The sequence below is a fragment of the Balaenoptera borealis genome, assembly GCF_965194805.1.
Source record: "Balaenoptera borealis genome assembly, chromosome: 15".
Taxonomy (NCBI): domain Eukaryota; kingdom Metazoa; phylum Chordata; class Mammalia; order Artiodactyla; family Balaenopteridae; genus Balaenoptera; species Balaenoptera borealis.
The window spans coordinates 11,194,816-11,771,531 of NC_138871.1; the positions used below are offsets into that span (position 1 = coordinate 11,194,816).

General features: G+C 41.8%; 8 protein-coding genes, 1 long non-coding RNA gene and 1 pseudogene across 36 annotated transcripts; 5 read left to right on the forward strand and 5 right to left on the reverse strand.

Annotated features, from left to right (window-relative positions):
• Positions 1–20,518: 20,518 nt before the first annotated feature.
• On the forward strand, positions 20,519–35,646 carry LOC309612322 (speedy protein E4-like). The gene is made up of 5 exons (XM_082357906.1): positions 20,519–32,977; positions 34,486–34,544; positions 34,884–34,969; positions 35,312–35,486; positions 35,580–35,646. Exons 1-5 carry the CDS (start codon positions 32,878–32,880, stop codon positions 35,637–35,639), a joined length of 480 nt encoding a protein of 159 aa, XP_082214032.1. The 5' UTR covers positions 20,519–32,877; the 3' UTR covers positions 35,640–35,646.
• Positions 35,647–40,049: 4,403 nt separating this feature from the next.
• Positions 40,050–141,179, reverse strand: ANAPC1 (anaphase promoting complex subunit 1). 8 transcript variants are annotated; one of them, XM_082357796.1, is made up of 49 exons: positions 140,812–141,177; positions 138,535–138,771; positions 137,375–137,536; positions 135,449–135,500; positions 134,752–134,852; positions 134,088–134,170; positions 132,937–133,010; positions 131,060–131,205; positions 130,625–130,845; positions 129,700–129,909; positions 127,168–127,263; positions 119,353–119,443; positions 119,182–119,247; positions 116,678–116,812; positions 115,196–115,336; positions 114,568–114,628; positions 112,422–112,609; positions 102,140–102,214; positions 99,850–100,118; positions 98,450–98,541; positions 97,494–97,642; positions 94,678–94,756; positions 94,244–94,280; positions 94,092–94,162; positions 91,993–92,171; positions 89,180–89,406; positions 87,633–87,751; positions 83,952–84,223; positions 81,605–81,839; positions 79,363–79,454; positions 77,883–78,017; positions 77,630–77,712; positions 76,682–76,760; positions 75,916–75,990; positions 68,790–68,866; positions 68,151–68,241; positions 68,007–68,060; positions 66,941–67,134; positions 65,498–65,584; positions 62,288–62,405; positions 61,250–61,327; positions 60,820–60,887; positions 59,670–59,808; positions 57,812–57,898; positions 56,485–56,580; positions 54,673–54,871; positions 49,547–49,681; positions 43,894–44,021; positions 40,050–43,193 (listed from the first exon to the last, which is right to left on the reverse strand). In XM_082357796.1, exons 2-48 carry the CDS (start codon positions 138,745–138,747, stop codon positions 43,906–43,908), a joined length of 5,847 nt encoding a protein of 1,948 aa, XP_082213922.1. In that variant the 5' UTR covers positions 138,748–138,771; positions 140,812–141,177; the 3' UTR covers positions 40,050–43,193; positions 43,894–43,905. The 8 variants fall into 8 exon arrangements, 7 of the variants coding, with proteins under 7 accessions (XP_082213922.1, XP_082213920.1, XP_082213921.1 ...); XM_082357794.1 differs by lacking the exon at positions 40,050–43,193 and adding an exon at positions 43,200–43,359; XM_082357795.1 differs by lacking the exon at positions 40,050–43,193 and adding an exon at positions 43,200–43,482.
• Positions 63,176–64,763, reverse strand: LOC309611719 (proline-rich protein 14 pseudogene; annotated as a pseudogene). Its single transcript has one exon. The product of its transcript is annotated as a proline-rich protein 14 pseudogene (transcript).
• Positions 141,180–167,490: 26,311 nt separating the features above from the next.
• MERTK (MER proto-oncogene, tyrosine kinase) lies at positions 167,491–283,010 on the forward strand. Of its 2 annotated transcripts, XM_082357826.1 has the most exons (19): positions 167,492–167,732; positions 191,244–191,664; positions 201,328–201,428; positions 204,515–204,688; positions 220,643–220,729; positions 224,123–224,238; positions 229,908–230,091; positions 237,490–237,641; positions 251,535–251,688; positions 255,274–255,427; positions 258,453–258,538; positions 260,281–260,376; positions 261,098–261,178; positions 265,794–265,886; positions 267,419–267,537; positions 271,927–272,036; positions 274,191–274,350; positions 275,026–275,162; positions 281,968–283,010. In XM_082357826.1, exons 1-19 carry the CDS (start codon positions 167,672–167,674, stop codon positions 282,479–282,481), a joined length of 3,000 nt encoding a protein of 999 aa, XP_082213952.1. In that variant the 5' UTR covers positions 167,492–167,671; the 3' UTR covers positions 282,482–283,010. The 2 variants fall into 2 exon arrangements, with proteins under 2 accessions (XP_082213953.1, XP_082213952.1); XM_082357827.1 differs by lacking the exons at positions 255,274–255,427; positions 258,453–258,538 and having other exon boundaries at positions 167,491–167,732.
• Positions 254,225–453,117, reverse strand: ZC3H8 (zinc finger CCCH-type containing 8). 7 transcript variants are annotated; one of them, XM_082357882.1, is made up of 9 exons: positions 452,902–453,094; positions 449,974–450,070; positions 440,223–440,460; positions 439,189–439,328; positions 436,591–436,713; positions 436,077–436,190; positions 434,968–435,075; positions 434,035–434,083; positions 254,225–254,234 (listed from the first exon to the last, which is right to left on the reverse strand). In XM_082357882.1, the coding sequence occupies exons 1-8, from the start codon at positions 452,979–452,981 to the stop codon at positions 434,054–434,056; spliced, it is 930 nt and encodes a 309-aa protein (XP_082214008.1). In that variant the 5' UTR covers positions 452,982–453,094; the 3' UTR covers positions 254,225–254,234; positions 434,035–434,053. The 7 variants fall into 7 exon arrangements, with proteins under 7 accessions (XP_082214008.1, XP_082214009.1, XP_082214007.1 ...); XM_082357883.1 differs by lacking the exon at positions 254,225–254,234 and adding an exon at positions 424,168–424,770 and having other exon boundaries at positions 440,229–440,460; positions 452,902–453,095; XM_082357881.1 differs by lacking the exon at positions 254,225–254,234 and adding an exon at positions 424,168–424,660.
• On the forward strand, positions 296,001–344,195 carry TMEM87B (transmembrane protein 87B). Of its 3 annotated transcripts, XM_082357865.1 has the most exons (20): positions 296,199–296,329; positions 297,010–297,188; positions 299,231–299,291; positions 302,856–302,947; positions 304,746–304,880; positions 305,854–305,907; positions 307,336–307,426; positions 309,245–309,306; positions 309,546–309,729; positions 312,634–312,733; positions 316,687–316,780; positions 318,320–318,390; positions 323,452–323,561; positions 323,647–323,705; positions 324,968–325,071; positions 326,377–326,450; positions 331,913–331,986; positions 334,104–334,156; positions 339,794–339,824; positions 340,958–344,195. In XM_082357865.1, the coding sequence occupies exons 3-20, from the start codon at positions 299,261–299,263 to the stop codon at positions 341,015–341,017; spliced, it is 1,479 nt and encodes a 492-aa protein (XP_082213991.1). In that variant the 5' UTR covers positions 296,199–296,329; positions 297,010–297,188; positions 299,231–299,260; the 3' UTR covers positions 341,018–344,195. The 3 variants fall into 3 exon arrangements, with proteins under 3 accessions (XP_082213992.1, XP_082213990.1, XP_082213991.1); XM_082357866.1 differs by lacking the exons at positions 297,010–297,188; positions 318,320–318,390 and adding an exon at positions 321,848–321,919 and having other exon boundaries at positions 296,001–296,329; positions 323,453–323,561; XM_082357864.1 differs by lacking the exon at positions 297,010–297,188 and having other exon boundaries at positions 296,003–296,329.
• Positions 358,331–406,720, forward strand: FBLN7 (fibulin 7). Of its 2 annotated transcripts, none has more exons than XM_082357875.1 (8): positions 358,331–358,711; positions 380,869–381,028; positions 385,627–385,797; positions 398,915–399,040; positions 401,383–401,520; positions 402,530–402,667; positions 403,380–403,518; positions 404,942–406,720. In XM_082357875.1, the coding sequence occupies exons 1-8, from the start codon at positions 358,637–358,639 to the stop codon at positions 405,312–405,314; spliced, it is 1,320 nt and encodes a 439-aa protein (XP_082214001.1). In that variant the 5' UTR covers positions 358,331–358,636; the 3' UTR covers positions 405,315–406,720. The 2 variants fall into 2 exon arrangements, with proteins under 2 accessions (XP_082214001.1, XP_082214000.1); XM_082357874.1 differs by lacking the exon at positions 358,331–358,711 and adding an exon at positions 360,254–360,678.
• Positions 453,118–461,278: 8,161 nt separating the features above from the next.
• ZC3H6 (zinc finger CCCH-type containing 6) lies at positions 461,279–533,830 on the forward strand. Of its 9 annotated transcripts, XR_014235084.1 has the most exons (15): positions 461,279–461,660; positions 480,137–480,317; positions 487,847–487,969; positions 493,683–493,959; positions 496,422–496,555; positions 501,539–501,655; positions 502,273–502,384; positions 504,610–504,719; positions 505,730–505,983; positions 507,648–508,159; positions 508,481–508,714; positions 511,599–514,166; positions 514,577–514,654; positions 522,703–522,810; positions 529,713–533,830. XR_014235084.1 is itself a non-coding variant. In XM_082357809.1 (12 exons), the coding sequence occupies exons 1-12, from the start codon at positions 461,629–461,631 to the stop codon at positions 513,068–513,070; spliced, it is 3,558 nt and encodes a 1,185-aa protein (XP_082213935.1). In that variant the 5' UTR covers positions 461,279–461,628; the 3' UTR covers positions 513,071–515,438. The 9 variants fall into 9 exon arrangements, 7 of the variants coding, with proteins under 7 accessions (XP_082213935.1, XP_082213937.1, XP_082213936.1 ...); XR_014235083.1 differs by having other exon boundaries at positions 511,599–514,654; XM_082357809.1 differs by lacking the exons at positions 522,703–522,810; positions 529,713–533,830 and having other exon boundaries at positions 511,599–515,438.
• On the reverse strand, positions 515,046–529,863 carry LOC309612327. The gene is made up of 3 exons (XR_014235093.1): positions 529,803–529,863; positions 515,453–522,427; positions 515,046–515,134 (listed from the first exon to the last, which is right to left on the reverse strand). It is a non-coding gene; the product is annotated as an uncharacterized lncRNA (long non-coding RNA).
• Positions 533,831–536,466: 2,636 nt separating the features above from the next.
• On the reverse strand, positions 536,467–558,723 carry LOC309612286 (uncharacterized protein). Of its 2 annotated transcripts, XM_082357807.1 has the most exons (5): positions 554,641–558,723; positions 550,520–550,705; positions 547,133–547,305; positions 543,890–544,007; positions 536,467–541,085 (listed from the first exon to the last, which is right to left on the reverse strand). In XM_082357807.1, the coding sequence occupies exons 1-5, from the start codon at positions 557,959–557,961 to the stop codon at positions 540,897–540,899; spliced, it is 3,987 nt and encodes a 1,328-aa protein (XP_082213933.1). In that variant the 5' UTR covers positions 557,962–558,723; the 3' UTR covers positions 536,467–540,896. The 2 variants fall into 2 exon arrangements, with proteins under 2 accessions (XP_082213933.1, XP_082213934.1); XM_082357808.1 differs by lacking the exons at positions 536,467–541,085; positions 543,890–544,007; positions 547,133–547,305; positions 550,520–550,705 and adding an exon at positions 550,848–553,488.
• Between the last annotated feature and the right edge of the window lie 17,993 nt (positions 558,724–576,716).

A 576,716-nucleotide genomic window follows, 5' to 3' on the forward strand; every position in this document is an offset into this window, starting at 1 on the left:
GGCAGAAGCAGGCGAGAGCCTGCACAAGGCACCCTGAGGATGCCAGGGAAGGCCTGATGGCAGAGGCAGAGGGTGCTGAGGACACACCCAGGCCCAGGTCCCTGAACAGCCCAGGCCTGGCCGCATTGCAGAATCTCAGCCTCCAGTCACCCACTTAGCGTCTTAGGAATTAATTACCCGATTGCTCCAGGCAGAATCCAGGAGCCTGGAGGAGGCTGCAGGCAATTTGCGGAGGCCTGCAGAGCGAGGGAAGCAGCATTTGATGCCAAATATCAGCAGAACCCTCAGAGGATGGATTTTGATATTTTAACATTTACTACAGCTCTGACTGCATCTGAAGTTACCAGTCCTCTGATAGAAGAACTTGGTTGTGATAAGTTTATCAATAGCAAGTGATGAAACTGCTTCAAGAGCACCTCTGCATTCAGGACAGTCTTATCAATCTGGTGGCTTGATTTAAAAATAAAAAATCAAAGTATGTGAGAATAAGGCAAAGCACTGATGAAAACAAAGGAAGCTTATCATGAAAAAGCATCGGAAAAAATTGGGGAAAAAAAATCAAAGTATGTGAGAATAAGACAAAAGCACTGATGAAAACAAAGGAAGCTTATATCATGAAAAAGCATCGGAAAAAATTGGGGAAAAAAATCAAAAGCATCGTTAAGACTCCTCTAACATTCTTTGAGTTTGTATTGATCTAGATTCTTTTCCTCGCGTTGTGGACAATGTCTTCCAAATTGCTCCGCTAAAGTGTAAAGGAAAGTTTTGTAAACTTGAAGCTTGATGAAGAAAAATTGCCGATGATAAAGCCCATGATGATGAAGGAAATTAGAAAATAGTGATGACAAGAATAGGGAATTCCAGTTATTAGGACTGGAAGGCTATAGAGAAAGCTTGAGGTTTTCAGAAGATGTGCTTTCATCGTGTCAGAGTCAACGGAAGTTTTTAGTGTAGGATTGGTTTTGTGTTGTCTGAGATATTTCATATGGCAAGGAAAGTACATATTATATATAGTATATGATGCCATGTTTTCAAGAATATCTGAAATTTCTGGGGAAAAAAAAGAGTAAAAAATTAGATTTTCTCTAAGTCCCTTCAGGGCTGAGTTAAAGGCAAATGCTTCCAGTTAGAGCTCAAACGTTCCCCCGGAGGTCTTCGCCTCGAGGATGCCACGGAGACACCAGGATGGGCAGTCGGGGCGCGCTGCTGCGGTTAGAGCGCTTCCAGAGGGCAAGTCCTCACCCCTCGCATCTCACCCGCCCCGAATACTATTCGAGGCTTTTACTGAGTCCACCTCAGAAGCATTCTCCTAGAAGACTGTGATCTGGTCATCCACAAAATCCAAGAGCCCGTTGAAGTGAAAGAGGAAGGGCTGGCTTTGTAAGACCACTTGAGTCAGCTGACACACCTCAAAAGACGAACAAGTAATTCACCCACCAATTTCAAAACCCACTCCAAGGCATCAGGGCCTGTGTGTCCCTCCCACGCCCTCTTTCATTCCTGGCAGTGGTTGTGCACCTCTACCCCAAGCTGTTCCCCCTGAGTCACCCTCCGCCACGAGCTCCTTCTCAGTCTGGGTAGGTAACAAATTTGGACCAAGGGGGCGGAGCTTCCAGAGAGCCCCGGGGCCCCCAGGGTGTCCCGCCCCACGGTCTTCCTGGCTGAGGCCTTGGGGAGCTCTGTGCTCCTCCCTGTGGGAGCCAAGGTTGAGAACATTCTTGTCTCCATCAAGGCTCCATCCAGGTCTTCCTCCGAGGCCTGCTGTACTGTCTTAGCGCAAGTAGTGTATCACATTGCCCAGCAACATGGGAATCGTGACCTCTGGAGACTAGAACTCCCTCCCCAGGAGCCAGACACGAAAGAATGGTTTCCAACTACCATAGGAAGCAACTGAGGGCCCCAGGCACAGCTAGCATCCCAGCCCACGCCAGCCTGACATCCAAGCCAGGCCCTCCCACCACAGAACCTACATCGTCAGCCAGTTCTCAGCCTATAATGAATTATTTCATTCCTTCTGAAATCCAAGCGAGAAACACGATCAAAACCCAGGGAGCTGCCTTTTTCACTGAATCCACAGTTTCCAAAACACGGCCTCAGGGGACTCACTTTTAAAATTTAACTTAGACGATTACTAGCGGGATGGATAGGTGGTGAAGGGCAGGGAGGGGGAGAAGTGTGCTACAGCGAGGTCAAAGCAACATTCCCTCTTCGCAGGGCTATTTGGTGGAAATATGTCTGGCTGGCCAGCCATGTCACCAAGCACGGTGCCACCAATTGGCTGGGAGGGGTAAGAGTTCATCTCCAACGGTTTACTTTGCTGGTAGCTATTCAAGCACGCTCAGTGTCCAGATGGATGCACAGGACCATCCTTTACTTCACATCAGGCCATACGTTCCAACCCTTACAGCACCCACAAGGACGGGGGCGTTGGAAGCAGTCATCGCCCACCCCAAGTCAGGCTCCTGTGGTCACCCTCTCGTGGTCGCTGGGGGGAAGCTCTTCTTTTGTTCCCCATGGCCCCTTCCCCCACTTTGGTGTGGTCGGGTGGGGAGATGGAGGCCCTCACTGTGGTCTAGCTTCGGGGTAGAGTAACCACAAGACAATCAGACTGCAAAATTAAACTCACCAGAGCAGGGTTCCTCTGTGCTTTTCTGCTAAAAGAGCCTCTTTGTAGTATCGCATCGTATTTCAAAAATGTCCTCTTGTGTGTGTTGGGGTGTGGGAGGGTAGATACATACATATAGGTCCCAGGAAGGAAGGGGGAAGGGGAGAGAAGTCATTCCCATTGCATTTATCACATTCTGTGTAAGTTTTCAAAATCCATTTGTGGTTAATAGGAGATGCTGCATTCTACCTGCTCAAGTGAACCTAGGTAGTTATTTCAAAAATGGTAGCCCTGGGACTTCCCTGCCGGTCCAGTGGTTAAGACTCCACCCTTCCAAAGCAGGGGGCGCAGGTTCGATCCCTGGTTGGGGAACTAAGATCCCAGGTGGCGTGTGGCATGGCCAAAAAAAATTTTTTTTAATTAAAAAAACATTTTTTAAAATGGTAACCCCGTCTCCATCCCCACCAAGGTAATATTTTCCACCAAGCTGAGTCAATAATGCAAAACAATCCCATTTTTCCATGAGGTAAACAACACAGCAGGTTAGAAACACACCATCCTGGATTTTGCTCCTAACAAAAGCACCTTGTAAAAAGGAGCATTTTAAATGAGACCCAGAACACAAATACCTTTAAAAGTTGCAACACTGAGAAAGAGAAGGTGTCTGCACAAAACAGCATGTTCCGTGATTCGCCTGAACCTTAGGACGGACGGCTCTCTGGACAGAGTCTGTCATGAGCTCACAGAGTAACCCCGCCCCCGCCCCGCACCCGGTCCAGCCCTGTCGGCTCTGGGCTGCAGCCCTTCCCCACCAGGAAAGTGGATCCACTCCTCAAACAAACCCCCCTGGGAGAACCAACTTCTACCAGAGCCCCCACCATCTGGACAGCCTCAGAAACTTAAGCTCAAGGACCGAGAGTATAGCCAGGTCCCCTCAGTTTTATTTTCCTTACAGGTGATTTTTTTTAATGTTTGGTAAATGGTTTTAGACAAAGAAGAACCACTTTCAGAGGTTCATAGAACAGAACGCTGTTTCAACTTTGGGCCCAAGGAAATGCAAAAGGAGACAAAATTCTAGAACGCTATAGCCCCCTATCCTCCTGCTCCCACCACCTAAAGATAAAAGGATGGTCTCGGTGATGAGGATCCCACAGCTGAAGCCCCCATGGATTTCTCCCATCTGGAGTAATGATACTTACAAAGCAGGTTTTTCTGGTAGGACATTGAAAGGCCACAGAGTCATCCTTTATCCTTATTTCCAACTTTTGGGTAACATTTTTCAGTCTTTTCCACATAAGTTTTCTTTCTCTCATTTGTCTCCACATCTCTAGGAGGTAGATAAAGGAGGTAAGCTTTCCATTTTGGCCCTTAGTGGGAAACGAAAGCCCACAGTGATGAGAAGTTATTTGCAACCTTGGTGTGAATTGCAGACAAAGCTAGAGCTGTGGCAGAACTGGGGCGCCTCCAGGGGGCACCCACCCCAGAGAAGAGGGACGTGTAGAATACTGGGAAGACCTGACCTCTGCATTGCTGCACACGGCAGCTCTGCTAAGACCTTCCATCTCCTAACTGATGGAAGATGGAAGGACTCACACCTCCTCACTCCCAGCCCAGCGCCCCTGCCCCACAAGCAAACCGCAAGATCTGGTTTGGGACCCCAGAAGGTGGTGGAGGAGGTGTCCTGGCAGAGCGCACCCCCATCTCAATTACGGCCTTGGTGGGGCCCGGCCAGGACTCACAGCTGGGTCACGTTCTTCATGTTTTTTGTTTTTGTTTGGTTTTTTATTGACATATAGTTGATTTACAATGTTGTGTTAGTTGCAGGTGTACAGCAAAGTGATTCAGTTATATATATATTCTTTTTCAGATCTTTTTCCATTATAGGTTATTACAAGATATTGCATATAGTTCCCTGTGCTATACAGTATGTCCTTGTTGATTATCTATTTTATATATAATAGTGTGTATATGTCAATCCCAATGTCCCAATTTATCCCTCCTCCCCTCCTTTCGCCTTTGGTAACCATATGTTTGTTTTCTATGTTTGTGAGTCTGTTTCTGTTTTATAAATATCTTCATTTATATCATTTTTTAAAAATTAGATTCCACATATGAGTGATAGCGTATATGTCTTTCTCTTTCTGACTTACTTCACTTAGTATGATCATCTCTAGGTCCATCCACATTGCTACAGATGGCATTATTTCATTCTTTTCTATGGCTAAGTAATATTCCATTGTATATCTGTACCACATCTTCTTTATCCATTCCTCTGTCAGTGGACACTTAGGTTGCTTCCATGTCTTGGCTGTTGTAAGCAGTGCTGCCATGAATATTGGAGTCCATGTATCTTTTCAAATTAGAGTTTTGTCTGGATATACGCCCAGGAGTGGGATTGCTGGGTCGTATGGTAGTTCTATTTTTAGTTTTTTAAGCAGCCTCCATACTGTTCTCCATAGTGGTTGCTCCAGTTTACATTCCCACCAACGGTGTAGGAGGGTACATTCTTCATGTTTTTAAAGACAATTTATTAAAAGAAAACAGGAAGTGAGTGAGCAGAGGAAAATGGCTGGTCTTGAATTGACAGTAATGTTCTCTCCCCACCTTTTGAACAGTCCTCCATGAGAAATATATGCTAAAACATAGAAATAGGGGGGGAAAGTGGTTTATGTCTTTTACACACATTCTGCAACATTGACATTTTGTAGCTTTGGGTTTATATAACTAGCACTTTTTATCTCCTCTATCAAAGCATCATTTTCAAAATATTAGAAATGTGGCTCTCATACCCTCATATATATACTAAGCACATCTATTCAACTCATTAATGAGGGAATCAACAGGATGGGAAAGCTGCTTCTCAGAGCATTTGAAGAGCAGAGATGTATAGTCAGTTGGAAAGAAAATGCTGAGATAAGTTAAGTGTCTTAGTCTGTTCAGCTGCTATAACAAAATACCATAGACTAAGTAGGTTATAAACAACAAAAATTTATTTCTTCCAGTTCTGGAGGCTGGGAAGTCCAAAATGATGACACCAGTGGATTCAGTGTCTGGTGAGGACCCCATCCTGATTCATAGACAGCTGTCTTCTCACTTTGTCTCACATGGCAGAAGGGGTGAGGGAGCTCTCTGGGGTCTCTTTTATAAGAGCACAAATCTCCATCTTCATGACCTAATCACCTCCTAAAGGCCTCACATCCTAATACCCTCATCTTGGGGGTTAGGATTTCAACATGAATTCACGGGGGACACAAATTCAGTTCATTCAGTTCATTGCACTAAATTACATAGAAAACTGGTTAATATTCTATGGTACAATAAAACTGTAACATCGGAGTTTTATTGTAAGTTTTAGTTTTTTTCCTCAAAAAACTAAAAATAGAGCTACCAAATGACCCTTCAATCCTACTCCTGGGCATACATCCAAACAAAACTGTAATTCGAAAAGATACATGCACCCGAATGTTCATAGCAGCACTATTTACAATAGCCAAGACATGGAAGCAACCTAAGTATCCATCGACAGATGAATGGATAAAGAAGATGTGGTACATATATACAATGGAATATTACTCAGCCATAAAGAAGAATGAAATAATGCCATTTGCAGCAATATGGATGGACCTAGAGATGATCATACTTAGTGAAGTAAGTCAGAAAGAGAAAGGCAAATACCATATGATATCACTTATATGTGGAATCTAAAATAGGACACAAATGAACTTATCTACGAAACAGAAACAGACTCACAGATACAGAGAACAGACTTGCAGTTGCCAAGGAGGTAAGCGGGTCGGGGAGGGATGGATTGGGAGTTTGGGGTTAGCAGATGCAAACTATTATATACAGAATAGATAAACAACAGGGTCCGACTGTATAGCACAGGGAACTATATTCAGTATCCTGTGATAAACCATAATGGAAAAGAAAAATGAATAAATAAATACCCTTTCTCCATTTATTCCTTCCTTTACACCCCTGAGGCCCCCCCTCTAGTCTATGCCTTTACCATACCATGTGGAGATTACCACAATAGTACACAATGTCTTCCCAGTCCAGACCCCCCAATATCTCTAACAAATTAATTCATCCAGCAAACACTTACTGAGCAGCTTCCAAATGCCAGAACTGTTCAAAGTTCTGGTGATAATTAGAAAATAAGACAGACAAAGTTCTTTGCTCTCACATATTTCCTTAAGAGCAGGGAGACAAACAATTCACAAGAATAATGTCAAGTGGTGATAAGTAAAACAGAAACAGGCAGGGTTAGTTAAGGAATAAAAGAATGATAGAGGGTTATTTTATTGCAAATGCTCACAAAATTTCTTAGATAACAGCTGGTTTCTTATCCTCATTACCACAAAAGCAGATGAAATCCTTCTGTAAACTCAGGAGAACTAGAAATTTATTTTAAATACTTGGGCAAGTCCCTGGAATAGAAATGTTTCGTTAAAAGTTCTCCTGTGTTTTGGTATTTTAATAAAGACCCCATGATATGAAGCTTATTTCTCGGTTATTAAAAAAAAAAAAAAGAATGATGGAGACAGAGCTATTATTTTATAGAGAGTTGCTCCCACTCTGTGGTAAGGGACCTGAAGGGGCTGAAAGAGCTAGCCATGCAGATATTCAGAAGGCAAGTGTTCCAGGTAGAGAAAACAGCTGGTGCAAAGGCCCTGGGGTAGGTGTGTGCTCGCTGATTAAGGGATGTCGAGCTGTCTGGTAAAGGAGGAGAAAGTGAGCAGGGTGATCTGGGTCAGAGGTGAAGCTACAGAGGTACCACAGACCAGACCGTGGAGAGCTTTGCAAGCACCTGGAATATTACGCTGAGGGGAAAGGGCAACCATTTGATGGTTTTGAGCAGAGGAGTGAAATGACCTGACTCGTTTTTAGAGGAGGCTGAGGACAGCCTGCAGTGGGGAGAAGCAGGGAGTCCAGCTGGGCATCACTTGCAGTGGTCCAGATGGGGCATGAGGGTGGCTTTGAGTGCCAGGTGGGGAGAAGTGGATGGATTCTGGATATATTTCACAGGGGGAGCCAACAGGATCACTGATGGATCAGGTGTCAGGTGTGAAAGAAAAAAGTGTCAGAGATGACTCAGAGTTTTCACCCTGAGTAGCTGGGAGAATGGAGTGCTGGGAGGGAGGCCTGGAGGAAGAACAGGCTGGGGAGGGAGCAGGGAGGGAGCTCATTAAGGGGTGTGTCAAGTTCGCGATGACTGAGGGGTCCAGGTGGAGATGTGAAGCAGGCTATATGTGTCTTGAGTTCAGGGGAGACTCCAGACTAGAGGCTTACACAGGACAGCGGAGAGCGTGTAGCTGGTATTTGAGGTACTTGCATGCAGGCAGGCACACGCGCACACAAACACACACCGCATGTTGTAGTACAGTTAACCCTTGAACAACAAGGATTTGAACTGCACGGGTTCACTCATACACAGATCTTTTTCAATAAATACATGCTACAGTCCTACACAACCGGCTGAATCCAAGGAGACCGAGGCCCAGACTGTAAAGTTACACGAGGCACCCCAATCCCCTTGTCGTTCAAGACTCAACTGTGTATGTGTCTGATACTCAGATCGTTGACGGAACACAGATGTTTGCTGGCGGACAGATGGAAGCCGACAGCATTTCGAAGGAATCCAAAGGCAGGCTCAGCTGCTCACTTAGAGGGGGAGCAGAGAAAGCGGGGAAAGCCCTTTGAATGAGCCTGGGCGCCTCTAGCATGTTTGTCTAAAACAAGGCTTTGATATTCACCTTCCGGAACCATCCAAGACACCCCGTTGTCCAAACGCTTGGCTCACAGAGTCTGGTCATCCTCCAGCCCCCGCAAGCCCACATCCCTCCTCCCCCGGGGGAGCCTCCATCAGGGCCGGTCCCAGCCCTCCCGCACACCCTGAACACCCACACCACGCCCAGCCACACCAGTGCCTGGTTCACGCCGTTCGCCTCTCTAGGAGACGCAGCCCCTCTGCTCTGCTTGACTCATTCCTACTAAAACATCCAATACTGTCCAAGCCCCATCCGTCCCATAAGAGCTGCTGTAACCCCTGCCCCACAGAGCCCCCCATGATATCCCCTCCCCTGGCCAGGCCTAGACCTGTGACCTTGACCACTGACCAGGCACCAGTCGTATATCATCCTGTGACAGGGGCTCTCCCTCTCTCCTAGCGAGGGTGAGGCCTGCATCTCTGTGTCCTGCTCCCCTGGTGCTCAGCGCCACGTGGCGTTCAGTAGACATTCGTTCATAACGCCAATGAGAGCCGTGCGGGCAAAGGGCAGGACCACCCGTCATGGCGCCCTCGGTGACCCATGCCCCTTGGTGGCCCCCTGCCGCGCCCACGGTCTGCCAGCAAGGTGAGCTTCCCCTCCTGATAACCTGTGCTCAGCCCAGCGTCCTCCTGCTTGTCAGGAGAGAAAAAAGCTGGGGCTTTCTCTTCCCACACTATGACTTTCCACTTCACTTGGCTGCATCGACGTTGGGTGAGAACAAGATGAGGTTCCCCTGGGGCCCCCTCCGTCACCCCCTCGACCACCCTTCCAACCGGGAGAAGCGTCCCCCGGCCGCCCGCCTCGGATGAAAGAGCCTTCCTCCAACTGTAAATTATTTCTAAACTGTGTATCTTGTTTAATGCGTTTCAAAATTGAAAGAAAATACTTCTCCCACAATTACAGTCATTTTGTAACTAAACCCCGCAGTTTCCCAGCTCCTTCCAAACCTACTGATTTTAAAACAGAAAAATACTGTCGTTTCCCAACATGGTCTTTATAGAGTAAGCCTGGGTGTGTACAGGCGACCACTTTCCTCTCCGGGATTATCCTAGGACTACTGGATTAAAGACAAATTAGGGGGCTTCCCTGGTGGCGCAGTGGTTGGGAGTCCGCCTGCCAATGCAGGGGACGCGGGTTCGGGCCCTGGTCTGGGAGGATCCCACATGCCGCGGAGCGACTGGGCCCGTGAGCCACAATTGCTGAGCCTGCGCGTCTGGAGCCTGTGCTCCGCAGCGGGAGGGGCCGCGACGGTGAGGGGCCCGCGCACCGCGATGAGGAGTGGCCCCCGCTTGCCGCAACTGGAGAAAGCCCTCGCACAGAAACGAGGACCCAACACAACCAAAAATAAATAAATAAATTTATAAAAAAAAAGACAAATTAGGTAATATTGTATGCTGTTCTCTTTCAGAAAGATTCTGAAAGCCGGGTTTTAAGGGAAGCAGGGGCACATCAAAGCACACACCAGGGCAGGCAGGGACCTTGAGACCAGCGGAGGTGACAAGAGAAGCTGACCCCAGGAAAGACTTGGCACCTGGAGGCTGGAGGACTGTGTGCCAGTGACGGCCTGCCACCGGCCATGGGACCGATGGGTGTGCCTACCAGGACCTTCCAACATTGGGACAGCACCCACATACCTTTTCAAAAATGAGCTATAATCCAGAGGTTCATGGCGTGACATTTCCTGGTGCTTAGTCACTGTTCTCAATGGAAAAATAGAGGTACTCCCACTGCCCCCAAACAAGGCTTTAGGTGGAGTGAACCCCACCTGAACTTGACCCTGGGCCTTAAACTCCACGTGTGTCCCCAGAAGATGCTTGGATTCCCACTATTGAGCCATAAATAAACTAGGGGTTCTACGGCAACCACAGTCTCAAAAATGGTGAAAAAGTGAGGCAGCATCCTGAGAATTTAGGACAATGTGAAAAAGCCTTTTTTTCAGAGGCCAAATTTTACCTAGTGACGAATAAGTGACACTGTCTAAATGCCGCAAATCACGTGATTCGAGACACAACGGGACCACGGACATGGTATGTGCCTGCCACGAAATACACAAGTTATTGTTTAGTGGGTAGGATCTCAGTTTGGGAAAAAGAAAAAGTTCTGGAGTTGGATAGTGGTGATGGCTGCACAACAATGTGAATGTACTTAATGTCACTGAACTGTACACTTAAAAATGGTTAAAATGGCAAATTTGAGTTACGTATATTTTACTACAATAATGAAAATAATAAAACATTTCTAAGATCAAAAAAAAAAAAAAAAAAGCTGGCACAGAGCTGGCAATGAAGAGGAGGAAATATCCACTCAAACCCCTGGATCAGGTTGGGTCAAATCTCCCTTCGACTTTTCAGTTACTTGAGCCAATAAGTTTATTTATTTATTTATTTATTTATTTTTTGGCCGCCCCGCGCCTCATGCGGGATCTTAGTTCCCCGACCAGGGATGGAACCCGCGCCCCGTGCAGTGCAGGCGCAGATTCTTAACCACTGGACCGCCAGGGAAGTCCCATAAATTTTTGTTTAAGTCTTAAAAGAAAAATTGGCCAAACTTCAAGAGAAGCAACCATTTTGCACTTTGGAAGGTCCAGGGGCGCTGTGAGCAAGGGGCTTCCAACGTACAGCAGTGACTCAGGTGCAGAGCAAACCAGGAGGCCCTCAACACACCCAAAGGGCTCTGAAAACCATGTAGGGAGCTCTAGCCCAAAGCCGAGCCAAGTGGTTCAGCCCCAGAGCTCTTTTTTTTCACTGGGAGTCAGTTTTCACCAGGTGGGAGACACAGAGCCATTGACCCCAAGCAAGCACTCAGCAGAAACCTTGCTTAGCCTCAGACACTTGTCATCTTGGATTTAAACTTGACCCGGCCTGCCCCTGCCGCAGGTGAGATAAAGGTCAGGGAACAAAAGAGTTCCTCGAGGCTCAGAATCTCCATGGTTAATCACTTCCCACCCGATTTGACAGCCACAGATATTTTTCCCTCTCGCCCTCAGGCACGATCTCAACACAGGGTGAACTTGAAACTCGCATTTGAGGTACACACGCAAAGCTGACACATGAGGGCTGGAAGGACACTCAGAAGGCCTGACTCTCGCACGGACTGTGGCGGGATGTGTTTGGCTTCCTCGGGGGGACAACACAGACCTTTGCACAGCGCTCAGAGTTCAACACTGGGGTCATCCCATCCAGAGATATGTAATCATCTTTTGCCTAAAAGCCACATACCTTAATTACATGTGGGAGCCAATCAACTTCTCGAAAATCATTGTACAGGTAGAGACCCGTGGATGTCAGGAAGACCCAGTTATATGTCCCAGACCAAAAGTACCCATTTGGGAAACAAACTGCTACAGTCACCTTGACAAACAGTTAGGCAGTATCTTACAAAGTTGAATATACATCTACCCCACGACCCAGTAGACCGAAGATAAATGAAAACAGAAGTCCACACGAAGACCTGTGCATGAATGGTCACAACAGCTTTATTCCTCATCACCCAAAACCAGAAACACCTTGAATGTCCATTGAGTAAAGTCAAACGGTGGTGCATCCATACAATGCAAAGCCACTCAGCAAAAAAGAGGAACAACCACTGATACCCGAGATGACAAGCCTCAGATAGAGTCCGCTGAGTGAAAGAAGCCAGATGCCGAGACTACACACTGTTCGATCCCATTTATCTGAAATTCTAGAAAAGGCAAAACCATAGTGATAAAAAACAGGTCACTGGTTGCCGGGGCCAAGGTGGGGATGACTTCAAAGAGGTTAAAGGGGACCTCTTGGGGCGAAGGAGGGTTCTGTATCTCGACTGTGGTGGTAGTTATACAACTACGTATAATTACCAACATTCATTAAGGGTGCTCTTAAAATGGGTTGATTTTCTTTTACACAAATTACATCTCAATACTTTTTAAAGGTCCCCACCTCCGTTCTCCAAAAAATCAGTCTATAGACTCTGTCCCTGTCGTTCTTTAACAAACTTGCTGTCTGCACCTCTGTTCCGGCAGAAAGCTGTGGTTACATGGAACAAGAGGCTGGGAGGGAATCCCTGGTGTCCCGTCCTTGCTAGAAAAAGGTGGTCTATGTCAGGGCACACTTTCAGAAAGCCAGAATGGGATCCACAGGCTGGCCACTGATGTGTCCCAGGAAAAGCAGACAGACATAAAGCGTTCCACCCCAGAGGGGATGCATTCCGTCCCCCCACAGAAGAGGGGCCCCCAGAGAGGAGGGGTGCACCCCAGGTGATCACAGGTGAAGATGGAGCAGGTCATCCAGGTGCCCAGAGGGGAACATTACCCCAAGGATTAACCCTGTGAGTTCCTGGACCACTAAAGAAAGGCCAGCATGATCTTTAGAAACTGGCCGTAAAACACACGAAGGATCCCGAGGCGTAAGCGCCACGAGCATCTGTAGCTCGAAGGAATAAGACGAGTCTGTGAAAGTCAGAGGGACAGGAACACAGCAGATGTAAGTACTGAGATGCGTCATCCCATAGAGCCTGGCCAGATTCTAGAGAACCAAACTTCTCTCTTTCTTCCTCACTAGAAAACAAACCATGAAGCTGCTTCTTTCAGGGGCACACAATGAAGGTCATCTATGTTATTTTTTCAAATTGACACATGCCCTGAGCCTGGGAAGATTCTTGAGCAGGCATGTGAAGTGCCCACAGTCGGAGTCTGCAGGTCAGCAAACTGACCACGCTCCCTTCCCCCACCTCACTGCCCTGGAAGGTGTTGGGCAAACACAGGACGACCAACGCTACCACATTACATGCCAACCGTTGCTACCAATTTCTGTGAAATAACGACAGCATCACAGATTTTCTTGAAGCCAAAACCCCAAATAACACCAACAATACCACAAGAGTCCCCAGATTAAAGGTTGCAAAGGCCAGGCATGAAAGGACTGTAAGGCACCCCAGCCGTGGCCCTCAGTCTCTGCTGAACTCTGCCCACACTCCTGATTTCACAAGCCACAAGAAGGTGCTGGGCCATTTGCAACCAAACCCCAGGGAATTTGCAGAAATAGAGGAGGATAGCTAATGCCCCGACTCAGCAAAGAATCTACAACCTTCGCATTTCCCAGGGCTCCTGGTCAAACGAGCTTCCCCTACTCTACCTTCTGTCCTTCTTCCTCCCAAGGGCTATGCTCCTCACCCTTGGGAGGAAGGAGGGTTCTCTATGCTCTGTGGCCCCTCCAGGAGAAGAAATGGCCAATCATATCCTGTCTTTGGTTAGTTAACAAAAGATATAAACTACAGGGGAAAATGCGCAGGGTCGTTAGCTCATGAGTGGCCGAGGATCTGCATTCACTGCTCTCTGCCTGCATTCTATACCCATAGACACAACTAGGTTGTATTTTAAATTGCCTGCCCCAAAGCTGAGCTCCTCTCCTGGGAAGGGAGCTTCTCAAACACCAGCAAGTGCATCTCAGAACTGTAAAATGAATAAAGAGATACCTGAATTAAGTAGAGGCAGGAGACCAGAAGGGGGAGCTCTCACGCCCTGTGACCATGGCACAGCCCAACGGGAAGAAGAAAAACGCCTCTTCTTTCCTGGTGAGGACTCAACCAATGAAAAGCCATGGACTCTTTGTTTACTATAACCCTCCCAACTTCCTCTTCCCCTCTATAAAATCATCCTCATTCTCTTGCTGTAGGGAGACTTACATGTGGCTCACCATGGTTGCAGACCCCAAATTGCAGTTCTCTGGTGATTCCTGATAAACCCATCTTTGCTGGAGAAACATCCGGCCATCTATTTATTTCAGATCAACAGAACTACCGCCAAAGACAGAGGCCAACCAACCAGGGTTAGGGATGCGTGTGCTGCAGGAAGCCGTGACCAAAATGAGCGCATCCTCGAGACCCCCCAGGTCTGCTCCAGCCACCCGCCCCCCCAGCCTTCCTGTGCCTTTAGCCTCAGCCTCCATCTCCCCATCTGTAAAATGGGGCACCATGCTGTGACACGGGTGTGTCGTAAAGAAAGAATGAGATGAAATCAGAGAAAGGGAGATGCCTGCTCCCTTTGGATAAATGTGCATACACCATGTCCCTGGCAACGTTATTAGATATTTCAAACTATAAACTGTTAACCAATACGATTACTGGCACCACCTTCCAGAAGTTATTAGCTTCCATTTAATAACAAGCCATTACCCACAAACAACCCATTAATTATCAGCCAACAAACGTCTTAAAGTTTCCAATGCTCGATGAATGATGTGATTTTTTTTTTTTTAAATAATAAAACTGGAATTCTCCTGCACTTGAATGAGTTTCACCTGCCTCTGGACGGCTTGGCTGTTGGCTGACTGCAGGAACACAGCAGAAATCTGGGAACAGCCTTCTCTTGAAACGCTGAGACCTTCCGAAGTCCAAACCCCAGTGTAATCAGAAAGTGGCAGTTCCTGTGCAGGGACTTATCCCTGACCGGGGTCGGGGGGGATGGCAGAGAGTCCCAGGGCTGGGGCTCCTCTCTGGCTGCCTCCCGCTCCCCACTGCGGGGAGCACGTCCGTCTGTCTGCCAGGGAGCTGTCACTGTGGGCTGTCCACCGGGTGCAGCTGGAGGGGCCAAGCTCTCGCTCTCACACCCTGACCTTTCTCCTCTCTCCCCGACCTTGTGCTAAGCAGACGTCCAGAGGAAAAACAGTGAGAACACTGACAAGCACCTCCGCTTCTGTTCCAGAAGCTTCTACATGCATCATTAGCTCGTTCAAACCTCGCAGCAGCTCCAAAGTAGCTATCATCACCCTCGTTTTTGCCAAGTTCACAGAGCAAATACGTGCTCAGGTGCAGGCCTGCCCGAGGGCATCACCCAGCCAGCCCACCACACCAAGCACCCTGACCCTTCACGGAAAAGCTTATTACACCCGCCCCGCGGGTCTCCCCCTCCGTGATTCTCAGCTCTGTGAGGGCAGACTGCCTTTTACTGACTTGTGTCTGCCACAGTGTAGCTCCTAGGGGATGTGCAAGAAAAGTTTTTGAAATGAATGAATCTAGAGATCAGAGGCCAACCCACAATATATGGAGTTGACCCCCAGAGAATGTTTGGCGGGTGACTGAAGGGTGCTGTGGGCAGACACTTCTGGCGACTCCTGCTCCCTTTGGATAAATGGGCGTGCGCCATGTCCCTGGCAATGTTATTGGATATTGCAAACGCCTTGAGAGTATGGTGGCCAGGCAGAGGACTTCAAGCTTCCCAACCCCCCCGGTCCTATTCCAGGGAGAGGCTTGGTGAGGAAGGGACTCCTGGGACCTGCCACCCGTGTGGGGGGCAGGAGGGCGACACAGTGCAGTTAGCAAACCAGCCTGCCTTGCTCCTGTCCTCAGAGGACCTGTAGCTGCGTCCTCTTCAGCACTAGCCTGGTGACACCGCAAGAAATTCCAGTGACCTAAGATTGGGCCAAACGAAGCTGCTCTCGAGTGGGTCCCTGGGGTGTATATGTACACGAAGGGCTCCGTGGTTGGATACTCTGAGGAGACGGCACAGGGGGAGAGAACTTCTTTATCGCAAGACCACCGTCATAAGAAGCTATCAGCTTGCCTAGCCCACTCAAGAGAAAGTCCTAGAAAAAACAAAAACAAACTTAGCGTCTAGCGTCCACACACCACCTCACACCCATTAGGATGGCTACTCTCAAAAAAAAAAAAAAAGAAAGAAATAATACATGTTGACAAGGATGTAGAGAAATTGGAACTCTTGTGCACTGTTGGTAGGAATGTAAAATGGTGCAGCCACTATGGAAAACAATATAGCAGTTCCTCAAAAAATTAAAAATAGAGCCACATGATCCAGCCATCCCACTTCTGAGTATTTACCCACGAGAATTGAAAGCAGGTCTCAAACAGATATTTGTATACCCCCATTCATAGCAGCATTATTCACAATAGCCAAAAAGTGGAAGCAATCCAAGTATCCATCAACAGAGGATGGGAGAAACAAAATGTGGTCTATATATAAAATGGAATAGCATTCACCCTTATAAAGGAAGGAAATTCTGACACCTGCTACAACATAGATGAAGCTTGAGGACATTATGCTAAGAGAAACAAGCCAGACGTAAAAGAACAAATACTGTGTGATTCCATTTATATGAGGTACTTAATCAAATTCATAGACAGAAAGTAGAATGGTAGTTGCCGGGGTTTGCAGGGAGGGAAAAATGAGGAGTTAAGTGTTTAATGGATACAGTTTCCATTTCACAAGAGGAAAACCTATGGAACTGGATGGTGGTGATGATTACACAATATGAATGTATTAAATACCACTGAACGATACACTTAAAATGCTTAAGATGGTAAATTTTATGTTGTGTATTTCACCACAATTTTTTAAAGTGTCCACACATGTTAAAATTAAAAGCACCCAATCCTTACTGCCCCATGGTTGACCAGATTACACTTCTTGTTTTGCTGTGATGTGTCTCCTCTTCGGCTTCACATCCATCTGGCGCCAATTTTATTAACGGCAGAATGAGATTCAAATCAACTTTCCTCCAGAGAAAGTATGAAGCCGAGAAGCAGGCGACTTGCCAGGATCAAAGAACAGGAAAATAAGCCGGCATCAGTTCAGAAGGTGCTGTCCTGTGGCCTAGCCCTTCTGAAACCTGCCATTTGGGGGAAGGGGGAGGGGGCGGGGCAGAAGGAGGACCAGGTTACAATCCAAACAATGTATTGTCACCGTCCATCCGGGTTCAAAATGTTTCTTTCGATGAGTCACAAAGGTTAGCTGGGAAGCTCTTAAATTAAAAACCCACAGGGTTTTCCTTTTATAGACTGTCCTCAGGAGACCTCTCACTGAGTGTTCCCTCGGTCCTCATCCCCAACTGGCAGCTGCTCTAAGCATGTGTGTTTACAGAAATACCAGTAGTTATTGCATGTTCCCTTCCATGTGATTAAGCATTGCCATAAAGCCCAGGCTGGATTAGAAATAGATTTTTCCCTTCTGAGAAAGGCTGAATGGGGCAAAGCCGGTGGCCATGGTGGGTGTCTTGTGCCACCTACTGGCCACTGGTGGGATTACAGAGCAATCGCCTTAGGGGTGGACCGGGCTTTGCCACCTGCCAGTGAGCAGGCCAGAACCGCTGCCCCGCCCACGCTGCAGGGCAGGGGGTAACTGGGAAATGCCACCAACCAACCGTCCCACACTGGAACTGATCTCCAGTCCTGTACTCCCTAGTGAAGGGCTCCAGTCACCTGAGCTATTGTCTAAGGAAGCAGCCCATTGGGTCTCTTGCTGCCAGGAGAAGGGCACTTCCGCACAAGGGGAACTTACAGGGCAGCACTATTCACCACGTGCATGTTTAGACTTGTAGATGAGGGGCGTGCACTCCACTGTGGTTTGCAACGTTATAGCACTTCCCAGGTAGCTTTGGACAAATGTATCTCTTTTGATCCTCATAACAACCTTATGAGGTAGGTTCCATTGTTCTTATTTTAGAGGTGAGGAAACCAAAACACAGAGAGGTCCGGTCACTGGGTTAAATACCTTTCTGTCACACAGAGGGAAATGGTTATTGGGGTACTTGCTTGGAAGCAGAACTACAACTCAGTGGTTCTTTTATCGTCTATTTTCCAAATCCAACACACCAACATAAAGTATTCTCTTAACAGTTTGGAAGATCCTACTTGAAAGTTCCACGAGCAAATGAGCATCCTCACCTCTGTAGCCACTGCCTCATTTCTTGGTTCATTTCAACAAATATGGATTGACCATATTCTTCTGAGTTCCAGGCAGGGCAGTAGGAATGAACTAACTACTCCATCACTTACCTTATGATAGGGGCACTCTTAACGCCAACAAAAGTTTGGCTATTTCCCAAATAAAAACTAACCTTAAATAATGAAACTTTGTCACCACGGAGGATATTCATGCTCTGAAGCCCATTCACAAAGATTTTGAGGCAAGCCATGCTCTCCTAGGTGACTACCTGGGGGAGTGACCCAGGGGCAGGAGCCCAGGGCAGAATGGGCTTCCTGGAGTGATGGAGGGTGGGCGATTTGAGCCCAGGTCCTGAGTTAGGACTGTGCTGGCACCATCATCCTGTTGGGCTGATATCCTGAAATCCAACGAGACCCTGGGACTTCTGGCCTCTGGAAAGATGAGTGATCAAGCCACTGCAGTCACCAGCCTCCACCTGCAGCCACAAGGACCCCGGGCAAGGCTGTACAGACCCTGCCCCGGGGCAGAGGCAGCCCTAGAGGAGGGAGCCTCAGGGAGAAGGAGGGAGACAGGAGAAGGGCAGGTGGGGTTTGCTATCACTTTCTCCCCCGTCCTCCAGGCCCACCAAGAGGCCACTTTCCTGTCTTCTCAAGAGCCACGTGTGAAAACATTTGATCAGCCCCATGGCCAGGTCAGGGAGGATGAGGAAAGCTCTCCACCCCCCCACCCCCAGTCCTCCCTCTCCGGTGCCCTCGCAGACCCACTGTGTTCTGGGCTGTCTCCCCTACCTTCACCTTGCACATTCCCTTCGTTCCCCCCACCCTCACTGAATCTCAGTGCCCTTGTAGTCAACCCCAGAGGTCTGCACCCGCCTCATTTGATCAGAACATGTCCTGTGCTTACCACCTTTTTACTCCCCATTCCATGGACTCACGGTGGGAACTCACGCTAAATGCCATCTTGAGAATGGTGATTTGTTTGTATGGTGGTTTCTGTGTGCCTGCCTAGTTTTTCTCCTCCTCCTCCCCCATGCCCCCCCATTCTCCTCCTTCTTTTATAAGAACCCAGCATGTAGGAACTACATTTATTTCATGCATATAAACCCAGGCACTTGACTAAATTATTGTGATGAATAACAGAACAGAAACAAATAAGACAGTGGAAACTGACATCAACTCTTTAAACAAGTATTTTCTTAATTTAAATAAATAAAGGACCAAATAAACTAGAACCTCAGTCTTCCTGTCCCATCAGTGCTTAGCAGTAGCCAGAGAGAAAACAACTTTGTACTTGAGGGAGTGATGTCCTTTTTGAACATAGTACTCCCAGCCATGACCATGACTTTCAGTGGCCCTTTCTTTGGCCCTGCTCACCGACCCTGTAACTCATAGGCCCCCTGAACTTCTGCACCCACTACACAGGAACGCTGGACTGCATGACCCAGTCAGCGCAATCCAGGATTGGCGCATAACATCATTTAACCTAAAAGCTCACTGAAGAGGGAACATTAGCATGGACCCAATCTCTATCAACAGGATAAAAATTACTTAACTTCTCTGAAAGAGAAATGGTCTCTAGATTAATCAACATCCATAAATACATTTGAGCTTCCTAATAAGTTGTCCTATAAATCTAATTAAAACAATATAAATATACACTCATGTAACCCTTTACACTTTCAAAATACTCTCCATATGTTATCATGGTATTTATACATGCAGTGATAATAAATACAATCCCTGTACATTAACAATTTAATATGGTGATATTTTCACAGTAATTTTAAAGTACAAATCCCCTAAGTATATACGTCCTCTGAAGCAGTTGAGTACACTACCCTGGAGAATTTTTGCCCAGCAACCCGGATGCTCTGTGTTGCTGTTCAGGCCTTCTCCCAGTAGGGGGCACTCTAAGCCAACCTAAGCACATCCACTAGGCACCATCAGCGCCCGATTCCTGGCTAAGGCCTAAGGGGTTTCATGCATCAGCCAGGCCTCCCAACAGCCCCGGAAGGTAGGGACTGGGCTGTGCTGGCCACGATCCCATATTCAGTGCCAGAGTGTTGGTATAATTACATCCTGGAACAAAAGACCATATTTGGAGCCACACTCTCTCCCCAAGGCGTTCTCTAACCCTCAAAGCCCTTCTACCTAAAACGAAGGAGCACTTGAGTTTTGTTTCCCTCTCTGACCTATGAGGGGAAAAGGAAAGGAGGCCTTAGTAAGACCATGCCTGTCCCCTGTGCTGGGAGGCCATCCAGCCAGGCCTAAGTGGTCACAGAAAGACAAGGAGAAAGGCCTTGGTAGTCTAGGGGGTCCTCAGACAGCCTGCTTGCTGTGGGCATTTCTCAGCCTCCTTTGGGGAAGAACAATCAGCCATTCCCAGAAGAGGGCTCAACGGGCCACAGACGTTCTCCCCCAGCCCAGAATCACCTCTCCCCTCCCCCACCTGCCATGCTACCTCCAACTCCAAGTGGCCCCCCCCATGCACCACGACCCTCAGTGTCAATAAGCCACACCCCCGTGGGAGTGCCCTCCCACACTGACTCTGGGCGTGGCCATGTTTTTCCTTTTCCGTCCTTTTACTTAACATGTGTGTTAAAAGCGTGTGGTTGGGTCTTGTTTTTTTATGCAATCTGGCAATTTCTGCCTTGAATTTCTGTCCTACCACTTTTCACCTACTGTAGGAAACTCTCATAGCTCAGCCTCAGCCTCCTGCACGGCTGCCATTAAGGGACTCACCTTTTCCTTGTGGTTGGATGGTGGGGAAGGCCATTGTTTGGGAGAGTCTGGGCTCATCTTTAGGTCCACCTCCTGCAGGGCTCGCAACCCAAGCACCACAGGAGTGTGTATGCTCTCTGCATTCTCTCTGCTGACCAGCTCTGTCTCCAGTGCCACTTTCCCAGCAAAATTCCAGGGGAAGGGAGAGAGCTGTTGGGCAGGGAGATGGATATTTGCATGTGGAACTCTTTCAGACCCTAACAGCTTCCCCACACCCAGGACGTTTCTTCTCAGTCTGTGCTCACCTGCCCCCAGAGAACTCCAGGGCTCTCGACTCACCTGTAGGGGGTGTGTCCCTCTGCAATTCAGCCCATCGCAGCTTCCTTACATCTACCAGTCTTTGAAAACCCCATGAAACGTATGCTTTTTATTCTACATAGTTAATTCTTTTATCAACATGGGAGGAAATTGTTTATATCTTTCTACATCGTAATCAGAAGCAGACAACCCTATCTTGCTTAAGCCACTGACATTTGTGTTTCCGTTATACAACCAAGCTTAATTCCTGGGCTCATAGTATAGAAAAGACAATCACAACTAGCACTGAAGGTGTCCAGACAGCAGGGACGGTCAAGTACACGGGCACCAGTCTCACTGGAATTGTCTCTCATGTCTGCAAGCAGCTGCTGGCCACTACAAGATTCAAAAATTGAATTTGAAAACATTTGTACTGAGTCCAAGATCTCTAGTTTGTTGGCAATTTCCCATACCTCCTCTTATTACTTATCCACTTACTTCATATATTTAAGTTTTCTTCCGGCCCTTATTGACATTTGAGTTTGATACTCACTGAACACCGAGAAATTCCGTGCATGTCCCCCAGCAATCACGTCTACTCTGCTTTCCATGCAGATATTTTACATCTCATGGCAAAGTTCCCATAAGCTCATTCATTTCTTTGCCTCTCATTTTCTACAAATATAATCATTTTCTATTAAAGTCAGATGGGAGAGTGCTTGGAATAGCATAGTGTCTCACAAATCTGGGATCCATCTTGGATCTCTTCCTAACAGTCACGAACACTGTCTAGCTCAGGGGCACTTCTCTCGCCCTTGGCATCACAAGAGAGACCTAGAGGCCACATCTGCCTGCAACGCCGGCCTCCATGGAAGACTCACATGTCTTCTGCTCTCCACCAGCAGGAGAGGGGGCACTGAGGTCTCTGGAGAGTGTGTGGCCTTGAGCACCTTTGTGCAGAGCCGGTCTCAGGGGATGTAGCCTCGGGACTGCACAGAGGAAATAATCCGAGCTATTCAGGAGGGTGTTGAGGACAGAGAGGGAAGAACAACTGTGCCTGCAGAAGCCAATCTCCCAGTCCCAACTCCACCCCACCCCATCAAAACCTGAAAGAGCTCATCGCAAAACACAACCAGCCCTTACACTAGTGAGGAAAGTGGGTCTCTCTGCACGCAAGAGACCATTAAGCAGAAACCAAATTAGGCTGGCCATCTCCTCTTTGCTTGCGCCAGGGAAGAGAAGGGAAGTCTGCAGAGGAAGAAAGTACAAAACAGCACAATTCCTTGCTTTCTTTTTTTTAAAGCTTTAAAAACCTTGAAACTATTGTAGATTCACAGAGTTGTAAGAAATAATACAGAGAGCCCGTATGTCCTTAAGCCAGGTTCCCATGGTACCAACTTGCATAACTACAGCACAATATCTCCAGCAGGAGAGGAGTTCTGAGGTCTCTGGTGCATCTGGCCTCAACCACAAAATTGCCATTAATACAATCCATCCACCTTATTTATACTTCACTGCTTTTACATTCACTCAGTTGTCTGTGCGTGTGTGTGGTTCTATGCAATTTTATCACACGTGTGAATTTGTGTGACCACCAGCAGAGTCAACATACACAACAGTCCCAGCACAAGGATTCCTCATGTTATCTCTTTAATAGCCACTTCACTTCCTACCCTCACTTCCTACTCTCACTTCCTACCCTCATCCCTAATCTCTGCCAACTACTAATATTTTCTCCATCTCTATAATTTCAATAATGCTATATAAATGGGATCATACAGTACATAACCTTTGAGATTGACTTTTTTCTCTCATAATTCTGTGAGTTATTACAGAATAACTTTCTTTTATTACTGAGCAGTGTTCTATGCTTCACTTTTCTTTAAAGGCATCTTATAGTCTCTTCTGATTTCATGGATTGATAGAAGAATGTGATTCATGTCACCTCTTCGTTTTCAAAATTGTTAGGTATAAAAAGGATCGAATGAAAAGGAAAAGAAGTGTACGTGAAGCACTCTCAGTTTGCATTTGTCTTCCTAATTTGCATTTATGAATGCAGCTTTCAGGGAAACCACTTCCTGTGTTGAACAGAGTTTGTTAATAATAACAATAAAGGCTAGAAACTCAAAATGTAACCGCAACAAAAATGTTACTGTCCTGGACCTCTGGTTACAAACAAGACGGAGTAGATGAACTTCTCCCTATTCTTCCTGCTAAGAACAGTGATAACACCTGGATATTATATATGAAACATGAGAAGACTCAAAGGTGGAGAGAAAAAAGCAGATTGGATAAGGACCCCAGGACCTGAGGAACAACACGGCAGTAAGTTTTTCAGGTTTTTTCTTGGCTTCTTATATCTCAGACGGGGCTGAAGAAGCCAGCAACCTAGAGGCTTCAATGGGTGCAGACAAAAGAACCCCCAAGAGAAGCCTGCTCTTTTTAGCCAAAGGATCAGGAAAACGGCAACCTAGCAAGACAGAAAACTTTTGGGCAATAACCACCATACTCCAGACAAACACCATGAAAAAAAGGGGACCCGCACTTGTTACTGAAGGCTGAGTGAAGAACCTGAACTTCCACCCTCTTCTGGTTGTAACAAGATGCTCTGCCCTTCCCTCCACAGCCAGGATGGTGTCAGTCAGGGCTGAGTGAGAGCCCAGAATTCTCATCCATGCCTGGCAACAATGAGGCATGCCCCCACCACGTGCAGTGCCAGTGGAAGCCACACAGAGATCCTGGACTCTCAGATGAGCAACCACTAAATAACTGACACAAAGAAATACACTCAAAAACACTACAAAGCCAAAATGAAATTATAAAATATATTCAAGCAACTCACAGGAAGGCAGGAAAAAGGAAACAGAGAGACAAAAGAGAGAACAAAAAGGAAACAAAAAAGAAAATGGCAGACTTAGCCCTAACATATGAATCCTGACGTTAAATGTAAATAGTCTAAATACACCTCTGAGGGACTTCCCTGGCGGTCCAGTGGTTAAGGCTCTGTGCTTCCACTGCAGGGGGCATGGGTTCGATCCCTGGTCAGGGAACTAAGATCCTGCATGCTGCACGGTGTGGCCAATAAATGAATGAATGAATAAATAAATAAATACACCTATTAAAAGGCAGAGATTGGCAGAGTGCACTGGAAAACATGACCCAACCATATACCGTCTACATGAAATTCACTTCAAATATAACAATAGAGGTAGGTTGGCCATAAAAGAATGGAAAAAGATACGCTATGTAAACATCAGTCAAAAGAAAACAGAATGGCTACATTCATATCAAATAAAGTAAACTTCAGAGCAAAGAAAATTTCTCAAAAGATGTAATAGGAAATGTTATCTAAATGTTCCCAAAATACACAGAACAATTCCAAGCTCTTTCTCAAAGCCAAATCCGTGACAACTCTACTTGGGAACTCTGAGTATTTCCTCTAGCTGCCCAGCTGAGAAGACAGTAACTAAGCTACTCTTCTCCCCGAAATGGAAGAAGGTGAGCACCCAGTGTACAAAAGGGGCTCTTTGAGAAAAAGGCTCAGAGCAGATTTGTCTCATCAAGGACTCCAGCTACATCCCAGCTAAGTGAAGAAGCGAGACAAGAGATGCACAGGCCAAAAAGGATTGCTCCACTTGGCTCCCACCCACACTCTGGGGATCATACATTAACAGATGTTAGCCCCAGATGCACCAAGAGAGTGCTGCGGGGAGAGAGGAGGGGTGATTCAAGATTCTTGAGAATAAACAGAGGTTTCCACCAAACCTGTCACAATCCAGGTCAACGTTGCAAGCTCTTCCGTAAGCTCTGGTCATCTGAGGGCAGTACTCAGGGAGTGCCCGGCACAGGGAGGAGACTGCCGGCTGTGGGGGTTGGGATCATTCTGTGGAGTTCTCCTCCTTGACTTCAGTACCATCCGGTGGATCCAACGTATCTCCATTCACAATTTAAAACAGTCTCCAAATCTTGTCAAAGCAACCGGTTTATACCATCCACCCACTGCAAGAGATGAATTTACAGTATTGTACTGGGTCCCTGGGTGCATTCCAGAGTGAGATGTGGTTACTCAGCTTTAAGGCTGAGGAACAGAAATTACCCTCCTAGTCTAAACTGCAGCTTCTATACTTGTTCTACATCTTTATTCAAATTCATTAAGTCATTAGTCCCTACTGGGAGAATGGTACATGTACATGCATTGCTGTGTGGTTCACAAAGGTATGTTCAAGGTTATTATATTACAGTACCCTCAGAATCACAGGCATAACTAACTCGTCCAGAGTGATTCAGATTAGTCATAATGCCTTGAATCTAGGACACCTGTCTCTCAGTGCGGGGGCAGCACCAGATCCACACTGGGGAAAACAGCAAGTCCCATGGGATATGTTTCCATTCATCCTCTGCTGTACCTCTGTGAGTTCATGGTTTTTCCTCTGTTGCTGACGGTGTAACCCTAACAAAGGCCTCCTCTAATTTCAGTAATCAAATATGACCTGGTCAGCCGAGAGCATGCGGGGATGCCCTCATAAGCCCTGATAGTGTGTCTCAGGAAAGTTGACTTCTCGACGTGCAGCTACAGCAGCGACCTCTATCGAACGTGAATGTTGGCGTCCATTCCACAAAAAAACTGTAAAGTCTCTACTGTGTTCTTCAAAAGGCCATGCAAGAATCATCCTCCTGACCCCCTCCTGGACTCACAGCGCAAACCTGCAGTGGAAAGAACAGCCAACATCCTACCACCACCACCACCAACGCCCACAGAGAAAGCCAGTTGGGTTCACAGCTCACCCCCTATCAAGGACGAGGCAGTGGAGGAAACCCACAGACATCTTCCCAGCATCAGCAGCCAGAGACAGAGCCCAGCTGCACTTTGCTGCTAGCAGTCTCATAAAGACGGGGATACAGAGGCTGGTACCACAAGCATCACCACCATTACCACCACACGGGAAAAGAAACGAGCTTTGCAGAGCTTCTCAGCACAGGAAGGGTGGAAACAGAGGTGAACACTTAAGTGAAAGACCAAGATAGCCTCCTCCCTCTCCGCCTTCGAGTTCAGAGAGCTGACACCACCAGGAAGGGAGGCAAGGAGGACACACCTCTCCTCCCCTTGACTCCAGAATGATCCCAGGAAGCTCCACGGCCATCAGCACCCTACTTAACACCCAAGTCATAGGCAAGTTGAGAGAGGGAATGTTTTAAAGGAAAAGCATAGGGGCTTCCCTGGTGGCGCAGTGGTTAAGAAACCGCCTGCCAATGCAGGGGACACGGGTTCGAGCCCTGGCCCGGGAGGATCCCACATACCGTGGAACAACTGAGCCCATGCGCCACAACTACTGAGCCTGCACTCTGGAGCCCGCGAGCCACAACTACTGAAGCCTGCTCTCCACAACTACTGAAGCCTGCGCGCCTAGAGCCCGTGCTCCGCAACAAGAGAAGAGACCGCAATGAGAAGCCCGTGCACCGCAACAAAGAGTAGCCCCCGCTCGCCGCAACTAGAGGAAAGCCCGCTCACAGCAACGAAGACCCAGCGCAGCCAAAAATAAATAAATCAATAATAAAGGAAAAGTATGACCCCTTCGATTTAGTCCTGCATAGACATGGCCTGAGGAAGCGAAAGAAGAGAGAGAATACTCTCTGTCAAGCCCCCCATCCCCCCACCCACCCTGGAATCCCCTGCTAGTGGTTCTTGGAGCTAAATCCTGAAGAGCAGAGCCCCTGGCCAGGCTCAGAAGCTGATGCGTCCTGTGTGCTCTCCACATGGCATTCAAAATTTTTTAATTTGTCGCCATTGTTTAAAATTTGGAAGATTTCACATTAAAAAAAATATAATTTCTGGCTTCTTTTGAAACATCATAAGACCCAGACTCCCGCGAGTTAAGAATCCCCTGCCTAAGCCAACATGTGGAACTGGGGTGGGTGACAGCCACTCCCCATGACTGATGCCCTCTCGAACCCTCTAGGCCTCCAGCTCTGTGGCCTCTCTGGCTTCACCGTGGTGGTGCTGACTGGTCCCAGAAGACATCTGTGGTGGAGTCCACGCTAGTGACAATGCCAAACTTGCCTCCCCCCACCCCATCTATGCTGGAGATTTCTAGGACATAAAAATTTCCAGAATATAGACTCCATAAAGAAGCTCCTGCTCCCTTTCCCTTCACCACACTCCCCGCTCCCCGCAAACAAAACAAAACAAAACAAAAAAATTGCCCTCCAAGAGTCACATCTCACTAGGAGAAAACTTATCTGGTGTGAAATCTGAAGAATGGAGGAAGCAGGAATCTAGCCACCAAGCTGAAGGGCAGCCCTGGCTTCAAGGATAACCCCTCAATGGGCTGGAATTAGGGGTGGAGACCACAGACCCAACCAGAGTCAGGAATAGTGTCTCGGAGGGAGAAGATGCCCTCAGCTCCAGACCCCACAGGGCACTTCTCATGGGGCACAAGTCAGAGGGAACCATGGCAGAACCTGCGGTCACTCCACCCCAAAACTTGGCACCCAGGTTCCCAGTGGGAAGAATGCTTTTCAAGGGATCTGGCCTCTGCCATGTAGTGCTTGTGTGTGGTCTTGGGTTAGACCCTGGTGCTTTCAGGGCCACTGTTTTCTCATTTATCAATAAAGAGTTTAAAATGAGTAAATTTCAAATGGCTTTTAGCAATGAAATATTTTTTTCAAACTGATTTCTCTACCAATCCCCAGTTAAAAAAAAAAAAAAACAGACACGCATTAGAGTAGTGGTTGCCTAGAGCTGGAGGTGAGAATGGGGAGTGACTGCAAATGAGCAGGAGGGATCTTTTGGGGGGATGGACATGTTCCAAAATTAGACTGTGGTGATCATTGTTGAACTCCGTGTAAATACACTAAAATTCATTGAATTGTATGTTTAAAATGAGTGACTATTATGTAACATACATCAATAAAGCAGTTTAAAACAACCCAATCAAAAAATGGGCTGAAGACCTAAATAGTCCTTTCTCCAAAGAAGACATACAGATGGCCAATAGGCACATGAAAAGCTGTTCACCATTGTTAATTATTAGAGAAATGCAAATCAAAACTACAATGAAGTACCACCTCACACCAGTCAGAATGGGCATCATTAAAAAGTCTACAAATAGGAATTCCCTGGTGGTCCAGTGGTTAGGACTCAGTGCTTCCACTACAGGAGGCACAGGTTTGATCCCTGATCAAGGAACTAAGATCCCACATGCCATGCGGCACAGCCCAAAAAAAAAAAAAAAGTCTACAAATAACAAATGCTGGAGAGGATGTGGAGAAAAGAGAACCCTCCTACACTGATGGTGGGAATGTAAACTGATGCAGCCACTATGGAAAACAGTATGGAGTTTCCTCAAAAAACTGAAAATAGAGTTACCATATGATCCAGCAATCCCACTATCCCACTCCTGGGTGTATATCCGAATAAAACTAATTCAAAAAGATACATGCACCCCTATGTTCACAGCAGCACTATTCACAATAGCCAAGACATGGAAGCAACCTAAATGTCCATCAACAGATGAATGGATGTGGTTCATATATACAATGGAATATTACTCAGCCACAAAAAAGAATGAAATAATGCCATTTGCAGCAACATGGATGGACCTAGAGATTATCATACTAAGCAAAGTATGTCAGAAAGAGACAAATACCATATGATATCACTTATATGTGGAATCTAAAATATGACACAAATGAACCTATCTACAAAACAGAAACAGACTCACAGACATAGAGAACAGACTTGTGGTTGCCAAGGGGGAATGGGGGTGGGGAACGGATGGATTGGGAGGTTGAGATTAGCAGATGCAAACTATTATATATAGAATGGATAAACAACAAGGTCCTACTGTATAGCACAGGGAACTATATTCAATATCCTATGATATACCATAATGGAAAAGAATATGAAAAAGAATATGTATGATATATATATATATATATATATATATATATATATATATATATATATATATATGTATGTATAACTGAATCACTTTGCTGTACAGCAGAGGTTAACACAACATTGTAAATCAACTATATTTCAATAAAATTTTTTAAAAACTGATAGAAGCAAAGAACAGATGGATGGTTACCAGAAGCAGGGACTGGGGGGCAGGTGAAATGGTTGAAGGTGGTCGAAAGGTATAAACTTCCAATTATAAAAGAAATAAGTCCTGAGGATGTGATGTACAGCATGGTGACTATATAATTAACACTGCTGTATGGTGTACTTGAGAGGTGCTAAGAAAGTAAGTCCTAAAAGTTCTTATTACAGGGAAAAAAATTTTTTTGTAACTATATGAGGTGATAAATGTTAACTAAACTTAGACTGTGGTGACCATTTTGCAATATATACATATGTCAAGTAGTTATACTGTACACCATAAACTTATACAGTGTTGTACCTCAATTTCATTTCAATAAAACCAGAAGAAAAAAATGGTTAAAAAAAAGAGGATGTTAAAAGATAAGCTATAGACTGGGAGAAAATATTTGCAAACCACATATCTTACAAAGGACTTGTATCTGGGATATACGTAAAAAGCTCTCAAAACTCAACAGTAAAGAAGTAGTTCAATTAGAAAAAAAACATGAACAGAGATTTCACCAAAGAGGATATACAGACAGCAAATAAACACATGAAATCAATATCATCATGGAATATCATTAGAGAAGTGCCAATTAAAACCACAACGAGATATGGTTAAAATAAAAAGTGATAACCCAAATGCTGACAATGATGTGGAGAAAGTGGATCACTGATACATTCCTGGTGGGGATGTAAAATGATAGGGCCACTCTAGAAGAGTATGGCAGATTCTTACAAAACTAAATATGCACTTGACCATAGAACCATGGATTCCTACTAAGCAATAAAAAGGAATAAACTATTGATTTATGCAACAAATTAAATAGTTCTCAAGGGAATTATGCAAATTAAAAATAAAAGCCAGATCAGAAGATAATACACTGTTTCCGTTTATGTATTTTTGAAATAACAAAATTATATAGATGAAGAAGAGAATAGTGGTTGCCAGGGGTTGTGGGTGGAGATACAATAAAAAAGTAGCATGAAGGATCCTTATAATAGAACTGTTCTATACCTTTGTGGTGGTGTACATGAGTGTACACATGTGATAAAATTGCACAGAACTAAATACACACATAAGTGATTGCATATAAAACTGGGGAAATCTGAATAAGGTCAATGGGTTTTATCAATGCCAATTTCCTATTGTGATACTGTGGTATAGATATGCAAGTTTGTATCACTGAAGGAAATTTGGTGAAAGGTATATAGGATGTGTCATTACTTACAACTGCGTTTATGAATCTACAATTATCTCAAAATGAAAAAGTTAATTTTTAAAATCTCAATATGATCATAGTTAAACACCAATCAGAAGGGAGTAAAAATAAACTACACTGGGAAGGAGACGCAAGAGGGAGGAGATATGGGGATATATATATATGTATAGCTGATTCATTTTGTTATAAAGCAGAAACTAACACACCATTGTAAAGCAATTATACTCCAATAAAGATGTTTAATAAATAAATAAAAATCAAATAAAGTACATTAATAACTTTACTATGAATATTAATCAACTTGTAATTTTGTATTTTCTCCATTTTTTGATATATGGATGAATCACTTTCTTTTGGAATCATTAATTGGTTAGATGAAACACAAGATGAGGTTCAGAGGTAATACTGGGGTAAGAGGAAGTGATCCCAGTGTTCAGGCTGGGACACTAACTCCTTCCTCCTTGAGGCCCACAGTCTTTTCCTTGAGAGCCTTTTATAAACCAAAGAGCAGGTCCTGGTGGAATGGTGTGATGTCATCAGTGACTCATGGCAAGGGCTCCGGAATCTCGGAAGCCATTTGATCCCGAACACTTGGCTACAGTCAGTGCTCTTCTCACGCTGTTGTGAGGCTGCATTCTGGGAAAAGGTGAGGGCCTAGATCTTGAGGGAGCTTCCAGGTGCTTACCTGGGGTGGGCGTCACTCTCTTCTGTACTAAGGTGAGTCTTGGATCCTGAACTATGTTCCTCCAAGCTGTCGCAGGGGATGGGGAAGGGATCACCTGTGAACCTCCAGATGAGTGACTGGGATGCAGTAGGAATACAAATAGGTCTCGAGTTTGGGGAGAAAAGAGAACAGGAGGGGATGTGGGCAAAAGGAGAACGAAATGAATATGGGGGAAGGAGGAGAGATAGTAAAGCGACTCTACAGAGAACTCGACCTCGAGAGCCCCGGGAGCATGTGGACACTTTGTCACTCAGGAGGAACACTGCCTTCGGAGGTGGCAGGCGGCACTGGCCTTCTTGAGGGGGAACTGCCTCAATCAGCTTCCAGGGCCATTTCGGACAGGCCTGGGCTACTCTAGTCAGATTTTTGCCAGGTTGGATTGCTGTAACTTTATAGTGGTTCACAGGGATACTTAGGCAGAGCCGATGACATAAGCGTGTAAGGTAGGCCAGCTCAACCCTAATGGAAATGTGACTGAGGCTCAACTGTGGCTGCCACTAGCCTTCTTCCCCTGAGCACCGCTCAGACACGAGTTCTAATCCCAAGTCCAAAGAGCTCTAGCCACGGTCAAGGAACAAATCCTAGGCAAATTAGGTCAGCATTTCCTCATCTATAAACAGGCAAGTTACACACCTTACCTCACACCTCCTTGTAAGGATTGAATGAGGTAATCCCAATGCACTAATCAATATCTGAAGTTTACTAAGCAATTATTGTTAGCTAATGTTATTGTCATTTTAATTATTATTAGGTCTCACAAGAAGCAGGTTCAGTGGAAAGAAATGGCCTGGTCAGAATCAAGTTGGTTTCTTTCCATTTTTTTGTATCCAGAAAAGACAGGATATCCCTCTGAGCTCCACATCGGCTGCCTCAGAGACTGCTGCAAGCCCACAGGACCTGGCAAAAGAGAGTCAGAGGCAAAGGCAGCGCATGGAAGGGAAGCCAGGTGTGTGTGGTCATTCACACTTATCCCTGCTCTCTGAATGAATGAAGGTGATAGATCATCATGGCTCCAGCATCACTTCTTCTTCCCTGGACTCTCATGAGTGTGGGTCTGCAGGGCAGGGGAAAGGGTGTCCAGGGTGAGACAGGAGGTCACTCTCTTGTTCACCTTTGTAGTTATTAAAGACATCGATGACCAGAGAGTTTCACATTTGTCTCCACAGAGGTGCCCCCCAGACAGAAAGATCCATGGAAGGGGCAGAGGAGAGCAGTTTTTCCCTGGCAAAGAAAGGTAAATATTAATTCAGTTCCTACCCTCCTTTATAGACAAAGTGCAAAGGGGGTGATGGCCATTCTTATCCTTCAGATGTCACATGCAACATACTCAAGGTGAGTGAGAAGCGAAGAGCGCAGTGTTTCCCAGGGGGGTCCCTCCCCTCATCACACGGGGTCCTTCCTCTCTCCTGGCAGCTGCTCAGGATGGGAGCCCTCTGGCCTCCAGTTCTGCCTCTCCAGAGGCTGTCTCTGAGCAGAGAACCCGGAGGATGAGAGGCCAGAAGAGGAAGAGACTGATGGATGTCAAGGGAGGTGTGGTGTCCTCAGCTTCCTTGGCCCTGAACAGAACATCAGTTACTGCTGAGTAACCACTTGTTGTCTTGTCTTCAGGAGGCAGGGTTCAACCTTCAGGGTGAGCTGCAAGGGAAGACTCAGGACCTCCCAGGTGGGTCAGGTCTGTGCTCACACAGAGTCTTGTTCCTGCAGCTGCCCAGGAGAGCAGCGCCCTGGCCTCCGATCCCACCTCCTCGGAAGCTGTCTCCGAGCTGAAGTCCTGGAAGAAGTGTGGGCAGAGGAGGAACATGTGGACCGTCAATCATGTTGAGGGAACGAAACTCAGGATGAACAAGAGAAGATCCAGTTATCGTCCAGAAGACCAGGAGGCCTTCTACCGGCTGCTGGGTCTGTGCTCTGAGCCGGTGGAGTGTCAGGTCCCTTCCACACCGAGGATCCCAGAGGCTCCAGGATCATGGCCAAACCTCCCCCTGGGGCTCAGAGCTGTGAGGTATCCAGGTGGCACAGAAGCAGATCACTCTGTTTCCACAGTTCTACTGCGGTGCTGATGGGTTTTCATCTGAGACAAGTTCTTGGAGGGCGAAGGGAAAAAAGCACTCACGGTTGAGTCTTCAATTATCAAGACATTTTAGGACAAATCAAGGGAGGAATCCCCTGCCCACATTTATTCCCTCCAGTTAAGATTTTAGAGATTAGTGATGAAAGGACAAACTAGATCTCGCTGCCTTTATGCTCAAAGTGGGAGGAGACCAAAAAAAATTACAGAAATAAGTTGCTCTCAGCCAGTGACAAATGCAGAGAAGGAAAAGGCAATGACACCTAGAGATGGGCTGTGAGCAAGAGTAGGAGAGCTTTGTGACACAGATATTCAGGGAAGGTCTGCAGAGAAGGTGATGTCAGGACCAGAGGCAGGACCGAGTGTGGCAGGTTGGGGGATGGACACGGAGCTGACACTGCCCAATGCAGCACACACTAGCCACATGCAGTTCTTCAAATTTAATTCTACGTGAGTTAAAATAAACTTCTGAAATTCAGTTCCTGGTTCTCACCAGCCACATTTCATAAGCTCAGTAGCCACACGCGGCTAATGGCTACCGTACTGGACAGCAAGCTACAGAATATTTTCATCATCACAGAAAGCAATGCCCTTCTGGGAGCCAGGCGGCCTGGACAAGGGTCAGGGAGGGCGAAATGATCCATGACCCCTCCATCCTCCTGTCTGGGTAAATGTCATTGTCTGGGGCAAGGTGTGAAGGACAAGGAGGACCTGGCATTCTCAGGCCATCACTGGAAAATGGCACCTCCAGGGACAACTCTAATCCCAGATGAGCCTGCTGGGGCCAGGGGAGGCCAGGTCATTATCAGCAGGAAGTGAAGGGGTCCAGGAGAAGGAGGGTAGAATGCCCAGTGCCCCCCCACCCCCGCCCAGGGGGGTATGAACTCTCCACTGCCCACATAGGATGCTCAGTTATCAGGTGGGGCAGGAAAGCGTTGCACAGTCACAGTATGATGAAGTGACAGGGATGTAGTACCCAGAGGCCCAAGGCCACAGCCAAGCTTTGGCTCGAGGAAAGTTATGCTAAACTTTGAGAACCAGTTCATATCTCTTTATGAAACACACATACCCACCCATGTGTTGAAGATTAAATAACAATAGCAAAATCCCTGCCCCACAGTTGAGACTCACTCTCCCTGGGTCAATGGAAGGAACAGCTTTGTCACTGTTAAGGCTCTGAGCCTTCCTGGGGGAAGAGAGCTGACTCTACTTCCTGAAACAGAGGAACTGGGAGAAGTTTCCAGTTCTCCTCCTCCCTGTGAAATGTCCCACAGCCCCAGGCTCGCTGCTCCCAGAAGGGCTGCTCCAAGGCCCTCATCGCGTCTCCCTTCCTTTACAGAGGACCCTGTTATCCAGAGCTTCTTGGAAGCTGATATTTTCCTGAAAGTGTCTGACAAGGTACTCACAGCACTATAATTATGAGGGACCAAGGGGTCCCTGGGGGTAGGGACGGAGGACAAGGTGTCTGCCTGAGCAGAAGCCCTGGAGAGACCCGCCCTTGGTGCCAGAAAGGAAGAAAGGACACACTGCCGGTGCCCCGGCCCTTGGGCATCTCCTCCCTGGCCTCCCGTCAGCTCATCTCCGCATGTCAAAGGGCCATGAGACCCTTAGCAAGCCCCACCCTGGGTGGCTTTCCCACCTTGCCTCTGGATGGGGGCGGGACGCATGGCCCACTCAGGACACTGGCCCTGCCATCGACCCCTGGCCACCCCTCCCCCACCCTCTGTCTCCACGCAGTACCTGCTCTCCATGGTGGTGGAGTACTTCGGGCGTGTCGGGCTGCCTGGTCACCTCTACAACAGGATCCACTTCTTCCTGGCCCTGTGAGCAATGCCCGAGGGCCCCGAGTGGTGGTTCAAGGCCCTCAAGGGGTCACATGGTCAGAGGAGGGGAAGGCAATGAGGAAGGTCCTGGGACAATGAACGTAGCCAGGAAACACCATTTGCTGCCCAGAGACTGAGGGAAAGTCCCAGGGAAATGGCGACAGCCAGAACCTTGACCTGGGCCGGGCACAGCGTGGGCCCAGCAGCCTTGGTGCTGAGGACGGTCCTGCCCTCTGTGGGCCCGGGTGCTCCTCCAGGATGACCTCAGCAGCCTCTCTCCACTGCCTCGCCTGAGAGTCCTCGTGGGGGCCGGGACCAGCGAGCCCTCTTTTCTGGTGGCAGCTACATCGCCTCCGACATGGAGGAGGACAACCCCACGTCCAAGCGGAGCATCTTCCAGTTCCTGCTGGGCAGGGAGCACTGGCCAGACCGCTACAAGGAGTTCCTCAAGGTGAAGGTGGAATTCTTCCATGCGATGGGGCACCGAGCCTGGGTCACCCCGGATTTGTGTGAGGAGGTCTGTCGGGGATGAGGGCCGGGGAGCGCACCCCAGAGGTGGAGGGGCTGGGCCCCTCCTGCAGGCGCTCGCCCTGCTGTGCTTCCCTTTCAGATCCAGGCCCAGAACCCACATCACTGGGTCTGGAGTCGAGCGCGCCAGTGCGCCCCCTAGGTTCCCAAGGAATGGAGCAGGGGCTGCAGGTGGTCCAGGTGAGTACTGGGCCTCCTGGTGGGGACAACCCCACCCCGTGCCCTGTAGCCACCTCCAGGGCTGGTGGTCACGAGGAAGCGCCACTGCATCCCTTAATGCACGGTTAGCCTAGTAAGGGCTCTGAGAACTCCCACGGTACAGAAAGTAATTACTGTGTTTATACAGAAATTCTCCAAATGGATTCAATTATGGAATCGTTTACTATGCTATACAAGGTCCCAATTTGTATACCAATTTCTTTTTTTTCTTCTTTTTTAGGAAAACTCTTGGAAATGCTGATCTAAGTAATGAATGAAAACCTCTGCAGGGTTTTGATCTGAGTTGCATTTTTAAATATAAATACATGAAAAACACTGAGGTCATCCTTTCTGGAAAAGGAGCCATTACCATGGTGGCTCTTGGGAGAAAAGAGAACGATTCACTCCAACACGTCATCACAGGTTTTGTGCGCTTTGCTCGCACTTGCTGCAAGCTACCCTGAGCGGGGCCCCTGCAGGACGTGTCAGGGTCTAGCCTCACGTGGACGCAAGGAGCTCCTAGGGCTCTCTGGTCTCTGAACAAATAAGCTCGCTGGAAAATAAAGGAAACAAGTACACATGCAGAGCTGTGAGGAAGCCCGTGACAAACGACACATGCACAGACGGATCACCTGACTAGCATCACACGCTTTAGCATTTGTTTTCCTTGGCTTAAATTTCATTTTTATGTGTGGATTTACTTGCAGTGGAGGGAGATCTTCTCTGAAATGCGTAAGGAACCCTTCGCTTGGGCAGACGGCTGTACTAGGACAATCCTGTGAGCTGAGCCCCCCACCCTTTGCCTCACTGCAGGGGCCCATTCTGACCCCAGGAGAAAGAAAAGGAGAGAGAAAAGCAGGGCAAGTGTGTTCTGAGATAAACCGAATTTGGTATGAAGTTTCATTCATCCCCCAGGTTTTTATTTGAGGACCAAGAATATGTCAGGACTACATATTCCTACTGTATATAGCAGGAGTCTCAAAATTCGAAAGAAAATAGTGTTTTTACTACAATAAAAAAAAAGAAAGAAAGAAAGAAAGAAAAACATCCGGGGCCTCTCCTGGATCTGGTCACTCCTAAGAGCGCTGAGGGTGACAGCTGATTTTCCCGGGGCCCCTGTCCTACACGCACCTTGTGCTGTGGTGCTGACAGCTTCCTCGCTGGGGGGTCTGCCTTCCACTCTGATCTCACTTTCTCTCTTTTCTTGTAGCTCCTGCCCCCCTCTCCCTCCCCCACCATGGGGCCTCCAGGCAGCCGTAGAGGGACAGCACTGGGCCTCCAGCTCTCCTCAGGCCCGCGGACCATGGCAGCCCAAACCTGGGGTGTCGAAACCAGCCAGTGGCACGATGGGCCCCAGCCTTCCAGTGGGTGTCAGCTGACAAAGGCCCTGACCCCTGAGTACTCTGAAAGGGTCTAGCAGTAACATGGAGGGGGGCACCCAAGGGAGACAAGAGACCAGAGCAGGAGCCTCCACAGAGACTGAGGATGGGCAGAGGGAGAAGGGACAGAAAGTCAGGAAGAGGCCTGGACCACCAAGGAGGAGGAAACTGAGAAGAGCCCAAAGAAACGACTAGAAGGTAGTGAGGAAAAGAGGCGGAGACAGGAAGGAGAGAAACACATGAGGAGAGAGGAGGACAAACAGCATCTAATCTGCTGGAGAGCAGCCTTATCCAGTGAAGAGATGGGACATTTCAGCTGAAGGACTGAGGGAAGGCATGGAGAACATCAGTGGGCCGACCTAAGGCTGACACAGAGTGGGAACAGAAGGGGGGAATCGTATGCTATCGTTCACTCTGACATTACAGAAATAACCCAACCTTCAAACTCAGAGAAGGGAGAGAGCAGGGGAGGGGCTCATGAATGCTGCCTCGGGGAGAGGTGGGGAGGTGCCAGGGTGCCATCAAAGCTGGAAACAAGACAGTGGAAGCTGAGGTAAGGAAAAGAGGGATTCAAGGAATCCTATGAAGGTATTAGTGTTAAATGCAGTCACAAAAACACGAGCCATTCTAAATGCCAAAGTCATGAATACAACAAATTTTGAGAGCAGAGAAAACAGACCAAATAAAGATACACAGTAAATATAAGAAGTGAGGTATAAATATAGAAATATAAAAACTAGACACACCTTAGATCACATTATTAATAAATCTGAACTCACTACTAAAAGAAAAAGATCTTCAGATTGAATCACAAAGCAAAACCCAGCTGTGCGGTTTGTAAGAGCTCATCCTTAAATCATCAGAGCTGCGAGGGGTACACCAACAGACATGCCCAACTGAGAGTAGGAACTGTGATTTTTACACCAAGGGAAGGAAAATTAAGGCTCAAAACCCTTCAGAGACCGAGAAGGTCACTTGGGGTCGGGGTGGTGGGTCCTGGTGGCACCTGTCCAGCATTAACGGCCATCCCAGGGCCTGGGCTGGTCCACTGCAGCTTGATTTGCTCAGTGATGTTCAGGTTTACAGCTCTCTATATGTATAGCCCCTTCAGGTAGGAAGTTTTATTACTGGGCAGCTGCTATACAGTATTACCGGGTAATCACTGCAATTGCCAGACAGAAACTATCTAGCTCTTCGTCTCTTTTTTTTCCCATGGAAATGTCTAATTTTGCCAAGAAATTTCTGGTAAGGTTCCCAGGAACCTCACAGTCAAGTCTTATAAAATGCCAACTCCTTTCAGGAAGCAATACAGTTGTTCAATGCTCTCCATCCCATGCAGGTTTAGCATTTTCTTCGAGTCCTCGAAACTTCCAGCAGCAGAGGACCACAGTACTTTTCGGTCTGTGACACCCAGTCTGTGCTGCCCCAGAAGGCCAAGGTGGAAGGAAGCAGCTGGGCTAAGGGTTGGTTCTCTCCTCAGGGTGGCCGCTGAGGGGCAAACCCAGAACCAGCAGGACTGGGCAATGGGCCACACTATGTCCCCATCCACACACCTGTGACTCCGTCCCAGGAAGCCTGACACAAATGGGGCCAACCCCAATGCGTTCCAGTTACTCAGCTAAAAGGTCGCCCATTCTTCCTTTAGTCAGAGAGTCCCCTCAGCATGTTAGGGGAAACCCAAGGCCACTCGGGGGGGTCACTGCTACTGCAGCGCTGAGGCTGGTGCCATTCGGGGGAGCTGGTGCAAGGATTACAGGATTGCAGAGAAATCTGGGGCTTTCAGAGAACAGCTGAGTGTCTGATAATGGAAAAGGCAAGTGAACAGCACTGGGAGCTCAGGGGAGATAACCAAGGGGCTGGAAAGTCCATAAGCAAAGCCCAGGGGAGAACAAGTGGCGGGGACTCGGGACGGGCTGTGTTCACATCTGGGTCATTACATCCCACACAGCATCACAGGGTCTGCTCAGGAACCCAAGCAGAAAGGGTGTTGATAAAGGGAAGCAGATGGAGGGGTTTTTGGAGCAGAGGATGAAGAAGCCCCAACAAACCTCCAGAAACTCCAGGGCGGGGCCCCCGGGCAGAGCTGGTATTAACGCCCTGCTGCCAGGTATGCACCATCTGCCCTCGTGTCCGCCTATAACGGCTTCGCCTCCTCTCCCACCTCCCGGCCCTGCTTGGGCATCTCTCGCTGGTACCTCCCAACAGCACACTCTTACCTGGTCCCATATGGGAAACACAGGTGGAGGCTAAGGAGAGAGGAGGAGGTGGTGAAGACGCCGAGTTGACAGCCAGGCCCCTCACAGGGCACAGGGGATGACCTACAGGTGAACCAGTGCAACACAGTGGGGGTGGAGGGAGGTGACCAGACGGCACCTGCGCCCTCCTCTGGGGACCTGCAGAGATTTCATCGCCTGAGGGCTGGAGCTCCTCTCATCTACATCTTACGGGGCAGGAGACTGCAGCCAGGGATGCTAATTACAGTGGATTTGCTAAGGATTCTTCCTTCAACTCCAGAGTTATACACATTTACCCAAAATATCTTCTTAATCTCTGAAATGGTACAGTAAGCAGAATTAAAATATTCTTGATAAGTGAAAGATATGCACACAAATAAACACGAGTGAAAGAGAAACAAGTGGCACCAACTAGCTTCCAACCACTGTCCCTGTGACGAGTCCCCCAGTAATGTGACTCCTCAGATCAGGATCTGGCACGTCTGGGTTCTGAAAGCACACGGTCCACAGTGTCCCAAGGCCCTGCACCTGCACATAAGACTCAGGATGACGCCACTGACTACGGAGGCAAGGCGAGACACTTCACACCTGAGTACTGGAGTAAAAGCAGTGGAAATTAAGAAAGAACATGTGCTTATTTACAGATTTTCATTGCTTTTATTGAGCTTAGTATAAAATTAATTCTTTTCCTAAATTTCCTACTTCATGTTTTAATGTACCATGGAAGAAATATTTTCAGCTAAAAGAGAAAATTTTTAATTAAGATAGTTGTTGTAATGACCAAGAAAGCAACACACAGGCTAATTCAATTCATCTAATTCCAAGAAATTACACAAAGGCCTTTGTTTTTCCAAAGATGCACAGAGAAAGGAAGAGTCAGTGTGTCTGCTTTTTAAAGGTGTTCATAAACTCTGCCTGGTGCAACGTCCTTGTAACTTACATTTAATCGGCCTCTTCCTGAGGGTCTACTGGACCAGGAAGAAAGGCAGTAATGGACCAGGTTCTCGGGTAGAAACAGCGTGTCTGGGCGCCCAGCCTTGTCTGGGCTGCGATGGGGAGCGGTGCGGACTTGGGCCAGCCACCCCTCCCTGAGCCTCCGGGTCTCAGCTGTAGAACGAGGGGCAGGACCAGATGCCACCTGAGGGAGCTCCTGGTGCAGCTGCCTGATCGATGGGCTCTCCTTGTCTGGGGCCTGAAAGTCCTGCCCTCTGAGCAGCCCCCACTTTCCATCCCAGCCTCACTTTCACTCAAGAACATAAGATGGAGCAAAGCAAGAGGATGGAGAACAGGCAAGTCTTCCTTATCCACAGGCAAAAATCAAGGATGTGGTTTTAGGGGCTCTTCTTTTATCAAAAAAGACTTTGCGGAAGCTTGTGACTGTAATGAGAAGCAACCAATGTATTTTGGAGTAGGGGGAACCTGGCCTTGGAAGCAGGAAAACACAGTCACCTGGGAAGCTTTGGAACCAGCGTGGGTATCTGCCGGGCACAGTAAGTGCTGACAGAGGCCTCCACGTGGAGGAGGTGTTTTTCCGACCTCACCTCTGCTTCCTTCCACTGCTGCTTAAAAACTGCAGACACAGGGGTACGGAGGTGACCAAAGCCTGTCCCCTCCCCCATTGCTTAACTGGAGAGATCTTCATACAGTGAGGCATTTTCCCCAAAATTTGGTCAGTATGAGGATGGGGAACCCAGAAGAGAGGTCCCCAACCCTGTATGAAGGAGGCAACAAAGTCTTCCTGCTTTGGTCTCAGATTGGTCCACGGCCTTCAGTTTCACCCAGTTCCCAACATCCTCTCCCGGCCTGGCCTCCTCCCGTCGCTCAGACTGGGCTTTGGCACGTGCTTCCCTTGGAATCGTCACAAGTCCATTCCTCTGACAATTCCTGCCTCGGCTCCCACAGGCTCTGGCTTCCAGTCCAATGCCGGCTCCCACGCTCGGGCCTGTCTACAGCCCAGCAGGCTCGCCGGCCTCCCACCAAGCGCGTTTGCACACTGACCACCAGGCTGAGAGATGCGAGCCCCCCTCCTTCCTGCCTCCTCTAGGATGTCAGGAGATCCCCTAAGCTGGGACATGCCCCTCTCCGTATGCTGTGAAGTCAGCTGGTTTCTAGACAAAGGGTGAGAAAGTGGCCTTATTCAAGTAAGATTACGCAGCACCAAGGAGAAGTTCTGTGAGGCTTACACCAATGGTGTCCTGCTGCTAAGGCCTGGCGTCTATGCCTCAGAGCTTCCCACAAGTTCATGCCTTCACTCCTTTGGAAGACACTCGAGCGAGGAGCACAGATGCCAGCATCCGTCGGGGAAACAGTAATAACCTGAGTGTGTGTTCCTTTAATCATGTCCTTTAATCATGTCCATCTATGGAGGCAATGACATGCATTTCCATTTCCATCTGTGTGAGCAGAGAAGATGGATGGACAAGTGAGGAATCACACTGTGACAGACATTACCAGTACTCACCAGTGTCTAGTTCTCCCCTTTGTGAAAGAACACTTACAAGGTGGAGCAACTTATTTCGTGCCAACAGGCTGTAGCCAGAAGTGACATGGGCCACTTCTGGGCCAAAACACTCAGAGCTGGATGCGTTTCTCCAGCTCTTCTCTGCCATGGCTGTGAAGAGGCGAAAACGTTCTGGATGGTGAGAGCCATACTCTCAAGATTTTTTGAGAGCCCACAAAGAGGTGGCGTTGACTTCTCTGACGATCCTAACGTGTTTGCTCGGGAGCAGACTGTCCAGACATCATCTGCGCTCCTCGGGAGGCCCAAAATATAAAGGCAGTGCTGTTTCCAGCCCATCTGCAATCTTCCATCCTGCTCTCTCCCTTAGAAAGCCTGATTTTTGCTTTTGTTGACAACATTCCAATGACTGTTCTCCTTCGTACACGAGAGTTCATACGTGTGCAAATAACTCAAGTCATTCTTCAATCAGAGAAAAGCTTAGAAGTTATAAACAATTGAGAGTGAAGACAGCGACAGCTGCCCAATACTGAGTTCTTTATACCCTGATTCAAATGGAATTTCCATCATCTACCATTTTGATTTTTTTCTTTTACTTTTAATTAGAAGAAAAAACTCTTGTAAGTGTGAAGGAAGCACATTTCACCCTCCCAGTCAGCCACCTTGCCTATGCTTCACACGCAGGGGCAAGTCCCGGGGCGGGCACACAGGTGGAACAGTGAAGGTCTGAAGAGAACCACTGATGCCTGCCTTCCGGACGCAAGCCCCCTCTGCAGGAGCAAACACCACGTGGGTTTTTGTCAAACTCTCAATGGAAACATTTGTATTTGCTTTCATTTTTACTTTTAAAGCTAAACCCCACAATTCAGGGTGTGGCAACGTGAAATCACTGGATGGACCTTGCAGCTTCGACCAGTTTACGGTCCCACCGGCCATTTAGGAGGCAGACGGCACATCAGTATCTGGACAGCAGGGAGCCTTCTTCTTCCTGGACTGGAAACCTGAAGCTGCAGACACCTTTATACGAATCCCTTTCCTCAGCATCTGGTCCAGAAACTTGATACAGACGTATGGTTCTCTAAATCCCGGGTGGAAATGAACTTTTTTTTTTTTAAATAAATTTATTTATTTTATTTCATTTATTTTATTTTTGGCTGTGTTGGGTCTTTGTTGCTGTGAGCGGGCTTTTCTCTAGTTGCGGCGAGTGGGGGCTACTCTTCGTTGCGGTGCGCAGGCTTCTCATTGCCGTGGCTTCTCTTGTTGTGGTGCACGGGCTGTAGGTGCGCATGCTTCAGTAGTTGTGGCACACGGGCTCAGTAGTTGTAGTTCGCGGGCTCTAGAGCGCAGGCTGAGTAGTTGTGGCGCACGGGCTTAGTCACTCTGCAGCATGTGGGATCTTCCCGGACCAGGGCTCGAACTCGTGTCCCCTGCATTGGCAGGCAGATTCTTAACCACTGCGCCACCAGGGAAGCCCCTGAACTTTTATTTTAAAATATAATTTCTGAAGACCTCTCTGTAGTGGAAATTTCTTATTTTCTCTATTTAGAGCAGGCTTCATGTTGGGCAATTCTTCATTAGGGTATAAACCTCCTCCTGTTTAAGATGATCGATCATACTATGAGGATGCCTGGCACTGTCACAGGACGTACGAACTTACTTTAGACGAGACTATGGTGATGCCAAAAGCCCTCAGGAAATGCTAAAAGCCCTTCGTTGCTGCACAAAGTAAAACCATATGACAGAGCTTCTTTAAAAACTCTGCATTTCTGAGCATAAAGTCACTTCACCTGAATCACCACAGCTGAAAGATTTCAAAAACTAATATCCATTTCAGCCCCCACTGCTCTACTCTCTGAAACCCCAAACTAAAGTAATCATCAAGAGTTTTGAAAACAAACCAAAAAATTTTATTTACAAAAGTAAAATTTCACTCATTTTTATATTCTTATAATGTTAATGCCAACAGCAACAGAGTCTCTGGGATATTTAAAACCCTTGATTTTAAAATACATTGAGGTTTGTGCAGCTCATATCCCCCCAGTTATATTATAAAACTTATAAAGGTTTCTTTAGCTTTGCTGTTTGGTCACGTTTTTGTGCAGAAGTCACGTTTCAGGGTACGCTTACCACCAGACATGATCACATAAGCATTGGCTGTGGATTCCCAAGAAGCAAAGGAGCCAATCTCAGCAAAGCTCGCACTGGCATCTTCAGCTGTTTGAATTTGAAGAGGAGTTCTGCGAAGCTTGTGTTCCCTAAAGAAATGGAATTGGAGGGAAGGGGTCACATATCTAAATAAATTCAGCCATACATCCTCTTTCAAGGAAGCTTCAGACACATAGTCACATTTCAAGCTGGCGTTCTTCCGTATGAAAACAATTACTGAAAGATAATATTTAAACTATGAATTTCCGTAATGCACTATAGGGTATGATTTGATATAAAATTTTAATTTATCCATTCTGTACTTAGAAACTGACCTGTAACCATATGTGAAACTAGTAATACTGTTTAAATACATATATTACTTAAATATAATTAATAAATGCACCCATCTATCCTCAATTACCATAATCCATGCACTTAATAATTTACCTAAAAAAAAAAAGACATAGGCTCAAAATGAGTAACAGAGAAGTTAATCTAACGCCTCTTCCTCTAACAAGCAATGGTTCCCAACCTTGGTCCAACAGAGGCTGATGTAATTTATGTAGAGTACAGCCTGGGCATCTGGAGCTTTGAAAGCTGCCCAGGGGATTCTGATGTGCAGCCAAGGTCAAGAACCACTGCTCTAAAGGGACGCAGGAAGTGTATTACCTGCAAATTCTATTAAGCATCATCTTCCTCTTTCCCTCCATCCCCACCACATGCCACTGTCCACAGTTCCCTTTCCTCAGCCCCAACATATACACATACATGATCCCGATGAGTCTCTAAGCCACAAGCATCCTAGTAGACATGCTGACAGCAGAGTGTACAGGTGGGTCATATGATCCCATGAAGATGGACAGAGAAGAGTCTCATGATATGAATCGAGTGGCTTTCTGATAAAAGCATAACTAACACAAGAAAGAGTTGTCATGCTGCACAGAATATGAAGAAAGCAACTACTTCTCTTTAGTATTTCCTTTTATTGACTCTGCCAGTAATCTGTGAATTAAATGTGTTTAATAAACCTCAACAGGAATTAAGACAAATTTCCTATTTAATTGTTATACACAGTGTTCCCAAAACCTTGCTAAGACTCAAAGACAGAGAGCAAATACATATGAGCTACGGAAAACATCTCCAGTGTTCTGATACACTGTGGACTCTAACAGACCATTTAGACTTTTTGTTTTTGGCCACAACACGCGGCATGAGGGATCTTAGTTCCCTGACCAAGTGTTGAACCCTCACCCCCTGCAGTGGAAGCACAGAGTCCTAACCACTGGACCACCAGGGAAGTCCCCAGACCATTTAGACTTAATGCGACTATCACTATGGTTAGGTTTAAATGTATCATCTTGCTATTTGTTTTCTATTTTCTCTGTCTGTTCTCTGTTCCCCCTTTTCCTCTTTTCCTCTCTCTTGGACTGAGTACTTTTTATGATTCCACTATAGCTCCTTTATTGCTTATTAGCTCTAACTCTGTTTTCTTATCTTAGTGGTTGCATTATGATTTATAGTATCATCTCTATCACAGATTACCTTCAAGTAAGATTATACCTCTTCACAGGTAGTATAAGAGCCTTATGGCTGTAATTCCATTTCTCCCTGCCCAGCCTCTGAGCTATTATTGTCATACATTTTGCTTTTCAGATTTTACAAACCCCATAGTACATTGCTATTATTTTTATAAGTCAATTATCTTTAAAAAGTATTTTTAAAAGAAACAAACCTTATGTATATATCCATGTAGTTACCATTTCCAATGCTCTTCATTCCTTTGTGTAGATCCATATTTCAATCTGACATTATTTTCCTTCTGCCTCAAGGACTTACTGTAACACTTCCAGTAGTGTGGGTCTGCTGTTGATGAATTCTTTCAGCTTTTGTGTGTCTGAAAAAGGCTTTATTTCATGGTCTTTTTTCTTTTTTTGAAAGATATTTTTGCTGGGTATAAAATTCTAACTAGACAGTGTTTTTCCTCTGAGTCCTTTACAGATGTTACTCCACTAATTTATCACTTGCATTGTTTCCTATGAAAAATATGCTATCACTCTTATTTTTGTTTCTCTGTAACATATCTTTTTCCTCTGGCTGCTTTTAAGACTTTTTATCATTAGTTTTGGGCAATTTGGTTATTATGTGCCTTGGTGCAACTTTCTTCATGTTTCTCAGGCTTGGGATTCATTGAACTTCTTGCATCTGTGGACTTCAGTTTTCATTAAACTTGTAAATTTTCCAGCCATTATTTCTTCAAGTATTTTTTTCTGTCCCTCTCCCCCATTTTTCTCTTCTTCAGGGACTCCAATCTCATGTAAATTGGGTCCTTTAAGTCCCAGAGCTTACTCCATTTTTAATGTTCTGTTCCTTTTTTTTTTTTAATTCTTTTTTTCTTTTTGCATTTCATTTTGGATAGTTTCTAATGCTATGTCTTCAAACTCACTATTTTTTTTTTAATTCTGCAATGTCTAACCTGTTATTAATCCCATTCAGTGTGTTTTTCTCAGAATTATAGTTTTCATCTCTAGAAGTTCAGTTAGATTCTTTTTATACTTCCATATCTCTTAATGTTTTGAAATACAGAATAAGGTTATAAGGAATGGAGTTATAATAACTGTCTTAATGTCCTTGTCTGCTAACTAACATCCATGTCAATTCCAGGTCAGTTGTAATTGATTTCTCACCTCCTTCATTATAGGCTGTTATTTTCCTGTTTCTTTGTATGCCAGACATCATGAATTCTACCTTGGGTGCTGGATATTTTCGTATTTCTGTATTCTTGAGCTTTCAGAATATAGTTATATTACTTGAAAAGCAGTTTGATCCTTTTGTGTCATGCTTTTAAGATTTTTAAGGTGGGCTAAAATATTTTAAGTCTAGGGCTAAATATTTGTTTAGTCTTTTTAGTCTAGGGCTAAATATTTCCCATTGTTGAGGCAAGACCACACTGAGTACAGCCCCTTAAATTGTGAAGTTGTGGGAACAGACACTGTTCCTGAAGCTGTGCAAACTGGTTCTCTCTAATCCAGTAAGACAGTTCTTCCCTCAGCCTTGGGAAACTTCTTCATATGCATGTGCTGATTAGTAAGGACTCTTCTGATATTTGAGGGGGACCCTCTGCAGACATCTGGCATTCTCTCTGTGTAGCTCTCTCCTCTCTGGCACTCTATCATGTAAGCTCTAGCTCCTTTGGCTCCCTGTATTCTCAGCTCCATCACCTCAACTGAAGGAGTCTTCCAGCCTCTTCCTGGGTTCCCTCTCCCTCCTTCACAGTCTGGAAACTCTCAAGGCTGTTAGCTGGGGCGATCGCAGGGCTTATCTCATTTGTTTCTCATCTCTCTGGGATCACTCTTCTTCATTGCCTGATATATGTCTCAAAAGCCATTGTTTAGTATGCAGTGTCCAGTTTTCTTTGTTGTTTTTTCAGCTTGTTTATTTTGTGTTGTTTTGTTTTCTTGTTTCAGGCAGGATAGTAAATCAGATCTCTGTTACTCCATCCTGGATGAAAAAGGAAGCCTATGCTTTAAAATTTTTTCCTCTTTTATTTTTAGCAGCTTGACTATTATGCAACTAGGTGTGGTTTTCTTTGTATTTATCTTGCTCAGGGGTCACTGTAGGTTGATGTCCATCATCCATTTTTCAAAGTTCTTAGCCTCTGTCTCTTTAAATACGGCTTCTATCTCATTTTCTCTCTCCTCATATTCTGGGATCTCAACTACATGCATGTTTGACTTCTTCACTGCGTTCCACATGTCTCTTACTCTCTTTTCTGAATTTTCCATTCATTTTTCTCTCTGTGCTTCAATCTGTTTATTTTCTACACACTTGTCTTCCAGTTCATTTATCTGCTGTGTCTAAAATGTTAATTAATCTACACACTGAATTCTTTTTTCTTTTTTTTTTCTCTCTCTTTTTTTTTTTTTTTGCTGCACCCGCACAGCTTACAGGATCTTAGTTTCCCGACCAGGGATCAAACCTGGGCCCCGGGCAGTGAAAGCATGGAATCCTAAGAACTGAACTGCCAGTGAATTCCCTATATACTGAATTCTTAATTTTAGTTATATTTTTCAGTTTTAGAATTTCCATTTAACTCTGATTCCAGATTTCTGGTGAAATTCTTTATCTTTTCCTCTATTTTCTTGGAAATATTAGTCAGTTATTAGTCATAGTAACTCCAGATACTGGAGTTATGGAAGTCTGATAACTCCAATATCTGGATCACATACAAGTCTGTTTCTTCTACCTTTTATTCCTATTATGGCTTTTAATTTTGATTCAACACTGATACTATGAATTAAAAACTGTAGAAGTTTAAGACATATTTTCTTCCTCCTATACAGGTTAATTTTTCTTCTATCAGGGAGGTAGCATGCAAGCAGATCTCCTCAATTCTGCTCTAGGCTAATTTTAGGTCTGGTCTGTTTCAGTTTTACCCTTCCTGCTAGGGCTTGGCCCTGCTACTGCTTCATGTGAATGGCTGGGATGCTTACTAGAGCCACTCTGCCTTGGCAGGCCTTGAGTACCGCCCTTTGTCTCCTTGGCACTATGCTGTTGTTGAAATCGTTGCCCACGTTTTTAGCCTCCTGGTTTCTGCTAGATTTCGTGAAGTTTTATCCTGCACATGTGCAGGTTAAGATTTGGCAAATGCCTCAAGGGAAGAGTGCATCCAGGTTTTTGAGTTATTATTCCTCTTGTCCCCTCCTATCTTGGATTTTGCTCCTCAAGTTCTAGTCCTGGGCAATCATTAATCCAACCTCTGGCTCCTCTGCCCAGTAGCACTGCTGCTTTTTGCTGGGACTCTCCTTCTTGTAATGAATTGACAAATGCCTCTGGGAGAAAGCCAGAGTAAATATGGAGCTCCTCAAATGAGTCTTTTCTCTCAGGAATTCTTGTCTCTCAATCAAGTCTGGCCACTATGGTTGCCACCAATTCCTTTAAACTTTATGTAGTTTGTCCACTTTTATATTTGCTTTTGTAGGAGAGTCAGTCTAATGCGAGCAATTCCACTGTGGCCATAACTGCAACAGAAGTCTCTAAACAGTGCATTTTTATCTGAGGTTTTCAAAGCAGCTATAAATCAGTAATATCATTAAATTTTAAGTTTAAATGATTAAATGGACAAATTTTGTATCTGATTCCATATTCTGAAAAACACAGTCAGATGCTAAGATTTTAAACTATTATGAAAACATTCAAATGTCAATACATACAAAATTAGGCACCTGTTCATTTCAAAGCTTTATAATATTAGAAATTAATATTATACGTTTAAAAAAAATCCAAACTGAAAACCCAAAAAATACAGAAAAATAACTTTAATAAAAATCAATTAACAGAGTAAAAGAATACGAACATTTAGTTTATTAGTATATACTGGTATCTGAGGCCCTGTGAAGAATCCATCCTCTTCTGAACGTAAATAAAGGATTATGCATGTGTAAAATTCAGATAGTTTGGGTTTGTGTTTTTTTTTTTCTTCCAGAAAAAATTCTCAGCAATAACACCCAAACATGAATGAAGCCAAAAACCTAACCGGAGAAAATAACTCAGTTTAGAAACACCTCCTAACGAGAAACTAAACCCATCAGCGGGTAATACAGGTACTGAAAAGAGGATGTAGATGTGCAAGTACCTTCTAGTCCTATAGACGGCAGGTGCCGCGGGGCTGGCACTGCGTGGTAGACGAGGAAACAGGCCAGCAGGCTCGGCTGCGACTCCTCGCAGGGCTGCCCGTTGAGGTAGGCGTGCACACACCCGTCACCCCCAGCTGTGAGAGAAGCAGACGTGGAACAGAACCAATCGATTACAGAACTGAGAGGCACAAGGACCGCCTTCTTTTTATTATTTTCTCATCAAGAGCTCATTGAGCACTTACCATATACCACCCAGGTCCTGTGCTGGGCATTAAGGCTACTGTGGTAAACCAGACAGAGTGCCCGTCACTGCAGAGTTTAGAGTGCTGCGGGGGACGGAGATACTACATACCTAACGATGTAAACAAATGCTAATCATAAATTATGATGAGTGCCATGAGGGTGCAGTGGTCACCATGGTCGTCTCCCCAAACACCCATTCTACCACCCTTCCCTCCACTGTCACATTTGAGGGGACTGACTGCAGCTCCAGGACTGGATCCTGATTTGTCTTGGCCGGAGGTTCTCAAACTTTAACAGGCATCAGAATCACCTAGAGGACTGATTAAAACACAGATGGGTGGGTCCCCACAATTTCTTGGATGGGGCCAGAAAAACTGCATTTCTAACAGGTTCCCAAGTGATCCCACTGTTGCTGCTCCAGAGACCACACCGTGAGAACCACTGGTCTGGGACAGTCAGGGCAACCCCACTCCCCCGACACAGTGACTGGTTCAAGGACAGGCAGACCTAAGCCATTCGGAGAGACACTCTGCCCCAGGGATTGATCGAGGAATGTGCACGAGTTCCAGTGCAAGCCAGAGACACAGGAGATGCTTGAGAACATGTTTGCTAGAGGCTTCTGGGAAACAAATTCCTCATTCTTATGGCAAAGCTCCTGGAAGCAACTCTATTCTTCCTCTGAGTTGGAGGCAAGGAACTGTTACAGTCAGTTCATTGCCATCAGAAAGAAGTACTCTGAGGATAAAGCCATGGCACAGAGTGTCACTGACGGAGCCTCAGAGAAATGGAGCTGGAGCCACTGGAGCGACAGCCTGCTGTAACTGTGGACTTCCAATTATATAAGTTTATAGGTGTCCTATTGTTGGAGCCAGGCTGAGTCAGGCCTTCTGTTACTTGCAGACAAAGGCATTTTGATACAGAGAAAAAGGTTGAGAGAGAGAAAGAGAGAAATAAAGATGGCAGGAAAGCTGCCTGAGGCAGTGTGGTCTTGGAAGGCCTGTGTGGAAGGGGCATTTAAATGGAGGCTGCAAGAATGAGTATGAGGTGGGCAGGCAAAGAATGAGAGGAAAAAGGTTCTCGGGAGGGGAAGCAGCACATTCAACAGTCCCGTGGTGAGAAAGAACTCCATGCTTTCGGGGAACTGGAAGGGACCAGGGTGCCTGAGTGGAGTTTGTGAGGAGCAAGTGGTATAGAAAGAGGCTGTAGAGGGAGACAGAGGCCCTGCTGGTCATGCGGGGCCTGCTGGCCACATGGTACAGATTTTTTTCACAACTGAATCAGCAGCCTTTGCAAGGTTTTAAGCAGAAGTGTTGGATCTGTTTACTCTTTGAAAGACCGTTGTCAGTTGACTAGAGACAGTGAGAGGGAGATGAGAATGAAAAGCAGGAAGACTTGCAGGAGGCTACAACAGTCGTCCAGGCAAGAAATAATCACGGTTTGTTCTAGGATAGAAGCAGCAAAATGTGGACAGAGTTAGGAGATATTTAAGAGTTAGGACTGAAAGGATGTGGTAATGGATTGGCTACCGCAGAAGAGAGGAGAGGGAGGGAGAGGAAGGGGCAAGGATGACTCCCAGAAAGGTAACGAAGGAATGACAGTGAAATAGTGGTGAAACTAAGAAAGAATGGTCGGAGGGCTTTTTAAAAAAAAAAGAATTGGGAAAGTAGGAAAGTGTGCCATCACAAAGGTCAAGGGAGGTCTGTTTCCATAAGAACGAGACGGAGCGACAGGAAGACTACCAGGAGTCCACTGAACCTGACACGAGGATGTTAGTCTGGTGGGAGTGGGAACATCTGGGGGTGGCAGCAGGAGGGGTGATGAAGGAGGCCAGAAGAGACCCTGCTGCGGCAGCTTCTCAAGAGAGGAAGGAGAGAACGCAGTCGCTCACAGGTCCTCGTCAATGACTTTCTCATGCCTACTGGCTTTTTGTTTCACCGATTTTCTCTACACTTTTTCTGCTTCCAATTTCATTGATTTCAGCTCTTATATCCTTGCTTTGGGTTTATTTTGCTTTTCTTTTTCTAATTTCTCGAAGAACTTAGATTAGTGATTTGAGACTTTCCTACTGTAAGCGTTTAGCACTATAAATTTCCCACTTTAGCAGGAAGACTTACACTACAAAATTTCAAAATTTACTCTAAACCTACAGTACTTAGGAAAGTGTAGTACTGGCATAAAGACAGACATACAGATCAATCGTACAGAATTGAGTCCAGAAACAGACTCACACTTATACAGTCCACTGATTTTCAACAAAGGCTCCAGAGCAATTCAATGAGAAGGAAAAGTCTTTTGCACAAATGGTCCTGGAACAACTAGATATCCATATTTAAAGTTAAGAAAAAAGAAAACTCCTACCTCATACCAGGCATAAAGTAGGAGAATATATCTGCAGAACATATCTGACAGAGCTTGCAGCCAGAATATGTTAAAAACTCCTACAACTCAATACTCAAGACAGCCAATTTTAAAAATGGGTAAAGGTTTGAAACGACACTTTGCAAAGGGTATATATGAATAACGAACACATGCAAAAATAATTAACATGATGAGTTATCACGGAAATGCAAATTAAAACTACAGTGAGACACCACTACATACTCAGTAGACTGTCTAAAACTACAGACTAACAATGCCCAAATCTGCACTGCATCCCACTGCTGGCAGGAATGTAAAATGGCACAATCTGGAAAATAACTGAGCATGTCAATGGGTGAATGTACAGGTGATATAAGAATGGCAGAATGTTGATACTGTTGAAGCTGGGTAATGGGATTTATTATACTATTATGTTTACTTTGCATTACGCTTTAAATTTTCCATAATACAATATAAAAGTAAATAAAACTTTTTAAGTTCTTCAACTTTAAACCCATTTTCTTTGCTCAAGATTAAAATCCAGTTGAGGAGATAAATCACAAAACATGTACACAATATGATCAATCTGCTCCATTTTCAGACTTCATGGCTATAGTTTGGGTTACTAGTGAGCCACCTTAAAAGTCCACATATGCATCTGTGATTTCACTGAGACACAAATACGAATGACATTTTCCAGTGCTGCCACACGGCCTGTGCATCGTCATTTAATTTATTGTTCTCCGCCCCAAAGCTAGTAGTATCTGTGAGGGGAGACCACATACTTAAGAGTTTTTTTAAAGTGATAGTTCTTTTTAAATAAAAAAATAAATACACAATTTTGGCAATCAGAGTGGCAAGTCAAAGCTGGTGAAGGTTACTTACAATGCTGTAACCCACCAAATGCCCTAAAGAGCAGTGAGGGGAAAACAATTCAGGGCACTGTTTTAGAGAACGCTCTAGTCACTGCCAAAGCTTCATCACATTATATGAAACATGCAAATCAGAGAATCTGCAAAGGTTTAAGGACTTATTTCTTATCAACAGCAAGGGTCTGCCATGGGTGATCAAACACTAAATTGAATAAAAAAAGAACATCAACACCTATAAAATAACATGTATTTTTTTCCCAAATATGAGAACAAAATGATTATCATATTTTTAGAAATTGTGAAACTGCAAGAGCTTTCAAATCCCAAGAAGAAATAACAGAGCACATGCAGGTGTTAAACATAAACTCTGGGAGTTTGAAATTGCTGTTTTCCATATATATCACTCACAATCTGGTTTACAGTTAAATTTTTTCAGAATTTTTTTTTAAAGAAACAAATAGCGTATTCATTTAGGGGGAGAGAAGGGGGCAGATGGGAAATAGGGAGGCAAGGGTCCCCCTCATGTTTGCCAAAAACCACTGCCCCACCCGCCTCCACCCCTCACCTCCCTCCTCTGGGGAGGGGTCCCGGCAGGCTGCCCCCTTCTAGTGGGTCTCCCTCTTCCTCCTCCCCTGCACCTCCAGTGCCTGGGCAGAGCCCACCCCGGCTCTAAAGCCGGGTGAAGACAGGCTCAAACTAACGTTCTTCCCCCTTCCTCCACCTCCCCCTCACTCCCATCTCTTGTCTAACTAAAATACAGAAAAAGCAAGAGCAGCTGGGACCTGGGAGAATCAGTCACCCAGGGGCTGGGGCAGGGCAGGCAGCGGAGCCTCAGCCAGGTGTAGTGGAACACGCAGATAGCTTCAAACATAATTATATTCGAATTCCAGGGTTCTACCGGTTACTGACAACTTTACAGAATTAGGAACTGTTCCTACTGATATCACTAGAGTTAGTATTTACTCAAAGAAAGTTGCTGTCAGATACATACGGGAAGCATTAGAACCGAAAAGAATAAAAAGATCAAGGGGTTAACTATTAAAAATCAATTTCAGGCATATAACACACATCAAACAGCTTTCCATATATCAAAAGGCCCCATCACCTGCCTCCCATGATTACTTCTACACTGTGAGGAGTAACTTCACAATCTCCCTGCAATCACAAGGCAATGCTTCCACTGACAGAAAGCCAGTTACGTATGCCCCAGGTCCTCACTGACTGACTCACAGAACTGGTAAAAGAAGCATTCACTCTAAGCCCACATCAAGTTTTCAGTGTACACAGGGTAGAGGCAGAAAAAAGGGCCTCAGGTAGGTGACAGGCCACACCCCTAAGAAACAGAAGAGAGAGGCACTGGAAAGAAACATGATCTGATGTTAGAAAAAATAAAACAAGTTCCTAAGTGTCAAGTGGTATTTAAAATGCTATATATATATTCTCCCCGTGGCTTACAAAGCAGAGTTAAATATATTTGTTAAAGAAGTTAAAGCAGATAATCAGTGTAATTCACCTAACTGGAAACATTACATCTATAGCCATTCGGGATTGTACTCAGACTCATCTTGCTTTCCAATGAAAAAAAGGTTAAAACAGAAACACCTGAGTCCCAGTGTAGCTTAAAAACACAAAGGGCGCAATGCTGTTATTACCTTGCAGCCACTGGTCCAGAGTATTATCAATAGTGCATTTGACAACAGGGAGGAATTCCGAGTTCATAAAGAGCCCTCGCTTGGGGTGGTTCTGCAGCCGCTCCTGATGGCTTCTGGAGCTGAAAAACTCTAACACCAACTTTATCTGCCAAAGTTCAGATGTCTCGGACATCTCTCTCCTTCCCAGTCTTCTTACAGCCTTGCAGAGGAAAGAGAAACAGCAATCCACTTAAGGAAAGAGTAAAGATGCTAACTGTCACTTCCTCAGAGTTGTATACTAGAGTATTTTTTAAATGTGCCTCATAAGATCAATAAAGGGCAGAGGGGAACCCATTCTGTGTTTTGCTGCAGTCTGCCCCACTGAGGAGCCCCCTACTGGGTTTACATACATGGCCCACTCTCTTCAAAATGAACATGAACAGCTTTCAGGTGAAAAAACAGCAAAGGCAAATGAGTTCATTCTTGGCTCAATGGCTCTGAAAAATGAAGACCAATAGGTCTACAGCCAGTCACCTCTGGGAAACCCAGGTTGGGTACAATGACATGGCCAGGATCAGGCCAGGGATTCCAGGGGTCAGAAGGCAAAAGAAGTATTATTGATAATGCTCTTCTTGGGACCCATGTGCAAAGTCACCACGGCTGCAACCAGAAGGGATGTTCTTCTCTAGATACACACCCACAACTGCGAGGGGTGAAGGTTCAGAGCATAAAAAGAGAACACACTCTCAGCCAGCAACTAAAAAATACAACTCATTACCTGGCTATTGTATAGAGAGACACTGTAAGAAGCAGTACCAGTGTGGACATCATATATTCATACTTATCAACCAAAAAGGTGGATACCTGACAATAATGGCATTCTAGGCCTACTCGGTTACACTGGAACTGGCCTTTTAATTAAGATTGTTACTTAACACAGGTTTTTGGGAATTATCTCCTGGGTCTTCCCACTCAGTTTTTCAGTAGAGATTATTTTTCCATTAGAGATTACTTCCTTTGACTTTAGACACTCAGTCCCAAATTCTCATCTGTGAACTCATTATATCATAGTCACTCGAAGGGCTGTTTAAAACTACAGATCCTGGACTTCATCTCAGAAATTCTGATTCAGTAGCTATGGAATGGGACTTGAGGATCTGAATTGTTAAGATTTCCCAGATAAATTTTAGCCAAGTTAGAAAACTACTGGCTTAGTTTAACTGCAAATTTGAGTCTGAAAGATATGACACTATTAAAAAAGCCATATTTATTACTAATAACCTAAAGTGAATAAATTAGTCCGATCCTTTAGGAAAGCTGTTGAGCATTATCTTCTGCATTACCCCTTTTAGGCTCTTTTAAAACAACAATAACACGAAAGAAATTTAAAAATGAACTCCAGCTCCCTAAATCCCCACATGCTGATGCTGTAACCTCTGCAAGCTTAATTACGCAGGTGTAACTGCACACTACTGCTATCAACAGGGCACCGTTTGTTCACTTACTGCTCACTTGCATAATCTTTTCCACGAAGAGGCTTTATCAGGAGGAAGGCAAGAGACATGAGGATGCTAGGGGAGAAAGGCAGGGAGCGTGCTCTTCCTCTACTCGTCAGAGGAAGAGGCGAGTGGGAACCCCTGGAGTAACCCCACTTGTCATCATAAACTCTAAGCTATACAGAGCTTTCAACTTTGATAGGGATTCCTTTTTTAAAATTCTAAAAGCAAATGAGAAACTAAAGAGATGGACATAGAATCTTACCTCACTGTTCGTATGTTATGTGAAGTACAGGATTAATCTCATCAGAATTGGAATAGGTTTTTTGAACCATACCTGATCCATTGCTATGTATGCAGGTAACATCTCCGGGGTCTCCTGGGTCACACATTCATAGAGTACTGAAGAAAAGAGATCCAGAATTTCCTGTTTCTGTGGAAAGTTAGAACCTTTTTGTAGCACATCAATGTATATTCCAAAATCAATTCAAAAAACAACTGTATAGCAACTACTATGGCCCGTTCTTAAGTTCTGCAGTGAATGATATAAAAGGGCAAAACAGCTAGGTCTTTATAAAATCAAAGTGCATGCAATATTAAACACCAATAAAATATAACCAAAATTAAGTCCCATGGGACAGTTAAGGCTATAAGTGCTGCGGATGAGAGGAGCGAACCAAGCTGGGTAAAATGAGCAGACAGGACATCACGGAGCTATGTCTTGGGTTGGGCTGGCAAAAACAGGATCCAGAAAGGGCACCCAGCATCCACCAAGATGCAGTAGAAACACTGAGCAGAACAGGTTAGGCGAAGCCTGCAGAGCAAGCCCAGCCGGGGTTAAGGGCAGGCACGGGCTTTCACCAGAGACCTGCGGTCTTGAGTGTAGGCCCCAGCCCTCACTGGCTGTGTGATCTTGGGCATGTGACATCTCTCAGTGGCAGTATCCCCATCTGTAAACCCACAACAATAAAGTACCTACCCTCTGGGTCAGAATTAAAGGAAAAAATTACAAAGAGTACTGAGCAGAGTGCCCAATATACAGTGAAAATTCAGTAAGTAAGTGGCAGGAAGGTTATATCACTTAACTTTCAAAGCAACAATGTAAGGTAGGTTCTATTATAATCCCACTTTTAGAAATAAGGAAACTACATCTCAAAGAGGTTGAAAAATTTTCCCAAGGCTATACACACTTGCAGGCAATAGGCCATCAATCCTGGATCATCTAATTCCTACATCCTGTCCTTGCCATCTGAAATGATGGATTAAATCAAAGATCTACTAGCAAGTACCCTTTGAATCCTTAAGAGAACGGTTTTATGACCAACAAAAAGAAAGGTTACAAAACAAACAGAAAACAAAATTAATAAAATTATGTAAAAACAAGGGTAGTAAACATTGAAAACATGAATTAGTACAAGAATGGATATAAAGTATCACCTATCAAAACTAACGTCTTAGGAATTTTAAGTTGTTTTCTTCTATCAAGGTAGGAAGTTACTGAATTTAATAGTTTTAGACTATGAAAAATCTATACTTGCCAAACAAAAATCATCCAATGTGCCTAAGGCATGTTACCAATATCAAAGCTAGATATGGATATTTTAGGTTTTTTTGGTGGTCCACAGATGGAAACAACAAAGTCTAGCAAACCACATAATATATACCTGACCCATGTTCACAGTTGGTTTGCAGAAATATTCAGCAAATGACAGAAGTGCTGGATCAGAAGTGAATGCTGAAATCGTTTCAGGCTAAAAAATAAACAAACAAACAAGCATAAGTGAGATAATAAAGATTTTTTTCATTACTACTCAAACTGTAATGCATGCACCTGTAACCTACCTTATTTTTTTCACACAATGCTCCCACAAAACCCAAGGTAAAACTTGCTAGAGCTTCGTCAACCTGTTCTGCTGAGAAGTTTTAAGAAACTTTTTACACAAGCTACCATGAGCTACTGATTTATCAAAACAGGTGCTTCTTACACAACTCACCCAAAAAAGGCTTTCCCCCTCCTTCCTTAACGAACTGAAAGGCAAACTAGAAACTAGAATTGTTACTGAAAAGGTAAGGAAAAAAGATTATCACTCTAATAAGCCACTCACAAAAAGACAAATGCTGTCATAAGGTCATTAGAGTCATCAAAGTCATATCGAGAGAAAGCAGAATGGTGGTTGCCAGGGGCTGGGCAGAGGGGGAATGGGGAGTTAGTGTTAACAGGGACAGAGGTGCAGTTTTGCCAGATGAAAAGAGTCATGGAGATGGATGGTGGTGGGGGCAGCACAACATTATGAATGTACTTAGTACCAATGAACTATACACTTAAAAGGGTTAAGCCAGTGTATTTTATGTCATGTGTGTTTTACCACAATAAAAAAATTGGAAGGAAGGGTGAGGAGGACTATCACTCAAGTTTCAAGACTGAAAATGGAATATGAAGGTATATCACCATTTTCCACCAAGAGTCACAGTTTACTTCTGAACTCCCAGCAGGCAGGAAATGGAGATGTCTTTTAATTTTTACAAATTTACCCCATTCAAACTCAAGTCTAAACTTATCTATTTTCTTTATAAATTGGATTAGGATCTTTGAGATGGGCCCTATTTTATAAATCAAAGCAACAGTGCTAATTCAAGTTAAACTCTGCCCAAAAATCCTTCAAAAGTATTTCATAGGGACTTCCCTGGCAGTCCAGTGACTAAGACTTCGCCTTCCAATGCAGGGGGTGTGGGTTCAATCCCTGGTCAGGGAACTAAGATCCCACACGCCTCCTGGCCAAGAAACCAAAACATAAAACAGAAACAATATTGTAACAAATTCAATAAAGACTTTAAAAAAAAAAAGGGTCCACACCAAAATAATCTTTAAAAAAAAATGTATTTCATAGAGAACCTATTGAATACTGACAAACAAAATTCACTGATATCAACTATATCTATTTATTCTCTGGAAACTATTATAAAGGCTCAGTCATAAGAATTAATAAGTGCTACCTTGCAAAAATCTTTTATTTGGGCCATGTCTTAAGTAAATCTTAATGGATTTGAGGATTAATTATTAAGCTAAATTTTCTTTAGTGTTAAGATATATTCTGACTGTCCCTGCCACTAAATGTAAATCATCCTTAGAGTCCTGGCAGATGGCCCATATTTTATAATGGTTGTCACAGAAAACAGCCAACAGGCCCAAGGTCATTCATCCTTTATAATCTGCAATGATTAGAGAGAGCAGATCTACCTAAACGGTACCATAAATGTTATAATAGAAGTACATGCTTTGGGTGGACTAGTGAGATTTGAACCTATTCTCTTTCATCATTCCATTTTGGGGTTTTTTTTAAATTGAGATATAATTGACATATAACAGTTTATTAGTTTCAGGTGTACAACATAATGATTCAATATATGTATATATTGAGAAATGATCACCACAATAAATCTAAGTAACATCCGTCATCACACACAGTTATAAATATATTTTTCTTGAGATGAGAATATCCTTCAGTTTTTACCAATTACTACCTTGAAAGCCCGAGCTTCAGAGTTCCTGTTAGCAACAGTCTGGGCCAACAAACTTTGCCACCCCATTGGATCTTCCTTGTACGAGAGCTGACCCGCTCTGAGCTTAACATATAAAACCCCGTCCTTGGAAAGAATTGACCTGAAAGAAAACAAGAATTAATTTAATATGAGGTATTACTGGCAGTTGTTGGCTGGAAATGTAGTGTTTCCCAATAACAGTATTGGGAAACAAGTGAAGTCTTAAACAAGACTTCACAGGAGGTGAAGTCTTCACCACTTTCCACTAAGGTATATGATTTACTATGTCTAAACTCAATCAGTCCCTACAAGAAAGTCATAATCAGGTTCTGCTTTTCTCTGCTATCTAGATTCACGGGACCTGGTAAATAAGAAGTCATTCTGACTATCGGCTCAAGTGTGGACTTCAAAGGAGGTATTTTATCTAACATGTCTTCATATTCCCTTAAATATCTATTGATTGGTTTATAGCAAAAAGAAAAGGATGCTGCAAATCTAAGACAGAACAATACAGAAAACAGCTACTATATAGATAGTCTGGGAGAAACAGAAATGAGGACTATACTTTAAAACATGTTACAAGCTTGTTAAACTTTCTGGGAATTTAAAGACTTAATTTACACACTAACTGAAGTGTAAAATTATTAACACTCTCTGTTCTTCAAAGTAATTAGTTGCATATGACTATTTCCACCCAAAAGCAATCTACCATAACCTCAATTTTATGAGAGCAATATAACAAGAGAATGGTAAAGAGATGCAACAGAAGATGTGGTCTGACAAACACTAACTGTTACAAAGTTCCCTTTGTAGACATATATAAATCAGCCTCATTTTCTTAAACTAAATCTTCCATTATTGCTCCAAAAGACAATTCCATTACTGTCCCAATTTAAGTCACTTCAAGTTTCTCAATGAATTAATGTAAATAGGATTTGACTTCTAAATTTAAAATTTTACTTTCTAATACAAACTATTTCAAAGATACAGAACACTTTATTCAACACTACATATTGTCCTGGATGACATTAAAGGGTGACAAGGAGCATTCTACATAATAATCTATAATTTATACCTTCCCATATATTTCTATTCCCTTCACAGACACATCTGAGAAAGTCTATATACTTACTTCAAGTGTTGGGTTCCCTTGCTTAAATCTATGAGCAGTTCCCAGTATCGTGGGCCTTTAACTTTAATCTGCCAAGATAAATGTAAACAGTCAATCCAATGCTGGGAAAGTGCTAGTTTGATAAAATGAAACTCATGCTTCTCAGAGGAAATAAAAATAAAATGGGCTAGAAAGAGACACTGAGAGGTTAACAAGCCCCATTTCCAGACGAACATGTAAGTGAATCATGTTCTCAGGCCATCTCGGCCATCAGTAAAGAGGCCCCAGTAAAGACCTTCTCTATTCCTCAGGAGTACTCCTCCTGCGCTGCTTTCCTATTTCTTATACAACACTGAGAAAGCACAAGCTTTTATTTAGCTATCTTTAAATGCTCTGCTGTTCCGGTTGAATTTACCCCTTGGATAAATCTCCCTATTCACATCCTACTTACCTGCTTTAAAAGGTGGAGTTCTGGAAGAAGGGTAGGAGCCATCAGTTCTTCTTTGGTTTGCTCATACCACTGAGTGCCCTTTACAAATGTAAAAGAAGAGTCACAGTTCACTTTATAGTCAGGGAAAAGCACAAAAAGAGACATCACTCTACACTTCCCCTTCCCTGCAGTTTGTAGACAGATTGTCAAACGGCGCAAAATCCTCTGATACTCAAGTCTGGAAGGGCTACTGTCTACAATCCTTTGCAGAGCTAGCACCACCTTCCAGCACTCCGAGCCCTGCACTTCACCTGCCAGCAGTACTGAAGCTCTGCACCTGAGAGCCCTCTGGATTTCTGCATGTTGTCTCCTCTGCTGGGAGCGTGCCCGGCTTGGCTGGCAAATCTCAGCCCAGACACCGTGTCTACTATGACGGCCTTCCAACCCCCAGAGACGCTGGATGGGAGCACGTCTCCGCTCCCCCTGCATCGCACACAAACCTCCAATTATCACACGCTATTCTTACTGCATCCGTGCCTGACTCCCAGTGACAGAAGTTCCTTAAGGAAAATGACTATGTCTTCTCAACTTTGTACCCCAGAGCCTAGCACAGTTTTGATATACAGAAGGTACCTAACAATTTTCTGAAGGAAGGATACATGACTTGTAATCTACCTGTACATCTAAATCAAAGATCTCTCATCACATACACAACCTTGGGCTTTAAAGCACTCTGCTAACAAATCTAAGAATCATTCTAATAGAATTCGTTCTTTAGAACACCACTATCAGCTGTGTAAAGTTAACACGGACGTTTTCAAACTACAAGCTCTAAAGATAGAAGAGCAGCTGATGGTCTCTAAAATATTACACCCATAGACTACAAATGAGCCTGAACGGACTGGCAGAACGTACAAGAACTTTGGAAGCTTCAATTCTTACGAGAGTTCAACTCACCATTGTCATCTTTTAAAGGACAACACTTTCAAAATATTTTGATTTGCAAAGATGGATGAGTGGCAATAAAATTACACATCAACAACAGGGGGAGAGAGTTACCTTATAGGTCACTTCTAAGAGGGCATAGCAGGGCGTGTTTGTGTCCACATCCACGGGCACGAGAAGTCTCGGTTCTGCAGCCAGCACATACAGGTGCCGGAGAGCCTGGAGGTGATACCTGCTCAGAGAAAACACAGAAAGGTGGTAAAAAAACAGGTGATGGCACATGAGCTCTACAATCTGCTGTGGTCTATGAGTTAAACCAAGTCAGAGCCAAGTGATACCTTCTCAGGACAGCAATCCTAAAGGAAGATGATGAGGTTCAATTAAAAAGTAATGGAGAAAAGATGTTTAAAAAAAAAGTAATGGAGAAATTCTCTTTAAAAAATTAGAGACACGTGACCCTTGACCCAAGAATTCTTTGAGTCTTCACAGTTAAGAGGTTTTATAGGGAAGTAAAAATTATCTAAACATGAAAATATTTAGTAATAAGTTGATCACTTATAATGTTAGTTTTCAAATCCTTTTCTGCTCAACACAGGCATCTCCTTTTACCTTCTATGGGACCTACTTCCTGCTTTCTTTTCTTTTCTTAAGACTTGGTAGGGAAAAGGGGGAAAGAAAGGATGACAGTTTTCCTCAGACAGCAAAGCTCTTCTACATATACATCCCTATACACAAATACATACACACACCCAGAACACAGTACACCAAAAATTAATGGGTGACATTAATGGGTAACATTTTTCTTGCTGTGTGTGTGCTTTTCTGAGTTTTCAAAAAAAGTTTTTTTTAACTTTAAAATTTATATTTTAGAATTTAAACACATATAAAGTTATTACATTTTAAGATCCCATAAAAGAAGGATAAAACGAGACTTCAAATTTACTTTTCTTTAATTTTAGTTATATCAATACCCCCCCCCCTTCCCACCCAAATCTACCCACTCCTATAAATCTACTCATGCACCACCTATCACTAAAGTAGGACTTCAGATCAGGCTACTTTTATAAAACAGCTACCCGTCTGTCATTACGGTCTCGACATTACGCTGCAGTTTTAAACGACGGCTTAGTTACTGCTGCAATGAGTGCTCCCTCTCTTGATCCTCCTCTGGGCAGACCACTGGGGGTGCCTTCAGTTCAGCTCATGGAGCACCTTGGATGTCACTGGGATATAAGGAGCTATTTTCTTCCCTTCCTCCACAAACAGAGATTGGCTAGGCCTGAAACTCATAGGGAAACGGAAGTGTTGGTGGTTCTTTCTGCAAGCCTTTCCCATGGTCTTGGTCTTGGGGTCTGAAAGCACCTGGTCTTCTGAGGCCCTTGGCTCCTTCCTCTTGAGCTCAACTTGGGTTCTGCAGGTTCAAAGAAGGAAAAAGTGGACGCAATAGACGAGCAAGATGTGATGAGGGGAGGAGATCTCCCCCTCCTCCAAGAGGGAAGACCTCTTTCCAGAGACAGGGCCAAGGGGGTGGTGGGGCTCAGGCCATCTCTCCGCCACCCACAGTGCGCCGCCGAGGCCGTGGCTGGCTTGGGTGCGGTGGGCCAGGGGGCCCTGACCAGGGCAGGAGTGGCATCGGCCCAGAGAGGGCTTAGGGAGAGGTGCTGGGGGAATTCTGGTCTTGAGCCCGCCACTGGCAGATAGCGGGCCGGGGACCGATAGATGCAGTGCCCTCAGCAGCCCCGGACTGCTCGGCCTCTGACATGACAATCTTCAACTCCAACTTCATGGGGGGTGATGGGGGAGGGGGTCTTTGCTGGGCGTGAGGAAGATGTCAGCAAAGCCCTCCTGCTTGGAGTGAACGGAATGGAAGGCGGGGCCCAGCCCCAGGGACTGAGGCAGGGGCGTAAAAGGCCGGATGGCGGTGGGGTCAATGAGGGCTCCAGAAGAGGATCTGGGGCTGGTGGTGGGCTCTCCGGAGGGTTTGCAGACAGGGCAGATGGCTGGAATGGGGGTTCCAGGTCCCTGGGCAGAGGCTTTGGCTGGTGAACCCAGCTCTTCTTGCTGGGACGATGAAGCTGGGAGTCTCACTGGCAAAGCCCACAGCTGGGGGTCTGGAGCTGGCAATGTCCTCTAGCATCACCACCCGAGTGGGCTGGGGGGCCTGGTCTATCTTTTGTGAAGGGCCCTCCTCTGGGCCAGGTGTTGTCCTTGATTGCCGCCTCAGGGTGGAAGAGGGCCGACGGACACGGCTCAAGGGCTCTTGGCATAAGTGCAGTGGGAAGGAAGGCCTGGCCTGTGGGGACCACGTGGCCTGTCTGGGTGGCAAGGCAGGTGGCTGGCTGTGGACAGAATCCTGACGGTTGCTGCGGGGCCGTGGGCTGGAGATCTCCTCCTGGGGCACCAGGGGGACCACGTGGGCAGCCACGACATCTTCCAGGACCATGGCCAGGACCTGCCGAGAGGCTTTTTCCAAGGGCGAAGAGGCCCCGAGGGGCTGCAGATTCGGCCGTTTTGGGCTCCCGGCTCCCCATAATGCTCGAGCCAGGGGCTGGCGGATTAACAAAATGGGGTCTATCCATATAATGGGATATTATTTGGCCATAAAGGAAAGAATTTTTTTTTCTTTTTTCTTTTGCCATGCTGCGCAGCTTGCAGGATCTTAGTTCCCCAACCAGGGATTGAACCCAAGCCCCAGCAGTGAAAGCATTAAGTTCTAACCACTAGACTGCCAAGGAATTCCCTTTTTTTTTAAACATATCGAAAACTTTAACATATGCAGAGCTTTTGTATTATCAGACTGCTTCTACATGTCTGAGGTTCTACTGCTCACTTCCACTTCTAAATTGTCTAATTCTTTGTTGCATTTTGCTTTTCTGTCCCTTCTTTGTCAACTGTACAAAACTTCACAGCATTCATGTAAAAGAGAGAAAAAACAGAATTCATATAGACATTGCCACTAAATCAGACAAATTCCTCTCTTGGAACTAAACAATTCTGCCAAAACATATTCATCTTCTCTTAGCTGCTCTCTTTTGCATGATGAGTTTTTCCCTAAAGATAACCCTGTCTGGCCTACTTCTGGGTTTAGAGCAGTTCTATTGACTGGAGAATGGGAGAAGACTGGTCAGTCATCAGATGCCCAAAGTTCTCTTCTGGCTTAATATTTTGTGAGAAAAACTTTTTAAAAGACTTACCCAGGGAGATAACTAAGTTGAAGAACAGAATAAAGCTAATTTGGAAACAAGTCCATGGAGCCAAAACACAATCAACTTACCCCCTTAGAGAACTTAAGAAAGATCACGTGAGGAAAATCACTAGACTCACCGGTTGTCAGTGCTGTGAGCTGGGAAGTGCGGGTAAAGGGCACAGAGGAGAGCGGCAATGGAAGAGTTTGATGTGCTCAAAGAGTACCTGCAAAACAAATTCGGGAGGGACAGACGCTGTTAATCATACTGTGCAAACTTTTACGGCATTCTCGAGAATCAGGAAATTCGGGTAGTGTGGCAAGGCACACTGATGAAGCTAACCCTTGATCAATACAAATGCGTCAACGCTGTGAACACTTGACTTTACGGTCAGTCCTTAAGCCACTTCCACACCATCTACTATTTAAAGCAGGAGTGACTTTTCACAAATATTAAATTTTAAAACTTGAATTAGTAAGCAAAGTTTTAACCTAAAAGAGAATACTAGTGAGGACCATGAGTGCAATTCTAGAGATTATAGATACTGAAAAAGTCAAGTGTAAAGTATGCTACCTTCTCCAGTTTTATATATACCTATTTACAGAAATACGAACCTTTCTTCTAAACATACAAGGTTTCTTTACTGGGTATCTCAAACATTGTTTTCCTTTCTGTAAAGCATAAGCATTTCCTTAGAATGCTAGACTAAATAAAACAGGCAAAAGCTACCATTAAAAATTTACAGTGAATGGATAAACAACTATTCCTTGAAACACATAGTTTTCACTGAAACATGAATAAACCGATGCTGCACGCAACATGGATGAGTCTCAAACATAATGCTGAGCAAAAGAAAGAGCAAAAGGATTCACAGCGTATGCTTTCATCTGAATTTCCAAAACAGGCAAAACCAGTCAACAGTGTTAGGAAGCTACGTAGCGGTCATCTTTGGGCAGAAGTAAAGTAACAGTGAATTGGGAGGGACAGAGCAGGGTGGGAGATGGGTTGTCTTGGTTACATCTTGATCTACATAAAATCAAACAGATTTTCATACCGTAGGTAGCTCACTGAGTCATGCTCCTACGATTTGCACACTTCTCTGTGTATGTATTTTTATTCAAAACAGATCATTAAAAGCCAAGGAAGTCTTATAAAGGGATGAGGTGGTCAGGAATGATAGATGCTGGAAAGAGAGCAAGAAAGTTGAAAACTAAGGCAATCTCATAGGATTTGGTGACTGAAAGTGTTCATGACCATTATGAGAAAGCAATTTAGTAGAAGAGTAAAATCATTAATGAGTGGGAACAAGAGGTGATGCAATGAAGTACTGAGTACAGACTCTTCTGAGAAATGCAGTGATGCCAAGTGTGTTAGAGAGAGGATGGTAACTCTACTAAGTGGGGCATCAATTGGTGGTTATACTATGAAAAAGCCCTTTTTAAATGTAATAATGCCCTGAGATAAGCTAGTACCTAGTCAGAATTGAAAATTTTCATGCATCTTCAAAATCAAAATAAGTCACTCTTTGAGATCTTGCTCATGAGATCTTTTCACTGAGGAAAAAATATATATATTCATTTACCTTCCTCCTCCCAAAAACAGAAGTCCAAGGGCCATGTGATGGGCTAAATGGAAACCATAGTTCATTTCACCACCTGTTTTCATGTGCAAGAAGCGACAAAGCTGCAAAACCTTCAGGTTCCCCGAGCCAGCCATCACCATGGCGAGAGACAGCAGCACCACACTCAGGCAAGTCTCCAGGTTGTAAGGACCTGTCTGGAGACGCAGAAGATGACATACTATAACCGCTGTGCTACCTTTTCTTTATTATCAAAACTAAAGCGGCCAGCATTAGACTACAAATGTTCACAACTTTCAAAACTCTGACAAAACAAATATTTTCCCTGATTATGAAATTTAAGTTCCATGTCGAAAATTCAGAAAATAAAGTATCAAAAGGAAATAACAATCACTTGGAATACTAACAGCTGTAAACATTTTGGCTTTTTCTCCAAATCTTTCCCTGTATCTATTTTGCTTTTAATGAAACTGAGATATTACTATACACAGTATTTGTAAGCTTTTTAATGTATTTTATTATGAGCAATCGTCACTCATAAAAAAATCTTACAGAACATGATTTTGATAGCTCCTCTAGATAACAGTGTAGATACACCACAGTCCATTTTTTGACTACTTTTAGATTTTTTGATGTTTCCAATTTTCTAATATAAATAATGTTGATTAAATGTGTTGTTGTTTTTTTAACCAGGAAATAAAATCTTGCAGTCTTACTATCATCAGAGCAGCAATCCTCAAAAGCAACTGCATTTTTACTAAGTACTAATTTTTTCAACAAGCAGTTACCATGATTCAGTACTGAGCATGGCACAAGGTATGACAATCTATGAAGGTTATGGCTTTTCTTATTTATTTTCTTGTCACAAGAATTAGATACCTTCAAGCATAGTCACATTCTCACCTAATATCCAAGAACTAAAATACAAAGATAAGCCAAAGCTTCAAATCTCCCATTCTAAATTCAAAAACTGTGCATATATTTGGCAACACATAAGTAATCGAATTAACAGTGAATTTTCTTCAAGTTTAATTTTATTCCCAAGAAGAATCATCATAAAAAGACTTACTACAGAAGCATTAGGTGCAGACAAATAAGTCATAAAATCTTTTGCAAATTTATGCTGGAAAAACAAAAGAAAAAATTTAAGGTTAAAAGAAGCATACTAAGACTCTGTAAAAAACAGAACAAAGTAAACGAAGATATTTCTTACCAAACAGTTAAATGCTGATAAGTTTTCTGAGCCAGCAAATCGAAAACCCAGAGACAAACAAGCTCCTGCAATTATGTAGACATGTGCCTGCCTGAAAACAGATCACAAGAAATTTAAATACTGTCCTTGTCTTGCTTTAAAATTCATTATTATATAGAATGCAATAGAATGCAATATAGAAAGCAATTCCTGTTCTCTAAATTATCAATAGTTTATATTCTTCTGGGAATGCTCAACCGTGCCTCTACTCAATCAACTGGACAGATTTCCGTCCGGTTTTCTTCAGTGGAAGCACCATGCGGCTCTTGCTGATAAAGTCGGTCTCTTGTCTGCACTGTTTCATATGCAGCAAAAGAGATAATTTTTAACAATCACTGCCAATTTTTTTTAATGGAAAGGATAAAAGAGGAATATGTACAAGTTAAAACTCAGACACCGTTTTTTGAGGGTAAGAACTCTATACTTCAGAGAGCCAAACGAAAAACAAACTTGTGAACATCTGGTAAATAATGGTTAGAAACATGGGGGATTCAGAATTACTCAAATCAAGGACAGTATTGCTCCTACACAGTATATTCCAATTCATTTATCTGACAGATGCTAGAGTAGCTGATTTGTATTACATGTTTTAGGACTTACGACAAAGTTTCCAAATTCAAATCCTCTGAACACGGCAATTCGATTTCACTGAGAGAGATACTATTTTCTCTTATAATCTGTCAAGGGAGAAAGCAAGAACACTTGGACATTAACATTCAAGTTACAAGTTAATAATTTGAAGAGTAACATATTGCTTATGGCCATATTTATACAAAATAAGCTTTACCAAACCATCTCATTCAAAGGCCTGTATTTTAATCACATTGAATGCAATCCAATTTCAAATCTAAGATGGGCCAAATAACTGAACAGTACTGAACGAATACAAACTGGAGGACTTAAGTATATTCTGAATCAACAACAGAGTAATAATGTTTCATGCAAGTGAACTGAAATGCCAAGATGATGGCCACAGAGCAGAGCTGGGGCAGAAGTGAGGGGAAGCAGCAGGGAAAGTGGAAAAAAGCAGTTGCAGAGAATCCTAACCAGAGACATATATTTCTTACTCGTGAATGTTTCTAGTATTAAGCCTACCTACCTACCAAAGGTGAGGTTAGTCACCAGATTAATTACACAAGCTAAACTAAACTGTCAAAATGTTAATCTGTAACTATTGTTTAGAAACACATCCCTTTCCTTTTAGTATAAGTAGTGAACAAGAATTTATTTTTTTTAAAAATAGACAATATCTAACTTTAACAACCAAGAACTGATTTGATTCTCTTCACTTAAATACAAATAAAAAAGATAAAGCTATATATTCTCTAAATTTATGAATGCAAGTACATAGATGTAAAACTCTGAAGATTTATTCCTATAGTTCTTCTTAGAAGACTGTTCAGGGGAGTAATATTTCAGGATGTTTTCCATAATAAATCAATAAGTATTCAGAAGTCGCTTATGATACAATCTTCCTATGTACTGAATATCACCAGATCAAAAAACTTGAAATACCTTTTCTCCTTGATAATCTCAATGAGGTAAGCAACTATGTTGGCTGTGTAATATAGGCTGATAACTACTTCCATCTTTCTTCCTTCCTCTTGTCTTTATTTTTAATTTTGGATGTATTTACTCAGAAATTGAGCGACATTCTGAAAAACTGATATAACTCCAAAGTGAGTAATTAATATATTCATGGATAACCTGATTATACCATTCATATAAATTAGCAATATCGTACAGGAATGGAATATTTCTATTTTGACAGCAGACATTTATAAGCTCCTTTTTGTATTCAAAAGAGCATGTAGCCTGGAGCTTGAAGGCCTAGGTTCTAATCCCAGCAGGGCCACACACTAGCCCTGGGACCATATCTGTAAAAATGAGCAAAAATAAACTTCCTACCTTCTAGGCGTCTGTGAGAATTAGAGGACTTAACCGACACAAAGCTCTTAAAATTAATGCTTGGCACATATGTTTTGCAAGTGGTAGCTCCATTATTATCATTATTATAGATCTGTACCATTGCTATCACAAGACCACATTTGATCATAACCACTTTAAAACATTGCTAAAAACTTGGGTTATAAATAACTGTGGGGGGACTTCCCTGGTGGCGCAGTGGTTAAGAATCCGCCTCCTAATGCAGTGGACACGGGTTCAAGCCCTGGTCCGGGAAGATCCCACATGCCGCGGAGCAACTAAGCCCGTGAGCCACAACTACTGAGCCTGCGCTCTAGAGCCCACAAGCCACAACTACTGAGCCTGCGTGCCACAACTACTGAAGCCTGTGAGCCTAGACCCGTGCTCCGCCACAAGAGAAGCCACCGCAATGAGAAGTCTGCGCACCGCAATGAGAGGGGTGGGATAGGGAGGGTAGGAGGGAGACGCAAGAGGGAGGAGATATGGGGATATATGTACATGTATAGCTGATTCACTTTGTTATACAGCAGAAACTAACACACCATTGTAAAGCAGTTATACTCCAATAAAGATGTTTAAAAAAAAAAGAGTAGCCCCCCGCTTGCCGCAACTACAGAAAGCCCATGCACAGCAATGAAGACCCAACGCAGCCAAAAAAAATTTTTTTAATAAATATATATATAAAAGAAGAAAGCATGCAGTCCAATTATGTCATAAAATAATCCCGTTTTAAATAAGTACACAACTGTGGGGGTGGGGAGCACACTTCAACCCAGTCCTTGTAACCTTTTCCATGGTCTCCTAAAGTTTAAAAAATAGCAAGAAATATAAGAAGTAATGAAAGGGAAACATGTAATCACTTAAAGGCAGGTTGAGGCACACAGGAAATGAACAAGAAAATACCACCAAACTGCCCTGTCTTGTACAGAGTCTAATACAGAAATCTCAAGCTCTGAAGTCCTAACAGCTAGTTTCAGTTTTGCCCCACCTCTTACTAGTTGGATGGTTTTGGACCAGTCTGTCCTCTTTCAACGTAACAGTGATATACTGAACTCTAGCTACTGTGTGCGAGTCGCTAGGAATGAAAGATGGAAAAGACACGGTAGCTGGCCTTGAGAAGTTCATGGTCTAACACATACACAAACAGATAATCAAAAGTAGTACATCAGGGGCTTCCCTGGTGGCGCAGTGGCTAAGAATCCGCCTGCCAACGCAGGGGACACGGGTTCGAGCCCTGGTCCAGGAAGATCCCACATGCCACAGAGCAACTAAGCCCGTGCGCCACAACTACTGAGCCTGTGTTCTAGAGCCCATGAGCCACAACTACGGAAGCCCGCATGCCTAGAGCCCATGCTCTGCAACAAGAGAAGCCACCGCAATGAGAAGCCCGCGCACCGCAATGAAGAGTAGCCCCCGCTCGCCACAACTAGAGAAAGCCTGTGCGCAGCAACAAAGACCCACCGCAGCCAAAATAAATAAATAAATAAAATAAATAATTTAAAAAAAAAAAAAATAGTACATCATTCCCACCCATACAATGGGGGCGATACTTGAACAATTTATAGCACAACACTGCAAAAAAGAAAAACATTAGGCTGTAGAGGAAAGCTTTTTATGAAGGAAAAAGTCCTATGAAGATGCTAGTTATTGTATTTGACACATGCCTTAAATTCAAACAAATAAGCAGTTTACAAAGTGACCTTTTTAATCCCACCTTTGATGCTAAATTGCTCCCTACAAGGGACCCTGCTACAGAATCAATGAGATGAGTGGGCGAAAACTAGGAGAAAGTGGAGAGTGACAGGCAATATCAACCAACAGAACTGTGAATTTATTATATGTCCTATTGTGTATCCCTGATGTAATAAAGACCAAATTTAAAATTATTAAGTCTGAAGTAAAATAAATATCAGAGAGATAACTTTGTATTAAAAGTCCAAGAGACTTCCCTGGTGGTCCAGTGGTTAAGACTCCATGCTCCAAATGCAGGGGTCCCCGGTTCAATCCCTGGTCAGGGAACTAGATCCCACATGCCACAGCTAAGAGCCTGCATGCCGCAAGTAAGAGACCACATGCCACAACTAAAGATTCCACATGCTGCAACAAAGATCCCACGTTCCACAACTAAGACCCAGCACAGCCAAATAAATAAATATTTTTTTTAAAAGAAGTCCAAAGACTACGTTTCCACAAAAGTTTAAAAAAAGAACTGACAAGAATTTTCACCTTCCATTTGAGAATACAGTTACTTGTGTACATGTTTAACTTCACTTTGTAAACCAAATTTAATAAATTTAGTAAAATAAAGTTTTCTCGAAGGCAGTCTACATGTCAGATGCATCTTAAATGCACCATAGAATTTAGTATGGTGACTTGCATTTGCAAAGGTTCAACAAACATATGCTGAATGAAGAAAAAGTATGTTTTCATCCTACAATGTACATTTACTTTCCAAAAGAAACTGATATCTCTGACATCTAAATGTGCTGGGAGTTAAATGTCTGCCTGACCCATGAACCATGTGTGATCAGGGCAGACTCAGCCTCCAGAGGATAAAAGAACTGAACTAAAATTAGAACCGGCAGACAAGAGACAGGGTTTGACATTTGATTACAAGTAAATTAACTGCCTGCTTTAAAACAAAATGTATTTGTGTGTGTGTGTATATGTGTGTGTGTGTGTGTGTGTGTGTGTACACAAATACACACACAGAGATATGTATGTCTGTACATATGTATCAACACTCTTTAGAGGAATACAACAGAAACTAGAGTCTTCAAAAAACAACATGCACAATGTCCCAGATACAAATCAAAATTACTTAACATAAGAACAAGAAATGCAACATATTCTCAGGAGAAAAGACCATGGAAAACAATCCTGAAATGACCACACTGTTGGCATTAGAAGAGAAGGATTTTAAAGCAGCTCTTCTAACTAGAAGGACAGTATGCCCATAATTAGTGAAAACACAGAAAATCTCATCAAAAAAAGTAGAAATTATTAAAAAAAAAAGAAAAAACAACTAAAAAGTACAGTAAATGTAATTTTAAAATTCACTTCATGTACTTAAAAGGAAAATAAAATGCCTGAAGTAAGAGTGAATGAACAGAAAGATAAATCAATAGAAACTATGCAATCTGTAGAAAAGACAGAAAAAGAATAAAAGACCAGTCATCTTATATATACACTACCAAATGTAAAATAGATAGCTAGTGGGAAGCAGCCACATAGCACAGGGAGATCAGCTCGGTGCTTTGTGACCACCTAGAGGGGTGGGATAGGGAGCGTGGGAGGGAGGGAGACGCAAGAGGGAAGAGATATGGGGATATATGTATATGTATAACTGATTCACTTTGTTATAAAGCAGAAACTAACACACCACTGTAAAGCAGTTATACTCCAATAAAGATGTTAAAAAAAAAAAAAAAAGACCAGTCATCTAATTTTTGACACAGGAGGCACGGGAATACAATAAGGAGAAGGTGTTTTCAACAAACAGTGTTGGCACAACTAAATATCTGTATTTTTTTAAATGAAAACCTTAACCCTTATCCTCGTAAACAAAATTACTTTGAGATGAATTACGTAATTATACATAAAAGGTAAAACATCAGGGCTTTTAGAAAAAAATAAATCTTCAGGCTAGGCAAATATTTTTTCCAGAGGACACAAAAAACAACCATAAAATTAAAAGTTGATAAATTAGACATTATCACATTTTAAAAATTTTCTACTCATCAAAAATAGTACTAAGAAAATGAATGGGCAAGTCAGATTAGAAGGGACATTTGCAAAACATTTATCTGACAAAGGATAGGTTTCCAGAATATATAAAAAATTCTAACATCTCAGTAATAAAAAGATAAACAATACAAAAATTGTTTTAATGGGCAAAAGATATAAATAGACATTTCATTAAAAAAAGATATATGAAGAAGCAATAAGCAAATGAGAATGTTCTCAACATGCAAACTGAAACTACAATAAGGTATCATTACATACTGACCAGCAGAGCTAAAATTAAAAAGACTAACAGCACCAAATACTGGCAGGATGTGCAGCAGCTGCAGGACAGGCAACGGCCAGCATTCTCGTACACTGTTGGTCCAAGAGTTAAATGGTGCAACGTCTTCGGAAAAACGTTTACCAGTCCTTAAAAAACTAAACATACCGCTACTCTATGCCTCAGTAATTCCAATCCTAAGTATTTACTCAAGAGAAACTAAAACATAAATCCACATGTGTATTTGCATACGAATATTTACGGTACCAAAACCTGGAACGAGTCCAGGCATCCAACAAAAAAGAGAATGAAAAAAGAAACTGTGGTATATTCATACAATGGGATACTACTTAACAATAAAAAGGTTGAACTACTGATATGCTCAATGGTGTCTCAAAATCATGCTGAGTGAAAGAAGTCTTATACAAAAGGGTATACATTGTGATTCCATTAATATAAAGTTCTATATCGGGCAAACTAATATATTTTGGAGAAAAAAATCAGAAAATTGGTTGTCTTGGGGGTGGGGAGTGAGTGCACAGACTGAGTGGGAAGGGAACTTCTGACCATTTGGATAAAGGTTTGTTTCCATGAACTTATGCATTAGTTGAATCGTATCAAATAGTATAATTAAAATTTGTGCAGTTCATTATATACAAATTTTACCTTAAAAGGAAAACTAAAGAGGTAAATACTGAATTCTAGTTAATAATACACATGCTGAAGTACTTAGGGAAAAGTGTATGACTATCTGTAACTAACTTTGAAATTCATCAAAAAATAATGGGCTGGATAGAGGAAGAGATAAATGGATAGATATGTGATTAAACAAGTTTATACAGTAAAATATTAATTGTAAAATATAATTGGTTGTATGGGTGTTTGTATAAAGTTCTTTCAGCCTTTATTTTGAAATTTTCTTATTAAAACATTGGAGGGAGCACTCTAGCATTCTGAAGGATAAACAGATTTATTTTCTAAATAAAAAGGTACTGAGGGGGCTTCCCTGGTGGCGCAGTGGTTGAGAGTCTGCCTGCCAATGCAGGGGACACGGGTTCGAGCCCTGGTCTGGGAGGATCCCACATGCTGTGGAGCAACTGGGCCCGTGAGCCACAATTACTGAGCCTGTGCATCTGGAGCCTGTGCTCCGCAACAAGAGAGGCCACGATAGTGAGAGGCCCACGCACCGCGATGAAGAGTGGCCCCCACTTGCCGCAACTAGAGAAAGCCCTCGCACAGAAATGAAGACCCAACACAGCCAAATAAATAAATAAATAAATAAACAAACAAACAAACAAAAAAGGTACTGAGGACATGGACAATTAATTAAAGGGCAATATTTAGTTACAATACTTACAATATCTGATTTGGAGTTTTTACAAAAGAGTCTGCTTATTTTTAACTATTTGGCTTATTGCGTAAATATGCCATAAAGTAATTAAAACAACTTCTTACATACAAGATAAAAAACTGTCACAAAGTACAACAGTATTTTAGATAAATGTATCCTTATTTAGGATAAAAATGTCAAAAATACTTTTTTAGAGTTCTTTGATACATTTAATTTTTAAAAATCACCATTTCTAGTGCTCTGTAACCGAAAAAGGAAGGCTGTGGTCTGTGCTCAGCATACAATCTTAAATGAAAGTTCTTATGTTCTCAAGAAATATAGTAATCATAACCATCACTATTGCCTTCAAAAGAAAAAGTATTTTATAGGGTTTTAGAAAATCCCACAGGAAATCATAATTTTATGTGATTAAAGATATAATAATATTTATTATACATACGTACTTGAGGAACGTTGCTATCAACCCACTTGGAATTTGGTAAAATATCATCCCACAAAATCAGGCATCGAGCAAGCGTCTTAAAAAATGCAATACAGAAAAATTAATTACAGCAGGCAAAGTTCATAGATTTTGTAACAATGATAATACTGTTAATAGAACATTTAAGAATTAGTTCCCAACTGATGAAAATTTTGAAAAACAAAGTATATAGTATCAACCTAAGCCACTCATTAAAATAAACTGAAGATTTACATTTATCTCAAAAAATCTCAAATTGACTTGATCATTTGGAGAGAAGTTTTTAAAACTTGCTCCATGGAAGAAAAATCATAACAAAAAGAATCATACATAGATCTGTCTACATAATTTAAAGCCTTTCATATGCTAAAAGCATAAACATTGTAGAAAAGGGAAAATCTGAATTGAATTTATGTCAAACAGTTACTGTAACTAATTATACCCTTAATAGTATTATTGCATTCTTAATAATAATGAAAGAATGTAAAATAAAGTAGTAATGAAGCCCCAGTGTCTTGTTACTTATTAGGAAGTTTTGAATAATAATGTGAAACGTTAAAATGTCACTCCAAGTATTATATAGCAAGGTGGTTGCCTTTCCTGGCAATTCCTACAGTTATATTTGGGAAATTTCAAAAGAACACTACCAATTATATATATACATGATGGATTAACAGTAAAGCTCCCTTGTGGAGACATTTTATAGACACCTCATGTTAACAAAAATTAAAAATTGCCAAGTACCATACCCTAAGTAAGAGAAATTCTGGCTTCACGAAGTCCAGCAAATACATGGTGTCGGGAGCTCGGAGCCAATCTGCAATGGATCTGTTGGTGGTGGATACCAGTAAGCGTTATTGCTCAAGTAGAGAATAAGATCATCAAGATCACAAGACAGATTTCAAGAATTTTCTTTCCACTCCAACCACTGTCCTATTTTTTCCCATAGTACTTCACCTCCTCCAACGTAATATTTAGTATGTATGTATGTCTTACTATAAGTTTCCTAAGGGCAGATATTTTTAGCTTTCTTTTGTTAAATGAAACATCTCCAGTGCCAAGAAATCAATGTCATATACTTTCATCCAAAAAGTAGATGAATAAACCTGTTTTTAACCACTTTGTTAATTTTCACTTTGTCTAAAAAAGGAATTTACAACATTGAAACATTTCTTTAATCTTAAAATGTTTTTTTAATTAAAAGACTTAAAACCCAACTTACTCTTCTATACAAAATGTAAAAGAATAAACACCAAACATCTACTTTCAAGTGTCAGCACTAGGGCTTGGGGAGGCAGAAGGAATAGCTATTAAGAAAGCTCTCGAACTAAGCAGAAACCATTTTCATGAATGGTAACCAGGAATATAATAATGCTAAGTACTTCTGATTTACCCAGGCCTCATAACAACAAGCAAAATTAATGAAAAGGAATTTAGACATTGTTTGATTGTCAGTGACATCAACTATAAAATAAAAGTGAATAGAAACTGGCAACTGTATTATCAAATATCATTAAAATAACCAAATGTATTATTTCTAGATAAAACTCTATATAACTTGTAGTATCTAAGAGCACTAAAATCAGGCTGATCTAGCACAGGAGAGGTAAACACAGTAAGATAATTTAGTTTTACTACTGAGGTCAGAAAGGAAGTCACATGGTCATGGCAAGGGATGGGGTGGGGAGATGCGGTACCTGTTGTTGGTTTTTAAGTAGATCATGGCCAAAGCGAGAGTGGCACCTGGACAAGTTACATCCACATTTATGGTATCTCCTTCCTATCAAAAGAAAAGTTTGTGTAAACGAGCTTTGAATTATTATAAAATTCTTCTGAATACTAGCCTATGCTTAAAATTAACATATTTACAAATGTTGGTATGAAAACTACTATTTTCAAATTAACTTCTTAGCTTCCAGAAGTTTGATCTGTTGCTTGATTTGGACTTACTTTGATTTGATAACTTGGAGATTTATGTTTCTCCCTGTGCATCCCTGCTTGAAAGCGCCTATGGCCTCCAACCATGTACTGATAAAGCTGCTCGGGCACATTGAGATCAGACATGCCTATCAAATTACTGCCGTGCTGTAAACAAAGTAACAGACAAGTGAAAGGAAATTTTACAGAATAAGATCCATAACACATACCCATAACAAAACAATAAACTAACTTCAAAGCCAGTCTTCTGGGTTTTTTATCAATTAAAATCTCATGAGTTAATACTCAGTCTATTAATAATTCACATTAAAAATTATAATACATACATGGGCAAGTTAATACTTTCATTTCATAAAATACATAAAGGCTTCAAAATACAGTTAACTGCATTAACTGCATTTAACAGTTAAAGAAAATATTAGGTAGGTAAATGAAACCTGAACTATGAACACCTGAATCCTTTCATCATTGTACCTATGAACTATTCCAGCAATAATAACCATAATAATAACTTACTGAACGCTTAACGCTCTTCCAGGCATGATTCTGCATGTTTAACATGGATTAACTTACTTAATATGACAATTCGATCAAATAGCTACTATTTTACAGGTGAGGAAAGGGCGGCACAAAGAGATTACGCCCAAGGTTACATAGCTAGTAAGGAGCAGCAGTGGATATAAAACAAGGCAGTCTGGTTCCACAGTCTATCGAGCTGCTTAACTACTAGAAAATACTGTAGTTAAATGATGTCAGGACTCACTGGTCAGGACCAGAATTCACGTCCCAATTCCCAGTATGATGCTTTTCCATTGTTTTATCTGCCTCTTTAGTTCATGTGTCAAATGTGAAGAGTCAAAAGCCTAAACGACAGTCGACTTTCTTTATATAATTCAGTTTCAGTATAATACTGTATTGGTGGTTCTTCAAAGGACCCACATTCCAGCTGACATAGTCATTTAATGTTTCTGGTAACCCTACACTACGTCTACTGGATGGGGTTAAAGACGGGGAGTCAGAATGATACTGCATTCTGTCACGAAGCAGCTGCTATTGTGGCAACGTTCTGGGATACCTAGTGAACACCAGGGCACCAAAAGAGAGTTCTGGTTTATCTCTAGTCCTACAGACTCTTAAGGCTCCCCATCATACACCCATTTTCACTTTTTTCTGTTTTCTTACTGAGTGAACTGTCATTTCTTCATCTTATGTCTTGAACACTTTTCGAGAAACTTCATTCCCTTAGTTCATTCATAAACACTTATATCTAAGCCAGGGGGGAAGAAACCTTAAAGCCCCATTCTTCACTACAATTTCCCTCCGTTCCCAAATCTGGCATTTTGAAAAATATCCAGAAAGAAGAAAGAGCTGAGAATCACAGTAAGTTAAGTCACAGTAAGGCAGAGTGGTATTCAGAGTAAAGTGTCAAGGCTACTTGTCTCAAGAAGCAGAATTTGTAACTGAAGCATCTGCAGGCACAGACTCTGCTTACCCCCAAGCAAACCATGCCCAGAGCCAAGCCAGCAGCCAAAGAGTAAGACTCTCTGTCCGTGCAGTATTCCATTTCAGGACCAGGGGGTCGTCCTATAAAACAGAAAGTAACACAGTTCAAACTGGCCTCTTAAAATCCTAACTCGTAAAAGTTTTAGAGTTAACTTTCTAGTAAGTTGCATAAGAACTATGGATTCAATATAACCCCACTCAGAAAGATCTGATGTTATCACAAATGGTGTCCACAACTATCAGTTTACCACAAAATAAACCCCAAACATGGTTCTTCTAATTTGCCAATTTGAAAGCAATCACTTTAAAATACTGTCAAACCTTGAGTTTTATAATAAAAAAAAAAAAAATTACTAAAAAGGGGGGAAAATTTTTTAAAGGGGAGGGATGCTCAAAAAAGCTTCAATTTGTAATTCTTTCCTTTTGTTCTTATTTTGTTAGCTTCAAATCTATTCATTAGATGTGGTGAAAACATGTTCAAATACTGATAAGGAACAGGAAGGACACTTCCTTTAAGTTTTTAAGAATGTTAAATATTATGCATCCAGACATTTATTTTGAATCTATATAATACTGAGCCTTACTATGATAGAATTTCTCTGCATTGATGCTCTAAGTTTGACTGGATGCAAAATTCATACTTTAAAAAGTACCCCCTAATTCTAACTCCACCCCTTTTAGGGCAGCAAAATGTATTATATATAAAAGACCCCTTCCACCAAAAAAAAGTTCACATTCCTGGAATTTCATCCCCAGGAAAAAAATTTTTTTAAAAAGAAAGAAAAATTATAAACAAGTAATCAGTGTAATGTTTATTGTTTAATTAGCAAAGAATTAAAAACCACCTAAAAGTCCTGAAAATAAGACAATGACTAGGCAATTTATAGAAAACCAACTCAATGAGCTATTCCACAATATAAAATTAATTTTAAAAGCCATTTATGACAATGATATATGAAAAGGGCAGTACAAAAACAGTATGTACATTCTGACTGTAATTATACAAAAGAGCATATGCATATGAATCCAGATGAAATCTTCTGTATACAATATGAAAGAGGTGTACTATGGCTGTGAGATATGTATAATGTTGGCACCATTAGATATCATTATGATATAGCCAAAGAATGTTAATTACACCTTGCAGATGAACAGGCTTTAAAAGCCAATCCTGAGTATCTTCTGAATAAGTGTTTCTCAGACCAATCACTTATGCTATTACATATTTTGCTGACAGGAAAATTTTAGTTCTGTGAATAATTTATTTCATCACTGTAGTTGACTACATTGTTGACTCCAATTCTTCACTGCCCTACAGTGCCAGTTATATACACATCCACACTCCTGACAGAGTTTCCTCTGTACCTGAATGTGCGACTGGCTTTGAACTAGGATCCTGGCTGGCACAATGTAAGCAAAGGCCTGAAATGCACTTCCATTATTTGGTTCTCCCTCTTGCCCTTCTGTCATCACCATAAAAGAAGCCTGGGTCCCAGAATAAGGCATTTGGAGCAGAGTCTGAGCAGCAGACCCACAGATCTACAGCCTGAAGCAGAGATGCCTGGGCAAATTTTGTGGCTATCCTGAAATATATGTAGAAAGATCCTGAATAGGATAGAACAAGACATGCAAGTATGTATCTAAATTACTGAACGCACCAATAATGTTAATAGCATTTCCATTTCTCTGAAAAAGATGACAACACGTAAGACACGTTTCCAAAAGATGTAGACTTAGGAGAAAACATAAAAAATGCCTTTTATCATGAACATACCCACCAGCATATAGAGGAAAGCCGGAGTCAATCACTTCCATTCTGTTAGAAGTGTTGTTGTCCAACAGAATAAACATTGTGCTCTTAGGGATCAAAACAATCAACTCTGAATTTTAAGTGTACACCATTGCTAGACATTGCCTGGCAAAGACAGAGCAGGATAAGCAACATGCTCACATGTGCTTAAGACCTTAGGCTACCTTGTTAAATGGGACCACTGGAGCTCAATAATGGGCTGGCCAAGAAGTATGCAGACCAATAACCTGCATAGTAACAGCAGCCTTGGAAAACATTACTTTGTAGTTGTTTTCTTTATTAGTATAGCTCATTCTATGCTCACAAAAGCTACTATTTTTTCCTTAACTTTTATAATCTTACTATTACTTTCATTTTTACTTTGGTTCCTGTGGAATGGTAAAAATACACTTACGAAACCACAGCACTATTAATGCCATACCTATTTCAGCCAACAAGACTTCTGCGGTATGCCTATGAGCTGTCCCTTGATAAACAAGGCCGATGCCAACCACTGCAGCCACTTGGACGTTGTGAGGAACATCAAGCTCTGTGGACGTTGGCGGCAGGAGAGCGGGAATGTGGATGCTAAGAAGCCGTGTAATCGACATATCCATGGTGCCTAGCTTAGCAGCAGAAACACCAAGGAGCAGTCCAATGCTTGTCATCTCATGACCCTAAGACAAAAAACAGAATGAGACTTAAGTCACTACCAAAACAAATATGTAGTTTTAAATAAAATACTGCCTGCCAGTACTGTGACAGGCACGGTGAGAAGCTCCGAGAATACACAAGCAAACTAAACAGGCAGGGTCCTTGTACTGATGAAGTTAGTGCCCTTGGGGAAGGGAAAGTGTTAAACTAAAAATATATATATTATTGAAAACTCATCAAATGAAAAAGTATAAAGATTATGAAAGAGTATTTTAACAGAGCCTACCTTAGGTTAGAAGGGACTGGAGAATTATTTAGAATCTTTAAAAAGTAAAATTTACAATAGAATGAGTACAAATTAGCCAGGCAAAGTGGCAAGAAGGGAGGGCACTCAAATTTAGAAAGTGAGAGAGAATGATGACAGGTGATGGAAAAACATGTAAATGACGCTGAGATGATTTTTAAAAAACCCTCACATTGATACTCAATTGACTACAAGGGTGCCAAGACAATTCAATGGGAAAAGAAGTTTTTTCAAAAAATGATGCTGTGATAACTATACAGCCACTTGCAAAAGAATGAAATTGGACCCCTTCCTGACATCATACATAAAAATTAACTTCAAGTAAGATGTAACTAAAAGCAAAAAAAGAACTCTTAGAAGAAAACATAGGTGTAAATCTATGTAATAGATATAAATCCAAGTGATCTTGGGCTAGGCAGTAACTTCTTAGATATGACATCAAATGCACAGTAACCAAAGAAAAAGTAGATGAACTGGACTTCATCAAAATTTAAAACTTTTGTGCTTCAAAGACACCATCAGAAAGTCAAAAGACAACACAATGGCAGAAAATTTCTGCAAATCATGTATCTGTTAATGGACTGGTATTCAGATTACATAAGGAACTCTTACAACTCAACAACAAAGACAGCCAATTAGAAAATAATCAAAGGATTTGAATAGACATTTCTCCAAAGATGACATACAAATGACCAATGAGCACATGTAAAGATGTTCAATATCATTAGCCATCAGGGAAATAAATGCAAATCAAAATCACACTGAGATATTACTTCACACCTACTAGGATGACTATAATTAAAAAGACAGATAATAACAAGTGTTGGCAAGAGTGCAGAGAAATTGGAACCCTTATGTATTGCTGGTGGGATTACAAAATGGTGCAGCCACTCTGGAAAACAATTTGGTAGTTCTTCAAACTTTAAAACAAAGAGATACCATATGACACAGCAATTCCACTCCTAGGAATATACCCAAGAGAAATGAAAACATTCATCCACACAAAAATGTGTATATAAATGTTCATAGTAGCATTATTCATAATAGTCAAAAAGTAGTAATAACTCAAGTATCCATCAACTGATGAATGGAAAAATAAAATACGGTATATCCATACAATGAATATCTATTCAGCAATGAAAAGGAATGAAGTGCTAATACATGGTACAACATAGACAAACCTTGAAAACATTACAGTAAGCAAAAGAAGCCAGTCATAAAAGACCATATATTGTTTGGTTCCATTTATATGAAATGTCCATAGTAGGCAAATCCATAGAGACAGCAAGTAGATTAGCAGTTTGCCAGGGGCTGGAGGGAAAGGGGAACAGAGAGCGACTGCTACGAGGTAGGGGGTTCCTTCATGGGGTGATGAAGATGTTCTAAAATTAACAGTGGTAATGGATGCACAACTCCGTGAATATAATCAAAACCACTGAATTGTGTACTTCGTATGGGTGAACTTCTTTGGCATAGAAGTGGAAAAGTTTATGCCAAGAGAAAGAGTTTGGTCTGCCAAGGAGCTAATACAATCAGTCTCTATGGCTGGAGCATAGGGAGTAAGGAAAAGAGAAGCACAAAGTAAGGCTGGGCAAGTGAGTAGGATCACACAGGCTCCTAGAATGTACATTAAGAGCAATGGAAGATCACTGAACAGTTTGACCAGGGAAGGGATATATTCCGATTTACACTTTAGAAAGATTTCTCTGCCTGCTATGAGAAGAATGCACTTAGAGGTACAAGATTGAAGAAGAGCAAACAGAACAACTAGGAGCTGCTGTAATAGCCCAGGGGAGGCACAATGCCAGCAGCTGGCAGCACGAGTTCCCACCTTGGTCAGGTAGTCATGGATGTTGAGAGTAGCCAGCTTGGTAAGGTGCCCGTTCAGACCCAGGGCCATGAGGAAGCCAGCATACTCATTGGCTAACTCGGCGTGCTTGGGCTTATTGTAGACAATCCAGGCTGAGTCGATCTGGGAGGCAGGGGCTATCTTCAGGCCGGCAGCCACGCCGTTATGGAAGCTGGCCCAGCTGGTCATGTTGGGAGGCACATCGATGTTGCCACTGTTCAGGTCTACCGTTGTGTTCCGAGGGGGTGCCCGCCCTATTCAGGCAAACAAAATTTAAAACTGAGAGAACAAAAATTCAGAAACCAAAATTGTTACATTTAGATTCTCTGAGAACAGAGATCACTTTTCTACATTCAATACCCTTAACCCCATAATACCTGGAATGATGTTAGGTTACTACGCATACTTAAAGTTTTATACATGTGAGTCAAACTTGATGCAAGGTGGAAAAACCTTAACTGTATAAAATAATTCACTGTCCTTTCTGCTAAAATATATGGGACTATAATAAGATAACTGATACCAATTTAACTGTGTACAGATCTGATTAGGATACCCACTGCTTTGAAATCTTTCTTTCAAACAGCAGGAAGCTCACTGAAAAATAAAACGAAAATTAACATCACAAACTACATGAATAATAATTCCAACATGTGATTGACAACAATGATGTTAATTTCAAATGTGCCATCCCATCTTTTTCTCTGGACGTTACGGAAAAATGATATTTTTAAAAAAGACAAGGAGCTTTATAAATTTGCTCCATCTCTTATCTATACATCTCTCTATATGATATAGAAATCTAACTACAAGCTATTGGTAAAAATGCCAAACTGCATTCAAAGATACCTATATAAAAAACATTTTATACACTTGAGTTACCCAGTGAACCATAAAAGAGTATTCACTAAATTTAAATTTGTGGTCAACTTATTTAAGAACAGTATAAATCAAATGTTCATGATGCTATGTTCTCTTTGAATGCCTTTTCTTGAGTGTTTTGACTACACGGTGTACCTGCAAATACTGAATTATCTCTATATTTTTAATATTCTGTATTAGCTCAAGTCATGGATGAATATTTAAAATAAATATTCTAAATACAGTAAATCCCTTACATACGAACCTTCAAATTGCTAACTTTCAAAGATGCAAATGTGCGTTTGCGTGTCCAATCACATAAGTTAGTTCACGCGTCTGGTGTACGCTGTCACATGTGTGCATCCTCTACAAGTGGTTGTGCTTCTGTGTACTTTACTGTACGGTACTGTGTAGAGTACAGTAGTACAGTATCTTTATTTCAAGCCCAGGATGTCCAGAAGCAAGCATAAAAGCAGCGGTGATGTAGCTGGTACAGTGTAGCCAATTGTGTTAGTTGGGTACCTAGGCTAACTCTGTTGGACTTACGAACAAATTGGACTTATGAACGTGTTCTCGGAGCTGAACTCGTTCATATGTAGGGGACTTACTGTATTGCATAAAGTTATACAGTTTGCTAGAGGTTTGAAAATATGGTTTTAAAGGAGTTCTGAAAGTTATGTAAATTTTAATTAGATGCACAGTGTCTTGTTTGTAGTCTATATACACATACACACACATACACAGACACAAGCATAAAATAAAATATATTTGTATTTACCACTTGCTTTTTGTACCTAAGAGCTAACTCAAATGCTGGTCTGTGATAGCACCACACTGGTGACAAGTTCATGAGTTATACTTTTACTTTCTCAAAAAGGGCAGAGAGATTAATAATGAAAAAGCAAGTAAAATTTCTAAAACAACAATTCAACATATGCATAAGACATAATATTTATACACAAGAGAAAATAAAAGGCAAAGGGTAAAGCAAATTTTCTTCAATAAGAATAATTACATACAAAAGCACAACAGGCCAAACCAGTGTCAGTTAAGGAACTATTTCAAGTGAACATTTTTTTCCTAAATGAATTTATTATTAAAATAAGATCATCTTTTTTTTGGAGGGGGGGGTGCTGGTCTGGGAGGGCGTCCTACCAGAATGACTAAAAGAATAAAACTTTGCATCAATGTCATAAATACATTTTAAATCATGCAAATTTAAACGCATTCAGAAAAAAAAGAGACAATGATTCATGCATTTACTTTTTTAACATCCACCCAAGCGTTACCGCCCAGATTTAATACATTTTAACATTTGCCAATTTTGCATGAGATTTTCTTTTTAACCCAAACCTTTTATATGAAAACACTCAGTTAAAAGACTAATAAAATGAACACCTATACACAGCACCCTCCATCAAGATTCACTAATTGTTCTGATTCTGCCATCGCTGTTTTATCTCTAAGAGAGAGAACAATTAAAATACTGAAGGTAACTCTGTTTGCTTGTCTGTCAGTGAGATTATGGCTCCAGAAAAGGTGTGATATAGGATACGGGAATGTGTTCTTCACTAGCCGATCTCATTTTCTGCATGCTGCTAAAAACACAAGCTCTTTACAAATCTCAGTGGGACCCTGGGTTTTTTAATTATGTAACAAAATATGGTGGAATGGTATTTGCATATACTATATCCTATACACTACTGTATGTATCATACATGCGTTTTGTACGGGTCACATATACTATATACTTTAAGGGATTTTCAATAACAATTTCAACTGTATACAACTGTCACATTTAGTATACATTCAAATCAGATCAGGTGGACGTGCACTATAAAACCCATTATAATCAGTAACGCTGGGAAATAAGTACCCTTATATCTGGCAGAAGTAAAAACTCATGTAACCAACCAGAAAGGAAATTTGACAAAATGTTACATCAGTCTTAAAATCTTGCTTCCCTAGGAGTTCTATCTAAGCAATTATCCTAAATAAATAAGATAAATATAACCCAACAATACCTTTGTAATGGCAAAAAACAATAATTTCCAAAAATACCAGGTGGTTTATATAAACTATATTCCATTAAGCGAAATATTCTGGAGCAAATAAAAATGAAGTTGTTGATTAAAAATGTGTATAAAGTACATATACGTAATTGTACACATAAATATGCTAGATATAAAAGGATGCTCACTCACTATACAGTAAATTTTTTAAAACAATTTCTAAAACAGGTTTAAATTTTCTGATAAACAAATATAAAATTATAAAATGGAGAAATAAAATTGGGAAACAAATAAACCAAAGTGTTATTTAACACTAGTGAACTCTTAACAAGTTGGGACTACTATGAGTGACCATTTTTTCTTTTTGCTTAGTATATTTTCTTGTTTTTGTACAAGCATCATCTATTCATACTAAGACATAACAAGATATTTTAAGACTAAATATTTTTACATATTGACTTTAAGATTATTTAAAGTTCAATAATCTCACCATTCAATAGTATCTTTCTAAACCTCCCCAAGTGCCTTTTTATATCTTGAAATGGTCTCATTAAAAACAAAATTTAGTAATGGGCTATATTCTACTTCCCTCAATGTTTAATTTGATTTGCTATTTGAGCTTTGATAACCATTACAGTAGCTATTAACAATAATCACTACAGTAGCTATTAACAATATTTAAAATCACAGGGGATAGAGCATTTCTTTGGTTTTAACTACAATGATTCTAAAGAACTCCACTAAACATATACCCATTTTCCTTTCTCATTGAGCCCAGAATTTAACATACCAGTCAAATTCAACTTAGGGATAGGCAATGGCTCCGTTGGAACAGGATGGTATGAAAACAAGGTAAACATTCCCCGTCCTACTGGAAGAGCCATAGTTCGCTGACACAACTGGAGCAATCTATAATTAAAATTAAAACCAACATGTGAAAAAATTTTAAACAAAAAAAACTGGAATGTAATCTGTAGGCAAGTATTTCAAAAGCAGCAGTGCGGTGCAAGATGAAGCCACATCAAAGTAAATCCATACAAAGTCTTGAGTGAGTCATCTAAACACGGTTGTTCTCATTGTAATACTCTTACTCCCATCAGAAACTCTAAAGGGGAGACACATTTCTTTCTTCTGTTTCATATTTGCTTTGAATTAAAACCAGCTGTTCTATAAACCAAGCCAACTCTCCTTAAGTATTCAAAAAGTAAAACCTATAATTCTACTCTAAACGATGCTAACCCTCTCGGAGGAAAATATTGTATTTGTTGGGTTTCCTCATTGTGCTGTTATCAGTTTAGCTGGAATCCTCCTCTCATCCTTTTTGTGAATACAGCCCAAGTGCCACCTCCATGGCCTGCACACAAGGTAAAAAAAGGAAGTCCCTATTTTGGAGGTCAGTGGATTTCATGGTGTCTCCAGGGAACACAGAAGGAGTTTCATTTACTTGATGGTGAGGACTTATAGGACTAATAGTACTATATGTCAACTATGTTCAAGGTTAAAATGGCTTCTACAGGCTATACTTTGAAACTAATACACTACTTTTTAATTTGTTTCTACGTTAAAATAAATGGCATCAAACAGAAACTGTGGAAGTAGGGGCATTCATAACCAGGAAACACTTAACACAAGTTATATCTGAAGACACAGAAATATCCCTCCTCCTTCTGAGGCTAACTAGAGGCTGAAATTCTCTCTGCAGACAAAGTTATTCACAAGCACCCTCTCTCCCTAACTGTAAATATATATAGCTGCTTTTCTAGTTCATTGGTGAGGAAAATTTTGCTGTCCTAAGATTCTTTGGGAACACTGCCCCACATTAATTTAAAATCAGGCAAATTTAGAATCAGGCCAGCAGACTACATTCCATAACATGTTTAGCAGAAACATTATACATAATCCACAAAATTATAATAGTGAAAACAAAAACAGTATATCCCCCCCTTCCATTTAAGATGCCACTGATTTTAAGATGCAGCACTATTTCAGGAGGTACTAAAAAAGAAAAAACACTGCCATTTAAACCATAACACCTACAAACACCTACAGACTGAAAGACATAATCTGATTTCAGAAACAGTAAAAGGTACAAAAAAAAAAAATCAGCATCATAGAATCAATGAACTCTGATAATAATCGCTAGCTGCATTGAGCTTTACTATGTACCGGGCAGTGTTCTAAGCACCGTGTAGAAATGACCCACTTGATTCCCAGAGAAACTCTGTGAGGTGTGAATGCTACAGTCATGCCTATTCTTACAGTTGAACAAAATGAGGCAGTACTTAATTTTTTATTTAAATTTTTACTTAAATTACAGCAGTTAATGTTTTCCTTTACCTGTTCTCCTTTTCCTCAATGAACTCGTGGTCACTGAGTTCTGGGTACTGCACCACATTGACGCGGACAGGATGCGCACTCTGAAGAAGCCTTCGCACATCCTGCACCCGTAAGTCTTCACTCCATATTAGCGACATCACCTCCTGATTCATGTCATTCATGCCATCATCTTCCTCCTCAGTTTCTGTTCCTGAAGGAACATCTGATGAGAGCACCTGAGTAACAGACTAGGTTGTAAAACTAATTTAAAAACCAGCCAACACACACTTACTGAACATGAGGATACACAGGATGAGGTACCAAGTCTACATCAGTGCAGAGAAAAAATATATTCCAAAGCAGGGCTGGATTGGGTTCCCAATACATACTGGGACTCTAACCTAAAAATCTTTGTTTTTTTTAATTGATTAATTTTTATTTATTTATTTATTTATTTATTTTTGGCTGTGTTGGGTCTTCGTTTCTGTGCGAGGGCTTTCTCTAGTTGCGGCAAGCGGGGGCCACTCTTCAGCGCGGTGCGCGGGCCTCTCACTATCACGGCCTCTCTTGTCGCGGAGCACAGGCTCCAGACGCACAGGCTCAGTAGTTGTGGCTCACGGGCCTAGTTGCTCCGCAGCATGTGGGATCTTCCCAGACCAGGGCTTGAACCCATGTCCCCTGCATTGGCAGGCAGATTCTCAACCACTGCGCCACCAGGGAAGCCCCAAAATCTTTTTTTTTTTTAAGTATAATTATATTGCCCACTTGGAAACATTCTTTACTGAGCCAAGGGGAAAGCTTTCAACTTACGACAACAGTCGGAAGGCTGATTCCATTGAAAGATATATTCTAAATAAATTGTAAAAATCTAACTATATCCTAAATATTCCGAAAAGGACACAAATTACTGCAAACAGAATATTAACCCCACGCACTAAAGAACCAACACCAATTTAAATACTGTCTTTAGTTAATAGAAGCAGAAGAAAACAACCTGGAAGGATATAAACCAAGGGCTGGAGGAGGTCAGACAACACTTTCTCACTTCCGTACTTTAAATAGAATAAATCATGGTTGGTTTTCACTTTTTTTTTTCCTAAGTATGTTCCAACTATATTTCTTAAAAGAAAGGGATTAAATGAAGCAAAACAAGTGAGGAGAGTTAATTCCTTGCTTATCATTCTGTCCTCATAAGCTCAGCATGTACTTTACTGTGAGCCTTCCCAGTCCAAATAATTCAGTCAGACTTTAAGATAGATGTTAATAGCAGAAATCTCATTTTCTCTCAGAGTTTCAACTCCTTTCACAAAAGATTAACTCCTAGGTGAAATGCTGAAGTTTTGCAACATTTAATGTGGAAGCGACATTAGCCTGAAAAAAGAATAAAGGTAGATATGACTAGATAATCAGTCTGACTTTAGTTGATAAAAATTTATTATAATTCCTATGAAATACCTAATTTTAAAAGAAACTACATTCTAATAGGTGAGTTAGCAGTAAGATATAGACCCAAATAGCTGATAAATTTGAGACGAGTTATAAAATGTAACCTCAAATAACTGAACAAATTGAATTTAGCCAGAATTACTTAAAATGACTTATAAATATAGATGAATAATTATCAATACCATTTGGCTTTAGTGCTAATGATGTTCTCATTCACAGTAAGAAAAGAGGTCTAAATGCTAAAGACTTATCTTGGTCAAGGTAAAGATAACCATATTATTAGCAAAAAAAATTTGGTTTTCTGTTTAAAACAAGACAAATGCTAATTCAACTAAGAGTTGTTATTTCAGTGCAGATTAAAAGACAGATGTGCTGGTACAACCCTGCTGGAGATGGGATCCCCCATGGAAACTGCTTCTGTCACAGATTCATTATAAAACTCTGATGTTGGGAATAAATTTTGGTAACAGTCCCTGAAGAAGCGTTAATAGCCTAAGATCTAATGTGGATTATGAACAGTTACAGTGTATTGATTATTATGTGTTGGTTCAAAGGTTAATAAGAGATGAGCCAAATCTGCACTGTTTTCTCAGAGACATAAAGGACCAAAGTCACCAGGGGTGGAATAACCATCCCTGAATCCTCCTTGATCCTTAGAGTAAATGCAGTGCTACCATTTTTTTTTTTTAAGTTAACTGGAGTTCTAGAAGAAGTTTTAAAAGTTCCATTTTTAAGTTTTAAAAGAGGCTGATTTTTTAAAAAAAGGAGGATAACGATATATTTCACTTTCTATTTGTAGGGTCTTAGAACCCATTCTTAAAAAAACAGATTTGAACATTGATGGAGGGCACTGTTTGAGGAGGGATAACATTAAGACAGCTTCTAAACAACTTTAGTGCCCCCCTGCAAAAAAATCTTTTTCCCGGGGCTTCAGTTTTATGTGATTAAAGATATATTTACACCTATGTAAAAGGTTAAATTTAAGAAATGTAACACATCAAAAAGGTATGAAGGAGAAAATAGTTATAATTTATTCAAATTCAGGACATTATGTGCTCTCCCTATTTCCACATAATAATTACAAAGTAGTTAATTACTAACATGGGACAAGTAGGGAATCAGTCATGGTAGTGGCTCTACTGACTCGGCACTTGTCCCGACTCAAGGCACAGAAAGGTTCAGGCAAAACAGAGCACTCACAAAATCTGTTCCCATGTTCGATTTACAATTAATAAGATTTGTCCAATTTTAAACCGTATCTAGCATCTAATATAAAAGATAATCTGATATATACACTTGCAAAAAGACTTCAAGGAAAATGGAGAACATTTCTACTCTGATTTTATTGAGGCTAAATCTGAATATGGACTTTCCATACTGATACTCACAGATTTCCCTTTGGGCAAGTTTCCTTCACAGGCCTGCTTGGAAAGATCCTGACGCCCAATCAAGAGGCAAACAGCTTCTGGCCAGTCTGAAGCGGGCTGCTCCCGACAGTGATAAATCGCATCTCTGATGGGAAGAGCAACTCCAAAGGGAAGAGTTTCCAAGTCTCTTAAAGCGAAACCTTGTGGTGAAAGCGAGGGAGAAAATTTTTCACTTAGACTTACCACTGTCCCAATTATTCTCTGAGTGAAGTTAGTAAACTCTATCCTAACAAATAAGCAAGAAACTGATTTTATTCATCTTACTACCAGACCAGTGTCTTGACCTCAGGGATTAGTATAAAAGTTTTGTTTTAAACAAAAAATTCCTAAAAACTTTAGGAAAAAGACAAACAATCCAATAGGAAAAACACAAAGGACAAAAAGACATTTCCCTGAGAGGAAACACAAATGGTCGATAAACATATGAAAAGATGCTCTACCCAATGAGTGATCAGGGAAATGCAAATGAAAACCACTAGAAAATAAAATTTCACACTCATTTGACAGACACATATTAAAGTCAATCGATACCAAGCGTTGGTAACCATGTAGAGCAACAGTAATTCTCTTCCACAGCCAGTGGTGGTGTATACGGGTCCAACCACTTTGGAAAACATTCAGCCTGTAGAGTTAGGTCCACCCCCATCAACAGACATACAGAAAGTTGTGCACATGGCACCAGGACATAAGCATTAAAATATTCATTAGTAATGTTTCATTATGGCAAAAAAGGGAAGGGAGGAAAGAGCCCAATTGCTACCATCAATAGAATGGATAAATAAGTTGTGATATAGTCAAGCAGTAGATCATACAGCAGTGAAAATGAATGATCTTCTGCTACATGAGTCAACATGGATGAATCTTTAAATAATAATATTGAGTGAAGAAAATAAGATAGTAAAAAAACATGTTTATATTTATATCTATTTACATAAAGTTAAAAAACATACAACACTAAGCGATATATGAAGTGATAAAACTCAAAAAAAATTGATAGAAGGTAATACAAAATTTAGGCAGGGTACTGTACAGGTACTTTACCTCTAGCGATGGGTGTATGAAAAAAGGATGTCATGCAGGAGCAGAGCCACAGGGCTTTCTACCACACTGGCCACGTTTTATTTCTAATGGTGGGTCACCAGGACATCAATGTTCATTTTATTATTATTCTCTAAATACATTTTATACACTCTCGTATGTATACCGTATTTCATTTAAAAAAAACTTCAAATCCTCAGGTTAATTAATTTCTTCTGTAATAATTTTCTAAATTTTATAATATTATACATTATTTATTAATATAGAAAGTTGATTAATTATTGAGGTAAAAAATGTTACCTTATTTGAGAATAACACTTTTATTAAATACTATGTAATATACAAATGAATAGAACTCATATTTTTCAGCATAAGTATCTCATCTGTAATACTATATGACAATTATTGGAAATGTCAAGGAAGCATGCAAAAAAGAACAGTGGAAAACTAAGTCATTTAGAACATTCTTTAAATAAGAATTCAGAAACATCCTGTAATATTCATTAAAGCATTACTTTCTAACATACTACTCTATAACATTCTCATTTTTTACATTTTCATATCAGTAATTTTTTAAAAAATTTTAGTTCATTTTTATAGGAAATTTTAGTATTTTACTCAGCTTAAAACCTAAAGGCACAGGCTTAGGAAGAGAGAATAAACTCTTTTCCTTCCTTTCCCTTGTCCCAGGTGAATCTGCCTCTTGGTGCATAAAATCCCTGGCCTGTATCATTCAAAAGCATACCCTGAAATATTTACACATTACTTTTAGATTTTGCCAGAAATACTCATTTCTGATAGCCCAGATATTACTATAGGGAAGCTGTGAGACTGTCAGGGAAAGGAAGGGTGGCTTGACGGGCCATGATCTCGATCCTGTGGGATCCTTCTGTAGAGCGAGAGGCCCTCCCTTCTCACGCCTTCCAGCTCTAGTGAGCTCTGAGGACGCTGGGCCTACTTAGGAAGGAGAGTCCAGGGAAAGGATTTCAAAGACACGTGAAAAGTAACAAAGACCACCTTACCTACATTAGTCATCCAGACGACTAATCTCTCAGCTAGATTAGAAACTGATGTAGAATGCCTGAAACTAAACCTATAAAAGAACAAACATGAAGTTATTAAACATGAAGTTATTAAACAGACTGTGTAAAAGCACAATCTGAATAAAAGTCACCTGTTCTCCTCTTGTTCTGCTTGTGACTTCTGTGGGGCTAAAACAAAACGAAACTTTATTTTGATAGTTATCCTGGTAAAGAAAACACATAACATGTAGAAAACATTTGCAAATAAAAATTCATTAATAAACAACTGCTAAAAAATAATAAGCAGTACTCTGGCAGGCTGGAAAGTATAATCATTTCCCTGGGGCTAAAACAGTCCTTTTTAGGCACACTGAAAATGTAAAATTTGTTAGATTTTAAGCAAACTTGGTCTCTAAAAGCCAGATGTGGACTCCAGACTAAAACGGTGCAATTATGTCACCTCTAAAATGAAGCAAGACATGGCCTCTAAAGTACACTTAGAAGATTTTTAATTTTTTTTATTTCAACTCTGATATCAACATCTATAAAAATTTGTTTGGGGAAGCTTAACATTAGACTGACTTACCTATACTTATTCTGGATAAATACTGTGAGGATTCATCAGAAACAGAACTTTCATCACCAAGTATGTAGAGTGCAATACTCTGCATAAGGAGAAAGTTAACATTATTTTTTAAACTATCGGGGCATAATTACATATAGGAAAATTCACCCACTTTAAATGTACAGCTCTGTGTTTTGACAAATGTTATACAATCGTATAACCACTACCACAGTCACGATACAGAATGCCTGCATCACACCAAAAAGTTCCCTGGTGCCCCTTGGAGTCAATCCACTCCCTCCCCTACACCGAGCAGTGGAAACAACGCATCTTTTTTCTCTCCCTAAATTCTGCCTACTCTACAATGTCATGCAAATGGAGTCATAGAACATGTAGTCTTCTGTGCCCTACTTCTTTAACTCAGCACTCCTTTGAGATTCATCCACGTTACTGCATGTATCAGTAGTTTGTTTCTTTTTACTGCTGACGAGTATTCCATCATACAGATTCACCAACCTTTGTTTATCTACTTATACACTGATTGACATTTGGGTCATTTTTGGTGAGGTACACCCTAACTCTCTAACCCTCTAGGCCTAACTCTTCTTTGCTTCAGCCTTCAAAGTTCTCGTTTGAATACTTGCTACTACCACTAAGATCTACCCTGCAGCTTTTTTTTTTTTTTTTCTGAAACAAAGTGGCAGCATGATCTTATTAAAATTTCAGCACAATGCTGGAGGATCTTCAAGTCCTACATTCTAAACCAATACAAGCACTGCAAATGATATATTCCTAAAGCTAGCTGACATCATATCTAACAAAGATATAATATGAATATCTACAAATTGACTACTGTTATTTAAGTTGGAGGCTGAACAACTCTGGCTTATCCATATTTCTCTAACTCCTTTTTGGGTAGATATAACACTGAGTCTAACCCATTTCAGCAGAGTTGGACAGGACCAATATATTTGGTGATTTCACCTGAATGTTTCCACACAAGCAGCAAGGAATGAAAAAGTTCTGGAATTAAGCTGCTCTTAATACATTGTGAATGTATTTAATGCCACTGAATTATACACTTAAAAGTAGTTAAAATAATAAATATTATGTATATTTTATCAGCATTTTTTTAAAAAAAAAGCAGAATTACCATTCTGCGTATCAATTTCAGAGCCACAGGGGGTTCTGAAGCCTTTCTCAACATGAAGCAAAACAGAATGCAGAGTAAAGGAAAAGATGGGTGGGGAGCAAGGACATTCATATACTCCAGTGACATTTGGGAGAGGAGACAAAAGATCTGGTTCTCCTCTAAGGCTGGGAAGACTCCATCTCCAGAAAGGTCCACAAAAGACCTGTAGGCAGGCTACTCCAGTAGGGGGACCAAGAGAAAGGACTGTGAAGGAACTCACCTTTGCCAACACCCTCTGGTTCTATTTGAAGGTCTGATCTTGGATTAACTATGTATTAACAAAATGAATTAATTTTTAAAAATAAAAATTATTTTATTTTTAAAAATTCAAGTAGGATTTTTTGTAGCTATGGACAAGCTGATTATAAAGTTTAAATGAAAAGGCAAAGGAATTTAAATAGCTAAAACAATTTTGAAAAAGAAAAGTAATGGAAGGAAAAGTCATACTAACCAATTTTAAGACTTACTATAAAGCTACAGTAATCAAGAGTGTGTAGACCACAACACAGATCAATGGACCAGAATAAAAAGTCTAGAAACAGACCCACAAGAATGTGGTCAACTGATTTGTAACAAAAGTGCAAAAGAGAAAGAACAGTGCTTTCAACAAATGCTGTTAAAAGAACTGACCATCCAAATGGAATAAAAATCTCAACATAAACCTCACATCTTATAAAAATTAACAAAATGGATCATAGATCTAAATGTAAAACATAAAACTGTAAAACTTCTAGAAGAAAACTGGAGAAAATCCTTGTGACCTAAACAATGAATTTATAGACATGACACCAAAAGCACGATCCATAAAAGAAAAAACTGGATAAACTGGCTTCATCAAAATTAAACATTTTTGCTTCACAAAGGAAACATTAAGAGAACAACGGAACATGACAAACTACAGGAGAGAATACTTGAAATCCATATATCTGACAAAACCTCATATCTAGGAATACTCAAAATATCACTAGCCATTAAGAAAATGCAAATTAAAACCACAATGAGATATCACTACACATCTATCAGAATGACAAAAATTACAAATCATGACAATACCAAACACTGAGCAGGATACAGGGAAATTAGAACTCTCACACATTGATGGTGGAAATGTAAAATGGTACATATACTCTGAAAAACAGTTTACAGTTTCCTAAATATAAATATATTAATCTTAAATATATACCTACTATATGGCCATCAATCACACCTCTGGGTACCTACCCTAGAGAAATGAAAACTTTTGTTCATACAAAAAACCTGGACATGAATGTTTACAGCAATTGTATTCATAATTGCTAACAACTAGAGTCAACCCAAATATCTTCAATGGATGAATGGATAAACCAATGTGATATATCCACACAATGTATAGCTGGCACTCAGCAATTAAGTGCAACGAACTGCTGATACAGCAACACTTGGATGAATCTCAAAAGCATGAGGGAATTTTCTGAGGGGGGTGATGGAACTGTTCTGAATCCTAATTATGGTGGTGATTACATGAACTCTACATTTGTTGAAATCCTCAGAGCTATACACAAAATGAAAAAAAAAAGTTAATTTAACTGTATGATAATTTAAAAAATTATACTCAAAGAGAAAAAGAAAAAAAACAAACAAGTTCAGCAACACTTTGAATACATACCAAGACTACAAGTCTGCTTCTTTCACAGATGACGGGGAGGTAAGGATAGGGTGGCATTCCTTCACCCTTCAGACAAGAACTCACCCACTGATAAATACTTGGTGGCTCAGAAGTAAAAAATGATGGATGATGCATAAATCCTGTTTGTCCTTTAAAATCAGATAAATTTTATAAAGATACATTAATACAATACTATTTTATTCTAAAGGAAAAATAATCAACAATACCTATCATTTGAAAACAATCAGAATAACCTTTTTCCATAGTCTCCAAAATGCTTCATGTTTTCTGCCACAGTAAGTAACTGACCATATTATAATATGTGGAATTTAATTGACTAATATTTTATCCAATCTTGGAAGGAAATGTAGAAAATCCTTGTGTTCAAGGCATATAAAGAATCTAACCAAAAATTTCTGCCCTAACCCTAAAGATGAGAAAACAGACAAGACACCCAGGATTGTGCTCTGTTTTAACAACTGGGCCCCAATCCTGAGTCGCTTTAACTCAGGGTCTAAGACAGTACGGTGGTTATGGAAATGTTCTGTATCTGTACTGTCCAATATGGCAACCACTAGCCCCATGTGGCTACTGAGCACTTGAAACGTGGCCGGTGCAACTGAGGAACTGCATTTGTAATATAATTAACTTAAATAGCACATGGCAGGTGGCTACCAACTGGGCAGCGCAGGGCAGCAAAGCACCCTTGGCACCGGAAGCTCGAAGCTTTTGCAGGGCAGAAACTTAGGGACGAGTAACATTTTCCCCCTACACTGAAGAAATTATGGCTTACTACAAGTCAGAGATCAAACACTACAAACTAAAATCTGCCTAGTGGAAAGACACTGCCCCTGATTTAGAGGCTAATGGTAAGAAATATATCCTCTGCTATTCACCAAGAAAAATACAAGCAAATGTCACTACATTGTTCAGAAAACCTTGAACAGCACACTTACCTTGATCAATTGTACACACTTGTCCAGTAGTTCTGACAAGTGTTGGGTAATCTCTATAGTAATGATCTACATAAGCCTCCAATTTTAAGTCCCTAAAACAATAAGAACATATAAAAAAGAAATAACAAGGAAGGTATTATAGCATTTTCCTCCCAAGAGTTAGAAGGACTCATCAGTTGAACTTTTCAATTAAAAAAATTTACTTATGAGAAAGAAGACAACCAGATCTAGAGCCTCTGTATTCTATTTCTGGACTTTAAAGTGCCCAGAATGACAAATGGAACCCAAACTCCTTTTGCTAGATCAATTTTGTGGATAAAACTACTGTGAAAACACTGTGGTCCATTTTCTCCTGTTTTAATTTATTAGCTGTGTGATCGTCAGCAAGTCAACTCTATGAATCTCAGTATTTTTTCTTCTAGAAAATGGAGAAACACCAGTTAACTCACTCTCAAGTTTTTAAGATTAAATAAGATAATATGTGTGAGAAATACTTTACAAAATGTAAAACATTTTACAAATGTTACCTGTTTCAGAGAGCCATGATTAGGGTTTGAAAATCATTTCATTACAAAAGTATTTTCATCATAGTAATGATTTGTCATTAAGAGAAACTGACCATCAATTAAAACTGCCATGTCTCAGAAAAGAATTTCAGTATCTCAAGGAAGATAACAGAAATTAGAAAACATACTACAACCTTAACGCAGAGGTTGGCATTTTGATTCAAAGTTAACTTTCTTTATCACCAAGGGTCACAAAGGCTCAAATAACACCTAAGTATGACCTTCCCAGTTCAGTGCCAAACACAAGGTGCTAGAAAGGCTTTTAAAAATATTATCAGAACAATCTTATTATGGATCCACTACGAGAGCCTGAAAGACGGGGAAGACCACAGACTGAGACAACAAAAGAACAGCAAAGACAGCCCACAACTAGCAGACGACACCTGTTCTTAGAAACAAACTTGAGCAAGTTTCCTCATCGCTGAAACAGGGATTGTAATACCTACTTTGACAATTCCTACATGTAAATTACGATTTTGTTCGCTGTAAACACTATCTGAACATAGGCATTACTACGAAAACAGCAGGTGTCATTACAGACCTTTCACCACAGTCATCGTGTCAAAATGAAAGCTGAGCAGGTCATCCTCACCGTGTAACACACTCTGGTGTCTTCCCCCTCATCTTAGGACAAAGACCAGCAACCCCAGCATGACCCACAGGCCCTTACATAGTGGATACCTCCAAACAATTCTGTGGTTTATAGAAAATGCTGTGGTTTGTTGAGACGGTAGATTTCAGAAATTTATTCACAAGCTTCCTATATGATATTCATGGCTAAGATCAAGTCAGCTAACGACCTCTTGAAGTTTCTAATCTACAAACAACATTTACCTTGCCAACTGAACGAGAAGTTCAACAAGTGAACGAATTCCTTCTCCCATTAGAGTGTTCAACTTAAGCTCCTCATAGACCAGGTGAAGAACAAAAAAAATTGCAGGTATGTGAGTGAAAAGAAGTGTAGAAGAGTCCAAACTGAGATTCTGTGACAAATCCTCATCCTTCATCTGTGAAACTTCCAAAGGACTCAAACATAAAGATCTATTCAAAAGATGAGACTCAACATTCTGGTGGTAGTCTGAATTTAGTAAATATTCCCAGTCCTGAGAAGAATAAAAAGGATATTAACTTTTTAAATAATCCCTCCTTGTAATGTCATTATTAAAAAAGAAAATCAAATTCACTTAAAACAATTCAAGTTCCATTTTCACATTAAGTTGTTAATAATATGAAAAATCACAATGCTGAAAAATTAGAACCAACACTTAAAATAGTGAAGCAGTTTCCAGGTGCCAGCAGTAAATATTAAGACAAGCCACCTTTAAAAACCACTTGAAAAAATGTAGTCACACCCTTTTAGGGAAGAGACTTTGGAAGAAAAATCCTACTACCTAGGTAGAGATTGAGAGAGAAAAATTTAAGATTATCTTAGGCAATGTCTTATGAGCCAAAAGTAAAGAAGGAAAGGTGGGAAGTGTAGACAGGCAGGTATAAGGACCACTACATTGATTTGGGTTTTAGTAAGAGGAGACGTCTACTTGTAACCAGCTGGTATATGTATCTTTCAATGTTTATAAGATGACGACGCTAGTAATGTGCCTAATAGTCAACTGAATTTTATATTCAAACTGTGCTACACTTTACAAGTATTAAGTGTGTTTTAGTTTCTACTTGTGATTTATTGTATTGTGTTGAGACAATGTGGTCTATGGTTTTGTCACAACTTGGAATTTACTGGTGCTTTTGTCAGGCTTAATACAGTGTGTTATTCTAACTTAAAAACTCTTGGAACAGATATAGAACCAACCATAAAAGTAAAAAATTTATAAGTTAGACAACCAAAATAAAAAATTCTGCTCACCAAAAGACACTGTTAAGCCACATACTGGGAGAAAATATTCCAAAAATACACATATGACAAAGAATGTCATATCTAAAATATATAAAGAACTTCTACAGCTTAATAAATATTTTTTTAAATCCAATTTAAAAATACGTAAAACACCTGAACAGAAACTTCACACAAACATATGTAAGTAGCTAATAAGCATATGAAACAGTGTCTAACATCATTAGTCATTAGGGAAAGGCAAATTAAAACCTCTTAGAGAAACTGCTTTCCACACATCCAAATGGTTAAAAGGAAAAAGACTAACAGCAAATACTGGCCAACTCATATATTACTCGTCAGTGTTAACATGGTATAACCAGTCTGAGAACCAGCAATGACCCAACAAGTTCACTGCTAGGTATTTAGCCAAGAGAAATGAAAATATGTGTCCACAAAGACTTATTACTGAACGCTGGCAGCAGCTTTACACGTAACAGTCAAATAACGGAAATGGGCTAGATATCCATCAGCGGAAGAATGAATAAACAAACTATGGTATATTCATACTACCCACCAATAAAAAGGCACAAACTACTGATATCTGCAACAACATGGATGAATCTCAAAAGCATTATGCTGAATGAAAGAAACCTTACGCCAAAGATTACATACTATATTCCTTCATTTATATGAAGTTCTAGAGCTGGCAAAGCTAACATATGACAGAATTCAAATCAGTGGACGCTTTGAGAAGAAAAAAATGATTTAAAATGGCACAAGAGAGCTTTATGGAATGATGGAAATGTTTTGTTCTTCAGAGGAGTGTGGGTTACACGAGTGTGCAGTTGTCAAAATTGATCAAACTGCATATTTAAGATCTGAGCATTTCATTTATGTAAATTAAACCTCAGTTTTAAAAGAATGTTTTGAAACAACAAGAATACACCCATGGAATCTGATACGTTTGAAAACCTAAATTAAAGAAACACTGCCTAAAAAGGCAAATGCTGTCACTTTAGGTGATCAATTGGCAGTAAAACATCTATAAACCCAAATTTAAATCACACAGCATTATGTATGTTTAGTAATTTTTAGATGATCATTAAAGACAAAAGTGAATAAATAGCCACAGAAAATGTAACAGGTCTTGCCCTTCAAAATAGCTGTCATTCAGTATTAAAATAAGTAAAAGGTGTTAGAAATACACGCAAATCAACAGGAACACTACAAATGTGGGGGACCAGTATAATACTCACAGATTAATTTTTATTAGCAAGAAAAAACAATGCTTACATCATCAGATCCCGTCTCAGAAGGTCTTGCTTTTTTGGGTGCAATGACTGGGGAAAGTGATCCTTCAAAGTCAAACTGGAAGATAACCCCAAAAGAGAAGACAAAATCATGTAAATTTATCACTGACAACTGATCAACTTAAATGATTCTGAAATCAGTTCTACCAATTATGGAAACTGAGGAATATCACCAAAACTCATTTTCTCATCTGGAAAAACATGGTATGAAAACCTTTCTTCTAGGGTCATTGTGAAGATTAAATGAAATCATCTATGTAAAGCACCTAGTCCAGTGCCTGGGCTCACAGGTACTGCAACGGTAGCTTCCTTTCCTCCCCTACTTCTCTGATGACACAGATCTTCACTCCACTGGTAGAAAGAACAAGGACCATTAGCTATACCCAAAACACGCCAAGTCTCAAAGAATCAACCCAGTGTTAGCCAAATGTCAGAACTTAGCAGACATTTATTTAGAGTCTGTCTACAGTGACAGTCTAACAATTCTATGGCAGAGAGGGGTAGCTACTCTCCAAAATCTGTGTTCTCCTCTTTCTCCTGGACCCACAGCCAGGCTACGTACCCCTGCCCACTCACAGTCAGGTGTGGCCCTCTGACAGTGTGATTATGAATGAAAGTAGATGTCACCACTGCCAGGCCCAGTTCATGAAAACCTCCCATTCATGCTCCCCTAGGCTCTTTCCCTTGTATCTAGCGTCAACTCTAAGGCTACCTTTGAAGCCTCACATTGAAGAAGACAGATGCTCCATCAGCCTGGGTCCCTAATAACCTGCTAAATACTGTTATATGAACAAGATACACATTTTTATTGTGTGTGAGCCATTATATCTTTTGAGAGCTTTCTGTTATAATAGTTAGCCTATCCTAATGCAGTTACATAAAAGCAATTTTCTAAAAGTTCAGTCTTATTCAATTCCCTCTGGCATAACCTTTGCCACCTGCTACTTTACACAGACACTGAACTACCAACTAATCAACCATAACCCTATAAATAGCAATAGCTATTTTCCTACGCTATAAAAACTTACATATTTATCAATTAATCTCATTCATCTGAAAGTTGATTTCTATATAAAAACTAAACATAGATAGCAATAATTTTTAAAACTGAATGTTTAAATATAAAACCGCATAAAGTACTTTTTTAAACTGAATAAAGTAATTTTTAAAACTGATCAAGAGAACAGGTTTTCTTGTGAAGCATTTAAATAAAACACAGCCCAACTTACACACCATATTATCAAAAAACAAAAATAACAAGAGCAAAATCAAAGCAACAGATGAAATGATAGCTATCTTACCTAAAACTTCAACCAAATATAGCGTACGTGTGTGCACACGCACACACACACACATACTCTAAGTCCCACAGTCAGAAAGAATGTCCCAGCTATGGTTATCAGATTCATTAAGACCTGGAGTTATGGGAAAGGACAGTGGAGATTGTCTGATACAGATACCTCTTTGTGACATATATGGCTCTGTCTTATTTTCATTATTTTAATATGTCACAGGTTAGCCAATCCTGTTATATAATTCTGTGGATCCCTGACCTTGATCTATCATAACCTGGATATAAAATATTCATTTATCTGCCTTCCCCTAGGACAGTCAATTCCATGAGAGGAACTATCTGTCTTCCCTAATGCGTATCTGAAAAGCCTGGCTTCATGCCTGGCCTACATCAGGGACTCAATATCTATCTAATGAAAATATGAGTATCCCAAAGGACAGAACAGTTAACCCTAGATGCAACCACTCACAGAATGTAAGAACCAGAAAGAAACATCTGGCCCAGTCCTCTCATTTAACTAATTAGTAAATTAAGGAAGGCCCAAAGAAATGCCAAAATCACAGAGCTAGTCATTGGCAGAAATTCGGTACTCTACCCTCCACCCTATCACTTAAATGAAAATAAAAAAGAGATATATCTGGACAAAGCAAAATAAAAACCATTTGCCACTGAGGACCATTTCATCCTGAGCTTTGACAGTGAGGACAAAAGACAGCAGGGTTTAACTATGCAGTCCTACAAATAAACGTCAGAGCTGATTTCCTCGTTCCTTCCTTTAGGGCTATCATGCAATAAGTAAATCAAAGAATCATGTTCCTCTTTACAAAAGAAAAAAACTGTGGGTGCTCAGTCCTAACCACAACGTGGAAACACGAGGGGGCACTGGCTCTCTGCTAGAGAATGGGGCCCAGTGATCTGTATTCCTCAACAAGTTCCACAGGACAGTAACATACAAAAACTACAAGAAGCTGAAGTGGACTTATTCATATTGTAGAAATCCTTGGTTTCTATAATGCACAATTTTTTCATATTTAATAAAAAATGGAAAAATCTGGAATGTAGTAGCATTCATGCAATTGTTTGGAATAAGAAAATTGTCCCTATTTTCCCAGGAAAATTTTTCCCAAGGAAATTGCAGAGGGCGATTCTTTCATATGATGCAACAGACACAAAATGTTAAAAATAATACTTCATTCAGGTGGAAAAGGGCATTCATTCAACAAATGTTCACTAAGCACCCATCTATGCCAGGCACTACTGTAGGTCCTAGAGATAGAGTAGTGAACAAAACCAAACAAAAATCCCTGCCCACACAGAATTTACCTTCCTGTGGGAGGAGAAGAGACACACAAACAAAATAAATAAAATATACAGCATATTACATTTAATTAGTGCTAAGAGAAAAAAAAGGTAAAGGGGATAATAAGGGGGGCATGGAGCGTAGGTACAATTCTACACAGAATGGACAGGGCAGGTTGCACTGAGGTGACATCTGGAAAAGGCCTCAGCTTGTCTTGTCTGAGGGAAGTCATTTTCTCCAGGGGTAACAGCAAGTGCAAAGACCCTGAGGCAGGAACATGCTTGGTGTGTTCAGGGGAAACAATGGAAACCAGTGTGGTGGGGACAATGTGAGCAAGGCAGGGATGAGTAAGCAGTAAAACCAGACGTAAGAGAAGCTGGGTCACGTGGTGTCTTGCAGGCCTTTGGCTTTTACTGAGTAGGATGGGAAGGCACTGGAGGGTTCTGAGCAGAGGAGTGGCTTGATCTGATTTTATTGGACAGGATTACTTTTGCTGCTAGGTGGAGAGGAGAATGAAACAGGTAAGCCATGAAATGCAAGTCAAAAAATAAAAACTATAAATGACCAATGAGAATTTTAAAGTCATTCCCATTTACTTACACAGAAATGACATAATAGTTCTGAGCTGGCAAAGGTTCACCCCACTCAAATAATCAATGTGGTGAAATGGGCACCTTTAAATGATGCTGGTGAAAATGTTGACTGCACAACCCTTTTTGAACATTACTTGACCTAGTAATCCCTCTTTTAGGGTTCAATTCTTGGGAAATGACTAGAGATGTACAGATTTACATATAAAAGAATGTTTGCAAATTACTCATAAGAAAAAAACTGGTTCAACAATGTTCAGTTATTAGCTATTAATCACGATAAAACCACATGGTAGCCTATAAAATGAAGGAGGTTTTTTGAAGAATTTTTAATGATATGGGAAATTTTCATTGATATCATATTTATCTATAAAGCAACAGCAAAATGTTTAGAGTGGTTGTCTCTGAGTAGTATTATTTTCCTCTTAATTCCTCCATTTTCCAAATTCTCCTCAGTAAGCATGTATACTTTCATAATAAAGAAAAACAAATGATTTTTTTTAATGGATTTGCTGGTAGGAAACTAAAATGTATAGACAAGTACAGCCGAGTTACCTGGAGAAAGGTAAGTGTGTTCTACAGTGATTTCTTCAGAGTGACCCAGGCAAGGTTGCCCTGGGAGTGATCTCCAGAGGCAAAAGGAAATCACCAATACTGAAGACGCTACCCTGATTTTATAAATAACCTATTAAGGGCCTGGAAGAAAGTTTCTAGGGAGGGAGATGAGGAATGCAGCTTTGTATCATTAGCAGACTAGATACTTAGGCTAAAGCACTTTAAACCTCCTTCAAACCAAACCTTCCTCCTCACAGACCAAGCAATTGTGTGTGAAAAGACAGTCTGAGCTTCAGAAAAGAACATTGTCATGAGTCAGAAGATACAATGCAGGCCCAGTTTTGAGCAAATCTCTAGTCTGTGATTTCTTCGTAATTCAGTTTCTTCATCAATAAAATCAAGACTATTACTACTAATCCGAGCATAACTTATAGCCATTTTACAAAGATGAAATGAGAAATAATAGCCAAAGTGCTTTACCATATTATGAAAATGCAATAATTCTAATTACTAGTAAAATGTTATTAAATAGTAATGATATTTGACTTAAAATGTATAGATACAATAAGCCTTAGCATTATTCCATTTTGTTGAATGAGGTATGCCCATTAGTAAACTGATATGTTATATACTCTGAATTCTGCACAACCAATTATGCAAACATCATTGGTGGATTTGTTTTTTGGTTTGGTTGCTCTCTTCTTTCTTCCTTTCTTTATTTTTTATTACATTTAAAAAAATTTTTTAATAATTATTTTTTATTTTAATTATTTTATTTTATCTTCATCTTTCTTTCTTTCTTTCTTCTTTTTCTCCCTTTTATTCTGAGCCATGTGGATGACAGGCTCTTGGTGCTCCAGCCAGGCATCAGGGCTGTGCCTCTGAAGTGGGAGAGCCAAGTTCAGGACGTTGGCCCACAAAAGACCTCCCAGCTCCACGTAATATCAAACGGCGAAAATCTCCCAGAGATCTCCATCTCAATGCCAAGACCCAGCTTCACTCAACGACCAGCAAGCTACAATGCTGTACACCCTATGCCAAACAGCTAGCAAGACAGGAACACAAACCCACCCATTAGCAGAGAGGCTGCCTAAAATCATAATAAGGTCACAGACACCCCGAAACACACCACCAGACATGGACCTGCCCATCAGAAAGACAAGATCCAGCCTCATCCACCAGAACACAGGCACTACTCCCCTCCACCAGGAAGCCTACACAACCCACTGAACCAACCGTAGCCACTGGGGGCAGACACCAAAAACAACGGGAACTACGAACCTGCAGCCTCTGGAAAGGAGACCCCAAACACAGTAAGTTAACCAAAATGAGAAGACAGAGAAACACACAGCAGATGAAGGAGCAAGGTAAAAACCCACCAGACGTAACAAATGAAGAGGAAATAGGCAGTCTACCTGAAAAAGAATTCAGAATAATGATAGTAAAGATGATCCAAAATCTTGGAAATAGAATGGAGAAAATACAAGAAATGTTTAACAAGGACCTAGAAGAACTAAAGAGCAAACAAACAGTGATGAACAACACAATAAATGAAATTAAAAATTCTCTAGAGGGTATCAACAGCAGAATAACTGAGGCAGAAGAACGGATAAGTGACCTGGAAGATAAAATAGTGGAAATAACTACAGCAGAGCAGGATAAAGAAAAAAAAATGAAAAGAATTGAGGACAGGCTCAGAGACCTCTGGGAGAACATTAAACGCACCAACATTAGAATTACAGGGGTCCCAGAATAAGAAGAGAAAAAGAAAGGGACTGAGAAAATATTTGAAGAGATTATAGTTGAAAACTTCCCTAATATGGGAAAGGAAGTAGTTAATCAAGTCCAGGAAGCACAGAGAGTACCATACAGGATAAATCCAAGGAGAAACGTGCCAAGACACACATTAATCAAACTATCAAAAATTAAATACAAACAAAAAATAATAAAAGCAGCAAGGGAAAAACAACAAATAACATACAAGGGAATCCCCATAAGGTTAACAGTTGATCTTTCAGCAGAAACTCTGCAAGCAAGAAGGGAGTGGCAGGACATATTTAAAGTGATGAAGGGGAAAAACCTACAACCAAGATTACTTTACCCAGAAAGGATGTCATTCAGATTTGACGGAGAAATTAAAACCTTTACAGACAAGCAGAAGCTAAGAGAATTCAGCACCACCAAACCAGCTCTGCAACAAATGCTAAAGGAACTTCTCTAGGCAGGAAACACAAGAGAAGGAAAAGACCTGCAATAACAAACCCAAAACAATTAAGAAAATGGTAATAGGAACATACATATCAATAATTACCTTAAATGTAAATGGATTAAATGCTCCATACAGAAGACACAGACTGGCTGAATGGATACAAAAACAAGACCCATATATATGCTGTCTACAACAGACCCACTTCAGACCTAGGGACACATACAGACTGAAAGTTAGGGGACGGAAAAAGATATTCCATTTAAATGGAAATCAAAAGAAAGCTGGAGTAGCAATTCTCATATCAGACAAAATAGACTTTAAAACAAAGACTATACAAGAGACAAAGAAGGACACTACATAATGATCAAGGGATCAATCCAAGAAGAAGATATAACAACTGTAAATATTTATGCACCCAACATAGGAGCACCTCAATACATAAGGCCAATGCTAACAGCCATAAAAGGGGAAATGACAGTAACACAATCATAGCAGGGGACTTTAACACCCCACTTTCACCAAGGCACAGATCATCCAAAATGAAAATAAATAAGGAAACACAAGCTTTAAATGATACATTAAACAAGATGGACTTAATTGATATTTATAGGACATTCCATCCAAAAACAACAGAATACACTTTCTTCTCAAGTGCTCATGGAACATTCTCCAGGATAGATCATATCTTGGGTCACAAATCAAGCTCTGGTATCTTTAAGAAAATTAAAATCGTATCAAGTATCTTTTCCGACCACAATGCTATGAGACTAGATATCAATTACAGGGAAAAAATCTGTAAAAAATACAAACACATGGAGGTTAAACAATGCACTACTTATTGACCAAGAGGTAACTGAAGAAATCAAAAGAGGAAATCAAAAAATACCTAGAAACAAATGACAATGAACACACGATGACCCAAAACCTATGGGATGCAGCAAAAGCAGTTCTAAGAGGGAGGTTTACAGCAATACAATCCTACCTTAAGAAACAAGAAACATCTCAAATAAACAACCTAACCTTACACCTAAAGCAATTAGAGAAACAAGAACAAAAAAACCCCCAAAGTTAGCAGAAGGAAAGAAATCATAAAGATCAGATCAGAAATAAATAAAAAAGGAATGAAGGAAACAATAGCAAAGATCAATAAAACTAAAAGCTGGTTCTTTGAGAAGATAAAATTGATAAACCATTAGCCAGACTCATCTAGAAAAAAAGAGAGAAGACTCAAATCAATAGAATTAGAAATGAAAAAGGAGAAGTAACTACTGACACTGCAGGAATACAAAGGATCATGAGCGATTACTACAAGCAACTATATGCCAATAAAATGGACAACCTGGAAGAAATGGACAAATTCTTAGAAATGCACAACCTTTCAAGACTGAACCAGGAAGAAATAGAAAATATGAACAGACCAATCACAAGTAATGAAATTGAAACTGTGATTAAAAATCTTCCAACAAACAAAAGCCCAGGACCAGATGGCTTCACAGGCGAATTCTATCGAACAGTTAGAGAAGAGCTAACACCTATCCTTCTCAAACTCTTCCAAAATATAACAGAGGGAGGAACACTCCCAAACTCATTCTACAAGGCCACCATCACACTGATACCAAAACCAGACAAAGATGTTACAAAGAAAGAAAACTACAGGCCAGTATCACTGATGAATATAGATGCAAAAATCCTCAACAAGATACTAGCAAACAGAATCCAGCAGCACGTTAAGAGGATCATACACCATGATCAAGTGGGTTTTATCCCAGGAATGCAAGGATTCTTCAATATACGCAAATCAATCAATGTGATACACCACATTAACAAATTGAAGGAGAAAAACCATATGATCATCTCAATAGATGCAGAGAAAGCTTTAGACAAAATTCAACACCCACTTATAACAAAATCCCTCCAGAAAGGAGGCATAGAGGGAACTTACCTCAACATAATAAAGGCCATATTTGACAAACCCACAGCCAACATCATCCTCAATGGTGAAAAACTGAAACCATTTCCACTAAGATCAGGAACAAGACAAGGCTGCCCACTCTCACCACTATTATTCAACATAGTTTTGGAAGTTTTAGACATGGCAAGCAGAGAAGGAAAAAAAAAGGAATCCAAACTGGAAAGAAGAAGTAAAGCTGTCACTGTTTGCAGATGACATGATACTATACATAGAGAATCCTAAAGATGCTACCAGAAAACTACTAGAGTTAATCAATGAATTTGGTAAAGTAGCAGGATACAAAATTAATGCACAGAAATCTCTTGCATTCCTATACACTAATGATGAAAAATCTGAAAGTGAAATTAAGAAAACACTCCCATTTACCACTGCAACAAAAAGAATAAAATATCACGGAATAAACCTACCAAAGGAGACAAAAGACCTGTATGCAGAAAATTATAAGACACTGATGAAAGAAATTAAAGATGATACAAATAGATGGAGAGATATACCATGTTCTTGGATTGGAAGAATCAATAGTGTGAAAATGACTCTACTACCCAAAGCAATCTACAGATTCAATGCAATCCCTATCAAACTACCACTGGCATTTTTCACAGAACTAGAACAAAAAAATCTCACAATTTGTATGGAAACACAAAAGACCACGAATAGCCAAAGCAATCTTGAGAAAGAAAAACAGAGCTGGAGTAATCAGGCTCCCTGACTTCAGACGATATTACAAAGCTACAGTAATCAAGACAGTATGGTACTGGCACAAAAACAGAAATATAGATCAATGGAACAGGATAGAAAGCCCAGAGATAAACCCACGCACATGTGGTCACCTTATCTTTGATAAAGGAGGCAAGAATATACAGTGGAGAAAAGACAGCCTCTTCAATATGTGGCGCTAGGAAAACTGGACAGTTGCATGTAAAAGAATGAAATTAGAACACTCCCTAACACCATACACAAAAATAAACTCAAAATGGATTCAAGACCTAAATGTAAGACCGGACACTATAAAACTCTTAGAGGAAAACATAGGCAGAACACTCCATGACATAAATCACAGCAAGATCCTTTTTGACCCACCTCCTAGAGAAATGGAAATAAAAACAAACAAATGGGACCTAATGAAACTTAAAAGCTTTTGCACAGCAAAGGAAACCATAAACAAGACAAAAAGACAACCTTCAGAATGGGAGAAAATATTTGCAAATGAAGCAACTGACAAAGGATTAATCTCCAAAATTTACAAGCAGCTCATGCAGCTCAATATCAAAAAAACGAACAACCCAATCCAAAAATGGGCAGAAGACCTAAATAGACATTTCTCCAAAGAAGATATACAGATTGCCAACAAACACATGAAAGAATGCTCAACATCACTAATTACTAGAGAAATGCAAATCAAAACTACAATGAGATATCATCTCACACCGGTCAGAATGGCCATCACCAAAAAGTCTACAAACAATAAATGCTGGAGACGGTGTGGAGAAAAGGGAATCCTCTTGCACTGTTGGTGGGAATGTAAATTGATACAGCCACTATGGAGAACAGTATGGAGGTTCCTTAAAAAACTAAAAATAGAACTACCATATGACCCAGCAATCCCACTACTGGGCATATACCCTGAGAAAACCATAATTCAGAAAGAGTCATGTACCACAATGTTCATTGCAGCTCTATTTACAATAGCTAGGACATAGAAGCAACCTAAGTGTCCATCAACAGATGAATGGATAAAGAAGATATGGCACACACACACAATGGAATATTACTCAGCCATAAAAAGAAACAAAATTGAGTTATTTGTAGTGAGGTGGATGGACCTAGAGTCTGTCATACAGAGTGAAGTAAGTCAGAAAAACAAATACCATATGCTAACACATATATATGGAATCTAAAAAAAAACAATGGTCATGAAGAACCTAGGGGCAAGACGGGAATAAACACGCAGACCGACTAGAGAATGGACTTGAGGATATGGGGAGGGGGAAGGGTAAGCTGGGACAAAATGAGAGAGTGGCATGGACATATATACACTACCAAATGTAAAACAGATAGCTAGTGAGAAGCAGCTGCATAACACAGGGAGATCAGCTCAGTGCTTTGTGACCACCTAGAGGGGTGGGATAGGGAAGGTGGGAGGGAGGGAGACGCAAGAGGGAAGAGCTATGGGGATATATGTATAACTGATTCACTTTGTTATAAAGCAGAAACTAACACACCATTGTAAAGCAATTATACTCCAATAAAGATGTTAAAAAAAAATTATGCAAACATTACATTTTATATAACACCATTTTAGATAACAGAATATCTCAGGAGGAAAAACAATTATCTGTACTTACATTCCTTGTCCATGCTAAGCGGTCTGTGTTATAACCCATCATGTTCATGAGACAAGTCACAAATAAGTTCCACTCTGAGTGATAACTGGGTCCTCCCGGAGCACTGTGGACACTGTACCACTTGACAAGCATCTGAACAGCTACTTCTTTTGGCAGGATAAATTTAATTGCTTGCAAACAAGTTTGTACTATTGAAAGCAAAGATTAATTTTAGTATGCTTCCTATGCATGCATTTCTTTTCCCCTTTTACTAAGAACATTTTTTAATTACTACTATATAAAGGCCAAGTACTATGAAAAAAGAACTGCCATTAAAGAGCCAATGGGATGCAAATCTGACCTAGCCAATCAACTGACACTGAATTTAACAGGGCTTGCGAGAGGTCTCAGGGCAGCTTTCTGATCATTAATTTTGGATCAGAAATAGAGTAACCAAAGAGCTGAGATTACCTAAGACAGAACTGATTGACATCCATGGCCCTGACAGTTATTAACTGTTCCCCATTTCACTCTCAAAAATGTCCTAGTTTGGACAATAAGTTAAAGGCCATTCTAACAAAAACACACAATTTCCACATTAATAAATTCATATAAAATATTGCTTCAATACTTCAGTAAATATGTAATAATCAATATATACCTCCTCAAATAGCAATGCTTACCTAGCATTAAAATATGTTCTGAATGATTGAACATTCTGGTTAACCAAAGCTTTATAACTTTTCATTATTTCTGACAGCATTGTTTCTAAAATGTTTTACATGCTCTCTGATCAATCAATACCATGTAAACTATAACTTTCTTAATGACTCAATATCATTAGTATGACTATCACTTACAGTGCTACACAGTCATACAGCGACCCCCTCAGGGTGGCAAGGGCTACTGCTATAAAGAGGCCTGGGTCTGCTTTTAGTAGGAAATGGCCCCAAACTGCAATGCTTTCGTATCCTCCCATAATCTCTTTAGAGGATTCTTTTCTTCCCTTCCCACTGGCACTGTCACCGGGGCCCATCCTCAGCAGCATATGCTTTTTCTCATCAATTTGCTATGTGTGTGCATACACAGCAAAGGTTGGAATCAAATGAAACCAATGTCAGAAAACCTAATAGTCAAGTTTGTCATGATTGAATCCAAAATAAGTGTAAACCAGATACTGCCTGAGGGGCTGAGGAAAGCTTTATAAGTAAAGTACAAAAACTTATGTGCATGAACTATGTGACTTCTATTTGCTCGTGAGAGAGTAAGATTTTTTTTTTTTTTAATTAACCTGTTATTTGTTTTTATGTACTTTGGTTAGGCTTATACTTCTTGAGATCACTGGCTAAATACCTTTCAGAAAAGCAAGGCATCTCCATACGAACTCAGAATATCATTTACTACACCAATGAAAGATACTTCCTAAAACGCAAAAGTCATTCTAGCCCACTTACCAAATTCCAGAATTCACACAATCTGCCAACGCTCTGCTCTGGCAGTTAGACTTTGAAACTAATAGATGTCCTGAATTTTCTTATATCATACAAGCTTTCTTTTCTTAATTTACATTTGTTGGCAAATCTTTTCAATTCCACAGTTTTCTTTACTATTCTATGTTCAAAATATTCTTCACCTAGTACTTTCCAAATTGCATTTCAGTAATAATTCAAGCAGACTCCAATTTTATCAAAATACTCCTGAGTGTATTTTTACTATAATGTTAAGTTTTATTCAGTTAAAGGCAATTATGTTAATTTTCAATTTATCTAACAATTGAGAGATATATTTTTGGATTAAAAACCATCAATATGCCGAAAACTATTTTAGTTGCTTGGGCTTCCTTGTTTTTGAGATTTTCTTGCAAGAGGCATGTCCATACGCTGTAATCTCACTGCATGGCTTCTTTTTCATAAGAAATCTCACAGAAGCAGAACTAGCACACACTTCACGGGTTCCCCCAGCCTTAGAGCACACATGGAGCAGACAGCACAAAATGCCCCCCAGCTCTTTTTTATAGCTTCTCAGCACAGTAAAAAACTCCATCTCATGGCTTCAAAAACAGCAAAAAATTTTAAAACCCCAATTATTCATGTAAATCAGCAATTACTCCAAATCTTTTAAATCAAACTAAGAACACACAAAAGTGAGGTTTGATTCTTAATCGTACCTAATTCAGAGGTGGCAATTTCAGGAATAGTGATCCTAACCATGGAGCCATTACTCAGTTCCTAGGGAAAAGAATGGAAACAAATAAGAGCGAGTAAATAGAATCTGTGCATTCTAAGTCTCTGAATGTCTTAAAAATAGCTGATGCTTTACAAGACTGTCAAACAAAAATGCAATAAAATAAATGAAAAACAAGCAATATTTTTCAAACAGAACTGAATACTTCGAAGTTTTAGAAACAATCAATGTACTTATTTGTAAAACATTTACAAAAATTCTTGTCTTTAATAAAGTGTCTAATTTTCATATAGACACTTGAGTCACCATCACCAAGAAAAAGAGGCTCACTTTTAATAGAAAGGCAAAAACCATGCCCGTATAAAATTCAACTGATTGAACAAGCTTTGTTTTCAATACATTTTTTCATAATACATGAACTTCAGAAAAGTTGGGCGGAGCTTCTTTAAAGTAAAATAGGGCAAAAAAATGACACATAACAAGAGATTTTAAAAATCACAAGAAACATTTGTTTCCATTTTTCACAAAATTCTGCGTTCTGCAAACTTTAAATAACAGTCACAATTCTTGGAAAGTTGCCTAACCTTTTAAAAATAAATATGCATACTTACTAGCGTTACCCTGTTATGGACAGGGTCTCTTATAGAATGAATGTAAGTTCCAAGCTGTTGGAAAGTACAATCCTCATTATAGAGAGAATCATGAAGCTTTGAAGAATCCCTTAGTTCTGGAACTGGGGACAACAGAACAGCCTGGAAAAAGTCATAAATACAACCCATGTGAAGCATGTTTTGAGAAATTAAGGTTAAAGAAACTATGTATCATTTTTGCATATGGCCTAGCAATTGTACATAATGATTTAAAACCATTCTGCTCTAAACATGACTAAGTACCTTGTAGCAGACCAAGGTCCTCACCAAAAGCAACTAGAAAAAGTCGATAAAAATAGCACATCTGATGGACAGCACTACAAAGCTGTGGAGACTACCTGGACTTGAGGGACCAAGATCAGGAGAGGAAGAAAGGAATCGGAAGGAGGTGGCCCCAGAGTCTTACAGCACTTGGGATCTAATTGGTCTATCTGCAATCCCAAGATAAACCTATCTAAAACACAAACCCTAACATTCTTAACTCCATGCTCAAAAACCTATAATACCCTGGAGACTGCATTTGGAATAAAAACCTTTTCATCCTTTCTTTTTCAAGAGCATGTTAGGAAGACAGTGTAAATCCTAGCTCTACCACTTATTAGCTGTATGTTGTTAGACCAGTAACCTCCTTGTACCTCTCTATGTGCCCATTTGTAAAACAAGGATTAATATTTTCCTAATAAAGTTGTTTTAAGGGATTAAATGAGTTAATACATATAAAACACTCAGAACAGTGCCTAGTACATAGATAACACTAGAAAACAGGTTATTATTATCCCACCCCCTGCCCTGCCTCACCCAAGAGACTACGTGTACTTTTATAAGCATTCATTCATTCCACAGACTTGCTGAGTCTTCACTTGTATGCTGGGAGATGGAGATACAACTATGAGTTAAAATGTTCTGCACTGTCCTGCCTCCACATGCACACCCATGCAATTCCACTTACCCCAAAGCCCCCTTCCATCTACAGACATCCTACTTACCCTCCAGGTCCAAACCAAGGTAGACACGTCTCTGGAAGAGGAGCCTTTGATTCCACCACATCATCCCATCAGAATGTATCTTCCTATCAGTGAATCTCCTATGGTACTCTCTGTTCCTCTTAAGTCTTAATAGTCTACCTATCTTAAATTATAATCTCTTAAAACAGACAGTACATCTGTTCCACCCAAGTAAATTGTGAGATCCCTAGATGAAAAAGAATGCATCACTTTCCTCACTGCAGCACCTTCAAAAAGTACCTTACACATCAGAAGGGAAGTCAATGTATGTTTACTGAATCATTTGTGTTTGAAAATATACACATTCTACAAGCATTAGCCAAACTTCCAATTCTGTCACCGTTAAAACAGAAAAAAGTTAACCATGGAAAGAACTAATATTTGACCAAACTTCTTTAAAACACTATTAATTTTTGACAACACCTACTCCCTGTCTTACCTCATCCAGGGATCCAAGCAGCTTACTCAGAGGGTTAGGAGTACTAACGCTGTCAAGCGGGGTGCTGGGCCGAGGCATCGTGTTCGACATTGTCAGGGAGGGAGCTGGCAGCCCAGGAATAAAAACCTTTCCCACCTTTAAGCAATAAAAAAATGTGGAAAAAAATTAGCTTTAATGTTTTTGTTGTTGTTGTTTTGGCCACGCCACACGGCTTATAGGATCTTAGTTCCCCGACCAGGGATTGAACCCTGCAGTGGAAGCTCAGAGTCCTAACTACTGGACCACCAGGGAATTCCCTACTGTATCATGTTCTTAAATGAAACGTTAAGGCATGTAAGCATATATTTCTTTAGATATTTCAAAGTCTATGATCACCAAACACAACTAAAAAACAAAGAGAATTAAAATTTTAATAATGTATCAAACTCTACCTACCAACTACGAATATCTTGGCATAAATTCTTAGTCTGATTCCTTCTTTTCATAACTAAGGACTTTTCTGGGGGCAGGAAACAGGCGGAATGTTAATATAGTCAGACACTATACAAAATTCACGTATACTATGCATTTTTCTACCTCATTGGTGGTAAAGGCAGCAGAGACACTAAGCTTTCAGAGGCTATAAGCATCGATCTTGTTAAGTATTTTCCTGGCAGAGAGAAAGACATCAATTACTTCTTGGGAGCCAAAAAATTTAGGCTGAAGCGATACTCAAGAAATTAAATCCAACCTAATTCAAACCGTACTCTCTAGCTCACAATCTGTCTTCTGTCATAAACTTTCCAATACCTCTTCCTCAAAAAAAATTTACATCAACTCTACATTGAACTTAAAAGAATGAGCCAACAATCCATGCTAACCACTCCTTCCTTTTAGCTACCCACAGGGTTCTCAGGAAAAACACAACAGAAATTCACACCCACACAGGCTGAAAACTCTTGATAAGACTAAAAGGAGATACTCAGAACTAAAGTGGAATTTTGACAATATACATATTTATGTCAATATACTACCCGAAAGCTAATAAAATTACAGAAGTTGCCCAAATAAAATCCTTAGGATTAAAAAACAAAAATGACAGAACTAGTATATATAAAGTTTTTGTGAAACTGACCAACAATGAGTGACCCATGTGTGAAACTGACCAACAATGACACAGTAAAAGATCTGAGAACAATGATCTGTAACACCATTCGGTTCTCAAACTGCCCTCTAGGTAATGTGGAAGTTGAGGCAGACCACAATCTCATTACGGGAGCAGACAGGAAAAAAGACCCAATCAGGAAAGGAATAGCTAGAAAACTTTTAGACAATGACCAACCTACTCCAGACAAACACGATAGGAAAATACTGCACCCCACCCCTCGGCCCTGTGAACAAAGGCCAAGTGGAAGCCTGGACTTCCATTATCACCTGGCTGTAATGAGGCACCAATCTGGGAAAAACAAAAACAAAAAGCTAACAGTACCTTGGGTTAGCAAGATTGTAAAGAAACTTCGAGAGCTCTCCTTGATGCAACCTACACTTTGGAAAACAATGTGTCACCATGTGGCTAAGTCGAATATGCATATATTCTAAAGGCTAGGAGATATATATTTTTTAAAAACTTTTTAAGCATTGTTTATTAGAGGAAACAGCAAAACAACCCTAGTGGCTGGTAAAGTTCTCGTATAATCATACAATGGAAAACTAGGTAACAGTGCGTGCGTCAACAACAGCTACACGTCAACACAAATAAATCTAAAAATAATATAATGTTGAGCAAAATAAGTCAGAGAAGAGTATGTGGTATGTTTTCTTTATATGAAAATTCAAAAACAAGGAAAACTAAACAATTTACTCGTCAGTGATACATAGATAACTGCAAAAACTAGTAATAAAAACAAGGGACTGATTTATTCCAAGTAAGGATCTCTGGGGGATGAGGATACAATGAGGAAAGAAAATCCAAGAGACTGTAAATATATGGCAACATCCTATTTCTTAACCTGGGTAGTGGTTATATGAATGTTCACTTCATTATCCTTCAAACTATGTGTATTTAAATTTCATAATTTAAATTTGTAAAATTTACATTATTCCGTACGTAAAGTTCACAACTGTTTAAAAAGACACAGACAACATATATATTATACATTTAATACAGTGAAACTTTACTAAAATTTTGAGACTTAAGAAAGCTACCCATAAATCAATTTCAAAACTATATTCTTTATAAAACTTCAATTAACTTTTTTCTTTTTTTTTAAATTATCTATATTCATTAAAGTTTCCCCAACTGCCCTGTTTTCATAGTGCCAATCCATCTAATGACAGTGAGTCCTAGACCTCCAAATAAGGCCCAACCTAAATTGAAGACTTCATTGTCAACTCTTACAAGAATCTTCTGCCAAATTCTATAGACAGGAGGTAACACATTTTAAATATCAAACTAAAGTAACATTAAAAAATAATAATTAAGGAAGTAGTCCTACTAAAAGCATGAAATGCTATTTATTACTTACCCGAACCACTCCTGTGTACAGCACCAGGTTTCCACTGCCTTCCAGGACCAGCATAGTGTCTATCTTCTAAAAAAAAAAAAAAAAAAAAAAGGCAAAAATCTTATTTTCCAATCTGTGCAAATTTTAAAGCACAATGATTTTCAACTTCTCAAGAAATGTGCCTGCATTTACCTCCACTGGAGCTGCATCCTTTGCGTGTATGTTGGTGACGGAGCCAAAGATGAGCTGGGTTTTATCATTACTCTCTTGAAACTTTACACATCTAAATATTCAAATTAAAAAAGAAATACACTATTGATATATGCAACAACCTCTACTGATCTCAAGGGTATTATACTAACTGTAAAAAGCCAATTTCAAAAGGTTACTTACTGTATGATTCCACTTATAAAACATTTTCAAATGACAAAATTATAGAGATGGAGAACAGATTAGTGGTTGCCAGGGATTGGGGACTGTGGTAGATGGGTGTGGTGTATGTGACTCTAAAGTGGGTAGCATGAGGAAGATCTGTGAGGTGATAAAGAAGTTCTCAACCTTGATTGGGGTGTTTGCACAAATCTACACGTGATAAAATTTCATGGAATCATATACACACACAAATGAGTACACGTAAAACTGATGAAGTTTGAATGAGGCCCATTAATCGTACTGATGTCAATTTCCTTCTTTTAACAATGCACTATAGATATGTAAGATGTTACCTCTGGGGGAAAAAGTGCAGGCTACACAGGACCTCTAATACTTTACAACATCCTGTGATCTATAATAATTTCAAAATTAAAGGTCAATAAATTGGTAAATATATAAATACACATTTTACCTAAGAAGATACATGAATGGCTAATAAGCACATGAGAAGATGCTCAACATCATAAGTCATTAGGGAAATGCAAATTAAAACCACTTCAGGGGCTTCTCTGGTGGCACAGAGGTTAAGAATCCGCCTGCCAATGCAGGGGACACAGGTTCGATCCCTGGTCCAGGAAGATCCCACATGCCATGGAGCAACTAAGCCTGTGCGCCACAACAGCTGAGTCTGCGCTCTAGAGCCCGCGTGCCACAACTACTGAAGCCTGCTCTCCACAACTACTGAAGCCTGCGCGCCTAGAGCCCGTGCTCTGCAACAAGAGAAGCCACCACAGTGAGAAGCCCGCGCACCGCAAGAAGAGTAGCCCCCCTGCTCACCGCAACTAGAGAAAGCCCACGCGCAGCAACGAACACCCAACGCACCCAAAAAGTAAATAAATAAATAAAATTTTAAAAAACCACTTCACACGCACCAGAATGGCTACAATCAAAGAAAATGACAATATCAAATCTTGTCGAAAGGAACCAAGATGGCGGAGTAGAAGGCGTGCTCTCACTCCCTCTTGTGAGAATACCAGAATCACAACTAGCTGCTGGACAATCATCAACAGGAAGACACTGGAACTCACCAAAAAAGATACCCCACATCCAAAGACAAAGGAGAAGCCACAATGAGACGGTAGGAGGGGCGCAATCAGTAAAATCAAGTCCCATAACTGCTGGGTGGGTGACTCACAGACTGGCGAACACTTATACCACAGAAGTCCACCCACTGGAGTGAAGGTTCTGAGCCCCACATCAAGTTTCCCAACCTGGGCGTCCGGCAACGGGAGGAGGAATTCCTAGAGAATCAAACTTTGAAGCCTAGTGGGATTCGATTGCAGGACTTCGACAGGACTGGGGGAAACAGAGATTCCACTCTTGGAGGGCACACACAAAGTAGTGTGTGCATCGGGACCCAGGGGAAGGAGCAGTGACCCCAGGGGAGACTGAACCAGACCTACCTGCTAGTGTTGGAGGGTCTCCTGCAGAGGCGGGGGATAGCTGGGGCTCACCATGGGGACAAGGACACTGGCAGCAGAAGTTCTGGGAAGTACTCCTTGGCGTAAGCCCTCCCAGAGTCTGCCATTAGCCCCACCAAAGAGCCCAGGTAGGCTCCAGTGTTGGTTTGCCTCAGGCCAAACAACCAACAGGGAGGGAACCCAGCCCCACCCATCAGCAGTCAAGTGGATTAAAGCTTTACTGAGCTCTGCCCACCAGAGCAACAGTCAGCTCTAACCACCACCAATCACTCCCATCAGGAAACTTACACAAGCCTCTTAGACAGCCTCATCCACCAGAGGGCAGACAGCAGAAGCAAGAACTACAATCCTGCAGCCTGTGGAACAAACCCCACATTCAAAGAAAGACAGACAAGATGAAAAGGCAGAGGGCTATGTACCAGATGAAGGAACAAGATAAAATCCCAGAAAAACAACTAAATGAAGTGGAGATAGGCAACCTTCCAGAAAAAGAATTCAGAATAATGATAGTGAAGATGATCCAGGACCTCGGAAAAAGAATGGAGGCAAAGATCGAGAAGATGTAAGAAATGTTTAACAAAGACCTAGAAGAATTAAAGGACAAACAAACAGAGATGAACAATACAATAACTGAAATGAAAACTACACTAGAAGGAATCAATAGCAGAATAACTGAGGCAGAAGAATGGATAAGTGACCTGGAAGACAGAATGGTGGAATTCACTGCTGCGGAACAAAATAAAAAACAATGAAAAGAAATGATGAAAGCCAAAGAGACCTCTGGGACAACACTAAACACAACAACATTCGCATTATAGGGGTCCCAGAAGGAGAAGACAGAGAGAAAGGACCAGAGAAAATATTTGAAGAGATTATAGTCGAAAACTTCCCAAACATGGGAAAGGAAATAGCCACCCAAGTCCAGGAGGCGCAGCGAGTCCCATACAGGATAAACCCAAGAAGAAACACACCAACACACATAGTAATCAAATTGGCAAAAATTAAAGACAAAGAAAAATTATTGAAAGCATCAAGGGAAAAACGACAAATAACACACAAGGGAATTCCCATAAGGTTAACAGCTGATTTCTCAGCAGAAACTCTACAAGCCAGAAGGGAGTGGCATGATATACTAAAAGTGGTGAAAGGGAAGAACCTACAACCAAGATTACTCTACCCAGCAAGGATCTCATTCAGATTCGATGGAGAAATCAAAAGCTTTACAGACAAGCAAAAGCTAAGAGAATTCAGCACCACCAAACCAGCTCTACAACAAATGCTAAAGGAACTTCTCTAGGCAGGAAACACAAGAGAAGAATAGGACCTACAAAAACAAACCCAAAACAATTAAGAAAATGGTCATAGGAACATACATATCGATAATTACCTTAAACGTGAATGGATTAAATGCTCCAACCAAAAGACACAGGCTGGCTGAATGGATACAAAAACAAGACCCATATACATGCTGTCTACAAGAGACCCACTTCAGACCTAGGGACACATACAGACTGAAAGTGAGGGGATGGAAAAAGATATTCCATGCAAATGGAAATCAAAAGAAAGCTGGAGTAGCAATACTCATATCAGATAAAACAGACTTTAAAATAAAGAATGTTACAAGAGACAAGGAAGGACACTACATAATGATCAAGGGATCAATCCAAGAAGAAGATACAACAATTATAAATATATATGCACCCAACAAAGGAGCACCTCAATACATAAGGCAACTGCTAACAGCTATAAAAGAGGAAATCGACAGTAACACAATAATAGTAGGGGACTTTAACACCTCACTTACAGCAATGGACAGATCATCCAAAATGAAAATAAATAAGGAAACAGAAGCTTTAAATGACACAATAGACCAGATAGATTTAATTGATATTTATAGGACATTCCATCCAAAAACAGCAGATTACACTTTCTTCTCAAGTGCGCACGGAACATTCTCCAGGATAGATCACATCTTGGGTCACAAATCAAGCCTCAGTAAATTTAAGAAAACTGAAATCATATCAAGCATCTTTTCTGACCACCACGCTATGAGATTAGAAATGAATTACAGGGAAAAAAAACGTAAAAAACACAAACACATGGAGGCTAAACAATACGTTACTAAATAACCAAGAGATCACTGAAGAAATCAAAGAGGAAATCAAAAAATAACTAGAGACAAATGACAATGAAAACACGACGATCCAAAACCTATGATATGCAGCAAAAGCAGTTCTAAGAGGGAAGTTTATTAGCTATACAAGCCTACCTCAAGAAACAAGAAAAATCTCAAATAAACAATCTAAACTTACACCTAAAGGAACTAGAGAAAGAAGAACAAACAAAACCCAAAGTTAGCAGAAGGAAAGAAATCATAAAGATCAGAGCAGAAATAAATGAAATAGAAACAAAGAAAACAATAGCAAAGATCAATAAAACTAAAAGCTGGATCTTTGAGAAGATAAACAAAATTGAAAATCCATAAGCCAGACTTATCAAGAAAAAGAGGGAGAGGACTCAAATCAATACAATTAGAAATGAAAAAGGAGAAGTTACAACAGACACCGCAGAAACACAAAGCATCCTAAGAGACTACTACAAGCAACTCTGTGCCAATAAAATGGACAACCTGGAAGAAATGGACAAATTCTTAGAAAGGTATAACCTTCCAAGACTAAACCAGGAAGAAATAGAACATATGAACAGACCAATCACAAGTAATGAAATTGAAACTGTGATTAAAAATCTTCCAACAAACAAAAGTCCAGGACCAGATGGCTTCACAGGTGATTCTATCAAACACTTAGAGAAGAGCTAACACACATTCTTCTCAAAATTTTCCAAAGAATTGCAGAGCAAGGAACACTCCCAAACTCATTCTATGAGGCCACCATCACCCTGATACCAAAACCAGACAAAGATACCACAAAAAAAGAAAATTACAGACCAATATCACTGATGAATATAGATGCAAAAATCCTCAACAAAATACTAGCAAACAGAGTCCAACAACACATTAAAAGGATCATACACCATGATCAAGTGGGATTTATCCCAGTGATGCAAGGATTCTTCAATATACACAAATCAATCAATGTGATACACCATATTAACAAATTGAAGAATAAAAACCATATGATCATCTCAATAGATGCAGAAAAAGCTTTTGACAAAATTCAACACCGATTTATGATAAAAACTCTCCAGAAAGTGGGCACAGAGGGAACCTACCTCAACATAATAAAGGCCATATACGACAAACCCACAGCAAACATCATTCTCAATGGTGAAAAACTGAAAGCATTTCCTCTAAGATCAGGAACGAGACAAGGATGTCCACTCTCACCACTATTATTCAACATAGTTTTGGAAGTCCTAGCCATGGCAATCAGAGAAGAAAAAGAAATGAAAGGAATACAAATTGGAAAAGAAGAAGTAAAACTGGCACTGTTTGCAGATGACATGACACTATACATAGAGAATCCTAAAAATGCCACCAGAAAACTACTAGAGCTAATCAATGAATTTGGTAAAGTTGCAGGATACAAAATTAATGCACAGAAATCTCTTGCATTCCTATACACTAATGATGAAAAATCTGAAAGAGAAAGTAAGGAAACACTCCCATTTACCACTGCAACAAAAACAATAAAATACCTAGGAATAAACCTACCTAGGGAGACAAAAGACCTGTACGCAGAAAACTATAAGACACTGATCAAAGAAATTAAAGATGATACCAACAGATGGAGAGGTATACCATGTTCTTGGATGGGAAGAAACAATAGTGTGAAAATGACTATACTACCTAAAGCAATCTACAGATTCAATGCAATCCCTATCAAATTACCAGTGGCATTTTTTATGGAACTAGAAAAAAAAAATCTTAAAATTTGTATGGAGACACAAAAGACCCCGAATAGCCAAAGCAGTCTTGAGGGAGAAAAACAGAGCGGGAGGACTCAGACTCCCTGACTTCAGACTATACTACAAAGCTACAGTAATCAAGACAATATGGTACTGGCACAAAAACAGAAATATAGATCATGGAACAGGATAGAAAGCCCAGAGATAAACTCACACACCTATGGTCAACTAATCTATGACAAAGGAGGCAAGGATATACAATGGAGAAAAGACAGTCTCTTCAATAAGTGGTGCTGGGAAAACTGGACAGCTACATGTAAAAGAATGAAATTAGAACACTCCCTAACACCATACACAAAAATAAACTCAAAATGGATTCGAGACCTAAATGTAAGACCGGACACTATAAAACTCTTAGAGGAAAACATAGGAAGAACACTCTGACATAAACCACAGCAAGATCTTTTTTGATCCACCTCCTAGAGTAATGGAAATAAAAACAAAAATAAACAAATGGGACCTAATGAAACTTCAAAGCTTTTGCACAGCAAAGGAAACCATAAACAAGACGAAAAGACAACCCTCAGAATGGGAGAAAATATCTGCAAACGAATCAACGGACAAAGGATTAATCTCCAAAATATATAAACAGCTCATGCAGCTCAATATCAAAAAAACAAACACCCCAATCCAAAAATGGGCAGAAGACCTAAATAGACATTTCTCCAAAGAAGAGATAAAAATGGCCAAGAAGCACATGAAAAGCTGCTCAACATCACTAATTACTAGAGAAATGCAAATCAAAACTACAATGAGGTAACACCTCACACCACTTAGAATGGGCATCATCAGAAAATCTACAAACAAATGCTGGAGAGGGTGTGGAGAAAAGGGAACCCTCTTGCACTGTTGGTGGGATTGTAAATTGATACAGCCACTATGGAGAACAGTATGGGGGTTCCTTAAAAAACTAAAAACAGAATTACCATATGATCCAGCAATCCCACTACTGGGCATATACCCAGAGAAAACTATAATTCAAAAAGACACATGCACCCCAATGTTCATTGCAGCACTATTTACAATAGCCAGGTCATGGAAGCAACCTAAATGCCCATCGACAGACGAATGAATAAAGAAGTCATGGTACATATATACAATGGAATATTACTCAGCCATAAAAAGTAACGAAATTGGGTCATTTGTTGAGACAGGGATGGATCTAGAGACTGTCATACAGAGTGAAGTAAGTAAGAAAGAGAAAAACAAATATCGTATATTAACGCATGTATGTGGAACCTAGAAAAATGGTACAGATGAACCAGTTTGCAGGGCAGAAGTTGAGACACAGATGTAGAGAACAAACGTATGGACACCAAGGGGGGAAAGCCGCAGGGGGGTGGGGGTGGTGTTGTGATGAACTGGGTGAATGGGATTGACATGTGTACACTGATGTGTATAAAATTGATGACTAATAATAACCTGCTGTATAAAAAAATAAATTAAATAAAATTCAAAAATTAAAAAAAAAAAATCTTGTCAAGGATGAAGAAATTGGAACAGTCAGACATTACTGGTGGGAATGTAAAATGGTACAGCTTATTTGGAAGACAAATTTAGCAATTTCTTTAAAAGTTTATAATGAATTTATCATTTGATCCACTCCTAGTTATCTACCTATCTATCTACATGAAATCATGTATGTCCACACAAAGGCTTTGGCTCCAATGTACATAGTGCCATAATTCACAACGGTCAAAAAAGTGGAAACAAACCAAATGCCCATCAACTAATGACTAGATAAACAAAATGTGGTATATTTATACAATACTACACAGCAAGAGGAATAAAATATTTATACATGTTACAACATGGTAGGCCCTAAGAATCATGCTAAGTGAAAGAAGGTGGACACAAAAAAACTATATATTGTATGATTCTATTTACATAACATATCCAGAAAAGGCAAATCTGCAGAGGCAGAAAGCCTATATACTGGTTGCCTGAGGTTGGGAATGGGAACAGAGACTGAATGCAAGTCAAGCACAAGAGCTCTTTTTAAAGTGATAGAAATTTTTAAAGCTGGATTGTGGTGATGCTGCATAACTGTAAATTTACTAAAAATCATTAAACGATACACTTAAAACATGTTAATTTTATGGTATGTAAATTATTTCAATAAAGCTACTTAAGCCAAAAAAAAAAAAGAGAGAGAGAGAAAAAGGAAAAGAAAAAATAGTCCTAAGTTTATTTATACCAAATCAGTGAGATACATAAACGCACTTACCGTAACTGGAGCTGGGACTCTACTAAAAAGCACAAGAACTTTTGCCCACATAGGTCAGATGTAATAAAGACTTTTGAGGCCTGTGAATTTTTCTCCCTGTAATAGATTTATTAATAAACTGTTGGCACTCACTTAAAAATCTACCACAGTAATTACTAAAAGTCTTTGAAAATATTCTACAGGAAATACTACTTGGGCCAAGCAATAACCTTGAAGACACAAAAGCACTTCTAAGAATTGAACTTCATGATCTCTAAGATTCCTTTCAGCTCTTTGACTCTGAGTCCACTACACAGCTTTTTTGGGGAAAAATTACAATAAAAGTAATCACTACCCACAGACTTTTTAATTCCACATTATGCACGCTGCCTACTGCTAAAGTAATGCAAACTTGAAGAGATCTTAGACCTCTTACAGGGTCTAAGGGGTCAGACATTTTATAACATGACCTCTCCAATCTATCCCCACTCTCTCTCAGATTAGACTCCACTTCAGCCCTTTTTTTTTAACCCATACTCAAAAATTCTCTATTCTCAAAAATTTCTTTGTAACTCTATACAATAAGGATCTGCAATATATCCAACTTAGCAATACGGTATTTAAAGACAAATGATTTTTAAATACAGGGAATTTTTATTCTATATATAAAATTTTTATTTTATAAGGAATTTTTATTTTATACATATAAAAATAGAACATACTTCAACACTGTACTCACATCTTTCCTTTCCTCCAACTGCCTATCCCTGACCTGCCAGCCTAAGAACATGCGCTTGTCTTTCTACTCGGATGTGGATAGCTTAAGGCCGTAGAGCCAGCTGTATTTTCAGTGCTTTCCCTGCTCTGGGTATATAGTCTTTACATAGCCTACTCTCTCATATTAAAATGAGTCTTTAAATACAAAGATGGACTAAATATTAGATTATATAAAGGACTTACTGTTAATTTGGCTGGATGTAAAAATGGTAGCATGGTTAGGTAAGGAAATGCCCTTACTTTTTAGAGAAACACACTTAGGTATTTAAGGGCAAAAAATGAAGACTAATTGTCTCTAACATAGTTCAGGAAAAACAAAATTCTCCCTTGACCCTGAGACACCCTCAGCTAGTTTTGTATCCTCATTCCCATTCAAAGGCAAACTCCTTGGACAGTCTGTATATCTATGTTCACCTCCTCGGTCCCCATTTACTTTTTCCACCCCATTCCACTCCACCCTAGACCCCCACCCCCAGGTGCTCTGGCCAAGGTCACCAGTGACCTTGCCATCCAGGTATTGCCTCTCTGAGCTCACCTAAGAGTGCCACACTTCACCAGCACGTGGCAACATTGGCACCTTCTTCTCAAAAGACACTTTTCTTGTGTTCCATGACATGTCCTGCTGCTTCCCCCACCTGACCTCTCTTGCTCTGTCTCTCTGCAGCAGCTTTATCTCTTTTCACCCCCGCCAAATCTTAAGTTTCCAAGACTTTAGTCACTAGCCCTCTTCTGATTCTACACAGCCTGGTTTTAATTATTCGGAGGTCACAGACTCTGAGAATCTAATGAATGTTACCCTCTCCTAAAGAAAAGGCCTATACACCACACATACCCATGATTACTATCTGTGATTCCAGAGGGTTACCAGAACCCCTGCAACTGCAAGCTCATCCACAGGCCCTCCAGGAACCCAACCTCTACACACTCCGTAAACTCCAATCCACCTGTCTTGCCTCAATCACCACTGATAAGTGACTGCTCTTCCCCTGAGTTTATGACCCACATATAAAGCACCTTCTTACAGCTCTCATCAAACAGAACAGCCCAAAGGGTCATCTCTCTCCACCTCCTCTTTTGCAGCCCTTTCCCCTCCTCCTGCACAAACAAATTGAGAGTATTTTTAATTCCCTGAACAAACCACACATTCACCTTCTGAACTTTTCTTCTGATCCCCTCTAACTACTGTGTACTGCCCCGCTTACCCACCCAGGAAATACCTAGTCATCTTTCCAAAGCCCTACCAGCAGATGAGCAGTGCCACCATCCTCCAGCTGTCTCTTTCTGAGGACAGGGACAGTAACTTATTTGCTGATAAACCACAGCCACTAGCACACACACTGGCATTGACCGAGTGAATGATTAAAGAGAACATAAAAGGAGGAAGGTCACATGGAACAGAGGTCTGAGTTGTGTTTCCCAGAAAAACACCTGATACTCAACTAACATAAAGACAAAACTTAAGAAAAATGCTATAAATTCCCAAGTTTCCTAATCTACAGAAATTAGTTGTCTCTCCCTAAAACATCAAACACCTCAAATCTGAGAGATTACTAAGTTAAGGAAGAAAGAGCAAATGACAAAAGAATATTTTTATGATCACCTTAATATCACTAACATCCTCTACTGAAACTGAGGTAGCCTTTAATACATATCTCTATGTATTTTAGAAATATTAATAACTGCTTATACTCAAAGGAAGCTTTACACAAAATACCAAGTATTTTCTAAAACTTTTAGTATCATTTTTCTTTGAATATAAAAATATATACTCCAAACCTTATATTAGTAATCGTTTCTGTCCATAAATGGTCCATACAAAGTTCAGGAACAATTGGCTCTGTTTCTGGTGCAAGAAAGGAGCCGTTAGAATTACTATTTGGAGAATGAGAAATACTGTGTCTCTTCGGAGATTGATTATGGCTTGAAAGGTTGAACCTTTGCACCCCTGAAAAAGAGTGCACTCCTAAGGCTGGAGAATGAGCACGACTGCAAAATAAAGAGAAGAGAGTGCACCACAATTAATAACGCAGGCTGATATAACACACTTTCTAATAAAGCTTTCCAAATTCTATGTACGGAGAGTATTCATAACATAAACCCAGTCAGAAATACAATTTTTTTAAAAAGGAGTAGCTACTTAAACGGTTTGTCAACATGCTTTATTATATTCTAAAGATTTAGAATTCCTATTAGAATTCTTTTTTTTAACTGAAAATCAGTTCATTTTCTGCCTCAGAAAATCAATTTATATCAATATCATTCAAAAAAGTTTAAACTATGTTCCTATACGTTCAAACATATACACACCAACAATACTATGTCCCTATTGCACCAGACAGATAGATATTAACAAAAACAAAAGAAAAGCTAATGCAAACTAAGACAAAAGAAAACAGCACCAAAAAATTTCTGTAATTAATATTCACCAAACTGCTGCCACTTAGTGGTAAAAATGCGGCACTCTTACAACAAGCACCGGCAGCTTCTAAGTATGACTCAGTGAAAAAGTGACCCAGGAGGCCCGGAAGTCTTAGTAAAAATAGCACAACTGGAATAGTGCTGTTTTCTCTAAAAGATACTCAGGAGCTGTCAACAGAAATTTTAAATCCCTCAAATCACAAGAGAAAGTTTTAAAAGAAGGTATCTTTTTCTTGGAATGTCTTGTTTAAAACAAGGAAATGCTTCCACACTTAATTCCCACCTGAGAGCTGCCATGTTGGAAATGGAAGGTGAGCGGGAGTGTAGGCTGGGCGAGGAGGTTGAGCGACTCTGGCTGTGGATGGAGGAGTAGTTCTGGAAGGGGGAAGCCACGGGGGAGTCTCCCTTGGAGAGGCTTCTGAGGTGTGCTGTGAGCGAGCTGCTGGTGGCCACGTTCTGTGGGGTGCCCCCCTGTTCAGAGAACTTTAAAACAACATTCTCTTCCTTAAGTCAAAATGAAAAGGGGGAGGGGGCAGAAAATAATTAGATTAAAAGGGCAATTTCCTTGTGAGAATGCAGGGTAGTGGCCAGTTATTAAAGATATATCTTTTTACCTAAGGCACTCAACCTATTTCACAAGTGATTCTTCTAAAAATCTGCAAAGTTTTTAGTATTAACTATCCTTTTCTATTAAGAAGTGATCTGCCTTTACCCTTACCTCTGTTTTGACTCTCCGGAGAGCCCACACAGAATGCAAACCTTGAACGGTGTCATAGGTCATTACAACGGAGGGATCAGTGTTGAGAAAAACAATTTTCATTGCATGATCTACAACATATTGTACCCGTGATGAACCAAAAAGACCTTAAAGACAGAACAGAAATTATCAGGTATAGAACAATGGACTTTTACAAGACTGTTGTTTATGAAGTGACTTCTTGCAATTCCTAAAGATAAAGAGAAATCAAGGCAATTAAGGCACAAAAATCTATTAATATATTACGTAATTACCCCTCAATTTTTAATAAATTTACTTTGGGCATCAATTCCTTTAAAATATATTAAAGATGAGAACGTTACGAGTTTTGATTTCACACACATGCAACTAAATGTTGAAGATTTGTGCTGACTAAACCATTAAATTCATCAGCCCCAGGTAAAAGGTCCATGACTCCTTTAATAACTGATTTATTCTTAAATTGCACTCAACCATTCAGCCAAGTTTGACTTCCTTACTAGTTCTTTTCTTCTCTAAGAAATCTGTTCTCTACTATAACTACTCAAACAGTGCTGAACAGTACACTACTGTTTCTGCTTTACTGGGTACACATGCAAAATAAGTTTTTTCCTAGTGAGTCCAGCTTTTACATCTACAGTACCATAAACTGGTTTCTATATCCTTATTTGACTGTTTCCTAAATGCTTCCCTCTCAGTTAAAATATTGAAAATTTTTAAAAGAATTATTTTATAAAAGGAGTACTTTATAAAGAAAGAAATAAAAATCATTCATAATTTCACTCAAAATAACCTCTACTAATATATTTGGGAGCACTCCTCTGAGTTTTTTTTTTTCCTATACAGACATATTTTTTATGTTTTTACAAAATTAGGATGATATTGCAGTTAGTTTTGTACCTTACTTAACATTATGAATAAGCAATTCCTGAGGTCATTAAATATTATTCAAAAACATGATCAATAATGGCTGCATACCATTCAATCACACACTGACATGTTTTTTTAGGTTGTTTGTAGTTGTTAGCAGTATAATATAGAATTATCAATAAACTTTTTCTGTAAAAGGCCGAAGAGTAAATAGTTTAGGCTTTGCAGACATACTGACTCTGTAGCATAATTATTTTTGTTTTCTACAACCTTTTAAAAAGGTAAAAGCCACTCTTGGCTCTTAAGCCTTAGAAAAATAAACTGGATTTAGCCCCCAGGCTGTAGTTTGCCAAGCCCTGATATAGAAGATAAAAACCTCAGTGGTATTTCAGAATATATACTTGGGATAAAGTCCTTAAAGTAAAATTGGTCAAAGAATATAAATATATTTTTTTAGCCTTCAAGTCCTCATTATTCATAATAGCCTATGTTTGGTCACATTTAAAATTTTAAAACAAGCATCTAGAAATACCTCTAGGAACTATTAAAAGTCTGAGTCCCAGCAAATTATGTTATTATGAGCAGGGAAAATGAAATATTAAAAATTTCCAAAGTAAAGGTCTAAGGCTCTACATTTCTTTTTTCCAAAAAAAGGAAACGATTTTAGTTTATCTGAGTGTTGTTCATTTACTTACTAATTACTAAGGAACAAAGTCCAGAGTCATCTACAGGTAAGTTAGAAAATATATCAGTATTTCTGGTTGATGTATAGGCTCTATTTTTACTAAAAGAATAGCTGTTAAAACAGTTAATACCAGGGTATTCAATGAATTAATTAATATGAATTATTTTCATTAGAGTTATTTTTAAATGCTTAAATTATATTCTTTTTATAAAACAAATCTAATTTTCATAAGCTCCTTTATTTCCTCCCCAGCCCCAAACTCAAAAGAGAGCCTACATAAAAGAATTTATAAAAATACACTTACTTCCAGATTTACAAACAAGAGGTGTAATTTCATCTAGTGGATGCAGCATGCTGAACATAGTGGGTAAAGGTTCTCTAGTAAAGAACAAATAAACAATCACCAACACAAGATGACTCCATTTGTGCACAAATTCTGTACTTTCCTTGCAAAGAAATGTCTTCTGCAGATTACACTTGCAACTAGAAACCTACCATCTCAAAAAGCAACCCTCTAAAAACTTCTGACCTACTGTTTTTCACAGTATCTTCTATTTTATTCCTAGAAATCTCTCCTCTTATGCAGGGTAAATTTGCACACACACACACCAAACTCAGTGTAGCCCAGGGAGTATCTGTGAGCAGCAGTCAACACCTTACAGAACAAACAGAGTAATGGGCATAAGGTAGTCATTTTTTTTTTAAAACCTCTCTTAGTGGCAGTGTGTCTCCAACAGCTAGGAAAGAAATTTAGTCTTCTAGACCTATTTACAAAGGAGAGTATTTAAAAAAAAAAAAAAAAAGAAGAAACACTTCAAGTAAATAAAATGGCTGCATTTTCTTAAGGAGTGACTGAAAAAAGAGGAAAAAATAGACCTTCTATTTAAACACAGAAAGAGATTAAAATCTATAAGCAATTTTCTTAAAACTCAGTGTCTACTACTTGCACCACACTGTGACAGGTACTTTATGTTCCTGCCCTTCAACGAGCTCACAGCTGATTAGGGAGACAAAGTAAACACACTATAATTTATTATGCACCTAAGACATATGAAGCCCTATGTCAGAGATTATATACATTAGCTTGTTAAATCACTGCATAAATCCTAAGAAATAAATGACAGTATTCTTCCTGTAACAGATAAGGAAACTAAAGCCAAAGCTAATGATTTGCCCAAAGTAACATCATGGAAAAAATGGCAGAGCTAAGAATTGAGTTTTGTTACCTTTAAGCCACGTGTTTGCTCAATTTTACTACTTGGGGAAAAAAGCTGTAGATAATTAAGCGCCAAGTGAGAAGTAGAACTCATAAGGGTACAATGCTGAGATGAGAGAAAAAGGCATCTATCTGTGCTGACAGCATGGAAATTATCATCATCCCAAACTTTTGGGTAAACAATTTTACCTTAGAACCAACCAAAAAAAGCCCAAGGAATCATATTCTGACCTGCATACCTGGGTGGGCCTGGAGGAAGCTCATGTGAAGAGCTGCTTCGTTCGAACAACAAGCCATACTTCGTGGGCCAAACATTTGCAACCTATTGGGTAAAAGGGTGAGGAAAAAAACAGAAGTAAAAGAAACTATTCTTTATAACATGTTTTTACGAAACATTACAGAACATTAGATTTTCTTCCAATTTAACAAGGGTTTTGCAAAGTAACAATCATTAACTATAATTTTTTTTAAGTAATTCCAACAAGTAAATCTAAGACAAAATCAAATCTAAGGAAGAGAAGTTCGACCTGAAATTCCTGCCAGTAGCTAATATCAGTACCAAAATGACAATGTAATTAAAGTGTAACAACAGCATTAGGGCATGAAAAAGATAATGAGAAATAGGAGAAAGATTAATATTGCTCAAGTGCTTGAATAAAACCAAAATGATTTCTTATATGTCACTTAAACTGAAAAGAAACCTCTCAGAAAAGACTTCATAATTCACTTCACTAAATAATTTATTTTTAAGACAAAGGATGGAAATGGTAAGCCACTACAATTTTATTTCAGTAAAAATAACATTTTTGATTACAAGACATGAGAGTAGCAATACTTCTGAAACCAATTAATTCAAGAATATTCTCCAATAAAACACAAAAACATTGAAACACTCAAGTTTACCTGAAAAGGTAAAGAAGCTATGTAATCCTTTCCTTCTATGCTATGCATGTTAACACATGAGCTTTGCAATATACATATGCATTTTTCTACTTCATCACTACCTGAAAAGAGAGAGTACAACAAGATATATGCATTGTTTTCAAAAAAAAAATCCCAATAATCATAAATTGCAATTCCCGGGACTTCCCTGGTGGCACAGTGGTTAAGAATCCGCCTGCCAATGCAGGGGACACGGGTTCAAGCCCTGGTCCGGGAAGATCGCACAAGCCGCAGAGCAACTAAGCCTGTGCAGCACAACTACTGAGCCTACGCTCTAGAGCCCGAGAGCCATAACTACTGAGCCCGTGCACCACAACTACTGAAGCCCAAGCGCCTAGAGCCCATGCTCCGCAACAAGAGAAGCCACCGCAATGAGAAGCCCACGCACCGCAACGAAGAATAGCCCCTGCTCACCACAACTAGAGAAAGCCCACATGCAACAACGGAGACCCAACACAGCCAAAAATAAATAAATAAATAAATTTTAAAAAAATAAATAAATTGCAATTCCCAACAGCACAAATTCTTTAATGCAAAATATAAAAATGCTTGCGCTAATCCACCATTATTAGTGGCTTACTTATTTTGAATGAAAAAAAAATGAGATAAACATTTGGAATCATCATAAGATCAAATAAAATTTCAAAAAGAAACTTACTGTAGTCCTTTTCAGACTTATCCTGTGATATAATGAAGTCACACCACAATGCCTAAAATCAAAACAAAATGCTTACCTAAGAAAATTACATCTAAATAATAACCTATTAACTAAGGGTATCTAAATAATAGTGTCACCTATGTAACGGTCCCTCCTCATCAGCTCAACACATATACCATGGGAACGAAGAAAAATAAGATAAAATTAGACTGATTAATGATAACTATCTTAAGGAAAGATAAACTATGCTTGCAAATAAAAGAAAAGGGAAAACAAAATCAAGAAACCTACTAGATAGAAGCTTTGCAGCAAAAGTGAATTCAAATAGTGGTTCAACCTGTATTAAACCCTATATCCTATACAAAGCTAAAGATTATCAGAAGAGTTGAAAATTGCCAAGCTATTTTATAATCTCCAGATTTACCTAATCTTATCATTCTTTGACTCGCCAGAAAGAATATTTAGAAAAACATTTCCTTTTCTTAAGGGCCCATCTTAAAAATATATATACAAACTAGGAAAAACCGTTAAACTTCAACTGGTATGCTTGACAATCACTTATTGAAATTTTAATGGCATTTTTATGTGTCTTTTTAATTGTGCTAAAATATACATAACATAAAATTTACCATTTTAACCATTTTTCAGTGGTATTAAATACATTCACAATGCTACATGAGGGGGAAATTATCATCAAGAAGAGCACTGGCTTCAACTCTCCTGGATGGAAATGCTTTCACACATGCTCTCAAATTTGGGAATAATTCAGTTTACCCTTCCTAATAAATTGTTAGAAGAATACAACACTCATCAGGAAATAGTTCATGGAAAAAAAAAAAAAATAAGCAGTGTCGAGGTACGATTTCAGTGTCTACAAATGGGGAACTTCACATGAGTAAAAAGCTTCTAAAACCTCCTGTCAGTAACCTAACAATTAATGCAACCAACATAAATGTTTTCATTTCTCGCCCAACTTGATATTCTAAAAACTTTCAGTAAGAAAAGATGAAACAGTACAGTGAACATCTGTCTCACCTGAATTTTGCCATACTTGTTTAAGGGTATTTGAGTACATGTGGAATTGCAGGGGGCGGGGGCTATTTGAAAATTGCACACATCATGACACTTTACCCCTAAACACTTCATCGTGCATTTCCTAAAACTAAAGATGTACTCCTATATAACCACAAAACCGTCATCCCACCTGAGGAAAAATAATGTAATTTTCTTCTAGCACCTGATGTCCAGTCCATTTTAGCAAGTAATTCACAGGGTAATACCTTAGTGCCATGGTAATATCCTTTCACCCACGAGTGTTAATATCCATTAACAATCCTTTTCTGAATCCATTACTACATTGGAGGTTACAAAGTGGTGATTTTTTAACTCTACCCTTCTTTCTATATTTATTAGCTGGCATTCGTCCATAAATAAGGGTGTTCCTTCATTAACTCGAGATGAACTGCACGTCTTCCTAGAAAGGCAGGGCAAATGCTTAATTCCTTCCCTTTAATTACCGATTTTCATAATAGAGTTAGGTGTAATTGCCAACTGCAATGATAACAAGTTAGTTTTTTTCTTTCTCTTTCTGATTATCACTAGGAACCAGATTTTTATTTATTGAATACTCTGCAATCAGTTATAATCATCATGTGTTACAGTATTCTTTGTACCCTCAATGTCTTAGAAATTTTTATTGAGAATAACAAATTGAATTACCCAAGAACAGTGTTTAAAGGCTATCATTAAATTGACAAAGGATGGTGTAAAAAAAAGTGATGATACAGAAAACAAATGAAATTTTTAAAATGGACACCCAGCTGCTGGGACCATTACACAGTTTTTATTATTTCTGTTAAATTTTAGGACAAAAACTTTTTTAAGTGTTAAGTAGTCAATCAAACGCTAAAATTCAAATCAACTCACCTGTTGAACAGGACTGTCAACTGTAAACGCTTTATAAACAGCCAATGCCTGGCTTTTACTTCCTTTGCTCCAGATAACCATATTTCCAGCCACATAGAGTTCCTCATCGTAATCTACTTCTTCTCCAATTTCACTTACGCCTTTCCTTAACTGCCAGCTCTCCTTAAAAATTAACACATGCAGGACATATTCAAGCACTTTTTTCCAAAGTATGGAGCAGGATTTATTAATTAAATCAATAATCATTCAGACACAAGTCTCCTACTCTCTCTTTGCCTGGGGAGAAAGACTCAATCTAAGCCCAATTCTTAGCAGCTTAGTGCCACTGATTAACAAAGTGGGGTGTGTGCATATGTGTATTATATACCTTACAGGATGTTTTATATTATACTACTATATTATTTGCCCAAAATATAAACAAACAAAAATTATACCATATCTATAGATCCAAAAATGAAACCAACATGCTAGGGAAACTAAAATGGTATATTAGGTGCATGGGGAAATGATGGAGAGGGGGCAGGAAGGTGCACTTGGGAATCACTGCTGGAGTTTATTCACAGGGTAGATTTCCCTGCTTCACTACTAAATATACATTCACCTTCCTTCCCTTGTCCCACTCATCAAAATAAATGGGAGAGAGAAAGGTTCAGATTTCTAACTACATAGACTTCCTCTCCCTGAGATTTTGGTATCCCAAATGGAATGAAAGTGGAATAAAGTGGGAAAGACTGATTTTCTGACACACGCTAACATCTCATTCTCCTATTTAAGAACTAGTACTCTATCTACTTATGTGGCATTTTTCTTGTCCTCAAGAAATATGTAAGTCTTTTTGCAGCAGGGACCATTTCTAACTCTACCATCTAATAATCAAACAACATGAAATCTGGTCCCCACATACTAAGGGAAGAGAAAGAGGTTTAGAATGGACCATAATCATAGTACTTATTATAAAACCATGAGTTATATGTCTAAATAAACGGTTATGACACCATAATACAATGAAGTCATTATTTTAGTCTCGACTGAAATTACCAAATCTTAACCACTACCCTAGAAGTAGCATTATACTCATTTCTCAGTTGCAGGTAGCCTTAAATTACAGGTAGATCACAACATTCTATGTTTCAAAAATACAATGGGAAACTTAACGGAACCTTCTGTTTCTCGTGGATCGTAACCTCCTGAAGGGATCCCACCAGGCCAGCAGCACCATCAGAAGACCATAACTCCGACGCTGGCTGCAGCTGGCGAAGCTGAAGGTTCAAAGCATTAGGGTGGTGCTTGCAGTGGTCTCGACCAAAAGGAACAAATTCCTGCAAATCCCCGGCTGCAATCATTGTTGCCCTTTCTTCATAGAAGTTCGACATGGGTTCCAAATATCAACATTATTTCTGTATGAATTCAAACACACTCTGGTCAGCTTCTAGAGTTAAAACCAGAATAAAATATCATAAAAGTTTACAGAAGAGTCATTAATCCTTGGATGAGTGTCAATCCTATTACACTGTAGGTGTACAAGTAATTATAACATCAAAGGTCATGCCAGATCTGACTCTCAGGTGATTAGTTATCACCACATTTTAGTTGGAAACTGACCAACAGACGGTTACCACTGAAGGAAACCACTGGGTTGAGACAAGCACTTACATCCCACAACACCTATCCTATGTTTCCTACTACTATATGCTAGTTTTTCCACACTTCACATATGAAGTATTTAGACAAGTTGTACTTTATAGTCCCATGACTGCCCGGCTTCCCAACATTTAAGGTCATTTCTGTTCAGCTGTTGGAAACTCATTTGAAAAGCACACCTCAAGGACCACTGGCATATTGGAATGAAACAAAAAAAAAAACCCACCAAAAAAAACACATATCACTTCTAATTCATCACAAGTTGAACTACTCGTTTCAGCTGACCAATCCACAAAAGACCTAATAAACTGTCAAATGTCACCAGTAGTTTTGACACCCCAGTCCACCTAAACATATGACTACAATCAATTCCAATCTGGGGTCCAAACACAGGAAACCAAGGCATGAAGGACGCTGGCCATGGGACAGCCACACTTGCAGCAAATTTATGAGTGCTAGCTCTTAATTAACACAACCTATTACAGTACAGCTTATCACTATAAAGATGTGGCTCAGCTGTGGGCGGAACCATGCCCCTTCACTTCCAAAACATTTCTACATACAGTAGTTGACAGCTAGTAAAATTCACTGTATAATGTGGCATATAAGGTGGATGCCAGTTCTCTCTCCAAGAAAACACCTACATTAAAAATGGATTTGGTGGCATCACATTTAAGCTACGATCCTCAAACACAGATCAAAACCAACATTTGACCACAGCACCATAGACAACTTTAAAGGGTTTGGAACGGCACTCACAATTAAAAGTTTAACTAAATTTGACTTATATTTCTCATCTGAGGTCTTTTTGGCATCAGTAGGGTTTTTTTTCCTGCAATATCTCAAAGCCCCTGTAGTTCCTATGCAGCTCCTCTAGGGTCAAAGTTATTTTGCTATGAATTAAATGCTATTCCTGACATAACCATATGCCACAATCAAAACATTTTTATTTTCCTCCCGCTAAAATTCAGAATTAAGAAGACGTGAACTTGAGATATAACTAAAACAGTACCTTATAAAACTTACAAGAAAAAAATAAAATTCAGCTGGTCTTCCTATATTCTAGTCAACAGGATAACCAACATTAAAAAACTTGCGAGTTCATTCGACTTCAGTTGTGCCATTTTGAAATGCTATTCTATTAAAACTTTGAGAGAAAATTACAAAAGTATTAATTATAGTTATTTTCAGAGTACAATATCTCTTTGTACTAATTAAGGCGACACATTTAATGCTTTTGCAATACCCCAAATTTTTATGTGTTTTTACTTATTAGGGGACAACATAAAGAGCTACAAATGAAAGTACTGTATTAAATTGATATGCTATAAAACAAGATATCAGCATTGCTTACTAGGAACAAAAACTACCCCGCCAGAGGTAACCACACAGTTGCTTCAAGAGTAAATCCAAATGCACACAGAAGACACCCTGAGTTGAGACGCCGCAAAAAGGCAGAGCTTCCCCGGCCTCTTTAGGGTCAGGTGAAACAAACAAGTCTAAGAGCCTGGGTCTCAGAACATCGTATCAGAGCGGCAAGGGGCTGATCTAGAAGCTGAGGCCCACACGGGACACCGCGCTTAGTGCAGGAAGGAAGCCGGCGCAGAGTGGAGCAGGAAGGTGCAGCCCGTAAAGCCCAGCCCGCCAGCTGGGGTCCCCTTGGCTCTGCGGCCCGCTCAGGGCCCGCCCCGGGCTCCCAGCCCTCCGGGTCACCGCGCGCGGGTAGGCCTCGGGGCGGGTGAGAGGGCTAGCGGACAGGCGATGAACCACCAGGCGCTGCGGGCCGGGGCCCATACCTGTGTGACTCGGGACGCGTCAGGCGCGGCGAGCCCCGGCTGCTCCCCGGAGGCGCGGGGGCCGAGGGGGCCCGAGGGTGGCGGCGGGGACGGTCACGGTGACTCCTCGGCCGCTGCAGCTTCTCATTCCCTCTCCCTCCCCTGTTCCGGAGGAAGACTGGGCAGCAGCTGCGGAACGACTGCTAACAAGCAAGCGTGCGGGAGAACCACTCAGGCGAGATGTTCAAATGGACGCGTCCATGTTGACTTTCCCGTCCTGCCTCGCGCCGAGGCGGGGCTTCGCCGGGAGCGAGCGGCGTTCCCGCGGTCCTAGCGCCTCCGCAGTTGCACGAAGGAAGCGCGAGGAAGAATTTGCTGGGTATTTATTTATACCTTCAGCCTATACTGGGATAGGATCTTCCTGGCGTCCAGATCATGTCAGTACGAGCCTGAACTGCCTCCTAACTATGAATTAGAAGGTTTTCTGGCCAACTTCGCTCTCGCCTCCTGACCCCCAAATGGGAGGTACGTGCCTCCAGGCTTGGGGGACGGTGGGGACTCTACTGATTTTCTCTCTTTACCAGTGCACTTTAACCTTTTGGGGGTCCGGACCTTTTGAAAAGTTGATGAAAGGTACAGAGGTCCTCATAAAAACGTTGCGTGTAATAATCTGAGCTTCACAGAGACTTCCCCTAGGAATTCATAGATCCAGGTTAAGCACCCCAGCTTTACCCCTCCCTCCCTGTCTGTGGATTCAACTGTACAATATCACACTTGTGCAAAATGTATAACTCTCTTGAGCTCTAATCTTCCATTGCGTGGTGTCGCTATGTTAAAAGGATTGATAGGAGTCCTATTCCCTGAGAAATAAAGTTCAAATTCTTTATCCAGAAATATAAAGTTGCCTGAAACTTTATGTCTTCACTAAAATTATCTCCTTAGGGTCTCCAAACACACCTTGCACTTCGTGGTATCTTGGTATCTTGGCTCATTCTCATCACTTTATTTGAAATGTCAACCTTCAGGGTTTAGCTCAAACGGCCTCTTTTCAGAAGGCTTTACTCCAACAGGAAGGAGCCTGCTAAGGACTGAATATTTGTGTCCCCTCCCCAAATTCCTATGTTGAAACCTAATGGTCTATGTGATGATACTAGGAGGTGGGAGCCTTAGGAGGTGCTTAGGTCATGAGGGTGGAGCCCCCGTGAAAGGGATTAGTGCCCTTATGAAAGAGACCTCACAGAGCTCCCTGGCCCCTTCCACCAAATGAGGACACAGCAAAAAGACAGCTGTCAATGAACCAGGAAGCACAACCTCAGCAAACACTGAATCTGCCAGCACCATGATCTTGGACTTTCCAGCCTCTAGAACTGTAAAGAATAAATGTTTGTTGTTCATAAGTTTATGGTATAGCAGCCCAAATGGATCAAGATAGAACTTAGTCTATCTTAGACTTTGAGACCAAAATATCCCCAGACATCCCTGCCCTGAGGGTACACGTGAGGTCAAATTAACAATCACATCCCTCATGCTCTGCCTTTATCTTTTACTTATTTCCTCCTACAGGGTCCCCCCTCAGCCACTCCCCCTTTAAGTCCTGTTTCTCCATGACCTGGTCTTTCTGGGAGAAACAGCATCAGGACATATCCCAGTTGCCTCTCAGAGTCTCTGAGGGCCACCCTCCACCTCTTGCCCCACCTCAGCCACCACCATGGCCTGACCATACGTGGGCCCTCCTAGAGAAAGGGACACCATAGGCTGGTTCCACCAGCCCTGTCAGCCCCACGACCAGCCACTTGCCACAGAGAACGAGGCCCTCTGGCCTGGCTTTGCTGTGCCATCAGGCCATTGTCACAGTCACTGGGGCACTGGCTTGGAGGGAATGCCTCCCCAGGGGGTGTGCAAGCTGATAGAAACCCAAAAGTGTAGGGAGCAAATTTAGATCAAGGCAAATTTTGTTCAAGAGGAGCAAGGCAGGAAGGAACCAGAGACATAAATTCGCTTTTCTTTTCCCTCTGGTGGACTGTTCTACAGCATGGTTTCTTTGCACAGCCTGCCAGACATCCTCTGTGGCTGAGTGGGCACGCCTGCCAAGCAGTCAGCTGAGTTTTTGGCAGTGGCCAATGCAGTGCTTCTCATCCTCCCCTTGCCTTCATTCTCTCTATCGTGGGCTAAAGCCTCAGCACTCATCAAATTTGCCTCCAGCTCTGTGTTTTCAAGAACACAGTCCACAAAGTGTGTCCAGTCTGTGAATAGAGTTACTGAAAGGGTTCGCACAGCTCTTCCTCCTGGATGTTCCCTTGTCTGCCCATAAATTCTCTCAAGATGCCTCTCCGTGGCCTCCGCCTATGATGTTTTCCCAGGACTGGGGTTCCCTGAAACACAGAACTTTCCATTTTAAAACCAGACATCCCAAGCAAGCTGGGACCACTGGTCACCCTAATTTGCAGTCATAAGAGGCAGGTTTCACATGCATTGGAGCAAAACCTTACCTTCTGGGATCTTGGGTAATGAATCCCGCAGCGTATAAAACACAATGTCTTCTCTATTCAAACTTCTGGCTAGCCTGGCTGGCCCAAATATGTCTCACCAGTATTTGTAAAAACAGTTTCAACATCGGGGCAATTTACAGCACTGCATTGAACAAACAGGAAGTCTAAACATCTAGGAAATTAGAGGTTTTATTCGTTTAATCAAAGCTTGTCCCATCTTAAAGGGGAATTTACTTTTCCAGTTTTAAATTTTCCCTTCTCAAAGAGACGGTTTACAATATTTTGAGTCCACAATGTAAATGCTACCTTTTCAAATCTCAGTAACCTACTTTGCCCTAGAAAAACACAACAATTTTAGAGAACTGTAATTAGAGGTTAAATTGAGAGTAGGTGCCATGTGGAAACTCAACTGGATTCAACTCTCTGTTTTACAGAGGCAACTCTGAGGTTAATTTGCTTAGTACCTTTTGTATTAAGTTCTTGCTTCCCAATTCTGACTTTATCCAGCAATATTTTAGTACTTTAAGCCTCTGGATCTCTTGGCTATAAATGCTAAATTAGTCGGCAGCAAGACTTGAAATAGCGACTGTAATGGACTTTTTCATAGCACAGTGAATATGTTATTATATGATACTGAATGGGGGCATTAGCTACAAATGGCACCAAGCAGTCATTCCCTGGATGGTAATGTAACCAGCAACAACTAAGGAAATACTTTCTAAAATCCCTCCATGATAAAGGTAGCCTTTTTTATTTTTATTATTTTATAAATTTATTTATTTATTTATTTTTGGCTACGATGGGTCTTCAATGCTGCGTGCGGGCTTTCTCTAGTTGTGGCGAGCGGGGGCTACTCTTTGTTGAGGTGCGGGGGCTTCTCATTGCAGTGGCTTCTCTTGTTGCAGAGCACAGGCTCTAGGCACGTGGGCTTCAGTAGTTGTGGCACACAGGCTCAGTAGTTGTGGTGCACAGGCTTAGTTGCTCCGCGGTATGTGGGATCTTCCTGGACCAGGGCTCGAACCCGTGTCCCCTGCATTGGCAGGCGGATTCTTAACCACTGCACCACCAGGGAAGTCCCAATAAAGGTATTCTTAGCCATTGTGAGACTTTACCAGGTAAGTGTGGGTAGTTGAAGTTGGTAGAGAAAGAGGGACACCATACACTGAGAGAGAAGAATTACAAGGCTTGGATTCTCACTTGACTAGTTAATAGGTTCAGAGGTAACTTTGTACAGTATTTATATTCCCACCGCTGAAAAAAAAGGGGGGGGCTTTCCAATTTCCACAAGTGACTATGTGCTGTACATCATTTCTATAGCTTTTTAAGAACTCTGAGCGGTTTGAGATTTTTACCTTCTCTGCCTGCCACAGCACCATAAATGCTCGTAGAAGCCAGAAAACTGCCGGGTCAAAGATGAAGAATAATTTGTTACTTACAGCAGAGCATCAGCATTTTTGTGCCAGTTCCCTGAGTCCAAATTCCCACAGAGTGATGTGAAGGCTGGATGACATCTACATGCACCCTGGGTTGCATCACAGGAAAGAACAGTGAGCTTAGGAAACCCAAATCTTTAATAATGGGTAGTAAGAATGTCTGCCCTTGGCTCCAAGGGAGACACGATCTCCATCTTCTAAGGCTGTGAGCAAACCTGCCCTTTGCTCCAGAAGTAGACGCTATCTCTATCTTCCAAGGCTGTTTCCTACACAAAGGAACGAGGGCAGACAGTGCCCCCCAAGCAACAAGCGGAAAAGTGGAAGACCCATGGAGAACTGTCTCCCAACGTGGCAAAGTATAACTTTCATTTTAATGAAACTTTATTATTAACTAGCACCCCTATCTAATATCAAAGTTTCTTCTGTACAAGCAAACTAAAAGACACAGGACCTGGGACTTCCCTGGTGGTCCAGGGGGTAAGAGTCCATGCTCCCAATGCAGAGGGCCCAGGTTCAATCCCTGGTCCAATGCAGAGGGCCCGGGTTCGATCCCTGGTCCAGGAACTAGATCCTGCATGCATGCCGCAATGAAAAAAAAAAAAAGATCCTGCGTGCCCCAACTAAGACCTGGTGCAGCCTAAATAAATAAGTAAATAAATATTAAAAAAAAAAAGACACAGGACCTAATTTCATAAAGGTTGTGTATTAGTCATCTCTTGCTGTGTAACGATATTACCACAAACCTAGTGGCAATGCACATTTATCTCCCAAATCCTATAGTCAAGAATCAGGCACAGCTTAAGTGGCTCCTATGATTAGGGTCTCACCAGACTGTAGCCAACATTTGGCACTGAGTCTTGAAATCAGTTGGGAGGCGTAAATAGGAAAAATCATTTTAGGCAAAGAAATCGGCCCAGGAAAAGGCTTGGAGATGACAAAGTTTATGACTGGTTTGCAAATACCCCAAGAAGTTTAGGAGTAGAGAAAATAAATCCAGGAGTATGTGCAGAAAGAGAACTAGCAAGCCAGGATGCTTATTCAAGAATTATCTATGGACCACCTCAAAAGGACAAAGAAGCCAACTCCAAGGGGTGCCACTAGCCTAAAGGAATAATTTGAGTATCATAAAGAATAATGATCTTGGGGACTTCCCTGGCGGTCCAGTGGTTACAACTCTGCACTTCCACTGCAGGGGGCACGGGTTTGATCCCTGGTGGGGGAACTAAGATCCTGCATGTTGCATGGTGTGGCAAAAAAAAAAAAAAAAAAAGAATAATGATCTTAATGGATTAAAACACATTAGATATGTAAAAATGTGCATTCATAATGATGCTAAACAAACAAACAAGACCTTCTTGATTAACAGTGGAGGTTACTAGTGCACCAACTTGTTTCTCTGAAATTTGATAATTAAAGTGAAAGTATCCAGCACTTATCCAGTCCTTCCTCTGTGATCTCCGCATTTCAAGAATAATCAATGAGGGGGGAGGGACAAATTGGGAGATTGGGAATGACATATACACACTACTATACATAAAATAGATAACTGGGAATTCCCTAGCAGTCCAGTGGTTAGGACTCGGCGCTTTCACTGCTGAGGGCCCAGGTTCAATCCCAGGTCGGGGAACTAAGATCCCACAAGCCACATGGCATGGCCAAAAAAAATTATAAATAAATTAATTAATTAAATTAAATTAAATAGATTACTAATCAGGACCTACTGTATAGCACAGGGAAATCTACCCAATATTCTATGATAACATATATGGGAAAAGAATCTAAAAAAGAGTGAGTCTATGTATATATATGATTGATTCACTTTGCTGTGCAGCAGAAACTAACACAACATTGTAAATCAGCTATACTCCAATAATAATTTTTTTAAAAAAGAATAATCAGTGAGCTGGTGAGAGAAAGTTTTTTTTATAGAAGAATCCCAGGTAGTAAAGAGAATTATTGAAAGTATTAGAAATTCACTGTTCTCAGATAAAGGACTTAAGAGACATGCCAAAATGCAATGTGAGGACTTTTTTTTTGGATCTCTTGACCTGAACAAGCCAACTATTAAGTGACATCTTGGACTCAACCAGGGAAATTTGAATATGTACTGAGCATCAGATGATGTGAAAGAATTATTAATTTTGTTAAATGTGATAATGGTGATTAAGTTCAAAAAAATCCCTATCAGTTTGAGATGCAGATTAATTTAAGGGTACCATAATGTGTCTGGGATTTGTTTTAAAGAACTGAAGCCAAAAAAGATGGGGGGGAAGGAATACATGAAACTAGACTGGCAAAACGTTCATAATGGTTGATACTTTGTGATAAATATGAGAGTTCATTAGTGGAAGTGGAATCACTTTTGCCTATGTTTAAAATCTCTCACAGTAAATACTTTTAAAAAGAAAATAATAAATAAACAAACGCTACCTTTTCAGAGAGGACTTTTCCAACCACCATCTCGAAACTGGTACCCCAAGTCCCCCTCTACGATCCAGTTTACTCCCTTTAGAAAACTTTTCACAAACTGTAACTCTACTTTTTTAAAAGTATGTGTTTCTTAACTCTCTCTCTAGAATACAAGCTCCATCCTACTCATGATGGTGGCAAGCACCTACCACTCAGCCACGTGCATAGAGGATGAGCAATATATACATTAATGAGTGAATGAATGAATAACGAAGCCAGATATTGGTGAAGGTGGGAGTAACGAGCACTCTCAGGCACAGAGAGTGAGCGTGTAAATGATGGGGAATATCTCTGGGAGACAGAAAGGAGAGTAAAGATAAGTAGACCAGACTGCTAGACTGCTTTCATCATAGGAGGAAAAATGGAAACAACCAACAAGAGGGGACTTCTAGGTAAAAAAGACAGATTAAACAGAGTGCTCCTTCCCCAAGGGTTAATTAAAAATCAATAAAGGATTTTCTTCTAAGTTATAAACTCAGGAGGATGTGGTGCATGGGAAAGGAGACAATAGCTTAAATGTTTTGGAAGCTGTAAAGCAACAGAGTGATAAATTACATAAGTCATTTAAGAAAACTGAATAGTAGGAGTTCCCCAGCGGTCCAGTGGTTAGGACTCCACGCTTCCACTGCAGAAGGCCCAGGTTCAATCCCTGGTCGGGGAACTAAGATCCCGAAAGCCGTGTGGCAAGGCCAAAAAAATAAACAAAAACTGGATAGTAAGCAAAAATAGGGGAAGAGTAAGAACCAGGCCAAATTATACCATAAAACCACAAAAGTCTTAGGAATTGATGGTATCAGGTATCCCTAGTGTGAATAAAGAAATGGCAGAGTGTTAAGATGAGGAGGTTGGGTTGAGAGTCCATTTAAAAACGAGTCCAGGGCTTCCCTGGTGGTGCAGTAGTTAAGAATCCGCCTGCCGGGAGGACCTTCAAGATGGCAGAAGAGTAAGAGGTGGAGATCACCTTCCTCCCCACAAATACATCAAAAACACATCTACATGTGGAACAGCTCCACAGAACACCTACTGAACACTGGCAGAAGACCTCAGACTTCCCAGAAGGGTCTTCGTGCTCCGGCCGGGTGTCAGACCTGAGACTCTGAGACAGGAGAGCCGAGTTCAGAACACTGGACCATGAGAGACCTCCCAGCCCTACGTAATATCAATCGGTGAGAGCTCTCCCAGAGATCTCCGTCTCAACGCTAAGACCCAGCTCCACTCAATGACCAGCAAGCTCCAGTGCTGGACACCCCATGCCAAACAACTAGCAAGACAGGAACACAACCCCACCCATTAACAGAGAGGCTGCCTAAAATCGTAAGTTCACAGACACCCCAAAACACACCACTGGATGCGGTTCACAGACACCCCAAAACACACCACCAGAAAGACAAGATCCAGCCCCTCCCACCAGAACACAGGCACCAGTCCCCTCCACCAGGAAGCCTACACAACCCACTGAACCAACCTTACCCACTGGGGACAGTCACCAAAAACAACAGGAACTACAAACCTGCAGCCTGCGAAAAGGAGATCCCAAACACAGTAAGTTAAGAAAAAGGAGAAGACAGAGAAGTACACAGCAGATGAAGGAGCAAAGTAAAAACCCACCAGACTAAACAAATGAAGAGGAAATAGGCAGTCTACCTGAAAAAGAATTCAGAGTAATGATAGTAAAGATGATCCAAAATCTTGGAAAAAGAATGGGGAAAATACAAGAAACATTTAACAAGGACCTAGAAAAACTAAAGAGCAAATAAACAATGATGAACAACACAATAAATGAAATTAAAAATTCTCTAGAAGGAATCAATAGCAGAATAACTGAGGCAGAAGAACGGATAAGTGACCTGAAAAGATAAAATAGGGGAAATAACTACCACAGAACAGAATAAAGAAAAAAGAATGAAAAGAAATGAGGACAGTCTCAGAGACCTCTGGGACAACATTAAACACACCAACCTTCGAATTATAGGCGTCCCAGAAAAAGAGAAAAAGAAAGGGACTGAGAAAATATTTGAAGAGATTATAGTTGAAAACTTCCCTAATATGGGAAAGGAAATAGTCAATCAAGTCCAGGAAGTGCAGAGAGTCCCATACAGGATAAATCCAAGGAGAAACACGCCAAGACACAGTAATCAAACTATCAAAAATTAAGTACAAAGAAAACAATATTAAAAGCAGCAAGGGAAATGCAACAAATAACACACAAGGGAATCCCCATAAGGTTAACAGCTGATCTTTCAGCAGAAACTCTGCAAGCAAGAAGGGAGTGGCAGGACATATTTAAAGTGATGAAGGGGAAAAACCTACAACAAAGATTTCTCTACCCAGCAAGGATCTCATTCAGATTTGATAGAGGTTAAAATCTTTACAGATAAGCAAAAGTTAAAAGAATTCAGCACCACCAAACCAGCTTTACAACAAATGCTAAAGGAACTTCTCTAGGCAGGAAACACAAGAGAAGGAAAAGATCTGCAATAACAAACCCAAAACAATTAAGAAAATGGTAATAGGAACATACATATCGATAATTACCTTAAATGTAAATGGATTAAATGCTCCAAACAACAGACATAGGCAGGCTGAATGGATACAAAAACAAGACCCATATATATGCCGTCTACAAGAGACCCACTTCAGACCTAGGGACACAGACAGACTGAAAGTGAGGGGATGGAAAAAGATATTCCATTCAAATGGAAATCAAAAGAAAGCTGCAGTAGCAATTCTCATATCAGAAAAAAATAGACTTTAAAATAAAGACTATTACAAGAGACAAAGAAGGACACTACATAATGATCAAGGGATCAATCCAAAAAGAAGATATAACAATTGTAAATATTTAAGCACCCAACATAGGAGCACCTCAATACATAAGGCAAATGCTAACAGCCATAAAAGGGGAAATGACAGTAACACAATCACAGTAGGGGATTTTAACACCCCACTTTCACCAATGCACAGATCATCCAAAACGAAAATAAATAAGGAAACACAAGCTTTAAATGACACATTAAACAAGATGGACTTAATTGATATTTATAGGACAGTTCATCCAAAAACAACAGAATACACTTTCTTCTCAAGTGCTCATGGAACATTCTCCAGGATAGATCATATCTTGGGTCACAAATCAAGCCTTGGTAAATGTAAGAAAATTGAAATTGTATCAAATATCTTTTCAGATCACAATGCTATGAGACTAGATATCAATTACAGAAAAAAAACTGTAAAAAATACAAACACATGGAGGCTAAACAATACACTACTAAATAACCAAGAGATCACTGAGGAAATCAAAGAGGAAATCAAAAAATTCCTAGAAACAAATGACAGTGAAATATGATGACCCAAAACCTATGGGATGCAGCAAAAGCAGTTCTAAGAGGGAAGTTTATAGCAATACAATCCTACCTCAAGAAACAAGAAAAATATCAAATAAATAACCTAACCTTACACCTAAAACAATTAGAGACAGAAGAACAAAAAAACCCCCAAAGTTAGCAGAAGGAAAGAAATCATAAAAATCAGATCAGAAATAAATGAAAAAGAAATGAAGGACACAATAGCAAAGATCAACAAAACTAAAAACTGGTTCTGTGAAAAGATAAACAAAATTGATAAGACATTAGCCAGACTCATCAGGAAAAAAAGGCAAAAGACTCAAATCAACAGAATTAGAAATGAAAAAGGATAAGTAACAACTGACACTGCAGAAATACAAAGGATCATGAGAGATTACTACAAGCAACTATATGCCAATAAAATGGACAACCTGGAAGAAATGGACAAATTCTCAGAAAAGCAGAACCTTCTGAGACTGAACCAGGAAGAAATAGAAAATATAAACAGACCAATCACAAGCACTGAAATTGAAACTGTGATTAAAAATCTTCCAACAAACAAAAGCCCAGGACCAGATGGCTTCAGAGACGAATTCTATCAAACACTTAGAGAAGAGCTAAGACCTACCCTTCTCAAACTCTTCGAAAATATAGCAGAGGGAGGAACACTTCCAAACTCATTCTACAAGGCCACCATCACACTAATACCAAAACCAGACAGAGATGTCACAAAAAAAGAAAACTACAGGCCAATGTCACTGATGAACGAAGATGCAAAAATCCTCAACAAAATACTAGCAAACAGAATCCAACAGCATATTAAGAGGATCATACACCATGATCAAGTGGGGTTTATCCCAGGAATGCAAGGATTCTTCAATATATGCAAATCAATCAATGTGATACACCATATTAACAAACTGAAGGATAAAAACCTATGATCATCTCAATAGATGCAGAAAAAGCTTTTGACACAATTCAACACCGATTTATGATAAAAACCCTGCTGAAAGTAGGCATAGAGGGAACTTACCTCAACATAATAAAGGTCATATTTGACAAACCCACAGCCTACATCATTCTCAATGGTGAAAAACTGAAAATATTTCCTCTAAGATCAGGAACAAGACAATGTTGCCCACTCTCACCACTATTATTCATCATAGTTTTGGAAGTTTTAACAACAGCAGTCAGAGAAGAAAAAGAAATAAAAGGAATCCAAATCGGAAAAGAAGAAGTAAAACTGTCACTGTTTGCAGATGACATGATACTATAGAGAATCCTGAAGATGCTACCAGAAAACTACTAGAGCTAATCAATGAATTTGGTAAAGTAGCAGGATACAAAATTAATGCACAGAAATCTCTTGCATTCCTATACACTAGTGATGAAAAATCTGAAAGAGAAATTAAAGAAACACTCCCATTTACCATTGCAACAAAAAGAATAAAATACCTAGGAATAAATCTACCTAAGGAGACAAAAGACCTGTATGCAGAAAACTATAAGACACTGATGAAAGAAATTCAAGATGATACAAACAGATGGAGAGATATACCATGTTCTTGGATTGGAAGAATCAATATTGTGAAAATGACTATACTACCCAAAGCAATCTACAGATTCAATGTAATCCCTATCAAACTACCAGTGCCATTTTTCACAGAACTAGAACAAAAAATTTCACAATTTGTATGGAAACACAAAGGACCCCGAATAGGCAAAGCAAACTTGAGGAAGAAAAACGGAGCTGGAGGAATCAGGTTCCCTGACTTCAGACTATACTACAAAGCTACAGTAATCAAGACAGTATGGTACTGGCACAAAAACAGAAATATAGATCAATGGAACAAGATAGAAAGCCAAGAGATAAACCCACGCACATACGGTCACCTTATCTTTGATAAAGGAGGCAAGAATATACAGTGGAGAAAAGACAGCCTCTTCAATAAGTGGTGCTGGGAAAACTGGACAGCTACATGTAAAAGAATGAAATTAGAACACTCCTTAACACCATACACAAAAATAAACTCAAAATGGATTAAAGGGCTTCCCTGGTTGCCCAGTGGTTAAGAATCTGCCTGCCAATGCAGGGGACATGGGTTTGAGCCCTGGTCCGGGAAGATCCCACATGTCGTGGAGCAACTAAGCCCGTGCTCCACAACTACTGAAGCCCACTCGCCTAGAGCCCATGCTCCACAACAAGAGAAGCCACTGCAGTGAGAAGCCTACACTCTGCAAGGAAGAGTAGCCCCCACTCACTGCAACTAGAAGAAAGCCCGCACGCAGCAACAAAGACCCAACACAGCCAAAAATAAATTAATAAAATAATAAATTTAAAAATAAAAAGAGTCCAATCTTCCCCACTCATAGCCAACACAGTTAAATAACTGTCCCTCCCACAAGAAAAAAACCTGGAGAGGATGAACAGAGAGTCTCTGGTTGGGGAACGCTAAGCACAGTGAAAGGTGGTGAGGCTAAGGTGAAAATAGGGACATGTGGCACACTGGGTGTTGGCATGCACACATCCACGCCAACCTCCACTTCAGTCCCTTCCTATACTCACCCAGAATCCAGCAGCTGGTCTCTTCCCTTCAGTCGGGAGAACGGGGGTCTTCCCTGCAGAATCTGCCTATGTCAAAGGAAAAAATCTAACGGCATTGCTGTCAGGAATTCCCAAACGAGAAACTCTCAATGTCAACAAGTCTATCCAGAGTTTCCAATCAGCCTTTTAATCCTCTACTCTTAAATATAGTGTGGTGGCTTTTAAAATGACTATACCGGGACTTCCCTGGCGGCCCAGTGGTTAAGACTCCACGCTTCCTCTGCAGGGGTCACAGGTTCAATCCCTGGTCGGGGAACTAAGATCCTGCATGCTTCTGCGGTGCAGCCAAAAATTAAAAATTTTTTAAATAAATAAATAAAATGACTGTACTGTTATTGAAATGTGGGTCTCATTCATGTCCCCTTCAATCTGAGCCAGCTTTGGTATCTTGCTTTTAACCAATAGAATGCAGTGGAAGTAATCCTGCCTGATTTCTGAGGCTAGATCAAAAAATGCTATGCTGCTCCCATTTTACATACTCATAAGCCACCACATAAGAGTCTGCAAACTCAGAATGCCAGGCTGCACAGTATCACTTATGTAAGGACGCTTGAAAAAAAGTTGAACTCATAGAAACAGAGAGTAGAATAGTAGTTTCCCGGGGCTCAGGGGTGGGGAAAATAAGAAGAGTTTGGCAAAGATCTGAGGACCTAATGTGTAACTTGGGGACTATAGTTGATGATACTGTATTTCTTTTTTCTGAGGCTGTGTTGAGTCTTCATTGCTGCGAGCGGGCTTTCTCTAGTTGCTGCGAGCCGGGGCTGCTCTTCCTGCGAGCTTCTCACTGCAGTGGCTTTTCTTGTTGCGGAGCATGGGCTCTAGGTGCACGGACTTCAGTAGTTGTGGCATGCGGGCTCATTAGTTGTGCCACGCAGGCTCTAGAGCGCAAGCTCAGTAGTTGTGGCGCACGGGCTTAGTTGCTCTGCGGCACATGGGATCTTCCCAGACCAGGGCTCGAACCCGTGTCCCCTGCATTGGCAGGCGGATTCTTAACCACTGCGCCACCAGGGAAGCCCAATGATACTGTATTGAATAATTGAAATTTGTCAAGTACAACTTGCGTGTTCTCACCACACATACACAAAAAAGGAAAATCTTTGAGGTGATGGACGTGTTTATTAACTTAATGGAGAGGATCCTTTCACAATGTATACTTATATCAAATCAACATGTTGTACACTTTAAATACATTACAATTGTATTTGTCAATTATATGTCAGTAAAGCTGAAAAAGAGTGGGCTAAGGGAGAAAGGATAAACACACAGATTCATGGAACAGAGCTGAGAAACAGATACACACAAATAGAGCCAATTGATAGTTTTAAATAAACTTTGTTTTTTGAAACTGTTTAACGGAAAAATTGCAAAGACAGTTCAGAATTTCTATATACCCCACACCCAATTTTCTCTATTATTAATGTTTTATAATACTGAATATGGTACATTTGTTAAAATTAATCAACCAATATCAATACATTAATAGTAATTGAAATCCATACTTTATTTAGATTTCATTAATTTTAACTTAATGTCCCTTAAGTCATCTTGGTTCCTTAAGCTCTTCTTGTTTTTTACCAGGGGAAGGGGGGGAATTTGTTTGTTTTTTGCTTCTTTGTTTTGGAACCTACCAAATTCTCATCCTTCTCTGTAATTTAACCCTCTTTTTGAAATTTCTTTTGGATTTCTCCCTTACAAATCATTCCCGTTGCCATCACCCTTGGGTTTTAAAATATTTATATTAGGGGCTTCCCTGGTGGTCCAGTGGTTAGGACTCTGCGCTTCCACTGCAGGGGGCACAGGTTCAATCCCTGGTCGGGGAACTAGTATCCCATAAGCCGCATGGTGTGGCCAAAAAAAAAAAAAAGATCATAAAATATTTATATTAGCACCTTAAGTACTACTCCACTCACTTTGTCCTACTTATTCATTTCCTTCTTGGCCTCTGGGTTCAGAACTTCTGAAGGTTAGGAGGAAGCAGGGGACCTTTCCTTTTACAGGACATTGGCCATTTTTTTGACTGTTTCCACAGGCATTCATATTTCGTATTTCCTACCTTCCTAAAAGATCTTCCTACCCAATCTTTCCCTCTTCCTTTATGTTCCGCGAAGAGTGTACAGTTTTATTCTTCCGAAAAATGAATTTGATCTTTCTTCTCCCACTCCCCTAATCCACTTTCTTTGAACATCAAATTCTCTGTCTGGATGTATATTTCTGTCAATGTTTCTATCACATTTCTCCTCTCTGCCCCTCTGCCCCAGGTGAGGCAATCTCTCTAAAGTCCTCTAACACATTGTGTTTCCCTCCCTCGCACACTTAGAAATGACGTCTCTGCTTTTGAATGCTGCTTTCTCCCTGCAGTAGCTTTCCTGCCACTCACATCAATTTCTTTTTTTTCCTTTTTTTCTTTTGTATTTCTTCAAATTGAAGTATAGTTGATTTACAATGTTGTGTTAGTTTCAGGTGTATAGCAAAGTGATTCAGTTATACATATTTTTTTTTCAGATTCTTTTCCCTTATAGGTTATTACAAAATATTGAGTATAGTTCCCTGTGCTATACTGTAGGTCCTTGCTGGTTTTCTATTTTATATATAGGTATGTGCATCTGTTAATACCAACTCTTCATTTATCCTTCCCCCCCTTCCCTCTTTAGTAACCATAAGTTGTTTTCTATATCTGTGAGTCTATTTCTATTTTGTAAATAAGTTCATTTGTATAATTTTTTATTCCACATATAAGTGATATCATACGATATTTGTCTTTGTCTGACTTACTTCACTTAGTATGATCATCTCTACGCCATCCATGTTGCTGCAAATGGCATTATTGCATTGTTTTTTATGGTTGAGTAATAGTCCATTGTATATATATATAAATATATATATTTATTTATATATAAATATATATAAATATATAAATATATATATATATATATATATATATATATACACACACACACACACACACACACACACACACCCCCACACACACCACATCTTCTTTATCCTTTCATTTGTCAATGGACATTTAGGTTGCTTCCATGTCCAGGCTATTATAAATAGTGCTGCAATGAACATTGGGGTGCACGTATCTTTTTTTGAATTAGTGTTTTCGTTTTTTCCAGATACATGCCCAGGAGTGGGACTGCAGGATCATATACTAACTGTAGTTTTAGTTTTTTAAGGAACCTCTATACTGTTCTCCATAGTGGCTGCACCAATTTACATTCCCACCAACAGTGAAGGAGGGTTCCCTTTTCTTTACACCCTGTCTAGCATTTATTATTTGTAGACTTTTTGATGATGGCCAACACACATTAATTTCTATCTTTAACTCATTTTACACCTACTGTTTGTGCCACACACTACTATTACTCACTACACTATACTATCCTGGTCTCAAATAGTGCAATAGTTAGCACTTGGTTTTATCAGAATACAATGACAGTTGGCTTACTCTTCTTTTGTCCTCTAATTGTTTCAAGCATATATCTTACCTCTCCAGCCAGATAGCAAATTCATTTTAAGAAAAGGGGGACTTCCCTGGTGGTGCAGTGGTTAAGAATCCGCCTGCCAATGCAGGGGATAGGCATTCGATCCCTGGTCCAGGAAGATCCCATATGGCACGGAACAACTAAGCCCGTGCGGCACAACTACTGAGCCTACGCTCTAAAGCCTGCGAGCCACAACTACTGAGCCCACGTGCCGCAACTACTGAAGCCCGGGCGCCTAGAGCCCGAGCTCCGCAACAAGAGAAGCCACCGCAATGAGAAGCCTGCGCACTGCAATGAAGAGTAGCCACCGCTCGCTGCAACTAGAGAAAGCCCATGAGCAGCAAGGAAGACCCAACGCTGCCAAAACTAAATAAGTAAATAAATACATTTTTTAAAAAATTAAGAAAGAAAAGGGACTGTTTCAGAAGTTCTTATATCTCTTAACTCAATATACGGTCAGATAGTTGATTGTAACTTTTAACTCTTGTCATCCTCATTTACATTGGTTGGCAAACAACAAAATATTTAAACAACTAAAATATTTAAAAAATTAGTTTAACAAGATTTTTTTTTTGGTGACAGAAATGGTGAATTATTTATTATTTTTCTCTTCCAGTTTTATTGAGATATAATTGACAAACAGTACTGTAAATTTAAGGCATATGGCATAATGACTTGACTTACACACATCATAAAATGATGACCGCAATAAGTTTAGTGAACATCCCTCATCTCCTATAGATATAAAATTAAAGAAATTGGAAAAAATATCTGTGTGATGAGAACTCTTAGGATTTACTCTCTTGACAACTTTCATTAGATAACATACAGCCGTGTTCATTATATTTATCAGGTTATACATTACATCTCCAGTACTCTTGTTATTTTTGATAACCTTGACAGTTTTGAGCAATACTGGTCAGGTATTTTGTAGAATATTCCTCAAATGAAATATGTCTGATGTTTTCCTCATGATTAGACTGGGGATATGGATTTGAGGAGGAAAACTGTAGTGATAAAGTGCCATTTTCATCACATCGTATTAAGGGTACATATCAATCACATGACTTACCAGGGTTGATGCTAGTTTGGTCATGTAGCTAAGGTGATGTTTGCAAGGTTTCTCTAAAGTTACTTTTCCCCCATTTCCATACTGTACTCTTTGGAAGGAAGGCAGTATGTGCAGCCCTCATTTAAGGAGTTGGGCCAATTGATTTGTTTTGTTTTACAAAGTTGCAAAAGCAATTCAATGGAGGAAAGATAGTCTCTGGACACTTAGTGCTGGAAGAATTGAATATTCATATGCAAAAAAGAAGAAAAGAATCTTGATCTCTACCTCATACTATTAACTCAAAATGGGTCAAAGACCTAAATGTAAGACTAAAACTATGAAACACTTAGAAGAAGAGATAGATGTAAATTTTTGTTACTTTGGATTAGGCAATGATATCTTAGATATGGCACCTAAAGCTCAAGCAACCAAAGAAAAAATGATAAAGTCCAATTGATAAATGGGAATTTTTAAAAACCTAAGGATTTTGTGCTTCAAAGGATACTATTAAGAAAGTGCAAAGACAATCCATAGAATAGGAGGAAATGTTTGCAAGTCATGTATCTGACAACTCTGTTATCCAGAATATATAAAGAACTCCTACAACTCAATATAAAAAGACACCCCAATTAAAAAATGGGTACAAGCACATGAAAACACTAATTCAAAAAAATATCTGCATCCCTATGTTCATCGCAGCATTACTTACAGTAGCCAAGATACAGAAACAACCTAAGTGTCCATCAATGGATTACTGAATAAAGAAGATGTGGTCTATATACACAGTGGAATACTACTCAGCCCTAAAAACAGAATGAACTCTTGCTATTTGCAACAACATGGATGGACCTTGAAGGTATTATGCTAAGTGAAATTATTCAGACAAAGACAAACTCTATGATTTCACTTATGTGTGGAATATAAAAAACAAACAAACATACAAACAAAATAAAACAAAAATAGATACAGAGATCAGGTTAGTGGTTACCAGAGAAGAAGGGGTTTGGGAGTGAGACACATGGGTGAAGAGGGTCAATTGTATGGTGATGGATTGTAATTAGATTTGTGTTGGTGATCACTTTGTAGTATATACAGACGTTGAATTATAATTCTGTACACCTGAAACTTACATAATAAAAAAATGGGCAAAGGATTTGAATAGACATTTCTCCAAAGAAAATAAACAAATGGACACAAGACACATGAAAAGATAATCAACATCATTAGTCATTAGGGAAATGCAAACCAAAACCACAATGAGGGACTTCCCTGGTGGTGCAATGGTTAAGAATCCACCTGCCAATGCAGGGGACACGCGTTCGAGCTCTGGTTTGGGAAGATCCCACATGCCGCAGAGCAACTAAGCCCGTGCGCCACAACTACTGAGCCCGCGTGCCGCAACTACTGAAGTCCACACACCTAGAGCCTGTGCTCCACAACAAGAGAAGCCACCGCAGTGAGAAGCCCGTGCACCACAATGAAGAGTAGCCCCTGCTCGCCGCAACTAGAGAAAGCCCACATGCAGCAATGAAGACCCAAAGCAGCGAAAAATAAAAAATAAAAAAAAACCCACATTGAGACACTACTTCACACCCACTAAAATGGCTATAATCCAAAAGATGTATAATAACAAATGTTGATGAGGATGTGGAAATATTGGAACCCTCCTATGCTACTTGTGAGAATGCAAAATGGTGCAGCCACTTGGTAAAACAGTTTGACAGACCCTCAAAACAATTAAACCTAGAGTTGCCATACTACCCAGTAATTCTACTCCTAAGTAGATAACTAAGAGAACTGAAAACATATGTTAACACAAACACTTTTACATGACTGTTCGTGGCAACATTATTCATAATGGTCAAGAAGTGGAAGCAACCCAAATGCCCATCACCTGGTGAACAGATAAACAAAATGTGGTATATGCATACAATGGAATATTAGTCACCCATCAAAGGGAATGAAGCACTGATACATGCTACAACATGGATGAACCTTGAAAATATTATGCCTAATGAAAGAAGCCAGTCACAAAAGGCCACGCTGTGTAATTGCATTTATATGAAATGTGTGGAATAGGCAAATCCATAGAGACAGAAAGTAGATCAGTGGTTGCCAGGGGCTAGAGGTTGGGATAGAAGTAGAGGTGGGGAAAACAGGAAGTGACTGCTAGTAGGTACAGGGTTTCTTTTTGGGGTGATGAAAATGCTTTAAAATTAGATAGTGGTGTTTCTTGCACAAGTGTGTGATTCACTTGTGCAGTAAAAACTGCTGAATTGTATACTTAAAAACGGAGTTTCATGCTATGTTTTATGCATAGTCTTATGCTATACTTTATGCAATGTGAAATATATCTGAATAAAATTGTTTTTTTTAAGTTCTTAGATAAGATACCAAAAGTACAATCCAAAAAAGGAAAAAAAATAGTGAATTGGACTTTATCAAAATTAACACTTTTTGTTCCGCTAAAAACACCATTAAGAAAAAAAGAAGACAAGTCACAGACTGGGAGAAAATATTACAAATCACATTACTGGCAACAGGGTTTTATTCAGAATATATAAAGAATTCTCAACACCCAAATAAAGAAAACAAACAACCTTGTTCCTTAAAAAAACTCTTGTCATACTTAAATGAGACGGTCATAATCACGGTTATAAACTGATTTATCCAATTATTACCCAGTAAAAAGAACAGATTCTAATTGAAACTATGCAAAAAAATTTTATGATTATGAAAAAAGAGAACTCGGTAAGACATTTTGTATAATATTTAACCAATGTTACCATTGTTCTGAGTGGTTTTGTAGATAAGAGTAATCAATATATATCACTAATCATAACAGAATCATTATTATGTTTTCCTTTACTTATTAACTTATAATCTATATTACAGTCTTTTATGGGATTGCTTTTTCTGAATTCTGAGGGGTCAGCTGGTACAAGATAACTATTTTTGAAATGTCTCATTACAGTTTGAACAAGTTTAGCAGTAAAACTGATGGCTAGAGATAAAGAAAAAAAAACCTATTTGATATACTCATCAGAAATAGAATATTATCCATAATTAAATCAAAGTAGGTTTGTATGGCTCCTGAATTAAGCAGCGCACTTTCATGCATTTGTCTGCTTCTGGACCAAAGTGTCTGCAATCCTACCTCAGTCCTTAAGTACAGGTTGACAGCAGTTGGCAATGTCAGTTTATTCTGGAAAGCCTGGATCTATGGTGCAGTCCTCAACTGCAGCTCATTTGATGTTTCTTCTAGAAGACCAATTACTCTCGGGCAAGCTAGGACCCTTAAGAGGAGGTAATAGTTGGATTAACTCCAGCTATTTTGTTATGTGCCCTTTGTTGTATGTAGTACTTGTTCAGGCAGATTGCGGCTAGTTAGGGGCATAACTTTTCAGACTTAATCACACTTTATTGTTGCACATGGAGCTCTCCCTCACATCTTGAACTGATTCATATTAATATTTGGGGGACCTCCCTAATTTTGTGGAGGAGAAAAGAGAGAGAAAGCCATGTTCTCCAAACTCTAGATTTCTCAGAAGGATCAGAAACTCGAAAAAAATCCAGAAACAATCATTCCCTGACCATCACATACTCCAGCTCCTTCATTCAGTTATCCAAACCAAGTAAGACCCTCTTAAAAGTGTCGATCCATTTGTTATCAATATATAAAACCAGTTTAAAATGTTTCCATCAGTCTTTGTATACATTTTCTCCCCTTACCAAAGGAACCAGAAAGATCTGTGTGCCTGCACTAGATTTTGCTAGTTGAAACATATAATAATAAGCTTTTATGATCTATCTGTCCCCTCAGATTGAGAGACAGAAGGACACAGAAAAAGTTATAGACAAACAAGCGATTGTAAAAGATGAGTTACTGTATCTTGCTTTTGTGAGGAAGAGAGAAGGCTTTTTTTCCCTCTCTAAATTTTCACACATACAAAAGAACTACAAGCTTAGGTTTTACAACTTCAGCTATTGGTCAAAAGGAAATACAGGACTCAGAAACTCACCAGCTCAGCAGTTCCAGCAAACACACACACACCACAATATTTTTCACAGAATTGCACCTCTAGAGGCAAGCAAACAAGCCAAACAGCATAGAGAATGCCAGGAGCTAACAGAGTACCCAATACGAAGAGACAATTAAAAATTATTATCTATCAGATTTTCCATTATCTACCACCTGGCAGATCACCAGATAGTCAGCCATTACCAAGAACCTTCGAGAACCAGACCTCTGTAATTTCAGAAAGCTGTTCAGCAAATGGAATCTCATATTTACCATCTCCACTCCCCCACCAAACTATAAGAACTAGAAACATCTTATTTCCAGAATGGTTTGGGGAAGAAAAGTGGAGTTCTTTATATGTACCGTCTTAACTCCCCTAGAACTACAAAGGCAAAACATTTAAAGGATATATTTTTTTTAATTTAATTTAATTTTTGGCTGCACTGGGTCTTCGTTGCTGCGCGCGGGCTTTCTATAGTTGCAGCGAGCAGGGGCTACTCTTCGTTGGGGTGCGCTGGCTTCTCATTGCGGTGGCTTCTCTTGTTGCGAAGCACAGGCTCTAGGCGCGCAGGTTTCAGTAGTCGTGGCACGCGGGCTCAGTAGTTGTGGTGCACAGGCTCAGTAGTTGTGGCGCACGGGCTTAGTTGCTCCACGGCATGTGGGATCTTCCCGGACCAGGGCTCGAACCCATGTCCCCCGCATTGGCAGGCAGATTCTTAACCACTGCTTCACCAGGGAAGTCCCTAAAACATTTATACTATTAGTATTTTTGTTTCAGAAGCTAAATGGAGTTGCTTGCAAGCATTAGTTCAGTTTCACATTAAATTACAAAATCTAGATCTCTGTACTTCTGGTATGTTCTTTAGCAGCTGAATAGAGATTCCTACATCCACCATCTCAATCTCCCCCAATCTTCAGGTGTTGGACACACACTTCCAGTAGAGTTTTATGCTGATTTGAGACTCTGCTAAGCACCATCTCAGTGCCTCGGGGAACTCTGTCTAGATATTTGCACATCCCAGATGTTTGGCATGGTGAAGGGTATCCAAAAGCTGCAAGGGCTAGACACTGGTCCCTCCAGTTTGTCATTTACCCCTCCAAACACAGTCTCTTACATGCTCCAATACTAGCACAGTTGACCCTTAAACAACACAGGTTTGAACTTCGAGGGTCCACTTACACTCAGATTTTTCTCAATAAATATGGTACCTGTATGTAAGTATGTATTTCTTTTTCACATTATCTATTCACGTTAGATGTCTAATATAGTCGTATGTATAGCATCTACAGTGTTTTGTATCATATAAGACTGTTTAATATTGATGTGGGTATTGACAGAGGGACAATGCAGCCTGTAAACATTTGATGTAAACTTACAGTGAATACAGTACGGTACTGGAAATGTATTTTCTCTTCCCTAAGACTTTCTTAATAACATGTTTTCTTTAGCTTCATTTTATTATAGTATATAATATGGTATTTAATATATATAACATCCAAATTATGTGGTAATCGACTGTTTATGTTATTGGTGAGGCTTCCAATCAACAGTAGGCTATTAGTAGTTAAGTTTGGGGGGAGTCAAAAGTTATATGCGGATTTTCAACTGAGAGGGGTGGTCGGTGCCTTTAATCCCCGAGTTGTTCGGGGGTCACTTATACTTCCCATACGTTGCTGACCGTGGCGATTTGAGCATTTTACACACACAATCTGAATCCCCTCTTCCCACACACATACACACACCCACTGCAGATACATGAGCTGGATAATCTTCAATCTACTGTTCAGCACATGGAATGAGGTGTTTTACATGTTCCATAATCACCTGCCAACAAATTCAAGAACTGGGCACCCGGCCTCTAGTATGTAGTTCAGTGTGCTGGCTGAATGCAGTGTCCACCAGAGCTCTCTCAGCCCCAACACAACTTACAAGAGCCAGACAATGGAACTTCCGGTGTGTTTTTTAGCATGATGAAAACATACATATACCATCTCATTATTATAAAGTTGTAACACTTAGATATTTGAGCTTCTCTTACTTTTTCCAGGACACCTTATGGTTTCTCTAACATGGACAATGTCACTTTTCCCCAACAAACTACAAAAGCCCAACAACTGTCCTTGTATCCATGGAGGGGCATCTTTAATCAGCACCATCCTTTTTCTGAGCCTGACAATTTTACTTTCAGTAAGTTGTTTTTTTGTTTTTGTTTTTGTTTTTTTTGCCTATGGAACGGATTTTCATGCTAAAGTGTCCCCAAAACTACAAAAGGAAACACTTTTATTCCACCATCATGTTCACTGTGCTGAATGGAAATTTTACTTGTACCATTTTGCAATGACTGTGGAAGCCATTGTGCTGGGAGGGCCTGGAATTAGCCTGAGCTATTTTGCTAAAGTTCCTGCATGGCCCTGGCTCCTGGTCAGGGCATGAAGCATACTGATTAGTAATGTTGCTTTGTGGGTTCGAGGAGGTTCAGGGAGACTTGTCCCAGCTCATCAGTGCTGTTTATTGAAAACAGTGAGATACAAGGACCTACTGTATAGCACAAGGAACTATACTCAATATCTTGTGATGACCTATAATGGAAAAGAATCTGAAAAAGAATTTTTAAAAAAAAAATATATATATATACACACACATATATATGTATAACTGAATCACTTTGCTGTATACTTGAAAATTATTTAATAATTATTAAAATTATTTAATAATTATTTAATAATTTGTAAATTATACTTCATTAAAAATAAATTTAAAAAATAAAACAAAGCAAAGCAAACTAAACAAAAACCAGTGAGACAGAGGATTTGTATGTGGTCTCAGTGAGACCCCCTAGAGGGCTCTGCTATTGAAGCTGGTTATGCCTCAGGAATATGCCAAGGGGACCCATGAAACATAAAAATCTCCAGCTACACCTCTATCTTGGGCTCCCTGGTTCTGAGGTATTCCAGGTGATTCCTGATCCAAGATAGGAAGTGCATCCAGCCACATGTCTTCCAGAAGGGTGGACAAAGGATCCTGTACCTGTCCTCTCTGGAGCCCTTTCAATGAAACAACCACTAAGTGTGACGCATATTAATTTTACTGCTGTTGCTATATTGTATCCTCTTCCTGTTTCAAACTGTAGAATTTGGATCCCGTGAGTCTTCATTAGCAGTGGATTCCTGTTTAACTGCCCATTAGTTATACAAGTACAGCTGTTCACTTGTATTCAATTCAATATTCCTAATGGATTACCTTACCTGCAGCATGGTCCCCCAAGAGCTGTACACCTGTACTCCGAGCATCTTGTTCAGCACACTGAATGGAGAGTCTTCTGTGCACCACCTACAAGAAACTACAAGAGGCTTGTGCTTCCCTTAAGATTTGGGGTGTTCTGAGTTGGCTTAGAGGGCACCATCCCAGTTCCCCAGCAAACTTCAAGAACTTGGTACTTACATGGATTTCCAACACGTTGCTCAGCACACAACATGGGTGACAAGAGGTCAAGGGACTTGGACTCTGTGGTGTTGGCATGTCATTTATACAGGACTGAAACCACCAAGAATTATGACAGGGATTTTGTGAAAGGAGTGACAGTGATGCAAGTACTGAAATCTTCAAGGAATGAGAGGGAGAGACCGAGGGGTCTGTAGTGACCGCAGCAAACAGGTCTGATGATATGAGATTCAAAGTTGGAGACTTTGGAGAGAGGGACAGAGAATGATCTTTCAGGCAGCAAGGAGAACACCACCTCCGGGCGCAGGGGAAGGAGGGAATGTGGGTGCAGGAGGCATGGTTCAGCGAAGGGAAACCAGGGTGCCATGGTGGGAGGACCATGGAATGGCTGCTGGGCGGGTGAGAACCAAAGTGGTCCTTGACTGGCATTTGGCCCATGAGATAGCAGCTCCCTGATGGAGGTGCTGTGCATTGGCTCAGTGACACATTCCAGGGGTTGGTCTTACACCTGGAATTGAGCACATGCTGTCAATTTCTGTGGAATCATAAATGAATGAATGGCTCTCTGGCACTGAAACCAGGATGAGATTGTTTGTTGGCAATCTGTCATTCATAGAATACCATGAGGCTAAGCCCGATCACTAAATTTTAGTCAGTCTGCACTATGTCTGCACTAGAGAAAGCCCTCGCGCAGAAACGAAGACCCAACACAGCCATAAATAATAAATAAATTTAAAAAAAAAAAAACCCGCGGTGGAAGAGAGCCTGGTGTATACGAGCAGCAGCAAGGACACTGCAGGAGAACAAGGGCTCTGCTGAGATGGCCTGGGGACCTTGCACATCTCCACATAGGCGTGCAGGCAAGCCTTGACTGCAGTCTTACCCAGGTCTTGCGGGACTGTCCCGTGATCCCTCCTGCCGCAGGGGGAGGTGAGCTTGGTGAGCAGCTGCTGCAGGCAGTTTCATATCTCGCTCTCAAGGCGTGCCTGTTTCTCTTCCTTCTCCAGGCTTTCAGTTGAGCAAGGTGTTTCCACGCCTTCCCTCCATGCCTCTCCCTGCCCCCAAGGACACAGCAGCAGCCACCTGTGAAAGTCCATGAAACTGCTCAGCTGTACTTTAGAGTCGGCTTCTCAGCAGCAAAGCCACCCACTCCTCACGTCTGTTCATCTGGCCCCTCGGGCTTGGTGTCATCCTATGGGACTAGGGACGCCAGGAGCTGACATCGTGCTGACTGCTTTTGCTGTCAGTGCAAGTGACAACTTAAATCCATGTGGGCTGGTTGCCTCCTTACAGCCAAATCTAGCCCAAATGACCAGCCTAGGGGTCAGGGACTGCTGGACCACAAAGCAGCATAAATGGAGGTGGAGTAAGGAGATGAGGTCAGAGAAGAAAAGGGACCAGGTCGTGTAGGACCTTGAAGGCCACAAGGCAGGACTGTGGGTCTTATGCAGAGAGAAAGCGGGAACCACTGTCGGGTTTTAAGCAGAGGAATGGCTCATGTTGTCAAAGGATCACATTAAAACACATAAATTATAAAAATGTTTCCTTAAAGAAAGTATATATATATACATGTATATGTAAGTTATTGTTGCGATTATTAGTAAAAGTGGCTGACATTTCTTTCACGGTTAACTTTCTCTGCGTCTGCCTTCCTGGCTCCTCCACACTTTGTCGTTTGGGGGCTGCCTCTTTCCACTCACGCTCTGCACTTTTTTCGTTGACGTTCGTCTCCCTCCGTGAGCATCACCTCTCTTGGACTCGGGGGCACAGCGAAGAGTTCTTCCCCAGGAGGCGGTGAGCTCCTCGACGCCGAGGCTGGTCTCACCCCTTTGGCCGGGTACCCAGGGGGCGCTCGGCCGGGAGCGGATGGATGCGGCGCTCAGCAGGGAGCGCCGCCACGGTGGCCTTGGTCTCTGGGAGCGTTGCGGCCTGGGTTTTGTGTCCGCAGAGCCGAGACTGCGGGACCACCGCAGTCCCCAGGCTGCAGGCGCCTTGTCTTACGTCTGGTGGCCGCCTCGGGCGCCCGCCGCTCACCCCGCCCAACCCAATCTCCTCCCTCTGTCCCTCCCACCTGCACGTGTTGGACGTCGAGACAGCCCAGAGCCAGGGCCCCTTTCTCCTCCCCACCTCCGGCCGCCCCTCCCCTTTATGGTCCCCACCTCCCTCCCCTCTGTTCAGCCCCCGCCCCCCCATCCCGGTCTGCCCAGGCTCGACCCGAGGCCCGCCTCGGCCCGCCTCTCCCCGCCCCTCCGGTCCAGCCCCGTCCCTTCCTCCCCCTCCGCGGCTCTCCTCTCCCGGCCTCCTTCCCGCCCCCTCCCCTCCCCGACTGGCTCGGTCCGCTCGGACTCGGCCCGCGTCCCGCCCCCTCCAGCCCTCGGCGCCACCCGCAGCGGCTCGGCTCCGCCACTTCGGCGCTGGCTCCCGGGGCCGCCGGGACTGGGCTGCTTCGCGGGCGCGCTTGGCCGGCGACGCTGCAGGTTCTGGACGTCCATCTGTCCGTCGGTCCGCAGAGAATTTCCAGTTCCGCGGCCCCGGGATGGGGCGGGCCCTGCTGCCGCTCCTGCCGTGGCTCTTCCTCCCCGCGCTGTTGAGGGGAGGTGAGTGCAAGGGGCCGGGGGCCGGGGGCCGGGGGCCGGGGGCCGGGCGCGGGGGGCCGGGAGCTCGCCGACTCGGGCGCACCCAGCAGCTGGCAAGTTTGCAGACACCTCCTCCCACCCGGCCGGGTGCTGAGGCGCAGGGGCTCCCACCCACGCACTGTCCCGGCACCCAGGCTGGGTCGTGGGCGCGCGTCGCAGGGGAGCCGGGGAGGGGTGGGCACCGAGGGCTCCCCTTAACCTCCAGGAGGGAAACAGAGCTCGGCCGGGCGCGCTGCAAGTCCTGAAATTTTCGGCAGAGGGGAATGCGCCGAAAACTCTTCCCTGGACATGGTTGCGTGGTTGGACTCTGGCTCTGGCGGGAGTTCTGGGAGCCGCAGACCCCATCACCCCCCGAGTGACCGGAGACCAGCAGGCTGCGGGAGCTGGGGTCGCAGTCCCGGTGCTAAGATCCACCAAGGCCAGAGTGCGACCGGGAGGGACTGTCGTCCGGCTGCTCCCCCCGGGCCCTCATGGGCAACATTAGCAGGGACACCCTGGGAGCGTGGGGACCCCGGGAAAAGGGGGAGCATTCTTTTCACCCCTGTTACTGCTGAACAGAATCTGACGTGCTTGGTCAGCGTCTAGGTTTATCTCGACTCTGCCAGTCATTCCAGTGTAAGTACTTTTACCCATGCAGTACTGGATGGGTAAGTGGTGGCAAGGGAGGGCAGGTCCCATTCTGCATCAGCAGCTTGTTTGGAGGGTAAGTGATTAACGGGTTAGAAGTTTAGTCGCTGATGCATTGCTTAAGGAAGCTGGAAGAAATTTAACCAGGCTTTATACTGAATAAACACATCTCAGGCATGTTTCCTTAACTAAAAGGTTTAGCTTTCACCTATTATAGTCAAAGATGTTTTTTAAGAGTACCTGGAAAGTTCAATTTATAGTTAAACAGTTTACTTCAGATTTTTTCTCTGTGAAGTTTTCATTGGAAAGCTCAGTTGCTCAAATAAGAAATTCTTAAGCAGTGCACACATTAAATAACATACGCAATTTATAATTTGGGGCAACGTAGCAATTTGAAGCAAACATCCGAAACCTAAACCAAGCAAAGAATTAAAGCAACTCTGTTCTTTACCCCCAGCCCTCCACCAAACCCTCAAAAATTCCTCAGCATTTCTGCCAGATCCATTTTTCATAATCTGCTGCAAATCTGTTATATTTTGCTACTAGGGAAGGCTGGCCATTAACAGTAGTCTTGGACGTAGTGAATGTGGTGAAAATTATGGGAAAAGTAATAGAAACAGTAGTTCTGGTGGAAGACATTTTTTAAATGGAGTGTTTTTCTGATTTTTTTTAAAAAGCTGTAATAAAAAACCTTTTGTAGCCAGTAATCAGTTTAGGCAGATAATCATAAAAGGTCTGTTAAAATCCACCCAGCTGGAAGAATGAAAAGTTTCTCCAGTGTTTCTTTTCCTACCTTTTGCTTTTCATCTTGAATTTACCTGTGAGATGTCTGACAGTGTTACATTTTACTTTGTGAAAAGCTGGAAGAATGGGATTCTCCCTGGCCAAATTAGAGCAGAAGTAAGAGTGCTTTAGGAAGAGATTAGAAATGGAAATTGGACCCCTTGTCTAGTTTTACAATTTTTTTAAAAAATATTTTCTAATTTATTTATTTATGGCTGTGTTGGGTCTTTGTTTCTGTGCGAGGGCTTTCTCTAGTTGCGGCAAGTGGGGGCCACTCTTCATCGCGGTGCGCGGGCCTCTCACTATCACGGTCTCTCTTGTTGTGGAGCACAGGCTCCAGACGCGCAGGCTCAGTAGTTGTGGCTCACGGGCCTAGTTGCTCCGCGGCATGTGGGATCTTCCCAGACCAGGGCTCGAACCCGTGTCCCCTGCATTAGCAGGCAGATTCTCAACCACTGCACCACCAGGGAAGCCCTAGTTTTACGATTTTCATATTGCATGTTGTGGTTTCAAGTGGTTTGCTCACCAGGCAGCAGAGGGGAGAGAGAGACAGGGTGTGAATGTGTGTTTAGACTCTACACTGTAGAGGAATGGATAATTACGCATCACTTTAACCCTGGAATCCTCCCTACCCCTCACCCCCACCCCATACACACAAACACCCTCCCACAAAGACAAACACACACAGAACTGAAACTGCTGAACCAGGGGCGTTTCTGGGCTCACCAATCCTTCCTTTCTGTTCCATCTCTGATGGGGGTGCCAGTGAGCAACGAATCAGGCAAAGGGTAGCTCTAGAGGGCCCAGGAGAAGCTAGAGGTCAAGAAATACAGAAGTGGATAAAAGCGAAGGCATTGCAAGGACCTAGCCGTTGATGAAGCCATGCTTGCCCCTAAACTCAGCCCTTAGAACTAATTGGGCTTTTAAAACTCTTCAGTGTTAGCGTTTCTCTCCCAAACTGAAGCTGTCACCACATTACAATATATTGTCAACATTTTCCCAGAAAGAACTTTAAGATGTCTAGTTGCTTATGGGCTTTGTATCAATGGACTCAAATGCTTTGTGGAAGTAAGCAGGGCACATTTCAAAAATAAGTAATTTTTCAAAACTTACTCTGATCCACTTCCTTAAAGTTAGGGTTAGGGTTTTTCAAATTGAGAATAATTATTTTTTCAGTCTTATTTTTAGAAATAATTTCCAGGTTATTCTAGGAGCAGGGCCAGTGGGTTGCCAGTCAGAGCTGGTTACCAACAGGTTGCATCTTTAGGTGCCGGTGAATTGGGAACATGCCGCCAGGTAGAGAGGCTGAGGCCGGACCTTGGTTTAAATGGGTTCCCCGGCCTGGAAATGAACACATGCAGACCCTCCGCTTCCCACATAATGGCCAGAATGAGACTTTGAAGATGGATCGGGCTGGGTTGTCCCCTTGTCTGACATCCTCCAGTGGCCTCCCTTCTTTACCAGAGTTGGCAAGGACTCAGGGGCCTCCCTCTCCCTTTTTGACTCATTTCCAGTTACTCCCCCCTTGTGGCTGGAGCGGCACGTCTCCGGCGCTTTTGCTGTGGATGTTCCCTTTGGCTGGAATCTTTTCCCCAAGATCTCTGCACACTGGCTCTTGCTAGTCGTTTGGGTCTCAGCTCAGATGTTCTCCCAGAGAGGCCTTCCTTCACTGCCACTGCTGCCAAAGTTATACACACGCACTCCATGAAGTAACACTACTGCCACCTGATGGGTTCCTCTTTACTTTCCGAGCATGATGTTCATTTCAGGTGCTCAGTATCTGCGGATGGTATCAAAGACCCAGGCCTCTGCAGGTCTCACCGTGTGTTCCTCCCGCTTCTCTCTTCCTACTGGCTTTTCCAGAAACAAGTGCTGCAGCTCCCATGACCTTGTGCTTGGGGCTTGGTTGCTAGAAAACAATCTTTCATTTCACTGTGATGCCAAAGTGATTTCCTTACTAGAAATGTTAGGGTAGATTTTTGGACTATATTAAGGCCAATAGAGCAAGATTAAAGTGTTTTATAGTCTCTTAAGGATCCCAACTTTAAAAAAAAGTCAAAAGCTAATTTTTCATGTTAAAGACACAGTTTTAACAGCTCCTTGCCCAGGGCAAATTGCCCGATTCCCAGGTCATTGGGGTCCCGAGTGCCTTGACTCTGGCCTGTTGTTACTAGTTTAATCTTAAACCAAAGCACATGGCTCTGGTTGGGATGCATCTCAGCAGGAAGTTAATCATTATAAAACCTGAAAAAAGCGGGTTCACCCTGTGTGTTTCTAGGGCTTGGACTGAAAATTAACAGGGGCTGCAGCTCACGGGCTGAGTGGCCAGCGGGCTGGGCTTCCTGTCCTGCCTAGCTGGCCTCTGGGGAGCCCTGGGGCAGTGACTAACTCTCAGGACCTCAGTTTCCTCACCGGTCCTGTGGGACTCTTTGTTATTTATGGAAGGATGAATGAGCCAATGTCACATGGTAAATGCTTCAAAACTGTTAGCCATTATTACCCATGCTTCCTTTCCCTTCTCAACTCAAATTTTGCGGTAATTGTTTTTCTTAAACAAAAGGTATTGGGGGAAAAGTTTCTTCTTTTCTCACTGAAATATGCCCTAAATTGCAACTTGAAATATGAGGGCGGACCTGTGGGCCATCCCCCACTGTTCAGAGCACTCTGGTGGAGGGGCTGAAGGTGTCCATCCCGGAACGCTGAAGTCCTTGCTCTGTGGGACTGTCTCCTAGTAGTTCTGCTAGCAAAACCCACGCTTGTCGCCTCAGATGAGGCAGGGCCTGTCCTGACCACTCCCCTCCTCACCCCCCCATCACCCTCACTTGTTGAATTCAGACTTAACTTAGTCCAGGAATCGCTTCCTGTCATGTGCCTCTCAGGAAGGTATAAAAATGAAGTCCAATTCCTGCTCAGCTTTTCCCACATCACTCTACGCTAAAGTGGGTGTGGTTTTGTTTTGGTTTCGTAATTTTTTGGGGGGTTGTTTGAGTGTAAACATCCAGATAATTCCTTTCCTTTTTTCCAGCTAAAACTAGGTTCGCCAAATGCAGTCTTCCAGCTGCAATGGCTAGAGAATGAGGCTTTGTTTCTTCCATGACGTTCTGTGTCTGAGTGGGTGTGTGCAGGTAGTCTTGTAGCAGATAGACCAGACAGGGAGGCCCAGGTGCACTCCTGGCTTCCAGATGCTTCCTGTTTGGTAACAGGTGTAAGCGAGCCCCCAGGTACCCTGGGAAAGGCCCAGACTCCTCTGCATCCCACATTCTGGGCATTTGCTAACCCCTGACCCAGAGGTAACTTGTTCCCTATCTTGTTCCTTGTTCCAGCCCTGCTGCCTCCAGCTAAAATGCTGAAAATGCAGCCTGGCAGGAGGATCCTGCAGCCCGTCTTTGGAGAGCAAGAATACCAAGAGTACCTACCAACCCAGCACTTTCTCCTTCCTGGGCCTTGCTTTTCTTTGTCTGAAGCGTGGCTATTGAAGTGTATGGAAGATTTTTAACCACAGTGAGGGCCCAGGTCGTCCCCAGTTTTGTGAGGCCTGGAAGCCTGGCCCCTCCAGCACCTGGAGCAGCTGGGCAACCCTCCCTTCTTGGTTGCCTTGCCGTTCCCACTCTGTCTGGGCCTCTGCCAGCCAGCAGGATCCAGTAGGCCTGGCCTAGCTGCCACATCCAGGTCACCTCCTTAGGTCCTGGTGTTTTAAAGTGAGGGAAAGATAGTATGTCTTCAAGAGTTTGTTGAGAAACCTGCACTCCATTCTAAACCATTTTGTTTCATCCTTTTGTCCATTTCATCCACTGTTAGTGCTTCTCTCACTTAATGATAAAATGGATTTTCCACGAGTCTTGGGGGTGGCAGGGGTGGGGGAAGGAGCAGGGCAGAGGGGAGAGGGAGAAAAAGAGAGAGAGGAGACAGATGTTGACTTTATGTTTGGACCAATATCATATATGAGAAGTTTTACACCGAAAGCTAAGCATGTTTGAGAGACTTACGCTTGGAGAAAAACCATTGCATTTCATAATAGCAATGCATAGATATTTGTGGCACCAAATTTTATGCTTGTATGTTTCTGCTTGTCTGCAGTCATTAACGGTGTCTTCTGGATTTTTCCCAGTCGATCCCTTCGAAGGTGTTGTCTAGCTTATGGGAGCCAGCCAAGGGCCCAGCGGGATCTGATCATCATGGGGTTAGAGCTCTGCCCCAGCTCACTCGGGGAGGGGGCCCATCCTCACAATTTAGGTCTCAGGCTGGCGCTCGACAATCAGGCAAACACTGTCTGACAGATCCCTTTTCTTTGTAGTCTGCTTTTTGGGGCACGGGGTGGGGTTGGGTGCTCTAGCTACCACGGCATTCAGGGCCAGTAGACGCCTGAGCTCTGGTCCTGCCTCTCCTTGGACATACAAAGGAAAGCCTTGTTTACTTTGGAGACGAGATTGTTTTACTATTGTTAAGCCGTGGGGCTTTTTAAAGCTACTAATAGAAGACCGACTTCATTATCGTTTTAGAAAATGATCTTTTTACCAGTAAGGACAGGCTGTCTTCATGTAGGATATTAGAACATAGACTCAAACTTGCTGAAAGTACTTTTCTGTCCCTGCGCTACTTAGTGAATGCACAGCGAAGTGATGAATATTCATGGGCTCCCAAGGGTGGCCTCTCTTTGGAGGCCCGTTTTCCACTCGCCGCAGTTCAGGGCAGGCTGCCTCCACGCAGGAAGTGAAAGCAGCCTGTAAGCCTTTTTCCAACTCTGGCACACGATTCGAAGATTGGTGGATGAAAACAACGTTCTTTGAAAGTTTGGGGACAAAGAAAAAAAGAAGCTCTTAGATTTAGCATGAGATCTAAAGCATTAGGTTAAAAAAAAAAATAACCACTTTGAGAGTCTGAAGATGTTAAGTCCTCATCCCAGTTTCAACGTGCAGGGGCAGCTGGGGTGTGATGCTTCGCCTTTCTGAAACTCCACATCTCCGTTGATTAAACCCGCGTGGGGGGCGGGTTGCAGATAGGTGCTTCTGGGGCCCCTGGTGGGCAAAAAATGGATTGCATCTGAAGGAGACAAGTGGGCTGGGATGTTTTCTCATCGTGAGGTTCAGACATGGTGCCTTCCATGAGTGTGACGCCGCCAGACCCCAGCCCTGCGCCTGACGCTGGCAAAAGGAGTGCAGGCATCAGCCCAGAAGTGGGGCCAGTGGCAGCGCGGGGTATCTCTTAAAAATGAGTCATACCAGTGGCTTCTTTACTGTGGGAAGTTGCCCTTCCCTGCTGCCTGGGCTGTGTCCCCATGAAGGACCCCCTCCAGCTCTATCTGGAGCAATAGAATAGTCTGGAAACACTGAGGTGTATTTCTGAGGATACTGGACCTGCCCAAACAAATGACAATATGTTAGGTCACAAATTAAGTCTCAATACATTTAAAAGGACTTAAATCATATAAAGTGTGTTTTCTGAACACGTGGAATGAAGTTAAAAATTAACAATGGAAGAAATTTAAGAAATCACAAACGTAGAAATTGAACAACACTACTAAATAATGAATGGGTCAAAGAAGAAATCACAAAGAAAGTTAGAAAATATTCTGAGGTGAATGAAAATGAGAACACAGCAAAACTTATGGACTTATGGGATGCATCTAATGCAGTGCTAAGAGGGAAATTTATAGCTGTAAACACTGATATTGAAAAAGAAGATAGCTCTCAAATCAATAACCTAAACTTCCACCATAAGAAACTAGAAAAAGAAGAATCAACTAAACCCAAAGCAAGCAGAAGGAAGTAAATAATAAAAACTAGAGAGGAAATAAGTGAGATATCACTTTATACACATTAGGATGGGAATAACAACAACAACAACAGCAACAAAAGGCCAATAACATGTTGGCAAGGATTTGGAGAAATTGAAACGTTCATATACTGTCGTTGGGAGTGTAAAAGGGAGCGGCCTCTTTGGAAACAGTTTGGCAGTTTCTTAAAAGGTTAAACATGAAGTTACTATATGGCCCAGCAATTCCACTCTTAGGTGGATATCCAAGACAAATAAAAAATGTATATTCACACATACAAAAACAAACAACAAAAAAAGTCTAATTATTCAATATTATGATATAATTTAATATTTAGTAATTTAGAACTATTTTATAAAATAAATTGTAGAATGTAAAGCTCCAAAGCATTTTGGCTGCAAGGACAAGGAGAAAGTCAACTAGGAAGCATTTTCAAAATACAGAAGCCCAGGTCCCACCCAGGACCTATGGACTCAATCTTTGGGGTGTGACCCTGTCCTGCGTGGGTCCAGGCCGTTGTGTGCCACATCTCTTGTTACACTCCATGGATCCAGTGTGTCTGATTCTTGAGGAGGGGTGCAGAGCCTCACACCACTCCCTGGACCCGTCCCCCCAGGGGCATGTATCAGAACCTGGCCACTGAAGGTAAGAATAAAATAGTTATGTTTATCCAGGGAAGACAGCAAGTCTTGGACTAGGGTGAGAACTGTGAGGCTGGATGATTCCTCAAGCCAAGTGCTCTTACTGAGACAGGAAGCGGGCAGGGCACACAACCTTTAAAAGAATGACATAGCCCTGGAGGACATGACATAAACTGGTTAGAACCAACCAGGTCCAAGATGGCAGGCGAGTCGACTTCCACTAGACTTTGAGCCTCATTATACACTCATGGTAATACATCAGCCAAATGACACACCCACAGGAGCCATGACAGTTCCCAGGTCAACCATAAAAGGTCAAAAAATGGGCAGTGACCCAATTCCTGGAAATCTGCACCTTCCCCAAAATAGTTGCAATAATCCTCCCACTCATTAGCCTATGAAATTACCCACCCCTGTAAAAACCAGCAACCCCCATACCCTAGCACCTCTTGCCTTCTGAGATGGCCCACACTCTGTCTATGGAGTGCATTTCTCCCCGAATAAACCTTCTTTCACTTTACTATCGCTCACTTGAATTCTTTCCTGCGTGAAGCCAAGAACCCACACTTGGCGGCCCATCCCAGGGACTCGCCTGAGACCATCCTCTTGTGCCCCACTCTTTTTCCTGCAACATTATGATTTTGGGACCTACGGGTGGAAGAAGGATTCAGTGAGGGATCCCATCATTCTTATCAGGTGAAGAAAGGCCTATCTTTCTCTTTTTACCATTACATTTTCTTTTTCTTACCTACTCTTTTATTTACATACTCAAATCTTGTGATGAAATATTTAGGATACACAAAAGAATATACAGGAATAAAACTCACCTCTGTACTCACCACTCAGCATCAGAAATCAGACATGAGCAGTACAGTTGAAGCCCCCCACTGCTCCCCTCTCTAGTCTCATCCCCTTGCTCCCCTCCCCCTGGACAAAAGCACTACCCCCTCCCCGCCATTCGGTGTTTTAATTCCCACTCATCTCTCTATCCTTTGATCACGCATAATTATATTGGTAACACTGTAGTGTTACCATGTCCTTGGGGTTTACATTTGTTTGCACGTTACAGAAAACCTCGCTTCAGCGGCTCCACCAAAGGGGACATCAACTGGGAGTCCTACCATTCAGTTCAGTTTTGACACGAACTACCTAGAGTGAGCAGAGACTCCACAGGTTAAGGGCTCAATCCCGTAAGACTGCCTGCCCCCCCAGCGCCCACTTCAGACACCAGCTCAAATGGAGAGTCCAGGCTGCCCACACTTCTGCCCAGCTGGCTATAAATTCAGAATTCTCATGGCCTCCTCTCCCCCTCAGCTTTGATACTTCGCTAGAATGATTCACAGCACTTAGAAAAACGCTATACTTACGATTACTGTTTCATTATAAATGATACAACTCAGGAACAGCCAAATGGAAGAGACACATAGGGCAAGATAATGTGGGAAGGGGCTCAGGGCTTCCATGCCCCCTCCGGTGTACCGCCCTCCCAGCTCATCACCAACTCAGAAGCTCCTCAAACCTTGTTGTTTAAGCCTTTTATGTGGGATTTTATTACACAAGCATGATTGTTTAAATCATTAGCCATTGGTGATTAAACTCGATTTCCACTATTAGAGACGTATTTGACCCCACAGGCATCCGGGATGAGCCACTTTTCTGTCACCGTATTTTGAAATTCATCCTCATTAAACTTAATAAATCCCCACTTCTTGGGGATGTGGATTTTCTGGTGGCCAGGGAACTTGAACTTGGCCCTGCGCAGGGCATCAATCACGTGCTCCTTGTTCTGCAACTTGATGTGGATGGACATTATGACCTGGCCAGTGTGGACACTGGCCACTGTGCCCTGGGGCTTTCCAAAGGCACCGTGCATACCTGTCTGGAGCCTAGATTGGGTTTAGCATGCCAAACATGAATGTCCACAGCAAAGGGCTGTCTCCAGGGTCCCTTAGAGCAGCCCATACAGGCAACAGGCTGCATGTACTTCCGAGGAGGCTGCTGTTTGCAGCCACTGCACACTGGGCTCCCGTGGGGAAGAGAGCATGGTGGGCTTAGTTGGCTGCAAACATAGTATTTAATTATTATACTTTTGATGTCTTCAGAGTCTATAGTGATATTCCCTGTTTCATTCCTGATATTAGTAATTTTTGTCTTCTTTTTTTCTTTGTCAGTCTTGCTAGAGATTTATCAATTTTATTGATCTTTTCAAACAACCAGCTCTTTGTTTCATTGATTTGCTCTGTTGCTTTTCTTTTTTCAGTGCATTTCCTATATTTATTTTCTTCCTTCTGCTTGTTTTGGGTTTGCTTTGCTCTTCTTTCTCTATGTTATGAGATTAGACTACTAAAGAAGATTTCCCCTCAAAACTGTGTCAACTGTGTGCCATATATTTTGATACATTGTAATTTCATTTTCATTCAGTTCAATGTATTTTTTTTTAAATTTCCCTTGAGACTTCACCTTTGATCCATAGATTATTTAGACATTTAGTTTGCAAGTATTTGGAAAATTTCTTGTTACCTTCTGTTATTAATTTATAATTATTTCCATTGTAATCAGAGAGTATAAACTGTATGATTTTTAGTTCTTTTAAATTCGTTGAGATTTGCTTTATGGCTCAAGATAATGGTTTTTCTTGGTTTATATCGTCATTTGGAAAGAATGTGTATTCTGCTGTTGTTGGGTGGAATGTTCTATAAATGTAGTCTAGATTCTTTTCATTGGCAATCTCATCAAGTTCTTCTTTATCCTTGCTTATTTTGTGCCTAGTCCTTTGATTGATTGTTGAAAGAGAGTTGTTGGAAGTCTCCAATTATAACTGTTGATTTGTTTATGTCTCCTTTCAGTTCTGTCGGTTTTTGCTTCACATATTTTGAAGCTCTTTGCTTTAGTGCATACTCATTTAAGACTGCTATGTCTTCTTGATAGATTGACTCTTATCATTACATAATGTGTCTTACTGTCTCTGATAATTTTCTTTGTTTCGAAATCTACTTTATCTGATGTTAATGTAGGCATCCTGGTTTTCTTTTGGTTAATGGTTGCATGATGTCTTTTTTCTTTTTGTTCAACTTGCCTATATCATTATATTTGGAGTGAATTTTTTATAAATGGCAGATAGTTGGGTCATGTTTTCTAATCTACCCTGCCATTATCTGTCTTTTAATGGAAATATTTATGTCATTTACATTTAATGTAATTTGTGGTCTATTAGGTGTTGATGTTTTACCAGTTCAAGTGAATTATAGAATCTCTACCTTCTTCTAAGTCCCTTTACCTCCCCCATTTAAAGCATAATTATCTTAAATATTTCCTCTTTATATATAAAGTCACATCAGACCATGTTACAGTTTTTCTTCAACCATCAGACATAGTTTAGAAAAATCAAGAGGAGGAAGAAATTCTATTGTATTGGCCAGTATTTTTGCTTTCTGTGTTTTTTCCTCCCTCCTGATGATTTAGGTTTTCTTTTTTTATTGTTTCCTTTCTGTTTAGAGAATTTCCTTTAGCTATTCTTTTAGAGTAGGTCTGCTGATGACAAAGTCTCTTAGTTTTCCTTAATATGAGAATATTTTGATTTCCCCTTCATTTCAGAAGAATTCTGAGTTGACATTCCTTTTCTCTCATCACTTAGGAAAATGGCCACTTCCTTCTATCCTCCATGGTTTTTAATGAGAAATTCACTGTCATATGAATTGGTTTCTCCCTATAGGTAAGGTGTCATCTCTCTCTCTCAGTGCTTTCAAAATGTTTTCTTTGTCTTTAGTATTCAGAAGTTTGATTATAATGTACCTTGCTGTGGATATTTTTTGGGTTTATCTTATTTTGGGTTCATTCAGATGTTTAATTTTGTAGATTTATATCTTTTGTCATATTTGGGGAGTTTTCAGCCATTATTTCTTCAAGTGCTTTTTCAGCCTTGCCATCTTTGTCTTCTCCTTCCAGGACTCTGATGACACAAATGTTAGCTCTTTAGTAATATAGTCCTACAGGTTGCAGAGGCTCTGTTCAGTTTTTTCTGTTGTTCAGATTGGATAATTTTCTATTGTTCTATCTTCTGGTTCACTGATTCTTTCCTCTGCCCCTTCATTCTGCTGTTGAGCACATCCACTGAGTTTTTTATTTTGGTTATTGTATTTTTTAGTTCAGAAATTCCCATTTGTTTCTCTTCTCAATCTTCTCTTTCTTTACTGAGACTTTGTATTTATTTGCTAAGGCTTCCTATTTTATTCATGTGTTTAATATTCATAATTGCTCATTGAAGTATTTTTATGATTCCTTCTTTAAAAGCTTTTTCAGATAATTCTCTGTCATCTTGGTGTTTGTATTTCGTTCAGTTTCAGACAGAATTTTTTAATTGAAACCTAGACATTTGGGGTACTATGAGACTGACTTATTTGTCTTTTGTTTTACTTGGTTTTCTCTGAAACGCTGTGGTAGGGGGCCTCACTGCCTGGTGGGGGTAGAATCCTAGGTTCCCCACTCAGCCTCCATTGACATCGAAGTGTGGGATGGTCCTCGTCCTCATTACTGCTGGTCAGGGGTGGGGTGAGAGTTCTGGCTGAGGGAGGGGTAGGAGTGCCTGATTACCTTCCAGCTGTTCCCCACCTGACCTCCACTGACGCTAGGGAGTAGTGAAAGCCCTGAATCTCTACTAGGCTTCCTCTGATACCACCCTGCTGGGGATGAGGAGGGATGCCTTGTTAATGCCATGTGGGAATAAAAGTCGAGGCTCCCCACGTGGGCTTTACTAACACCAGCCAGTAGGGATGAAAGTGCCAGTTCCCTCCTTGGCCCTCTCTGATACCACCCAGTGGAACATTTGTGGCACCTCTTTACAGCCTGGTAAGGGTCCAAGTCTAGGCTCCCCACTTGACCTTTGCTGGCATGGGTGGGGATGGGGCCATGGTTTTTCCTGGGCTGTTCGCCTGGAGGAGAGCAGTTTACTGTTTAAAAGCCTTCTGTCTTGCTGAGGTGCCCTTTCCTAGTCCTTTGACTAGAGATAGCAGGCTTTTGTTGTTGTTTTTTGTCTTTACCTGTTAGCATTTCCAAATCTGGGACACACAGGACAAAAGGAGACCCAGGGAATTCGTCACCATGTTGTTCCTGGGTCCTGAGGTCCCTAGTCGGTTTACCATCTGTCCACTCTTCAGGGTTTTAAAAAATGTTCGTTTTATTTATCAATATAATGCCCAGTGTTTTTAGGTGTACTTAGTGGAAGAAATAGGGGAAAGTCCATCTACTCTGTTTTTGGAGGGAATTCTGTGCCCTCTGTCACTTAGGAAAGACTTGGACAAACTGTGCTTGCTAAGGTGTTTGGTCTTTAGCGATGGTCACATTTTAAAAGGAAATATTTTTTCCTGAAAAGAAAGGCTAAAATTAATAGGATTTCAGGTAGTGGTGGGCTGGAGGATGTGTGTCAGGGGTGGCAGGACAGAGGAGTTAAACTTGGGGACAGAGTATCTCTCCTGGGTCTCGTGAAAACCATAGCTGTTTCTTGTGGAGAAGCAGCCCCAGACGACACGGGGACCAGGGGGGCGGCTGCTTCACAACCCTGGCCGGAAAGTGTCCCCTCAGCCTTTCTGTGACACTTGGCATGCTGCCAAAGGGGAAAGAGAAGGAAAGCCACCCTTGGTTGGGTAAACATACATTCCTGTTTCACTGCAAGAGGCTGAATGATCTAAGTCAGCATAATCGGTTCCATGTGTTGGCCTTTGATAGTCCAGACGTGACTAGTTGCACCTTTGAAACAAGGCAGATCAGATGTTTCATGTTATGAAAGCCATAACTGGCATAGATTGTGTGCCTGCGCAGTGTTCCCTGTGCAGTGTTCTGCTCTGATCTCTGAGAGAAGGAGGTGTTACCTGTCTTCCTTCACAGATGAGGAGACTGAGTCTCAGAAGGACAAGGGACTGGCATCTGGCCTCTGAGTGGCAGAGCTGGGACTGAACTCAGGCACCAGAGTTCTTGTTCTTCCCACGCTCCCAAGCCACATGGATTCTAAGCATCAGGGCTAAACCTTCAGGGGCCCCCCCACCCCCAAGATGATTTGAGCCACCGGATGGATCCATTCCCTAATTCTCTAGGAATTAGGTCTGACCCTAATTCCTCTAGAATCACTAGAGGAGATTTTTTAAAATCCCAATGCCTAAGCTGCAGTGCTGGCCAGTTAATTCAAGCTCTGGGTGAAACCTAGGCATCAGAACTTTAAAAGCTCCCCTAGAGATCCTGATGTTCTGCTGGTTTTGAAAGCACGGTGGAGAGTTAGAAAATGATGGGGAAGAGTCAGTCAGTCGCAGTCTGCTGGGGAAGCTTCTTTTGCAAAGCACTTCTATCAAGAAACAGTCAAATGCTCAAGTCAGAAAGGGGGGTGCAGGCTGAAGGGGGTTATGGGGAGCTGCCTAAAGCCCTTGGAGTTCCTTGGAGCTTCTACTGCTAAAGTGTGTGCACAAGGCCAAGCAAGGGGGAGAGGCACCTGTGGGGCTCCAGTGTTTTTTTTGGGAGCCAATGCATTAGGGGGCCAGGGGAAGTGAGGAGTCACCCTGATAATCATGGGTTTGGCTTAGAGCCCCGAACCCCCACACATCCTCCAGGTGAGGGCACAGAGAGGTTGGGTAGCTTGCTTGGTGTGTTGGGGTCCCTGTTTGCCCCTCTACACCCCTCCCTCATCCTGCTCTACGCCCCAGGAGGCCAGCCTAGGGGGAGGGCGGCAATGAACTCCCTGGGCTCTGGCTCCAGCTGGTTTGTGCTAAAGGATACTAAGTTGCATTTACTTAACTAAGTATAACCCATGTAGGCATTGTTTATCTGAAATCCAAGTGTAACTGGGGCATCCCGTTTTTTATCTAGCAACCCCGTGCCTGCCCTGCCCCCCCCTCCGGAACCTGTGTAGAAAATCTGAGTCACCAACACCATGTTTTATACCAACCCCACTTTTTACCCTGTGCAGGCATCTCAGTGGTTCACTGTCACCTCTGCTTTTTTCTGCTGAGGCTGTGACCCCTCCAGGCACAAGCAACCCACCAATTACTCCCCCTTCTTTCCAGTAAAGCCCCTGCTGGGGCCCCTTCCCTCAGGTCAGCTCTCGGTTTCTGCCTGCACTTTTCCTGCACTAGGTGCATTTATCCCATGAATGGCCCTTCTTCTTTTTAATTCTCTCCAAGTGGCGGAGTGCTGTGCACTCAAGTTAATTTTTACCATTTACAATTTGGGGACAATCAGGTCAGGTGATTTCAGGTGGAAGGTTTTTTTTTAAATGTCCTCTCATTCAGTGTTGCTACGCTTTATCAACTGAGAATCCTTTGCATTTGCATAAAGTGAAATGATTCTAAGTAGACAGTTTCTGCTTGTTCTGGGTTTGGCCTCAGCCATCTTCGGGGGTGAGAGGAGGAGTGTTTAACCAAGTGACAGCGAAGCGCCCACGGACACGATTCAAACATCGGCCTGGGGGGCACACATGGAATTGGGAGGGGGGCTCTGGTCCACATAACAGCCCTTTCTCCTGGGGGGGCTGACACAGGGTGTGACAAGGGGGAGGGACGGGGAGTGGGCACCAACAGGATTCCAGATGCCAAAAAGCCTTTTCTGTAAACTGCAAACCCACCCCAGAATGGGGCCTTTCTCCTCCCAACTGCTGGGGCCTGCTTGATAGCAGATCCCACTGTGGGCAGCGCGGCTGAGGAACCCTTAGCGCCTGGGCAAAAGTGCATCCTCCTGCCCCGCGGTGGGGAGCAAAGAACCCCTAGGAGTTCAAGGATAAGTCCTCTCTCTTGCAGCCTCCTCTGGGTCTCCAGATTTTGAGGCTGAACTTCAGAGAGCTCGGCTCATGTCCCCACCTGTTCTGTTGTCTGAGAAGGAGTAGGAAGAGCCCAGGTGTGGGTCCCCCTGGCTGGCACTTCAGCCCTGCCGTTATTTGACCCATCCGGCCAAGGTGCTTCCAGTCCCTTCCCAGGTCTTCGGGGTAGTGAAGCAGGCTGACGGCACATAACACCAGCCTGCGCTCCCTCCTGCGCAGCTGCCGCCCTGCCCAACCCTCCTCTTGCAGCTTGGAGGGACTCCAGGGTCAGGGAGGCGGCGTAAGGTTGCCACTCCACCTACTACCCCGGGACCTGCGATTTCAGCAGCCGCTGCCTCCTTTATCCACCTTGGGCTGTGATCCTGAAGCTTCAATAAAAATCTAAAGGAGCTCACGCTGGGAAAGAGTGGTGAAGACCAGCCCTGGAGAGATTCCTTAGAGCTCTCTTTTCTGATTGCATCAATGCCCACTTAACAGAAAGGACTGGGGGGTCGCAGTCTGCTGGTGAAGCTTCTTTTGCAAAGCACTTCTACCAAGAAAAAGTCAAATGCTCAAGTCAAAAAGTGGGGTGCAGGCTGAAGGGGGTTACTTCACAGACCTGAAGTATGCTTTTTGCTCTCATTCATGGGTGGCAATTACGTTGCTCCAGCGTTGCCATTCTCTATGCATTGTCTAAGGCAGACCTTACCCATTAGTCCCAGCACCCATTCCCACAGGGCCCAGCAATTCCTCCTTCGTGTGGTCAACAGGCCGGGTTCAGATGCAGGCCAGTCACAGCAGCAGCTGGTGTCTGTGGAGGCGCTGATCATCTGATCTCGTCTTCTCCCACCCCGCCGGGTACTCCTATCCTTGCAGGGGGTCAGAGCGTGACGGAGCTTTCCTGAGGTCATGGGTCAGGCATCCAGGGACTGGGTGGGCCTTGGCTCTCTAACCACAGAGTTGCTGGCCAACCCCCAAGCATCACTGCCCACCAACCCGCCTGCCATCATGCACGCTCAGCAAGCGCTCAGCAAATATTCATGGATTTAAGGGTGGGATGCGCTACTTGATCACACAGAAGATAGCTTACTTTTAAAAATTTATTTTATTGAAGTATCGTTGATTTACAATGTTGTATTAATTTCTGCTGTACAGCAAAGTGACTCAGTTATACATATATATATACATTGTTCATATTCTTTTCCATTATGGTTTATCACAGGATATTGAATATAGTTCCCTGGGCTATACAGTAGGACCTTGTTGCTTATCCATTCTATATATAATAGTTTGCATCTGCTAATCCCAAACTCCCTCCCAATCCTTCCCCCACCCCCACCCCCCGCCCCGTGGCAACCACAAGTCTGTTCTCTATGTCCTTGAGTCTGTTTCTGTTTTGTAGATATGTTCATTTGTGTCATATTTTAGATTCCACATATAAGTGATATCATATATTTGTCTTTCTCTGACCTACTTCGCTTAGTATGATCATCTCCAGGTCCATCCATGTTGCTGCAAATAGCATTATTTCATTCTTTTTTATGGCTGAGTAATATTCCATTGTATATATGTACCACATCTTCTTTACCCATCGATCAGTCAGTGGACACTAAGGTTGCTTCCATGTCTTGGCTATCGTGAATAGTGCTGCTGTGAACATAGGGGTGCGTGTATCTTTTTGAATTAGAGTATTCTCTGGATATATGCCCAGGAGTGGGATCGTATGGGAACTCTGTTTTTAGTTTAGAAAATAGCTCCTTCCCTAGCATCCCCTCACTGACCAGTTTTGAGTCTAAGAGGCTGTGGTCCTCAGTATCTGCCCCACGGCAGCTGCAGGTGGTCGGGGGAGGAGATGCTGCTGCAGAGGCCTGGCTACAGTCCCACCGCAGTCCCACTCCCAGCCACAGCACTGTCCCTGCCTGGACCACCTCTCTTCCCTGCTCACCCTTCAGAATCCTCCCTGCCCGCATCACACCCATTTATTCTGTAGGTGTTCGCTGCATATCAGCTCCGTGCCGGGCATCAGGCTGGGCTCAGAGGATACCGCCTCCAGCCCTCAAGGAAGCTGCAGGCAAATTTGTTCAGAAAAACAAGGCAAACCTCAAACAATGGACAATAGGTCTAATCACTTTATTCGTTGGCTGAAGAAACATTTGCTAATCGTTTCCCATGGGCCTGTCCCCGTGCTGAGCACTGGAGGAAGATGATGGTAACACAGTCCTTGTCTTTATGAAGCTGGCCTTGGAATCTGGTCAAGGCCTGGGGGATCATTGGAAACACAGGGGCACACAGCAGGGGCGCTCCACAACCACCTCCAGGACTGGATGGGTGTGGCCCCCTGGGGTGGGCAAATGAACTGCTGGAACATGTAGACAGCTACCCTTGGACCTGAGTGGGAAGCCATTTATCCAAGTTGTTCAGCTGCATTTGCTTGTGAGGCCAAACTTCCCACTTTAGCTGCTGTCCCGTCCGCATGAGAAAATAACCGTGAAAGAAGATGGGAGTGGGGAAGGGAAGGGGAAGATTTCTCATGAATTCCAGTGGCAGCCTGCTTTTCCACGTGTGCCATGGAGAGAGGACCAAATTCTCATTAAGACTCTGGCTGTGGGCTTTTAATACACCTCTGACTCTGGCTAAAAACATTGTCTCTTCGGCTTCCCTGGTGGTGCGGTGGTTGAGAATCTGCCTGCCAATGCAGGGGACACGGGTTCGAGCCCTGGTCTGGGAAGATCCCACATGCCGCGGAGCAACTAGGCCCATGAGCCACAATTACTGAGCCTGCGCGTCTGGAGCCTGTGCTCCGCAACAAGAGAGGCCGCGATGGTGAGAGGCCCGCGCACCGCGACGAAGAGTGGCCCCCGCTTGCCGCAACTAGAGAAAGCCCTCGCACAGAAACGAAGACCCAACACAGTCAAAAATAAATAAACAAGTAAATTTAAAAAATAAAAAATAAATAAATAAAAACATTGTCTCCACAATGGGGATCATCAAACAGGCCCACCACGTTTGCTTTTGTCATCTTGAAAATGAATTGACAAGAACACGTTAATAAAAAGTAAAAGTTTAAAAAAGTTTTGGTCTGATCGCATCCTCCTACCGTCACTACCTCCCCCCGCCAACAAAATAATTTTAAAGTCTTCCCCTTCTGTGAGGAAAAACGGGGGGAGGGACATTATACAACTGAAGTAGTCAGAACATTGAAAAATCAGCAGCTTAAAATGTAATTTCTAACTGATCATTGCCCTGACTTTGGGGTCCAAAACCTTGGAATGGTTTTCATCTTGCCTTTTTCCACATTATCCGTATTCAGTCAACGCCCCCATATACGGCTGGCGAGGTTATGCACTGCACAGCACGTACTGTAAAGCACCGTTTACACTGAAGACTCTGCGGATGGCAGCACCCCATCCCAGCCCCACTCCTTGCCAAAGCTGTGCAGTGAGAACCTCACCAAGTGTGCGTTGTTGTTCAGCCCTCAGCGTCAACCCCTGTAGATCAGCAGTTCTCAAGTACTTGGGCCATGGCAGGTTTTACTGATACAAAGAGAAAGTAATGGAAGTAATAATAGCTGACGTTTACTGAGCACTTACTATGAGCCAAACATAGTAATGACTCCTTTATTCCTAACTGCAACCCTGTGGGACACCATTATTACCATCCCCATTTTCCCTATGGGGGCCACAGTATCCAAGCAGTGGCCAGGATGAAGCTGCCAGGTGTCCCCTCCTGAGAACTACCCTGTGTTACGCCCTTCCTAAACATTTGGTGTCAAACTGACGTATCTTTTTTTTTAAATATATATTTTTTTAAATTATTGAAGGATAGCTGATTTACAATGTTGTGTTAACTAATGCTGTACACCAGAGTGATTCAGTTATACCTATATATACATTCCTTTTCAGATTCTTTTCCATTATGGCTCATCACAAGATACTGAATACAGTTCCCTGTGCTACACAGTAGGACCTTACTGGTTATCCATTCCGTATGTAGTGGTTTGCAACTGAAACTGACCTTTCTTTTTGGCATGATGGCGGTACTCGAGGACGCTGTGGGGATCAGCCCCTCTTCTCTTTTCTGCATCCTTCCTGCTACTTCCTGGCCCCTCCCGTAGTTAGGGCTCCGATACCTTCCTGCCGTGTTTCCCACTTCCTGGCCTCCTCCTTCCTGCTCCTCTTCCTCCCTCTCAGGCAGATGTCCATGGCCCGGTCAAGCACGGCTCTGATCTTCTCCCTCCCCTGCTCAGAAACCTTCCAGGAATCCCTATTCCCTCAGCGGGGATTCAGGGCTCTCCACGTTCAGCCTGATTTCACTGGATCTCTCATTTTTCTCCTAGCACAGAAGCACCACCCTGCAGCTAAACTGGTGTTCCCAAACTATTAGGGCCTCTTCCTTTCACTCCAGTTTTCCACCACCTCTGCCCCTTGAAACCCTGTCCCTCCTCCCCTACCCCTCCTTTAATTCATGCCCTTACTTATTCATTCAGCAAACCTATTCTGAGCACCTCCAAGGAACTGACTACAGTGTGGGGGGCTGTCAGTCAGCCCAGCAGGGGAGAAAGAATTGAATGAGTAATTACAGATGTTACAAAAGGGGAGGGTCCCAGCACCTGACCTGGGAGGTTTAACTAGACAGGGTGGCGGTGGGGAGATCAGGGAAAGCCTCCCACCAGCACACAGTTAGCTGTGTCCCCTCCCCCCTTTAACTCCTGGTACCCTCTGCTGCCCCTCTCCTGGGGCAGGTGCCTTTCCATATCCCATTAGGCAGTCACAGCAAATCTTAGACCTGGAGGTGCTATTATGTAAATATCTGTTGGCAATTAAATCGTACTACCAGCTTCTGGCAAATGAAATTGTGGAGATCAGTTATCTTTTAAACCATCCATAGTGATTACAGGGTTTTGGCTGCTCCCCAGTTTCAGTGATGTCATCTGACCGGGCGGCTTTGCCATTAGTTCGTTCAATGAGCAGCTCAGCTCATAGTAAACTAAAGCTTATACCCCAGGCTATAACCAGAGGTTATCTTGCGCGGTTGGGATTACAAAACAGGTTTCCATTTTATACTTTCTGTGCTCCCATAAATAGTTGAATTTTTTACAACAGACTTGTGTTACCTTTATAATTAGAAATGCTCAATTTTTTTTTTAATATTTATTTATTTGGCTGCATTGGGTCTTAGTTGCGGCGTGCAGGAACTTTCATTGCGGTGTGCGGGGCTTCTCTCTAGTTGTGGCAGGTGGGCTCCAGAGTGTGCGGGCTCAGTAGTTGCAACACGTGGGCTCTCTAGTTGTGGCTCACGGGCTCCAGAGCGCACAGGCTTAGTTGCCCCGCTGCATGTGGGATCTTAGTTCCCCAACCAGGGTTGAACCTGCGCCCCTGCATTGGAAGGCAGAGTCTTAACCACTGGACCACCAGGGAAGTCCCAGGAATGTTCAGTGTTTTTAAGGAAATTAAACAAACCAAAGGAAGCATCATTTACTTCTCCCACTCTACTTTTTTGCCTTATATTTAACACACAACGACAAAAAAGTTATTTGGACAAAACCCCTGACTCCCCACCTGAAGAAATAGGAAAGACTGCAGGTAAGTTTGCCTCCAAGAGGCAGAGGTGAATTGTAAGTGCTTTGAAGCCTGTAGAAAAAGAGTGTTCTGAGGAGGGTCTGCAGGCATAAGATAAATAGCCAGAGCAGCCATTACTGCAGAGGGATCCCCAAATCAGACAAGATGGGGAGCATCCATTATTGCGGAAGAGACCCCCAAATCAGAGAAGATGGGCTTCACCTCTTCCTGCCATTCCTGTACATAAAGTTTGCCTGGCATGGGGACGACAGGAGAGGCAGGGGCCCCTCTCTGCAGAATCACCCTGACCTCCACTCCTTGGAATAAATCACCACTCCCATCACAGCACACTAATCTGTCTGGACGACTGAGCTCAAGGCCAGCCAGCAGTCGACCCACAAAGCCCTCCCCCAGAGCCTGCAGAGAACCCCTGCACTCCCAGAGCCCCCGAGACCTCAGCCTCAAGGACAAGCAATGAGCCCTCCCTGGTTTCTTATAGTGAAACCTCTTGTCCTCCAACCTGGCATTCACCCCGGACGCAGTTCCCAAATGCAGCAACTGTGAGAGTTGACCTGGTGGGGGGGAGAGAGCCGGATGGAGAGGAGTTCCTGGCAGGAGCCCCGGCCCTCCACTGAGGGATAAGTGTGGTCCAGAGTGACCTACAGGGAGGAAGCCAGAGGTACAAATTCTCAGATCCCCGCTTTTGCCCCCAAATCTGCTTGTACCTCCATTCACCCAATAAGTACTTAACTGAATCCTTATACTCAAAAAATTTTTTTAAGATTTTTTTTTTTTGATATGGACCATTTTTCAAGTCTTTATTGAATTTGTTACAATATTGCTTCTGTTTTATGTTTTGGTTTTTTGGCCGCGAGGCATGTGGGATCTTAGCTCCCCGACCGGGGATCGAACCTGCAGCCCCTGCACTGGAAGGCAAAGTCTTAACCACTGGACCACCAGGGAAGTCCCTATACTAAAAATTTCTTGTTGTTTATCTGAAATTCAAGTTTAACTGGGTGTCTTCTGTTCTTGTTTGCTAAGTCTGCACCCCCTGCACACACGCACTCAGGAGCGCAGGAGGGTGTGACATCCTGAGCGTGGCAGGAGGCAGGAGGCGCCTTGAGCAGGCATGGGGCGCCTCTGTGTACCCCCGGTCACTCACCCACAAGATGCCAGCCTGTGTCTCTCCTCCCTGCCTGTCTCACCACCCGTGGTCAAAGCATTTGAATAAATTACAACTAGTATAGAATGTACGTTCCAAAAATGCCTTTAAAACTAAAAGTACAACTGTTGTGAGCCTATATTTTTAGAAATTCTTGTGGGTCAAATGAAATCAAAGTATTTCCAGGTCTATTCCTGCAGGCAAGCATTTTGCTGGAAGCTCCAAGTCATTCTATAGCTGGTGACATAAGCACATGTTGATTTTTTTCCCCCCATGCCTAGGGTAGGTCATGCTGAGGCACAAGAATTGTAAACTCGCCCCTTTGTGACCAGTAGCAGCCTTTGCAAGACTGTTGGCCAAGCATAGTCTTCTGACTGAGCAGAGAGTAGGAAGGTGATCTCAGGCGCCATCACCTGCCTGCCGTGCTGGTGAGATGGGTATGAGGGATTTGGAATGAGTCACAAATTTCAAAAAATGGGTGAGGGTCTTCCCTGGTGGTCCAGTGGTTACAACTCCGTGCTTCCAATGCAAGGGACGCGGGTTCGATCCCTGGTTGGGGAGCTAAGATCCCACGTGCAACGCGGCGCGGTGGCCAAAAAAAAAAAAAATATGGGTGAAGTGCTCAAAAGATACAAACTTCCAGTTATAAAATAGGTAAGTCCTGGGGATGTAATGGAGTTAATGCTGACTGTAGTTAATAGTACTGTATCATATATTTGAAAGTTGCTAAGAGGGTAGATCTTAAAAGTTCTCATCACAAGAGAAAAAGTGTCTCACTATGTGTGGTGATGGATATTAACTAGACTTATTGCAGCGATCATTTGGCAAAATATACAAATATGGAATCACTGCATTGTACACCTGAAACAAATATGTAATATATATATCAATTATGTCTCAATTTAAAAAAAGAAAAAATTTTGATGGGGGCATTATATTTCTTACGTATTCTTTAGAAAGAAGGAAGTAAGCAAATGAATGAACTTGTGAAAGAGAATATTCACACTGTTCGTGTGTGTTAAATAAATTCCACTCATCCTTTCTGAGGACATTCAGGATGCCTGTTACTCTCTCATCATGGCCTGTTAAGTTGGGGACCTACTTGGAAAACTCCATTATTTAAAAGGCTAAAAATCCAATCTTCTGTTTTGCAGCTGTCGCTGAGGTGAGCAAAGAAACCAAGCCCAACCCGCTGTTCCCCGGCTCTTTCCCGGGAAGCCTGCAGACTGACCACACACCATTTTCCTTTCCTCACACCAGTGGGTTCCAGCCCACCTCCGTGTTTCCACCCATCCAGCCTGGAAGACCGCACACCGGAAATGCAGCCCTTCCTGGAGTGACGTCCGCCAGGTCCACGTCCCTACCGCCTCTTGCATTTAATCACACGGTTGGCCACATAATACTTTCTGAACACAAAGATGTCAAGTTTAATTGCTCGATCAACATACCTAATATATACCAGGACAGTGCAGCTATTTCTTGGTGGAAAGATGGGAAGGAATTGCTGGGGGCCCATCATGCAATCACTCAGTTTTATCCAGATGATGAAGTTACAGCAATCATCGCTTCCTTCAGGTAAGTGTTCTTTCTTCCTTTCTTTTAAAATGTTTTTACGCTTTTGCTCATTCAAAAGCAAAAGGCTTGTAAAGAACTAACAGCCTTCTGATTTCTGTGTTAGCAACCCCACTGGTCCATTTAGAGTGTAGATTAATAGCTGATTGTATTGCCGATTTCTTTTCTACTGGCTTTTGGCCCTACTGGAACTCTTGGTGATCAGATGCTCCTCCCAGCTGGCCTGTAAGTCCTGTCAAGGCCTGCTGGACTCAAGAGCTCTCCCAGAGAGTGAGAACAGTGAGAACAGGAGACATCTAACTCACCAGGTGGGCGTGGAACTTGTGAAACAAGGCGGCCCTCCACCCCTTTCGTTCGCCCTATCTCCTCTCCCTTCTCCCTCTCCCAGCACCCTCTGCGGCTGCAGATGCTGGTACTGATGCTGCCCTCATGTTGGGGTAGGAAGGAGGCGGAAAGTGTGAAGTCTGGGGAATTGAGACAGATCTTTGGCCACGTGGCTCACCATCTCAGCATTCCACTTTGTGTTGGCAGGGGCAGGCCCAATGAGTTGCAGGGAGTGACAAGGATAAGCCAGGCCAGGACATAAATCTGGAATAATCCATCGTCCCAAGGGTTGAGCCCTCATACCGCAGATACTGGAGACAGCGAGACAGCTGCTTCTCTTCTCACCGTCCCTTTTCATTCTCTACTCTTTCCTCTTAGCCAGGAGGGGTTTTGTTTGTTTGTGTTTACATCAGGACTTCCTGGCATGTACAGTTTTAGAATTAGGTGGACTGTGGCCGCTAAAGGTTCAGAATGAATTCGGAGCCCGGCAGCATTGACTCAAGAGGCTTTTCTCTGGGATTCCTCCATGCCGAGTGGAGCCCTCTTTGATCTGCTGTGTTTTCACTTTCTCCAACCTGATGTTTGGGCCTCTTCCAGACTGTGTCATGTCTTCTGGTGAATCATTGTGTGTTTCCTTTTCAGAAAACCACGTCGGAGCTACCATAGACCTGATGACTCCAGTTAGAGTTTAGTGTGTCAACACATTCATAAGATGACCCCCCTTTTTAGCATTTTACCAGTTATCTTGGTCATCATCAAGGAAAAGAAAACAATTTCCGCATTTCCCGTTGGTCGATTTAAACTCTGGCTGGGTCTCTCGGGCTGCCATTCTCCGCCAGTGTCAAGACTCGGGTGTCTTGCTCAGGACTATATTTTTTTCTCCATCAACTACAAAACACAGACGTTTTTCCATTATATAGACACAGCTTCTGATGGGAGAACTAAAATCACCATTTCATAATGAATAAGGTTTAAAGGCTTATGGAAACAAAAAGCTGGCACATTGGTCTCACCCAGGGTCATTTAGGAGGAAAGCGCAGCCCTGCTGTCTGAGCTGCGAGTCCCAGGTGGAGGTCCTGCCACCGGCCCCCATGAGACCATGGGTGAGCCGCTGCATCTTCCCTGGTCTTCTTGCCAAGGAGATGGGTTTGGACCGCCTGACTGGCAGCTCTAGGTGTGCTCTTAGGGGCCATTAGATATTCAAAAGATTTGGAGAGTTTTTAAACTTAGACAGTGTCTTATTCTGAACTGATGTTTTTAAAGTTTAGAAGGTGACTGGGTGATATTTTGAGAACTTTAGAGAAAAATGTATACTTTTGCATGTATTCAGCTGAACTCTCATAAACTCATTTGGAAGAGAAAAAAATCTTATGTGACCTCCCAACTAAGCAAATTTAGTGATCAGAATTCTTGCAAAGGATGGACACTCAGCTGAACTGAGTAATATCTGGAACAGCACTAAGTCCACCGTTAGAATATTCTTCAACTTTATTAAGCAGCACTGTAACTGTGGGTGATTCAGTGAAGTAAATTATAGTGACTTGATCAAGATTATCAATATTTGTGTAATTTCTTCCCAAGAGAAAAGGATGTTGGAGACCCTAATTTGATGTCTTTTATATGAGGACCCTGAGGTCCTTAAGAGTAGGGTGTCTTGCCCAGGATCACTAGATAGTAAGCTGGTCATCCTTAACCAGGGAACCTGATATGCACACCTGCAGTATCCTCTCTTCTCAAATCTTCACGGGCCCTAAGGAAATCCACTCTGGTTCCCAGAAACAGTGAAGAGTTAAACACTAGTTCTAGGTTTTCAGTGGATGCCATTTTATCAGGAATTCGTTAGCCTACAATTTTGCTGGAGTTGCCACTAACAGGACCTGCATGGACCACGTTTATTTAAGGGAATGTGCAAAAGATAGATGTCTGTATATAGGCAGGGGTCAGAGGAACTGTAAAGAAAAACACAAAGTATTTTCAGTTAGATCACGGAACCATTTTTCTATAAGGTGTTATTATAATAAAAAAGGACAGAATGGACATGAATTTTGAAATGATTAGGTCTCCGGAATGGGGAGTCCACAGTTTGCACCTGCACTTGTGCTTTAAATACGAAGCAGCTGGGAGTTGCTGAAGCCTGGCAGGATTGTGGATGCTGCATTTAACTCTCTTAACCTGATATTGGTTCATGTTTTCTCTTTCATATCATGCAGACGCTTGGCTCCTGCCCACCCCACACTTAAACTCCCAAACTCCTCATTCTAAAAATTAGAGTTAGTCAAGCTTCTGGTCTTTGATCCTAAAACAAAACCTGTCCTGGTTGAAGGTGTAGTTTAAGAGGCGTGCAGATTTAAAGCACTGGAACTTTCATCTCTGTTATTCCTTCCACTCTTTCTCACAGTGGCCATCATAGCGCTCTCCTTTCCAAAGGAAGAAGAGAATATGATAAGTAATTTACACTAAGGAAAGCTTTAACATTCACTGGTGACATCATTTTAGGCACAAGGAATAGAGATTTTTTTTTCAAATCACAACACAGGCAACTGCCCACTAGTTATAAAAACAGCCAGCCTTGCCCTGAACGTCTGGGCATTGAGACACGAAGGACAGACCTGGTCCTGTCCTGCTTGTGCTGTGAACAGAATGGAGGGGAAGGGAGGCTCAAATGTCAAGTGCAGAAGCGCTAAGGTGGCGTTGATGTGTTTAAGGTAGTGTTGCCATCAGATTTTAGATTTGGCCTTTAGGGGAGGAGGGCCCTGCGTCAGGACCAAGGGAAGGACACTTCTGCTGCTCAAGGGTGACCACATCTTGTAGTCAACCCTCAGTTTATTGAAACTAGGTGTGGGAGGGTGGGAATGATAGGAGGAACTCACAGGCATTTCAGTATGAATCCCATGTACCCTGGAAAGGTTAAAGGAGATTTGTTTTGGCATCATGCGTGAGAGTATCCCCAGCAGATTTCTGAAACTACTTGGTCTTAGCTCCTATATATGTGCATTTTTAAGTTATTTTAATAGTTATGTATGTATTTTGTTTTCATAGTTATATATGTATTTTGTTAAATACTTGGAAGATACCAAACAAGTACAGAGAAGGAAACTATGGCCCACAACCCCGAGAAAACTTTTCCAAGCATATGGAACTCTAAGATGCTTGAAATCAAATTAGTATTTTATTACATAGATGTATGTCTTATTTCATGCACTTATTGTATGATGAATATTCACCTATATTACTAAAAGTCTTCAAAATATTTTAATGGCTGTGATATGCCACTGTAACTTGCTATTGTAAAACGGATTCATTTATAGAGAGTGCAAATGGAATTATAAAGGGAAAACGTTAAAAATTATTTTCAAAATGCCAAGGTTGGTGGCATACACAAGGGAAGAAGTAACTGATGTGGGACTTCAAATCCAGATGCCCTCCTGAGCTGGGTCTATCCTATGCTAATAGTTCACGTTTCACTTAGATGTCTATTATTATTGATAGAGTCGAGTCATCTTTCATTAATGGGTGTAGGAAGCATTCAGTGTCTGCTAGTAGGTTGGAGTATTCTTAACTGATAGCCTGGTGATGAATACTGAAAATCCACACCACCATCCCTACTTACCCCCCCCACCCCTTGCATAGTCCTGGATGGTACATCACTTGAAAGCAGTTGCTAGACTGTGGGACTTAGGTCACCAGGCTGAGCATCCCCCTTGACACTCCAACCAGTATCCCGCCCCATCTACACCTGTTATCAGCTCGTCCAGCCCCGGGACCCTGCTTAGCCAAGAGCTTCCCCTGAAGTCTCTGAAGGAGGGTGTAATTTGTGGGACATAGATCTAAAATCTGGTATGGGGTGTAAAAAGCTCTCTCGCTTAGGTGGAAACACTCCCTCATCAGGTAAAACACTACCTCATCAGGAAGGCACCAGCCTTGAGATCAGAAGACTTGGGGAGACTCACCCGCAAGCAAAAACAAAAGCTGATGTTCCTGTAAACTGACAGGCCCTGCAGATTTAGTTATTGGGCGATTTATGGAGAAGGGAAAGTATTTGATGTTTGTTTTCTTTGTAGTCTAGGTATTCCCAGTACTCTTTAAATTCTGGCATCCTTCCCAGTAGCTAAAGCTAGAAGGATTTTACTTTCTTCCTACATTTTCTTGGTAAACATGTTAAGTAGGTAGTTTGGGTCCCTGCGGGCTCCTGGCGCCTGAGACGCTTGTGTTGGCGGGGCCCCCGCAGGCGCTGCGTGCCGAGACCCTTGCCACAGGCGGGGCGGGGTGCGGGTGTGCGTCTGCCTGATGCCATTGCTGGCTGTTCTTTATCCTGTGACCCCAAAATGGAATCGTGCATGAGAAATCAGCCAAACATCTAGAAAGTAAGAACCTAATTTGTTTAGCCAAACCATCAGCTGGAAAAGTTATTTTTAGCCATTGATCCCTGAGACTTTTGGACTTGCTTTATATTCAGACTTCCTTTCAGCTCAGGTTTTGTCCAAGATCCCTGAGCTCAGGTGATCCATGGAATCCTGTCAGCGCCACTTGAACGATGGCAGGATAAAACAGGATGCTTATCAGTGGGTCGTCTTTGTATTTCTTTTAAAAGTTTTTTTTTCCATTTTTCATGGTTTTTTTTTATTGTGATAACATACACATAACATAAAACTTAAACCATTTTAACCCTTTTTGAATATCCAAGTCAGTGGCCTTGAGTACATTCACGTCGTTATGCCACTGTCACCACCATCCATCTCCAGAGCTGTTTCATCATCTCAAACTGAAACCCCATAACCATGAAACACTAACTCCCCGCTCCCCTTCCCCTCCAGCCCTCGGTAACCTCTATTCCACATTCTTTCTCTGTGAATTTGACTACTCTAGGCATTCATCCAATATTGGTCCTTTTTTATACGTCTTTTAAGAAGGCTTGAGAGCTTAGGTACTCCTTGCGAGCCATTTCTGAGCAGGCCAGCCTAGTTGTAATAGGTCTGAGGGCCAGAGAGATGCTGTGTGTCCTTGTAGGATGCCCTGGGGCTACGTCAGCTGAGGGGATGCTGGTGTGATGGGCTTTTGCAGCTGTTGTCCCACCGCCATGGCTCTCTCCAGGTGGTTCCTGTCTAGACGCTGTGGCAGAATCTGTGGTTTCTTTGGTCTTCCCCTGTTCAGATGTTTGACCAAAAGCTGATGGAATTCTTATACTTTTTTTTTAAAGTGCCTACACATGGTAAAGTAGTCTAACTGTCCGAAAGTTAGCGCTTGCATTCCAGCCCCCTTGCTCTTTCCCAGTCGGGAGCTGAGGTGACCCATTTATTGGGTAACTTTCCAGAGATATTCAGTCCATGAGTCGTGTGTGTGTGTGTGTGTGTGTGTGTGTGTGTGTGTGTGTGGTGTGTGTGTGCATGCCCGTGCCAGGCCCCAGCATGGTATGTTAATCTAATAGGGTACTACTCACAGCTGTGGTTAAATCAGTGCCCAGAGTTCACAATTTTTGTGGCTATGGAAATGCTATTTTCAGGCGAATCATGTGGTCAGCTGTAATGACATTGTACTTCTCGTAGAGCTTTTTGATTTTCCTGAATTTAATAGTTTCCTTGCCTGTTGGTTCGCTGAATTCTCTTAAGTTTCAATCGCTCATTCTCCCCCCACGTTTTAAAGGAAAATATGCATCTCCTCTCAAAATGACCAAATTCTCAGGACTGGTGTTCTTCCTTGGAGGTGCCAGTCCTGGAGCTGTCCCTTTCCCTCCCGCCCAGACACGTTGCCCTCCAGGTCTGGGGTCTGGCTGAGTCAACTTTGCTGTCATTTTGGGGAGCCTCGTTCCTGCTGATTTCCAGCTTCTGTTCCCTGGAGCTCAGCTCCCCCTCTTCCTGGCTTTACTCTGTCACCTTGGCATGGGGCCCAGCCTCTACTCACTTGCTGGCCCCTCACGTGTCTGAAAATGCCATGTTTTTCCTACCACCACCTTGAGGTAGTTTGGCCAGATACAGAATTCAAAAGGAAAATAATTTCCTGCTGTCATCTTGAAATCATTGCTCTGTTTCCTTTTCGCTCTCAGAGTTGTTCTTGAGAAGCATGATACTTTTCTGAGTCAGTCGTAAATTACCTGCTTTTCTTTTCTCTGGAAGCTTTTGGGGGGTCTCCACTTTATCTTAGAGGTGTGACATTGCCTGGTGAAGCCCCTTGGTGGGTCTTTTCTCTCTTGCTGTGCTGCCCACCTAGGTGTCAGGTTAGGAAAGACCCGTATCTCCCGTTCCGGACATTTTCTTGAATTATGCCTCCCTCCTCCCCTTTCTGTGTTCTTTCTGGAACTCCTTACTCAGTCATCGTCCGAATGCCTAGGTTGCTATTCTGAGCTCAGAGCCTTTCCTGCTGTTTCTGCTGGGGAGAGGGAGGAGATTGGGGACCAGTCGCCCATCTCCAGTCCCACCCCCCACACTCCCTTCACCCTGGGAGCCTTTACGTGATGTCTAGAAAGCAACAAGAGAATTATTTGTGAAAAACATTTCCTGTGCTATAGGGAAGATGGAGCTGGACTTGCTAATTAACGCAGACACGTTGTCCTTTTCACCCAGTGATGCTAAACCCTGCCTGACGCGAATGAGAAAAGACCAAGCTTTGATCACGTTCCCTTTGCATTCTCCTGCTTTACTCCTAGTCTGAATTTTCCTTGCTGGTTAGTGGAAGGCACTCCTGGACTTTGTTGTGTGGTCTGATTTCTGCTGCCAAAGGTATACTGCCCCACGGTTATTTGTGCCTGCTGGTTTCCTGGGTTTCCGGCGTGCTGTGCATCCCTGGGCTGGGTGCGGTCCCCCTGGGGATGTACCCTGCCTCCCTCTCTGGCCTTCACTTCCTCTCTGGTCCCTGGCTCACTGAGTCATGCAGCAAGCCTGCTACAGCACCGGGGTCCCAGGCCGTGAGCCAGAGCCCAGTCTTCCGAGGGCGTAGGTGTCCTCAGCCTGTCAGATCTTATCGTCTGCTGCATCCAGCCCCTCCCCGAGTCTTGCCTCAAGAAAATGTTGCTTCTTGTAAAGTGAACTTGTGAAACGAGTAGAAAGGATCCTCTCTTCAGTAGCCGTAACCTTGGTTTCCCTTGGAACTGCTAAGACTAGACCGGTCAGCCGCGCAGAATCTGCAGGAGCTGCTGAAAGCCACGTTGTACCGTCCAGCCTCTAGGTGTTACCCACGATGGGCAGCGCATCGTCCTAGACGCCTGCTCCCCCCCCTCTTTCTTCAGCCCCTTCCTGTCACCTTGATATCCTGGCAGATTCTAGGGGAAGCGTCAGCTAGCCCGTTATTTGGAGATATTGGTCCTGTGAGGTCTCTTTCCGTCTTCTCCTGGTGACCTCTAGGCATTGTGACATTCAGCTCCTGCCCTAAAGCATGGAGAGACCGGCCTTTCCTTGACCCCTGCATCCTCCCCAAGTCCAACAGTCATTCATCAGGTGCATTCCAGAATTATATCGCTCCTACGTAGGCACGAGGGGAGAGGGGAAGACAGAGTATTCCCAGTCAATGGGGCACTGCTTAGATTGGCACATCAGGAAATGCAGGGGACAGGGGACAGTCACACTGCTGGATCCTGAGACCATTAAGGAGGTGATGTTAACCCGAGCAGCTCTGGTCCTCCTAGTTGTGACTGATGCCGTTCTTGGTGTGTACTTTCGTTACTCTGTTTATCATAGGCTAATGGGGGTCTGCAGAATGGTGTTGTTGGGAGAAGCAGTATTTACAGCGTCCAGTGCTTGTTTTGAAAACTGTGGCTTCTAGAGGCCAGGGACCCTTCACTGCCGCCTGTCAGCTCCTGATGGTGACTGTACTGTGTTAATAACCCTGGCAGCTGCCCCTGGACTGGGATGGGGCCCCTTGTGACCTTGCCAGCTTCCTGGTCTCTTTTAAGCCTTAAGCCTTAGCCCTTGACAGGTTGAGGACAGATTTTATTTTGCTTTGGGATAAACTAGTTATATCGGGGAACAAGCTGCTAGGAAGGCAGGTGGACCCCTCCACGTGTTTCTTCTTTTTTCTTTTTCCTTCATTCACAGTCTTCTTGGTTGTGTCTGATGTGCAGAGAAGAAATCAGTGCTTTGGGGCTAATAAAGGCATCCTCTCTAGGAGAGCATCTGAGAGCATTTCAAAGTGTTCCTCACTGTCTCACCCCTTCCCACCCCGGCTAAGAGCGGGTTTCACGTCTGTGGTGTAACTCCCTGTTTGTAAACACATTGGGAAATTGGCAAGCAGGACTCTGAACCTCTTAGAGCCAAGGCTGCCTGTTTATAGAAGATATCTTATGTTCATCCTGTAATACGAGGGAAACGAAAGGAATGCAACTGATAATTAAATAATATGAATGTGAATATGTAAATGCCGGGTGTGACCACACCAGGAGAGATTATAATAAAGTCCACAGTGACGTGCACCCAGGCACATGGCAGCTGCAGACAGAGCTGTGCTGTCAGTGATCCGTCTTCCAGACGATGACCGAGTCACAGCCAAGTTCCAAACAGGACAAAGGGATACTGGCCCTCCATTTTCACGGTCCTGGGAAACGAGATGGATATTAACACCGGGCAAAATACTTTGTGTGTGTGTACAATGGGATTAGGTTCTAGTCTCAGAAGGTCATTCGGGATGCGGGAAAGTCGCCCCTGGCCCCTGAAAACCATGTCGCCCCCTAGTTATTGTCACCATCCAAAACAACCCCACAGATTTGCAAAATGCCTTGAGGGGTGGTACTCTGATATAGAGAACCCTGGTACAGAGCCTAGCATGGAAATCCAGACAAGTGACAATATATGTGTTAGGCCGGGTTCTTCAGAGAAACAGAACCGGTAGAGGACACACACACACACACACACACACACACATATACATACAAGGAGAGAGCGAGAGAGATTTATTTTAAGGATTGGCTAATGTAATTGTGGGTGCTGTCAACTCTGAAATCTGTGGGGTGTCAGCGGGAGGCCCAGGGAAGAGTTGATGTTGCAGCCTTGAGGCCCAAAGGCAGTTTGGAGGCAGAATTTCCTGTTCCTCGGAAGACCTCAGTCTATGCTCTAAGGCATTTAACTGACTACATGAGGCCCACCCAAGCCATGGAGGGTCATCTGCTTTACTTTGAGTCGACTGGTCTGAATGTTCATCACACCTGAAAAACACCTTCACAGAAAAATATCTTTACATCTAGAGTAACGTTTGACCAAATATCTGGGTACCGTGACCTAGCCGTGTTGACACACACGTGACACACGTTAGCCATGTTAATCATCACCGCGAAGAACAAAGAAGTTGAAGAATATTCCATTCCTATAGTAGGAACTCTAAAGGTCGTCACGATAAATATCTTTGTGTTTCTCCCGGAAGCATAACCAGTGTGCAGCGTTCAGACAATGGGTCGTATATCTGTAAGATGAAAATAAACAACGACGAGATCGTGTCTGACCCCATCTACGTCGAGGTGCAAGGTGAGTCCAGGGGCCACAGGGTGTCCAGTTGCCACAGGGCGGTTTGTTGTAGAGCCTGCACTAATTGCTTTGTGTATAATGCTCCAGAGTTTGGCATGCCCATTTGTTTGTTTGTTTTTTAATTGTTTTTATTGAAGTATAGTTGATTTACAATGTTGTGTTAGTTTCAGGTGTATGGCAAAGTGATTCAGTTTATTATATGTATGTGTATATATATATATTTTTTTTTTCTTTTTCAGATTCTTTTCCCATATAGGCTATTACAAAATATTGAGGATAGTTCCCCATGCTATACAGTAGGTCCTTGTTGTTTATCTATTTTATATATAGTAGCATATATATGTTACTCTCAAATTCCTAATTTATCCCATTTGTAACTCTGTATGCAAACCTTGCAAATCCATAAGCACTGAAATTTTACAAGGCCATCTTCTTTGTAGACTTTAGGTAGTTATGAAATTCACTTAATTCTTAGAGATTTAGCTCTATCCTACGCACTATGGCTGAGATAAAAAGAGATTGTGAACCTCCTTGTCCTAAGGTTATTTACAATTTAAAACAACTGAAGTCTTTTTATGTTAAGAAACAAAATGCAATCTATTATCCAGTTCTCAGTGCTGGCACCAGATGCCACTCACCTGGTCAAGTGCCAGTTTGTTTATTATTCAGTATCTTTTACTCTCTTGCTTATGCGGATGGTGAAATCAGGGAGAGTGAGCCATTTTCTTGATTGGGCCAGCAGCTCAGCCTGGGATTCCTTTTTAGGCCCTAGGATTTGTCAGGCGCGTGATTCAGTGCAGTTCCACGCCATGACATGAGATGGGCTTGGTGGGGGAGAGCTGGGGCAGCAGGCAAGGAGAAGGCAGTCTCTGCCCTCAAGGAACGTGAACTCTCGTGGGGAACGTGAGCTGATGCACAGGTGAGCCAGGCCAGGTGGGCCCGGGCCCTGCATCTCGGGGTTTGCACATCTGGTTCGGCAATGGCAGGGCCTGTCAAGAGAGGCTTTGAGGAGGAAGCATCTTCATTATCACCCCAAGTGGCCACTCCCCACTGTCCTAGGGGCTGCCCTCCAGGGTCTCTGCATCCCTGCTCGCTGAGGTGCCCCATCAGCAGAGCCTTCAGAACAACTTTTCTGCTTTCTCCTGACCCTCCTCATCACAGGCTTTAGAGCAGGTGATTAGCTTTTCAAGGAAGTTCAACGAGAAGCATCTCCCACAAAAAGGCTGCTGTGCTACCCATTCTTTTGCAGACCTGAACTTGACACCCTGTAATGCTGCAGGAGGCCTGAGGGAGGGGCCCCCCAGAGGAGTCTCTTTTGGAGCTCTGCTCTGAGCCCATCCCAGGCTGTACAGCCAGTGCCACAGCGATCTGTCCGCATCAGCCAGAGGGGAGGGTTCCTACATTTGCTGCTAATCTGGGAAAACTATTCAGAGGACATTTCACTTGTAAAATCCCAGAAAAAATGCCCAGGGCAGGAATGAGTTAGGTCCAAATGGAGTTTTGCAAAACTTTGAAACATGAAAAAAGAATCCCATTTTACCACTCCCACATCAGTCCTGCTGGGACCAGATCTGTGAGCTCCCAGTCCCAAAAGAACACATTTGAAACGTCTGAGGCCAGTTAGCTTGATCTGTTAAATTTTTGTCACATGCCCCAAATAAGTACCAACTGGTTTTCTCTGAGCTATTCTTAATGTCCCTTCCCTATAACCCCGGTTCTGGAATCATACTGGGAAGTCTTGGGGTTGTAACTGTGTAACTCTGTCTATACTGTTTTCATGAGAATGTGCTTGGAAGAGTGTTCAGACCTGTACACGTGTACAGATTTTAAAATTTATTATCCCTCACCTGAAAGTCTCACACAAAAGAGGTTGTCCTCAAAAACAGACAGACCACACCGGTCAAAATGGCCATCATCCAAAAGTCTACAAATAATAAACACTGGAGAGGGTGTGGAGAAAAGGGAACCCTCGTATTACCGTTGGTGGGAATGTAAATTGGTGCAGCCAATATGGAGGTTCCTTAAAAACTAAAAATAGAGTTACCATATGATCCAGCAATCTCACTCCTGGGCATATATCCGGAAAAGACAAAAATTTTAATTTGAAAAGATACATGCACCCCAATGTTCACAGCAGTACTATTTACAATTGCCAAGACATGGAAGGAACCTAAGTGTCCATCAACAGATGAATGGATAAAGAAGACGTGGTGTATACGCAATGGAATATCACTCAGCCATAAAAAGAATGAAATATTGCCATTTGTAGCCACATGGATGGACCTAGAGATTATCATACAAGTAAAGGAAGTCAGACAGAGAAAGACAAATATCATATGATGTCACTTATATGTGGAATCTAAAAAAATGATACAAAGGAACTTATTTACAAAACAGAACCAGACTCACAGACATAGAAAACAAACTTGTGGTTACCAAAGAGGAAAGAAGGGAAGGGATAAACTAGGAGTTTGGGATTAACATATACACAGTACTATGTATAAAATAGATAAACAACAAGGACCTCCTGTATAGCACAATATAGTTGATATTGAACTATATTCAATATCTTGTAATAACCTGTAATGGAAAAGAATCTGAAAAAGAATATATTTTTATATATGTATAACTGAATTACTCTGCCGTACACCTGAAACTAATACAACATTGTAAATCAAGTATACTTAAATTTAAAAAAGAAAAAAAAAATGGGTAGACTCTTATGTGGCTTTGTTTTCACTTTGTGTTTATTGGTAAGGAATCCTGAAAACCTGCCAGCCTTTCCCAGGAGTTTGAGCAACACCTAATTTCAGAACTGCCAGGCCTCCCTTCTGAAAAAAACAGTTCTGAATCACCATTACTCCTTTGGGAAAGTGTCCTAGAAAACCGGCTAGAGCTAGGCTGGCAGGAATTAGCCTCTTTGTTCTTTCCTACCCAACTTCAGGGAGGTAAAAACTGGCCGTTTCAGACCTGGGTGGTGGACAGAGAAAGCTCCTGCTGCCAAGCTCCGGTGTGGTTTCCATTCCCCTGGGGGCTGTGCCTTGGCCTGTGGATCTAAAACCTTTCACTCACCTCTTCCTCTGCAGGACTTCCTCACTTTACAAGGCAGCCTGAGAGCATGAATGTCACCAGAAACACGGCCTTCAACCTCACCTGTCAGGCCGTGGGCCCCCCTGAGCCCGTCAACATTTTCTGGGTTCAAAACAGCAGCCGTGTTAATGAACTTCCAGAAAAATCCCCCTCCGTTCTGACTGTTCCTGGTGAGTCTGAGTTGTGGGATTTGCGTACTGTTTGCCCTGGAATGGTGGAAGGGAGCGGAAGTTTGATGAGAGCTGCTGTGCGTGGCAGCAGGTAGTCGAGGCGGATAGAACCGCAGGTGAGGCAGCTGAGGGTAGGGGCCGGGGGTGGGGGGGGAGGCAGGTGGGAATCTCGGGGGCAGGACTGGCGCGTGGGGACACGCCCACCACGGGTGTCTGTGGTTAAGTTGGCAGAAGTGGCCAGAGTCCTTGAGCCTGGGCAGCGGGAGCCCTGCTCACGTCTTCCGTGGCAGCTGTGGCCCTGCTGGCTGGCAGGGCTTGCATTTCAGGAACCACTGATGTGACGACCTCAGCGAGGTTTGGCGGCAAGGAAAGCGCATGGGTCACGGGGGTGGCTGTGGGAGGACTGAGTCACCGTGAGGCCGTGTCTGCCCTGATGGTCAGCGGTCATCTGATTTCCATCTGAACGGGCGTGCCCTGTCTCCCTTGCCGTGCTCCTCCAACGGTGCTCTCAGGGTCAGTGCCACTGGTGTTTCTGTGCTGCTGAATCCAAAGGGCTCCTCTCACTGCATCTTCCAGCAGCATCTGGCGAGGTTACCACCCCCGATCCTTCCTTTCTTCACACACTCAGCAAACGTTCTGAGGGATGCTGCAGGCCAGAGGTGACCTTCAGGAAACGCTGTCTTCCTGGCTTCCTTCCTGCCTCCTGACTCCTCCTCTTCCCTTGACAGGAGTTCTGAATGTGGGAGGGCGCCCTAGGGCTCAGCCCTGGACCCACGTCTGAGAGTTCCTTTGGGCCCCTGGCTTCACGACCATCTGTGTGATGACAACCTTGAACTTCGTATCTCCAGCTCAGACCTCCCTCCTGAGCTTCAAGCTCCTTGCTTGGCATTTCCACTTACTGGATATGGAAGCGTCTTAAAATGAGACTCTTGATTTCCCCCCAAGACTTGCTCTGCCCCAGAGTTCCCCATCTTAGTAAGTGATATCACCATTTGCCCATCCTTCCTTCCTTCTCCTTTTCCACACTGAATGCATCAGCAGGTTGTCAGTTCTGCTCCTACAGTACATCTCAAATCTGTCTTTTCTCTGTCTCTGCTGCAGTGCCCTGGTCCACGTCACTGCCAGCTCTTGCCAACAGCACTGCAGTAACTTCCTAACTGGTCTCTTTGCTTCTAGCCTTGTCCCCACTCTCGTCCTCAATGGCAGTTCGTGTCCCCTGCCTGCTGGAACCCTTCAGGGGCTTCCCATTATCTTTGACTGTCACTCAGAGTCCTTCCTGCCCCCGCTCATAGGACCTGCGTGCTCTGGTCCCCGCTCAACTCTCCAGCCCAAACCCATCCCACTCTTTCCCTGCTTATTAAGCACCAGTCGCGCTGATTGTCTTTCATTTTCTCAGAAACATCACCCTTCTCCCTGCCTCAGGACCTTTGCACTTTCTTTCTGTCTGCTTGCGGTGTTGTTCCATCTGCCCTTCATCCCATGACACATCTCGAACATCACTTTTGCACAGAAGTCTTTCCTGGTCATTCTTTTAGTTCCTCCCCACTCCTTTATTGACTCCCAGGCATGTATTCTTGTGGACTTCCTTCATTGCACTGGTTACAGTCTGTAATTTCCCTGTTTATTAGTTTAGCTGCTTGTCTGTCTTCTTAGAGAATGTACACTCAGTAAGAACAAGGACTTTATCTCTCCCAAGGCAGTGCCTGACTCATGGTAATACTCACTGAATATTTATGCTGAGTGGACCAGCAAGTGAATGCCAGCCTGAGGTATTGTTTCTGAATCACTTTTCTTACTCCTGACTCCACGAGGAATATTATGATTGTCTCTGCCTTCATCTGAGTTTTCTTTGAGTTTCTCCAAGGAATTGATCATCAAGTAACTTATTTGTTCAAAATTAATTTTTAAAAAATACATTCCTCCCTCTCTAGGATGATTGCTTTGAAGTCCCATAAAGGAGGATTTATGGGGCATACAATGAAATATGTAGGTTAAATTGACATACAGTTAAATGCATAGCACTTAAGTGCACAACTCAGTGAGTCATGATAAATGTAGACACTCACGTAACCACCACTTCAATCAAGATATAGAACATTGCTGTCACCCCAGGAAGTTCCCTCTTGTTCCCTTCAGGTCAGCACCTACCTCCCATAGGTAACCTTGTTCTGATGTCTATTATCATAGATTAATTTTGCCTATTCTTGAAACTTAAATAAATGAAATCATAAGGTGTCTATTCTTTTGCGTCGGGCCTCTGCATCTTTTGAGATGATCTATGGTTTTTCTCCTTTCTTCTCTTCGTATGGCACATTACATTGATTTGATTTTCAAATGTTAAACCAATGTTGCATTCCTGGGCTAAACTCTGCTTGGTCATGATGTGTTGTGGTAGTTTCCATTTGCTAATATTTAGTTAAAGATTTTTGCATTTATGCTTATTCTGGGGTCACACCAACTGCGTGTACTGCAAGTCAGTTCTGATCTTAATTACTAGGAGTTAGTGCAGACCCCATGGGTTAAAGACAATGTCTGCCACAAATCTGCCCTCACCTCAGCTGCCAGCCACAAGTCTCAAGGGGGTCCCTAATCCACCTGCACTTCTTACTGACTGACTGTAAACTTAGAGGTTTCTATGACCCCCTTGGGTTCGATAATTTGCCAGAGCAACTCACAGAATTCAGGAAAGTTCTATACTTATGACTATAGTTTTTTTTTAACAAAGGATACACATAGGATGAAGTCTGGGAGGGTCCCAAATGCAGAGCTTTCATGCCCTTCCCTGCCCTGATGTGTGGAATCAAGGTGTGTCACCTCCTGGCGCATCAGTGTGTTCACAGAACAAGAAACTACTAAGCTTTGGGGTCCAGAATTTTTATTGGGGTTTCATTGCATGGGCATAACTGATTAAAGCATCAACCATGTGATGGAACATGATCTCCAGACCTCCCTCTCTTCCCTAGAGGTCAGGAGTTTGGGCTAATATCCCATGGATCAAAGTCCCAACCCTCCCATCACATAATTTAGTCATTCTGGTGACCAGTCCCCATCCTGAAGTTATCTAGGGGCCCATCCTGAGTCACCTTGTTAGCGTAACGAAGCCACTCCTCTTACTCAGGAACTAGCAAGGGACAAAAGCTAGTCAGTCTTTATCAGACAACAATGTTCATGAAGGAAACTGTTCTATAATTTTGTTTTTGTTTTTGTTTTGTATTGGTAATGTCCGTTTTGGTATCTGGGTATTGTTGACCTAATAAAACATAGTTGGAAAGTGTTCCCATCTCTTTCCTGAAAGAGCTTGGTAGCATTGGTGTTATTTTGGAAAGATGTGTGTGAAGTCTAGTGGAGGCTGTAACCTCTTGTGTTTTGGATGCTATATTTTTGATAATGCAGTTTGCATTACCTTTTTTTTTTTTTTTTTGGCTGTGTTAGGTCTTCATTGCTGTGCGTGGGCTTTATCTAGTTGTGTCGAGCAGTTGTGGCACGTGTGCTCAGTGGTTGTCGCTTGCGGGCTCTAGAGCGCAGGCTCAGTGGTTGTGGCTCACCGGCTTAGTTGCTCCGCGGCATGTGGGATCTTCCCAGACCAGGGCTCGAACCCATGTCCCCTGCATTGGCAGGTGGATTCTCAACCACTGCGCCACCAGGGAAGCCCTGCATTACCTTTTAGATGAAGGTTAATGTATTGGTTAATGTTGAGTTTGAGGTTAACTGAAATCTCCAGATCTTTTTTCTCATGAATTGCTGCAAAATCAAAGCTTTCCTGCTTCTTGTTTATTTAATTATTTTGGAATTTCAGCCTACCGTGTGACATTAATCCTCATAAAAACTTAACTCATTGTCCCAGCCTACTGAGGCCATTTTGAACCTTGATTCTCTCATTGGGTTAGCAAATTCTCTCCCTGCTTCCTGCCCCTGCCTTTTTGTCTCTTCCAAGTCATTGATGAAAATCTAGATTCTAATTTAACCAAGGGCAGAGCCCTGTGACCTGCTAATTAAGGCAGCCTCTGAGTTGACATCAGTTCATGAAATCAGCTCTCTTGGCCACTGTTCAACCAGTAGTAAATCTGCCTAATTTTATTTTTTCCACGGTTTATTTTTCCATCTTCTCTTCTGAGACGTTCTCTGCTATATTGGACTAGTAACTATCCTGGAAAGACTGGAAATCAATTTGAAATTCGTTTTGAAATCAGACCTGACTTCTCCTTGGTGAGCTGAACTCCATGACAGTTTTCCGTGTCCTAGGCACCAATTTGATAACCTCCTTTTAAGTTCTGCTGTGGATTTCTGTCTCTCTCTGATTCTGTACTTGCCAAAATCGGTATCATTTACTTTATGAAAACGGGGATAACTTCTGTCCATCTCTGATCATCTAGAACTTTTCCTCTTCTGTCTCTTTTCTTAGAAAGTACAATAGAAGGATCTGCAAATTTTAATGCCCAAGGCTATGTATAATTTGTCTCAGCTTGGTGATCTGATTTATTTGTAAATGGCCAGATATACCATTACAACTGCCACCTATTTGGGGTTTTAGATTCTTTACAATCTTCATTTTACTTTCTTTAATTTGAAGATTTTTTTCCTTTGGTAGAGAAGATAGAAGTAAAATAGAAATTGAGCAGTTTATAGCCTAATAGTGTGCTTTTTAAAATAAACTTTAGTGGGATGTGGTTACATGAAGCTACACATGTGATAAACTTACATAGAGCAACACACACACAAATGAGTCCGTGTATAATTGGCAAAATCTGAATACGCTCTATAGATGGTACCAATGTCAGTTTTCTGGTTTTGACACTGTAGTTATTTGAGACGTTAAGATTGGGGAGGTACGGTGAAGGATACATGGAACTCCCTTCTATTTCTTTATATCTTTCTGTAAATAAATAATTATTTCAGAATAAAACGTTTTTAAAAACTTTATCTTACATAATTACTAAGTGCTTTTATGTTAAAAATGTAGAAAATTCAGTATTTTTGCATCTTATTACACATTTACAATTACAATGGAAACACTAATGTGATTCTCTCCAAACTTTCCCTGTAAGTATATACATGTTTGTGTGTGTGTGTGTGTGTGTGTGTGTGTGTACACACATACATACACATCTATACGTGATTTTCCTTCACGTTAGAATGATAACACGTGTGCAGATTAATTTCAGCCTTTTTATTACACAGATAATATGTGAACACATATTCACTGTAAAACATTCAAACAGTTGTGACATGCCAAAACAAAATGTGAAAATGTCCCTTTAGTCTCCATGCATTCATTCCCTCATACAGAGGAAACCACTGTCAACCATTCATTCCCTTCCTTCTAGACCCTTCCTAGTCCTTCAGATACACTCATATATGTGCAACTATGCATAGATCTCCAAGACACGTAGACCTTTCCATGTAGGTTGTCACGGGCCTGTCTCATTGTTTGTGACAATTGCGACAGTCCATGGACGGATCATAATTTATTTAACCACTCCCTTGTTGATGAACATTCAGGTGGTTTTAATTTTTGGGGGAGGTCACTGATGCAGACATCTTTGTACCCGTATGTATTCCTCTTCCATAACTGTCATCCCTTCCCACCACATGGAAGCACACCCATCTGCTTGTCTGCCTCCCCCGTGTTGTTTAATCAGTGTGATTATTACATATTAATCATTCATTAGTTTAACCCCACTACCCAGCACATTGCCCGGCACATCAGAACTGTGTGGGTGAATGAATGAACAAATGAATGAATTTCAAACAGTTCCTGAGTCTTACGTCCCTTCACTGGGACAGAGACATAGTGATGGTGAAGTAACTTGTATTCATGTCACTAGTTTTGCATTTAAACTCTTTCTTACCTCTTTTGTCATTTATACCTCTAGTGAATTCTGTGAAATGGGTAGAACAGGATTTTTTTTACATCCATTTTGCAGCCTCAAAGGGCTTAAAGAAGTCCAGGGAGGGAGGGCCTAGGGCGTAGGCTTCCTATGCAGACCTTGCTCTGGGCACATTAAGGCACACCAAATCAGCTACGGCAGACTGTCCCCAAACGCCAAACTTTGTAGCACTGTGAAAGAACTATATACAAACTTATTCTTTTTTTTTTTTTTTTAATTTTTTTCTTCCTGTTTTACTGAGGTATAACTGACATACAGCACTGTGTAAGTTTAAGGTGTATAGCATAATGATTTGACTTACATACATTATGAGGTGATTACTACAATGTTTAGTGAACATCCATCATTTCGTATAGATACAAAATATTTCCTTGTAATGAGAACTCTTAGGATTTATTCTCTTAACAACTTTCATATATAACATACAGCAGTGGTAATTAATCATGTTGTACATTGCATACCTAATATTTATTTACCTTATAACTGGAAGTTTGTACCTTTTAATCACCTTCATCCAAATCCCCCCTCTCCTCCTCTGATCTCTTTTTCTATGAATATGTTTGCTTTGAAGTATAATTGACCTACAACATTATGTTAGTTCCTGGTGCACAACATAGTAATTTGATATTTATGTACATTACAAAATGATCACCATGAAACTATGTCTAGTTGCCATCTGTCACCATACAAAGACATTAAAGTATTATTGACTGTATTGCACGTGCTGTATATTTCATCCCCATGACTCATTTATTTTGTAACTGGAAGTTTATACAAATTTATTCTTATTGACATTTGTTTTTAATTTTGAGGACACTTTAGTGTGATACCTGAGCCCCTCCCAGTAAGAGGAGGTCATGTTTAGGGAACTAGGTGCTGAGACTGTTCTGACCCAAGCTGCCTCTGGGGCCCTTTGTGCCCAGGCAGCGCCTCCCATGCTGATGTAAATAAAACCTGAATGTTTGCAGGTAGGCACCCTGCTATCTTGGAATTAACCCTGAAGCAAACTTTTCCCATCCCTTCTACCAAGAGGATGCTGAGTAGGGAAGTGGTTTAAAGAGCCCTGATTGTTGAGACTGTTTGGAGCGGGCATATGTTTGAACAGGAAGGTCATACGCTTTTCCCTCTTTTTTTTTTTTTTTAAATTTTTATTTATTTATTTATTTATTTATTTATTTTTAATTTATGGCTGTGTTGGGTCTTCGTTTCTGTGCGAGGGCTTTCTCTAGTTGTGGCAAGTGGGGGCCACTCTTCATCACTGTGCGCGGGCCTCTCACTATCGCGGCCTTTCTTGTTGCGGAGCACAGGCTCCAGACACGCAGGCTCAGTAATTGTGGCTCACGGGCCCAGTTGCTCCGCGGCATGTGGGATCTTCCCAGACCAGGGCTCGAACCCGTGTCCCCTGCATTAGCAGGCAGATTCTCAACCACTGCGCCACCAGGGAAGCCCCACGCTTTTCCCTCTTGATACCAGTTGTTTGTTTTTTTTTTTCCTCTGTGATGTAAGCGCTGTCTTCAAGAACCATGAGCGAAGAAGTACTTTGTCTAAAGGGCATTATTCTGAGTCAACAAAGCCAATCTCAAAGGTTACATGCAAAATGTACTTGGCGGCTATCCTTGGAAGGCTCTTCGAAGGGATCTCTGAAATGTTTTCCAGCTGTGATTTCCTTTTCTGAACAATCTGAGCCTAATTCAATTTGTGGCACCTTTCTCCTCTCCATATTTTTGTCAGAAAGCAAATTACCCGTATATGGCTCTCTACAATCATATAGATGGTTTTGCTGGTTTGGGCTGAGACTTTTACTGAATTGTAAATAAATGATCCCGTTGGTACAGGGGAAAAAAAAAAAAGGTTACATGCTATGTAATTCCATTTAGATAACATTCTCTTTTTTTTTTGAATTTTTGAATTTTATTTTATTTATTTTTTATCCAGCAGGTTCTTATTAGTTATCTATTTTATACATATTAGTGTATATATGACAATCCCAATCTCCCAATGCATCCCACCACCACTTTCCCCCCTTGGTGTCCATACATAAATGACAAACTTATAGTGATGGTGTACACATCAGCTCCTGCCAGATGTTAGGTTGGGGGAAGGATGTTCGTAAAAAGGGTGGCACGGGGGAGCTTCTTTTTGGTGATGGAACAGTTCTCCATCTGTACACAAATCTGTACCTGTAATAAAATTTCATAGAAATCCCCCACACACACACACAAAATAAAACGACCCAAAACTGGTGAAATCTGAATAAGGTCTGTATTTTAGTTAATAGTATTGTACCAGGGACTTCTGTGGCGGTCCAGTGGTTAAGACTCCGCACTTCCACTACAGGGGGGGCGGGTTTGATCCCTGGTGGGGGAACTAAGATCCCGCAGGCCGCGAGGTGCAGCCAAAAAAAAAAAAAAAAGTATTTATCATACCAAAGTCACTTTCCTAGTTTTGATGGTTGTACTATGATTATGTAAGATCTTACCATTTAGGGGAACCTGGGTGAAGGGTGCTAGGAACTCTTTCCTCTTTCTGCAGTTTCTTGTGAATTGAAAACTATTTCAAAGCAAAGTTTTTTTTCCCCAAGGAAGTACTTTGTCATTGGCAAAATCAAGTCCCCAAAATGAAGAGCAGAACTGCAGAAAGCTTTTGCTGCATGGTGTTCAGTGGTGGGATGCGTTACAGGTTAGTGGTTAAGATCCCGAGCTTTGATACAGACTAATGCCAGTTCACCACTGTGTGTCCCTAGGCAACTTACTCACCTTCTTCATATAAAATAGGGGTAATAACAGTGTCTACTTCATAGAACATTTATGAAGGTTCAGTGAAATCATGGATGTAAAGGCCTTGGTACAGAAGCAGCCTACAGGAATGACTGAAATGTTACCTGTTACAAATTTTTATATGCAACAGTTTCTAACTCATTGTCAATTTTGAGCTACCTTTCTACCAAGAGTGGGGGACTTAGGCTGATCTTTCTGGTTTTTACTTTTTAAAAAATACTCATTTTATATTTAAATCCACATTTAGAAAACAGCTAAGCTAGTTTTGGTTTTAGTTAATTGGCTATAATTCGTAATGTTCATTGTAATAACAACAGTAACAATAATAATTAGAATTTATATAAATCAGTTCGTAATTCTCACAGTGCTTTTGGTAAAGATTTACTTTGAGCCTCATTGCAACCTGTGATATAGTTAGGCATTTTTTAATTCCCATTTTGCAGATCAGGAAAAAATTTGGAGCAATTAAGGGACCTTATGGCCTAAGGGCTAGTCTTTGCGAGGCAGCTGGGACGATCCTCATAAAACACAGACTAGATCATATCAGTCTTCTGCTCAAAGCCCCAGGTTTCCTACCTCACTTGGAGGACAGAGGCCTGACCCACATGTTCCCTCTGCTTTGAACCTTCCCTCACCCTCCAGAATAAACTTGGCCCATTCCCTCACCCCGAGTCTTTCCTCAGAGGACATTTCTCAAGGAGCTCCCTCTGACCTGCATATTTAAAATCACAACCACTTCTCTACCCACCCTGACCCCCAATCCCTATTTTTCCATAGTACTAATCACCTTCTAATAGAACATGCAGCTTACTTATTTATTAAGTCTATTATTTCTCACCCACTTTTCTCCATGAGAATGTGAGTTCTCTAAGGGTAAGGATCTTTGTTTCATTCATGGATAGATCCCAAGTGCCTGGGGAAGCATCTGGCACGTAGTAGGTACTCTGTAAATGTTGAATGAGGGAATTCAGGGCAGATAGTGAATTCCAAGTTAATAAGTGTAAGTCCTTCATTTATGCAGCGTATTCTTCTATTTCCTGCCTATTTGGGTAGAAAGATGAACACTAGGGAACAAAATTAAAGGGACAGGATTCCTTAACCTGGAACTCAAAGAACTGCCCTAACTGTACTCTTAGAAGCTGATTCCTCAGCGATTCTGACTGTCCTTTCCTCAAGGGAACATCCTGTGGCTGAATGTTCCCTAAAATGTCTTTCAGACCTTGTGTCAGGGGCTATCTTTTTTTAAACCAGCAGAGGACCAAGCAAATGGGGCATGAACCATCATAATGGACTTAGGTGGGATGTAATGGAGTAAGAGGGATGCCCACGAGAAGAGGACACAGTAACAGGAAAGGTGGAGATCCTGGTGCTGGGGGCGCTCGGGAGAGTGGGTGGTAGGGTGGAGACGGAGCGGGGGTGTGGATGAATTTCTCCCTGGAAAGCCACAAGAGTTTGGGCTCTAAAACTTCCAGGTCTATTCCAGTCTGCTGGTTATTGTTGATCCAGAGGAAGAACAGAAAAGTGAGGTGGGGAGCTGTCTTTCTTAGTACATCTGGGTTGCTGTGTTCAACCCAGGCTTATAAATGAGTCTCCAGTTGGGAAGCTTGTGCCATTAAGCAAAAAAAAAAAAAAAAAAGGTCACTGACTACATTAAGCCAAGAAGCCTATGTTTGGCCTTAAGTTTTGGCCCATCCAGTTCTGGAGAAAGTTAACCTGGGCTGGAAGCCGTTTCCACTTCTCTCTGCTGGCATCCTTTTGGCCTGTGGACATTCACCACCTCGGCCCCCAGACAGATCTGCTGTCCTAGATGGTTTGACTACTTGTGGGCAGTTCTGAATCGGAGTGGGTGCCCTGTACCAGGGAATTAGCTGCAGATTGTCTTCCTGACTTTGTGTGTCCTCTGAAGAGAAACACGAAGAGGAAAAGTGACTTCCCGCTTAACCTAAAATCATGTTCCCCAAGGAGCGGTTTCACTCTCAGTATTGATCAACCTTGCAGGACCGAAGAACTGTGGGCTTAACTCATCTTTGGGATCTATAACTAGATGGTGGATCTCAAGGAAATAAATCCATCCTCTTGTTTTCTAACAGGGCTGCTCTTGCCCTCACAACCAGTTGGGAATGTCACTTGTAGTTTGTACTCAAGTGTTTCCCAAGAGTTTGGACAAGAGCGATTGAAATCAAATGACTGGTTTTAGCCTGCAGATGTCTGCTCAAGTATGTACAAAGTACAAGTTGCATAGCCAAAGCAACTTACATTTTGATTGAGTGTCTTCTGATTGAGCCAAAGCTGATTTTTCTAAATATAAGCCAAGTTTTGCGAGTTCACGTAGCCTGGCAAAACGGACATCTCATTTGGGAGCTGATGACCTGGAAGGTAAGGTGAAAAGCCAGGTGTCACAGGCCTGCCTGGGAAGTAGTGACTGGCAGCAGGGGCCCCAGGTGATGGCTTAGAGGGTTCAGTGGATCATCATCCAGTATGTGTCCTCTTTCCGAAAGTCAGTGCCTGACAAAATGCCCAAAGTCCTGACTCTATGCCAGTTCTTCTTTCTCACTTTCTACTTCCCTGTCATCTCTCTCTCACTTTACAAGAGAAAAAAGACCTCTCTCTGCCTTACCTGGAGTCACAACGGGACATCAGTTCTCCAATGCTTTGGTCTCCTCTTTACTGTCTTAAAAGTGATTGAAAACCTACAAGTTTTTGTTTATGTGAGATACATCTATTGCCATTTACTGAATTAGAAATTAAAACACAATAATACACAAGCACGTTCCATTAGCTCATAGAGCTATGACATCATCACACATCATACACCTTATGGAAAATTCCATCATACATTCCCAAGAGCATGAAAGTGAAAAGGGCAAATAACATATTATTGCTATTCTCACAAAAATAGTTTTCAACTTGAGGCCCCCCAAAGTATCTCTGGGATGCCCAGGAACCTCTAGACCACACTCTGAGAACAGCTGCTGTAGTGCATTGGCTCAAGGTTAACAAAATTCCAGACTATCACATAGAAAATTCCAAATGTTGTCCAGCAAAGGAGTTGTGCTTCCCATAAAATTTTGCTTTGCATGTTTAAAGATTACATGTATATTGTTTTGATCAGTTGTGCCCTAAATAATACTTGTAAAGATCATCAACCTAGAAGGAAGTTTGTTTTCCAATTTCCATATGTAAGTGTAATTTTATCATCAAGAAGTATCATAGGGCGATTAATCAGTGACTTTCAAACACACACATGTATGCCATTAGGATAAAATTCTGCAAGGGAAGTAGAAAAGTCATGATTGAAAACTTCTGATTTCTGGGGAGAATTATTTCAGCAGGTGATGCTGGGTCTCCCATCCCAGTAATATGTATATTGCATAGGACTCTAAAGGAGTTTTACTTTAAATTATCAGCATATTCAGGGTACCTGAAATTACATTTTTTGCAGCTGTTTAAATGATGAACAGTTTAAGATGCAAACCTCAAAATGTGTTAAGAGGCTACATATATTTTTCAAAATTCTTTGGGAGGAATACAAGTAGAAGATTCAAAGACTCCTTGAGGCAGTGTATTTGCAGATGTTCTTTTATAGATGTGGCTAATGGGTTTGAAATATTCCTCTTCAGTGAAATAAATATTTTCTAAACCATCACACAATCTATTAGTTTCATCTCTCATTCGAGAGGAGGTGACCCAATGTGAAAGAGCTGGCTCCTACCTGGAATTTTAGTTTCTTAGCACTTGGATTTAGAGAATCTAATTAAGCAATCTGATTTAGGATTTTCCTCCAGTCTGAGGGAAATACTCATCTTGGAAAATTAAAATACCTGAAGTAGCTATCATATTCTGATCTAAAATTATTTAGGAGAAGTCAAAGGTCACCACAGAACTGTAGGACAGAGAGTCTAGTCAAGAGAACTCAGATGCTGGGACAGACTTCCATCTGGATGGAAAAGAACAAACACCCACCAACACTGATTTTTTTGTGCACAACTGATCCCTCAGGAGAGGCACTGACTTGAAGGGATCAGATTTGCATTTCTTCCTAGAACTTCTCCCAGGCCATGTGGCCCAGCCTCGGTGCAGCGTTCACTGTGCGGGCATCCAACGTGGACGGTCTTTCCTGGCTGATGCCCAGCTGGGTTTCCCTCGGCAGCTTGTTTCAAATATTTAATGACTTCATTAGTGACGAGCTTTGGATTTTAAAATCATCCGATGGAAAATATCCTACACAAGTAGATAGAAACAAACAAAAAAAATATAAGCCTTTCAGGCAAGAAGAGAATGATGGCGTATTTTCAAGAATTTTATCTGTCTTTCTCCAGTTTATGATATAAACTCTGTGCCAGGCACCTTGTGTGTCAGAGAGAAAGTTTTCCAGATTCAACTAGATGGTATATATATGGCTGTGCTTTTTAAAAATAATCTTTTAAAACTTTAGAATAGTTTCAGATTTATAGAAAAATTGTGTGCCATCTCATACAGAGTATTCCCATAAACCTCACACCCACACTCCCCTGTTATGAACATCTTACATTAATTAGTGTGGTACATTTGTTACATTTCATAAACCAATACTGATAACATCATTATTGAACAACTATATTTAATGTGACACAGTATAGTGTACCATAAAAAGTTATTTCACTTCCTTAGACCCATTGCATTATTTTTAGAACTTAGCATAATGAATCAGGAAAGAAACATTCCCTAACAGGTTTGTAGATTCAGCTTCTCCAGAGAGATTTTCACAGGTGTTTTTGAGACTTTGGGAGGTAGTGGACCTCAGGGTGTCCTTTTGAGCAGCCCTTCCAAGCATGCCTCTTTTTTAAAATTTTTAAAAAATGTTTTGGCCACACTACACAACATGTGGGATCTTAGCTCCCCAACCAGGGATCGAACCCGCGCTCGCTGCTTTAGAAGCACAGAGTCTTAACCACTGGACCACTAGGGAAGTCCCAAAGCATACCTCTTTATCTCACTGAAATGTCCCTTCAGTAAATGTAAGCCTGAAACTAACACATAGCTGATTATTCTGTTATCTCTGAAAATTCCTGATACATCATTATTAACTAAAGTCCATAGTTTATTCAGATTTCCTTAGTTTTTACCTAATGTCCTTTTACTGTTCCAGGATTTAGTTGTTATGTCTCCTTAAGGCTCCTCTTGGTTGTGACAATTTCTCAAACTTCCCTTGTTTTTAATAACCTGGACAGTTTTGAGGAGTACTGGTCAGGTTTTTTGTAGAATGTCCCACAGTTTGGACCTGTCTGATGTTTTTGGTCGTTTTTCCCATGATTAGATTTGGGTTATATGTTTTGGAGGAGGAAGACCATAGAGGAGAAGTGCCATTCTCATCACATCGTATCAAGGGCACATTCTGTCAACACGACCTACCATTGTTGGTCTTGACCTTGACCATCTGGCTGAGCGAGTGTTTGTCAGTTTCTCACTCAAAAGTTTTCCTTTCATTCCCCTTTCCATACTGTCCTCTTTGGAAGGAAGTCACTTTGTGCAGCCCATGCTTAAGGAGTCAGGAGTGATGCCCCTCTTTGGGGGCAGAGCATCTATATAAAAATCATTTGGAATTCCTCTGCGTGGGAGATTTGTCTATTCTCCCCCTTTTATTTAATCATTTGTTTATATCAATATAGACTCATGGATATTTGTTTTATACTTTGGGTTACAATTTAATGCTACTTTATTTTCTTTCTCAAATTGTCCCAGCTTTGGCCATTGGGAGTTCTTTCAGCTGGATCCTGTGTCTCTTTGCCGTACCCCCATCCGTGTGTGTGTGTGTGTGTGTGTGTGTGTGTGTGTGTGTGTGTGTGTGTGTGTGGTGTATGCTGTTTGTGTTATATTTTGCTCCAGGCTCATCTTATATGTTTTCTGCTCCAACCTGACAATCAGCCATTTCTCTGAGGAGCTCTGGTTCTTTTCACTGGAGAATAGTATTATAAGAAACCAAGATCTGGATTACCTCTCTTCCTTTCTCCTTAAAATTAATGTCAACTAATTTTTTTCATTTCCAAGATGTCTTCAGACCTCTGAAATGATAGAATTTTCTTCATTCAGCACCAGTGTCTTTTCTTCAAGTAATTAATAATGATGCCTTGTGTTTATATAATTCCCTATGAATACATTGATTTTTACTATTAAAAAAGGATTCATTACAACAGATCACCTGAAATTTTTTAAACTGTAACTTTCATCCTGCTGTTTCTGGTACCCTGACATGTCCATACTGTGTCGTGGAGTGTATGGGGTGCTAAGCAGGAGATTGTCTGGGTGAGCCTCAGAAATCACTTTTCTTGATTTGGGGGCCAGTGATTCCCATACCTCCTTGCAGACATTTTAAAACTAAATGTTACTGCTTTGTTACCTAATGTCTCATCATCGGGGAAAAATAAAGGCTTTTAATGAATTACAGCTGCCTTTTTTTTTTAATTTTTTTTTAACATCTTTATTGGAGTATAATTGCTTTACAATGGTGTGTTAGTTTCTGCTTTATAACAAAGTGAATCAGCTATACATATACATATATCCCCATATCTCTTCCCTCTTGCGTCTCCCTCCCTCCCACCCTCCCTATCCCACCCCTCTAGGTGGTCACAGAGCACCGAGTTGATCTCCCTGTGCTATGAGGCTGCTTCCCACTAGCTATCAGTTTTACATTTGGTAGTGTATATATATGTCCATGCCACTCTCTCACAGCTGCCTTTTAAGTCCATGGTTGCCTTGCTCCTGGTACATAGGGTTTAATCCTAGGTTTGTTTTTCAAACACCAACACATATTTTTAATTAACTTTGCATTTATGGCTTGAAGCAGTGAACCAAGAAGTAAAAGGATGCTGAAACCCCCATAGGATTCTTTTTTTTTTTTTTTTAATATTTATTTATTTTTGGCTGTGTTGGGTCTTCGTTGCTGTGCGCAGGCTTTCTCTAGTTGCTGAGAGCGGGGGCTACTCTTCATTGCGGTGCGCGGGCTTCTCATTGCGGTGGCTTCTCTTGTTGCGGAGCACGGGCTCCAGGCGCTTGGGCTCAGTAGTTGCGGCACACGGGCTCAGCAGTTGTGGCTCACAGTCTGTAGAGCACAGGCTCAGTAGTTGTGGCACACGGGCTTAGTTGCTCCGCGGCATGTGGGATCTTCCTGGACCAGGGCTTGAACCCGTGTCCGCTGCATTGGCAAGCGGATTCTTAACCACTACGCCACCAGGGAAGCCCCCCCCATAGGATTCTGATAGACAGAAGCCTGTCTCTCTGCAGCTCTTCTCATGGCTCTCCTTCCCCTCCAGGTCTGACTGAGACTGCGATCTTCAGTTGTGAGGCCCACAATGACAAAGGACTGACCGTGTCCAAGGGCGTGCAGATCAACATCAAAGGTAAGCGGCAGCGTGGAGTCCCCCCTGCGTGTTCCGGGGGTTAGGGGGGTGCAGTGTGAGCCCTGCAGCCAGCCACCTGGGATCGAGTCCTGGCTTCCCTTTGTGACCTTGGACAAGTCACTTCACCTTTCTGCCTTCAGTGTTCCCCTGCGTAAAATGGGGATAATTACAGAACCTACCTCCTCTTGAGGGTTCAATGAGATAATGCAAGTAAAAGTACTCATAACAGGGCCTGACACTTGTCTTTGATCAACATTAGCTAGTTTAGTTCTGCTCAGACGGAGAAGAAAATTGTCTGAAATGCTGACCCTGGATCATCTTAGCTCCTATTTTCACTTTTTCCTTTTCTACCCTGAACTAGTCCCCGTTACTCCTTGAAGAGCCCCCAGGGTGGGCGCAGCTTGGGGCACTGATCTGAGGATGCCCTGAGGATGGGCTCTGTCCTTCCTTGGGCATCTGGGGCTTGAAGCAAGTCTCCACCAGCAGCTGTCCTGAGGGAGGAGAAGGTCAGAGTCACTCTTCTTCTGGAGGCACAGGACTCCTGTCCCTCTTTCTCCTAACCTCCTCCACCCACCTTGCTTCCTCTGAGCTGGGATATAACAGAATGAAAGGCACATGTTTGAAACCTCCCCCAGGCTGGTGGAGACATTCCAATCCAATCATCTGCCAATCATCGTCCCATCCAATCCAGTCTGATTGGATTGATTCCAATCCAGTCATCTGCCATTGGATTGGACATTCCAAACCAATCATCATATTCTTCCTCCTTTTGTGGGATCAAAGGTATTTAAACCTGAAACTTGAAAGGAAAGGAAAACCTACTGTCTTTTTATCCCTTTCATATCATCTCCCTTAACCTTTCTCATAGAAATTCAAGCAAATGGTATGTTTTAGTATTTGTTTTTAATTTATTTTTAATTAATTACTTTATTTTTATTGAAGTATAATTGATTCATAATGTTGTGTTAATTACTGCTGTACAGCAGTGATTCAGTTATACATATATATATATATATATGTATATGTTCTGTTTTTAATATTCTTTTCCATTGTGGTTTATCATAGGATATTGAATATAGTTCCCTGTGCTGTACAGTAGGACCTTGTTGTTTATCCATCCTATATATAAGAGCTTACATCTGCTAACCCCAGCCTCCCATTCTTTCCCTCCCCCAACCCCCTCCCCCTTGGTGACCACCAGTCTATTCTCTATATTATTTGTTCTTAATTTAAATATTGAGAAGGCGATATTGAGTTCATACTCCTTTTGGTCTTATCCTTGGGGAAATAATAGAGGGGAAAAAGCAGAATGTGTTTAATAATGAGTTAAAGGGTGGGCAATGCACAGCAGGAGACTCAAAATTACAAAAGACATACTTTTTAAAGGTGCTGATGTTTAGTTTCAGCAAATCAACTAGAAGAGGGTATGAGAGGGGATTTTCGAAAAGTTCATTGGAAGAAAAAAAATGAGCAAACTGAAAGTTACTAGGAGAGGAACTGTATAACTTCCTTCCTTCATTACGAATTCCATTATTACAATTTTCAAAAGAAATGTTGAGAATTTCAGGAATTCACGCGTGGGCATAAATTTATAAAGACATTTTCATAAAATATCAACATCTTAAAGTTTAAAAATCCATAAAATGAAAAGCACTTCCTGAATTTTATGCTTCAGACAGAATCTCAACTAGGACTTTATTTTAATGAAGCCTATTTCCAAACCTTATGTTTTGGGCTTTCATGGATTTAAGCACGTATATCAAAGCAACCAAAACTCCCTGGTCGTCTGTTCTCAACTGAGGTGTACGTGGCCAAACTTTGAACTGGAAAGGCAGATACTCTATTTAGGGAAGTGAGTCAAATGAAACACTGACTCTTTCCCATTCATCAGTCTGTGTGTCTCCTGGTAAAACTGAAACTCCTGAATGCGGTACCCAGTGAGCACTTAACACGGTCCCAGGCTTCCTGCCCTCTCACCCCCTGCGCATCCTGTCCTCGCCTTTACCACCAGCGCACCTCCCCCAGACCTCGTACATGCGTTACAGCATTTCATCCTCACCCCAGCCCCGTGGGGCAGTGCGGTCACTCCCCACCTTAATAGAAGTGGGAACTGAGTTGAGAGAGGGCATTGAACTGTGCCATGGGCCATGCAGCTGGCTAAGTGGTGACCACACTCCCCAGCCCCTGCTGGTACCCACGCTGGTCTGCTTGCTGCCCCTGCAACCAGCTTCCAGTGTCCTGTTGAGGGACGCTAGTGCTGGAGTCAGGCAGACCCGAGTTCAAGGCCCCATTCTGCTGCGTATGAGCTCTGTGAGCTTTGGCAAGTTTTTAACTTCTCTGGTCCTCAGTTTCCTCATCCGTCAATGGGGATCGTAAGACTGCTTCTCTGATAGGGTTCCTCCTATCAGATTAGTCGTGTTTCATGAAGTCCATAGGTTCCTGGCACAGAGTAAGCACTCAAAAACATTAGTCATCATTTTGGATTATAAGTGCGGTTATTACCATTAATTAAGAGTTAAATGTATGGGAATTTTCTGGTGGTCCAGCGGTTAGAACTTCGCGCTTTCACTGCTGAGGGTGAGGGTTCCACCCCTGGTCCGGGAACAAAGATCCCGTGGGGCACGGCCAAAATAAATAAATAAAAATAATATTGATTCACAGATTTTAATATATATTCTTTTTTTAAAAAGAGTTAAATATAGCACAAGAAACTAAAACCCTCAAACTTCAGATCCTTGTTGGATTCTAATTTAAATATCTATCCATGTCCCACCTGTGGCTGAGGTCATTGCACGTTCATTACGGTATGCCCTCCCCTCCCCGCAAGCAGATGCACTCGGGTCTTGTGCTTGAGCTGACTCTCGCCCATTTCCTCGGCCTGGAAAGCTTCCTTCCTCCATCACACACGCGCATATGCACGCACGCATGCACACACATGCCTGTTCCCATGGTACCCCTCTTTTCTCAGCACAAGGCACATCCTCAATTAATGTGGGTCTCCCCAGTGCAGCCTTTAGCTCCACAAGGGCAGCGCCATGGCTCTTCACCCCCACGGAGAGCGCCAGCGCCCAGTGACGCCCCTGCATACAGCAGCAGGAAATGGATGTCTCCCCATCCTTGTCCGGCTAAAAGTTCTCACTTCATCAGGGGGCAGGAAAGCAGGTCTACATCCCACTTCTCTGGCCCTGGCCGAGCCGTCCTATCACTGCAAGACTTCTCCGTAGGCTAATACCATTACCCTTAGGCGTATGATGGCTTCTCTTTAAAACTTGTGTTTAATTTTCCCAGTCTCAAGAAAACAGAAGTAGGCTTGGTATTAATGCATCTGTTTGGTAGCTGTGGCCTCCTGTGGTTTATAACTGTGTCTGTGGTGTGTCTTTGTTTTTTACACAGCAATTCCGTCCCCGCCAACTGAAGTCAGGGTCCGCAACAGCACCGCTCACAGCATCCTGATCTCCTGGGTCCCCGGTTTCGATGGATACTCCCCGTTCAGTGACTGCAGCATTCAGGTGAACTTCCGTAATGAAAAGAAGTAGCTGTTTGGTGCTCCGTGGGTCTGCCTCATTTTTCTTCCTCCTGAGGATGGGCGCTGAGATCATTTCAACACACCGGTTCCGAATCCCTTGACCTTCCCCCGGGTCAGCGTCCACTGGGCACGCACCATTTTGTGATGTTCTGCCCCCGCCCCTCCCCGCGCCCCCGTGATGCTGCCTCTTTCCCGTGCATGGTCCAGGGCCAACTGGAAGAGAAACATGTTTCCAAGATAGAATGTCATGAGACCGGGGAGAATTCATTTTTAAGATACAAAAACCCGTCTGGCTTATAACCAGGAGTCCAAGAAGCCAGGTCCTCTGCAGCCTGGCTTCTCCTGGGTTGGTGGCCGTGAAGGACAGAAGGGCAGGCACAAGATGGGTCATCTTCACTATTGAATGTAGCATCTCAGCCTGTGGCTGCCAGGGAAACCTGGGGATTACAGGCCTTACAGAGTCATCACCCACTTTTAACCACTACCTAAAATTGCTATAAAATAGAGCTGTAAGAAATATAGGTTAGCCATCCTAAAATGACACCTTGCCGTGAGATAGGCTCTGCTCTGAGTATTCATTTCATAAAAAAGGGAAGGGTAGCAGTAACACTACCTTTTACTGAGCGCCCACGATGGCCCAGGGACTTTGCAGACATTATCTTACTTGGAACCCACACCAGCACTGCAGGGCCACAGTGCACACAGAGCCTGTGAGTGGCAAAACCGGAATTCAAGCCCAGGAAACTCTGATACCCAAAGCAATGCTCAGGACCACCTGCTCCTCCGTGTCTCAGGAGAGACGTTGCAGGTGGGAGCACATAGTTGAACACACGTGGATTATCCGCTGAAAACATGAATGCATTCTGCCTTGTACTTGATCATACAGTAAGGTCAGGGATTATTCTTAGTTTTATAAATGTCTGGTCTTATTAGGTAAAAGCATATTAACCTGACATGGGCCAGTCATGCCAACTCAGCCTGAGAGAAGTGACTTTCAAAGAATTTTATGTGTTGACAACTAGATGTTTTTAGTACCAAGTGGAACTCGTTTCTCTGCTCTTGCTGCCTCCCACCCTTGCCTAACAGCTGTTCCTTCTCAGAAGAGTAAAAACATGTCATCCCCAAAATAGCCTCCACCCTCACCCTGCTACCCACAGCCTTGCTTAATCTTGTCCAACATTATTTGCAAACCTCCCAAGTACTGGTAAGTGTTAGGAGTTCTCCTTGTGTCTACAGAGTCTCACCAGGGATATCCTTTTTTTGGAATAGCTTTTTTGAAATATATTTTACATACCATAATATTCACCCATTTAAAGTGTACAATTCAGTGGTTTTTAGTATAGTCAGAGTTCTGCCGTCATCACCGTTATCTAATTGGGGCTGTATTCATTCATAAGAGATATTGGCCTGTAGTTTTCTTGTGTTAGCTTTTTCTGGTTTTGGTATCAGGGTGATACCGGCCTTATAGAAAGAGTTGGGAAGCGTTCCCACTTCTTCTGTTTCTTGGAAGAATTTGAGAAAGGTTGATGTGAAATTGTCTTCAATATTTAGTAGAAATCACCAGCAAAGCCATCTGGTCCTAAGCCTTTGTTTGTGGAAAGTTTTTTGAGTAATACCAGCTCAATCTTTTTACTTGTTATAGATCTATTCAGATTTTCTATTTCTTCATGAGTCAGTTTTGGTAATTTGTGTGTTTCTAGGAATTTGTGCATTTCTTTTAGGTTATCTAGTTTGTTGGTATACAGTTGTTCATAATGTTTCATTAGAAGTTTTTTTTTCTTTGAGGTTAGAAGTAATGTCCCCTCTTTCATTCCTGATTTTAATAATTTGAGTTGTCTCTTATTTTTCTTGGTCAGTCTGACTAAAGGTTGGTCAGTTTTATTGATTTTTTTGAAGAACCAACTTTTGGTTTCATTAATTTTTTCTATTTTTTACAATTCTCTGTTTCATTCATTTCGGCCCTAATCTTTATTTCCTTTCTTTTGTTTACTTTAGCTTAATTTTTTTCCCCTTTTTGTGTCTTAAAGTGAAAGGTTAGGTAATTGATTTGAAATTTCTTCTTTTTTAATATAGGCAATTATACTGTACATTTCCCTGTAAGCACTGCATTGGCTGTATACCATAAGATTTGGTATTTGGGGGGTTTTCCATTCATAATCAAGTTTTTGATCACTTTTCTTGTGATTTCTTCTTTGTTCTATTGGTCATTTAGGAGTGTGTCATTTAATTTTCACTTAGTTGTGAATTTCTTAAGTTTTCTTCCTTTGTTGGTTGTGTTTAGAGGATATACTTAGTATGACTTCCATCTTTTTTTTTTGGCCATACTGTGAGGCATGCAGAACTTCCCTGACCAGGGATTGAACCCATGCCCCCTGCAGTAGAAGTGTGGAGTCTTAACCACTGGACCACCCTGGAAGTCCTCATCCTTTTAAATTTATTAAGGCTTGTTGTATGGCCTTGCATATGTTCTATCCTGGAGAATGTTCCATGTGCAGTTGAGGAGAAGGTGTATTCAGCTGTGGTTGGGTGGAACGTTTATGTGTCTCTTAGGTCTAGGTGGTTTATAGTCCTGTTCACTTATTCTGTTTCCTTGTTAAACTTCTGCCTCATGGTTTTATCTATTATTGAAAATAGGAAATTGAGGTCTCAACTATTATTTTTGAATTGTGTATTTCTCCCTTCAGTTCTATCAGTTTTTTTGCTTCATATATTTCAGGACTCTGTTGTTTTGGGAACAACCAGGGCCTGTTTCGCTGTATATGGACATAACTGAACCTACATATGGACACAAATAAAGCATGGAGCAGCCCTTTTTTTAAGAAAAAATGAGGTATAGTTTTAGGTGCACAACATAGTGATTCAAAATTTTTAGAGATTATGCTCCATTTATAGTTATTATAAAATATTGGCTATATTCTCTGTGTGGACCAGCCTTTTTAAAAATTGTTTCCAGTTACTGAACTGTTTGAAGAGTCCAAGAGGACATGAGACTCCTTCCCATAGGAGGGTGTTACCTTCAGGGAGACTGAGGAAGAGTACTGCCCCCACTTTGAGAAGAGTGTGTCTCAAGGTAGACGTGAGGTAGAGGGGAGGTAGAGTAGGGTGGTTGAGTGGTCTGAAAACACCAGGTCACCCCTACAGGTGGAAGATGATCACACAAGCTTCACTTGCACTCTCTTTGCCTTGGCTTTGGGTGGCCAGGGCGTGAAAAAATCATCCTGAGACTGCCAAATTGCAGCCCCTCTTGCCCGCCTTGGATCCTGTTGTGCAGGACAAGGTTATCCTGTCTTTGCCCCACCAGCTAGCTCAGGCTTCCTTCACCCATTCTCCATTCCATCTCTCCTAGGGTTACCGGATTTAGCAAATAAGAATCCAGTTACTTTACAAGTTCATTGCACTGTTGATTTTGTGTCATACCTATACCCATAATTATTGGTGGTCTATCTGAACTTTAAATATAAACGGGTGTCCTTTATTTTCTCTGGCAGTCCTAGTGAGGTTGATCAGAACTAGCTCCACAAGTTATATACTTTCATATTCTGTTGATTAACAGTGTATTCCCATTTCTGAAGGGACCAAGTATCATTTTGTAGCAGGTTCCCAGTTTGTTACAATTTTAAACTCTGACTTGGTAACAAATGAATGTTTTGGACAAGATTCACGTCCACCCACTAGCAGGGCACACCCTCTCACTTCCCTTGGTCTTGGCATTAGTTCCTTTCTTCACCCACTTTTGGGCTATGGACTCCGTTTCTATTTTTAACTCTCCCACGTATATCTTGCCGGTTTCATGCCCTCCTTTCCCCTAGAACCCACTGAGCACTGTTATAGAAACCCGTCTTCTTCTAGGAACATGCCCTCCAAGAGTGTCCCTGTGCCTGGAAATGGTCCAGGGCGTTGTTCCGGAAATGGGGCAGGGGTGGGGAGCCAAGGTTTCCTCCACCTTAGTTCCAGCGCTTGGTCACCAGGAAGTAGGTGCAGACTCTAAAGTGAAGAAACAAAGAGTGATTTCTGCCAACAGCCACCACCGAGATAAGCACACAGCTCCTGGTTTCTCCTCTGGTGGCTCCTCAGGCCAACTGGTACCCTCTTGTCACCCCGCAGAGTCTGCGGGTCTGAGTCAGAGGTGAGGCTCGGCCCCAGCGCCACCCTCATGGTATCCACTAGGGGATTTGGAATTCCAAAATGTTGATTTGTGGCCCCTTGACCTAAATTGCAAACATACATATCCTGAAATAACAGCATTGTGTTTCCACACCCCATAATTGCAAGCCCATTATTATCAGAAATATTATTTTGTGGGTTTAAGATTTTTTCCCCCAAATTGTTTTTGGTGGCTTCTGTTTTGTCCAATACTATTTTTGTCTTTCTGATTTTATAAGTACAACATATTTTAGAAGTTGTGGGCTTCCCTGGTGGCACAGTGGTTGAGAATCTGCCTGCCAATGCAGGGGACACGGGTTCGAGCCCTGGTCTGGGAGGATCCCACATGCCGTGGAGCAACTGGGCCCGTGAGCCACAATTACTGATCCTGTGCGTCTGGAGCCTGTGCTCCGCAACAGGAGAGGCCGCGATAGTGAGAGGCCCGCGCACCGCGATGAAGAGTGGCCCCCACTCGCCGCAACTAGAGAAAGCCCTCGCACAGAAACGAAGACCCAACACAGCCATAAATTAATTAATTAATTAATTAATTTTTTTAAAAAAGTTGTGAAAAATATACAGTGAGAGAAAACTCTGCATGATCCCCATTCCCAGATAAGAGGTTTCCTTAAGGGAAAAGCTGGAAGTTTAGCATAAGACTGAATTTTGCTGGGAATCCCTCTCTCTTGCCTGTGCATACAGAAGACATCTGGAGAGGGATGTGGAGAAACTGGTGGAGTTTATGGAGAGAAAGATGAGGTACAAGGACTCAGGGGAAAGAGCTGATGGGTTTTTAAAAGATTTGGAGAAAAGCTTGTTGGGTGAGGTGCACATGACCCTCTCCTATATCTCCCCACCAAAAAATGCCATAAAATCTACACTATCTATGTTTGCTTTTGGAGTTGAATCTATATGGGAGTGGGAATTGGAGGGTAAGAATAAAGGACATGCTAAAATTAGCCTCAAGGCAAGAGCAGAATTCCTCAGGAGACATAATGAAAAGAAATACAGATTTTTTTAAAAAAAATTAAGTATCTCGTCTTCTAAAGTAGGATTTGGGAAATATTTTCTCTAAAGGGTCAGACAGTAAATATTTCAGGTTTTGCCCCACATACGATGTCCCTTGTCTTTACTGCATATTCTGTGAAACAGCTGAAAAAAAAGATCAAGAACTGAAGTGATTCTGAGAGAGGAAGAGCTACTTTTATTATAAGTTATATTATAATGTAGAATAATTATAATGTTATGATGACGATTATTTGCTCTGTGACCTGCCGGAGTGAGAACACTTATTTTAGGCATTTTTCATCAGGTCCTCAATTGTTGCACAAGTGAGTAGCATGAGTAATACACAGTGATCCTGGTGGGAAATTTAAGGTGTGGCCCGAAAGGAAGCAGGTACTTCCCCTCAGTGGAGAGGAAGGGCCATGTACACCGAATGCATGAATGCCCCAAGTCTGACATTCCTACCCCCTTACTAACGCCTGGTCCACAATTTTACTCTTCATTTAGGTCGAGGAAGTTGAGCCACTGAGTCATGGCTCAGTCATGATTTTTAACACATCTGCTTCACCACATCTGTATCAAATCGAGCAGCTGCAGGCTCTGGCAAATTACAGCATCGGTGTGTCCTGCATGAATGAAGTCGGCTGGTCTGCAGTGAGCCCTTGGGTTCTGGCCAGCACAACCGAAAGAGGTAATTCCTGGGGTTCAGAATGCATATTGTGCCCGATGGCATGTGATGAAACAAATCCTTCCCAGTGGCCTGATTCAGAGTTTAACTTTTTCTTTTTCTTTGTGTGGCCTTTGTCTCTGGAGGATAATTTTATGGAGGTGACCAGTGAAAATGGGAAAGATGTTTCCTTCTATAATTGAAAAGGGTTTAGTGACAAACCTTATACTTGCTATGTATAGGGAATATTTTCTTTTACATAGGAAGATATTAATAGTAGCACACTCTTTATAGCATATATTATTTTAATTAAAATATAAATATGTGAAAGTTATTACTCATAGCATCAAACTTAAGAAAGCTAATAAATGTGAAAGTGGCTAATGTTCAATAAGCACCTACTACATGCCAGGGACCATCTTAGGTACTTTACATGCATTATTTCATTAGCTCCTCATAGCAATCATATGAAGTAGGTACTGTTGTCTCTACATTATTTTCTTATAGCAAATTTTATTTACATCTGTAAACTTTCATTTCTGTGTGCTGCTTTTGATTTCCAAGAGTTTGTATTTTTTTATGAATATTGGAGTCAATATTGTAGTTATGTTAGATTTGAATTGTCCGGTTTCCATTATTTCCCAATTTAGAGCTCTGGATTACTCAGAACCTCTTTCCTGCCCTTAACTCCAGCCTTACATAATCAGTGCTCCAATTTTAATACAGACGGTGGGACAGGTCTAGGTCATAAATTGTTAGGGCTTAATCCTTGAACAAATGAAACTAGTGCCAAGATTGTAAAATATCTTAAATGAGGAAGAAAAGCCTCTGAGAACAATTTTTATATGGTGTTTCATTTTCATTCAGTTCAAAAAACTTTCTGGTTTCTGTTTTGATTTCTTCTTTAACCCATTAGTTACTTAGGTGTCTAACGTAGTTTCCAAATATTTGTATTAGTGATTTCTAATTTCATTCTGTTGGGGCCAAAGAACATAATTCATATCACTTGAATCCTTTGAAATGTATCGAGACTCATTTTACAGCCCAGAACATGGTCTATCTTGATAAATGTTCCATGTGTACTTGAGAATGTGTATTCTGCTCTTATTAGATGGAGTGTTCTATAAATGTCAACTTGGTCAAGTTAGTTGACAGTGTTTTTCAAATTGTATACTTATTGATTTTATGCCTCCTTTTTCTATCAGTTATTTAGACGGGTGCATTGAAATCTGTAGTTATAACTGTGAACTTATCTATTTCTATTTGTAGTTCTAGCTGTTCACATATTTTGAAGTTCTGTTATTTTGTGCATAACTGTGTAATATTACTATGCTCTCCTAATAAATTGGCCACTTTATCATTATGAAATTATTTTCTTTATCTTTGGTAATATTATATTCTGTGAAATCTATTTTATCAATATTAATATAGCCATTTTACTCTTTCTTTTGATTACATGGTGTATCTTTTATTCATACTTATTTTTAACTTACTTGTATCTTTATATTCAATGGGTATTTCATGTAGGCAGTACTTTACTTCACAATCCTTGCCTTTAAATTGGGGTATTTAATCCATTAAAATGTAATGATATCATTCATATGGGTAGATTTACATCTGTCTTCTATTTGTTCTGTCTGTAATTTGTTCCCCTTCTTTTGGATTAATTGAATGTTTTTATTCTATTTTATCTCCTTTGTGACTTATTAGCCATAACTCTTTTTTTCTGTTCTTTCAATGGTTGCTTTAGGGTTTATAGTATACAGGTTTAACTTATTACTATATACCTTCAAGTGATGTTATACCACTTCAGGTATAGTATAGGAACCTTAAAATAGTATACTTTCATTTTTCTTCTCCAGATATTTATGCTATTGTTGTCACTCATTTTACTTTTACATATGTTATAAACCCACACTAGATTGTTATTATTTTTGTTCAAATAGTCATAATCTTTTAGAGTGATTTATATAATTATAAAAAACCTATGTTTACTCAGTTCGTATTTACCCAAATGGTAGTTACCATTTCTAATGTTATTCATTTTTTTGGTGTAAATCTGTACATATTACCATGTGGTATTATTTTCCTTCTTCCTAAAGGATTCTTCATTACTTCTTGTAGTGTGACTCTCGGTGAGAAATTCAGCTTCTGTATGTCTGAAAGAAATCTTTATTTTACTTTTGAGGGGTTTCTTTGGCCTTCATTTTGTAAGATATTTTTATTAGGTATAGAGTTCTAGGTTACTCCACTGTCTTCTTGCTTGCATTGTTTCTGATAACAAATCTGTGGTATTTCTTAATTTATTCCTCTGTGTATAATGTGTCTTATGTCTCTGGTTTTCCTTTTGTATTTGATTTTGAGCAATTTAATTATGATGTGCCTTGGTGTAATTTTCTTTATATCCATTGGGCTTGGGGTTCATTGAACTTCTGAGGTCTGCATGTCTATAGTTTGCATCACATTTGGAAAATGTTGGCCATTGCTTCTTCAAATATTTTTTCTGTTCCCACCTCTCCTCTCCTTTGAGGACTCCAGTTACCCATGTATCATATCACTTGACGTTATCCCTAATTCACTGATGCTATTACTTTTTTCCCTGCTTTTCTCCTTGTGTTTAATTTTGGGTAGTTTCTATTCCTATGTCCTCAAATTCACTAATCTTTTCTTGTGCAGTATCTAATCTGCCATTAATTCTATCTAGTGTATATTTCAACTCTCACATTGTAATTTTTGTCTTTTTTTGTATCTTTCCTGTCTCTACTTAACTTTTGGACCATATGGAATACAGTTATAATAACTGTTTTAATGTCCTTGTCTGCTAATTCTAACATCAGTCTTATTTCTGGAGTGGTTTTGATTGATTCATTTATATTCCTATTGTGGAGAGTACTTTCCAATTTTTCTACATGTCTGGTAATCTTTGGTTGGATTCCTGACATTGTGAATTTTACCTTGTTGAGTGCTAGATATTTTTGTATTCTTATGAATATTGAGCTTTGTTTGGGGTCACAGTTAAGCTAATGGGAAAAGACTGATCCTTTTGGACATTGCTTTTAGTATTTGTTAGGCTGGACCAGAGCAGTGCTTCATCTAGGGTCAACTATTACCCACAATTGAGACAAAACAATTATGTGTACTCTACCCAGTGCTCCTTGAATCATTAGATTTTCCAGGCTGATTGATGGGAACAGACACTATTCCTGGACCTGAGTGAGGCCCAGACACTCTTATCTTAAATTTTTTCATGTGGTTCTTTTCCTGTCTTCCTCCAGAGTCATCCTAGTGACTCCTTTGCCGTCTCCTGGGCGTTTGTCTTTCTTGGTTTACTGTCTCTCATTCTCATGGAGCACCTTCTCAGTTAGCTCTAGAGAGAATATATATATAAATAAAAACTATGGGACCTTGCATGTCTGTTTGTCATACTGGATTGGTAATTTTTCCTAATAGAGAATTTTAGGTTGGAAATGATTTTCCCTCAAAATTTTAAAAGTATTTCTGCATTGTTTTTTAGCTTCATGTGTCATTGTAGAGAATTTTGATAACTTGAGTTTTCTAGGTGAACTGTTTTTTAGTTTTAATTTTTTTTTAAACTTATTTTAAATTTATTTATTTATGGCTGTGTTGGGTCTTCGTTTCTGTGCAAGGGCTTTCTCTAGTTGTGGCAAGTGGGGGCCACTCTTCATTGCGGTGCACGGGCCTTTCACTACTGCGGCCTCTCTTGTTACGGAGCACAGGCTCCAGACGCGCAGGCTCAGTAATTGTGGCTCATGGGCCCAGTTGCTCCGCGGCATGTGGGATCCTCCCAGACCAGGGCTCGAACCCGTGTCCCCTGCATTGGCAGGCAGATTCTCAACCACTGCGCCACCAGGGAAGCCCCCTTTAATTTTTTTTAATATCTTTTCTCTTTAATCATGGCGCTGTAATGAGCTGTGATGTGGGATTTGTTTCATTCATCATTATAGGCATTCGATCTAGGAATGCAAATGCTTTGGTTTTGAGACTTTTTCTTATACATTTTTTCCTTTAAAAATGTTCTTCTATTTTTCTTTCCAGATAACTGTATTAGACATTTGTTGAAACTCTTTAATTGCTTACTCAATTTTTTTTCCCTCAAATTGGCCTCTTTTTTAAAATTTTTATTCTACTTTTCTTTTGGAGATTTACTTGATTTATCTTCTAATTCTTCTATTGAATACTTTATTGAAATTGGCAATATAATATATAAGAATAATTTTATTTTTCATTGACAGTTTTTTCCAGTTCTCAATTATGAGAGCCTTTTCTTATCTTTGGGTATGTTAATTATTGGTTTTGTTTGTTTGTGTTTTAGTTTTCTCTAGTTCCCTACATTGTCTCTGCCTCCTCTGAGTGCTCTGTCCTGTGTTTTGTTCTGGTCCCTGACATTCATGAAGGAGGCCTCCCCAGCCTCTTCTGATCTTCCACCGTCTCTCCTATTGAAGAGTGAAGAACCAGCAATTGATGGGAAGCTCTGTGAGCGTGGGTGAGGCTTGTAGGCTTCACTGTCAGGTGATTGGGCAGCGACCTAAGTGTTTTAGTTTGGATACCCCCAAGTGTCAATATTGGCTTTCTTTCCCCTGGAGCCACTTACTTCCTCTAGAATTGAGTCTCCTGTCTGCTGCCTCAGGAATATGAACACGGCTGCTGATGCTCTAAGATCAGGTGGGGAGGAGCCAGAGGTGGAGTCCCCCTCAGTCAGTGTACGAACTTCCACTTATTTCCCTAGTTGTCAGCCCCTCATCGTGCCTCCATTCTACTGGTGCCCCAAGTCCAGTAGCTTTTCAGTTCAGAGAATAAAGCATCCTGTCTCCTGTGGGAATTTGAGGGATACCTGCCAGCTGTGTGTGGGAATAGGTTAGAAGGATCTCGAGGGCTACTTCCTGATCAAACTTTCAATCTTCCAGTTTTAGTCCCCACTCTGGTCCCTGGGCCCTCCACTTCTGAGCCTCTCTGTGGTTCTTTGGGGAGAATCAGCTTACTGAGTTAATTACACCTTCTTACTCTGCTTTTCAGCTTTCATATGTATGTTGGCATTTCTCTTCCACTGTTGGCTCCTCTGTACCCTGTGAGTTCATACTGTTTTAAATTTCTTATTGTCATCATAGAGGGGTTTTAGGAGGGAGCAGACATAAAGACATGTTGAGTCAGCTGTGTTTCCCTCTAAATTCTACTGTGTGACTCATTTCATAGGTACAGCTTTAGCTATATATTTCCTAAGCTGAAATTTGCTCTAACTTCATGATTACTGCTCCTGGAATCAGCAGAGACAAAGAGGTTACAGTGCCCTTTTTGTTTCCCTTTCAGATATATCAGAAATATACAATTTAATCTCCCCTAAACACTAATACAACAACAGTTTGGTGTATATTATTGCATATTTACTCTTCCTATATGTAAAATACTTATTTTTTAATTTCTAAAATGGATCATTGATACGTACTTTTTTGCAGTTTTATTCCCCCCCGCACCATTAGATATTCTTTCATATCAATTTACATGGTCTCGCAAATTCTTTTCAGTATGGGGTAGTGAGTATTCCATTGGAAAATTATCAGAATTTATTATATCGTAATTATTGACTGAACATTACATTTATTCCTTTCTGTCACTATTATGCTTCAATGAATATAACACTACCTACAGGAGAATTTTTCTAGATTAAATTCATGGAAAGAAAATATTGGTCAAGAGGCATATTTTTTTCAGCTTTAATAGCTACAGTCAAGTTCTTCCCTCCCAAAAAAGAATGTAGTTGTGATCTTAACTTGTTTCCCAAATTATTTTGTACACATACTGTACCCACATACATACTTTTTCTAAAAAGTGCTTTAACTCTTATTATCCTTGTATATAGACATTTTGACATAAAGTGAATATGTGGCTTGTGTAGAATTTACTATAAACCAGAGAGTGAAAACCAGTGCTAAATTCTACACTTTGTCACCTAACCCAGCAAATAGTATTTGACCCTCTGATCTTCATTCATGAGGTATCTTACACACACACACACACGCACACATGCACACACGCACACATACACATACATGTTTAAACTTATTCACTGATTAGCTCTGTTCAGATCATTAGTAACCTGGCTCTGGACTTTAAAACGTGGCTTCCTTCTGAGATCAGCAGTGTTCCCTGCCTTGTACAGCTCAAATGACATAGAACTGATCCCCAGCTGGCCTTCTTGACCTTCTGCTGCACAGGTGTCTACTGGAGAATCCTCTTGGAGTTGTGTGTGTTTTGCTCCCCCAAGAGGAGTCCGTGAGCTCTACCTACCTCCTTCCCTGTCTTCCACTTCTTTGTTGTTTTAGTTTGGAAAGGGCGTACTTTTTTAAAAAACTTTTATTGAAGTAGAGTTGATTTACAATGTTGTGTTAGTTTCAGGTGTACAGCAAAGTGATTCAGTTATACATTCTTCTTCAGATTCTTTTCCATTATAGTTTATTACAAGATATTGAATATAGTTCCCTGTGCTATACAGTAGGTCCTTGTTATCTATATTATATATAGTAGTTTGTATCTGTTAATCCCAAACTCCTAATTTATCCCTCCCCCTCCTTTCCCCTTTGGTAACCATAAGTTTGTTTTCTGTCTGTGAGTCTGTTTCTGTTTTATAAATAAGTTCATTTGTATCATTTTTAAAGATTCCACATATAAGTGATATCATATTATATTTGTCTTTGTCTGACTTCGCTTAGTATGATCATCTCTAGGTCCATAGTGCTTACTTTTTGTGTGTATGTGTGGCCTTTTTAAGAGAATTTTATTTGAGTGGTTCTTACAAAGATTGTTGCAATATGAAAGTCATTTGTTTGATAGAAATATCAAGCTGTCTTGTCAAACACACTAAAGTAGCCCAAAAATATATTTCAGAGCTCACAGAGCCTAAAAAGAGCAAAGATTATATGCAACCAGACAAAACCTATTTCTGCATTTCCTATTTCTTGCTCAGACTGCTTTGCTTACCAGCCTGTCACTAAACATCTTGAGGAAACGCAGGGATCATTTTGTTTGGAATCTTAGACACGAAGCTTACTTTTTTAAACTCATGATATCTTAATGGTCCTCGATTGAAAAGAAGGTGGAAGTCCACTATTTTTTTTTTTAAACAAAAGTGACATCGAAGAGATTTTATCATGAAGGAAGTGTTGGAAAATGAGAAGAACTAACATTTTCTGAGTGCCTACGATGAACTAGACGCTGTGCTAAGCACTTACATACCATATCTTAATAAATCTTCATAGAACTGTATGAAAGTCCACTATTAATCTCAGTCTCATTTGAGTGCTTTGCATAGAAAACTAAAAAACCAAACGTACAAAAACCAAGAAGAGAATGACTCTCTATGTGCTTTTCTTCGTACTTCCTCATCCTTCTCTCCTTTCTCTTTTGTAGCCCCGTCCGTAGCACCTGTGAATGTCACTATGTTTCTGAATGAGTCTAGCAACAAGGTGGATGTCAAATGGATCAAGCCTCCAATTAAGCGGCAGGATGGGGAACTGGTGGGCTACCGGATCTCTCACATGTGGCAGAATGCAGAGACGTCCGTAAGTCTGAACTTTAACAGAGTGCACTTGTCTTCTTGGATTTGCTGATTTAATACTGCTTTAGGAGCTTTCCTTTTGTCGTGAAAAGGCCTGATATTATTGGGTTAGGCAAGGCACCTTTCAATGGGAGATAAACAATGTAGTAAACATTAGAAGTGCCTGAAAATTTAACAAAATTCCAAGAAATCTTTGGGGCTTTCCTCACTCACTCTTCATCCATTCATTTATTTCATTAGTCAATGTGAATAGAACTCATCCTCTGTTGTCACCTGATTCTTGCCTTCAGGGAACTTAGACTCTTTGAGGAAGACAGTGTGAACTACTCAGAGGGGTTACCGGGCTTAGCGGTCCTGCAATTCATAACCTCTTGGAAATTCCAGAAGATGATTGTCAGGGAAGACCCCCAGCCTCATAGCGGATGGCAAGAGTAACTAGAGCCCGAAGGAGAGGGCTGAGCAGGCAAGCAGGTGGATTGGCACAGCCCTGTAGGACTTACTGCATATAGCACAGCTTTGTTAGACGTGACTCCAGTCAAGCCCAGAGGGCCTTCTGATTTTGATTGCTGAGAGGTCTAAAGATGGCGGGAACATCTGACCCAAGACAGAAGTGGTGAGGGGGACAGCTGACTGTGGTTAGGTGGGCAGCTCCCAGACAGGCCCCTTTCCCACTTGCGAAAGGAAGAGGGTTGAGGTGACACTAACTTCTCATGACACAGAGTATCTGTAGAAGAGCAGACGCACTGGCTTTATCCTCAGGACTGTCTCTTCTTTACCACCACTGCGGAAAGCATGCTTCTTTTGTGCTATTACAGTCCTCATTGATCTAACCCTGGTAACAGGTCAGACTTCAGCACCCTCGTGGCATCTGTAGGGCGCATCACAGGAAAGTTACAGTTTCTTGGCACGAGAGAGGAACGGGGTGAACAGCTGCACTGACTGATGATGTCCAGGCTTTGTGTCGGTCACCTTTAACCTCATACCACCCAGCTTTTACCAAAACTGCTGTCTTCCAAAAGAACAATTTGAATTTATTTTTTTTCTTTTCCTGCCTCAGTTTACCTATCAGGAAGCAGACTGTCAGAAGCAGTAGTGATGGAAAAGGAAGAGAGCTTAGAAATCCATGGTTTGTTCGGCCTCATAGTAGATGATAAAAGGATGCTATTTGTACCAGTCAAAACCCTGCTTAAGAGAGTTGCAGCTATGAGATAAGAAGTCTCTCATTTCCTGGTCTTTTGTCTCAGAGCATTTGTGCAAGGTGCCTATTGATCACATTTGCACACTGTCCGAGTCAGAGGAATCAAATGCCTCTCTTAGAGGATGGCTCCTGCTTACAATACTACATTCTTAGTAGAGATACATGAAGGTCCAGTGATTGCATTCTGATTCAGTAGGAACTTTGGTTGGCAGAAAATAGCGATTCTCAGCAGACACTTGAGTGATGTGGAAACAAACCGGTTTCTTTAAAGAGCTGCAGGTCATCCTTTCTCCTTCTCCCCTGGTGTGGGTGAAAGATACTTCTTTAGGGGGGGACCCATGAAGCTGAGGCGTGCTGAAGGGCAGGAGTGATGAAAGCCTTACAAATGACATGACGTGGCCAAGGAGCCTAACACACAAGTGCCAATGACACCCAGCCTTGCATTCTCTCTGCCCTTTGTTCAGAATGCTCCCCTCTGTAGTGAGAACGATACCACCACAGTTAGGGCTGTGACCTTTCCAGTCATTACCTCCTTGGAGATGCTAGATCATCCCAGCAGGAAGGTCATTTGCGTTGTACTCATGCTCTACTCTGCGCATCACGACAGTCTTGTGACAACAGAAGACTTAGTGGCTCACTTTACTTTGGGTAACATTCTCTGAGGCCGCTAAGCTCCCAGCTCACCAGGCGCAGCTGGAGACAAATAAGAACACTGAAGAGAAGCTCAGCCCGGGAGGAGCCTAAAACCCCCTTCCAAAGTGAAGCTTGAAATGACCTCTGTACCCATCACTTCGCTTCCCTAAACTCCCTTCTTTTCCAATGGGCAAGAGTTAGACACAACTTCCTCTCGAAATCGTCCTTTCATTTTCATTTTAAAACTGTTACTGGGGACTTCCCTGGTGGTCCAGCAGTTAAGACTCCACGCTCCCAATGCAGGGGGCCTGGGTTTGATCCCTGGTCAGGGAACTAGATCCCGCACACAGTAACTAAGACCCAGTGCAGCCAAATAAATAAAAATAAAATAAATATTTTTTAAAAAAGAAAGAAAACTGTTACTAAAACTACATCTTCTTTATGTAAGGTGATGAAATTGGATATTTTTGGAAGATATTCTTATTTATTACTCTAATAAGGGAGGGTTTTTTTGTATGGAATTTCAGAACTTTCTTGAAGTCGTCTTTGGGTGGGTTATTACAGTTTGCTGGAAATTTAGTTTTCAAAATTTGTACCTTCAGTATCCTACAACTGTGTGTCACTCTCAGACTAAGAAACTCCTGGTATTTACTGTATGGACATTTACTGTATCTTGATGAAGTCATCAATGTGTTTTCACTCTCTTTTTCTTGCTATCCCTTGCCTTCCAAATCAAAGCTTAAAATACAAAGGTCAGGATCAAGTAAAATCTGTTCTCCTTGAAGTTGGAGCTGTGCCTTGCTCATCTTTGTACCATCTGAACACAGGACCTTAAACTTGCTCTGTAGGCATTTATGGCACTATGAACTTGATGTATGGACCTGGCTGACATCTGAACCAGCAGGAGAATTTCTCTCTCTGAATGGGACAGTCTTTTGATGAGTGTGGACCGGTATTTCTTGTCCCATTCCCATAAAGTGTCAGTAGACCTGTGAGAATTCAGTGAGCAGATAAGTTTATAAAATACTGCGTACTATACCCCCTTCTGGAAGACCCGCAGTGTATACTGGCAAGTTCAAGGTTCTCCAGTGTTCTGCAATAAATAAATCTGTTTACCTTTGACCGAGATTTGCCCGAACCTTAGACAGAGACTCATTTTTATACGTGTCATTCTTGTAGAGCTCATTGTTTTGGGATTGGGGCTCTAATGCTGGTTTAACTGTGTTTGGAAAGGGTGGAGATCTTTGATCAGAAGGAAGTTTCATAGCCAATTATGATGGGCCAAGAGACATGACATGTAGAACCAGCTTCTTTAAAGACACAGGGAAGCCACAGTGCACTCAAGGCTTCCTTCCTTGGGCCCAGACCCCTGCCTCCTAGCAAGCTGCATGCCTGGAGGGTAGATGTGCCCACTGCCTCTTCCCTTTCCTCATTTCTCCCTCTCACTCACTGTCACAGGAGGGCAGAGCATGCGAACTAGTGTCATTTTAAGGTAAAAAGAACAGGTGGGGTTCTTGTGAGACAGGCCAGACAGGGGTCTGAAACATTTCTGAAACCCAAGGTTCCATCAAGAATGGTACCTTTTGCCTGGAAGAGAAAGCTACGATGAAGAGCAACTCCATGAATGGGTCAAATAAAATTCTTGGTTTGGGAACTAGACAGCCTTGGTTATTTTCTCTAGTGCACCAAGACTTGAAAGATACTACTCGCTCAGTTCTATCCTAGAGCTTTTCAGTTATAGGGAAAGAAGATCAAAATACAGCACCTTACAGGTGCTATAGGAATGTAGGAATAATAATAACCATCATCAGTTACTTACAGTGTTGATTACTTACAGACCCTGTGCCAAGTGTTTTACATAAAAGGCCTCATTTAACCCTTACAAAAACGCTGTGAGAAAGGTACTATTTTCTCCTTTTTCATTTGAGGAAACTGAAACTCAGAGACATTGAGTAACTTACCCAGAGTCACACAGCTTAGAATTGCAGCACTGAAATAAGAACCCAGGTCTGACTGACTCCAAAGCCAGTGCTTTTCAGAGCCCCACTACTCTTCTCCAGATGCCCTTGGCTTTCTCCACAGTACAGTGTCTCTTGTTCAAATTCCACAGCGTGGCCTCTTAGCAGAAAGAAGTGAAAACAGGACAGGTTTCAAGAGTAAGATGTGAGGGTTTTACACTGATGATTGTGCATTTGAAGCCCTTTTGAACAAGTTTGTTGTCACATGGGGTAGTTCTTTCCCTACTGAAGGTTACTGTTATTTGAGGCAATAAAATGGGCCATATTCTTTTTTTTTTTTTTTTTTTAGCCTAAGTAGTTTTATTTATTTATTTATTTTTGAATTTTATTTTTTTAATACAGCAGATTCTTATTAGCTATCTATTTTATACATATTAGTGTAAATGTCAATCCCATTCTCCCAATTCATCGCACCACCAGCACCACCCCCGCTTTCCCCCCTTGGTGTCCATACGTTTGTTCTCTACATCTGTGCCTCTATTTCTGCCTTGCAGTCCAGTTCATCTGTACCGTTTTTCTCGATTCCACATATATGTGTTAATATATGATATTTGTTTTTCTCTTTCTGACTTACTTCACTCTGTATGACACTCTCTAGGTCCAACCACATCTCTACAAATGACCCAATTTCGTTCCTTTTTACGGCTGAGTAATATTCCATTGTATATATGTACCGCATCTTCTTTATCCATTCGTCTGTCAGTGGGCATTTAGGTTGCTTCCATGACCTGGCTATTGTAAATAGTGCTGCAGTGAACATTGGGGTGCATGTGTCTTTTTGAATTATGGTTTTCTCTGGGTATATGCCCAGTAGGGGAATTGCTGGGTCATATGGTAATTCTATTTTTAGTTTTTTAAGGAACCTCCATACTGTTCTCCATAGTGGCTGTATCAATTTCCATTCCCACCAACAGTGCAAGAGGGTTCCCTTTCCTCCACACCCTCTCCAGCATTTATTGTTTGTAGATTTTCTGAAGACGCCCATTCTAACCAGTGTGAGGTGATACCTCATTGTAGTTTTGATTTGCATTTCTCTAGTAATTAGTGATGTTGAGCAGCTTTTCATGTGCCTCTTGTCCATCTGTATGTTCTGTATGTCTTCTTTGGAGAAATGTCTGTTTAGCTCTTCTGCCCATTTTTAGATTGAGTTGTTTGTTTTTTTAATTTTGAGCTGCATGAGCTGTTATATTTTGGAGATTAATCCTTTGTCCCTTGATTCGTTTGAAAATATTTTCTCCCATTCGGAGGGTTATCTTTTCATCTTGTTTATAGTTTCCTTTGCTGTGCAAAAGATTTTAAGTTTCATTAGGTCCCATTTGTTTATTTTTGTTTTTATTTCCATTACTCTGGGAGGTGGGTCAAAAAAGATCTTGCTGTGATTTATGTCAAAGAGTGATCTTCCTATGTTTTCCTCTAAGAGTTTTGTAGTGTCCGGTCTTACATTTAGGTCTTTAATCTACTTTGAGTTTATTTTTGTGTATGGTGTTAGGGAGTGTTCTAATTTCATTCTTTTACATGTAGCTGTCCAGTTTTCCCAGCATCACTTATTGAAGAGACTGTCTTTTCTCCATTGTATATCCTTGCCACCTTTGTCATAGATTAGTTGACCAGAGGTGCGTGGGTTTATCTCTGGGCTTTCTATCCTGTTCCATTGATCTATATTTCTGTTTTTGTGCCAGTACCATAGTGTCTTGATTACTATAACTTTGTAGTATAGTCTGAAGTCAGGGAGTCTGATTCCTCCGGCTCTGTTTTTTTCCCTCAAGATTGCTTTGGCTATTCAGGGTCTTTTGTGTCTCCATACAAATTTTAAGATCTTTTGTTCTAGTTCTGTAAAAAATGCCATTGGTAATATAATAGGGATTACATTGAATCTGTAGATTGCTTTGGGTAGTATAGTCATTGTCACAATATTGTTTCTTCCAATCCAAGAACATGGTATATCTCTCCATCTGTTTGTGTCATCTCTGATTTCTTTCATCAGTGTCTTATAGTTTCCTGAGTACAGGTCTTTTACCTCCTTAGGTAGGTTTATTCCTAGGTATTTTATTCTTTTTGTTGCAATGGTGAAGGAGATTGTTTCCTTAATTTCTCTTTCTGATCTTTTGTTGTTAGTGTAGAGGAATACAAGAGATTTCTGTGCATTAATTTTGTATCCTGCAACTTTATGAAATTCATTGATTAGCTCTAGTAGTTTTCTGGTGGCATCTTTAGGATTATCTATGTATAGTATCATGTCATCTGCAAACAGTGACAGTTTTACTTCTTCTTTTCCAATTTGGATTCCTTTTATTTCTTTTTCTTCTCTGATTGCCATGGCTAGGACTTCCAAAACTATGTTGAATAATAGTGGTGAGAGTGGACATCCTTGTCTTGATCTTAGAGGAAATGCTTTCAGTTTTTCACCATTGAGAATTTTTGCTGTGGGTTTGTTGTATATGGCCTTTATTATGTTGAGGTAGGTTCCCTCGATGCCCACTTTCTGGAGAGTTTTTATGATAAATGGGTGTTGAATTTTGTCAAAAGCTTTTTCTGCATCTATTGAGATGATCATATGGTTTTTATTCTTCAATTTGTTAATATGGTGTATCACATTGATTGCTTTGTGTATATTGAAGAATCCTTGAATCCCTGTGATAAATCCCACTTGATCATGGTGTATGATCCTTTTAATGTGTTGTTGGATTCTGTTTGCTAGTATTTTGTTGAGGATTTTTGCATCTATATTCATCAGTGATATTGGTCTGTAATTTTCTTTTTTTTGTGGTATCTTTGTCTGGTTTTGGTATCAGGGTGATGGTGGCCTCGTAGAATGAGTTTGGGAGTGTTCCTTCCTCTGCAACTTTTTGGAAGAGCTTGAGAAGGATGTGTGTTAGCTCTTCTCTAAATGTTTGATAGAATTCACCTGTGAAGCCATCTGGTCCTGGACTTTTGTTTGTTGGGAGATTTTTAATCACAGTTTCAATTTAATTACTTGTGTTTGGTCTGTTCTGTTCATATGTTCTATTTCTTCCTGGTTCAGTCTTGGAAAGTTATACCTTTCTAAGAATTTGTCCATTTCTTCCAGGTTGTCCATTTTATTGTCAGAGTGTTGCTTGTAGTAGTCTCTTATGATGCTTTGTATTTCTGCGGTGTCTGTTGTAACTTATCCTTTTTCATTTCTAATTTTATTGATTTGAGTCCTCTCCCTCTTTTTCTTGATGAGTCTGGCGAAAGGTTTATCAATTTTGTTTATCTCCTCAAAGAACCAGCTTTTAGTTTTATTGATCTTTGCTATTGTTTTCTTTGTTTCTATGTCATTTATTTCTCCTCTGATCTTTATGATTTCTTACCTTCTACTAACTTTGGGTTTTGTTTGTTCTTCTTTCTCTAGTTCCTTTAGGTGTAAGGTTAGATTGTTTATTTGAGATTTTTCTTGTTTCTTGAGGTAGGATTGTATTGCTATAAGCTTCCCTGTTAGAACTGCTTTTGCTGCATCCCATAGGTTTTGGATCGTCGTGTTTTCATTGTCATTTGTCTCTTAGTATTTTTTTATTTCCTCTTTGATTTCTTCAGTGATCTTTTGGTTAGTTAGTAACGTATTGTTTAGCCTCCATGTGTTTGTTTTTTACATTTTTTTCCCCTGTAATTGATTTCTAATATCATAGCGTTGTGGTCAGAAAAGATGCTTGATGTGATTTCAATTTTCTTAAATTTACCAAGGCTTGATTTGTGACCCAGGCTGTGATCTATCCTGGAGAATGTTCCATGTGCACTTGAGAAGAAAGTGTAATCTGCTGTTTTCGGAATGTCCTATAAATATCAATTAAATCTATCTGGTCTTTTGTGTCATTTAAAGCTTGTGTTTCTTTATTAATTTTCTGTCTGGATGATCTGTCCATTGGTGTAAATGAGGTGTTAAAGTCCCCCACTATTACTGTGTTACTGTTGATTTCCTCTTTTATAGCTGTTGGCATTTGCCTTATGTATTGAGGTGCTCCTATGTTGGGTACATATATATTTATAATTGTTATATCTTCTTGGATTGATCCCTTGATCTTTATGTAGTGTCCTTCCTTGTCTTTTTTTTTTAATTTATTTATTTTATTTTTGGCTGCATTGGGTCTTCGTTGCTGTGCACGGGCTTTCTCTAGTTGTGGCAAGTGGGGTCTACTCTTCGTTGCGGTGCACGGGTTTCTCATTGCAGTGGCTTCTCTTGTTGCAGAGCAAAGGCTCTAACTGTGCAGGCTTCAGTAGTTGTGGTGCACAGGCTCAGTAGTTGTGGCTCACGGACTCTAGAGCGCAGGCTCAGTAGTTGTGGCGCACGGGCTTAGTTGCTCCGTGGCATGTGGGATCTTCCCGGACCAGAGCTCGAACCCGTATCCCCTGCATTGGCAGGCGGATCCTTAACCACTGCACCACCAGGGAAACCCCTTCCTTGTCTCTTGTAACATTCTTTATTTTAAAGTCTATTTTATTTGATATGAGTATTGCTACTCCAGCTTTATTTTGATTTCCATTTGCATGGAATATCTTTTTCCATCCCCTCACTTTCAGTCTGTATGTGTCCGTAGGTCTGAAGTGGGTCTTGTGTAGACAGCATACATATGGGTCTTGTTTTTGTATCCATTCAGCGAGCCTGTATGTTTTGGTTGGAGTATTTAATCCATTCACGTTTAAGGTAATTATCGATATGTATGTTCCTATTACTATTTTCTTAATTGTTTTGGGTTTGCTTTTGTAGGTCCTTTTCTACTCTTGTGTTTCCCACTTAGAGAACTTCCTTTAGCATTTGTTGTAGAGCTGGTTTGGTGGTGCTGAATTCTCTTAGCTTTTGCTTGTCTGTAAAGCTTTTGATTTCTCTGTCAAATCTGAATGATATGCTTGCCTGGTAGAGTAATCTTGGTTGTAGGTTCTTCCCTTTCATCACTTTAAATATATCGTGCCACTCCCTTCTGGCTTGTAGAGTTTCTGCTGAGAAATCAGCTGTTAACATTATGGGAGTTTCCTTGTATGTTATTTGTCCTTTTTCCCTTGCTGCTTTTAATATTTTTTCTTTGTCTTTAATTTTTGTCAGTTTGATTACTGTGTGTCTTGGTGTGTTTCTGTTTGGGTTTATCCTGCCTGGGACTCTCTGTGCTTCCTGGACTTGGGTGGCTATTTCCTTTCCCATGTTAAGGAAGTTTTCGACTATAATCTCTTCAAATATTTTCTCTGTCTCTTCTCCTTCTGGGACCCCTATAATGTGAATGTTGGTGTGTTTAATGTTGTCCCAGAGGTCTCTTAGGCTGTCTTCATTTCTTTTCATTCTTTTTTCTTTATTTTGTTCCACGGCAGTGAATTCCACCATTCTCTCTTCCAGGTCACTTATCCGTTCTTCTGCCTCAGTTATTCTGCTATTGATTCCTTCTAGTGTATTTTTCATTTTAGTTATTGTATTGTTCATCTCTGTTTGTTCTTTAATTCTTCTAGGTGTTTGTTCTTTAATTCTTCTAGGTCTTTGTTAAACATTTCTTGCATCTTCTCGATTTTTGCCTCCATCCTTTGTCCGAGGTCCCGGATCATCTTCAGTATCATTATTTTGAATTCTTTTTCTGGAAGGTTGACTTCATTTAGTTGTTTTTCTGGGGTTTTATCTTGTTCCTTCATCCGGTACATAGTCCTCCGCCTTTTCATTTTGTCTATCTTTCTGTGAATGTGGTTTTCATTCTACAGGCTACAGGATTGTAGTTCTTCTTGCTTTTGCTGTCTGCCCTCTGGTGGGTGAGGCTATCCAAGAGGCTTGTGCAAGCTTCCTGATGGGAGGGACTGGTGGTGGGTATAGCTGGGTGTTGCTCTGGTGGGAAGAGCTCAGTAAAACTTTAATCTTCTTGTCTTCTGATGGGTGGGGCTGAGTTCCCTCCCTGTTGGTTGTTTGGCCTGAGGTGACCCAGCACTGGAGGCTACAGGTTCTTTGGTGGGGCTAATGGCGGACTCTGGGAGGGCTCATGCCAAGGAGTACTTCCCAGAACTTCTGCTGCCAGTGTCCTTGTCCCCGTGGTGAGCCACAGCCACCCCCTGCCTCTGCAGGAGACCCTCCAACACTAGCAGGTAGGTCTGGTTCAGTCTCCTATGGGGTCACTGCTCCTTCCCCCTCGGTCCTGATGCACACTTTTGTGTGCCCTCCAAGAGTGGAGTCTCTGTTTCCCCTAGTCCTGTCTAAGTCCTGCAGTCAAATTCCACTAGCCTTCAAAGTCTGATTCTCTGGAAATTCCCCCTCTGTTGCCAGACCCCCATGTTGGGAAGCCTGACATGGGGCTCAGAACCTTCACTCCAGTGGGTGGACTTCTGTGGTATAAGTGTTCTCCAGTTTGTGAGTCACCCACCCAGCAGTTATGGGATTTGATTTTATTGTGATTGCACCCCTCCTACCATCTCATTATGGCTTCTCCTTTGTCTTTGGATGTGAGGTATCTTTTTTGGTGAGTTCCAGTGTCTTCCTGTCGATGATTGTCCAGCAGTTAGTTGTGATTCCGGTGCTCTCGCAAGAGGGAGTGAGCGCACCTCCTTCTACTCTGCCATCTTGAACCAGTCTCCCCCTGAGTAATTTTGAAATGGGCCATATTCTTTTTTCTTCTTTGGCTGTGCTGCATGGCTTGCAGGATCTTAGTTCCCCAACCAGGGATTGAACCCAGGCCCTCGGCAGTGAAAGCGCGGAGTCCCAACCACTGGACCGCCAGGGAATTACCTGTATTCTTAATTACAGTTACAAATTATGGGGTTGTGAATTCTTACAGAGTTGGAGATATTAAGGTCTTTTTGATAAGTGAAAACAAATATCCAGTTGCCCTGACCAACACTGAAGCCACACAATGAGAAAAAGAAACTGTGTTTCCAAAGATGTGCTATTACTTTCCCCAACCGGCAAGGTCCATATGTTTTCTATGTAAGTAAAGTTGTAGTCAAACTGATTTCATTACCTGACAATGCCTTTAGGTTTTAAGTTCTTAGAGATATGGGCCTGTGTTGGTGAAACTGAAAGCTCACTAAATGAGAAATGTGCAGCTGACCCATGACCTGTGTCCTGTGGCCAGACCACATTGTGCCCATGAGATGACCCCTCCTTCGGCAGTCTGCACCCTGACAGCAAGAGACATAACACATCGGGGGTGAGCCGGGGGCTCCTACAGCTGTCTGAAATTAGATGGATCTCTGCCAACTTTCAAAATCAAGACTAAAATACTTGGGGATATGGATGTGGTCACACCTTTCTTTACGTATTTGGCATCAAAACGGTGTGAATAAATTACATCAACTTTTAACATTGGGAATCATGTTTAAATTATATTTGAGGTTACTATTTAAAGACATTTTTGGAGAAAATTGGACACCTCCACTAAGTGTTTATCATTTATCTTTCTAATCACTACTTCAACATTGATTACAATTCCACCCCTAAAGTGGGATGATTTTTTATGTATTTCCAAAATGGGTTCCCAGTGAGCGGTGGCTGGCATCATTTCCATGCTTCAAGATTCAGGATAGGACTTCCCTGGTGGCGCAGTGGTTAAGAATCCACCTTAACCAGGAGACACGGGTTTGATCCCTGGTCTGGGAAGATCCCACGTGCCACGAAGCAGCTAAGCCCATGCGCCACAACTACTGAGCCTGTGTTCTAGAGCCCGTGAGCCACAACTGCTGAGCCCGTGTGCCACAACTACTGAAACCAGTGTGCCTAGAGCCCATGCTCCATAACAAGAGAAGCCACCGCAATGAGAAGCCCGTGCACTGTAACGAGGAGTAGCCCCCGCTCACTGCAACTAGAGAAAGCCCACGCACAGCAACGAAGACCCAATGCAGTCAAAAATAAGTAAATAATTTTGTAAAATTAATTAGTTAATTAAATTTTAAAAAGATTAAAAAAAAGATTCAGGATAATGCCAACTGTGATGGTGGCCATTGTGACTCTTGGGTAACCTTTGCTCTGGGTCAGGCACTGTTTCAAGTACTTCACACAGATTAACTCCTTACATTTATTAACTCAAAGAGTAGGAGGTGGAAGTTAAAAAGTAACTCCTCTGGGGTTTCATAGGGAGTTATAGGCCCTATGGGGATAGGTGTTATCAACTGCTTTTATGTTCATTTCCAAAAGGATAATTTTGGTTTTGTTGGGATTTCTCTTCTTCTTGGGATTGAATTCTTCCAAAACTGTGTGTGTCCCCTTATTTTAAGATAGTTTTTCTCATAAACAAGGTATTACGTTTGAATCTTTGCAGACAAAATGTGTGACACCAGGAGCAGGCCCCATGTTCCTTGTCAGGCATGAAGTCTTTTGTACTTTGAAGAGCTGTTAGGTTTTTTGTGTGTTTTTTTTTTTGTTTTTATTTATTTATTTATTTTTGGGTGTGTTGGGTCTTCGTTTCTGTGCGAGGGCTTTCTCTAGTTGTGCCAAGCAGGGGCCACTCTTCATCGTGGTGTGCGGGCCTCTCACTATTGCGGCCTCTCCCGTTGCGGAGCACAGGCTTCAGACGCTCAGGCTCAGTAGTTGTGGCGCACGGGCCCAGTTGCTCCGCGGCATGTGGGATCTTCCCAGACCAGGGCTTGAACCCGCGTCCCCTGCATTGGCAGGCAGACTCTCAACCACTGCGCCACCAGGGAAGCCCAAGCTGTTAGGTTTGTTTTTTTTTTTAAGCTGTTAGGTTTTAAACTGTGGGGTATATGCACCATTTCTCAGCTGCCAGTCAAGGTTCCGTGACTGTGAGGGCTTTGACAATGAAGTTACTCTACTTGATGATTTTCTGTCCTCCCCAAATTATATAGAGAATGACCAACTAACACATAATCAAAACTGGGTTAGCCATACAGAAAATGCCTTTTGATATATCAAAAAAAAAGACTAATTTGTCTACCTAATTAACAAAAAATTTATGGCAAATCTTTTAGGCACTGAGTCCAATAGGGTTAAAAAACCAAAAACAACAACAACAAAAAATTAAGACCATAGTTTTCCCTTTCATCCCTTGCCTGGGGACATTTCTAGGTCCTCATGGTCACTGCCTGTTTAGATTATAAACAGTCTCCAGGTAGCTGACCCAGGTGTCCCCATTGGTCATGAGTGATGGGACTGCCCTCTCCATAAGGGCCGAGCTGGTTCCACCCAGCACCATTGGGAGAAGTGACCAGCATGAGTGACCAGGGAAGGAAGTTACCACCCAGACCAGGCCCCTGCTATCCATTGCTGATCCATGCTGTCTGTGCTCCATGTGTGATATCTCTCTGTGAAAACAAATCTCCATAATTTAGAATTAAAGACATGTTCCTAGTGTTACATTTCAGCCTTCACCAGCCCTATGGTTCCTATTTGAAAAGCCAATCCCAAATGCAAAATTAGTTTCCCGCGCCAGAGAACACCATGATAGTCAAGGTTTGGAAACAAAGGGGAAAGTATTTTTTTCCCCTGGTTATTTTTTAAAAAATCTCCCCCATCCACCATGTTTTAATGGGTCAAGTTGCACAGCAATGTCTTTAAAACAAAATAAGTAAAGCCAGATTTTTGAAAATGGAGCACGTTGTGTGTTTGTTGCTGGAAGAATAAGTGTCAGTGCCCTTCTAAATGTAGACTGTAGTCACAACTCTTAGAATTGCAAGGAACACAAGCCCACTTGTGCTGGTTCAAGGAAGCTGGCAGGTCGTCAATGTCAAGGTTCAGTGCAGCTCCTGGGCAGTGTTCTCTGGGGGTTCTGAGGGCGGGAGTGTCGAGGAGACAGTCTTGCTCTTGCCTTCGGGTGCGTCTGCCACATTGTTCCCTTTCTTCCAGAGGTTTCTTCACTGACCCCTCTAAGTACCATGTTCGCACGACCCTAGTAGGCCCAGATCCCCAGGACCTGAGGATGCTGCCAGCCTGTCCTGCATCACTGCCCGCCTATTGGCTCCCTTGGCTGTGGCCTGAGTGAGGAAGGGACGCTGTGGAAACACAGCCGCTGCCCCTGGGATGTGGGTGGGGCAGCTTCCCTCGCAAGAACTTCCCTCGGGCGACGAGGCCCCTGGTGCCTCAGTATTTCCTTTCCTTTCCTTTCCTCTCTGTCCCCAGAAAGAGCTCTCGGAAGACGTCGGCCAGAACGACAGTCTTGCTCAACTTTCTGTTCAAGTCCACAACGCCTCGTGCACCGTGAGGATTGCAGCCATCACCAAAGGGGGAGTCGGGCCCTTCAGTGACCCAGTGAAAATATTTGTCCCTGCACACGGTGAGAGCTGGTGCCCGATTGACTCACGGAACATCAGTCCGGGCAACACACAGGTGGCCGGAGAGTAGCCTGTGGCATGGACGGCTTGTTTAAGAATGAAACATAAAGACCAAAAGGAAATTTCGCAGTGATGAGGATAGTTGATAGTTGATCACAGAGCTGTCGATACCCTTGAGTCTTCCCACTACTATTACTATCCAGTGTAATAACTTCCTAGGAAGATTCATCCTTTCAGAACCCAGAATTTGACTGGACTTAATGAATTTAGGTTTCTTGTTTTTGTTTTTAACTTTTATTAGAGTATAATTGATTTACAAAGTTATGTTAGCTACAGGTGTACAGCAAGGTCAGTCAGTTATACATGTACATATATCCACTCTTTTTTAGATTCTTTTCCCACATAGGTCATTACAGAGTATTGAGTAGAGTTCCCTGTGCTATATGGTAGGTCCTTATTAGCTATTTTATATATAGTATTGAATTTAGTTTAAATGTATCCAAACTACATGACTGAATTTTGGATAGGCAGTGTGGCTAATCCTCAGCTCTCTATAATTGGCACTGTTGGTTTATTTGCTAGTGTTTGCTTTAAGCGGTGCAGCTTGCTCTGTTAGCAGTCATTCAAACCTTAGGTAACATGCTTTGTGATTGATTGGTACAGAACAAGAAGCGTTTCCTATAGAAGCCATCTTTACACGGCGCTGGGCTCGCTCAGCTAAATGCCCATCCCTGCGTGCTGGCTTCTGCTTGTTGTTGGAGTGGCCTTAAGCAAGGTGACGCCGTGGTGCCCCAAGTGGCCCAAATGCTGTGTTTGCTTCTGTAGACCAGGGCAGCCGCCTTTGTTCTGACTCTGACCTGCCCTAGGTTGTTTGGTAATAAACTGCTACCATAAACTCTACGCAGACATCTATATGGGTATGATTTGTGCATCTACAAGTTCTTGCCAAATATATAGCCTTTGTAGCCGTAGCAGACAGGACTTGGGAACAGACGGTTGAGTCCCCGTATGTCTGTCCCAGTGACCCTCAAATATGTTCTCCTTTTTAGTGCCAAATTGGATCCATATTACAGCTCCTACAGCCTATAAGCCGAGTCCCAAGGGAACATTAGTAACTGGTGTTGGGGACACAAGGCGTGCCTACCTGGCAGAAATTCAGGGACAATGAGATTCTGATTCTAGAGGCACAGGTTAAAAATCAGAGTTTAACACAGACATAGAAAACAAACTTATGGTTACCAAAGGGGAAAGGGGGTGGGGGAGGGATAAATTAGGAGTTTGGGATTAGCAAATACAAACTAGTACATATAAAATAGATAAACAATTAGGTCCTACTGTGTAGCACAGGGAACTATATTCAATTTATTGTAACAAACCATAATGGAAAAGAATATGAAAAAGAATATATATATTATATATATATATATATACACACACACACACATACACACACATACATATAACTGAATCACTTTGCTGTACACCAGAAACTAACACAACATTGTAAATCAACTATACTTCTTTTTTTTTTTTTTTCCCCACACCTTGTGGCATGTGGGATCTAGGATCTTAGTTCCCTGACCAGGGATCGAACCCACGGCCTCTGCAGTTGAAGCACAGAGTCTTAACCACTGAACTGCCAGGGAACTCCTATTCTTCAATTTTTTAAAAAAAGTCAGAGTTTAAGATGACAGAGCTTTCATCTTCATTCATAATAAACTGTCCAAAACTGTAAAAAGCTTTGCTGTTCTGGCAGTCCTGGCTTTGCATGGTTCCCGTCTGCATACATTTCAGTTACCACAGTTTAGTTACATCACACCTGTTCCCCAACAATATGGTTCAAATTTAAGGTGCCAGCATATATGAACTGTGAGTAATTGTATAAACTTCACCGCCCGCTCTTCAGTGCACAAATCACTCCATAAATAACAGGGGCATCTTGGTTGTGACCAGTTGGGTCACTTCTTTCAAAGTCTGTCTGTGGTTGATCACCGTGCTTTCCTTATTCAGTTCACATGCATCTAACAGGCATAGAGCTGTGTTACTTCCTTGTCTCGCAGGGGCGAACCCACATGACATTTCACAAAAGCAGATAATTGAAAGACGGAGCTGGTGAACAAAGATGAAAATGTAGAGAAGAAAGAAAAAGTGATAGTGTTGGAAGTGGAATTTGAATTGAATGTGTGTGGAATTCCGAAAGAGCTAGTTGACTGTGGGCATGTTGTTGCTGCTGCCATTTGGTCCATGAGATGTGCAGCCAGGGAACTCGGTGAAGGTGGACTTACCCACGTGAGTGAACTGGTTGTGCTGAAAAGGAGAAAGATGTCCCAGAGGAAGTTACACTGGCCACAGTCTTCACATGTGTGTCAGGGGCCCCGAAGCTGGTGTACTGAATTGAGAATATGCAGATTATGGCCCACTGAATGAGCAGCACACACCACCCACATGGGGTGGGCAGATAGTTCCCTCGGCATCTGAGCTGCCACTTTGGGGAAGTGAAAACACTGGGGTCATTTTGATTGTGCAGTTTCAATACACCCACACAAAGGAAGCAGAGTCACAAGATCTATTACAGATCCCAGACGCGGGTGTGGGGGGAGGAGGTGGGAGAGCCAGGGGAAGGGTGGTCCTTCATCCCATGTCGGAGCAGGCGGAAGAGAGAGGGTAGAAAACGCCTGTACTTAACTTTTCAGGGGCTCAACTCTAAATGGTTATTTTTAAAGGTGCCCCCGGAAAAGCAAAGCGGGAACTTGCAGCAGGACTCCTAAGCTCAGATCCTTATCGAAATGCCCAGACTCTGAATTGTCATACTGGGCTGTAAGCAGGGTTGTCATACTGTACAGTGCCTCAGCAGGGACTTCCCTGGTGGTCCAGTGGTTAAGAATCCGCCTTCCAATACCGGGGACACGGGTTCGATCCCTGGTTGGGGAACTAAGATCCCACATGCCGAGGGGGGAAAGTGAGCCTGCGCGCCACAGATAGAGAGCCCGCGCACTGCAACTACTAAGGCCGCGCACTCTGGACCGTGCACGCCACAACTAGAGAGGAGCCTGCACGCCGCAACAAAGAGCCCGTGCGCCACAACAAAAGATCCCACATGCCACAACTAAGACCTGACACAGCCAAATAAGTAAATAGATAAATATTTTTTTAAAAGAAAATGCCTCAGCAGCAACTCAAAATCTCTGCCTTCTCATCACAACATTAAAGGAACTCACAGAGGTATTTTACAACACTGAAAGCGCAAAGGATAAAACATGGGAAGCTGATCCAAACTTGGAAAGGAGTATGACATTTGTCAGGGCATGGAAAATACATTCTGTCTATATCCTAAGCTATATGGCTAGAAGCTGGCAAGGAGTGTTCAAACTACTCTTGTTACTTTTTTTTACAAAGAAATAAAGCATTTTGATTCTCAATATTTCTGGTGTTTTAAATTAGAGTGTACCAGTTAAATATTAGTTTTACTATTTTTTCAATTGCTTATACATTTATAACTGACATGAAGAGAGTTCCCCAATATTGTAAATCAACTACCCCAAATCCCAAAGAGATGTTTTGAATTGATTCTATTGGTATTTTACCAGGTTGGGTAGATTTTGCCCCCTCGTCAACCCCAGCACCTGGCAACAAAGATCCTGTGCTCATCGTCCTTGGCTGCTTTTGTGGATTTGTTTTGATTGGGTTGACTTTATATATATCTCTGGCCATTAGGAAAAGATTCCAGGAGACAAAGTTTGGGTAAGTTTCTCAGTTTAAAATGTTTTGCTCAGTGGTATCGATGAAGTTGCTATGCCAAGCGTTAATGCCTCTTCTGCTGGCCCAGCTCCGGTACCCAGCTGGGTCCCTGTATTATGCACACCCCGGGGGAGGCAGCTTCCTTACTTAGGCCAGTGCCACAAAGGCAGGCAATAGTGAAAGCTTTTTACTTCTTCTAAAGTCTCTTCTTGCTTTCCTCCTTTCTTGTTTTCCTTTAAGAGGAAACTTAATATTTTTTAGGATATTAAATGTTGTGAAAATATTTTGATTCTGGTTTTAAAATACATTAAAGTCAAAGTGCTAGAATGACATCCCATCCACAATAGCGCGAGAAATATAATGTTCCTAAGAAGAAACCCAATGTATGTACAAGAGCTTTGTGGAAAAACTTATTAAACTTTACTGACATTGCAGAAGACAACTCAAATAAATGGAAAGATGTGTACCATGTTCATAGATGGGAAGGCTCAGTTTTGTCAAGAGATCATTTTTCCCCAAGTTAACCATAAATTCAATATAATCACCATCTAAATTGCTGCAGGATTGTTGATAAAAGCTGATTTGAAAATTTACCTGAGGGACTTCCCTGGCAGTCTGGTGGTTGAGACTTTGCCTTCCAATGCAGGGGGTGTGGGTTTAATGCAGGGGGTGCAGGTTAGATCCCTGGTCAGGGAGCTAGGATCCCATATGCCTCGTGGCCAAAAAGCCAAAACATAAAACAGAAGCAATGTTGTAACAAATTCAATAAAGACTTAAAAAGGTCCACCTCAAAAAAAATCTTAAAAAAAAAAAAAAAAGAAAGAAAATTTACCTTGAAGAGTAAATAAGCAGAGACAGCCAAGATAGTTTTGAAAAGCACAAAAGTTTGGGTGGAGAGGGCTAATCCTACTAGGTATAAAAACATGTTAAATGATTAGAACAGTGAGTTATTGGTGAGAACTCAGTGTATGGACATCACAGGGTACCCATATGTGTGTGGGAATAGAATATACAATGAAGATTGCATTTGAAATCTGTAGAGAAAGGAAGGAATATTCAAAAAACAGAACCTGTTCTAGGGGTTGGATGGAGAGAGATGAACAAGACAAACATGGGGCTGCCCCCATGGGGCTGTAGCTTATAGTCTAGCAGTTAAGAAGTGCAGAAGAAAATACTCCATGTGAAAACATTCTTATCAGCTAGTCCTCCACTAACTCATAGTTCCACAGAACCCAAAAGCTTACCACCAAAATAGATCTTAGATATTATCTGATTCAACCCTAGCTGTAATAATTTGGAGAAGTTTAAGGCTGAATGTTTTAAAACTTACCAAAAAGTGGGGCTGCAAAGTACAGCAGATACATTAATAAGATTCCAGTACTGTTTCAAATATTTAGAAATAAAATTATCTCCAAGAACCATTAAGCTGAGCAGAAGCTGAAAACAAGTGAAAAGTTGATCACAGGTTATTTTATACATTATTTTATACTGAAGTCAGTTTCCTTGGGTCTTCACTGCAACACCCTATCCATTTGTTCATTTTGTACAAGCACCTTTCATTTGTTCATTTTTTAATGAAAATACCTTTATTTTCTACTTATAAAAGTAACTTTCTTATAGTTTTTAAAAAAATCAAATTATATAGAATAGTTGAAAGTAGAAAGTGAAACCCACCTGTAACTCCAGGGTTTATACCTGGTCTCAGTTGCTATTTTGGCATAAATCCTTCCAAATTCTTTACTTTGCATACAAATATATTATTTTTTAAATGTGTTCTCTCTTTTAAAATAATCTATATATGCAAGATAATGTGAGGTTAAGTCTATAATTTAGACTCATGAATTCATAGTACTTTCCACCAATTAGTCTAACACAGTGACTAAATGGATTTTTTAAAATAGGTTTTATTTCTTAGAAAAGTTTTAAATTTACAGAAAAAATTGAGAAGGTAGTACAGAGACTTTCCATATACATCACATCCAGGGTCCCCTGTTATTAACATTTTATGTTAGGACAGTATATTTGCTACAATCAGTCAAATAATATCAATACATTATCATTAACGAAGTCCATACTTTATTCAGATTTCCTTTGTTTTTGCCTAATATCCCTTTTCTTTCCCAGAGTCCTATCCAGGACACCCCATTACATTTTGTTGTCATGTCTCCTTTGGCTCCTCTTGGCCATGGCAGTTTCCCAGCCTTTCCTTGTTTTTGTTGAACTTGATAGTTTTTGGGAGTACTGGTCAGGTATTTTGTAGGATGCCCTCTCTTGGGATTTGTGTGATGTTCTGCTCATGATTAGACTGGGGTTACAGGTTATTGAGTGGAAGACTACAGAGGTAGAGTGCCATCTTCATCCCATTACATCAAGGATACACGCTGTCAACACGATTTATCACTGTTCGTGTTGATCCTGATCACGTGGCTGAGGTGGTGTCTGCCTTGTTTCTCTACCATAGTTATTTTTTCCTCCCTTTTTATACTGGACTCTTAGGAAGCAAGTCAGTATATGCAGCTCACATGTACAGGGTAAGGAGTTAACGCTACCCCCATCTCTTAAAGACAGAGTATCTATATAAAATATTTGGAATTCTTCTGCACAGGAGACTTCTCCCTTTCCCCCAATTTATTTATTTATTTATACACATATACACACACACACACACATACATGTGTGTGTGTATGTGTGTGTATATATTATCAGTCTGGACTCATGGATATTAATTTTATACTTTGGGTTATAATCCAATACGACTTTATCGTGTTGCACAAATTGTCACAGCTTTGGCCGTTGGGAGCTTATCAGTTGTTCTCAGCTCTTGATGGTTCCTAGACATGGTTGTTTGATATTGCCAGGTAAGCCTAAAATGGATCTAAGGAAAGAAGCCTATTTCTCCCAGTGAGAAAGGGTTTTGTACTAGAAGAGCCCTTTTAACAGGCAGCAGCTTAGTAGCGTCTTGTGGAACCAGCCCCAGCCTGGGTGGCCTTCTGCTTCTTGTGTGAGATGTCTGTCCTCATTCACCCAGGAGCGCCTTCACAGAGGAGGATTCAGAATTGGTTGTCAGTTACATAGCAAAGAAGTCCTTCTGTCGGCGAGCCCTTGAACTCACCTGTAAGTTGACTCTCATTTCTCTTTTTTTGGCAAAAGTTAAAATAGTTGAGAGCAAAGAAAACCACAAATTAATTGATAGATTTCTAACAAAAGCCAAAGGAGTCGAAGAATGTCTATCTTTAATGTGCAAAATGTGTCTGGAAACCAACAAGTAGAGAGTCAGACATGGCCCTGGGCTTCCCTACTGGCCGGTTTCCTGGAAGTCTGGAGCTGGACCCACGGTGAAGTGACCTGGTTTAAGGACTCCTGATGCCATGAAACATGGAGGGAAGAAGGAACTCTCAGGGTGAGAGGAGAAGATGTGGGCAGAGGGATTTAAAGGAAACAGCAAAGCAGCTGTCAAAATCTTGAGCTCATTTCCTGTTTTTTCCTGGCAACCAAGTCAGGGAACAATTTGCTAGCATATTTTGTGACAGTTCTGGTTTGAGCTTTGCTGAATCAGAGTGGGAACTCTTTTAGTTTCAAAGAATGGGAATAGACAGATAGCTGTGTTCTTGAATAATTTCAGAAACAGTGTTGGAAGTGTGTGAATATTATCAAATTCAAGCTTCTGGATGTTTGCAAAAAACAAAACAAACAACAACAAATAAATACAAGGATGATGGAAGGCAGGTTACTATGAAACAAAAACTCATTTGATGTAGGATGTTATTACTTCCCTAATCTAGAAGTTTTGCCTGTTAGATGTCTATTCTTGCATTTTAAAAAAAATCTGTCATTTAGACCAATTTCTTTCCTTGATTGAAGCACTATTTGGGGAAAATTTTTCCACTAAGAGCTAATGTGTCCTTTCTAATTACCACATTTTTTTTTTTCTTTCAAAGTCATTCCCTAACTATGGCACAAACTGAATCATTTGCCAAGTGGCTATTGAATTGGTCTCCCTCTCCTGGTTAACACCTTTTATTGATAACACTGATTGTCTGTGCTGCATATCTACACCTCATAGAAAATCTTAATCTTCAGTCCCCCACCAAGTATTCAATTTAGCACTTTCTATGTCATTATAATGAGGTTCTATATACCATATGTAAAACAATCTGTACCTTGTTCTCTACATGTTTCCTGTGGGTTCTGTGTCACCTTCCCTGGCACGGGAGGGCAGGCGAGGTGTCCTGATGACTTTTTTGTATCCCACAGTTAGGGGTATACTAGTAAATGCTCCACTAGAAAGAATATTGACTTGGGACTTCCCTGATGGTCCAGTGGTTAAGACTCCGAGCTCCCAATGCAGGGGGCCCGGGTTTGATCCCCGGTCAGGGAACTAGATCCCGCGTGACGCAACGAAGATCCCTCACGCGGCAACTAAGATCCCGCGTAGTGCAACTAAGACCCGGCGCAGCCAAATAAATTTATAAATAAATATTTTAAAATTAAAAAAAAAAGAAAAGAAAAGAAAAAATATTGACTTACCTTCCTCACTCCTTTGGGTCAAGGGCAAAGGTTCCCTGCATGAATCTGATTGCCAGCTGCTGCTACCACCCAATGGGAAGAGAAATATGGTTCTGATTTTTATAATCCTTCAGGATTAATTTTGCCCTGAAAGATTCATTTTACTCAGTTTAATCATTAAGTAGGATTAAGTGTGATATTTTACTACTGGCATTTTGGGGGGAGAGCTGTGGATATAAAATGAGAAAAATGTTTAACTTTTTTATAGGACTTTATATACAATTTTAATTATATTCATATGAAAGGAAGCATACTGACAGGTCATGTATATTCTGTGACTCCTTTTATAGTACATAGCTTGGGAGTCAGTGAGGAACTGCAAAATAAACTAGAGGATGTCGTGATTGACAGGAACCTTCTAATTCTTGGAAAAATTCTGGGTGAAGGTAAGCAGTTTAATTCTTTTAAAATATGAGTAAGAAGGTAAGCAGTTCACAGTCATTTTAAAAAATATATATTTATTAAATAAAATACCATTTTTGTGACTTTAAGTTATAATACAAATAGTTCTATCTTATAGCTTTTAAAATGAAAAAGTAAATAGTGATTTTTGAAACTCAGATTTGGCCTATGAAAAGGGCCTCTGCAGAGCCTAACAAACACAGTAGGCTCTTGAAAAATATTAATTTCCTTTCTTCATTAAAATGCATGCAATTCATTGGTCAGCTTCCTATATACTTTCAATTTATTCCTCTAGTTCTTAAGTTTACTAATCTTGTCACCTTCCTAATTAAATAGGAACAGAGGTGAAACTACATATTTGTCAAAATGGTCTTAGGATAAATGATAATGGTATTAAGAGTTTGTACTTGATGCATGTCAGTAACAATTTCCATGTTGTCTTGTAAGTTTCTTGAATCAGTTACGATGCTTAATAAAGTGATGAGCTGAGCTAAGTCTGAGCCAACCAAGCTTGTGACAAGCAGGAGGCTAGGGCATGGCCTGTGCCCTGGGTTTACCAGTGTGGGTGACCTGGCCAGCTCTGCCCGGCTGCTGTGTTGGGGTCACAATGGAGCCACGTGAAAACAGCAGCTGCGGTGCTATTGCATTTCTGTGGGCAAGAGAGATTTTGCACAAGGTCAATATAGATGTTGTTTTACTTCACAGGAGAGTTTGGGTCTGTCATGGAAGGAAATCTTAATCAGCAGGATGGGACCTCTCAGAAGGTGGCCGTGAAAACCATGAAGTGTGAGTTAACCCTGATGAAACCCATTCTTCTAGGCGTGGGCAGCTGCTTCAGTATCCGGTGCTTCATCAGGCCAGTGATGAATGATGGAGTTCCTATGTCATGGTCTCGGTCACCAATGGGTCAGAAGGCCATCCAGAGCACTGTTAAGGTCACAGATGGAAAGTTACTGTAATGAGCTCTTCATACCTGCATCATATATTCTTTTTTTTTTTAATGTTTGGTTTTATTTATTTATGTATTTATTTATTATTGAAGTATAGTTGGTTTACAGTGTTTCAGATGTACAGCAAAGTGATTCAGAATATTATATATTCTTTACACTTGTCAGGGAGGGGGAAATTTCCCCCTCCACCCCTTTTAAGTTCTTGTGGCTGGCCTAATAAAATTGACACAAGACAGATTAACAGGAGAAAAAAAAATAAGCTTTCATTCACGTGCAGGAAATGTCATAGAAATGGGACCTACGAAGCGGCCAAAGAGGCAGCTTTTATACGTTTTAGACAAAGAAACAGTAAATTTGTGAGGAATTGACAGGACAAAGAAACTAAGATCCCGCGTACTGGGTTTTAGGTGCTCAATAAGTGAAGAATCAAAGCAAAGCTCAAAGTTTGGGCTTGGGGTAGTCAATTTAAAGAACTAACAAGGGAGAGGGTGTGGAGAAAAGGGAACCCTCTCGCACTGTTGGTGGGAATGTAAATTGATACAGCCACTATGGAGAACAGTATGGAGGTTCCTTAAAAAACTGAAAATAGAGCTACCATACGACCCAGCAATCCCACTACTGGGCATATACCCTGAGAAGACCATAATTCAAAAAGAGTCATGTACCACGTGTTCATTGCAGCTCTGTTTACAATAGCCAGGACATGGAAGCAACCTAAGTGTCCATCGACAGGTGAATGGATAAAGAAGATGCGGCACATGTATACAATGGAATATTACTCAGCCATAAAAAGAAACGAAATTGAGTTATTTGTAGTGAGAAGGATGGACCTAGAGTCTGTCATATAGAGTGAAGTAAGTCAGAAAGAGAAAAACAAATACCATATGCTAACACATATATATGGAATCTAAAAAAAAAAAAATGGTTCTGAAGAACCTAGGGGCAGGACAGGAATAAAGACGCAGATGTAGAGAATGGACTTGAGGACACGGGGACGGGGAAGGGTAAGCTGGGACGAAGTGAGAGAGTGGCATGGACTTATAAATACTACCAAATGTAAAATAGCTAGTGGGAAGCAACTGCATAGCACAGGGAGATCAGCTCGGTGCTTTGTGACCACCTAGAGGGGTGGGATAGGGAGGGTGGGAGGGAGATGCAAGAGGGAGGAGATATGGTGATATATGTATACGTATAGCTGATTCACTTTGTTATACAGCAGCAACTAACACACCATTGTAAAGCAATTATACTCCAATAAAGATGTTAAAAAAGAAAGAACTAACAAGGTTTGTTTATACAGGCTTCTTCAGCCAGAATTCCCTATCTCTGGAGATAAGGGTATCCTTCATCTTTCGCATGAGAGAGTTATTTCCTGCTTTCAGGAAGACAGAAAGGAGTGTCAGAGTGTCCCTCTTGCACTGGCCGTTTCCTAAGTAACTGTAATTCAAAATAATCAATATGCCATTGTGACATATTTTGGGGTGGCCCACCCTGAGCCCCAGCACACTCAAGGCAATAACATTTGTTATTTTTACTCTCTCCCTCCCCCTCTCTTATCATTTAGTAGAGATAATGATTCCAAAGTAAAGCATGAATTTCCAAGGCAGGGCTGAGCTGGTAGCAGCATCTGACCCCAGGGATTGGTCTGGCTTAGCTTGGTGGGTTCAATTCCTTACTTGAGGGTGGTTGTGTGGTGTGCAGGAAGCTGTGGACTGCCTGGAAGGTAAGATTCCCAGAGAGAGGAGAAATATTCTTTGGTTAAAGGCATATCAAGAGCTATGATCATAAACTGCAGTCTCCAAGGGAGCTGGGAAGAGTGCTTACATCTGGGTCAGGAAGGGCCTGATAAGTCATCACACAGAATCTGTTTTCATCCCACAAGTAGTAAAGCGCTATTAAGAATCTTAAGCAAATGAGGACAAGAGCATATTATTACATTCTAGAAAGTTCACTTTGGTTGCAGCATGGAGGAGAAAAAATTACAGTGTTGACAAAAATAGTGGCAGATGCCAGTTAGAGCCCTTCAGAGTCTGTGCCCATGTCCATCTAGACAAGGAAACTAAGGCTCAGAAAGGTGGTGACTTGTCCAAGTCAAACAGCTAGAAAGGAGGAGGGTCGGGCCGGAGTTTTCCTCACCATAGATTGACCAGACTGCAATGGCGGAACATGATAACAGGTCCCCCCATGCCCTTCTCCAGGAAGCATCTCCAGGGCCTGGAGACACGTGATTGTCTAAGTTTGGTTCTTCAGGTGTCCAGCTGGGCACCCATGAAATTGACCATGATCGTACACCATTCACCTGCAGTTGTCTTCACAATTCATACAGAGGAAAATTATTCGGTGCTGTGTTTGTTAATGCTGTTAATATTGCTTCCTCATTTACCCCTTGTATATATTCACTATTATTTTTGATCAAGGGGTAAAGTAAAATTGGTTTCTTCCTAAAATTTAAATCCACCGTTTATTGGGCATTAAGGCATCAGTTAGATTATAAGCATGTACTGAGACTTTTTAACCAGAATTGGAGGCTGAAGTTTTAATTTAAATATAAAAAGTAACCATAATAACCAATAAGTCAGACGGGCTGGTGCTTTTTGCTTTTTCAAGCTTTTTGTATACATAATAATGGCCAGTACTTATGTAATTCTTACTGTGTGCCAAAGGGCACTGCAGTTATTCCCACATTTCATCAGTACAGCAGGAGCAGGAAGTCAGTACAACTCGGAAGTAGGTGTGGGTAATCTCCTCCATAGACTGAGAAAACCCAAAGTTAGAGTACTTACTGGAGCTGAACCCGGTGTGGAGCCGAGTCTGGGTATCAAGCCACAGTCAGCATCCTTCCTGCCTCTCTCGTTTTTCTGTTAACCTCTCAGTGTGTCCCTGGGAAGGCTCCTTCCATCAGTTATCCCAATTCACCAAGTAGAAAGTTTAGGGGCCCTAGTGAAAGGAGCTGGGCCTGGAACCTGTTTCCTCTCTGGCCTTGGCTCTGCTATCCTTTCACTTAATTAGAATAACTAGTATGTGAATTGCATCCATGCTAATTATCAAAGATTAAAAGCCCAGTCTCTGGCCTCTGAATCCCAGGGTCATCTACATTTGCCTGGAAGGGTTAGACCCTGGGGAAGGGGTTTGCCCACTTCACCTGGTTGTTTGGGGCAAAGTTGGCAGACATTTTGCAGGTCTATAGAATTTTTTTTCTTAAATTTGCTTTGATAGGAAGATTAATATATCTTAAGCCCATAGGAGGTACAGACCCCATACTACATGCTCTTACATGTAATTTCAATCAACATTTCCCCCCTGTTAAAGCAGATTCCCTAAGGCATGCTTGGCTTTGTGTTTGACTTTAACTGTGGTAAAATACACATAACATAAAATATACCATCCTAACCATTTATAAGTGTACAGTTCAGGGACATTCAGTACATTCACACTGTTGTGCAACCATCACCACCATCCATCTCCAGAACTTGTTCGCCTTGCAAAACCATAACTCCGTACCCATTAAACAACAACCCTCCATCCCCCGTGCCCCCTCCTGCTTCTGGCAGCCACCATTCTACTTTGTGTCTCTGTGAATTTGACTTCTCTAAATACCTCATAAAAGTGGAATCATACGGGATTTGTCCTCATGTGACTGGCTTATTTCACTGACCATAATATAGGATTTTAAATGTTTCTCTTAAATTGCCTTAATTCCAAAAACTTGGTATGAAAGTGCATCTAGTTCACAAGGCATGATTGGGCAACCAGACTTGCAAGAAACGTGGTGAGAGAGAGAAGCATGTGTTCTTTCTTTTTTGAAGGCAAAAATCCTTGCAACAGATCAGTTGGATTTGATTTTAGTTTTTTTAAACTAATATGCTTTCATTTTTAGAGCAGTTTTAGGTTTATAGAAAAATTGGGCAGGGACTTCCCTGGCAGTCCAGTAATTAAGACTCGGGGCTTCCACTGCAGGGGCCATGGGTTTGACCCCTGGCCAAGGAACTAAGATCCCGTATGCCTTGCAGCTCAGCTGAAAAAAAAAAAAATTGGGCAGAAAGTAGAGGGTTCCCATATGCCCCCTCCCCTCACACAGTCTCCCCTATTAACATCTTGCATGGGTGTGGTACATTTTTTATAATTGATGAACCCGTAGTGATACATTATTAACTGAAACTCATAGGTTACATTAGGGTTCACCTTGTGTTGTATGTTCTGTGGGTTTTGACAAATGCATAATGCCGTGTGTCCACCATTCCAGGGTCATACAGAAGTTTCACCTTCCTAAAATCCCCATATGCCATCTATTCATCCCTCCCCCCACCAGTCTCTGACAACCACTCATCTGTTTACTGTTGCTATCATTTTGCCTTTTCCTGATTTTACTTTCAAAGAACAAAATTGCTATTGCCCTCTCCCCTTCTCTGAGTAAATAACTCGTGCCTGACATTTTCTGTCTTTTCTTTTAGTGGACAACTTTTCGCAGCGAGAGATTGAGGAGTTTCTCAGTGAGGCTGCGTGCATGAAAGACTTCAACCACCCAAACGTCCTCCGACTCCTAGGTACTCAGAGAAACATAGCACCACTGGGTGGCCGGAGGGGCTCGGCTGATCCACTCTGGGCCACAGGAGAAATCTCTGGGGCAGATAAATTTTACACTTTGTATAACTCCAAAGCAATTTATAACATCGGGTTTTTCGGGAATTCCCTGGCGGTCCAGTGGTTAGGACTCGGCGCTTCCACTGCAGGGGGCCCAAGTTCGATCCCTGGTTGGGGAACTAAGATCCTGCAAGCTGCACAGTGCGGCAAAAAATAAAATAAAATAAAAATAAGGGAGTTTTCACCCAAAAGACTTATTATGGTTATATTTTCTGAGGCTGGTCGTAAAAATAAGCCTGCATTTTCCTGGACATCAGTGGGCTCAGGAATGTTTAGTGTCCACAGAGTTCTAGGTGATTGTGGATTAAAACAGCCCCTGGTTACCCCAGTTACAAGACATGAAAGCTGGTTATGCTATAATTTGTATTGATTTAGTTTATCCGTGAATCAAAAGCTAGCGGAGTAAAGCTGTAAAAGTAGACAAATTCCATAGATCATCTTTGAGAAACAATTTATTGACATATTTCAAGTACTGATTTCTTGGGATCTCCACTGACAATTTCATGGGACTTGATTTAAGTGATTTGAGTCAGTGATTTAATAGGCAGAATTTGGTTTTGTGGCACTGTTTGCTAAAAAATACAAAATGGAGAGCCTGTATCAAGTGGTTGCTGTGTGATACTATTCCAGGAGGGAAGAGTGACCTAAAAATAATTGAATATTCTGCTGACTTTTTGCTTTTTTTTTTTTTTGCTGTCCTGTGACTTGATAAATGCTAAATTCTTTGGGGAACTTTCAAAGTTTTATTATGATGGACACTGCAGAGAGATGGGAAAACTAATGTTTGGAGACAATGTTATGTCAAAGAAACTACTGTTGGTCATTTGTAACTATTGACTTCAGCAGACTCTGAGAACAATGGCGCTTTGTAATTGTACCAGCATTTGCAAGAGCTTTGTAAGCTTGATCTCAGGTGACAGACAGGCTCTGATTCTAGCATCCATGACAAATGATGTTTTTTCCCCCCGTGTATGTGTTAACATTTAGAGATGTGAATTTCACCTATTGGCCCTCAGAATTCTTCCAATAGTTTTAAGCATTTGGTTGCAGGGGACTTCTTCATACGATTAAGTATTTAACCATCACATGAAACTAGTTTGCCCTTGAATTCTGCTGCAGTCGCTACCCCTCACTTAGACTCAGTATAACAAAAACGCCACGGGTTTATAGATGGCTGTACTTGATTAATTTTTGAGAGCTTTCACGCAAAGATTGGCACTAGTCTGAAAGAAAAAGAAATACCAAGAAGTGGACCCAGGGTGTGTTCCATATTCTAGAATACAGCGTGTGAGTTGTGAGGGTTTTGTTTTCTTTTGTTTTTTTAACCGCTAACTTGAGAGCACATGTTTTCAATTTGGCCAGTGCTTCTGCAGTGCTTTTTCTGGCCACTGGTAACAAGGGCTCTTTGTAACTTACTCTCTGTTTTTAATTCCAGGTGTGTGTATAGAAATTAGCCCTCAAGGCATCCCCAGGCCCATGGTGATTTTACCCTTCATGAAATACGGGGATCTGCACACCTATTTACTCTATTCCCGATTGGAGACAGGACCAAAGGTAATTAATCACCCAGTTGCATGGCCTCTGAACAGTGCTTGGGGCTCCCGTGACAGGGCCTGAACAACACCAGCGTCTAACCTAGAAAATGAAGGAGGGAAGGAGGGGACGTTGGCCTCTGTTCAGTGCCCACTCTGCACCCTGGGGGTTGAAATGTGGTCCTCATAGCCGGCCTGCCCATAGATTTCATTATTCCTGTTGTATGTGAGGGAGAAGCCGGCTGGGAGTGGAGCAGAGTGGGCCCCTCTTGCTGTCAGAGTGGTCTCTTTCCTTGAAAGTCTCCTCTTTTTAGATTGTTCCCTCTGAAATTACTGAGTGCCGGAGCCATCTCAGTTTCAGAAAGTGTATAAATTTTAATGCATGTATAGATTCATATACTACCATTACAATCAGGATACAGAACAGTTCCGTCACCCAAAACTCCTCCTCCTGCTACCCGTTTATAGTTACACCTTGCCCACATGGCTAACCCCTGGTAACCACTGATCTGTTCTCCATCACTATAGTTTTGTCTTTTAGAGAATGCCATATACATGGAATTATATAGTTTGTAATTCTTTGAGACTGGCTTCCTTCACTCAGCATTATGCCTTTGGGAGCCATCCAAGTTGCATGTATCAGTAGTTCATTGCTTTTTTTATTGCTGTGTAGGCTTCTATTGTATGGCTGTATCAGTTTGCTTTTTCCATTTGCCTATTGAAGGACCTATGACAGTTTTGAGTTGCTATAAAAATTCACATACAGGTTTTTGAGTGAACATAACTTTTCATTTCTCTAGGCTAAATACCCACGAATGGGATGCTAGGTCCTATGGAAAATGTATGTTTGTCTTTATAGTAAATTGCTAAACTACTTTCCAGAATGGCTATACCATTTTACATTTCCACCAGGAATGTATGAGAAATTCAGTTGTTCTGCATTCTTGTTAGCACTTGGTATTATCTGTAGTTTTTTGTTTTGTTTTGTTTTTAGCTGCTCTGATAGGTGTATAGTGATAGCTTATCATGAAATTTATTTGCATTTCTCTGATGATTAATGATGTTGAGCATCTTGTGTTTATTTACCATCTTTATATCCTCTTCGGTGAGTGTCTGTTAAAGTCTTTTGTTTATTTTTTAATTGGGTGGTTGGTTTTCTTGTTGAGTTTTGAGAGTTCTTTAGCTACAGTTCCTCTGTTGGATATGTGATTTGCAAAGACTTTTCTCCCAGTTTGTAGCTTGTCTTTGTATTCTCTTAACATGAGCAAAAAAATTTAAATTTTGATGAAGTATAGTTCATCAGTTTTTTCTTTTAATGGATCATACTTTCACTGTCATTTCTAAGAACTCTTTGCCTAACTCCAGATAAAGAAGATTTTCTTCTGTGTTTTCTTCTAAAAATTTGTGGGTTTACATGTTACGTTTAAGTCTGTGACCCATTTTGAATTAATTTTTGTATAAGGTGTGAAATTTAGTTTGTTGCTTTTTTTGCATATAGATGACCAGCATCATTTGTGAAAAGACTATCCTTAATCCACTAATTGCTTTTGCACCTTTGTGAAAAATCAGTTGTACACGTGTGGGTCTATTTCTGAGTTCTCTGTTCTGTTCTGTTAAGCTATGTGCCATCCTTCGCCCCTATCACACAATTGAGATTACTGTAGCTTTATTGTCTTAAAATCGGGTAATGTGATTCCTCCAAATTTATCCTACTTTTTCAGATTTGTTTTTGCTATTCTAGTTTTGTTGCCCTTCTGTATAAATTATAGAATCAGGTTGTGTCTGCCAAAAGTACTGCTGTCATCTTATGTTCTTTTGAACAAAATAACAAGGAAACAAGTACACAGCATTTTACTGACTAATGAATAGTTTCAATTTGCAAAAATATAAAGTATATCTCCAATGATGGAAACTCCCAGGTTTTATAAAAGTTTAAAAGGAATGTTTTTAAAAGGAATGTATTTTCATATTTTGACACTTTGTAGCCACATGTAAAGCTGAAAGTCACAAAATATATCATAGACAAACTAGAAAATCAAGCTTTTATTCAAATCTCTACTGCCTTATCAGTCCGTTCCTTGGCAATAAATACCTTCTGGTCCTGCTAGAGTGGCCCAAGACTAGGTCTCGGTCATATAAATGTGCTTCTTCAGCAGGACCTGGGTGCCATTCTGTCCTCTGTGTGAATAGCACACCTGCTCTTCCAATCCATGAACACTGGATACCTTTCCATTTATTTAGAAACTAATTTAATTCTTTCCTTTTGTAGTTCTCAGAGTATAAGTTTTGCACTTCTTCTGTTAAATTTATTCCTAAGTATTTTGTTGTTGATTCTTTTGTAGATGTTGTTTTCTTAATTTCATTTTCAGACAGTTCATTGTTAGTGTGTAGAAATGCAGTTGAGTTTTGTATGTCAATCTAGCTAGTATCCTGCAACCTTATTGACCTCATTTATTAGCTTTACCACACAATGATCTTTTAAATGACCTTTGGTCACAGTCTGCAAGATTAACATAGTTCTGCTTGGAAACAAATAACACAAATGAATAGCACCGGATATTCATTATACTTTCATGAATATCAGCAGATTTGATATTTCTTAGCACCCAAATCCTTTCCTGGAAATTAACATCCAGAAAATCAAATGCCCCAGATATATAGAACAGAGGCATAAGGCTTTCATGCCTGATTTACTTACATTATTTTTAACAACTCCATTATGTAAGGGTAAAGGATAAAGCATTTTTGTTATATATACAGTCTGTGATTGACATGTGTCTTAGTTGAGAAATATAAATCATTAAAAATTCAGTGTCGGGACTTCCCTAGTGGTCCAGTCGTTAAGACTCCATGCTCCCAACTCAGGGGGCCTGGCTTCGATCCTTGGTCGGGGAACTAGATCCCGCATGCCTCAGCTAAGAGCCTGAATGCTGCAGCTAAGACCCAGCACAGCCCAATTAAAAGAAAAAAGAAAAATTCAGTGTCTTCACGTGGACCACTTTAGAAGACTCATGTGCCATATAGAATAAACCATAAATCCAATGCTTTGGGGAAGAATATATCATGGGTGGACCCATTTATGATTTCTAGGGACTTTGTGAACCCTTTTCTTTAGGGCTCTGACTGCCCTAAAACATTGAATTACTACACAGAAGTCTTCATTAGTCATCATCCTCGTAATCAGTCCCAACACGGCAGGTTTTCTAACACGCAGTCTGGTTTGATTTTTACAACATAGAAAAAAAACATTAGGCTGTTAAAACTTACAGGAAGGCCGTAGAGAAACAAAAATGAAAATTCCCGAATACTCACTTGTGGTACTTTGGTCCCATGATAAGGGGTAAAGACCATCCTACTTTCTGTCCAGAAGAAAAAAAGTCTCTTTTGAAACATTTCAAAATAAAATGATACCAGATGTGGGTGCATAATTGGGAACAGCTCCTTCTCCATGGGCTTTTTGCTGTCAAAACATTAGATCCTCCCCCACTGAAGCCAGACCCCCCTTCTTTTCCCCTCTTTGTCCCACTGCCACTCAGAAGGACACAAGGATCGCATTTGAGCTCATAACTTGTGAAAAGAATGTTATTAACTGGCCACACACACACAAAAAATTGTTGGTGGTATCTTTGGAATTGCATTAAATTTATAAATTAATTTTTTAAAATACCTTTAAACACAAGGAGAAGAAAACGTGATACTTGCCAAGAAGTTTTAGGGTTTGTTGGTTTTTGTTTGTTTTTCATTCCTTTTTAAAACCTTATTTGTGACATTAGTGATATGGAAATTTCCTTGTTTCATGGCCACGCTTCTAAGTCATAAAGCCATCATTTCACCCCCTCAAATGGAAGTAACTTGGTTTCCTTTTAAAAAATAATCCTGGACTTCCCTGGTGGCGCAGTGGTTAGGAATCTGCCTACCCACGCAGGGGACACAGGTTCGGGCCCTGGTCTGGGAAGATGCCACATGCTGCGGAGCAGCTAAGCCCGTGAGCCACAAATACTGAGCCTGCGCTCTAGAGCCCGCGAGTCACAACTACTGAAGCCTGCGTGCCACAACTACTGAAGCCTGTGTGCCTAGAGCCTGTGCTCCACAACAAGAGAAGCCACCGCAATGAGAAGCCCACGCACCGCAACAAAGAGTAGCCCCTGCTCGCTGCAACTAGAGAAAGCCCGGGCGCAGCAACCAAGACCCAACGCAGCCATAAATAAATAAATAAATAAATAAAGTTATAAAAAAATAATAATAGTCTCTCAGGAATTCCCTGGTGGTCCAGTGGTTAGGACTCTGCGCTTTCACTGCCAGGGCCTGGGTTCATTCCCTGGTCAGGGAACTAAGATCCTGCAAGCCACACGGTGTGGCCAGAAAAATAATAATAATAATAATCTGTCTCCTTGTGTCTTCCACCCCCTAGCATATTCCTCTGCAGACACTGTTGAAGTTCATGGTGGACATTGCCCAGGGAATGGAGTATCTGAGCAACAGGAACTTTCTTCATCGAGATTTAGCTGCTCGAAACTGCATGTAAGAGTCCTGGCCCATCCTGGAGTGGCTTGGACCTCATGGTGGTAGATATTTGTGGGCATGTGGGGTGGCCTGTTGATGTTAAAGTATGGAGGAGGACTAAGCTTGGGAGGCGACAGTGTGGCAGGCTCCGGAGATGGGGTTTCTACCGCCCTGACACATGACTGGGTGTTTGCTTGCGGGTTTTCACTACCTCTGCCTCTAAGAGTCTGGCTGGCCTCCAAAACTCCCCTGTGACTTCTTTTTTTTTTAATTTTTATTGGAGTATAGTTGATTTACAATGTTGTGTTAGTTTCAGGTGTACAGCAAAGTGATCAGTTATACATATACATATATCCACTCCTTTCTAGATTCTTTTCCCATATAGACCATTACAGAGTAATGAGTAGAGTTCCCTGTGCTATATAGTAGGTCCTTATTAGTTATCTATTTTCTGTATAGTAGTGTGTTTATGTGTGACTACTTTTTTATTTTCACATTCTCACTCAGCTAGGAGTACTAGGTGTGAACTTTGGGATCCTCCCCAACTGCCATCAGCTTATTTGGATCCAGAGTTACATATAAGTCAGCTGATCATGAAGACAGTAATGAAAATCATAATGGTTTCGTCCCTGAGTTTCCATGATGCTGCCTTGTGAAGTAGTTTGGTCCTGACTACACCAGAGCTTTCCTTTTGCAGCAGGGAGACGAGGGCTTATACAAGAACTTCGAACTTCCCCTTCCCCATCTCTTCAGTCTGCTTCAACAGCCATTATCTGCTGTAAATGTTCAAAAACAATAACTATTTCTTGATTTGAAATTTACTATTGGGGCTTCCCTGGTGGCGCAGTGGTTAAGAATCCGCCTGCTAATGCAGGGGACACGGGTTCGAGCCCTGGTCCGGGAAGATCCCACATGCCGTGGAGCAACTAAGCCCGTGCGCCACAACTACTGAGCCTGTGCTGTAGAGCCCGTGAGCCACAACTACTGAGCCCACGTGCCACAACTACTGAAGCCCACGCGCCTAGAGCCCGTGCTCCACAACAAGAGAAGCCACCGCAATGAGAAGCCCGCGCAACACAACGAAGAGTAGCCCCCGCTCACCGCAACTAGAGAAAGCCAGCGCGCAGCAACAAAAGACCCAACTCAGCCAAAAATAAATAAATAAATAGATAAATAAATAAAATTAAAAAAAAAAAAAAAGAAATTTACTATTGCAAGAAGAGAGAGTGTTCCTTAAATGTATTGCTGTCGTTCGTTTTTCTTCATTGGAGATGTGACAGTGGAGCCTGTCCCCTCCCTCCTCTTAACCAACCCTGCCCCCCGGCCCTCTATCACTTTCACCTCATTTTTGAAAACCCAGAAGGGTCTTGGTTTTGTTTTTCGTTTAAATAACTTGTCTACCATGGAGGGAGAATCATGAAAACCTTTTCTTCCCCTTAACATTTCCTTCATGTTTTTCCCACGAGGTAGGGTGACCAGCTGTCCAGTTTGTCCAGAATTGAGGGATTTCCCAGGATGTGGGACTTTTAGTTTTAAATGTCAGTGTCAGGCAAACAGGGACAAGGTAGTCGCCCTACCGCCAGACCGCTCATTCCTCCTCCTCCTCCTCTCCTTCTTGTCTAAGATCAATTTTAACTGCTTGGGCTGTAAATGCAATTGTATTCCTTTAATTTTCCAGTTAATTCCTCAGGTACCACCTGGCACCGTCTTAGCAGGAAGTCCGGTGTCCCCCGCTTACAGCACGTGCTTCCCCACCTCCCCCAAGCTGTCTAAGTGGCTTACTTAATCTATAGAGCCAGTGCTGCTTCCAAACGTCAGGCAGGAAGGCTACTGGACTCTAGATGAGTCCACCAGGGGGCCCTGGCTTGGAGCTGCTACTCTTTCTACTCCCGTGCACCTCTGTGCCCGCAGGTGGCTCCATCCTCTGTGCCCAGGTGCCCTGGTTGGTCCAGATTGCCACACAGACCAGCAGGGTAGAAAGGTATAACTCATCTGGTTCCCCCTCACTTGCTCTGCCATTGGTCCCAAAGCAGGACCCTCACCGGCTGTGGGGTCTCTCTCTTTTGGTTACTCATCGTGAATGTTTTCAGCTGCATCGGGTGCAGACCTGTGATTTAAGGCTTTGCCTCTGAGGTCGCTGAGGACATGAACTCACTCTGTCTCTCTCTGCAGGTTGCGAGATGACATGACTGTCTGCGTCGCGGACTTTGGCCTCTCTAAGAAGATTTACAGTGGCGACTACTACCGCCAGGGCCGCATCGCTAAGATGCCTGTGAAATGGATCGCCATAGAGAGTCTCGCGGACCGAGTGTACACCAGTAAAAGTGACGTGGTACGTACGTACAGAGTTTTGATTCGGGGCCCCGCATTGCAAAGATGAAGGCATGCTGAAAGAGATGACTTAAGCTGGTGCTGCAGGACATCTTACTCTTTGATCAACTGAGGATTGGGGCATGCTCACACTTCTCTTTATTTATCGCTAGATGCTTTAATTCAGGCAGAACATTAGATTCTGGTGAAGTAGCCTGACCTTCAGAGGATGGCAAAGGCCCTTAATTTATTTCCACTTTCCTCTGCTACAGTACAGTGACTCATTGCCCGCAACTAAGATATTTCACATTCACAGTAAATTAAATGAATTCATCCCATGGCTGTTTGGAACTAAGATGCTGTATAAAAGGTGCTGTGTATTGATACCCTTAACCAGAGATTGGGAATAGAAAACACTTGCCGACAACAGTAGGAACAGAACGTTAAACAGAGCACTGATGTGACACAGGGCTAGATCTGCCTTTGTCTCATTTCCCAAACAGCTTTAGTAAAAATGGGGAACTGTGACGTTCTGGCCCCACGTTGTTGCCGTTTTGGGAGAGCGGCGTATCTCAAACATAATTGTCAGCTTTGTGCACGACCGCCGGGGCTCTAAGGAAATGACCTTTCCCAATGAAAAAGTCCATTCAGCCTTTCTGGAAAGACTTGCATCCTGACGTTGTCGCTTTGTCCTCAGTGGGCATTTGGCGTGACCATGTGGGAAATAGCCACACGAGGAATGACCCCCTATCCCGGCGTCCAGAACCACGAAATATATGACTATCTTCTCCATGGCCACAGGCTCAAACAGCCAGAGGACTGCTTGGATGAACTGTGAGTCAGCTGCTCTCCATCTCGGGGCGCCCTGCAAAGACCTGGGGACACACAGCCATAGTGGGTGGGGACACTCAGCCGGGCGGGTGTGGGCAGAAGATGACACACGCAGATGGCCGGGCCAGAAGCCTCTCCTGGTGTGGGAAGTGGTGTGTGCACGTCTCCAGTGAGCCCGCACGTGTTCTGAAGTTCTGTAAGCCCCTCTAGGAAATACAGTCGGCCCTCTGTATGGGTGGATGCAGAACCCACAGATACGGGGGGCCAACTGACTGTAAGGGACTTGAGCATCTGCAGATTTTGGTATCCGCTGGGGCTTTTGGAACCAATCTGTCATGGATACCGAGGGATGACTATATATCCTGTAGGTAAATAGGTCTGCTTTACAATGCATGAGGTACTTGGATGATTCTCTGCCCTCTTTTGCTGCAGTCATGCTTCTCTTTCCATTCAGCATCTTAAACAAACCAATCAACAGGAATATCTTGAATCAGGAAATTTAGAAATCTAAGCCAGTGACTTTGCTTTCAAGCTGGTCATCAGAATTGCTTAGGGGATATTCTAAGAACGTGATTCCTCAGCCCTGTGCCTGGAGATTGTGATTCTCTTGGTACAGAGCAGGCCCAGAAATGTATGTTTTAAAACTATCCCAGGGATGGACTTCCCTGGTGGTGCAGTGGTTAAGAATCCGCCTGCCAACACAGGGGACACGGGTTCGAGCCCTGGTCCGGGAAGATCCCACATGCTGTGGAGCAACTAAGCCCGTGCACCACAACTACTGAGCCTGCGCTCTAGAGCTCGCGAGCCACAACTACTGAGGCCGCGTGCCACAGCTACTGAAGCCCGCGTGCCTAGAGCCTGTGCTCCACAGCAAGAGAAGCCACCACAATGAGAAGCCTGCGCACCGCAACGAAGACCCAACGCAGCCAAAAATAACTAAATGAATAAATAAATTTATAAAAGTAATAATAATAATATTGTTAAAAAAAAAAAACTATCCCAGGGAGACTGTACACTCAGCCGGGCGTGAGACCCCCCCAGCTCCCAGCGTGCAGGACCACAGTGCCCTTCCCATCCCAACAGGCCCCTCTCTCTTCGGGGTGGACAGTACAGGGAGAGGCCTGGGACTTGGAGTCAGAGAGGCCAGGCTCTGCCTCCTAACTAGCCACGTGTGTGGCCACTGCAGCTGACTTGACTGCTCCGTGCCACGTGATCAGCCACCAAAAAAGGATAGTCACGTATTCTGCAGAGGTATTTGGAGGGTTAACAAAGAAGTGTGTGGAGAGCTCATCCTGCAGGAAGCACGCACGCTAAGTGTCACATATGGTGCCCGTGATAACATCTTTACAAGTCGATCCTCTCCCAAACACCTTGCCGACTTTTTAAAAATCATTTCTTAAGGCACTGCCTCTAGCTCGGTGATCTGAACCTTCCTAATGATGAGTCTCTCCCCAGCGTAACAGGGGTCACGGGCTCGGAGAGGGGCATTCGCACCATGTTTAGCAAGAACATTTCAGGACCGTGGGCCTGCGTGGGCTCCGCCGTGGAACGCCGGGCCGCGCTGCTCGGGCAGGTGGGCCTGTGCAGGACTCCACACACGCACACCCACACTCACACTCTGGCCCTGCTTCCTCGCGCCGGTGAGAAGGCCCCGGTCAGTTTGCACATGGGCCTCCCAGATCCACCGCGGCCAAACAGAAGGAAAGTTTTTTTTGACCAGAGCCTCACACTGCTTGGGGGGGGTGGTAGTGGTGGTGGTGATTGTGGTTGTAAATCCGTAACATATAGAACAGAAACAGAAATCATAAGCCCTTTAAAAGAAACATCATGAAATCCTAATTCAATTAGATCTGGGGCTTCACGGTCGTTTCTGAAAGGGCCACATGAATGAAATGTTTGCTTCTGCAAATGAGGAAGCCATTTCTGTCAAACAATATTGAATGGAGACTTTTGTGGCTGTTTCTTTCTTGGCTTCTTTGGTGCTCCAGGAGAAGTTGATTATCTGGGGTCTTAGCAGGGTCTAAGCTGTGTCACGTTGTGGTTTTAGACGTTGCGGGCAGAGCCGTGCCGAGGGAATGCTGACTCGGTGTTTGAGACGTGGTTTTTTAGGTGAAAGCGCTGCAGCGTCAGCAGTGCCCTGCGGCTGGGGGAGGGAGGCTGGGGAACAGCCGCCGGAGGAGGAAGCAGCGGCTCTGCGGTCCCCACCCCCCGGCTGGCTGCTCACACCGCGGGCTCGCAGAGGCTCTGGTGAGCCAGGCCCGCTTCCCAGGTCCCCTCTCCAGTCTGGATGCTGGCCAACGACAGCATCCCCCAGAGGGCTCTCTGCATTTCCATATCTGGGGTCTTTTCTTTTAAAACTGAGGCAGATACTTTTGAGCATCTCTGTTTGCTGCCTCACCTTAGTGGAGTTGACTCCGGTGTCTGGTTGCCCCTCGGTCATTTTACAGTCAACCCTGAGAAATACAGCAATGGAAATAACAGGGTGTGCTTGGAGCCCCGCTCCCCGGTCCTGCCCGCTGAGGGCCACCTCTTCTTACAGCATCACCCCCACCTCTGAATGACCAGGTCCCCGTCACCCTAGAGGCCGCTCTGGGTGGTGCCCCCATCACCTCCGGGGGACCTTTCCTCGGCCGAACTCACAGCCTCCCAGCTGCAGCCACTGTGGTTCGTGGCACTGGCACTCGGTCCCCTCGTCTCCAGGGTGACAGGCGGGAGCCACCTTGTTCTTTCTTATCCCACTGGGTCCCCTCAGCCAGCAGATGTCTTTCAGGGTCCCCCTCCCCTCCATTCCTTCCCCCAGTACCCGCGCGCCTCCCAGGTATTGCGGGTTCAGCTCCAGAGCACTGCAGTAGAGTGAGTCACAGGAATTTTTTGGTTTCCCAGTGCATATAAAAGTTATGATTTCTATACTGTAGTCTGTTAAGTGTGCAATAGCATTATGTCTAGAAAATGGTGTACGTACCTTAATTTTAAAAACACTTTGTGGGGACTTCCCTGGTGGTCCAGTGGCTGAGGCTCCGTGCTCCCAAGGCAGGAGGCCCGGGTTCGATCCCTGGTCAGGGAACTAGATCCCACATGCCACAGCTAAGAGTTCGCGTGCCACAACTAAGACCTGGTGCAGCCAAATAAATAAATAAATAAATTTTTTTTTAAAGAAACACTTTATCGCTAAAAAATGCTAACCATCATCGGAGGCTTCAGCAAGTCATAATCCTTTTGCTGGTGGAGGGTCTTGCCTCGATGTTGGGGGCTGCTGACTGATCAGGCTGGTGGCTACTGAAGGCTGGGGTCGCCATGGCAGTTTCTTAAAACAAGACAACAGTGAAGTTTGCTGCATCGATTGACTCTTCCTTTCATGAACGATTTCTCTGTAGCATGCAGTGCTGTCTGATAGCATTTTACCCCCAGGAGAACTTCGTTCAGACTTGGAGTCAGTCCTCTCAAACCCTGCTGCTGCTTTATCAGCTCAGTTTATGTAATATTCTAAGTCCTTTATTGTCATTTCAACAATCTTCACAGCATCTGCACCAGGAGTAGATTCCATCTCAGGAAACCACTTTCTTTGCTCATCCATGAGAAGCAACTCCTTATCCATTAAAATATCATCATAGGGCTTCCCTGGTGGCACAGTGGTTGAGAATCTGCCTGCCAATGCAGGAGACACGGGTTCGAGCCCTGGTCTGGGAAGATCCCACATGCCGCGGAGCAACTAGGCCCGTGAGCCACAATTACTGAGCCTGCGCGTCTGGAGCCTGTGCTCCCAACAAGAGAGGCCGCGATAGTGAGAGGCCCGCGCACCGTGATGAAGAGTGGCCCCCACTTGCCGCAACTAGAGAAAGCCCTCGCACAGAAATGAAGACCCAACACAGCCATAAATAATAAATAAATTAATTAATAAAAAATTTTTTTAAATATATATATCATCATAAAATTGCAGCAATTCAGGGGATTCCCTGGCAGTCCAGTAGTTAGGACTCCACACTTTCACTGCCGAGGGCCCAGGTTGATCCCTGGTTGGGAAACTAAGATCCCACAAGCTGCTCCGTGCAGCCAAAAAAAAAAAAAAAACAGGTTAAAATTGCAGCAGTTCAGTCTCATCTTCAGGCTCCACTTCTAATTCTAGTTCCCTTGCTCTTCCCCCCACATCTGCAGTTACTTCTTCCAGTGAAGCCTTGAACCCCTCGAAGTCATCCATGAGGGTTGGAATCAACTTCTTTCAGACTCCTGTGTATGTTGGTATTTTGACCTCTTGCCATGAATCACAGATGTTCTTAATGGCACCTAGAAGGGTGAATCTTTTCAAGAAGGTTTTCAATTTACTTTGTTCAGATTCATCAGAGGAATCTCTTATCCATGGCAACTCTAGCTTTACAAAATATATTTCTTAAATAATAAGATGTGAACATCTAAATGACTCCTTGATCCCTGGGCTGCAGTATGATGTCGTGTTAGCAGTCATGAAAACAATATTCATCTCATTGTACATCTCCATCAGAGCTCTTGGGTGACCAGGTACGTTGTCAATGAGCAGGAATATTTTGAAAGGAATCCATTCTTGTGAGCAGTAGGTCTCAACAGTGGGCTGAAGATATTCATTAAACCGTGTTGTAAATAGACGTGCTGTCATCCAGGCTTTGTTGTTCCATTTATAGAGCACAGGCAGAGTAGGTTTAGCATAATTCTCAAGGGCCCCAGGACTTTTGGAATGGTAAATGAGCATTGGCTTCAACTTAGTCACCTGCTAACTGCGCTAGTCCCAAACAAGAGAGTCAGCCTGTCCTTTGAAGCTTTGAAACCAGGCATTGATTTCTCCTCTCTGGCTGTGAAAGTCCTAGGTGGCATCTTCTTCCAATATAAGGCCGTTTTGTCAGCATTGGAAATCTGTTGTTTAGTGTAGCCACCTTCATTAATGATCGTAACTAGATCTTCTGGATAACTTGCTTCTACACCAGCACCTTGCACTTTTGTTATGGAGACGGCTTCTTTCCTAAAACCTCATGGACCAACCTCCGCTAGCTTCACACTTTTCTTCTGCAGCTCCCTCACCTCTCTCAGCCTTCATAGAACTGAAGAGAGTTAGGGCCTTGCTTTGGATTGGGCTTTGGCTTAAGGGAATGTTGTGGCTGGTTTGATCTTCTATCCAGACCACTCAGACTCTCCACATCAGCAATAAGGCCGTTTTGCTTTCTCATCATTCGTGTGTTCACTGGAGTAGCGCCTTTAATTTCCTTCAAGAACTTTTCCTTTGCATCCACAACTGGGCTGTTTGGCACTAGAGGCCTAGCTTTCGGGCTGTCTCAGCTTTTGACATGCCTTCCTCACTAAGCTTAATCATTTCTAGCTTACTTAAAGTGAGAGACCTGTGACTCTTCGTTTCAGTTGAACGCTTAGAAACCATTGTAGGGTTATGAATTGGCATAATTTCACTATTGTTGTGTCTCAGGGAATAGAAAGGCCCAAGCAGAAGGAGAGAGACAGAGGAATGGCCGGTCGGTGGAGCAGTCAGAACACGCAAAACGTCCGTTGATTGAATCTGCTGTCTTACGTGGACACAGTTTGTGGCACCTCAAAAATATTATCATAGTAACATCAGAGATCACTGATCACAGGTCACCCTAACAAACATAACAATAATGGAAAAAGTTTGAAATATTGTCAGAATTACCAAACTGTGACACAGAGACACCAGGTGAGCAAATGCTCCTGGAAAAATGGCACCAATAGACTTCCTCGATGCAGAGTTGCCACAAACCTTCAACTGGTAAAAAAAAAACACAGTATCTTTGGAGTGTGATAAAACGAAGTGCAATAAAACGGGGTCTGCTAGTACTGTCAGACCATAGAGGTCCAGGGCTTGGCGGGGCCTGGGTGTGGTGACACTTGTGGGAACGTTGGCGCAGTGACGTCCACAGTATATGTACGTGAACGAGCGGGTCCCTGTTTCCTCCAGGGGAGTGCGGGCTCCTCTGTCTCCTGTCTTGTTCTTCTCATCACCCCCAGGATCCTAATACATCCTTTGGTTGACATCCAAAGCAACTTTCCTAAAATTATCATCTGGTCATGGGAATGCATCGAAGCACAATCTTTCTGTGGTTCCCCCTTGCCCACAGGGTAGAACCTAAACCCGTCAGGGTCTGACCCATGGCAAGCAGGGCTGCTCAGTGGTTAAGAACATGGGCTCTGGCGTCAGACACTCTTTGATGTGGGTCACAGCTTCAGCCTCGTCCTGGGGCCAAGCATCGCGCTCTGAGGGTCCTCCTCTGTAAAATGGGGATCACAGTACCTGTGTGTGGGCTCGTGCTGCTAGCTCGTGCTAGTATCTCTAAAAGTACCTTACACGATGGCTGTCAGATGGTAAATGCCGATGACAGGTCGGCGGTTATTGTTTTTACTGGAGGAGGTCGAAGTCACGGAGAAGAGCAGGGACCCCAGAGCGTTTCTCCTTCACGGAGCAACATCAGGTGGCCGAGGTTCAGCAGCCCCACACGTGCCACGAAGCTGCGGCCGCCTCAAATCAGGGGCTGTCCCAGCCCAGGGCTCACCCGCCGCTGTCACAGCACTGCCCTTACTCTTCACACACCTGCCCACGCCAGCCCCCCTCTCGATTTCATTCCTCGAACCTCCCAAGGCCTGGAACGATGGTGAGTGTGGAGCTGGTGCTGACACCTGTCTGCTCTCAGGACCCCCGCTCCCTCCCCCTCCCCCCAGCCCCTCCACTCCCACCTGAGTGGGAGAAGTAGGGGCGCATTGCACTTGGGCTGTGCGTGCTGCGCCAGGATATCGATAACACCCTCTTCTTTGCTTCTAGGTATGAAGTCATGCACTCTTGCTGGAGAGCTGAGCCCTTGGACCGCCCCACCTTTTCAATGCTGAGGCTGCAGCTAGAAAAGCTCTTGGAAAGCCTGCCTGAAGTTCAGGACGAAGACGACATCATTTACGTCAACACACAGTTTCCGGAGAGCCGCGAGGGCCCGGCCGAGGGCTCGGCACTTGCTCAGCTGGACATGAATACCCATCCCGACTTGGTCATTGCTTCTTGCACACCCGGCGCCACCGTCAGCGTGGTCACCGCAGAAGTCCATGACAACAGACCTCACGAGGGAAGGTACATCCTGAACGGGGTCGGCGAGGGCTGGGAAGAGCAGGCTCCCGCCGCCCCGGCGACAGGGACGGCGGGAAGGAACGGTGTTTTACTGGAGGATAGGCTGGTAAGGAATGCGGTCTCCTGGTCCCAGTGCAGCACGCTGCCCTTGGGGAGCCCAGCGTCAGATGAACTCCTATTTGCCGACGACTCCTCAGAAGACTCAGAAGTCCTCATGTGAGGAGAGCTGAGACACATTCCCAAGTCCTGGAAATTCCGCCTTACGAGAACCCACGTACACTCGATGTTTTTGGTATTTGTCTTCCTTACCAAGTCAGTGCCCTGGCCCGAAAGCACCACGTGAATGTTGTCAAGTAAGTCATCGTTTAGAATACGTAACATATATTTATTTAAAGAGAAAATATATGTATATGGTGGAAAGAGACAAAGATATTCTATTTTAATAAAAGATGACTCATGTCACTTTTCTGGATGATCTTAACATTTAAGCTCTAACAGCCCCATCTCCACAGCTGTTCCTGGATGTTCACATTGGCACAAAGTTGTTTTTTTAAAGTTCTTTTCATTTTTCATGACTCTTAAATATTTGTAAAATAAAATGCCATATTTGCCTTTGCTTCTGCTCTTAAGAAAAATCTGGTATTCCCACCTGAATCATCTCTTTGATAAGAGTGATTCATTTCATGTTTAAAGTTTTATAACTGATGAATTCTCCGATCTGGCTTCCTAATAAAATATGAATGAGGAAAGATGCGTGGTACTTACTTGAGACTTGGAAAGACATGGCCACTGGCTGCCTCAGTGCCTTTGCAAAGGAATTCCCTTGATGTCTGGCCCTCGATGCAATTGCTCTGACCACTCTTGACATTGCTTTTTTAAAGATATGGAAAAACCACTCCAGAGAGCCTAAAGATGAAGAACAAAAAAACATTAGAGGGTTGAAAAATACAATCTGAGTGGAAAGATTTTAAATAAATCGTAGAAGTGACTTCCCTGGTGGTCTAGTGGTTAGGACTCTGCCCTTCCACTGCAGGAGGCACAGGTTCAATCCCTGATCAGGGAACTAAGATCCTGCATGCCACGTGGCACAGCCGGAAAAAAAAAAAAAAATTCTAGAAGAGAGTCCAAGAGGTTAAGCGCTTTTCTGTGGGAAGGCGAGACTCGTAGGAGGGAGATGCGGGCAGTGGACAGGAAACAAGCTTAGAGCTTAGGACCCCTGAGTTCACGTCCTGGCTCTGCTGGGTCATAACAGCCATTGCTGGTTGAGCACTTGTTATGTCTCAAGCACTTTATGTGAACTGTACATTAACCTGTACATCATTAACGTGGGTACCAGTGCCATCATCACGCATGGGCCAGGAAACAGAGGCTGGAAAGATTGAGGGCCTGCTATGGCCCGTGTCTAGAGAGGGCGGGAGCCAGAATTCAGAACGAAGGAATCCAGTTCTGGCTGGCTCTAAGCATGTGCTTTGGTGGTCTGTTCTAGAGCCTTTTAACTTTATTTAACAAACACATAGGTAGCACTTATTATGTGGCCAGGCCTGGCAGTCCTTTAATCCTCATAACAACCCTACCAAGTAGGTACTCCTGTTACCTCCATGTCACAGATGGGCAGACTGAGGCAAGAGGAGGCTCACTTACTCTGCTAGTAAAGCGGTAGACTGATGTGGTCAGTTTCAGTGTTGATCCCTTCAGCCCCCAGGGCAGCCGCGCAGGCGCAGGGCCACTGGCATCCCCAGGTCTGTTGCATTTGTGAGTAGCCTCGCCCAAGCCACTGCAGCCTGCAGGGATTGGTGTGTGGCCCTCACAGTCTGGGTCCTGGTCCTGGATGCCAGCCCAGGTGCCCCAGTCTCCAGGGTCTGCCAGCTCTATTGTTACTGTGAAATGCTCCAGACAAGAAAGTTCTGAGGGTTGGAAAGGAAGCTGCATTGTTAGGAGAAATGCCAGCACCACATTTTATCCGTGAAAGGAAAAAAACAAAAGGCTGTTAGAGCCTATAAAGATCATTTCTACTGTTGGAAATTTTTGAATGGTTATTTGAAAATCAATAGAAAAATTTTATTTTTTTACTTTGTGCAAATAAAGTTTCCTACTGGTGGTAACTGTTGAGAATGTCTTGATCAGGAACTGACTGGCTAGTTCAAACAAAAAAACCCAAGCTAAAAAGGTATGTTGGCGGGGACTTCCCTGGTGGTCCAGTGTTTAGGACTCCGTGCTTCCACTGCAAGGGGCGCGGGTTTGATCCCTGGTCAGCGAACTAAGATCCTGCAAGCCATGCAGCCAAAAAAAAAAAAGGTATGTTCGGGACTTCCCTGGTGGCACAGTGGTTAAGACTCTGCCCTCCCAATGCAGGGGGCCCAGGTTCGATCCCTGGTCAGGGAACTGCATCCCACATGCATGCTGCAACTAAGAGTTTGCCTGCCACAACTAAGGAGCCGGTGATCCGCAACTAAGGAGCCAATGAGCCGCAACTAAGGAGGCCGCCACTGCAACTAAGGAACACACATGCCGCAACTAAGGAGCACACATGCTGCAACTAAGGAGCCCATGAGCCACAACTAAGGAGCCCACCTGCTGCAACTAAGACCCGGCGCAACCAAATAAATAAATATTTTTTTAAAAAAGTATGTTTGCATCTGTAAGATAAATAAGCAAATTGAAAAACATACTTGGGAGTTTCATACACATTTAATATTAAATATCTAAACTAATACACTTTGTGTTTTGTGTTTCTAATTTTAATTACATAATGTAAACAAATATATAATGACTAGGTCATCAAATGCCCACAGCCCCCCAAATCCTGTCCAGTTTGCTCAGTATGTGCCGTGTGGCCTGAGAAGGGCTGGAAAGCCTGGGCCAGTTCTGCTGTAGAGAGAAAGCTGTGACTCCCGGCTTTTCCTGAGACATTAACAAACTTGGCAGAGAAATTCACTTCAACCCCACAGCGATGCCCCAGGGCCTTGGGTAGATGGGGCGTGATGGGCAGAACTTCCATCCCAGCCTCCTTTTCCCACCAGGAGAATGGAGCCGGACTACCCTTGTTCCGACACTTAAAGTCTCCTCGCTGAGACCATCGGTACCATCATGTTCTTCTCTCAGCCATGCTGGAATGTTTGAAAGAAGTAACTTTCAGAGGACCCGATCCCTGGCAAAGTCTTGTATAGACTTCTGAGTATGAACTGTACACAGCCCTTCAAGTTCTTTTTTGTATAAACTCAAATTACTCTTGTAAGTGGCTCTTATGGGCAAAAAGTCTGGGAGAGAAAACAGGGAGAAACAAGTCAGTCATTCTCTTCAGCCAGGCTGGGACAGGGCTGGGGAGAGCAAGAGAAATAAACAAATACCAGAAATACTTGTGACCTACAGGTGAGACTAGCTCTGCCTTGGGAGGGTTATTTTTTCCTCCCTTCCTTCCTTCCCTCCTCCCTCACTCCCCCTCCCCACCTGTCTCCTTTTTTCTTCTTTCCTTTTTCCTTTTCTTTTCTCCCCTCCCCCCGCCCCCCTTTCCATTCCTTTTTCTGGCCTTTCTTTCTGAGTAGAAAGGAGAAGCGAGAAGAATCAGGGCCTCAGGAGTCAGACCACGCAGCAAGCAGCAAGGGCTGGACAGGAAGCAGTCCTGTGAACCTTCCTTGGGCAATCTTGGTCAGGTCACTTTGCTCTCCCGGAGCCCAAGTGTCCATCAGTGTACAGTAAAGATTGCAACACCTTCTCCTGCAACCCCCTGTAGGAAGGGGAGGTGGCAATGTCCTTGAAAGGCCCTTATGCTTGTTATCGAGACTTCTCCCAATCAGAGGCTTCTCCCAATTTCATTGCTTATGCAGTACAAACTCACCATTTGTCATAGTAGAAATACTGTCCCTGATTATGTTATCAACTGCCTCCAAAGTAATGCAAACTAATTCAAAAAAGAAAAGACAAAGGGACTTCCCTTGTGGTCCAGTAGTAAAGAATCCGCCTTCCAATGCAGGGGACGTGGGTTCGATCCCTGGTCCAACTAAGATCTCACATGCTGCAGGGTAACTAAGCCCAGCATGCCACGACTATTGAACTCACACGCCTCAACTAGAGAGCCTGCATGCCACAAACTACAAAGCCGACGCGCTCTGGAGCCCTCGCGCCACAACTAGAGAGAGAAAAACCTGCACACCACAACTAGAGAGAAGCCCGAGCACCATAACGAAGGATCCCGTGTGCCGCAACTAAGACCCAACGCAGCCAAAAAAATAAATAAATAAGGAAAATAGAAAGAAGGAAGGAAGGAAGGGAGGGAGGGAGGAAGGAAGGGAGAAAGAAAAAGGGAGAGGAGAGAGGAGAAGAGAGGAGGAAAAGAAAAAGACTTAATCTTTGCCAGTGATGCACACAGTAGGGGAAGTTGGCAGAGTGCAGGAAAGTGGCCCTCATCCCCCAGAGGCAGGCAACTCCCTACACAGCGATGCCCAGATACCTCTCCTATCAGTCTCATCCTGGAGTTTAGTTATTTGAGCTTCGGTGACCATTCTCTTTCCATATATGGGTGATGGCAAGCAGTGGTGACTTTACCAACAGGATTTGGGGACCTGAGGTGTCAGAGTGCCCTCCAGGGAAGAGGAGACCCTCCCTCTGCTTCCATGTCCCCCAGACCAAGCAGAGATTCCCTCTCAGGAAACAGGCCAAACCACAGCTCTTATCTTACAACTCAGGTCGATTCTGGCCAGACTTGTCCTGACTCATGAAAGTAAAGAATTTTGTAACTTCTCCTGGTCAATGAAAAAAGCAAGTTGGAACTTCTGCTGAGTCGGTGGGAAAGTAACTCACCCCAAAATAAACCAGTTATAACAGCAACTTAACTTCTCTAAAGACATTTAGGTACCTTGAGTGACAAATGGGAAAACAGGAAGTTTTGCTTTCTTTAATGAACATTTCAGTAACGTGCGATGTTTCTATATGTAGGTTTTATTTTCTCCCTTTTAAAGCTCTAAGAATAGAAGTAAAATTGCCAATCCTGTTTAACTTTAAAAAGCATGTCTAAATTACCTAACTTATTTGTATTTTAATGTAATGATTATTTCCAGAAATTGTAACCCAAAGACCACTACTTTAGAATATTTTCATGTATAATATCTTTTATTGAAATAGGATTCCATGCATAGATATTCGAAAGAGACACTTGAGAGTTATGTATATTAGCCCTTCCTACCTCTTAAGGACACAAAAATTTTAAATTAATCAGTGGATTTACTGAAACTGCACATCTACAAATTCTAACCAAAAAAGTATTTTTGAAAAAAAAAAAAGTGTTTTTGAACATCAGCCATGTGAGGATACAATCAACTCACCCATTCAACTGATACTCACTGAGAATATTAGTGACTATATTCTGAACAGAACTGGGACATTGGGATTTGCAAAGCACAGCAATCTAGGCCTTGCTGTCTTGTATAACAGTCCAGAAGAGGGAATAGATGGCTTCAAATGAATACTTTCTTTTAAAGAATATTCTTAGAGTGCTCTGACTTGCACATTTTATTGAAGTCTATTAATACCACAGTAAAGCAGATCAGCCAGGCCTGCAGATGCTGTTCAGACTCTGTAACAAACTTCAGAGCTAGAGATCAAACGCTTTCCCTGGAAGCAGGCTCTAAGGCCCAGCCCCATTTGACTTAAAATTAAAGGGCCATCAGTTGGAGTCTGAAAACCAAAATTCCATCATGTTACAAGTCTGAACAAGAGAATGCAGGCTGCTTCTTTAACTCCATGGAGTACTCCATGAGTACTTAACTCCATGAGGCTTGTTTTAACATAGTTTCTCCGAAGACAGAAGATAGTTTCTCATTCAAAAATGTGTGGTTCTCCAACTCTTTTACTTCCTGTCCTTTAGGTGAGATTATCTGTAATGATCTACCTTCAGGTTCACTGATTCTTCCTTCTGCTGGCTCATATCTGCTATTGGGCCCTTCTAGTGAGTTTTTCATTTTAGTAATTGTATTTTTTCAACTCCAGAAGTTCCATTCAGTTATTTTAATAATTTCTCTTTCTTTATTGATATTCTCTATTTGATAAAAGAAAAATGGTTTTCTTTCATTGTTTGAACATATTTATAAATAGATGCTTTTTTACATAATAAAATGTCTGTTCAGCCCAACATCTGGATCCCTTCAGGGAAAGTTTCTATTGACTACTTTTTTCCTGTGTATGCATTAATATTCTTGTTTATTTACCCATTTAATCTATTTCTGTTGAAACTGGATATTTCAGATCATATATTACAACAACTATGGATTCTAATTTGCCTCTCCTTCCAGGGGTTGTTGTTCTCACTGTTTCTTTAGGGGTTTGCCTGAACTAATCCTGTAGATTGTGTTTCTCCTGCAGTGTTTGAACACTGGTGCCTCTGCTCAGTTGCTTTTTAAAAATTATTCATGTTTTTATTTTTAAGTCTGGCTTTTAAGGGGTCATCCCTGAGTCAAGCAGAGCTTAGTAGTAAGCCAATCATTGATCAGACGTTGTACTTAAACATCTTGGGCCAACGAGGCCTCCACATTTTGTTTATGGATCTGTCTGTAGCTTGGATAATATATTCCAAGTTCAGGAAGTTTACAAGTCTGACTGGCATTCCCAGTGTTTCTTGCTTAGCCAGTGATGAGTAGTTCACTAAACGTGAACGGATTAAATATTCCAATCCAAAGTCAGCAATCATTAGTCTGGATAAAAGGAACTTTTATCCAGAATTTATAAATAATTCTTACAACTCAACAGTAAAATGACAACCTAATTTTTATTTTTTTTCTCCCAGTTTTATAAAGATATGATTGACATACAGCACAGTATAAGTTTAAGGTGTACAGCATCATGATTTGACTTACACACATCATGAAATGATCACCACAATAAGTTTAGTGACCATCCGTCATCTCATATAGATACAAAATTAAAGAAATAGAAAAAAATTTTTTCCTTGTGTTGAGAACTCTTGGGATTTACTCACTTAACACATTTCATGTATAACGTTACATCCCTAGTACTTATTTATCTTATAACTGAAAGTTTGTACCTTTCGAATGCCTTCATCCAGTTCCCCCTCTCTCCACCCTCTACTTCTGGAAATCAGAAACCTAATCTCTTTTTCTATGAGTTTGTTTGTTTTTGAAGTGTAATTGACCTACAACACTATGTTAGTTCCTGTTAAACAACATTGTGATTTGATAATTCTATACATTTCAAAATGATCACCAGGATAAGTCTAGTTACCATGTGTCACCATACGAAGATATTACATAATTATTGACTATATTTCCCACACTGTACATTTCATATCCATGGCTTATTTATTTTGCAACTGGAAGTTTGTACCTCTTAATCTTCCTCACCTATTTCTCTCCTCCCCCCACCTCCCTCCCTTCTGGCAACCACCTGTTTATTCTCTGTATCTATGACTTTGTTCTGTTTTGCTATGTTTGTTCATTTGTTTTTTAGATTCCACATATAAGTGAAATCATACAGTATTTGTCTTTCTCTGTCTGACATTTCATTAAGCATAATACCCTCTAGGTCCATCCATGTTGTTGCAAATGGCAAGATTTCATTAGTTTTTATGGCTAATATTCCATTGTATGCATATATATATATACCACATCTTCTTTATCCATTCATCTATTAATGGGCACTTGGAAACACAAAGCACCACAAATAACCAAAACAATCTTGAGAAAGAAGAAAAAAGCTGGAGGTATCATGCTCTCTGATTTCAAAATATAATACAGGGACTTCCCTGGTGGCGCAGTGGTTAAGAATCCACCTGACAATTCAGGGGACATGGGTTAGAACCCTGGTCTGGGAAGATCCCACATGCTGTGGAGCAACGAAGTCTGTGTGCCACAACTACTGAGCCTGTGCTCTGGAGCCCATGAGCCACAACTACTGAAGCCCGTGTGCTCTAGGGCCCACATGCTGCAGCTACTGAAGCCTGCACACAGGCCTACTAGAGCCTATGCTCCACAACAAGAGAAGCCACCGCAATGAGAAGCCCACACACCACAATGAAGAGTAGCCCCCGCTTGCCACAACTAGAGAAAGCCCATGCGCAGCAACAAAGACCTAATGCAGCCAAAACAAAAAACAAAAAACAAAGCTACCATCATCAAAACAGTATGATATGTACCACAATGTTCATTGCAGCTCTATTTACAATAGCCAGGACATGGAAGCAACCTAAGTGTCCATCGACAGATGAATGGATAAAGAAGATGTGGCACATATATACAATGGAATATTACTCAGCCATAAAAAGAAACGAAATTGAGTCATTTGTAGTGAGGTGGATGGACCTAGAGTCTGTCATACAGAGTGAAGTAAGTCAGAAAGAGAAAAACAAATACTGTATGCTAACACATATATACAGAATCTAAAAAAAAAAAAATGGTTCTGAAGAACCTAGGGGCAGGACAGGAATAAAGATGCAGACGTAGAGAATGGACTTGAGGACATGGAGAGGGGGAAGAGTAAGCTGGGACAAAGTGAGAGAGTGGCATGGACTTATATATACTACCAAATGTAAAATAGGTAGCTAGTGGGAAGCAGCCGCATAGCACAGGGAGATCAGCTCGGTGCTTTGTGACCACCTAGAGGGGTGGCATAGGGAGGGTGGGAGGGAGGGAGATGCAAGAGGGAAGAGATATGGGGACATATGTATATGTATAATTGATTCACTTCGTTATAAAGCAGGAACTGACACACCATTGTAAAGCAATTATACTCTAATAAAGATGTTTAAAAAATAAATAAAATAAATGCTGTTATTATTTTGCTTAATAATGATGATGTAAAGAAAAATAAATAAATAAATAACACATAAAAGCATTTGTTCTTTAATAATGTAAAATCCCTGTTGAGTCCATTACCAGCAATCAAATGTGTGATACCTAGCACTAAGGCACACAATGTTTGCTGACTGATTAAGGTGTTAATGGCTTAAATTAGAGGTATATATAGCATCGTCAATTGAAGTTGGAAGATGAAAACTCTGGATTAAAAAGCCATTTAGAGTAGACAGTATTTTATATAAAATATCTTCAATCTGCTAGTGTCACCTACTGGTGAGGATTGGCTAGTGTTCTAGAAACAATTCTATTTCCTAGTGCTCTTCAATTTTAATGGTTGTATAACAAGGGGTCTGTATGAAGCATTAGTAAACAATAAAATTTTGACACAATAGAAAAATATTTATATGATATACAAGTTTCTTGTGAAAAGCAACTGTTAGAAATTCAATCTAGCTAGTTACTTTGTAGAATGTCCCTCAATTTGAGTTTATCCGAGGTTTCCCCATGATTCAATACAGATGATGCATTTTTGTCAGGAATACCACAGAAGTGATGCTGCTTCTTTTCAGGGCATCACAGCGTGAGACATATCATGTCAATTTGTCCCACTCCGTGTGATATTAACTTTGATCATTAAGGTGGTGTCTGCCAGGTTCCTCTACTATAAAATTACTATTTTCCCCTTTGTAATTAATATAGTTTGTGGCAGATACTTCCTCAACAAACTTTTACTAATTTTAGAATCCAATTGATGATCCTTTCTGAGTCAAGTGTAAGTATGACAGTTACCAAATGACGATTTTCTAACTCCATCATTCATTCTATATTTATTTGTTGGTGTCCTACTGTAAGGAAGAGGTTTTCTTTCTCTCCTATTTATTTAATCATTTATGTATTATTATTATTTATTACTGATAATAGACATCTCAATAGGTGTGAGGTGATATCTCATTGTAATTTTCTTTTTAATTTTTATTTATTTATTTATTTATTTTTGATTGTGTTGGGTCTTCGTTGCTGCGCACGGGCTTTCTCTAGTTGTGGTGCACGGGCTTCTCATTGCGGTGGCTTCTCTGGTTGCAGAACACGGGCTCTAGGCACACAGGCTTCAGTAGTTGTGGCACACTGGCTCAGTAGTTGTGGCTCATGGGCTCTAGAGTGCACGTTCAGTAGTTGTGGTGCACAGGCTTAGTTGCTCCACGGCATGTGGGATCTTCCTGGACCAGGGCTCAAACCCGTGTCCCCTGTATTGGCAGGAGGATTCTTAACCACTATGCCACCAGGGAAGCCGCTCATTGTGGTTTTAACTTTCATTTCCCTGACGATTAGTTATGTTCAGCATTTTTCATGTGCCTGTTGGCTATCTGTGTGTCTTCTTTGGAGAAATGTCTATTCAGGTGTTTTTCCCATTTTTTAAATTGGGCTATTTGTTGTTGGTTTTTTTGCTATTGAGATGTCTGAGTTCTTGTATATTTTGGATATTAACTCCTTATTGGATGTGTGGTTTGCAAGTAGTTTCATTCTATAGGTTGCTTTTCATTTTGTTGATGGTTTCCTTTCCTGTGCAGAAGCTTTTAGTGTGATGTAGTCCCACTATTTATTTTTGCTTTTGGTCCCAAATCCAAAAAATCGTTGCCAAGACTAATGTAAAGGAACTTAGCTCCTTCACTTTCTTCTAGGAGTTTTGTGGTTTCAGCTTTATGACCAAGTCTTTAATCCATTTAGCATTGATTTTTGTGTATGGTGTAAGATAGGATCCATTCTTTTGCATATAGATATCCAGTTTTCCCAGTACCACTTATTGAAGAGACTGTCCTTTCCCCATTGTGTATTACTGGAGACTTTGTAGAAAATTAATTGACCATTATGCAATGGTTTATTTCCAGGGTCTCTATTCTGTTCCATTGATCTATGTGTCTGTTTTATGCCAATAGCATACTGTTTTTTGGGGGGGGAGGTTTTTTTTTTTCCTGTAGCTTTGTAATATAGTTTTTAAAAATTTTATTGGAGTATAGTTGAGTTACAATGTTGTATTAGTTTCAGGTGTACAGCAAAGTGATTCAGTTTTACATATACATATATTCATTCTTTTTCAGATTCTTTTCTCATATAGGTTATCACACACTAGTGAGTAGAGTTCCCTGTGCTATACAGTAGGTCCTCGTTGGTTATCTATCTTAATTAAAATAGTGTGTGTATGTTAATCCCAAGCTCCTGATTTATCCCTCTCCCCACGTTTCCCCTTTGGTAACCATAAGTTTGTTTTCAATATCTGTAGGTCTTTTTCTGTTTTGTAAATAAGTACATTTGTATGTGATATAGTTTAAAATCAGGAAATGTGATGCCTCCAGCTTTGTTCTTCTTTCTCAAGATTGCATTGGCTGTTTGAGGGTCTCTTGTGTTTCCATACAAATTTTAGGATTTTTCTGTTTCTGTGAAAAAATAGAATTTTGATAGGGATTGCACTGAAACTGTAGATCACTTTTGGGGGAATGGGCACTTTAACAATAATAATTCTTCCAATTCAGAAAACTTTTTCAATCGTTTCTCTGTCATCAAGGGCTTTGTAGTTAATAGATGTTGTTTATCTACTCTCATTGACATCAAGCAAAGTTTCAAAAGTGCTTCTCCCTCAGTTCACACCCAGGGCTGCATGGAAGATCCTATTTATGACCAGCTGATAGAGAGGTTAAAAGCCTGAGCTTGGTACATAGATGGATCAGCTCCATATGTAGGGGCAAGTTGAAAAAGGATAGCAGCTGCACTCTAGGCTTACTCAGGGGTGGCCTTGAAAGACAAAGGTGAGGAAGAAATCCTTCCAGTGTCCCCAGGGTGGGGCACAGGGACAGAGCTTTAGGCAATGCATCTGTTTATTCACTTTTTGTGGAAAGGGAAGTTGTCTGAAGTTGAAACATACATGGATTTATGGGCAGTGGTTAATGGCTTAGCCAGCTGGTCGGGAATCTGGGAGGAAAAAGATCAGAAGATTTGGGACAAGGAAATCTGGAATAGAGGGATGTGAGTGGATCAATGGAAAAGGACACAAAGTATCCTTCGTAAATAATATTGTACTGACGGGAGCACCTACAATGGAAGAGGCGTTAAATGGAGATGTGATGGTAGCCACCACCATTGCATCTTTTAAAGGTAGCACTAATTTCTGCCATTCCCCCCAGGAGACAATATGGTTTGGCCAGCGGGGCAGATTCAGAGGCTTCTACTTGGACTTCCCCGTTAAGACGGCTCTTATTCTAGACACCAAGGACCAGTGTAAGGTCATTTCAGCTACTCATTATGTATATTCCAATTATACAATCTGGAACCAGGATAATTACCACCATGTGGGTCTGTGGACCCAGTGGATCCAACTATGGGCCCAGACTCTATTTATTACTTGGCCCCTTATGCCTCTCATTCTAATAGGGAGCCAATATCAACTCAGACTCTGTGTCCAACACTCCTTGAATTGTTTGGGTATCCCTCTTTCCCCAATGTACAGTGACCTAAATAAATTACCCCTTTGTGAAGCCATCTGGTCCTGGATCTCCTAACGTTTCTCCTCTTCCAGATGTTCCACACCTCACTTGTTCCAGCCAGATACCTTGGTTCCAGCCTCAACTCCTCTCCTTCCTAAGCTCCAATATCTAATCAATCACCAAGGTTTTTTAATTTAAAATCTCCATCTCCCACATTTCTGGAATCCATCCAAATCTGTATTCTAATGGAAGCTTCTGTGGTTGAGGCCACCATCTCTGAATTACTGTAATTTATTCTTAACTGGTCATACAAAGTATTGAAATATTCTTAACTGATCATCTCACTGCCCTCCTTAACACAGTTTTCATATGACTCAGATTAACCAAAATAATCTGGTCACTTCATCCTCCTTGCTTAAAAACCATCATTGCCCCTCTGATGTCTTAGACTAAAGTGCTTAGGAGGACCTGAATGTTCTGCTACTGTTTAAATATTCGCAGTCTTGCCACTGTCCATCTCACACCAATAACTAGTCATCTGGTAGGTCTTTCTGTTCCTCCAGGCCTTGGCGTAGTCTATTATTTCCACCCACATAGAAATGATCACAACTGCTTGCTGGGAAAGGCACGTATGGAATGCATGTGCCGTCTTTATTACACATTAGGCTCTCAATAATTACTGTCTAAATAAGTGACTAAGATGACTGATAAGGCCAGATCCTCTTGACTATAAATCGATCCTATTTTACGTTAATGACAATGTTAAACTAGGATTGTATTCTCCCTCTGGACATTATTTACATTTACATTTAATAATAAATAAACTACTGTAGTTCTCTTTGACAGCAAGACATTTACTCAGGTTTCACAGTCAAAAATGCCTGGCGAAGTACACAGTTAAGACAGACCCAAGCTCTGCCCCTCTGAGCTTTAAGTAACCAGGCAACTTTATTTGTTCTAAAAATCATTAACCATCCTACAGACATTATACTCACAATACAATGCCTTGGGTTCAACGGACAGGACCTCAAAGCACTTTCCAGGCACTTACCATGAATTTAGAGAACAATTTGTTTCCCCTGAGCTGAGGGGGTTGGAGGACAAATGCAGAGGATTCAAGAAACTGAAATACACAGAGAAAAACTTTAGCTAGTAGCTCCATCCTATATTTCCCACTAAGCATCCGACCAGAGCCATGCGAATTCTGGGACCTCAGCTTCCCGCCTCGGGCCGAAGCCGCTTCCAGCTCGGACCTGATTTAGAGCCCCGCCTCCCCTCCGGCCCCGCCTCCTACCCACGACCTGACTCTGAGCCCCGCCCATCTCCTCCACGCCCGCCCGGCCCCGCCTCCACACTCCAGCCCAACCCTGAGCCCCGCCCCTCGCCTCCTCTCCCGGCTCCCCTCCCTGCCCGGCCCCGCCTTTACGCTCGGACCCCTCCTTCTCTCCCGCCCCCTTTCCTTTCCACTCTCTGGCCCCACCTCTAGCTCCACGCCCCGGCCGGCCCTGAGCCCCGCCTCCATGCCCCAGCCACACTTCCCGGACCCGAACCCGCCCGGGGCGGAGCTGCACCAGGTGCGGGCCTGGGGCGTGGCGGGCGCCACGGAGCGCCAGGTGCGGCTTCCGCGTCAAGATGGCCGCCACCAGCAGGGCCGGGGTCTGGCTTCCATCCCGCGGCCGCCTTCCCGCCAGGCGCCCGCTGCTGCGAGTCGCCCTCTGCCTCCTGTGCTGGGGCCCGGCGGCTGTGGGCTCAGTCCCCGAGCTCGGGCTCTGGGCAGCGACGATCAATGACGTAAGTGGAGTGTCGGGACCCAGGCGAGGTGCTGCCCGGGCCCGCAGGTCCTCCCCGGGCTCTCTGGGCTCCAGGAGCCGGTCCCGGGCTTGTTGATCTGGCCGGGCCTGCCCCGGGTCCCCTGAAACTTTCTCTGGGCTCTTTGTCTGCTCGGCGCGGGGAGCGCCCCCTCCTCCGGCCCGACCTGGGCTGTGGGGAGGATCTGTCAGGCTTGTGTGCTGGGGGATTGCTATCCCTTCTGAACCCTGTTCATGAGGATCACCATTCCCGAAGTCCTGGCGCCTCGCTCTGCTCCGACATGCTCTGGCTAGATCAGGTCCTCGTTTTTTCAGACCTGAGCCCTGAACCCCTCGGCACTCCTAGCGGCATCTTTGGATTTGACCTCTCCTCGTGCCCGGGTGCAACCACAGGGCCACACCCGTGTGGCCACAGAGTGGATTTTCCAGGGCTTCAGTTTCCGCATAAATTTAGAAAGCGCTTGCGCCTTTTTTTTCTTTCTTTCTTTAAATGAGAAGGGAACATGCAATAGTCACCCCACCCCTCTTTCCCTCTTCTTGGGTTCCTGACATCACAGCTCCGGGAGTGTGTGTGGGCGGGGGCGGGGGCAGGATGTGTAATTAAGGGATGTCTGTCTGCAAGGCTAGTCTGGAGGCATGAGTGTGGAAACTCTTCCTTTCCAGGGCAGGCCATTTGAGAACTTGACATCCAGTAGTTACATGAGATGATGTGGGAGGAATGCAGAGGTAGAATTTTGGAAAGATTTGCTGAAGAGGGACAGGAAATCGAAGAGCCCTTATCTCCTGCTTTTCTAGATTCAGAGGATTCATCCAGCTCCGTTTGAGATGAGTATTTTCCACATGTATGGAAACGATGTCCCAATTCTAAAGGCAAAACTTATATTTTGATTTCCTCAACCGGAAAGAGAAAGTACCAGAGGCTACAAATTCTTCCTATAACACAAAAGCTGCATAAAGGAAGGAGAATACATATCTTTCTGAATCTTTAAGACCCAGTGCAACCATTTCTTACAGGATTCTTCTGGGTTGGTGCCCTATTTTGTGTGCCAGTGATAGAGCCTGCGTATCTTCATCGTTAAATTTCTCTGAACAGTAAAAAGCAAAACTCAAGAGAACCACACTTACCATTTGATGCTGCTTCTGTAGTGAGTGGGCAGTAGCATAAACTAAGTCCGAATAAGTTGGAAGTGAATCGGCTGCATACAGACTGGCTTCAGCTGGTGGATCCTACAGGGTGGTTCTAGGCACAGAATTGCCAGGTCTCCTTTTCTTTTTTTAAAGTGAAGTCAGAGTCCATATTTTTATTATGTCAACTAATTCAAAAAAAAAAAACGTTTAAAGGCCCCTTGTGGGCCCAACACACCCCGTTTATAGGTTGGATTAGCCCCACCCCGGTCGCCACCAGCAGCTTTGGGGTGTGAATGAGGAAGCGCCATTGAAGGGTTTTAGACATACCTGCTAATCACTGTGGCTGCTATCAAAGGATGAATTACAGGCTCCGGTCTGGAGGCGGAGGTACCAGTTATTGCAGAAGCGTAGGCCTGAATTAGGGCAGTGGTGGCAGGAATGGAGAGAAAGAGCTAAAACTGGGAAGTGCCTGTGAGATAAAGTAGGCATGCCGTGGAGATGGGGTGACGAAGGTGAGAGACGGGAAAGAGCCATGACTGGGGGTGGCAGCACCTACAACCACGGTAGACAGCGCAGGAAGAGAGCTGGTAAGGAGCAGGGGGGGAGGTGTCTGGATTAGGCCAGGTGAGTGTGGACCGTCTATTGGACATCCCAGTGGACATGACCTTTAGGCAATTGGGTATGTGGATGTGCAGCTCAGAGGAGGGGTCTGGGCCTGGGGTTTTATTGATGTTGAAACTGTTGAGGAGGGAGAAGAGGTTATCAGGAAAGAGCTGCTTGTCCTATCAGTGTTTTTCCTTAATTCCTAACCACACGTTCGTTTATCGTAATCCCTTCTCACAGGATTTTTTTTCTTGGTGAGGGCAGACATTAAATAACTAACTAGTGTGAGATTTCATTTTTGTTGTGGCACGGGGTTGTGAGGAATGGGTCTTACAGACCATGGAAGGGAGGGCCTGGCCTGGTGTGGGCCCCAGTGGAAGACCCCCTGTGGAAGGGGATATTTGAACTGGGTTTTCAGGGGTAAGAAGGAAATAACTAGATGAAGAGAGCGACAGGGAGGGGATTTCAAGTAAGTTTCAGGTTGACTACTAAGGTCCTGAGGGCAGGAAGGAGTGTCATGTTTTTGAGGACCTGAGAGAAAGGTGCAAGAGAGGTGGGCAGGCCTTGGTTTTGCGGGGCCCTGTGAGCGGCAGTGAGATTTGGTCTCTTGTAAAGAGACAGCAGTAAACCATAACTTAGGGAGAGGGTCAGTTGTTTTTATCAGAAGTGCATTTATGTTGATACCACGAGAGCAGCTGCAGATGCACAGACAGGTTCTCTGTCTGAGCAGCAGTCATCGACAGTGGCAGCCGCCCTCACCCGCCGTGTGTTGCTGGCCCCAGGCGCCTTCCGGAGCCTCGCATCCATTGCAGGGAGGAGATTACATGAGACAAAGGTTCTAAACCAGTGAGTGATGTGATCAGATTTATGTTTTTAATGCCTTTTTTTTTTTTTTTGGCCAAGCCACGGGGCATGTGGGATCTTAGTTCCCTGACCAGGGATTGAACCTGTGCCCCCTGCAGCGGAAGCACGGAGTCTTAACCACTGGACCGCCAGGGAAGTCCCAGATTTACGTTTTTAAAGAATAATCACTCCAGGCATAGAAGTTAAAGGATTAGAACTATGTATTTTCCAGGATAAAACTATACTCTTAAACAGTAGAGAGAAATGTTTTTAACAAGAGCTTTCTGTATTTCTTTGTTTTTCATTATAGAAATCAGGACCTTTGATATTTAGGAAAACTATGTTTAACTCTACTGAGATCAAGTTTTCTGGTAAGTATAATAAACTAATATAACAGTAAAATAACAATAAATTATAAATGAGCAACATGTAATATAAACTAATGCATTAATTTAATATAAACTAACATAACGCATTGTAATATTATATATTTTAAACTAGGCAAATATTTTTAAGTGATCCTAACATTTTAAGGGTTTCTTTTGTTCCAGTCGGGTCATAGTTATTTTCAAGAATGAATTTTTCTGATCCTGTCTCAGAAAATGTAATGTGAATCATTCTTTATCATTCTTTAAAAATTATAGTTAAAACCTAATAAAGTAGTCTTCAGCAAAAAAGTATTTGACCTCCAAAATTTGACTCTGAATCCCTTTTAAAATTCAGTAAATTCTTTTTATGGTTATATGAAATGCCATGATTGTGATGAAACCTTTGTGTTTCTGAAAATTTTCTAAATATACACATGATCACAGTATGAAATAAAAATTATTAGACACTAACAATTAGGATTTTAGAGCTTATGAAAGTGAAAATATTTGCTGGGGACTGTGTTGTCTATGTAAATACTGGTGTGTCATGAGTACCAAGTCATAGATTCTGAGGTTTGCAGTATTTTTAATGAGTTTACATTGGATCATATTTACTGTGCACTAACCCCTCTAGGTGTTTCCAGTAACTTGACTAGGTCAGTTGGTTGCCAGAGTTAAGTTTGGGGTAAGGAGTAGTTTTTTTGTTGGGTAGAGCAAATTGGCTTCGTGGGACCCACAGCTGTGGCCCTTTCATCTCTCACACCATCCTCTGATCATTTGTTGGAGAATTCTGCCATGTGTGGTCTTTGCTGATGGAAGTAGGCCAGCCATCAGCTAGAAAGCAAAGGCGGTTCAAAGCAGCTTCGTGATATAGATCATCAGTGGTGATAAGAGCTTGGTAAGAGGAAATTGAAGCCCAAGGTGGGTGAGGAAAAAATTTTGGCCTCTCAATGCTTTAATAAATTCATGTCTCACTGTCTAGACAAGATTTAAAACACTGGTGCAGACAAAAAAATTACATGGGGGAATAAAAAGTTATATGGACCACTGAAACACAGAATGTGATTTTTTTTTAAATCAATATGTAATGTCCGAGATCAGCCTAAAAGTAGACCACAATTTAGTATTAACATATATAAAGAAAGAAAAATGAGGCAGCAGAAGGGAGTTAGGAACAAAAGCGTAACCAAAAAAATGAGGGTTTAGTCAGGTAAAAGCTGGCAGTGTCCCAGCACTGATGGGAGAGAGGTCTTTCTTTAACTGTGACCGTAGCTCTAACATTGTGGCTGGCGGGGGTGGATGAAGTGCCCACCTGAGCCTCCTTGTTCTGCTGCCATATTCACCAAGCAGCCTTCTCATCACAATGGACATTCAGGAAAGTGTGCTGAAGAAAGAGAGTTAGTTGATCATTATACATCTACTTTATAGTTACTGTTTAAGTAATTAGGCATTCTGGTTTATACATCTACATCCGTGGTGTGAAAGATGAAACTGAGTCTCTGAGTTGTCCCAGAGCCACATTTTATTTTATTATTATTATTTTTTTAAAATATTTGTTAGGAATGACTTTTTTAAAAAATAAATTTATTTATTTATTTATTTATGGCTGCATTGGGTCTTCATTGCTGCGCACGGGCTTTCTCTAGTTGTGGTGAGCGAGGGCTACTCTTCGTTGCGGTGCGTGGGCTTCTCACTGCGGTGGCTTCTCTTGTTGCGGAGCACGGGCTCTAGGCGTGCGGGCTTCAGTAGTTGTGGCGCATGGGCTCAGTAGTTGTGGCGCGCGGGCTCTAGAGCGCAGGCTCCGTAGTTGTGGCGCATGGGCTTAGTTGCTCCGCGGCATGTGGGATCTTCCCAGACCAGGGCTCGAAACCATGTCCCCCTGCATTGGCAGGCGGGTTCTTAACCACTGTGCTACCAGGGAAGTCCCAGAGCCAAATTTTAGTGCCTACAAAGTTAAGCATTGGTCCCTTGGGTATGTGTCCATGCTGTTTGGTGGATCAGATGCCTTGCTTTCCCTAAGGAAAGCTAAGGTGACCCCTCTTAGCTACTCCATTCAAGATGCAGTCATGTGGAGCCACTGGTGAAAAATCTCTCAGTGTAATTCACCATATTAACAGAATAAAAGCAATACATCATATAATTATCTCAAATATACAAAAAAGCATTTGAAAAAAATCAGCACCTATCCATGATGAAAACTCTCAGAAAACTAGAAATAGAAGGAAATGCCCTCAACCTGATAAAGGGCATCTATGCTAAATCTATAACTTAACATTATACTGACAATTCTCCCCAGATTGACCTATAAATTCAATTAATCCCAATCAAAATCCAGGCACACTTATATAGAAACTGGCTAGCTGTTTCTGAAACTTATATGCAAATACAGAGGACCTAGAATAGCCAAAACAGTTTTAAAAAAGAACAAAGTGGGAGGGCTTTTACTCTCTGATTTCAGAACTTAACATGAAGCTACGGTAATCCTAACACTGTGGAACTGTGGTAGACACATAGAACAGTGCACATCGTTGTCAAATTGACTGATTCATGTCATAATTATGAGTCAACTTTTCCCACTTTGTAGATCTAGTACTTTTGTTTGGATAGTGGATATCGTGAATTTTACATTCTTGAGTACTAGAATGTTGTATTCCGTGAACAACTTTGTTCTGGCAGACAGTTAAGTTTCTTTGGGGTCAGTTCGATCCTTTCCAATTTTGTTTTTAATTTCTTTTAGGGTGAATCAGGAGTAGCCTTTACTCTAGAACTAACTTAGCACCACTTCTAAGGTGTGACTCTTCTGCGTCTCTCCCAAACGCTAGGTGTGTTTAATGAGGCCTCTCCACTCTGGCTAGTGCAGACTCTGGCTAGTTCCCATCCCCATGTGAACTCTGAGAATTTTTCAGCTTGTCCCTATGCACCGGCAGGCTGTTATGCAGCCAGAGACCAAGGATCTGTATGCAGATTTCATTGACCCTTTCTCTGTGTAGTTCCCACCTCTTGGGTACTCTGCCCCAGAAACTCTACCAGCCTCAGCCTTGCTTAACCGTAATAATTTAATTTAAGGAATTTAACTGTCTCATTTTGCAGTGACTTTTCGGAGAAATTAGGTAATACTTTACTCATTGTTTCCTTAAAGTAGTCTATTTTATTTATTTATTTTTTAAAGGAACATTTATTTATTTTTGGCTGCGTTGGGTCCTCGTTTCTGCACACGGGCTTTCTCTAGTTGCGGCGAGCCGGGGCTACTCTTTGTTGCGGTGCGCTGGCTTCTCATTGCAGTGGCTTCTCTTGTTGCAGAGCACAGGCTCTAGGCGCGCGAGCTTCAGTAGTTGTGGCACATGGGCTCAGTAGTTGTGGCGCACGGGCTTAGTTGCTCCACGGCAGGTGGGATCTTCCCAGACCAGGGCTCGAACCCGTGTCCCCTGCCTTGGCAGGCAGATTCTTAACCACTGCGCCACAGGGAAGTCCAAAGTAGTCTATTTTAAATTGCGTTCTTGAAACCTTAAGTTTATATTAGAGTATATATATTATTGTTCTAAAATGAGACTTTCTTTCTCTAAACAGTGAAGTCATTCAGTTGCTCTGGGCCTGTGAAGTTTACCATAGTGTGGCTTTTGGAGCATCATACCTGTCACCATGAATATTCTGAGCTGGAAGTAAGTAAAACACAAATTTTAAATGTGTCTAAAGCTATGAAGGAAAAATTAGGAGTTTAAAGATTTATTAGCTTATCAAGTGAGGAGGCCAGAAATAGAGAAGTGCCACAGATTTTGGGACTTAGGCAATAAATGCCTTAATTATATCAAAGTATATGCTTTCTGAGAATACAGATCTTTTAGTTTCCTTGGATCTTATGAAAAATGTTAGTAAATATTTAAATCAGAGTTGTGGAAACCATTGATAAAGGGGACTGTGGGTCACGCACAAATGAAAACCAACTCAATTTAAAGAAGAAATGTAAAAGTTTCACTTCATTCAAATAATTAGTCATAGGGAACCTAGAACTTCAGTGAGTATGAGTAGATTTAGTGAGTATAAGTAGACCTCAGAAAGAGGTGAGGAGGGAAAAGAAGGGGGAGAGTGTGAGAGGAGGAAAAAGAGACCGGTTAGGTCAGTGTGTATTTCCTAAGAACAAAGATATTCCCTTAGATTACACAGTACAGTGATCAGATTTACGAAATTTAACAGTGATACAATGCTAATTGATGTAATAGCTAATAAACCATATTCAAACTTTGCCATTGTCCCAACAACATCCTTTTTAGCAGCTTTTTTTTTTTTTCTTTTCTTTTTCTGGTACAGGATCCAATCCAGGATCACATTGTATTTCTGCAGGTTTTTTTGGGGGGGTGGAGGTGTTGAGGGTGGTTCGTGACATGACATTGATATATTTGAGGTGTACAAGCCAGTTATTTTTACAAAATGTCCCTCAAGTTGAATATTTCTCACGTTTCCTCGTGATTCAATTCAGGTTATATTTTTGGCAGGCATACCAGAAAATATACTGTTTTGTCCCATTTTTGGTGATGTTAACTTTGATCAGTTAAGGAAGTTTCTGCCAGGTTTCTCCACTGTAAAGCTACTACTTTTCTCCTTGTTGTTAACAATAGTTTGTGAAGAAATACTTTTGCATTTATGTGTAAATATCCTGTTTTCTCATCAGTCCTTGTTTTAACATTCTTTGATTCTTGCCTGAATCAAAGCACAGTTACCACTGTGATGATTGCTAAACAATGATTTTCTAATTCCATGTTTTCTTCTACATTTATTAGCATTCGACCATGAGGATACACTCTTTTCCTCTCTCTTATCCGTCTGTCAGTCAATCAATTATCATTATGGACTCATTGATTTTAACTTTGTTGGGTGGGTTATAATATATTACTGTATTTATGTATTTTGCTCAAATTGTCCCATATTTGGCCAATGGAAGCCTCTTAACCTTTTCTTCATGCCTGGGAGTTGCCATTAGGAGCGTGGTTTTATTCATCCATCTAGGAGCCTCATTGTTCGTTGATGTGTAAATGAGTGTTCCCCCTGCACTCAGTTGGGTTTGCCATCTTTGCTTTATGTTAATAAGTGTTTGGTTTATCTTTCCTTGTAATTAAATGCTACTTTCTTTCTCTGTAAAATTTTTTATACCTGGAGTAAAATGGAAGTAGCCCCAGGACAAAGTATTTTGTATTTCTCTGTGAACCATTTCCTTGTAGTAACATCTTAATCACTTTTCTTACTGTAAGAGAATGCTTATATTATGTATTACTGTATCTGAGCACATCAGAATGGCTAAAATGTTATGTTTACCTCAGTTGTACTGAAAATTATATTCAAAACTTTTTCTTTTCGGTATTTTGTTCTATTGCATGTTTCAAGTGTTCCAAGCTGAATAACTTTTTGGTATTATTTAGATATTACATGGAAATAAATTATGACATAGAATCTTACTTTGCATAGGAGCTGTCACAAAAACATGAACTTAGTGTCAGTGAAGACTTTTGTGGTCATTATTTCAAGAACAGCGAATGTTGGACAACAAAAAGTGAAAACTTAGATTGCAACAGTGATTTACAGGTGTTTCCCTCATTGAATGTGAGTACCTGTCTTGCCATGTTGAAATAGAATTTATGTTTCTCCCAGTGAATGCAAGTATCAACGCCTGTTTTATCAGTATTTTGATAAAGGAAGGTGCTTAATTTGTCAATTTTTAGGTTTAGCTCTTTTGTGTGTGTGGCAGTACATAATAAGTGGAACTGTTGTTCCATTTCTTTGTGCCTTTTGCAGCAGTATCCTTGAAAGAGGATCCTTTTATCATCCTTTCATGATTTGCTGTCATTCCATACCTCATCTCTCTTCTGCCCACCCCAGTCAGGGCTTTGCCCCCATCATCCCATCAGAACAGCTCTAGTCAAGGTCCCCAGTGGCCTCCATGTCATTAGATCCCTAGGTCTGTTACTCCTACTGAAGGTCTGTCGGTGTACTTGACTTACCAGCATTTAACATACTTGAACACTCTCCTTTGTGCACGTTCTCCTCCTAGCCTAGAATCTAGAAGACTAGATTCTAAAATGTTAACAGCAGTCATCTCTGGGTAGTGAGGCTGTGGGTCATTTTAACTGATTTTTTGTCCTGTAAATTCTGAAATGAAAATGTCTTTAATAAAAACGTTAAAGGGTTGTTTTAAAAATTTGTGTCAAGGTATAATAAATATACATAAATTTACAGCAAAGCTTGCATATCAGAAGTGTAGGGCTTGATGAATTTTCACAACCTGAACCCACCCGTGTGAATCCCGATCAAGAACAGGGCATTTGAGCACCTCGAGCTCCCTTTGAGTTCCTACTACCCTCCCTGCCAACGGTAACCACTGCCCTGATTAAGGAAGTAAGTTTTCAAAAGTAGGATTTTGTTACGCATGTTTGGGATACAGTGAGATTTGTTCTCTGGTGTTCAGCTTTAATCTCTACTTTTTTCATAACACATTTTTTTTCTTAATTGTTAAAACTATTTTTCCTTATGGAAAGGCAACAATATAAAATGAAATTATTTTATTTTATTTTTCCAGAATAAAGAACTAATAACAAATACCGGAAATGTTTCAAACCAGGAAGGGTCAGCGGTAAGTCATTTTATTTGCCTTTAAATCAAATACATACAGGTTAGAGTAAGACTGAGCAGAATCTGTTGATGGACAGATACTCAGAGAGTGATCTAAAGTAGGGTTAGTAGAATTAGGAAAGAAAAAAGAAGCATTATTTAAAACAGTATATTTCCTTACATAATGTCTGTGTGAATTTTGTACATACTTGGTTCTGTCTTTGTTGAAAAATCTCTTTAAAGGTGTGATTTAACGGTAACTTCTATGTAGTCTTTCTTTATTTAAAAAAATAAAATTCCGCTGCCAAATACCTGAGACAGCACAGCAGTGGGCTGATCTGTATCGTCCTTAAGGAAGTAAAGAAATAGAAACCGTGATGTAGCACAAGGGGGAGGGGAAATTTGGAATTTGGGGAAATTACTCGAAGTCAGAAGACTAAGAGGTTGAGAGGATTACAAGGAGTTGAGTGTAGGGACTGAAAGTGGATTTAGAAGAGCTTGATGTTTGCCTTTAGACTGGGGCTCTTCTGCTTTTATACTGTTTTCTCCAGCCATCTTACAGAGTAGTCTGATAGTGGAAGGGCATTCACTCTGCAGTGAATGGACCAACTCTGCAGTGAGTGGACCAACTCTTTGCTTTGCACAGACTGTCACAGGTGGAGGAGTAGGAAATGAGAGGGAAGGATAGGAAATACTCAGGAAGGAGGAGTGTGAAAAGTTTGGTCCAGCTACATGGGGGCACTGCGGGGTTCACAGGCAGTGCCAGGGGGCAGTTTCAGGCCTCAGTGAGACTGCTAGCAACAGAGTGCCTTAAGGAATTTAAATACTTTAGCCTATACACCGAATCTGAGTCATTTCCAGCAATGTTATCTGACATCTTTCTCCCCCAGTTCAATTAAAAAAAAAACACACATTTAAAAACTGAATGCTTGGGACTTCCCTGGTGGTCCAGTGGTTAAGACTCCGTGCTTCCAGTGCAGGCGGTGCGGCTTCAATCCCTGGTCAGGAAACAAAGATTCCACGTGCCGCAGGGAGTGGCCAAAAAGTAAAAATAAATAAATAAATAAATAACTGAATGCTTGATTATACTAGGATATTAGAAAAACTATTTGAAAGGTAGTATTAAATAAAACATAGAATGGTAACGTTAGGGGGAAAACCTGTAGAAATATAAAAAGTAGAAAACATTGGCAAGTGGAAAAGGCTTTTTTCCTCCTCCATCCCTTTGGGTCTGGGAGGATGGTGGTTAAAAAAAAACAAATGGAGGAAATCCTTCCACTACCCGCTATCCTTCCACAGCCCACCATTCCTTTTATCTGTGTTTTTTTTTTTTTAAAGTAACCCAATTCAGTTCGTAAAAGTTGTTTTAAAATGTGGTGGACAATCATTTAGCTATATCTTATATAGCAATTTAAAAAAATAACATGAAGGATTTCTTTTTCTGTTTCAGGATGTTGTAGCCAAAACACAGAGAGATGGGTTTCATATCTTTATTGTTTCTGTTAAAACAGAAAAAACAGATGCAAGCTGGAATTTGAATGGTATAGTTAAACAGTATGCATGTTTTATTGTCTGCTTTTACTGTATTCTGTATTTTTGTCATTAACCCAAATCTACATTCTCTGTTAAAACACATTATTCAAAAATGATTTTCTGTTAATCACAAAAATGAATAATCTGTTTATTTGGGGTACTTAGAACTTTATGCTTATCTTAACTCTAATATTTATTTTTTTAACGGAATGGAAATTTTAAATTAATTTAAGATAAATTTTGGGAGTTCCCTGGTGGTCCAGTGGTTGGGACTCTGTGCTTCGGCTGCCGAGGGTTCAATCCCTGGTCGGGGAACTAGGATCCCACAAGCCACACAACGTGGCCAAGAAAAAAATAAATAAAATAAAATAAATAAAAGGGTGAATTTTAAAAAAAGATAAATTTAAAAAGTTTTAAACTTCATAGAGGGATACAAAATTCTCCATCCTTCCAGATTAAAAAAAATTTTTTTTAACATGTAGAAATGGGTAGGCGACACCTTATTCGTACTTGAAGTGGATTATATTCTGTTTCTTGAAAATGGCCATCATCAGGGGTTTAAAATTTTTGTTCTTTAAAAAGTTTAAGAAAAAAGAATCTGTTTGTAGCCTAGGAGTAGAAGTAGCATGTCTGGCAACTGTGGCTTCTGTGGTCTGTGAGCTCCCCTGCCTGCCCGTAAGGTAGATGCTCTTTGCCTCGTGAAACCATAGTTCCCGGTGCCCAGTGTGAGAGCAGGCTCACACTAAGCGGTCTTCAAGGGAGCGAATGCTTCCATGGGTCCTGGAATTGCTTTAGCGGTCATTTTCTAGACTGGGTATCTGCTCGGCTGACAGTAGCCAAGCAGCATGTGAGGATCCTGGGGGTTTGCAAACTGCTCTGATTCACCCACTGGGACACAGAAGTGAAGCCAGCCTCTGTCTCTGAGGGGCACCCAGTCCAGAGAGGAGGGAGAAAGCAGTGAGGTGAGTCAGGCATGGCCGCAGAGGAGGCCCAGAGCTGGTCTTCCACGGGGAAGCTGGTGGAGGGGCTGCTCTGGAGAGTGTGAAGCAGGCCTTCCTCCCGGAAGTGCTGTAATGGGCCCAGACCATGCCACACAGGGAGCAGGGGCCTTGCTGCCATCCTGCTCCCCAGCCTGTGCACCCTTCCTTCCCAGGTGTGGCGTCTTTTCCTCTGGCACCAGCAGGCAGCTTTAAGCTTCCGCTGGTTAGTAACTGGCGCAGTTGCTAAGCCTTGCAAGTCTTGCACTGTATTCGGCACTCTGTTTGTTATTGCTCTCGGGCAACAACCCAAACTAGATTCTGGAGTTCAGTAAATTTTTTTTCTTTAATTTTTAAAATTAATTAATTAATTTGGCTGCGCTGGGTCGCCGCGTGCGGGATCTTTAGTTGCAGCGTGTGGGATCTTACTTGCAGCATGCGGGATCTAGTTCCCTGACCAGGGATGGAACCCGGGCCTCCTGCATTGGGAGCTCGGAGTCTTAACTGCTGGACCACCAGGGAAGTCTCTGGAGTTCAGTAATTTATCCAAGTTACATTAAGAAAGACAGAGTCCTCAGCTAGGTCAGGGACTCAGCCAGGGCCAATCTCAGACCAGGACTACTTTGCTGTCTGCATAAGATCTGACTTGACCCACACTTTACAAGAGCATGTATACAAATACGTAAAGATATCTTCATACAGTTACATAATCAAAGGTAAAAATTCAACATTTGTCAACTTGGTTTGTATTCTTGGAGTCTTAAAATGAGCTTACATTGAAAAACTTAAGGAAAACTGGTTGTTAATTTTAATGCCTTAATTTCTTTATCCCCACCCTGCCTTCACCAGTTTCTCTTTCTACGATGGGGCCTCATGGATATATCTCTGCATCAGATTGGCCTCTGATGATTGTGAGTATCTCTCATCATTTTTTCCTTTTTTTAAAAATGAGTTTTGTATCCTAATTGGAACATTTAAACGTTTTAAGAGCTCAGTGGTGGTAATTCCTTGGTAGCTAACACTTTGACATACCCTCTATTTCTGGTTCCATGGTGACTGGAAAATAAAGGATTGCAAACTTGAGTGTAGAAATGTCAATTTTCAAATGATCAAAAGGCTTAACTGACTAAAATTGCTTCTCCTCCCACAGTTCTACATGGTGATGTGTATCGTTTATATCTTATATGGCATACTCTGGCTGATGTGGTCTGCCTGCTATTGGAAAGATATATTAAGAATCCAGTTCTGGATTGCAGCTGTTATCTTCCTGGGAATGCTTGAAAAAGCAGTTTTTTATGCTGAATACCAAAACATCAACAGCACTGGGTTATCAAGTAAGTGGTGACTGTGTCCATGAATATGGTATGACCCAAGAGTCTCCTAGCATTTGTGAGCAGAGCTGTGGGGACTCCCTGCCCCACCTTCATACAATGGTTTGGGAACAACCGTATAGATGACGAGGAGGGAAGCCAAGAAGAGAATATCAGAGTAAGACTCTGATCCAGGCTAGCATGTGTGTTGTCTTCATTTTCTGTTTTCTTCTTGCTGACTTTCCCTTAATTCCCTCCAGGAAAAGAAAATTCCTATTCCCTAAGGTTCAGCTACCCGTGACTGGCTTTAAACAACACGAAGTTCTGGACTGGGGACATCGGGTGCTGCCAATCCTTTTAACATATTTCTCTGTTTTTTTTCCCCATCCTCTTTCTTCTCCTTTCCCCTCCAAAGAAGAAAAGAAAATTTGGCCACAGGGAGTAAAATCAGTAGTGCCAGGATGAATGGTGACTGCAGCGTTTTTGCAGAGAATTTCATGTGACCGTGGGAGATACCATCCCAGCTTACACAGTGGAATGTGGGAAGCAGGCAGGGCATATAGTGGGGCATCCTCAGATGGGTGCCCCAGACTTCTAGAAGATAGAGTTCAAAAGGGCCAGAGAAATAAAGGTACAATTAATTCCATCGCTGAACCTTCAAAAGGGAGATAGCTCAGAAGGATAGAAAGCCCTCAGGAATGTGCTTCTGAGCGGTCAGTTACAAATGATCGTGGTACAGATTTTCAAAGGGTGTAGTTGTGTCTGCTCTTTATTTTAAAATACTCCGGGAAAAAAAGAGGGTGAGTTGGAAAATAGATGAGACAAATTTAGCATAATGTTGATAATTATGGAAGCTGAGTGACGGGTACATGGGAGTTCATTATATCGCTTTCTCTGTGTTGGAGAATGTTTGTAATTTCCCAAAATAAAAAGTTTAAAAAGACATGTACAAAACAATAAAGAAAAGACAAACATCCAGGGAGGCACGTTAGAGGTATTATTACCCTACAAGAAGTTTTAGTGACGTGTGTGCGTGTGTATGTGTGTGTGCCTGCCCTAAACCAGATAAGGAAGGAAGGAAGGATAGAGCTGCTGCATATGACCGGGGGTTAAAGCATTCTTGAATGTCAGAGAAGGTGGATCAGCTCCTTTGCTGCCAGTGGTGGGGGTCTCTGTCTAGAAGAGGGTGGCGTGAACTTGGGTGAGGGGCAGCAAAAGCCTGAGATCCATGAAGAGAAGGAAAGACCATCTGTCGTCCTCAGGGCCTTCAAGCCCTCTGAGATGACACCAGAAGGCCCTTGGAAGAGAAACCCCAGACTGCTTTCCTTGTCTTTGAGGAGTCCTGTGGAAAGGAGAGGCGCCAGACGGGGCCTGGGCTCATGTTGTTTCTGATTTTCCCAAGCGTAAATTCTGTAACCCAGGCTGTCTTGCTTAGCATTCGTCCTGGAAGGATAGACTTCAGAAAAATCAAGCAGTGATGATTTAGTGATTGTTAGGACCCAGCAAGGATACATTAAGAATAGGTCGTGTCAATTGACTTCTTTGTTTTGTGCTTCTAGATTGGCAGTTAGGCAAATGTAATAAATTTAGTATATCTGCACTTCTTCAAGGTATTGGGCAAGGTGTCTAGTGGTTTCTTCTGGAGAAGGCAGAGAAACATGAACTGAAAACAAGAATATTAGGTGGATTCACAACTAGTTTCTGAATGGCTTTCTCCTCTCCATCTTTACCGCCAGCACTCTCAGCATCTCTTGGCTAAATTCTGGAATAGACTCCTGTGCGTTTTCCTCACCTACAGTCTATTCCTCTCCAAGCCATTAAGTAGAGCAATCTTGATAAAATAAAGCTGTCTACTTTATTCCAAGGGTCAGCAAGCTTTTCCTGCAAAGTCTACACAGTAAATATTTCTGGCTTTGCGAGCCATGTAGTCTGTGTTGCAACTTCTCAATTACTGCCATTGGAGCATGAAAGCTGCCACAGACAACAAATGGGCATGGCTGTGTTCCAATAAAACTTTATTTACAAAACAGATGTAGGGCCAGATTTGGCCTATGGGCTGTAGTTTACTAGTTCCTTTTTCACTCCCTTGTTTACTATCATTGACTTCCCACTGCCCTTAGCAACAAGCCCTGACTCATGGCCTGGCCTAAAACTTAGGTGATTGGGCCCCACCTCTGCCCCAGCCTCTTTTCTTGACCTCCCTCGTTACACACTCTGCAGCAGACATGCCGAACTTTCACTTCTTGCAGCATATTTTGCTTTGTCTCTGTTTCCTCCATGCCTTTGCATGTGCCATTTCCTTTGCTTTCCCCTTTCCCTCCTCCAAACGGTTAACTCCTACTCAGCCTTCAAACTCTGGTGTAGATGTCACTTCCTATGAGAAGATTTTCCTGCCTCTTGTGGATTAGGTCGCTTTCATCACAATCCTGGGAGATACAGCAGTTATACAACAGTTACCTCCAGCACTTGCTGAGTTCTGTCCATTTACTTGTCCCGACCAGAGTACAGGCTTCACGAGGGCAGGGAACATGGTGTGTCTTTTACTGTGATAGCCGCACGGTAGGAGCGTGAATGAGTAAATGATGAGGGCAACCTGGAGAAAAGAGAGCTCTTGAGGGCATTATGGTTTTCAGATATTTACAGGACAGGAAAGGGCTCCAATTCTTTGCAGCCTCAAGGGAAGAATAAGAACAGAGGGGAGCTCGGGGAGACAGATTTGCAGTGGACGTGAGAAAGCTGTACCCAGTAGAGCCGATCAGAATCCCCTTCATTGAGGTTTCAAACATCACTTGGGTTAGATGACCTTTAAATGAAACATGGCTAATTTGTCTGAGGTCAGGACGTAACTGTACACAGTACACATTTAGACTCTTGGCGGCAGGCGTCCAGATGGACCCAGAGCGAGTGATTTTCCTTCGTCCCCCTCAGCCCAAGGTTTACTGATCTTTGCGGAGTTGATATCTGCGATTAAGAGGACGCTGGCTCGCCTCCTGGTGATCATCGTGAGCTTGGGATATGGCATTGTGAAGTAAGTACCGGGGCCCGGAAAAGACACTGCATCCCCATCCTGTGATCCCATCCATCTCCGCTGTGACCCCTGTGAAACCCGACACCTCTCAGTATCGTAACACAAACCCCAGAGGGAAACACCTGCAAGGACGTGTTTTTAAAAGATTTCCATGCACTGGCTATTTTATTCTTTTCTCCGATAAAGATCCTGAATTTGAATTCCAGTAACTTTAGAGTTAGATGAATAATCAACTATAAGGATAATGGAACATTTTAAATGACTCTCAAAGTTCAGACCATTTTCTGTTTCCTAGGCAGCATAGTTAGGGGTCATGATTGTGTATGAGATATTGTAAGAGAGAACGCTCTGATTAAACACCAGGTTCAGCAGAATTTCTGGCCGAAACCTGGCAGTCGCCTGAGGCCCCGCTTTCGGGACCCTCTCAAGCAGATCTTTTCTCCCTCTTACCTTTGAGTCCCTGGGCGTGAACTTGGAAGAGCCTGTTCCCTAAGACCCTCTGACCCCCAGAAACTCAAGCCCTCACACTGGACCACAGCTCCATCTTCTGATGGCAGGCCTTGTCAGCTGCCAGGTTTCCCCGCATCCCTCCCCGCTCCGAGCACTTGCTTTACTGTCTTTCTCCTCAGCACTTCATTGTCAGGCTTCCCTGTGATTTCAGTATCCGTTTGAGGATCCTTTAAGAAACCTGAACTCACCTCCTCACCTCTGCCGCTCTTACCTGTCACCTCCCCTCAACTACCGAGTCCCCTGGCCATTTTCTAGACTTGATTATTATTTATTATTGTGTATAATGGCACCCTCTCCGTGGTGGCACATGTAAGCAATCCACTCTTCAGCCTCCCCCATTTCCTGTTTACTTTCTCTAATATGTCAGCTGTAGGCACTCTTGGTCCCTGGTGTGGCCTCTGGCCTATTGATCCCACCGCCTTCCACGGTCCGGCAGGGCACTGATCACCCCTGCCACCCCTGAGGGCCTCCGCCTTTTCCTTTGTCAGCCTCCCTTGATAAATCCAGCTCTCCATCTGTGCAGGCTCAGCCAGGGCCACAGAGTCAGCCTGAGAAGAACACCCCCCACCCCACTGTCTGGCTCAGTTCACTTCATGACCCTGAACTTGAAGGGCACCCTGAGTGCTGCTGGCAGTTCTCGATCCCCTTGCCATTTGTGTTCTGACTCTTCACTCTGCGGAAGACCACTTACCCCTTCTCTCTCCTCACACCTCCCTACCCTCATCCATCGTAGCTGATCTTGGCTCTTTTCTCACTGAGGAATTAGAAGCCATCAGAAGGGAATTGCGGCCGTCAGGTCTGTGTCATCCTCCCCACCTCTGGACCACACGCAGCGTGTTCTGCTCCTGTAAGGCGTGGACCATCCCTGTGTGTGGTTAAGCCCCACCCTGCCCTGGTGCCCTGGGTCCTGTTACCTCCTCTGTCAAAGAAGCTGTTCCAGCAGTCTGTCCCGTTTTCTCTGATAGCGTCAATTTCCCTCTCCGGTGGGCCATTCCCCTCAGCACACTGTTACTTCTGTCATCTTCAGAAGCAAACCCTCCCTTGAACCCAGATGGCCCTCTCCTCTGCTTCTCCTTCATTGCTTTTCCCCTGTGTGCAGCAGCATTTTTCCAATGTGTTGTCTGTACTTGGCCACTTCCACTTCCCTCATTTTCTGTCCTTGTGAGGTTTGGCCCCATTCCTCCACTGAGACTGCTCTTGTCAAGGTCACCTTGACCTCTCCTTGCCAAATCGCAGGGCCCCGCTCAGCCCCCGTGCAGGTGCCGGGTCGTGGAGGCTCCTTCAGGGTCTCCTGTGCTGGAGCCCCCTCGTCTTCCCGAGCTCCAGTGTTGGGGGGCCCTGGGCTCAGGCCCCAGACCTCTGCTCTAGTGACTGGCATCCCCGAGGCTTTATCATCCAGTTCTGTGGCTCTGGCTGCTGAACGAGTCCAGAATGGGCCCATCCCGCCCCTCCACAGCCACCACCCTGGTCCAGGCCACCAGCTTCTCCTGCCGAGACTACACTCCAGTAGCCTCCGAACTGGTTTCCCTGCTTCTGCCCTGGTCTCCCGTCAGTCTTTTCAAACACAGCAGCAACCAAGATGATTCTCTTAAAATGTAACTCCAATTTCATTACTTCTCTGCTCATTTCACTCAGTGAAGCCCAAATTCCATCTTGCGGCTTCTCCGATGGCTGACCTCATCTCCTGCCACTCTCCTCCCCAACACTCTGACCCCTCCTGCTGGTTTTCTTGCTCTCACTGTTCCTTAAACACAGCAGACACTTGGCTCACAGCGCAGGAAGGGCCTCTGCTTGTCAGCTTCTCCCCCGGATCCCAGGCGTGGTTTGCTCCCTCACTTCCTTTAGTTCTCTGCCTCACCATCACCCACCCCAGGGAGGATGGCCCTTTGGGACCCTAATCAGTGCCCATCCTCCATCGCTGTAGCCCCTCATCCCTTTTGATGTGTTTCTTAGCATTTGTTGTCTCTTCCCCCCACTTGCGTGTGACTTCCCTGTATTGTGTCCTGCTGTATCCCGAGGCCCCAGTGCGCTGGGCGGCACACAGCGTGCACTCAGTAACCGTGCACTAATGCACGCACACGTGCTTCTGAGCTCCGGACTGGTGCAGTTACCAAGACTGTAGCGAGGAAACCTTTTCATCTGTTTTGCTTTCTTTTGTGTTTTTGGCCTTAGTACAGTATAGAGAACACAAAACCCTCTGGGTCCCAGGGGCAGCTCACAGCTGTAGTTATGACCATCAGGTGCCAGGGTGCAGAGGGCGGTGGCTGAGAAAGGGATAGAAGACTGAGCTGGTGGGTGAGGGCTCAGCCCTTTTTGACTGAATCCCTTCACTGTCAACTTGTGTTCAACCCTTACAAAGTGAGCGCAGTAACAGTTCTGGCTGTTGCAGGGTTCCAGAAGGCTGGCTATAGTGAATCAGAATTTAGATTAACTAAATTAGATAAATTGTCTGAAATATGAGCTATGGGTATTAGTTCAGTTTTTACTTAGATTTGTTTTAAAATGACTATCATAAGTATTTTTTTTTTCAAAACCAGTTTTTTCTTCTAATTACTCTGAAAGGAGGGTTTTTGAGTTAAAACGTATTCACAATAAATTCTGACTTGCAAGTGTCATGAAATTTGTTCTTTTTTTTTTTTTTGGCCACGCTTTGTGGCCTGAGGGACCTTAGTTCCCCGACCAGGGATTGAAGCTGGGCCCACGGCAGTGAAAGCACCGCGTCCTAACCGTTGGACCACCAGGGAATTCTCGAAATTTCAGTTCTATTTTCAAAATGACTAATTTCAAAGATCATCATCTTTTCATGTTCTCAACTCATTTATACTTTCAAAGAATCAAAACTGTTATTTTAATTCTTTTCAATTCGAAGAATGAAAGCTGGAGTCTGTTCGGACTGTCGTTTGGGAGTATTGAGAGAGGAAGGCAGTGGGATTCAATCTCCTGACATCCTGCTCTTTCTCTGCCCAAGTCATAGAATCAGTGGATTATCGCTGACAAGACACATCTCAGAACACTTTACAATTTCTGTTAGTGAAAGAATTAAATGATTATTTCTGCCAGTGATACTTAGAAGTTGGCACTTACTTCCTAGGTTTCATCACTCTTCTCGTCCATTCTATAGACATAGTACCTGGGTTATGTTAATCATATTGCTTGGATTTCGGCAGCAAGATCCTCTGGCCTCAAAAATATTGCTTCTTAGGCATCAGTACAGCTTCAAGTCGTAGAGAAGGAGGCCAGATTTCCCTGAGCCTGTTTCTGCCTTCTTCCCAGGAAATAATGCTGTTTCCTAAAACGAAGTACCTCCACGGCGGGAAGGGACTGACGTGATTGGATAGTGACATCCCTGGTGTTGGAAATGGGGCCAGTTACTGTAGTCAGATAACGTTTTACTTACCTTGCTTTTTCTTTTTCTTTTTTCTGTTTGCTCCTGCTTGTTCCAGGCCTCGTCTAGGAACAGTCGTGCACCGGGTCATCGGACTGGGGATTCTTTACTTTATCTTTGCGGCTACTGAAAGCGTGATAAGAGTCATTGGGGTAAAAACTACGTCATTCCATTTGCACTTTTTTTGTTGTTGCTGTGAAATATGATTTTACTTTCTATCTCCTGAGATGAATTTTTAAAGATAGGAAGTTTGTGATAAAGGCCCAATTTGAGTTTATTTCCCCCCCTGTGGACTCTTTCCCTTTTTAAATACGTCCTGAACGTATAAGGCTAAACAGAGCACTTTGTAAAATGATGTGGTTATGAAGGCACCACGTGACGTCATCCTAGGAATTAGCTCCATCTCAAAAATGTTCGTGGTTGTTCTTTACGAAGAACATTCGTCTTTATCATTATGCAGTCTGAGCACATTCATTTCTTCCTTAACCCTTGGTTTAAACGTGTAAGTGAAGAGAAAGTTCATTTTACCTCGTGTGCATACAGATATTACGCGTCATCGCTTTTTAAAGTCTCCTTTGGTTGTAAGTTTTCCCTGACTCTTGTGGGCTCAGAATTTGGGGGATTCAGCAGACTCCACGCTTGGAAGAACTAGGAGGAGGTCGTGTTCTGGGGAGAAACGGCTCTAGCAACATGGGCAGCAATGCTTTACTCTCGAGAAGAGCGAATATTTGTATTTGTGAAGACCCCTACATTTCTAGCTCTCGGTTTTCCTTAATAATATGGCTGACAACCGAGTGATTAAGAAGCTTATTATATTTTTACTTGATTCAGAGAACCTTGTAATTTTTAGTCAAAACATCTTTTGGATTAGATGTTTAAATCAGATCACTGTGTACAGAGTGAATAATCTGTATATTGCCACATAACGTCTACTTCATGTAGGTTGATCTGACCCTTAAAGCAGGACATTTGTCCAATAATGTTAAAAGCTTCACTCTTCTTCTGGTGTCTTTGACACATCTGCATTCTGGGTTAGATACACCTGCTCCTTGAAAGGTGCATTTATTTTTACTTTTACATAATAAGGAAGAACTTCGCATTTACATGTATAATTCACAGAAAACTCATCTTTGCTAGAAAGAAAATGGAAAGGATAAACATCCCACGGATAGATTGCATTGTATTTCTTTAAAATTTTACACAGTCAGCATCTTAGACGTGACCGTTTTAAATATGATCCTCTGTCAGCTCTTGAGTACGCATCCAACCTATGGTTTGTTTATACCCTTCCACACAGTTCCTCTTCCTTATTTTACTTTTTTCATGTCCTTTCACATGCGTGGGGATGAAGAGGAGTCCATTTCTTTGGGAGCCATGGCTACAGGTTTGGTGCGGAGAGGGCAGAGATTGAAATGGTTGACCTGAGTCGGGTGGGACGTGCTGTGTTTTATTTGCCACTTTATCATACCCTTTTATGTTATCACGGGACAAGTTGATGACAAACATTTGTTGACACCAAAACAGATAACTTTCATGTGCTCAAACACAATTCTGTTAGGCAATAACGTCTTTTATGTGGCCTTTTATAAAACGATGATATGAGATAAATTGTTTTTCTACATCAGATGATAATTATTATAATACAATGAAACTTTTACATTCAGATTTTTTTCCCTATTTTTATTTTTCAGGATTCTAACCATTTAGCTGTTGTATTTGCTGACATTATTTTAGCTGTTATTGACTCCATTTTTGTATGGTTCATATCCTTTACTGTGTCCTAAAATTGTTGTGTCATTAAAATCAGATTATTTTTAGTTTGTAATAATAATAGAAAGAAATATACTTATGCATTATTGTTACCTCAATATAGAAATTTAGTTGAAGGTGAAAAAGTAACGATTCCTCGAACGAAAAATATCCTTATTTTTTCTATTAGTTCAGCAAACTTAAATGCACATATTGAGCGATCTGGTAAGGAAGACAAATACATAACTAGGAGCAACGTATCAATAGTAATTGCCATTTTAGAGAGGTGCTATGCAAACAGAGGAAAGAGAAATTTATTCCAGGGTGAAAATCAGGAAAGATTTCAGGGAGATGGTGACATTTTAGTTGAGACTGAGTGGACAAATGGGGGTTTACTAGGAAAAGAACTGAGGGGAAAGCATTCTGGGAAGATTTAAGGGGACCAAATAGTTGGAAGCATGAAAATATAGGGACAGTGGCACGATGTCTCAGAGTAGCTTGCCTGTAGGTAACGTGTGTAGGAGAGTCATGGAAGGTGGGACCAGAAGGGAAGGATAGAATGACATGCTCGAGAGTTTAGAAGGTAGAAAGTAGCCAGGAGTTGAGGCTGCACAGGTGAATGACATGATGAAATCTTGTAAGAAAGAACTCAAGGATGGCATTTTAAAAAATGCCTGGGAAAGGAGAGTCTAGAGCTGGGAAGTCTAGTAAGGAGTCATTTGCCGTGGGCCAAAGGAAGGGTAGTGAGGGTCAGAAATGGGACAGAGGAAATGGAAGAAGGACTCCGGATGACAGGCTGGCTAGGAATGGGTGGGGAAAGGGAGAGAGGGCTCCCAGGGAGGCGTGCACGTCTCAAGTAGGTGGCTGGGCCAGTGTTGCCATTCCCAGGGTGGTAAACATGGATAAGGGACGACAGTGGGTGAGGGGTGAGCTGCCCGGGCATTAGTGTGAAGAAGAGAGTTGGAAGTCCCAGCCTGGCTTAGCAAGAGGAGTCAGAGCTGGTGATGAAGGTGGGAGTCAGCTTTGTGTGGGAGAAGGTCGCAGCCGCGGAAGCGACCCAAGAAGAACAGGTAGACCAGCAAGTGGAGAGGAACCAGGATGGTGCCTCGTGGGGCGGAAACATGCATGGAAGGAAGTCCAGGGCGAAGGGAGGTGGGAGAACCAGGAAGTCGTCCTGGGGTGGAGGCTAGGAAAGCTTTGGTAAGGAGGGGTGCTCAGCAGTGGCTAGCGCCGCAGAGAGATGAGTTCCCGAGGCGCAGCTGTCTGCCTGGTGCATCCCAGGGGTCACGGCGGACAGCAGGAGAGCGGGTTCGGTGGAGGTGGTGGGCCAGAGGCCATAGCACAGCAGGAGACGTTTCGGAGACAGTGTTAACCGATCCTTGAGGCTCCTCCTCACTGACTGAGTGACTCCAGTGGAGTCTGCGCAATTCCACTGTTTTCCTCTCCAAGGCAGGACCCTCTAAAGCGCATTCGTGGAAATGGGAGGGATTCTAGAGAAACTACGACCTGGTCAGAGCAGAATGCAGGGTTCTGCAGATCCAGAACATTATTTTTATCTGTTTCGTTGACATTTATGTCCTCTTTGAAACTCATAAGCTTTTATTTTTACACAGTTCTTTTTGTTTCTGTTGTCTTTGCTAATTGTCTTTTAGCTTTTAACATTAAATGTGCTTTTGTTTTCCTTGTGTTTCTTTCCACATGGAAAGAGGCATCTTCTCATCTTTGTCTCTCACAGGGAGGGCCGGAGGGCTTAAAATTGCCTGTGTCCCTTCTCTACAGGAAGCTGTCCCTTTCTGAAGGTGCGCTAACAGATGTAACACTGTTAGTAGGATTTTCTGAGCTCCTTGTGGGTTGTTTTCCTAAACCCGGTCTTATCTATTCTTTAAATTCCCTGTTTGTGAATTCTCGATATGCTTCCAAGTTAAGAACAAAACAAAAATCTTTTAATTTATTTTTATTCTCGAAAGCAGTGGTTCTTAGCCTTGTTTGGGTTCTGGCAGCAGAGATGCCTTTGCAAATCTGATGAAAGCTGTGGAGCCTCTTCACAGATTATATATAAACACACACTTCATTCACACGAGGAGTTTTTCCTACAGTGAGGCATTTACAGACCTCCTAAGTTATGTCCAGGTAGCCCCTAATTTCCGAGGGGTGTCTAGTAAAGGGATAATACCTAATTTAAAGAGTTGTTTCGACAAACTTGCTTAAAAACTGGATTCTTCTTCTGTTGAGAGCTACCAGTTGAGAATCCAAGTTTACTGAATAAAATTATAGTAACATAAATCTGATCTTTTCCGAGTCGTAAAAATGTCTTATTCTAGTGTAATTTTTCATATTCTCTACACTAAAAAAAAAAAAAAACATGTAGAGTCATTCAGTTGTTAAAAAGGTGAAGTCCATTGCTCAGTTCTGCAGGTGAGCAGGGTTCCAGCTCTGAGTACTCATCCCCAGTGTGGAGCCCGCTCTGCCAAAGCCCCAGCTCCATCACTTGTTAGGGATTCTCACCTGACTTGAGGATAAGGGGCAGGCAGTGCGAACACCCTGGGACCCGGACAGGCAGAATTGCAGGGGAGGTGAGCTAGCTACTGGGCTCAGCGTTACTGTCTCTAATCTTCATGTCTTCTCTTCTGTCATTGTGGGTTTAGAAAATGAGCTTAAGACATCTATTCATTTTGGAGTTGTCTTACTTCTAAACTTGTAGATGCTTAGAGCCTTGTAAACTTTACATTTTAAAAATCTATATGATCTTTTCTCCTGGTAATTTACAGATATGTATTTCAGAGTATTCTCGTTCTTAATCATCTACAAGGTGGTTCATTAGTTCATTGGGAAAAATAGATAGTAATGCAACTTGGCAGAAAATTCCAGAGGAAAGTGGCTGTAAACGCTCTAATTCCATCTGGATTTGAATGAGGGTAACTTACCACCTTTATGGACAGCATTGGCTTTGGTCCAACACATAATGAGCCAGGTTGAGACGGGGAGATAAGGAAAATAAGGGGAAAGATTCAGCTTGCTTAATTAATAATGTTTTTAATAAACATGTTTGAGGTCAAAGTCATAAAGAAATCCAGAAATTAAAGTTCTCTTGGTTAGTATTTCATGGTGAGAGAAAGGAAATTTAGTATTATCCATTTCTGCCTCAACCTGAATTTCTGACGTTTGCTTTTAGACTGCTGTTTGGTAATTTTCATTACTGAGATGAAAAGTCTGCTTTCTCTGTACAAAAAGGTAGTGGATTTCCTAAATGATTACCAATGACAAGCAAAGAAGCAGGACTACGTCCTTATAGAATTGAATGCTGGGATAATGAACCTGCTTCCTTCACCTTTGATGAACCTAATCTAGCCCCTCCTGTAAGAATCTAATTCCACATTAATAGAAAAAATAGCCTGAAAGCGCCAAAAGCCACAGCCTTCTGCCTCTTTTCTCCTGCTTGTTTGTTTTATTTTTTTGCTGTTTTGCTGCAGGCAAATGATTCTGATCTTGTGCTTCTGGCCAGCCTCCCTCTGTCTCTTCTTGACTCTGGCTTGTGCTGGTGGATATCCTTTTCCTAGCGCAGCAGCACGTTCAAGGTGATTCTCATGTCAGGATGATGGGGCCTGTGTGCTTTCATTACTGCTTCAGAAGTATTTGGTCTTGATCACGTTTACTGAATAAAGCATATGTGCATTTCTGTAAATTCTGACAGTAGGCCTAATGGGTTGAATTGTGCTACTTTAGAAATTGATCTTCTGTTGCAACTTATTGGTCCTTTAGAAAGATTGAAAAGCAGCTTTGGGAGTTTTAGTACTAAAGTGAAGTTTTCGATGAATGAAGTATTTGGAATTTAAATAGGAGGCCTAAGTGCAAACTGTGCCACTTCCATTCCTTTGCTCAGCTCTGTTGTGTGTGTTCAGAGTGTGGTCCCTGAACGGGGCTTGGCAGGTGCTGCAGAGGAAGCAGCTCCCGTTTACAGAGCTCTGGCTTGAGCACAGCTGCACAGCTGAGGAGCCCGTGCACAAGCCTCTTTCTGCTTCTTCATACCTGACAGTGTCGTACTTTACCTGAGCCCTGTGCTCCTGGAACAGCCGTGGTTGAGACAGCCTCCACCCTTTCAGGTTCCGGGAAAAGGCTTACTATCAATACAAACAGATGCCTTTCCCCATAGGACTTCGATGAGACTCCCAGGTGCCCCCATGTTTACTTATGACAGGGCCAGACACAGACCTATGTACCCACTGACCAATCTGGACAAAATACCAGACTGGACCAAACTAAGCCTTCTCCTTCCCCCAGGTCCCCGAGCTTTCATCCACCCGCAGCCCTCCTTCATGGCCCCTCCTGAAAACCCGCAGACTTCAAGGAAAGTCGTTCTCTGAGCAACTGCCCCGTCAGGCCACCCACTTCTCACACCTGCTGCTCTCGAGACCTGTTTACTCCTCCCTATAAAAGCAAAGCCCTTCCCTGCCTGACCTTTGGGACTCTCTCGGATCTTACAGTCGGAACATTCTCCCTATTGCAATAATCTCTTCAATAAAGTCTCTCTTTACCTAAGTCCAGATTTGTGTTACTTGACATATTTCAGTTTAAATTTATAAAATGGAATTGACAGATGATGCAACTTCTTAATTATGGTCATTCGGAGGATAAAATGAGACTAGACCAGAAACAACAAAATAAGAAACAGACAGAAAAGCACAAGCCAAATGGCATGTCATGATGGGATCTGTAAAGAGTGTCTGGCCTAAGGGGGACTTGGCCCCATTTAGTGTGTGTCCTGCTCTGGTCTCTGTTTCAAGAACTTGGCATTGAAGGAGCACATCATAGGTCTTCTTGCTTATGTTTTTTTTTTCCTTGAAGTTTGTTTACTTAGTTCAGACAGTGGTATATCGTAAAACAATATCTGTGATGAAATTGGTATCATGATTATACAATATTGGACAAGACAACATTTTCTGTTGTTTTTATTAGTTTTAAATTATAGGAATTCTATATAGCAGTACTAATTTTGGAAATGTAGCAGAAGATTCTTATTTTGTTTTTTATCTTAACTGTATATTACTATTGAAAATTTTTTCCTTAACTTTTTTCACATTTTTATAAGTTTGGCACAAACAATGAAGACTCTAAGGCTAAGAAAGAACACAGTGAAATTTTCTCTGTACAGGCACTTTACAAATACCCTGATCTTTGCCATAATGGGTAAGCTGTCTAACTTTTCTTTTAAAATACATTATTTTACTATTGCATATTCTTTCAGAGGTTGACTTTTTTTGGTGTGTTTCAGCATCTCTAGTGTTTATGGTGTGGACAACTAAGACATTTAGAATTGCAAAATGTCAGTCAGTAAGTATAACCTTCCTATTGAAACACTTCGCATTTTTAATTATTCTATTTTATTTTGTGTAAGTTTGAAGAATTTTGTGTTTGTAGACAGAGATAATTTTAGTGGAGATCTTCTGTTTACTTGGAATTATTTTGTATAGAATTATAAAAACACTTGCCTTCTTTAAATGTCTGAAAAAGTTCCTCTTAAATCTCCTTTTCCAACTATGCCCTTTTCTCAACTTCTTTTGGTATATTTTGAAAAGGAATCCTCCCCCTGTATAATTTAAGGTAATAGGAAATCTTTTTCTTCCAGCACACAGTGTAATTGGGTTGTTTTGTACTTAGGACTGTAAACCTTAAGCCTGACATGTTTCTAGGATGGTATACTCATTATGAACATTCAGGAGATACCCTCCATGGATTCTCTAGTTAGAAGAAGACACATTTCTCAGACTTAAAATATAAAAGGCCCTCTTGGGGGTTTCTTGATTTGGAAATAGTCTCTAGTTCTATATAAATAATTATAAGGAGCCCTCTGAAAACCCTGGACTTCTGCTGCTGTAGGGATAATTTAGTGAGAGAAGAAACTGTTCTTGTCTAGAAAATAAATTAATTGACTTCTGAAGCCCTTTTAAACTCTAATTCTTTTCTTTTTTTAACTTATTTATTTATTTTTGGCTGTGTTGGGTCTTTGTTGCTGTGTGCAGGCTTTCTCTAGTTGCAGAGAGCGGGCGCTACTCTTCGTTGCGGTGCGCGGGCTTCTCATTGCGGTGGCTTCTCTTGTTGTGGAGCACGGGCTCTAGGTGCGTGGGCTTCAGTAGTTGTGGCACATGGGCTCAGTAGTTGTGGTTCGCAGGCTCTAGAGCACAGGCTCAGTAGTTGTGGCGCATGGGCTTAGTTGCTCCGCGGCATGTGGGATCTTCCCGGACCGGGACTTGAACCTGTGTCCCCTGCATTGGCAGGCAGATTCTTAACCACTGTGCCAACAGGGAAGTCCCTCTAATTCTTTTTATGATACTATATAATTTGTTAGGATTTTATTCGTTGTATTGGTTATAAGGCTGAAGTAAGCATTAATATCACTGAAGTAAGCATAATGATTTTATAGAGATAGCATTTCTTAGTTTTTATGTTTCTCGGAAAAACGTGTGCTTATTCATTTGGAAGACTTACTGGTTGGAAAGATTTCATTAGTATTTGTCATTATATACTATTTGAATGGGAAATCTGTATGTTTATCAGAAAATTAACTTTTCCTGTTTGAATTGTCCTTATTATAGGATTGGATGGAACGCTGGGTTGATGATGCGTTTTGGAGCTTCCTTTTTTCCCTTATCCTTATTGTAATAATGTTTTTGTGGAGACCATCAGCAAATAATCAGAGGTACCTAACATAGGAAAGTTCAAATTTGGCAAGGATTTGCTCATCACCTGCTACAATGTTAAAACAGCATTTATAGAAACTGGAGAGGTAGTCCTTGCTGTTAAAGAGTGTACATACAGTCAAGTGGGGAGACAAATGTAACAAAAGCAAGACAGTGAAATAAGAGATATATAAGCCCAGCAGGAAGGTGGAAGAGGTGTCCATGAAAAGGCAGCATTTATGTTACACCTTCAGGAAAGGAGTAGGACAGTGAATGGCTGACCTGGGAAAGAGTGCAGGTTTTCTAGGGGTAGCGGGAACAGACATGGCATACTTTGGAGACCAACAAGCCATGCGGTTTGGTTACTACTCTTACATTGGTGGGACATAAAGCTGGAAAGGAAAAGTGAGAGAAAAATCGTAAAGAGCTTGAATGCGAAATTTAGAAACTTGTACTTTAGACTACATGTGACAGGAAGCCCCACAGCTTCCCTTGCCTCATTCCTCTTCCCCAAGGAAAGCACTGTTAAGTTTCTTCCTTCTAGGAAAAAATGGAAAAATATATACTAGTGTGTGTGTTTCTCTCTCTCTTTAAAATTATACAACAACATGCAAATCAACTATACTTCAATAGAAAATTTTTTGATTAAAAAAAGATTAAAAAATTATACAACAATGATAATACATACATATATACACTATTCTGCACTTTCTTTGTTTAAAATGTGTCTTTCCTTATCATCTTGTATAGACCTACCATATTACGTTTAATGGCTATCTGGCATTCCATATGATTGTAGCATAATTTATAAAAGCAGTCCCTAATTATTAGACACTTAGTTTCTAGTTTTTTTGCTATTATCAGCAATGCTTTTTTTTTTTTTTAAATCAGCAGTGCTTTTTGAATGCTGTTGGACCTAGTAAATGTGGCTCGATTGGTGTGCTTTATTTTCACCAATCAGGTTAGCAATTTCTTTTCGTTAGGGGATAAGTAAAAATAGTGGGCAGGGAGGTAAACCTGACATGGAGAAAAAAGTACAGCAGAAAATTCCCTTCCCTGAGCATTCGATATTTCAAAGTTGCTTCCAGAGAAATTTGATCCATTTATGCTTTTACCAACGGGTTTGGGAACCCCAGTTTCACAGTTTCTTCACAGTAACCTTTGCTGATTTGAGAGTAAAATAATTAAATTTTTATCATTTCAATTTATGGGAAACTTTTTAAGTGTATATATTTTTTAAAGTGTGTACTGACTCTTTTAGATGTAAACTGAAAGTTGAACAGGTTTCAACACACTAGTAAAACTACTCCTTGTTTTTGATTTAGATATGCCTTCATGCCCTTAATAGATGATTCTGATGATGAAATTGAAGAATTCATGGTAACATCTGAAAATTTAAGTGAGTGACATATTTTCTTATTAAATGACCACTGTATATATTGTAACAAAGAAATATTGTACCTCTACCTGTGATGCAAGATCAGATACACTTTTTTTCCTGTAAAATATTTTTAAAACTATATCTGCAGAAACCTCTATTATGGTAGACAGTCACAGAAGAGAAGTCAGTAATGAAATTTTCAAGATTGCTAAAGTAGTTTGAGCTTTTGTTACATGTTTGCTCTTAAAGTCTAAGTATTGAAGTAGGTGCACTGTTTTCCACAAGAGTGATTTGGTATATATTGTGCTTAGCTCCTAAATAATATTCATCTTCTTAATGATGATTGCTAAATTTCTTTGTATCACCTCTTCTTGCTCTTGAAAATTGTGCACATCTGTAATTTCCCGGTCATGCCCAAAGCATTTCTAATTATGGTTTTAGTGCTTTAGTTTTCATCTTTCTATTAATTTATACATAAGCGTCTTATCATTTTATTAATTTTACCAAAACACTGTAATTAAAGCATTTGTTAAGGCAACATAAGTATGTAACTCAGGTGTAAAGAGTAATTTTATCTTTAGTCCATTCTTCCCTCTTACTTTGGTTTCTCTTATTAGTAACATTCTTTTTCACGATTTTTTTTGTTTCTCTACTGTGAAAATTTTATAATCTAACCAGTCAGCAAAATTTGCAACATAATCAGTGTGTCTTCGGTGTCCACACTTCCTTTTACCTCCTCTCATCAGATTATCACCTACAACTAATTCTTTCATGTTTTTCTGACTTTTCTATTAAGAAAAGAAATCTGCAAAACTTATTCACAGCAGAGTTATTAAAATTCAGTGTGTTGGTTCTGGCTCCAATAATGATGGAATGAATTGTTTGGGGCTAATCTTCCTGCTGATAGCTAGAATAAACTCTGGACAGATTTTTTTTTTTAATTAACTATTGGAGGCACTGGAGAGCAAAGAAAAGCAGGCAGAAACTGGAGGAGATTTCACTGTTGAAAGAAGAGAACCATGAAAGAAGAGTTCATGCCCAGTTAATGAGACAGTACAGTGGCTAGAGCACAAGCAGATAGGTGTAATTTTACTGATGCAAGGAATTGGAGAGTGAAATTTGGGGCTGTAAGAATGTCTGGAGATTGATGGAAGAAATCCAGAAAAGAGAGAGCCACAAAGGGGGAAATTCGAAAGTCTATAAAGTCTCTCTAGTCTTATCTGATACCTGAACTGGGTATGTGCAAAGTGAGACTCCAAGAGGCCAGGGGGAAAACAATAGCTATTAGGCTAAGAAGTGGAACAGAAATTTCAGCAGCTGCCACTGCAGAGTTTGAAATTCAAATCTCAGCAAGTTAAAAGTGCTTGGGTAAACCCCTTGGGCTTTCCATTAAAACCCCAGAATGGCCACTCCTTAGAAGTAAAGACCACAGTCTAGGACCACTGAAATTTACCCTAGGACTAAAGCTAAACTGAAATAAACCCTAATAAAATCTAAAAGCATATCCCCAAAAGATCAGAGTGATCTAGCAATAATTTGAATTGCCTGCTAGAACAAAACACAACACTTCCCAGAGGAAGATAAGAGAATCCAGTCTATAAGATACCATTCTCAGTGTCCAGTATACAATGATAAATTACTAGACATGGGATGAAACTGGAAGCTGTGATCCATAGTTGAGGGAAAAATCAGTAAGAGCAATCTGGAGGTGGCCCAGATGTTACAGTTAGAGTTGAATAAAACCATCAACCTAATTGACTTGATTGATATTTATAGAACATTGCATTTAGCAACCAAAGAATAAATGTTCTTCAAGTCTATGTTGAATAAGATAGACCATATGTGTGGCCATTAAAAATGTCTCCATATATTTCAATGGATTGTAATCATATAGAGTATGTTTATGATCACAATGGTTAAATTAGATGCACAGCAGTAAGATATCTACAAAATAATCAGATGTTTAGAAATTAAGCAATAATTTCTAAGTAACTCGTGGATTGAAGGAATATTAGAAAATATTTCATGCTAATGATAATAAAAGCATAACAGGCCACATTTTACAGGATGCAGCTAAACCAATTCTTAGAGGAAAATTAATAGCTTTAAATGCCTATATTACCAAGAAAACATATTGATAATATGTTTCCATCTTGAGAAGCTAGAAAAAGAATGGCAAATTAAACCTGGGGTAATTAGAAGGAAGGATATAATAAAGTTGTGTCTACATCAATGAAATAGAAAACAGGGGGAAATAGAGAAAATCAGCAAAGCCAAAAGCAGTTTCTTTGAAAAGATTAATAAAAATAGATTAACCTCTAGGTAATCTAAACCAGAAATAAAATATAGCAAGGCAAATTTCCAACATTGGAAAGATAGGGAGGACATTACTACAGTAAGAAAGGGTAAGTAAGGGGATATTATGAACAAATTGGGCATTTGGATAAAATGAACAAATTCCTTGAAAAATACACTTAAGAAACTATCCTAATCTTAATTCTAACCCTATGCCACTAATTGGAATAGCCATATATTTATTAAAGAAATTGGGTTTGAAATTTAAAATCTTCCCATAAAGTGCCAGACCCAAATGGCTGGCTTCACTAGTGAATGCTTTCAAATACTTAAGGAAGAAATATTCTAATCTTACACAACTCTTTAGAATATAGAGGAGGTGACAGAATGGGAGAAAATATTTACAAATGAAGCAACTGACAAAGAATTAATCTCCAAAATTTACAAGCAGCTCATGCAGCTCAATATCAAAAAAACAAACAAGCCAATTCAAAAATGGGCAGAAGACCTAAATAGACATTTCTTCAAAGAAGATATACAGATATACAAACACATGAAAGAATGCTCAACATCATTAATCATTACAGAAATGCAAATCAAAACTACAATGAGATATCATCTCACACCGGTCAGAATGGCCATCATCAAAAAATCTACAAACAATAAATGCTGGAGAGGGTGTGGAGAAAAGGGAACCCTCTTGCACTGTTGGTGGGAATGTAAATTGATACAGCCACTATGGAGAACAGTATGGAGGTTCCTTAAAAAACTAAAAATAGAACTACCATACAACCCAGCAATCCCACTACTGGGCATATACCCTGAGAAAACTGTAATTCAGAAAGAGTCATGTACCAAAGTGTTTATTGCAGCTCTATTTACAGTAGCCAGGACATGGAAGCAACCTAAGTATCCATCAACAGATGAATGGATAAAGAAGATGTGGCACATATATACAATGGAATATTACTCAGCCATAAAAGGAAACAAAATTGAGTTATTTGTAGGGAGGTGGATGGACCTAGAGTCTGTCATACAGAGTGAAGTAAGTCAGAAAGAGAAAAACAAATACCGTATGCTAACACATATATATGGAATCAAAAAAAAAAAAAAGGTCATGAAGAACCTAGGGGCAAGACAGGAATAAAGACACAGACCTACTAGAGAATGGACTTGAGGATACAGGGAGGGGGAAGGGTAAGCTGGGACAAAGTGAGAGAGTGGCATGGACATATATACACTACCAAAAGTAAAGTAGATAGCTAGTGGGAAGCAGCCGCGTAGCACAGGGAGATCAGCTCGGTGCCTTGTGAACACCTAGAGGGGTGGGATAGGGAGGGTGGGAGGGAGGGAGGCGCAAGAGGGAAGAGATATGGGGACATATGTATATGTATAACTGATTCACTTTGTTGTAAAGCAGAAACTAACACACCATTGTAAAGTAATTATACTCCAATAAAGATGTTAAAAAAAGAATATAGAGGAGGTGGGAATACTTCCCAACTTGTTTTATAAGGCCAGCACAACTCAGATACCAAAATCTGACAAAGACAAAAAAAAGAAAGTTACAGACCAATATCACTCATGAGTAGAGACATAAAATTCCTTTAAACGGACTTCCCTGGCAATCCAGTGGTTAACACTCCATGCTTCCACTGCAGGGGAAACAGGTTCGATCCCTGGTCAGGGAACTAAGATCCCACATACCACTCTTATTTTATTTTTAGTAAATAAAATCTAGAAGAACAATGCAAGACCATCATGGTCAAGTGAACTTTATCCCAGGGTTGCAAGGCTGTTTCAACATTTGAAAATCAATCGCTGTAATTCATCTGAAGAGTAAGGAAGAAAAATGACATAATTATCTCAGTAGGTACAGAAAGACATATCACAGAATTCACCTATTCATGATTTTTTAAAAAAGAAACCCACTTAGCAAACAAATTACAGAATAGTATGAAAAAACTCTACAGCTGGGCTTCCCTGGTGGCGCAGTGGTTGAGAATCTGCCTGCCAATGCAGGGGACACGGGTTCGAGCCCTGGTCAGGGAACTAGATCCCACATGCGTGCTGCAACTAAGAGTTTGTATACCACAACTAAGACCCAAATAAAGAAAGAAAGAAATAAAATATTAAACGAAAAAAAAGAATCCTCTGTGATGATAAAAATGTTAAATGTCTTGATTGGGATGGTAGTTACACAAGTTGATAAAAATCTCTTCAGACTGTACACTTAAAAGTTTGTGTATTTTATTTTATATATTATACTTCAGTTAAAAAAAAAATCAGTGTATTACGCCTTTAAGAGAAGGATCCCAAATGTTGAGGTTTCAGATGCCCCATGGAAACATTTTCAGATTGAGCAACCTCATTTTCATTCATTATATCCACTTATGCACTTGATCTTATCATATTGTACCAACTGTCCTAGTTTATAGAGAAGCACATTTTGCAAATTATTGTAGTAACAAAAGTGAATACTTATTGGACATAGACATTATGTTTCAGGTACCTTATATATGCTAATTTGTTTAATGCTCGTCAGAATTCTCTGAGGTAGACATTATTATTATTCCATTTTATAGGCAGGGACATTGAGTCACAGAAAGTTGATTGCTTCGCCCGAGGTTACATAGATAGAGCCAGAACTCCAAGTGAGGCCATCTAGTTTCAGGACTCATGTGCTTAACCTCTCCTCTGCTACACCTTGCTGGCATAAAGAAGAGCCTTGGTCAAATACAAAGAAAATCTTTTTCTTCCCTATTTTATTTATACCATAAACACATTCTAAAAATTTATACATTAGAGAAGTGAAAGCATGGCCACAGGTGTGTTTTATTCTTAAATATATCATAAATCCTGTAGATTTTTAAATCCATGAACTTTAAAATGTACTGAAACTATCTACTGTGTGCATAGATGTATGTACGTTTGCTTGTTTATTTAAATGCCTCTAAAACTGGAATTCAGACTAGCAACTTGAGAGCCTGGTTGTTTTTGTAATCAGTTATGACGTTTTTAACTTTTTCTGTCCCTCCTACATTCCCAAATGGTATATTAAAGCCAGCACCCAGCCCAAAGCTTCCACTATTAACTCTCTTTATAGGGTTATTAAATGTGAAGCTACAAAGGAAAATATTATTATTTTATAATTTTATGAATTTCTATAATGTTTCTCATTACAGCTGAAGGAATAAAATTAAGAGTCTCAAAAACGGTTTCCAATGGAACAGCTAAACCTGCTACTTCTGATAATTTTGTGAGTATAGTATATATTTAATAGAGTCTCAGTCTTTAATACTTTAGAAATCTATATGAGTGTCACATTCATTGACCTTCAGGAGAACACTTTTTGCTAGGTTTTTCTGTATGAAAATAAATGTTACCAAGTAGTGATGCTAGTTAAGTCTGCCAACTGTACTGCTGTAAACCCTCACTTTTCATGTGCTGTCATTGGACCAGCGGCACAAACCTCACCTGGGAACTTGTTAGAAACACAGAATTTCAGGCCTACACCAGATCTACCGAATCTAAATCTGCTTTTTAACAGAATTCCGTAGATGATTCGCATGCACATTAAAGATTGAGAAGCTTCGTTATAGTGAAAGTTTGTGTTAATTTTTCAGCACTTTTATGTGATTTTTGAAGTCATTTCAGATAACATTTGTTGTCTGTTGGAAAGGGACTTTTAAACCATGTAAACTTGAATAAACGGTAAAATATTGGGTAGAGATGAGTTTTTAAATATTTTATGCATATTATTTGTGCATAAAAGTGGTAATTATGAAAGTAATTAAACAAAATGGAAATGCCTATCATACAGTTTTATATTTGGCTTTCTTACAGTTACATGTGTTGTGGTTAATAAGGTGTAAAAATTTATGTACGTACCTAAGTTCTGACAGGATGGATGGTGTATGAAACAGTTTCATTTGTTGGATTTGGTAAATTCTCTAATCCTTATTTTTGGTAATTAATAATTCTTTAAAATGTGTTCTTTGAGTAGTTTTATGGTAATTTAACTAAACTTTAAAAAGTTCCACAGTTTTAATTATCTGGTGTTAGAACTATTAAACTTTCAGCTTGCTAAGAGATTTTCCTCTTATTTTAGGGATATGTTTCAGTTTATTTTAAAGCTCAGTATTTGCACATATAGCAAGGGAAAATGTTTTCATTTCTCTAAATAGTGTAGTCAGCTCTTTTTTTTTTAGATAATTATTTTATTTTATTTTTTAATTAATTAATTAAATTATTTTTGGCTGCATTGGGTCTTTGTTGCTGCGCGCGGGCTTTCTCTAGTTGTGCTGAGCGGGGGCTACTCTTCATTGTGGTGCACGGGCTTCTCATTGCAGTGGCTTCTTTTGTTGCAAAGCACAGGCTCTAGGCGCACGGGCTTCAGTAGTTGTGGCACGTGGGCTCAGTAGTTGTGGCTCACAGGCCCTAGAGCACAGGCTCTGTAGTTGTGGCTCACAGGCTTAGTTGCTCTGCGGCATGTGGGATCTTCCCGGACCAGGGCTCGAACCCGTGTCCCCTGCATTGGCAGGCAGATTCTTAACCACTGCGCCACCAGGGAAGTCCCGTGTAGTCAGCTCTTGATCAGAGGTCGGAGACCTTGTCTCTCCTTGATTGACTCATTTCTACCCAAGATTCACTCAGAGAATTGGGGTTCCTATTAGTACTGGCTCAGTTGCTTTCTCTCTCTCTGTAAGTGAGCAAGATATAATTAATGCTAGAACCAGAGGATTCCATGTAGCCATTTTGATTTATTTTACATTATAAACCAAAATATTCAATATACCTTTTATTTTTCTTACTCCCAGCGAGGTAACTATAAGCAAGTTTCTGTTGAAAAAAAAAATTTAGATACCCCAATTGACCTGCTTTTCTTTTCTCCTACAGAAACAGGAGCATTAAACACAAGTGACTGAAATAAATAGGCTTTTGTAAATATCTGTACCATCATCTTTTTCTGTTGAAAAATTATAAACTCATGATATAAAGTGAACAGATTAGGAGGCATACTGAATGCTGGAAGCAAAAATTTAATACAAATCAATATCCATGCTGTTTTCTATCTTATAAATCAACTCTTTGTATTTTTACTGTGGTTTTTCAAGACAAAAAAATAACACCTGTGCATCTAACCAAAACCAAAGAAGTACAAAAATCCAAAATCCAAGTGTTCGTTTGACTGTTTAAGAAAATACTGGCATAATTTTCGTGTGGCATAAGTGTCAACTTCTTAGGCTATGTAGAAGTTAAAAGAATGTCATGCATTTGAATTTAAATGCTTAAATTATATATACATTCTATTTAAAAATTCTGCTTTCAGGCATTATTAAGCAAAAGCTAATATGTAAATATTTATTTCTACAGGATGAAGATTTGAAGTGGGTGGAGGAAAATATTCCCTCTTCATTCACAGATGTGTAAATATCCTCTGCTAAAGTTTGAATCTAAAATTTAGGCTGTAGTATAAAGGGATAATTTTCATGCTTTGTTATGTGCTTTTCAAAACTCTCACCTCTGTATGTTTTTATAGGCCCCCATCACTAGTGTATGACTGATTAACTTCATATCGAAATGCAAAGAAAACACAGCCCTGCCTTGGTCTGTCTTTCTCCTTCCTTTTTCACTGTACAACAACTCTATTAATACTCCTGCCCTATAACCAACTCCAACATTTTCTTATGTAAGTTTATCAGGATCAGAATCATTTTGTTTTAACTTTATAATATAGAAGAGTTCAAACGTTTTTTTTTTTAAACACGTGTAACCACGATGCCATGTACGGTGGGGAAGCTTTTGGAGGAAAAACATGAGCATAGGAAAACTAGAGTGCAGAGGAAGCCCCTCTGGGAACTTGGAGCTATTCAGGTTCTTCTTTATCAGTGTCCTATATGACACACGAATTCCAGATAGCTGTTTCCACAGTAGACAACAGGATAGCCAAATATGATGTTTTCATGTGTTGTTTGTTCCTTTCCTTGCTCCCATTTACCTCCTTTTTAGACAGTTTCTGTCTAGTATGATGTTACATTTGCCTGAAGAATTTCCTTTATGTTTCTGGTCGTGCAAGTATGTTGGTAATAAGTCTGTCAGGTTTTATTTGTCTGAAAAAGTCTTTGTTTTGGCTGTTTGGGAAGCTGTTTTTGCGGGGTATAGAATTCCTAGTTGACTGTTTTTTCTTTCAGCACTTCAAAGATTGTCACTTGAATGTTTTCCAGCTTTCATAGTTTTAGAAAGAAGTCCGCTGTACTTCTTCTCTGTTCCTTCATATGTTATGTGGGTTTTGTTTTGTTTTGTTTTTGGCTGCCTTCAGTACTGTCTCCTTCTCTTGGGTTTTTCTTTTCTCTTGGGTATATACCTAGAATTGCTAGATCATATAGTAACTGTATGTTGAACGTCTTGAGGAAGTGCCAAGCAGTTTTCCAAGAGCTGAACCATTTTATAATCCTATCAATAATGTATGAGGTTTCCGATTTCTCCACATCCTTGCCAGCACTTGTAGTTGTTCACCTTTTTGATTTTAGATCTCTTAGTGGCTGTGAAGTGGTATCTCATTGTGCTTTTGAGTAACTGAAATTTGAACTGTCTTGTTGAGGGACTGGTGTTGTTTAATTAAACTGTGGTAACTGAAATTCACACATATCAGATTCATGTGAGGTAAGAACTGCCTTTACATTATGAAACTAATGGTACACTATTAAACTTTTTTCTTTTAATAGTCATAAAAGGAAAATAGGTGTATAAATATCCTTTACATGCATTTATTATTTCTTTTTTCCTTCCTTTATATCTGAGTTATCACCTTCTCCTGTAGGTCTTTCTTCAGTGTTTCTTACAGTATGAGTCTGCTAGAAACTAATTCTTTCAATTTTATTTATGTGAAATGTATTTGTTTGCCCTCCTGTTCAAAGGATGGTTTTGCTGGATATAAAAATCTTGATTGACTTTTATTTGAGCTCTTCCAACACATCCCTCCAATATCTTCTGGTTTCTATTGTTTTGAAGAGAAGTCAGTTTTTAGTTGTATTGTCCTCATGTGTGTACCGAGTCATTTATTTTTTGCCGCTTTTCAGATTTTTTTCTTTACATTTGGCTTTCCACCGTGTGTGTATGATGTGCCTAGGTATGGTTTCCTTTTTGAGTATTCTTGGAATTTGTTGAGCTACTTGGATTCATATCCCCACTCCCTTTGGTCATTTTCCAGTGCCTTTAACTACTTATTTTTAATATGTTTGTCCAGGTTTTATAAATGTTTCTGTGGGAGGAATCATCTGATTTCTTTCCACCTTTACCTGCTATCTTCCATTTTTTTTACTAGTTTCTCTGTAATCCTTTTTACTTCTTTCTTTATATCATTTTCATTTTCTTAGTTTTCTTGCCACATATTAAATTTTTATTTAAATTTGTTCTGCCTTGGGTGCCTTGTAATTTTTTTCTTCATTGCTGGGATGATTTTGTCTTTTTTTTTTTTTTTTCCAGAGTTTAATGGACTCTTTGAATTTCTTCCTCTTTAGTTTTTATCCATTTTTGCTCTTGGTTTTAAAATTTCTTATTGTAGTTCTTAATATCACCAAATATTCTTTTTAACTTATTTCATCTAATTTGGAGTGTTGTGTTATAGCTGTAGCTTTCTTCTACTGTAAAACATTTTGATTTTCATTTTCCTTCTATTTTTCTTCCTGCACCATTATATGGAATTGGTTTTGTTTGTTTTTCCTATTCCTAGGCATTTGGTAGTGAGAGTTCTTAGTTTGAGTGCTTTCTTCCATCAGTTGCATAAATTATAGTTTTATTTATGGCAAATGTCAATGGGATGGAGGTATGGAGAGAGGGAGGTTGGTGGTGTCTTATTTTTCTTTTATTTCTATAAGATCTTTAATTTTCCCCTTTTACTTCCTTCTTTTTATTCATGGTACTGCCATAGCTCTGAGGGTACCACTCCTCCATGTATCTGATTCTCCCCTGAAAACCATGATTGTTCAAGGCTGCTACTTTTGGTTCCACTCAATTTAAGCCCCTTCCCTGTAGCAGATACTGTGAACTACCAAGTCACTGGCCTATAGTCAGTATTTTGGAACTTAGTGTTGATTTTTCTTGAAGAGGTTTGTCTATACTTTGTCTAAGTCCTCCTTCCCCTCTACTCTTTCACAGAAGCTCTCAAACCTCTCTTTCTCCACACTCAGTTCTCATGAGCTTGCAGTGACAGCAGGGAATTTGTTGGTATTGGCATTTATTTCTCTGTTTACATATAATTTCAGGTTTGCTGTGTTCTCCTGGTTATGCTGAAGACTGTGAGTTGTGTGTGGTTTTGTTTGCAGTCCTTAGGGACTTCATGGAATTTTGAGCAAGGGTGTGTGGAGAGATTCAGATTAGGTGGCAACCGTTATCTTCCAGATTTGGAAATTCAATACTGAGTACTTTAGAAGGAAATCACCTAAGTAGACTAACCCCAAACTATGCCATCACTTCTTGGTGGAAAGCAATAAGGCTCCTGGGCAGTTCTCCTTATGTCTTAGAGAGTCATTACTCTCTACAGTTTCTTTCTGTAAGTAGAATGTCTGCCTGATTACAAAAATTCCTCTGGAATATAAAAGAGCAAAATGTCTTCTTTTATGTTCTCATGAACCATTTATGTGAAATGAGTAGAATTGTATAATCCAAGATAGCTTCCAGCATTTTAGGTTCTTAGGAACCTGTGTGTCCATTCTGAAAACTTTAACACAAGAAGTTTAGCACAATGCTACCCAAAATTCATGTGCAATTTATGTGGCAAGTTTATTTATTTATTTATTTTTTAAATTTATTTATTTATTTATTTATTTATTTATGGCTGTGTTGGGTCTTCGTTTCTGTGTGAGGGCTTTCTCCAGTTGCGGCAAGCGGGGGCCACTCTTCATCGCGGTGCGCGGGCCTCTCACTATCGCGGCCTCTCCTGTTGGGGAGCACAGGCTCCAGACGCGCAGGCTCAGTAATTGTGGCTCACGGGCCCAGCTGCTCTGCGGCATGTGGGATCTTCCCAGACCAGGGCTCGAACCCGTGTCCCCTGCATTGGCAGGCAGATTCTCAACCACTGCGCCACCAGGGAAGCCCCTATGTGGCAAGTTTAGAAACTGGACTTCATATACAGGTAAACACTTTTTTATACATCAATAGAAATGGACCAAAAATTTTGCAAGTCATAGGACAATCTAAACAGATCATGAATAACCATATGATCTAGTGTGTTATGTGATATTCGTCTGGTATTCATTATGGCTTTTCTGTATCTCTGATAAACCAAAAAGATCAGCTTAGCATAGTTCTCCTTCCTCTTCAATGCACTGAGTCCATCTTAATAAGTTTTAAATAGTCATTTACCTCACAAAAGGAACCATTTTGGAGATTGCAGTGTTCATCTCTAAACGAGGTGCTAAGCACTCAATGGGCTGTCTTCTGGGCCCCCAAGGTTCTGGATCATCTTTCCCTAAAGCAGTCTGGATTTCGCTTAATAGTAGTATTCCAAGCCATATAAGTTGGCTCCTTCCTCACATCTAGCGAGGCCCCGACTTCTCTTTCTTCTGTCTCCACCGTGGGCTGCACTGTTAGTGGCATCCTCTGGATTGTGCGTTGATGTGACTTTCATGTTGTGACCTTGGCATGCAGACCCTTCCTTTGGGCTCTCCCTCTCCATGCTCCATTGCACATCGAAGCTCTACATTTGTCTTTTTTTTTTTTAATTTATTTATTATTTTTGGCTGTGTTGGGTCTTCGTTTCTGTGCGAGGGCTTTCTCTAGTTGCGGCAGGCGGGGGCCACTCTTCATCGCGGTGCGCAGGCCTCTCACTGTCGCAGCCTCTCTTGTTGCGGAGCACAGGCTCCAGACGCGCAGGCTCAGTAGTTGTGGCTCACGGGCCTAGCCGCTCCGCGGCATGTGGGATCTTCCCAGACCAGGCTCAAACCCGTGTCCCCTGCATTGGCAGGCGGATTCTCAACCACTGCGCCACCAGGGAAGCCCTACATTTGTCTTTTTATCCATATAGCCTTTCCCGAGCAAAGGCTCTGTTGCATAACTTTTTCTCTCTTCAGTATCCTTCACTGGTTTGTGTCCAGTCAATGGTAACAATGACATAGGATTAAACAAATACTTGATACCATAAATACCACCTTTCATAATATGTTTACTCATCCATCTTTTTAAAGATAGGTATATCTTTTAATTAAATTTGTGTTTATTTAAGATGTACAACATAATAATTTGATATACATATACATAGTGAAATGATGACTACAGTCAAGCCTATTCATCCCTCTTAAGTTCTCACAAAAGTACATGACATGTGGGTTTTCAAATTAGATAGCACATCACTAGTCAAGGTATTTGTCCAACTATTCAATGTAAAAAATAACCAGGGGCTTAAAAAACAAAGATATAATTGGATGCCCATTGTGTTTGGAATTATTCATTCATCATGGTTTAGTCCTGATGTTCTTCCAACATATTAGCCTCTAGAATTGCTGATTTTTGTTGTTTCCATTTTGAAGTTATAATTATTTTCATATTTCAGTTAATTTTTTAGCTGAAATTTTTGAAGTATAGCACCCATTCTGGAAAGTGCACAAATTCTAAATAAGTATACAACTCAGTAAATTTTTAATATAAGCACACTCATGTAACCTGCACCCAGATACCCAGATCAAAAACTGGAACATCACTAATACCCTAAAAACCGTGTTCTTGTTTTCCTCCCAAATCATGACCCCACTCTCCCAAAGCTACTGCTGTACTGATGTCTGTAACTGTAGATTACTTGGGTCAGTTTTTAAAATTTGATCCCTCAATAGTTCATACCTCTTTTGGGGGCTGTATAGTATTCCAGTTTACCTATTTGGAGCCTGTTAAGAACAACACTGCTATGAATATTCTTCTCCATGTCTGTTGGCAGCACTAGGTATTCATTTCTGTTGACTTTGTCTTCCAGGAGTGAGACTTGGTGGATCATGGGATATGCTTATATTCAGCTTTGTAGATACACTGGCCTTTTAATAACATTGTCAACTTTTTTTTTTCTTTTATTTCAGAGCTCTTCCAGTATTAGTGGATTCAGATGAGGTAAAATATATTTTTGCTTATGTCTTGGAGCTATTATTTTCACAAAGTAGAAATGTATTTCAAAAGAAGCTCTGAAAGTTACTTTTTAAAATGATTACAAATTGAGCAGATTGAAAGACTGCACTGAGTTGTGGGTAAAGTTTTAAGGAACTGGATCCTCATTTAAAACAGGATCAAGATAAATGCTTATTGGTGTAAAAGGAGGGAAGAATTATTTTATGAGGTTTTGAGTCTATGATTTTCTAACATCTTAAGATATAAGAGTTTAGAAGACTTCAAGATGGCAGTTTGTCTAAATCAATCTCTTAGATTTGTAGATATTTTCCTGGGGTATTAAATAGTTTCTAACTGAGTTACATTTACTAAGTAGGACATTTGAATAGATGATGTGAATTTAGGAAGGTTTTTTGGGGGAAAAAAATTAGTTATAGATCATCTGGACACTGCAGGGTGGCCCAGGACAGGATGAAGTCTGAATTGTAAGGATTAAAGGATGGACGTGGGGTCCACCAGTTTATACAGAGGAAGAGTAGCGGGAAATGAGTGGTAGCTAAGGAGTAATTTATGTGGTGGCTGTAGAATATAAGAGAAGCTACAGCTCTGTTCATTGAAAGGTCAGGGAGAAGGCTGGTGTCAGCGTGGGGATTTGGCCATAGCGGGATGGGAAGTTTTGAGGCTGTCGTATATACGCACCTTGCTACAAAACCGTTGAACTCCAGGATTTATAACTCTACGGAAAGATATACCATGGAATTACTTTTAAAAGGGCATTTGTAGTATTCATTTGATAAATAATTGATTTGTAATTTCCAAAATACCTAAACTGGTAAAGTCAGGCAAATCCCTAGATGAGCTCTATGCCTAAGAAATCCATTTTAGCTCTGTCCCTGCCTCACACTGGTGATTCTGAATTAGAAATGTTAAAGTTTTCTGAACTTAACAGATAATTGATTATACTCCATTACTAGAAGTCTGGATTATATGGTTTTTATTTTCTGTATCTAATATTTCTGTGTATATCGTGGCGTGTACCCCACAAAACTGTGACTACTTCGTAGAGGCGCTATAGAGAATTGTGTTAGGACCTGGAAGGAGCATCAAAATTTTGATGAATATCTTCCCTTTTTTTTAAGGAAATTATGACCAGATCTGAAATGGCAGAAAAAATGTTCTCTTCAGAAAAAATAATGTGATTGGAACCCACATAAATGAAGCCTACATAACAGTGAAGGATTTCCTCAAGACTAAAAGAGAACTTTGTTTTGATATAGTACAATAAGTTTTTATTGCATGATCTTGGAAATCCATGTACTAAAATTAAGAATTCAGATGGTGGGAGGGTTCTGCAACCCTTATTAAGCTGACTCTTGAATGCCAGTTTAATGTCCATTAAATTGCCTAGACTTGGCAATGACCTGAGAGAAGTATTATAATAAAGATAGGTGCCCAAATGCCCTTTGCTGATGGGTGGCAGGCGTGTGGATTTGGGTTCTCTTTTTTTTTCCTGGGAAATATGACAATTTAAAACAACTTTTTTACATCGATACTCCTACTGTTCTTCCACTGACCTTTGTTTGATTCAGGTGATGTGATTCTTCTGAGGTGTGGTAAAGCAGTGTCTCCATCTCTTGGGTTTATAGTTAATAGATGCAGTAATAATTCTCTTTGATTGTCATGCTGAAGCAATTTGATAAGAAGTAAAACTTGGTTAACGTTGGAACATAAAGATGTTTATATGGTTAGGTTTGCTGTGTGTGTGTGTGTGTGTGTGTGTGTGTGTACCTGTGTATATGCACATCTGCACAAAGCCCTTGTGTGTAATTATCACCACACACATCAGATCATAGCATTGGTCTTCTCTGTCTGAGCTCAGGGGAGCACAGTACATGGAGAGAGGTCACTTCCAAAGATCTGCTCTGCCACTGTCCCCTCCCTCAGGCCAGATATCTGTGTGCTGCTGCTGAATGCCTGGGGCAGATGGGGTCCCCTGGCCACATGGCTCCACCAGAGCACTTCCTCCCTGGCGAGCTGAGAGGCTCATTACCAGTGAACCCTGAGGAAACTAGAACCTTCTATGTAATCCTAGCATATTTGGTTTCATAATAAAATATATATTTAACTGCATAGTACATCACTATTAATCTTGTAACTAATTTTTTAACCTTAAACCATGTTTTATACATTATTTTGTTACATTATATATGTAATGTGTAATTTGAAATTTAAAAAAAAAATTTTTTTTTAATGCAGAACGTTCTAAACTTGAAAAGCAGTTGAATATAGTATGGTGGAAATAGTGAATGTTTTGCTGCTCTCCTGACCAAAGATACAGCCTAGTGAACATTTAGAATAGGAATTAAAGTTAGAATCCTATATGTCTTTCTTTGAAGGAGTTCTAACCTTGTGAGTTGAGGATGACTTCAGAGTTTTTGATTAAGCATTAAAGTCTTAACCAGTACAAGCACTTGAATCATAACCTTTCATTGATTTTTTTCATTGTGAAGCCACAAAACAAAATGATTTCTTTCAAAAGCCTGCGTTCTGAATTGGTTTCTCATTTACTCATTTCATAGGAGGTAGTAAAAAAGCTTTCTAGTAGTAATGCCTCTTGAAAGATACTTGCAAATTTATTTTCAATAGTGAATATTGACCATGTTGTACTGAGAAAGGTTTGGGACATCCTTCCCAAGAAAAGAACATCTAACAGTGTGGGCTCCCTTCCTTGTTTCCGTTTCTGCCACAATAATGGGCTCCCACCTACCATCTTTCCCAGCATTTATGTCCATTCTGGTTTTGGTGTATTCTACCCTCAGCCCAGTTGTTTCAGAGCTGGAGGTGACCAGTGCCTTCTTGTTCCTAACATTTGTATCTAATACCAGTCCCCAGATTTTGAAGCAGATTGATCCCCAACTCATAGGGCTCTAGTTGAATTTTGAAATGTAGACTCCTGGGTTTCCAGCTGCAGATGTCGTGGAGTGCGAGTGGGGAGTTGATGGTAACTGAGTAGTAATAAGGGAAAATGCTTCTCACATAACCTTGATAGTGTTTATAAAAACACTTCTGTCTGCAGCTGGCAAGAATAATGATGCTGCCGGTATGGCTCAGGTGCACACCGAAATGCAGACTTTTCTCCTCGTCACAGAAAGCAGTATTTTCTCCTGAAAACCTCATCAGAAATGTTTTTCAAGGGGCGTATACTGGGTCTGTCACCTTCAGTGGCAGTTGTGTTTGTTGGTGACTCGTGAGCTGAATCGAGTATTCCTACAGAGGGCCTTCTTGGCCCCCTCGTGTGCGCAGGAGGGACTCCCTGGGGCTGTAGCCGTAGTTCTGACGAAGGACCCCAGGAAGAAGTCACACTCACAGCCACCGTACAACTCGTCATCCCCGCTTCTGCACAAAGTTTCCAGAAACTGGGCATCAGGATCTTTGAGGCTATCACATCACTTTATTCTTAGGATGCCATCAAGATGGGCTTCCCTATTAATGCAGGGATCTGAGAATAAGAGTCCAGTTTTATGTGTTCCTAGGCAACATGCTTAAGTGTTTTTATTATGCAATTCATGTTAGGTTTATGTGATGTATGAAATCTGCTTAAAAGGGAATTTTCATGATTTGAGTTAGATTAGTATTAGTATCTGCTTTAGTGGAGCTTTAAGTTAGTTTATTTCAAAAAGTAAGGAAAAATAGATGAATATGTGAATTTTTTAAGCCCAAGAGATAAGATGCTCCCATACTTTTTACTTTTCCTGTAAAGAAAATAATATTTAAAATCTTTCACATATCCTGTAGAGAGTACTGACTTTCCCCCTCTACTGCAGTATATTTGCACTACTGTAATGTGAAGACTGAAAGTATAAAAGACATATGTGTACATGAAAGTGTAAAAGTTTGATTTTTATATCCTTTTTTCAAAAGGGATTTGAGTCTATTGCACTAGGCCATACAGGACTGGTTTATGAGACGTATTATGCTAGATTTATAAGTCCCTAGTTTTGGTACTTGTGTCTTTGTATGATCAACAGCATGCGATAAGCAATACAAAACACCATGCCTTATAAGAAAGAAGTGTAACATGTTGGTTAAAGTACTAAATTACATAGCGAATGTATATAAGTGACAAAACTAGATTTAAGGAAATGTACATTTATAACACAGGAGCTCAATAAGAAACTTCTTTAGAACTAGGAAAACATGTATTTGGGAAGAAAGGGGCTTAAGAAGTTATATATTTTTATTTAAAAGGTTAAATTATATAATTTGGAAGAAGCTGCTCTGAATATAGGACAAAACTATTTCAAAGATTTTTGTTTGAAAAAACTGATGTATTTTTGTGCCTTAATATTTGTTCTGACAATAAAATGCTTTCTGAAATTTTGGATGATCCATTCTTGATAGGATTTATGAGTGCTAAGATTATTTAAATCTACAGGAAATGTAAACTCCAATAGATGGCAGGACATAAACAGAATTCTCAAAAGACGAGGTACAACTAATTAACAAACGTGAAGTGTTCAATCTCAGTAGTGATCAAAGAAATGCAAAATAAAAGGGGAAATTTTAAAAAATCAAGTTGATATGTTTATGCTGTTAAGTATTTGTAAAAATCCTTTTGCTTTTAATGTCTGATGGAATGAGCACATCATTAGTGATGGTAATGTAACTGATTCAGTCTTTGTGAAAAGAAGTTCAACCTTTTCATAACCTTTGAATAATACCAGTTCTGGTGACATTTTTAAAAATGATTCAAAATATAGAATCAGGCTTCTGCACAAAAATGTTTATTATAGCATTATGCAAAGTAGAGAAAAAACAAGAAGCAAACTAAATATCAACAGTAGAATGGTTAAGTGAATTATGGTTTACCAGCTACTTTATGGAATACTCTACAACCATTAAATTATGAAGAATATATGATAACAGAAATGTACTTGTAAGAAATATAATACAAAGTCTCATATGTGAACTCATCTATGTAAACACAAAGTAGGGAAAGGACTGAGTGAAAACACATCACAGTGGCACTCAGGATGAATGTTCAGGTTCAGCTAGGCTGTAATTAATAATAAATAATAATTCAATCACATTTCAGTAGGTGTAGACAAAATTTATTTCTTGACCTTGTAACTGTGCTAGGATAGGTGTAGAGGTGAGCAGGGCAACCCTCCTCACACAGTCCCTCAGGGGCCCAAGGTTTATTTTCATCTTGTGGGCCCACCGCCTCCTGGGGCCTGTCATCTGCATCCAGCCAGCAGAAGGGGAGAGTTGCTCCAGCCTGGGGATTTTGCGGGGCTAGACCTAGAAGTGGTACCCATCACCTCTTAGCCTATTCCATTAGCAAAACTCAGTCACGTGGCCACACCAAACTGCCAACTGGACTGGGAAATGATGCGAGCCGTATCCCTGCCTGCTATTCTAACTGTGAAAGGAGAGGATGGATTTTGGTGACAATGAAGGCTTCCGCCACAGGTTATTTGGGGGCACTGGCCTAGGGGAGACTTTCAAGCCTTTCTGTGTTTTTCCAGTTTTCTAAGGTCAACATTTTGAGAAATAAATATGTTAAAAGGGCCATAACTAGGCTGTATGATATCAGAAACTTTAGAAACAAGTGTGTTCTCAGATTACAGCTGAGTCCGTTAATCAATAAAATCCATCTGGCCCCAAGTAGCTGGGACGTGGAGGATTTTCTTCATGGGAATTCTCCCAGCCTTGGGGGGTGGTCAGGATGGGTAGTCCCAGAGGAAAAGCAGGGTCTGTTGTCGTGACTGTGATTACAATTCAGGAAGTGTTGGGAGTGCTGGAGAGTGCCAGGCTTTGTTAACCATTGTGGTCTCATAGTAGACAATGAGGGAGGTATAGCCAGTTTATAGATAAGAAACTGAGGGTGGTTAAATAACTTACCCAAGGTCACCCTCCTGACAAGTGACAAAACTGGTATAATACCAACTATGGCTGAGAAGCGTCCTTGAAGGGTTGTCCTCAAAGTCCTGGGGAGAAGGGAAATTTCATTTAACAAACATGTGATTGCCTGTTAGAGGATTAAGATATTGTATCTAAAGTGTCTGGTGCAGACTTCCCTGGTGGCGCAGTGGTTAAGAATCCGCCTGCCAATGCAGGGGACACAGGTTCGATCCCTGGTCTGGGAAGATCCCACATGCCTCTGGATCAACTAAGCCCGTGAGCCACAACTACTGAGCCTGCGCTCTAGAGCCCACAAGCCACAACTACTGAGCGCACGTGCCACAACTACTGAAGCCCGTGTGCCTAGAGCCTGTGCTCTGCAGCAAGAGAAGCCACCACAGTGAGAAGCCCGTGCACCGCAACGAAGAGTAGCCCCCACTCGCCACAACTAGAGAAAGCCCGTGTGCAGCAACAAATAAAGTGCCTGGTGTACAGGCCTTCCCAAGACAGCTAAGGTTAGTATAAAAAAAATGCAGCAGTTAAAAAAAAAAAAAGCAACAGTGATTGTGGTAGATGCTACTGAGACTCAGTTGAAACAAACTCCATACGAAATTCAAACATTCTAAGATTTCTTCACGTGTATTAAAATGAAGTTACCCATGGTAGTGTATATATGTCAATCCTAATCTCCCAATTCGTCCCACCTTCCCCTTCCCTCCCTGTGTCCACATGTCCGTTCTCTATGTCTGCCTTTCTATTCCTGCCCTGCAAATAGGTTCATCTGTACCATTTTTCTAGATTCCACATATATGTGTTAATATACGATATTTGTTTTTCTCTTTCTGGCTTACTTCACTCTGTATGACAGACTCTAGGTCCATCCACATCTCTACAAATGACCCAATTTCATTCCTTTTTATGGCTGAGTAATATTCCATTGTATATATGTACCATGCATAAAATAGCTAGCTAGCAGGAACATGCTATAAAGCACAGGAAGCTCAGCTCGGTGCTCTGTGACAACCTAGATGGGTGGGAGGGAGGTCCAAAAGGGAGGGGATATACGTATACATATAGCTGATTCACTTCATTGTACAGCAGAAACTAACACAACATTGTAAATCAATTATACTCCAATGAAAAAAAAAAAGAGAATGTTTCCCAACTGACTCAGAGAGAGATGTGACTACAGGACATGAGTCAGAGAGATGTGTTATGAAAAGCCCTTGAGTCACCATGGTTGGCTTTGAAGATGGAGGAAGGGGCCATGAGCCAAGGGATGCAGGTGTCCTCAAGGAGCTGGAAAACTCAAGGAAACAGATTCTTCCCGGGGACCTCCAGAAGGAACTCAGCCCTGCTCACGCCTTGATTTTAGCTCAAGGAGACTCATATTGGACTTCTGACCTCCAGAACTGTAAGATAATAAGTTTGAATTGTTTCAGACACCAGTTTGTGATAACTTGTTACAGCAACAATAGAAAACTGATACGGGTTCTGAGTCTCTCTGGCAGAGAAATGAGGGATGAAGGAAGCACACAGAATTTTTGGTGTTCCAAAGCACAAGGGCTCATTTCCCTCTCACTTGACCTTCAAGGGAAGGGGGCACTCCTGGGAAATATGGAAGAGTTGTGGTATTCCATGAGCAACAGTGGTCTCTGCCAAAATCATGTGACACCACTTTTTGGCACATGGTGGACATACATTAATACTGAATAAAAGAATCAGCAACTAAATTAAAAAAAAAAAAATGAAGTTACCCAAGGCATGTCCTATGCCCCTTCAGTAATAGTGGATTAACAGCTAAATTCCTACTAACATAAGCTGGTATGGTACTGAATTCGGATGTAAATAATTTTGAAAATATTTCCTTTAAATCATTTGGGAAATAAGAAGAAGCTGCAGTGCAAGTTTATGTACAGGAATGCTTTTAAACTCTATCCAGCAGATGGTGCCAAAGTAACGTCTCTGAAGAGGGCTAATCTCTATTTTTGGCCTCTAATTCTTGCCTTCAAAATTTTTATTCATTTACTTTTACTTACCAAATGCCAATTTAGGGATAAAATTTTGTAAAAATTTTTAAATGTACACAAAGAGTACCACCATCCTGGTAAAAAAAAAAAAAAAAGACTTTTCAGGTAAACTTTTCAGGTCTCCCTGGTGGCGTAGTGGTTAAGAATCCGCCTGCCAATGCAGGGGGACACGGGTTCAAGCCCTGGTCTGGGAAGATCCCACATGCCACGGAGCAACTAAGCCCATGTGCCACAACTACTGAGCCTGCGCCCTAGAGCCCGTGAGCCACAACTACTGAGTCCACGAGCCTAGAGCCTGTGCTCCGCAACAGGAGAAGCCACCGCAATGAGAAGCCCATGCTCGGCAATGAAGAGTGGCCCCAGCTCGCCGCAACTAGAGAAAAGCCCAAGCGCAGCAATGAAGACCCCATGCAGCAAAAAATAAATTAAAAAAAAAAAAAAAACTTTTCCTTTTGGTATATTTCCAGTCTCTCTCAGAATTAGAACTTGAAAGCTCCAAGGGGCCTCTGAGCTCATTATACAGATGAGAAAATAAGGAACCAGGAAAGCTTCCTTGGCCCCAGGTCTCTCAGGCCAGAGTGGGAGCCTGTCTCCTAGATTGCTTTTCTCAACTCTGGATCCTCAGGGTCAGAGGGAGGGAGGTGCCACAGGCAGGTTGAACTGCACATCAAAACTTGAAATATACTTTCTATGATTTGGTTATCCCTTGCTACGTCATTTTATATTACTGTGTTGTCTTTCACTCTAGTCACCAAATTCTTGTCTCTACATAAAGAGTCATAATTCTGATTCTCTGGTTCTTAATTTGATAAGTGGACATTTCCTTGAGGCATAGTAGACTCCAGAGAGTTAAAGACAGTGTCTATTTTATTTTTAATGCTACTGAACATACTGATAATAAAATATTCTATTCTAAATTTTATCTTCCTTTTTGTTTTTTCAATTTCTTTTTTATTTTTATTTTTTTGGCCGTACTGCATGGCATGCAAGATCTTTGTTCCCTGACCAGGGATCAAACCCGCGCCCCTTACAGTGGAAGCACGGAGACTTCCACTGCACTGGACTGCCAGGGAAGTCCCCTTTCTTTTTTAAAAAAAGAAAATTAAGTAGGGAATGAACAAGCTGGCCTTTTCACTAAGAAATTGCTTTTTAAATAATGGATTTATTATTATAAAATGTATTTGTGGATTTCAAGTTCTGATAATGGAGAATTACCTTCTATTGAACCAACCTTACCCGCAGACAGCAACTCTAGATAAAATTTAAATAACAGCTACTTTGAAGACATCGGAGAGAGACAGAAACAGGGAGACACTGGAAGGTACTCAACACTTGGATGAAGGGAATTGTACTGGGTGCATTTCCCATTTTTATGGCTTTTACACTCAGGGCAGGCCACAGTTTGTGCCAAGTGGAGATTAAACCCAGATATAAAACCTGAATTTTACTTGAGCTTGAAGACAGAAATTAGAAGAACCACAACAGCTGGAAGGTGATAGAATTACTGAAAGAGAGAATCAAAGAAAGTAAGAACCGTATTCTGTGTATAAACCTCCCAAATCACTGGCTTGCCCTCAGCTATGCATGTATGCTGGTACAGACTCTATACACCCATCTAAGGCTAAAAAAAATGAAACTAAGATTTCTGCTAACGTAAGAGACAAAGTTTGGCTAGAGTCCAACCATGTAAACTGCCTGCTTAAAAACATAATGTGGGGTGACATCAGAGAAAATGGGGACTATGGACCTCTGAAAATTTATCATAAAAACAATGGAAATCCTCGTGAAAACTTTCAGAATTAACCTTTTTAGAACTCTGGAAATTGACCTGTCTTGCAGCAACCTAGGGAGCATTTATTCAAGAAAAATTCCTGAATTTCAGTAAGAACATCAAGCTTTGTGGTGTTCTAATTTGTCCTACTACCATACTCTGTTCCCCAGCTCAGCAGTAGCCTTCACAATTAAGGGTCTACATTCCCAATACTGCAGGGGGGCAGAATGGATTAAAGACCTAAGTTAAGACCTGAAACCATAAAACTCCTAGAAGAGAACACAGGCAGAACACTCTTTGGCATAAATTGTAGCAATATTTTTTTTGGATCAGTCTCTGAAGGCAAAAATAAACAAATGGGGCCTAATTAAACTTAAAAGCTTTTGCACAGCAAAGGAAACCATCAACAAAACGAAAAGACAACCTACTGAATGGGAGAAAATATTTGCAAATGATATGACCAATAAGGGGTTCGTATCCAGAATATATAAACAGCTCATACATCTCAATATCAAAAATAAGAAAAAAAAACCTGAGTAAAAAATGGGGAGAAGACCAGAACAGACACTTTTCCAAAGAAGACATACAGATGGCCAACAGGCACATGAAAAGATGCTCAGCATCACTAATCATCAGAGAAATGCAAATCAAAACCACAATGAGGTATCATTGTCAGAATGATAACCTGTCAGAATGGCTATCATCAAAAATACCACAAATAAAAAATGTTGGTGAGGATGTGAAGAAAAGGGAACCCTAGTGCACTGTTGCTGGGAATGTAAATTGGTGCAGCCACTATGGAAAATAGTACTGAGGCGCCTCAAAAAACTAAAAATAGAACTGCCATATTATCCAGCTATTCCATTCCTGGATATATATTGGAAGAAAATGAAAACAATAATTCAAAAAGATACATGCACTCCAGTGTTCATAGCAGCATTATTTACAATAGCCAAGATATGGAAGCAACCTAAGTGTCCATCAACAGATGAATGGATAAAGAAGATGTGGTACATGTATACAATGGAATACTACTCAGCCATAAAAAATGAAATTCTGCCATTTGCAACAACATGGATGGACCTAGAAGGTATTATGTTTAGTGTAATATCAAGTCAAAGAAAGAGAAATACTCTGTTATCACTCACAGGTGGAATCCAAAAAATAAAACAAATGAAAGAATATAACAAAACAAAAATGGGCTCACAGATATAGAGAACAAACAAGTGGTTATCAGTGGGGAGAGGGAAGGAGACAAGAGCAAGATAGAGGTAGGGGATTAAGAGATACAAACTCTTAATTATAAAACAAATAAGCAACAAGGATATAGTGTACACCACAGGGAAATATAGTCATTATTTTATAATAATTTAAAACGGAATATAATCTGTAAAAATAATGAATCACTATGTCGTACACCTGAAACTAATATTGTAAATCAGCTATATTTCAAACATTTTTTTAAAGGATTTTTTTTTTTTTTTTGGTTGCGCTGGGTCTTAGTTGCAGCAGGCGGCTCCTTAGTTGTGGCATGTGAACTCTTAGTTGTGGCATGTGTGTGGGATCTAGTTCCCTGACTAGGGATTGAACCTGGGCACCCTGCATTGGGACCGCGGAGTCTTATCCACTGCGCTGCCAGGGAAGTCCCCTATACTTCAATTTTTTAAAAAATCCAAAACCCATGAAATTTAAACAAACAAAGTTAACAAAGCTAAAAGTTTGTTCTTTGAAAAGATAAACAAAATCAATGAAAGTCTACCTATACTAGTAAAAAAAAAAAAAAAGAGATTGATGGGCTTCCCTGGTGGCACAGTGGTTGGGAGTCCGCCTGCCAATGCAGGGGACACGGGTTCGAGCCCTGGTCCAGGAAGATCCCACATGCCGCAGAGCAACTAGGCCCATGTGCCACAACTACTGAGCCTGCGCTCTAGAGCCCGCAAGCCACAACTACTGAGCCCGTGTGCCACAACTACTGAAGCCCACGTGCCTAGAGCCCGTGCTCTGCAACAAGAGAAGCCACCGCAATGAGCAGCCCATGCACCGAAACGAGGAGTAGCCCCCGCTCGCCACAACTAGAGAAAGCCCGCATGCAGCAATGAAGACCCAATGCAGCCAAAAATAAATAAATAAAATAAATAAATTTATAAAAAAAAAAAAAAAAGAAAAGAGAGAGAGAGAGCCCTGATTACCAATATCAGGAATAAAAGAGGTGCTATCACTACATATCCGACAGATTTTTAAAAGATAAAAAGGGAATAATACCAATAATTTATGCTAATAAATTTGAAAAATTAGATAAAATGGGAAAAGTCCTTGAATATCCTAATTTACCATAATTGATATAAGATGAAATTTTAAAATCAAATTTTATAACATACAGACATGCTTCTTTATCTTTTTGAGGTAATTTTAGATTTACAGAAAAGTTGCAGAATTAGTCCAGTTCCCTTACACCTTTCATCCAGCCTCCCCCTTTGTTAACGTATAACCACAGAACACTTGTCAAAGCTGTGAATGAAACCTTGATACAATACCATTAACTAAAGCACAGCATTTACGCATATTTCATCAGTTTTTCCACTAACGTCCATATTCCGTTCTAGAACCCACTCCAGGATCCCACACTGCGTTTACTATGTCTTCTTAGGCACCTCTTGTCTGGGGCAGTTCCTTGTCTTCCAGATCTTTCATTGCCTGATAATACCAGTTAGGTATTTTGTAGTATGTCTCTCAATTTGGGTTTATCTCATTTTTTTCTCATGATTGGATTGATGCTATGCATTTGGGGCAAGAATGTCACAGAAGTGATGCACCTTTCTCTGTGCCTCAGGTCAGAGGGTACAAGATATTGATGTTGATATGCCTCATTGATCCACTGTAAATTAAAATTTTTCCCTTTCTAATATTTGTAAATATTTGGGGGGAGATACTTTGAAGCTATGCAAAACTCCTGTTTCTGCTTAAATATTGACCCACTAATTTTAGCATTCATTGGTGGATCTTACCTGCAGCAATTATTACTGTAGTGTTCTAAAGGTGACTTTTCTATTTTTTACATTTTTTCTACTTTTACTGATTGTAATTTTTCTGTAAGGAAGAGTTGTTGTCCCCCCCCCTTTTATTTATTTAATCATTTATATATTTATATATATATCATATAAATAATAAAAAAATAAAATAAAAATAAATTTATATATAAATTTATATTTATATCATTTATATCCCAATGGACTCATAGATTTGGGTTCCACTGCATGAAACAGAAATCCAGCTACCAGTGGCTTAACCAAACAGGGATTTATGTTTCTTAGCAAACAAGACATCTGGAAGTAAGAGGCCCAGGACTGGCATGTCTCAAAGAAATCATTAAGGAAGCAAGCTCCCTCTGCCTTCTCTCTTTCTTTCTTTCTTCTTCTTTTTTTAAATTTATTTTATTGAAGTATACTTGATTTACAACGTTGTGTTAATTTCTGGTGTACAGCAAAGTGATTCAGTTTTATATATATATTCTTTTTTTTTTTTTTTTTTTTTGGCTGTGTTGGGTCTTCGTTGCTGTGCGCGGACTTTCTCTATTTGTGGCAAGTGGGGGCTACTCTTCGTTGTGGTGCGTGGGCTTCTCATTGCGATGGCTTCTCTTGTTGCAGAGCACGGGTTCTAGGCATGTGGGCTTCAGTAGTTGTGGCACGTGGGCTCAGTAGTTGTGGCTCACGGGCTTAGTTGCTCCGCGGCATGTGGGATCTTCCTGGACCAGGGATTGAACCTGTATCCCCTGCACTGGCAGGCAGATTCTTATCCACTGCACCACCAGGGAAGCCCATATACATATATTCTTTTTCATTATGGTTTCTCACAGGATGTTGAATATAGTTCTCTGTGCTATACAGTAGGACCTTGTTGTTTATCCTTGTTGTTTATATATTCTCTATATAATAGTTGCATCTGCTAATGGCAAACTTCCAGTCCATCCCTCCCCCACCCCACCCCCCTTGGCAACCACAAGTCTGTTCTCTATGTCTATGACTGTGTTTCTGTTTTGTAAATAAGTTCATTTACATCATGTTTTAGATTCCACATATAAGTGATACTATAATGGTATTTGTCTTTCTCCTTCTGACTTACGTCACTTAGTATGATAATCTCTAGGTCCATCCATGTTGCTGCAAATAGCATTATTTTATTTTTTTATGGCTGAGTAGTATTCCATTGTATATATGTACCACATCATCTTTATCCATTCATCTGTCGATGGACATTTAGGTTGTGTCCATGTCTTGGCTATTGAGAATACTGCTACTATGAACATATGCCTTTTCTCTTTCTAAACTTCCATCTGGTCCTCATGGTCATGGGGTGGCTGCTGCACCTCCAGGCATTGGGCCCATGCTCCAGGCAAGAGGAAGAAGGACACACACCAGTTGAGTCTGTTTCTATTTATCAAGAAAGTGGCTTTCCTGGAAGCCCCACTCACCAGACCTCACTTATATCTCATCAGTCAGAACTGGGTCACGCAGCCAAGGGAGTCTGCATTTAGGGAGTCTGAAGAGGTGGTATAGGGGTATTTTTAACTGGGTATATTACAACCTTAGACAAAAATAGTATTGTATTACTAAGGGGAAAGATTGTCAGTAACCTCTTAGTGCCTCGTCCAGAGAGTGTGTGTGCACAAGCTTGATCATGTGTATATGTCACCTCATTTCCTGTTAGAGCCACAATTCTGGGGAGAAAAAATATTTTCAACTTATTGCCAATGGTCACTCCATCAGTCAAAAGCCGAGAGATGGCTTGCTCAAGTTAGTATAATTTGCAGATGATTTATTTACAGGATATGAGCAGGATGTACAAATGCCAACCAGGGGAGTGCCCTATCCCAGGGCTTCTAATGCAGGTGCTCTTCCTATCTTTGGACCCAGGAGGATGAGAGGGAGAGGGGCTGCTGGAATCCCAGGGAAAGAGAGGGATGGGGAACAGATCACCTTGAAAGGAGCAGTGATCTTCTATCGAGGGACACAGCCAGCTTGAGTCAAGCTCAGGACCTCACCGTTCTCTATCTGACCTCCCACTGAGCGCCTTCACCTGCCACACGCAGCCAGAGGACAGAGCACCCAAGGGTGCTGATGCAATCCCTGCAGGTTGGCATCGAGGCAGAGGGCAGGGTGGGAACGGGTGCAGAGTGCATCCGGAGGGACAAATAGAGTCATCTGGCAAAGCCATCCTGTTTTGAACAATATTACATATGAAATTCTAGACCCAGGAATTAATTTCAACAATTCCTTGGAGGTTATTGTAATCAGGCCTAATTGTATAGGTGTAATCTCAGTTTGCAGTAAAAATGTATTCCTGAAAAATTACTCCTGAAGCTAATTTTGATATATCTGCCTTAGAAGATATCAAACATTGGCCGAGGAGAACAATGAGCAAATTCTTGTGTTTAGTTCCTAATGCAGCAGAAAGCCTGCTCCTCGGGACCGGACACACCCAAGTGTAAATCCTGTTTCTCCCGATTACTAACCTGATGTTGATCTTGGGTGATCAAGCATTCTAAGCCTCAGTTTCCCAGTCTGCAAAATGGGAATAATAATAGGACCTATTTTGCTGGGTTGTGAGGGAATAAATAAGAACATTCACAAAACGCTCAACAGAGGGCCTGGCATACAGCAGGTGTTAAGGAAATGTTGGTTCCCTTCTTATGTTGTCCCCATGTGGAGGACCATGAGTCAGTTTAGGCAACGACCCTTTAACTAAGCACCACTATACGCTAGGCACTGTGTTAGGCACTTTATATTCATCATTTTGAAACCCCTTAATAATTCTTCAGATAAATGCTGTTTCCATACATCGTTGAGGAAACTGAGACCTGCAAAGCTTCGGAGAGTTGCAAGGTCACACTGGCAACATGTAGTGGGTAAGATCCGGCCCAGGTGTGTCTGATTTCAAGGGCTGTGTGTCCTTGGCTGCATCCATGCTCTGCCCCTCCCACAGGCACTTGGACTTCACTGTGGAACGGCATTCATGGATTTGCAGCATTTCCCCCTTTTGGCAGATGTTAACTGGCGTTTGGTCTTTAATCACGGCACAATTGAATCTGTTTTCCTACAGAGTTTCATTTTATAAAATTGGAAACGGTTTTGTAGGGAGGAAAGTCTCTTCTAGCTGTCATGACATCATACATAAGCGGACAGTCTTCAAAGTTCAACACAGGAGTGCACGATTTTGTTGGCTGGGGCTCGAGATTGAGCGTGAAAGCATCCCGTAGCCCCTCACAAAAGGGACGTGCTCGGAGCTGGCACTTGATAAATATTTGTGTAAAGAGTAAATTGGACTAAGTCACTGCACTCCTGCTAGACCACCCTCCCCCTGTTCCTACCCCGTTATCTTGGCTCAGGCTCACACGCTGGGCTTTGTTCCTGGGCCCCTTTGCAGGTGCTTAGTGGGGGTCGATTACACTTAGAATCACAGATAGAGGTGAGTGAAGCAGACAAAGAGGGAGAAGCAGCTCAGAATGAGATGACAGACAAGATTCAGCCACAGAGAAGCCCGAGAAACCCGGAAGAGAAAAAGCGACGTGTCAGTCACTGTGAGGGTCCCAGGAAACCGCTCTGGAATGGCTGATTTAGACTGGATGCTGCTTCTGATCGGGTCTTAAACAGATTCCTACAGCATAACTTCCTCCCCCATTTTGTATTTCCACTTTACACAGGGAATGTGAGTGTGTCAGAGAGACAGCACTGAGCCCAGGAGATGGCAACTGATTCCGCCAAAAGGCTTTAACAATATTTTCTTTAGACATCTAGACCCCCTTCATCCCCTGACATTCTAGAATAGTCTCTTGAAAACGAAATATAGAGGAACAGAAGAAACAATATCGAGGTAGGCCCATCTTATTAAGTCAAAGGTTAGTTTTCGGAGCCCTGAATAGAGGGCACTTGGCTTATTCTCACGGTCTGTCTGCTCTTCGCAGCCTTGGCAAGTCTGGCTGTGGAGGGTGTGCCTTGATGACCACAGGTCAAGGGCAGTTGAGGACAGAGAGAGAAGGGACAGTACTGCTGGGGCAGTGGGACCTTAGAAGGTTAATTCAGAGCAGATGCCAGAGCACTAGACAGAAGTCAGCCATAGGACAAGGGAAACAAATGGAAATTGGTAATAGGAAAAAAAAAAATCTGTGTTGAAACTTAGAAATGCTTGAAAAGTAAAAGAAGAAGAAGAAGGAGAAGAAGAAGAAGGGAAGAAGAAGAAAACAAACAAACAAACAAACAAAAAAAACAGGAAAAACTCTGTTCCTGTAAATAAAATTCCTGAAATCCTATGATTGCATTATTTAAGTAAAATGTGGGAGAAGGTAGCCTGTGCTCGAACCAGCCCTGCTCTGGAGACCTTTGGGTTTGCAAACCATGCGCAAGTCACTCAGCCATTCCCGGCTTCACTTTCTTCACTGGTGAAATCAGGAGTGCCTTCCAGCTTTATGAATCCATTCAGAGGGCTCAAGAGGAGAACAGGTCTTGTGCACATATGTCTGGTTCCAGCGCACAGCCGGATACACGGCTGAGAAGCCTTGGCTTTGGGGGCTGCCATGTAAACACAAGGTAGGATAAAATACAAAATAAACACAGCCACGGTGACCAGAAGGAATCCTTCCTTGGGGGTAGGGGTGGGGAGAGTGCAGACAGAGAGGGGGACGCTGGGCTTTGGCACAGACAGCAAAGGCAGAAAAGCTCTATTTCCACAGGCCGCCCGGGCTCAGGTCACTGCTGCCCAGTGCCCTCCACCTGGACAGGGAAAAGCAATCTTCCGCCCAGGTCTCTCTCAAGCCATCTCCCCAGGAATGCAGATAAGAGTACCAGACCTGCTCTCCTTCCTCTGGCAGGAAGGTGGAGGGGGCAACCCAGCAGGATTTCCTGGGTAACTCCTGCCCAGGTGGCCAGGCTGCACCAGGCGCCACGCTTTCCAGAGGACCCCAACTTTCCTTTCCAAAGGAAAACAGTTCCTGCTCTGAGGCTGCAGCCTTCTGAGCTCTGTGCCTTGAGCTCTGAGTGGGCTCTGCTAAATGAAATTCGGAAAAGGAAAAATAGATTTGAGGCTTGGCCAGACTTGGTGTGCACCATGACATCTGCAGTGTTGCCTTCTGAAAACATTCTTCCAGTAAGAACTTAAATAATGTTTTCCAGGAGCTTGGGGCTGAGGCCATCTGGTTCCTCCCACAGCCCCTGGATGCAACGACTGAGACTGCTCATGTCTGCCCTTTCCAGCGGCATTTCCCACCCGACCTCAGCAAAGCATCCAGTGTTCCCATAACCCGGCCTCCAGTCCAAACTGAGTTTCTCCTTCCGTTTGGGGAGTGGAGGACAGCAAATGAGGAGGGCTGTCGATTCTGAGTCACCGTGCGTGTGTGTTCTTGTACCCCGAGAGCATTGTTGAAAAAGACACTAGTCTACTCGGGTGGAGAACTGGGTCTAAGTTCATGAAGCCCATCTCCTGGCCATTCTAGTCCTGTCTTCCGAAGGCCGCGGAGGAAGATATCCTCACGTGAGCTCTGAAGTTGGACACACCTGGGTTTGAAGCTCCACTTTCGGCTGGGTGATGTCCGCCTCAGTGTCTCCAGCCGGGAAAGGGGCGGGTCAGCAGCGGCCCGGCGCGGGGTGGGCTCCCGGGCTCCCGCACGCACGTGCGCGCCGCCTCGGCCGCCTCCCCCGCGAGGGCGCTGAGGATGCCCGCGCTCGTCCTCGGCGTCGCGCCCGGCCTCCTCGGGGAGCCGCGCGGGTTGGGCGCGCTCCCAGGCGCATTCCTAGCCGGGCAGCCCCTCCTCCTCGGCCTTGGCCAAGGGGCTGGCGCCTCCCCGCCTCGCAGCGATTGTCTCGTGCGGGCGGCTGCGGACGCTCCTGGCCGCTGCGGCTGCAGGTCGGCGCGCGGCGCACCTGGACCCGGGACTGCGCCTCCCGAGCGCGGCGGGCCCGGCTGCGCTCCGGGGCTCCCGCCTCCCTCCCTGCCCGAGCCGCTCGGGGCCGCGCGGAGCCCCGCTCCCCGCAGGGGCGGCTGCGGCATCGGCTTGGGACAACCTCGGCAGGGAAGGCAGACAAAGTTATTTCCCCTTCCCAAGCAGAAAGGTTCCGATTGGCAAGATGGTGCCCAACTGTCCCCGCGCGCTCTTCCTCCTGCTGCTTTTCCTCGCCTGCCCCGAACCGCGGGCTTCCCAGGTCAGTGTCCCTCCCGCCCCGCCGCTGTCCCGCTTGCAGGGGAGGCCACGCCAAGGCCGGAGGACCTGGGCTCGCCACATTCCACCGGAATGCTCGGCCTGGGGGCTTGGAGCGAGGCTGGAGCTGGGGTTCAGTTTTCAGAGAGAAGCGTGAGATCCCCCCCATCTGTCATCGGATGCATCGCGGGCCGGGCGTCTGGGAGAACCCGGGCTGGTCTAGCCGAGCAGTTTGTGCGAAAGCCTCGGTCCGCTGGGGGGAGGGAGAGAGAGGGCTCCGCGTGAGAACCGAGCGTTGCAGAAAGATTGCCCTGGGATTTATGAGACACTGGTCTTCCTCAGGTCTCCAGAAGAGCTCCCTGCTCACCCAGTTAGGGGTAGAGGTTGTCCCCTCCCCTCCAACTTCCAACATTTAAATTTCTAACTGAAATATCAGTCTTACCACCACCAACTTTTAAATTTATTTATTTATTTTATTTTTGGCTGCGTTGAGTCTTCGTTGCTGCGCACGGGCTTTCTCTAGGTGTGGCGAGCGGGGGCTACTCTTCGTTGCGGTGCGCGGGCTTCTCATTGCGGTGGCTTCTCTTGTTGTGGAGCACGGGCTCTAGGCGCACGGGCTTCAGTAGATGCGGCGGTGGGCTCAGTAGTTGTGGCTCACGGGCTCTAGAGCACAGGCTCAGTAAGTTGTGGCGCACGGGCTTAGTTGCTCCCGCGGCATGTGGGATCTTCCCGGACCAGGGCTCGAACCCGTGTCCCCTGCATTGGCAGGCGGATTCTTAACCACTGCGCCACCAGGGAAGCCCCACCACCAACTTTTAAAGGCTCAGAACTTTCTTAGCAGTTTGCCGCGTTTCCCAGGCAGAGACAGGTGGGAGGTTTCTGAAGCAGCCTCACCTGAGCCTAGGGGATCTTAGATTTGGGACTGCATTTCTTTCCCACACTTGCAGGCAGCTTGCCGTTTAATTTTTCTCTCCCTGACGTTTGTGTCTGTTGGAGTCCCACTGGACTTATGTGCTTGACCAGATTCACTTTTACATTAAGCAGTAAAAACTCATGGTTAAAATTAAGATAAGAATGCAGATAAAAATGCATCTTCCAAAGGTGAGACTGGAATTGCTCAATTCAGAGCCAGCTATCACCAGACTGGCTCTGGAAATTGGAGACCCCTCCCTCTGTGACGGCGTGTCCCGTGGGCTGTGGGGCAGCTACCCCAAGAATACCGTCCATAACAATAATAGTAATGGCAGACGGAAAGAAAGCTCGCTGAGTGATGAGTGCTGGATTCTTTGCTAAGCATCTTCCAGGCTCTTTATCCTCAGAGCAGCGCTGTGAGTCGGGAACTATTGTCATCCCCATTTTGCAGATGAGGGAGCTGAGACCCAGGGAGATTCTGACTTACTCAAGTTCACATGACCAGGAAGGAGTGGAGTAAATTTAATCTCTCTCCTTGGTCTCCAAGCCTTTTCCCTTCCCCGCAGACTCTCAACCCATGGACTGAATACCTGACAGGCACATCCGTGGCCACCTAGAAGCCCTTGGGGCGCAGGAAGGGGTTCCAGGCAGGGAGAACTCAGTTCAGACCAAACACGGGCCCGTGTGAGTGCAGAATGCGGTGAGTTGCCACTGCAGGAAGTCACTCAGCCACCAGGCAGCAGAAGCCTGGTCTAGGGCCACAATCAACCCACCCAACAGAACAGTGGGGTGTCCCACCCACTTTGCAGATTACGTAACAGAACCTGAGGCCCAGAGCTCAAAGCCAGAAGCACAGGTAGGTGCATCCCTAAGCCGTAAAAATTCTAGTGAAACTGTCCTTCACCCAAAGTCCTATGTAGTCGGGGGAATCTCACCCCTAATCCTTGTCTGACTTTTCAGCACATCTGTCCTGGGTCACTTTGCAAGATTTCTGTGACCTGCTGTTGGAGAGCCAGTGGTCCTGGGGAAGGAGGGGAGATTGAGCAATGTGGGGATCCCGTAAGTGGGGGCCCTTTCCCAACACTACTGCCCACTCTGTGGCCTTCCCCCAGGAAGAGAAACAGCCTTGCTGGGGAGACAAGAAAGGGAGAACATTTAACACACCCCACGCCTCACCCTCTTCCCCCACGATGGCTCTCGGCCTCCTCGTTGCCTGTGGGGAGGGGGGGCTATGGCATTTCAGAACGTTTCCCCTTCTCCAAAACCTCTCCTTGTGATCACATGTCACAGGGTTCCAAATTCCACCATTAGAGATTCATTCTTTTGGTTGTCCGCTCCCAGTTGATACATTGCTTTTTACAGTTTAATGGGAAAGAAATGTTTTTGGTGTACATTTCCGTGATTTTAACCATAGAACTATGTTCTATATGTGGTACTCACCACCACAGTCAGGAGACAGAACAGTTCCACCACCCCAAAATGACATCATCATGCCCTATGTAGTCACACCCTCTGGCCACCCCAGCCCCTGGCAACACTGATCCGTTCTTCATCATTATAGTTTTTTCATCTTCACAATGTCATATAAATGGAAGCAAAGAGTACATAGACTTTTTTTTTTTTTTTTTTTTAGGTATTTGTTTATTTATTTATTTATGGCTGTGTTGGGTCTTCGTTTCTGTGCGAGGGCTTTCTCCAGTTGCGGCAAGCGGGGGCCACTCTTCATCGCGGTGCGCGGGCCTCTCACTATCGCGGCCTCTCTTGTTGCGGAGCACAGGCTCCAGACGCGCAGGCTCAGTAATTGTGGCTCACGGGCCTAGCTGCCTCGCGGCATGTGGGATCTTCCCAGACCAGGGCTCGAACCCGTGTCCCCTGCATTGGCAGGCAGATTCTCAACCACTGCACCACCAGGGAAGCCCTACATAGACTTTTGACTCTGACTTCTTTAACTTAGCGTAAAGCATTTAAGATTCTTCCATGTCGTTCTGGGGATGCACAGTTCCTTCCTATTGCTGGGTAGTATTCCATTGTGTGGACGTATCACAGCTTTTTTTTAATCAATTCAGCCATTGAACTGAATGACACCCATGGTATCAGTTCCAGTTTTTGGTGATTATGACTAGAGCTGCCATAAACATTCCCATACAGCTTTTGTGTGAATGTAAACACTCATTTCTCTTGGGTAAATATCTAGGAGTGGGATTGCTGGGTTATATGGTAAGTGTATCTTTAACTTTGTAAGAAGCAGCCAAACTGTATTCCATATCAGTTGTTATCATTTTGCATTCCCACCAGCAATACATAAAAGACCCAGTTGCCCTGAATCCTCACCAGCACTTAATATTATCAGGTTTGTTTGTTTGTTTCTAAGTCACTCTAATAGATATGGAATGGTATCTCAGTGTGCTTTTAATTTCCATTTCTCTAATAACTGATAATATTGACATCTTTTCATGTGCTTATTTGCCATTTGAATAGTTTACTGGGTGAAGTGTCTGTTCAGGCCCTCTACCCATTTTCCAAATGGGTGGTTTGTTTTCTTATTGTTAAGTTTTGAGTATTCTTTATACAGTCTAAATAGAAATCCTTTATCAGATGTGTGAATTGCCAATATTTTCTCCCTATCTGCAGCTTGTCTTTTTTTAAAAAATTTATTTATTTATTTATTTATGGCAGTGTTGGGTCTTCGTTGCTGTGCACGGGCTTTCTCTAGTTGCGGCGAGCGGGGGCCACTCTTCATCGCGGTGCGCGGGCCTCTCACTATCGCGGCCTCTCTTGGTGCGGAGCACAGGCTCCAGATGCACAGGCTCAGTGATTGTGGCTCACGGGCCTAGTTGCTCCGCGGCATGTGGGGTCTTCCCAGACCAGGGCTCGAACCCGCGTCCCCTGCACTGGCAGGCAGATTCTCAACCACTGCGCCACAAGGGAAGCCCTGCAGCTTGTCTTTTAAAAAAATTTTTAAATTTTATATTGGAGTATAGTTGATTTACAATGTTGTGTTAGTTTCAGGTGTACAGCAAAGTGAGTTAGTTATACATATTCATATATCTATTCTTTTTCAGATTCTTTTCCCATATAGGTTATTACAGAGTATTGAGTATAGTTCCCTGTGCTATACAGTAGATCCTTGTTGATTATCTATTTTATATATAGTAGTGTGTATATGTTAATCCCAAACTTGTAATTTATTCCTCTCCCCACCCCACCTTTCCCCTTTGGTAACCATAAATTTGTTTTCTAAGCCTGTGAGTCTATTTCTGTTTTGTAAATAAGTTCATTTGTATCATTTTTTTTTAGATTCCTCATAAGTGATGCCATATGATATATGTCTTTCTCTGTCTTACTTCACTCCATATGATAATCTCCAGGTCCATCCATGTTGTTGCAAATGGCATTGTTTCATTCACTGCAGCTTGTCTAAACAGTGTCTTTCCCAGAGCAAAGATTTAAAATTTTGATGAAGTCCAATTTATCGATTTTTTATTTTTATAGATCGTGGTTTTGGTGTCAAGTCTAAGAACTCTTTGACCCCAGATCATGAAAACTTTCTTGTATGTTTTCTTCTAAAATGTTTGTAGTTTTGCATTTTTACATTTTGATCTGTAATTTATTTTGAGTTAATTTTTGTGTAAAGTGTGAGGTTTATGTTGAGATAAATACTTTGCATGTAGATTTCCAGTTGTTCCAACAGCAGTTGTTGAAAAGACTGTTGAATTGCCATTGAATTGTCTTAGCAACTTTGTCAAAAATCAGTGCATCATATGGGTTTATTTCTGCCAGTAACACACTATCTTGATTACTGTAATTTTATTTATTTGGCTGCATTGGGTCTTTGTTGCGCACGGGCTTTCTCTAGTTGGGGCGAGCGGGCGTCTACTCTTTGTTGCCGTGCACGGGCTTCTCATTGCGGTGGCCTCTCGTTGCGGAGCACGAGCTCTAGGCACATGGGCTTCAGTAGTTGTGGTGCGCAGGCTCAGTAGTTGTGGTTTGCGGGCTCTAGAGCGCAGACTCAGCAGTTGTGGCACACGGGCTTAGTTGCTCCAGAGGCATGTGGGATCTTCCCAGACCAGGGATCGAACCCCTGTCCCCTGCACTGGCAGGCAGATTCTTAACCACTACACCACCAGGGAAGTCCCGTTACTGTAATTTTATATAAGACTTAAAATTGGATAGATTTTAAGACTTTATTATTCTTTTTCAAAATTGTTGCGGTTATTATAGCTTGTATTTCCATTAAGATTTTAGAATCGGCTTGTCTCTATCTACAAAATTCCACTGGAATTTTGATTGGAACTGCATTAAACCTATTGATCAATTAGGGGTGAATTGGCATCTTAACAATATTGAGTCTTCCAGTCTGTGAAAACAATATGTCTTTCCATTTATTTAGATCTTCCTTGATTTCTCTCATCAGCATTTTTTAGTTACCAACATAAACATGTTTTGTTAGATTTATATCTAAGTATTTCATTTTTGGAGCTATTTTAAGTGGTATTAGGTTTAAAATTTTTTCATTTCCAATGCTATATTCCTTGTATATGGAAATTCAGTGGGCTTTTCTGTGTTGACATGGTGTCCTGTGACTTTGTGGAACTCACTTATTAGTTATAGGGCATTTTTTTGTGTGTAGATTCCCTCAGATTTTTTTACATAAACAATCATGTTATCTGTGAATAGGGGCAATTTTATTTCTTCCTTTCTAATCCATGCACCATTTATTTATTTATTTAGCCTTATTACACTTATTTAAACTTCCAGTACTGTGTTGAGTAAGAGAGTGGACATTCTTGCCTTGTTCTAGAACTTGGGAAGAATGCATTCAGTTTTTTAATATTAAGTGGGATGCTAGGCTGTGGGGTTTTGCAGATGCCATTTGTCAGGTTAAGGTTCTCTTCTAGCCATAGTTTGATAGAGTATTCATTATGAATGGATGTTGAATTTTATCACATGCTTTTTCTGCTTCCATTGATATGATCCTGTGGTTTTTCTTCAGTCTGTTATTAAATTGGATGACTTTGACTGAATTTCTAAATTTATTTTTAATTTTTTAAAACTGAAGTACAGTTGATTTACAATGCTGTGTGATTGATTTTCTAATTTTGAAACCAGCCTTGCATTCCCAGATAAACCCTAATTGATTATGGCATCGTATACATCGTCTGTATTTCTGGATTCTACTTGCTAATATTTTGTGAGAATTCTTGTATCTTGTTCATGAGGGATATTGGTGTATAGCAGGGGTCAGCAAACTATGGTCCATGAGCCACATCTAGTACACTGCTGGTCAAATCTGTCCACACTGATTACTTACATGTCATCCATACCTGCCTTTTGCACTGCAATTGCGGAGGTGAGCAGTTGCAACAGAGACCCTATAGGCTGCAAAGTTGAAAAATTTGACTCTCTGGCCCTCTTTCTACAGACACAGTTTGCTATCCCTCATCTATGGATTTCTTCTACTGTCTTTACCTGGTTTTGTTACCAGGGTAATGCTGGCTTCCTAAAATGAGTTGTGAGCTGTCCCCTTCTCTTCTGTTTTCTGGAAGAAACTGTGTAGAGGTGGTGTCAGTTCCTCGTATAATGTTTTGGTAGAATTGACCAATGAAACCATGTGGGCTTGGAGATTTCTTTTCTGGAAGGTTTTTAACTCTGAATTCAATTTCTCTGACAGATACAGCACTACTTAGGGTAGCCTTTTTCCTTTGGGTGACTTTTGGTAGCTCGTGGCTTTCAAGAAATTGTTCCACAGTCCTCACTCTCTCTTGAGGCAACTGTTTTTAAATGCCCTGGAAATTACTCCCCATTTCTAAACAATTGATCTCCTGTAACGACAGATGAGTACTTTGTTCCATTGTTCGCTGCAGAGCCAAATAGTCTACTATGATTAATTTCCTTTCTTGTGTAACTCTTTGGTTTTCCTCAAGATTTTTCTCTTTTGCCCGGTTCGTCCTCTACATAAGCACAGTTGTTTCCAATAATCTCTTCCCTAGTCCATATTCTGTCGGGCTGCTTTCCCCCTGGATTCCAGTTCTGCTGACCTTCTCTGGGCTCATGGCCCTGTGGCTACCCAGGGACTTTGGCCTGAGCTGGAGTTGATGTTTTCTAGATCATATGTCTTCCTCTTTCTTGGCTTATTCCCTTGTTTTTTTGAACACATTCTCAAGAAAATGATGTTTTAATCCGCGATCCTTAGGCCTTCCCAAATCACTTTCCTATTGTGGATGTTACCATTTTTCTACCCTGAAACTTGAAAGCAGCCAACGGTAGCACCATTATCCCCACGCTGGGGAGTCTGATGTGCCTGAGGGAGCGGCAGCTGAATCCTCATGTTGGGAGCAAAGCCAGAGGAAGGAGCGAGAGGGGGGAAAATGCCCCCATCCAATGTCCCCCACTGACTGAGTCGGGAGGGAAGGAGGTGGGGAGGGTTTGAGACCTATTCCCTGGTCTGAGAACGAATGAGATGAAGAAGGGTGGAAATATGAAAACCCAAGTATGTTCCTTCCCGGTGTAGTATGGTCAGCTTATCAATGTCAATTCTACTGCCAGTTGCGTTGGATTGGCTGGACTCCAGGTTGAGATGGGTTGATGTTTACTTCAGAACTCAGCACAAAAGGCCACCATGCTTGATTAAAGGTCTCTGCCGTGCTCGCAGCACCAGGAGTATTTGCTACCCTGCAGCAGGGTTTTATACACCAGCGCCTGTATCATAAGAATACATGGGGGTGAGCGGAAGCTACGGGGACATGCGAATTATCCATATTGAAAATGGGGCATTTCATAAAACAAATATTTGGTGACTGCCATGGGCCAGGCCGGGAACAAAACAGGCAAGGGCCCTGCATTCGGTTTTGAAAGGGCTGCTCTAGATCTGGAGTTGGCCGATCAGGGTGGCAGCTTGAGCTGGGCTCAGCTGGACTGTTCTGCTCACTGGCTCCAGGCTCCGCTGTTCGGGTCTGGGCTCCTCTTCATCTGTGGACGGCTGCCAGGTTAGCTGGGGCTGGTTGGTCCAGGGTGGCTCTGCTCCATGCAACCTCTCATCCTCCAGCAGGCTAGCCTGGGTTTTTCACATGGTAGAAAGTGGTCAAGGGCCAGGGCTAGCAGAATGCCCAAGACTTCTTGAGATGCTGTTCTAAAATGAAGCTGGGATTTTGGCTTCCTCCAAGTGTGGTGAGGCCAACAGATCAGGAGACACTGCCGGAAAAGATCGTGTGTTACTTACAGTTCTCTCGAGGAGGGAGCATGTCATACCAAGTTGGGCTACAGAGAGAACAGCAGGCAGAGAGAGAGGGAGGGAAACTTCTGGAAAGCCTTTACTGGGGGGTTTGAGGGAAGAAATGGGTGAGACAGGTTAAGGGGACTAACCGGGTTAAGACTGGCTAGTTGGAATAATTGTAGCAGGATGGCGGTATAGGGCTGCCCCTAGTTGTCTGATGCCGAAGCCCAGGTTTGTTGGCGGGGACTGGACAGGTGTTAGTGTCTCACAAGCTTCGGAGCCAGATAAGCAGGCGGATGGGCTCTGGTTCCGTTGGTTTGCTACCAAAGGTGTGCTGGGCACGGGCAGGAAGGGTGTTGTGTTGTTTGCTGCCTCTAGGAATTTGCTGGCCCTGCCACAGAGGGGCAGTCCGTGCCAAGTCAGCGTGGCCCCAGATGTCAAAACATCACATACAGAAACTAGACAATGTGGTTAATCCAGAGCCAGCCTTGGAACTGGTATATCGCTTCCAGTGCATTCTGTTGGCCAAAGCAAGTCACAAGACCCGCCCATATCCGGAGATGGGAAAACAGACCTCCCTCTGGATGGGAAGACTGGCAGAGCCTCCTTGCAGATGGTGTGGGTGTGGGGAGGAAGAGATTGCCATTCTGCAAACCTTCATCAGTAGTGATCCAGGGCTTTACTCCCCCCAGAGACGGTGTTCAGATGAATGGGTGGGGTCAGGGTGAGGATGGGTGACCCAGAGGCTGTCCTGGCATCTTCCACTTTCTCCAGCAGCCTCCACCTTCCCCTGGCACCTTCAGGAGGGGGACTCTTTCCAAGTCCTGTCAAGGACGGCCCTGATTACAGAGAAGAGTGGAGACCCCTTTGCTCCGTGGGGCAGTTTCTGGCCCCCGGGGGCGTTGGGCAGCGAGTGCTGAGGGTGTGAACCGGATGTGAACAGCTGGGGAAGAAGGCAGTGCCCTGTGTTCTCGGGTTGGCCTGGAGTCTTTCAGGCAGGAACCGATGCCCTCCCAGGCCTGCTCCCCCTGGAGGATCCTGTCTGACCCTGGACTTGATTCCAGGCAGACCAAGCCAGATGCCTGCGGAGCTGCTCACCCCACCATCTGGGCACGGGCCCTCCCTCCATGCGCCCACCTCGACCTGCCTCCCAGCCAGCTGCCCCAGGAGGAGTGTCCATCCCCTGACTGTTGACAGAGGCCCGACGGTGCCCCTGATCTATAGGGGCAATGGTGGGCTGCCATGCTTCTACCAACTTTCCCAAGGCTTGTGCAGCCCTGGGGCCCTGGGGACAACGGGGCAGACTCCCTGAGTGGGTAGAACTTTCTGTGTCCTTTCAAACCCTCCGCCTGAGTCTTCCTTGCTTCTCTGGAGTTGCCTGGAACCTAAAATAAGGATGTCACAGACATCTTCATTTAAGAAAACAATAGGCACCTACAATTTGACAGGACCCAAACCTACCCATTTCAGTAAGTAAATCTATATCTCGAGGAAGTAACCATCGATTTTCCCCGTATGCGGGAAAACGTGTGTCCCTCTGGCAGTCTGGGCGCCAGACTCTCCAGAGGGAAGCAGCTTAAATGGGAAGCAAAGCCCAGGGAGCTCATCTTGGGGCTGGGTTTCCAGGTAAGACTGAGACGTGACATCATTCACATCAAAGACTGGAGGGGTGGGGATGGGATGGCAACTCCAGGGACTCAGGAGACCCTAGGCTGCCCCCTGACCTCACTGCTGTCATCTGGTTGGCTCCTGACTCAGACTCACTGCTGTCCTCACTGCTGTCATCTGGTTGGCTCCTGACTCAGACATTTCTCTTTATGCCGGGGATTAGGTTACCTCTAGACCCTCAACAGAAGTGGCGCACTGCCAGCTCAGGAGATGCCCTTCCCTCTGCTCCCCTAGCCTGGGTTTCCCGTCTCCGCAGGAGGGATTGGGGGCAGAGTGTGATCGGTCACTGGGTGCACGGCCCAGGGAGCCGAGAGAATCAGATGACTCTTGGCTGATTTGAAGAAAGGGAAAGCGCCACGGGTGTCTGTAGGCTAAAAAAAGACAAAAAGAAAAGCTTCTTCCAGAGAAGCATCAGACACCATCAGTCATTTACACTGTGGTGTGAAAAACATACAAACTTGTCAGTATCACCTCCCAGCGCCTTCTCTGATTGCGTAATTCAAGATTTTACCTTCCCAGAAGGAACCTAACCAGTAAGGTAATGTGCTCATTCTACAACTATGTCCTGAGAGCCTTTCCTGCCGGGTGATTTTCTGGGTCTGGCAAGGCAGCAGGGCCCGAGGCGGTGTAGCCAGTGGATAAGACCCTGAGCGCCTGATGTGTGTTCTGGCTCCCATGCTTCCCGGCTGAGGGACCTGGGGCAAGTTCCTGCCTCTTGTGAGTCAGCCTCCCCCTCTGAGATGCCTGTCTCATGGGGTTGTAGGAAGGAGAAAATGAGTGACATTCAAAGAACAGGTCCAACATGAGGGCTCAGTACGTGTTAGGGGAGAGCTGGACGATGAGCTGGACACAGACCCTGTTGTCACGTGGCTCACCAAGCAGGCAGAGAAAAACAAGACAAACCTGAAAGTATCCGGAGGCAGACCGTGGAAATGGGGTCTTGTGTTGGAGGGTGGCCAGGAGGCTGCTCTATACTCAGTAGGCAGGTAAGGGCTCTTTGAGAAGGGGGCTTCTAATGGAAAATGGAAAGACAGGAGCCTGGCTTTCAAGGACCAGGGGCAGAATCTGGGCAGAGGAAACAACCAGTGCAAAGGCCCTGAGGTAGAAGTAAGCTTGCTGAGGTGTGTGGAGAAACACAGAGGAGGTCTGAATGTTGGGACACAGAAGGTGCCTGATCTGGACACAGTTGGAGGTGGCAGGGCTTGATCACATACGGCTCTGTAAGTAGAATAATGCCCTCCGCCCAAAGATATCTATGTTCTTATCCCAGAAACCTGAGAATCTTACCCTGATTTTAGCCCAGTGAGTCCCGTGTCAGGGTTCTGACCTCTGTCTTTTGGGAAGCTTAGATTGCAGGAGGGCCCGGGAGGACGCAGGGAGAGCAGGTGGGACGCAGGTGCAGGTACAGGACAGGATGGTTTCTGTCGCACCGTTGCCTGCTCACGGAGAAACGCTTGGGATTTTTCGCTAGCGAAGGTAGGAAGATCTGAAAGTGCACCACGTATGTCATTCAGCCTTGACAACCATCCAGGTGAGTTACTTTAAGAGTAAGAACTCCAAGTCTCCACCTCTCACGCATGGCCACGCCCACCGCACTCACCTCATCAGTCCCCTTCATTCTGCCCACGCTGCCCGCCAGGACCAGGCCCCCCAGCGCCCTCCGCCTCCTTGGCGTCAGCCCCAGGAGACCCAGTCAGATCCAGATGTCCACTTTTACAAGTCGCAGAAATCTTGGATCATGTGTGACTGTGCACACACGTGGGCTGACGTTCCCTGAAGGGTCCGTGCGTGTGTGTTGGGGGGGACGGTGGGGGGACTGAGAGAGTCGGCTAGCAAACTGGGGCCTCTGAGCCCCTCGTCCGGGTTCCCTCGGACTGAAGAGAGAAGAAGAATGTACTTTCCCAGTGGGTGGACTGGGCACAATGTGACTGGTAAGGTAGCCTCGCCATTGACCAACCGGACGCCCTGAGCCTCAGTTTCTCTAGCTGTGAAATGGGGATAACCATGCCTGCCTAGGGGGGCTGCAAGGAGGACTAAATGAGATAATGATGGCTCCGTTTCTTACGTCAGTGCCTGGCACGAAGTAGGATGCTTAGTGAATATTTGTGGAATAATGTATAAATGAATGAATTATGGAATCATTCTGTTGTACATGTGAAACTAACAGAATGTTGTATGTCAATTATACCACAATAAAAAATGTAATATAAAAAAGAAGAAAAATCAGACAAAAAATGAATAAGTGAGGAGAAGGTGCAATATACTAAGTTTCTTTTTCCTCTTCTTTTCCTCTTTATTTTCTCAACTTCCTCTCTCCTTCTCTACTCATATTGGGTCAAGTCCCAAAAGGAAGTAAGCAAAACATGCCCCATTTCTACAGCCAGGAGGTCCTCAAGTTATGGAGAGAGGTGAGGGGAAGGCCCAGTACCAGAGGGCTCCACAGGGGATTGTGGCTGGTTTTATATGTGTGTGTGTATATGTGTATGTGGTATGTATATGTGTATTGTGTATGTGTGTATATGTGTATGTGGTATGTGTGTGTATATGTGTATTGTGTATGTGTGTGTGTATGGTGTATATGTATGTGTGTATATGTGTGTATGTGTGTGTATGTGTATGTGGTATGTGTATATGTGTACTGTATATGTGTGTGTGTGTATGTGTGTGTGTGTGAACGGAGCTCCCCACTGGGCTGGGCGTTAGGGGAGATATTTGCTGGAGGTAAAGTGATGCAGTTAAAGGCACAACCAAGTGTGCAGGTGAATGTGGCCACTGGAAGCTTGGCTGGGCAGCAGGCAGGTGAAAGAATATGGTGGATTTGGGGAGTAAGATGAGGAAGACCGCCCTGGGCTCACACTTACATCTTCCTTCGCTCCTCATTCATCTGTTTTGTTGGTTTGCTCAAATGAGCATCTCGTGTGCACTCAGGTCCTGTCCTCAGTGATGAGGATTCCAAGTTGTCTATAACTTGTTCTCTGCCCTCAGGCATGCAAAGGGGCCAGGAGAGAGGTGACCAGAGGTGGCCGTCAAGGGGGTGCTAGAAAAGGAGAGGAGTCGGGAGATGGACAGAGGAGGGCTCCTGGGGGTTCTCCGTGGACCCCTCTCTGAAGTGTCACATCAGGGTCTGGAGGAGGCTGCTGGGATTTCAATCCTGGATGCGTCACCATGGCCAAGTGACTACTTGGCTTCCTTGCCTGTAAAGTGGGTGTAATAATGGTGCCCATATCCCGGGGCTGCCGTGAGCATCTAACGAGTTCGCTTTGTGTGCAGTGTGGTGGTAGTGCTGCCTCTTGGCTCCCACTGTTGTCATCGCTCCCGTGGCCATTTCAAAAAGTAGACCAGAATTGGGTTGGGGCACAAATATAGAATTTTGGGCAGCCGGCCTCGTAAGAACCCAAAATGCCCTGAGTACACAAAGGGAGACTCTGCTGGGGGGTTGTGATAGCTAATTTTATTTGTCCACTTGGCTAGACCAGATATTTAGTGAAACACCAGTCTCGATGTTGCTGTGAAGGTTTTTTTTTTTTCTTTTGGTCGCACGGTGCGGCATGCAAGATCTTAGTTCCCTGACCAGGGATCGAACCTGTGCCCCCTGCAGTGGAAGCGTGGAGTCTTAACCACTGGCTTGTCAGGGAAGTCTCTGTGAAGGTGTTTTTTCAGACTTGATTAGCATTAAATGGTAGACTTTGAGTAAAGCAGGTTGCCGTCCATAATGTGGGTGGGCTTCATCCCAGAGACTGAGGTCCCCAGAGAAGGAGGGCTTTATGCCTCCAGACGGCCTTTGGAGCTACAATACCAACTCTTCCCTGGGTCTCCAGCCCACACTTTGCATGAGCCAATTCCTTAAAATAAATCTCTCTCCTTCTCTCTCTCGCTACAGGGTGTGTACAGATACAGTTGGTTCTTCTTGGTTCTGTTTCTCTGGAGAACCCTAAGACAAGGGCCTTGGGCACCTCTCCAAGCAAAATTCCCTCACTTACCCCAGAAGTGTCCTTCCTTTACTCTTCTGTGTGGGTGCTGGGTCAAGGTCACTGGGATGAGAGAAGCTGAGGAGTTATAACCCGCTTCTGATTTGGTCTAAAATTAAAAAAACAAAACAAAAAACTTCCGGAGAAAAAAAATCATGTGCAAATTCTACATGACTCAGATGCAGAGGGCCTCGAGCCTTGGCTAGCAGGCACACACTTGGCAAGTGTGCTCCGTCCTTTCATAGACCTAAAGGCACCAAAACATCTGCGTTCCCATTAACAACGTGCTGACATGACACATAGCTGTGGCTTAGAAGAAACCAGCGTGAGATGGCCCCTCCGAGGTCCAAGGGGTCATCCGTGGCTGCCTGGAGGGGTCTGGGGCTCTACTGTCCTTGAGGTGGCGCTCAGAAATAGCCACTGTGCCAAGACTGTCGCTGTCAGGATGACCATCGAGCCAGGTCACGTGAGAATGGCGCCTCAAGGACCCCCCATCCTTGTGCCCCGCCATGCCTGGGCCCTTCAGGGCTTTGAGAGCTGGGCTTCATTTGTAAACTGAGCCCAGACGGCAAGGAGGCCTGGATGGGGTGGGAAGGTCCGCCTACCGAGTTCTGGCACGGGGATGGGGTGAGCTGGGGGACACACATCGTCTTTGTCTGTGTCCACCCCTGGGCCAGCAGGTGGGGTCTCGGGAGCTGGTCAGCCTTCCAGGAAGAGGGGTGTTGTAAGCTCTGAGGCGTCTCCATTAGATCCACGTGAGAGGATGGGTTGGAGAGAAGATGGACAAGACTTTCCTTGGAGGTGCGGTGGGTTGGATGGAGGATAGTTCTGTGACCTCCTTGCTCCCAGGAGCCTGACTCAGCCCCCTCCCGCCTGGCTCTCGGCACTGGCAGGTGTGTTCTAGAACCACCTCTGCCACCTCCATCCCAGCTCAGGACGAGCTGGCTGGGGTGACTGCTGTTGCTACTTCTCTCTCTGCTTCTAGTCTTCTCTGCAAGCACTGCCCTTGGTGTTGAGTTCAGTGAAGCACCCAGCCCTCTGAGGCAGAGTTTGACACCAGAAGCGGTAAATCTTGATCTTTTTCCTACTCAAGGATGGAAGAGTTTCACTGCATGTCTTTTCTTGGTTCCGTTACAAATACGTTATTAACTCTAAGAAATGGAAACTAATTTTCATTATTTATTGTCAATGGCATAAGCCAGGCTTGGAGCCAGGTATTGAAAGGATGCAAACTTAGACCATTTGAGGGTCTCTCTTTGAGAAAAATATTAAAAATGAGAGTCCTGGAAGGGGCTTCCATGGGGGCGCAGTGGTTGAGAATCTGCCTGCCAGTGCAGGGGACACAGGTTCGAGCCCTGGTCTGGGAAGATCCCACATGCCGCGGAACAGCTAAGCCCGTGCACCACAACTACTGAGCCTGCGCTCTAGAGCCTGTGAGCCACAACTACTGAGCCTGCGTGCCACAATTACTGAAGCCCGTGTGCCACAACTACTGAAGCCCACGCGCCTAGAGCCCATGCTCCACAGCAAGAGAAGCCACTGCAAGGAGAAGGCCGAGCACTGCAAGGAAGAGTAGCCCCTGCTCGCCACAACTAGCGAGGGGGCCCTGGTTTGGCAGCTTCCTCTGAGATACGCCTCCCCTCCCCCTGGTATGGAGCCCTCCTCTTCCCAGCCCTTCCCCCCACCTCCCCCCCCCACCCCCCTGCCTGGATTTGACCTTTGCCCAGTCATAGCCTTTTTTTTTTTTTTAAGGAATTCCTTTATTTTTATTTATTTTTATTTTTTTATTTATTTAGTTTTGGCTGTGTTGGGTCTTCACTTCTGTGCGAGGGCTTTCTCTAGTTGCGGCGAGCGCGGGCCACTCTTCATCGCGGTGTGCGGGCCTCTCACTATCGCGGCCTCTCTTGTTGCGGAGCACGGGCTCCAGACGCGCAGGCTCAGTAGTTGTGGCTCACGGGCCTAGTTGCTCTGCGGCATGTGGGATCTTCCCAGACCAGGGCTTGAACCCGTGTCCCCTGCATTCGCAGGCAGATTCTCAACCACTGCGCCACCAGGGAAGCCCTGCCCAGTCATAGCCTTTGTGAGCCTTCCTGCCCAAGTGGGCGGTTGCTTTTTACAGTTGGGGTCTGGGACCCTGAGATGGGAAGCCAGCTTTCACTGTGGCAGGGCCAGGCTGAAATTCAGATGGGTGACACCTGAGGGTCCAGCCTGTTTCCTGTCCCCCAGCCTCTGAGACCCTCGCAGCCCCTCGCAGCCCCCTCGGGCCGACCTCGTTGACGAGCTATGTTTATAAAGAAGGAAATGATCCATTCCCATGTGTGGCTTCTCTTGGGCCAGCGCAGATGGTGGGTGTGGGAGGGGAAGTGGGCAGACAAATGGAGGGGGGCAAGGAGACCCCCTTCTTGGACAGAAAAGAACACAGAGGAACAGAAGTGAAATTGAGGCTCAGGGTCCAACTTTTCCTCTGCTCGTTGACATGGAAATGATGCCACAACCCAGAGTGGAGAGTAAAGAGCTAACGTAGGACCTGCGTCCCTTGGTCCAGCACCTGCAAGGTGATGCTTCTGTGTGTGTGTGCATGTGTATCTAATCCAAAAGTTAAAACCTCACAAAAAATGAACAGTGGTTGTCTTCGGTCATGGGACTTGTCCTTTGTTCTGATGTGTTTTTCTGCGTTTTGAATGGTTTTGCAGGAAGCATGCTTTATATTTATGATCAAGCAAAACGATAAAGCTTTCTCAGTTTGAAAATGGGAAACACTTAGGTTCTCAGTCCCCCTCCTGCGACATGATTTGTCCCCATGATGCCCCCTAATGTCCCCAAGGTGCAGACCTCTTGAGCATTTGACTTGGTGCGAAGCTTTCTAGCCTGTCATCCATCTCTGCAGATAAACTCAGTTATGCCTCTGAGGCATATGCTGAGGTCCACTGCAGGTGATGGATTCTGAGCGTGGCTCCTGTGGACTCCATTTCCAGCACTTTGGGATCAAGGGACTGCCCTGTTAGTAGCGGCTGCTGCACACACCCATCAAACCTCATGTCGAGAGGCAGTCATTCTTTCCACTGCCCTGGCACCCTGGCTCTGCCCCTGCCATGCTGGCTTGCCAAGAAGACAAGGATCTTCCTTTTTTTTTTTCCTTGCAAACTTTATGTCTCCCCCCCCCACTGAGTTTTATTGAGATATAATTGTATAATATAATATAAATGTGTAATAGTATTAGTCCAAGGTATACAACATAGTGATTTGCTCTATGTATATATTGTGAAATGATCACCACAGTAAGTCTAGTTAACATTCATCACTACACACAGTTGCAATTTTTTTCTCGTGATGAGAACTTTTAAAATCTACTCTCTTAGCAACTCTTACATATGCAATATATTGTTGTTAATTATAGTCGCCATGCTGTACATTACATGCCCAGAACTTATTTATCCTATAACTGAAAGTTTTTTGTTTTTTTAATACATTTATTTATTTTACTTTTTTATTTTTGGCTGTGTTGGGTCTTCATTGCTGTGCGTGGGCTTTCTCTAGTTGTGGCGAGCGGGGGCTACTCTTCATTGCGGTGCACGGGCTTCTCATTGCGGTGGCTTCTCTTTGTTGTGGAGCACGGGCTCTAGGAGCGCGGGCTTCAGTAGTTGTGGCACGCGGGCTCAGTAGTTGTGGCTCGCTGGCTCTAGAGTGCAGGCTCAGTAGTTGTGGCACACGGGCTTAGTTGCTCCATGGCATGTGGGATCTTCCCGGACCAGGGCTCGAACCCGTGTCCCCTGCATTGGCAGGCGGATTCTTAACCACTGCGCCACCAGAGAAGCCCCTAACCAAAAGTTTTGACCTTTTGACGCCCTTCACCCACTTCTCTAACCCCCCCACCCCCTGCCTCTGGCAACCACCAATCTGTTCTCTGTATCTATGTGTTGGGGTTTTTTTCAGACTCCACATATAACTGAGATCATACAGTACTCATCTTTCTCTGTCTTATTTCACTTAGCATGATGTCCTCGAGGTCCATCCTGTTGTCATGAATGGTAGGATTTAATTCTTTTTTATGGCTTTTCCTACATTTTCTTTTTGCATTCATCCATCAGTGGGCATTTAAGTGGTTTCCATGTCTTAGCTATTGAAAATAACACTGCAATGAGCATGGGGGTGCATATATCTTTTCGAGATATGATTTGGTTTCCTTTGGAATTGCTAGACCATATGGTAGTTCTATTTTTAATTTCTTGAGTAAACTCCAATCTGTTTTCCATAGTATCTGCACCAATTTACATTCCTACCAACAGTGCACGAGGGTTCCCTTTTCTCCACATCTTCACCAACAGTTGTTATTTCTTGTCTTTTCTATAATAGCCATTCTAACAGTTGTGAGATGATACCTATTGTTGTTTTGATTTGCATTTCTCTGATGATTAGTGATGTTGAGCATTTTTTCATGTACCTGTTGGCCATCTTTGGAATATCTTCTTTCGAAAAATGTCTATTCAGATCCTCTGCCCATTTTTTTTTTAAATATTTAATGAATTGACATGGGTTTTTTTTTGGGGGGGGCTGTGTTGGGTCTTCGTTTCTGTGCGAGGGCTTTCTCTAGTTGTGGCAAGTGGGGGCCACTCTTCATCGCGGTGCGCGGGCCTCTCACTATCGCGGCCTCTCGTTGCGGAGCACAGGCTCCAGACGCGCAGGCTCAGTAGTGTGGCTCACGGGCCCAGTTGCTCCGCGGCATGTGGGATCTTCCCAGACCAGGGCTCGAACCCGTGTCCCCTGCATTGGCAGGCAGATTCTCAACCACTGCGCCACCAGGGAAGCCCCTCTGCCCATTTTTAAATCAGATTTTTGTTTGTTTGTTTGTTTCTTATTTTTTGTTATCGAGTTGTATGAGTTCTTTGTATATTTTTAGATATTAACCCCTTATCAGATATTTTGCAGATGACTTGCAAATATTTTCTCCCATTCTGTAGGTTGCCTTTTCATTTTGCTGATGGTTTCCTTCGCTATGTAGAAGCTTTTCAGTTTGATTTAGTTTCACTTGTTTATTTTCTCTTTTGTTGCCTTTGCTCTTGGTGTCAAATCCAAAAAATCATTGCCAAGACTGAAGTCAAAGATCTTACTGCCTGTGTTTTCTTCTAGGAGTTTTATGGTTTCAGGTCTTATGTTCAAGTCTTCCATCAAATTTGAGTGGATTTCTGTATGATGTTAAGAGAGAGGTCTAGTTTCGTTCTTTTGCCTGTTACTGTCTAGTTCTTCCCAGCACCATTTATTGAAGAGACTGTCCTTTTGCCATTGTATATTCTTGGCTCCTTGGTCATAAATTAATTGACCATATATGCATGGGTTTATTTCTGGGCTCACAAGGATTTTCTAACACTTTGTTCTGTTAGAATCACTCCAGTGAGGTCAGAGGCAAGGATGGAGATTTCCTGACTTTCCCTCAGCAAGTCCGCCCACCACCCTTCCCCCTCCTTCCCCGCCGGGATGTGGCCTTAGTGTGCTTGATCTGGAAGGTTTTTCCACTGTGATTGGAGAGATGAGCACATCTCACCTGTAACGAGCACCTTGAGGAAAAGCCACTGGTGCCTGCCATCCACGGTGCAGGGGTAAGGAGGGCTCGGGGGCAGCGCCACCGCAAGCAGAAGACAGTTTGCCGGGACCCAGGAGCACTGGGGTTCGACTCACTTGACTGCCCAGAGGCCCCGTTCGCTCCACTCCCGCTGCCCTTCTTTCTGTACTGACTGGAGCCCCATGTCCCCAACCCCAGGTTCCCGGCAGAGGCCTTGCCATTGATCTCTTGTCCCCTACTTCAAAACTTAGCCCTCCCCTGTCCCCTGGGACAGCCGTCTCCCAGCTATCACGCCCTGGAGGCAACTGCTGGCCTGGTTCAGTGTGTGAGATTGTCTCCTCCACCCCTCCCCACTTCCCCTTCCTCCCCAACCTGAAGTCTGGACGGGAGTTAGAAACCCACCCCTGTGGGATATTTTGCTTGGATTGCAGAGTTATCAGTCCCTAGTGCAGATTAATCAATAAGACCATTCACCACACAAGGGCATTTGTGAAATGCCCTAGGGCATAAGGCAGCGCTTGGCGGGGGCACTGGGGCGGTAGTCAGCAGTCCCCCAGCCTGGCTCTAACGCTCATGAGCCACATGGTTTGGGACAAGTCACCTGACTCTCAGCCTCTGTACCCTGACTGTGAAATAGAGACAATCCCAGGCCTTCTTCACCCAGGGTTGCTGCGAGCCAGTAGTCTTCTTAGAAGTAGGAAGTAGCTTTGTAAACTATGAGGAACTTCAGAAATGTGAATCACACATGAGCCACGAAGCCATCTCTGAAAGCGGCTCTTTTTTATTTTTTTCAAGGGAAGGGAGGGGACTTCCCTGGCGGTCCAGTGGTTAAGACTTCACCTTCCAGTGCAGGGGTTGCGGATTCAATTCCTGGTCAGGGAGGTAAGATCCCACATGCCTCGTGGCCAAAAAAACCAAAACATAAAACAGAAGCAATATTGTAACAAATTCAATAAAGACTTGAAAAATGGTCCACATCAAAAAAAAAAAAAAAAAAAAGGAATCTTTAAAAAAGAATTAAATAAATAAAGGGAAGGGAGATGGGTGTGGGAAATCAGGACCGGGTGGATGGCTGTGCTGTGCTGGGCAGGTAGGGGACTGCAGGAGCTCACTGCCCAGGTGCCCAGAACCTGCGTGGGAAGGGCCGCAACAAGGGAAGAAGAAGGAAAACAAACAGAACTTCCCTTCCCAGAAATTGCGTTTGGGGCCAGGCGCCGTCAGGCCCTGGTTAAGGTGGAGGCCAAGGAGCCCCCATGGTTTAACGAGCTCCAGGGGCAACTGGGGATTCAGCTTTGTCAAAAGCATCCATTGAACCAGGCCAGTGAGTCATCTGTTTGGTGAAATCTCCAAGGTGCAGCGGCCTGGCAGCCTTCCTGGGAGAGAGGCTGCAGCTCTGTTTCCACCGCGGTGGCAGTGCTCCATTGGCGAAGCTGGAAGCCACCCAGGCTGCAGAGGCCACATGCCTGCCTGCCGCCTGCTGACTTTTAGACATTTTTTTCTAATTATAAAACTAATAATCATTGTAGAAAAAAAAATAAGTAGAAAAAATAAAATAAAAAGTGATCCGCAAGCCTATCCCTAGAGAAAACCACCATTCTGCTCTCCTTTGTTCCGTGCAGGTCGTATGAGTCAGGTTGGACCAGGCTATGCTGAGGTAACACACAACGCCCATGTGAGCCACGGCCATGGTCCTATCACTGCCCACTGTATTCACCTCTCCTTTCCTCCTGTTCATTTCCTGGCTCTTAAAGGCAATTCGGATCAGAAACCTTCAGATTTTTATCACTAAGCATGATGCTGGGTATTGCTTTAAGTTAGTCTTTATCAGAATAAACACAAGCCTCCTTTTTCTATTTTTTAAGGTTTTTAAAAATTGTCAGAACTCCGTGTTGACTTCTAGTGAATGCTTCTTTAACTCTACTGAGTTTTTTCTTATTTGCCCTGTTAGATTTTTGAAAGTATAAGAACCACTGGGGGGCTTCCCTGGTGGCGCAGTGGCTAAGAATCCGCCTGCCAGTGCAGGGGACACGGGTTCGAGCCCTGGTCCGGGAAGATCCCACATGCCGCGGAGCAACTAAGCCCGTGTGCCACAACTACTGAGCCTGTGCTCTAGAGCCCGTGAGTCACAACTACTGAGCCCACGTGCCACAACTATTGAAGCCCACGTGCCTAGAGCCCATGCTCTGCAACAAGAGAGGCCACCGCAATGAGAAGCCCACGCACCGCAACGAAGAGTAGCCCCCGCTCGCCGCAACTAGAGAAAGACCGCGCGCAGCAACGAAGACCCAACACAGCCAAAAATAAAATAATTAATAAATAAATAAATTTATATATAAAAAAAAAAGAACCATTGGGGATCCCTGTTTTGCCTGTTTTATATGTTTTATCATCCATCTGCTGTGAAAAATACCCAAGGGAGAAAAAAAAAAAGGTTCCCTGAGGCCCAGATTTCAGAGCATTAACTTAAAGTGAAGAATTGGGGGGGGGCGGTGGGCCGGGGGTTCTTTGGGTAAGACCGCTGATACAAGGCACATTGCGTTCAGGTAACTGTTCCACCACCCAATCACTAGAGCCATCGCTTCAGCCCTGCGCTCTGAAAATGGGACTTTTGTTTTCGCTGAGGGGGGAACTGGGCCTCCGTTAACGTGCACTTGAGGCCGCCTTTTGGTGACCTAACCCGACAGATGTCGGGACGCCTGATGGGGCCACTTTTACCTGGTGCTCGGTGACTCTCCAGGGTGTTTGGGCCCAGGGGCCGGGTGACTTCTGGAAGCCCACGGAAGGAGGATGGGACTGAAGCAGCCCCCATACTGCTGGTGGTGGTGATTTCTCTCTCTCCCCAGAACTGTCCCAACAAACAGCAACTCCTCTCGGCCATCCGCCAGCTGCAGCAGCTGCTGAAGGGCCAGGAGACACGCTTCGCCGAGGGCGTCCGTCACATGAAGAGCCGGCTGGTGGCGCTGCAGAGCTCTGTGAGCAGAGCGGGCCCGGACATGCCCCCAGGTGGGTCCCCAAGTCCCCACCCCGGGCCCCAGGGTCCTCTCCCCGCCCTGATCTCCCTTGCCTGGCCAGGGTTCGCAGTGGATTGAGTCGCGGGCCTTCCCCTGCCTCCGCTTCTGTCTGGGGCTGGAGGGTAGGAGAGTGTGAAGAAGGCATATGTCAGCCGTCTGCCCCCATCATCTGCGTGGCACCCATTTCCTCTCAGACCTTTTCGTTCCAGGCTCAGCAACCCTCACGTCCGCATAGCGTCTCCAGAGAATTGTCGAAAGGCACCACTTTCACAGCATCAGCTGCTTCTCCCTTCCCTTTCCCTATCCAGGTGGACCCTAGGTAGTTCCTTTTTTTTTTTTAATTTAATAGACTTTTTTTTTTGAGCAGTTGTCAGTTCACGGCAACACTGAATGGAAAGCACAGAGAGGTCCCACACACGCCCTCCCGAACCCACACGGCCTTCCCACCATCAACATCCCGCACTCGTGTGACCCGCCGGGTACAGCCTATGAACCAACATTGGCTTCCGTTTTCCAGGCATGAACACTAGTCCTCCCTCCTCCAGGAGCCCCCCGTTAGTGCGGTGGGGTGGGATGGAGGGGCTGCTGAGGGCAAGTCCCGTTTGTCTGGTGAGGTTACTGGGGGCCCCCCAGACCCCTTCCCCTGGGGGGTAGGGCACTGACAGACTCTGGGTCTTTTCCTGGTTGACCCAGTGACGGCTTCCATGCTGTCAAGGCCCGGGGGTGGGCGGCTGGATTTCCTCTGGCCTCTCCTCAGGATGATTGATGGGGGTCCGGGGGAAGGTTGTATGTTTGTTCTGAGTCGTGAACCTACGGAATATCTGACATCATTTACTCACTTAAGACACATTTCTCAAGGGCCTTCTTTGTGGTGTGAGATGAAGTTTCCTGAGTTGGATTTCCTACCTTTTCAGCGACTGTGGTAGCAAATCCAGAGTCTCCACAGCCCTGAGTCGACTCCTGTTTTCCTTGGCTCCACGGGTGCAGAACTAGACCTGCCGGCCAAAGCCCTCACACTTTCCAAGGCGCCAAGAGGCCCCAGCCGTTGGTGGGGCTCATCGCAGCCGGACTCCGAGAGGCGGGCAGGGCATCCTCCCCTTCTGCTGCAGATGGGGAAACTGAGGCCAAGAGAAGTGAGTTAGCAGTAGTGGGTCCCAGCTCTGGTGACTTTGTTTTCTGCTAGAGGTTCACCCACACAGATCCTTTCTGTTTTCATGGGATCAGAGCTCCTGCCGTTTCTGGAAGTTTCCAAGAAGAGCCTGCAGGAGATAATTTCTACAACTGCTCTGTCCATGTTAGAGGTCCCTGTCCACGAGTATATACAGAAAGGTAGCTATGGTTAAATTACTAATCCTCTTGTCACCAGGTTCAAGGTCTTTCTTCTCTGAACCATACAAGATTTTTCAAAGTGGCCAATTCTCTTTTTCAAGAGTTGCTGTCATGCGTTCTGTCTCTCTTGTGTGTTGGACATAGGGCTGGCAGCTGTCAGGACTGCCTGCAGGGGAGGGGGGGGCGCCACACAGGGGACGGGGGAAGCCAGAAGCTTGCTCCAGATCAAACTGCACGTAGTGGGAAAATTATCTTTTCCTTTTTTTTTAGAAGGGCATTTGCAGGCAGTCAGGAAGAATAATTTCTAGTTCTGGAAAATTCTTGGCCTTCCTCTTTCTGGCTTGTGTTCTAAGTTTCTCCCTCCTGTTTTCCTAGGGACATCACAATCCATCAGCTTTAGGGCTTATCTCGGCCCCTCATTCCAATCATGTTCCCAGATCGCCAGAATTGCTTCACTGCCAAGCTCATTCTTACATGTTGTCCTCCTTTGGGAAGGTGTAGACAGCTTCCCTGTGGCCCTGTAGACTCACCAAGACACGATCATGATGAAATGAACCAGCCAAGGGGCATGTCTTTCCACCCAACAGAAACCTTCGGCTCCCATTTGGGAAGTGCTTGCTACTATTTTTTTTTTTTTAAGATTTTTTGATGTGGACCATTTTTAAAGTCTTTATTGAATTTGTTACAATACTGCTTCTGTTTTATGTCTTGGTTTTTTTGGCCACGAGGCATGTGGGATCTTAGCTCCCCGACCAGGAATCAAACCCGCAAGCCCTGCATTGGAAGGCGAAGTCTTAACCACTGGACCGCCAGGGAAGTCCCTGCAAATTGATTTTTAATTAATATGTATCCATTTCATTAAGTCTACTGACATTTATGGAGCTGTGTGGAGATGTTGACTCCATCCAGTCTGGTACCACTTACCTGTGAGTTGCTCCAGCAGATAGGTTTTCTTTTTTGAGGGTTTTAAAGATTTCTCTTCCCCAAAGAGACCCTACTCCTTTCCCCCAAAGCATTTTGAATCCTTTTCAGCACAATGCAGTAGTAGATTTTTCAGAGAGAAATATAAAGTCGTGTATTTACAGGGACCGAGACAGCTAGCTGGGAGCGCCCAAGCATTGCGTTGTGGGCTCATCCTGGCTTCCTGCTCACAAGGTCATTACCACGGGTGCCCACTTGGAGGTTCATAAAGGAAGGTGACACAGCATGGTCAGGTGTCCCCCAGTAACCAAAGGGCACTGAGAGTCCTCGGGGGGTGGGCCGGCTCCTGCCCTTCTCCCAGGACACAGGTGGGATTTGGGGCAGAGCCGCAGGTGGCTGCCCAGTGCCCCCAGAGTGACGTGTGGGCAGATGCCCCCCTCGAGGGGGATGCTGAGCGATCCTCCATCACGCGCTACAACCTACACAGCTGAAGCAATAGCTTCGTGTTCATCTGTCTAAAACCCTGAAAATAGTTTTACAAATGACACTTGGAACCTACTTTAAAACGTGTTAGAAGTGGCTCTGAATTTCCAGCTCAGCTAAATCCAAACCCAACCTGTCACAACTCGGGACGCTCTCCCTTTAGACAAGCGTGGACCACGCGTGGCGCTCTGCTGCAGGTGGAGGAGGAACGGGGAGCGTCCCCCCTCTCTCTCCAGCCCACGGTGGTCCTTCAGGAAGTCTGGTTGCTTCTGCCTTCACAGCACAGCCAGGGTTGAAGCCATCTCTCCTGGCTCCCTGCTCCCACCCTGGGCTGAGCCACCTTCATCCTGCCCCTGGCTTCTACCTCCCTCTCTGTCCTCTCTCGCACTGGACGTTGCACTCAAGCTGCAGCCAGAGTGATGCTGTTTGTGTACAGGTTGGTCACTTCCTGCCTCTCCTCAGACCCTCCAGCGGCCCCATCTCATGTCGAGAGCCAGTTACGTGGCCTTTTCTTTCCTTTTCTATGCCATGTGACACTGCTCTATGTCACTCCCTGACGCCTCTCTGGCTTCATCCGCAACTACTGTCCAGCTCACCCACTCCACTGCAGCCACGGTGGTCTGGACATTCCTCAGACCTGCCAGGCACACACCCACCTCAGGGCCTTTGCACTGCCTTGATCCCTCTGTCCTCCCCAGATATCTGCATGGTCATGCCTTCACCTCACTCAACTTTTTGTCCCAGGGAGACCTCCCCGGCCACCATACCCAAATTGAGCCCTCCTCTGGCATCCCCAGCACTATTCCCTACTTTATTTTCTACATGACACTTGTCACCTCTTGTCACTCCTTGCCATTTGCTTGTGGATCTTGCTTATCACGTGTCTCGCCTGCTGGAAGGGGGCTTCCCGAGAGCTGGGTTTCATCTGTTTTGTTCACTCAGTGTCAAACTCCTAATATGGTGCCTGGCAGATGGTAAGAACCCAGTAAACAATTTTTCACTCATTCATTCGGTCAAGAATTATTTACTGGGCACTCATTATGTGCCAGACACTGGACTGGTGCCGGGATACAGCAGGGACAGGAGGCTGGGCGAGGTCCCTGCCCTCTGGAGCTGCATTCTGAGGGAAGAACTGACAACAAACGTGGAAACAAACGCGTCAATAAGATAATGCCAACAGTTACACATGCTAGAAGAAAGCAAAGTGAGCTCACAGGGGAGGTTTTAGCAGAACATGGTGGTTAGAGAACCTTCTGGGAGGTGGAGGGCATTCGGATCAAGACTTGGAGAGTGAGAAGCAGCCAGAGATGGGCAGTTCTGGGGAAAGAACATTCCAGGCAGAGAGAAGGGCAAAAGCCAAGGCCTGGAGGCCCCTTCAGGAGAACCAAGGAATCCCTGGGGACGTCTGGGGCTCTGAGAGAGCAGAGCGAGAGTGTGGGCCCTGTGGGGGGGTCCCAGCTCCCACCCTCCCAGGCTGCCAGGCCCTGCCCACGAGCCTGGGAGTCTGTGAGCTGCGGTCTCCTCATCTGTCACCAAGCGGGCATGCACTACCTGTGTCCAAGAGTGCTTTAAGGGTTCGGTGACACGTGGTATGTAAAATGTGCAGCCCAGGGAATTCCCTGGCAGTTCACTGGTTAGGACTCTGTGCTTCCACTGCTGAGGGCCCGGGTTCGATCCCTGCTTGGAGAACTAAGATCCCGCAAGCCGCGCGGTGCGGCCAAAAAATAAGAAAAAATGAAATGTGCAGCCCAGTGCACTGCCCGGAGCAGGCACTCAACCCCAGGGCACTGCGGGTGAGAAGCCGTGTAATCCAGAGTGATGTCTAAACGGCTGTGGGCCTTCTTTTTTTCCTTACAGTTTCCTGCCCTGCTCTGAGCACCCCTCCGGATGGCAGAAAGTTTGGGAGCAAGTACTTAGTGGATCACGAAGTCCATTTTACCTGCAACGCTGGCTTCCGGCTGGTTGGGCCCAGCAGCGTGGTGTGTCTTCCCAACGGCACCTGGACAGGAGAGCAGCCCCGCTGTAGAGGTACGGTCCTTCCTCCCCAGGGGCCTGCCAGATGGGAAGGGTCATTCCGGGGGACACTTTGCTGCCTGATTCCTCAACCGCAGAACAGCAGCCAGCGTGTCTGATGACCACAGCCTGGCTTGGGCTGGCCTCTATCTACAGAAGCCCTCGCCAGACCCTCCCAACGATTTAGTCTTCTTGTTTTGCATATGGGGAAATTGAGGCACAGAGAGGTGAAGGATCTTGCCCAAGGCCACACAGCTGGGGAACAGGCTGAACTGATTCATACCATACACTCTGACCCCAGAGTTGGGGCAAGAAGTCTTCTGTGGGTTAGGGGAGGGGCAAGAAGTGGTACTACAGGGAAATGTTCCTCCTTTGGGCTGCTTTGTTCTGGGGCTGTAGTTTATTGGCGAGCCTCTTGGTGATCTGTAGGGTTGAGGAAATTTCTCAGGTGTCCTTTGTGACTGCTTTGGGACTTGGTGTAGACAGGCTCCAGGAGAGACCATTGGGATGAGAGGGAGGCATGAAAAGGCTTCTTTTCTCTGTGCTAAGCTTGAAAACAGTACTTTCTTGGCACGCATAATTTGTTGGCTTTTTAAAACTATATGGTCAAAATATCACGGATATCCTGTTCATTTTCAGAACAGGATTCATGGGACATCTGCTGGGGAAGAATGTCCATGATTTTAGCCCAAGCATTGAAGGGGAAAATGCAAATATTACATAAATAAGTCCGTTGTCAAGAGTAGTATGGAGAGGACTTCAAATGCATAAATAACTTGAAAATATAAAGGAACATCAGAAAACAGACCATCTCGGGACTTCCCTCGTGGTGCAGTGGTTAAGACTCCACACTCCCAAGGCAGGGGGCCCGAGTTCGTTCCCTGGTCAGGGAACTAGATCCCACATGCATGCCGCAGCTAAGAGTTCACATGCCACGACTAAGGAGCCCGCCTGCTGCAACTAAGACCTGGGCCAGCCAAATAAATAAATAAATAATTTTTTTTAATGTTAAAAAAAAAAAAGAGGCCATCTCTGAAGACGAGTGTAGGTTGACATGAGAAGCACAGGGCAACCAGCACCACATTCATGGACCTAGATTTCTGTTTCCCCCTCCTGGGAAGAACAGTGATTCAAAGGTTGATGACAGGTACCAGATCTCAGACTTATCTGGGAACCAGCCAGGAAATCAAGCCACATGACCTGCAGACACACCGGGGGAAATGCCAGTATCTGGATTTACCCTTGACCCTGTAAGATCTCCATCCAGGAAAAGCACCTTATGTGTGCTAAACTATGGTAGCAGAGGTGGGACCACAACAGCATTTCATTGTCATTGCTTTGGGCGTCTGTATTTTTAACTTACAGATTGAGTTACTGACCCCAGTTGGTTTCTTCCTCGGAGCATCCAGGTGCCTCTGATGGCCCCACCAACTTCCATGAGGTGCGGGCACATCTCACCTGTTGTACTCCTGTCATGGACACCCAGATGATAGTCTCCTCCCCACCACCACAAACAGTGCTGACAAGGTCTTCTGATCCCCTCTGTTTGTCTCTGGGCCCTGTATATGGGGCTGGAGTTGGGGGGCAGTTGGTTGCACGCTCACTTCCTTTGGACCAAGTGCTGCCATGCTGCTCTTCACAAGGGCGGCACCAGCCCATGCTCCCCCGGCGGTGCTGTGGGCAAGCACGTTTTACCCAAGTGCAAGTTTTCTTTCTTACTCAGGTCTTATCCGTATTCAGCCCACAGTGGTGATACACATTTACAGTAAGCATCATGTGGTTTAAATGAAAAGATGGGTTCGAGGGAGAAGATAGCTGAAAAATGCATATTTAGGCAGATAAGTAAGAAACACCAGAGGCTCAGGAACAAAGGAATACGTTGTTGCTTGACAAAGTTGGGACCCAAAGCAGCCCAGTATCATCCTACCAGCCTGACTAGGATGCCTTCCCAGAGGATCCTGGGTGTGTCTGCCAGCTGCCCTCTTGACCTTGCACGTGTTAATTATGTATTAGCACCTCACCTCCCTGCAGCAGGACCCCCTTGATGGAAAACAGAGCCCTACTGCATTGTGGCCTGTGTGCTGCGGTTCCCAAACTTTTAGGTGCTCCAGAGTCACCCAGAAAGCTTGTAAAACACAGGCTCTGAGGCCTCAACAGGTCTACCGAGTTGGGTGAGATCTTTATGGATGAGACTTGGGAAATCTGCATTTTTCGTACGATTCTGACGTTAACTGAATTTTGAGAAACACCGCTTTATTGGTTTTTGCCACTGCCAGAAGCAAAAAGGATATTGAACGTTTTGAAGCGCTGATGTATTTGGGCCCTAACCAATCAGAAGGGCTGCCAGGGGGCTTCCCTGGTGGCGCAGTGGTTGAGAATCTGCCTGCCAATGCAGGGGACACGGGTTCGAGCCCTGGTCTGGGAAGATCCCACATGCCGCGGAGCAACTAGGCCCGTGAGCCACAATTACTGAGCCTGCGCGCCTGGAGCCTGTGCTCCGCAACAAGAGAGGCCGCGACAGTGAGAGGCCCGCGCATCGCGATGAAGAGTGGCCCCCGCTTGCCGCAACTGGAGAAAGCCCTCGCACAGAAACGAAGACCCAACACAGCCATAAATAAAATAAATTAATTAATTAAAAAAAAAATTAAAAAAAAAAAAAAAAAAAAAAAAAAAAAGAAGGGCTGCCAGGTGTAAGCCAACAGTAGGGCATGGCCAGGTGAGATACCTTCCCCTGCACTGACATTTTGGGAAGGTCGAGCCAGCCCTGACAAACATCAGGGCACCCAGTCTCACCGAGCAGTCCCTCTCCTGAGATGTGGAGGTCACCTTCCCTGGAGGACCACTGCCAAGCGTGACCAGCAAGTCTACTGGTCTTTCCCATTGTCCAAAATGGTGTTCCTCATTCCCCACCTTGAACTTCCCAGCTCATTCCAGATTTGCCGTGTGTTCTTGGCCTCCCTTCTCCCCCAGCCTCCTCTCTGCCCACTGGTTCTTCTTCCCTGACCTCCGTGCCCGAGGACGGCTTGCTGTAGCCCACCCTGGACTTCTACGAGGGCCACATTTACTATCTAAAAACCTGACAAGCGGTGGCTCAGGGAACGAGGCGGTGGCCAGTCCACACTGAGATCTCAGAGGGATATTTTTCATCTTACAATTTAAGTGTAAGCTGGGCATGGAGTTCACCCTTGGGTGGTGATGAAACAAAAACACTCATATGTCACGACCAAGGTGCCCAACCAGCTGTTGGACATGACCGCTCTCCATGTGAGTGGACGGTGCCTGACGGACAGTTCTGTTCTGGGCAGGAATTTATTCGATTAATGGATGCTGTCTCTAAAAGGAGCCTCAAAGGGGGGCCACCCAAGCCTGTCAAGAAGGAGAAGTAGTGCTTCTACCTGCTATTTGGTGACCAGTTGGGACAGCACTGAGGGTATGGGCAGGACACGGGCTGGAGTTCAACAATCCAGGGCTCCCCTTCCCCCGCCTCGGAGCGGCCCCAGAATCCTATCAGCAGCTACCGCTTGTCCATGTCAGGAGTCTTGTAGTCACTGTGGGTGTGACCACAGGGGGGAAATCATCTTACTTACAGGGAATTTATCCCAAGACCCAAAAGGTCAGTGTCACTGAAGAATTTGGCAGTGCTTTAATAATTGCCCCTCACCCCATATCCGGGCAACTGCTTGGAAAGAAGGTGATGAACACAAGTTGGCATGGAAGGAAATGACACATAATTATACCATTAAGAAACGCAGTGGGCAGAGGTAGGTTCCAGAGCTCCAGGATGGAAAACAGCCATTGAGCTTCCTGGATTAGTTCCCTTTTTCCCTTCTTACTCAGAAGAGCATGTTTTTAAGATTTGAAGCTTCCTGAATTGAGGAAATCATAGCCACAGACCTCATCCCTTTGACAACATGGGTAACCAAAAAACAACACGAGAGAAATAAATACCCTTGTCCCTTACCGCCATGCTGGGAAAAAAAGAATTGTTTTCATTCGTCATCCCCACCCTCCCTTTTTTTAAACCTTCATTCATCCATTCATTCAACCAGTTTTCACTGGGTACCAGCTATGCACAAAGCACCGTGTTAGGGATTCAATGCTGAATCTAACAGCCACTGCCCAGCCTTGCAGGGTGTAGGCAAGACAGGTCGCCAAACACAAAGGTCAACAAGTCGACATTTGTGGTCGGTGCTTCGAAGGGATCTAACAAGGGACTGGGAATAAATCCCATGGGGTGAGGGACAGTTGAGGGTCGCTCTAAGGCGGTGACAAAAACTGAAAGGATAAGCGGGATCCAGCCATGTGATGACGGTCACTAACGGGCGGCACGAGGAGGACGCCGTTCCAGGAAGAGGGAGTGACACATGCAAAGGCCCTGACAAAGGGAAGGATTTGGCATGTTTGAGGAAACGAAAATATAAAATATAGAACCTTGTTGCTGGAGCAGCGTGTGAGCTGAGAGTGAGTGAGTGCAGGTGGAGAGGCTCAGAGGCCAGCTCTTGTAGCCATAGGGGCCGTGCTGTCGGTGGGGTTTTAGATCTAGCACAATAAGCAGGTTTAAGAAGAGGGCTGTGCTGATTGGATGGGCACATTGCTGTTGTGTAGAGATGCACTGGAGGTGACGAGAAGAGATGGACGCTGGGAAACCACTTAGGTGGCTGTTAGCAGGTCCAGGGGAGAGATGCAGCAGGGGAGATTGCAAGTAAACTTGGAGACAGAACTGATGGAACTTATCCCACGTGGGATGTGAGCAGGAAGAGAAGGCGGGGCTCCCAGGCTCCCAGACAGGGTGCATGAGACCATGAAGACCCAGCGACAGATGTAGGTTTGTTTTGGGTTGTTGTTTTTATTTCACTATAGTTGATTTATAACACTGTGTTAGTTTCAGATGTACGGCTTCAGATTCTTTTCCATTACAGGTTATTGCAAGATACTGAATACAGTTCCCTGTGTTACACAGTAAATCCTTGTTGTTTATCTATTTTATATATACTAATGTGTATCTGCTAATCCCAAACTCCTCATTTATCCCTTTCCTTCCCGTATCCCCTTTCGTAATCATAATTTTGTTTTCTATGTCTGTGAGTCTGTTTCTGTTTCGTGAGTTGATTTGTATTATTTTTTCAGATTCCACATGTAAGTGATATCATGTAATATTTGTCTTTCTCTGTCTGACTTCACTTTGTATGATCATCTCTAGGTCCATCCATGTGGCTGCAACTGGCATTATTTTATTCTTTTTTCTCTTGGTGGGAATGTAAATAGGTAGGGTTTTTTTTTAAATTAATTTATTTATCTATTTATTTTTGGCTGTGTTGGGTCTTCGTTTCTGTGCGAGGGCTTTCTCTAGTTGTGGCAAGCAGGGGCCACTCTTCATCGCGGTATGCGGGCCTCTCACTATCGCGGCCTCTCTTGTTGCGGAGCACAGGCTCCAGACACGCAGGCTCAGTAGTTGTGGCTCACGGGCCTAGTTGCTCCGCGGCATGTGGGATCTTCCCAGACCAGGGCTCGAACCCGTGTCCCCTGCATTGGCAGGCAGATTCTCAACCATTGCGCCACCGGGGAAGCCCGGTAGGTTTGTTTTAAACAACCTGTGTGTGGGTCGTTGATCAGAATTCCATTTTGGTCACGTTAGCATGTCTGTGCAACGTCCCAGTAGAGATCCATACATTCAACCCGCAGAGACCATCGGGCACAGTACCGTGCCCTGGTTACCAGTCCCAGCGAGGCTCCAAGCACTTTCTGCCCACGGCATCTCGGTGTTGGAGTCTCCAAGGAAAACACAAAGCGGTCAGGCCCTGGCTGGAGCAACGCCGTCCTCACGCAGAGTAGACAGAGCAAGACCAGCTCCAGCCGTGGGCGCCCGTCCCCCAGGGCGGGTGGGTCTCTCTCAGCAGCAGTTGCACAGGGCAGCTCACCTGCGTGCAGTGGAAGGACACTCCCCCCCGCCCCTCCACTTCCCCAAGGAAGCTGAAACACTGGAGCTGAGGGCGTGCCTGAGGGCCATCCACATACAACTGCAGCAGAACACAAGAGCACTCGTGGAGCAGGAAGCAGGGAAAGATGTGGCCACACGAGGTGGTAAACCCAGCACAGGCCGTGGGGATGCTTTATCTCATGTTGAGGGAGTGTGCCAGGCCTAGTGGGGGGCCAAAGACTTCCTTTCCCAATAGAGTTAGGTGGACAGTTGGATGTAAAGTCTGGTGTCAAGGGCAAAGGAGGGTCAGAGTGACGCAGTTGGGAAATATTAGCATAATGATGGTGTTGAAATCCATGGACAGTGATATGAGCACCCAGAGGAGAGGGGAGAGAGAGAAAAGAAGTAGCTCAGGGGACTCCCCTGGTGGCGCAGTGGTTAAGAATCCGCCTGCCAATGCAGGGGACACGGGTTCGAGCCCTGGTCCGGGAAGATCCCACATGCCGCGGAGCAACTAAGCCCGTGCACCACAACTACTGAGCCTGCGCTCTAGAGCCCGTGAGCCACAACTACTGAGCCCACCTGCCACAACTACTGAAGCCCACGCGCCTAGAGCCCGTGCTCTGCAAGAAGAGAAGTCACCACAATGAGAAGCCCGCGCACCGCAACGAAGAGTGGCCCCCGCTCGCCACAACTAGAGAAAGCCCGCGTGCAGCAACGAAGACCGAACACAGCCAAAAATAAATAAATAAATAAACTCATATCAGATCCTGCCTCTAAAAAAAAAAAAAGAAGAAGAAGTAGCTCAGGACCCAGACAAAGGAGGGCAAAGGAGACAGGAAGAGCCTGCAGAGGCAAACCACAGGGAGACTGCAGAAAATCAGGGTCGTGCACTGGATTTGGTGTCTGGAAGGTTATCTTGAAGTCAGAATAGAGCACAGCTTCAGTTCCCTTGCCTTCATATCATGAGACCTTTCCTCAGAGACCTTTAAACAGCAATTGAAAGACCTTTGATATAGTAGCCACTTGATAATTAGTTACTGTGAAACTGACTGGCTGGCTGATTTACCAAATGCTTGAGTGAGTGAATGAATGAATGGGGGATTACATTTAGAAACTATGAATTTCCTTCCAGACTTTTATCTAAGCAGATATATGCAAATTTTACATATTCAACATCTTCTGTGTGTAGATATTAACACAAGTTAATCTCCATTAACTCTTCTTTCTAAACATAACTTTTAATGATTATGAAGCACTTCCTCATAAGGGCTATTCTATACTTAACTATTCCTCTGTTGCTTCTATAATCATAACTAATGCCGAGACAAGCAAGCTTTTTTTCTTTTCCATTATGGTTTATTACAGGATATTGAATGTAGTTCCCTGTGCTCTACAGTAGGACCGTGTTGTTTATCCCTTCTACATGTAATAGTTTCCATCTGCTAATTCCAACCTCTCATTCCATCCGCCCCCCCGCCCCCACCACAGTGTGGTATTTGTCTTTCTCTGTCTGACTTACTTCCCATAGTGTGATAATCTCTGGGTCCATCCATGTAGCTGCAAATGGCATTATTTCATTCTTTTTCATGGTTGAGTAATATTCCATTATGTGTGTGTGTGTGTGTGTGTGTGTGTGTGTGTGTGTGTATATATATATATATATATATATATATACCACATCTTCTTTATCCATTCATCAAGACAAGCAATCTTAAAGCATTTTTCATTATGGAAAAATTCAAACATTCAAAAGTAGAAAGAATAGTTTAATGGTTCTCAGCTGCTCATAGCCCAGTAATTATCAACACAGCAAATCTCTTAATATCTTGAAATATCTAGTCAGGGTAAACGTTTCTCCAATTGTCTCTCATATTTTTAACACTTCGTTTGAACCAGGATCCAAATAAGTTCCATACACTGCAGTTGGTTGATGTGTCTCCTACACCTTTTTAATCCATAGTCATCTTGAAGAAGACGACTCCTCCTCCCCGTCTCCCATTCCTTTGCAGTTTATTTGTTGAAGAAAATGGGTTGTTTCCCATAGCCTGGATCTTGCTCACTGCATCCCTGTGGGGTCATTTAACATGACCTGCATTTCTTTTGTCTGTGTGTCCAGTTTTACTGAGATATAATGACATACAGCACTGTGTAAGTTTAAGGTGTACAGCATAACTACTTGACTTCCATATATTGTGAAATGATTACCACAGGAAGTTTAGTTAACATCCATCATCTCCTACAGATACAAAAAAAAATGTTTTTTTTTCCCTTGTGATGAGAACTCTTAGGGTTTACTCCCTTTCAAATATACTACACGGCAGAGTTAACCACAGTCATCACGTTGTACATTATATGCCTAGTACTTATCTTATGACTGGAAGTTTGTAAGTTTTGGGTCTCTGTATTTCTTATAAACTGGTAGCTAACTCCAGAGGCTTGATCAGATTCTGGTGAGATTTTTGTACTGTTTGGGCAAAGGGGCGGTACATACTTCTGCTGGGAAGTCCCTGCTGTCCGTCATCTCTCTTCTTGTGATGCTGAGCCTTGGTAAGCATCACCGTCCTCTTGCTGACCTCTCTCCAGTAGTTCCTTGAAGAGGGACTCAGGGGGGCAATTCCCCGAGTTCTTACACTTTCAAAAAGTGTACAGCTTTACCACCCAACGACTGTTGGATTGGACATAAAATACCTGTCTCACATTTTCTTGAGTATCTTAAATGTGTTCTTCCACGTCTCCTGTTTTAACTGATACTGTTGTTGCTATCATAAGTACCTTGGTCTTTGTGCCTGGATGCCCAAAGGATTTTTTAGTTTTTCTTGAAAATCCAGTAACTGTATCGGGATCCGGCTCAGTACTGGCCTTTCTGGGTCAGTTTTCTCAGGTGTGGGGTTTACCTTTGCATCAAGAAGTTTCAGTGGCTGGAGCAATCTGGCCCCGAGGATCTCTGGAAACTTCTCAGGACAAAGCTCCAGTGTGGAGGAGACTCGAATAGGAGGAGAATCCAAATTGAGCCCAACAAGGAAAATCGGCGCAAATGAAAGGGATGGTCCAGGTAAAAGTAAGAGAGAGGATGGGGCAGAGCAGAGAAGGCATGAGCCACCTTGAGAAACAACTAAAGGGGGAGATTAAGAGTCAGGAAGTCAGAAAAGCTATGCGGGAAAACTTATTTCCCCTCAATATGAGTAACAGAAAAGGACTCTTGCCAAATTCCATACAAATTATTCTAAAAATACAGAGAATAAACTCTCTACAGTCAATGAAGAAATCCCAGAAAGACATGACCATAAAAAAAGATGAAAACTGTAACCTAGTATTTCCAAACAAGTGGAAAGAAATTTTAAAAAGATAAAAACTATGAAAGGACAATATAAATAAAAATCAGAAAACCTTAGAGATGAGGTGATTGGAGAAATGGAAAATTTGAAGCAAGATGATAAAACAACAGGAAACAGAAATAAAAGAGGAAAAATCAGCTCATGCATGTAAAACACTTAGCTTAGTTCCAGGGAAACAGTAAGTGCTCAGTAAAAAGATTAAAATGGAATTATCATCCATGCTTTTGGCTTTCCAACCTCTCCATAGTCTCTGCCAGTACCCTCTTTTTTTTAAAATTGAAGTAGGGTTGATTTACAATATTGTATTAGTTTCAGGTATGCAGCAGAGTGATTCGGATATATATATATGTATGTATATATATATATATGTATATATATACATATATATATATACTTTTTCAGATTCTTTTCCATTAGAGGTTATTACAAGATATTGAGTATAGTTCCCCTGTGCTATACAGTAGGACCTTGTTGTTTATCTATTTTATATATAGTAGTTTGTATCTGCTAATCCCAAACTCCTAATTTATCTCTCCCCCATCCCTTTCCCCTTTGGTAACCATAATTTTGTTTTCTATGTCTGTGAATCTGTTTCTGTTTTGTAAATGAGTTGATGTGTATTATTTTTTTTAGATACCACATATAAATGATATCCTATAATGTTTGTCTTTCTCTGTCTGACTTACTTCACTTAGTATGATGATCTCTCGGTCCATCCGCCTTGCTGCAAATGGCAATATTTCATTCTTCTTTATGGTTGAGTAATACTCCATTGTTTATATACCACATCTTTTTTTTTTTTTAATAAATTTATTTATTTTTGGCTGTGTTGGGTCTTCGTTTCTGTGCGAGGGCTTTCTCCAGTTGCAGCAAGCGGGGGCCACTCTTCATCGCGGTGCGCGGGCCTCTCACTGTCGCGGCCTCTCATTGCAGAGCACGGCTCCAGACGCGCAGGCTCAGTAGTTGTGGCTCACGGGCCCAGTTGCTCCGCGGCATGTGGGATCCTCCCAGACCAGGGCTCGAACCCGTGTCCCCTGCATCGGCAGGCAGACTCTCAACCACTGCGCCACCAGGGAAGCCCCCACATCTTCTTTATCAGTTCCCCTGTCGATGGACATTTAGGTTGTTTCCATGCCTTGGCTATTGTCAATAGTGCTGCTATGGGGACTTCCCTGGTGGCACAGTGGTTGGGAATCCGCCTGCCAATGCAGGGGACACGGGTTCGATCCCTGGTCCGGGAAGATCCCACATGCTGCGGAGCAACTAAGCCCGTGCGCCACAACTACTGAGCCTGCACTCTAGAGCCCGCCAGCCACAACTACTGAGCCCGCGTGCCACAACTACTGAAGCCCGTGCGCCTAGAGCCCGTGCTCCACAACAAGAGAAGCCGCCACAATGAGAAGCCCGCGCACCACAACGAAGAGTAGCCCCCGCTCCCCGCAACTAGCGAAAGCCCGCATGCAGCAACAAAGACCCGACGCAGCCAAAAATTTAAAAAATAAAAATAAATTTTAAAAAAATAGTGCTGCTATGAACATTGGGGTGCATATATCTTTTCATATTAGAGTTTTCGTCTTTTCCAGATACATGCCCAGGAGTGGGATTGCTGATCATATGATAACTCTACCATAAGGAACCTCCATACTGTTTTCCATAATGGCTGCACCAATTTACATTCCCACGAAAAGTGTAGGAGCGTTCCCTTTTCTCCACACCCTCTCAAACATTTGTTATTTGTAGGCTTTTTAATGATGGCCATTCTGACCGGTGTGAGGTGGGACCTCATGGTAGTTTTGATTTGCATTTCTCTAATTATTAGCGATGTTGAGCATCTTTTCACGTGCCTGTTGGCCATCTGTATGCTTTCCTTGGAGAAATGTCTATTTAGGTCTGCCAGTGCCCTCTTTATAGCTCTGAAGTCGCCATGCATTTAGCTAAATGCCACAGCTTGGACAGATAAGAATGTGATGACAACTGTACCTCAGTCAGGTCACAGATGGGGCGCCAGAACTGGACATCAGACCATGGAATGCCTGACATTGTATCAAGATAAGAAATAAAGAGTCGAATAGAGCCTGTCTAGAAATGAAAATCCTGGGGAACAAGATCCAGACGGGAGCGGGGCACCTCTGCATTTCTCTATCAAACCAATGATTCCATCCCACCCTACGCACACCCACACCCACACCAGCCAGGTGCAGCCAGGTGCGCTAGACTCAGTGCCTTCCACTGGAAGCCCAGCAGGGGACAGACAATGGCGCTGGTCGCCGCCCCGGGGCCAAACCGAAAGATTCTCCGGTTCACGGTCTTTGGCTCTCTGCCCATAACTTCCCAGCCTAGTGATCTGCCCACTTTCAGACTTTGCTGGGGAGCAATGATGGTGCTGGACAATGGGCAGAAACAAATTCCAAGCTCTGGGGCATTTGTGTCGTTCCAGACACATTCCTGGAAACCGGTCATCTGAAAACAGAACATAGAGGGGGGGATTGCTGAGGTTCCCCTCCCCAGGCTGAGGTTACTGAAGAATTGGAATGGCTTCTTCTCCAGGGATAAGCAGCATTTGGATGGTCTGGGTCCTTTCACGATTAATAGAATCCATGTAATCGTCTACATAACATCCCAATTACAAGGAGGCTGAAGAGAAGCCAAAGTCCCTGCCAACCCACCCACAGGAAGGCTGTTGTTCTCATCAGGAGCAAAGCACCTTTTCCTCCCTCTTGATAGACACAGCAGGAAAGGATGCTCTTATGCCAACAAGAAGGTGCTTCCAGTTTTCTTTCCCAAGATGCTGTGGTCAAGTCAGTGAACTGACAAACCTTTCCTCTCTGGTGGAAACGGCCTGTGCTCTGTGCATTAAAACTGGGCTTAAGGAACTCACAACAAGCAGATGTGGGCTGAGGGTTTTAAAAAATCATTTTTTCTCATTAGAAGATTTATTTTGGAAAAACGGAAGAGTATAAAAAATTGTCAATAAGCAAAAATTACCTGTAATCTACCACACAGAGAAAAATCTATTAAAACCTATTAATAGATTTATTTTATTTTATTATTATCATATTTTTTGGCCACGCCACTTGGCTTGCAGGATCCTAGTTCCCCGACCAGGGATTGAACCTGGGCCCCCGGCAGTGAAAGCGCCGAGTCCTAACTACTGGACCGCCAGGGAAGTCCCTAAACCTATTACAATTTTAAACACGTTGAATATATCTCTCTATATATTTTCCACAGGACCGTTGTGTATATAAGCAAAGAACATTTCCCTTTTCCAACATTAAGGAAATGTCAAGGTCAAGATTAACTCCTCCCTGGTCGCACAGGAAATAATGAGCACAGGAGGGTGTCTGGGTGGGAATTTGGAAAGAGTTCATTTTTCCCATCCCTGGACATTCTGATGGGCCACCCCTCTCTCTTATAACCCTCTGAATTGAGTTCTTGTTCAGAAGGTGTTCTACCTGGGTGCTGGTTGATAGGGGCAGAGTTGGGGCGCTGTAAGGCTCGATGCAAAGGCAATGTGGGCACAGGCCACAGGTAGTTGCCTCTGCCCCGCTACAGCGTCTACACTGCAAATTAGAAAATGGTGCCCCTGGGTGGAACACAGCTGGGTGATGGGCCAGCTCCCACAGGTAGAGCTCCAGGTGGGCGCAGCGTGTGCCAGGGTCCGTGGCCTGCTGAATGAGGGTAGGCTACATCTCAGCCCCACTGGCCCCCTCCCAGCTCTTGCTCTTGCTGGGAGGGGCCGTGGCATGGGCAGAGTGGGGAGGTCACAAACTGGAGTCATCCTGCCATGGAAAGAAAGTGACCCCATCTTTGTTTTCTGTTTGTTCATTTTAGAATTAGAACTCACATACCTGTATCTGAAACTTATTTATTTTCCTAGATATCAGCGAATGCTCCAGCCAGCCTTGTCAGAATGGTGGCACGTGTGTGGAAGGTGTCAACCAGTACAAATGCATTTGTCCTCTGGGAAGGACAGGGAGCCGCTGTCAGCATCAGGCCCAGACTGGTACGTAGTGGCTATGGGGCTGGGGGAGGACGGTCTGCTGCAGAGAGAGAAGTAGGACCCCAGTCATGGGTCACCAAAGGCAGACCAGGCGGGATGTCCTCTCTGTTTTACATCCAAGGATCCCTCTGGTTCCCTGAAGTGGTTATTTGGGATGGCGTTTAGTTCTTTTGTGGAACCAGAGTTTTGATCCTTCTTATGGAAGAAAATGCAAGTGGAAGGACTGACCCCACCCTGAAAACCCTCCAGATTGGGAACTTGGCCTGAGAAGCTTCCTTGCTGTCACCTTCACATGGTTGACTTTTCCTCTGCACGTCAGCAAAACAGCTTCTCCTGCAGACGCTCTTATCACATCCTGCAAAATTCGTAGTTACTGACACAGGCCAAAGTATTTTCAGAGCTGGATGAACTAGACGTTCGACTGGTGATGAGGTTATGACCCACACTCGAGTCTCAACATTTGTCCAGCCTGCAGGTCTAGCTGTCACACTGTGGCTGTTTTTGCGGGTGCCAAGAAAATCCAATGATAAGGAATCTATGGCGGATGGGTGGCGGTTCTACACTATGCTGCAGCCAACATTTCTTATATAAGAAAATCAAAACCAGGACTTCCCTGGCGGTCCAGCGGTTGAGACTCCATGCTTCCACTTCAGGGGGCACAGGTTCGATCCCTGGTCAGGGAACTAAGAGCCTGCATGCCATGAAGTCAAAAAAAAAAAAAAAAAAGTCAAAACCTAAAGATGTCTTATTCCTTTGCCAGAAAAGCCTGAAGTGTCCTGTCTGACTGTCTTGATTTCTGAGTGGAATCTTGGTGGGGGGGAGGTAAGAATTGGTGTCTAGAGAGTACAAGCTTTGTCAATACTTGATATCCTTGCATTGGACCCAGCTCAAGGTCAGGTTTAAATGGGGTCCCCAGAGATCTGCTGCTTAATGTGTCTTGATTCCGTTCAGCTGAGTCACCCTGCTGGGCACTTTCTCAGGAAGAGCCCAGAGGCCCCCTGACAGCGCCTGTCCCTGGGGCTGCCCTGTGTGGAAACGGCCTTCTTGGCAGCCTCACGGCTTCTCCCCCCTATTTATTTATTTATTTTTTATTTATTTATGGCTGTGTTGGGTCTTCGTTTCTGTGCGAGGGCTTTCTCTAGTTGTGGTAAGTGGGGGCCACTCTTCATCACGGTGCACAGGCCTCTCACTGTCGCGGCCTCTCTTGTTGCGGAGCACAGGCTCCAGACGCGCAGGCTCAGTACTTGTGGCTCATGGGCCTAGTTGCTCCGTGGCATGTGGGATCTTCCCAGACCAGGGCTCGAACCCGTGTCCCCCTGCATTGGCAGGCAGACTCTCAACCACTGCGCCACCAGGGAAGCCCTACCACCGATTCCTTTGCAGTCTCTTCTGACCATATGAGAGCTCTCAATCCTTTGAAAACTTTCAAAAACTAACACTTTTTTTCTGATAAGAAAATTGATTTATGTTCTTAGTTACAACAAACAAAAAGCTTAGACACTTTAGGAAAGTATTTTAAAAATACAAAAAAGAACCCTGAAAAAGAAGTAGTGTTTTAAGCTCCATAGTTTTTTTTTTAATTAATTTTTACTGGAGTATAGTTGATTTACAATGTTGTGTTAGTTTCTGCTGTACAGCAAACTGAATCAGTTATACATATACATATATCCACTCTTTTTTAGATTCTTTTCCCATATAGGCCATTACAGAGTACTGAGTAGAGTTCCCTGTGCTATACAGTAGGTCCTTATTAGTTATCTGTTTTATATATAGTAGTGTGTATATGTTAATTCCAATCTCCCAATTTATCCCTCCCTCCTTCCCCCTTGGTAACCAGAAGTTTGTTTTCTACATCTGTCACTCTATTTCTGTTTTGTAAATAAGTTCATTTGCACCCTTTTTTTAGATTCCACATATAAGCGATACCATATGATATTTGTCTCTCGGTGTCTGACTTACTTCACTATGACAATCTCGAGGTCCATCCATGTGGCTGCAAATGGCATTATTTCGATAAGCTGCATAGTTTTCAACTACAGTGATCACGGCTAGAATTTTGGTGTTTTAAGCCTTTGTAAGTGAAACGCGGATTTAACGGCACTGTGGCCCTCAGGGTGCAGTTGTGTGGCCTGCTTTTCGTGCATCGTTCTATTCGGGTGCGTCCCCTGTCCTTCGCCCCTTCCGGTGGGCCCTGGACCGAAGGCTGGGTTTCGGTTAATTCCGTGCCTTTCCTTTCCCTACTCCAGAGTAAGCTCTGAGAAGGGGCCACGCCCCGATCTCGGGGCTCCTCCAAGGTCAGGCCCAGGTGCGCCGGGCCCGGCCCTAAGGGTGTCTTCTCCCCGCAGTCGCCCTCGAGGGCAGCGAGGAGGGGGACCCCGCCTTCAGCCGCGCGCCGCGATGCGCGCAGGTGGAGCGGACGCAGCACTGCAGCTGCGAGGCCGGATTCCACCTGAGCGGCGCCGCCGGCGACAGCGTCTGCCAGGGTAGGCGCGGGGTCGGCCGGGGGAGGGAGGCGGAGGGGGGGACGCTGGGGTTGCGGGGAGAGGAGCGCCCACCTGCAGCCCTCCCGGGCGCACCCCGCCCTCGCCCAGGGGCCGAGTGCGCGCGGGCGGGCGGCTTCCTGGGCGCGGTCTCAGAAAGGCCCGCCCACCTTGCGGCTTAGGTGAGTGTGGCGCAGATGGGTGCTAGGACACAGCTAGTGCGAAGACATTAGGGGCTGTCCTAAGAAAACCAGACTGTAGAGAAAGCAGCCAGGGGTCCCCGGTCTCCCCCCGGCCACGCACACTCGTCTAGGAGAGCCTTCAGGTCCCTTATCGGCTCCCTCTTGGCTGGGATCGCAGGGCAGGTGGCAGGGAGGAGCTAGAGTCGCTGTGACCGTAGACAGCCCCCTCGCTCCCCGCACTCCGCCCCCCGGAGCTGTGCAGGGGCCTGGGCTCATTCTCTGGTCCCCTCTCCGCTTAGCTTTACTGACTGGCCCACTTTTGCAAACCTCTCCCGATGATCGAAGTTCCTTCTGAAAACAACTCAAACCATTGGTTCAAACCTAAGAATTGGCCGTTTGGTGCCAACAGCCTCATTTTACAGCAGCAGAAACCCTCTTACGCCACTCCTAAAGATGAGGAGGGTTAAGGTGCGCCTGGGAACCAGGGTGGGAGTCTAGGTCTGCAGCCCCACGCCTTCCTCCCTGGGCTGCTGGGCCTGACTTGACAGCCTCTGCAGGGTCTCCCCAGGTAGTCATCGGCCTTAGAGGAGCTGGCCTAAGGTCGGCTACATCGGCTCCCTGACTCCTTCCTGCAGCCCTCGGGGTCCTTGGCTTGGGAGAAAGGGGAGCGCTCCTGCATGCCCTGCCGGGGATACGGCTTGGTGGCCACACCCGACCCAGCCAGTTAGCCACAGCTGACAGAGATGGTGACACAGCAGCCACCCTGGGTCATGGTTAGTGGCCGCCCGCCTGGTGGCTCCTGGAGTCATACTGGGCATTTCTGTCCCCAGATGTGAATGAATGCGAGCTCTACGGACAGGAGGGGCGCTCCCGGCTCTGCATGCACGCCTGTGTGAACACCCCTGGCTCCTACCGCTGTGCCTGCCCCAGCGGATACCGGACCCTGGCCGATGGCAAGAGCTGTGAGGGTGAGTGAGGCCGTGGCAGAGGCAGGTGGTCCCAGACTATGGCTCTGAACTACGGGGGGAGGAGGAGAGGGCAGAGGGCTCCTCCATGGGCTGACACGGAACCTGAGAGGACAGGCAGCTCCCCAGTGACGTCCTAGTGGGGCTCCACTGCGGGGCTCAGAGGAGTGGGTCACCTGGGACTAGAGGGAGAAAGCATCCAGACAGCCATCACCCATCATCCATCCATCTATCCATCCTTCCATCCCACAAGTATTCATGAAGGCCCACGTAGGGTTATGTGGAGGTTGGGAAGAAACCCAGCCTCCAGCCCGGGAACTCACGTGTGAAGGGAGCAGAGAACATATAAAGGGCATGATATGAGCCACGGAGGGCAGACTCCTGGGCCCTCTGGCTGAGGAGGAGGCAGGTCTGAGAGAAGTGCTGTGACCAGTAACACTCGTCCGTGCCCTCCAGCACCTCTGTAACCTGTCATGGCCGGGGGAGGAGGATGGGATCCAGGGAGGGGAGTTCCCCAGCACTTCCACCAGATCTGGATCTCAAATGGTTAAGGATGACCAGACTTCCAGTTTTAAGAATCAGCATTGGGTATTTGGAAAGTTCACTGCGTGTGGAGCACCTCATTCCAGTGCCAGTGGGGCCATTCATGTAGTCCCATCAGTGATGGAGGGGGTGTCGGGGGATCTTCACCCTCACTGGGTGTCCGGTATTTCAGATGTCGATGAGTGTGTGAGCCCGCAGCACGTGTGCCCCCGGGGTACCGTGTGCATCAACACGGGTGGAGGCTTCCAGTGCGTCAGCCCCGAGTGCCCTGAGGGCAGCGGCAATGTGAGCTACGTGAAGACCTCTCCGTTGTGAGTATAGCCAGGGCCACCCATGGCTGAGCACGTACATCCCTCACCCAGGCCTCCTGGGGGGCTGGGCTGCATTCTTCCTAGACGTTCTTGAGAGAAGGTACAGTTACGTCTGATGAAAGGCACGGAGCTGGGAGTCTGGCTTCTCAGAGCTCCCATCTCCCTTTAGAGGTTGCATTGAATGCACTGATGCCCTGCGCACTTAAGAATGATGTTCTGAGAGCTTCCCTGCTGACAGGGAGGCCAAGAGGGCCATGGTGAGGCGGCCAGGAGGCAGGTATCTGTTACACAGGTTCAGGAGAGGATCATTTCCTGTGTTCACATGGTAACTGTACACTTTGCATTATATTACTCTGCTTTTCCACTGCTACTAGGAAGTTCGATTTCTAGTAACCTCAGCACCTAACAGACTTTTTTTTTTTTTTCCAAAAGGTGGGAGACAGGCTTTTAAGGAGAATAACTGCAGCTATCACAAAGTACACGTTTTCTTCTGAGAGAGAGATCACAGGAGCCTTAGATTGTCTTTAGAATGCATTGACCTCACTCGTTTAGCTGCCTGAATTGCTTTTAAGGCTAAAGCAGATTAAAAGCAGCAAGAAAGTCAGTGGCGCTGAAGAGTGGCAGTTATTCACTGAGAGTGAAGATCTTCCTCCGGTGTCACGTAGTGAAGGGACAGAGAGACCTGTATGTCAGAGCCTTTGGGGACATCCCTGATTAACATCTGGAAGTGCTATTTGACCTCCTTAACGGTGATGATCTGAGTCACCAAAATCGCTAAATTGCATCTGTCTCTTGTGTTGGACAAGGTAGAAAACTATCAAAGCACTTCCACACGACCCCTGGCTCCACATGCCTGAGGAAGACAGGATGTCCTGCTTTAAGAGTGAACACTGGGGGAACTCCCTGGTGGTCCAGTGGTTAGGACTTGGCGCTTTCACTACCGTGACCCGGGTTTGATCCCTGGTCAGGGAGCTAAGATCCCCAAAGCCGTGGGGTGCGCCCCCCCCAAAAAAAAGAACAGACACTGGGTGTTTTAGAAAGCCTACCACATGTGGAGAACCACAATCCAGGACGTTGCCAGCTAACTGCTGGGGTCTCAGCACGTGTAGGATGGGTACCTGGTTTGAATGCCAGCACCATTGTTATTTAATCTTCCCTGGCTTTATTTTTCTGTAAAAACGGTAGTAATAGCATATATAAACATGCATGCACACCCGGACATACATATACAGGTGAGTCATGGCCAGGCCTGACGCCAGCCACACTCACTGGCCTGTGGCTCTGGAGCGCCCGTGGCGAGGGACCCATGGCTGGAAGGGTCACTCCGGTGGCCTCTGCAGGAGGGCGGGTGGGCCGGTCCGAGCAGCCCCTCCTGACTTCCCCCAAGGCTGACGGCTCCCTACGTTTTGCCTCTCTGTTCCAGCCAGTGTGAACGGAACCCCTGCCCCATGGACAGCAGGCCCTGCCGCCACATGCCCAAGACCATCTCCTTCCATTACCTCTCTCTGCCCTCCAACCTGAAGACGCCCATCACGCTCTTCCGCATGGCCACGGCCTCGGCCCCCGGCCGGCCTGGACCCAACAGCCTGCGATTTGGGATCGTGGGTGGGAACAGCCGCGGCCACTTTGTGATGCAGCGCTCGGACCGCCAGACAGGGGAGCTGATCCTGGTCCAGACCCTGGAGGGACCTCAGACACTGGAGGTGGATGTTGACATGTCCGAATACCTGGACCGCTCCTTCCAGGCCAACCACGTGTCCAAGGTCACCATCTTTGTGTCCCCTTTTGACTTCTGAGGGTGCCATGGGGTCACGGTGTGCAGCAATCTGGGCTCATTTCTCTTCCTCAAAGACTCAGCTGCAGGCGTTGACTGCAACAGACATCTCTCCCCACCCTGCCCACTGCCCATCTGCCTGTCCCCTACGTTCCTAGGGCAGCGCTGCACTCTGTCCCAGGAAGTGGCACCAAAGTGCAGCCCCAAAACCCAAACTACTGCCATCACACGTTTTTCTGCTTTAAGGCCCTCCCCTTAGATTATGCACTTTCACAAATTTTTTTGTTTGTTTGTTTGTTTTTTACGGAGGAATGGGCAGCTTTTCAAAATGCTGTGTTGAGTGGCATTGTGAGCTTGAACTAGCTAGGGAGGGAAGAGCTTATGGCATGTGTCTGAGATGACTGTCCAGCCTCCTGTATTGTTATAGTCAAGCCTTGTTATGAAGTAGTTCTGGTCATGCTGAGGGTCAAATCATGCCCCTGTGCACGCGGCATGGGATGGGGGGGCAGGATTCCCTTCCACGACCCAGCACGTTCTTGTCTGCATTCCCCTCTGTGACACGCCTGCCAGCCTTCTCATCAGAGAGCCGTGGCAGGGCCTGGACCCCAGTGCAGATTCATCCAGATCAAGGGATCAATGTTCACGTGTAGATTTTGCCTGAATTAATTCCCTTTTGAGAAATCATATCTCAAAACGTAACCTGGTATTATAACTGAAGAAATAAAGTCTGTGGCTCCTCCCTGCCCACCTGGCCTGTCCCTGACCGTGAGCTAGCCCAGTTCCTCCTAGGAGGGGGGTACCTGGTCCTATTCCTGTCTAGGCTGGACCCACTGGGATAAATGAATAAGAAAACACACAGGTGACGCTGGGATTGCTCCATCAATAGAAATTTGGTTTGGCCACATGGGAGATTGATACGGCAACATCTGGCCATGGAGAGTTTGAGAAAAATGCTTGTGAATTGCCATTGATTCCAGGACCTTCTACTTCTGATGGAGGAGCCCAGGGGTGATGCCCTCCAGGTGACTGAGGGAAAAAAATGCCTGCTGGGGCTGGGAGTGGGGTGGGGGAGACCGTTTAAGTAACAATTTAGAAGCTAGCTGAGCTGTCAGGAAATGCACGTTCATCCAGGTGCGATTTCATCACCGACATCCTATTGAAAAATTCTTTGTATTGGCCTTGGTGTGAGGTGGAGCCAGAGGAAGCGTGCTGACAGTTTAGTGATCAAGCCCTACATCAAGGTGGTTCCTAGGACACCTCTCTTTGTGTTATTATGTCAGACAAAGAGTGAGACATGGTCAAGAGTTGCTTCTGACATTTTTCTCCTCCTCTGGGCTCAGCTGTAATCTCTCCAACAACAGAACAGGGGCCTGGCACATCTGCTTCTCTGGGTTGTTACAGGATGTTATTAAAACTATCATCCATGGCCTCGTGTTTCCAAATGGTGCTGTGATGGGTCAGAAGCCCACACACCACCCTGTCGCCTGTGCAGAACACCAGGTGGGCGGGCCCAAGGCATGGCCATGCTCCTGAAAGTACGTCGCAGGTGTGTGACCTTCCTTCTTGCCAGGGGTAGGGGGGGTAGTGCCGAAGGACAAGTCTCTTACCTCCCAGCAGGTAAGGAGTGATTTGGGGGCACTACAGAGCAGGTGCCCCTCCCCCCAAACTTGTGTAGGATGGTGACTTGGATGCCACACAGGTCAAGTGAAACCAATGATTTGCATCACCGAGATCTGCCATCATCAAACCTGCTTCCCGTTTATGAAATGCCACGCTGAGCCCCAGCCCTTACAGTACCCACCTATGAATGCCTGCCCGAATCCGCCCTCTTGTGGGTTATGCCTGGCCCTTCCTCCCTGGGGGATAGCTTGTTCTCTAGCCTCTCTCAACTTTCCCCTATGGAAACCAACCTCTCCTGTGTCCTTTCATAGCTCAAATCTGTGCTAGGTCAGAAGAGCTAGCAGTTAACAGGTATTAATTTGCAGCCCTTTCCAAGTAATACAGTTTCATGTTATTTGGCAAGGAGCTTCTAAAACTTTTTATAAGGTACCACTGCAAACATATACCAAAGTACACACAATAGAATGAACCCCATTTCCAAATCACCAGCTTCAACAATCAACTCACAGCCAATCTTGCTTCATCTCTGCTCTCACCCCACCCCACGATGATTTTGAAGCAGATCCTGGACCTCACATCATTTCATGTGTAAATATTTCAGCATTATCTCTAAACCATTAAGAACTTTTAAAAAAGCATAACCTCAATATCAATCAATCATACCTAAAAAAATCAGCAGTAAGTCCTTAATACCTTCAAATATTTAGTCATTGTTCAAGTTTCTGAGTGGCTTGTGATTTTTTTGTTTGAATTAGGTCCATGCTCTGTAATTTGTTGATTCACTTCTTAAATCTCTAATCTGTAGCAGTGGTTCTCACGGTTTAGCATATATTGAGATAACCTGGAGGCTTGTTGGAAGAAGCCTCCTTTGTCCTTGTTAGAAGGTCCTTTGTCCTATAGAATTTCTCACAGTCTGGGTTTTCCTGAGTCTGTCTCTGTAGTGTCTTCTTTTTTTTTTTTTAATATTTTTACTGGAGTATAATTGCTTTACATTGTCTGTAGTGTCTTTTAACATGGTCCTCTGTCCTATTTATTTCTTATATATCAGTAGTTATATCTAGAAATTCAATCAGACTCCAGTTAGGTTTATTTTCGCAAGACTACTTTATTGGTGGTGATAGGTACTTCCAGGGGGAGCCATATCATCTCCAGTTGCCTCTCTTTTCTGATGTTAGCAACTATTGATGATTATTCCATAGATCCGCTACTTCTTTAGGGGTTGCAAATAATATTCTAGTGCTACTGTTTCTTCGTTTATTAGCTGGCATACCTTACAAGGAGAAACTTCATCAGTTATTTGGTTACCCTGAGGTTTGGTTTGTACAGGAAAGACTGGATACATTTTTGACTTTTTCCCCTTTGTCAGTTTCCAAGGTGGTTCCCTGGCATCTTTCCAAGCTGTCCAGGGAGAGTTGTTTTCTTATTGGATACATTATGAACTCATGGTTTAAACATATTTGATATGTATGTTTCAATCCATTGCAGTTATTATCTTTCCTGTCACTCAGATTGTCCTCTTTGGCTCTTGTGAACTGCTTCCAGTTGGCTGATTCTTTTTGACATGACCCTAGTGGTCTTTAAGAGTTTTGTAGTGATCTTGTATGACAAGATGTTTCAAGCTCATCTTGTATAGTTATCAGTTTTTTTACCCAGGGATCCCTGGTTCCTTTCAGTGGGGAATGGTCATTAGAGATCAAAATCTGAGTGTAAGGAGGTCTCATTGGTAGTGGTTTGGTCATTGTTTCTTGGTTTTAGTGGAAAGAGCTAGGAAATAAGTACTATTCATTTTGTTTTGTTTTGTTTTAAGAAGAAACACTACATGAGTTTATACTGATACTTCCAATTCAGCTCAGGAGTACAGGGTTTTTCATGTAACCTCATTGATCTTACATCTGCTCTTCTTTCTCTCATTCTGAAGACCTCCTTCTCAAAATCACCAAAATAATTATACATTGTTTTAAATCCTCAGAATAACAATGCAATGGTAACAAAATTAGCATCAAAAAATTACTGAAAACAGTTAAGATTTTTCTTTCTCAGTTCTTTTTGTCCTTAGGGTTTATGCTATTAAGGATGTACAATCAAATAACTTGGAATAGTTCCTCTCTCTGTGGTTATGCCCCAAGCTTGAATCAGGGTTATGGTTATTCGCTTTGCTTTCCTTAATTTTTTAGAGATTGCTTTTTTTACTTTAATTTTTAAAAGTAATTGTGTAAACTGTTTACATGGTTCCAAAGTCAAATTCACAAAATGAGCTGTAATCAGAGAAGTCTATATACTAACCCAGTCCCCTCCACCCTATGTCCTCCTTCTACCATAAATAATCAAGTTTTTTCCATTTTACTCTTCCATTTAAAAACATATAAACACATGATAAATGATAGCATACTAATTCATTTCACACTTTCCTTGATCTTGCTTTTTTTCCTTAACAATATATTGAATATTATCCCATAGAACCAGATATAATGTTCTCCTATAAAATGCTCCATTATGAGGACATACCATTGTTTATTCAACCAGTCACCCTTGATTGACATTTGGGTTGTTTCCAGTCCTTTGCTATTAAAATACTGCAACAAAATGCACTTGTCTTTTTGCATTTTTGCCTTTCTATCTCTAGGGCCAATTTTTCCTCCATAAGGATTATACCACTTTCTATCCCCACGAACAATGTATGAAAGTTTGTGTCCCTAAAACCAAAGAAGGCCACAGTGCTGTCCCCAGTTCTCACATCTGTGCATCCACCAGACTCTCCTTTGGAAGGACAGAGAAGCCTGAATGGAGGGCTATTCCACAGCTAGCCCACCCGCCTGTCCTGGACTTCTGAGTAGTAATCAACATTCACTAGGAAGACATGAGGGACAAGCCAACTGGATCACGGGCTCCTGAGGGATGGAAAGTTAGCTAGGTTTTGGGATAACTTTAAAAAATCATCTTATTTTTAAAATGTTATACTTACAACACTAGCAAACTAAAAGGAAAATAAGCCAAAAACAAAATATCCCTGCATGGTCACGGTCACTGGTTTATTGGGCATCTGAGCATGTGCCCCAAGGAGAGACATGGTCAGCCTTGAATGGGTCCACCAGCCACTGACTCAGCTTTCACCAATCTCACACTGCCCGGAGAGAAAAGTGGACTTCTACGACTTTTACCTTGTACAATGAAAATCTATAGGGGTTTATAAGCTGCATAAATATTCCTGGATATCTACAGTGTTCCAGGCACTGTTTTAGTTGTTCAGAATACAATGGATGAGAAGATGGACAGAGACCCTGACCTCATGATACCCTTACACTATAGCAAGTGAGAAGATAATATAAATACACAAGAAAAGTGTGTGATTTCAAAGAGGGATGAGTGCTATGAAAACAAAGGCAGCAAAAGAGGGTGGTCAGTATATACCAACTGTATGCATAAGTATACATAGATATATCATCCATGTAGACTAGGTGTTGCAAACACTGTGATCGTGTGTGGTGACAATCAGATTTCATTTCCTGGTGTTTGGAATTAGGACTCAGAATCTCAAGGGTCTGAAGGAAGTTGTGATGTAAAGCAAGGCCTGGGATGACCACCTTGGGCTCATCTACACAGAGAGGACGATGATGCTGATTCTTCGTGGGAAGAAAGGAAACTTGCAGGGAGGGAGCCTCGTTTTGTGTTCTATTACTGCTGTATAAAATATCCCCAAACTTAGCAGCTTAAAACAATTACTTTATTATGCTCATAAATTCTGTGGGTCAGGAATTCAGACAGAGCACAGCGGGGTGGTTTGTATTTACTCCACAATGTCTGTACCTCCCTCAGCTGGGAAGACTCCTGGGCTGGGGGCTGGGCTTACCTGAAGGGTCATTCACTCACTTGCATGTCTGGCCCGGGCTGGGATGACTCGGAGACTAGCACTGACAACGGGAAAGCTGTCCTTGGACTCTCCTTGTGGGCTAGCTTTCTCAGAGCGTGGTGGCCTCAGAGTAGGCAGACTTCTGACGTGGCGGCTCAGGGCTCTTAGAGTGCATGTCCCAGAAAACAAGGTAGAAGCTGCATGGCCTTTATGACCCAGCCTCGGAAGTCACGTAGGGTCACCTCCGCCACACTGTTGGCTGACATAGTCGCAAGCAGCCACTGAGTCAAGGGAAGTGGACATGGACCAGTGACCTCACTGAGTTCAACTGAGAGGTTTCAAAGGATTTTAGGGCCATGACGGCCATGTTCTAACCGTGCCACTCCTGCTTTCCTGCTTAGGGCTCCAGTGCCTCCTGAAATCCGGCTTCTGACCTGTGGGTTTCATCAGATAGCCCTTTTGGGTGTTCTCTGCAAACAGATGATCCCTGCCTAAGACAGGGTTTATACTCAGGCTGGGAGATAAGATCTTCACATATCTCACCAGGGACAATGGGAGAAACAGAGTTAAAGTCCCCAGGCATGGTGCTGCAGGTTCACCAAGCTCAGAGGTCGAGGGAAGGGCTGGGACCAGTTCATGGAGGAGCTGGCATTGAAACGGTTCTTACTACGGAACTCTAGTGGGACATGCAAGCCATCTCCTGGTAAACTCACTCTCACAAGGAGCATTTCCAACAAAATCCAGCATCGGCAAAGCCATGGCAAGGTCAGCTGACATGCACACAGGAGAGTATGACTTGGTGAAAACTGGGTTTGGGCTGACAGAATTTTCTGAGTCTGACCACCACCTTCAAATGAGAAATCAGACTTTCTCCATCTAGTTCTTTACCTCCAGGAAGCTCTTTAGATACACTTTTTAGAGGAAAAACAGGCTCCATGGTATGTATACCTTGCTGACCTGAGCCAGGATTCACAACCGTCATGTGGTGGCCCTTGGACAGTATCTCGCCTTCCTTCCCTTTACAGTTGGCCGAGTGGTCAGACGTGGTGCTGGAGATAAAGATCTCTGTTTCTTAGACTCATCTGTCCTCCCCACCCAAGCCATCAAGTTCCATCATAGGGAGAGTTTGTTTTGTTCCTCACCCCTTGCCAGAGTCCTGTGGGCTAAGATGAGCTATGTACTCATTCCTCCCTTCCTGCCTTCAGCTGGCAGGCAGTGCCAAACTTAGTTGGGGATTGGGCCTTGGAAGCTGGAGAAAGGGCACCATCCTCTAAGGGGTCTTTCTCACTCCAATGCTGGTCTTACAGTGGTTTGGAGTCTGCCCACGGGACAGGTGTATCTCTGCAGAGTTACTTGGCCACATGGAAATTCAACACAATCCATGTTCAATCATGATCCGTTTCCCTGAGGGCAGCCGGATCTTAGTGGGCAACCCCAAATCCCAGAGCCCTGAGTGAGCTGGCCCCTGCCGACCTCCTGGACCACTGCTTGTGATGCTTCCAGATGCACTAGCCTCCTTTCTTCCCCTGGACTCTGCCAAGCTCATTCCTACCCTGGGGCTTCTGGATCTGCCGTTTCCTCCTTGCTCTGCTCCTCATTCCGGTCTCCACTTGGGTGGGTTCAAAAGTCCCCTCCCCAGAGAGGCCGTCCCAGCTGCCCTCGCCAATACTGCTCACCCATCTGCCATCCCTCTTGATTACCTTTCCCTGTTTCGCTTTCTTCAGAAGTACTTTTCACTATCTGAAATGATCATATTTGTTTACCTGTTTTCTGTCTCTCCCCATAGCATGAAGCCTGTTGGTTGCCCATCCAATATCCATTTCCCTTTTCCACCTTCCAAAAAGAAACCTGTTTTGCTCAGAGCCCCTTCCCCCTCCTTGTTATGAGTTGAACTGGGTACCCACACCCCAATTCTGATGTTGAAATCCTAACCCCTAGTACCTCAATGTGAATGTATTGGGAAATAGGGTCTTTAAAGAGCTAATTAAGTTTACATGAGGCCATTAGGGTGGGCTCTAATCCAACAGGACTGGTGTCTTTATAAAAAGAGATTAGGAAACAGACACACACAGAGGGAGGAGAAGACAGCCATCTACAAGCCAAGGAGAGAGGCCTCAGAACTCAGCCTTGCTGACACCTTGATCTCAGACTTCTAGCCTCCATAATTGTGTCTTGGGTCCTTTGTGATGGCAGCCCTAGTAAACCAATACACTCCTCATTCCAGCCTGTGACTCAGGGGAAGGAGATCACCCACCACCCACCCTCCAGGCTCCAAGGCAACCACAGTGAATGTCCCAGGCAGAATGAAGGGAAGGGCTTTCTTATTACATGGTTGGAAAGGTCTCTATCTTTTCCACTGAATAAGAGGGAATATGTCATCACGGTTGCTGCTGGAAACCATTTTACGGACAATGAAAGAAGCTAGTATAAGGAAAAAGCCTCCTGGTGAAAGGCAGAGCCAAATGGAGCTGGGGTCCCAATCAAAATACCCCTGGAAACTTTCCTGCCTCTGGACTTCCTGTTATATGAGATAATGTGGTTATGGTTTAAGTGGGTTTGAGATGGAATTCTTGTTGTTTCTGGCCCAAAGCATCCTGGATCTAACTGGCTGGAATCCCAGCTCCATGAGAGCAGTCATCTTTTTTTTTTTTTGTGGCTGCGCCGGGTCTTTGTTCCGGCATGAGTGCTTCTCTAGTTGTGGTGCGTGGGCTCCAGAGCACGTGGGCTCAGTAGTTGCGGCTCGAGGGCTTAGCTGCCCCGCGGCATGTGGGATCTTAGTTCCCCGACCAGGGCTCGAACCCGTGTCCCCTGCACTGGAAGGCGGATTCTTAACCACTGGACCACCAGGGAAATCCCGAGAGAGCAGGCATCGTGTCTGCACACCTGCTGATGTAGCCCCAGCACCTGCTCTCCCTGGCAGGTGCTCAACACTCGTCTAGAGACTGATGATTGGAGAACCTTAAGTCATGAGGACCAACATGAATGCATTAAGAGAGGCCACCCATCGCATCCAGAAACAACTTGGCTTTAATTTAGTTTGTAAAGATCAGGGCCCTGAGGCAGTGGATTGGGAAAGGGACTATTAGAAAGATGAGTAGGAAGGAAACAGTAGTGAGAGCCTCCTAAAGATGGAAATCCTTAATGGAAACCCACGGACAAGGTGACAGACAAGCCGCAAAATATTGGGTTGGCCAAAAAGTTCATTCCAGTTTTTCCCAATTGGCCAACCCAATAAAAGAGCTGGCAATCAGGGCAACCATTGGCCAATCTGGCCAAATCGCTCCTATTCTCCCACCTCTGGGGACTTCTGCCCCCTTGTGGTTCGGTCACACTATTGCAGAGTTCTTTCCCTTACCTGATGGCATCTGGCCCCACTCAGGTGGAGGCTGCGCTGACAGCTTAGGTGCCTACCTGTGTGACACAGTGAACTGCTGGCCCACGCTGTGCACAGCATGAGCAAAATATCATCCTTGGTTGTTTCAAGCCACAGAGATTTTAGAGTTGTTTGTTACTCCAGCATAACTATCCTGACTGATGCAGGGCAGAAAGGGAAAAAAATAAAATAAGGGAGAATCCCTCCATCACTGATGATGAGATCATGCTATGGGCTGAGGGGCTGGGATGAACTCAACTCCTTATACTCAACTCCTTAACACCAAACAAACAAAAAAGCCACACACACAAGTGATACCTTAAATTGCAAAACTGGGCTACAGTGGTATGTCTCAAAGGTTGAGGTTAGGCTTCCCAGCAACACGGAGTTTTAGGAGGCCCCAAAGGCCCAACCCTAGCTCTACTGCAACCTCTTGCCTTGGGAGCAGAACAGGCCTTGTGTTTTGGCGGGACCGTGTCCGCCAAAAAGGTATGTTTGAGTCCTAACACCTGGTACCTGTGAATGTGACCTTGCTTGGAAATAGGGATTTTGCAGATGTAATTAGTTAATTAAAATGAGGTCATACTGGATTGGGGTGGGCCTTAACCCAATGACCAGTATCCTCATAAGAAGAGAAAACAGATGCAGACATACACAGGGAGAGAAGACCGATGAAGAGATTGGAGTTAGGCTGTCACAGCCAAGAAACGCCAAGGATCGCCAGTCACCACCAGAAACTAGACAGAGGCAAGGAAGGATCATCCCTTAGAGCCTTCAGAGCGTGGCCATGCCTACCCCTTGACTTCAGACTTCTAGCCTCCAGAACTGAGAGAGAATACATTTCTGTTGTTCTAGGCACCGAGTTTGTGGTCCTCTGTTACAGCAAATGAACACACCTTGTATACTCGTCTCCTCTGCAGAGCATCTGCTGAGGGTCAACCATCCCACCTCCCCGAGGGAGGGGGCACCTCCATTCTGGGGAACTTGGACAGCCACCCAGTGCCAAGCACACTCTTCTCTTCAAAAGCCCACATCCCAGCCTGGTTATCCTTTTCTTTGTCAATAATCTTGGAGCACTTAAAAGTGATAAAAAAACGATCACCTTATTTGTGTAATTCCTGCTCAGTTGAGAGTCAGAGAAGAAGCCCATTTTGCAATGAGTGCAGAGTCATGTTGGGGACATTCAGGAGGCTGATTTTCAAACACTGTGGGCTTTTTTCTTTTTTTTTGAAAGAGAAGTTGACTAATTTTATAACCAGCAGTGACATAATTCTACTTATTTCAGCAGTAAGAGCTGAAACAAGGGGCTCAATCAGCATATTTCATAAAGAGGTTCACTGAGTCCAGGGATAAGGAAGGAATTTGGACTCTTAATCCCAACCCTGGATTATGAGCCTAGAAGACTGGACACGAAATCAAAACTATTCTCCCCTCAGGGTCTGCAGGATCAAAAGCTTCCTCTCGCAGCGCTCCTCCCCTCCCCACAGCCCCTACCCTGGGTCTCCTGCAGCCTTACCACCTCTCCAGCAAGATTCCTGCAGCAGCAGGAGATGCGGCTCTCCCCCCTCCACCCACCACCGCAGTGCAGCCTCAGAAGTCCCCTCCCCCATGGTCTACAGTGAATGAAACTGCTGTCGTTCACAGCAGGGGACATCGTGGAGCAAGTGAAGTACCAGATAAAGTCAGGTTCTGCCCTAAAAACCGGAATGCAAGGCCTGCATTTCCTTTTCCTCTGACACACACAGAAGGGGAACACAGTTTATAAGCTAGATCAAAAGTGAGTCGAGGGACTTCCCTGCCGGTCCAGTGGTCAGGACTCTGCACTTCCACTGCAGAGAGCACTGGTTCCATCCCTGGTGGGGGAACTAAGATCTCCCATGTGGTGGGGCGCGGCCAAAATAAAAAAAAAATTGAGTCAAAAGAAATGGACAGGGGACTTCCTGGTGGCGCAGTGGTTGAGAATCCACCTGCCAATGCAGGGGACACGGGTTCGATGCCTGGTCCGGGAAGATCCCACATGCCGCAGAGCAACTAAGCCTGTGCGCCACAACAACTGAGCCTGCGCTCTAGAGCCCACAAGCCACAACTACTGAGCCTGTGCGCCACAACTACTGAAGCCCGCGCGCCTAGAGCCCGTGCTCCGCAACAAGAGGAGCCACCACAATGAGAAGCCCGCGCACCGCAACGAAGAGCAGCATCCCCGCCCCGACTTGTGTAGAAATCAGCGATTTTTTAGAACATGGCTGCTCTCATCTGCCGATGCTGGACTGGACTTCAGCTGCAGCATTTCCAGCCTCCAGCCAACCCTGCTCGCTTCAGACTGGCCCCCACAATCTGAATTGGCTCTGGCCAGTCCATCCTGTTACTGAAGGCAGTGGTTTTTGTATACTGTCAGACTCCCTCGGTTTGTCTCAAGTCTGAAGTCAAGGGGAGATTCTATCGGCAACCAAGGACCTCTGTGCAGTCCTGAATGGCGGGTTTTTCCTCCAATTCTGGGGCTTGTTCCTATACTTGGTGCTCCTAAGTGTACAGTTATCCCACCCCTTCGATTGTCTAGTTGGTGAATATATTGTGCAGTGTTAAACACATCGCACCCTCAAAGCTGTTTGCCCGTTTTGTCTTCATTTCAAAAATCTGAACAAATGGCTAGCATATGCTTGAACTCTTGGTGAAATTTAAATGTTAAGAAAATAGTATACACCCCCCCAAAAAAAAGAGTAGCCCCCGCTTGCCGGAAATAGAGAAAGCCCACACACAGCAACAAAGACCCAACACAGCCAAAAATTAAAAAAATATATATAAAATAAATAAATTTATAAAAATAAAAAAAAGACAGGAATTCCGCAGAAGTTCCTTCAGAGTCAGGGCCTTCCCTGAATCTGAGAAACCGCCCTGCCGTGTCCTCGGGCATCATGCACGCAACTCCCTCCCCCTGCTGGACAGGAAGGTCATTTCCCAGCATCCCTCCATCTCTTACTTGCCACACTTTGATAAGAGCGAAAAACTGCTCGGCTGCCAGCCAGCCTTAGGGGGAAACCGAAAATTGAAACAGAAGCCACAGCTTTTCAGAACAGGCTGCTCTGGGACTCACACCACCCAGAAACTGCACCCATTCAGAGCATGAGCATCGCAAACTCTTAAGTGTAAACTCCTAGCACCTGCTCACTAGCAGGGACAAGACCACCGGCTCTTCCAGCAACTCTGTACCTGACAAATTCTGCCCCACTCCCGCCAAGGCCATCCCAGGACTGACTCAAAAACTGTGTTTATCTTTCCCTAACTCCCTCCTGTTGAGCTGCCCCCAGTCCCCAGAAATGCAGTCTCTGCCTTGATGCAGCAAGTTATAAACCTGCTTTGTGGACCCTAAGGGGGTGCCGGGTGGTCTCTGACTGATGGGCACCAACCTCCAACGTGAGCAACCAGGGATCCTCTGCTCCCCAGATCCGCACACACTGGTAGGCGGTGACCAGCTGGGAGGCGCGTGCTAGGTAGCTGGCGACTGGTACTAGTTAAGAGGCTCAAGTGTGGAAATGAGAAGGAACCGTGCCAAGCCCGGAGGGCCCCTCACCCGTGCACACGCACATGCGAACGTCACACAGAGGGAGGTATGCGCGCCGGGCTGACACACAGGGGAACCCTGCTGTCAGCCACCCTCCTTCCTTTCTGCCTGTCTGGGGAACTACTTGAGCAGGACCCATCATCCCCATCGGCGTTGTTTCATGGTTTGGCCTCTACCACTTCAAGTCTTAAACATTTTAAGAAATCACTTTCATTCTTTTCACGTAAAGGGCCACCCTTCTTCCTATGGTTGGGGGAAATTAGTATTTTAATGATTAATGACTAGTGAGTGAGGGCCTTTTATGTGCCTGATCCTTGCAGGGAATACAGCCTTCAACAAGACAGAGACACTGCACATCCCTTGTAACAGTTCCAGAATATCAGGGAGGGCAATTTAACGGGTGTGAGGGCTGCAGAGCCCAATGGAGGGTGGAGGGCGAGGGATGCCCTTGCCTTAAGTTCGCTAAAGCTGCCCCCGACACGGGGAAAATGTGGGTGAGGCCTCAGAGGAAAGAGGAAAGGCCAGTGAGGGCCTGAGGCCATGGACACAAGTGCTGGCCTGAACCCCCATTTCCCACTCCTGCAATTTGACCTGGACGGTTCTGAACAGACCCTCGCTAATTCGTGGGTGGGCCCAGAAGGCCGGTTCCATGGTCCTTCATGCAGCTCCAGCACCTCAGCCACGGTATCTTGCTGAAATTTGACAGAACAAAGGCTGAGGGCAGGAGCAGTGTCTCCCCATCTGTTCCTCCTTCCCCTCTTGCCTTCTGGCCCCCCAGCTGAAGGGGCCTGCACATCCCATTCAAAAGTCAAGGTCATTTTCCCCCTTCTTTTTTCTGGTGCAGATCTAGCTGGAAGGTGCATCCCCAAGAGCACAGCCCTGCAGAGCTGCTGGCGGTCTTGCGGGAGGCTGGGCGGCTTCTGTTTCCTGAGGGGCGGCTCGCATCACCTCCCCAGCCTGGGAAGAACACAGAACCCTTCACAGCTGCACAAGGACAGCCATTCAGCCCCCGAGACAATCAGGAATTCACCGGGACCAGGTTTTCCTTCTTCATGGACTGAAATGACTGTTTTATGTGCCTCTGGCTGAAATAAGGAGCATTTCTGTTGATTCCGGGTTCACCTAACTGAGCTCAGCTCCACGAGGAAGTTGAAGTTGGCTTGCAGTTCTCAGGCACACAGAAGGCTGAAAGAGCTCGTGTGTCAGCAGATATGGGCTGAATCACAAATCTGTTCAGGAAGTCCAAGATTAAAGTCCAGTTTATATTATTATGTAACAAACTTACCTGCCAAGCAACACATCCAGGCAAATAAATTGGAAATATTTTTGCGCAGGATACAGCTGGGATACAAAACTCGTATTTATTTAAGACTTATGTGAACGGTAAATAAAGCCACTTCTGTGGAACCCCTGAAAAAGGCAGTTTAAACATTTGGAGCAGGAGCGAAGGCCCTAAATACTCAGGAATGAAGAGCATCCTGCCAGGAAGATGAGTTCCTGGACCGCTAGGCAGGAAAGGGGGATTCTGAAATAAAAGGACTACGAAAATGGCACACATTCAGTCTTCATATCAAAGATAAATATTTCTAAAGTACAGGCATGAAAAAAAAAAAAAGTCAAATACTTAAAAGTGAACTGTTGTTACCACTTCTGGAATGACAGAGTAAGAATCTCTGAAACCTACTACTCCATAAAAGGCATGAGAGAACACTGGCAAAAACAGTGAAAATCAACTTTTTCAGAATTCTGGAAATTAAAGCCTTACAACAATTCAAAGAGAATTTACTCAAGAAAAACAGCTGCATCTGGGTAAAATGCCTCGTGACAATGACTTGCCCTAATCTCATTCTCCTCTCCCCAGCTCCACAGCAACCCTGAAAATCAAGAGCCCCAAAATGACAACTGAAAACCAGTACCCATAGTCCCCAGACCAGGCAGAAGAGATGGGGAGCTCCTCAAAAGCCGAATCCACTCCTCCCTAAATTGTCTTTGATTTGTATGACAGTTCACACGACATTCTCAGGGCCTGTCTTCAGCTGACCAGACTCAAAAGCAATAAGCACATACAGCATCCAGATCTTGGATTGTAACTACTACAGATTTTCCTCAACTTACGATGGGGTTCCGTCTCAATAAACCCACTCTAAGTTGAAAATATCATAAGCTGAAAATGCATTTAATACACCTAACCTACTGAACATCATAGCTTAGCCTAGTTTACCTGAAATGTCTCAGAACATTTACATTAGCCTATAGTTAGTTGGGCAAAATCATCTAACATAAAGCCTAATTTATAATCAAGTGTTGACTAGCTCATGTAATGTACTGAATACTGTACTTAAAGTGAAAAACAGGAGGTTGTCTGGGTACAGAATGGTCGTTAAGTTCTTGGTTGTTTACTCTCATGATTGCAGGGCTGCCCACCATCATGAGAGAGCGACCCACCACATACCACTAGCCCAGGGAAAAGATCGTAACTCAAAAACCCAACCATGGTTTCTACTGAATGCATACCGCTTTCACACCATCGTGTGTGAAAATCACTAAGTGGAACCATTTTAAGTTGGGGACTGTCTTCTCAATTAAAAGGAATCTGGCCTCCTTAGAGAAATGGCCCATTCGAGGGCCGAGGTAGGAACATACAAAACAAGCCTGTAGCACCTCTTCCAAGTTCTTAAAGCTGTTGGCAGGATTCAGTAATTTGTGGTTTTTAGACCGAAGCTCCCGTTTCTTCCCTGTCATTCTGGATACACGGCCCTCTCGAAACACGGCAGCTTACTTCAAGGCTAGTAGGGGAATCTGACACTTCTCATCTTCGACTTCAGGAAAAGCCCAGTCTCTTTTAAGGATTCATCTGATTAGTTAGGGTCCACCTGGGATCATCTCCCTTTTGATTAACTCAGAATCAACTGATTTGAGATCTTAGTTACACCAAAGGTAAAAACCACTTCATCTTTGGCATATAATGTAAGTTAACCATGGGAGTGAAGTCCATCCTACTCACAGTAATGCTCACACTCAAAGGGAGCAGGTTATACAGGCCGTGTTCACTGGGGACGAGGAATCTTGGGAGCCGTCTTAGAATTCTACCTCCCACAAAGGGGGTGGGAAAAAGGGAGGATACCGGGAATCACTCGTTTTCATTAAAAACCTTTTTATGTTTTCATAATTCATTAATCCAAAATAAATCCCATAACAAATTTTATTTCACAGTAAATTTTTGCCTATATATATAATTTCATTTAAAAATTACATTCAACCAAATCTAAATGTCAGTAGCTTAATAAGAGCCACCATTTTTAATGTACCAATAAGAAAAAATAACCTGCCAATGAAAATGTGATATTCTATCAACTGTAAAGTACGTCCCAATTTCAGAGATGTCGACCACAAAAATAAATACACTCGTTTCTTACTGTGTGCTGCCTGCAGGAGCCCAGAAGGTGAATACAGCCTCCGGTGAAGAGGGCAGTGAGTGGGGACCCATGGCCTTTGGATGTACAAAAGTAGCTTATTCTTGGCTCACATGTATTAGCCTGCCTTTGGCTGCAAGTAACATAAAGCCCAAATCAAAATGGTTTAAAGAGTAAGGAGAATATATGATTTCATGTGGCATAACATGAGATCTGAAGGTTGGCTATCTCCTAAGAGTGGTGAATTCCATGGTTCAGCTGTTCTCACGGACCCAGCTTCTTCCCATCTCTTTTCTCTGTCATCTTCAGCTGCTTAGCTGGCTCCCCTTGAGGTCCCTAAGACAGCTGCATCAGTTCTGGGAGTCTATTTAGACATGGCAACGTCTAACCTCTTCCTGTCCATCTCAAGAGATGTTAGCTTTTCCAGCACACCAGAGGACATGAATTCGTATTTCAAGCTTAAACCAATTACTGGCAAGAAGAATGGCACTTCCATTCGTTGTTGAGACCAGTGGTTTTCAACAGCCGTATGTAGAATCATCTGGGAACTACTGAAAAATCTCATGTCCACATCCCAGGCTTCCCCCCAAACTCCCCAAAATCACAATTTCTGGGAGTGGGCCTCAGGCATCAATATTTTTTTAACCTCTCAATGGTTATGTTTATTAAAACTAGTCAGTGAACTGAGGTACCTGTGCTGGAAGTCAGGAATCCTATTAAGACAGGGAGCAGGTCATTCAATACCTCTGCGCCTGAATTCCTGACGTCTACAACTAGATCAAGTTAACACACTGGAAGACTACATACTTGACTTATATTCTCTTACCAAATGACAAAAATTGAGTTTTGCTGTCACGTGGCTTTCAGTAACTGACCGTAAAAAAGTTATATGAAACCTGTCACAAAGAATCTTAGAAATAAGAATTCTCTCCATTCTACTCAGTGATTTCCATAATGAAGACCTACGTAAGAACCGTTTTTATGAAAGTATTATTAGAAGAGTTAGGCTTTGCACCCTCCCTCTTTTCTGAAAATGAGAGGTAAATAGATAACCACTTCATCCTTTTTGTTTTGGCTCCAAAAAAGATCAGAGATAGGGCTTCCCTGGTGGTCCAGTGGTTAAGACTCCATGCCCCCACTGCAGGGAGCATGGGTTCAATCCGCGGTCGGGGAACTAAGATCTTGCATGCCACGCAGTGCAGCCAAAAGAATTTAAAAAAAAGATCAGAGATAAATTTAATACAGCCATGAGAACCATGCCGACCAGATGACACGTAAATCCATGTACAGCTTTCCCCATTACAACTTTCTTGCTTATATTTCCTCTGGTTCAGATTTTTTTTAACTATGGTATTATTATACTCATACTTGCTTGGAGCTGCATCAAGGGTCAGTGAGATTTACTTCACAAGAGGAAACCCAAGGGAGCAGAGAGGAGCAGAGGCCAATGGGCACTAAAGCCTCGTACGGCCGAGATGGCCAGACTTCAGAGCACTTACAACCAGGCAGACAAACAGATCCTGATTCAAGGTACAACACAGTGGAGGCATGACTGAAGCAGGACATTGGGAAATCTGCTCTAAGGAAAAGCTCTCTTTAGAGAACTGTAGAGAAGAAAGTGGAAATTGGAGGCTGGAGTCCAGTTGGAAAGGGCTGTAATAACCCACAGACTAGAGACCCACAGCCTGATGGCTGCTTTAGGTGCACAGGGCACATCTGAGGGAAAACGTCTCTCCCTCAACTTGATTTAACACAAGTTAAGAGATTTCACTGACACAGCGATGTTTGCCTCTTCAAAATAATGATAGTTGTAGCTATTTAAACTTCTCTGATTCTCACTCCCTCAAATCTCTGCTTGGTCTTTTAAGTTTACAGGTGAGATGGGTACTGCCTCTTGGAATGTAAGAATTACTTTTTTCTTATACATAAACTTTATGTCAGCCAATGTTAGCTTATGTACAGGTTGGCCATAAAATGTACCTTCTACAATTGTGCCCTATGACAAGATCTTGAATTCCTTTAAACTGTATGTGATCTTCAAAGAAGACATGAAGTATCAATTCTACAGGTAGTATAACCACTCCCATGCACAATTTCATTAAATTATTGAAGCTTCTTGTAATGAACCCTCTCAAAGCATCAACTCAGCCCCTCTCCCCTATGACTTCCTCCGGACGATTCTAGTGCATTACCTTTCCCTCCTTCCTATCACAGCCATGGAGTGAACGTGGAAGACTGCAATGGGCGCTGAGAGATGACTCACTCTCAGCTCATACACTCCTGATGCTAAGGGCCCAGGATCCATCGTTGTTTCTTCCTTTCCCAGGTCTTGTCTGATATACCTTTGCTTGAGTATAAGCAATTCCCTTTCTTGCTTTTGTGGGATTAGGTTACAACCAAAATAATTCTGACTCATATTTTCAGACAAGACTTTGCTAAGAAGCATCACTAACTTTGGTGGACTCTAATGTATACAGCAAGTTAGTGATGCTATTATTTTTCCCAGCAATAAAACAATATTATGATAATAGTTTCAATTTCATTTTTCTAATAATAATCAGTACCACTATATAAAAGTACATATTTAGAATCTTATTATTCATGCTTGGAAAATTTTGTATTGGAATAGTATATTAAAGATATCACCACACTCCTAAAATTTATGTTCTACAAGTGTATAATCTGACTATAGTTTATGAACCAATGAGAAAGATAACCATTCTTATATTTTAACAACAAAAAACTTAAGAACTCAGGCTTCCCTGGTGGCGCAGTGGTTGAGAGTCTGCCTGCCAATGCACGGGACATGGGTTCGAGCCCTGGTCTGGGAGGATCCCGCGTGCCGCGGAGCAACTGGGCCCGTGAGCCACAATTGCTGAGCCTGCGCGTCTGGAGCCTGTGCTCCGCAACAAGAGAGGCCGCGATGGTGGGAGGCCCGCGCACCGCGGTGAAGAGTGGCTCCCGCTTGCCACGGCTGGAGAGGGCCCTCGCACGGAAACGAAGACCCAACACAGCCATAAATAAATAAAATTTAAAAAAAAAACAAAACTTAAGAACTCCAGGTTTAGGAATGGTATAGCAAGAGACACTGTTCCATTTTATTTATAACAGTAAGAAATCAGAAACAACTTTTTTGTTCAACAATAGGAAACTGGTTTTAAAAAATCACAGAACCATAATTTAAGCCATAAAACAGAACTGTGAGCAAACAATAAAAATATGTTGTGAATGTATTTAATGACATGAAAAGATCTAGCTGTATATTCATTGTCTATTATCCCAATGTCTTCCTAGTGGAACCTAGTAGTTTTCTCTCTTCCATCCTCACTCAGCCTAACCTTTCTCCTATTTTATTGAGAAAACGCAATCAATCAGAAGAGACTTCTGCAATCTACTACCACAACATTTACCCACCAGCCAGCATCTCTGTCACATATGCTCCTCCCATATGTTTCACATATGTTTCAATGGCTGGAACCATCTTGGTGAAGACCAACCCTTCACTTAGACACTACATTCTGTCCCTCGGCGCCACCCACTGAAGAGTTGCACATTACTGTAATGACACAAGAGGGCGCTTTAAATGAGGAATCTCGTAAACCACTCCAAATCAAGTCTTGAATAGTCTTGAACAGGCAGACACAAGCACTCTTCATCCATACAAAGCTACAGAAGAAAAGAGAAAACAAAAACACATGAGCTGGTAAAAATTACCAACTTAGCTACCGACTCCACCAAAAAAAACATGCACAGAAGAAAACTAACACAAAAATCCAAACTGAATTAAATATCCCAATTTAGGTATATGAAAAAAAAACAACAACAACTTGAATTGAAATTCAAAAACTAAGTCCAAAACTGAACAAAAAAAATGGAAGTAGCCATAAAAAAAGAACGAAATTGAGTTATTTGTAGTGAGGTGGATGGACCTAGGGTCTGTGGAAGTCAGAAAGAGAAAAACAAATACCGTATGCTAACACATATATATGGAATCTAAAAAAAAAAAAAAAAAAAGGTTCTGAAGAACCTAGGGGCAGGACAGGAATAAAGACACAGACATACATAGAGAATGGACTTGAGAACATGGGGAGGGGGAAGGGTAAGCTGGGACAAAGTGAGAGACTGGCATGGACATATATACACTACCAAATGTAAAATAGCTAGCTAGTGCGAAGCAGCTGCATGGCACAGGGAGATCTGTTCCGTGCTTTGTGACCACCTAGAGGGGCAGGATAGGGAGGATGGGAGGGAGACACAAGAGGGAGGAGATATGGGGATATATGTATATGTATAGCTGATTCACTTTGTTATAAAGCAGAAACTAACACACCATTGTAAAGCAATTATACTCCAATAAAGATTAAAAAAAAAAAAAAAGGAAGTAATGAAACAAGAGTTGACTGACCCCAGAAATGACAGAAGAAATAGTAATCACATCAAAAATGAAGACTATAATACAGACCAGATTTGAATGGAAACTTAACAAGGGTAATTGGACAAAAGTGGAAAAAGAAAAAGAATAAAAATTAGATGAAGAAAGTAAAACAAAGAGCAAAAAAAAGAAAAACCATCACAGAGATAACATAATACACATAATATACATAGTAACTATAAATCAAACATTCCGTCATTTCAATAAACGTGAATGGATTAATTCACTTACCAAAAGAAAAAAATGGATTTCTGGTTTGGCTCACAGAGCAAAACCCAACTATATGCACTATTAAAGAAACAAACCTAAAACTGACTCAGAAAAGCTAAAAATAAAATGATGGGCAAATGAATATTAAAAGCAAATGCAGGGCTTCCCTGGTGGTGCAGTGGTTGAGAATCTGCCTGCCGATGCAGGGGACATGGGTTCGAGCCCTGGTCTGGGAAGATCCCACATGCCGCGGAGCAACTAGGTCCGTGAGCCACAATTACTGAGCCTGCGCGTCTGGAGCCTGTGCTCCGCAGCAAGAGAGGCCGCGATAATGAGGCCTCCGCACCGCGATGAAGAGTGGCCCCCGCTTGCCGCAACTAGAGAAAGCCCTCGCACAGAAATGAAGACCCAACACAGCCAAAAATATAAATAAATACATAAATAAATAAAAAAAAGGACACACTCATCTTTAAAAAAAAAAAAAAAAAAAAAAAAGCAAATGCAAATAAATCTCTGGCTGCAATGTGGAATCTGAAACCACATCAAGAAATTTTCTGTACTGTTACATTAAAATCTATTAATATACATTGTAGGTTGGATGTATATTTTACACAAGCATATTTTATAATATCATGCATTATTTATTTGGAAAATATTACCTTACTAATTTATGCAGATCTTTCGAATGCTTCATTCTATACCATTTTAAGAATCACATTCTTTAATATCATCACCAATCAATCTTACCAAAAAGTCTTTAAGTACAGGAAAGCTTTCAAGCTCACAGAGGCAGATCAAATGTTGCTAAACTGTAATTTTTGCTCAAAAGCCAGAACTTTATCATCAATAACATATACTTCCAGTTGTTTTTCTTGAAAAGACAGGGTCACTCCATTCATTTGTGAAAATCTACCTGCCAAACATCCACATCTGAAAAAACCAGTTTGCCCCTCAGTTTTTTTTTTTTCTTTTTTCTTTTTTTGGTTGTGTTGGGTCTTCGTTGCTGCACGCGGGCTTTCTCTAGTTCTGTTGAGCGGGGGCCACTCTTCACTGTGGTGTGCGGGCTTCTCATTCCAGTGGTTTCTCTTGTTGCAGAGCACTGGCTCCAGGTGTGAGGGCTCAGTAGTTGTGGCTCGTGGGCTCTAGAGCACAGGCTCAGTAGTTGTGGCGCACGGGCTTAGTTGCTCCACGGCATGTGGGATCTTCCCAGACCAGGGATCAAACCCGTGTCCTCTGCACTGGCAGGTGGATTCCAAACCACTGTACCACCAGGGAAGTCCCTGTCCCTGAGTTATTCTTTCATGTAAAAGAATATTCATGAAAAGGTGTTCAACATCACTAATTAGGGAAATGCAAATCAAAACTACAATGAGATAATCACCTTTTATACCCATTAGGTAGGCTACTATCAAAACAACTGAAAATAACAAGTGTTGATGAGAATGGGAGAAATTGGAACCCTGTGTACTGTTGGTGGAAATGTAAAAATGGTACAGCCTCTTGGGAAACAGTATGGCGGTTCCTCAAAAAATTCAAAATAGAATTATCACATTCTATTCTATTCTATTCTAACGGATCCAGCAATTTCGCTTCTGGGTATATACTCAGAATTGAAAGCAAGGTTTCAAAAAGATATCTGCACATCCATGGTCACAGCAGCATTATTCACAATAGTTAAAAAATGGAAGCAACCCAAGTAACCATTGACAGATGGGTGGTTAAGCAAAATGTGGTAGATACATACAATGGAATTTTTTTTTTTTTTAATTTTTTGGCTGCGCCATGCAGCATGTGGGATCTCAGTTCCCCGACCAGGAATCGAACCCGCACCCCCTGCGTTGGGAGTGCAGAGTCTTAACCACGGGATCGCCAGGGAAGTCCCAATACAATGGAATATTATTCAGCCTTAAAAAAGGATTGGAATTCTGAAATATGCTACAACATGGATGAACCTTGAAGATACACATTAAGTGAAATAAGTCAGTCACGAAAAGATAAATACTGTATGATTCCACTTACAAGAGGTACCTTGAGTAGTCAAAAATCATAAAGACAGAAAGTAAAATGGTGATTGCCAAGGACCTGGGGAAGGGTGAAATGGGGAGTTCTTCTTCAATGGGTATGAAGTTTCAGTTTTGCAAGATGCATGATGGCGATGGTTGCACAACAATATGCCTGTACTCAAATACCAGTGAATCGTACACTTAAAAATGGTTATGATGGTAAATATGTTATGTGTATTTTACCACAATTTAGAAAAAAAAAGCATCCATCCAGTCCTATCTTCTCAAGTATTTATTTTCAAATAAGAAACAAGCATTGAATTTTGGAGGAAGTCTTTTCAGCATCTACAGAAATAATCATGAAATGAAAGACTACCATTTTGCTCTTTTTCCATGATAATCCTTGTAAAACTACATGACTTTTAAAACTATCTAAATATACTACCTTGATAAAAAATATTTAATGAAACAAACTTCTAAGATATAAATCAAATAGTACATTGAGAGAAATTTATAGGTTTAGATGTATGTATTAGAAAAGGAAACAATCAATTTTTGGGCAAAATAAGCTCGAAGAATGTAAAATCAATGCTATAATAAAGAACAGAAATTAATGAAATGGAAGATTAATATAAAACAGAATTAACAAAAGCAAAGTTGGTTCTTTATAAAGGATAACAGAACTGTTAAACCTCCAGAGAAGTTGATCAAGAAGAATAAAACGGGCTTCCCTGGTGGTGCAGTGGTTAAGAATCTGCCTGCCAATGCAGGGGACATGGGTTTGAGCCCTGGTTCAGGAAGATCCCACATGCTGCGGAGCAACTAAGCCTGTGTGCCACAACTGCTGAACCTGCACTCTAGAGCCTGCGAGCCACAGCTATTGAGCCCGTGTGCCACAACTACTGAAGCCCTCGTGCCTAGAGCCCATGCTCCGCAACAAGAGAAGCCACTGCAATGAGAAGCCACTGCAATAAGAAGCCCGCACACTGCAACACAGAGTGGCCCCCGCTTGCCACAACTAGAGAAAGCCCGCGCACAGCAACAAAGAAACAAAGGCAGCCAAAAGTAAATAAATAAAATAAATAAATTTATTAAAAAAAAGAATAAAAGGCACAAATAATCAATATAAGGAATAAAAAGGCAGCTATAATTTCAGATGCTACAGATATTAAGAAGAAAAGAGAATATCATGATTATGCCAAAACATTCAAAAATTTTTAATTTAAATTAGAAAATTTTGTTTATCTCAGGAATGCAAGGATAGCTTAACATTTCTAAATCCATAGATATAATTCGTCACAGCAGAATAGAAAAACTCGTGCTCATCTCAAAAGAATTCCAAAAAATCCAACATCTACATCTATTCACGATTATAAAACAAAGAAACAAAAATCTCTAAAACTTTTATCAAACTACAATTTGAAGAGAATTTCCTTAATCTGATAAAGAGCATCTACCAGAAAATCACAGCAAAGATTGCAGTCAATTGAGGAAGTATTAACAGCAGTCCCTTTAACATCTAGGACAAAAGTGCACTATCACTACTTTTATTTAAAATTGTAGGGGAGGGCTTCCCTGGTGGCGCAGTGGTTGAGTATCTGCCTGCCAATGCAGGGGACACGGGTTCGAGCCCTGGTCTGGGAAGATCCCACATGCCGTGGAGCAACTAGGCCCATGAGCCACAACTACTGAGCCTGCGCATCTGGAGCCTGTGCTCCGCAACAAGAGAGACCACGATAGTGAGAGGCCTGCGCACTGCGATGAAGAGTGGCCCCCGCTTGCCACAACTAGAGAAAGCCCTCGCACAGAAACGAAGACCCAACACAGCCATAAATAAATAAAAATAAATTTTAAAAAAAATTATTAAAAAAAAAAAAAAAAGAGAGAACACAACTGAGAGCCCAGAAATAAATCCTTACATTTAGTTCAACTGATTTTTGACAAAGGTGCCAAGGCAACTCAGTGGGGAAAGGGTAGTTTTTTAAAATGCTTGCTGGAACAATTGGATATCTATATGCAAAACAAAAATTTGGATCCTAACTCACACCATTCCCAAAAATTAACTCAAAATGAATCACAGACATAAATATAAGAGCTAAAACTATTAAAAAAAATTTAGAAGAAAACATAAAAGTGAATCTTGTGACCTTGGATTAGACAAAGAATTTTTAGATGAAACACCAAAAGCATGATCCATGACAAAAAAAACTGATACAGTGTACTACAACAAAATGAAAACGTTCATGCTTCAATAGACACTTTTTAAAAGGCAAGCACAAATTGGGACAAAAAGACAAAGCCACAGATTGAGGCAAAATATTTGCAAATTATACATCTATCTGATAAAGGATTTGTATCCAACATATATAAAGAACTCTTACAACTCAATTATAAGCTTACAACCCAATTAAAAAATGGGCAAAGATCTGAATCCACTAACAGCACATGAAAAGATGCTCAACACCATTAGTCATTAGAAAAATGCAGATTACAACTACAATGAGATTCCAGCTCACCCCTAACAGAAAAGCTATAATCAAAACAGCTGACAATAACAAGCATTGGTGAGGATGTGAAGAAACTAAATCCTCCTACATTGCTGTCTGGAATGTAAAATGATGCATCCACTTTGTAAAACAATGTGGCAGTTCTTAAAAAGTTAAACATGTATTTACTGTCAGACCCAGAAATTCCACTAAAGTAGTAACCTACTCAAGATAAATAAAAATGTATGTCCGCACAGCTAATAATAAGCTCATCCTGATTCTTCCTCCTACCAATACTTCCTTGATGTAACCTAAGGTTTTCTGTGATCTCAAGTAGTCACCTCTTGATCCCATGACCTAGAAATAAGTCATCCCTGCTTGAGGAAATGAAAAAGTACTTCAAATTAACACAGGTCCAAATCTACCCTGAATTGACAGCCACCCCACCAGCACCAAAAAGTTCCACAAAACCCACTTGTTCCTAATTGTACCACCAAAAGGGAAAAAAGTCCTTAGATGAGAAGTTCCTCAAGAGAATATTCATTTATGCATTTGGTAGCTTCGTAACATTGATTTTCTGTGATATCCCCAAGGCATATTTTGACAACGTATTAGAATTCTCATTTTCCAAAAAAAAGTATGTCCACAACACAAAGATTCACACACAAATGCTCACAGCAGAATTATTCATAATAACTAAAAATTGGAAATAACACAAATATCTATCAATTGGTGAAAGGATAAAAAAAAGTGATATATCCATACAATGGAATAATGGAGCAATTATTTTTTTAAAAAATCACTGATATATGCTAAAGCACTGATGAATCTCAAAACCATTATACTATATGAAAAGAGCCAGAAGCAAAAGACCACATGCTGGGGCTTCCCTGGTGGCGCAGTGGTTGAGAATCCACCTGCCAAGGCAGGGGACACAGGTTTGAGCCCTGGTCCGGGAAGATCCCACACGCCACGGAGCAACTAGGCCCGTGAGCCACAACTACTGAAGCCCACACACCTAGAGACCATGCTCCGCAACAGGAGAAGCCACTGCAACAAGAAGCCTGCGCACCGCAACTATAGAGAGCCCACGCGCAGCAAAGAAGACCCAACTCAGCCAAAAATAAAAAAAACAAAACAAAACCAAAAACAAAAAAAGACCACATGTTGAAATTTATATGAAATACCCAGAAAAGGCAAATCTAGAAAATTCATCAGTGGGATTGGGAAGTGACCGCAAATAGGTAAAAGGAATCTTTTGGGGGTGTCAAAAACCTTCTAAAACTAGATTTTGTGATGCTATGCAACTCTGTAAATTTACCAGATAATATTGAATTATACACTTAAAACAAGTGATATATAAATCATACCTCAATAAAGCTGTTTTTAAAAAAACTAACAAAGTAAAAGGGTCCAAAATAGTCAAGGTGCTCCTGAAGAACAACATTAGAAAAATTATCAAACTATATCAAAATCCAACAAAGCTCCAGTAATTAAGGCAGCAGAGTACTAGAGCGAAAGACAAAAGGAACAGAACAGAGACCCCAGAAATAGACCTCTGTTTGAAGGAAACTCGATATATACCAGAGGGGGCATTACAAATCAGTGGGGAAAGGGCAGTCTTTTCAGTTGAATGGTTCTGGGAGATTGGTTATCCGTATGGGGAAAAAAAAGAAAATCAAGTCCCTATAGCACACTGTTTAAAAAAAAAAAAAATCAATTAGTCTTAATTCTTCCCTTTTCCCTATACCCACAGCTGCCCTCTTTTTCGTGTCATTAAAAATTTGTTTTATTGAGGTATTATTGACATATAACATTACATTGGCTTTAGGTGTACAACATAACTCAGTATTTGTATAGATTGAGAAATGACTGTTACAATAAGACTAGTTACCACCTAACACCATACATACTTAACTTTTAGGATTTACTCTCTCAGCAACTTTCAAGTATGCTCTACAACATTACTGACTATAGTCACCATGCCGTACACTACAGCCCCATGACCTATTTATTTTATTGCTGGAAGTCTGTACCTCTTGACCCCTTTCTTCACCTGTTTCACCCACTGCCCAATCCCCATCCCCTCTGGTAACCACCACTCTCTGTTCTCTGTATCTATGATTTTGGTTTGGTTTTATTTGTCCATTTGTTTTGTTTTTTAGACATAAGTGAAATCATAACGGTATTTGTCTTTCTCTGACTTATTCTGCTTAGCATAATTCCCTCAAGGTCCCTTCAGAAAAATTTTCATGTAATTTAGCAATTCCTCCCACATGGAAAGTACAGAAAGTAGAGTATACTTTCCTACTCCCTGACTTTGGGCTTGGCTATGTGACTTACTTTGGTCAATGGGTTGTAAGTAAACGTGATGTGACACAAACAGGACCTTGCCCTCTTGTCCTTCTGCCAATGCCATGAGAAAAACATGCCCCAGCTAGCCCCTTGGTCCCAGGAGGAGAGTGAGACAAATGTAGAGCAGAATCATCCCAGTGGTTCTGCTTTATGAAGCATAACCAACCCAGCCAGAGGCAGCCTGTATCAGCCTATTCCCAGCCAATCTGCAGATGCATGGAAAAAGAAATGTGTATTTTTATATGCTACTGAGAGTCTTGTGGTTGGTTTTAAACACCATTATTGTGACAACTGTTAACTGATAGAATTTCCAAAGGATTAAAATATAAATGTAAAAAGCAAAACTACAAAAACCTAAAAAAAATTTAAGTACTTTACAGCCTCATGATAGGGAAGGATTTCTTAAGCAAGACACAAAACACAAAACCTACCATAAAGAAAAAGATTGCCAAAACAAATAATTCTGCTCACTGAAACGCCTTTAAAAAAGTGAAAAGACAGCCCACAAAATGGGAGAAGACTTGTCACACATACGTCACAAACAATTTATATATAAAAATCAATTTATAAAGGACAATCAGCCCAATAGAAACATAGGCAAAAGACATTAATGGCACTTCACCGGAGATGAAGCTCAAAAGCCAGTAAGTATAAGAAAAAATGCTGAACTTTATGAAAATAAAGCTATGCGGCACCATTTTTACACCCACCAAATTGGCCAAAACATTTAAAGTCACGACAATATAAAGCATTAGTGAGTGGGGAGCAACAGAAATTCTTTTACACAGTTGATGGCAATAAAAACTGTTATAAGTACTTCAGTAAAGATTGGTATTATCTTAAGTTTTAAGATGATACAACAATTCTATTCCTTGGTACACTCAGGACAACTCACACACATTTTCATCAGAAGACATGTAAAACAGTTATTTATAGTAACAGTTTATATTTTAAAAGTTGAAAATAACCTCAATGTCCGTCAATAGTAGAATGACTAAATAATTTGTAACATATTCATAGAATAAATGCTATACAAGAGTAAAAATGAATGACAGCTGCATGCATATACATGAATGAATCTTACAGGCATAATGCTGAGTGAAAATAGCAAGTCACCAGTAAGTATAGAATATGATACTGTTTAATATCCAAACCCAAGCAAAACTAAATATAATATTTGGTGAATCATACAGATTTGGTAAATTTACAAAGAAACAAAACAGAAGAATAAAAACACAAAAAGACAGTGACAAATCCAGAAAGGGAAGCAGGTCCATGGAGGTCCACATATGTATCTATTTATATGTATCAAATACTTTATAAGTTTTTAGTGGGGTAGGAGAGTAAAAGACTTCTATTTGAGAAATGTAAAAAGGCCTATGTCCCCATGCCAATTTCTAGAGACATTTCAGAGGGGGAAAAAAGGTTAAATCATTAATTTTACCTTTTTATGTCTCTTATTTTCATGATGACTTCTTTTCAGGATTCAAAACCTAATATGGGGGAAAAAAAATCACACAATCATTTGTATGCATTAAATTCAGGTACATCATCATACTCTTGTAATTTTCTAAAGATTCCAATAATATTCATCCTAGTAATCATCTAATAATATTTACTGTAAGGGGAACTGGAAAATGACTTTTATATTTATCATTTTTTCCACATACATTCATGCTAATAAACAACCAAATATTTGGTATAATTTCTAATTCCAGGGTAACACTTCATATTTCACAATTAAAAATATCCAGAAACAAGGACCTTTGACTTTCAAATATTTGCATATAGTCAAGGGAACTTCTGCCGCAAGAAGGAATGGTTTGGTTTTAAAAGAATCTTTTATTTTCACTTATATTTCAGTTTAATTTTGAAGAGACTAGCTCCAACTAACACATGGGAAACGAAAGAACATAAACGACTATTATTTTTCAATTATCTTTTCTTACATCTGAAAGAATATTTGAAGAAAACTTTGAAATAACTACTTAAGTATGTTTTGATGTAACCCTAAAATATTTATCAACCAATGATCCTTAACTTTCCTTCTAAGAGTATAACAGGAGTACTATTTCTCCTATTTGCTTTGTTTTCCTTTGGTTAACTTAGCCACTAAGGTTGCTAACTACACTGAAGGTTTTAAGAACATTCCAATTTACACCAGCAGTAAGTATAAATTTTCCTTTAAGCTATAAGGAAAAATATACAAATGAATTTTCTAAACTGAAGTAAATCCTTAGATTATCAGTCCTAATATAACCCATATGCTACCCTATGAGGCACTCTCCTTAAGGAACTGTGAGTGTCTTTTCAAATTCCACCCTTAGTTCAAATGTATTCTTTAAAAAAGAAAAACAAATATTAAAATTGTACTTACTTTAGCCAACAGTTCTTGTGTTTCAGCAGTCAGTGGATCATGTGAAAACTTGCAATATTCTCCCTGATAACATTTTGCTCCTGTATGGTAAAACTTGCAAGGATACTCATGTTAACCCAAATGTTAAGGAAAAGAACAACTGTAATCCAACTAAAATAATTTGTTATTAATTTAGTAACTTTATTTTTCCTACGTAAAGTTCTTTTCTACTAGTAGAAACAAATTCTCTATTTAAAATATGAAACAGTAAATTATTAACTGGGTTATAAGAAAAATCTAATTTTAGGATGATTATGAAGTTTATTGGCTATCACAGGACACTTTTTTCCTTCATATCCATTCTTAAAATAAACTACAGGTATATTTCACTGATATAAGAGAGGGATGTGTATTTTAAATACTTTGAGAAATGGGATTATTTTTAAAGCATTCTTTTGCAGTGGGGGGATTAAAGTCAATGACAATGATATGTCTTACAAATCTGGATCCTTCATATATTAGGCTTGTATAAAATAGGATCAATTTATACAGCTTCGAAATTGTTTTCTAGGAAAAATTTCTCAAGTTAGAATTTGCGATTTCTTGTATTGAATGACTGAAGGAAAACAACTTTTGTGTTGATCAAATATCCAATTACCCTAAAATGTTTATGTTCGTATTTTTACAACATGTCTAGACCATTTACACTGAAGAGTTAGGGTTATTCTTCAAATTAAGGGACAATTAACCTCTATACAGTACAGAATGTGCAGAAAACGAGTACTCCCAAACTGTGCAATTCCTGCCTCTTTTATGAAGTAAATTACATGAATATAGATTCAATTAGTGGATGTCACAGCAGAAATTCAGAGAAAGTTTTTCTGGGACCTGAATAGATCTCACGAACCTGTTACACTACCCAGGTTGAGAGGATGTGCATTTGAGAGAATTTCTAAAGACTCCTGCTTGGGGGAAAAAAAAAAAAATCTCTGTACAATTTAATCACTTCAATACTGAGTTGAGCTTGGATAATGTAATTTTGCCATGGCTAAAACACTGGTTTCACTCAAAATTTTACATTCATGTAAATGTTTATGAAAAGTAAAGTTACTGTACCTGTGATAAAGGATATTATGCAAATATAGACAGTTTTCACCTCTGGTACAATATCCTTGTACATAAAACTTACACATTTCCTTTTTCTTCTCTATCTCTGCAGCATGATCAAATTTACACTGGTCTCCCTGTGCCAAAAGAAGGAACAAGGAAAAACCATTATTCCTCATAGTTAAGTCATTACAATTCCTACTTAACTTAATGATTCTAGAAGAAAACAAAGTCTTAGAAGCAGTACAGTCTAATTCTTAACGAGCTATCATAACCACATCACATATATATATCTGCTTAAAAATCTGTCAAGTCCTTAATATTTTTAACACAAAGCATTTTAAAAAAATTATCGACTTTCCTAAACATAAAAGAATATTTCAGTAAAATTTTCTAATTGAAACTTTCCCAGAAGGAAACGGTTCTAGAATTGTACAGGTATGCTTTTGGAGTGTCTAATGGAAAGAGGAGTTGGTTTTAGTACATTTTTGCTATATCTTACATTTTAGTATATTTTTGCTTACACATTTTTTATACCTTAATACATTTCCTTTCAAGAAAATATTTACAAATTTGTTTTCCCTGGCGTTGCACCGTATGTTGGTTGATGAATCCCTGACTCATTCTCACAGGCTGCTGCTTCTCTTTAGGTTTACCATCCTTTGAAAACAAAAACAAAAAACTAAATGTGAGAAATAAAAAGTTAAATATTTTATTCCATTGTACAAAAAAATGTGTTTTTAAAATTAATTAATTATTTATTTATTTTTGGCTGCATTGGGTCTTTGTTGCTGCGTGCAGGCTTTCTCTAGTTGCGTCGAGCGGGGGCTACTCTGTATTGCAGTGCACGGGCTTCTCATTGCGGTGGCTTCGCTTGTTGCGCAGCACAGGCCCTAGGCACATGGGCTTCAGTAGTTGTGGCACACGGGCTTCAGTAGTTGTGGCACGCGGGCTTCAGCAGTTGCAGCTCACGGGCTCTAGAGCGCAGGCTCAGTAGTTGTGGCGCATGGGCTTAGTTGCTCCATGGCATGTGGGATCTTCCCAGACCAGGGATCAAACCTGTGTCCCCTGCATTGGCAGGCAGATTCTTATCCACTGCGCCACCAGGGAAGGCCGTACAAAATTATTTTAAACCACCTTTAGAAACATTAAAAAGTAACTCTTCTGAATTGGCCTGCAGGTAAGATGTGGACTTTTGTACATCAGTTGAAAAAAATGAATGTTTTGTCAGTTTCAACAGCATTCCATCACTGAACATTATGAATATTTTACTGTACCTGGCCCTTGTTTTAAAAAATTAATTAAAAAATTTTAAAAGGAAAGTACCACTACTTCTGATTAAAAAGTGAAGCCTAAGAACAAGGCTCTTTAGAACAATGGGGACAAACCTCAAAATCATAATGTAAACCGAAAGTAGTGTGATCTTTCATTTCAATGAGATGCTCACTACGTGTGATCAGAGTGTACTGATGAGCTCAAATTAACAAACATAATTAGAAATATACCCTCAAAAATGGCAATAAAGTTATGAAAACAAAAGGGGAATTTCATTTTAGGTCTTTAGAAACATAAATCACTTTTAATGTGTTAACTTGTGGTACAACTTACAGCTACTACGTACCATATACCCGCATACAGTCTTAGGAATTCAGTTAAGTACAAAGTAGGGAGCTGGCTGTATATTTATGTGATCTGCTTTGCAATAATGTCAGACTTCCACTTAGCACCATCAAAATTACGTGTCTAATAAATATGTCAGTTTTAACTCTGGGTTTTATTTTGATTATGTTATTAAATTCTAACATATATGTTTACAATTTGTTCCTCATGTAGCAGGGCTGTCAGTTTTGGCTGAATAATCATTTGAGTCAATCTAAACCAAACGCAAGGGGGGACTTCCCTTGTGGTCCAGTGGTTAAGCCTCCACGCACCCAGTGCAGGGGGCCCAGGTTGTCAGGGAACTAGAGCCCACATGCTGCAACTAAAGATCCCGCATAAAGCAACTAAGACCTGGCGCAGCCAAATAAATAAATAAATACGTAAATAAATATATATTAAAAAAACAAAACAAAACAAAGGAAAGGGAAACTGCCTGGGTCTAGCCCTACCTTGGCCCTTGTGACTACAGGCAGTTACCTAAACCCTAGGGCTTCGGATTCCTCCCTTGTAAAATAGATTTTATATAAATACATTTCAATCTATAATATTTGGTATTTCTAATATTTTACCACCCTCAACTCTTGCCTCCTGAACCAATCCTAACAAAGAAAAAGGTGGCCATCCAGCTTAGAAGCCCTCAGAAAAGCAGAGTCCACAGGAGTCACTTATTGTTCTACCGTGATTACATCTGCAGACCAAGGAAGAGGAACTTCTACAAAGCAAAATCAAAATTCCAGGAGGGTAGGGAGTGTCTGATAAGGTCAAAGCTCAAAAATATTCATTTTTAATTTCCAGAGGGAGTCAAAAACCAACAGACCAGGGACTTTAATAGTAGAAACTCTGGGGCTTCCCTGGTGGCGCAGGGGTTGAGAATCTGCCTGCTGATGCAGGGGACACGGGTTCGAGCCCTGGTCTGGGGGGATCCCGCATGCCACGGAGCAACTGGGCCCGTGAGCCACAATTACTGAGCCTGCGCGTCTGGAGCCTGTGCTCCACAGCAGAGAGGCCGCGACAGTGAGAGGCCCGCGCACCGCAATGAAGAGTGGCCCTCACTTGCCGCAACTAGAGAAAGCCCTCGCACAGAAACGAAGACCCAACACACCCATAAATAAATAAATAAATAGATAGATAGCCAGACCCTTAGCTCTGAAAAAAAAAAAAAAAAGAGTAGAAATTCTGTAAGACTCTGTAGCCTTTGGAATGCCCTCATGGCTATCTTATATTCTCCCTGCCTCCCAAATCTGTTTTTGCACAGCCCTCAGAAATCAGGGGGCTTGTGTGCGTGTATACAGGGGCAACAGGTACGACACTAAGGCTTGAGTGGGCGCTGGCAGGTAACGAGTGTGAGGGAAGGCAGCCCAACAGTGAGAAAGAAGAACCCACGGAGCCCACTGGAGGTAAGAGGAGATCCCATTGGGGTGCAAGATAAAAATCCAAGGGCAGGCAGTGTCCTCCAACAGGCATATATTCTCATACCTGTTCCTGTGAGCCATTGTTCCTCAGGGAAGTGTTTGATCCTTTGTCTCCAGTGCCAGGCCATTTTCGCTTCATTTTCTTCTGTTTACCATTCTTGTGAACAGCTTTAAGGTTTTTATTTTTATTTTTTTGTTTAACAGCTAAAAGCAAGAAAGTTAAATTTAAAGATGATATAAAAGTACAAAAGCAGTTTACTCTTAAGAAGTATATTCTATAATAATCCAGGAAAACTTCTCCACTGCTCAAAGAGTAATAACTAGGATGATGCCGATCTGTCTTTCTAGAAGCTCTTGGATTAATACATTCCGGATCCCAAATTAATTCTTTGTGAAAATATATAAGGTATTATTGGGGAAAAAAACAAGATAATTCATGAAATCAATCTTGCTAGCCATCAGCCAGATCCTTTTGAAGTGTTCAGAGTACAATGGATCTAAGTAGGAACTGCTATAGCACTGTAACAGTAAAACCTTCAAATGTTTTAAATGAACTCATATATGGCTGTCAGATTACTCACTGAAAACATTTTATATATATGAAGTTTATCTATAGATCCATTTTAAATAGAAGAACATTTAAAGAGGGGAAAAAAAATAAAATGAGAAGATTAAGAATTTCATTTACAATTGTCATTTATTCTCATATCTGTGGCTTAATTTCATTTTAGTAATCTAAAAGAATATATTTCTGAGTTTAGTCTGATACACTACCATCCCAGACATTAATTAAACCCATCCTTCTTTAGAGGACAGCAAACAGGTATTTCCTGTCCTTCACACAAGCTGAGGCCAGGGATTTAGCATTCTCCCTTTCAAAGTAGTCATGTCCTTTGAAAACCCTCCTGCACTCTCCGCTCCTCCCGCAAACTGAGCGTTTGTACACCAAGTGACCAGCTCACATCTGGTGTAAAGATCCAGGAAAAGTGATCTTATCATGAGATAAAATGCAAGCGAACCCCTCCCCTCCATCCATATATGGACAAATGTGACTGCTTCTCTAGATAACTTTAAATGATAAAATAATTGGACTCTTACCTTTACCTTTCTGGGTATCCTTTGCTCCCTCTTTCTTCACAGATTCTTCAGGAAGCGATAAGGATTGAGTAACATTTGCCATCTCTTTAGCTTGTATATATTGTTGAAGCTCTTTAGCAAAATTATCTTCTGATTCCTGACTGCAGATATCATTATCACTATATACATCATAGTCCTTACTTCTTGATTTTCTACGTTGCAAATTCTTCCGTGATGTAGAGTTTCCAAAGTGCCTAAACTAAGTGAAAATTAACATTTTCAATTTTTAAAACCCAGCATGATTCAAAACAATCTGGTTACAAACAAAACAATCTGGTTATAAAGAAGAAGCAAAGACTGGCCATGAATTGATCATTGTTGAGGTTGGGAGATGGGTACACAGGGGTTTCATATGCTATTCTTTGCGTTCTTATGTATATGAAATTTTCCAGAATTAAAAAAAAAAAAAAAATATATATATATATCCTTAAAGATGGTTTGAGGGAAGATTCTGAATTTGTACACTGTGTATACTTTACTGAATTGAAAGACTAAAGCCGTGGGGGGGTGGGATGAATTGGGAGATTGGGATTGACATATATACACTAATCTGTATAAAATAGATAACTAATGAGAACCTGCTGCATAGCACAGGGAACTCCACTTTGTTGTACGGTAGAAACTAACACAACATTGTAAAACAACTATACCCCAATAAAAGAAAAAAAGAAACGAAAAAAGAAAGACTAAAGCCCCATATCTTAATTATTTGATGCAAAGGAACTACAGAATTATAGTTCACATTTTATCTCTCCCTTTGCATAGACTATACTTTTAAACGGTTTAATTCAATAGCTCGTCATTTCATAAAAGAACAAGTACACGTAATGGCCCAATTGAAAATCCGCTATACTAAGTAAGATACATCACAGATACCAAAGCCTATTTTTTCCCTATAACTCACAGCACTGGTGGCACAGGATGTGGCAGCAATGATGAGAAGTAAGGAAGAACTGCCCCATTCTCTGTAATTAAGTTAATTTTACTTTCAGAAATAGGCTTCTAACTCTGTTGTTGGAGCTGCCCCAAGGTGACAGCTACAAACACAGGCATCCACTGGAACAGGAACTCAGGTACGGCAGCTGACCCTGAAACAGCCCGAGGTGATCAAAGCAGACAACTTAAAGCACTTTGCATATAAAAATTTCCAAGTACTGGTTACACAGGTGTCTATACTTGGTGACACAGGTGTATCAAGCTGTATAACTACAACCAGTACATTTCAATTAAAAAGTTTATTTTTAAAAAGCCCAACTGCCAAAGGGCTCCTATTCTGATCTCAGGAAGAGATGATATGTCTATCATTAAATTGGCCAATTACCCTGCTCCAGAGCTTTTGGGCCTGGTCTCATCCACCCTCACATAACTGATGAAGGCAGCAAAGGAGAATCACAAAATATATTAGGTGGTCCAGTTTAACGGTTTACCTTTGATGGTTAACTTCCAAGCTAGGAGCTGCACCACTGGAGGGTTGACTGTGGCCTAGAAAATGAATTTGCCCCCTGATTAAAGAATCCGAACAAGCTGAGAACGTTGCCTAAACTGACAAGGGCGTCACTGTACATCTTATCTTCATTACACCAGACAAGACTACCAACCAATCCAATCTTCAAGCCTCCCAGTTTCTCATCGCCGAGTCCTCAAGAAAAGAGCACCCTTTTCCAACATACCATAGAACAAACTTGTAAACAGCTTCGGGTCAGGGGTTAGGCCTGGCCTCCTGCTTTTATAAATAACATTTTGCTGGAAGAGTCACACTCATTCATTCATTTATCTATGGCTGCTTAGCTGTGACAGAGACGATATGGCTCACAAAGTCAAACAGATGCACTTATCTGGTCCTTTATGAAAAAGTTGGCTGACTCCTGCGATAATTATTATGTTTACCTTGGTTCTGGCCTTTAATTTTATTTAGTAGGCACAGGGAGAACAAAAAAATCATTCAATATGCAACAGTTCACAAGAAGTTTAGCTCAATTAAACGTGAGATTCTATTCAGTGCATCTGAATCAAAATATTATGAGGATCCAAATGAGTGATTACGTGTTCTCCCTCCCCCGCACAAGATGCGGAAGCCTACTGAAGCAGACCCCTTTTACTACAGGTAGTAACAAAACTGACTTATTTGTATTAAATGAAGAGATGAGATGACTTGGCAACATTATAAAACCAGGAAAATCATCAACTATGTTGTTTTACTATAAAGAAGTATTCCTAATTGATATGATTCTTTTCAGAGGGCAACAAAATACACAAGATACAAATGATTGCTTAAATACTTTTCTTCATGCAGCTAACTATAAACTCATTGCTTTGATGTCTGTTGTTCTCTATATAATTTGGAAAATATAAGAACACGATATTACAACTTTTTTATGTTTTATAAAGGAGTCTACATAAAGTATTTTTCTTCTTTTTTAAGTAAAAGATTTTCTTGCATTTGATTCAGGATAGTATATAGCACTCATATGGCCTCCTGAAATTCCACAGAAATAAAAGTACAGAAATATAAAAATTAATAGTCCTAAAATAGCGTGTGTATAGGAGACGGGGAATGAAGTACACTCATTAGGAATAAAGAAAAGTTCAACAAATTCCTGGCAAATTTTTGATAAACAAAAAGCAAGTTATAATTTGGAGGCTGGGCTTAGGGTGCAGTGTGAGAAATAGGGCTATAAATGAGAATGAATTAAAATTCTACATAAAAACAAACAAAGCTATTGTAACAAATTATCTCTGCCCACCCACCCCCAACCCAGAATACAATCAAACAAAAATTTACCCTGGGCAGGGGACTTCCCTGGTGGCGCAGTGGTTAAGAACCTGCCTGCTGGGCTTCCCTGGTGGCACAGTGGTTGAGAATCTGCCTGCCAATGCAGGGGACAAGGGTTCGAGCCCTGGTCCGGGAAGATCTCACGTGCCGCGGAGCAACTAGGCCCGTGCTCCACAACTACTGAGCCTGCGAGCCACAACTACTGAGCCCACGTGCCACAACTACTGAGCTCGCGTGCCTACAGCCCGTGCTCCGCAGCAAGAGAAGCCACCGCGATGAGAAGTCCGTGCACCGCAACGAAGAGCAGCCCCCGCTCGCCGCAACTAGAGAAAGCCCACACGCAGCAACAAAGACCCAATGCAGCCATAAATAAATTTTAAAACTTTATTAAAAAAAAAAAAAAATTTACCCTGGGCAAAAAGAGAGCTATTCGCTAAAGAAATGTATTAAAATGTCTGATGAACGCCAAGTCTTCTTGTATGGGTACTAAGACCCCAGAGTGAAGTCCTCCATATTCTGACATTTGGGAGCAACTCCCACCAGAAAAACACTCTATCCACTCACCCTATATCAGGGTTCTTAACCTGCTGTCCAGAGATGGCCCCACCCCGCCCTGCCCATGGCCAAGGGTCTACAAACAGAATTCAATGAACTTGGATAGTAATAAAAATCACACATTATTTTCATCAACCTCTAAATTGACATTTGGCATTTTCTTCTGTTTTGAACACCAGCAACAAACCACAGTAGCATTAGCAGCAGCTGCGACTGTCACCACTAGAAATCACAGGCACTTTCATATATTACAGTTATTGCAGACCTCAAAATATCTTTTATATTCATCACTATGTCAAAATTACAATAATTAGACCTAACGCTGGATCTTACTATTTAGTGCATTTATAAAGAGCATATTACTCTTACCACATTTGTTCTTTAATATATTGATAACTGTGTTTCAATAAGATCAATTTCCATTATAATCCAACATATTTTATACACTTAAAAACATTATTATGAGGAGGGGCCCATGGGCTTCACCAGACTGCCAAAGGGGGTGCATGGCACAAAGAAGGTTAAGAACTACTATGCTGCTGGAAACCTACAGATGCACACAGCCCACTCACGTACTGAATGCCCGAGCAGGCTTCCCATTTAGAAGAAAGGCCTATGGAGACATAGACCTACCAACAGACCAGCAAAGAACATCCATCAGCTCTCCAGGCCTTTCTTCAATCAAGAGACATAAAGAAAAACAAAAGCAAGTGATGAAATCTAGAGCAGTGGTCATTAAAATATAACCAAGGGCCAAATCTATCCTGCCACCTGTTTTTGTAATGGTCAGGAAGCTAAGAATGGTCTTTACGTTTTTTAAATGGTTGGGGGAAAAAAAATGAAATAACATTTCATGAGACATGAGAATTATATACAATTCTAATTTCGGCATCCATAAAGTTTTATCAGAATACAGCCATGCTCATTCATTTACGTATTACACTGGCTGCTTTCACAGAGCTGAGCAGATGCAAAAGAGACCATAAGTGGCTGTGGCTCTCTCATCACTTTACACTCATGCTCAGCATACCATGAATTTCAGTGACAGGTATAACTTTTTTTTTTTAAATAAATTTATTTATTTATTTATTTATTTATTTTATTTTGGCTGCGTTGGGTCTTTGTTGCTGCGCGCAGGCTTTCTCTAGTTGCTGCGAGCAGGGGCTACTCTTTGTTGCGGTGCGTGGGCTTCTCATTGCGGTGGCTTCTCTTGTTGTGGACCACGGGCTCTAGGCATGCGGGCTTCAGGAGTTGTGGCTCGCGGGCTCTAGAGCACAGGCTCAGTAGTTGTGGCGCACAGGCTTAGTTGCTCCACGGCATGTGGGATATTCCCGGACCAGGGCTCGAACCCGTGTCCCCTGCAATGGCAGGCGGATTCTTAACCACTGCGCCACCAGTGAAGCCCTGACAGTTATAACTTGACAGCATGTTGAATAGGTCACATATCACCAAGTCATGATACTTTTTTGTTTCATTACCAGTGCACACCCACCATGTCAAAACATGAAAAGTAGACTTTGAATACCATGCATTTAAGACACAGTAAAGTGTGGATTATTTTAGTGTCAAATTAGGTGGCAAAGCATTACGGTTATTATACAATGATACTACAGCAGTGCTGAAGGAACACAATATATGTTGACATTATTGACAATATTAAGCATTCATCACAATAATCCCAACTCATAGGAAAGCCATGGTGAGAAAAATTAGAAAATTTAAGCAAAATATCTCATCACAAAAATCAAAAATGAAAATGAGGCTGCAATCAAAGTAAGTTTCTGAGTGGTTCATTTGTTAGCCAAAGAAAGCTGATGGTGAGTTAATTAAATCATGTTTGATTGCAGCGACTGAAGAACTGTCCAGAGAAAAAGTTGTTTAAGAAAACTGGCCTTTTGGCAACAAGTTTCTCAAAGACGTGAGGAAACTGGGAGAAACTCTGACAACTAAAAAAATAAGACAAATGATATCAAGTGGTTTTCCTTGGCTCTTGATGAGTTGACAGATGTTACTGACATCGCTCATATCACTGTGCTATCCAAAGTTAAAACAAGAAGCAAGATCTCCATTCTCATGCAAATTTGCAGTAGATTTATCTCCCAGGCCCAAACTACAGTTCCAGCAGTGTTTTTCAGATTTTAGTGTATATGCAAACGAAATCGCTATTTCAAAATCTATTTAACTGTGCAACTGAGGAGTTATCACCTAACCTTCAATTGGAAGTAATTAATCTGCAATGTAATGACATGCTAAAAGACAAGTCTCAAGAGAAAAATCTAATGAAGTTTTAAAAATGCCTTCCAAGCAATGAACATACTCAATAACAATCATGCTGGTGAACTGATAAGAGTTTTCTGCAGTACCTGCAGTAAAAACACATCTTTAAAGATGAAACGTATAGAGTCTAATTACAGATCAGCACTAACAGATGAATCTTTGCAATCCATTTTGATAGGGAACACTAACTTTGAACTCCAGTTAAACAAATTATTATCCCCAAAAGAAGAATCCCCTCATTCTCACTAGTAAACCTGTACAACAAAAAACTCAATTATTATTATATGTTAAATTTTGTCAATAAAAATGCTGTGGAAATTTGTTTTCTCCCACTTGTTATATCAGTAGCTACATTCTACCCTCAATTTTGCTTTTGGCTTGCAAAGCCTATCCTTTACAGAAAATATTTACTGACTCCCAATCTAGAGAATAAAACAAAAAAGCAGGAGAAAGAGAAAACCTGATCCAGAAGAAGCAAATACAATTCAAGGAAAAGAAAAGAGCACAAAAATTTTTAAATAAATACACAAAGGTATCAAGATGGTATTATATTTTTTAAAAATGCTAGAAAGCTATAACAAAACAGAACAAGAAAGAGCTCTTGATAATTATGATTTATGAAATGAAGATAAACAGAAATAGAGGAAATGTCTTAGAATATAAAGAAAAAAGGCAAAGAGAATAAAAATAAAAGATATTCCTTGTACATGAAGGGTATGAGTAAACAGTCTCACCAAACACTTAAGCACAATGAATGAAAAAAGATTCACAGTCTCTAACAACACCAAGAATAAAGAGAAGACTCTAAAAGCTTCCAGGGAGAACAGGATACTTAACAAAGTAACTAGAATTAGATTGCCAAGACTTCACACTAGCAACACTGGACAGTAGAAGAAAACAGGGCAATAAGCTCAAGGCTAATTCTATTTCAGCCAAATTACCTATCAGCTACGAGAATAAAGTCAAGATATTTTCAGAAATGTTACAAGAACTCAGAAGTTTAATTCCATGCATTCCTATGTAAAAATGTATGCCAGCTAAATGAGAAAACAAGTTAGAAAATGGTGCTTAAAAAAAAAGAAAAAGGAAAGGATGTAATTCACAATAGCCTCATCAGACACCTAGCAATAAATCTAACAAAAGGTATATAAGATGGAAGACATGTACAAAGAAAATTATAAAACACTACTGAGATAAATTAAAGAGGAGTTAAAGACTGGACTATCCGATATTCTAAAGGTGTCAATTCTCTCCCAAATGACCTACAGATTCAATGCATTCCAAAGTGAAAATCCCAACAGGATTTTTTGTGGAACTTGACAAACTCTTTCTAAAGTTTATATGGCAATGCAAAGGGCTAAGAATAGCTGATACAGTTAAAGAAGGAAAACAACGTGAGAGGACCTGCTTATTTGATATCCAAACTTATTATAATAAAACTGTAATAATCAACACAGTGAGGTCTTGGGGGAAGGGACAGACAAATAAACCAGCAGACGAGAAGAGAGAGTCCAGAAACGGACCCATCCGAACACAAACACTTGAATTTTGACAACAGTGACACTGCAGACTCATGGGGGAAAAGAAAGTGTTTTCCCCCCAATGAATGGTGCTGGAACAATTGGGTATGATAATGAAAAAAAAGTAAAACGAAATTTGTCCCCTATACCTCATAGTATACACAAAAATCAATTCTGGGTGATTATAAACATAAATGGGAAAGAAAAACAACAAAACTTTTAGAAGACACTGTAGGGAAATATTTTTATTACCTCAGAATATTTAAATAAAACATATAAAACATTAACTATAAAGGAACAGATTAATAAACTTGAATACATTAAAATTATAAACCTTTTATCAAAAACTGCCATTGACTGGAAAGAAAGCCGCAAAATGAGCAGATACTTGCAACACATAATCCACAAAGAAGGGGAAAAAATCCCCTATATCCAGAATAAAGAAAAAAATGAAAAAAAGACTTAAAGTGGCACACAAAAGAGGCAAATCCAAGTTGGACAAACATGAAAAGATGCTCAACAGTAATCAAGAAAATGCAAACTAAATGACAATGAAGATATCTCACCAGATGGCAGAAAATAAGAAAGGTAACAAATATCAAGTGAGCAGCAGTAGAAATACAGCCTCTCATACGCTGCCTTTGGGAATAAAAATCAGTAGAACCACTCTGGAATACAGTTTGGCATCATGGTAAAGGGAAAGATGCTTGTACTCTCAGACCCAGCAGCTCCACTCCTAGGTAAATGGAGAGTAGATGTGCAGCAGGATACAAGTAAGAGACGTAGCAGCATTGCCCATAACCCCCAAAACCGGACATGAGACCAAATGTCTACCGACACCAGAACCTAGTATATTCAAATAATGGAATGCTATGCAGCTAAGAAAATGAACAAATCAGCATACGCCACTTGTGTATACTATGTATATACTACATGTATATGTCGTGTATACTATGAATCTTATAAATAGAACGGTGAGAAAAAGAAGACAGCAAAGAGCACATACGACACTATTCTATTTCTATAAAGTGCAAAAACAGGCAAGAGAAAACTGTATTCTGAAGGGTGACAGCGTTAGTAGTAAAACTGTAAAGAACAAGGAAGTGATTAGTACACCAGTCCGGATAGTAGTTACCTCCAGGAGGAGAAAAGGGAATGCAACTGAAAAAGGAGGCATCAGAGGCACTGTGGGTAAAGCTTTCTTGACTTGCATAGTGTTTACTTGGGTGTTCTCTTTTTAATTAGCTGTGATACTATACATTTATGTTTTACACACTCATAAGTAAAGAGCCTGGCCTGGAGTAAGCCTACTTAGAAATAATCTAGGTATCCATCTTCTCACAGTATTGTTTCTGGGAAACTCCTTAAGATAATCATAGAAGGTTGTACCTGCCCATCTCCTGTATGGTGTTACACATGGACTGGGGAACTTTAAGTGGGCATGAAAGACTGGGACCTACATGACTAAAATAGCATAAAAAAGGTGTGGGAAACCCAAACTGCAGTTTCTTGGTGTCAACCACAGCTCTCGTCCACAGCAGCCATATATGCCCCAAAGGGCAAAAGAAGTTATGTACTTGGGTAGCTGAGAGGCTTCCTGAGGAGATGAAGATGCTGCACCTGCTGGATTTTCTGTCCTGTAACCTTTTATAAAGCTGAGTATAAGAATATCATATTAAAGCCCATGTGTGTCTTGTGAGCCTCATTGCCAATTTGAACCCATTCTTTTGCAGTGCGTTAAAATTCACAATAAAAAAAGTTCAAAAAAGAGAAAAAGCAAGAAAGGAGCAGATATTGGCTTTGCTGTGGGTTGACTGTGTCCTCCCCAAATTCTTATGTTGAAGTCCTAACCCCTAGTACCTTAGAATGTGACCTCATTTGGAAATAGGGCCATTATATGTATAATTAGTTAAGATGAGGTCATTAGGGTGGGCTTTAATCCAATATGGCTGGTGTCCTTATAGAAGTGGGAAATTTAGACACAGACGTATTCACACAGGGAGAATGCCCTTCAAACATGAAGGTAAAGATCAAGATGATGCTTCTGGAAGCCAAGCCAAGGAAGGCCAAAGATTGCCAGCAAACCAACCAGAAGCTAGGGTAGAGGCACGGAACAGATTCTTCCTCACAGCTGTCAGAAGGAACCAACCCTCCTGACAGCTTGTTCTCGGACTTCTAGCCTCAAGAAACACAAGACAATAAATTTCTGTTGTTTAAATCACCCAGTACGAGGTACTTTGCTATGGCAGTCCTAGCAACTGAATACAAGCTTCAAGCTATAAATCACTAAGGTTAAGTTAGCAAAACAAGATTTTTTATCTAATTTGAAAAGAAAGAAGTTTTCGAAACCGTTAACAACCATTTCAAAGATAGGGGAAACCAAAATAAAGACAATGCACTAAAAACAGGTCATGTTAAACAACAACAAAGTTCTTAAATGATAAATTTTTTTTAAAGTATAACAACAAGGTTTCCTTTGATATAAGTAACCTGGTCTCAAATGCTAACTAGAAGGAGACAAATAGGATCCCTAATCAACTTCTCACATCCATTTGTCTGTTTTTTCAATACACCAACTTAATCTTACTTTTTTGGAAATTTGCTCACACTTCAGTTTTACTTTCCATTTTATTTTCTCTTCTCGTGTTTCTTCAACTTCTGTATCATCTATTTCACCATCGATTCTGCAGCAAAAATATCAAATAACACAAAAGGGTTTTTCAACCTGAAAAGGGTTCATACCACAACATTAAAATTCACTGCTTTGGTTTACCTTCAACTTGCCCTCAAAGAAATTCAAAATTCAAAATCTACCCCGAATATTCCAGAGAAATAAGGTACAAAATTATGATGTGTAGTAAAGGTCAACATATGTTTACGAGTAAACCGCAAAGCTGAAACTTTACATTACATAACCTTAATGTTCAACTATTAGCAGCTATATAAATCATCCATTCATTCAACAAATACTGAGTATCCACCATACACCAGGCTCTGGACCTTAAATCCTGGAATACAACAATGAAAAAGACCTTGTTCCTGCCTTCTAAGAACTTTCTATCTACTTGGGAGAAAAAAAGAAAGCAACTTCAGTATGGTGTGCTAAGTATCAGTGCATACATGAGGAACACTTAACCTAGATTTGGGGGCCAAAAGTTTTCCTAACCTAAAAGCTATGTAAGAATTAAAAACAAAGAGGAATGTCAGGGAGAAGAGTATTTCAGGTAGAATGCAGGGTGCCTTCCGAGGTCAGGAGAGAACTAAACTTATATTCAAGTGGGAAGATGAAAAAGAAAAGTTGTTTTCAGGGTCATTAGGACTGAGAAGCTGAACATGCATAGATACCATCTGAGATGACTACTTGAGGTTATTCCAGCAAAACTAAAAATAAACCTAAGAAAGATGAAGATGGGAAATAAAAGAAACAAACAAGTCAATAAAATGTACAGGTAAATCTAAATAATGGTTGATGCTATAGACACAGAAGTCTGAAGACAAATGTGTCTCAGCAAGTAGCGACCAAGAGATAAAAGCTTAAGATCTGAGTGGCACGCCAGATAAAGGCAAGGACTAGGCAACGTGTATGTTCTCAGAAGAACACATTGCGAGTGGAAAGGCACTGCTAGCACTGGAATGTGAAGAGTGGTTTCGTGCTTCTTTCAAAGTTACAGGAGGAGCTCAGGCTTCACAGCCTCGTCCAATCCAACAGCTGACTACGCCGATCTGTCCCTAGTCAGAGCTTCAGTCACGTCCATCAGACGGGAGACCAAGGTGTGCGCCTTCTACAGAGGCCAGCGTTACAAGAGCCAATAAACCAAATGCTGTGACTTTCACTGTTCTGGTTTGCAGTAATGAATCATCTTATGGAGCAGGAAGCAACCTCTCCTTAGGCAGAGCAATAATGACCACAGCAGCAGCTGACTCTTGCATTACGCTGACTCTGCACCAGGCGCTGTTCCATGCATATTACACACATCACAACAGCCCTATGACATATACACTATGGTTTAAAAGCCCATTTTACAGATGAGAAAACGGAATACGGAAGGCTTATGTAACCTGCTTCAAACCTAGCAAATGGTGGAGCTGAGATTTGAGTCTAGGCAGGCAGAGCCAACTTCCTATTCAAAATATGCACCTGGATATCAACTGGACAAAATCTTAATATATCCAAAACTGAACATTTTTTTTTGGCCGCGCTGCACGGCTTGCGGGATCTTAGTTCCCAGACCAGGGATTGAACCTGCACCACGGCAGTGAAAGCGCCGAGTCCTAACCACTGGACCGCCAGGCAACTCCCCAAAACTGAACTCTTGATCTAATCCTCCTGCAATCTGAAACGCAACTCCAACCTTCTAATGATACAGACCAAAAACCTTGAAGTTGACCTTAACTCCTCTCTCAGATTGCCCAGTCAATCTGTGAGAAAATAGTTTATATTCCAAATATATCCTTACCTGACCACTTCTTGTTGCTAAAACTACGATCCAAGCTACTCTGGCCCCTCCTCCGTTCTACTCTCCACATAACCAGATGGTCCTGCTAATATGTCACTCTCGGCTAAAAACCCTCCAAGACCTCTCACCTCACTCAGGGTAGGAGCCAGAGTCCTTACTACGGCACCTACAAGTCCCTACACAAGCTGCCTCCCCCTCCGCCCCCCATCCCAACACCTCTCGAGTTCCTCTCTTCCAGCCCCACTATTCTTACTCCACGCCAATTGTCCTTCTGGCCACTTCGCTCCCAACACCCCATCACAGCTAGCTCACTCCACCTCAGGACCTTTATATGGAATACTCTTCCCACTAGATAATCAACCTCTCTCACCTCCTTCAGGTCCCTACTCAAATATTAATTATCCATGTTATTAGTGAGGCTTTCCTCACCTCCCGTCCTTAAAAGATCTACCTCCTCCCTACCATCCCATCCTCTCTTCCCTCCCTAACCTGCTTCCATTTCCTCCGTGGCAGTCTCAGTGCCTTTTTCAACCTAAAGGAAATAGAATATCCCAATGGAGTTCGCTGCTCTATTATGGTCTGTAGGATCTTCCGATGTAAATCAGGAGACTCCTTATCCTTCACCACACGTCTTTTCTACCCAAAACCGCCTAGCACGTGCAGTGAGAATGACAAATGATCTCCGTCCCCCAGTAGCTGACTGCCTGCAAGTGCAAAGCGATATGGGGCCGCAGGCGGGTTCCCACCTGGCCGGAGGGGCCGGGGCGCAGAAAAAGAGGAGCATCCCGGGCCTCCCTCGCCGCCTGGGCCCCGCCGCTCCCCCCGGCCCAGGCTCCCGGCACCGCTGGCTCCGGCGGCCTATGAACCGGGCCCCATCCCCGGCTTCTAACCCCTGCCCGGGAACGACCTGTGGGCGCCCGGCCGTCGCACCGGCCCAGCCGGCCCGACGCGCTCTCCTTGGGACCTGGCGGCCCTGCCCGCGCAGCCTCCCGAAGGAACAAAGGGGCGGAACCTAACTGCATCCCCTGCACTCAAAGCATGAAAAGACCGGGGGTCACCTTTGGTCAGAGTCCGTGGCGGGCTTCTTGCCGAGAGCCGGGTTGGGGGGTTTGGAGAAAAGATTCTCAAAATCCATCATTCTCGTCAGAGCCCAGCAGCTACCGACGAATAGGCACGGCGTGAGGAGAGCGCCGCGCACCACGAGGAGGACACCGCGCACCACGGGCAGGACGCCCCGCGCATGCGCTTTTCCGTCCCCGGCTCTGCGCACGCCCGCTCTCGCCCTCGCCCCCGCGGCCCTGCGCAGGCGCCGTTCTCCTTCCGGTCGTTTGCGTGTGTACTTCTCGACACGTTATCTCAAGTATTTAGTAGAATTGTAAAACTTAGTCCTCCTTTATTTCCCTTTAGTGAAAACTCTTCGATCGAAGTCACGGTGTTTCTAAGGCATGGTAGCTGACGTTTATTTGAGCGCTCACTTTGTACCAGGCATCATTTCACATTTTCGCTCACCTAATCTTAACAACAGCCCTTTAAGAAATACACTGTTACCTCCCACATTTTCAGATGAGTAACCAGAGCGGTGGACTGATTTTGCGACTTGCAGACTCTTTACAATCTAATGAGATTAAAATAAAGATGACTTTAAGGCCGAAAAGTCCACTGAAAGTACCACGTGCTAAGAGAAATGGGTGAAGGGGGTACAAAGGTTAAAAAAAAAAAATTTGATTTAAATTAATAAATAAGTAGATGGGTAAAATGTTTTTAAAAGACGTCCAGACTTTAGGAGTGGGGTCCGGGCATCAGCGGGTTTTGGGCAGTTCCCTAGGTGATTCTAAGGTTGAACCTGGGCTAATTCAACAGGTGGGCTTAAGAATGATCAGAGCCAGCTGTGTTCCTGACCTGGGTAAGCGTCCCTCCATTTCTTGTTCCCTGTTCTGTTTTTTTTTTTGCTGTGTGAGGTTTTTTTTTGGGGGGGGGGATGGTGTCTGGGGTTTTTTTCCCATCTGGTTAATGAGAATGGAAATGCTTGTTCTGCTTTCCTCTCAGACTTGTAGTAAGATCCTGAGAGAAAAGAGTTGAAAGGCTTTGAAAAATGTCAAGCACAGAATACACCTAAGATATTTGTTGTTTTTCCTTGTTCTAAGTCTCTGCCACAGTGAGGCCTTGGAGTAGGGTTGCCAGATATCACAAATAAAAATACCGGAGACACAGTTACATTTGAATTTTGGCTAAGCTACAAATAACTTTGTTACATTTTAGTATGAGTACGTTCCAGGCAATATTTAGGACTTACACATAAATACGAAACGCTTGTTTGTATTTTATCTTGTCGCCTTTTTCCCTGCTGCAACAAGGTGAGGGCCCTGGGCTTTTCACTGGAAGCTGCACACCTGCGGGGCTACCTTTGTTTGGGGGATTTTTTTTGTTAACCATCATTGTGGAGGAAGGCATTTCTAAATCTCTGATTTAAGAGGTAGGTCCTGTGTAGCCAGCCCAAGCCAATAAAGGGCTGTAATGAGTGGTTGCCCCTCTGCCCTGCCGGTCACTGATTCTCACTGAGCGGAGAGTTTGCTTTTAAAACTCAATGAAGGGGGGCTTCCCTGGTGGCGCAGTGGTTGAGAATCTGCCTGCCAAGGCAGGGGACACGGGTTCGAGCCCTGGTCTGGGAAGATCCCACATGCCGCGGAGCAACTGGGCCCGTGAGCCACAACTACTGAGCCTGAGCGTCTGGAGCCTGTGCTCCGCAACAACAGAGGCCGCGATAGTGAGAGGCCCGCGCACCGCGATGAAGAGTGGCCCCCACTCGCCGCAGCTGGAGAAAGCCCTTGCACAGAAACGAAGACCCAACACAGCCAAAAATAAAAATAATAAATAAATAATAAATTAAAAAATTAAAAAAAAAATTCAATGAAGGAATATCCATTTATTTAGATTTTCTTTCATTTCTTTCATCAGAGGTTTATAGTTTTCCTCATATAGATTATGTACATATTTTGTTAGATTTACACTTGAGGGTTTTTTTTTTTTTGGTGCCAATGTAACTGATATTAAGTTCACATTTCAGTTGTTCATGGCTAGTATGTAGGAAAGCAATTGACTTTCGTATATTAACCTTGCTTTAATTGCTTGTTAGTTCCAGGATTTTTGGTCAATTATTTGGAATCAGCAGTTGCCAAATGTTGGGTTGGGGGTAGGGTAGGGAAGGAGGAACGAATAGGTAGAGCACAGCAGATTTTTGGAGCAATGAAACTATTCTGTATACAGTTATGAGGGACACATATTATTATGTATTTGTCAAAACCCATAGAATGTACAACACAGAGTGAATCCAATGTAAACTATGGATGTAAATGTATCAATATTGGTTCATCAATTGTAACAAATATACCAAACTAACATAAGGTGTAAATAATAGGGGAAACTGTGTTTTGGGGGGGCAAGGAAACTTTGTATTTATCAATTTTTGTATAAACCTAAAACTGCTCTAAAACAAAGTCTATTAAAAAACAGTTGATAGGGGACTTTTGTGAAATGAATATGCCCAGGGTTAGTTGGGGGAAAAGAGGGTGGGTACTAAGTGCCAAGAGGATTCAGAAGAGCAAAAAGCACATTGGTTGGGAAGGCTTCTTAAAAGGGGTATATTTGAGCTTGGTCTTGAGGTAATTTCCATTAGAAGAGATGAAGTTAAATGGGCATTACACGTGGAGAGAAACGTATCAAGGCAGGAAAATAAAGTACACGTTTGAAAAATGGGGAATTGTTTAGTTTTGCTTAATATAATGCCAGTATAAGGGAATCGTGGGAAAAAAAACCTCAAAAGGTAGGTTGGACCAATGATAGAGAGCCTGACTTGCTTCTCTTAGTGAAGGACTGTTTGACTCCTGGCAGGAATCAGGGTCCACTTCACAGACAAGACAAGGGAAGTTCTTTGAAGCCAGACATCTTCCCCAGAGAAGTTGTACTTTCCCCTGTTGTTTATATTATTGGCAGTCACCTTCCTTTGTACATGAATCATTACTAAAAATTAAGAGGAAAATTGAATTAAGCTACCTTTAGTATCCTTTCATTGGAGGAAAGTGCTGTATTTCAAAACTCACATTATAGGACTTCCTGGCGGTCCAGCGGTTGAGACTCCACGCTTCCACTGCAGGGGGTGCGGGTTCCATCCCCAGTCGGGGAGCTAAGATCCCAAGTTAAAAAAAAAAATTATTACCATACATACTTTTTCACTTAAAATGTCCAGCATACAGCAAAAGATAACCAGGCAACCAAAGGAAATTAAAGTGATAGGTTAAAAAAAAAAAAAAAAGGCACAGCAAAATCAGCAAGCAAGAAAAACTGACCTGCAAAGGCATCAGATACTAGCCTTTTCAGATAAAGACTATAAAAAGCTATACATATGTTTGTGGTAGATTGATTCCCAAATGGCCAGTAGCAAAAATGATTGTAGTGGTTATGAATATTTCATCCTCAATTTGATATAAATGTGTATGTGTACACATACATGTGTGTGAAATATAAATATGTATATTTTATATAATATATGAAATCTTCCCCTCTCCCATTCTCCTACTAACACATGATATATTAATAGCAGTTACCTTTATATCTCATTACTCAAGTTATTTGATATGAAAGGAGTGTGACTGAGCTAAAGGAAAAACTAGAAGAATAAACATCACTCAAAGATGGAAAAGAGTTTTTATCCTTTTTAGGGGAAAGGGTTAACATGTTTTTGGCTGAACATCGTGTAGCTGCATCATAATAGGCAAAGGCATGACTTTGCCATTGTTTTTATTCTGGATGGAAGTTAAGTATGAGTTAAAGTGGTACACATGGGCGCCTGGTTGAAAAGTGTGTACGTGGTGGTTTTCTAGTGTGTCACCTCAGCTGGGCTGCTCTACGTTTTGCAGGATTTCTATCCTTGCATGTTTCCAGTTAGAATGGGCTATCAGAGAGATTTCTGCACAAAATTTGGAAGGTGGAAGTGAAACAGCAGTCATATTGTTTTTATACTCAGGAAGTTACTGCAGGGGTGACAGATGCTGGTGCAACACATGCACATTATCATTTATCGGCTAGTTCACCCTGCTGAAATGGGGCAACAATCACACCTTCAGCTGACACACCTTCCCACAGACCTTCAGCTTCTCCAAATTCTGGGCAAGGTATGTTTAGCTCCATGATAAAAGGCACAAGATTCTCCTTCAAAGCACCCACATTATAAAAGTTGGATGTGGTGAGAGACTAATACAGGTTCTAGTTTGTCCTTAAGGATTCCAGTTCATTTCTACTCTCCTTCTTTACATCCAACTTCCCTTCCTGAACCCTTGCCTTGAAGATCTTAAGTTCTAGACTCAGACAAAAACTTTACAGAGATTATTTTAAACAGTTCCCACAATTGCATTAGACAAATTGCCTGTAAATCTATCTATCTCTTAGTGATTCTGCTTCTCTGACTGAACCTTGATTAATAAGACAGTCTTTAATAGAAAACTAGACAGGGTAGAAGAGGAAATTAGTGAACTGGAAGACAAGTCAGAAGAAACTATCCAGAGAGACCCCCCTCTTTAAAAAAAGAATCTACAAAAGAGACTATTAGAAATAGCAATAATAAATCAGAATGTCTAAATATAATTAACTTTAATCACGAGAAGAGAAAGAGAACAAGGCAGAGGAAATGCTTGAAGAGAAAAGGCTAAGATTTTCCAGAATTGATGAAACATACCAATGCACACATCAAGACACTCAACAAATACCAATCAAAATAATTAAATGAAATTTACGCCTCGACACATCATAGTGAAACTGCAGAAAAGCAGAGAAAAATTTTAAATCAGCCACAGAAAAAACAAGTAAATGTGTCAAAAAGTTAGATGGATTGATGGATGGATAGAGGGAAATATAGATAACTAGTAGTACACTAAAGCAAATAGAGTAAAATATTAACAAAGTAACAAGAAACAGAAAATTGTGAGAAACCACTGGGGATCCAAGGGTAATGGTGGAGTTTGCGGGAGGAGGTGCTACTTTGAAATGTTGTCCATGGTGGGTGTCTTGGGCTTGGGATGGGGGCAGCTTGGGAGGTTCGTGGGAGGAGAAAATAAAAAATAAACTTTTTTGAAACAGAATCACGGACATTTGAGAGAATTTATATTTTCTTAAGCAAGCATGGAATATTTATAAAAATTAATCATGTACATAAAGCATCAATACATTTTAAAGAATAGGTATTATATAGACCATGACCTAGAACACATGATAGTTGAGCTAGAAGTTAAGGATGAAAGCTTTGGGCTATGAATTTCAGAGCAAGAAGCCAACAGGAGCCTGTGTTTATAATGACTTCTGTGAGCATCTGCATCAGTCTTGGACTCCTACCTCCAGATATCTTGTTATTAAAGAAACTTAAAACCTGTTTTTAGTTAAGCCATGTAGCTGAGTTTTCATTATATGCAGTCAAGTTCAATTTGAACTGAATAAGCACCCTTGACCCCAATTAGTATTTTGATAAATGCAAACTTCACAAGTGCAAATTATTAGACTCTAAGCTCCATGAGAACAGACATCCCAAGTAGTTTATCCACAACTTTGTGCTCAGAAAATAGCACAATATCTAAAGCATAGTGACATGATCAATAAATCCTTGCTGAATAAACAAATCAGTGAATCAATTCTCCTAAGATTAAAAGGTGGGGGTCAGGGATATATAGAGCTCAGCACATCCCATTCCTACTAATGGAAAAAACAAACAAACCCACATTTCTACTGCAGGTGTACATAAGTGATATCCTAAAATAAAGACTATTTTTTTTTTGTTTTTTGCATCAGAAAATGCTTTCACAACTGCTGAGAGCTGCCTCTGAGTTCAATATCTTTGGGGAAGAATAATAAAGAATTCGGAGGAAAGTATTTAAGAAACAGGCTTAAGGAAGTTTTGATGACTTTTTTTTTTTTTTTTTGGCCGCACTGTGGAGCTTGGGGATCTTAGTCCCCCCACTAGGGATTGAACCCTCGCTCTTAGCAGTGAAAGCTGGGAGTCCTAACCACTGGACAGCCAGGGAATTCCCCTGATATGATTTATTGACCTCTGAATTCTATGTTTGAGACAGACACCTGAAGTGTACTACGGACCAATCCTGACCTTTTCCATCTGAGGCTATCAGAGAGCATGAACTAGAGAAGAGACCACCGCCGTCTTTCCCGGAGATGGAGCCTGCCATCTGTGTCAGTATCTTAATCTCATTGGGAGGCAACATTTTGAAAGCACTTTTGCAAAGCCTGGGCTAATATCCAGGTGCTTGTTTTTCTTTGGAAAATTTCCAAAGAATGTGATTAAAACAGGTATTTATTTGTAAAGCCCCCCGCCAGAGACTGGGAGATAGGGGCTTATCTTCCTGATGATTACATTTCAAAGGAATGGCTTTTAGGTCCTTGAGAAAGACACTCCTGAATTGTAGGAGATACAAAGGTACAGGGGGGTTAGGGGCCTGTGTCAGGTGTTGGCTAGAACAAACCGTAATTCTCCTGGCAGCATTGAGCTTTCTCAGATGGGCGTTTTAATGGGAGGTGAGAGTCCTCCTAAGGGTCTGGTCTTATGCTGCTAGAAGTCATGCTAGAATATAGCTGTCTCTTGGGGGGTAGGTTTCCCTGGAGTTGTTATGTGCAGAGAGTTCTGCAGTTCTTATGGTCCATCTTTCAATGTTAGGTAACATTTACGAGGTTGAAAACTAATGATCTCGTTTAATCTGTGTGATGAATGCATGCCTTCTTAATTTAGGCAGTTAAAGAAAAGGTGAGGAATGCTGAGCTTGGATTAGCCCTCAACTTAAATATATCTTATCTAACATCTCTGAGCACTTTTAGATTCGAAGCACATAGCTTCAAAGGAACACCACCTCCTGCCCTCCATACCGCCCACATTGTCACTCCCTTTCAGTTACCCAAGGGAAAAGACCAGGGCCTGACGCCCTATTAAGTGGTGTGCATCAAGGGTCAGGAAGGAGGCTTTTCATCTAGGGAGAACTGTATTCACTGTTCCACACCACGGCAAGCCAAAGACCCTAAAGAAAGTTCGAAAGAGATCCTGATGCCCCCAGATATAGGGGAGAGGAAAAACTGAAATGCAAAGAAGGAACAGCAACTGTTTACCTCAGACGTCCTCGGAAAACTGCAAAGAAATGTCTCTCCTCATTAGCTACAGTAAGATCTAAGTAACATAGCTACAATAGAGGCAAAGTAGAGATTCTAATGTAACTCCAAACGCTCATATAGCTGCCTTTGAAAGTTTCCTAGAAATGTATTATGTCCAAACGTGGCAAGTGCCTCCAGAATTATCCATCAGTGTACATCTCCTGTCAACGGCTGCATTCAACTTGGAAAAAAAGAAAAAAGTGCGATTTTTTTTTCAATACACATATCCACATTTTTTAATTGAAAATTTAATCTAATTGCAATTGCTTCTAAATGCACTGCACTTATGCATCAGCAAAACACATTTACTCAAAAGAAGTAAGATATTTGAGAGGATTAATCAATCCATCACGTTAATAAAAAACAAGGACCTTCCTTCAAAACTAAGTAGCACACTAAACAGGCCAAAATGTTGTCATTAAAAATTCTTTTTCTAAAGATCACATTCATAAGTGTAAAGAAATGTAATAGCTAGTTGTTTTTATTTATAAAATATTCGTATGTATTTTGCATATATCAACGTTTTTATGAAATAATTCAAAACCTATATGATTCTTTTAACGATTTTTGTCATTATTAACTAATAACCGGGTAGGTAAATTTAGTATTAAATATCAGAAAAAGTTACATGCCAAGTTTTCCTCACAACGTGATTCTGAGTATTAAACATTACAAAAAGAGACATTCGCTACAACCTTGAACGAGAAAGTACATTTCCCCATTATTTAAGCAACCAAGGTTTTTTTTTTTTTTTTTTTTTTAATGACGACTCAAAAAAAAGAATAAATGACGACTCAGCAGCCGCGAGTTATTACCCCACCCGGGCTCACACCCGCTCATGGCTTTAAGGGCCCGTTTGTTAGGGCACGTCTGAAACTCCCCATCACTGGGAGGCGGCGTCTTGCAGGGAAAACCGCGGACCGCCGCGGACCAGCTCTGGAGGCGCGGAAGGACTGCAGGTCCCACGGGACGCCACCCCCTCCCTGAACTACTCCGGGCGCCGCCCGGCACCGCCATCAGAGACTGCCTCCTCCGCCGCTTCGCAGGGGAAGCGTGAGAGCTCGCCCCCGGAGGTGATTGACGGGGCGTCTCCTCCAATGGGCGGCGCGCTCGGCCCCGGCGGGCTGGGCAAGGGCCGCGGCACGCGGAGGAATCTCTCCTGCCCTTTAGTCCCGGGCTAGGTGTTGCGGCAGGCGCCATTTTACCGAGTCGCCTGTCGCGGGTGCCGCCATGTTGGTGAGGAGAAATCACCGTTACGGCCACTGTCCAAATCCCCGCGTCGCTGCGCGCCGCCCGCCCGCTCCCAAGCCTCAGCCACCGGCGGCGAATAGAGACTAAAGCGGCAGCGCCGGCAGCGCGGGGCCGTGGCCCAGTGTTTGCAGTTAGAGCCCCACCTCTGTGGCGTGGTTGTTAATAGACTGGAAAGTCTGTGTCTGTGTCGCTCACTAGTAACCGTGAGTTTTTACCACTTCGTCACCTCCCGGCGGCGGCCGGGAGCAGGTACCCGCAGGCGGCGCAGGGATCCTCCCCGCGCCCCGCCGCCGCCGGCCTCGCAGACCTGCCCTCCAGCCCCGCCCCGTTCTTGACCAAACATGACAGACTCTGAACATGCAGGGCACGACAGGTCGGGAACCCTTCTTGTCTGTCTTTCTGTCGGCTGAGAGGAGGGGTCTGGGGCGGCGGGAGCGGGCCGGGGCCGCGCGCCTCCTGCATGACTTAGACGTCTCTGTGTGGCTCCATCCGTCCCATGACGTGCGCCCGGATGGAGAGCCCGGGGCCCGCGGCCGCGGGGAGGTCGGCCCGGCCGCGCCCGCCTCCCCGCGCGGGGTCCTTCCCGGCCGGCCCCGCCCCCGGCCGCACGTGCGAGCCCCCCGCCCCCGGGCGGGCTCGGCGGCGCCGGGCGGTTCCCGCGCGCCGGCTCGGGGCTGCGGTCCAGCCCGCGCTCGGAGGAAGCGGTTCCCGGTGCGGGGCCCGGCGTCCCCGTCCGACGAGGACCCGCCAAGAATTGTCAATAACTGGTGATTTATTTGACTACTACCCTAGTACACTCCTAAAAATAAACATGTGTGGTTTTTTGGTCTTTTTCTAGGAAAATTTTAAGCAGCTCCTAAAGGCCGTGTATCTGTACAGGCTTACCCCTCGCAATTTGAAATGGCAAGTTTCAAATGTTAACACAAAATAGAGACTTTGCAAACCTGAGTGTAGCACAGATCTCTCCTAAAGTAAAAACTCCATGGATCGTCCAGTCTAGCCCGATTTTCTAAATACTGTGATGTATCATTTGAACATTTAACTGAGATTCTGATTTTTTTATCTTTACTATGGCTTAAGAGGCCCATTCTTCGTTCCGTTTAACGGTTTGCGGATATTTACTATTTTAAATAGCGCAAGTAGCCTCCTTAAGTTAAGGTTAGGTTTTGAATTCATATTGATATCCATCTTAACCGTTAAAAAAGAAAGGGTGGGCTTTCATTCATTAAAATTGCTGGAACAAAATCCATTACATCTGATTCTTATTTAGAAAATTTAAAAGATCCAGAACCCGGCAGTTACTCCCTTGTGAATAGCATTAATCAAAAGTATACATTGTACTCTAGGCTGTATACAAATTGCTGAAGTTTTACCTGTGGAGTAATGTGACCTGTTTTGGTAAAGTATACCAAACACTTTTTTTTTTTTTTTTTAAATCCAAAAGCAGAAATCACAAACATTACTGAAATTTGAAATATCGAAATATCTGGCAACTTTGAGAGGGATAAAAATGTTATTTTAACAATCTTGGTACCGTAATAATAAATGTAGATGGCCAGAAGGCAAGTTAATTAAACGTGTCGTAATTTTTAGAAAGTCAAAAATGCTCTTAAAAAAAATTATGGGTACGTACGCTTGCACTTGACACATTTTTCATGATTATTTTACATTATCCTGTTATTAAAATGAGAAAATTCTTGGAATGGGTTAACTAATAACCTGCGAAGTTTCCCACTCTATCTGCGGACAAACCAGTGATGGGGTTTTGCTAATGCAACCTAAAATTCATTCTTTTGTGTGAAAGAAGGAAATCTGTTCTCCTCTGTTAGTTCACAGAGCAACGTCAATATGTAGAATTATGTATTGTACATAAGGAAGCAACCATGTTGCCAAATTCAGATATCGAATTAATTTTCTAGTAAGGAACTGTGATGCCAAACTTTAAAAAGAATTTGAAATTTTAAAACACTGAATTAGAAATTAAAAATAAAATTTTAAATAATTCTTTGTAAGATATATAACCAGCTTGGTGGTAGGAAGTAGGGATTAAGCAGTAGTGTATTTAGTCTTTTTTTGTTTTAGGATTAAGAAAACAATATTTTCTAGTGATTTCTGAAGCAAAAAGATTAGCTCTGTTTTAATTTATCCATTTGTTAAGTGGCAGTATTATTCTGAGGCAAGAAGGTTTATCTTTTTCACACCTTTTTTAGTCAACCTACATGAAAAACAAAACAACTATATCTAAAAACAAAGTGAACTAGGATTCAGGAGAAGTGGTTCTAGCTCCAACTTTGCTACCACTTAGCTTTGTGAACTTGAGCAGGCTTAGTTTCTTAATTAAGAGGGTTGTATAAGAATTTTTCGAGTTCTACAGGATCAGTGGTTCTCAACCTTCTCTGGGGAGCTTTTTAAAAAATGTTGAAATCGTTTCCATTGGTCTGAGCTTTAAGATTTTTTAAAGCTCCTCAGGTAATTCTAACATGTATCAAATTGAGAACCACTATACTAGATCAATATTAGCTAATCATCAGAATCACTTTGAGGAATAAAGATTTTTGTCCTGTCCAGAGCAACTGAATCAAAATCTCTAGGGGGGGGGGGGAAATCTCTAGGGGAGGATTGTGGTAATCTGTATTTTTAATGGGCTCCCTGGGTAATTCTTAAGAAATTTGGGAAAAAATGGCCTAATCTATGGAGTCCCAAAATATTCTGTGCTTTCATATTATAGTTATTTTATACTGTAATAAAAGTTTCCATGAATTAGATGGAGAAGATATATGAATTCTGGTATTTGGAGCTTGGCATTGTCTCAGGGATATTCTTTTTTTGTCATTTTTGAAAATTAAGATATTGCGTGAGTGCAGGAAAAAAGTTAAATCTATGATTTTTATTTACAACTGGTATAATTATACAAATTAAAATATTACTATGATGGTTTACATGAGAATTAGATTCTACATATAAATGGAAATTCACAGAATGCACAATTTTTTCTTTTAAAAAAGTGTTTTCTTGTACATGTTTTATATGGTGAACATATTGCATAAGATTTGTTTGCCAAATGAGTTAACTTTAAAAAAAAATACCCATTTGTACTTTCCTTTAAATATTTTCATGCCTGGAGTGAAAACACTGTATTTTTATAAAGTGTTATTAATATAAAAATACCTATAAATGAACTTGTGACTACGTAGACTGTTAGAAGAGGACTTCTGCATAGATCTTTAGAATTAATTAATAGAGATGGAGAAGGAGTTGGAGCAAGTCAAAGGGAGATAAAGTTCTTGTCTCTATTTGCATTCAGTTCTTCCCTTTCATCCAGTTCTCTTAGGCACAGCTCCAGCCACCTAGCTTTATATTTCAGCTGGATGTTGACCTAATTAAAACAACTCACAGATAACTCTTAAAGGCTAAATACTATGAGGCCCTGTTCTGGACACATCTACAGTTGAGAAGGAAAGATAAATATATGCCCAAGTAATTGTTACATTTTTTGAAATATGCTAAAGGTAAAAAGTTTTAAGGGCCTACACTGGGGAATAGGATAATTTTAACATGATCAGTATGAGAGCTTGTGATTCTCAGAGTCTAATTGATAGGAGGTATGGGTAATACTTTCCTTTGGGAGGAAGTTATTCTTTGCCCACGATGAACAACCTTCCCCTTTTTTCCCTCCTCTCCCCGCTTTCCTTCCTCATGTAAACCGAGATCACCAAAACTCCAGCTAGTCAGAATTGTAGTAGTTTATATTTCCCCTTCCTTTCCCTCCCCCACATAGCGATTGAAACCTTACACCGGAGAGTATGAAGAGGTGAGGGTGAAGAAGATGATTACACTTTCCATTTGTAACAGGGCTTTCCTTTGGCTCGCACATTAATTCCATGAGGTAATATAGTATTGCAATGTTCAGTAATTTCTCTGAGATCCCACAGATAGAGCCTAGGTAAGAATCCAGAATGCAAACTCCTACCTGCAGTGTTATTTTTAACTCTTCATTAAGTTTGCATGGGGAGGTAATCCAGTAAGTTCTAGCCTTTACTTCTTGAATTGTTTGAGATTGAAATGTGGTATATTTAAGAGAGCTCCGTTTTCTGAATGAAACCTTGGTTCTGATCCTAGTTTTTTTTTCCTCTAGCTTGGTTAATGCTCTCTTCTTTTTCATGATTATTTTTCTTATTTGTGAAATAAGGTGGTTGAACTAGATCACTTCCAATCTCCCTTCCTACTTTAAGAAGTCAATAATTTTCATTTGAAAAGTTGCAGATGCCTTTTCTTACATCAGAGTTCACTTTACTGTCCTACACAATGTCTGGTTTTACAAACAACCAGTCAAATCATTATGCTGTACACCTTAAACTTACACAGTGCTGTATGTCAATTATATCTCAATGAAACTGGAAGAATGAATAAATTAACTAATTGCCTAGTGAGGGAAGGCATTGACTCCAGTAAACAAGAGATTGGTAAATTTCTCAAATTCACAGAGTAAATCAGTGGGAACTCAAATAATCTGACTCCAGAACCCACACTTTTATGGTAGAATAGACATCTTCATCACATGAGAATGTATATATACATATCAGAATGCCAATTTAGTCATGTAAAACGAGTTTTTAAGGTGTCCTAAGTTAATTATCATTAAAATTATAAAACCACATAAAAATAACAATCTGTTTATAAAAGTGGTACAAAAATAACCTAGATTTAGAACTCATGATATTCAATAATATACATATGTTGCTGTTTATAATTAACGTACTTGAATTCATTTGGTCCATATAGAAAGAACAGATATTAATGTCTTCATTTTATGTTGCCTCCATTTTGTCATAAAGATAGGAAATCTGATATCAGATGCTAGGTTGGATTTGGGACACTTGAAAGTTTTTTTTGTTTTGTTTTTTTGAGGTATTACTTGATCACAGGCAATTTCATCCTAGTTCATTATAAATTCATCGTATATGACAAAGGGTTTTTCTAAATCTTAAAACATTAAAAATTGAATTTATAAAGAATATTACTTTTTCACATTATTTTAAAAGGGATTATGAAATCAATTAAATTAACTAACTTAAATCTACAAATTTTTAACTATAGAAAACACAAGTTTCAAACTATTAAGGGAATTCATTGAAAATTCGTAAGAGGTCAGAAGAACCGATACCTCTTTTTTTTTTTTTTTTTTTTTTTGGCTGTGCTGGGTCTTCGTTTCTGTGCGTGGGCTTTCTCTAGTTGCGGCGAGCGGGGGCCACTCTTCATCGCAGTGCGCGGGCCTCTCACTGTCGCGGCCTCTCTTGTTGCGGAGCACAGGCTCCAGACGCGCAGGCTCAGTAGTTGTGGCTCACGGGCCTAGTTGCTCCGCGGCATGTGGGATCTTCCCAGACCAAGGCTCGAACCCGTGTCCCCTGCATTGGCAGGCAGATTCTCAACCACTGTGCCACCGGGGAAGCCTCAGAACCGTTACCTCTTTGCTTGGATTTTCCTTGAATACTCGCAGCTGACAATAAAATGTTAGATCACTAGTACTTGTGTGTGGGGTTAAGTTCTTTATAACCTCTACTCTTTGGCCTATAAAGGAGATTGTGGGTTGATTTCTTTTCTACACCCTTGGAGTACATAGGAGTCTGTTTTAAAATTATGTTTTGTGCAAGCAAATGAAAATGAAATAGAATAACGCATCTAAGTTAGAAATACCTACATATTTGACTTTATATATATTACATATATATATATATATATATTTTTTTTTTTTTTTTTTTTCCGAATGCCAAATGTCCAAGTGTGAAAACCAATATTTGACCAAAGCTAGGGCTGAAGCCATAGATTAAACTTTTGGAATATATGAATAAATCTGAAATATTGTCCCTCAAATTATTACAATTTATTATTAGAAATTTTAGTGATCTAATTTTTAAAATAGGACATTACAGTAACAATTTTCAGCACTGCCTCTTGTTAGGTACTCCTGTGATTACTGTAATGCACATGATAGTGAATGGAGGGTCATTTTCAACTGAGATTAGTGGAATTCAAGAAAGTTGAGGGAACTTTTTTTTCCTCTAACATTTTCTTTTTTATATATTTTTTAACTCTCTGGGGCAAACATGATTGATTATGTTGCACATAACTGAAGTTTTTTCTCCTCATGAAGTTTTGAGGTAGCAAAGTTAACATTCTGTTTTTCATTTATCCACAAAAGATGTGAATTCCCAAATGGGATTTTTTTTTCTTGAAAGATTTATGGAATTAAATAATTAAAAACTAAACATGGTCTTTAGAAGTTATTTTGTTGAATGTTATGAATATTAGTATGCCAAATAATTGAACAAAGTTAGAATTACGGCATATAATTTCTATTATTCTGCTTTGCATTTTTTATTTAAATTTTTATAATTATTTGTCAGTTCAAAAAGGATATAATATTCTTTCTAAAGTCATCAGCTAACTCACTCTTGCAGTATTATTACTTTATTTTTCTATTTGACTACTTGAAAATTAATTTGTACGTAAAATAGCTTTCATAATCAATTGTGACATTTTTCTCTTGCATTAATGTACATTTATACTTCATCTAATTCATAAAATGTCAATATATAACGCACACAAGGAGATTCTAGTTCTAAGTTGTACCTAAAATACCTTCTTAACTTGGAAAATGAATATTCAGATACTAACAGTAAATTCACTTGACATGGCCTTTTAATATATGACCTTGTTACACTAAACTAATGATCACACAATCCCTGATCATGTCACATTCAGGGATACCAGAGCTGACTTGAAGGAGGCCAAGGCAGAACGAAGAAAGGTACTTTAGTTGGATACTTCAGGCAAAGCCTATTTTGGATTTAAAAAATATATATACTCCCACCACACTCCCCAAATCCTGGAGCCCCAGTTCCTCATATTACAGTTAATCTGGTTATCAGTTAATTTGGGGTATTGGACACTTATATACCAAGTATCCTTTGATATTATTGGGTCACAGGCAGTTTTACCCAGCTCATTATAGATTCATTCAACAAGACTTCTTCAACTTCTGTTTTGATATCATGATGCCTAGAAGATTGTTTTCTGGCTTTCAAATTCTAAAGGTATTTTATTTGCTGAGATTCATTTCTGTTGTATTTCTAGCTTCTCTGGTCAATATCAGAGGACCTAAATCAAAAGGATAAATTGAAAGGGAATGAAAGTAAATTAATTTTAGCTTAGTGAGATAGCAAAGATAGTGAATGAAATATAAAAAAGAATTTTAGGGTGTGGCCTAGTGGTTAGGATTCCGGGCTTTCACTGCTGTGGTCTGGGTTCAGTCCCTTGTCGGGGAACCAAGATCGTGCAAGCCACATGGCAGGGCCAAAAAAAGGAATTTTTAAAATGTAGTCTCAAAACTATGGCAAGCTAATTCAGTTTTAATTATGTTATAGTTTCTGCTCATGGCATAAAGGATGTTTGAGGAATGATATGGTTTTCCTTCATGATGTTAAACATACAAGTTTAAGGATGTGTTAAAAAAATTTAATTTCATAAATTAATACACAACAGTACCTATTCTGGCTGGCATTGGATGGGGGCTGGGAATTAAGCATTAACAAAGATTTTATCAGAAACCAAGTTTGTGAATTTTTTGGAAGGAACTCTTAAAAAACATGGCATGCCTTCCTGTCTTACTAAATAGACAGTTACTGATTTAGCTTTTTCTTAGTTACTTAGGATCATCATGAATATGTATTGTCATTATAATCGCTCTGAATACTAGGTATTATACTCCATCTTGTGTCTTGCTGCATTCCGGAGACTTTGGAAATATGGAAGCTTTCACACAGACTGTCGTTGCTAGGTGTTGCTTAATGATAGGATAAGTAGAAATACCCTCAGGAACAGACTCCAAACTTAGTCTACCCCAGATTCCTTTCTGCTTCTACTTGTTTCAGATAGCTTTTCATTGTTATTCTCTGAAGGAAAATAAGAGAAATTTCCCGTTAGAATCCATGCTCCTTGGATTTATAACCTTTCCCAATTTCTGTGGAAGTACCTGTAGTCTAGCATACCCATTTTATTCAAATGCATGTATTTCGAGTAGATCACAAGAAGAAAGGAAACTTGTTGAGGGCTGTCTACTAGGTACAGTGCGAAGTAATTACCTAACTTTATCTCACTTAGTCCTTAACTCTGTGCTGGTAAATTGATTCATTACATTTTGTAGATGAGGAAACTGAATATTAGAGATTGAGATCATTTGTTCAAGCTCATATACCTAGAAGCAGAATTTGAACCCACATCCTTCTGGCTCTAGAACCTTTCTTCTTCTGCCCTACTATGATTTTTTTTAAGTATTCAGTTTTAACATATCACAAGTTTAAAGCATTAAATAGTCCTTTTAAGAAATCTGTTGTTGGTTACTTTTCTTGTTTAACACTCCTACTTTAATTTCCAGGTTCAGGTGACCTCACTTTGCCAGAGCCCTGGGTCCTCATTAAATAAGAGAGGTTTTTTGTCTGTTTGATTTTGGTTTGGGTCAAAGCCAACTACCTTATTAAGTATTACACATTCTTTTCTGGATGTTGGTTCTTAGCCCTGTCTTGTTTTAATTGAATGGCAAACCTTAGTAATAACATAGCAATTTTCGTTTCTTCCAACATTCCTCTCTTTTCTTCCCCTCTCTGACTTTGATGTAGAGAATTTCATTTGGTAGGCGGTTACCTGAACTGCACCCCTTTTTATCAGCTTGCTTGGAACCCTGAAATGAAATAGGGAGACCCATTTTCCAGCTCTCATGATTTGATCAAAACTTTTTACCTCTTTTTTTTAATCTGTTCAATAAAAAAATTTTCCTTTGAGCAGTTAAAAACATACTATTCAATAAAAAGAAAACCCTATAGCATCAGTCCAACTGGTCTAGCCTGGTGGCTCTGTTTCCTGACAAACATTAAAATAACTCCTGTGGAATTGAAGTAACTCACATTTACTCTTTTTTTAGTTAATTTGTATTGGAGTATAGCACATTTACTTTACATGTCAGAAATGCAGCTTCCAGACCGCAACAGTTTCTCTGTATCATCTCTTAAAATACCACCCAAATCTTGTGTTGATGAAGTTTCTTTTTCCCCAAATTTTATTACTTTAAACATACAAAAATGTTGAAAAAATTTTTACCGTAAACACCCTCATGTGCTATCCACCGTTTGGTACGGTTCTTAATCTCTGTATCAGCTACTATTAAGGGGTTTAGCTATTTGCAGTTTCTTCCTAAGACCAAACACATGTTGTGACTATTATAGCAACAGGGTTAAGAAAGATGGGCCTGGGAATCAGACGGCCTAGGCTGGGTTCTAGCTCTGTCATCTACTAGCAGAGTTAGTTAAGCTTTTTGTCTCCTTTCTTCACCAGTTTAATGGGGATAATAATAGTTACACTTGACCCTTGAACAACACTGGTTTGAACTGCGCGGGTCCACTTCCACTTGGATTTTTTTTTTCCAATAGGAAAGACTACGTACTACACGAACCTGGGTTGGTTGAATCTGCAGATACGGAACCATGGTTTTGAGGAACTCTGATATAGAGGGCAGACTGTAAATTACGTGTGGAGGGTCGGCACCCCTAACCCACATGTTGTTCAAGGGTCAACTGTATTTCATAGAGTTAACATGAGGGTAAAATGAACTGACCCAACATGCCTGGCACCCTAGTAAGTGCTCAGTAATTGTTAACAATCGTATTATATGATGATGTAAAAATAATTTTATTTTTTCACTACAAATTTGGATTGAGGTGTTATTTTACTTCAGAATTAATATTAGTTTATCATGAACATATTAGCTGGAATTGAAGATAGACAAATAGTGAAATAATTAGATGACAAAAAGTATAGATGAAAAACTGCTGAGGAATATTTTTAAATCATTTGTTGAAGTCATATATCCATAATCCTCTGATGGCCCCAAGCTTTTGAAAGATTCTGTTCCAGGCAATATTTTGGCCTTTATGGGGAAACAAAGTTAACTTATTACAGCTAAAATGGAATCATTTACACTTTCTGTTTGTTCATATCTAGATTTGAATGCTTGCAGGACTAAGACAACCTGGTACTGTAGTGAATGGGGACTTGTAATGCTTCTTTAAAAGATAACCTTTAGTTTTATTTGTATTCTCTATTGTTTTTCTCTATTTTGTTGATTTATGTCCTCATGTATTATTTTCACTCTTCTTTTCAGTTTACCCATTTCCAAGTGCTTTAGTTGAATGTATAGATCATTTGTTTTTAATCTTTGTTATTTCCTGAAAATGTGTTTAAATAAAAGCATAAATCTCCCTCTAAGGACTCCTTTTCTTTGTTCAAAAGGTTTTTAATTTAATAACTTCATGGTGTACTCTGCACCAAATTTATACTGGGAAGTTCTCCAGGAAGTTACTTTGCTTGAATTTAGATGTTTCTTTATTATGTTACTGATACATTCATTACTGCATCAGATAATTATAATAATGCCTTCTTTGAATAGTTTGAGGCTTAAATGATTGGGATTACGTGCTGCTATGATAGAGAAGATTAACATATTATTCATTCATATCCTTACTATTTTTAAGGGAAATCTTGACCCTATTCAAAGGAATGGTCTCAGCAATAATGAGGTGACATTTTAAAGGTATAAATCATGGGAATGTTTGTAATATTCACAGAGGACTGCCTGAAGGATAATAGTCTATTCATTTCTCGATATTAGTAACTTTCAGCTAATTTTTTTTTTTTTTTTTTTGCCTCAAGACTGTTGGAGAAAAAACATTCCTGTCAGTAACAGAGTGACTGTATTCGAGTGGAGTGCATCTAGTATCAGCATCTCCATATCTGTTCCATTCTTCTTTTGGACTCACGTTGGATTGTTGCAGTGGCATCCTGCTTTTCCTGTATCTGTTTTGTCTCTCCTCTAGATCTGTTTTTCACTCTCAATTAAATTTGTATTTCAAAATGGAGATCTAATTACAATGCCTCCTTTCCTGGAAACACTTCCAGTGTTTTTTCATTTCTCTAGGATAAACTCCAAACATGCCCAAAGCCCTGCATGATCTAGTGCTACCCATCACTCCAGTATAATTACGAACCAGCTTCTCCCCTTTCCTCTGTGATCCGTGACACTGGCCTTGTCTCCGTTCCTGTCTCACTTCTCATGCAAAGAAATTTTGCTCATCCTATTTTCTCTGTCTGCCAGAGGCCCTTCCCTACCCCTGTTCTCCTAGGCTAACTCATCATCTCAGTTCATTCATGACTTCCTCAGGGAAGGCCTTCCAGACTTCCCTGACAGATGATTTTTCCCTATTGTGTACACTCATAGCACTTTTACCTCCTTCATATATGGTTGTTATTTTATATTTATTTGTGTGATTCTTTGATCTCTGTCTCCGCCATCACTAGATTGAAAACTTCATGAGAGAAGAAAGCCGTTCTCTTTTTTTGTTTACCATCGTATCCCCAATTAGACAGTAGTGAATAAATATGTTGAATGAATGGCACTTTTTTTTTTTTTTTGCTGGGAGGGCAGAAGATTCTTACAAACATACAGACAGTTGTGTACTTGGACAATATTACTTTGTTTTCCTCATATAATTGCTTCTTCTCAATTGAACTTTGGCATCATGCCCTTGGTTCAAACTGGGGTATGCTGTAAGTGATAAACTGTTGTATGGACACTGTTGAAGATAGTGTCCATTGTATCAAGTACTGCCCATTGTATCTGATAATATTGTCTTTATAAGGACTCAGAGGAGAAATTTCTCTCCCTTCTCACTCCCAGAAACAAAATTGTGCTTCTCTTGAGCAACGGATCTGTTCTTGTCCTAAAAGCACTGTTGTCTTATACCTTATCCTGTTTCCTAAAGCTCAGGGTCAAATTTGCAGCTTACATCTAGAAATTAGTCAGGGATTTCTGGCATGCCACTATGTAAACTAATCTTAGTCTTAGCATTGTTTTAAGCTTTAGAATTTTAAGTGTGATTTATTTACATATTTTATAGTTTCTTCAATAAAAGTGTCTATAAATAGCTTCCAAGGAATAATAGAACTCTATCAGAACCTTAAAAAAAAAAGGCAAAATTAATCTGTTAATCTGCTTGCTGGCTAAGAAACAAGTTCAGTGTGTCTCTCCATGCCGAAAGTGGAAGGGATAAAGAGGAATATAAAATGTTTATTACATATTGGGAGGAATTCTAGGTATTAAGTTCTGATTGGTTCATTTGGGAAATAGAAATTCTTCCTTTTGAATTTTTTCTGCTTCTGTCACAAAAGCACAGGCGTTGCTTTATGACGATGTCTGAGGAGGGATATGAAAGCGTTAGGCTCAAGGACACACAGTCAGCACTTTTTTTGTATGCGCATGTTGGGAACTTTGCAGAGTTTTAACAGTCGCCCCTTGTCCTACTCACATAAACAGCAAGTTAACATGTACGCTACTATCTTGTAGGAACCTGATTAAAGGCCTTGGCTTAACTGAGTCCCTTTGTTTTCCTTCTGTTATAAAAATAAATTTTTGTACCATCTCATGAAATAACAACTGTGCAGTAGCATATCTGACTCTGGAGACCAGGCATTGAAAGAAAAGTAAGAGTAGCCCTGACTGTTAAAAGGAGAAACTGGAAGGCACTTGAGAACGATGACCAAAGATTCCTCACTTGACCAGGAGGTCAGATGTTAAGGCGCCTGCTGAGTCTACATTTGATAGCCAAGTTGTCTTTTAGTTTGAGTATAGATTGGTCAACTTTCCTTATGGAATTATTGCATAAGAAGCAGGAAGTATCAGCCATATTGTATATTGGCTTGCCAGGAAGAAGTCCAGGGCTATGCTGTTACCTACAACCACTTGGATCAATGACTTTAGTTTGTTGTACTTTTAGGGCTTTACAGTATTATTTATTCTTTCAGTCAATGTTAATAACACATTTTTGATATATTTTTCAAGTTATATGACCCCCTTAGTTGAAGATAGAGCCCTAAGGATTCTAGCTTTAAGGGAGTAACAGTTTTTTTGTTTTTTTTTCTCTAGGGGGATCAGTGTCCCTTCAGACACTCCCAGAGAAGCATGGTCTCCTGAAGGAGATAGGAAGGAAATATCTAAAAATGTCTAATTATTACATTGTTATATATACTTTTTATTTATATATGCAAGTTAGGTTTTGATGAAGTAAATATGAGAAAGCATGTTGTTGATTCAGGAAATAGAGATTAGAGGGCCACATATAGTTTTAAAAACAAAAGAGCAATTACTTGTAACAAAAGTAACAAAGGAATTCTCAGTTATCTCTGGGGTACAGATAACACATAGAATTAAACAAAATTTGCAAAGGTTGTCATAGGACTATGAAGGCTATTAGGCTAATTAAAATATATAATTTTGCCCCTATATTTGTACAAAATCCCATTCCTGAAGGAATTTGTATTTGGGTTGAGACTTTGACTAAGTTCTAAGACTGGCTTGGGGAGTAAAACAAACCAAGTGAAAATTGCCATGGCTGTAGATAGTCATAAAGGGATAAGCTGAGTTTCTGCAAACCAATACCAATACATTCCAGAGGGTATAAGAATGTATTTGGGTAAAGGATAAGGATAAAAGTGATTTGAAGGCTGGTAGGTATCCAGATTTTACCACTGGTAATTTGTAAAGACAAACTTTTTCTGAAACAAATGGTGATAAACCATCTAGGATGTAAATGTTCAAGGTCCAGTTTGGGATAAACATAAAAGCACAAAAACTCAAGTTAGGTAGCTCTTCCATGACCCCATTATGGCCAGCCAGTGTTTTCTTTGAGGGGAAATACCTAGTTTTGGAGGTATAAGGTAGGGAGTTAGGTTAAGGCTTAATCAAGAGGATCATACATAAGCTATACAGATTGAGGGAAACAATCAGAGTAGGCATGGGCAAATCCTAGACCCAAGCAAGTTTTTTGTGAGACCTGCTTACAGGTTCAGCTTGTAAGATTCAGAGAGTTTATTTCATACATAGACGACAAATTCAAGATCAGCATGGGGTCAGCTTCTCGTGTCCCTTGTCCTACAGGATAACAATGAAATCAAAGAGGCCAGAGGATCATAGGTAACGTGAGTGGTAGGGCACTCTTGTTGCTGAGGAACGGTTTCCATACTGCAGCTACGCAGTTTTTTTAGCCTGCAGCTGTACACTTAGGAGTGGGCAAGGTGGAAAATCTGAGTCCTCACCAGAAGCAGGGAAGATGGATGAGAAATTGCCTTATAGCAGCCTCCCACGAAATAAGGAGGTGGGTGAGAAATAGCCTTGCAGCAGCACCTATCTTTCCATACTTTGGGGGGACCACAGGGCGTCTGCTAAGGTTTAGGTCAGCCTGTGGTTGAGCCTTGCCTGTGTGGCCTATGTGGAGACATGTAGGGCTGCCAGGGTGCTGGTACAGAGCAGTTCCCCTACATTATCCATGGTAAGGGAGAAATGACAGGGTGAATTAGAACAAAGCATGAAAAGTGCTACAAGCAATAATTTTCAAGCATCTAGAAAATTTGTGTTCTCTTGGTTTTAGGATGAGCAGTCTACTTCTATAAACTTGTCTACTCTGAAAAATGTCTTTTTTGTAGTGATCATATCAGCTTATCCCAGGAAGCTTGTGTTCATGAGTAATATCTTTGTAATATCATCCATCAGGAGCACTTGTATAGTCTTTTATTGAGGCTTTTGTGTTTCTTCCAGAAGACTCAGTTTCTGATCTGTAGCTTGTAATAGGAGACTTTAGGCAAGCATAAAGAAAAAGCAGACACTACCTGTGGAGGTAAGACTGAATGGTTCAGGTTAATTTATTTTAATAGCCAACAATATCAAAATGGAGGAAAGTAGAATTCTCTATTGAGGCATATCAATTTGTAAGGATTTAGTGACTAGTTACCTCAGAATAAGAACAGTGAGGGCATTGACCAGTTTCAGAGTCTTTAATTTATACTACAGTGTATTATGATTTTCTCTAGTTGTCTCCAGTCTAGATATTCAAATCTAGAGATAAAATCTTTTAAAATTTTATTTTGTTATTTTTTAAAATGACAGCTTTATTGAGATAGAATTCACCTTTTAAAGTATACAATTCACTGATTTTTAGGATGTTCCAGAGTTATGCAACTGCTACCACTATCTAATTTTAGAACACTTTCATCACTCCTAAAAAAAACTCTGTACCTATTGACCATCATTCCCCATTCTTCCCTCTAGTCTAACTGTCTTTATGGATTTGCCTGAGAGAAATTCTTTTAAAAATAATTTTGTTTATTAACTGGACAGTTATGTACATGTCTGTGACATGAATATGACTCCTTCTAAAAAGGACATAATCATTCTATTATTTTTACATTAATAAAAAGTCACCCATATATGGTTGACTTAGGAACTTTTATTTTTTATTTATTAAATTAAAAAAAATTATCTTGGGTTTAGTAACCACAACAACTTTCATAATAGTGTTAATTCAAAATCTAGAGAATGCCAAGCACTCTTAATTACTTCTATTATCTCTTCTATTTTTGATTTTTCACAGAGCTGGATTAGTATCTGATACATTGGTAGGTGCTCAATCAAGAAAGCTTTATTTTATTTTGGTGACAGAGCTAGAATTAGAATCCAGGTTTCCTCCTCCTAAGTCTCCTCTTTCCATTATGCCACACATGCTTTCCATATGTGCCCAAAGGTGATTTTTTAAAGCGTTGGAAGCAGCTCATAGAAGTGTGGATCATTGTTCTTCATTTCCTTTTACTCTTTTTTTTTTTTTTTAAATTAATTAATTTATTTATTTTTGGCTGTGTTGGGTCTTCGTTTCTGTGCAAGGGCTTTCTCCATTTGCGGCGAGTGGGGGCCACTCTTCGTCGCGGTGCGCGGGCCTCTCACTATCGCGGCCTCTCTTGTTGCGGAGCACAGGCTCCAGACGCGCAGGCTCAGTAGTTGTGGCTCACGGGCCTAGTTGCTCCGCGGCATGTGGGATCTTCCCGGACCGGGGCACGAACCCGCGTCGCCTGCATTGGCAGGCGGATTCCTAACCACTGCGCCACCAGGGAAGCCCGTACTCTCCTTTTTTTGTAACCAAACATAAATTTACAAATTTAAATGTGTTATTGTATGAATGTTGAAATGATAAAGAGGCTAAAGGAAAAGAAAGAAAAATTATAAAACTTTCCGTGTTTTATGTTTAATAAGAAATATAAATTCCCGTATGTCACAGGTAAAGAATTTAAGCAGAACACAATTATGTGCAGCATTTTCAGCTTGAGTACTTTATTTAAATAGCTCTAGTCAAAAATGCTAATTATGAATTAGTGGTTTTAAGGTATGCTTTAAGGAGCTCAAGCTGGAGGAGAATGGTGGTAAAAGAAAGGATGAACACCTGTAGATTTTGTTGTTGTTTGCATTTAGATTTTACATATAGACAGAAAAATGCACAATTCTTAAGTGAATTTTTAAGAATTGATGAATTTTTACACACGTGTATATGTAGTAATCACCATACCCATCTATAGAGAATATTTTAACATCCTAGGAGGCTTCTTAGTACTCCTTTTTTGTCAGCTATAACCCTCCAAGAGGTAATCGCTGTTCTAACTCACATCACCATAGATTAGTTTTGCCTGTTCTTGAAGTGCATATAAATGGAGTCCGACAATAGTCCCTTGTGTCTGGCTTCTTTTGCTTATGTCTATAACATTCATCGTATTGTGTGTAGCAGTACAGTAGTTAATTTTTTTTTGGCTTTATAGTATTCCATTATATAAATAAAACACTATTTATCCATTCACCTGTTCATGGAGATTTGGGTTGTTTACAGTTTTTTACCATCATGACTAAAGCTGTTAAAAAACTTTCTTATACTTGTCCTTGGGTGAATATATGCACTCATTTTTCTTGGGCCATAGGTATTACAGTGTTATGAAAGCTCAAAACTTTTTAAATTAAAACAGCCAGTATGCTGAACCTGCCTCACATGAAATTTTCAAGTCCACCTAAATAGACATAGACCTCTGATTTTATGATGGAAACTGGAGAAAAACAACATTGACTTCACAGTCAATACAGGGTGATATTATGTGCCTGTTCTATAATGGCAAGGGTTATGGATATTTTACATTCAGTCATTCAGTAAAAAGCAAGGCACCGTGCTAGGGGTTAGAGATACAGCTATGAAAGACACAGTCACATACCCCGCTTTCACCAACCAATAAGCAAGTTATTCAAACATAACGTGTAGAGTGCAGAGATAAAGAAATGAGAATTATTAGGGGAGTGCTTAGGATGGAGCAGCTCACCTAATCCTGAGTAGTCAGTGGAGGCATCTTGCAGGAAGGGACATCTAAACCGGGTCCTAAAGATTGAATTGGACTTAGCCAGGTGAAGGAGGTGAGAGGGTGGATGTTGAGAGGAGCAAGGCAATGAGAGTTTTTAAGGCAATGTTTAAGGCTTGGGGACTTGAGGAATTGAAATTAGCTGGTTAATCAGGGACTCAATTATAAAGGGCATTTTGGAGTCAAGGAGTTTTGACATCATCCTCAGGTCAGAAGGGAATCACCGATACTGTCTTTTTTATTATGGAAAACTTCAAACACATATTGATAGAATGGTAGAATGAATCCTCATATACACATCCCACAGTTTCAGCAATTACCAACTCATGGCCAATGTTGTTGAGACCACTTCCTTCATCCTCAGTGGATTGTTTGAAGCAAATTTGAGACATCACATCATCATTGAAGATTTTTAGCAGGAGAGTGCTACATGATCAGTTTTGCATTTTAGAAATCACACATTTCTAGTAATTTAAAAGTATCTTTAAAATGCACACACCATAGTTTGTGTGCTTCTCATTTGCTTCCAGTCACAAAAGACATTTATCTTTCTGTATCACCATGTAATATTTGTAGTTGTTTGCATTTTTTCAAACTGTATGGAAACAGGTTAAAATTATTTTATGTATTTATCATCCCATGTAGATCATTTGGTTAATTTGCATTTTAAAATACTGTTAGTGAACATTTGGGCTTCTATAACTGTAAAAATGTCATAATTAATATAAAGATTTGTAGATTTTTGGTTTTACTATGAATATTTTTTACAGATTCAAGTTGAGGAATTTATTATTCTGCTTTTGTGGTTCAGGTTTCAGTAGGTAGATTACTTATCTACCTATTGAAATTTGTCTTCTTATTGAAGTTTACTCTTATGGTGAGAATTAATATATTACATTGCTTTTATTTTAAAGCTATTTATAGCTGTCTACAGGCCACTAAGTTAAATTCCTTCCTGTAGTTAGAATGTTTGCTTCCTAAAGTGTTTTAATTTCTTTCTTCCTCCCTTTCTTCCTCCCTCCCTCCCTCTTTCCCTCTTTTTCTTCCTTCCTTCCTTCCTTCCTTCCTTTCTTTCTCTCTTTCTTTCTTTCTTTCTTTCTTTCTTTCTTTCTTTCTTTCTTTCTTTCTTTCTTTCTTTCTTTCTTTATGATAGCTTAGTATTATAGATGGTAACTATTGCAGAATTACCTTGGGATAGTATTGCATTCATGCATTCATTCGTTTATTGAGTGAGAGTCAATGCTCTTACTCTAAATCAGAGGTTGGCAAACTATGGCTGCTGAAATTGCTTCTTACATTCTTGAAGGGTGTTTTAAAAAAAGAGAGATCTTGCAACAGAAACCATATGTGGCCTGCAAATTTAAAATGTTTACTATCTAGCCCTTTATAGAAAATTGGCCAACCCCTGATCTAAATGAGTATAACTTAAATTCTTGGCTCATGTTTTTTTTTTCTTTTGGAACTGTTTCTGTAAGATTCTCTTTAGAACTGACATTTGAAAATTAAAATTTTCATTGTCTTTTACAGAGAAGATGGTGAATTAGAAGATGGTGAAATAGATGATGCAGGATTTGAAGAAACTCAAGAACAGGAAGCAAAAGAGGATGAAAAGCAGAAAAATGAGAAAGCCTACAGAAAATCAAGGAAAAAACACAAGAAAGAAAAAGAGAAGAAAAAGTCCAAAAGGAGAAAACGTGAGAAACATAAGGTTAGTCAGAATCTATTTTTTTATTCTTTTGGTAAATTTTTATGAAATATAAAACACTGAAAATTATAAAGTATAAATCATTGCCTATTTTCTTATAAAATATATGGTTTAGATCTTTTTATATGCTTAAGGAATTTTCTGAACATAAAGATTATATGAACTATTTTAAAGATTTAAAAAATATTCATGAGAACCTTACTGTATAGAACAGGGAACTCTACTCGGTTCTCTGTGGTGACCTAAATGAGAAGGAAATCCAAAAAAGAGGGGACATATGTATACATATGGCTGATTCACTTTACTGTATAGCAGAAACTAACACAACAGTGTAAAGCAGCTCTACTCCAATGAAAAAATTAAATAATCAAAGTAACTTTTAATGCAAATTAGAATAAATATTTTAAATTGATGGAAGATTGTATGCAAGAATACTGAAAGCTTAAGGAAAGAAAGTTTCATTCTCTACAGATGTAGATTAACAGCACTGGCATTGTCCATCCATTCATTTATTTATTCATTTGTAAGTATTATTGCGTGCTTGCTGTGGAAATCTCTGTGCTATATGCTGGGGGTTATAGCAATGAATGAAATGGTCTCTGCTGTTATAGAGATTACATTGAAAAGGGAAGGAGAGAGGCAGTAAACAATTGAAAAACAAATGCTATCAAGAGAACAGTTGGGTGCTGGATACAGAGTAATGTGGATTGCGGTTGAGAAGAAGGGAAACCTATACTGACAGAGAACTCAGAGAAAAGTTGGCAGCAGTGGTGGGGTAGTTTTTGAAACTCCCTGAATTTCCCCCATAAAAACAGAGCAATTAGGATAGCAAAACCAAAAATTCATTGGCAACATCTACCAAAAAAATGAAGTAACAAGTTATCTTCACAAACCTCAAAAATAAAAAAGGATAAGGCCAAACCACAGACAGCAGCAAGACCGGAGCAGGATCAGCAATTGTGTGAAATGAAGCAGAGGAAAGGTTAAAAAGAACTTCCAGAAAACAAATTACCAACAGGTATTCATCTCAGTGAAGGAGTCCCCAGTGAACATGGAAAGCCTGTCGGCCAAACTGAGAAACAGCAATGGAAACTGAGAGGGGGCTTTACTAGCTCCCAATTCCCACATGAGTATAAGGTGACCATGTAAAATTGGATGGTGCTACAATGGTCTGTGCCTGATGAATACTCATCAACTAAATCTCTTCTAGGACAGAGTCCCACCCTGAGGAGATAACTGCTAGGAGTAGAATCTAAGTTGAGAGGACAAGAATACTAGGGCCAAGGAAGGAAATTGGGGGAAGGGAGCGGGGTGGCATATCTCAGAAGATACACAGCCATGTTTTTTAATACTTCATGTGCTAACAACAGAAGAAATAACCCTAGAGAGTGAAGCTATGAAAGTTTTCCTGGCTCATTCCTCCTTTGACACATGAGCAACAAGATTGGACCATGATCACATTCCATATAAGTTATTATTATTAAAAAAAAGAGGAAAATGGGGAGAATAATATTCTTCCAGAAAGGAAAGAATGCTCACAAAACATGAAAAACTTAACCTAACATTTCAAAATGATTTTTAAAAATTAAGAAAATAATACAGACTATGATCAAATAGCATCAGCAGAACTTAACCTAACAGAAAACAGAAAAACTTAACCTAACATTTCAAAATGATTTTTAAAAATTAAGAAAATAGGGGCTTCCCTGGTGGCGCAGTGGTTGAGAATCTGCCTGCCAATGCAGGGGACACGGGTTCGAGCCCTGGTCTGGGAAGATCCCACATGCCGCGGAGCAACTAGGCCCGTGAGCCACAAATACTGAGCCTGCGCGTCTGGAGCCTGTGCTCCGCAACGAGAGGCCGCGATAGTGAGAGGCCAGCGCACCGCAATGAAGAGTGGCCCCCGCTCGCCGCAACGAAGACCCAACACAGCCAAAAATAAATAAATAAATAAATTAATTAATTAATTAAAAAAAAATAGAAACACTCCTTTAAAAAAAAAAACAATTAAGAAAATAATACAGACTATGATCAAACAGCATCAGCAGAACTGGGGGAAAAGGGAATCCTTTGGTCATTTAGGCAAAAAGACCAAGTCACTTATTAAGAAAGGAAAGTCAGATTTATAGAAAAAATTTTGATATCAACATTTTATGCCAGAAGATAATGGAGTAACATATTTGAATAAAATGCAAGCCAAGCATTTTATATCCAGCTAAATACCGAACTTCAAATATAAAGTCCTCAGAAAAACTGTATATAATAGAAGTCAGGAAATATTTATTATCATAAGACTTCTCATAGAGTCTCCTAGAGCACACGTTCAGATAACCAAAATGGGTGAAAAAGTGAGAGTGATCTACATACACTACGTATTAGTCTGTAAAGCTAAGACTAAATGATGGACATGGGGGGCAGTATATTATGTATTGAAACATTACAACTGTAAAAAATGTCAGGGAAAGCAGAAGAATATATGGTAAGCAGGATAACCTTATTGGTAGTTTTTTAGTTATTAACTGAGAATTTTTAAATATACTTCAAATTATTATCCTGGGAATGAAAGAGAGGAAGTAGAAGAAGAGGTTACTGCCTAATTTCAATATTGGTCCTACTAGTAAACAAATAGTATGCAAAGAAGGGATAGGGACTAAGGTTATTGGAAAAAGACAACTTGAAAGAAATAACTGAAACAAAAATATAATCTTTTAATACCAAAAGATATACCTCCCAACAATGCAAAATCCAACTCTAAGCTATGTAAAAGAGAAAGATTTAAAAAGTGGGTAAAACCATTGTAAAGCAATTATACGCCAATAAAGATGTTAAAAAAATAAAAAATAAAGAAATGAAAAGTGGGTAAAGCTATACCAGGCAGATGCAAAGAAAGAGAAGGCAGAAATCACAGTGTTGATATATGAAAAAGTCAAATTTAGGTCAAAAAGGCATTGAAAGAAACAAAGAAGGGCATTTTGTAATGTTAAGGTTATAATTCACAGTGACGATTTGTTATTAATGTTTAATATCCCCTTAAACATCAGTTTTCATAAAGCAGGAACTATAGGAACGATGAGAAGAAATAGACAGGAATACAGTAATAACAGGAGATACACCAGTATATCTCTCTTAACCCAAAGAGATTAATCAAATGGATGAAAAGGTGGTAAGGATATTAAAGAAATATTATAAATATATAGTAAGCTCTGAATCATGAGAATATATCCCTCTCAAGTATACTTGGAATATTCATAAAAACAGACCATGTCATAGGCAACAAAGAAAACTCCAATTAATTTGATAGAGCAGAAATAGTACAAAGAGTAATCTCAAACCACAATGCAGTAAAACTAGACATTAATAACAAAGTCGAAAAACAGAAGCACCTTTGAATGCAGACTAAACCTGCCGAATTTCATGAAAATAATAATAGAATTTGACATATGGAAGATAGCTAAAAAATTATCAGAAGAAAAATTATTATAGTATTAAAATCTAGAAAACAGCAAAGTAAGACAGAAACAAAAAGGAAGGGCTTAATAAAGTTATTAGCAGAATTTAACAAATTAGAATGAAAAGTCAGTAGTTTTTTTTTTTTTGGCTATGCCGCACGGCACGCAGGATCTTAGTTCTCCCATCAGGGATCGAACCTGTGGCCCCTGCAGCACGGGTTGGCCAAACTAATTAAGAAAAAAAGGGAAGCGCAAAAACACAGTTAGATATTTTGAGGCTAAGAACTTTTAAAACCATCAAGTCCTGGTTCCTTTTTAACAGTTCTTCCTTTAATTCATCTATCTTCCCTCATAGATAGGTACTTTGAACATTTTGCTTGAAAATCTTAACTAGATCACCTAGTTCATTAGACACATTTTCTACTTTCCATATTGCTGAAGGTAACAGTGTTGCTAGATTTCTGCCACTACATAACAAGGATCTCCCTTTTTCCAGTTTTAATAAGATATCTCTCACTTTCCTTTAAGTTGCCCCAAAGTCCAAAATTTTACTAACAATCATTCAGGGTGATCTAGGCTTTCACTAGCGCCCTCTTAAAATCATTCCAGTTTCTATCCACTGCCTGGTTCCAAAACCAGTTCTACCTTTTAGATATTTGTACTGGCAGCACCGCATTTCCAGATACCAAAATCTGTATTAGTTAACTATTGCTGCGCAACATATTACGCCAAACTTAGAAGCTTAAAACAACAAAAGTATGTCTCCTAGTTTCTGTGGGTCAGGAATGTGGTCACGGCTTAACTTGGTATTCTGGCTCAGCGCTTCCTGCGAGGTTGCAGTCATCTCCTGACTAAGGCAGGATCCTCTTCCAAGTTCGGTCATGTGGCTCTTGGCAGGCCTCCGTTCCTCACCACGTGGACCCCTTTACACACCACTTCTTCGACCTCGTGCTTTGGCTGGCTTCCTCCAAAGCAAGAGAGCAAGAGAGAGCACCCAGGATGAAAGCTACAGTCTTTTTTATAACCTAATCACTTCTGACAAATTCTGTTTGCTAGAAGCAAGCTTCTAAGTCTAGTCCACACTCAGAGGGAGAGGAATTAATCTCCACCTCTTGAGGGTAGGAGTAATAATGAATTTGTGGACAATTATTATTAGAGAAATGCCATTTAATTGATTTTATATTTTGCATTTTCACTTAATACAGATAAACATTTTGTTGTTTCTATAAAATCTTCTAAAATACCATTTTAATTGATTACTCTGTATTGTATTATACTTTAGTATCGTTCTCTTACTATTGAACATGGAGATTTTTTGTGATAAATCTTGAAGGACAGGTAGGCATTAGCTCGTTGACCAAAAAGACACAGAGAATACAAAAGCAAAAAGGTGTGAAAAGGCTGGCATGGTTTGGGGAAGTCACTGAAGTCCCTAAATTCTTTCTGTTACTGTTTGAATATTTAAAGGGGTCACTAAATGGCTCTCCTATTAATTAGTTCTTGACTATGTCTTTTGCCCTCTTTACTCACCACGTTGTGGTGTCATGTTTGTTAAGAGCTCTATAGAAAGGATAATCACTGAGACTTGAACTTTATTTTTAAAGCCGTGACTTGTATTTTTTTAATTTTATTTATTTATTTATTTATTTTTGGCTGTGTTGGGTCTTCGTTTCTGCGCGAGGGCTTTCTCTAGTTGCGGCAAGTGGGGGCCACTCTTCATCGCGGTGCGCGGGCCTCTCACTATCGCGGCCTATCTTGTTGCGGAGCACAGGCTCCAGACGCGCAGGCTCAGTAGTGTGGCTCACGGGCCTAGTTACTCCGTGGCATGTGGGATCTTCCCAGACCAGGGCTCGAACCCGTGTTCCCTGCATTGGCAGGCAGATTCTCAACCACTGCGCCACCAGGGAAGCCCTATTTATTTTTAAAACATTTATTTATTTGGCTGGGCCGGGTCTTAGTTGTGGCATGCAGGATCTTCGTTGTAGCATGTGGGATCTTTAGTTGGGGCATGCGGACTTCTTAGTTGGGGCATGCAGACTTCTTAGTTGTGGCATGCGGACTCTTAGTTGCGCCATGAGGGATCTAGTTCCCCAACCAGGGATTGAACCAGGGCCCCCTGCATTGGGAGCATGGAGTCTTACCCACTGGACCATCAGGGGAGTCCCTAGACTTGAACTTTAGTACTTACCAACCAAGTGTATTGAAAGAAATAATCCACCAGTGTATTATAGGTAAAATAACAAAATTAAAGGAACACTTTCAAACACTAAACAGATACCAAACAATAACCAAAAAAAAGAAACTCAAAAATCTGAAATAAAAAAAGTATACTATCCTTTTCACTTAAAAATTTAAAAATTTAATAATTTTTAATTATTCTCTATTACTTCCAGCTATTTTTAATGTAGTCCAATTGCTAATTTTGGGTTAATAATTACTCTACTTCTTATTACTGTAGGTGAGCCACATATGTATTATTTTATAATAGCCTTCCTAATGACTTCTTAAAGTCTGTGTTCTAGACTCATTTTTGGGGGCTAGCCTGAAGAATCTTCTCCCTTTAACAGAATCTTCTCTTCTCTGATGGCTCTTCCTGAAGCAATGCCTTTGTTTGAACTTCTTCTTAAGCAAGCCTTACCCCTTTAGTGTTCTTCAAGTGAAAGGTTTTCTTTTGAGCCAGAGCTGACTTCTGCTAGTAACAGAGCAAACTTGGCTTTTAAATGGACAATATTTATTTCAAGTCCTAACCAAAAAGATTAGGTAGTTAAGCTTGAAGCATTTCATAGCATAATTATAAAAAGATCTTCATATCACCTATCAAATCAACAAAAACAGAATTAACAGCACCCCAAAACTAAACCCCAGAACATTTAAGAACAAGGTGGAGGAAAAGTTTGTCTTCTTTAACCAGCATTTAAGAATGGAGTAGAAGAAAACGGATCCTTCTACTCTAAAAGTATCAAGAGGTCAATTTAGTTCAGCACATTTTTACTGAGTTTGTTCTAGTCTTAGATGCTGGGAATGCAAGGATGATAAAATACAGAGCCAGTGTCTTTGTTGATAAGAACTTCAAAAAAAATTTTTAAAGAGGGTGCTTAACCTGGGAAGGTAATTATTTTGGCTAGATAGAGGATATTTAGTGATTTTTTTTTTTTGAAATTGCATTCATATTTGAAAAAGCTTATTCTTGATATTTGTCAATCACTGTCAATTACTTGTGGTTTGCATTTCATCTTTGTTCAATTTTGTGGGTTGGATTTATGTTATATTTATAATTTGGAATGTTTTGATATCTTTTAGATTTAGGGTACTTATGTAATAGATTAAGAACTCTAAAGCTGTTTTAGGTAAAAAATAAATTAATTCATACTCTATTCATGTTCTAGGACTCTTTTTGGTGATGAGGAACCAATTTTATTTCCTTTAAGGTTAACTTAGGGGCTTCCCTGGTGGTGCAGTGGTTAAGAATCCGCCTGCCAATGCAGGGGACACGGGTTCGAGCCCTGGTCCGGGAAGATCCCACATGCCACGGAGCAACTAAGCCCGTGCGCCACAACTACTGAGCCTGCGCTCTAGAGCCCGTGTGCCACAACTACTGAAGCCCGCGTGCCTAGAGCCCATGCTCCACAACAAGAGAAGCCACCGCAGTGAGAAGCCGTGCACTGCAACGAAGAGTAGCCCCCGCTCGCAGCAACTAAAAGCCCACGCACAGCAGCGAAGACCCAACGCAGCCAAAAATTTTAAAAAATTAAAAAAATAAAGATTAACTTAAAGTTAAGACTACTTTAGAGCCTAGAGGTGCAGTATTTTCTATTTGAAGTCCTTGGGCCAAAGGGATGATGGGGAAAATGCTGCCATTAAAATCCCCGAGAAAAGAGGAAAATGTACTATTCCTCAGAAAATTTCAGAGAAGTTGGGGTGGAGGTGGTCTTTGGAGCAAGAATTTTCCAGTTAATACTTCAGAACCTACTAGGATAATATAATCTATTGGTTGGCACCTCTGGCTGAAACAAGCTTATCTAGTTACTAGTTAAATTTTCTTCCTTTTGTAAATGTAACATTTTTGGTTTTTCCTTCTTTTAGCATAATTCTCCATCCAGTGATGATAGTTCAGACTACAGCCTTGATTCAGAGGTCGAACATACAGAAAGTTCCCACAGAAAAAGAAGTGGTTTCTACAGGGATTATGACATTCCATTTCCTCAGGTATTGCCTTTATTTTTATTGTCATAAAATATACCTAACATAAAATTTACCATTTCAACTATTTCTTTTTCTCTCTCTTTTTTTTTTTTTAAATTAGAGTATAATTGACCTATGACACTGTGTTAGTTCCAGGTGCACAACATAGGATTCAATATTTCTATACATAACAAAACGATCACCACAGTAAGTTTGGTTACCATCTGTCGCCATACAAAGATATTACATTATTATTAACTGTTTTCCCTATGCTGTACATTTCATCCCTGTGACTCCTTTATTTTGCAACTGGAAGTTTATACCTCTTAATCTCCCTCACCTATTTCATCCCCATTCCCCTCTGGTAACCACTTGTTTGTTCTATCTGTGAATCTGTTCCTGTTTTGTTATGTTTGCTCATTTGTTTTGGTTTTTAGATTCCACGTATAAGAGAAATAATAGTGATATTTCTCTTTCTCTATCTGCCTTATTTCACTTAGCATAATGCCCTCTAAGTCCGTCCTTATTGTCACAAATGGCAAGATTTCATTCTTTTTTATGGCTGAGTAATATTCCATTGTATATATACTGCATATACTGCGTGTGTATATATATATATATATATATATATATATATATATATATATATATATATATATATATATACTGTATCTTCTTTATCCGTTCATCTATTAATGGACACTTAGGTTGCTTCCATATCTTGGCTATTATAAACAATGCAGCAGTGAACATAGGGGTGCATATCTTTTTGAATTAGTGTTTTTATTTTCTCTGGGAAAATACCCCAAAGTGGAATTGCTGGATATTTGGTAGTTCTATTTTTAATATTTTGAGAAACCTCTGTACTGTTTTCCACAGTGGCTGCACCAATTTACATTCCCACCAACAGCATACAAGTGTTCCCTTTTCTCCACATTTTCACCAACACTTGTTATTTCTTGTCTTTTTGATGATAGCCATTCTGCCAGGTGTGAGGTGATAGATATATCCTTGTGGTTTTTTTTTTTTAATTAATTAATTAATTACTTTTGGTTGCATTGGGTCTTTGTTGCTGTGCGCTGGCTTTCTCTAGTTGCAGGGAGCGGGGGCTACTCTTCGTTGCGGTGCGCGGTGGCTTCTCTTGTTGTGGAGCATGGGGTCTAGGCACATGGGCTTCAGTAGTTGTGGCATGTGGGCTCAGTAGTTGTGGCTTGCGGACTCTACAGCGCAGGCTCAGTAGTTGTGGCGCACGGGCTTAGTTGCTCTGCGGCATGTGGGATCTTCCCAGACCAGGGATCAAACCCGTGTCCCCTGCATTGGCAGGCGGATTCTTAACCACTGCGCCACCAGGGGAGCCCTATCCTTGTGGTTTTGATTTGCATTTCCCTGATGATTAGTGATGTTGAGCATCTTTTCATGTGTCTGTTGGCCATTTGTATGTCTTTGGAAAAATTCACTATTTTCACCATTTAAAAATATATAGTTCAGTGACATTAAGTTTATTTACGATGTTGTGCAACCATCACTTCTGTCCATTTCCGGAACTTTTTCATCTTCCTAAATAGAAGCCATGTACCTATCAAGCAATAATACCTAATTTCCCCCTCCCTCCACTCCTGGTAACCACTATTCTACTTTCCATCTCTATGAATTTGCCTGCTCTAGGTACTTCATATAGGTGGAATCATGCCGTATTTGTCCTTTTGTGTCTGGCTTATTTCACTTACCATAATTTTTTCAAGGTTCATCTGTGTTGTAGTACGTATCAGAATTTCCTTCCTTTTCAAAGCTGGATAATATTCAATTATATGTATATACCACATTTTGTCAATAGATACTTGGACTGCTTCCACCTTTTGCGTATTGTGAATAATGCTGCTATGAACGTGGGTGTATAGGTATCTCTTTGAGACTCTGCTCTCAGTTCTTTGGAGTATAGACCTAGGAGTGGAATTGCTTGATGATATGTTATTTCTACATTTAACTTTCTGAGGAACTACCAACTGTTTCCCACAAAGGCTGCACCATTTTACATTTCCACCAACGATGCATGAGATTTTTCTGATTTCTGCACATCCTTGTCAAGCTTGTTATTTTCTGTTTTTGTTTGTTTGTTTTGTTTTGGATAACAGCCTTCCTAATTGGTGTGAAATGATATCTCACTGTGGTTTTGAGTTACTGCTTTTTAAAGAGAAAAATTAAACTTTCAATTTCATTCTTTGCTTTCTGATATTTAAAAAAATATTTTATAAGACATATGCTACAAATTTTAAATCTTTGAAAGTAAAGAATATGTCATGTATTTGTTTGCTGGGGCTGCCATAACAACATACCACAGACTGGTGGCTTAAACAACAGAAATTTATTTTCTCACTGTCTGGAGGCTAGATCTGAGTCCAAGATCGAGGTGCTGGCAGGTTTGGTTTCCTCTGAGGGCCACAAGGGAAGGATCTGTTTAGGCCTTTCTCCTTGGCTTGTAGATGGTCACCTTCATGCTACTTTGTCCTCACATGGTCATTCCTCTGTGCACGTGGACTCTTGGTGTCTCTGTGTCTCCAAATTTCCCCTTATAAGGGCAGCAGTCAAATTGGATGAGGGCCCACCCTAACATCCTCATTTCAACTTAATCACCTCTTTAAAGGCCCTTTCTCTAAACACTGTCATATTTTGAGGTACTGGGGGTTAGGGCTTCAGTATATGAATTTTGTGCCACCTACCTCTTCAAGTGCAAACATTATTTGATGTGTTTTAAACAGAAAAAAAATTTAAAACAACATGATATACTTTATGTCTTCCTTAAATATGTTGCACTGTATGAACAGAATCTTCAATCTGAATATTATTTTGTGCTAGAAAAATCCTGATGCTTTCAGGAGCACTGAGGAGTATTCGGGTCAGTGTGCATGTATCTGAAAAACCCCAGACTTCCTGAGTTCTGGTGGGTGGGGGTCGCTAAGGCTTCCGCTTTTTCCAGACTCTGGACTCCTTTTGTTCCCAAAGATTGAAAGGATAGTCAAAAGTGCTGTTGAACCTTCCAGATGATTTTTCATGCTGGGCTGATGCTTTCAGAGCAAAAACAGCTCCAAATACTGCTCACTTCTGGGGATTTTCATCTACTCCATGGGTAATGGTCCAGTAATCCTTCACTAATTTGTTAGCTCTCTGATGTCTACAGTGGTCTGAAAAAAATATCTTGTCTATCTTTGCTGCATTTTTTTAGGAGGAGGACTGATCTGAATTAAATTACCTAGTCTGCCATTAGAAGAGAAAGTTCAGGATCATTTCCTTCACATATGCTTTAGGGTTGACTCATTGAGGTTAGAAAGTATATCCTAAAAATCTCATGTAATTAGATAACAAGTATCTACTGTATGACACTTCTACAGTTATAGGCCGACAATAGAATATAGTATCAGCATCTAGCTATTAAATTAGAGGACTTAATATATCTCCTTTTTCCTCATCCTTGCTCAGGGTCTCCTGTTCTCTTATTTCATGCTTAGAGTGACAGCCTGTGTAACAGAAACCAAATCTGCCCCCACAGACATTCTAGCAGGTAGATAGCCTAATAATCAATAAGCAGAGTGATTGGAGAAACTATATCCTTCAGTAAAATTTATAGTCTTTTTCATTTCTTTTATCTTTAGGAGGGCTTTTAAAAATACTTGCTAGATCCTTGCTGGTGAGTACATTTTGTTCATTCCAAATGGTGAACATGTGAAGCACGAGGAGATACTCTCCTAGAGAACTGGGGCTGCTCTGTAACCCCTCATTCATTTAGCGCTTCCTGGAGAGCTTGCACCGCATGGGTGGTGCCCTGATGCAAACACTAAGCACTGCAGCAAGCCACATTAGAGTCTGTCACTGCAGAAGAAGCCCTGAGGTTTGCATAATTAGAGGGCTATTAGGATTATTTGCAGTTGGGAAAACGAGGGATGAATTGAAAGTTTAGGGATAATTCTGCTTGAAAAAGTAGGAATTATGGAGATTATTTTTGTAAAGGCTGTGAAAAATCAGAGAATTGGATTAAGACTTAAAGCTTTTGCGAAAAGCATCTAATCTCTAGAGAAAAATTCATACTCGCCCATTAACAGAGTAATCCTTGCTCATTAGGCGTTGAAATATATCATTGAAGAATTAATGTAATCACATTTTTTATAAAAGGAAATGTAAGTACCATTCAACTAATTAATTAATCTTCAACTTAATCAAAGCAATTATTTTTTGTTTTATTTTCATAGTGGCTTTTTTTAAAATGTAAGAAACTGCCTTTTGGTTATAGTTATAAATCCCCTTCTGAATTTCTGAAGTGCTAGACTGAGAACAGTTTATAAACTTTAAAAATGTTGCTTAAAAAAATTTGGAAATCTAATATAATGTCTTCAAAATTTAAAATTGATGAGCTAATTGATTTTCTTGATTGCTTTAGTTATATACTTTTTCTCTATTTTATAATTGCTGAAAAGGACTTAGTATTTCTCTGAATTTTACTTTTTATTTTTTTTGAATTTTTGAATTTTATTTTATTGTTATTTTTTATACAGCAGGTTCTCATTAGTTATCTATTTTATACATATTAGTGTATATATGTCAATACCAATCTCCCAGTTCATCCCACCACCACCACCACCACCCCGCCCCGCTTTCCCCCCATGGTGTCCATACGTTTGTTCTCTACATCTGTGTCTCTATTTCTGCCCTGCAAACCGGTTCATCTGTACCATTTTTCTAGGTTCCACATATATGAGTTAATATACGATATTTGTTTTTCTCTTTCTGACTTACTTCACTCTGTATGTTCTCTGCATTTTATTAAAAACACAGTCTCATGTTAGTATTCTGCCAGGGCAGTATTTTTATATCACATTTAAAATGTACTAAACTGAAAATGAGTCATGGTCTGACTTTTTCTAGATCCTCAAGCTGTAATTATGTGCAATTTTTTCTTGCTTTCTTATAAAAAAATTGACAATAGATATGATAGAAGTAATAAAAATATTTCAGTGAATAGAGATATACTTGAATTACTATCATTAAATGAACTTCTAGGACTACAATGTATTTTTTGTTTTTACATGCTTTAGTAAAAAGCATTAAAATTAATAATGTATAAGTGCAATAAATAGTTTCTAATGAGCAATTTATTCATTAGATTTTTTTACAATTAGGGAAATCTCTGTTTTTTCTCTTAGACCTCAAATATATTTTCTTTTTACAAATTTGACTTTACATATGGTTTTTTAATTAAATATAATGTGCTTAAACGTGTCATTTGGGAATTTTTGAATCTTAGGAGACTCTATATATTTTCTACCCTTGCTCCAAGCTGTTTTACTATTTTTTTTTTTCTGTTTTCAAAAAGACCTCTTCAGTTTTTTTGGAGACGGAATTCCTGTATGACAGTATGGATTTTAAAGTACTGTTATGTGTATAAATATTGAGGCATGGAGCATGAGAAACATAAGACATGGACATGGAAAACAGAAGGTGAACAAGACACACTCTCCAGCAGTGTTCTATGAACATTATAATGTTTAATAACATCAGAGTAGCATTTAGCTTTTTGAACTTAGTTTTAAATAGTGCCATAGATAAGTTCTAACCAAGAGGCAGAACTAATAACTGTCTTTTCCCCTTCTTTCTCGCAACTTTCTGGGGGAAAAAAGTTGTCCTGTGTTACTATCAATTCCTATACATAACTGAAAAATCTTGATAATGGTTGTGCGTTTTCACTTAGCATGGACATATATCAGGAAGCTACATGGCATCAAAGAAGAGTCAACATAACAGAAAATTTAAAAGTAAAGAATATGATGAGTACAGTACCTACAGTGATGAGAACTTTGGTAACTACAGTGATGAGAACTTTGGTAACTACAGTCAGGAAACAGAGGAAGATTTTGCCAGTCAGCTGAAACAATACAGGCAAGCTAAAGAAACCTCAAATACTGCTTTAGGATCATCATTTTCTAAAGAACCAGGGAAAAAACAAAGATTGAAAGGAATTCAGCAAGGTAAGTTTGAAATTGTCTGTTTTTTAATATGAGAACCTTATTAAAACAGGTAAATATGAAGTAAAATCTTAAATTTCTTTGTCCTTTCCCATGAGCAGCTTATTCCTGTGCTTCCTGAATTCATTTTTATTTATTTTGTAGACCTTGAGGACAAAAATCTACAAATATTTCAATCTGCATGATATCTTAAAATTTGAATTTAAAAGATTTCTTAATATTTTTAAAGTGCATATAAATGTAAAACAACTTTCCTGTTATGTTTTTCCCCTCCCTTCTATATGGTATCAGTATACTGAAAGAAATAACCTACCTTTTTCAGCTGTCTCTGTTACTCTGTATTACTTTATGTTTTAGACCTGTAAGGACAGAATCCTGGGAAGCTATTCTTTTATTAGGCTTTAAAATGTAGTGATCATCTTTTCTATGTAAATGTACTCAGGACTATAGACATTCTTCAGGATCAGAAATAAGAACATAATCTAAAGAAATTTCTTGAGTGATAACCTATTCATCTGCTATATTGAGGTACATCGTCCCTGGAGAGACCAGTACAAGATTGCCATAGAAATTATGGGTCACATCAGGGTCAAATCAGCCTTAAGAACTGTCCATTCAGTATGTCTGCTTCAAGAAAACTGGAGCGAGATGAGGCTGAGGTGAAGTAGTGAGCACCCAAGCCCTATGTAACTATCATTTAATTATCATTGAAAAAAGGAATCAGTTACGAGTAAATTTGGTTATTTTTATGGCTTTATTTTTTCTTGATTTCCAAGCAAAATTCCTTTGAAAAATGTGGATCTAGGCTTTGTTGAACTAAAGAGACAGGAATTTGTCTATGCATATGCTATTGTAATTAGTAAGCTTGTTCCTGGAGTCCAGACATAGTGGTGTCAGGGATCATTCCACTGGGGGAATAAGGGGAATGTAGAGACCTTGTTCATCCTTTCCCACCTGGGGTTCTTCCTTTCAAATTCTTTCTGTTTGTTCTGTTAAAGAATTGAGTATTGCATTTTATTTTGACTTTCATTTTTTCCCCCAGAATTATGAAAATAATATATGCTCAAATGTAGAAAACTTTTTCTATGTGTAGAAAAGATAACCCAGCAAAGATCAAAGATAAAACAAAAGCAGTTTGAATCCCTACTCCCAGAGACAATTACTATTAATATTTTTGGTATACTTTTTTTTTTGTTTTTGGCTGTGCCCCGGCTTGTGGGATCTTAGTTCCCCAACCAGGGATCAAACCCAGGCCCCCTGCAGTAGAAGCACGGAGTCTTAACCACTGGACTGCCAGGGAATTCCCCGGTATACATTCGTCTAGAATTTTTTGACAATTATTTTTTAACAAAAAACTATACACTGTTATAACTTGGTTTTTTCCCTTAACTGTGAATTGTATCTCAGTCATTCTTATGTTAATGAGTAGACTTTAATGTCTACATTCTATTCAATTAAATAGATATGCCATAATTTGTCTAATAAAGTGTTAGGTTTGTTTGTTAGTAATTATTTGGGATTTAAGTTGCACCCATTTTTTAAAATTCTGTGATTAACCCTGCATATTTATACATATCTTGGCAAACATTTTTTTTTGAGAGTAAATGCTAAAATGTAGAATTGAGTCAAAAGACATAGCTACATTTGAAGATTTTTGATCCATATACCAAGTTGATATCCAAAAAGGTGATGTAGCAATTTATAACACCCCTGCCAGTGTGTGCAGATGCCAATTTCTCCAAATCCCTACCAACATTATTCTTTGAGGTGAAAATAGTCATGTTATCTTTAAATTTTTAATTTCTTTGATTTCTTTAATGAAGTGAAACATTTTTCTATATATCTATTGGCTATTTTGTAGGTTTAATATCATTAGAAAACTTATTAGTTCAATATGACTCTGGTATAATGAGAAATCACTTTGTATTGTAACTTACTACCCTAATATATAATTTTAGTCATTTGAGTATCTCTTTAGAGACTTTTAAATATCAAGTTTTTCAAAAGTAAAAGACAAATATAAATTTTGCTTGGAGATATATGTGATGTCTATTCAACATTATCAATAGAAACTCAATTTGCCACAAATTAATCACTAATACCTACAATGTCTTCCTTAGAGATGAATGGTAATATTTAATTCTCTTAAAAACAGAAAACCTTGTTAATTGCTTATTCTAAGGAAAATTGAGAATAAAACTAGATTTGACCTCTCCAGCCATGTATATATCCTTGTTTCTTGCCTTCCTTATGTTGTTAACATCCCTTAAGAAACAAGACAATAAGGAGCAGTACCCACGAAGTAAAATGTAAAGACTGAATTAATTTTTTTCACTGAATCTAAAGGGAAAAAAAGAATACACTGTACATTATAGACTATTTAAAATATGCTATTCCCTGTAAACTAGTAGATTGTCTAGTGTGCTGTTTTTTTAACTATCTGAAGTACATTTTAACTTTTTTAGGTATTGAACAGAGGGTTAAAAGTTTTAATGTTGCTCGTGGACGCGGCTTACCGAAGAAAATCAAACGCAAAGACCGTGGAGGAAGGGCCAATAAAGGGCCTAATGTGTTTACAGGAACGGATGACTTTCAAGAGGTACTGAGAACTTATATATAATGAGGAGAGGAGCTTTTCCATTTTGTAACTTATTTGGCTGCAAAAGAAAGCATTGTGATTCTTTTTTAAATTTATTTATTTTATTTATTTACTTTTGGCTGCACTGGGTCTTCGTTGCTGTGCGCGGGCTTTCTCTAGTTGCAGTGAGCGGGGGCTACTCTTCGTTGCGGTGTGCGGGCTTCTCACTGTGGTGGCTTCTCGTTGTGGAGCACGGGCTCTAGGTGCGCGGGCTCAGTAGTTGTGGCACATGGGCTCAGTAGTTGTGGTGCACGGGCTTAGTTGCTCTGCGGCATGTGGGATCTTCCCGGACCAGGGCTCAAACCCATGTTCCCTGCATTGGCAGGCGGATTCTTAACCACTGTGCCACCAGGGAAGCCCAGCATTGTGATTTTAATGCTACTTTCCTAGTAATGAAAATTTTCCAGTTCAGATCAAATGAGTATAGATGAATTCCAGAAAAGAAGTATTGTTTTAATTAGTTTTGATAGTAGTACACAGATGCACGTTTTGGTGCCCTCGAAATAAAATCGGTAAGTTGGAAAGCACCTCAAAATAAAATTGATACGTCTGAAAGCAAACATGTTTGTTCTATTAGTTCTCTGTTGTACTTTCCTTTCCTAGGAGTCATGGTCCCTAGATGCAAATGGCAATAAAATTCTAATAGCTCAATACGTAGCAGGAACAAGAAGGGAGATAGCGGTAAATTCACTTACTTATTACAGTTGAAATCATTAAAAGAGAAGAAAGGAGGTATAAATGGTTGGAAAGATGAATTTATGAACTATGTGTATAGTAGATATTGAATAAATATATGTTGAATTGAACTGAACTCTGAACAGTACATTTCAACCTTGTAGCGACTTTCTGGATTAGAGTGGTCCAATTCCTGTATTCTGCCACTGTTCCAGTAAGATTTGATTGAATTGTACAGAGCAAGGGTGGGTTATCAGTAGCTGCAACCTTGATTGATAGAAAAGGGATAGTAGGGGCTTCCCTGGTGGTGCAGTGGCTAAGAATCCGCCTGCCAATGCAGGGGACATGGGTTCGAGCCCTGGTCCGGGAAGATCCCACATGTCGCGGAGCAACTAAGCCTGTGCGCCACAACTACTGAGCCCACGTGCCACAACTACTGAAGCCCACGCACCTAGAACCCGTGCTCTGCAACAAGAGAAGCCACCGCGATGAGAAGCCCGCGCACTGCAACGAAGAGTAGCCCCTGCTTACCACAGCTAGAGAAAGCCTGTGCGCAGCAACGAAGACCCAATGCAGCCAAAATTTTTTTTAAAATTAAAAAAAAAAGAAGAGGGATAGTAACATATTGTAATTGGAAAATTCTCAGTTTTCTCATTTCTGGGTTTAAAGATAATGGGCAAAGATTTCTTAATATGTACTCATTAATGTACTACTTAGGGAGTTGTTAACAGAAAAAAGAAGTTTGGGCCCAAATGAATTTGTGAAACCCAGCACATGCTATGCTACTCTTGGGGATTCTCAGTCAACATTAATGTATTAAACACTCTGAGCAGGTTAGGCATAAAGAAGTCTGTTTTACTTTGTTCAACCCATCATTTTCAAAATTTACTTGACCATGAACTCTTTTTTTCCTACACACCTACTAACATTTACTCTTAACTCACCGTTCCATGGAAACAAGCTTAGAATTTCTGGGTGACTGTAACCTGCCTGTCCATCTTTCTAGACACGCGTAGATGTCTAGGATGTGCTGCTTTCACTAGACCAAATTAATATGAGTGTTTTCTAAGTAAGCCTTCTCCTATGTTCAGTACTCACACCCTGTATGTGAAAAAAAATTAGCTTCCAAGAAAGTATGGTGTTGATCATGTTACTGCCTATCTCTGAGCTTCAGTTTGCTCAATCTGTAAAATTAGAGTACAGTATTAACTCTAATGGCCTCTTCAAGCACTAACATTTTAGATGTTTGCAGATCTGGGCTGCAACTAAAAGATTTCTTTATCATGTAGTAGAAAATCAGAATAAATTCTTTCTTTTGCATTTATCAGATTTAGAATATTTTTCCTTTCTTTATCAAGATTAAAATATGTTATCAACACTATGTCAGTTTATTGGCTCTCACGAGAGATTTCTTCTTACGGTTCCAGAAACAAGCAGGAGCGTGTCAGAGTCCAAGGAAGCAGCTCATGTTCAGGAGTGCTTTGGCGGAGGCCCATCCAGGGTAGAGTGAACATACTTGGAGTGGCCAACGTAGATCCATTTTTACCTTTGCCTTTTCAAGGAGTATTAAGATCCTCCAAAGGCCAGATAAATTTAGGAATACCTGCATGTCCACACTAATTTTCTTGAAAACTCAAGTATAGTCACAGAACATGCAAACTTTTGATGGATTTTAAAGCCTTATTCATTCTTTTGGCCATATAACTCCTAAAATTTTTTAGTCTTTATAGTAACTATTAAATTTTTTTATAAATACATATTCTTTTCCCAGTAGATCCTTAATTTCCTCCTCCTTTTAGTATATTTAAAAAATCTTTTATGCTCTTGTTCCCTATACCAATATAATACATCCTCTAGAGTAAGTAAATTTTAAAATCACCAAGTGGATAGTTTGGTTTTTCCCTCCCTTTCTCTGTCTTTTCCTTCTCTCCCTCTTTCTTTCTTTCTTTTTCTTTTTTTTCTGGCCACACCGCACAGCTTGCGGGATCCTAGTTCCCTGACCAGGGATCAAACCCATGCCCCCTGCAGTAGAAGTGCAGAGTCCTAACCCTGGACCACCAGGGAGTTCCTTCTCCCTCTTTCTTAAATTGTGTTTTCTTTGAAACAGTGTGATATAGTGCAAAGAGTTCTATCTGATTCTACTAACATGAAACGTAACCTTTGGCAAGTCACTAACTTCACTAATCTTCAGTTTTCATATTTGTCCAATGAGGGTGATGAACTAGATTACTTCTGTCGTTCTTCCAGCTCTTATAGTTCATAAAAGATCTTAAGGATAGAGGACAACACAACATTGTGGATCAACTATACTCCTATATAAAATAAAAATTAAATTAAAAATTTAAAAAAAGGATAGAGGACATTTGTGGTTCTTCTGTAGGCTCAAGCTTAAAAGATCAGATCTTCTAGGCACTTTATTTTATCCTGAAATTTTGTTTAAGTTGCTTTAGATTTTCTAGAATACCTTGATTATAGTCAGTTTTCCCATAGTTATGGGTACTGCAATACTTACTACTCGTTTAAACAGAGCTAAACTGGAAAAAAAACAGCCCCCCACGATCCTCCGTTAAGACAACGAGGGGTATCATTAGAAAGTAACATAGACAGAAAGAGTGAGTTATTAATGAAACATAGGTACAACTTGGTACATTTTTCAGCGTTTTTTTGGGGGGGGAGGGTGATTACCTAATATTTTTACTTTTTAATTTCAGAGTTATATTCCTCAAGTTGGCTCATTGACTTTGCACAGTGCACTCTCTTTGGCTGCCTATTTTATTACAGCCACAATTCCTTGTACAGAAGGCATATGTGAACTGGTCATTTATATCTACTTGTTCTAAGTGAGCCTAGAAATAGAAAATGTTTGTAAGTAAAATTTGCATAGATTTAAGACATTTTAAATGATCCTATCAGAGTAGAGTATAAGCAGTTTCTTTGCGTTTTCCTTGGGCATTTGGGTATATATATATATTTTTAAAAGAACCGCAAAGATTATCTATTTTCCTGGTATTCTTATACTTTTTTTCAGAATTCTTCTAGTAAAATATATATTTCATCAGTTGGGAGTGCTGAGGATCAGATTTAAGTTTAGCCATCTATTTCCTTAAGTGTTTGCTGTGAGGCAGTTTCCTGTTTTCAGTAGATTGTGCTTTGTTCTCCATCTTCTAACAAATTGAGGGAAAAGGGAAAACTGATAACAAATCAGAAGAGCAAATGTCAATAGTTATTAAGCTCCTTGATGTTCAAGGCACTATGCATGCTAAGAGCCTGAAAAACAGTGGTGTTTTATAGCGCTCATGAGTGGAAGTCCTTAGCTTGGCTAAGCATCATACTCTCTTGCTACTCAACCCTCTTATACTTGTAGCAAAAGTTGAATAGGGGACTGAGGAGAAGAACTAAGAAAAATAAGTAGGGCTGTGAGATTTTCTACCACATACTAGTTTTTCTTAATTTTTTAAATTTAAAGTTAAAGATAATACATCCTCCATTTTTTTCCTATAGAAAGTACAAAATAACCACACACGCAAGCAATCTATAATTTTTTAGAGGTACATCTAGAGACATACACTGTTAAAGGTAGGGGTGTATTCTTTTAGTCTTTTTCTTTGTCTTTATTATTATAAACTGGGGTCACATTTTCACTTGGTAAGGTATTGTGAACATTTTCTTATGTCCCCAAATTGTCTGTCCATCCCATGATTTTTTAACGACAGCATAATATTCTACCACCTAAATGTATCATAATGTGTTTGACTTGTCTCCTAGTTTTGGATGGGTACAGTATTTCTAAATTTTGTTTTGTTTGTTTGTTTTACTTGTAAATAATTCTGCAGTAGTTATTTTTGTGAATAAATCTTTGTGTGCCTTCCTGATAATTCCTTCAGAATAATCCTGAAAAGTACAAATTTTGTGTCAAACAATATGAATATTTTACGTCTTCTATCAACAACAGTACATGAGAGTAAATATTTTATTGTACCTTTGCCAAAGTATTATTGCTAATTTTCAAGATTTTCATAATTTTATTTTGAAAAACGTAGTTGTGTGTCCTCATTGAATTAGAAATAGGGTTCTTTGCAACTACTAGTATAGCAATAAGCACTTTTCTAGAAGCATATCTCTCTCCAAGTAAATGAATAGCATCAGAATGTCCAGTCTTCACTACTTTTAATAATCAACGTATACTGCTTTCTAGATTCATTTGACTATAAATTTTAATACCTTTTTACTACTTCATACATTTTATTTAAATAATTTTTTTTCTTGCAGTATAGTAAACCAGGGAAAAAATGGAAGGTTATGACTCAGGAATTTATTAATCAGCACACAGTGGAACATAAAGGAAAACAAATCTGTAAATACTTTCTGGAAGGGAGATGTATTAAGGTAAATTTATAGGGGTATCATAAATCATTTTAACTTCTGAAATCATCTTTAAAATTTAAAGTCATTTTAGGGGGTGGTTAGTTTTTTCATTTCTCATATAGTTGTAATAAAACTGGTTCTTCAAAATGTATCTTGCGTTGAATACTGTATATCAGAACTCATTTAATTATATTCTGGGGCAGTAATATAACTTGAGATCTTATTTAACAAACACATGATGCTGACTGTATGGCAAGTACTGTTCGAAGTAGATTACTAACATTAAATGTTTTAATCTTTACAGTGACACAGTGAACTGTAGTTACTGTTATTATGCTTGTTTTTAACATGGCCAAACGAGGAGGTTAAATAAGTCCCCAGAGTAGCTCAGCTAGAAATGGTGAGTGCTGGTGGGGCCAGGCAGTATCCTCTGAGGTCATGCTGCCTGTGCTGGCTCTCTGCACACAGCCACATCCACTGTCTTGGGCAAGAATTCTAAGGACTGCTTGAATTATCATTAGCTCATTATTTAAAGACTGGAGATATGACCATAGTTCTACCATGAAACCCCACGGAGAAAATTCAATTCAGTGGTTTCTTTTTTTTTCCTCTTTCTTCTTTTCTTTTTTTGTGAACAGGGAGATCAATGTAAATTTGATCATGATGCAGAGTTGGAGAAGAGAAAAGAGATCTGCAAATTTTATTTACAAGGATATTGTACCAAAGGCGAGAACTGCATTTATATGCATAATATCCTTTATTAAAAACATGTTAACCAAAATATTGCAGTTTTCAAGCATCATTGAGGCTTTAAAAATCATAAGTACAACCCGGAAAGCCTAGTTTGGTTTTGAATTTAAGATAGCACGTTATATAAACCAGGTCTAATCAGCCCTTGCACTTCAAAAGGGCAAACTGAGTTGTTTTCTTTAGGGAAATGAAATAACTTCCCTTTGGAAAAAAATCTATGAAATAAATGTACTTTATATTTAATATACTCAGCTTATAAGTATTTCAAGAGACCGTGCTTCCTGAAGGAGTAGTTTGCAACATATTTATTCTGTGACTAAATGATTATTTACTTAGGTTCATAAGTAATAAATTGTCATTGTTGGAAATTATAAAATCAAAGTCTTCTCAAATCTTACCACCTAATGATAAGCACTATATATTCTTCCCTACTTCTCCCTTTGGAAATCTATACATTCCAGTTGTATTCCTACCTCTACCCCTATGGCATTTCACTATATATGGTCCTTTAAAAAAATAAAAAATAAATATATATATATATATATATATATATATACTGTCCTTCAGTAAGGACCTTATTTTTTTCCAAATGGTTAGCTCATTGTCCCCTCTTCACAGATTTAAAAGGTCACCTTAACCATATTCTAAATTTTCCTCTGTGCATAATTCTGCTTCTATACTACTATTACACATTGTGCTCTTTGACCATTCCCCTCTGTAATATTACATTTGATATTTACTAGGGCACATACTCCTTTTTTCTTTACCAAAATGTTATGATAAATTCGTCTTATTCAAGCAAAGAAAATTTTTTTTCAGATTTGACGTACTTCTTTAGAAACCAGATACCTTACTGAACTGTTTCTTAAAGCTTTCCATCTATTCTTATGTTTTTCTCCATAGTCATGCTATCTGTGGCATGACAGTTTCAACTGTATTGTCTATACTTCCAGAAAAATGTTAAATAATAGTGATTGTGGCAGCATAATATATGTTTCAAAGATAATGCCCTTTTGCTTTGGCTTATGGCTATAGTTTTAAGATTGATTTTTTAAAAAAATCAAGTTAAGTATGTATATCCTTATTTTACTAAGAGTTTTTAATATCAAAAAAAGATCTTGAATTTTATCAGTTGCCTTTTGTATCTGCTAAGGTGATCACATGATTTTTCTCTCTTGACCTTATCTATGTGATGATTACAGTAATAAATTTCCTAAGACTACCCAGAAATTTCCAGAACATACACTACCTGAAAATGGTATATTTTTCACTATACTTCTAGATTTAATATTTTCTTTAGAAGTTTGTCTCCAAAATTTTAAGTAAGATTAGCCTGTAGTTTTCATTTTTGGGATATTTGACATATCAGACCCCTTTATTTTCTTCATAGATATGAGCTCTTGCTACAAAATTTATTTGTTCTATATTTTATTTTATTGAGTAAAGCAACAGAGTTTACATAATTAAATTACACTATAATATTTGCTATAGCCATTATAAATATTTTTACTTTAAAAAATTGTTTTCTTGAAAAAGAATAGATATATATATATGTATAACTGAATCACTTTGCTGTATACCCGAAGCTTACACAACATTGTAAATTAACTATACTTCAATTAAAAAAATGGTTATTGAGAAAAAAGAATATTAATGGAATTAGCTAATTATCCAAGCTTAACATTTATACTTAACATTTCAGTATCATGGTACTCTCAACAAACTATTGAAACTTTAACATGACTCTTTTGATCAGTGATGAAAGCATCTAGATTTTGCACAGAATTTTTGGCATAATTTATATTATGGTAATTTGGGGGATGATTTGTGAAATCTTGACCCAAAGCTCTTTCTAAGGAAGTCTGTGTTAATTACCTACATTACTAACTCTGCTATGATAGAAGATATAAACATCTATCACTGACAGAAAAAAATAACAGGTAATATAGTTTGTACAGTCAAGTTTTTTTAAAATAAAAAGTTAAGCTCTTAAAAAAATGTTTTCTAGTTTTAATAGAGTAGAGGAGACTTAAAATTTTTTGACTGTTTTGCCATGTATTTAAAATATTTAATCTTAAAATTAAAAATTAAATAAATTGTGTGATTATAGAAAATTTAGTACAATATATAGTAATAAAGTCTTATTGATTCAGCAGTTATGTTTTTTGGTTTAAAAATATGAGAGTTTGATTTTACGTGGTCTATTCCTTAATATTTTTATTTACATGAATTTCCATGCAAGTTCTATCATAGTGGAGCAAAATGTTACCAAGGAGACAACTGTAAATTTTCACATGATGATCTGACTAAAGAAACAAAGAAACTTTTGGACAAAGTGAGTAATATTTTTGCACCTTGATTACAGATTCATTTGACTTGAATCATGTTTTATAAGTCATAGTTTATAAAACTCTGCTGAGAGATCAAGGACTTGTTAGTTTATGTTTTATTCTATTAATGTAATGTGCTAGAAAAGCAGGAATATTGGACTAAGAATTAAGAATCTTTTGTTCTTAAAAGATTAAATTATGTGATGTATATGAAACACTTCATACCACTCCTAGTAAATAGTAAATGCTCAATAGTGGCACCTATTATAGTATCCTTTACTTATTAATGATAGTAAGTAATATAATTGCCTTAACCTTAAAAAAAACCAGAATCTTTTGTTCTTATCATTGTTCTGCCATTAAAAAACCTAATTTTTTCAACCAGTCCCTCATAAATTTTATTTCTCTCAGTTGAACTTCTGTTCAAATGCAGTTTATTTATTTTCCAGTTTTATTGAGATATAATTGGCATGCAGCACTGTATAAATTCAAGGTGTACAACATAATGATCTGACTTACATACATCTTGAAATGATGATCACAGGGAGTTTAGTGAACATCCATCATCTCCTATAGATACAAAATTAAAGAAGTAGAAAAGATTTTTTTCCTTGTGATGAAAACTCTTGGGATTTACTCTCTTAACGGCTTTTATATATAATATACAGCACTGTTAATTACATTTACCATGTTGTACTTTACATCCCTAGTACTTATTTATCTTATAGCTTGAAGTTTGTACCTTTTTAGTACCTTCATCCAGTTCTTCCTCCCACTACCTTGGTAACCACAAAATTTGATTTCTACAAAAGCTAATTTACTTTAAGAAATATCCCTTACCTCTTTAAACCTCATATTCTTTATAAAAAATTAGTTAGCTATCTCTGATCTATTTCAACTTTAATATTGTATTTTTCTATTAACAAAACTAGTTTAGTTTACTCAAGTCTTCACAGTTTTAAATGTGAGGAAGAAAGCTTGTTTTGAAATAGTAATCCTTGCCAATTATTTTTAGGTGTTGAATACTGAAGAAGAAGCTACAAATGAAGACGAAAGAGAGTTAGAAGAACTTAGAAAGCGTGGCATAACTCCTCTTCCCAAACCGCCTCCAGGAGTTGGGCTTCTGCCAACCCCACCAGAGCATTTTCCCTTTTCTGATCCCGAAGATGATTTTCAGACAGATCTCTCTGATGATTTCAAGAAAATTCCATCTCTCTTTGAAATAGTTGTAAAACCTACTGTGGATTTAGCACATAAAATTGGGAAGAAGTAAGTTAAATTTTTCAAAAAATGTCTGCATTTTCCCCCTAAAAATTCTTATTAAGAAACTAACTTGTATTCCATCTCAATCATATAATTAAACTTAGGTAGAGGTAGCAGATATCTGGCATGCACCCCAACTGCTTCTTCCCGCTTCCTTTTTGCCCCACCCTCTGCTGCCTGCCATCAGTGCTTTTCTGTACAGAATCCTTAACACAGCTTCAGAAACCTCTCCACACACTAGTCCTGAAGGGCACTGCCAGGTGGATGGAACTGGCATTCCTACCACCTGCAGTGGATGGAACTGGCGTTCCTACCACCTTGTTACGAGGCAGCACTGTCATTGATAACATCTTCAAATAGTGGGTAATATGTCTCCAGCGTATTCATTCTTTTAGAGAAGTCGTTCCTTGGGCTATTAGAGGAAAACCTCTGGATAAGGCTGCGTCCAGGTTTGCATTTTCCAGTCTTGCTTCACATCCTCCAGGGTCTGTGCACCTGGGCTCTAAGTCCCATTGTTGATTATTCTTTTAATCCTGAAGACTCAGGGAAGCAATGAGATCTCAGCAATTGAGGAATAAGAAATCTGTAGCAAATATCACAGTTAATGTGAGCCATTAAAAGTATTTCTATGAAAGTCAAGAAGAAGACAAGTCTGTCCACTGCTTGGCTAAATATTATAGATTAGATCCTAGTCAATGCAAAAAAAGAAAGATATAATAGATATGTTAATAGATATGATTAGAAATGGTGGGGCAGACTCATTATTTGGGCATTTTCCCTTAGTGAACCCAAAGGAATCACTGACAAAACTATTAGAAGTTGTACAGTTGTTCCTGGGTGTCTGAGGAGGATTGGTTCCAGGAACTCCATGGATACCAAAATCCACAGATGCTCAAGTCCTTTATATTAAAATGGTGAAGTATTTGCATATAACCTTCATACATACTCCCGTATACTTTAAATAATCTCTGGATTATCTATAATACCTAATACAATGCAAATGTTATGTAAATAGTTGTAAATACACTGTAGATACTATGTAAATAGTTGCTGGAGTACAGCAAATCAAGTTTTGCTTTCGGAACTTTTTGCAATTTTTTTCTTCTGAATATTTTCGGTCTGCAGTTGGTTGAATCTGTGGATGCAGAACCTGCTGATATGGAGGGCCAACTGTAATTAAATTAGTAAGATGCCCAGAAAGAAGAGCAACATTCAAAAACTAAAATCTTTTTATATGCAAGCAATAACCAATTAGAAATTGTAATACAAGCGGTACGTTTATAAAGTATAATTCTAATTTTGTTATAAAAAGGTCTGTGTGCGCCTAGAAAAAGGATTAGAAGAGAACCAATCAAAAATTTTATCTCTGGGTGATAGGATTAGAGATGAATCTTATTTATCTTTGTATTTTTCTATATTTTTCAAAACATCAATATTAAGTTTTAGAACGGATAATAGTAAGCAGCAATTAAGAAAACTGTGGGCTAAAATGAAGGCAAGATACATATGTTGGTATTTCTGCTTATAGATAATATGGAATGAATTGCTTCTTAAAAATATAGTTTTCTCTTCTGGTACCGTAAAACATTTAACCAATATCTATTTAGAAATGTAACATTCTTGTTTGCCTCTTTTCTTTGAACTAAGAAATATTATTCTTTTGTCTACAGGCCACCAGCATTTTATAACAGTGCCTCACCACCAGGACCACAATTTCAGGAAAGCAGCCCACATACTCAACATATGTATAGTTCGGGGTCAAGTCCAGGTCCCGGACTTAATATGTCTCAGGGACACAATAGTCCTGTGATGCACCCAGGCTCCCCTGGACATCATCCATGCGCAGGACCTCCTGGTCTACCAATGCCGCAGAGCCCACCTTTGCCGCCTGGTCCACCTGGAATTGTAGGCCCTCACAGTCAAGCGGGAGTACTTGTTCAACCGGATACACCTTTGACACCACCAAATATGAGTGGCGCTTACCATTGCCCTGGCTTTCCAGAACACATGATGAAAGTACCTAGAGAGAATCACTGTTCTCCAGGTTCATCACACCTGCAAAGTCCTGGTGAAATGCAGCTCAGTACTAATTATGAGTCCTTACAAAACCCAGCTGAGTTTTATGATAATTACTATTCACAGCATGCTGTACATAATTTTCAGCCTCCCAATAACTCTGGTGGTAAGCTTACCTTTTGAAATAACTCATTTCTAATTTAAAATATCTGGAGTCCTATTTTTCTTTAAAAGCATGAAAAGAATGCATGTTTTAAATAAAGCAACGTAAAATGTGATGAAATTGAAACATTAAAATATGATTTAAATTTAACCAAATATTTGTAACAATAGACCTTTAGATAACCTTAAAAAGTGCTTACAATCACATAATAATCTGATAATCAAATGTGATATTATTGTAACTCAATTTCTTACAACTCACAGTGGTACTTGTCTAGTGGAGTTTTATGCTAAATCAGTGTCTCTTTCCGTGTTATGTATGTAGATGGGACGTGGCATGGTGAATTTGCCCAGCATCAGCCTCCTATCGTTCAAGACTCACCTACCCGTGGGAGTGGGTCGGACAGCAGCAGTAATGTGACAGGCCATGGCCCCCTGCCTGCACCAGGTCTCCTCCCTGCAGTGCAGAGAGCTCTTTTTGTTAGACTTACTCAGAAATACCAAGAAGATGAAGAGCCAGGCAGCACCCAACCTCAGAGGGCACCAAGCAAGGAAGAAGGTGTGTCAGGTGGTATGAGAGCATCTTACCTATTTGGATCACTCAGTTCCTGAAATGGTCTTGAATAAGTTAAAATTTGAAAAATGAGTTCCTGGGAACTATCTATTCTATTTCCAATTTATCTCATAGCTCCTATCTTCTTGGGATTGATTGTAGTTTCAAGTGCCATTGATGAATTAGTAGTTAATTGCAAAGGGTTTGATTTGAAGCAATAAAGAGATCTGAAGCTGGAGTGTGAGGCCTGGGCAAGCAGACTTGCTATGAAGCCTTTTTTCTTTTCTTTTTTTTTAAAGAAAAGAAATAGAACAGGAACAAGATACCTTCCAGTTCAGGAATTTTAACTTGTAACTCAAGCTCAAAGTTATTTGATTATTAGATATTCATGGGCAGAGGCTGTATACTTCAGGTTCTGCTATGTTATTAAGGAATATTATTTTTAATGTAAAAGACTACTTGGGGACATTAAGTTTCCCTTAGTATTTTTGATATTGATAAGTGTACAGCAATTAGTTAACTCAGTTAAGGGCAGAGAACTTTAAGTCACCCAGTTCTTCTTATGAATTACAAAACTGATGTGTTTGGCCACTCTTAAACATGAAATTTAGGGCTTCCCTGGCAGTCCAGTGGTTAAGACTCCGCACTTCCACTGCAGGGGAGACGGGTTTGATCCCTGGTCTGGGGAGTTTCGCATACCTCGAGGTGCAGCCAAAAAAAACCCAAAAAAAACCCCATGAAATTTATGAATAACTATGTAAAACTAGATAACACTAGGTAGCTACAAGCTATTATATAAACATTGTTTGTTATGTTTTCAAAAAAGGTGTTATTAACTCCATTTATTTAGCATGACAGGGAAATGAGGAATTTCTAATAAGTTAATTTCCTGTAAAATTTATGTGTACTCTTTTAGGTACTAATTTTAATACACAACCATTTTAATGGTAATCTTTCTTTAAAGTGTAACAAAGCTTTATGTTTTCATAAATAAGAAAATTAAAACTTTTCTACATGATATAAATTTTTATACTATAATACTATAAAATTGGTAATGTTTTATGAGGCTTGTTTTCTCGGAATACAGAAAACTTCTTAAACAGCTAGGTTTTTTGTGTTTTTGTTCATTGTTAGAAATTTTATTGCCTTTATAAATTTTATTTGTCCTTTGATAAAATGCTGATACAAATCTCTTAACTATCATTTTCTATCTAATATCTGCTTTCCACTGACCTTTCTCTACTGTTCTACTTTCTTTCTGCTCTATATTCATTCTTATTCCAGAAAGAATTTAAGACTGCTTATAAAATATATTGATATGAAAGGGAAAATAAAATAGCATCTTACCTATTTGGATCAGATTTGGATTGTCTTACCTATCTGGATCAAGTACCAAATTCTATGAGGAGTGAAACTCCTATATAGAAATATTTAAAATAACTACAACAGCTGAAAGTGAATCACAAGTCTAGCTCTAGACTTCCTGGAAGTCAAAGAAAAAAAAAAAAGAGATCCAGTGTCTAGAAGTAGTTTTTTCAGACACTGAGATATGAGTAAAACTTTTTGCCATTGTGATATAATATTGATATATACTCTTTTAAGCCACATCCCCACCCTAAATACGAGTGCTTGTGTTTTTTGTTGTTGTTTTTGTTTTTGTTTTGGCTTAAACAACAGATATTTATTGTCTCACAGTTCTGGGGGCCAGAAGTCTGAGATCTAGGTGTTGGCAGGGTGGATTCCTTCTGAGGGCTGTGAGGGAAGGATCTGTTCTATGTTGTTGTTTTTTTTAACATCTTTATTGGAGTATAATTGCTTTACCGAGTGCTTGTTTTGTCAGCACTGTTCTGTTCAAACTAAGTGTGTAACACTAAAGTTCGATGCTGTGGAAACACATTAGTGAGCAGTGAGATGAGGTAAAAGTGAGAATATATATGCTATTCTATTGATCCAAGATATTCTAGGATATGTATGAATATGTGTGTGTACATATGTTCCTGTATGTGTATATATATATGTATATATGTATATATACATATATATATATATACACACACATATATATATATGGCCAATTCAGAGATAACCTATGTGTGTTTTAATGGAGAGGAAGGAGACTCGCCCTCCTGAAGCATCAGTTTTTATTCCCTTCTCTACGAGAGAGAAGACCTCTGATGGTTAAGTGTCTTAACATTGTGCCTAATACACTAGGGTTACATAGGCTTTAAGAGTAAGGCCCAAAGTGTTCTCGTAAAGTTAAAGTATATAAATTTTAGGCTGTTAGTTTTCTTTGTTGTTTTTAACTTAATGTTTGAATAATTAATATATTCACACAGGTCAAACATCTAAAAATATAGTATGAGTGAAAAGTCCCCACCTGAGCCCACACTTGCTCAGTTCCCTTTGCTTCCTTAACCATCATTGTTAGTGTTTTGTTTTCTTTCCAGATATTTTTTCTTATCGCTCTCCCTTGTTATCCTGATAAATCCAGAGCTATGAAGTTTAAGGGATTGCTTGAATCAAGGAGAGCCAAAACATTTTGGTATTCCTTTTCAAGAGTGTTTTCCCTTCTCCCCCAGCTCTGTCTTACCACACATTTCTGAGCTCCCTTTGGCCAGTTGGAATGAAAGGTTCAGACTGTTCTCTGACTAGAAGAACATTACACATGTTCTAATATCATACTTCTTTCTTTATAAAGTATAGTGACTGAATTATTAATTGTTATACCACATCTTATCTTGTTTCAGTGTTGAAACTCTGTCATTTCTATGATGCGTTTTCTTGAAGTTAGACTACACTTATTTCAGAAATAGTATATGTGTTTTTTTCATCTTAATTAAGGCCAAATATGAATGCTTCATTCTTTACCATAGTTTTTGTCTGCATTTAGATGATACCGTTAACTGGTATTCCAGTAGTGAAGAGGAAGAAGGAAGCAGTGTCAAGTCAATACTGAAAACATTGCAGAAGCAAACAGAAACTTTAAGGAGTCAACAACAACCTTCCACAGAACTCAGCACTCCTACTGATCCAAGACTTGCTAAAGAGAAAAATAAAGGAAGCCAAGTTGTTGACCCTAGACTTAGGACTATCTCAAGGCAAGACGTTAGAAAATCTTCTGAGTCTACCCCGCTGGATCTTAGACTTGCATGGGATCCCAGGAAATTAAGAGGGAATGGAAGTGGTCATGTAGGTTCTTCTGTTGGTGGAGCAAAGTTTGATTTACATCATGGAAATGCTGGCCCTAATGTCAAACACAAAAGAGGAGACGATGACGATGAAGATACAGAAAGAGAACTGAGAGAAAAAGCTTTCCTAATACCTTTGGATTCTTCCCCTGGTATAATGCTCCAGGATCCAAGGTCACAACTGAGACAGTTTAGTCACATTAAAATGGATATTACCCTAACCAAACCCAACTTTGCAAAACACATCGTGTGGGCTCCAGAAGACTTACTTCCAGTCCCTTTACCTAAACCTGACCCAGTATCTTCAATCAATTTACCTCTGCCCCCTCTTATAGCTGATCAGAGGCTCAGTAGGTTATGGAACACAAAAAGTGATCTTCGTCAAAGCACAGTGGCCACTGATGCAAAACTAGCAGCCAAGGCCAAAATTAACACAGCAAACAGAGAAGGCTACCTAGAACAATTTGGAGACTTACATAGTTCAGGAAGTAAATTAGGAGATCCTAGGCTGCAAAAAAATTTTGATCCTAGACTTCACAGACTGCATAATACAGAGTCTCATCAAGCAGTTATGAAGGATTCACATACATCAAAGGGTGCCCCTCATTTAGCCAGATCAAACTCTGGTTCATCACAGCCCTTAGGGGCAGTATCTAGCAATTCTGGTCCTGGGGCTTTGCCTCCATATGCCCCTAAACTCTCATCTTCAGCTGGCCTTCCCCTGGGAACTCCAGGTTCAGTTCTTAGTGGTATTAGTTTGTATGACCCTAGGGAGCATAGTTCATCATCTACATCAGAGCTAGCAACAGAAAATGCAGAGAACCAGAAAAAAAGTGGTGGTTTAAAAAGTAGTGATAAAAACGAGCCTCCTCCTGGAGAAGCAGTCCTACCACAGAAAATCGCTCCAAACGTGGACGTCACTGTTGATGGGCCAGCTGACCCACAGGCAGATATTCTTGGGAGTTCCGGTACCGTTCAGGTCCCAGCAGTGCACAGTCTTCCGATTCAGGCATTGACAGGCTTAATTAGACCCCAGTACAGCGATCCAAGACAGTCAAAGCAGCCGGGTCAGGTGAGCCCCACCCCAGATGATGATCCTCGTAGAGCAACAGATGACAAATCTCTGAAAGAGGTTTTTAAAACTTTTGATCCAACTGCTTCACCGTTTTGTTAGCTATTGTGTAATTAAGCAGTTCTTTTCACTCTTGTGACTATTGCAGTCCCCTGCTGTTTTGTAACTGGTTTACCTCTATAGTTTATTTATTTTTAAATTATAAACACTTTTCAGCTGCTAGTATCAGAACCACATGAAGTTATATCCTCTAAAGCCTGTGGTATTTTATATAATATTTTTATAATTTTAAGAGACTGTAGTAATTGACATAGAAACCTATATATCAAGTTAGCTTCAGTAAAAATACTCTTATTGTAAATAAACCGTCATGAACTCAACACCCTGCCTGAATATATGCCAGTTGTCTTTCATAATCAGTGTTTAGATAAATGATTACCACTTTTATATGGTTATTAGTTTCAAGCAATATAATGTACATTACTTTTCAGAAACAGTATTTTGACTAGGATCCTATTTGTCAACACAGAACTGATTAATATGTAATGCTAACTGCTAGCTAAAATGTAAAATGAAGTAAAACATTTTTAAAATCATAATTAGCAGAGCAGTTCATGTTTAAGGGCATCACTTTTATTAGTACTGGCAATATTATTTGTGTAAATGGAGCATTTGAATGTTGTACCTTTTAAAAGTATTTTATGGTATACTGTATCATAGAAGTTGGAGATATATAAATAGAATGTTTTGCTAAAGTGAAAAATTTCCGAGTTCTCTAACATAACTTTTTAAATTTAATTTTTCATATTAATAGTTATGAGTTACTGCTGTGTTATACGTTATGATGTTTATGCGTTTCGATGTTTTTTGTCTTTAGCAGCATAATTTATATTACTTTTTCAAATGATGTAGCTGCAATAATTGTATTCATCATGACTTTGGCAATTTTTAACAAAATTTTAAAAGATCAGTGAGTCTGTGGTGATTATTGCATTGATAATGTTTTAAATGTCCAGGTTCTATATTTTTTCTTAAATAGCAAGAAAACACAGAGATGGTATAGTCAACTGTATATGGCTACCAATAAAGAATCTCTTTCAGATCTCACCTGACTGGCATTCTATAACAGAGGAGACTGCCTGGTGTTTTAATGTATTCAATGTCTTCATAGTTCGGAAACCTCCTGAATTGATTAGAGGTTGTATTTTTATGAAAAATAATTTGTACTCATTCTTGTATATTTATTGCAGTATATAAATAATGGCAACCCTACCTGTTTTATACATATATTATTTATAACTAAAACTAAGTAGTACGCTTAGTTTCAGGCTAAGTGTATGTATTAATATCTTGAACTAGAGGTATGTGACAGTATTTGCTAGTAACAACTCTAATAAGTAACTTGAAAAGGAGTATTTCATTATAAAAGATAATGGAAGTAGAGGAAATCAGTCCTTGAGAAGTGATTTTTTAAATATACAGCAAAATATTTATGTGGGAACCTAACACTCAGATAGCATATGGTTTAATACTAATGTATATCCTTTCTATTCCCTTCTTCACTTTTTACTTGTTTTGTTCTGATTCCATGCTTAAATGGGGTTGCAGTTAAGTGAACAAGAATTCTGCCTGCCTACCTAAGAAGTTCATTGTGTTCTAAGTGGAAGGACAGTTGTTCAAGGGAATGTGAGTTCCTACTATTTATACTTTGGTTACATTGTAGCCTTAAAATGGTTCTGGATAATATTTTTGGGTTAAAAAATGCAGTTTAAAGCCATTATAGAAAGAATTTTCTGACTTACTGTCCAAACGAACTTTATTGTTAATTGAAAAGTCAATAAAATGGATAAAACTGACAGAAAAAAATATATAGACACATTTATATTCCTAAGAATAATATTCCTTTATCAGCATAAAATCAGTAAAATTGCTGAATTTTAGTAATTAAATCGAAAATTTTAGCAAATCTTTAATTCATGATTTTATAATTATTGTAAGTGATTCTGTTTACATTTAAAATATCACACAAAAAAAGATAATTTGGCTTGTTAAAGATCAAAATGGAATCCAGATTTTTTTCCAGATTCTTAACAGAAAATCCTTTTTACTAAGAGAGATATTAAAAGATTAATTTAAAAGTAAGGTTTAAAATCCATTAATATTGGGCTTCCCTGGTGGCGCAGTGCTTGAGAATCTGCCTGCTAATGCAGGGGACACGGGTTCGAGCCCTGGTCTGGGAAGATCCCACATGCTGCGGAGCAACTGGGCCCGTGAGCCACAACTACTGAGCCTGCGCGTCTGGAGCCTGTGCTCCGCAACAAGAGAGGCCGCGATAGTGAGAGGCCCGCGCACCGCGATGAAGAGTGGCCCCCGCTCGCCGCAACTAGAGAAAGCCCTCGCACAGAGACGAAGACCCAACACAGCCATAAATAAATAAATAAATAAATAAATTAAAAAAAAAAAAAAAAAACCATTAATACTTACTTACTAAGTAAGTTCATTTACTTAGTATTCTTGAGCCCCTATTACATCGGCTAGTGGCCTAGAGGCTATTTTACAAGAAAGTTTAAACTTACCTTCAAATTTAACAATATATTTTTTATGAAAATGTTTTATTTATGATTAAAATAATGATTTTTATTTGTAATGCTTTTTAATTGACATAACTTTAGGGAATATTCTATTATATCCTATCAACCTGGATTATCTTAATATTCTTTTTTTCCCATTTTCTTACCAAAATTTAATAAGTAGCCATTCTCTCTAATTAATAAGGTCCTCGTAAGGTGAATTGGTGTTTTTAGAATCCATCTAATTTGATTTACACTATTACACTGAATATTACACTGAAAAGTACATTATGTCCCTATTCTTAGAAGCCAAACATTTACAGATAACAGAAATAACTGTGTCTCTAAAGAGTCTGCTAGACTCATTGGTTGAGATGTAACTTAACTATTCATACTGGTGTGTGAGAGTTTTATACCTGTTCCCTTTGATGTTGAATAGAGTGGGATATATCAGGGTGTTGAATTGGGATACCCAGATAATCATAATTTAGATTGAGCAGCTACTTTCCCATGTCTTGTTTAGTTTGCTCCCAACTCCTATCTCTGGAGCTTTCCTAGTTAGGACCTAATTCTGAATCTTGAAAATGAACCAAATGTTGGAGTGATTTCAAACTCTGCCTCAGCAGTTAGGTCTGTTGCTGTACAGACCCTCTGTGTTACCCAGCCATATGCACTGAACCCCAGAATTAGGTTGCAACCAAAGTAGCCTAATTATGAAATGATGTTTGCTTAGGTTTGTTTGTCTTTTAACTTGCCGTAGGAGTTTAGTAGTTTTCCTTGCTAGTCGTACTTACTTTAAGAGTAGAAGAATAGTAGATTAGTAAAAAAAAAATCCTGTATGAGTGTTCGTATAAGCTACTTGCTGAATTAATTAGAAGAGAGAGAGGGAGGAAAGGAGAACTTATGAGGGCTAGAGGTTTATGACAATGAATTCATATTCTTGTTCTGAATTGATTTATAGGTGTTTTATCTTAATGTCTAGTTCATTTTCTGTGAAATGGGTATAATTTTGACTGTTCACAGATTTGATGTAAGGAGCGAAGTAATTATCATTTTTAAGTATTTGTAAATATAAAATTGCTTTATGACTTTCACAAACATAATCACTACGTTCCCACTGGGTTTGCATTAAGTTGTACAGATTTCAGAATAACATGATATGGTTTGTGTGGTTCACCAGTTCTATGAAGTTTCAGATGATACACATTCAAGACACAGTAGAATTGCCTGAGAAGTTGTTCCAGAGAATATTTACCCATCAAGTTGGCAATTTCCTTAAACATTTTGTGTATCAGTAAAACACAGGACTTTCCTATTTTAGAACTCTATGGACTTGTAGTGTCTATTCAAGATCCGACCGCTCTGCCCATTTTATACAAGTTGGATATTGATGGAGGGTGAAAATCCTCTGATAGTCAGTGTCGTATGACGTATTTGCTTGAATCATAGCATGTGTGTTGTGGGCAAAGTGGCCAACTCAGTCAGTATAAGGGCTGTTGGCTTTTAGAAACACTAGGGATATTTACTCCCACCTCTTAATATATATTTCTGCAAGCATGTGACCTTGACGTCTTTCTTAGTGACTATTTGCTTGATATTGATAAAGGTACATTTTCCTTTGGTTAATGGCATCTTGACGTTCGGAAGTTCCTAGGGATCTAGATGTGAGGGCTTGTCAGTGTATTTCCATTTGCACAGGACAGAGTCTTACGGTGGAGATGTTCTCCCTGAGTTCACCCTTCTGGGCTGAGGGCTACACCTCAGAGGGGTTGTCTGTGCTAAAGGCTGTACCTCGGCGAGGTGGTCTGCAGTCAAGCAGTCCACTGATAGGGTGCCTGCAACCTTCAATATTGGGCTTTCTGTGAATTTCTAGAATGAAGAGTTGTAATTATCTTTTCAGAAATGGTTTGGCAGCGCTTGATAATGTTATGTTCAAAATTTAGTGGTCATTAGTAAATTTAATTAGTTTAAATAAGGCTGAGTTTAGGAAATTTAAGCTTTGACAAAATGTAACCAAACAGGGTCTGAGTGTTGAAAGCTGTTTTTCTCACTTATGTGTTAGGACTTAGTGTTTATGTAATGTCTTTTCCCGAAGTAGCTTATGTGATTTGCAGAACCAGCGCCAGTAGCTACCAATCGCTATTATTGCTGGCATTATGTTTTCGAGTATGTTATTTATTAGCAGTATCTGCCAGTTGTAACAAAATCCAAAGTAACCTGCCTTTCTTGGAAAGGATACATACCTGAGAAAGGACTTTAAGTTAATGTCAACATAACATTTAGAATTTCTCATTTTAAAATAAGAAATAAAAAGCATATTTTAAACTGTATTTTATGCTTTTGGAGGCAGAACCCATATGTGTCTCCTTGCTTTTCTGTTTTCCCACTGCAGCAAGCCTACTTCTACCCACACAGTGGGTGCTTTGTTCCCAACGTCCATCCAAGTTTAGATTTTACAGGTGCTGTCATCTGTTAGAGTAGGTGCGACAGAACCATTCCATGATCGTATTAGAAAGAGTACAATCATAAATTATACCTCCTTCAGTAGACACAGGGCACCAGCCTTCTCTTTTTTTGTCTCCCCTCCCCACCTCCCACCCAAACAATGTGAAAGTAGGGTTATGGCAGCTTTACTTAGGAGTTATATGTTTCTACAATAGTTTGTAATTCTAAGAGTCCTCCTAGACTTACAAGATAATTTTACTACTTCATTGTGGAAGTTTGAATAGATCAATAATTTATCCCCATAGATCTCTGAAGGATTCTTTCTGTAATCTGAAAGAACTACATGCTAGAATCTTATCTTTTAAAATATATTTCTCTAATTTCCCCCTTCCTGTTCTCCTCAAAATTCAACCAAAATTATGAAGATATGCCTAACCCAGTGACTTTCAAATAGCATTTTTTCCTAAGACCATTAACATTAACTTACCCTTTCAAGTCATGAATTGGACTCTAAATCTGGGTCTTGTGTCTTGTCCTTAAACACCCTTCATTACCCTTTAGAATAGAACAGTCATGTGCTACAGTTGTGAGCATAAAGGAAATCTGTTTTTTCAAACAACTATGAGTTCTTGGAATAATAGCTTGTAGCTTGGTTTATCATTGAATCTCTTGTTTTTTTAAACTTAGAATTTATGAGAAAAAAGTTAATATATAGCTTGTTATAGCATTTTAGAAAAAAATCAACTCTGTGAATTATCAGGCTCCATGCTCCTTGGCTCATTACTCTACTGATTTTAATACCTCTGTGAGGGCATTAAGGTTGAGAAGAATGGCGAAATTTGTGTTAGATAATATTATTTTGTCAGTGATGTGATATATAGGTTATTGTAAAGGAATTAAATACATACAGACCCAGTTTTTGAAAATTAGTCATGTTGTTCCCAAACTTCCATTACAAGCAAGATCTTGGGGTTTGTTGTCAGTGATAGACTATACATTTTATGTGCTTTTTAAATAGAGAAGGTGAAAAATAATTAACTAGTATTACAGATAAGAGGTTTTAATCCACCTCTATTTTATAGGAATTTGCCCTCCAAATGTTTGAGAGAGAAGTCAAATAAGATAGGAGAATATCTTTTCCTGAAGTAGAATGAAATTTCCTTTAAAAGTGACAATCAAGAAATAGTCATTTCTATACTTACTTGCCAAAGTTTTTAAAAATTTTATGTTTCTTACTGTAAACCCAGTGCTCTTCCACCAAGGATTCAGAAAGGGCTCAGTATAAATCCAGGGTTCTAGGCCATTTTGTTTTTAGTCTAGGGCCCAGGTCATTTTGTTTTTAGTCTAGGGCTGCTATGCTTGCGCATGGTAAGGGCATTGATGGCACTTGTGTCCTAGGATGTCGTGTGTTTGTGTGTTTGGTAGGAGGTGGTGTTGTGTCCAGATTCCTGGTTGCCCACTTTCTATCAGATTTACAAGCACCATCTGTAGGGTAGGCTGAAATCCAGATTAAACCTATGCAGTATGAAGTAGTGTTTTTTTTTTTAACTTCCTACTGTTATTATTTCAATTCCCCACATTGTATCTCAAATGGTGGGGAAATGCTGCCTTGACTGTTTCACTTTGGAGGGTTTTAATAGATACCAATTTAGTAGATTAACTAAATTATTAATCTACTGTCTGTTCGAAAGACACCAGCAAAGGGTATACTTTGCTGAATTGATAAATTATTCTACATGAGGACTAACAAATCCCTTGGTAACATCAGGAATATCTTTTTTTCCCCCTTCTCATTTACTAAAAACTTTTCCAAGTTGCATTCTGTTGTTGCAAGTTTCTGTAGTTTTCTTCTGTGACATCTTTCTATTGTCTGACTTTAAATAAAAATGTTTCTAATAATATCTGTCTGGCAGTGCGTTGCTTTGCTTTAATAAATCTTCAGTAGTTAAAGATAGAGCATTGGGGAGCCGCGTGCTCGTATGAGAGTTTGTAAATGGAACACCTCCAGGTCTTCCTGAAAGAAGGGGACAGCAGTAAACTGTCCTTCAGGTTATCCTTAGTGCACAGAGAGTGTGCTTCACTTAACCATAGAGATTAACAGCATTTAAAGCCCTATCCTGCGTAAGGGAGTATCTCTTACATTAGCTTAAATTAATTTTCTGTTAAAAGATCTGAATCTGAGAGGTTGCGAGCAAATGTAATGCTTAGAGTAGTAGAACAAGAGCTCTTCAGGGTCAAAATAAGATCTCATTGCAGGAAAGGGTCTCAGAGAGCAACTGGTCATTCTTCCCTCCAAGATCAGGAGCAACAAAGAAGTGGCTAGTCATGCTTCCCTCAAAGGTCAGGAGTATCATTAAAAGGTGTTTTCTGACTTCTGTTCTAGTATGTTCAATGGCCAAGGGCACCCTGTCTCAAATAAGGGAACCTAGTAGATTACTGGGTTTAATTACAGAGCAACTCAGATTATCAGAAACTTCTTCCTTGAGAGCTAGCATGATCTGGTCCTGGTGCAGTCTCTCCTGAGCAGTGCAACGTGGGGCAAGTTAGGACTTCAGTGAGTATCACTTTCCTCATGGACAAAATGGGGACTCATCACTTATTTAAGAAAGACTGTTTGAGCACTTAGCATTTGCTATTATGTTTTGAGTGCAGAGATAGGTAAGATAGACTGCTTTTTAAATCAGACTTACTACAAAGTGAGTGAAGGCACAGGGCTTTGCGGCTAATATCAAAGGATCAAGTGCACAAGGATATATTTTGGAAAATTATAAGGAACAAAACAAAGTATGGTGGACATAATGTTACATAATTCTTTCAAAGCAAACCATGCCCGTCTCTAACATCCTCACATTGGTGGTGGCTCTGCCCCTTTGACTTCCTCCTCCACAATGGCACATTCGTCTGCCCAGCATTTTAGAGCCCAAAAGTGTTTATGATAATTACAGTAAAACCTCAGTACATGCTAGTTTAGTGATGGGCAGTGTGCTTGGGGATTAATTAAATATTCACCATGTGACGAACATGCTGGTGACTTTTTTTTTACTACAATATATTCTTGGATACACCATCAATAAAATAGCCAACAAATATTTTTATTGAGATATAATTGACATAGAACATTCTATTAGTTTCAGGTATATAACATAATGATTCAATTTATGTATATATTGTAAAATGATCACCACAATAGGTCTAGTTAACATCCATCACCCCGCAGTTACAAATTTTTTATCTACTCTCAACAACTTTCAGATATACAATACAGTGTTATTAACTATAGTCACCATGCTGTATGTTACATCCCAGGACTTATTTATTTTATAACTGGAAGTTTGTCCCTTTTGACCCCCTTCACCAGCTTTGCACCCCACCCCTCCCTGCCCCGGCCTGCCTCTGGTAACCACTAATATGTTCTCTGTATCTCTGAGTTGGCTTTTTGTTTTTGTTTTTTTAATTCCACATATAAGTGAGAGCATTCAGTATTTGTCTTTCTCTGTCTGTCTTACCTCACTTAGCATAATGCCCTCAAAGTCCATCCGTGTTGTCACAAATAGCAGGATTTCCTTTTTTTATGGCTGAATAATATTTCACATTATGCATATGGACCACATTTTCTTTATCCATTCATCCATTGATGAACACTTAAGTTGCTTCCATGTCTCAGCTATTGCAAATAACGCTGCAGTGAACATCAAGGCGCATAGACCTTTTCCTGTTAGTTTTGTTTGTTTGTTTCCTTCAGATAGATATCCAGAAGTGGAATTGCTGGACCATTGATAGTTCTATTTTTAATTCTTTAAAGAACCTCCATACTGTTTTCCGTAGTGGTTGAAGCAATTTACATTCCCACCAGTAGTGCACAATGATTCTTTTTTCTCCACATTTCCACTAACACTTGTTATTTCTTGTATTTTTGATAATAGCCATTCCAACAGGGGTGAGGTGCTATCTCATGGGTTAGATTTGCACTTCTCTGATGATTAGCGATATTGAGCACCTTATCATGTACCTGTTGGCCATCTGTATGTCTTCTTTGGAAGAATGTCTATTCAGATCCTCTGCCCATATTTTAATCAGATTGTTTTTTTTTCTTTTGCTATTCAGTTGCATGAGTTCTTTATATATTTTAAATATTAACCCCTTATCAGATGGATGGTTTGTGAGTATTTTTTCCCATTCTACAGGTTGCCTTTTCATTTTGTTGATGGCCGATAAATATTTATTGACTGAATAGACTAATTTCAGCTTAGAAAAGCTTTGGAAAGACTCACACACTTGCAGTTTTCTTCTACTGTATGTGGAGTACCTAATGAGTGAGAAAGAATGCAGATTGGTCTTGTTCTCAGATCTCCAATCAGCTGCTGAAGCTGGAATTAGGCCAGTGAAATATGGTCACCACTGTCATATTGATGGCATCCAAGGAAGTGAAAAGACCAAAGTGTTCCTATAAAACAAAGCAAAATTCCAACATAGGATTTATTAGCCATAACCACAGACGAGCACATGTTTCCATTGATCTTACAGGCATGTAACCTGGCAGGTCTCTCAAGGATCCCTAAGTGTCTTTAATTATCCTTAGAAGCTCTTTTCCCAAAAGTGAGCCAAGCCTCTCTACATCCCTGATATCTACCTCTTCCCCCTAAGTAGCATCAGAAACAGTCATTAAAAGATGTGTCATTTTTCAAATTATTAACGGACTTTCTCTTTTGTCTTTTGGAGTTTGCAAACTCTTGCCTCATTGGCTTGTGACAGCCATCCAACTGGGATAGTGGAGTGAAAGAGAAGAGACCATTATGGCTTGTTACAAGGAATACAAAGAGAATGAAGGTAATATTCAGCTTTAACACTCAAAAATGGGATTTTGCAGCAATATCATAACCTGGTTTGAAATAATTGTCTGAATTCCTTTATCACCCCTTCAATATATCAATGACCAGAGTTTTGCTTAAAAAAGGGGCAAACAAAAGAGAAATGTGGTGGAGGAAGGAAGCCTTTTTCTTTCTGTGCCTGGAGAATTCTAAGAAAAAGCATAAGAGGAAAGGAGAAGAGGGGATTGATCAGATGGATGTCCAGAATCGTTTTCTTGGGGGTTGTGGGTATCGAGAGCTTTGATTTCTGTCTGAGATTCTGGGAGGAGACTGTAGTGCAGAGGTCCCATCACTGATGTGGGGCAGCCAAGGTTACATGGAAGTATTTGCTCAGGATGTCCTGATTCTCCTGGGGCACTCTCAAACCTGTGTGTCCATGGGTGCCCTCTGTGATAAGATGTGGTGACCACACAGCAGAAGCCAAGGAAGGGGTCATTAAGAGCTTGAGCCATTAGGAGCCAAGGAGAAGCAAAGGCTGTGAGGGCAGTGGTTTTATGCTCCCTGGGAGCACTTCCCAAGCCGAAGAAAGGGCCACAGTTTACCGAGGTGTAGATACGGCATGAGAGGCCAGCAGGTGTTGTGGATAGAGATCAGAGCAATGGATTTCAACCAGTGGCCACTCCAGGGTCAGCACAAAGCTACAGGGCTCACTACCCCACCCCCAAGCCAAAACATGTATGAGCAAAGCTACAGGGCTCACTACCCCACCCCCAAGCCAAAAAACGTATGAGCAAAGCTACAGGGCTCACTACCCCTACCCCCAAGCCAAAACATGTATGAGCAAAGCTACAGGGCTCACTACCAAACCCCCCCACCTCCCCCCACACACACACCCCTAGATGCCATCTTGGGAGAGACTGAATCCTACTAAGCTTTTAAACCAGCTTGGACATCTAATTTTCTCCTGCTGATCATTGGGTGTGAGCCCAGGAGAAAGGCCAGACAGGTTATAGACAAAATAAGCAAACGAAAAACCTTTCCATATCTGAGTTGTGTGAGCTAAAATCTGCAACCCAAGAGACACTTACTGAAGAGCAGCTTATGTTCCATCAAGCATCTGGAGTTTGTAGTTCCCCCAAGCTCACGGCAGCAGACGGGGCAACAGAAGTTCAGTGTTTACTCTGAGGCCTCGTCCACTATTTCCATTGAACACTGGCTCAGAGAGAGTTCACCAGGTGTCCAATTCTTACACAGAGCCCAAGAGTTTACTGAGACAATATCTCATTACATGTTCCAGGAGGCGGTGTTGGCAGTTTAGCTACTGCCATCCATTTCCAGGAAGGCAGCAGACCCTGAAATTTGGCAATGTGTTGTTCAAGAGGGCTTCAGTATACATAGAAAGGAAGAGAGTGTCATGGGTGAGGCTAAGCAAGCATAGTTGTAAGATAGGTTAGATAGAAAATTAATTTAAATGAGTCTCAGAAGAAAAATAAAGGCTATGAATAAGGCTAAACTGTGGGTTCATTTAATGAACTGAATACAAGTTTAAGTACAACTAAAATGGACATAGTTGACCTAGGAAGCAGTGAGACAGCCTCACAAAGGTTTGCATTCGTTTTTACAACTGCTCTAAGACTGGTTTGGAAATCTTAAGTTGGTATTATATCAAGGCCCCGTCTATGGGATTTGGTTGTCTCCTCAGTAAAATAATGCATTTAATTTGAGGAATGAAATTTCTTGTTCCAGATTCAAAATTATAAATATGTATGTTTCTGGATCTCTGTGTCCATTTTTTGTTTAAGTGTGTGTGTGTGTGTGTGTGTGTGTTGTGCTGACATACCAGATGTCCCAGTGTTTAGTTTAGTTTTGGAATCGTTGCCAGTTGCCTATTAGGTCCAGATAAGCAGGACAAGGTACCAGCTCAGTTCAGAGTTAAATGTAGGAAGTTAAGAGAAGCACCCTAATATTCTTCGGTGAATTAAGTGTAAATTATCTCAGGAGGCTACTAAGTCCCATGATAATGTTAAGAAATGTAGAAGGGAAAGAATGTTTTCTGTCTCCTCAACATACAAGTTCCTGCGTGTTCCAGTTTCAGTGTGCAGGGTTGTGAGGAGGAGGAAGACTGGCCTGCCGGTCCACTCCTTCTAAGTCCCCTCCTCCTGCCCTCTTCTGTTTTTTGATCTCCAGCCATACCTAGGTTCTTACCAGTTTTTACTTCATTTTGTTTTAGAGAAGGGATTGTCCATCCTACCTCCCCACTTTCAAATCTTGATTTGTCTCCTCCTTCCCCTAAGGATTTGCTTTTCCAGGCATCCCTTCTCTGTTCAGTCTCTGTATGGCAGCAACTTCACCTACATGTGTGCTACATCTCTCCAGTGAAAACTACTGAACATGACTTCTGCTTCTGGTCATAATGTTGTAACAGGGACTGGATTTATCCTCCTCCTTTAAACAACTAGAAAACTGGACAAAAATATATGAAATTACTCTATTAGACATTGGACCATAGTCCATGAAAGACATTGATATTTAAGAGAAGAAAAACAACTAAGGAAGCCCTGCAATCACCCCAGCTCTTTGCCTGTCATTACATTCTGGACCACAGAGTAGGGAGGAGGATCCCAGGCAGTGCACAGCAGTCTCACTAAATGGAGGCAAAGATGGAAGCAGGAGGCAGAGGCAGCTGTGTGGCAGAGTTCTGGAGAGGAGAGAGCTAGCAGAAACAGAATTCCAGAAATACATGTAGGGGTCCCCTTGAGTCTTTGTTGAACACTAAAATGTGAATTTGTGGAGTGAAACTCCACAAGGTTGGATAAAGAGTGGCTGGGGAGCTGTGAGTTATACTGTTCTAGGAGCTCTACCACTGCTAGGAATTGTTCAGGCTTCCTCCAGTCAGAGGGGAAAGTTCTCACTGATCACTTGAGTATGCAGTAGAGACTCCAGAAAGGCTGAAGCTTAATAGTAGGTTTAAATTATCTAAGTCTCTAAGGTAGAGACTACTCTCTGTCTGATATAACAAAGCTTAAAAATAAGGCTCAGAAGGATAAAACTAAGCCACAAGTGACTGCACTGCCTGCCAGAACAGAGCTCAACACTCTTTAAAGTGAGACAGTAAAATCCATACATTCAACAACGTAAGATCTACAATGTCCCGCGTCCAACCAAAAATTGGTAGACATGCCAAGAAGCAGGAAAGTATTGTCTTTTACTAGGAGACAGTAAGTCAGTAGAAACATATCCAGAAAGTATAGCATGATGAAATTAGCAGACAGGGATATAAAAACAACTATTATAAATAAGTTTACATATTTAAGGGAAAATATTAGTATATTGAGGAGAGAAATGGAAGATTATTTTTAAAATAATGAGATTTCTAGAGCTGAAAAGTACATCAGAAGTAAAAAATTCACTTCATGCAATTAAAAGGAGATAAGACACTGCAAAAGAAAGTATTAGTGTACTTGAAGATGTAGCAATAGGAAGTATCCAAAATGGAGCACAAAGAAAAAATAAATTTAAAAAACAAAAGAACGAGTTTCCGTGACCTGTGGGCAGTACCAAGCAGTCTGTCATACATGTAATTGGACTCCCAGGAGGAGGATTGGTGGGGGAAGGAGTAGCAGAAAAAAATATTTGAAGAGATAGCCGAAAATTTTCAAAATTTGATGAAAGCTATAAGTTCAGATGCAAGAAGCTCAATGAACCTCAAGCACGATAAACACAAAGAAAAACACTCCAAGGCACATAATCAAATTCCTGAAAATCAGTGATTAAGGGAAACTCGAGAGACAGAAACAAAAGACATATTATGTACAGAGAAATAAGCCTAACAATAACTGCAAATTTCTTGTCAGAATCCAAGTGAACCATAAGACAATGGAAAGACATCTTTAAAGTACTAAAGGAAACTATCAATGTAGAATTAGGTAAGTAGTGAAAATACCTTTCACAAATCAGGAAAAAGTGAAGACAGTTTCACACAAACAAAAGCTGAGAGAATCTGTTGCCATCAGACCTGTACAATAGGAAACGTTAAAGGAAGTTCTTTGGGCAGAAATAAATGAAGAATGAGGTGCATCAGAAATGTTAGATATGTAAGAGAATATTAAAAATTTTGACTTTTAAAGACTTCGAAAGAAAAATTACTATTTAAAGAAAATATTATAACTGTGGATTGTGGTGTTTATAAAATATATGTTACAACAGTGGCACGTGGGAAAGGAGAGGGAAATGGAAGATTTTTTTTTTTTTTCTTTTGAGAGCTAGAGATATACAGTACATGAAGAGGTATAATATCATTTAAAAGTAGACTGTGATAAATTAACAATGAATATTGTAAACCCCAGAGCAATTAGTATAAAATACACCAGGGAAGTACAGCTTATAATACAATGGGGAGATAAAATGGAATTATAAAAATATGTTCGAGTAATCCAAAAGAAGGCGGAAAAGAGGAGAAAAAGGAAGAAAACAAACCTTGTTAATAATTTCGTTAAATGTAAATGGTCTAAATACTCCAACTAAACTGCAGAGATTGTCAGAGCCACTATAAATCCACAATAATCATGAGAGAGTCAGATTGCCTTAAGGATGGACATATAGGCCAATGTAACAGAAGAGAGACACTAGAAGTTGACCCATATATATACGGCCAACTGATTTTCACTAAGAAGCTAAAGTAATTCAATGGAGAAAGGACAGTCACTTCAGCAAATTATGCTGGAACATCTGGATATTCATATGCAATAAATAAATAAACCTTAACCCTTTTCTGACACCACACACAAAAAGTAATTTGAAATGGATCTTAGACCTAATTGTAAAAGCTAAAATTACATATACACTTATAGAAAAAAATAGAAAATCTTTGCAATCTTGGGAGAGGCAAAGGTTTCTTAGATATAAAACAAAAAGAATGAATTATAAAAGAAAAAATGGTAAATTTGATTTCACTAAAAATTTTAAATTTCTACTCTTCAGGAGATATCTTTATGAACACAGACAGGCATGCCCCAGACTGGGAGAAAATACTTGCAATAAGGATTTGTATACAAGATATATAAGAAACTTTGTTATAGCTCACTGGTTAAAAAAAAGCAACCAAAAAATATGGGCAATGAAAAAAACGATACAAATGGCCGATAAGTACCAGAAAATGTGCTCAATATTATTATTATTTTATTTTTTAATTTAAATAAATAAAAATTTATTTATTCCACATGTGGCACTTGGAACTTCCCTGACTAGGGATTGAACCCATGCCCCCTGCAGTGGAAGTGCAGAGTCCTAACCACTGGACCACCAGGGAAGTCCCTTGGTGCTCAATATTATTAGTGAACAAGGAAATGCAAATTAAAACCACAGTGACATACCGTTGACACCCTTGAGAATGACTAAATTTATAAAGACTGACAATATCAAGTGGTGGGAATATAAAATGGTACAACCACTTTTGAAAATAATTTCATAGTTTCCAATAAAAGTAAGAGTATAATTACTATCCAATGCAGCAATTCCACTCCTAGGTATTTATTCAAGAGAAATAAAAATACATGTCCACACAAAATCTTGTACGTTCATTTTTTTTTCAAAATAACAAAACCTGAAAAGAATCCAAATATCTATGAGCATGCAAATGGATGAAGATATTATGCTATATCCATAATTGAAATACTATTCAGTGATAAAAAGTAACAAACTACTGATACACAAAGCCACATGGTTGTGCTGAATGAAAGAATTCAGACACAAAACAGTCCTTACCATATGATTCCTTTTATGTGAAGTTTTAGAGTAGTCAAAACAAATCTGTAGTTACTGAAAACAGATCAGTGGTTGCCTGGGCCCAGAGATGGGTGAAATTTTACTGTAAAGGAACACAAGGGAACTTTGGGGGATGATGGAAAATATTCTGTAGTGTGACCATGGTTACAAGGTGTATACATTTGTCAAGCGGCAGTTCAGGTCCACATCTTACTCTCCTTGGCCAGCAGCTAATTAAGGCATATTCTCATTCTTTTTCCCCTTCCTCCTCTTCCTCTTCTTCTTCCTCCTCCTTCTTCTTTAATTTATTGAGGTATAATTGGCATGTAACATTAAATTACTTACAGTTGTACAACATAATGATTTGATATTTTGTAAGAATTGAAAAATGATCACCACAATAAGTCTAGTTAAGGCATATTCTTCTTATCACAAAAGGCAAGAGCACAGAAGGATGAACCCAACTATATAAGCCTATTTCAACTAACACATCATATCAACAACATTCCATTGCTAAGACAAGTTCCATGGCCAAAACGAACATCTTAATCTGCAGAAGTACAGTCTGTCCACAGTGGGAAGGGGAGTGGGGTGAGAAATTGCTGAATAATAGTCTAAACTATCAGAACACTTGAATCAATTCTCTGTATCAAACATTCATACTCATTCAACAAATATTTATTTAGCACCTTCTCTGCCAATTCTAGGCTCATTTGTGAGCAAAAAGACCTGGTCCTCAGGGAGTTTCTATCCTACATTTCTCAAATGAAAAATGTATGTGAAATCCAGCCTACAAAATGGATGAAAGCAGAGACATCCTGGCTCAAGTTGGGGTGGGGTGCTGGATCCCACACTTGAATCACCCCAAAGGAGCAAGTCAGCCACCGGGCAACCAGTTCTCATAAAGCATAGCTAATACCTCACCACTCGTTGGCTTAAAAGCCCACAGGGACTTCCCTTATCTGTACGACGGGTCCAAACTCCTTGGCTTTGCAATCGAGGCTCCTTTTCCAAGTGCTTTCCAGACTCTGGCTGTCACACCCCTAGATCCACAGATCCAGACCCAGTTAGTTCTGCAGAGAACTAATCGGTCTCTCTATGTGCTCCCATAGTATCAATCACATTCCATTCTAATGAGCTGCAAATTTGTCTTCTCAGGTGCGCTGTGAACTCTCTTCCCATTTGCTTCCATTTCCCCAGGACCTCACACAGTGTCTGTTCCTCAGCAGGAGCTCGTTGAATACTCACTATGGTGTAGGACAGACCGGGGTTCCAAATCAGAGGCCACAGGTGCACACTCCCAGGTCCCACAGCCTTTTCAAAAATCTACAGCAATGTTTGAGACCTGAAAAAGGATTATGGTTTCAAAATGTTATAAGAAAATTATAAAGGTGAAATGTATAATTTTGAAAGCAAAGTTATTAAATATTTTCATAATGTTTATACTTAGTAATTAAATATAGAAATATAAATATATTTTAAATAGAATATATTTAATAATTGTATATAGAAATAAAAATATTATATATATATATACACACCACATATATATGTATATAATACACACACAGACACACACACTTAATGTGGCATATGTGTACACTTTACTGTGCCACAGTGGGATCTTTAGAAATGAGAGTACCTAGGGCCTATGGAAGTCATCACATGGCCCTGCTTCCAATCCAGAATTTATATCCAAGAAATGTTTTGGAATAGAGAAAATAGGGCTCATGGTTCTATAGATCTGGAGCTTTGTACTGAGTATTAATTATATCTCTGTTTGTTCATTATATATGCAAGAAAAATGGAGAGTCCTTAGGCACAGTTTTCTGTGCTATGTACAAGATTATACAGGAAGATGTTTTAGCCAGTTGTGAATAACTGCCTATGCTTTAATTATTTATTCATTCAGCATATATTAAGCACCTACTCTTTGTCTGTCTCGGCACTAGCCCTGGGGATTCAGCTGCAAAGGGACAGATGGGCCTGGAGTTTACAGTTGGTGGAGGAGCCTGACATGTGTTAAGTATGTAATTACATTGTGCCAAGTACCACTTCTCAGGGCTGCTGAGCCACAGGGCATTTGGCGAAGGACACAGCTGGGACCTCCCTCTCTTTCAGGGAACTCTGGCCTGTACTTGTTTCAGCCCCTTGCAGGCAGGGTGGCTGAGTCTGACCGCCATCTGGAGGCCATGTTGAATCAATGCTCACAGATGGAGTACCAAGTACCAGCATCCATCCCATACACATCTTCAGCAAACATTGAATGCCTCAAGCTCATGCCAGGTTTTAAGGGTGAAATGATAAGACAAAAAAAAAGATACAGATCCCATGTTCACAGTGTTCACTGTCTGTAGGGATTAGAGAGGAAATCATATGATTTTATCAGTATATATTTATAAATTGTGACAAGAGCTTTAAAAGAAAAGGACAGCATACACTGAAAGCCTTATCTAGTATGAGGTATTAAGAAAGACTTCCTTAAAAGGTGATTTTTAAGCTGAAATCTGAAGGCTAAGTGGGCAGGGAAGAGATACATTCCAGGGAGTAGGAACAGCTTGTGCAAAGGCCCTGAGGCAGGGCTTCTGTACCTGAGGAAATTAAGTGAGGCTAGTGTGGTTGGATCAGAATAAGAACAGGGTGGGGAAGGCTGAGGGTGGAGAGGGAGGCGGGAACGAGATCAAATGGTGTCTCACAGATTGTGCTGAGAATTTGGAGAAATTGGTGAAGGCAAAGGAAACACATGGGGAGGGCTTGTTAATTCTGAGTAGAGTTGTTAAGTGTGTGTCAACGTTAAAGAAATGCCTCATAGAAAAGGATACAGCTGAGCTGAGTTCTGCAAGATAAATATAAGTTTGCTAGGTGGATTGGAGCAGGGAGCAGGACATTTTATGAAGAGGAAACAGTGAGAGCAAAAACGTGAAAGTATGAAATAGAAATTTCTGTTCGGGGTCTACAAGTGACTTTCTCTTACTAGTCTCATAAGGCTAGAGCACAAGATGGAAATTAAGTGGAAGTGTGTGTGTGTCTGTCTGTCTGTCTGTCTGGGAGGTGGGGAGAGTAGACAACATAGATAATGCATGGCAAGTCTGGTAAGCCCTGCAAAGGATTTTGGACTGTGTCTCACATGCAGGTAAGGTCACTGAAGGATTTGAAGCCAAAAAGAGACATGAATAGAGTTGCAAATTAGAGTGGTTAAAATGGCAACAGTATGGAAGAGGTAAGAGATGCATGTGGACTGGAGCAAAGGGAGTCAAAAGCCATAAACAGCAAAGAGGAAAACTGCAGAGGGGAGGCCAGTGGAGGAGAGAGTGTCAAGAAGGGAGTACTAACTGGAGTTGGATGGGTCAAGAACTCTAAGAGATTGAATACTAAGAAGATCCCATTTCATCTGACAAGTTGGAAAAGATGAAAAACTAAGCCAGATTTTTGAAGCCTTGGTGGATGGTAATAAAACAAAACTGCAGTAATAGATTATTACTTTTAGAAACTTAGTTGTGACTGGAAGGGGAAGGTCCAGGGAATGTTACCCCAAAAAAGGAGACTTGGACATGAGCCAGAGGGAAGGTAGTTCAAAAAGAGAGAGTACTTCTGCTGGCCAAGACAGAGTAAAAAGACTAGGTTTACACACACACACACACACACACACACACACACACACACACACACACACCATCTGAAGGTACTAAACAACTGAACAAAATATACAAAACAATGGTCTTCAGATATGGGACATCAGACAGCATAGGACAGTGATTCTTAACAGAGAAGAAACCAAAAAGATGAGCCCTTGACTAAGCCAGCTTATTTCCTGGAGAGTTTCCAAGCTGTGGTGTGCAGAGGGGGAATTCAGGAAGAAACCAGCAGTCTCCCAGGGCTGAGAAGACAGAGTTGGGAGTCCAGGGAGCCCAAGCGGTCTATAGTTTGTAAGGCAGAGTATGAAAAGATGAGAGATGCACAGAGAGAAAACTCAGAGAGGCACAAGTCTTTAGCTACGTACTAATTAACACATGTGATTGAGGAAACTTACCTGAGGTCAGGACAAGAATGAGAGGAGACATTCCCCAGAGCTCACACAGGGCGGTATTCAGTTTGTCTTTCCATCATCCAGAAAGGATAAATCATGTAAGTAATGAGATACCGGCTAAGGCACTCAGAAAAATACTGTTTCAGTAGTGAGGCAAAATAAATCCTAGAAGAAATACTGCATTGACCCTACCCCAAAAAAGACTTAAAAGTAAGGCTTGAAAGGCTCAAACTATTTATAGATAAATTAACTGCATCACAGAACAGAGTTCAAGAATACTTGCAGAGATATGAAACTTTCCAGCACATATCAAGTTAAAATTCACAATGGCTGGCATCCAATCAAAGATTACCAGACATGCAAAGAAGCAAGAAAGCTGTGTGGGGAGAAGATGCCCGGGAGGAGCCTTGCAGTTTCCTTAAAGGAGGAGACAGAGCTGAAAGACCAGGGAAACCAAAGAATTTTGCAGAACAGAGTACTGGAGAGGAGAAAGCTGCACAGAAATAGAACTTTGGGCGTCTTCAGAGGTTTCAGGGAGTACTGATGAGTGCATCCATGTGAGGAAACTACCAGGGGCTGGGGAAAGAACCATCTGAAAGGATAAGAGGTATTTGTGCCTGGGGCTAGTATGGGGCCAAGAAAAGCACCTGTTCTCACCAGACAGAATGGAAAACTTCATGATTCACAAGGTATTGGATAGAGTACACAGAAGGGTCTTGCCTCAGAAGGAATTATTTCACCTTAGACTGAACTCTACTCTCATCCCACTTAACAAATCTTAGAAGCAAGACAGAAAATATTAAACTGTTTCCAAGTAACTGTCTCCCAGAACAAATTCAAGAATATTTATAGGAACACAGAGATAGCCAGCACCCAAAAAGGTAAAATCACAATGTCTGGCACACAGTAAAAAAATCACCAGGCATGCAAAGAAGCAGGAAATACTGCCCATAAAGAGGAGAAAAATGTATCTATTGAAAGCAACCCAGAATGGGCACAGATGTAAGAATTTGTAGAGACAAAGACATTAAAAGAATTATTAGAATTGTATCCCACATGTTTGTAAGTTAAGTAAAAGCTTAGGAAATATTTAAAAAATCAAATTTTAGAGCAAATAATATTGCCAGGAATGAAGAGATTAATTTATTAATGATAAAAGAGTTAATTCATCAAAGTGATATAAATGTTTATGCAGCTAATAACAGAGCTTTAAAATAAATGAAGCAAAAAATAAATAAATAAAATAAAATAAATGAAGCAACTCTGATAGAATTATAAAATAGGCAAATTCACAATTATATTTGCAAATTTCAATATCCTACTCTTAAAATTGATAGAACAAGTAGAAGGAAAATCAGTAAGGACATCAAATACTTGAGCAACAGTGTCAGTCAACTTGACCTAATTGGTTTTTATAGAGCACTCCAACTAACAACAGCAGAATGCACTTTCTTTTCTAGTGTACATGGAACATTTATCAAGATAGACTATAACCCAGGCCATAAAACAAGGCTCAATTAATTTAAAAGGATTCAAGTACTACAAAGTATGTTTTTTGACCACAAAGGAATTAAATCAGAAGTCAAAACAGAAAATCTCTGGAAATTCCCCCAAATATTTTGAAACTAAATAGCACAGCTCCAAGTAATCCATGGGTCAACAAATAATTTAAAAAGGAAATTAGAATGTATAATGAGAAATAAAAAAATATCAAAATTGGTGGGATGACACACAAATAGGGCTTAGAAATGCACAGCAGTAAACGCCCATATTAGAAAAGAAGAATGCCACAAAACAATGACCTTACCGTCAACATTTAGAAACTTGAAAAAGAAGAGACAATTAAACCAAAAGTTATCAGAAGAAAATAAATGTTAAAGATAAGAGAAGGAATTCATGAAATAGAAAACATAAATCTAAGACAAAGCAAAACCAAAAGCTGGTTATATTAAAAAATAAATAAAATTGAGAAATCTTTACAGAGGCTTATTAGGAAAAAAAAGAGTAAAGACAAATTACCAATATCAGGAATGAGAGAAGTGACATAAATACAGATCCTACAGATAGTAAAAGAATAATAATGTATTATGAATAACTTTATGCCAATAAGTTTGACCTTAAAAGAAATAAACAATTCCTTTAACTCCGCAGACTACCAATATTCACCTTGAATATCCTATACCTATTTAAAAATAACATTTTAATTAAAATCTTCCCATAAAGAAAACACCAGGCCCATACAGTATCACTGATGAATTTTATCAAACATTTAAAAAAGAAATAACACCAATTCTCTGCTAGAAAACAGAAGGGAACACCTCCCAAACCATTATATGGGGCCAGTATTACCCTAATACCAAAACCAAAGACAGTACAAAGAAACAAACAAAAAACTACAGTCCAATATTCCTCATGAGCACAAACACAAAAATCCTCAACAAAAAAATACTAGCAGATAGAATCTAACAATACATCAAAAGAATAATATGTCATGACCACATGGTGTTTATCCTCGGAATGCAAGGTTGTTTCAACATTTGAAAGTTGATCGATGTAATCTAGCATATTAACAAACAAAAACAAAACAAAAATTAAAACCCCCACGTAGTTATATTAATTAATGCATTAAAAGTATTTACAATATTCAACATCCACTCATGATAAAAATTCTCACATATAACGATAGAAAGGAACTTTCTTAACCTGATATAGGACATTCACCAAAAAGGCTTACAGCTAGCAATATAGTTAATGGTGAAAGACTGAATGCTTTCCCCCTAACAAGGCAAGAATGTCCACTCTCACTCCTTCTCTTCAACATTATATTGGAAGTTCTAGCCAGCACAATAAGACAAGGAAAAGAAATAAAAGACAGACTGATTAAAAAGGAAGAAGTAAGCTTTACAGTAATGACAGTAATATCTACATAGAAAATCCTAAGGAATCTACAAAAAGCTCCTAGAAGCAATAAGTGACTTTAGGAAGGTAGCAGGATACAAGGTCAACATTTTAAAAAATCAGTTGTATTTCTGTATATTAGTAATAGAATTTGGAAAAAAAAATTTTTTAAATGGTAACATTTACAACAACTCTATAAAGTGAAATATTGAGGTTTAATATATAAAATATGCATGGAACTTTATGCTAAAAACTACAAAATGCTGGAGTGATACACTGTGCTCATGGATTGTAAGTCTCAACATAGTTAAGATGTCAGTTTTCTCCAAACTGATCTATAGATTTAATGTAATTCCAATCAAAATCCCAGCATAATTTTCTGGAGATAACAGACAAGCTGATTCTAGAATCAGCTTGTATATGAAAGGCCAAAAAATTAGAATAGCCAAAATCATTTTGCAAAGGACAAAGTTGGGGGACTTACACTACTGGATTGTAAAGCTTGCAATAAGACTACAAGAATGAAGACAGTGTGATATTCATGAAAGGATAGACATATAGATGAATGGAAAAAAATAGAGATTTTAGAAACAGACTTGCACAAACATGGTCAGTTGGTTTTTGTCAATGGTGCAAACACAATTTGATGCAAAAAGATAGTCTTTTAAAGTAATAGTGTTGGGCTTCCCTGGTGGCGCAATGGTTGAGAGTCTGCCTGCCAATGCAGGGGACACGGGTTCGAGCCCTGGTCTGGGAAGATCCCACATGCCGCGGAGCAACTAGGCCCGTGAGCCACAGTTACTGAGCCTGCGCGTCTGGAGCCTGTGCTCCGCAACAAGAGAGGCCGCGATAGTGAGAGGCCCGTGCACCGCGATGAAGAGTGGCCCCCACTTGCCGCAATTAGAGAAAGCCCTCGCACAGAAATGAAGACCCAACACAGCCATAAATAAATAAATAAATAAAATTAAAAAAAAAAAAAAAAAAGTAATAGTGTTGGAACAGTGGGACATTCATATACAAAAAAAAGGAACCCAAATGAACTAATCTTGACCTCTACCTCACACTTCAAACAAAAATTAATTCAAAATGTGTTATATATCTAAATGTAAAATGTAAAACTATCAGTCTTTTAGAAGAAAACATAGAGAATTTTGTGACCTAAGTTTGGCAATGAGTTCTTAGCACACAAAAAGCATGATCCATATACCCCCCCCAAAAAATTGATAAATTGTACTTAAAAATTAAAAGACATTGTTAAATGAATGAAAAGACAAGTTACAGACTGGAAGAAAATATTTGCAATCACATACTCAACAAAAGAACTTGTATCTAGGATATAAAAAGAACTCTCAAAATTCAACAATAAGAAAAAACAAAAAGAATAGGCAGCAGATTTGAAAAGACATTTCAGCAAGGAAAATGTGTAGATAGCAAATAAGTACATGAGAAGATGTCAACATCATTAGTCTTCAGGGAAACGCAAATTAAAACCACAGTGAGATACCAGTGCTCACCTATTACAAGGCTAAGATGAAAAAGACTGACCATACCAAGTATTGGAGAGGAAGTGGAGGAACTGGAACTCTCAAACACTGCTGGTAGGGATGTTAAACACTACAGACATTCTGAAAAAAGAATTGGCAGTTTCTTTAAAAATTTAAACATTCACTTACACTACCACCCAGCCATTCCGCTACTAGAAATGTTCCTGAAGCAATGAAAGCATTTGTGTGTACAAGGACTTACATAAGATGTTCATAGCAGATTTTTTTGTTACAGCCCCAAACTGTAAGCAACACAAATGTCCATCAACAGGTGAGTGGATAAACAAATTGTCCTATATCCATATAATGAAATACTACTAGGCAATGAAAAAGAATGAATCTTGATATACATGGTAACATGGATATCTCAAAATAATTATGCTGAATGAAAGAAGCTAGAGGGGGAAAAGAACACCTTCTGTATGATTCCATTTTTACACAAATCCTAGGTAATGCAAACTAATCTTTTTAATTGAAGTATAATTGATTTACAATACTATATTAGTTTCAGATGTACAACAGAGTGATTCAATTTTTTATACGTTACAAAATGATTACCACAGTAAGTCTAGTGTCCATCTGTCTCCATACAAAGTTATCACAATATTATTGACTATATCCCTTATCGTGCACATTAAATCTGTGATTTATTTATTTTACAACTGGAATTTGTACCTCTTCATCTCCTCACCTGTTTCACTCATCCCCTCACCCCTTCCCTCTGGCAACCACCATTTTGTTCTCTGTATCTATGAGGCTATTTTCATTTTGTTTTGTTTATTTGTTTTGTTTTTTAGATTCCACATATAAGTGAAATCATATGGTGTTTGCCTTTCTCTGTCATACTTATATCCCTTATCATAATACCCTCTGAGTCCATCCATGTTGTTGCAAATGGCAAGATTTCATTCTTTTTTTATGGCTGAGTAATACTCCATTGTGTATGTATGTTTATCCATTCATTTGTTGATGGACACTTGGGTTGCTTCCACATCTTGCCTATTATAAATAGTACTGCAGTGAACATACGGCTGCATATAGCTTTTCAAATTAGTGTTTTTGTTTTCTTTGGAAAAATACCCAGAATTGGAATTTCTGGATGTATGCTAGTTCTATTTTTAATATTTTGAGGAACCTCCATCCTGTTTTCCATAGTGGCTGCACCGATTTACATTCCCACCAACAGTGCACGAGGGTTCCCTTTTCTCCACGTCCTCACCAACACTTATTTGTTGTCTTTTGATAATAACCATTCTGACAGGTGTGAGGTGATATATATCCTTGTGGTTTTCATTTGCACTTGCCTGACAGTTAGTGATGTTGAGCGTCTTTTCATGTGCCTGTCGGCTATCTGTACGTCTTCTTTGGAAAAATGTCTATTCAGGTCCTCTGCCCATTTTTAAATTTGTTTTTTGATTTGTTTTTTTCTTTCATATTGAGTTGTATATGTTCTTTGTATATTTTGGATATTAGCCCTTTATCAGATATATCATTGTTAGTGTATAGAAATGCAGCAGATTTCTGTTATATTAATTATGTATTCTGCAAGTTACTGAATTCATGTATTGGTTCTAATCGTTTTTTGGTGGTATCTTTGGGATTTTCTATATATAGTATCATGTTATCTGCAAGCAGTGACAATTTTACATCTTCCTTTCCAATTTAGATAAAAGGAATTTCTTTCTCTTGTCCGATTGCTGTGACTAAGACTTCCAATACTATGTTGAATAAAAGTGGTGAGAATAGGCATCCCTGTCTTGTTCCTGCTCTTAGAGGAAATGTTTTCAGCTTTTCACCATTGAGTATGATGTTAGCTGTGTGAAATAAAATTCATATTTTATGACAAGTCAAGAAAAATTTAAACATAAAAAATTTTCTCTGCCCTTTGGCCTCCTCTCTCCTCTCTACTGTGCTTTGTGCATCTGCATTATATTACACTGTCCAAACCTCCCCATCAGCAGAAATATCTGCTCCACCATAAAGAGCAACATTCTCCCAGCACCAACAGGGCACCTTAAAAGATAACATTCCTTCTTAATCTTGTAAGGGACCACGATGAACCATGACCCACTATTCACTAGATTGTATAAACTATTAACAATACCTTATTTAATGTACAGCCTCTGTCTTAAAAACTTACATAACTGTGCTTTGACCTCTAATGGGCAGAACAGTTCTCAGAACTTTCCTTGAGGCTGTTCCCAGGTAACAATCCTCAATGTGGCTCAAATAAAATCTTCCATTTCTTTCTTAGATTGACTGATTTATTTTTCAATGACAGCCATGTGCTTGTCTTATATGGCCTTCATTATGTTGAGGTATGTTCCCTCTATACACATTTCATTGAGAGTTTTTATCATAAATGGATGTTGAGTTTTGTTGGAAGCTTTTTCTGCATCTGTTGAGATGATCATATGATTTTTATTCTATTTGTTAACGTGGTGTATAACATTGATTGATTTGCAGATAACTAATCAAACTAATTTTTTTCTTCTTAAAGCGGGTTAGGTTGACAAATTTTATTTTATTTATTTATTTTTAAAATATTTATTTATTTATTTGGCTGCGCCAGGTCTTAGTTGTGGCACGTGGGATCTTCGTTGCTGCGTGCGGGATATTTGTTGTGGTATGCAAGATCTCTTAGTTGTGGCATGCGGGATTTAGTTCCCTGACCAGGGATCGAACCCAGGTCCCCTGCATTGGGAGCACAGAGTCTTAACCACTGGACCACCAGGGAAGTCCCTCAAATTAATCATTAAGTGACAAAGAAGATCAGTCATTCCAGGGACCCCAGAGGGGAGTGAGGACACTTTTGGGGTGATGCATATATTCATTATCCCAGTTGTAGTGATGATTTAATGGGTGTATACAAGGCAAAACATCACATTGTATTCTGTTTTTAAAAAAAAAGTGGAAAGAAATCCCTATCTTTATTTACTGTAAATCTGAACCACAATCCCACTGGGTTGTGGGAAATTCTATCTCATCTAGTGTCAGCCCTCCTCCCTATGGGCTGTACCAGAATATAAGAGGGTGGCACGATGTCCCCCAAACAAGCAAGGCCCCAGCCCCCAGGGCATCCCTGCTCCCAGACCGTGTACCCAGTTCCTGTCTGCATCCCCCTCCTCCAGACCCAGTTCTCCACTCTTGGCCCACGCAGTTCAACCCCTGAGGTGAAGGTCACTGGTCTCCTCACTCTCCTTTTCCTCATTCCTTTACCAAATATGTTTTGTGAAAGATACTGAGAACTGAAAAATTTCCACTGACTCTCCAAGACCTTAATGCCCAACTGTTCCTCTCCATCCCAGATGCTAAACCCAGATTCACCAGATCACAACTCAGGGCCTTCAGACTTGCAGCTCCTGCACTGTGTCCCAAACTAGCACATCTTTAGTTTCCCCACACCTTGAAAATTTGAACAGTGCCAAATTATTCAAGCAAGGTGAACTCTGACTGACTACCAATCTAATCCATAAATCTTTCAGTTCCTGGATCCCTATAGAACGTACTGGGACTGTTCTCACATTGCAACATCTTAAAAAAGGCTTAAGCTAATAGGGCTTGGGTGTTTTTTTCCCCATCCTTTCCCGGTCTATGTGTGATGTTCCTTCTAAACCCAGAAAGCTAAGTATCCTTCCCAGGAAGATAGCAGTCTCACCAGGGGCCCAGAGCTGTCCCCTTGACTGGGAATGCTGTCAGGATAGCTCTGCTCAAGGCCCAGCCCTGGCTGCCCTGCACCCACCCAACCCACCATGTCCCCCTGTGTCCCCACAGGCTGATTCGGCCTAAAAGGCACTTTCCAGGGGCTGCCAGAGTCTCAGGGCCAGTGCACACATCAACAGAGAGTCTGACTTGGAGAATATTGCTCAGCTTTTATAACGCTTCTTGAACCAGGGCCACGAGTGTCGGGGGCCCTTTAGTGCTTGTTTTTCGGAGGCCCAGCTCATCACGGTCCGGGTCTGAGGTTTCTTGAAGTCTGTGCCTTCGCAATTTTCTTCTCCACTGCATGCAGAAGGCAGCAACTTCCAGTTCCTCCGGATCTGGGGAAGGCTGTCTCAAACCCTGGAGGAGAGAGAGATGATTAAGTACTAGGAGGCGCTGTGCGCTCTCTCCCAGCGTCAGCTGATTGGAGCTCCTAGGGGATTCTTCTGAGTGATGCTGGGGCTGGTTTTCTGATATTTTAGCCCTAAGTTTAATAGAGAGCAAGGAGTCGTGTTTGGAGAGGTCCTCTGAATTGGAGCCCACTCATTCTTAAAGGACAAGCACAACAGAACAAAGGCTCTTGTCTATCACGATAGAATGTTCTGGGACTGTAGTCAATTAAAAAAAAAAAAATCTCTCTCTAACCCAAATTCTGCCTCCTGGATCTTGCTTTATTCATTTTGCTTTATGCAAACCATCCATGGGTCCTTAGCCAGCGGCCTAAGCAGAGCCAGGACACAGGTGTACACGGCAAGCACTCAGCCTGGCCCTCAGGTCCTCCTGCACTCAGATGGCCTGGGCATTGGGACACGGGGACTGGCCCTGCCCTGGGTGGTGCTGCAGGATCTGCGGGAGGCTGTGGCTGTGGCCATGCTGGCGTGCTGGCCGGAGAGATGCTCACTGATCCATAGGGCCAGTCCTGAGCTTTCCTCTCAGCCTTCTTTATATTCAAGAAATTCTGGAACTTGTAGTTCAAGTATGCACATTTTCCAAATGCTTTTCACTGGGTGTGTCTATTTTATGTACTCTTTGAATTTAACCAGTACAAAGTTTCTTTAAACTTGAAATGAAAATTCCCATTCTATTTATTTAGTGCCTCCATGCACTTGCCCACTATTCTAGGTCTCTGGCTTCATGAAGTATACATTCCAATAACAGAGCCAGACAAACACATAAAAGCGAGGAAAAGAAGCAGACAACTACAAAATGTGATAAGTGCTACGAAGGAACCATACAAGGTACTAAAGCACAGGACACTTGGTGCAATTTCATTTAGATATAGTGGGGGTATTTCATCCCTTTTGAGGAGGTGGAATTTAAGTTTGGGCCTAAAAGATAAGAAGGAGCCAGACATAAGACAATTTGGGAGAAGTGGAGGGGCAGAAATGCATCTCACACAGGTAGAATAGCACATGTGAAGGCCCTGGCAGGGTATTCTTTTGGGGACCCAAATATTTCCCATTTCCTGCCTTCACTTAGGACATAGAAAGCTGGAAAGGGAGTTGCTCCCACCCTAACAACAAGAAAAAGTCAGATAATCCACAGAATCATACCTTTTCTTGAACTTATTAGAGAGCTGAGGTTGAAGGGCAACTAACTGGACTGAAATCTAAGAAAAGACAGCCACTTTCAGGGAGAGGCAAGGGCCCAGCACTGGCTTCCTTAGGACAGAGCGTGGGAGGAAGATGAGACTATCATATACCTGATCAGAAGATTTTAGCTAACATTCTTAACAAATTGCTGTGGCCAATTGTAGATGAGTGTGAGTGTATAGGATCCATGAGAACCACAACTAAGAAAAATCCACACCTGTTCACAGGCTTTCTCCAGGACCTCTCCTGGTGCTCATGACAAAGATTTGGGACAGGGCAGGAGGTTGGGACTGTCTCCCTTGTGGAGCAGGCTTTGGGAAGAGGAGCAGCCATCACTGCAACAAAGGCACAAATCTCTGTCCACATCTGTCTCTTCATGGCACAAAAGCTCAAGTCCCTGAAGGAAGGACAGCAAATCCTGTCATCCCCAGGGCACAGGTCAAGACCACTGCAAGCGGAGAAAGAAAACAGAATATAGCCCTCTACCTCGGGGGAAGAAGCAGAAAACCATCCTGAATTCATACTGTTAAAAGTCTCCTATTGCTGAGGGAGGAACAGGATCACTGAGAACCCCAATCCTGAGATCCAGGGACACCAGGCCTGCCTACAATTGAGGCTGAGTGAGAACAACAATGAACACTACCACCTCCTCTCCAGACCAGCAATCATCGAGTCACAAGTAACAAGTAGGCTATGGAGAGGCAAGAACATTGAGAGAGAACACCCCTGAGGTGCACACTCACAAGGAAAGCCTCAAGCAGACAGTGGAACAGGAACATTGATGAAAACCCTCTGGTAACCCAGACCCCGCACTGAACACAAAGTAATGCTAGAACATTTGAATCCAGTGGTTCCCCAAGGATGACTGTAACAATGCCACCCAAACTCAGCTCAACTCCTGACTATATTGACTCATACCCCCACCTCCCACCACACACACACACACACACACACTAATGGCCTAGAAGAAGAGGTGGGCCCATCTTCAGGCATACGTAGTACTCATTTAGTCTCTACCAGTCTATGCATAATGTCAAGTTTTCATTGGAAAATTACAAGACACACAAAGAAGAAGGATCTGCTGTCAAGAGACAAAGCAATCAAAAAACCCAAACTCAGATATGAGCCACATGTTGAAATCATCAGATAGGAAGTTAAAAATAACTATGATTGATATATTAGGGACTTCAGTGGAAAAAGTATACAAAATGCATGAACAGATGGTGAGTTTTAGCAGAGAGACAAAAACTATGAGAAATAATCAAACAGAGATGCTAAAACTAAGAAAAAACCTGGTAACAGATTGAAGAATGCTTTGACAGGCTCATCAGCAGACTGGACACAGCTGAAGAAAGAATCAGTGGAACTGAAGGTAGGTTGATAGAAATTAACCAAACTAAAACACACAAGAAATCAGGTGACAGGTTTCGGTAAGAAATGAAGTTGAATTTAATAGCTAAGAAGCAGGTAGAGTTTCCTCGTGAATGTCTGCAATGTTGCTCTCAGCCTGTGACCTGAGTCATGGTCCTGTGCATGTCTGTGCCAGTATCCACCCTTGGGATTAGCACTTACCCGGAGACTGGCGGCTTCTGCAGCCCTCACAGTCTTAGAGACAGCATGGAGGAGCCGCTGTGCATTTTCCACCAGGAGCTCTTCAGAGGACTTGCTTCTTGCCAAGGAGGCCTTTACACTTGGGAGTTGACAGGAGGAAAGCAGTTAACATTATACCAGGTAAGAGGTGTAATCTCAAATAAACAAATACCAGAAGGTTTTACAATGTGAGCCTCTTCCAGAAAGCTGGGATGCCTTTGTAGGGACTATTCAGAGAAAGAAAGTTCTTAAGGTATAATTTAACATTTTATCATAAAATTTATATTTTGATACTAAGAAAGTATGACTCATATAGTATCTATAAATTAACAAGAAGTATGTTTTTAAAAAAATTTTTTATTGAAGTATAGTTGATGCACAATATTATATGTTACATGTGTACGATATATTGATTTACAATTTTTAAAGTTTATACTCCATTTATAGTTATTATAAAATATTGGCTATATTCCCCATGTTGTACAATATATCCTTGCAGCTCATTTTATACATGATAGTTTGTACCTCTTAATCCCCTACCTTTATATTGCCTCTCCCCACTACCCTCTCCCCACTGGTAACCGTTATTTTGTTCTGTATATCTGTGAGTCTGCTAAGAAGTATTTTTAATGAAAATAACTGAAGAGAACTAGCAGAATAAATGCCAACATCCATACATAATGAAAGGGAACAAGAAATTTTGTCTAGAATTGCATTCAGGACTTAAAGTAAAAGTTCTAATCAAAGATCAGACTGATATTTCTTAATTGAACCACACACCTCAATGATACTTGCTTTAAACTGAGTGTAACTGAATTTACTGAGACAAGTTGTTTTTCACCAATGAAAATGAAGACGCTATACATAAAATAGATAAACAACAAGGACCTACTGTATAACACAGGGAACTGTGTTCAATATCTTGTGATAACCTATAGTGGAAAAGAATATGAAAAAGAATAGATAGATACGACTTCCCTGGTGGCACAGTGGTTAAGAATCCGCCTGCCAATGCAGGGGACACACGTTCGATCCCTGGTCTGGGAAGATCCCACATGCCGTGGAGCAACTAAGCCTGTGCACCACAACTACTGAGCCTGTGCTCTAAGCCTGCATGCCACAACTACTGAAGCCTGCACGCCTAGAGCCCATGCTCTGCAACAAGAGAAGCCACTGCAGTGAGAAGCCCGTGCACCGCAACAAAGAGTAGCCCCCGCTCGTCGCAACTAGAGAAAGCCCACGCCCAGCAACAAAGACCCAAAGCAGCCAAAAATAAATAAATTGATTTAAAAAAAAAGAATAGATAGATAGATTGATTTAGATAAAACTGAATCACTTTGCTGTACACCTGAAACTAACACAACATTGTAAATCAACTATACTCCAATAAAAATTAAAATTAAAAAGAAAATGAAGATGCTGTGAGACTTAAGTGACTAACTTTGGTGAAATCTCAGGACTTCCAGATCCTTTAGAGGACTGAGAGCTTGATAAATGTACCTGTATTAATCATGCCTTTTTATTTTCTGTGTTTCTGATGCACTATCTTAGGGCCATCTGACGTTGGAAACACTGCCCCTCCCAGGGTTAGCCAGTCCTTAGAGAGAGTAAACCACTTGCCTGCAAGTGCACTTATACATGCAAACCAACCAATCCAAAGTTCACACCCCCAACCTTCTCCTTTATAGTGCTCTTATACTCTGGGCCACTATTCCCCTGCCCTGATCACCCCAGGGCCAGGTGCCAGACAGCTAGAGATAATCTCTATACTCCAGAGCCCAAATTCAAATTAACCAATCCTAAACCTGTTTAGCCTACTTCCCCTGACTTGTCCATTCCTTCCCACAAAAACACAGTAAAGGATTTGTCCGTGCTTTCCCCTCACTCCTTCTGCTTTTTGACTGACCCTGGTGCTTCCCTCTGTGGTCCTACCGACATGACTCCTGTTTCTAAGGGTCCGTGAGGGATTGTCTTCCTTGTTTTCTTCCTTCTTCCTTGTCATGTCCATGTTTGCATCTCCTACTATACCTGATTTAAACAAATCCGGAGTACCCTTACAACAATACCCATATTTGAAATGCTAAAATTAATTACAGTTCCTGTATCTTAAGTAGAAAACATTTGGTAGCTAATCGTGAGATGATTTTGTGCCTGAAATATTATTTCCTAGAGAAGAGTAACCAGGCTTTACGTTTAGTTTAAAAACAATTTATATACCCTGGTCTTGGTGATGTTATTTTTATGCCTCACAATAATTGATAATAGTCTTAACTACCAAGCTTTCCCATAATATATTACTAATAAACGTTTGTTACTGATGAATATGCCACTGCAGGTATTAAGGGACTTGGGTGGAAATGAAACCATCCTATACTTCTATTCCAGTGTTCTATATTATCAACGTGAAAACTGTTATATGGAGACAATGACCAAAAACTGCTCAACTCCAGAGTTTGGGCACATTAAATGAATTAATCTTAACATAAGCCCTGTGCTGGCATAGTTTTTCCTAGGCAAATGACATTTAAAATGCTTTCACTTTGCAATTAGTGTATTTTTAGAGTTAACCAGCTTGTTTGTTAGATATGATTCGTATAAAAACAAATAGAGAGCTAATGGTGAAAATGTAAACATGATTGTAAAGTAGAGATCAGTCATCTGTGCTTGTATATTAACCCTGAAGTGTTGTGAGCCCAGCAGCACCACTGAAGTCACTTTTATGAAGGGAGGAGGGACCGATGTTGAAGGAGAGCCTAAGTTCTGATGTATTTGATTCTTAAAAAATCCTTACGGGGACTTAGGACTCCGTGCTTCCACTGTGGGGGGCACAGGGTCGATCCCTGGTCGGGGAACTAAGATCCCGCCTGCCACGCAACGCCGCCAAAAAAAATAGAAAAAAATTTTTAAAAATCCTTATGGTTACTTTATCCTCACACCTACTCAGGAACTAGTTTTCCATGTTAAATATTTTTTCTTTCTTAAGTATATTATCAGATATGTTTGTGATACAGTGAGAAATGACAGTAGCCTAAATGTGTTTCTTGTGCTCTGTAATTATACTCTATATTTTTAACATGTGATATTCCCCAAATAAATGTAGATTCTTGGAGGACAAAAAACATTAAAAGGAGTATACAAAAGAAGGAATTATATTTCCCCCCTCCAAGCCTTCCCTTTGGGTCTCGAGAAAGAAGACAGCAACTTCCCTTCAAAGCCATTTCCTACCTGGAGATGACGCGGAGCTGGCTGCTCATTGTCTGAATCTGCTCTACCATATACAGAAGCTCCTGGGAACATCTTTGGTCTACACAGTTCTTAGCCATGATGCGGATAAGTCTGGCGAAGTTTTGTCCAGAAGTCGCAATTTTCCTGGCAGAGGTAATGAGCTGTTCTTTGGTCTATACCAAAAGAAATGAAAGAGTTGGAAGTAGGTGAACAACGCCTCCGCAGGTTTTCCCTAAGAAATCGGTGGCAAATTGTAAACATCCAAAACTTGCTTGGTACAACTTATTTCAGCCCCGGAATGAACATATTTTAGCTTGGTCTAAAACTGTGATGTCCTGAACCTCCTCCAGAGGCTTCAAGTCCAGACACTCCAGGTTAGCAAGAAGCTTATTCTCCTGAAAACCACAGAATGAGGTGGTCCAGGCCCATCTGTCCGTGGGGACTGCTGAAGGGAAGGTGGCCCCGCCTCCTGGTCTTGGGCTAGATTTTCTGCACAGGAGCTGTGGCCTGCAGTGGCTCAGAGAGAGTTTTCAGCAGGCCCGGGGCAGAGATAAGGCCCCTAAGAAGGGCCAGGTGTGAGGAACGTGCAGGTTGAAGGAGGTCTTGGCTTGACCAAAGGGTCAAAGGCCTATAGCCACATGTAGAGCTTCCCAGTTGGGAACTGATAATTAATGGGTTGGTGACAGAAGCCTTTTCCTAACCAGGTCTGAAAAGGCTTCAGAGAACAAGGAAAGGAGACCGGCCTGGCTTTTGTTGTGGTCAGGGAATGGGGCCAGGGTGGGAGTTTCCACTCAACAGTCAGGGCTTGTGTGGTTTGAACTTCCCACTAGCACCAAAGGAGACCGTGCCTGGACCTTCTTGTTGGCTTGCCCAGATGTGGAGCACGAGGGGAAGAAGAAGGAGTGGGTGGGGCTTGAAAGCTGTCAGCAAACATTAAAAACGGAGTCAGACTCTTTAGTGTACCTGCCCTGTTGAGGGGCCTCTAAATTCCATGAGGATGGACAGAACTTAATTTTGTCTGCCCCATTCTTTTCGTAATGGCCAACCCTGGTGGGGAGCCACTTCCTGGTTCCCTCTCCTCCATGTGTCATGCTGTCTCAGCTTCTCCAGTAAGGAAGAAAACAATCCTAATAAACCTATGTTGGAGGCTTAGTTTATTAGAGGTATTTGCAATTCCAGATAAGAAAGGAGTGGGTACAGATGTGTCCAATGCCTAATTCAAGCAATTCCAAGCTCCAGGGCAGACCAGTCCGAGAAACCTCCCTTTCAACTGGGAGAGCCTTTTTGAAACACAGAACTCAAGCAGCCAGTCCTAAATTAGCCAAATCTGTGCCAGGTCATTTGAAACTATGTTGCTCCTTCTTTTTAAAAAACTGACATTGCAACCCCAAACCAAGCCCCATCCCAAACATCCAAGGCAGCACACTTCTTTATGATGTCCCAGGAGAATACATGAGTCCTCACACCCTCGAGAATTTGTTTCTGTTTTATGATATGCCACCCCAGTTAGCAAATGAGTCCTAAAATATGTACTTTACTTCTCTTTGGATAAGGCTTGGGTTTAGGCAAGCTCTGCATCTGTCAACTCTGTCCCTGTACCAAATGTGGGTTTGATTACCTGATTTCAGAATTACTGGTCTTTAGGATAAGAATGAAAAGGAATACTAAAGAAATAGGAGAGAGGAGGGTGAGAGAACCCCTCTTTTTTCCTGTGGGTATTTTATTTTGTACACATTACTGCGACAGTTTCCCTGACCTAGATAATGACGTGAGGAATGGCTATCATTCTCTGCTGGCACACAGACAGTGCTGATGAAGGTCGTGATGCTGGAAAGTCTTTAGTAAGAACATCTCCATGTGTGAAGGGGGAGGGCTCAACTGAGGAGGTCAAGCTGGAATATTCCAGAACTCATAACCTGGGTCTCAAAGGTGCCAGAGAAAACTCAAACCACATGAGAATAATCTTTTGCAGACCTCTGCCAGGAAAGGAGATGCTTACCTTTTCTGCCTCTCCAAGGGAAACCTTCATCCAATCTCCCCATCTTCCTCCCTGCTTCCTCCAATTCTGCCCCCAGCCTCAGGGCTGAAGAGTTGCTAATATGGTTGACTCAGGATTACTGCTCTGCCCCCATGCCTGTGTTGCCTGTTACCCGCCCCCCCCCCCAACCAGCCACTTTAAACTCTTTTCTCTGTTTTACTCAAGAGCAGCAGGGACTTTGGTTGTTAAAATCTGATTGGTATTAAGATCGAGATTTGGAGGATTCGTGGGGAAATTCTGCATAGTCACTCCATTTTACCAGGCACTAGCCTCACTGTTAAAAATCACCATTTGCTTTTCCTTTTGTCATTTCCCTTTAGCGCACATTTCCCCAGGGAACTGCACGGGCTGGAGGATTTGCATATTCCTGGGCCCTCAGCCACATGGCCCTATCAGCACCCAAGTCCTATATAAATTAGAATATCTGAGATGTTTGGAAGGAAATCGGAAGTCAGCAAGAAATGGTAACTGCTCCCACTTTTGACCTAATGACCTTGGGGTAACTGTTCCAGTGAGAAACTAACTGAAGTGGACTTGGGTTGGGAGAAAGAAGAGGCCAATGAAAGGTCTGAGTCTTGGGTGTGGTAGGGCTGCTGGGCTTGGCTTTGCAATCACCTAGTCTGGAGGTGCCCTGACATCCAACCTTCTCTCCGGGCCCCGCTCCTCTACCGCGTGTGGCCCAGCCACGGGTTTGGGGGCCATGAGTACCCAGCAGACCTACACTAGAAGGCATTTTCTAAATGGCTCTTGGTGCCATTTGATCTCTTCCTTCTGGTCCCCACACTCAGTAAATGGACTTCTTTTATTTTTTTCAATGTTGATGTGTGTGTGGATGGCAAATGATGCTTAACTACATTGAATCAAGGAGATGGCTAAAGAGAATTAGAACAGGTGACCTGTGGTTGAAGCTGCCCCCCACCCCAAAGCCAGTGGAAAGTAGCCCCCATCCTCTCCAGGCTGTGCTGGCCCTGAATGGCCATCCTTCAGGAGCTTGCAGCCCTGTTACCTCTATTTTGGGGAATTTTTAAAGACGTAAATGGCTCCCTTCATTTCATCCTCTGGGATAGGAATGGGTCTTGATTTTACTAAACTGCAGCTTCCGGCAAATTATCTTCCCTGATGCACTAAGACAAAGCCTTTGTAACGAGCCCACAGGAGGAGGGGAGAGAAAAATGAAGTGAGCTCTATGATACGCCCAGATGGAGAGAGAAGACAGCACCGAAAAATGCTACATGCCCGATGGCTCCCGCTCGTGGCCCCTCTGTCCTGGCTCCTGCGGGGCAGCAGCTGGGAGACCCATTCCCCCCCGTGGTGCCCAATCCTCCCACCACCCACTGAAGGTCAAGTACCAAGATGCATCCTCTCCTCCTCAGACTCTGAGCCATCAGGAACACCTCCTTGGCCATCTCCTGGGTAACCTGGGTGATTCTGTTCCCACTGTTCACGCTGCCATCCTCTGGGAGAGGCAGGTCCACCTCAGTGTGTGGCCAGGCTGGACAGCCGGGGGAGCCGCCAGGGGTGCCGCTATGCTGGTGCTGTAAGAAGAAGACAGGGTGGAACTGATGAAATTCAAGATGCTCAGATCTTTGAACTGCAGTGGGGATGTTAATGGCTTCTTCACCATTTTTAAAAGAAGAGTGGGAATCAAGAGGGTTTCCTGATCCCCACATGCCAGCAGCTCTTGACAATCTCCTCCAAACATCTAGGAAAAAAGTGACAAGAGGAAACAATGAATCCCTACTGCTCTGTGCTCCTTTTACCCAGAATTTGCATAAACTGCAACCGGGCAGACTCAGATCCCCAGTATAGTTCAAATATCACATTTTCTTTCCTTTGGTGAATTTCCAGGGCTTACCTGGGAGAATCTCTAGCTCCTTGAAGAAATTCAGGAATCCTTGAATGTCCCTACTTTGGGACAGTTTCATATCAATTATTCCATATGGAAGGACTTTACAGTTCTGGTATGAATAATTATTTTTCCCCCATTAACTTGCTTATTATTTTCTAGTGAGAAAAACAGCAGCTTCTGCCAACCAGAAGTGGGGAGGCCATGTTATTCTTTTTTGGACCCTAAGTGGAGCCTCTCCTAAGCCTCTTCCAGACTCTGGAATCGAGACCAGGTGTACTGCCCTTGAAGGTAAACCCAGTAACAAAGTGTCAAGAGTGCCCTTGATCATCTCTCGGCCTCACCCACCAGATCCTGAGCTCCTGGGGGTAGGGGCTGTGCCCCGGGTGCAGGTGGGAAGGAGAACATGGGTGGGAGGAACCTCTCAGCCTTCCTACACCCTGACTTCTCCCCCAAGACCCCAACGTAGCATAGTAATGTCTCAGAAGGGTCATTACATAGCTGTTGGAAAAGTATGAGTGTGATAGCAAATTCTATCTAAATTGGGAGATATAAGTTCATGATCCTGTTTGGTCTGAGGCTATACATGTAGCAAATATGTCACCAGGAGAGGAATGGAAATCAAAGGATAACTGCTCCAGGCACGTGTCCCTTCCACCCCCACCTTGCTGGCCACTTTGTCCGGTCTTTGTCATGCTCCACTCACTGCCGAGCACGCAGGAAGGGTGCTGGGCGAAAGATGTGACATCAGGAGACCAATGATCCAAGGAAGGGGTTGGATGAATCACATCATTTGGCTGTAGCTGTAGAGCTCAGGTGGGTGTTTAAGCGAGCGGTTGCCATGTGACAGACAAGGGGACGTATGTGAGTCTGGGACCAGGAGACCGTGGAGGCTGGGATCTAAGTGTGGTGCTTGGCCCCAAGCTTGGCCCAGGAGCAAGCAGAGGCAACAGTTGCCAAGCATGTGGGGAAAGCCCTGATCATTTGGGTTTGACTCAGAAGTTGTCCAGATGCTGAGAACAGTAACCAGCCAGGTGGGTGGCTGGAGGAGGCACAGGGCATCCATAGTGAAGGCTTAACTGCAGGCTGTTTTCCTCTCCAACCATAAAGTATTCACTTCCACATTGGGAGCACATCTGAGCACAGGTATGCGGCCCCGGGGCTCATAGCCACTTGCAAACCAAGTTCACGTCAGAGCTCTTATTGCCTGCCATGTCCTTCCTCTCTTCCCTGGCAAATACAAATCCCAAACTGCCTTTGAAGCTCAACTCAAGACCACCCTCCTCTCAGGAGACATCTAGAATATCTGCTCTACCCCTCCCATTACCATTTTGCCCCCAAATTTGAACCCCTTCTGCCCTTCTAGGCTGTCTTTAGCATCCCAGCAAGCAATCTAAATCACTTACCATGCACCTGCGATGCCCCAGACACCGTGCTTGTCCTGAAGGATCTAAAGATGAGTCAGATGAAGTCCTTGAACTTTAGCGGCTGAGAGTTTAGACTTTCTGTGCTAGTGCATATTGAGAAGTCACCTGGCTTTTTTTGTATTACCTCTTCAATTAAATAATCCCCCACCTTCTGAAAACTGTCTGCTGGCCTCGTTTTAGACAGGTTGGGATGCCCCCTGACTGCCGGGGGGGGCAAGTCGGAACCTTTTCTGGAGAAGGACCAACACACTGAGGGCCAGCGGGCTGCCCAGATGGGGCCCGGGATTATGCGACATGAAGAGAAAGGCGAGAACTCAACTGAGACTAAGACTCAACCGTAGTGACTAAAAACCAGGGTGAAAATGGCAAATATGGGATTTGGTGGGCCTTGAGCCAAGGGATAGGAAACTAGGAAATATTCTTTTCAACTCATGCCTCGTATTCAACTGTCAGGGACCTTAAGCATCCAAAGCTAGCAGTGTCTCCAGGCTCTTCAGTAATGAAGGAGGCTAGGACTCTGTTGAAGAGCCCATAACTGGAATAAAGAATTTCCAGATTGTGACTTACAAGTGCCCAAAAGATGCACCTTCCCAAGGCCATGCCCTGCCTCAGGGGCTCACAGTTTGCGGTGCTGTTCTGGGCCGTGTGGAGGGTGTCTCCACCCCCCAGGAGCCCCAGCGAGTGGGACAGTGGAGCAGACACACACCGTGGATGTGATTCTCCCTTCCCCAATTGCCCTCCCACCCGGGGGTAGCCCTCTCGGCAGGACCGCTGTCCCTACTGTCCCCTTCTATGCACTGGAATTAGGTGTATGAAGGAGATGCTTCCCTGGGGTGGGCACCTTGGCATGTGAGGCCTTGCTCTTCACCCAGAGAAAAGCAGCCTGCAACAGCAGAGGTGACACCCCTTCGTGGACAGGAGGGGTGATGGGGGCTGAATGAGCCTGCTGTTCTCACCATTCTGGGTGCCAGCTGACCTGGGCGGGCAGTTCTCTGAAATGCTCATGTCGGGAGGCTTTGCTGAGACGGGGACTGTGTCAGCGGAACTGAGAGAAACAGAATGTGCTGTCAGTGAAGTCAGCGGCATTACGTATGTGTCAGAAAGACCCTGTGGAAAAACAGATCAGGAGGAGCTGGCAGGACGTCTGAATTCATGAGACCAGGAGCCACGGAGCAGGAGAGATGAGAAGACAGCGGGAGCCTGAGCAAAGCGGGCTTAGGCTGCAGGAGCAAGGGAACTGTGCCGGCCGGGCTCCCAGCGAATCTGGGAACAGGGCCTTTCTCATGGTAATGACATTTTAATGAGAAAAACGAAGTAAAGAGTAATGGGGTGGAGAAACACATGGTCTGGTCAACTCTATCTTGGGAGAAAGCCCAGGGAAAGGTTTGGGGGGGAGTCTGGGCAGCCAAGCGTAAGGTCACGAAGGGGACAGATCAGGTTATGCACAAAACGCTGGGCCGAGCACATCTACCTGGGAACTTCTTGGGCGGTCACTGCCAACCTATTATATCTCCCACGGTTGATGTTAAGTAAATCAAATGTTTGGGCTCCACAATCCCTGACACTGTCTGGTGCCCCAGAAGGAAACGACTATACGTGGAAGGTGTTCAACAGACCCAGAAGCCTTCCAGTAAATCTTTCTTTTTGCCTACGAGGATTCAAGTTGGATTCCTGCCACTTGCAAACCAAAGAACCCCTGACTGGAGCAGGGAGGTAACATCGTGGAGGTCAAGGTGGCATGAAGCAGCCCGATCCACAGGAGCAGTGCTGTCAGTCACAGCAAGGGGAACCCCCTCCAGGTGGGGCCATGGGAAGAACTTCATGCAAGTCAATCATTATAGGCCCTACCACAGGGCACTAATTATGTTCCAGGCAAGTGCAAGTATTTTCCATGGATGCTTTCATCAACCCTCTGCCAGGAAAGTATCAATGTTCCCATTTTCTAGACTAGGATCCTAAAGTCCAAAATAGCTAAGAAACTTCTCTGAGATCTCAGAACTTGGAAATGGTAGAGGCAGGCACCGCGCAGGCAGTCTGGTTCCTGACCTTGGATTCTCAAAGGGTGCCCTGTGCTGCCTGCCAGATGTGAATTAGACACGTGGGCACCAAGAGAGCTTTTTCTGGAACTTGACAGGGGGCTTTGGTGACTAGAAAGAAGGCTGAGGTGGGGGAGAAGGAGAGATGCTGACTTTCCTACCATGCCCAGGTCCGCGACTGTCCCGGTGATGCCTGGGTCAGCAGTGCAGGTCCCCACTGAGCTCCCTGCGGTGTCTCTTGGAGCAGCACCCTGAGAATCTACACGGCTGGCTTCAGCGGCTCCTGATGCACCCTCCCCACGGTGGAGCTGGGGCTGGGTGGGGTCCTCTTCATCACTGGGCTTCAAGCACTGGGCCAGGAGTCTCCAAGCCTTGGTGTGACCACCTTTCCAGGCCTGGAGCTGGGCCACAGCATGGTGGGCCTTGGCTGCCCACTCCTGCTGAAGCCAGCCCTCTGGGCACTCTCGGAGCACAGGGACCCGCTGGGCCACCTCCTTGGTGAGGACGAGAATGCTCTCCAGAGCCATGAGAAGGTCTTCCTGGCAGGGCCCAGTCTCCTGACCTCCAGCCACAATTCCCTGCACAGCTTGGATACCAGACACCATTCTTTGCAGAGAGCCTTCTGGCCGGGTCTGGGGGTCTTTGCAGACAGAGAGCCTTGGGCAGAAGGCACCTTGGAGGACACGTTCATAGTCTGCATTGATGCTGCTGAGGTGGCCAGTCAGGGCCTTGGCTTGAAGGGTGAGCTCCAAGCAGAGAAGTTCAAAGCGGGTGGACAGGCTGGGAGATGCTTTGGGGAAGGAGGCCAGGATCTGTGCCACATCCAGCAGAGCATCCGTGAGCACATGAACCTCCCTGCACAGAAAGGAGATCTCACCCTTCAGCTGCTCATCCCCACACAGAAGACAAGACAGCCTAGCAGCCTCTTGTAGCCTTTGAGAAACATCTGCTGCCTGAGCCAACCCTTCCTGCAGTCCCTGCTGGTCCTTCACAGCCTGTCGCAGGGGCAGTAGGAACAGGCCTTGTCTCCCGCTGAGCCTCTCCAGGCACTGGAGCAGGTCTTGGACAGCCACTGACCACAGAAGGCACCCATCCTCAATGCTCTCCTCCCACGACCCGGGGGCTTGGAAACCATCAGAGGCCAGAACTTTGTCCAAAAGCTGTTTGGCGTGGGTCTCCGCCTCCTCCAATCTGCCTTGCACTTGTAAATGTGCTTCTGGATGCCCAGTTGAGTCAGAATCCTTCTTACCCGAATCCATGGGTCCACTTTTGACTGCTAGTTGAACCACTGAGGCTAAGTTCTGCTGAAGCTCCATGAACACTGTCATGTTCTCTTGAAGATCAGCTGCTGGCTTGTTGCAAAACAGCTGTTGACACAGAGAATACCAGTCACCAGCTCTGGCTACCAAACTTTGCCTGGTTTCCCTGGTCTTCCCAGACAGTTGGAGAGCCACTTCCAGAAGCCCATCAGTTCTAGCAGTTGTGCAATGTTCTATCTCCCTTGCTAGGTCAATAATAGAAGGTGCCAGTGATGGAATTTCTTGCAGTCCAGTCATCCTCTCTGACGCCAGTGGTCCCTCTCCAGCCAGGGCCTCCTGAGCTGCCTCCACAGCTGCATCCTGGTCCTGCAGGATGGTGTGAGCTGAGGTCACTCCCTGGTGGCTCAGGCTGTCTACAGCAAGCATGGGTTTGCTGATGGCAGGGAGTGGAGAGCCCACCTTCTGTAGACCGGTGTCAAGAATCAAGGGGCAAAAAAGATGATCCCTAGGTGGATAGGAGGTGCCTCGGTCGCTTTTCCCCAACCCAGGCTCCCTTTGGTGTTTCAGTGCAGGAGCTGTGCAATCCTGGAGGCTGGAGAGAATGAAATAAGGCCGTCTCTCAGCCATGTCAAACCTCTGGACTTGGTCCCGAAGGGGACTGAGGATATCTGGGTGGTTAGTTCCATCCAGCCCCTCTCGGATGCTCTGAGCTGAAGAGATCACATGTTTCGCCAAGGTTAATAGTGCATCTGTGTCCTGAGAGCCGTGCCCACCTGAACAGTGCTCCCCAGCTGCACCCAGGACCCGGGAGGATTGCTCCAGCTGCTGGATCAAGACTCTCAGGCCATTCCGGAAAATAGGATCTCGATCTTGGTCCACATACCTGCCCATCACCTGCACGATGTGTGTCCCTCGACCCTGTAAATATGCCACAAGTGGAGAACACGCTCTGGAATCTCCACTCCTCAAAGCCCATGTAAAAAAGTCCAGGTGCTTGGTCATTTCCTGAATGGACACACTCAGGAACTCAGGAATATCGAGAACATCATCAAAACACGCTAATAAGCCTTGAGATGCCCTGGCCCACTCCTGAAGCAGGGCCTGCAGGACAGCAAGGCTGCAGTCCAGACCAGACCCTTGGGGGCTTTGGGAGAAAAGCTGTTGCACTCTGACCACAAGCCCCCGAAGGCCTGCCATGGTGGCCTCCACGTCTTTGCCAGTCTGCTCTCGTGGGCAGCAAACCAAGACCAAGTGAGCCACTCTGAGCATCCGGTTGGCCTGGTCATGGAAAGCAGCGAGGAGAAGCTGGAGGCTCTCAGGCAAGGCCTCGCCATCGCACCGGGAGGAGACTGAGGGAGTAGCCAAGGCGGCCCGGACCAGTCTTTGAAGAGGGCTTTGCGTGTCGGTGAACGTGTCCAGGATCTGGCGCAGCAGCCCGGTGCGGACCCCCTGGGAGAGGTCCTCAGTCGCGGCCCACAGCGCTGCGCACTCCTCCCCCGGCTCCTGGCTGTTCCCGCCCGTCCCCGGAGGCCCGTCAATCGGGTGCAGGCGCCGGACGCCGGCGCTCCGCAGCTCCAGCAGCCGGCGGCAACGGGCCACCAGGCGCAGGCGCTCGGGCGGCGGGGAGCAGGCGGCCAGGCGCATGCAGTGCCAGACCACGGCCGCCAGCGGCGCGTCCAGCCCGCCGCGCAGCCGCTCGGGTCCGGGCGCCGCCAGCAGCTCCCGCAGCTGCCGCAGGCTCCGAGGGAGCGCGCCGTGCGGAGCGCGGGCCGCTGGGGCGGCGCCGGGCTCCAGGCGCCCCAGGAGCTCCCCCAGGGTCTTCCTGGCCAGAGCGAAGACGTGGCGCCGGGAGGCGGCCAGCCGCGGGTCGCGGGGACGCCGGAGGTGGCCGCGGGCCGCCACGAGCAGCGCGGGAACGCAGCCCCGCAGCAGGCGGCCGGCGCGGCCCAGGCGCTCCTCGGACCCGCGCGCGGTCAGGCCGCCCAGGCTCTGCAGCGCCACCGCCAGGTCGGCGAAGGGGCCGCGCAGCGAGGCCGCGTCGCCCGCCGCTTCCAGCGCGTCCAGGCAAGTCAGGCACCAGCCCGCCGCTCGCACCATCTTCCTCGCCGTCGCCGCGTCTTCCAGCAGCAGGACCTGTTTGGGCAATCGGGGGAAGAGAAACTGGAAAATGCTTACACGTTTCTGGAGCCGAAGCGAGAGCAACGGCAGCTGCTTTACCCCCATTGTGCAAATAAAGGTCCTCCAAAAGACTAAAGAGAATCTCAGAGATAATAATAGTAATAATAATGATGACGATGTCACCTAAGAGTGACGTTTAAAGAAAACATTTGGCTTAACCGAAAATGTAAGCCCCTCTAAATTGAGCCACATTTAATGTGGGGTCCAATCTAGCTTTGAAGCGCCCTTCTCTTCACATTACAGGAGGAGCAGTCAACCGTCCACGTGGTAACCAACACACCACGAACGAAAGAGTGTTTAGGAAGCACTTACTGTTTGCATGAGGATGATGGGGGCTGGCGAGATGGCTTGTCCAAGAAGTGCCTCTAAGAAATCTTTCCTGGTCTGACTCTGTCGCTCCCTGACAGCTCTGTTCATCCCCTTCAACAGAGCTGGTACCCAACCACTTCCAAGAGCCTGCCTTTCTTCCCCTCTCCTCCTCCCATCAGCAGGTGCCAAAGCCCTCCGGCTGTGCCTCTCTCATCTCCCCATTTCAATCTTTCTTTAATGAGGATCTGTTAAATTACAACTACACCCCCTCCCAATAACCCACAGTATTAAAGTTTAAATGATGAACATTATTAATATATTAATATTTGATAATATTTGAGGCATGTAACATTGTAACAGGGAGCAATGTACCGAGCTAAAAGAGCTGTGACAGATGGTGGAATGTCAGGATGAAGAATGGGGAGTATTTGGAGGCTGAGGGGTTATCCTGGCCCCTGAGATCCTCCCAGCTGTAAGGCAATGCAGCAAGTTAGCCAAATAGGCTTAGAGTTGCCCAGGTTTTGGTAGCTTCTCGCCAGGTAGCTCTTGGCCATGGGTAGGGTGGGAAATGCATCCCTTATCACTACGGTTTGGTGGCCAAGTGTGGGGATCAGGGGTTGCACGTGGGTTTAAGAACATAGACTCAGTATGTCTACCCAGCTCCCTATGGCAGCTTCCACAATGAGCATTTATTAAATTGGTAATGAACTCTGCGATCTTGGCATAAACTTGGGCAGGTTTCTCTCTCTGGGGTGGGCATCCCTTGTGGGAATGACATGCCCCATCCATGCTTCCCAGCAATGAGCTCTCTGTCCAGACCAACCGGCCAGCCAGCTCTGACATCAGCCTTACCTTCGTGGTGTCTACCAGGATGTGCTGAGCTGTGGTCACTAGCTCCTCCTGGTGGCTCTGACATTCCGGCTGAAGATGGAGCTTCTGAGCTACCAGCGTGATATTCCTTGAAGACAGGATCAGAGACTCCGCAGCAACCCCCATTTCCTCCTGGAGCCACACTTCCTCAGAGTTTCCTGCCAGCCTAGACAGACACGTTCTTCGCTCAGCATTTACCAACACTCCATGAATGTAATGTTACAAAAAAGAAACATCCCAGTAAGGAAACTATGACGCATAGAAGTTACAGAGCACTATGAAGCCATTAAAGTGGTGATGTAGGTCTATATGTAAGGTGACAGAAGCCTCTCCAAGATGTGATACTGAGTGAATAAAACCAAATTACAGAATAGTGTGTGGCAAGATCTAACAAACTTAATTTGTTTTCAATTAAGTGTAGATCTACATCGAGAACCATTTACCGAGAAGGATAATCATCAAACTGTGGTTCTATCTTGGCGTCTTAAAATATGCTTTGTTCCTTTTTGAATTGCTCTCATTTTCTCTGCAATGAACACATATAATTACTACAGAAAACAATAAGCCTCTTTTTGTAAGGAAGAACTATCTAGAATCTCATTGCGATCCATGTTATCAGGAGGAGATGTTTTGTGTAACAAAAATCAGTTTCCATGAACACAGATGTCCACAGCAGCTGTTTTGTTCATGTGATTGCAAACATTTCTTCTTCAATAATAATCCCTAACCACACAAAACAAAACAAGAAAAGTCCCACCCCCTCCCGCCTGATCATATAATGGTTATTCTTTGCAAATGAGGCTGAGCTCTGTGCCTTTGGACTTGCAGGCTGGGAGGACACAGGAGTGCCAGCTTGAGCGCTCTCAGAGAAGCGTCTCTCAGCTTTTGGTCCCTTACCTAATGGCAGCTGATTTCAATGCTCCTCATTCTTTCCTGCCCCAAACAATCCAGCTACCCTCATGTAAAATATCCCTAGTTCCCAGTGTGCAGAATCACACCAACCCAAACAACCCAGCACAGCAAAATCTCGAAACGCTGGGGGAGAGGACTCTTGGAGAGAATATGTGACAGCTTTTGTCTTCCCTTATTTTACTTTTGACTCCTTGTGGAGAATTTGCCTATCAGCTGCTCAGCCCATAAATTTGACACTCAGGCCGCTCAGTCCATAAATATGACTGTGCCACATCCTGGCAGCTGTTCAGTTGCAGAGCTGGGGCCCTCACACACTTGCTAACTTCCTGGGCTTTCTCATGGGAGAGAAACATAGCAGTCAAGAATCAGGGTTGGGCTTCCCTGGTGGTGCAGTGGTTGAGAATCCGCCTGCCAATGCAGGGGACACGGGTTCGAGCCCTAGTCTGGGAAGATCCCACATGCCGCGGAGCAACTGGGCCCGTGAGCCACAACTACTGAGCCTGCGCGTCTGGAGCCTGTGCTCTGCAACAAGAGAGGCCACGATAGTGAGAGGCCCGTGCACCGCGATGAAGAGTGGCCCCCTCTTGCCGCAACTAGAGAAAGCCCTCGCACAGAAACAAAGACCCAACACAGTCAAAAATAAATTAATTAATTAATTAAAAAAAAAAAAGAATCAGAGTTGTATATGTGAAATGAGGTTGTGGGGTCCAGTCTTAAGGCAATTAATAGCTGTGTTCAAATATATGACCTCGCGTACCAGCTACTTCACACAGAATAGAAACTCTGCAGTGATCCGCCCAAATGAATCTTCTGATGACCTGCTGACCTTCCCAACTCTCCTCCCTCTTCCTGAGACCTTTGGAACATTTTTCAATCCTTTCTCCCCTCACTCCCTTCCCTACTTTTAGATTCGGCTGAGATAGTTTAATGTTTTGAATTTGAAGCCTCAATTAGAATTTCCCTTAGCATTGCATCTCTCTTTCAAGAATTTTGATTCTTAACCATTCCAAGATGCGGTACTATTATCCTTGACAAAGTTCTGTTCTTCTTCATCTTCCCTTATCTTGAGGTCTTTGGTTTCTGTTTGTGTTGTTTATCAGTATTTTTCTGGGTTTTCTTGATTTCTTGAGTTGGGGTACATGGTGATATGGTTACTAAATCCTTGCTTATCTGCATTCCTATACTTCCTGTTTCAGGTTAATGATGAGGTGACTGGGTAGAGCGTTCTTAATCGCAGACCTTTCCTCTTCGCAGCCCATAGACTTGCTACCAGCATCTTCTGGCCTCCAGAGTTACAGGTGAGAAATACGAAGCCAGTCTATTTGATACCAGTCTAATTGACCTTCTTTTATAAGTAATTTGTTTTTCTTTTGTCTGGAAGCACTAAGAGTTCAGGAATTATGCCAACATATGCTTTATATATATCTTTCCTCCGCAATCTCACCCAGAACCCAGGGAGCAGTTTTTATGTACAGATTTGGGTCATTAATTGGCTCAGAGAAATTTTCTTCTATTATTTGTTTAATTATTGCCTCTCCTCAATCTCTTCATGTTTCTCCTTCTAGAAGCCCCATTATCTGAAAATTGGGTCTCCTGGATCTGTCCTTCAATTCTACCATATTTTACATGTGTGATTTCTATATATTTCTGCTTTTGCTCTTTGGCCGAATTATATTGATAGCTTGCTCTTTCAGATCAATAATTTGAGTCATAATAGTAAATATTCTTGGGACTTCCCTGGTGGTCCAGTGGTAAAGAATCCGCCTTCCAATGCAAGGGATGTGGGTTTGATCCCTGGTCGGCGAACTAAGATCCCTTATGCCACGGGGCAACTAATCCCGAGTGCTGCAAACTACAGAGCCCACGCAACACAACTAGAGAGAAGCCCACGTGCTGCAACGAAGAGCCCACACGCTGCAACGAAAAATCCCGCATGCCTCAACGAAACTCCCATGTGCCTCAAGTAAGACCCGATGCAGCCAAAAATAATAAATAAATAAAATGGTGAATATTCTCAAACTTTTGCTTCAAGCCATGAGAGTATCAGACCAACCTTCCCACCAAGAACACTGATAAAAGATGGATGAAATATTTTTTAAAACCCAGATACTTTAAGGTGCTAGAGATCAACCAAGGCAGCCAAGATTTATTCCCAAGTAACGCAGGCCAAGAGGCACAAGAGCCATGTAAAAAGTAGCAGCTATGCCAAGACTTCAGTAGTCTCATGGTACTGAGAAAATAAAAATTAGAGTTTGGGTCTCATCAATGTGGAGGAAACCTGATGAGTATCCCAGGATTTCAGCTGAGACCCCAAAAGGCTACACCTTAGAAGTAAGAACTGGAAATAGACATCTCCTAACAAAGACTGAAACTAGTCTTGAAGCATCTCAAGGTTTTGATTGGAGAAGAGTGACCTCTCCATACTTTAACTGCCCATCAGAATAAAATTAAATTCTCTCTGGAAGGAGACAATACTACAATTTGCATACATTATGTATTGTATTCAGGTTTTTTTAAATTAGCCCACATGAAAAGATAAAGGTAGCATCTCAAATTATTTTGGTAAAGATAGACTTTATAATAAATCGTGCTGGGGGAGTTCCCTGGTGGTCTAGTGGTTAGGATTCAGCACTTTCACTGCCGCGGCCCGGGTTCAATCCCTGGTCAGAGCACTGAGATCCCACAAGCTGCGTGACCAAAAAAATAATAAATACATAAATAAATAGTGCTGGGACAACTGAGTGGACATCTGGAAAAATATAAAGTGAGATTCCTATCTTAAGCCATACACAAGACTGAACTCTGAGTAGATGAGGCAATCTGAATATAAAATCAAAACTATACAAGTACTAGAAGAAAATGTGAGTGAATTCTTCTTTAATCCTGGTGTGAGAAAACCTTTGTAACTATGACTCAAAACCAAAAGTCAATAAAAGAATAAGTTGATAAATTAAACTACATAAAATTTTCAAATTTCCATGGCAAAAAAAACACCACCTAAAATGTCAAAAGACATACAGTAAGCTGGGAAAAGATTTTTGCAATATATATGACAGACAAAGAGCTACTAACCTTAACGTATAATATATTCAATGTTTATAAACCTAATGATATAACTCTGCACCATACACTTTGCTTTTATCACTTAATAGTGTATGTGTTTTGGATTAATAACATAACCTAACATACACTACAAAGTGCTAATAACCTAATTATATTTCAATATTTCCAACATGTAATATATAATATATTTCAACCAGCAATCTCACTACAAAGAATCTACCACCTCCAACAATATGAAAGTACATATGCGCAAGGTTATTTACTGCAGCATTGTTTATAATTTCAAATATTGGAAACAACCTAAATGTGCATTCATACAACAGTGGTTGAATAAATTATGGTGCATTCATACACACAATGGAGTTATTATACAACTCCATATAAAAAAGGAAAATCTCTATGAAATGATATGTGTGATCTCCATGATATACTAAGTAAAATAATCAAAGTGCACAACAATATCTGTAACATACCCTTCATGTAAGAAAGAAGATATTAAAAAATACACGTGTTGAAATTAACCAGAATGTGGGGAAATCCCAAAATAAAATATGAAAACTAACAAATGAACCTAACTAATCACTGAAGTTGTCAGAATTCTAAGATCACCCGCAAGGCTCTCATCCCCTGGTGTACACACCCCGTGTAATGGCCTCCCCTTGAGTGTGGGTGCGACCTGTGAATAGGATGGGATGGCAGCCTGTGATTATGTTATATTATAGGGAAAAGGGGTTTGTTGATGTAATTAAGGTCCCTAATCATTGGCTTGAGTTAATCAAAGGAGGATTATCTTGGGCTGGCTTGACCAAAGCAGATGAGCCCTTAAAAGGGCGAGTGGGTCCTTCTTGACGAGACAGATTTGAAGCAGCAGAGACACTCTCCTGTTAGCCTTGAAGAAGCAAATTGCCACATTGTGGAGAGGGCCATATCTCAGGGCCTCAGTTCTCCAATCCCAGAGAACTGAATACTGCCAGCAACCAGTGAGCTTGGAAGGGGACCTGAGCCTCAGGTGAGATTGGGGCCCACCTGACACCTGGGTCATCCGGCTCACCCAGCCAGATGAGACCCACAGCAGCAGACCAGCTACCCCAGGCCCAGACTCCTGACCCACAGACACTGTGAGATGATACATGGGTGTTGTTTTCAGCAGCTAAATTGGTGGTAATTTGTAACGCAGCAGTAGAAAACGAATACGATTACAAATGAATAGCACTGAAGGGGATGGGGAAGAAAAAAACTCACCTAAGTAACTCTAGAGAACAATATTTTTCCAGGAGAGGGTCAGGATAAAAACGGTAAGAACTACATAAAAATGCTTCCTTCTAGTAATCTGTTTCCCATATGGTTACAGGTTAAATATGCAATTCCTTCACGTGTATAGGGCTGAAAATAAGTGGATATATTGTGGGTAATGAGAACCAGGATTCTCATTGTTGGAGAAGGAAGCTGCAAATAAGGAAAGGAGAAGATAAGAAAGAGCCTGTGGGGTTGGATTGGACTTGGAGATATGAATATGAGATATATATATATATGTATATATATATATATGCATTCAGAGACATAGAAATGAATAGTCAATGTATGTGTGCCCATGGATTAGGATACATACATATATTTCTTAGCTCTGTCTCCTGAGAGCCCCAAGGAGCAATGACACAGCAGTAGTGAGTATATTTAAAGCCCAGATCTTGGTTTCTAAATGCTCTTATCCTTCAGTAAAGGAAACCAGGGTTCTTTGGGGGAAGAAGTTAATTCCAGGGCTCAGGCTGGAAAAATACAAGATGAGTCTGAAAAATAAGTGGGTGCCTTAAATAAATGGAGACATTTTCAAAAGGACACAGGAGCTGATTGGAGGGAGCTCCTGACGACCAAAACTGGAATGAATTAAACAGTAAAATAATGACAGTATTGGATTATAAGCCATAGAATGAAATAAATATCCAGTATAAATCATTGAATATATACATATAATTGAATAAATAAATGAGGGAGAAATGATATTATTTCTGTACAGAAGAATTCCAGTTTATATAAGTAGAAGAAATGAGAGAAATTTAAAAAATTATTAGGCAAACATCATAGTAACAATTCTTACAGGCAAGATACACTAATGGATAAATGGATGAAAGTTTGAAGAGAAACAGAACAGTTACAGAAATTACTCCAAGACACTTATGAATTACAAAAGGAAAAATAGTGGAGAAATCTATCGGTTAGTTAGCAACTCAACTAAATGATAAAGTTTAAAATCACTAGTAATAAGATAGATCAACATCATGATAGAATGCATAAAGAAGGCCACATCACTTCTGTGATATTCTTGCCAAAAAATGCATAACCTCAATCTAATCTAATCATGACAAAACAATCTGACAAACCCAAATTAATAGATATGAAAGTACTAAATAACTGACTGCAAAATAACTGACCGAGACTTATCATAGTATCAGGGTCATAGAAGACAAAGAATGAAGAACTGCCACAGATTGGAAAATCTTAAGGAGAGACCATTAAATACAATGTGGAATCCTGGATTAGATCCTGGAACAGAAAAAGAACATTAGGAGGAAAACTGGCGAAGTTTGAATGAGGTCTACAGTATAGTTAATAGTATTGTATCAATGTTAATTTCCTGGTTTTGAAAATTGCACTATGGATATATAAGTTGTTAACATTAGGGAAAATGAGGTGATGTGTGTACCTGAACTCTATTATTTTTTAACAGCTTTCTTGCGGTAGAAGTGACATACACATATTTAGCATAAATTTTAATAAGCTCGACACATGTATTCATGTGAACACCTATCCAACACCTCTAAAACTTTCCTAATGCCCTTTGTGCTCCCTCGTTCCTGCCTTACAGCCTGGGCCCCCCAGCCCACCTATCCCTGGCACTGACCTGCTTTCTGTCACCATAGATCAGCTTGCATTACCTAAAGTTCTGTGTAAATGAAAAAAATGTGCTCTTTTGTGTCTGAGTTCTTTCATGCAGCGTCATTCTTTCTGAGATCCATCCATGTCATTTGTAGTTCATCCCTTCATACTGCTGGGTAGTATTCCATTGTATGCCTATACCACAGTTTGTTTATTCATTTGTCAGTTGATGGACATTTGGGTTGTTTTTAGCTTTTGGCTATTACAAATAACGCTGCTGTGAGCATTGGTGTATAACACTTTCTGTGCACATATGCTGTCATTTCTCTTGAATAAATACCTAGGGGTAGTAGGCATATGTTTACTTTTAAACAAACTGCCAAAATGTTTTCCAGAGTAGTTGTGCCATGTTGCATTCTCATCAGCAGTGTGAGAGGTCCAGTTCCTCCACATCCTCACCACACTTGGATTGTCTTTTAAAATTTAGTCATTGCAATAACATGTGCAATGCTATCTTTTTAAAAAATTTATTTATTTATTTTTGGCTGTGTTGGGTCTTCGTTGCTGTGTGCGGGCTTTCTCTAGTTGCGGCGAGCGGGGGCTACTCTTCATTGCAGTGTGCGGGCTTCTCACTGCGGTGGCCTCTCCTGTTGCGGAGCACGGGCTCTAGGCGTGTGGGCTTCAGTAGTTGTGGCACACAGGCTCAGTAGTTGTGGCTCGCGGGCTCTAGAGTGCAAGCTCAGTAGTTGTGGCACATGGGCTTAGTTGCTCTGCAGCATGTGGGATGCTCCCGGACCAGGGCTCGAACCTGTGTCCCCTGCATTGGCCGGTGGACTCTTAACCACTGCGCCACCAGGGAAGCCCTGTAATGCTATCTTGTTGTGGTTTTCATTTGTATTTCCCTAATGGCTAATAATGTTTTATCTTCATGAGAATTTTTTCATATGCTTACTTACCATCTGCATAGCTCCTTTGGTAAAGTATCAGTTCAAATCTTTTGACCATTTTTATTAAGTTGTTTGTTTCTCATTACTGAGATTTGATGGTTCTTTACATATTTTTGATGTAAGTTCTTTATCAGATAGATGCTTTATAAATATTTTCTCCCAGTCTCCGGCTTCTTTTCATTCTCTTAGTAGTAGCTTCTTTTCATTCTCTTCTTTTGAAGAGCAAAAGTCTTTTATGTTTTGAAAAAGTCTAATTTGTTCTTTTATGGATCATGCATTTGGCATTATGTCTAAGAAATCTGTTCTTAATCCAAGATCTCAAAGATTTTTTTCCCTATGGTTCCTTCTAGAACTTTTATAGACTTAGGATTTATATTTAGGTCTGTGGTCCATTTTGAGTTAATTTTTGTATATAATCTAATATAGTATGTATCAAAGTTCATTTTTTTGGTATATGAATATCCAACTATTCCAGCACTATTTGTTGAAAGACTAACCATCCTCCACCGATTTGCCTTTACACCTTTGTAAAAAATCAATACTAATTTATATTAGAGTCTAAAAAGTCAAGGATTCATGTTGTAATGAACTAATTCATGCATAGTGTACAACATTAAAAGGATAATTTAAAAATGCATAACTGCATAATAGAAGAGACATCATATAGAATATTTACTGGACCACAGTATAATTATGCCACAAATCAGAAAGGTAACTAGAAAATCTCCAACTGTGTGGTCCAGGAGAGACTGAAGCTGGAAGTGGAGGGGAGAGAAGGTGTGTTAAACCGTCTTCCCCAGGGCTGCTGTGAGGCTCATGCTGGCGGTGCAGTCGCAGCCCCAAAGGCACGATTCACCCAGACTCTGAAGTGAGTGGTACCCTGTGGGGATGTGCAACCCAGGGACCCTTCCCTGTTTACCAACCAGTATGATCATATATATGTATGGTAAACACATATACATATATACAGGCATATCCATGCATAGATGTGCTTTATATGAATTTTTTAAATGAAAATGGAGAGATAGGGAAGAAAAAAGGATGGGAAGAGGGAGTGGGAAGGAGAGAGAGAAAGCAAAAATATCTGGAATCAATATACACCAAATGTTCACAGTGGTTACCTATGGGCTGTAGACTTACGGGTAATTCTTTTCTTCCTCATCTCATTCATATTTTCTAAATGTTCATCGTACGATACATTTTTAAGCAAAAGGGAACGTATGCTTGTGTTGGCCTCTTCTTGTGGGGTCTTCCCTGTAGCCCCGTCCTGATGCCAGCGCTGGTCTGCTGATGGGGCAAGTTCCTTCTGGCCTCCTGAGAGCTTACACAGCATAGAGAAACACCGGAACTTGCCAGCCAGAGAGAAACACTTAGCACGTTGTGTACTGATTGCCTCCATTTGCCCTCTCCTGAGAACTGCTGGAGGAGCTGTCCTGAAAGCCAAGGGAACCAAACCCAAGTCAGAATATGAATTATTTGCAGTGTTGCTCGGATTTGATGGGCTGGACCATATCCCACGGTCATGAGCACAGATAATTCTCTTTATAAATAATTTACTTGCCCGGAACAGACGATACAGCAAAGGCATTTATAATGAAGCAGACAAAAAGGATATTTAACTTCTCCCAAAGTTTTGTGTGCCCTTTTTTGTGTGTGATTACAAAATGCATTGCATTAAAAACTTAGAATGTACAAAAGAGCATTAAATTAGTATAAAATCATTCTATTCTCAAACTCTTAAGTAAAAATTTTGGCAAGTTTCTTTCCATGATTTTTTTTTCCTTTCACATCACTGGGGTCCCACCATGTACAGTGCCTCTGGCTGCATATCTTGTGTCTGTGTATTAAAATATACGTAACATAAAACTTACCATCATACCCATTTTTAAGTGCACAGCTACTGTGGCATTAAGTACATTCACATTGTTGTGCAACTATCACCACCATCCATCTCCAGAACTTTTTTCAACATCTCAAATTGAAATTCTTTTTTTTTTTTTAAGATTTAATTTTATTTATTTTTGGCTGCATTGGGTCTTTGTCGCTGCGCGCGGGCTTTCTCTAGTTGCGGTGAGCGGGGGCTACTCTTCGTTGTGGTGAGCGGGCTTCTCATTGTGGTGGCTTCTCTTGTTGCGGAGCACGAGGTCTAGGCACGCGGGCTTCAGTAGTTGCAGCACATGGGCTCAGTAGTTGTGGCTCGCGGGCTCTAGAGTGCAGGCTCAGTAGTTGTGGCACACGGGCTTAGTTGCTCCGTGGCATGTGGGATCTTCCCGGACCAGGGCTCGAACCTGTGTCCCCTGCATTGGCAGGCAGATTCTTATCCACTGTGCCACCAGGGAAGTCCCTCAAATTGAAATTCCATACCCATTAAACGATAACTTCCCATCTACCCCCTTCCTGAGCCTGCCCCTCACCAGCCCTGGCAACCACCATTCTACTTTCTGTCTCTATGAATTTGACTACTGTAGGAACCTCACATAAGTGGAATCACACAGTATTTGTCTTTTAGTGCCTGGTTTATTTCACTTAACACTAAGTCCTCAAGGTTCATCCATGATGTAGCATGTGTCGGAATTTCCTTCCTTTTTAAGACTAATATTCCCCTGTATGTGTACACCACATTTTGTTTATGCATTCATCTGTCTATTGACACTTGGGTTGTGTCCACCTTTTGGCTATTGAAAATAATACTGCTGTGAGCACGGGTATACAAATATCTGTTAGAGTTCCTGCTTTCAATTCTTTTTAATATAGAACCAGGAGTAGAATTGCTGTATCATATGGTAATTCCATTTTTGGTTTTTTGAGGACTCATGTACAATTTTGAATCCTCTTTGCTTCTAATTAACTTAACTTTTGAGCATGAGGTGGTTTTTTTTTTTTTAAATTTTTGGCTGCGTTGGGTCTTCATTGCTGTGCATGGGCTTTTTCCCTGGTTGTGGCGAGCGGGGGCTACTCTTTGTTACAGTGTGTGGGCTTCTCATTGCGGTGGCTTCTCTTGTTGCAGAGCACAGACTCTAGGCACGTGGGCTTCAGTAGTTGCAGCACGCAGGCTCAGTAGTTGCGGCTCGCGTGCTCTAGAGCGCAGGCTCAGTAGTTGTGGCGCATGGACTTAGTTGCTCCGTGGCATGTGGGATCTTCCCGGGCCAGGGCTCGAACCCGTGTCCCCTGCATTGGCAGGTAGATTCTTAACCACTGTGCCACCATGGAAACCCCCATGAGTATCTTTTTAACAATGTTTTTGTAGCTCTTAATAATTTCAAACTTCCAAAAATTTTTGCGAAAATAATACAACAAACTCCAATATATCCTTCAATGAGATTCACCAACTGTTCTCATTTTGCCACATTTTCTTTATCATTCTCTCTTTCTCTTTTTGCGTATGTATGTGTGTGTGTGTATGTATAGAAAGTTCCAGATACGATGCTTCTTTACCCTAAAATGATTTCGTGTGGATTCCCTAAGAACAAGCACATTCACTTTCATAACCACAAAACAATTATCAGAAATTAATCAGAAAATTAAACATTGGTACAACGCCATTACATAATCCAAAATCCATATTCTAAGTTTGCTAATTGCTCCCAATCTGAGGACATGTATGAAATTTAATTGTCGAGTCCTGTGGTGGGCAGTTCTAAAGATGCCCCCACCCCAACATTCCCATCCCCTGGTAAGTCAATCAAGTGTTAAATCAATTGATTTAACACTTGATTGACTTAAGTCAATCAAGTCAATTGGGTACTGCTAGGAAGGGACTTTGCAGATGCAATTAAGGTGACCTTAAAATAGGGAACTTATCCTGGACTATCCAGGTGGGTCAAAGTGATCACATGAGCCCTTAAAAGCAGAAGAATAAGGCAGAAGGGGAAGTCAGAGAGGTCTGAAGCGTGGGCAAACTTGACCCGCCATTGCTGGAGAGGCCACAGGAATGCAGGCAGCCTTGAAGAGCAAATATGAGCCTCTGGCTGAGAGCCAGCAAGAGACTGGGTTCCTCAGTCCCATGACCACAAGGGACAGCCTGAATGAACCTGGAAACGAATTCCTCCCAGAGCCTCTACAGAAGAGCCCGGCCCACGGACACCTCGATTTTGGCCTGTGAGACCCAAAACGGAGGAACCAGCCAAGTCCACCAACTTCAAAACTCTGAGGTACTATATTTGTGTTGTGTTAGGTCCCTAAGTTTGTGATAACTTGTTACAGCAGCAAAAAAAAAAAAAACAAACTAATACACGTCCCCTCAGTCTCCTTTAATCTGGAGCAGTTCCTGAGACTTTGTCTTGACCCTTGACACTTTATGGAAAATACAAGCCATTTATTTGTAGAAGGTCTCTGAATTTGGGTTTTTCTGATATATATACAAGTATATATATATATATATATATACACTTGGCCACGTGCGTGGTCACCCGACCAGGGACTGAACTCGGGTCACAGCAGTGAAAGTGCTGAATTCTAACCGCTAGACCACCAGGGAACTACCCTGGTATTTTATTAATAGATTCAGGTTCTACATCTTGGCAATTGATTCCACAGAAGTGGTGCTGTGTCCTTCTCAATGGCCCACATCAGCGGGCATGTGATGTTGTTTTTGTCCCAATAACAGTAATGTTAACTTTGATCACTTGGGTAAGGTGATATCTGCCAGGCTTCTCCTCTGTAAAACTACTATTTCCCCTTTGTAAATAATAAAAACTCTGCCGGAAGATAACTAGAGACGATACAAATATCCTACTCCTCATTAAACTTCTGCCCACTAATTTTAGCATCCACTGACGACCCTTGCCTGGAACAGTTATTATTATGATAGGTGCATTCTCTGTTCATATTAATTCTAGCTCTATCTTAGCTTAAAAATTTTGTTTGATAGCCCGCTTCCCCATGTAAAGCAATACTACAAGTATTTCCCCTAATTAATAAATGTTAATTGACATTTTAAACATCTATTTTGTTTTATTGTTTCACCATAAAGTTATATCATGGTTTACTAAACTAGGTCATTTAGCTTGTTTCTACTTTTTCACAATTTTAAATAATGACACAACAAACATCCTTGTAAATACATCTTAGCTCATATTTGTGAGTATCTCCTTTGGATAAATTAGTAAGATTGGAATTAATGAGTCAACAGGTACATATTTCTAAAGTCTTGGATCTATTTTATCAAATTACCCTCTAAAACACCAATTTCCATTTCTATCATGAGTATATGAGATGACCCATTTCTGCCAACACAGTATTATCATTATTCTTTAATAGTTGCTGATATGTTGGGCCAGAAAAATAGTATCTTACCATTTTAATTTTCATTTCTTTGTTTGCTAAAAGAATTATTGAGGATTAGTAAGATTGAATATATATTCCAGATTTTAAAATTCATTTTTATTTCTTCTTCACTGAAATAGCTGTACTTTCCTTACTTTTCTATTTATGTATTTGGCTTTTCCTTGTTGATATAGTTGTATGTTTTCTTCTCTGTTTGCTCCACTGCTCCTGAGAGCAAGGACGGTGAATGTCTTATTCATGCTATATTTCAGCACTTAGAATAGTGCCTGACACTTTAGTAGGTGGTCGATAAATACATGTTGGATGAAAACATGTATTCTTAGTGGAAAACTCAGTCAGCTAATTCTGAAATGTTTGCCTTTTGAAATTACATCCCAACAAATAAATAACAACATATTAAGTAGCTTTGTTTTATGTTTTATCAATTTACTTGTCACACCTGACTTCTTTCCAAAAGTATCTAAGGAGACTATAATAAGGCTCTATTTATACTCTTCTTCTGCAAATTTGTCAGAGTAAAGCGCTTGAGTTGTTTAAAATTATTACCTTTGGGCAATTTGCACAAACTCTTCACTAGCTTGAGCCAATTCCTCTGCCATCTTCTCCAAAGAGGCAAATACTTCATTGTCCATGTCTTTCCTCTCCATTGAGATGATGAGATGGCAAAGCTGAACAGTCATTGGTGAGATGATTCTCTCAATGGCCTTGTTCTGTATCATGGAGCCAATGTCATCCAAGAGGAAAGCCTCCATCTGTGGACAGAAGTATGACATGGCTGAGATGAAAAGGGGAAGGCTCAGACTTGCCCTTCTAGTTAAGACATAAGAGATTACAACAGGTCCAAGTGCCTGCTATAACATTAAGAAAAGTCAGATAAATTATAAAAATTATATTCCAAATACATCAGAGAGCTGTGGCAGCAAGGATTATGAGACAGATTAAAATTCTAGGAATGAGAGAATCTTTCAGAGATGAGTTAGTGTAGATGACTATTTTCTTAGGGGAATTTGTTAATTCTGGGCACAGGCTGAGGAACAGGGCCTGGACAATTCAGAAGCCCAGTGCTGGGGGAAACAAATAAAAAGAAAGCTTTTACAATAAAAAAACCTCACACTGAGAAACATTACATAGTCCAACTGCTGAAAATTAAACACAAAGAGAAAAAATTTGTGAGCATCCAGAGAAAAAGACACTCTATCTCTAAAGGAACAGTATTAAATTTGACAGGTGACTTCTCTATAGAAACAAAGGAATACAGAAGATAATGGAATGGCATCTCTAAAGCGATAAAAGAAAATCATTGCTAACCTAGAATTGTACACCGAGTGAAATATGCTTTTAAAAAAATGAATGTGCTGGGGTGATAGAACAGTCCTAAATCTTGATTGTTGTGATTATGTAAATGTGTACATTTGTCAAAAGTTGCAGAATTGTACACTAAAACAGGGTAAATTTTACTGTATGTAAACTGTGTTGTTTTTTTTTTTTTTTTTATGAAAAAAAATAAGGAAACAAAGGCATCTTCAGACAAACGAAAACCAAGGGGATTTGTTGCCAGCAGGAACTGCACTGAAGGAAAAAAAGGGAGTTTATCAGGCAGGAGGAAGATGATCCAAAGAGGGAAACAAATGCAGAAGAAAAAGAACAGCAGAAGGGTAACATACGATATTGCTTATACAAAACAATAATAGTATATAATGGTATATTTTGTAGAGTTTAAAATATGTGTAGATCTAAAATGCATGACATGAGGTGGATGGACCTAGAGACTGTCATGCAGAGTGAAGTAAGTCAGAAAGAGAAAAACAAATACTGTATGCTAACACATAGGAACCTAGGGGCAGGACAGGAATAAAGACGCAGACGTAGAGAATGAACTTGAGGACACAGGGAGGGGGAAGCTGGGACGAAGTGAGAGAGTGGCATGGACTTATATATACTACCAAGTGTAAAAGAGATAGCTAGTGGGAAGCATCTGCATAGCACAGGGAGGTCAGCTCGGTGCTTTGTGTTCACCTAGAGGGGTGGGATAGGGAGGGTGGGAGGGAGGGAGACGTAAGAGGGAGGAGATATGGGGATATATGTATATGTATAGCTGATTCACTTTGTTATAAAGCAGAAACTAACACACCATTGTAAAGTAATTATACTCTAATAAAGGTGTTAAAAAAAAAATGCATGACAGGGAATTCCCTTGTGGTCCAGTGGTTAGGACTCGGTGCTCTCACTGCCGAGGGCCCGGGTTCGATCCCTGGTCGGGGAACTCAGATCCCTCAAGCCGTGAGGCATGGCCAGAAACAAAAAAAGAGATAAAATGCATGACAATCATAACACAGAGAGCAGGACGGGGTAAATGTTGTCAGAGTGTTCTAGGGTTGCAGCATCATTAAGAAATTAGTAAAAATAATCATCTGTGTTAAACTATAATAATGTAAGGACACATATTATAATCTCTAGGTTAACCACTAAAAAAGTGAAGGAATGTGTAATTAAAAAGTTATTACATGGAAATAACAGAAAAATTACAATTTTGATTGATTTTTTTTTGTATGAATATCAGGAGTCCCACTTTTTTTTTTTTAATTAATTAATTAATTTATGGCTGTGTTGGGTCTTCGTTTCTGTGCGAGGGCTTTCTCTAGTTGTGGCAAGCGGAGGCCACTCTTCATGGCGGTGCGCGGGCCTCTCACTATCGCGGCCTCTCTTGTTGCGGAGCACAGGCTCCAGACGCGCAGGCTCAGTAATTGTGGCTCACGGGCCCAGCTGCTCTGCGGCATGTGGGATCTTCCCAGACCAGGGCTCGAACCCGTGTCCCCTGCATTAGCAGGCATATTCTCAACCACTGCGCCACCAGGGAAGCCCTCTGATTGATTTTTAAAGTCAAGAAAAATGGGCATAAAACAGATGCCGAATAGAAAAGTCACCCCAGTAAGACAGTATATATATATATTTGTGTGTATATTGTGTGTATATATATATACACACAAATACATCTAATTACATTAAATGTAAACAGATTGGATTCATCATGTAAAAGACTAAAATTGTCAGTCTAGATAAAACAAATTCATTCTAATTATAATACAGTAATCCTGCTTACAGGAGGCATAGTTAAGGGCACAGAGAGAGATTGAAAGTAAAATAAAGAAGCATACCATGGAAATGTTACCTAAAAGAAAGCTGTTTTGCTATAATTAATGTCATACAGAGTAGACCGAAGGCAAGAAATATTACTGGAGATGAAGAGGGTTACTTCATAGACATGACAAATCTCCCATGCAGTAGAATTCCAAATAATTTCTATAGCAACTCCACCCTCAAGGAGGGGGAGAAAAACTCCCCAGTCCTTACGTGTGGGCTGTGCCTAACAGCTTCCTTCCAAAGAGGACTGTAAGGAACGGGTATGGGGAGAGTAAATTTACAGTGGAGAAACCTGACAACACTATCTCAGCCAAGCAATCAAGGTCAACATCAACAGTGATGAATCTAAATAGTATTCCTCAAAACTGTTTTGATCAAGGTGATCAAAAACAGGGAAAACCTTTGTAACTGTCATGGCCAGGAGGAATCTAAGGACCCATGACAACTAAATTTAATGTGGCATCCTGAATGGAATCTTGCAAAAGAAAAAGGATGCTAGGTAAAAACTAAGGAAATCTGAATAAAGAATTGACTTTATATAATAATTGTGGGGACTTCCCTGGTGGCGCAGGGGTTAAGAAACCGCCTACCAATGCAGGGTCACAGGTTCGAGCCCTGGTCTGGGGAGATCCCACATGCGGCAGAGCAACTAAGCCTGTGCGCCACAACTACTGAGCCTGTACTCTAGAGCCTGCAAGCCACAACAACGGAGCCTGTGTGCCACAACTACTGAAGCCTGTGCGCCTAGAGTCTGTGCTCCGCAACAAGAGAAGCCACTGCAATGAGAAGCCCACACACTGCAACGAAGAGTAGCCCCCGCTCACCACAACTAGAGAAAGCACACGTGCAGCAACGAAGACCCAATGCAGCCATAAATAAATAAATAAATAAATAATAAAAATTTAGTAAGTGTGTATCAGTATTAGTTCATTAATTAAAACAAATATACCATATTAATATAAGATGTTGATAATAGGGGAAATTGGGTTCAGGGAGCTCATACTACTTTCTTAATTTTTCTGTAAATCCAAAACTGTTTAAGAAAATTAAGTCTAATTTTTTAAAAATAAATGATCACAATATATTTAATCAATAATTAAATATGATAATATTAAATCAATAAATTGTAAAAAGGCTATTCCTAATCTTTAAAAAGATTTCCAAGTAAAATGCTTAAATATGATAAAGATTATTTACCAAGAGAAAGCTTTAGACTAAAGAGTAAAATGCAGAGCCAATTTCATCAAAATCAGTTTCAAACTACTTATGCCATCTATCACTATTATTCAACATTTCCCAAAGTTCTATTTAATGCAATTAAACAAAAATAAAATAAAATAAAATAAAAATTAAATTTAAAAATAGGCAAAATCATCCATGATATTTTAGGAAAGAAAA

Excerpts from the sequence above, each read along its gene's own strand:
- LOC309612322 (XM_082357906.1), top strand. The coding sequence starts at position 32,878 with ATGTGGACCGTCAATCATGTTGAGGGAACGAAACTCAGGATGAACAAG. Across the intron at positions 34,545-34,883 it reads TCCTGAAAGTGTCTGACAAG|TACCTGCTCTCCATGGTGGT; the intron begins GTACTCACAGCA and ends GTCTCCACGCAG. Across the intron at positions 34,970-35,311 it reads ATCCACTTCTTCCTGGCCCT|CTACATCGCCTCCGACATGG; the intron begins GTGAGCAATGCC and ends TTCTGGTGGCAG.
- ANAPC1 (XM_082357796.1), bottom strand. The coding sequence starts at position 138,747 with ATGTCGAACTTCTATGAAGAAAGGGCAACAATGATTGCAGCCGGGGAT. Across the intron at positions 131,206-132,936 it reads TCTTGTTTGTAAATCTGGAA|GTCTTTTTGGTTCATCACGG; the intron begins GTAAGTGTATTT and ends TCTGTCTTTAAG. Across the intron at positions 68,061-68,150 it reads TATCAGCATTTAACTGTTTG|CATAAATTTGCAAAAGATTT; the intron begins GTAAGAAATATC and ends TTGTTTTTCCAG.
- MERTK (XM_082357826.1), top strand. The coding sequence starts at position 167,672 with ATGGGGCGGGCCCTGCTGCCGCTCCTGCCGTGGCTCTTCCTCCCCGCG. Across the intron at positions 224,239-229,907 it reads TCAGTGACTGCAGCATTCAG|GTCGAGGAAGTTGAGCCACT; the intron begins GTGAACTTCCGT and ends CTCTTCATTTAG. Across the intron at positions 260,377-261,097 it reads TGGAAAAATTCTGGGTGAAG|GAGAGTTTGGGTCTGTCATG; the intron begins GTAAGCAGTTTA and ends TTTACTTCACAG.
- TMEM87B (XM_082357866.1), top strand. The coding sequence starts at position 296,171 with ATGGCCGCCACCAGCAGGGCCGGGGTCTGGCTTCCATCCCGCGGCCGC. Across the intron at positions 305,908-307,335 it reads CAAACCAGGAAGGGTCAGCG|GATGTTGTAGCCAAAACACA; the intron begins GTAAGTCATTTT and ends TTTCTGTTTCAG. Across the intron at positions 312,734-316,686 it reads TTGGGATATGGCATTGTGAA|GCCTCGTCTAGGAACAGTCG; the intron begins GTAAGTACCGGG and ends TGCTTGTTCCAG.
- FBLN7 (XM_082357875.1), top strand. The coding sequence starts at position 358,637 with ATGGTGCCCAACTGTCCCCGCGCGCTCTTCCTCCTGCTGCTTTTCCTC. Across the intron at positions 385,798-398,914 it reads AGAGCAGCCCCGCTGTAGAG|ATATCAGCGAATGCTCCAGC; the intron begins GTACGGTCCTTC and ends TTATTTTCCTAG. Across the intron at positions 403,519-404,941 it reads TACGTGAAGACCTCTCCGTT|CCAGTGTGAACGGAACCCCT; the intron begins GTGAGTATAGCC and ends TCTCTGTTCCAG.
- ZC3H8 (XM_082357882.1), bottom strand. The coding sequence starts at position 452,981 with ATGATGGATTTTGAGAATCTTTTCTCCAAACCCCCCAACCCGGCTCTC. Across the intron at positions 435,076-436,076 it reads ACTGTCTATATTTGCATAAT|GAGTATCCTTGCAAGTTTTA; the intron begins ATCCTTTATCAC and ends TTGGGTTAACAT. Across the intron at positions 434,084-434,967 it reads CACAAGAACTGTTGGCTAAA|GTTTTGAATCCTGAAAAGAA; the intron begins GTAAGTACAATT and ends CCCCCATATTAG.
- ZC3H6 (XM_082357809.1), top strand. The coding sequence starts at position 461,629 with ATGACAGACTCTGAACATGCAGGGCACGACAG. Across the intron at positions 487,970-493,682 it reads ATGACATTCCATTTCCTCAG|CATGGACATATATCAGGAAG; the intron begins GTATTGCCTTTA and ends GTTTTCACTTAG. Across the intron at positions 493,960-496,421 it reads ATTGAAAGGAATTCAGCAAG|GTATTGAACAGAGGGTTAAA; the intron begins GTAAGTTTGAAA and ends TAACTTTTTTAG.
- LOC309612286 (XM_082357807.1), bottom strand. The coding sequence starts at position 557,961 with ATGGGGGTAAAGCAGCTGCCGTTGCTCTCGCTTCGGCTCCAGAAACGT. Across the intron at positions 550,706-554,640 it reads CAGTCGCGGACCTGGGCATG|CACCAGCATAGCGGCACCCC; the intron begins GTAGGAAAGTCA and ends TTCTTCTTACAG. Across the intron at positions 547,306-550,519 it reads GGAGGAGAGGATGCATCTTG|ACCAAAGAACAGCTCATTAC; the intron begins GTACTTGACCTT and ends CTTTTGGTATAG.